The sequence below is a fragment of the Pelodiscus sinensis genome, chromosome 19 (assembly GCF_049634645.1).
Source record: "Pelodiscus sinensis isolate JC-2024 chromosome 19, ASM4963464v1, whole genome shotgun sequence".
NCBI lineage: Eukaryota > Metazoa > Chordata > Testudines > Trionychidae > Pelodiscus > Pelodiscus sinensis.
The window spans coordinates 23,466,822-24,040,989 of record NC_134729.1 but is presented as its reverse complement, the minus strand read 5'-3'; the positions used below and the strand labels follow the sequence as shown (position 1 = coordinate 24,040,989).

Below are 574,168 nucleotides of genomic sequence, written 5' to 3'. Positions count from 1 at the left end.
TCAGTGTTCTTGCGGAAATACTGTGCTGCTCCCGTTCGGGCAAAAGCCCTCTTGCGCAAATCATTTGAGCAAGAGGGCCAGTGTAAACAGCACAGTTCTGGTTTGCACAAAAAAGCCCCGATGGCTAAAATGGTGATCAGGGCTTTTTTGCGCAAAACCCAAATACCCTTGCCCCACTTCCTTCCTGCCCCTTCTTTGAATCCCGGCCTCTGCTCCACCCCTTCTCCAAGGCCTCACCACGCTCATTCGATCCCCGTTCCTCCCCCATCCTCACTCACTTTCACCAGGCTGGGGTAGGGGGTTGGGATGCAGGCTCTGGTCTTGAGCCAAGGAGTTTGGAGTGTGGGAGGGGCTCCGGGTTTAGCTCAGGGTGGAGGATTGGGAAGGGTTTCACGGTGCAAACACTGGGAAGGAGTTTGGGTACAGGGTGGCTCATGTCGGGGACAGGAGGTTGGGTGCAGGAGGAAGATCAGAGCAGGGATAGTCAAAAACCAAAACTAACACACTTTGCAAGCAATAAAAGAAGTAACAACAACCCCCCACATGTGTTGGGTCAGGAAACGAGAGGGAAGGGCAGTGTGTGTTTGTGAGAATGACAGACACACACGCTGTGTGAGTGACAGGTTTGCACTGCCAAGCTGCCTCCATCCCCTTCTCTCTGGGTGAAGACGGGGTACAGGACTGGGGGGAAGGAGGGATACCCTGACATCAGCACTCCCTTTCTCCTCCCTCCCAAGCCCTGCACAGCAAGCAGGAGGCTCCCGGGGGGCAGTTCCAAGGCAGAGGGCAGGTGCAGCATGACAGTGGGTGGAGGGGCAACTGAAGTGCCAGCACTCGAGAGCTTCCTGGACAAACCAGTCAGGATCCCCTCTCATAGGCTCCAAGATCTCCCGGTAGATCCCGACCTACTGGTTGGTGACCCCTGTGTCAGGGCTAACGATGGGCCACAGCTCTGTAGCCTGGAAGCTGAGAAGACCCAAGTCTGGGGGGCTCATATCCTGGGTTTTGTCTCCTCCAGTTATCACCCCGATTCAGCGCGGGACTTAGGCACCTGTTTAAGGGCTTGAGCATTTGAACAGAAGTCTGCGTGATTGCCCGCACGCGTAGTGAGTCATGTGCCTGCGTATTCTGCTAATGGGGCATTTGGCATCTGGCAGTGCACAATCTAGATCAGGTCTGGATTCCCCTGTGCACTCCCACTCCCACTCCTCAGGTGATTTTCAGATCCAGGCTTTAGAGCTGGCCTCCTCTCTCATCGGATGGGATTGTGCCGGCTAAACTCCTTTCCGAAAGCAGCGATTCCGTTTTCCTCTGGTCTTAAACAGCTTCAATCCATCTTACTGCATTACAGAATCTGTGTTGATTGTTCTACTGTACTGAGTAATAACAACTTGTACTTTCCAGATTACCCCAGGGAACTGTATTCACAGCTTAGCTGCACGGCAGATTCAGGAGGGCAGGCGCACAACGGGGTAATTTGATTTGTCACAACAATGCAGAGAGCGTCTCCGGGGAAGGGAGGGGGACGGCGGAGCGGGCACAAAAGAAGATAGGGATGAGGAGAGGTGGCTGCGAAGGGAAGGAGCCTTCGGATCAGGACTCTGGCAAGAAGCAAGGAAGGGGGGAGAAGCCCGTGAAAGAATTCTAGGGGCCCAATTCTCCCGCAGCAGGGGGCAAATAATTCCCACATCAGTGTGGGTCCCGGACATGGAGATGTGGCTGGGGCTTGTGGAGAAGTAGTTCAGGAGGCTCTGGTTGAGGCCACATCTGGAGTTTTGTATCCAGTTCTGGGCCCCCCACTATAGGAAGGATGTGGACGCATTGGAGCGGGTCCAGCGGAGGGCGACCAAAATGATGAGGGGGCTGGAGAGCATGACCTATGAGGAGAGGCTGAGGGATTTGGGTTTGTTTAGTCTGCAGAAGCCAAGAGTGAGGGGGGATTTAGTAGCAGCCTTCAACTTCCTGAAGGGAGGATCCAAAGAGGATGGAGAGAGGCTGTTCTCAGTAGTGGCGGATGGCAGAACAAGGAGCAATGGGCTCAAGTTACAGTGGGGGAGGTCCAGGTTGGATATTTGGAAAAACTATTTCCCTAGGAGGGTGGGGAAGCCCTGGAATGGGTGCCCTAGGGAGGTGGTGGAATCTCCATCCCTAGATGTTTTTAAGCCCCGGCTTAACAAAGCCCTGGCTGGGATGATTGAGTTGGGCTTGGTCCTGCTTTGGGCAGGGAGCTGGACTTGATGACCTCCTAAGATCTCTTCCAGCTCTAGGATTCTATGATTCTAGGAGGTGGGGGGAAGAGGTGACAAACAGGCCAACCAGAACAAAGAGGGGAGGTGAAATCAGAGATTGCTAAACAGATTTATGCTTCCATGCCCCCAGGCTTTCCCATCCATCAATAAACCCAGGCGCATAGTGAAAGCTCCCCTCCACCCTGGGAAAGGAAGCTGCAAGAGACCAGTGTGATATTGAATGGACAATATTATAAACCTTTGGCTGGAGCAATGGACTTCAACAGTTTAAGACTTAGTCAAACTGAATTTCAAAAGTCACAGAGAGGTAGCCGTGTTAGTCTGATCTTGGCAAAACAAAAAAGTAGTCATGTAGCACTTTAAAGGCTAACAAAATAGTTTAATAGGTGATAAGCTTTCATGGGGCAGACCCACTTCTTCAGATCATATTCTGAAAGTGAATAGGCATGACGATTTTATAACAGAGGGAAAGGAGGTAAAAAAAAGTAGAAACTGACAATTCAGCTACATAGAACAAAAGATGGGGGCGAGGAGGGGAAGCAACAAGGAAGGAGGAAATTGCTTATTGTAAGAGTCTATTAAGTGGCTAATCTGGGGTCACTACGAATATCAAAAGGTGGGGAAGCTGTCTTTGTAATGTGTAAGATAATTATCATCTCAATTAAGGCCCATTCCCAACATGTCAAATTTTAGCATAAACAAAAGTTCTGAGGTCTCCCACTGTAATCTGGTGTTAAAGTCTTTATTGTGAGACACATGTCAGTCAGGTCTTTAAGAGAATGACCAAATTGATTGAAATGCTGGCTGAAGGTTTGTGTGGGTGGAGATTTCTGATGTCTGATCTGTAAGCATTAATTCTTTGGCAAAGTGACTGACCAGTTTGTCCAATATACATTGCAGAGGGGCATTGTTGACACATAACAGCAGATATCACACTGCTGGATGTACAGGAATATGAGCCCTTGATCATATAATTGACATAGTTAGGTCTAGTCGAGGTAGCTATTTGACTGTACAGCTAACTTCCCTCAGCCAGAGCTGTCTGGGTGCTTAGGTGTGAAGCGTTAGGGAAAGGCCGTGGAAGATGGTGGCCCAAGTTCTACTCCCATCTCAGTGTGCAAATGGCAGCAGGTTATGTTCCTGCTTTGTGCCTCAGTTTCCCCATTGCGATACTTACCATCCAAAGTGATTTGTGATCCTTTGAGTAAGATGTTATTTCTTTCTAGTTCAAATACCACAAAGAAAAAAAAACCTCACTGGCACCCTTTGCTACAGAGCACCTGATATCACAGGCGTCCAGTTGCCAGATGTGGGAGCTCAAAATGCCCGCACGGCAGCTGACGTCAGCAGGGCTACTGCCCGTTTGGCTCAGAGGCTCCTCACCTTTTATTTGCTCCGTGAAGGTACATCCCTGCAGATCAGCGGTGCATGCGAGCATCCTGTAATCCGCGGCCTCGTTTAGCGACAACTTAATCAGGTGTGTAGCACTGCAATAACATGGCAGGGGGATTTTGCCTCCTCCCGTGGGAAATGCAGGAAAGAGACATAGGCAGGGAAAATCCCTCTATGTGCATGTGCTGTGGGGAGAACAAGAGCGAGATTGTGGGGGAGAGAGGGGGATGACCGAGGTAACCAGACTCGAGCGCTCAAGGAAATCTGTTCTCTTTCTAGGAGCCTGGTTCTGGTCTCTTTCACAAGTCCAATGGCTTCAGTGGGGTGATCCCTGATTTGCACTGATGTATATGAACCCAGAATCTCCTCCCCTCCACCCCCCGCCCCATGGATATCAGAGCTAGAGGGTCACATCTCCAGTGATGTAAAGAGCCTCTGTTCTACTGAAGTCCATCTCGCTACAAGGACTTGCACTAGCTGAAAACCTGCAACCTGTCACTGAGGGACAGTGCAAACATGCATCCGCGCTATAAATATAGGCCGAGGTTGTTGGGTGAGTTATAGGCTCGTTGACCCATAATGGTCCCTTCCTGCTGGAAAATCCATGAATCTATACCAAAGCCTCGCTCTTCAGAATGGCACGATAACTCAGCCCTGAGCCAACGGAGACCCCCTCCATTCAGAGCCTTGTGTCTCTGCAGAATCCCGTGGCAGGACTCTACCCAGGCTCAGCTTGCTCCAGGACAGGGAGCAGGTTAGTGGGTGTGTGGGGTGTAATGTCAGGGTGGAAATCATCAGTTGTCCCCCCCCCCCACACACACATAAATGCACACCCAGACACACACACACACACAAATGCACACACAGACACATACACAAATACACACACATAAACACACCCCCCCACACACACATAAATGCACACCCAGACACACACACACACACACAAATGCACACACAGATACACACATGCATAAATACACACCCTCCCACCCCACATAAATGCACACCCAGACACATACACAAATACACACACACACACACATAAACACACACCCCAACACACACATAAATGCACACCCAGACACATACAAATACATCCCCCCCCACACATAAATGCGCACACAGACTCACACACACAAATACACCCCCACATACATAAATGCACACACAGACACACACAAATACACCCCCACACACATAAATGCACACACAGACACACACAAATACACCCCCCCGACACACACATAAATGCACACACAGACTCACACACACAAATACACCCCCCATGCATAAATGCACACACAGACACACACAAATACACCCCCCACACACATAAATGCACACACAGACACACACAAATACACCCCTCCACACACACATAAATGCACACACAGACACACACAAATACACCCCCCACACACATAAATGCACACACAGACATACACAAATACACCCCCCCACACACACAAATGCACACACAGACACACACACATTCCTCACGACAAATCATCATAATTCTAAAAAGTACCCAATTAAAGGTACATATTTTATCTACGAAACACAACACCCTGCGTGCACGTGCTGCATGAGCCCTGCAGGGAGAGGTCGCCAGGGATTTTTAGACAAGATGTTTTTTCATCAGAAAATGCTGGTTTGTTGAGAAGTTTCTCGGGTCCCAGAAGGAACAGCTGGTTGAGAGAGAGACCCGGCCCACTACCCGATTGATAGCAGAGACTCCCATCGGAACCTCTCATATCCCAGGTCAGACCCACTTCCTCAGATCAAATAGTGGAAGAAAAATGTCACAACCATATACACCAAAGGATACATATATGGTTGTGACAATTTTCTTCCACTATTTCATCTGAGGAAGTGGGTCTGGCCCACGAAAGCTCATTACCTAATAAACCATCTTGTTAGTCTTTAAAGAGCTACATAGTTCTGTTTTTTGTTTCAGCTACACCAGACTAACACGGCTGCATTTCTATCGCTATCCCACATCAGTACTTGAACTGCACAGTCAGGGTCTCCCCCGCCCCCATCCCCAAGAACATTGCACAGAGTGAAACCCCACCGACAAGGGAAATAGAAACAGCTCCAAACAAGGCACAGCAGGGATCTGAACCAGGGTCTCGCATGCCCCAGGTAAGCACCCTACGCCAATTAGCAATCCTGAGCTGCTTGATTGTGGCTCCCCCACCGCATGTGAAAGGCCAAGCTTTTGTTCCCATGCAGAATGAGCACAAAGGCCCAGTGTTCAAGGTGTGTGTGAGTGAAACAGAATTCTCGTTTTCCCGTCAGCCCTGTCTAGAGGCCTTCCTTCGAGTCTGCACTGGAAGTCGGCTCTTGCTGGCTACAACACGCACATTTCGGTTTACGAGGGCAGGGAGAGAGGAATAGGCAAGCAGAGAAGCAGCGTGGTCCAGAGTGCAGGATAAGGGACCGAATGGACATGCACCTCACTGGGATGCTAAACACAACTATAATGCAAATAATAACGAACGCTGAGCCGCATTCGTTATGAACTCACATCACACACCTGCTTGGGCTGCTTCCCTAGTGCAGCAAAAGCCTTTGAATAAAACATTCAGATCTGTTTCAGCCTGGAAGCAAAGCCAATCGACACAGGGTCTGAGGCCAGCCCCACAATCTTGGCTAGAGTGACAGAGAAGTCCATGTGACAGAACCAGACCACTGGATATCGCCGTTGCTGATTAGGGATGCAATAGTGTAGCCGATGAACCAATTAACCGATAAGCAAACACTGATCGATTAATGCTATAGACTACATGCATTTCCTACCCTCACCTGCCACCAGTACATTTTTTAGCAGGCTGGCCAGCAGCCCCGCTCAGTGCTGGCTTGCGATGGGTCCAGGACCTACCCCCGTTGCGGCTCTGCGTTGAAAGTGTATTAGGAGCTGGGTGGGCAGGCAGCCTGGCTCAGTTTCGGCTCATGCTGGGTCTGAGAACTTGGCTCCCCCCTGGACAGGGGCTGCTGCCACTCTGCGCTGTTGCCCCTTTATCAGAGGCAGCAGTGCAGGGCAACAGGCAGCCAGTCCGCGAGGGAAGCTGGTTTTTAAACTTGCTTCTCTCATGGACCAGCTCCCACCTGGCACGCCGTGTTGCTGCTTCTGATACAGAGGCGGCAGCGCAGAGTGGTAGGGATCTCTTCGGACGTGAGGCCGGAGTGCACTGGCTGCCGGCCCAGACCCTGGGGACTACAGAATAGTCAGCTAACCAATAAGAATTCATGCGGTTACTCGACTATTCAATTCATCAATATTTAATACCCCTCTTGCTGATAGAGGCTTTCCGGCAGAACTAGTCTCCACTAAGTGAAGTGGATTCTGCTGGCCAATTCACCGTGAAAAAGCAGAATAACTCCATTGACTTCCCTGCAGTCGCTCTGCGGCCCCACTGGGCTATGTGAAAGCAGTCTGGGCTTGGGTGTCTGCTGCTATGGGGCGTGTAAGTGATCGGTTAATTAATAGCGAGGTAAACGGTCTCTTCCTCTCCTCTAGTTTGGATCTTGGTTGAAGTGGTGAAATGGGACCGGTTGCCTGTAATTGCTCTGCTCTCTCATAAACTGTTGCATCCCATGCGAGGCTTGTTGACATTTAAATAAGTCGCAGTTCTAGGGAGGAAGTAGATTGCACAGATCCCAGAGGATACGGGTAGAGGACACCTCCAGGAGTGGCTGCGCCATATTTAACACATGCCTGCGCGACTCACGCTACTTTGCACTGAGTATGGCGGGGAGGGGAGGAGACAGTTTCTCGTAAATGAAGGAATACAGCATGTTCCTTGAGCGGTTTCTCTCGCAAACCCTGGGCATCCATGGATCTCAATGGGACCTCGGTGCCTAACTCCCTTCAGTTCCATTGAAAAATCTCAGCCTTTGTTTCCCACCTTTGCTCTCTTCGCCACCCTCCTCCTCCTCTCCCTCTCACCCCTGCCCTCCAGCCTCGTCTCCTTCCCTTGCCAGACAGGGTCCCCCCTCTCCGCTGCTGGTCCCTCCAGCTGGACACGTGCTGCTCCATGCCCTTTTGTCCATCCCCCCCCATGCTGGCTTGTTTGCATCCGTCCCTTCCCCCTGCCCTTGCTAAACCCGCCAGCCTTCTTATTGCCAGAACCCTTCTGGCTGATGGCAGTGGTTACCCTGGTCTCTGTGCCGCCGTGGTTGTTGTGACAGGCGTTGTCATAGAAACCGGAAAGCTCTGTTAGATTTTCTAACCCAGATATTCTGACTAGAGACCACGTCTGGGTGAAAGGCTGCGCAGACCAGCATGTAGGACACTGGACTGGGACGTCTAGGCCCCAGGATCTGTTGTTAGCTCTGCTGTGGTGCCTGGGGAAAATCCCTTCCGATCGACCCGGGCTGTGTAAACATGTTACTCCAATATGCAGAAATATGAGTGATCGTTGCTAAGGACAAACCCACTCCTGGATCTGTGTCTTACACGGGGGCCTTTGCTTTCCTCCTCAACTCCCCCACGCTCGCTAAGAGGCCGGGCTTTCCACAGCTTCCTCTCATCTTCTAGAACTAAGGCCTGCTGGATTGCTACTCCCTTCTTCCTCCTTCTGGGCGGGATGACCTCTCCTGGGGCGTCTCATTCCTCTCGCACCTCTTCTTCCTGCCCTTCCCGAGTTTCCTTCTCTCCCTCGCTCTTGCCCCTGCCCTCCCTTGCCCAAAAGCCCTGTCCCTTCCTGGGCCCCGTGACGGTGTTTGGGGAAAGCACAGCAGTCACTGAGCGATGTCACAAAGACCTGGGCAGCTGCCTGCAGCTGGTGAGAAAGGAGGCATCAGCGGGGCCGGCCTGTGCAGTGAAAGAAGCAGCTGACAGTAGCACTAAGGGAAGGGGTGGGGAGACCATAACTTGCCTCATCCTGTTGCTGTTATTGCCTTGGACGGGTTCAATGTGTCTTACGCATGACTTGGAAGAAGATGAGCAGAGCTGAGGTCTCCCACCAGTCCCCATAGAGCCCTCCCAAGCCACTGCCTGTGATCAGACAGCAGCTAGATCCGCCCGTCGCACGGCTACCGGCATGTGGCCGGTGCTGCTGACTCCTTTCCGCCTGATCACCGTGCTCCTGCTCTTCAAGGCCCCCACGGCTGAAGTCTTTGTTTACGTGGTCTACAAGCAGAACTCCACCTGCATTGATTTTAGAGCGCTGTCTGCGTGCCTGGGGCCGCCTGTCCCCAGAGAGGGCCTGAGGGGTTATCTGATTGAGGCGGTACCTGCAAATGCCTGTCAACCGATCAGAGGCCCGCCAGCAGGCAGCAACGCCTCGGCCACCTTCATCGTGCTCATAAGCAGGTATGACTGTCCCCTGGGGGTGAAAATCCTTCATGCTCAACAAGCGGGCTACCAAGCTGCTATTGTCCACAACGTGAACTCAGAGAAGCTGGTGACAATGGTGACTAACGTGGAGGAGATCAGGCAGAAGGTTGGAATTCCTTCTGTCTTTACGGGGCAATCCGCCTCCCAGCTGCTACGGAAGGCGATGGGCTCTGAAAAACACATTCACGTCACTCTGGTGGTACCCGAACACTATCAGAATCCCTGCTGGGCCGATGCAAAGTTCTCCCTCGGCGATGCGGCTAGGCATTACTGGGCCCTCCAGTTTGGATATTGCTCCAAACACGTGATTTCTCTTTTCATCCGGGAGTTTGGCATGGCCATTGGCATGATCGTGTGCACCCTGCTGGTGGTGGGCTGCATCAGATGGTGCAAGAAGAGGCAGAAGATAACCACGAGCACATTCAAAACGGGAGACAAGTATGTTACGTGCGTGATCTGCATGGCCGAGTATGAAGAAGGGGACCAGCTGAAGATTCTCCCTTGTTCTCATGTCTATCATGTGGCCTGCATAGACTCGTGGCTCCTCGTCCAGTCCCAGTGTAAGACCTGTCCAATTTGCAAACAGCAGGTGACTATTGCAAAATAGGCCTCTGGTACATCAAAATGTCCCTTTGCAAGTGTAAAGCGTTCCAGAGGAGGGAAAATAAAATGAGTTTGAGCTCACAGTGGCTGGGATTCTGGTGTACAACCACACACACACTGTACACACACACACACAGTACACACACACACCCCTTTCCCCAGGAGGAATACACACACATACACACACACACACCCCTTTCCCCAGGAGGAATATATACACAGTGAAACCTGTTTGGCACAGTGCCCATGGGGCCAGGGGACAGTACCAACCAGTAATGGTGAGTCTTTGATTAACGACAGGGCCAACAAAACCCTATTGGACCCCTGGGGCTACTTTAAAGGGGAGTTTGGCAATGGGTTGCCCACTGCAGCTCTTGGAGAGTGTGAGAGGACCCAGCACCAGCTGAATTCAATGGGTAGCAGAGACCCTCCGGATTTTGGCCTGCAGCTTGTTTAGTCTGCAGAAGAGAAGAGTGAGGAGGGATTTGATACCTGCCTTTAACTTCCAGAAGGGGGTCCTATAGAGGATGGCGAGATGCTGTTCTCAGTAGTGACCGATGGCAGAACAACAAGCAATGGTCTCAAGTTACAGTGGGGGAGGTCAAGGTTGGATATTAGGAAAAATGATTTCTCTAGGAGGGTGGGGAAGCACTGGGATGGGTTCCCTAGGGAGGTGGTGGAATCTCCATCCCTAGAAGTTTTTAAGTCCCAGCTTGACAAAGCCCTGGCTGGGATGACTTAGTTGGGGTTGGTCCTGCTTTGGGCAGGGGGCTGGACTCGATGACTCCTGAGATCTCTTCCAGCTCTCAGATTCTGGGGGGGGGGAGGGGGAATCCACCTCCAAGCTGCTAAGGAAGATGATGGACTCTGAAAAATGTATTCACGTCACGCAGCACCCATTGTGACCCCAGAAGCCTGAATTTCAGAAGAGCTCATTCCGCTGCCAGCACGAATCCAGCGCGCTGAGCACACGGAACTCCTGGCCACTTGTTTTGGTCTGTGAAATGGACCCTCCGTGCCTTTGCTCATGTGCCCAATAGCACAGCGCAGGTTGTGCTCTGTGTGGGTGCACAGAGGGATGTAATTTCAGGTTCTGCTGGCTATTATTTTGAATGATGCTTTACCCGTTTCGATTATTTATTTCCATTATCTCATGACAAAACACTCTGGCCTTGTAGCTCTCCATGCTTTGCCGTCCATCAGCTGATCACACTCATGAAAAGAAAAAGGTGGGGGGGGGGGGACGTTGTTTTTAAAGCAGGAAGCAAGTTCAGTCCACCAACCCAGGCTGGTATCTCCCACCCCACAGAGGAGAGGAAGATCCTCTCCAATCATTTCTGCTGTGCAGTGATCTCCAGACAGCACGTCCCTGCCCACGGTGAAGAATTGCAGTTTGCAGTGGGAGGACAGTCAAAAGAAGGGGCATTAATCCTTCTGAAGGATGTGAGCAACTCCCCCTGAGTGCAGCAGGCCATCCTGTTGACCTACCCCCGGTTAGACTGGGGCAGAACTGGGCCGAGATGGAACAGTGGCAGATTGGTGGGAACGAGGGTGCAAAAATGGAAGTGTCATTTCAGGGAGACAGCCCCGGGAAAGTGCAGCAGTCACGGGGTGATGTCACAAAGCCTGGGGAGGTGGGTAGGAAAGGTTGCCTAGCAGCGAGAGACAATGGGGGGCGGGGTGATGCCCTGGGAATCAGCAGACCAGCCTGGTGATTTAAGGAAGCCATTTGCACAAGCGTCCAAGGACCAGTCACAATCCTGCTGCTGCTGCTGCTGTCTTCAGCACAGACTCCAGGCATGTTGTGTTGATACCACTGCGAGGGGCTGCGAAGTGTGTGTTTGCTGCTGAGGATCCTTCACACGGACTCCTTCCCTAGTGTCACAGCTTGGCCCTGGCACAGCGAGATTCCCGCCCACGGGTTGGCATGAGGCCTCCGCTCTGTCTTCCTCTCCGGGCGGTCACCGCGCTCCTGCTCGTCGACGTGGCTGTGGCAGAAGCCTTCGGCCACGTGGTTTACAACCACGGCGCCACCTGCGTCGGTTTCAACGCCCTGCCTGCATGCTTCGGACCGCCCCTCCCGACCGAAGGGCTGGTGGGCTATTTGATCGAGGCCACGCCAGCAAATGCCTGTCACCCTATAGCAGGCCCGCCGGCCTCCTCCAACTCCTCAGAGGCCTTCATCGTGCTCATCCGCAGGTCGGACTGCCCCTTTGGCGTCAAGGTCCTTCACGCGCAGCAAGCCGGGTTCCAGGCCGCCATCGTGCACAACGTGAATGCAGAGCATCTGGTGAACATGGCAAGCGATGACGAAGCAATCCGGCAGCAGATTGCGATCCAGTCTGTCTTCACCGGAGAATCAGCCCGCAAGCACCTGAGGAGGGCTTCCCCTTATGAAAAGGGGGCATACGTCACCCTCATGGCACCGAAACGGCCTCATAGTTCCTGCCAGGATGCTGCTACGCCCTCCGTGTGGGACATGGCGAAGCTCTTCTGGCCACAGGTGCTGAAATATTCCACGAACCGCCTCATTCCTTACCTCCTCCAGGAGTTTGGGTTCATGCTCAACGTGCTCATTTGCACCATCCCGCTGGTGGCGTGCGCCCGCTGGTGCACGAAGGGCCAGCAGATAACCGTGTGCACCTTCAAAAGGGGAGACAGGTACGACACCTGCGTGATCTGCATGGCCGAGTACGAAGAAGGAGACCAGCTGAAGGTCCTCCCCTGTTCTCACACCTATCACTGCGCCTGTATCGACACCTGGCTTCACACCCAGCCCAGGAACAAAACCTGCCCTTTCTGCAAGCAGCAGGTGACCACTGAGGCTCAGGCTGTCAATGTGGGCAGAGGGAGAACCCCCCAGGAGCACACCGGCAGAGAGGAGGACCATGCTGGGGAAGGGGACGATGAAGAGGGGCATGATGATGAGTCTGTCGAGGGAGAGGAAGAAGAGGACCAAAGTGCAGACACTGAGGAAGGGTAGGATGAGCTGGAGAGGGACCCTCACTGAGTAATAGGATCAAGCCTAACCAGTATAAGTCCAAGCCACAAACCCCCCAGTTTTTGTCCATCACTAGCTCCAGTTTCTAGCTCCATTCATATTTGGCTCCTTTCACCCCCGAAAAGAAAAGGCATAAAACATCTGTGGCAGATGTAACTCTCCATAGGCTGGGGAAAAAGAAATGCATTTGAGATCTTTAAATTCCTGGGAATTTCTAGCCTCCATCCATTCCCATTTCCTATCGCTTTTGTCTAAGTGAAATATACACATTCAAGGTGTGTCTAGACTACATGCCTCTGTCATCAGAGGCATGTAGATTAGACACATAGGCAAAGTCAAATGAAGCCGCGATTTAAATGATCGCGGCTTCATTTAAATTTACATGGCTGCCGCGCTGAGCCGACAAACAGCTGATCAGCTGTTTGTCCGCTCAGCGTGCTAGTCTGGACGCTCCCCTGCCGACATCAAAGCCCTTTGTCGGCAGCCCCGTTATTCCTCGTGGGATGAGGTTTACCGGGGCTGCCGACAAAGGGCTTTGATGTCGGCAGGGGAGCGTCCAGACTAGCGTGCTGAGTGGACAAACAGCTGATCAGCTGTTTGTCGGCTCAGCGCGGCAGCCATGTAAATTTAAATGAAGCCGCGATCATTTAACTCGCAGCTTCATTTGCCTTTGCCTATGTGTCTAATCTACATGCCTCTGATGACAGAGGCATGTAGTCTAGACACACCCTCAGCTAGCGACAGCAAAACCTTCGTTTAACAAATTATGCTGCATCCAGATGACGGTGTTTTTGAAAAAACTGCCCTTTTTTTGAAAAAACATCTCCTGTGTCCACACTGCCATTGCGTTCTTTTGAAATTAAATAGAAAGAACACGGGAGGGGGGGTTCGACAATGGTAACCCTCCAATTACAAGGAAGAACGCCTTTCTCGAAAGAGCTCTTTTGGAAAAAGGAGTGTGTGGATGCAGAACCGGGACATTTTTCGAAAGACGAGGCAATAGAAAAAAGCACAGGTACCCTGGTGGCCGTGCTGTGCATAGCAATCGGGGCTTTCTTTTGAGAGAGCGGCCATGATGTCTGGATGCTCCCTTTTGAAAAGCAGGTCATTTTTTCAATCCAGTTTTGAGTTGTGGATGCTCTCTTTGGAAAGAAGCTTCCAGTCTAGACGTACCCTGTGTGGTTCACTGATCAATGCAGTGGCACCTAGACCACTTACAGCAACAAATAAGAACAAGAGACCTCTACATCTTAGACTGAGCCAGCTGGCTTTTAGCTCCAACAGCAGAGGCCCCTACACCAAGCTCCAGAGATCCCAGGTTCAAATCCGCTTAGTGGCAGTTGCACTGAGACTGGAGTCCCATTTTGCAGGATGCTGTGCAAACATAGCAAGTCATTCCCTGTCGTGGCTATTTCACTAGGAGGGCCATCATGCACTGGAAGGGGTTAACCAGGAAAGTGGTAGAATCTCTAGCTAGAGGTTTTTAAGGGCAGATTTGACAAAGCCCTGACTTGGGACTGCACCAGATGACTTCCTGAGGTCTCATCCAACCCTCATCTTCTATGATAAACTCCAACCAGGAAACAGACACACCGGTGGTTGACATGACTAACCCAGAGCCACAGCCAAAAAGGGACTAGAACCCAGCTCTCTCTAGACCAGTGGTCTGCTCCCTGAGCTTGTGCTGCCCCACTTGACCTACCCTTTGGTAGCAGCTCAAGAGCCCGGTGACAATTCCTGGCCAAGCAAAGGTTAGTCTTTAGCTACAGGTGCAGGAAACATGTACGAGGGTCCTCCAAGGATGCCTTCACGGGGTCCCTTCAGACGGGGGAGAGCGGGGGGAGGAGTGATGATTGAAGATGCAAATCATTCAAGTACGTGTCACTCCAGGCAGGTGAGCAGATAGAAAAGATACGAAACGTTTCCAAGGGCTGTGTACTTGGCTGCATTTTGAGGGTTGGTTGATGACTCCATGCACTCAGCAGAAGCAGACATGACAGGTACATGTAACCTCCTGCTCCCCAGGGTTTTCCAGGTCATTTCCCAAGCTTTCTAAATGCTGTAAGAAGGGCTGGATTTATGTACTAACATGACCCAAATCAGATTTTCATCTTCTCTCTCTCTATTGGTTACAGGGAGAGTGATTTGGTCATTTTGGAGAGCGTCTGATTGCATCTCCGGCTCTGTTCGAAAAGTGAGAGTCAGAGCCACAGACTACAATCCTGCTCATAGTCAATTAATACCTAATGGGCTTATGTTGCAGAGATACACTCTGGATCATCCTCAGCCCTCCATCTCATGCTAAAAAATAAAGCATCAAAACTCGTTAACATTGAACACCCTTCATTCATATCTCCTTCTTGAGGTGTTTTAGCATGTTTTTATGTCCCACTTTGGGGTCTTGTATTTTACTTTATACATTTATTTATTGTGTTTTTACAAAAAATTATGAGCTGCTGCGAATAGTTTAAATAGAGAGGCAGGGTAAAAATATTTAAAATAAATAAATATCATGACCGAGAGATCAACAGACATCGGTACCAAGGGCTTTTCACTGAGTGTGAACATCCCGCTACCAATTGTCAGGGTTCAAATCAACCAATTGTTTTCATTGCAAGTGGGAGGAAATGTTGAAATACTAAAGTTTTTCCTGGAATGGGAGTTCTGAAAAATTTCCATTTGGAAAACGCTGAAAGTTTTCGTTTCAACATTTTGTTTGAAATAAAACTTTTAAATGTTTTCCTGAAACATAAATGTTTTATTTTGGGGCTTTGAACGGACCCAAAATGATTCAAGAGTGACAGGAAGAGTTGGGGTCTCCACTCTGTGTGTTATCAACGATTAACACACTGTAAATCCAAAGCACCTGACACAGCCGGCTTGACCTCCTTGGCTGTAGCTGATGCTGTCTGATCTGCCACCCTCCACCACACATTAATAACCATCTGCAGAGCCAGGATGGCTTATTGATGGGGCAGGACATGCTCCTATTTGCCACAGGTTGCTTATTAGTAACTTCTCTAGAGATGGCTTTCTCCAAGTTACATCCGGTAGGTCGGACAAACTGTCGCGCAACTGCACAAAGAAATGCACCAGCGAGAAACACAAAGAAGCGAGACTGTCAGCTGGGCTGAATCGATGACACTCCTTGGACCTCCAGAGAACTGCGCAGATTTACCCTGGCTCAGAGTGTGACAGTGAAACTGAGTTTAAGTTAAAATTCTGGGTCCAAAGCAAAGTTGGGGAGAGCCGGGGGGCTAGACAAGGAGGAGCTGAAAAAGGGGAAGCAAGGCTCATGCGTAGAGGACAGGGCCCAGGCTGCTATCTGACAGCAGCTTCTGACTGTGTCCTCCCCTCCTTTCCTCTGGGGCCCGTGCCATCTGCAGCGCTGGTTTAATTGCTGTTAATTTAAATGTCAGCAAGCTACACAGGGGAGCCAGCGGTGATAACTGTGAGCAGAGCAATTACCAGGAAGGAGTCCCCATTTCACCACTTGAACTGAGAGCCGAAGAAGAGGCCTGTGTGTGTGTTTTGTGTGCATATCACATCGCTTGTAGTTTTACCAGACTCTGACCCACCGAGGGAAAGGCTGACGACTGGACCCAGTGCAGAGAACTATCATGCTGAGACAAGCCATGGCATGTCAGCACTGTGGATCTGTGGGAGCAAGTAAGGCTACATGCAGGGTAACCATGCGTCTAAATGCAACCTGTCAGCAAGGATGAAACTCGCCCCCGTGCAAAGAGCCAGCCCAGGAGAGGAACTGCTCAGAGGGCTTCAGCAACATCAGTGCTGGGTAGGTCTCATGATGGCTGATGCACGGAGTGCGTTTCAGCCTGGGAGATGGACACGGGACATCTACGGCCAGGAACAGGGATGTGCCAGAACTCCATTGACTTCAGTGGAACTAGTCCAGCAGAGAATTTTGCCTTCCAGCCTTACTAGCCATCTGGGGAAGGAAAGAATCAGGGTGGGCAATGGAACCAGTGTTGCCTCCTCTTCCAAAGGCTGTTTGGAGTATGGGGTCCCTCTTGCAATACAGGGATTTTTGCCACATTCCCATCCAACATCCTGCAGCGCGGGATTTAGCTCCTTGAGCCCAGTCCTGTTGATGTCAATGAGAGCATGGCTGGTGTAATTTCGTGCATGGAAGCAATTGCAAACAGGATGCAATCCATCCCAGCGGCTGATTGGCCTCTTCTGGCTGCATCCTTCCTATGCCCTCTCAGCTCACTGGTTAGTAGACATGGTCAGCACACAGAGCTTCTACCCCTGGAAACTTTCTGAGATTGCAATCTTTTTTTGCCCCATATCATGGTGGCACACCAAAAAATTTGAATTGTTTTGGCCAAACAAAATTCCAAATATAATTGCACGTAGGGTCAAAGAAAGCATTTCATTTTGCTAAGTCTGAAATAGTTCATGTTCATTGCAACCTTTTGTTTATTTATCAATGAAACAAAGGAAGTTTCGGTGCAAAGACAAATGAAACATTTTGTTTTGAAAATCATAGAATCATAGAACTGGAAGGGACCTTGAAAGGTCATTGAGTCCAGTCCCCTGTCCTCACGGCAGGACCCAGTACATTCTAGATCATCCCTGACAGATGTCTATCTAACCTGCTCTTAAATATCTCCAGAGATGGAGATTCCACAACCTCCCTTGGCAATTTATTCCAGTGTTTAACCACCCTGACAGTTAGAAAGTTTTTCCTAATGTCCAGCCTAAACCTCCCTTGCTGCAGTTTAAGCTCATTGTTAAAAACAAGACAGTTGGATAGTGTTGGGACTTTTTTTCATTTTTTTTCCAAAATGTAAATGTAGTCAAAATGTATATTGTTTCTCTTTCTGACCCTCTCCTCTGCCTCTTCACACTCAGCACCTCTCCCTCTCTCTCTCTGCTCTCAAAGCAGTTTTTAATGCATTGTGACAAATCAAGTTATGCCAAGGTGTCTTTGCACTCATGAATGTGTGGTACAGCTAAGCCAGGCATCTAGTTCTCTGGGGTAATCTGGAAAGTACAAGTTGTTATTACTCAGTACAGTAGAACAATCAACACCGTTTCTGTAATGCAGTAAGATGGATTGAAGCTGCTTAAGAACACAGGGAAATGGAATCCGGGCTTGGAAAATAAAATAGTTTGGCTCACAAAACCTAGCTTATGTGTGGGCCTGGATACCACTCTGATGTGCCGCAGGGCATTTGCTGTAGCATTGTTAATCCGGCTGGATGATCCCAAGTCCACTCTATGGGCCAAGCCCTGCTCTCATGTACATGGGTGTAAAGCCAAAATAATTCCACTGAAGTCCAGGGACTGTCCATAAATTATATAACATTTTTTTTTCTGATTTTCAAGACCCACCCACCCCTGGCAACACTTTGTAACACTAAAAAAAAAGGCAAAATTAAGGAGCCTGATGCGTTTTGTAATTTATGGACAGGCAACATTATTTTTTATTTATGCCAATGTAACTGGGAGCAGGATTTGGCCAAACAATTGGGTTGCGTCTAGACTGGCATGATTTTGCAGAAATACTTTTAATGGAAAAGTTTTTCCGTTAATAGTATTTCCGCAAAAGAGCATCTAGATTGGCATGGATGCTTTTGCGCAAAAGCATCCGTGCCCAGTAAAGACGCACTTTTGCGCAAGAAAGCTCCAATGGCCATTTTAGCCATCGGGCTTTCTTGTGCAAAAAATTATGGTGCCCGTCTACACTGGCCCTCTTGCGCAAGTATTCTTGCGCAAGAGGGCTTATCCCTGAGCGGGAGCGTCAAAGTATTTGCACAAGAAGCACTGAATTCTTACGTTAGAACGTCAGTGCTCTTGGGCAAAGTCAAGCGGCCAGTGTAGACAGCAGGCAAATTTTTGCGCAAAAGTGGCCGCTTTTGTGCAAAATCTTGCCAGTCTAGACGCACCCTTGGAGTTATAAATCCTACTGATCACTTTTCTCCAAGGATAATACCTTCTTCTTACTTTGGCGATGTCTAGACTGTAGGCTTCTTTCGGAAGAAGCTTTTCCGGAAGAGATCGTCGGAAAAAAACTTCCGAAAAAGCGCATCCACACTGCCAAAGCGCATCGAAAAAGCTTTTTCAGCAGACAGCGTCCACAGTGAGTGGACCAGAGTTGTTGACTCGAGTCTCACGACTTGAATTCCTAGGTGATTCGACTTGAGACTCGACTCGAGACTTGCTAATTTTGTTAATTCGACTTGGTGAAAAAAATTGTCTGAAAATTATGATATTGATGGCTTGTACAAAAGTGAATTGACATTTTTTAAATTAAGACTTGAGACTCGACTTGGGACTTGACTTGAAAGTGACTTTAGGGACTCGAGACTCAATTTGAGACTTGAATTGTAGTGACTTGAGACTCGACTTGGACTTGACAATGACGACTTGAAGACAACACTGGAATGGACGCTCTCTCACATGTAAGCTGTGATTACTAAGGAGGGAGTGGCCGCTGGGGCACCTGTGCTTATTCCTCTTTCCTCTTCTTCCGAAAGAACTCCCTCTTCCCCGTCCACACATGCCTGTTTGTGAAAGAGCTCTTTTGGAAAAAGGCTTCTTCCTCCTAGAAAGAGGTTTACCAATGTTGGAAAAACCCCTCAGGTCTTTCGATTTTTTTTCCAAAAGAACACAATTTCGATGAGGACATAAGTGACTTTTTTTGAAAAAAACCCACCATTTTTCCAGGAAAAAACTCTATAGTGTAGACATACCCTTTGTGTCTTACCTTTGTACTGGCATAGTCCTGCTGCTCAGGACTTAAGAGTTGCATGTATTCTGCAAACCGGCGTCCAAGTATTCCAGTTCTATTTGCAGTGGTGACCTGGGCCAATAGTAAATCTAAACGACTTTGAGCTACTTAGTCTCAACTAACTACAAGGACTGATTCTACACTCACCTTAAACAGTGAGGATTAGTTATTAAGCCACCTCTTCCCACCCCCTCTCTAGTGCTAGCCATGAGCGCCTCTCAAATCTTTTTTCATGCATTTATCCTCACAACACCCCATGAGGTAGCTTCCTATTCCTGGCTCACCCCTTATCTCGCTGCACGGTACCAAGCAAGTCAAAACTTCTCTCTGAACCTCAGCTTCCCCTCCTACTTTTTCCTATTTAGATTGCAAACTTTTCAGGGCAAGGGCTATTGCCCTTGTATGTACCGCACCTAGCACAATGGGCCCTGATCTTGGTTGGGGCCCTGTAGATGCTACTGTGATACAAATAATAAATAGCGACAAGTCATCCCCTGTGACTTTCCTTGGAACTAGGTAAGTGGCATGGATGGAAATGATCCTGAGGAAAACAGATGTTCCGAGCCAACAGATCCTGCATAAATGGAGCAGGGAATTACCTCCAGCTTTCTGCAGTATACAGTGAGCTGGGATGACCCAAACAGATTCCCCTGTTCCCTCTGCAGAGGATTCCCACTAGACATGCTTCTGGCCCTGTTGAAGATTGGGAACTTATCTAAGCAGAGTATGTCTACACTACAGAATTTTGTCCGGAAAACTTGAGGAATGTCCACATTGCAATCACTTTCTTCCACAAGAAAACTGAAAGAACTGAGGGGTTTTTCCTACATTGGCCACCTCATTCTACGAGGAAGAAGGCTTTTTCCAAAACAGCTCTTTCGCAAAAAGTTGTGTGTGGATGGGGAAGAGGGAGTTCTTCTGGAAGAAGAGGAAAGAGGAAAAAGCACAGGTGCCCTGGTGGCCATTCTGTCCGTAGCAATCACAGCTTACTTGCGAGAGAGAGTCCATTCAGTGTGGATACTCTCTTTCAAAAAAGCAGATCACTTTTTCGGTGCACTTTCGCAGTGTGGACACTCTCTTTTCGAAGAAGTTTTTTTGGAAGATCTCTTCTGAAAAAAGCTTCTTCCAAAAGAAGCCTGCAGTCTAGACGAACAGCATGGGAAGGGCGAGGGCTGGGGTGGACTTGGGAAGACAAAGACAGGTTGGTTACATCAGTGAAGCGGTGATGGAAACCAGGCCAGGTGAGATGTCCATTCTACTGCACTAAGCCATAGCAGGCACGGGTCGTGCTGCAATCCTAGAATCATAGAATACTAGGACTGGAAGGGACCTCGAGAGGTCATCGAGTCCAGTCCCCTGCCCTCATGGCAGGACCCAATACTGTCTAGACCATCCCTGATACACATTTATCTAACCTGCTCTTAAATATCTCCAGAGATGGGAACTCCACAACCTCCCTGGGCAATTTATTCCAGTGTTTGACCACCCTGAGTTAGGAACTTTTTCCTAATGTCCAACCTAAACCTCCCTTGCTGCAGTTTAAGCCCATTGCTTCTTGTTCTATCCTCAGAGGCCAAGATGAACAAGTTTTCTCCCTCTTCCTTATGACACCCTTTTAGATACCTGAAAACTGCTATCATGTCCCCCCTCAGTCTTCTCATTTCTAAACTAAACAAACCCAATTCTTTCAGCCTTCCTTCATAGGTCACATTCTCTAGACTTTTAATTATTTTTGTTGCTCTTCTCTGGACCCTCTCCAATTTATCCACATCTTTCTTGAAATGCGGTGCCCAGAACTGGACACAATACTCCAACTGAGGCCTAACCAGTGCAGAGTAGAGCAGAAGAATGACTTCTTGTGTCTTGCTCACAACACACCTGTTAATGCATCCCAGAATCATGTTTGCTTTTTTTGCAACAGCATCACACTGCTGACTCATATTCAACTTGTGGTCCATTATAACTCCTAGATCCCTTTCCACCATGCTCCTTCCTAAACAGTCGCTTCCATTCTGTATATGTGAAACTGATTGTTCCTTCCTAAGTGGAGCACTTTGCATTTGTCTTCATTAAACTTCATCCTGTTTATCTCAGACCATTTCTCCAATTTGTCCAGATCATTTTGAATTATGATCAAATAATTCTATCCTCCAGAGCAGTCGCAACCCCTCCCAGCTTGGTATCATCTGCAAACTTAATAAGCGTACTTTCTATACCAATATCTAAATCGTTGATGAAGATATTGAACAGAGCCGGTCCCAAAACAGAGCCCTGTGGAAGCCCACTAGTTATACCTTTCCAGCAGAATTGTGAACCATTAATAACTATTCTCTGAGAATGGTTATCCATCCAGTTATGCACCCACCTTACAGTAACCCCATCTAAATTGTGTTTGCCTTGTATATTGATAAGAATATCATATGAGACCATATCAAACGCCTTACTAAAGTCTAGGCAATATCACCATGCCACAGCTGTGGTGCGAAGGATGAGGCCAAAGGGCCTGCAGAGAGCCAGCCCTGTGCCGGGAAGGAAAGCTGCCATTCATCTGCTCAGTTTCTGGCAGAGATTTGGTGGCATTCGTGTGCCTCTCCTCAGGAACAGACTGGAAGCCAGGGAAGCAGGGCTCTGTTTTGGGATCGGCTCTGTTCAATATCTTCATCAACGATGAAGCAATAGGGGAGGATGACCAGGGCAGATCGGAAGCAGAGGGTTAAGGAGAGACCCAGAGGGGAGACAGGGCAAAGTGGGAGGCCACATCTGGTGAGGACACATCTGGAGTATTGCATCCAGTTCTGGGCCCCCCACTATAGAAAGGATGTGGACGCAATGGAGAGGGTCCAGCAGAGGGCAACCGAAATGATTAGGAGCTGGAGCACATGACCTATGAGGAGAGGCTGAGGGATTTAGGCTTATTTAGTCTGCAGAAGCGAAGAGTGAGGGGGGAATTTGATAGCAGCCTTCAACTTCCTGAAGGGAGGTTCCCAAGAGGATGGAGAGAGGCTGTTCTCAGTAGTGACGGATGGCAGAACAAGGAGCAATGGTCTCAAGTTACAGTGGGGGAGGTCCAGGCTGGATATTAGGAAAAACTATTTCACTAGAAGGGTGATGACGTACTGGAATGGGTTCCCTAGGGATGTGGTGCAATCTCCATACCTAGAGGTTTTTAAGTCTTGGCTTGACAAATCCCTGGCTGGGTTGATTTAGTTGGGATTGGTCCTGCTTTGGGCAGAGGGCTGGACTTGATGATGTCCTGAGGCCCCTTCCAGTTCTATGATTCAATGAAAAGCCAGGGCAGGGCAGCCCCTGCATTAGAGACAGTGCAGGAGAGAGAGCTAAGGGTGATCCATGGAGACAGGAGAACCAGAGACACAAAGGTAGGGATGGACCCAAGAACGGGAAAGAGAAAGTTACTGAAAGAGACAGAAGCTCAAGCGGGGAGGTCAGAGAAAGGCAGTGAGCGGAGGGGGCAGCAGGCAAAGGTGGAGAGTCACCAGGAAGAGAGAAAGGAGAAATGTCCACGCCTGCAGGCCAGCTGGGCAGTGAGGTCACAAGGCCTTGCGGAGAAGGTTCTGGAAGGTTGCTCGGCAGCTGGACACAGAAGCGAAGAATCAGTTGGGCGCAAACAGACCAGCTTGACAAACCACGGAAGCTGCAACCAGAACTTTGAAGGCTTGAGTCTAAGTCAGCCCCTACCTCTTGTCCAGTCCAGCAGCTCTCACTGCCCAGGAAGGCTCCGTCTGTTCCGACCCATGGCAAATCCAGCAGTCACCTTCGACCTGCTGCTCCCCATAAAGGCCTCTGAAGCCAGAGCTTCCTCTTAGACAAGCCCCACTCTAGAGCTCTCCATCGGCTGTCAGCATGTGGTCGCTGCTCCAGTCTCCTTTCCACGTGGCCTCGGTATTCCTGCTTTTCCTGGTGCCCGGCAGCAAAGGCTTTATCCGCGCAATTTACAGCCGTAACGCCACCCGCCAAGATTTCAGTGCTCTCCCCGCTCTCTTTGGGCCGCCGCTCCCCTGCAAGGGACTGATGGGTTATCTGCTCGAGGTGATGCCTGCAAAGGCGTGCTACCATTGCGACGGCCCGCCGGCACCCAGCAACTCCTCCACTGCCTTCGTCGCGCTCCTCCACCACTACGACTGCATGTTTAGTGCCAAGGTCCTGCACGCTCAGCCCGCCAGGGACCCAGTGCACCGTGCCAACTCACAAGCTCTGGCGGAAGCGATTCGGCAGCCGGTCGACAGACCGTTGGTCTTCACTGGGGAAGCAGCCTCCCAGCTCCTGAGAAAGGTTTGCCGCTCTGACGAAGGCGGTCACGTCATCCTGGTCCCTGAGCACTACCGTGTTGCCTGGAAGGAGGATGCTAAAAGCTCCTGCCCCCGTGCTTGCAGGTGCCGGCTACAGCTGCTGGGACATTGCTCCCACATCCCGATTCTTCTGATCTGCAGGGCAATTAGCATCCTTGTTGCCATCGTGACAGGCACCCTGCTCGTTGTGAAGTATGCAATGGGGTATCACCAGTGGAGGAGAAGGAGGCGGAGAAGGAGGAGGAGAAACCTGCTAAGAGAGGAGACCGGGAAGGAGTCCTCCACCAGCATGTTTAACAGAGGTGCCAAGTACACAGAATGTGCCATCTGCCTGGAGGTGTATGAAAAAGGAGACAGGCTGAAAATTCTGTCTTGCTCCCATGCCTATCACAGCAAATGCATTGACCTCTGGCTCTTAACCCAGACCAGGAATAAGACCTGCCCTCTGTGCATGCAGAGGGTGACTGTGGCAGCAGAAAGCCCCGAGTTTGACCTAGAGGGACGTATAGCGGAGGAAAGGAATGAGGACAACCAAGAGGCTGAGGAAGATGTGTACAACGGGGAGCGGCAGTAATCGAACCACTCTCGGGACGGCCAAACCAAAACCGACTAACATAATTCTGCCAATTCAGACTCCCCCACACTCTCAGCTTCCTCTCCCTTCCCCCCCTCAGCTCTAGTTTATTGGGCCCACCGAGAGGAAAAAGGAAGAGCAGAGATGGCAGGCGGTGATGAGCCGTGGAAGACCGAATGCACGTCCTTTGCTCTGCTTATCTTGGGCAGCCAATGAAATCCAAGTTCGTTTTTGGAAGGGGAGGCCCCACTGAAATCAGCTGGAGTCGCCCCCATCTGGCTACCAGAACACCCAGCAGTGGCATGAGGAAGAGCAGTCTGAAACCACCAGCAGACCCTCTGCGTTGCCTCAGGTTCTCCCTCACAACCACCTTTCTGCACGTACCTCCTGCTCTGCCGATTGTTTATTCCACACAGATTTCTCTGGGCAGTTTCTAGCTCTGGTTTTGGAACCCGCTTTCAAGATATACAAACTTTTTTAGCTGGGGGGAGATAAAATGAACCAGAAATCACCCCATTCCCATGAACATCTCTGTTTAGCACACTCCCATCTCCTGCTGCAGCTCCTCCAAGGGGCCAAAGATCTACTCACAGCTAACAGTGAGGATAATAAATAATAAACAACAACAGCTGTGTTTGTTAATATTAATGAGGCTTTGCATTCTGGGAGTGATCACGGTAGCCATTACCGGAGTGCTTTTCAACCATAGCTGTCACAGGACTGAACCTAGAAAGTTCAATGGCCTCATTGTAGCTGTGGGGAAACAGGCACAGAGACAGGAAGTGATGTGTTCGGTTCCTCTGTCTCCCCCGGTGCCTCTGTCATTCTTTCTTTTAACCCTTCATTGGCCCAAACTCTCTGCTGTTGTAAATCAGGGTGGCACCATTGACTTTATTGGAGCAACCTCGATTTCCACCATCTGAGAACAGCATCTATGCAGTTTATATATTTCACCTGGCCTCTGTCTATAGACCACAAGCTTGGGAAGAAGCCAGTCCATCTGGCCTGGAATCCTGCTTGATTTTGATAAGTAGCTATGTTACCATCCCTCCACAGAATACTTACGAGGATAGACAGACCGACTAGGCTGTCATGCAGCCAGCTTGTCGTTAGTGGTCACGGGTCTTTCTTTAAAGTGAATAATATTTGATCTTTAAACACGAGTCTTGTTTAAAGTGAAAGTGCTTTGAATCCCCACTGTGCACAAAGTGATTTAATAGACCTCTTTAAATGATCAGGCCTCATCATCTTTCTGTTTCCATTATATATTTTTTCCTTCAAAGATCTTACAATATCAAAATAAAGGACTAGGTAGCACTTTAAAGACTAACAAGATGGTTTATTAGATTATGAGCTTTCGTGGGCCAGACCCACTTCCTTAGATCAAATAGTGGAAGAAAATAGTCACAACCATACATACCAAAGGATACAATTTTAAAAAATGAACACATATGAAAAGGACAAATACATAGTCCTGTATTTTGTTTCAGCTACCCTAGACTAACACGGCTACATTTCTATCACTATTTTACAATATCAATCTTCCACCTTCTGCAAAGTTGCCATAAAATGTCTCTCTCAGAGGGTTTGTCCTCAATACCCTAAAATGTTGTGGCTGCAGCACAATTTGGTTTAATCCAAACAAATTAGAGAGCCTGTCTCCATGATGGGTTTGAAGGAGAGGAGAGAAACTTTCTTCTAGACACGTCACGGGACAGTCTGAGGAGCTAAATTGAAGGTCATTCCATAGACTAGAATGGGGAGATTTGAGGCGGGTTGCAAACCGACTTGCTGGATGGCACAAGATGAAAATCTTGATTAAGGCAAAGAAAACCACTTGACGGAAGATTGGAATTCTCCAGTGAAGGCCACTCTAGAAAATTTCAGGTCTGAATGGGAGGGACTCCAATCACTTTCCCATCAAATTTGAAAAACCTTTTAACTATTAGCTCGGGCTTTGTTCAGCTTTGAATGTCTCCCAAAGCAAAAATGACCTTAAGTACCCACGGCTTGGACTCCGATAAGACTTGCAGAGCAAAAGGATGACTATAAAAAGGAGAGACTCTGTTGATTTAATTGCTAGCATTCGTCACAGCAGTGGCGCTGTCTGAATGGCATGCATTTAATTAGAATAAGAGGTGCTTTGGCTTTGGTCAATGAAACATACATAAAAGCCTGTACAAAACCTGACCTCTCGGTGAACATTGCCTTCTAAATAATGTGTTAGTTTGCAGGCAGCTGTCCCTTGCCTCACACCATTCCAAGCGGCTGAACTTTCCCACATTTGCTTCACCAATGCACAGCAGCCCCAAATTTCTTTCCATTAACCCTCATGCTCATCTGATTCTTGGCTTCTTACACTACTGCCTCAAGAATTTCTAACGTTGAGCTTCTTCTTGCTGCAGGCAGGGAATTCAGTCTTCATGGCGAGTCAGTCTTGGGCCTTTTCACCATGCTGTTCCAAGGGGTCACATGCCTGACCTGGAGAGACCGGCTTATACTGCAATGATATTCAACCCCAAAAGTGAGATTTCAAGTCATATTGCGTGACTGGGGTTGGTCTTGCAAGTCACTAAATACCTCCCACCAGTTACTAAGTACCCCAAGTCAGTCAAACCATTTGCATTAAAATGGTTCTTCAACAAAAAATACCATTGTCCTCTCAATGGTTGGGAAAAGTGGCAATTTGGATGATGTTTCATTAAAAAAAAAAACCCAAACCCTCACTGTGTTCTGATAATGTTGAAACATCATCTGGTTTTAATGTTTCCAGAGTGGAACATTTCGATTTTTCATTTTGAAATGACTTTTCAAACCAAAATTCATTTATGGGTTTGGGAGTTTTTTAAATAAAAATGATTTTAAACATTTTAAAATCCAAAGGAAATATTCGACTCGACTGGAAACAAACTTTCTTTCGGAGAACATTTTTTGATTCTATTTCGGACTGGAACATTTTTCAGAATGGCAGAATTAGCCGTGAAATGGAAAACCTGTTCCCTCCTTGGCTCTCCTCCAGTCTTGCTGAAGTGAGCGCAATGCATCTTTGCCTTCAACCTTGCCTAATCAAAATGAGTGAAAAATGCAAACGCTGCCGAGAGGCAATGTTTTGCATCCGGGCCACTCTGGGCTACATGACTACACCAGGAAACGGTGAATCGGCCACCAATGGGCACTGAGAAAGGTCCATCTCACACAGGTGATACTCAGTCTTTTGCGGGATGAGGAGAACATAACATAACATAAGAATAGCCATACTGGCTCAGACCAAAGGTCCATCCAGCCCAGTATCCTGTCTGCCAACACTGGCCAATGCTGAGTACCCCAGAGGGAGTGAACTGAACAGGTAATGATCAAGCGATCTCTCTCCTGCCATCCATCTCTACCCTCTGACAAACAGAGACTGGGGACACCATTCCTTAGCCATCCTGGCTAATAGCCGTTAATGGGCTTAACATCCATTAATTTATCTAGTTCTCTTTTAAACCCTGTTATAGTCCTAGCCTACACAACCTCCTTGGGCAAGGAGTTCCACAGGTTGACTATGCGCTATGTGAAGAACTTCCTTTGATTTGTTTTAAACCTGCTGCCCATTAATTTCATTTGGTGGTGCCTAGTTCTTATATTATGGGAACAAGTACATAATTTTTCCTTATTCACTTTCTTCACACCACTCATGATTTTATAGACCTCTGTCATATCCCCCCATAGTCTCCTCTTTTCCAAGCTGAAAAGTCCTAGTCTCTTTAATCTCTCCTCATATGGGACCTGTTCCAAACCCCTAATCATTTTAGTTGCCCTTCTCTGAACCTTTTCTAATACCAATATATCTTTTGTCGGATGAGGAGCATTGGAAATTGCCCAAACTCCCTCCAAACTTCCAGCCAATGCTGGGTGGTGTTTCCAGAAGCATGTGCACCCCCTACCTTTGAGCCCTCTGAAGTCAGCAGGAATGTTACAGCGTTCAGCCATGGCCAGCTCCCATGCTACCCTTACATACCACCCAGTGCTTAGAGACCCTCAAAAGGCAACTCCACGGCTCCCTAACCTCCTCCCTAGTAAACACGAGCACCGACCATGGGCTTAATTCATCGGTTTCCTTTTCAAAAGGATCCCCCTCCCCATTATATATTTCTGAAACGTTAAGGGCTTTTCCATGGAAAGGGATGGATCACAAAGAAACGTTATCGACAAGCGAGTCCTTTCAGCCTTCGCTCCCTTCCGGAGGAGGTTTATAGCCCAAATATTTTACTGAACTTTCCAAGCAGCCCTTCCCAGCGTGGCCCTAAAGATTATTTACAGTCCTGTCCGGGGGGCTGTTTCGCTAGAAAGGCAGGCGCTGTGTGCGGGCAGAATTGGACGGAGATTAGTTAGAGTTCGGCCTCCAAGAAAGCAACAGGGGCTCTCACTGCAGGAATAATCAGAGCTCCAGGAAACAAATTGCTTTTAATTAGAGCAGGTGCGCAGAGCCTATGGCACAGCATTGTGTAAACATTTATTCAAGCCTTTAAGGACTGAAAGGCAAAATGCAACCCCCCAACCCCCCACCCAAAGTCCTTGCAGCCCATCATCCAGGCCCTGCACAATGGCCCGCCACAGGCCGTGTCAGAGAAAGTTCATGCTCAGACAAAAGCCAGACAGTTTTCATTCCTCTCCAAGGGGTGGGATTCCTGGTGCCTTGAGGATGGCACGTTCCTTTGCTGCAAGAGGTCAGACTCACCCATTCCTGCTTCCCCGAGGATCTGCCAGTGGCTCCCTGGATCGCAGTGCAGAGTTGGGCTCCATGGGCTCTCTTTTTAGAGCCTTGAGAGGGTGCACTTGGCAAAACTGGGAATCTGGTCTCAGGTCAGTTCAACTCCATTAGCCTGCCTGAGCAGATAACAGGAGGGTGTGGACTTAGTATGGGATGGGACAATTCACCCAGCTGGTGGCTTAGGGTTCTAGATACTAAATTTATAACCACATCCTCACCCATAGCCACAGAAATGAACTGTGGATAGTTCCTCCCTAGCTGCAGATGTGGATACCTGTGGCTAAAGAGCCAATCTCCATGGATTTGCAGGGCTCTACTTATAGCCTATGCCAAGAACCACCAGCCAGGCAGGGAGCATTAAAAAACAATGGGACAACAAGCGGGAAGGTCCTTTCATGGATTGAGAACTGGTTAAAAGCCAGGAAACAGAGGGTAGGAATAAATGGTCAGTTTTCAGAGTGGAGAGAGGTAGCTAGTGGGATCCCCCAAGGGTCTGTCCTGGGACCCATCCTTTTCAACCTGTTTATAAATGATCTGGAGAAAGGAGTAAACAGTGAGGTGGCCAGATTTGCAGATGATACCAAAATGCTTAAGATAGTTAAGACCAAAGCAGACTGTGAAGAGCTTCAAAAAGATCTCACCAAAAACTTGTGATTGGGCAACAAAATGGCAAATTAAATTTAATGTTGATAAATGTAAAGTAATGCACATTGGAAAAAATAATTCCAATTATATATACAATATGACGGGGACTAATTTAGCTACAGCTACTCAAGAGAGATCTTGGAATCATTGTGGATAGTTCTCTGAAAACGTCCATTCAGTGTGCAGCGGCAGTCAAAAAAGCAAATAGGATGTTAGGAGTTATTAAAAAAGGGATGGAGAATAAGACAGAAAATATCTTATTGCCTCTATATAAAACCATGGTATGCCCACATCTTGAATGCTATGTACAGATGTTGTTGCCTCATCTAAAAAAAATGTATTGGCAACAAATATAAGTGCAACAAAAATCATGAGGGGTTTGGAACAAGTCCCACATGAAGAGACATTAAAAAGACTTGGACTTTTCAGTTTAGAAAAGAGGAGACTAAGGGGGGCTATGATAGAGGTCTATAAAATCATGACTGTCATGGAAAAAGTGAATAAGGAAAAGTTATGTACTTATTCCCACAATATAAGAACCAACTGAAATTAATAGGCAGCAGGTTTAAAACAAATCAACGGAAGTTTTTCTTCACTCAGAGCACAATCTGTGGAACTCCTTGCCAGAGGATGTGGTGAAGACTAGGACTGTAACAGGGTTCAAAAAAGAGCTAGATAAATACATGGAGGTTAGGTTCATCAATGGCTATTAGCCAGGATGGGTAGGAATGGTGTTCCTAGCCTCTATTCGTCTGGAAATGGGTGACAGGAGAAGGATCAGGTGAGGATGACCTATTGTGTTCCCTCCCTCTGGGGCATCTGGTATTGACCACTGTTGATAGACAGGATACTGGGCTAGATGAACCATTGGTCTGGCCCACTATGGCCGTTCCTATGTTCTTATGTAATATTGGTCAGGTGGATGGCCAGAGATCTCAGCTAAGCAATGCAGGGTTTTTGGAAGCATCAGAGCAAAGGACGGTAAGAACGGGTTTCCAGGTGGATGCTGTGGCTTTGGGCAGGTTGACTGGAAGCACCTCCTGCTAGTCCCCGGGCCTGCTTAAAGACTCTGGCCTCTTTCCCCTGCTGCTCGCGTTGTGTGGGGAACACATGGTGCTGTGTGTCCCCTTCCCTGGCGAGTCGCCCCACTCATGCATGGAGGTAAGGGGCAGGGCAGCAGAGGGAACGCACAAAGGTGCTCGCATGAACTTGTAACAAGCAGATGATGGAGGCTGCGTCATCAGGAGTCGACGTCTGGAGAGACGAGGGGTAGGTGGGGACAGGCCAGGGAATGCTTTGGAAGTGCAGACAAGTGACACGTCCCGAGGGACTTCCCTCTGGACAATGGGATCCCAGGACCTCCCTGTGGAGGTTCTAGGTGAAATGGCACGACCCAGTTTGAAGTTATCAGTAGCCCCCCAGTTGTAAAAAGGTGCCCCAGGAGCCCTTTGCTGGACACTCTGCAGCCCTATGTGTGTGGAGAGGGCTTCCTCCAGGAGGCAGAAGCTGTCCCTGTGGATGGAGAGTTTACTGCAGCCTGTGTAACCCACCCCTCTTGCCAGCCCTGGGCGCCCCTTCCCTCTCTTCCCGCAGTCGGCCCCAGCAGGGTCTGCTGAGAGAGGGCACTCGCGTTAGGTAAAGTCACGGTCTTGGATGGATTCTCTCTTCCCATCCAGCTCCGACTGCCAGCCCTCCAGAGCCCGACCCCTTCCGCAGGGACCAGGAAAAGGTTCAATCCCAACACTGAATCCCACCGCTAAAAAGCCTTTTCTCTCTCTCTAGCTGGCGTCCCACCAGGGCCGCATTATGACTTCCGTGGGCTCTAGGCACTTTTGCCTTTGTGGGCCCCTTCCTCCATAAAAAAAAATATTAAAAATTATTTTCGATCTAACTTTAAATACTTCAACATTTTTTTTTCTGTTTTAGGCAAAATTTCATAGATTTTCGTGGGCCCTAAAAGTTTCATTGTTTTTCTGATGTGAGAAAAAAATTAAAACATTGTCTTCGACCCTAAAAGTTCATTTTTTCTTCTGATTTTAAAAGAAATTAAAACATTTTCGTGAGCCCCTAAAAGTATCGTGGGCCCTAGGCACTGTGCCTACTGGATAAGTCGGCCCTGGTCCCATCAGGGCCCAGCAGCGGGCGCCTGCATTCAGACAGCGGCTCACAAGCAGAGGCGGGTCCGTCCACGTGGTGAAGGGATGGGGCTGGAGAGCACTGTGGGGGGGAGGGGAAGTACACAGCACTGCTGGGCCATTGCCAGGGCTTATGACATCGCCCCCCTCCGGGGCTCTGGGGCCGTCTGGCAGGCAGCAGGAGAGACAGGCGTCTGCACTGGCAAAATGAAGGGGACGTTTCCGCAGGCAAGACTGAGATTCAGGACCGTGGGTTTGGGCACCAGTAGCTGGGGGTAGGACTTGCTCTCCTGGTGCTGCTTCCCGGCTGCCAAGCAAACAGCGCAGGCGAGGGGGGGTCTCGGGCACCTCCCCAGCCTGGGAGCTGCTGAGCCCCTGACCCTGCCCGGGGACTGAGGGGGGCAGCTGAGTTCTTGTCTCTCTGAACAAAGCAAGAGCCACTTCTTCAAATTCAAGTGAATTTATCTTCACCCCGGGCCCAGGTGTTGCTGACGGCTCAGTCATGGGGGGGCAGCCAGCATGGGACACCGAGGGACACTGCTGCCGGGGACCCCAGGGGATAAAGGCTCCAGCACAGGCCGTATTCCACCTCCCACCATGGCAAATTCCAGGCCAAGCTTTGGGGACTTGATGTGGTGAGCCCAGGCAGCAGAAGCCGTGGGGTTAACGAGTCAGAGAGACCCCCAGGTTCTGGCTGCGTCCCTCAGGCAGCCTCTGTAAGGAATCCCATGAAATACAGGCGAGCCCCATCTCCTCCCTCCTGCAGGGACATTGCAGCTTAGAACCTGCAGCCCTGAAGAGAGACGGACCCTTCTTTCAGCCTCCTGGGCCCGGAGCCTTGTCCGTTACTGGCCAGTCCTTTGTGCATCCCTCAGTGCCGTTCATGCTGCAGCTGGCAGAGGGACCATGGGCCCCCAAGGTACATGCTCCACAGCTTCCCCTGGCTTTGAGCCATCCCGGCTTGGCCCACCTCTGTCCCTGCCCCTCCTGTTTTCAGGGCACGGCGACAGTCTACCCCAAATCAGACTGACACACAAAAGAAACACAGTGGCCTGCAGAGATTTTCCCACTCAGCAAACGACCCCAGGGTGCAGCGGCTGCGGCTCTGAAGAGAGTGGGAAACCCTCTTGCCTGGCCAGCAGCTCTGAGCTTTGAAACAACAGCACTGAGCTCATTAGCGGGTGCAGGAGCTGCCTTCTCCAAGCCTGACGTACACCGACCACGGCCTACTCAAACGCCTTTCGTGCTCCCTGGGTGAACAGTTGGGGGACAGAGGGGGGTGGAAGGTGCCTGGAACTTAAGAAAAAAGTGTCCCGTGGATTCCAAGATCCCTGAGAAAAGGGAAATGCTCTGCAGCTGAAAAGGGAAATGCTTCGTCCATACTGACTTTTATTCCGTGGAGCACAGGGCCTGATCCAACGTTCATTGATGTTGGTGAAAAGACTTCGGGATTTGGCTCAGGCCTTTAGCACTCAGTAGTTCTAAGCAGGTTCTTTCCACCCCAGGGTCTTGAAGCATTCGTACAAGCAAATTAAACCCAAGCAACTCCGAACGAGGTAAATATCATCCCCATTCTCCAGGAGGAAAAACTAATTCAACCCAGATGTTAAAACCAAACATTTTTGAATGTGAGACGCCAAAAGTCTCGTTTTCAGAGACAATGAGCTCGCCAACTCCCAGGGTATGTCGACACTAGGGGTACGTCTAGACTACAGGCTTCTGTCGACAGAAGTTTTGTCGACAAAGCGCGTCCAGACTACATTGAGTTCTGTCGACAAAGCAAGCTGCTTTTGTCGACATGGTAGTCTGGACGCAAAGGACAGTTTCCATTCAATAACACCTTCTGTCGAAAGAAACTCTGTCGACAGAAGGTGTTATTCCTCGTAAAATGAGGTTTACCAGCGTCGACAAAACTGCTGAGTTCTGTCGACGTTATGTCGACAGAACTCAGCGGTAGTGTGGACGCAGGTATAGTTTTGTCGACAAAAGTCCACTTTTGTCGACAAAACTCTGTAGTCTAGACATACCCAAGCTCGTTAATTCAAGCTAGGTAGGGTAATGAGGGCAACTGGAGTTGCAAATGAAGTCCGGGATTTAAATATCCTGGGCTTCATTTGCATGTTCCCGGGCGCTGCCATTTTTAAATCCCCCTTAGTCCGAACTCCATGCCAGCGGCTACATGCAGCACAGACACTAAGTAGTTCAAATTAAAGCTCCTAATTCGAACTACTGTTTCTCCTCATTCCACAAGGAGTAACAGTAGTTCGAATTAGGAGCTTTAATTCGAACTACCTAGTCCATGCCGCGTGTAACCGTGGGCACAGAGTTTGGACTAAGGGGGATTTAAAAATGGCGGCTCCCGGGAACATGCAAATGAAGCCCGGGATATTTAAATCCTGGGCTTCATTTGCAACTCCACTTGCCCTCATTACCCTACCTAGCTCGAATTAACGAGCTAGTGTAGACATACCCCCAGGGACTTCAGTCAGGTTTGCTCTGGATTTACAACCATGTAACTGAGCCTTTGGTCCTAGGAGAAAATGGCTACAACTTTGGGCTGGGACTTGTGTGATCTGCATTGAGTTTCTGGCCCGCCCTGTGTGATCTTGGGTCAATCGCTTATCATCTCAGCGTCTCTGTTCTCCATCTGTAAAGTGGACAGAACAAACCTTTCCTTTCTCCCACAGTTTGTGGTCTTCTCCGTTTAGAATGAAGGCTCTTCGGGGCAGGGACCTTCGCTGTATCTATGTACAGTCCCCAGCACAAAGGAGTCCTAATCTTAGCTGGGGCTACCCTCATACAAAACCCAATTCTCTCCCTGTGTCCCTTCTGGAGCAAAACTGTTCTCCTACAAGACTTCTCTGGAACCAGGCCAAAGCTCTGCATTTGGGCTTCCCTGAGTTTTCAGTTAACAAGGTTTTGTCTCCTTTGATCCAACCTGTTCAGTTGGTTTGTCTCATCCCATCAGCCCTCCTCTGTTTTCTATCTGGGGTTGTCTTGCACAATCCAACTACAATTTCAATCTGTATGTTCATGCAAATTCCACCCCCTATCACCTTTGCAGAATTAGACAGCACAGATAACACATAAAAGAGCAAGCCAGATTTGATTCTTGTGCTGCAATGTCTTTCTCTCATCCTGCTGTATTTTTACCAGGTGCAATTTTTTTTATATATAAACATTATCAAACCTGTGACAAACATAGGACTTCACGGGTGTCACGATGCGGCTTGCCATCCCCATTCAGAGCCCTACAAGAGCAGCAGGGACAGAACTCGGATTCCCTGTGCTCCGAAAGTCAATTGAACTAAAAGAGAATCTCCAGTCAAACAGCAGTATGGGGCCTATGACACACAAGTCTGTTTCTGGCAGTAATAATATCTAGCATTCAGGTAGTACATTGGGATTTCAGAGTGCAGTATGCACATTCACTGTTCCTCGGAATACTCTTGACAGAGGAATATTATCTATCCTGGTGATCACCAACCAGGAGATCGAGATCTATCAGTAGATCTTGGAGCCTCTGACAGGTGGATCCTTACTACTTTGGCCAGGAAGCTCTCAAGCGCTGGAATGTCAGTTTCCCCTCCACTCACTGTCATGCTGCCTCTGCCCTCTGCCTTGGAGATGCCCCTTGGGAGCCTCCTGCTTGCTGTGCAGGGTGTGGGAGGGAGAAGAGGGGGAGCTGATATCAGGGTGTCCCTCCTTCCTTCTTCTGTACCCCATCTCCACACAGAGAAGGGGATGGAGGGAGCCTGGCAATGCAAATCTCTGTCACTCTCACACTGTGGCTACATCTAGACTGCATCAAGCACGTCAAAACTGCTAATGAAGCAGGGATTTAAATACCCTGCGCTTCATTAGCATAAAAATGGCCACTACTTTTTTTCGAAATGGAGCTTTTTTTTTTTTTTTTTTTTAAAAAAAAGGCAGTCTAGACGCAGATGTGTGGAAAATAAACCCTTTTTCAACAGCTCCTGTATTCCTCAAAAAATTAGGTTTACAGGATCTGTTGAAAAAGGGTTTATTTTCCACAGATCCACGTCTAGACTGCCGGGTTGTTTTTTTAAAAAGCTCCTTTTCAAAAAAAGCAGCGGCCACATTTATACTAATGAAGCATGGGATATTTAAATCCCTGCTTCATTAACAATTTCAACGTGCCTAATCTACGTCTCTCTGTCAACACAGCGGTGTAGTCTAGACTGTTGTGTGTCTGTCATTTGGACAAACACACACTGTCTTTCATTCTCATCTCTCGACCCAGCACCATACATGGGGGTTGTTGTTACTTCTTTTACTACTTGCAAAGTTTTGGTTTCTAACTGCTCTGTGCATTTCATCATTTTCATTTCTCTCTTACGCTTAAATTTAATTCTTTGAGTAGTGAGTTCTCAAATGCCGAACCTGTCATGGCTGGAGTCATTATCCCCATATTGCTGCCCCTGGAGAAAGGCAGAGCAGGGGGTCTCCACATGATGTCCTTGCCTGCAGACACCCTCCTGCAGCTCCCATTGATCAATAACAGGGAACCGTGGCCAGTAGAAGCTATGGGCTCAGTGCCTGCAGATGAGGGGCAGCACATAGTGCCATGGAGCCATTGCTGTCCATGCCAACTGCTTTTAGGAGTGGTGCAGACCTGGGAAGGAGTAAGCCACCTTAACCCCACTGCTCTATGACCCGGAAGCCGTCTCAGTTAAGTGGTGCCCAGCCAGAGCCTGCTTCCTGAACCCGTCCCAACCCTGAACCTCCTCCTACACCCAACCTCCTGCCCAGACGTGAGTCCCCCTGCACCCAACTCCTTCCCAGAGCTTGCACCCTGAATGCCCTCCTGGACCCCAATTCCCTACCCTGAGCTAAGCCTAGAGCCCTCTCACATGCTGAACCCCTTGGCCCAAGACCAGAAACTGCACCCCAACCCCTACCCCAGCCTGGTGAAAGTGAGTGAGGTTGGGGGAGGAAGGGAGATGGAGTGAGCAGGGTGAGGCTTCAGAGAAGGGGTGAAGCAGGGGCAGGGCCTCAAAGAAGGGGCGGGAAGGAAGTGGGGCAAGAGTATTTGGGTTGAGGTAGATCTTGCATTGCATTTACATTGAAAAAGTGATCTTGTGGTTAAAAAGGTTGGAGACCACTGGTCTATCCCCATTTCATAGCTGGATGAACTGAGGCTCAGAGTATTTGAGCAACTGGCCGAAAGTCACACACAGGTTACGTCTAAACTGCAGGCTTCTTTTGGAAGAAGGTTTTTTTTGGAAGAGATCTTCCAAAAGAAAGCGTCCACACTACAAAAGTACATTGAAAAAGTGATCTGCTTTTTCGAAAGAGAGTATCCAGACCGAATGGACGCTCTCTTGCATGTAAGCTGTGATTGCTATGGATGGTTACCTAGGGAAGTAGAGGAGTCTCCATCCCTAGAGGTGTTTAAGTCTCGGCTTGACAAAGCCCTGGCTGGGTTGATTTAGTTGGAATTGGTCCTGCCTAGAGCAGGGGGCTGGACTTGATGACCTTCTGAGGTCTCTTTCAGTTCTATGATTCTATGAATCTATGAATGGCCACCAGGGCACCTGTGCTTGTTCCTCATTCCTCTTCTTGTGAAAGAACTCCCTCTTCCCTGTCCACATGTGCCTTTTTCCGAAAGAGTTCTTTTGCAAAAAGGCTTCTTGTAGAATAAGGATTACCAATGCTGGAAAAATCCCTCTGTGCTTCCGATTTTCTTGCAGAAGAATGCAATTGCAGACGTTCCTCAAGTTTTGTAAAAAAACCCAGCTTTTTTTCCAACAAAACTCTGTAGTGTAAACATTCCCACAGAGATCCAATGGAATAGCCAGAATCAGAATGGGGTTCTGTCCCCTGGCCCATTCATACAGTCTTTTGCAGACCCTGCTTAGCTGTGCTCTTCTGTCTTTAACTTGCACAGCAACCAGTCCTACCCTCCCCCCGCCCCATCTCTGCAGCTCCTGCTTATGACAATAATAATGAGAGACAGTTAATGTAGAAACACAACCTTCTGCTAGGCACCTTCTCCTCTGGTGAATGTTTGTTTAATTAACACCCTCCCTGCCAGAATTCTTCCCACAATCCCTGCAGACTTCAGCGCCAGAAGATGTCTGGGCCTGCGTAGCCTCCTCTACGCTGGAGAACTGCACTGTGCATAATGAAGGGAGGGCTGGTGCATATGTTATATAGCAATCCTATATCAGTTGTGTCGACCTCCATGGCTATGCACAGCGGTACAGCAAAGCAGTGCAACTGTATTTGCCCTATGAGAACCAATCCCCAAACAGTTGTTATACGGGTTTGCAGAAGTGACTGGTGCATTGTGGGTGTAGTGAGCAGGGCTGGCCGCTCACTGACCCCAAGGGGGAAGAACCTCTCTCCGAGCCCGGGTGGGCCTAGCTGGGTCCTGCCCTCCTCTGCTCTGAAGAGGCTATGACAACCCCGAGAACCAGCAGCCCGTGTGGAGTGAGAGGGAGTCAGGAAGTGGCCCAGGGAAAGCTGACAACTATCAGGCTGATCTAGGGTTGCCAGATGGTTTAACCAAAAATACCGAACATCTCTTCCCCCCCAAAACAAACAAACAAACAAAGAAAACCACCGGGGGGGGGGGGGGGGGGGGAATTTGTTGAGGAAAAAAAAACCCTGAGAGTTAAGCAAAAAAAATTTTTTTTTTTTAATCAGAGTGCCCCTTTAAGAAATGCTTTTGAGGCTTTTTAGCCCTAACAGGCTGCCAGCGGCTGCCCACCATCTTGCCTCCCTCCGCTGGGCCGGACAGCTCCCCTGCGGAACCTGGTAAGCACCCAGGATTTTCAGCTTCTGGCCGGGAAAAAAATCAGAAAATATTGGACATTTTGGGTGACCGGTATTTTCTGCATTTTTTTACCAGACAGTACATGAAAATACTGGACTGATCAGGTCAATACCGGACACCTGGCAACCCTAGGCTGATCTTATACAACTGCTATAAGACTGCCACTGCTAGGGCCCTGGGCTGGGACACAGTGGAGTACGGAGGTCCCGTGTCCCCCCTGCCACTCCACATTCCGGGTGGCAGGCTCTCCTTCCCCTCCATTGCCTGGGGAACTGCATTTGTGTTGCTGCCCTGCCCTGACCCAGGGTCTGGGCCTTACTAGCTGTTGAACTACTATTTGTTTGTCTTTGTTTGCTGGGCCCATCCTGTACTCCAGGGCAGGAGTTTAAAAGGGACTGATGGGCATTTATTTATAGGCCTGAGCACAGGTCTATTTATAGGCCTGGGCCCAGCCATCTTACAGTGGCTGGAGATGGATGGCACAAGACAAATCGCTTGATCATTGTCTTTGGTCCATCCCTTCTGGGGCACCTGGCACTGGCCACTGTTGGCAGACAGGCTACTGGGCTAGATGGACCTTTGGTCTGACCCAGTACGGCCGTTCTTATGTTCTAATGGCAGATGTATTTGTTGTAAGGTACAAACTAGATTGCTCCCACACTATGATATAAAAAAGCTAGCCTGTGCTTCAACCTAGTACTGACTGGAAAACAAGAACTGCAGTTCAGAAAAGTTTTCAAAGTTTCAACATTTGCTTTCATTCCACATCGGAACAAAAATCTCAACCTTTAGAAATTTTTCATGACAAAACATGAGCGAGATTGAGAACAGTCAAAAACTCAGTGATGAGGGCACTTACCCAGGACAGGGGGAAACCTATGATCAGGTTGCTGCTCCAAATCAGGGAATGGGGGTGGGGGGGTCCCTGCATTCCCAAGGAGGGGCCCCACCCACTGGGCTGTTAGAATTCCTGCAGAGGCATCCCAGAATAATTACCTTGGATCTGAACAACTTTCCTGGTTTTGATAAAAACCAAAAAGTGTCAGATTTGAGAAATCAGCATTTTTTTAGCCAAATAAACATTTTTTTTTCCCTAAAAGCTCCCGACCATCTCAACTTGGAACAAATGTAAGAGATTTACTTGCACCAGGACAGGTGGAAGAAGTACACAGCTGCCTTTAGACCTGCGCGTGCACACTCAGCATGAGAGGGCTGAGAATGGTACTTACTGTGCAAAAATGCTCCATGGTCGATATAATTTCTGAGCTGGGGTGAAATCCTGGCTGATTGGAGTCAATAGTGAAATGGCCATTAGCTTAACTGGAGCCTAGATTTCACCTTAGCTATTCCCTGGGGTTAAAGCATGGTTCTAAAATTTCATTATAACCCGGGTGGTGTCTGATTTATTCTGTCCTCACCACCAAAAACAAGTCACGATACAGGCCGGCTGCACAGTCCTTTTAAACATTATCTTCAGAGCTGGTTGCAATTTTTCAAAATCTGAAAAATGTGTGAACATTTTCAATTAGTAAAACCCCCCCAAAATCATAGAATAGTAGAACTGGAAGGGACCTCGAGAGGTCATCAAGTCCAGTCCCCTGCCCTCACGGCAGGACCAAGCACCATCTTGATCATCCCTGACAGATATCTATATAAGCTGCTGTTAAGTATCTCCAATGATGGAGATTCCACAAACTCCCTAGGCAATTTATTCCAGTGCTTAACCACCCTTACAGTTAGGAAATTTTTTCCTAATGTCCAACCTAAACCACCCTTGCTGCAATTTAAGCCCATTGCTTCTTGTCCTACCCTCAGGGGTTAAGGAGAATAATTTTTCTCATTCCTCATAATATTCTTTTAGGTTCTTGAAAGCTGCTATCCTGTCCCCTTCTCTTTTCCAAACGAAACAAACCCAATTCTTTCAATCTTCCCTCATAGGTCATCTTTTCTAGACCTTTAATCATTTTTGTTGCTCTTTTCTGGACCTTTTCCAATTTCTCCACATCTTTCTTGAAATGTGGTGCCCAGAACTGGACACAAGACTCCAACTGAGGCCTAACCAGCGCAGAGTAGAGTGAAAGAATGACTTCTCATGTCTTGCTCACAACACTCCTGTTAATGCCTCAGACAATCATGTTTGCTTTTTTGCAACAGTGTCACACTGTTGACTCCTATTTAGCTTGTGGTCCACTATGATCACTAGATCCCTTTCAGCAGTACTCCTTCCTAGACAGTCTCTTCCCATTCTGTATGTGTGAGACTGATTGTTCCTTCCTAAGTGGAGCACTTTGCATTTGTCCTTATTAAACTTCATCCTATTTACCTCAGACCATTTCTCCTGTTGGTCCAGATCAATTTGAATTATGACCCTGTCCTCCAAGCACTTGCAACCCCTCCCAGCTTGATATCATCTGCAAACTTAATAATTGTATTCTCTATGCCATCATCTAAATTGCTGATTAAGATATTGGACAGAACTGGTCCCAAAAGTGATCCCTGCAGAACCCCACTTGTTATGCCCTTTCAGCATGACTGTAAACCATTGATAACTACTCTCTGAGGCTATGTCTAAACTGCATCCCTCTGTCGACAGAGGGATGCAAATCAAGCACATCAAAATTGCTAATGAAGCAGGGATTTAAATATCCTGCATTTCATTAGCATAAACATGGCCACCGCTTTTTTTTCTAAACGAAACTTTTTTTAAAAAAATGGCAGTCTAGACTCAAAAAATGAGGTTTACAGGACCTGTCAAAAAGGCTTTATTTTTGACAGATCTGCCTCTAGACTGCTGGGATTTTTTCGAAAAAAGTGGCAGACATGTTTATGCTAATGAGGTGCGGGATATTTAAATTCCAGCTTCATTAGCAATTTCAATGTGCCTAATCTACATCTCTCTGTCGACAGAGAGGTGTAGTCTAGACACAGCCTGAGGGTGGTCATACAACCAGTTATGCACCCACCTTATAGTAGCCACATCTAGGTCGTATTTCCCTAGCTTATTGATAAGAAGGTCATGCGAGACTTCATCAAATGCTTTACTAAAGTCTAGATATACCTTATCTACTGTTTATCCGCAAGCCTTGCTATCCTACCAAAGAAAGCTATCAGATTGGTTTGACATGATTTGTTCTTGACAAATCAATGCTAACTGTTACTTAACAGCTTATTGTCTTCCAGATGTTTGCAGATGGATTCCATAATTATTTGCTCCATTATCTTTCCTGGTACTGAAGTTAAACTGACTGGTCTGTAGCTTCCTGGGCTGTCCTTATTTCCCTTTTTATAGATGGGCATCACATTTGCCCTTTTCCAGTCTTCTGGAATCTCTCCCATCTTCCATGACTTTTCAGAGATAATCACTAATGGCTCAGACACCTCCTCTTTCAGCTCTGTAAGTATACTGGGATACATTTCATCAGGCCCTGGTGACTTGAAGACATCTAACTTTTCTAAGTAATTTTAACTTGTTCTTTTCCTATTTCAACTTCTGAACCTGCCTGCTTTTCACTGGCATTCACTGTCAGGTATCCAATCGCCACCAACCTTCCTGGTGAAAACTAACACAAAGAGGTTGTTCAGCACCTCTGCCATTTCCACATTTTCTACTATTGTTTTTCCTGCTTCATTGAGCAATGGTCCTACCCTGCCCTTGGTATTCCTTTTGCTTCTAATATATTTGTAGAATGATGTCTTGTTGGCCCTATTTCTGTAACTAATTTGAGCTCATTTTGTGCCTTCACCTTTCTAATTTTGCCTCTACATACTTGTGGTATCTGTTTATATTCATCCTTTGTACTTTGACCTCGTTTACACTTTTTATAGGACTCCTTTTTTATTTTTAGATCATTCAAGATCTGCTGGTTAAGCCAAGGAGGTCTCTTACTGGACTTTCTATCTTTTCTAAGCCGTGGAATAGTGTGCTCTTGCACCATTAATAATGTCCCTTTGAAAAACTGTCAAGCGTCTTCAATTGCTTTTCCTCTTAGTCTTGCTTCCCATGAGACCTCTCTACCAATACAGGAAAATAAATTCCCTTTCACTTCAATGCCACTTTTAACTCCAATTCTATTTTTGTAGGGTAGTTAGAGACACCGTTAACTTCTGAGAAACAGCTGTTGTGACCTGGTTGCACAGCTCCTAATGAACATGGAAAGTTCACCAACATCCTCCTAAATGGGCTATTTGGAACGGGGCGGTAGTCAGGCTCTCCTGACGGCTGCAGAGTTGAATCCAAAGTGCCTTGCCTCCTCTCGTCTTGGGGAAGCATTGGACTAAGCCCAGAGAGAAGCTGCTGAGCTGCTGTGTTTTATTCTGGACACCTCCCTACCAGAACAATGTAAACAAAGTGGAAGGAGTTGAGGGAAGAGCCCCAGAATTGATTAAGAAGCCAGCAGACGTGTCTTCTGGGGAAAATTAAGCTTGTACAGCAAGGCTAAATGATAACTAATGGTCTAGAGTATAGCAGACACTATGGAGGCAGATTATTTAAGACAGCTGCAGCAGCATTATGCATCTTTGACAAAATCTTCCCCTGACTGCAGCGAGCAATTCAGCTCTCCCAGTGGGAGTGCTGGCACAGATAGGCTCCATTTGGCTGGAGGTGTTTTGGCCAACGTGCCATCCAACCCTGATCAGATATCTAGAGGTGATAGACTTTGATGGGAGCTCTCCCAAAGGCAGAGCTGAGCAGGTACTTTGCAGCTGGAATGCCCCATTCTACTGCATAGTCCGGATTCTCTCTCTCTGCACAAGGTTAAGATTCAGTTTCATGTTCCACCTGTTGGATGCAGACCAAGGATGAAGCTTGGTCTATGAAGTAGATTCCCAGTTACTGCTATTGTCAGGCTTTGTCGACATTACAAGGTTTTATCACCAAAAACTGCTTTTTTGCAGCAAAACAGTCACTACTTTTATCGGGAGCAACGCCCAGTTTCGGTGACAAAAAATGTCCAGCCTATGAGACTTTTTTCTCCCTCCCCTCCCGCCCTGCTATTGTAGACAAAGAGCCAGTGTAGACACTGCTGTTTGTTTTGTTGACAGAACTGGTTTCTGCGAGTGTCCCGCCACCCCTGCCTCGATGACTCTGCTCAGCGTTTGGATCTCCCCTTTCAAAGCTCTTAGCAGCATCCGACAGCTGTTTGAGCTGCTCCCTTTGGGGGACGAACAAAGAGCGAATCATTGGACCGCTCCTGTTCTGCCCTGCACTAGGAACACAGCAGCAGGCAGGCTGCTGCTGCAGGGGGAGAGAGGATGGGACAGGCTGCTTTGTGTTGGTTTTCACCAAGATCAGTGGTCCCCAACGCGGTGCCCGCGGGCCCGCCAGGCCATTTATATGTGCCCGCGGAGCAATCTGGGCTGGCCCCACCCCCGGGCGTGCGGCAGGTGCCAGCCCCGAGCGCATGGGTGGCTTCTGCCCCAGGGTCGCGGCACATGCCGGTGCTGACCCTGGCCCCGGGTGCATGGCACATGCTGGTGCCAGCCCCAGGCGCGCGGCACCTGGGCGGTCCCTGCCCGAGGTCGCAGCACATGCCAGTGCTGGCCCCGGGCGCACAGCGCATGCTTGGCTCCGCCCCCAGGCATGTGGCCTGTGAGCGGCCCCCGGACGCACGGCGCGTGAGCGGCCTTGCCCCCAGGCGCCCGGCAGCCCCAAAACGTTGGGGACCACTGATCAAGAAGGTTGGTGGCGATTGGACACCTAACAGTGAAAGCCAGTGAAAAGCTGTGCTGTGCTGCTTTGACATTCCTCGGCATGGAGAGTTCACAGAGCTACTCCCGATGATGCTCCCAGGAACCGAGGAGGCTGAGGGCAAAGTCAGAGGGAATCCCAAGATGTTCAGATCTGTTCTGCTTTCCCACGACAGGCATTGTGGGATACAGCCCCACAGTTCACTACTCACACTGTCCATGATGGTTCCCCGACTGTAGCCATGATCTGTGGAGAGAGAGAGCAAAGCGTGTACAGCTTCTGGCAAGTTTTGCTTTGTCAGCATTTGGGTATTGGCATAAGTTTTGTTGGCAAAGCTTGGTAGTGTAGACAAATCCTTACGTAGTTATATACACAACAGCTGCTATCGTGGGTTGTCACTGGTTGCTGCTGTAGACTCTGGCCTGCTGTGGCCTGGTCACGACTAGCAGGGGATGTTTGATGTGCACTGAACAGCAGGCTACATTTGCAGAGCACTTTACAGAGAGGAGGCCCCTCCGCAGTCCACAGCCAGCCAGGTGGGCCAAGGGAAAAGAAATGCCCAGAAGCAAGGCCAGATTTAGGGAACCAGAAATTCCATCCGCAACTGCCGGAACTTCTGCACCTGCGGGCATTAGGAGAACAGCCCGGCAGGGCATCCTGGATCTACCACAGGAAACAACAAGAAGCCCCCTCGGGTGAACTCAACACTCAAGGCACCAACCGGGTGCACCCCAAAGCATGAGCAGAACTGCAAGCAGAGCTTGCGGCTCAATCTCCTCCACAGCTGGGGATGCTGGCAGGCTGGCTCAGGTTCTGAAAGCCAGCTGCTGGGATGCCAGCTGCGGTTAGTTCAAAGCCCTCAAGCTGGGGCTGTCTCTGGATTGTCTCTCTGCTGGGACTGTCAACAGTGTGTCCTTGTAGCCAAGAAGGCGAATGGCATATTAGGGTGCATTAGCAGGAGCACTGCCAGCAGAGCTAGAGAAGTGATTATTCCCCTCTATTCAGCTCTGGTGAGGCTGCATCTGGAGTATTGCGGCCAATTCTGGGACCCTCACTAGAGAAAGGATGTGGACACACTGGAGAGGATCCAGCGGAGAGCAACCAAAATGATTAGGGAGCTGGAGCTCATGATGTATGAGGAGAGGCTGAGGGATTTGGGCTTATTTAGTCTGCAGAAGAGTGAGGGGGGATTTGAGAGCAGCCTTCAACTCCCTGAAGGGAGGTTCCAAAAAGAATGGAAGGAGGCTGTTCTCAGTAGTGACGGATGGGAGAACAAGGAGAAATGGTCTCAAGTTACAGTGGGGGAGGTCTAGGTTGGATATTAGGAAAAACTATTTCACTAGGCAGGTGAGGAAGCACTGGGATGGGTTCCCTAGGGAGGTGGTGGAATCTCCATCCCTAGAGGTTTTTGCCTCTGCTTGACCAAGCCCTGGCTGGGTTGATTTAGTTGGGATTGGTCCTGCTTTGGGCAGGGGGCTGGACTCGATGACCTCCTGAGGCCTCCTCCAGCCTTAGAATTCTATGATTCTATGAGTCGGGAGAGATTGTTCTGACCCTACGAATTCCCTTCCACCCACAGCCCCATAGCACAGTTCAAAGCCCTCAAACTGGGGGCATGGCCAGGAGCCTGCGGGTCTGGATTGTCTCCCAGCTGGGAATGTTTTTATTTCGCTCTGGATGTAGATGAAACGGTCACAGCGGCTGCACTCTGCGGCTAGACAGGGCTTATTTATTGGGGGAGGTCGGTCGGCGTAAACGGCTTCGCCCCCCTTCTCTCATTTACACCCACTGGTGGGGACAGGGCTAGGTGTTGTGTGTTCTTCTTAGCCCATTGCATTGTAATTAGAGAGTAGCATGTGTGCTAATCACTCTGGGGCTGAATATACCTCCAGCCAGTGATGTGACATCCAGGCCAGCTCACGAATGCAGCGTACTCCTAACACTGTCTTGAGTGTTACAGAAGAATTATGGTTTTCTGATTGAAACAGGTCCATATCCCCATCTTCCTGTCTCTCTCACACAGATGTATCACCCCAGACACAGCGTCTGGATTTCCACTGTAGACAACTCCTGGGACTCATTTTGTCCGTGCATCCTAGGATCTCTGGGGCTCTGTATGCAACAAGCCCGCACTTGGCATGCTCTCTGTGCTGGGTCTCACATGGGGAGCATCTTAGAAGGGTCTCTTCTGTAACAATCTGTGGAACATAAAATGGCCACGTGTCTCGGTAGACCAAGATTCAGATTTAAAGTTGCAGTGCACAGTTCAGTAAACTAGATAGATCTTCAGAGTTTCATTTGCGGCCAGTGTTCAAATAGCACAAGAGAACTAATGAGACCCCCCTATGTGCACACGCATGTAATACATAATAGATGCTACTGCAGAATTTTCCTGAATCAACACTGGAGAGGACTGTAAGAAGTGTAACGAATCCAAACGCTGATTCCTATGCAATAGCAGCTCCAGGAAGGTAGCAGCTTCAAGATTCAGACTTGGCACTTGGCCCTCTATGGAAAGCAATGGACGAACTCCTCCTCCAGCGACTGCGGTTGCACTGTGTCCAATGTAACAACCTCTATGGCAACAAAACTATGAGGGGTTGAAATTTCGGGGAGGCGGTTTTAAGAACAGATGGTCTCGCATTAGTATCGCAACACTCTGCCAGTTAATTAATGCTAGCTGTAATTAAACTTTACACAAATTAGCTGTCAGCAATGCTAAAGGGAATCATTTCTCTCAAATGCCACCTTGAATCGCTGAGTTGTGAGACTTTTCTACAACGTAATTAAAGGAAGGAGGGGGCAGGCGGAGACAGGAGGCAAAGGAATAGCCAGGAGATCAAAGCTCAGGCTGGAAAAGCAGATGTGCTGCTCCTCCCTGAATAGATATATTACAGATGGACTAAACTTACCGGGTATCTTTGAACCCAAAAGGTGCATGCCCCTCTGTGTGCAGGGCACCCTGTGAGTGGGAACGTCAGGCTGCACATTGCAAAAAGCAGTGGAAGTTAAAGTAAGTTAGTCTCTACCACCTTTCACAGGTTACTACAGTCCCACAGAACTCAGGGTCAGGCTATACTATACCACAGGCTATTGATCTGAGTTACTCAACTTCAGCTGCGTTATTCACGTAGCTGAAGTTGATGAACTGAGATCTACTTATCATGTGTCTTCAAAGCGGTAAGTCGACAGCTGATGTTCTCCTGTCAAAACCCCCCTCCCTCCCCACACTTCTTGTTCTGGTGGAGTACTGGAGTCAATGAGAGAGTGTTTAGCGGTTGATTTGTCGTGTCTGTATTAGACATGATAAATCAACCCATGCTGAATTGATCGCTGCCCTTCAATTGGCAGGTAGTAAAGACATGCCCTTAGTCTTGTTCTCTGACAGTAGTTACTTACTTCCCCCAGAGCCAGGTTTTTCGCTTAGCATTTCGCTTAGCTCCTGTATAAAGTTCTTCCTGTCATCAGCAAAGGTGGCAAAAAAGCAGATTGGGAATTTTCCCATTAAATATTTCTTTGTCAAAAAATGCTGGTTAGTCTCCAAACCAAACTGTTTAACAGCAAGAGTCCCACTCAAAAAATGGTTGGAAGAAAAGAAGTTTAGAAGTTGTTGAAACATGATGATTTGGTATTCTCTAAGGGTATGTGTCACATTACCGAATTGGAGGGAAGCAGCCAGATCGCTGCTGCACCCCTAGGTGGGGGTGTTGGCCCCAGAAATTGGTATAAAAGGGAACCATGTGCGGTATTGAATGGGAGCTTATTGTTTGCTGATCTTATGTACGCTATTTATGTGAGTGTATAATGTCTGTGTGTGTAGGTAGGAATCTGTAATCTGTGTGGAAGCTGAATATTTCTCTGAATGTGGTTAAGCATTGCTATGGACAGGCTGATTAGCCAGGCCCTGTAGAACAATGGCACTTGATGGGCCAAGGACACACCCAAAGAATGGGGGCTGTCACCTGAGAGCAGCCAGCAGGAAACACAGAGAGTGGCCTCTGACCAGGTGACCTGCTGCATACAAGAAGAGGCCAGGAAGGAGGTATAAAGAGGCCATGTGGTCGATGCCATTTTGTTCTCAGCTCAGCACTTCATCCCAGAGGCAGCATTGCAGGGATCAAAGAGCCCAGAAGACCTGTGAACCCATCCTGATGCTAGGATGTGCAACAAGAACTTTTAAACCAACAGCCTGCATCGAGGACTGGGAAATTCGGTGCATGTAATGTAATATTCTTTAACAACCTTACTCTCATGCTTTTCTTGCTTGTGATAATAAACCTTTAGTTTTAGATTCTAAAGGATTGGCCCAGCGTGATTTGTGGGTAAGATCCAGAGGGTAAATTGACCAGGGATCTGTGGCTGGTTTCTTGGAACCGGACAGAACTTGTTCGGGGTAGGTAGGATTGGGTGCTAGGACCCCCCTCCTGTGTATGAGGCCCGTCAACGGAGCCATGTAGATTTGTTGTTTTGGCAAAGTCAAATGAAGCCACGATTTAAATGATCACGGCTTCATTTAAATTTACATGGCTGCCGTGCTGAGCCGACAAACAGTTGATCAGCTGTTTGTCCGCTCAGCGCGCTAGTCTGGACGCACCCCTGCCGACATCAAAGCCCTTTGTTGGCAGCCCCGGTAAACCTCATCCCACAAGGAATAACGGGGCTGCCGACAAAGGGCTTTGATGTCGGCAGGGGAGCGTCCAGACTAGCGCGCTGAGCGGACAAACAGCTGATCAGCTGTTTGTCGGCTCAGCGCGGCAGCCATGTAAATTTAAATGAAGCCGCGATCATTTAAATCGCGGCTTTATTTGACTTTGCCTATGTGTCTAATCTACATGCTTCTGACGACAGAGGCATGTAGTCTAGACACAGCCTAAGGGTACATCTAGACAACGGCGCAGATAGCCATTGAAAGAGAATTGAGGACGGGAAGGAGGAATCTCTTCCATTGTTAAGTGGAGTCGGGATGGAATGCAGAACGGAGCATTAGTACTTTACCAGCACTTTCACCAATCTAGAGCCTCTTTCATCCAAAAATCTCACATGCTTTACAAGAGTAATATGTTTATTTGTACTGCAATAGTGCCCGGGACTCAATTGATCTACGGGCTGTACAAATATGTAAAGATCTGCTCCTCCCCCAAAGAGCTTACAAAGGAAAGCTCCATTCCTGCAAAGATTGCCACATTTGCTTAACCAGAACTGTGTCAGTGCCCTCATCGGGTTGCAGACTCTACGCTTGCAATCCCAGTGGTGGAGTCTCACTGACTTCAGTGGAGTGCTACAGGGCCAAAAAGGCCCAGCCCCTGCAATCCCATAGTGACCTCGAGGCCTAAGAATACCAGCGGCATGGGGAGGCGGAGGAGAGAGATCCAATTCCATTGGTGTGCTAGCCACCCCACTATTGACTGCTCAAGGGGATTAATCTGGAGTTGGCAGAAAGGGCTTTCCAAGTTCTCGTTCCGTCTCACCCACTCTCCAGCAAATTGTTATTTACTAGGTAAATGTTATTATCCTGGTTTTACGGAAGCAGAAATCGTGACTCTGAGAGCATAACCAATGGGCAGCCCAAAGTGTGAACGGAGCAGGTGTCGACACACTTCAGTAGTCTGTCTCAGATGACAACAGCACAAGCTGGAGAAGTCCATCTGCAGCCTTGAACGTGAGTGCACAAGCCCAGGCTGCCATGGCTTTCCAGTTAGCTCAGGTGCCTCAGTAACATCCCCGACTGCAGTGTGGAGAGACACTGAGACTCACCCAAGCGCTTCTAGTACCAGGGTTAGAAACCAGGATTAGCAGCACTAGTAGCACCTAAGCCACCAGAGCATCGCGCCAAAGTCATCTCACTTAGCCAAAATTCACTTCTCTACACACACACACACACACACACACACACACACACACGAGTTCACCCACACACACGCACACAGAGTTAATCTACAAACACACACACTCACTCGAGTTCACACACATACATACACACGAGTTCACCTACACACACACACACACACACACACACACACACACACACACACAGAGTTAATCTACAAACACACACTCACACGAGTTCACACACACACATACACACGAGTTCATCTACACACACACACACACACAAAGTTAATCTACAAACACACACACTCACACGAGTTCACACACACACACACACACACACACACACACACACACACACACAACTGCTACCAAGGGCCAAACTGAAGGAAACCAGCTGGAGAACAACTCTCTGCCCCGCCCCCACTCTAGCTCAGTGGTTTAATCTCCAAACAAGTATGTCTAGACTACGGGGTTTTTTTCAAAAGGAGATATGCAAATTCGGCACTAATTTACATATCTTCTCCCGATCGCTTTTTCAAAAGTGGGGTTTCGAAAGTAAAAGTTGTCTGGATGCAGTTTTTTTTCAGAAAAAAAGCCTCTTTTCCGAAAAAAATGCTCTTCCTAAAAAAAGGAGGTTTAAACGGTTTTTCGAAAAAGGATTTTTTTTCAGAAAAAAGTGCATCCAGACTACTTTCACTTTAGAAAAGCCAGCTTTTGAAAAAGCGATCAGAAGATATACAAATTAGCACCAAATTTTCATATCTCCTTTAAAAAAAAAAACTCGTCTAGAAGTACTTGGGGGTGATACAGCCCCAATCCTGGGAGCATTCCGACTGTGTGGCCCCACCTCATGCCTGTCTGGCTGTAGAAGAAGGACAATGTGTGCATCTCACCCCCTGCACGTGGACGGAAGTGGTAGCACAGCAGCAGCTGCTGTGGCAAAGCTTGTGTAGTACCACGGCCTTGAGACCGAGGGAGCGCCTCTCACGCCAGTGTAACTGCATTGGGGTTACCGCTGACTGATGCTGGGCTGTGTGTAACCACATTCAGCCCTGTGAGAGACTCTTCCCCCTTGCCCCAAAGCATTTGACTTTTACCTGGCTAGCGAACAAAGATGCACAAGAACCACCTCTGTGTCTGCACTTACCTAGCACATCAGTCCCTCCCAGCCCTTTGTTCCTCAAGCCAATTTCTTTGCTCAGGGTAAATAAAGGAAGCGTCAGGATCTTGTATAAGAAACCCTCATGGCATAATCAAGTGGCATCTCATCCCACTGCATAGGACGTGCGGGCAGAGGGGGGGCAGAGGCATTATATGCACATGTTGTGTTTGCTCCCGTACTTGCCTATCAATCCATCCCTGCTGCATGACAGTCAGTGAGAGGTGGTGCCCAAACTCCCACCTGATGCTGAGGGAGAGAGAGATCGGTCAGAGCTCCCTACGCTGCAGGCTATTGCCCTCTTTCTCCTACCTCCTCCAGCTCAGCGAAGAAACAGCTTGTTTTCCTACTCACCGCTCTCCTTTTCTCTCCAGCTCCTTCTCGGATTTCTGGCTTGTCTCTCCCTTCCTGAGATGGCTGTTGAATGTGATCGATCAAAGGGGGGAGGCTTTTTGTAGCCTCTTTGGAGTACAAGACAAAGCAGGGTTCCTATTTACTGGAGTGGTGTTCTGCAGGGGCTGTGAGGAATTGCATGGTTGTGTTCGGACTGTACTCCAGTGGTTGCATTTCAGCTTGGTGCCCTCTCTTTGCTAGGTCGGGGTTAGGAAGGTAGACTGCAGGAAGGGGTTAGGAAAGTACTTGGGATTGGTCCTGCCTTGGGCAGGGGGCTGGACTTGATGATCTCCTGAGGTCTCTTCCAGCTCTATGATTCTTTGTACGAGCATTAAAGTGATGAAATAAAGTATCCTGTGGTAACAGAAAAGGCACATGGAGTTTGTTAGGTCCATGGTTTTGATCATCTACTCATGGTACCAGATTGCTACTACAGGCAGTCCCCGGGTTACGTACAAGATAGGGACTGTAGGTTTGTTCTTAAGTTGAATTTGTATGTAAGTCGGAACTGGTACATATTGTAGGGGAAACTCTAGCCAAACATTTCTCCAGAGCTCAGTTTTATTCTCCCATACCTCACTTCCCTCAATCCTTTATTCTCAAGCTGAGGTGTCTGCTGAGAAAAGCCGCTCCGCGTCTCCCTAGTCTGCTGGGGGGGAGCGCTAGCTTCGCGTCTCCCTGGTCTGCTGGGGGGAATCAGCTAGTGCGGGGTTGCCTCACCCCGTTTGTAAGTAGGGATCCGATGTAAGTCGGATCCATGTAACCCGGGGACTGCCTGTACAGGGATTTCATGGATTAATCCAGGATCGTTCCCCATTCAATGCATCTACAAGAACAGCCACCATGAAAACTATCGAATATTAAAATATCCATTACTGGACCAAAATATACCGGCAGCATCAGCCATACAGCAATGCTAACAGGACTCATACGGCAACATCGCCCTGGCCCACGCAGCTATGCCAGTTTAAATGCCGCAATAGCGTCTGAGCGGTGTAGAGTAGCGATACCTCTTCTCAGACACCCATCCAAAACCTATGCAGCAGGCAGCAAGTGGCATCCAGACCATTAAACGATGCTTTCTTTAGCCATACAATAATATTCATGCCTCGCTGCTGCGATTTTAAACACAAAGGCTATGTCTAGACTGGCATGATTTTCCGCAAATGCTTTTAATGGAAATGTTTTTCTGCAGTTTTGCACAAGAAAGCCCTGATCGCCATTTTCGCCATGGGGCTTTTTTGCGCAAAACAGTTTTCAGCTGTCTACACTGGCCCTTTTGCACAAAAGCATTTGCGCAAGAGGGCTTTTGCCCGAACGGGAGCAGCATAGCATTTCCACAAGAACACTGACAATCTTACATGAGATCATCAGTGTTCTTGCGGAAATTCAAGCGGCCAGTGTAGACAGCTGGCAAGTTTGCGGAAAAACTTGCCAGTCTAGACGCAGCCAAATTGTATGCTGCTGTACCCCTGGTGCTACTCACAAGGGTAATATTCACATGGGGTTCACATATGCAAGTGTGCTTGTTCCTGGGTTGGACCTATCCCCCTCTAAATCTCACTTTAAGGGGATTTTGCCGACTTAAAAAGCCCACACACCATTCACAGAGAGATTTGTGTAAGTTGTGCCCATCTCAGCTTCTGACGCACTTTCTCAGGCAACAAAAGTTGTGCTGGGTACGGAACAAATGTGAAGTAAAACTCTTCAGCATTTAGCTACCAAGGCGATAGCTGTCATAGAAACACCACAGAGCAGATGAGATGAAAGGATTTGACCCTCTAGGCAGATTCACAACAATTTACCAACATCACAATAAAAGATGACAGAGCTGACAGAAAATAACTTACAGACTTCACAATAGAGACTAAATCTACCCAAGTGTCACACATCGGCCGCTCGCATAATGGCAAAATACATTCATAGAGTCATAGAGCTTAAGGCCAGAAGGGATCATTAGAACATCTTGCCTGACCTCTTGTATATCATAGGTCCTTATATGTCACCCAGTTACCCCTCTATTGAGCCTAATGATTTGTGTTTGGCTGAAGCCTATCTCCAGAAGGGAAGACATCCATCAATTTCCTTGGTAGTTCACCCTCCCTGTTAAAAATTCATGACTTATTATTAATTTGAATTTGTCTGACTTCAGCTTCCAGCTATTGGTTCTTGTTATGACTTTCCCTGCTAGACTATACAGCCCTGTAGTCCCTGGTATTTTCTCCCCGTACTTGTACATATACACTTACTTGTCAAGTCACCTGTCAGTCTTCTTACCGACAAACTAAACAAATTGACCTTTTTAAGCATCTCACTCATTTTTTCCAGCCTTCCAATCACTTTGTGGCTCTTTTCTGCATCCACTCCAATTTTTTCAATGTTCTTTTTTTAAAACAAGGACTGTCTACGAGTAGAAGAATAGCCATGATAGGTCAGACTAATGGTCCATCCATGCCAGTATCCTACTATCTGATAGTGGCTGATACTAGGTGCTTCTGAGGGAATGAAAAGAAGAGGGGAATAATCAAGTGCTCTTTTTGGGGTCATCCAATCACAGACTCTGGCACTCAGAGATTTAGGGACACCAAGAGTGTGTGATTTCATCCCTAGCCAACAGCCATTGATGAACCTTTCCTCCATGAACTTATCTCATTCTTTTTTGAACACAGTTTGGAGGTTGGTTTTTTTGTCCTTCCCACCATCCCTGGGCAAGGAGTTCCATGGGTTTGACTGTGCATCTGGTGAAGAAGTACTTATTTTCCTTTGTTTTAAACCTGCCACCTATTCATTTCATTGGGTGACCTCAGGTTCTTCTGTTATGTAAAGGCATAAGCAGCACTTCCTTATTCACTTTCTCCCGACCATTCATGATTTCATATGAATCTACCATGACCCCGAGTCATCTCTTTTCTAGGCTGAACAGTCACTGTTTTTTAAATCTCTCCTCATTTGGAAGCTATTCCATAATGCTAATCATTTTGTTGCCCTTTTCTGTATTTTTTCCAGTGCTAATATACATTTTTGGAGTTGGGCTGACCAGAACGCCACATAGTATTTAAAAGACCATGAATTTATATATGGCGTTGTGTTGTTTTCTGTCTTTTCCCTAATGGTTCCTAACATTCTGTGACTTTTTTCATCTCTGCTTCACGCTGAACATACATTTTCAGAGAACTACCCATGACTCCAAGATTTCTTTCTTGAGGGGTAACAGCTAACTTCGACCTCCTCATTTTGTATGAATAGTCTGGATTATATTTTCCAATATACATTACTTTGCACTTACCACAATTGAATTTCATCTGCCATTTTGTTGCCCAGTCACCCAGTTTTGTGAGATCCCTTTGTAACTATTCATGGGCTGCTTTGCACTTAACTACTTTTGAGTAATTTTGTGTCGTCTGCAAACTTTGCCGCCTCACTATGTACTCCCTTTTCCTAGATCATTTGTTAATATGGTGAACAGCGCCAGGCCCAGTACAGATCCTTGGGAAGACACCACTGTTTACCTCTCTCCACTGTGAAAACTGACCATTCTTTCCTACCCTTTGTTTCCTATCCTTCAACAAGTTACTGTTCCATGTGGGGACATTCCCTCTTATTACAGGGCTGTTCATCTTGCCTAAGAGCCTGTGGTGAGGGAACTTGTTAAAACTCTCTGAGGGTATGTCAAGACTACATGGCTCCGTCGATGGAGCCATGTAGATGAGTTTACTAGACATAGGAAAATGAAGCGGCGATTTAAATAATGGCTGCTTCATTTACATCAAAATGTCCACCACGCTGTGCTGATCAGCTCTTTGGCGGCACAGTGGGGCAGTCTGGATGCACTGCAGTCAACAAGGGAAGCCTTTGTCGACCGCTCCGGTATGCCTTGTGGTGGCCATTTTGATGTAAATGAAGTGGCGATTATTTAAATCACCACTTCATTTTCCTATGTCTAGTAAATTCATCTACATGGCTCCGTCGACAGAGCCATGTAGCCTAGACACACCCTGACAGTCTAAGTACACCGTATGCACTGGATCACGCTTATCCTTGTTGACATCCTCCAAAAAATTATAACAGATTAGTGAGGCACGATTTCTCTTTACAAGAGCATGTTGACTGCCCTAATGTGCTGTGTTTATTCGTAGGTCTGATAAGTCTGTTTTTTATTATTGTTTCAACCCATTTGCCTGGTCCTAAAATTAGGCTTAGCGGCCTGTAATCGCCAGGGTTGCCTTTGGAGACTTTTTAAAAAACTAGTCATCTGCCAGTCTTCTGGTAGAGGGGCTGATATAAGTGACAGGTCACACACCACAGTTAGAAGTTCTGCAGTTTCATATTGAAGTCTCTTCTGAACTCGGGTGAATGCCATTTGCTCCCGGTGAACTTTTACTGTTTAATTTCTCAGAGAGGGGAGCTGTGTTAGTCTGTAACTTTAAGAACAACAAGTGGTCCGGATCAATAGATCAGTATAGTCTAGAAAAAGGTACGCAAATTGTGCTCTGCAATTTGCATACCTTTTTCCAATAGGTTTTTCAGAAGAGGGTCTTCTGAAATTTGGCCCTCCTACACTGGGTCAATTTTTGGAAAAAACCTCCTCTTTCGGAAGAGCCCTTCTTCCTCGTGGAAGGAGGAAGACAGGGCTTCCAAAAGAAAGCACACACAAAAAAAAAGCGGAAGAGCAGACACATTTCCTGTGTGTAGACATAGCTTGAGAAACTAACAAAAATATATATAATATCATGAGCTTTCGTGGGCAAAACCCACTTCCTCAGATGAGCTGAAGTGGGTTTTGCCCACAAAAGCTCATGATACATATATCTATTTGTTAGTCTTTAAAGTGCCACAGGACTACTTGTAGTTTTTACTGTTGAATTTGTTCTAAAACCTCCCATACGGACATGGGAGAACATGAAGTATTCCAGTACTGGTCTCACCAATGCTATGGACAGAGGTAAAAATCAACTCCCTGCTCTTATTCAAATCTCCCATGTTTGTACATCTGAGGATGGCATTTGTCCTTTGGGGTACAGCATCACGCTGCGCGTTCATGTTAAGTTGCTTGTCTGCTTGACTATTAAATGCTTTTCAGCATCACTGCTTTCCAGGATACACTCACCTGTTCTGTAGGTATAATCTATGCTCCTTGCTCCTAGGTTTGTAACTTCACATTGACTGTTATTCACACACATTTTGAATGGGCATTAGGAGATCCTGATCACCATTCAATTATCTTCATTATTATATGCTAGGATTGGGCAAATATGGCCTGCGGGATGGATCTGGCCCACCAAGCCACTGGATCTGGCCTGCAGGCACAGCAGGAGCCTCAGCAAGGCTCCCTGCCTGCCCCACCCCCACATGCCACTCAAAAATAACAACTGTGGGGCCTTGTCTGGAAAACTGGCCAATAGGAGCTTCCTTCCCCCTCCCCTCAGGCTTAGAGCTGTTCACAGACACACATGGTCCTGCAGTCAGCTGCTCTGATTGGCCTGCCAGGACATGGAAGGCAGGGAGCCTGACTGCAGAACCTGCTGGGCTGCTGGCTGGGAGTCACCCATGGAATCATCTCCCAGACAGAGCCTGCATTTGGCACCCCAGCCCCTCCCTCCCCCCAACCCTCTCTCCCCCATCCCACATAACCCAAACCAGCTTCCTCCCTGCCTGCACCCATAGCCCTTTCAGATGCTGAACCCCAGTCCCATGCCCCAGGTCACAACCCAAACCCCTGCACCTCCTCCTGCACCCCAATCCCTTGCTGCACGTCACAACCCCCTCCTTCACTCAAAATCCCTCCCATATCCCACACCCCCTCCTGCACCCCAATCCCCTATCCTAAGCTCTCTTCTGCACCCAACCTCCATCCCAGACCCTGCACCTCCTCCATTAATATCATGGAAGAGTGCAGCGCTTGACCACTTACCAAATTCTTGCCCCATCAAAAATGATTGCTCACCCCCGTTATATACTATTCTGACAATCTGTATGTCATCTGAACGTTTGATCCGCTGTGATTTTATATGTACGTTAAGATGACAGATGAAAATGTCGAACAGGATCAGGTCTACTGTGGAGCCCCATGGAGTCCCACTAGAAACTCCCTCTTTGGTGATGATTCCCCACTGTCAAGTCCTTTTTTAAATTTGCTAATTAACCAGATCTCACCCAGTTAATATGGGCTTCATTGACACAGGAATATAATTTATGCCAGTCTTTTCATACTTTTTATTAATTAAAACCTGCATCAACTTTTGTATTATTTTGCCCAGGATTAATGTCAGGCTAATCATCTATACCTACCTGAGTCATCCCACTTGCTTTCATCTCACTTGCCTTTTTTAAATAAGAGCAGATTACGGTAGCTCTCTTCCAGTTGTCTAGACTGTCACATACATACCAAGTTTTATTAAAATATAACATCAGAGGGCCATATGTTTCCTAAACCAACTCTTTTAGGACTCTTGGATGTAAATTATTGGGGCTTGCTGGTTTAAAAATGTTAATCCCACTTAGATGTTGTTTCACATCCTCTTTAATTACTAATGTATAGGAAAGTGATAGAAATGTAGCCGTGTTAGTCTGGTGTAGCTGAAACAAAATACAGGACAATTAAAAATTAAAAATTATGTGTTCATTTTTTTAATTGTATCCTTTGGTATATATGGTTGTGACTATTTTCTTCCACTATTTGATCTGAGGAAGTGGGTCTGGCCCATGAAAGCTCATCATCTAATAAACCACCTTGTTAGTCTTTAAAATGCTACATAGTTCTGTATAATGTATAGGAAAGTACTTCATCATTTTCATGATATAGTACACATAAGGATGATGAAGTGCTGTCCTCTTCCAAAGACAGAAAATGAATCTTCTCTCTTTTGTGCTTCATTACTGACAATTTTACCCTGCCCATCCAATGATGGGTATCAATTATTACTAGGCTTTATTTTATTCCAGATATCATTTTAAAACATTCCTCCTGATTGTACTTAGCTATATGATGTCATGGCTCCTTCCCCACTCTGGCATGATAAATGCAGAAGTGGGGGCCAGCAAGTGTACCCCAAAGCCTTATCTACCAGGCTTTGGTATAAAACTTCCCCCAAAATCTTAAAAACCTAGATCTTGGGAATAAAACTTCCACTGCCACCACCCAAATGTTGCTAAAGAAACCAGGGGAAAGATCATTTGGGAAATCTCACCCCTAAAATAAAAATCAGGGCACACTATTAACCAATGCCAGGTTAACAAAAGAAAGGAAAGAACTTTTATTATTACACAATATTCCTGTTGCAGGTATAATGACTAGATAGGAAGGTAACAAAATATACTCATGGAGAAACTCCATAGGCCTAGAACTTAGTTACAAAGAAAAGCCAAAACATCTTTTAAACAGTGCCAGATCTCAGATCCCATACCCCATCCTTAAAACAATAAAACCTAATGAAACTACCTAAACTTTACCCTACTTTCAGAAAATGAAGAATGGTGTCTTGGAGAGAGAGACATGCTTGTCCCTCTCTGTAGCTGCAGAGAACTCTCCCAGAGAGACAAAAGGGAGAAAAAAACCCCAAATTCCTTTGTCCCAGTTTGAAAAATCCCACCTACATTCCTATTGGTCACTCCACCTGGCTAGGTGTAGTTAACCCCTTAATCCCCAGGCTGCTGGCTAACCCTCATAATCATGACATATGAACCATAGATTTTTCCCCTGGTGTCTTTAGTTTCCCTTATCAATGTTCTACACTTTATAATTTCTAATTTACATTGACTGCTATTTCCTTTTTTCCATATGATCTATTTTGATTGTTAATTTTTTTAATTGATTATTTCACTTTGCCTTTTAGGCTTTTAGCCAATGTTGTCCTTCTTCTTGATTGTGGAATTGTGAGATTTGGGCCATCTACTAAACTCTTCTTAAAGTACTCCCAGTTTTCATTCCAGATAATTTTCTGTCTAATTTTTCCTCCTAATCAATGTCACTGATAATTTTCATCACCTTTGGGAAATTAGCCCTTTTGAAGCAACAAGTAGATAGACAGATACATTCCTGCTGGAGAATTTGCAACACAGATCGTACAATGTTTCTAACACCCTATTAGATACAATTGTCGCACTACAAATTAAATAGGGAACTACAGTGCTGCGTCATTACAAAGCCTATTGTTAGAATTTCCCACTGTTGTTTTAGTGCTGAACTAGCTCCACAAGTGAGAGCAATGTTGGTTAAACTAACTGATCTTTAGTTTCCTGGGTTGCTCTTATTTCCCTTTTTATAAATGGGCACTATATTTGCTCTTTTCCAGTTTTCTGGAAACTCTCCTGTCTCCCATGATTTTCCAAAGATGATAGCTAGAGGCTCAGATACCCCCTCTATCAGCTCCTTGAGTATTCTAGGATGCATTTCATCCGGCCCTGGTGACTTGCCGGCATCTAACTTTTCTAGGTGACTTTTAACTTGTTCCTTTTTTAATTTTATCTTCTAAACATACCGCCTTCCCTCTTGCATTCATGTATATAGTGACTTTACACTAGTGTCACTCAATTCACGTTGGAGGGGGGGTTACTTCTAATTTGACACTGTTGTAAAAGATTAATTGGGCCTCCAGTCATTCACTAGGATAAACAACTCCATCAATGCAGGAGAAATGAATAATTAGGACAGGTTCTTTCCCAACTGCTCAGAAAGGAAACAAGATAGTGGGGTGATTAAGCATCTCACCCTTTGTTCTGCCAGTGGAATGACCAAGAATGGGGAGAGCACCTGAAGACAGAAGGCCAGATTTAGATCTCAGTTACCCCGGTGTAAACCCTGAGGGTGAGTCTACATTGCACGCTTATTTTGAAATAAGCTATTCCGGAAGAAATGCTCCAAAATAGCGTATTTTGAAACAACACGTCCATACTACAGGGAAACTACTAAATTAGTCTGAGGCAGGCTTCCCTAATGTGGATGTGAGACCTCAATTTACAGCCCCAGGAGGTGCTAGGGAGTAATTACTTTGAATGGCCCCGGGGAGGAGCTATTTCAAAATAGCAGCAGTGAAGCATCCACACTACTGCTATTCCAAAATAGCTGTTTCGGAATAGGCATTATTCCTCGTGGAATGAAGTGTACAGAAGTTGGAATAAGTCATCTGCTATTTCGAATTTTATTTTGAAATAACGGAATTACTGTGTAGGCACTCACACTGTTATTGTGGAATAACGGCTGTTATTCTGAAATAACGCTGCTGTGTAGACGCACCCTGAGAAATTCCAGCATCTCTGCCCAACTTGAGCAATGGTCTCAAGGTACAGTGGGAGAGGTCTAGGTTGGATATTGGGGAAAACTATTTCACTAGGAGGGTGGTGAAGCACTGAAATGGGTTACCTAGGGAGGGGGTGGAATCTCCATCCCTAGAGGTTTTTAAGTCTCAGCTTGACCAAGCCCTGGCTGGGTTGATTTAGTTGGGATTGGTCCTGCCTTGGGCAGGGGGCTGGACTTGATGACCTCCTGAGGTCTCTTCCAGCTCCATGATTCTAGTATTCTTTGATCTGCTGCTGTGCAGTGACATAGTTACATTAGCCTGTATGAGTGTTTGCATGCATGAGAGGTAATATGATCCAGAGAAAAAGGTTCTAGATCCACTTATACCACTGATTCCTGTGTGACTCCCCATCTCTGTTCCCCAGTTTCCCCATCTATAAAATGGGAATAACAATTTACTGTAATTATGTTTATTTGTAGTTATATTATTAGCCACTAGATTTATCTGTATGCCGTATTGAATTGCATACCAAGGCTGGTCTCTGGTAAATAAAGTCATACTGAGCTGGAACTCAAGCTGTGTGGAAACCCATTTGTCTATGTCTGTAATTGTAGCTGTTTTGTTCAATAAATGCCTCCTGTTTAAGCAAAACTGTGATCCCGTGGTTCTATAAATCATGCTGCTTACCTTTCCTTTGTGAAGTGCTTTAAGGTCTATGGATGACAAAATCGATGTTATATTATATACCCGTGTGTGTGCCTGCATACTGGCTCATGTATATATCAATCAGAATACATTATGGAGAAACAGGGAGAAGGAACGCTGCTTTTTACTAACGCACCACTTTTCATTTACAATGGAAGTTTTGCTTGTTAGAAGTCAGACTGCACATCCGACACTCGCTAATTGCACTTTTTGGAATCAAAGGCCTTAGCCAAAGGGATAAATACATAAAATTGCTAGGAAGGAAATATTTTCTTCATGAATTTCAAGTGAAAACTGAGCTAATACAGACTCTTTTGATAATAAAAGCAGCAGAAACATATATCTGATCCTCTCGGCTAGTGGTAGCTTTTTCAAAAAACGATTCTCTTATAGGGCCAGGTAGACTATTCTAGGTGACTGAACTTACATAGGAAAATCATGTCCCTGCTTCCTTCTGTAATTGTCTCTTGTTCTCTCAACCTCTTTTCTGGGTAACTCATTGTCTAGAATTTGTGTGCAGATGCTGCTGTCTCCTTTTTCTCAGATCATCTTGCTAGAGGGGCCATCGAAACATCAATGAGACAACCCATTGTGCACAGCACAAATCCATTCATATTCAACATACATCCTGGTATTCACTCCTAATAGCACTGCTCTTCAGTGCTGTAAGTTCAGAACCAAGTTTCCCCAGCAACATTTGGGCATCTGTATTATTTTATGTCATACCAGGCACCTCCTTTTAAAATAGCTAAACCTCTGTCATTCCTCACTCCTGTGGGTAGGCAGACAGAAGACAGAGTTATGCATTATTAACCCCCGCTCTCCTGTGGCTATTGGTGATTTATTATGAGCAACCAGGCATGTGGACAGCAAGACAAGGAATAAGACACAGCTTCACCCCATCTGGCTCACGGCTGCTTAATAAACCATTTACAGGGGAAAGGGAGTGGGAAACGGGAAGCAAGCGGATGTTGGATTTCTCTGTGCCTTGGTTTTAAAACATGAAGGCTGTGTCTACACTGGCATGAATTTCCAGAAATGCTTAAAACGGAATACTATTCTGTTTTCAGTTTTTCCGGAAAAGGAGCATTTACATTGGCAGGCTGCTTTTCCGGAAAAGCCCTTTTTCCAGAAAAGCGTCCGTGGCCAATGTAGACGCACTTTTCCGGAAAAGAGCCCTGATCGCCATTTTCGCGATCAGCGCTTTTTTCCAGAAAAGACTACTGGGCTGTCTACACTGGCCCTTTTCCGGAACAGTGTTCCGGAATAAGGACTTATGCCCGAGCAGGAGCAGAATAGTTTTTCCGGAATAGCGGCTGATTTTGTACAGTAGAGCATCGTTGCTTTTCCAGAAATTCAAGGGCCAGTGTAGACAGCTCGCAGCTTATTCCGGAAAAGCGGCTGATTTTCCGGAATAAGTGGCCCAGTGTAGACACAGCCGAAATGTGTGTCCATGGCAAACCCTCCAGCTTGGAAACAGCCTATCCAGCAAGCACTGAATGCCTCGCCTCTCCATCTGCAGGACAGCACCCAATCTGACTCACCTAGGAGTAACGTTCAATTATCCAGGATGTTTGCAATGCAAAATGCATTAATTTGGATTTACACGGGAAGTAAGAGTAAAATCTGGCCCACAACGTGCAAGGAGAGGGCTCATTTAGTTATGGATTTTGCTCAGCTTTTTCGCTTTCTTTCACTTGCTTGGTTTCTTTTTGCCATGAGAAAAAGTTAGTTAAAAAATTAAAAGGCCAGGAAACTTCATAGCATTTTGCAAAAAGAACTGTGAAATTTGGGGAATGAAAAAAAAGTTGAATGAGAATAGGAAGAAAAGGGAATTGGAAACTGATATTAAGTTTATCCAGAGTTACCATAACTGCTTATAGAGACAAGGGAGGCGAGGTAATATTTTACTGGACCAACTTCTGGTGAGGAGAGACAAGTGTTCCAGCCACACAGAACTCTTCTTCAGGTCTAAAATCCAGGAGCTGAAACAGCTACAACTACACTGCCTCCATAATTAACTATAACAAACACAGAGTGGATATTAAACCTTATACTTCAGGACTTAGGCCAGTGTCAAATTAGTAGAGATCAGGAATCTTTGAGACCTAATGAAAGGGGCAGATTATCTCAATCTGCCCCCTGAGAGGTTCTTACTCCCCTTGCCCTGAAGCATCTGGTGTTGTCCACTTTCAGAGTCAGGGTAATGGGGCTTTGGGTCTGACCAGGCTGGTAATTCCTGTGCTGCTAACCGAGACTTTGTTATTGGTTGGAAGGGCCTTTGTGATCTTCCAGCGAAACGTGATACATGGGTCCAGAACAGTTGTGCTGCACCACCACAGTTTACACTGGACTTAGCCGATTTGTCCTGCATGGCTGTGAAAATGTCACAGAGATGGATTGTCTGGATCTGATTCCCACCCACAGATGAAATATTCTCTGCATAGATTATGGGAAGGCACCTAGGGCCGCGAACCCAGCCACAGCACTGCTGGGCTAAACTCTAGACTAGGGAAGCAAGTGAGACTCCCCTGGGAGTCTTAGCAATCAGTTCAGTGGTGGTGTAAATTACCAGGCCTGCTGAGCCAGATTCAACCCCCTGCTTGTGCAGCATGTGTCTCACCCCGCCATTTAGAAGCAGGAGCCATGACAGGACACTGTAGGGGTACAGATTTCTCAAGGAGCACGTCTACCCTCAGTCACACGCCCTTCTGCTCCTCACAGACCCTATGGGCTCCCACAAAGCCTGCATAGCACTGATAGGTCTGGCTCTTACTAGCCACGGGGCTCTCTGGAGCGAGGGACATTTCCCCAGGGCTCCACGAACTTTCCCTTGGTCCCAGCCCCAGCTGATGCTGTGCAAATTGAAAAAAGCCATCTGCTGTAAACTGGTCAGATGTCGTGAGAGTGATAAACGGGTGCATCTTGCACGAGATGGACGTTTGGGGGCTGTGCACCATGAATGAGCCATTTACACCATCTCTTGGGCTTGCTGGGTTGATGTGCCTTAATATGTGTTAGATTTAGTCAGGAAATGGGCTTCCCATCCCATGAGAATTTGAGATTTCAAAAAAATGCCCCATCCTAAACCAGGGCAGAGAGCCATAATCTCAAAAGTTTTCCCAAACTGTTAATGTGAACAGTTGTGAACTGGACCAACCAACATGTTTCACTTCAATAACTTCCAAACATTTTGTTTCTGAGCTTTCTTTTATTTTTTTAATATAAATTAACTAAAATTTCAAAACAAAGAATAATTTTGGCCTGAAAATCAAAGCTTCCTTCCTTTGGTATTTTTTATCAAAACGGGACTTTTCAGCAATTTCAAAACATTTTTTTCAACTTTGCCTCAAACAAGAAAATTCATCGAAAAGGAATCTTTCCTGCCAACAGTTTCCATTTCAACTAAATCAGCATTTTCCAACAAAAAACATTCAGCTGGAAAAATTCTCACCCAGCTCTACTAACTATATCTCTGAAGCCAAGTCTAAACTGGGGGAGAAATTCGACTTAAGATATGCAACTCCAGCTATGAGACTAGCATAGCTGGAGTCGACGTACCCCAATTCAAATTTCATCTTTTCCATTGACTTCCCTGACTCCTTGCAACCCCATGGAGGATCAGGGTTGATTGGGGTGCCATCAGCGGTCGATTTAGCGGGTCCTTACTAGACCCGCTAAATCAAACCTTGGAAGATGGATCTCCGGGTAAGTACAGACAAGGCCTGAGATTTCCATGAGAGATACACCTAGTAAAGTTGATCCCATGTGTCCCCCTAGTAGCTATTTCATATAGAAAACAACCCACTGTTATTTCTGGCAAAGGAATGAATCCTTGTTTAGCTCACACAGCAGCGGTCTGTGCTGTAGTGTAGAGGCCCAGTGCTCAAATCCCGCTGATAAACAGTAGTAAGGATGCTACAGGCCCATTTACTCCAAACTGCATTTGGCCCAGAGGCCTAAATTCTGCCTGGAATTATGTCATTTTGAAGGCAGTAGGAGTCCACCGGGTACCAATTTGTGCAGAATCAGGCCCACGGTGACATGAATGCACCCTGGTGGATTTGAGTTTTCCATGGCCTAATGGCAGACTAAGTATTGCTGGGCACAACCCCTTTCTCAAGGCTCTTCAGGCTATTGGCTGAAGTTAAGAGACTGGCATGAATGGCTCCAGCGCTGCTTGTTAAGATTTAATTAGGCACTGACAGCTGCGGATCTGGTCCCACTTGAGACGACGGAAGCTGCTACAAGATGTTAACTCCTGACACGGAACAGCCTATGGAAAAGCTTTGCGCTCTCGCTGCTGCCTAAATTGGAGAGGGAGGCTGCAGGAGAAAGAGATTTGCGAGGAGAGCCAGGAAAACCAAGCAGAACAGAGACTCCGGGTACCTCGGGTGGCTGAGAGCTGAGCTGCTCAGTGCTGAGCAAACCTGACAGGGAATAAGATCTACATTTCCTTTCCTTGACACTGTAACTACTGCCTAAGCCATGAGATTACAGAGACGAAGCTGCCTTCCCTTCAGCAGGCAACAGTATTGACCTGGCCCAGACTCCACTGTGGATACAGATCGGAACTAAAATTTGCATGTGACCCAGTTAAGATGAGCAGGGTTTTATCAAAGGCATCCCACTGGGTTGCTTCGCTGCTCTGCTTCACCAATTAGCCATGGGCTTGTGAGCGCTGAAATTCTGCCTCTGACTTCACTGCCGAACGCAGACCCACACGTCACCCATAGGTGAATGATACTGTCACCGGTGGGCAAACAGCCAAGCATGTCTGTGGGCCAATCAGTGCTTGTACGTGGCAGGCTATTGTTCACAGATCACATTTCTATGTCCACGAGGACATGCCTATCAAAAGACATGTTTGCACGGCCCACACCCCTACCCAACCCTACCCACTCCTGAGTACAAAGGGCAGCTGGAGAGCCACACATTGATACTCACATAAATACATGGACACATTCAGCTTGACGAAGGGACACTTGCACACGTGTGCACATCCAATCACCGTCTTCTTGCCTGGAGCACCTTCATGACCATGACTTGCTCACCTATCCTAAAGGACCGCTCTCTGGCAGGCTTGTCATACCAGGCCTTTTGCTTGCTGAGCATCCTGAAAGTGCCAAGAAGCTTTTAACCAGTTTAAGGCTGCTCTGATGTCTGAGCCTGTATTAAGGGCTTCAGACTCTGACTAGCCTTTCATCATCACCACAGATGCATCTGAGCATGGGTTGGGGGTGGTTTTGATGCAGACAGGGCCAGATCAGCAACTTCACCCTGTCGTGTTTCTCAGCAAAAAACTGTCTGAGAGAGAAAGCCAGTGGTCAGTCTCAGAGAAGGAGTGCTATGCTATTGGGTATGCTCTAAAGAAGCTATGACCATAGGGTTATGTCTACACTCGCGGTTTCTTGCGTGAGTAATATGCAAATGAGGCTAAGCGTGGAATATCTCCGAACCTCATTTGCATACCTAATGAGCCACCATTTTTTTCAGAAGAGGCTCTTGCGCAAGAAGAAGCATCTACACTGCCCCTTCTTGCGCAAGAAAAACCCTCTTGCGCAATGCCGTTCTTCCTGAAAAGTAATAGGTGTAACGGTATTGTGCAAGAGGGTTTTTCTTGCGCAAGAAGGGGCAGTGTAGACGCTCCTTCTTGCGCAAGAGCCTCTTCTGAAAAAAATGGTGGCTCATTAGGTATGCAAATGAGGCTTGGCGATATTCCATGCTTAGCCTCATTTGCATATTACTCGCGCTAGAAGCCACGAGTGTAGACATAGCCTAGGTGTGGGGACGACACTTTCATCTGCAGACTGACAACTACGCACTAAGGTGGCTTCTCACTGTCAAGGAGATGAACAAGAAACTCCTTCGATGGAGCTTGGTTCTCCAAGACGTTGACGTACAACACATTTCAGGAGTTTCGAACAAAATGGCTGATGCCCTCTCTGGGGAGGCATTTCCAGACTTGGCTACTTAGAACTCTCCCTGTGTATCAGTCATTGTCAGTCACAGATATGGAAGGGGTTTATTCGCTTCTTGTGTATTCAGTAGCAAATGCAGAGTGTGCACGTACTTGATTATCTGTTTTACCCTATCTCCAAGAAAAAACCACAGCCAGTGGGGGCCAGCTTGTCGAGCACCGTCTGTGATTTGGGGAGTGTGTAACAGACAGGAGGGCTACGTCTACACTGGCCCCTTCTTTGGAATAGCCATGCTAATTTAGAACTTTGGAATAGGGAAATGCGCGGGGGATTTAAATATCCCCCGCGGGATTTAAATAAACATGGCCACCGCTTTTTTTCTGGCTTGAAAGTAGGAATAAGAGATCCTCCAGAATAGGGCTTTATTCCGGAGGATCGCGCCAGTCTGGATGCTCTTTTCTGGCTTTTCCCCAAGCTGGAAAAAAAGCGGCAGCCATGTTTATTTAAATCCCGCGGGGGATATTTAAATCCCCCGCGCATTTCCCTATTCCAAAGTTCTAAATTAGCATGGCTATTCCGAAGAAAGGGCCAGTGTAAACGTAGCCGAGGAGTGCTGGCCAGCACCCGGTGACTAAGGGGTTAAACTCAGCTAGGGTATGTCTACACTACCCTGCTAGTTCGAACTAGCGGGGTAATGTATGCATACCAAATTTGCTAATGAAGCCCGGGATTTGAATTTCCCGGGCTTCATTAGCATAAAGCCGGCGCCGCCATTTTTAAAAGCCGGCTAGTGCGAACCCCGTGCCGCACGGCTACACGCGGCACGAGCTAGATAGTTCGAACTAGCTAGCTATTCCGAACTATCTGTACGCCTCGTGGAACGAGGCGTACAGATAGTTCGGAATGGCTACGTAGTTCGAACTATCTAGCCCATGCCGCGTATAGCCGCGCGGCACGGGGTTCGCACTAGCCGGCTTTTAAAAATGGCGGCGCCGGCTTTATGCTAATGAAGCCCAGGAAATTCAAATCCCGGGCTTCATTAGCAAGTTTGGTATGCATACATTACCCCGCTAGTTCAAACTAGCGGGGTAGTGTAGACATACCCCTAGCTAGCAAAGGTGTTGGCCACGGGCCAAGAGAGCCAATCGAGATGGAGGGTTGAAATTTGAATTGGGTAGAGTCCTTCATTGCTTTCTTTGTGTGGGAGAGAGAAACCAAGAGTTGAGAGACAAAGAATGATTTAAACCCAGGCAGGACTACCACATCTCCAAGGAATTCGGGCATGGGAGTGGACTGAACAAAGAGGAAATTGGAAGTAAGTAAGGGAGGGGGGAGTGAATCTAGTCTCATTCACTTTATTTTCTCTTTATTTTATGGTTTGGTTTGAACTGCTCTGTGTGAATCTCTGAATCCCTTCCCATTTACTACCTCGCATTGTGCCCAGAGACTTTTCTCTGCGTTCTAATTTGTTGTCCTTAGTTGCTCAGTAACATCTAGCAACCAAGTCTGCTTTCTCACGTTTATCTTTTGTTTTGAAATAAAAATCCCTTTTTTTAAGGTTTGATTCTTGTGTCCTGGAAGGTCTGTCAGTCTGTGTGTATCTGCAGGCCTCAGACTGAGGAGTCAGCTACCAGAGACTGCAGCATGTTTTTCTCTTTCCTTTTTTCAAGCTCTTTTGGGGCAAAAGAGCTTGGGGTACCCCGGGGGTGGGTTCAAGTGTTCACCCCTGTTTTTAGGGATAAAAAACCACTTGATGGTGGCAGCTTGTTTGTTTGTTTGTTTATTTCTAAGAGCCAGGGAATCTATGACTTCTGGGAAGGTTGGGTGACCAGTGTCCATAGAGGCAAGATTTTTAAGCTCTCTTGCGGGCCCCCCACATTCTGCACTCAGAATGCTAGAGTGGGGAACAGCCCTGACAGGGTCCCGTATAAACAGGGATTAAAAAGACTTGGACTTTTCATCTTAGAAAAGAGGAGACTAAGGGGGGATATGAAAGAAGTCTATAAAATCATGAGTGGTGTGGAAAAAGTGGATAAAGAAAAGTTATTTATTAATGTATTCCCACAATATAAGTGCTAGAGGTCACCAAATGAAATTAATAGGCAGCAGATTTAAAACAAACAGAAGGAAGTTTTTCTTCACTCAGTGCACAGTCAACCTGTGGAACTCCTTGCCAGAGGATGTGGTAAAGGCTAGTACTTTATCAGGGGTCAAAAAAGCACTAGATAGATACATGGAGGTTAGGTCACTCTATGGCTATTAGCCAGGATGTATAGGAATGATGTCCCTAGCCTCTGTTTGTCTGGAAATGGATGACAGGAGAGGGATCACATGATGATTACCTGTTGTGTTCCCTCCCTCTGGGGCATCTGGCACTGGCCCCTGTTGGCAGACAGTATACTGGGCTGGATGGACCTTTGATCTGACCTAGTATGGCTGTTTTTATGTTCTTATTTACTCTGGTATCTGCCCATGCGTCTTGTGCCCGTCCCTGGAGGGATCCTCAGCAGTGGCAAATAGGTTGCTCTTTCTCGGTGATTCTTTGGTCCCCAGAGAAGTCCAGCAACTTACCCAAGGTTAGTGAGTAGGCCAGTGGCAGAGCAAGGAAAAGAACCCAGTTCTCCTGCAATCCCATCACTAAGCCCTTTAGTTCACCTGGTATTGCACTGGTCCTTGACAGACACAATGATGTAGTGCGGTAGTGGGAGGAAACCAACGTTTATTTTCTGCACCTAAGGCTGCAAAGGGTGGGAGGTCACAATATGACTGATCTTTTCCTCCTGTCATTCCTTTTGCAATTTGAACTAAATGGAAAGTTCTGCTTTAACCTACCCATCCATTACCCAGCAACAAGGCTTGGTATTGATCCACCTGGGAGAACGACGAGTGGCAACCAAACAACGGCCATGCCTTGAGGGTGAATAATCCCTCCTGTTCAGTTTCGAGACACACAACAAGGAGTCTTGTGCAATCACCTCAGAGGCTAACAAATGTATTTGGGCATAAGCTTTCCTGGGCCTTTCGTCAGATGCCACACTTCCACGTGGCTGGACCTTGCCGAAAGAGGACGAGCCATTTACAACACACGGTGGGAATTTGTCAAAATGTTGCCAGGGACAAACATCTGTCAGGAATGTTCTCGGTGTACTCAGCCCCTGCCTCAATGTGTGTACAGCACCTTGTACTAGGGCCCTGACCTTAGCGGGGCATCTCTAAATGCTGCTCCAGTGCAGACACCAAATAATAAACCTACAGAAGGGAAGCAACGCTCCCTCTTCCCTGCCTCTCCCTAGTGGTTTAATCAGATCTTCCTCCAAGCGCTGCAGAGGTCCCGGGAGCCCTTCTCAACATCCAGATTGTGCCCTTGCACTGTTTCTGCCAGCTGCGCAGGTAGTGAGAGAAACGGCGGAGGATGCAGGGCAGGTCTGATCTTTCCTCATTGCCCTCAGGTTTATGAGTGTCTCCCTGAGTTACAGCTATTGATGTCTGAGGGCAGCAAGGGCTTATGATTCACACACAATCACAAAGTGTATGGAGAGGAGAAAAAAAAGAAATACAGGCTCGTCTCTCCCTGTCTCTCATGTTAACAAGAATCAAGCTCGATATCTTACCCGGCCCGGTGGCTCTGGGAAATGGGCCCTTTCTCACCTCTGGAAGAAGCCAAGAGCTCAAGGTAAGTCTTGACAATTAGACTCATTTCCAAAGGGTGGCAAAGGCTGTTATGTGACCCAGTGCACAGCCCTCGTTCCTCCTGGAAGCAGTCTCATTTATTAAACCTTCCGTGGGCTTTCTGATCCATAGAGTATTATTGGGAGGCTTGTTTTCATTTTTTTTTAAAGCAAAAGATAAGAAAACAAAATCAATGTCTCTGTTTCCTCCAGCGCAGTGTCACCCAGGAGAATTGCAATGCTGAGCATTAATTAACACCTGCCCAGCCCGCTGCCGGGCTCAGCCCTCCCAGAATGCAAGCCGAACACTTAGATCACAATAGCATCTTACCGTTCCATACAGCCTTTGGTGCTGAACACGCGGGGACCAGCCCATCCTCCACTGAACGGGATTTAGGGGCAGGGGATCCAGGTGACCGATCGGGATGCCAGTGTTTGGGGGACACTGGTTTTGTTGTACAAAGAGCACACATTTTTCGTCTTATACGGCAGGGATAAATCAAGTAGGCAAATTGCTCATCACAGTCTTGAAATGGCCTCCAAGTGCAATAAAAAGAACGGTATTACAAAGTTTAACAAATGGAGGTGGTGGGGCAAAGACATTCCTTGCTTGGAACATCATTTCGTCCAGGGCCAGTTCGAGACTGGCCTTGTGTTGGTTTGAGACCAACTGAAGGAGATACAGATCAATGCCAGGAAGGAGAACAGATTGCCAGATCAGTAATGCAGCCTTGAGGGGCAAGAAGTTGCTGTGTGACTGTCCTGAGCAGACCTGTTAAAAAACACCTACACCCCGGACCATCTGTAAAGCTTGAACATGCTACAAAGGATTATCACTAGTCTAAGGGAGCAGATGGGGAAATTAAGAGACAGGGTGAAAAGTGACTTGCCCAAGAGCACCCAGCATGTCAGTTGCAGACCCGGGAATAGAACTGGGAGTTCTTGAGTGCAAGGCTATGTTCTAACCATTAGGCATTGCTGCCTCTCCTCTGATAGCAGATCGGACTCCCTAACTCTCAGCCTGGCTAGAGCAGTCGTGACTACAGAATACAGGCCAGGACACATTGGCACACCTTATTTCTGAACTGACACCCCCTTGCAGTGCGATAGCCCTGTGCTAGGTGGGCTCATCGTCCTCACCTCTGATCTGGACTCATAACTAGGGCCTGCAGAGATGACTTGAGTGTCCATGCTAAAGGGGCCAAGTGTTGAAAGGTCTAAGATCCCAGTACAAATTAGGGTTGCCAACTTTCCAATCGCAGAAAACTGACCAGCCCCCGCCCCTGCTAACTCCATCTCCCTTCACTGTCATTCACTCTTCCCCCGCTCGCCCAGTTGCACCAGGCTGGGCCAGAGGGTTAGGATGGGGGGGGGGGGGGGGCTCTGGACTAGAGTTGGGGTGTGGAAGGAGGCAAAAGCTCCAGCTGAGGCTACGTCTAGATTTCAGGCTTGTTTCGGAAGAAGCTTGTTTCGGAAGAGATCTTCCGGAAAAACTTCTTGCGAAAGAGAGCATCCACACACAAAAGCGCATCGAAAAAGCCATCTGCTTTTTCGAAAGAGAGCATCCAGACAGACTGGACGCTCTCTCACATAAAAGGGCACCCAGAACCACTTTAACCAGGACGTTAGGTCACCAGTTGCTTCCAAGTGCTGGTGCCGGAGCCTTGCAGAGACATGCACTGAAAAGGACAGCCGTCCTGCACAGCCGTTTCTCTGCTTCTGCTGCCTGCTTGCTCCCTCTTCGAGGGACGGCAAAGCTCTCGCAGTGTCTGCTGTGGTTGCCCTGCTTTTGTGGACACCGCAGCTTTTTCCTTTGAGCCAGGGAGCTGGAGCTGCCCCTGGGCATGTGATGGCTCCACACGCCCATGCTGCAGTTTTTGCAGCACTTTCTGCCAACTGCCTTCCTGGTTCTGCAAGACCTGGACCCCGAGCTCATTCCGGGGACCCTCTCCATGGCTGCAGTTGCTCCACTCTGGCAACTGCACCTCACTGTGGAGAGGCGTTGTAGGAGGCTGGACACCAGTCTGGACTGGCGGGACCAGCTGATCATGGAGCGGTGGGACGACCAGCAGTAGCTCCAAAACTTTTGCATGTGGAAGGTCATGTTTTTGGAGCTGTGTGCCTGGCTCACCCCCGCCCTCCAAAGATGTGACACCCACCTGCGGCCCGCCATCCCCCTGCAGAAGCGGGTCACCCTCACCCTCCGGAAGCTCGTCACCCCCAACAGCTACCGGCTGGTGGGCAACCAGTTTGGCATGGGGAAGTCCACCGTCGGGGCCCTCCTCATGGAGGTAAGTGACTTTGGGGCTGCAATCCTTGCATGGGGGGTAGGGAGTCCTGGAAAAGGGGAACCCCCAGAAAAGGGGGGTTGAGAGCTATGGTGGATGGAGTGGGGGGAAGCCCCATCCCTAGGGGGTTCTGCTGCCCCAACTTCACACAGCCCTGCTGCAGGGGGGCAGCCTCATACGGGGTGGCTCTTGGGATGTTTGAAGAGGGGGTGAGAGTGGGAGGGGGACAGGTACCTCACAAGGGCTCAGGCACTCCCTCTCTCAGGGTATGTCTACACTACCCCGCTAGTTCGAACTAGCGGGGTAATGTATGCATACCGAACTTGCTAATGAAGCCCGGGATTTGAATTTCCCGGGCTTCATTAGCATAAAGCCGGCGCCGCCATTTTTAAAAGCCGGCTAGTGCGAACCCCGTGCCACGCGGCTACACGTGGCACGGGCTAGATAGTTCGAACTACGTAGTTATTCCGAACTATCTGTACGCCTCATGGAACGAGGTGTACAGATAGATCGGAATGGCTACGTAGTTCGAACTATCTAGCCCGTGCCGCGTGTAGCCGCGTGGCACGGGGTTAGCACTAGCCGGCTTTTAAAAATGGCGGCGCCGGCTTTATGCTAATGAAGCCCGGGAAATTCAAATCCCGGGCTTCATTAGCAAGTTCGGTATGCATACATTACCCCGCTAGTTCTAACTAGCGGGGTAGTGTAGACATACCCTCATTCTGTTTTCTGTGTTTGTCTCCTTCTGCAGGTGGTGAGGGCCGTCAACTCCCTCCTGCTGCGCAGGGTCATCCGTCCGGGAGACCTGGACTCGATCGTGGCCAGATTTGCTGCCCTGGGGTTCCCAAACTACGGGGGAGCGATTGATGGGATTCATATACTGATCCGTGCAGCAAAGCATCGAGCGGCCCAATACATCAATCCTAAGGGCTACTTCTCGATGGTGCTGCAGGCCCTGGTCAACCAGCATGGACAGTTCAGGAAAATTTTGTCAGGTGGTCGGGCAGGGCACACGATGCCCGTGTCTTCAGGAACTCCAGCCTAAACGGGAAGGAGTTCTTCTCCCACCATGACTTTGCATTTGGGGATGTGCAGATCCAATTGTGCAACATGGTGGATGCAGCTCACCCCAGATGCTGTGGCTAATGAAGCCATACACAGGCCACCTGGACCCCAGCAGGGACCAATTTCATGCCCACCTCAACCAGGCCGGAATCCAAGCTGTGCACACCTTTGGGTGCCTGAAGGCGTGGTTCAGGTGCCTGCTGACCCACCTGGATGTGGGGGAGCACAACATCCCCGAGGTGCTCATAGCATGTTGTGTCATCCACAACATTGTGGAAAGGAAGGGGGAGGCCTTTCTCCTAGGGTGAGGGACAGATGCCAGTGGTGAGGGACAAGCCTTCCAGCAGCTGAAGACAGCTACCATCAGGCTGGGGTGCACATCTGTGAGGCCCTAAGGGAGAGGTTCTCTCAAGCACCCCAGCAACTCTCCCCAGGGCTCCCCAATAGGGGCTTCTGACTTGCTGTCCCTATCCCCTCCCCACCACAACCCCTCTCTTCGCCCCTTCCCGACCTCTCAGTAAAAACACCGGTTTGATTTGTAACAAAATGAAGTCTGTATTTATATTACATTAGAAAGGTGTGCAGGGCAGAGGGGCTCATAACCTGGAGGTGGCAGCTAGATGTGCCACTTTGGACCTCATCGGAGTTGGGATCAGGTGGGTCCAGGGTTCACAGGGGAGTGAGTAGGATGGAGGACTGGAGTGGGGGCAGGGATGGTGGAGGGTCAGGGGGAGGGGCATGGGCATCACTTGGGGAGGGAGCAGAGGCTTCACATGGGGGGCAGGCAGAGGGGGAATGGGCACAGCAGGGGGGCTGGAGGGTGGAAGCCAGGAGCAGCGGCAGCAGGCGGGTGTGCCACATCATGCATGACATGACAGCACACACGTCAAGTCAGATCAGCCGGGACTGAGGGGCGAGCCACCCCTCCACAGCCAGCCGCCAGAGCCGGGGGGGAAACGGGCTGCATGAGCTGGTCCCGTGAGCAGTTCCGCCACCCGGCGGCATCACGTATCTTCTGCACCAGGGTCTGCTGCTTGTCGCACAGGACGCTGATGTGCTGGCGCATGAGGTCTTCCTGGACCCTGGGGCACTTTCATTTGCCCCAGGCCCTGGCGGCTGGCTGTGGTGGGGTGGCTTGCCCCTCAGTCCCGGCTGGTCTGGCTGTGGAGAACACAAAGGGAGAGGTGGACAGTCATCCATGGAGACACTGTCCCAGAGTCTGTGCCCTTCTCTGTGAGCACCAACCAACAGTCCTTGGTCCAGAGGAGGGGGATGTCCCGCGAGCAAGGCCATGTGTGACTTGCAGAGCAGGCCATGCCTTACAGGGTCCCCGAGGTGCCATGGGAACCATGCTGCCCGCTTCCCAACTCCCTCCTCCTGCAGCCCATGGGAAGTGTCCGGCCACAGTGGAATCCCCCAATGGGTGTCAGAGGAGCCTGGAGCAGCCTGGCCCTCCCTGGAGTCCACACACACCACTGTGGCTTGCAGCGCTGCCTGCGAGAGCAGGTGGTGCCTCGCACATGCAGGCATGCCCCTGTGCTGTGTGCGGCACTCCTGTGTGTGTGACAGACTGAGAGCACTCACCTGAAGATCCCTCCCTGGCATTTGACGAGGCCTGGGAGACGTCCTGGCTGATCAGCACCAGCTCCAGGGGCAGGGTGATGGTCTCTGTCTCCTTCTCCTCATCATCATCCTCTGGCTGGCCCTGGTCCTCCTGCTCCTCCTCTGCTGTGACCTCCTGATGGGCGACAATGGGGGTATCGAGGCCGGAGTCGACGACAAGGAGTGGGGAAGACGTTTCCTCGCAACCCTCTCCCCCCCCGCCCAAGATTTGGTGCAGCTCCTGGTAACAGGGGTAGGTGCGGAGTCCTGCCCCTGAGCGCAAGCTGCGCTCTCTGGCCCGGACATATCCCTGACGGAGCTCTTTGACTTTACTCCAGAGCTGTTCCAAGTCCGGGATGGGATCCGAGCTCCACCAGGGGCTCAGCCACATGCTCAAATAGTTCAGCGTTTTGGCACTTGGAGCAGAGATCCTGAAAGGTGTCCCCCTTGCCCCACAGCGTGAGGAGGGGCAGGATCTCTGCTCCAGACCAGGAGGGTGCCTGCCTCTTGGTCCCCTTGGGTGGGTCCTGGGGGGGCTTGAGACCCTGCCATGGGTGGCAAGGCCAGTAGCAGGGAGAGATGCATGGTGAGGTGCTGCTGTCAGGCCGGCCTCCTGCCACAAGGCTTGTCCAGGATGCCTGCAGCTTTAAGAGGAGCCTGGAGACAAGACCTATAGAGTCCTGATTACTTTGGATGGAGTGTCCACCAGGGCACCTATGTATTTCCTGGAGGCCTCCTCTTTTGAAAAAAAAAACCCTCCTCGCCACCCATACACACCTTTTTCCAAAAGAGTTCCTCCTCGTAGAAAGAGGATTCCCAATGCCGGAAAACCGCTGTGTTCTTTCGATTTACTTTGGGAAGAACGCGATTGCGGTGTGGACGTAACGCAGGTTTTGTCGGAAAAACGGCTGGTTCTCCGACAAAACTCTGTAGTGCCGACGTGCCCTGAGGGTGAGGGTTCTGGGATGGGGCTGGGCATGAGGGGTTTCAGGTGCAGGAGGGGACTCTAGGCTGAGGGCCGGGGTGCAGGAGGCAGTGAGGGCTGCGGCTGGGATTGCGGGCGCAGGGATGGGGCCAGACAAGAGGGGTTTGTCATGCAGGAAGGGGCTCCGGGAGGAGCTGAGGGCTGCGGGTGGGGTTGTAGGCTCTGCGGTGGGGCCGGGACTGAGAAGTTTGGGATGCAGGAGGGGGCTGCAGGCTCGGGCTGGCGGTTGAGGTGCAGGATGGGGCACAGGGCTGGAGGTGCAGAAAGGAGGGGGCCATAAGGGCTCACTCCATGGATGCTCTGGGGATGGGGCTTCCATGAGAAAAATCAGTGAGTAATCAGCACCCCAAGCTCTCCAGCACCGGTGACCCCACCGACCAACTCCTCCCCCTCCCTCTCAGCCTCTCACACCTGCCATGAAGCAGCTATCTCCCTGCCTTCGGGATGCTTCCAGAGGAAGTGGGAGCAGCGGGCGTCGGACTTAGGGGGAGGAAGGGTGAAAGCTGGGAAGAAGCAGGGCGGGGGACTGGAGGAAGAGGTGGAATGGGGTTAGGGCTGAGGGGAAGTGTCGGGCACCCCCCAGCTACCGGGGAAGTCAGTGCCTATGGCAGGGCTCAGAGCGGGGGAGGGAGGTGGAGTGCGGGCTCCGAGAGGGCTTTTTCCACAGCCTGCTCGAAACTGAACTCCCGAGGATTGATTCTCCTCAGGTCTGAGCATCCAGGCTAAAGGGGCCAAGCTCCCAGAGAGCTGGTTCTCCTGCTGGTTCTCAGACTTGCTGAAGCCCTTGCCGAGCTGTGCGGCTGCATGCCTCAGATAGCAGCACTTACACCCTGGTTTCCATGGCACTGCTCCAAATGGACTCTCGTCTGGATGCTGATTGGCTGTTACCCACAGGCCTGGGCCCTTTGCCGTGCCAGGGACTAAATGATTAGAACTTTTTGTACTTTCAGCAAAAAGAGAAAAAAGGGGGGGGGGGAGAATTAAACAAACAATCACTTTCTGCTTCCCAGCCTCCAAGCCTGAGACACAGGGTGTTAATTATTAGTCCGGTGGCAAGGTAATAAACCACCAAAGAGCAACAATCGACCTCAGTTGCAGCGTGCGAAGGTTCAGCGCTTTGTGTGCAATGAAAAGGGCACCAAATGCCTTTTATTAATAAAACTGAAATGCTGCTGTGCTGAAACCTACAGACCTTGGAGCCTTGGCCATAGACAGCATCTTTGTGGGCTCCACTCATTGAAGCATTGAATTGGAAAGACCTAGGCTACCTGCCAAATGTAGATTCAAATCCTGCTGGGGTCAAACCGACTCTTCATCTTCTCGATAGACAGGAAGAAGGGGGGTTAAAATATACCACAGATCCTGTCAAAATAATTGATGGAATAGTTTTCTGTCAGAAAAAATTGAATTTCAACCAAATCAAAACACTGAGTGGGGAATGTGAGGATTCCAACGTTTTCTATGGGTAACGTTGATTGCTGCTGCTTTAACTTTCTCGTTACATTTCAATAATGTCGAAAGATATAGCTGAGGCTTTATATTCTATTTCAATATTAATGTTATTCAGTTTATTAGTTTAATGCGAGAGCCTAACTGAAATATGTCGCTGTTACTAAAACCACCCAAGTGATTTCAAATAAACATTTTCTGGAACTTTCACCCCCAGGACATTGGGAAATTTCAGCTTTTTGTTCCCGGTTGGAATGGATTTTTTTTTCCTTTTAGGATTTCCCCTGGAACAGCAATTTTGGTTTCTGATGAGCTCTGTGTAAAAGCCAGTCTTTCCCAGTATTAAAGCTCCCCTGGCAAAGCCTGGAATCGGGTCAGGATTTCACCCCCTGCCCACATTTTCCACATTGTACTGGGACAAAAATGTCTCCAACACCCCACCTGTTAAGCCAGGCATCCAAAACACGCTGGAACCTGCCTCACCCACCAATGAAGTGCTGTATCTATGGGTATGTCTAGATTACATGCCTCTGCCGACAGAGGCATGTAAAATAGGCTACCCAACATAGTCAATGAAGCTGGGATTTAAACATCGCTGGCTTCATTAAAATAAAAATGGCCGCCGCGCTGTGCCGACTCAGCTGATCGTCGGCACAGCGCGTGAGTCAAGATGTGGATCGGTCGACAAGGGAAGCCTTTGTCGATCGCTCCTGTAAACCTCTTGACTTGTACGCTGTGTTGACAATCAGCTGAGCTGGCACAGCGCGGTGGCCATTTTTATTTTAATGAAGCCGGGGGACATTTAAATCCCAGCTTCATTGACTATGTCGGGTAGCCTATTTTACATGCCTCTGTCGGCAGAAGCATATAATCTACATACCCTATATGTCTCCTGTAGGCTGACGCTCTCCTCCCCAGCAGTGGCTGAATTTTCATGGCAATTTATGGAGCTCTAAACGACTTTGGGATGAATGGCACAATGCCCAGTGAGAATTATGTCCTGTGCCGATCTGCTGAGGAGTGAGGCCTGTTAAAATTCAGGTTTTTTTCGATTCCAGGTTTTGGTTCAACCCACATTTGTTTAAATGAGGGGAGGGGGGCAGGAACCTTCTCTACAATGTGTGCATGTAGCCTCTACAACAGCGATTCTCAAACTTTTTGGCCCTGCTCAACAGACCTTTCTGCAGACCACGAGCCTGCCACTCATGAGGAAAAAATGGGTGTGTGAGGGAGAGAGGGGGCGGGGTCTGGGCATGAGGAGGAGGAGGAGGAGGAGGGGTGCTTACCTGGCTCCATGCCTCCTGCCACTCCCAGGCATCAGCCGCACTCCCACTGGCCGCGATTCCAGCCAGTGGGAGCAGCGGGAAAACCCTTCAGGTGAGCAGTTTAGTGTCTGCTATTCCCCCAGGGGAGGAGGAGTATCAGCTCACACCGTTGCTTCCTTCCTCCACAAGCCAGATCCAGCCTGCAAGGCTCCCTTCCCCCCCAAAAGTGGGAAGCTGGCACTGGCGCCCCAACTAGGGTTGCCAGGCAGGGGCGGATGGGAGTGCCGCGGGGTCCAGGGCAGCACCGCGGGGCCCCGGGCAGCAAAATTTTGACACGGCGCATGTGCGGGGCTTCGGGAAGCACGGGGCCCAGGGCAGCCGCCCCGCTCACCCTGCCCTAAATCTGCCACTGTTGCCAGGTGTCCGGTATTGACCCGGACAGTCCGGTACTTTTGCCTCCTGTCCGGTAATAAAATTCAGAAAATACCAGACACCTAAAAATGTCCGATATTTTCTGATTTTTTTCCCGGCCATAACACAAAAATCCTTGGTGCTTACCTGGTTCTGCAGGGGAGCTATCTGTCCCGGAGCAGGAAGACAAGATGGCGGATGACCACAAGGGCCAAAAAGGCTCAAAAGCATTTCTTAAATGGGCCATGCTGTTTATTTTTTTTATTTTTATTTTTATTTTTTTGCTTAATAACTCCCTTTTTTTTCCTCAGCAGAATTTTTCCCCCGGTGGTTGTTTTTTTTTGGGGGGGGGGGGGTGTTCAGTATTTTTGGTAAAACCATTTGGCAACTCTAGCCCCAACCTCGTGGAGGGAGCCCATTACCCACCTGCTAGACAGTCATAGATCACTATTGGTCCACAGACCACACTTTGAGAACCACTGCTCTAGAACAATGTGGTCTGACTCTTGACTGGGGTCTTTCGGCCCCATCTTCAGTGTTACAAAGGGCCAGTAGCACTAGGCTAGTTAAATCCACATGCATTCTTGTCTTGAATACAGCTGTGCATCTTCAGGGTCTGGAGAAGGGCTGGTTATCCAAACTGCGCAAGGGGTTCCCAAGACTGTGCCCCCACAAAAAAAATCATATTTTATGCCTTATAGTTTGCTTGCTTCCCTTCCCCCCACATATTCAACTCCAACTATTTTACAAGAACCACAACAGGGTTAATTCAAGTCCCACAACAAAGTTGTGAGACCTGTAAGCAGGACGGAAAGGAACGCTTTCATTTCAACTAGCTGGAATGGGAGAGAAACTCCGGGTGTGTCTATGTAAATACAGTTTGCTCCTGCTTTACTTAGATGTGTTAGATATTCAGCAGATGGAGTGGTATTTTGCTCGTTGTAATCAACTTAATTTGTGACCCGACACCAATTATGTTGGCATTAAATGCAGGGAGAGCTGAAATATGGTTACCAAAGTTTGTAATTTTGTGAGAATACAGAAAAGTAGGACTGGGCTAAATTGTGCCACAGGCAAGGGCTCACAGTTAGAAGAGAGAATCTTGCTCAGCAGGGCTTGACTTTCAGCGCTGGCTGAGGGGAATTTATTCTGGTCAGGAGGCTATATGGCTTCCCCTGCTCCCCCCACCACCACTGTTCCCAAGACAGAGCTAAATCGGCATCATTAGGTGCTGCTTGTCGTATGTTAATTGTTAAAAGTTGAAACTACTGAGAGTTGAAATCATTGAGACTGGAGGGCAGAAGTCAAAGCCAAGGGATGGATAACAGTGGATGGTGATGGAGGGCCAGCAGGGCAGTGGTGCAGAGGGGAACAAGGGACCAGGGCAGTGGTACAGAGGGGAACAAGGGACCAGGGCAGTGGTACAGAGGTGAGATGAATGGCCAGCAGGGCAGCTGGCGAGAGCCGTGAGCAGGCGAATGGCAAATGACCAGTGGAGTGAGTAAGATGGCGCCTTACCTGTCTCCCCCCCGACTCAGGGTGGGAGGTGAACTCTGCGGATGCAACTCGGGATCTCCCCTGACCATGGGCAGTGACCGTGAGTGGGGTGCAGAGAAGGGCTGGGCATGTGAGGGGGACATTTACACTGCTGGAAGGAAGAACCTGAGAAGAAAAGGACATTGCCCAGCCTACTTGGGGTGGTGTTTTCCCAAATTAATGCCAAGTTACTTCCCTCCCTTTTATTAAAAGTTTCTTCTCGATGCTCAGACTCAGTGCTTATGTAACCCACCCACTTGGGCTACGTCTATGCTGCAGGTTTCTTGCTCAAGAACTTTTTGCAGAAGAGATCTTCAGCAAAAGTTCTTGCACAAGAGCGCGTCCACACTGCCATGGACAGAATGGCCATCAGAACACCTGTGCTTTTTCCGATGCGGGTTTCTTGCACAAGAAACCCCTGGGGTCCATCCACACATGCTTTTTTGTGCAAGAGCTCTTGTGCAAAAAGGCTTATTCCTCGTAGAAAGAGGAATAACTCTTGCTCAAAAAGCCCTGTCTTCTGACGATCTATTGTACTTTTTCTTGCGCAAAAATGTGCTTGTAGTGTGGATGCGCCGCCAGTTTTTGTGCAAAAACTCTACAGGGCAGACATAGCCCTAGCGTGGTTCACTGGCCCATGCAGTGGCACCTAGACCACAGCAACAAATAAGACTTAGAGACCTCTACAGCGTGGGCTGAGAGCCAGCTGGCTTTTAGCTCAGAGAGTAGAGGCTCCTATACTAAGCTTCAGAAGTCCTAGGTTCAAATTCCTCTGTGATGGTTATACTTGTGAGTGTGTGTGTGTGTGGGGGGGGGGAATTGCCTCTCAGAGGTGCCCAGGGATAGTACAGGCCCATGCAAAGGGTGGGAAAGCACATACCCCCATTATCTCCCAAGTAAGCATGCTCCAGCTCGCCAGGGGGCAGCTGGAGCTGATTTCCCATCTTACTTGGGGGACTTTGGGGGATCCATTCACACCCTTGCGGTACATATTTACAAAAAAAGCACCTCCCACAGAAATACCAGCATATGAGCCTGTAGTATGTGAATTTCCCAGGTTACTAGGTAGGGGCTCAAGCCAGGTCTTTGTTGAATGGATGGAGAGAAACCCCTAGATATTGAACCTGGACCTGGCTGCTGCTGGCTCCACCTGGCAGAAGGGTTATAGGTTTGTTTGATTTTAGCAGGGGCCATTATCAGGAGACAGTTGGAGCTGGGAATTTGATTCAGCCTCATCCTTGGTATTAAACAGACCAGCTGTGCAAAATGTTTGCCTCCAACCTCAAGGCAACGTGCATTGCTACGTAACTTATGTTTTTTCTCTGTACTGCATCTTGACGTTCCTAAGGTGCCTGTGTGTCAGCAGGAGTCATTCTGGAGTTGATGCAGCATGTTTCAGAGGAGACACACACACTGTGCTCTCCTGTCAAACCTTTGGTCTCTCGTTTGAGAATGACAAGCAAAAAAAGAAAACATGCATTTGATTCCTCTTATCGCAGGAACTCCTGCAACATTAAAGAAAATGAGCCAAGCTACACCAGCACAACTCCAATGAAAAAATTCAGAATCCGTCACCTTGACTGAGTCATATGGATGCAATAAAACCTATCCAGGAAAAGCTACACACATGTTTCTTCATTTGCAAATGATCTTTCAATTCATACTGATTGTGCAACACAAATCTTTTGGGTCTTGTAACCCAGAAATAAAAAATTAGTGGCATAAAATCTAAATATTGGGAGAAATTACATTAAGACTTTTTGCAACAGAAAATCTTTCCTATTGATCAGACACTGTCTTGCCAACCCCAAAGGTAAAATAATGAAAATGAGTCAGGCCCCAGGAAATCACAACACTGTCCCAAAATTCATGCGATTTTAAAAATAAAGATGAAATCATGTTTTTGATCCATCTTCTAGTGTTTGAATAACCCAAGTCTGTGTGAGACAGTGTCATCATTGCCAACTCTCATTTAATATACATCGATTTGAGAATGGAATCAAACTCTCATAAGCCTGTTACACCAGCTGCTGTAAATCAGTGTCACTCCATTGACTTCATGAAGTGAGGCAGATTTACATCAGATGAGGATCACAACCACCTATGCTTTTCTCTCATGCAAAGGAGTTTGCCAGAAATTCTGCTATTTTGAATGCATTTAAATTTCCACCAGTGTAAGAAATGTTCCATATGCAACTGACATTGTATGCCTTTTGTTTAGGGGAGCAGAGACTAACGAATGTCTCTACTTGCCACACCGGAGATCAATCTTCTGGCATTTGATTTAGTGGGTCTAGTTAAGACCCGCTAAATCAAACGCTGAGGGCGGATCTGGCCAGCACCAGTACTTCTCGCAGTTGCAAGGAATAAGGGAAGCCAATGGGAGCATTGGCTCCCATTGGCCTCCCTCGGTGAAGACGGCACCAAGCTTGACTTATGGTAAGCCGACTCTAGCTACATATTTTATGTTGCTGGAGTTGTGTACTTTAACGCAACGTTCCAGTTTAGACCTGGCCTTAGCCAAATGCTTCCCTAAGAAGCTTGACTGGATGTCAATTTGTCCTGATCACCTTGTCCCAAAAGAATAGATCCCCTAAAATTGCCATTCCTCTGCCTCCTCTTTCCTATAATCAAGCTCTTCTTTGGTCCCATCTCCATCTTCCTTATCATCAGGGAGACCTTTCTCCTCAGCTTTTTTCTCAGCCTACACCCATCCTCAAGATATAACTCTGTTCCTAAACTTCAAGAGGCATCTCCCAGTTACACAACAGTGTAACACTCTGTACCTCAAAGTAGCACAATGAAACCTCCATAGGCACACAGTGCAGTCAACCTGTGGAACTCCTTGCCAGAAGATGTTGTGAAGACCAGGGGTTCAAAAAAGAACTAGATGAATTCATGGAGAATAGGTCCATCAATGGCTGTTAGCCAGGATATGCAGGAATGGTGTCCCTAGCATCTGTCAGAGGCTGGGAGTGGGTGATGGGGGTGTATTACTTGACGATTGCCTGTTTTGTTCATTCCCTCTGGGGCATCTGGCATTGGCCACTGTCGGAGGTCAGGTTGCTAGGCTAGATGGACCTTTGGTCTGACCCAATATGGCCATTCTTATGTTCTTTTTATTATATGTTTTGTACAAAATACACCTTGCCAGGTATCATTTTAAAAGTCTTGATCAGCTGCACATTACTATCCTGTTTGGTTGTGTGTACTATTATTGTATGTGAAGTTATGAAATATTCCTGTTTGTGACTGAAATAGGTTGTGAGATTGGGAACGCCTGTAACCAGCCTTTTGATTATAATGAAGGTTTGGCCATCAATAGTCAGGCAACCTTCATGGCTCATCAACACCCATCAAGAAAAAAATCTACTATCCCACAGACTTCTTAGAGAAGTCAGCTGTGCAAGGAGAGTGTTTGACCCACGATGGAGACTGCTCGATCCCCTCATCACAGCGAGGATCTTCCAATGAGCTAGATAAAAGGAAGTATGAAAGAGGGGAAGTGATATCACCTTTTGACCTCTCCCTGCCTCCTCTGAACACCTGGAAGAACATCTGAAGGACAAAGTCATGGGACTAGGGAAGTCGCCGCCTGTGTATTGGGGAACTGTAACCTGCTTATGCCATCTGTCAGAAGGAAACATGGTCTGATTTTTTTTCTTCATTCAGCACACAGTCAACCCGTGGAACTCCTTTCCAGGGGATGTGATGAAGGCTAGGACTTAAACAGGGTTCAAAAAGGCACTAGATAGATTCATGGAGGTTAGATCCATCTATGGCTATTAGCCAGGATGGGTAGGAATGGTGTCCCTAGCCTCTGTTTGTCTGGAAATGGGTGACAGGGGAGGGATCACGAGAGGATTACCGGCTGTGTTCCCTCCCTCTGGGGCATCTGGTATTCGCCACTGTCAGCAGACAGAATACTGGGCTAGATGGAGCTTTGGTCTGACCCAGTATGGCCGCTCTTATGATTCAACTCCTGCTTAGACTAAAGTTCAGCATTTAGTATGTGTGTTTACTTTTCATTTTCTTAAGGTAACGAGCTCTGACCTTTTTGCCCACCACTTATAATCACTTAACATCTATCTTTCTGTAGTTAAGGCATCTGTTTATTTTACCGCAAGCAGTGTGTTTTGATTGAAGTGCTTGGAAAAATCTCAGCTCGGGTTATACATGCCAGTGGGTTTCCTCTCCACACGGAGGAAGGGGTGAGCTAACTAATGACTTATACTGGCCAGGACTCTGACCAGTGTAAGATGGCACCATTTGGGGGTGTATGGCTGGGAAGCTGGGGGAAACTGGCTGGCACCTCCAGCCAATGGTTTAGGAGTGGCTGAAAGATCATTCATCTAACAGCAGGGTGTGTTCCTGCCCATGCAGTGCCTGTCAGAGGTTTGTAGCTTAACATCAGCAGCAAATGTGAGAGTCAAGGTAGCTTGGTGGGACAGAGGACTCAGCGATCCCATGGTCCAAGCTGTACCCCAGGGACACTGTCACAAATGGGCAGTAGGTTTTACAGCAGACTGGGCATGAAGCCATGTGCCTAGGCATGCGAACGGGGGAGAACCTTCATCTCGTCTCCTCCTTCATGTTCAGCCATGAAGATCATGCAGTGTCGCTGCAAATACCCCAGTGATCCATATTTCAGGACAGGATGTGTGAAAGACACAGGTCGTACTTTAAAAACTACATCAAAGAAGTCAAGGTGGCCAACCACATGCCTGAAGGCACTGCTGTGGTTACAACACGGAGGATGAATAGGGCATATGTATGAGGACGCAGGAAGCCTGAGGAGAGGCCAGGTGCTGAGAGCTGCTGGTGCCTTCACTCTCCAAAGCTGAACCGATCAACAGAGGCCGTTATGGGACAAACCCAAGGGAAAGCGACCCATCAGAATGGAATTCTGCGACCTTTTCAGATGGTGATAGCAGATTGCTTGGAGTTTCTGTGATAGTTTACATCCATCTCCATGCTTGTCTGGCAGCTCCCTGGTTCCACTTGTCATGCCCCCCCTGCTTTATGAAAATTGGCTTATGAATATGAATATGCATAACTTGAAGATGCTTTAGACAAAATGCTTCCTGTAACATGTCAGTATAATGATTCAATCAGCTGAATGTATATATCCTATTTTGGTGCTTGTGTCATTCTTGTATGTGAAATTAGAAATATGAAGTATGGATCAGTTTCTAATTCTAACTGTGCGAATGAGGGGCATTAGTCATATTTCAGGTACTTAATGACTCAGTACTCAAACCAATAATTTGTGAATGGTTGCATTTGTCCTATAAATCCAAACTGGGTATGGTCTTAGAAAAACACCTGATTATTTTTAACCTGGTATTTTTCCATGGAGATGGGGGTTGCCGAACAAAGGGTTCCTGCCCTAGGGGAAAGTCTGTATAAGCAATGGGAAACCATCCCTTCTTGTCTTCAGCTGGCCATTGAAACTGCCTGGCCCACTCTAAGAGGATACTTGACAACAAAGAACTCTGAAAAGTTGTAGGTCCAGGCCAGCATAGAGATCTGTTCTCACCTGAAGCTCTTTCCCTGAGATAAGAATAGGTGCTTAGGGTAAGAATTTGCATGTAACAAGTTTCTTAGTGGATTAAAACTAGCGAGTGTTTTTTTATTCATTTTAATTTACATTGATCTAACTGTTTTCACTTGCAACCATAGTGCTCTCTAAGGTGCATGCCTGCATGGGCACGCACCAACAGTTTGACTCCTGCACACTTCCTTAGCAGAGCCATGCAGTGGCTGCTCGGCTGCTTTGGGGTGGCACCGCATAGTGGATGGCTGCCCCAGAAGCAGCTGGAGCTTCAGCCAGAGTGAGCTACGTGGTGGCTGCAGGAGCTGAAGCATGGGCTGTGGTACTAAAAATAACACAGCAGCCGCCCACCATGCAGCCCTGCCCCGGGAACAGCTAGGGCTGCGGCTGCATGATGGCTTCTAAGACCAGGACCGTGGTACTAAAAATAGCACCATGACCCTGGCTTCAGCCCTGGTACTTGCGGAGTGGCCCCCACCATGCAGCCCCACTCCTAGATGTTCCCAGGGCAGGGCTGCATGGCAGACAGCTCCCATGTGTGCCAGGACTGGAGCCCAGCCACAGTGCAGCTGCTCCTGAGCCGGAACTGTGGTATTAAAAATAGCACCACAGCCCTGGCTCCAGCTGCAGCCCACAGAGCAGATGTCAGGAATGCAGAAGGTAAGTGAAGGGGCAGGGAGAGAACCGAGAGGAGGTGGGGGTGGGGGTGAGGAGAGGAAGGGGCTTGTGCTGAGGGAAAGAAGAGGGCCAGCACAGGAGAAGAAAGGGGCAGAGGAGAGGAGAAACAAATGCCAGGGGGCCAAGAGTAGTCAGTGAGGGGAAAGAGCAGGAAGAGTGGGGATGGGATGGTGTCAATGGGGGTGGAAGAACGGAGGGGACAAGGTGATGCTGGGAGAACGGGGGGGCAGAGGGGAGGGACAATGGGGGTAAGAGGAAGGAAGAGGAGAGGGGAGGAGTGGCTGCTGGGAGAAGAGGGTTGAAAGGAAGGGCATGAGGAAGGTGGGGGATGGAGCAAGTCATGAATGAGGGCGCAGAAAAGCTTGAGGAGAACTGGGGCAGAGGGTGGCGAGGGAGTGGGCACCAGGGAGGAAGAGGGCAAGGGGGGCAGGTGTTGGGAGGGCAGAGGCAGTGAGAGGAGGGGGAGGCACCAGGAAGGTGCAGGGGTAAGGGAAGGTGCAGGTGCCGGGAGGGTTATGGGGGTGAAGCAGAAGGGCAGACACAGGGAGGGAGGCGAGGGGAGGGATAGGCACCAGAAGAGAGTGGCCAGGCAGATGGGTAAAGGGAAGTGTTAGCAGAGGGGATGAGGAGGGCCAGCTACAGATGACCAGAGTGGGGCTAGAGGAAGGGCGGCCACAGGTGAGAAGGGTGGATGCAGGGGTCAGAGAGAATGGGGAGGGGAGCAGGTCTCAGGAGGGCTGAGGGGAGTGAGAAGGCAGGAGCCAGGACAGCAGCGAGGCAGCAGGCACCAGGGAAACAGATGGGGGAGGAGAGGGTGGGAGACATGGCAGCAGAGGGGAAAGGGAGAGGTTTATGAGGGTACGGCTACACTAGCTCGTTAGTTCGAGCTAGGTAGGGTAATGAGGGCAAGCGGAGTTGCAAATGAAGCCCGGGATTTAAGTATCCCGGGCTTCATTTGCATGTTCCCAGGCACCGCCATTTTTAAATCCCCCTTAGTCCAAACTCCGTGCCCGCGGCTACACGCGGCATGGACTAGGTAGCTCGAATTAAAGATCCTAATTCGAACTACCGTTACTCCTTGTGGAATGCCCTCCGCTTGCCCTCATTACCCTACCTAGCTCAAACTAACGAGCTAGTGTACCCTAAGAGATTTGTTAATTACTTGGGTGCCACGGTGGCCCCCATCCGAACAAGCGCACGCGGACTCAACACTGGGACACAAAACAAATCTCCCTTCACTCATGAGTGGAAAATCATTGAGGGGATACTGTTTGCAACCACCTAAATTCTACTTTTTATATAAAAATGCTTTTGTTTATTATCAAACCCAGTATAAATAATTGTTATGGGGGGAGGGTGGAGCAACCAGTGTGCATCTCTCTCTTTCATTGATAAAGAGTGATTGGGTGGCGCTTGGAGCGTTCACTGTGTAAAACTTTGCCACAGGCTAAGACAGATTTGTCTGGGGTTTTGGTCCTTTTGGGGGGTTGGTTTCCTGGGTGCTGAGCCCTCCTAGAGTGTGCTGCTCTGCAGGGGGTCGGTAACCCCAGCTCTATGCCTCGTCTGAGGATGACCAGAGGGTGTGGTGCAGCAGGACCGGGTGGTGGGGAACCCCAGAGGGCAGGAAGGCGGGCATCACTGGCATGATGAGCACACCAAGGGACAACCTCAAGGGGACTTCTGTGATTCAACCCCTCGTGCCACTCTCTTGCTCTAGCTGTCCTCAGCTGCTAAGCAACTTTCCCACACTCCCTCCCCAGGCCTGTGTGACATCACACATTCAGTGACTGCTGCACATCTCCAGGACTGAGTCTGCAGCATCTCTGCCCATCCGCCCTGGGGCGTTTTCTCCTCCTCTATCCCTCATCCCCTTAGCTCCTGTGCCATTTTCCTGGGCACCCTCACCCATCTCGGTATGGCAGCCCAGATGTGAGGAAAGGTTGCATCACTGTGTTGCTACAAGACTGGGGGTGGATCGTGGCTCTGTGTCTAATGTAGGGCATATTTGCCCTAGAGTGCACCAGGCTGAGAGGAAACGCTGTTCACGTTTGGGGAATACAGTGTCACTCTATGGCCTGGAACAAGCTTCCCCTCAACTTACTGATCAAGAGTGGATTTCTTTAGAGAGGATATTGCTGCAGGAACAGGTTTGAGGGGGGTGGGTAGAGCTTCCCTATCTCTGCAACAGACTTCTTCTGTGACCTTAAGCCATTCACTTATCTTTTTGAACCTCATTTTCCAACATCGGGGGAGGGAAGATCATGTTTCCTCCGCACTACCTTGGTCTAGCTTGATTGTGAGCTCTTTAGGAAAGGATTGTCGCCCTTGATAGGTAGGTAGGCCTATTTGCACAATAAAGGCCTTAATCTCATTTGGGGGGATATAGGGGCTGTCTGGGAACCACTGTAATACGTAATGATAAATCGAATCTCCATGAGCTAGCACAGTGGTTTACTTCAGTGTTTCTCAACCTTTTTTTATAAAGTGCCCCCTTTTCAAAAAAAAATTATAAGTACCCCCAATACCTACCGTTTTCAGACACACATAATTTGTTTTTTCTACCATTGCAACACATTTGTTTAAACAACTTAATTGTAGCTGGGTGGGCAATGACATTTCTTGGTGTAAAAAGTACAAAAATAATAAAGCACTGTAAAACTTAAAACAAAAATTCAGTTTTCTCCAAATTTCAGTTGTGTTGACGGACCCCCAGACTTCTCTCGAGTACCCCTAAGGGTTCTCATACCACTGGTTGAGAAACACTGGTTTACTTTATGGCACAGATTCGTGTGTACCTTCTAATTCATCCTATTCTAGAGAACAGGTTTTAAGAGACACTTTAGAGTTGCAAGTTTTATATTATAGGAAGGTTATTTCACTTGAGTTTACGGGATAGCACCATTGCTAAAAATCCCCTAACAAGCTATGGGGACCCACACTGTATTTCAGAGCTGTGTATAAGACGCTGAATTTCCCTAGTGCATCGTAACCGGAGAAACATCTGCTCCAGCTGAACTTCGTCCTACCTTCTTTGCAAAGTCACATTGTTCAAAAGTCCTCACACTTTTCAAAGTCTTTGGTGGGGAGCTACAGGCGGGGAGCTGGATGGCTGCGTTGAACAGAAAGGATCGTGACTCTCCAACCCCTAACAAAGGGTGGATTTTATATGGTCTCCCCACCTACCGATTATATTGCCCTGAGCCATGCAAGACAAGCACCTCTCCCCAAGGAATAGTCCAGCCACTGGAGACAAGTAGGAAAGGTCAATGAGCCAATTAATGTCCCACTTAAACCCTATTTTGAGGACTGAAGTGGCACCCAGGTCTTACACTGACTTTAGGCCCTTGAAAATACAAGAGCTGCCTCTGTAAGACACAGATGAATGTTCCCTATCGGTCCTTGCCGCTCCACTTCTGTTCCAGGGACAGCATCAGAGCAGGAATGTCACGTGTCAGAGAAGAAACTTGGTGGTGCGATCTGAGCATGGCATTTCGAGCTCCTGAGGTCAAATACCAGCTCTGAGCAAAGCTTCCAAACCGCGGAGCCTATTTCACGGGGGCTGGGGCAGGAGGAATAATTCCTTCGTGGAACATTGCAAGAGTCTGCGCTGGTTGACGTATCTGTACAGACAGATAAGGGGTCAGCGTCACACCGTTACTGGGGTTTATCCAAGCCGCTCGTTTAGGTCAGAAAACTCCCAACCATGTTTCTACACCTGCTGCTTTCCAAAAAACACCCACAAATGCTTTTTTGACACAGCTCCTCCTCTCCCCTTCCATCCCATCCATTTTCTTCAGTGGAGTTTGAAATTGAAGGTGCCATTTGTGAACCTCAAAAACCAGCAGCAGCCTGGTTGCCTCCTGCTCTGCCTTTCCTCTGAGATGACATCTTTCACTTGGCCCATGGAGGTTAACAGAGACATCCCTCCCTCCCCCCGTTCTAGGAAACAAATCCATTATGTAAATAGAGAGCTGCCTTTGAGTCATCAGCTTGTACCTTTTATGCATTTTGGCAGAGCAGCGTAATTGACTCATATCATAAATCAAACATGCCTCTGTGTGAAGTTCCAGCAACCACTGCCTTGGTTGAAACAGTTACATTAGCTCAATAAGGAACGGAGTTTAGGGACGCTCAGTCCTGGCCAGCAAGGAGTGGGCCAAAATTTTCCTCTCTGAACTGCATTATCAGAGATAAAAATGGCAGTGGCTTGATTCAGACATTAGAACACTATGAGCTAAGGCATAAGCGACTCGCATCGCACGGTCAGCGCCAGCAGAGATTTCCTGTTTCAAAGTGACCTCTGCTTTCATCTTGGCATCATCTTTGGGAGCCCTGGGATTGGCTGTCACATGATACAACAGCCCTCTTCCCAACCCGCCAGCCTGGCCACGCCCACGCTCCGCCTCCAGAGTGCCCCCGAACAACTGCAAAATGGCATTGCACTAGAAAGGGTGGGTCCGTCCCTTGCTCCCCAAATGGCCCCGCTTCCCGCTGACGCATTCGTTTGGCTTCAGAGCTCATCTCGCCCTTGTCCACCAACCCCAAACCCAAGGCTGGCTTCTACAGACTCCTCAGCCCTTGCAGGCTAAGGAGAAAGGAGCCTGCTTTTCTCTGCCCTGCTGCTGCAACCCCCAGCACCATTTCCTCCTTCCATTGTGAGCTGCCAAAACTCACCAACTGGTGTGCCTAAAAATAGCCACCCAGGCCTGTATTTTGGCACTTAACTAACTTCTCCCCTCCCTCCCCCCAGGTATGGAAGACCCAATATTAGAGGCTGCTTTAGAAAACTTCAGACTGCGAATCAGGAGGCAAGTTGGGGAGGTGGGAGAACCCCTAAACTTGAGAAGAGGAACTGGATGCCTTCGTGTGACCGGATAGCTAGTCACAGCGTGCCCGCTCCAGTGAAACATGCAGGTCGCGGAACTGTGTCATCCAAAGAACCTCTCATTGGACCGTCACATCCTGCAGTCACACCAGGCTACCCCTGAACCTCCACCTACCCCTTGTAAACTCACCCACACAAGAGAGAGGCCTTGCATGGATCTTGTACCTGAACTGTACTCCTTTGTGGGTTCCTGGGACAGATCCTGGAGCTCGACCATGGTGCCGCGCTTCCCAGAGTTTCCTCTTCCAGGAGTGCAGCCGTCTCAACCCATGCGCAAATACTGACGCCAACCTGTGCTGCAGCAATTGGGGGGCAGGAGCGGTCCCCAAGAGGATGCAGGTTGGCGGGGGTGGGGGGGAGCTTACCCTGCTATTATAGTTCTGTGTAGATCTGTTTTACCCTGTTTATAGCTACTTGAGTGTCAGGGATTGTAAGTGAATCTAGAGAATATCCCCTCATGTTCCTGTGCTCTGCCTTGGGAGCTCTTTCAGTCCTCCTGGGGGTGCTTCCTGCATGCAGAAGGGGCTAAGCTCAGAACAATCTGCTCCCTGCACTAGCACCACTTGCCCCAGCATTGTTTGCTCCCTCCTTTGTGTTCATTCTCTGCACAAGACTCTCGAAAACATGTTGGCTGGCAGGAGGGCTTATGCAAATTTAAAATGCAAATGTCAAGTGACTCCTGAATATTCATTCACAAAGGGTGAATTTCAGATTCCCAAGCCCAGCTTCAGGACGGCTGGCAGCATGGGGAAGAGACCGGTCGGGGACACAGGGACGGCTGTGTTACATTCACAGCTCGGGCACAGACTCCCGGTGGGTGGGTACCTGCTGTGTTCAGCATGCTGCCGAACCCGTCTACAGGCCGACAGACTCAGGCTTAGAGACTATAAAACGCCATGCAGACATACCCTCGCGTGACCCTTGCTGAGTTGCTTCATTTTCCAGTGCCTCAGTTTCCCCCTCTATAAAATCCTATGTCTCCTGGGTTTGGGGGGGACAAATTCCTGAATATTTATGAACCATTTGGATGCCACAGTGATGGGTGCCTTATACACAAACAGATTTGCATCAGACACCCAATTCTAACAGCTGTGCATCTCCAGTTTGGGAAGAGGACCAGGACTAGGGAACTTACAGTTCCAATCAGCAAATAACTGGGAATCGAGAATATATCTGAAACCATCAAAAGCTGCTCATTGGACAATTTTCTGCAGCAGAGAGAGGGGCTCCATTTCTCTCTCTTTGTATCATTCATACCTGAGACTGTAGCTCTTGATTTGGGAGCGAGGCCAGTGATGATTGATTTAGCAAGGCCGGTGGGCAGCCTTCACACTGATGCGGCTGTCTGAGCAAACAGACCCAGAAGAGTGTGTATCCCGCATGGTCACCAGACGGCCCCTGTTCATATACCCAAGATTCTCGTATGCACCGTCTCCCAGTTCTGAAGTGGGCTCCTCTAAGGTTCTGCATTCATGATCTGATTTCCTCCTTCCCAGTGGTAGGTCCTGATCCTGCAACCAGAGTTTGGCGCAGACCCCAGAACTCACGTGGAGACCCCTTGACTGAGAGCGCCACATAAGCGGCTGTGATGGCCGGACGGGCGCCAGGCCTGCACTTCGCCCCATGTCCCCACTCAGCATCCCACATGCATCCTAGCCTCCCCAAAGCAGGTGGGAGAGCTCATGGCCTTTCAGAAGGCAGAGCAAGAGGCTACTTCTCTGGACCTGTCTACTTCTCAGGGTGCAGGGCCTGGCTTTTCAGAGGGCAGAGCAAGAGGCTACTTCTCCATCACGGGCTGATAAGAACCTGCCTGGAAGACGTTTGCCTGACAACCTCCCATCCCCCTGCACCCCTGCCCTTGTCTGTGGAACCCTCCTCCCCGAAAGGTACTGACTAGCCACCCCAGACGGGGACTAGTGATTGTCTACTCCACTGGTGCGGGCACTAAGCCCTCATCTTTGCCCATTCGCTCGCTCTCCAAACAAGACGGCTTCGTTTCCTTGTGCTTTCCCTGACTGACCCGCCCCAGCTACAAATAAAAAAAAATCTATGAAGCAAAGCTGCATTAAATCAATGAGCCAATGTGCCTGCTGCTAAGATAAGCACAGCTACCGGGGTCTCTGGCTTCGTCATTAGTTGTATAGGTTTCTCAGAGCCAGAAAACCCAGGGAGACTCATTAAGCGAAGCAGCACTTCTGGCTGGATTTACTATGTCTCTCTCTGCAGCCCTGCCGCTCCCCTTTTTCACTGCAGGAAGCCCTGCCCTTGCTCTGATCTGTTATGCAGTGTGTAGAGCCCATAAGGCTTTCAAAAATAACACGCTATTAAAATAGTTTTAATCAGAATTCCTCCAGCCAAGACACAGCAGCCAGAAATCCTGCTGTCTCTGGCAGGAAGGAGCCCAGAGAAATTAAGTGATAATGGGAAAAGAGAGAGATTGGCTTCTTCAGTCACTTCCTCCCAGCCCGATGTAGGAGGAGTTTTTGTCATGGGGTTTAAGCCCAGATGGTGAAGGAAGGATCTTGCTGCAATTAAGCTTCCAGGCTAGGAGATTGGACGTCCCTAGCTGCTTCCGACACAGACTTCCTTTGTGCCCCTGGGCATGTCACATGATGCCCATCAGGAGCAAGGATTCTCCCAGTATGTGTTTGTACAGCACCCAGCACCACAGAGTTCTGCTCCCAATTGTAACCTCTGGGTGTGCCTGTGATATGTTTAAGAGAAAAGACTTCTGGTCTGAAGGAGGAACCTGAGGAGGTACTATAAGCCCTATTGCTTAAAAATTAAATCTAAATATGCTCTAAGGGACAATCCCACCATGACTGGGTGTACGGACCATAGTCCCCCCGCCACATCTGGTGTGTAGGGAGTATGTCATTAAACCATTTGGGGCTGTGATCAAGCACATCTCTCACTACCTAAGCAGGGTTAATCTCCAAACAGGACAAGCTTCAAGGGGAGCCTACGATGGATGCTGCAGGAAGGAACGTTGGTGTTTCAGGAAGCGATGTTCTTCTGCTGGACACTGCAGAACAGCCGGCAGCCCAAACAAAAGAATCCCCTTGCCGGGTCTGGTTCTGCTGCGAAGTCCGTGGAAATCAGACGCGCCTGCAAACGAAGTCAATGGGGCTGGATTTCCATTGCCTCGTGTTGTTCTCTAGAGCTGCACAAAGTGGAGGCAGAGTGCTCACAGATCAGAAAGGGGCTTGTTTTCCACTCCTTTCACAGATGTTAATGACTACCCTCCGTGCGAGGCAATGGGGAATCGAGCCATGCCTTTGTCAAACCCATGTAAAGCAAGATCAGAGGCGGACCTGCTGACTTTTGGATGAATCATAAACCCAAACGTCTGACCACTTGTGATCTCTCACATGAGAATACAGACACTTGTCTGTTGCTTGGCTCCAATCCAGTTTGGGTAATTATATTCTGCCTACCTACGTTTCCCTTGTTAGGTCAGATGGCTATGATATTCCTCGTCATGCCCCTTCTGTAGCATTGGTGCATGCTGTTCGCTAGCTAGCTCATGATCACACTCCCGGCAGCGAGCGCTGGGCATGGGACGGACAGCGTACACGGCAGCAGGGGTAGGAAAACTTTTGTCCAAAGACAATGGAGCTAGGGAATCTTTAAAGTCACAGCAGAGCAGATGGGTTTCCCCTCTGAGAAACACATGCAAAGCAAATAGACCCCAGTGCATCAGTCTCAGAGCGCACAAAGCAGCGGCTGCAGCCCAGGTGCCCAGCTCTGAATGTGAACTCTGAATGTGAACTCTGAATGTGAACTCCACACAGGAAATGTGTGTGTGTATGCACACACCCACACACGCTTCTTCTCACACTCTCCCAGAACACACACACGCACACACACACACTTCTTCTCACACTCTCCCAGAACACACGCACACACACACACACACACACACACTTCTTCTCTCACTCTCCCAGAGAACACACACACTTCTCACTCTCCCAGAACACACACACACAGTTCTCACACTTTCCCAGAACACACTTCTCACATTCTCCCAAAATACACACACACACACACACACACACACACACACACACACCTTTTCTCACACTCTCTCAGAATACACACACACACCCTCTTCTCACACTCTCCCAGAACACATTCCACATGCCTCTGTTAGAGCCTCTCTAGATTAGACCAGGGTTGCTGTCCGAGGAGGCGCAACCGGGGCAGCTGCCCCGGGGTCGGCAATTTAAAAGGGTCTGGGGCTCCTGCCCACCTCCACAACTACTGTGGCAGTGGCCTGGGCTCTTTCAATCTCCAGGGGAGCACTAGTCCGCTCGTGCCAGGCAGCGCTGAATGGCTGGCTGAGGGAGGCTAGTCCCCACCCCTTTGGCCTGAGGCCCCGCCCCTTTCAGTGGCCCAGAATTGCCCCTACCCCCTTGCCCAGAGCCTGGCCAGTCTCTCATTAACCCTGGCTAGGACATCTGAGGCAGCTGCTGTGATTGCATTTGTATATTGTCCGATGCCAATCCCAGAGTCAGTACTAAATACGTGATAGATAATTATCTCCCTTCTGTGGCTGGAGCATTTAACGGTAAAGGATTGATATTAATAATGGATATTTTCTTCTGCCACAGCCCAGGCTGCCTGAAAGAGGAAAAAAAAGGTTGGGGGAGGGGGTGTAAATAACCAGAAACAGAGGGAGGACCACGCTTCAGAAGTCCGGCTTGGAAAGCAGACTGCGGGGGATTCCGGACAGAGTTTTTTGCTGGCGAGACTCATTCCAACCCCCTGTAGCAGCAGGGATCACAGAATGCAGACCCGTGCTGTTGTTTTTGCTTGGTTCACACGAACTTTTAAGGAGATGCTGCTAGCGCTGGGTCTTCCTTTGCCCCCTAAAAGAACCAACTTCATACCCACACCGGCAAATTTCCCAGGCCCTAGAGCATCCACTGGGGTCCATTCCACCAGATCATAACCCAGCACAAGGAGTGCAACCTTCTCCGGACCGGAAGAACCGGAAAACCACTTCCTGGGAATTAAAAATACGCACTAGCTGGATGGCCTGCAGCAGTCACATACAAACTGGCCATCTTAATGCTTCAGCTGGCTGCGTCTCCCCGGCTCAACAGCCCAGATAGCAAAAGAGCATGCTGGGAAGTTCCCCTAGAAGAACTAATGGAAGGCTCAGGGTGATTACTGCTGGTAATCATGGAGGAAATTGCTCCAGTAAAGAGGCCAAGTCGCAGATACCCAAAGGTATTTAGGCTCCTAACTTCCATTTAAATCAGCTGTCATAAATCAGCATGGCTCTATTTAAGTCAGTGGAGCTAGGGATACTTGCACCAGCTAAGGATCTAACCCCATGTTTCATTAATAAATACTCTAAATGCACCCTCCCCCCCATATCAGTGGTTTAAGAAGAGCTCTTCTTGGTTTCCACGTCCTCCGTGAACTTGTTCCGGCCTGCCTCCTGGAGCAGGCCTCTCTCAACCCTCCACTTCTCCTTCCCTCCACGTGCTGGTGACAGTCTCACGAATTTCAGCCTTCTCCCATGCAGCATCTGCCTTTAAGACCAACCCTTCCTGCTCCCTGTCTCGCCTACAGTCAGAGCTCAAATCGTGTTTGCTGCCCCCCACCCCACCTCCATCCTGAGGCCAGGGCTGAATTAAGAAATGGGCTTTAGGGGCTGCAGCCAGGTGTCCCCTTACCCAGGGCCTTGGGCTGCAGCCCCTAAAGTCCCTGTGGTAAGGGGCAGGTGGCTCCATGTGCTGCCATTCCCCAAACCCTTCCCTCCCACCCAGGGCCCGAGTCACTTGTCTGTGAGCGGCCGGGGGGAAGTTCCATCCTCCACCCTGCCCTCATATGCAGGACCCCCTCCCCACAGCTCCCACTGGCACCTTCCCCTCACCAAACAGGAACAGCCCCTGATGTCCCAATCCCCTGTCTCAGCCCTCACCCACATCCTAGCTCCCTCCCAGTCCCACCCTCAACCTCCTGCCCTAAGCCCACTCCCCTTGGCCCCAGCCTGGAGCCCCCTCCTGCTCCCCAAACACCTCATCCCCTACCCCACCGCAGAGCCCAGTCGGAGACCTCACCCCCTCCTGCACCCACCGCCTTGCATCAACCTGCAGCCTGCTCCTGCACCCTGAACCCCTCATTCTGGCCCCATCTTGGAGCTGAGGGGGCCTGACAAAATCTACTAGCTCCAGGCTCCCAGAAGAGTTAATCCAGTCCTGCCTGGGCCACATTAATGTCTCCCGCAAACATCAGGCCTGCTCCAGTGTTTAATCTTTGCACCCTAGATAAATACTGATTCTGTCTTGCCGGATTCAATACAGAAAGGCAGGTCAGGATGCAAGTGCTGGAACGGCCGCATCCCTGGCTTGGAGTGGGTTCTATTATACACAGGCCTTACAGTTCGGTTCAGTGGCTCTCAGAACCCCGGCGATGAAAGTTGTTCCAGCCCACCGGGTTAGTCTGCAATGTATACAAAAGGTAGAGTGGCCTGCCAAAAAGGTAGCGTCTTGCCATGACCCTGGGCTATCTGGGAGCATGGTTGTTTGCATTTGCAAAAGAGCATCTCTGGTGGGAAATGGGTAATTGCCCGAGGCAGGGCCCGTTTACACCCACAACTTGGTATTTGCATGTGCAACCCCCTGATTTGAACATGCAGGTGCAGAGGGACCTGCGTGTGTTTAAATCTCCAAGCAGTGCAGGCTCATTCAAGGGCTGGATCTGATTTCTAGTGAAGTCACTGCAAAAACCCGCACAGATTTCAGTGGGAGTTGGATCCGGCTCTCAGGGCCCCCCTACTCCCTGCACACGTGCCTGTTGCTGGCCGGTGTATTGCTCTGCAAAGACCCGGGAACTCATTTCACATCTACCACCCGATTCCGCCCCCATCGCGAGGGCTTGCTTGCCAAAGCCGAAAACCTCACAGCTGGTGGGAGGAGAAATCTGCTCCACAGAGAGTGCCTGGTAGATCAGCATCGTGATAAGGCAGCGTACCCTTAACTTCCCCCTTCCTCAATAATGCATCAGGCGTGCACCTACCTGGCTTGCCCACCTCTCTGGGCTGCAGCCCTTTTGGCTCGCAAGCTCTTTGGGGGAGAGGGATGAGTGGGATTAGCTACATGCAGAAATATAATTTTTCAATTCCAGCGCTTTAATCATGGTACATTGGGTCCCCGAGGAGCTAAAAGCCACTTTAACTGTCAGCTCCAATCCTGTGCATATGAGGACAAACTCCTCATTATACAAACACGGCGGAGGAGATGAAAGAATGACCTGTCATTCCAGAGCCGCTTCCCCAGCTGTCACTCAGCACCTGATAGACACCAAAGGCTGACAGCTCCCTAAGCTTTCATTGGGAATGAGCTGGGACCAGCACCAGGCTGGAATGGAACCTGTACAGCTGGCAGTGGGGTTTTAAAGCCAATCTCACGGAGTGGCGCAAACGGGCGCCAATGCCCATGTCACAGAATCATTCAACTCAATCATCCCCGCCAAGGCTTTGTCAAGCAGGGACTTAAACACCTCCAGGGATGGAGATTCCACCACCTCCCTAGGGAACCTATTCCAGTGCTTCACCACCCGCCAAGGGAAACAGTTTTCCCTAATATCCAACCTAGGCCACCCCCACTGCAACCATTGCTCCTCGTTCTGCCATCTGTCACCACTGAGACCAGCCTCTCTCCATCCTCTTTAGAACCCTCCCTCCCCCCCCCCACAGGACATTAAAGGCTGCTATCTAATCCCCCCTCACTCTTCTCTTCTGCAGACTAAATAAGCCCAAATCCCTCAGCCTCTCTTCATAAGTCATGTGCTCCACCCCTTAATCATTTTTGTTGCTTCTCTCCTCAATGCACTAAACATGAAGTGGTTCCAACATAAAAGGGCAAGTCAGAGAAATGCAACCGGGCCTGTCAAACTTGAGGAAAAAGAAAAAAAAAATCACACAGGGCGAAATCCTGAGTCCACTCAAATGAATGGCAAATCTCCCCTTGGCTTCAGTGGGGCCAGAATTTTACCTTTGGTTTTCATTCAGCCTGAGCCAGTAGACACCAGATCTTACATTTTAGACCAGTGGTCACCAACCAGTAGATTGGGATCTACCAGTAGATCTTGGAGCCTCTGACAGGTCAGCCTGACTGGTTTGGCCGGGAAGCTCTCAAGTGCCGGCACTTCAGTAGCCCCTCCACCCACTGTCATGCTGCTCCTGTCCTCTGCCTTGGCGCTGCCCCCTGGGAGCCTCCTGCTTGCTGTGCAGGGTGTGGGAGAGAGAAGGGGGTACTGATATCAGGGTGTCCTGCCTCCCCTCTTCTGTACCCCATCTCCACAGAGAGAAGGGGATACAAGGAGCTTGGCAATGGAAATCTCTGTCACTCACACACTGTGGTTTTGTTTACACTGCAGCTTTTGCCACAAGAGCCTAAGCAAATGAAGCACGGATTAGCATATTGCCGTGCTTCATTTGCATAATTTATTCAAGCCATTTTTGCGCAAAAACAAGCAGTGTGGACATGGGGGTTTTGCAGAAAACCCCCATTTTGTGCAAGATCTTTATGCCTCTCTGGGAAGGTGCTTAGAAATGGGGGTTTTGCACCAAAAAACCACATCTACGCTGTTTGTTTTTGTGCAAAAATTGTGTGAATAAATCATGCAAATGAAGTATGGCAATATGCTAATTCATGCTTCATTTGCATAGGCTCTGGCGGCAAAAGCCACTGTGTAGACATAGCCTGTGTGTGTGTCAGTCATTCTCACAAAAACATACGGTCCTTCACTCTCATCTCCCGACCCAACACACACGTGGGGGGTTGTTGTTACTTCTTGTACTGCTTGCAAAGTGGGTTAGTTTTGGGTTTTGGCTGGCCTGTGCATTTCATTATTTTCATTTCTCTCTTACACTTATATTCATTCTTTGAGGAGTGAGTTCTAAAATACCTAACTGGAATAATCATCCCTGTGGTAATTGCTGCTCCTGGATGTGGCTGTCGTGTCCCTGCAGCCCCAGAGAATGGCAGAGCAGGGGGCCCTCACATGCTGTCCTTGCCTGCAGACACCGCTCCTGCAGCTCCCATTGGTCAGTAATGGGGAACCGCAACCAGTAGAAGCTGTGGGCTCAGTGTCTGTAGATGGGGGGCAGCACATGGCACCATTGCTGTACACGCCCGCTGCTTTCAGGAGTGGGGCAGGGCTAGGGCAGGAGTAAGCCGCCTTAACCCCACTGCTCCACCGCCCGGAAGCCATCTCAGTTAAGTGGTACCCAGCCAGAGCCTGCTTCCTGAACCCCTATCCCAGCCCTGAACCTCCTCCTACCCCCAGCCTCCTGCCCAGACGTGAGTCCCCCTGCACCCAAACTCCTTCCTAGAACTTGCACCCTGAAACCCCTCCTGGACCCCAATCCCCGCCATGGGCTAAGCCTGGAGCCCCTCCCACATTCCATCTCCTTGGCCCAAGACCAGAGCCTGCACCCCAGCCCTCTACCCCAGCCTGGTGAAAGTGAGTGAGGATGGGGGAGGAAGGCGGATGGAGTGAGTAGGGTGAGGCCTCAGGGAAAGGGCGGGAAGGAAGTGGGGCCAGGGTATGGTATTTGGGTTGGAAGTAGATCTCACATTGCACTTACATGGAAAAAACAATCTTGTGGTAAAAAGGTTGGAGACCGCTGTCCTAGAGGCTTTCCACAAGACTGCTCATCTGGGAACTCAAGAGCTAGATTTTCTTGTGCTTGGCACCCACTCCTGGGGCTAGATTCACACATGAGCTCAGCCCCGGGGTGCCAAGTTCGTTTGAGAAATCTGGCTCTCACCTGTGGGTGCTGAGTGCTTAGGAAAACCTGCCGTGAACTGTCTGTTTCCCGTTTGTTCTCACAGGACGTTTCATGCAGCCACACGACCATGCACAGTGCAGGCATCTCCCGGACAAGGGGGAGCCGGTGCCAACTGATTGTCCGAGGAGCACATAGCGAGTTAGCGGAGTTATCCTCAGGCTTCCCGTTCCTGCAGTAGATACACAATCCACCAAAGTGTTCCACACAAAGTACTGGCTTGTGGAGGTTCGTGAAACACTGTCCTGGCAGAATGGAAAATGATGATTTGCTGCTGGTTTCGAATAGTTCTGTCTAGCTTACCCTCCTCTCCAGGTTTGTCTCGGTAGGTATAGGTCTGTGGAGCAGGTCACACATTTGGTCTCTAGCAGGTCTGATGAATGGTACCTGCAGAACAGCTGATAATGACGATCCCTATGTTCCGTTCTGACCAGGAAGGCAGGGCAATGCAGTGGGGGTGGAGGTTTGTTTTTATGACATGAAGCGTTAACTTGCATCCCTCCCTTTAGGCATGGCTCTCCCCATCCTGCCCGGGGGGGGGGGGGTGTAGCCTAGTGGTTGGAGCAGGGAGCTGTATTCCACTACTGCCAGCCCCTTGTGAGTCAGGCTCCCCAAAAGCCTGAGATGAACATGCCAGAAACACCGTAACCAGAACATTCATACATTTCCCCTATTTAAAACATAAAACAGATGGTTTATAAGTCACAATGAAATACTCAGACCATAAATGGGATTATCTTTTTTTTAAGGCAGTCTAAAATTGTTTGAATAACCCCTTCGGCACAGAATTTTTCATTCATAAATCACAAGGAATTAGTCTCCCTCTTCCCTCTCCACAATCTAGGGCCAGTTCCCACCCACCTCCTCATTCAAGGAGTCTGGGCCTCTTTCCACGCCTCTCCCTTCCTTTCTTCAACCATATCCCCATTCTCAACACCCTTCCGCAACTAGCAAGGAGTGGACTGCTGTCTCCCCCTCTCTCTGATCAGAGGAGAGTTGGCACATCTCTCCACTCCTGGGGGAGAACTTATTTCCTTCACTTATGCCCCGGTCCTACTGCATAGGCTGGCACCACCCATTCTTACCAGCCTGGTGGTACCAATCTGGCCAGAGGGGTGTTGGTAACCACGGCACGGCACCAGCCTGATACCTCCACCAGTCCTGGTCTAAAATCTCTGTGTTGCCTAGCCCTGAGCCACCTACTAGGGAGGAGGAATGAGGGGAGCAGGGTGGCACAACCACAGAGGTGTACAGCTCCATGCCGAGCCACCTGAAAATGGAACCAGCCTAGGAAAAATAGGACATGAAGTCAAAAGTTCAGTTCTGGGCCTATTTGCTTCCTTCAGGGGATGTCTTTTTAAGGACTCCATGGGAGTCTAATCCCTGTACAATTTCTGTCTCAACATCAACTTTAAATAACCTCGACTGAGGGGGTCTAATTGTCTTTCAGTGCTGGCACAATAATTATAAAATAAATTGCGCTTCTCTTGCACCTTACATCCAAGGATCTCAAAGTGCTTCACAAGCACTAATTAATTTAGCTTTTAAAAAACCCCTTTCCCTCTGATGTGACTGCAGCAGAGCCATTTTCCAAATGGGTAGATGGAAGGCTGGAAAGATAATGATCTGTTCCAGGCCATGCAGCAGGTGGGTGGCAGAAAGAGAAACAGAACCCATGAGTCCTGATTCAGCCGTGCCTACCAAAGCCAGCAGAACATGCTATCTCTGTGGTATTTACACCATAGCAGCGTTCAGGCGTTTCAGCTGGAATCAGGGTCCCATTGAGCTAGGGGATGTCCATCCCTAGAGGTGTTTAAGTCTCGGCTTGACAAAGCCCTGGCGGGGTTGATTTATTTGGGATTGGTCCTGCCTTGGGCAGGGGGCTGGACTTGATGACCTTCTAAGGTCTCTTCCAGCTCTATGATTCTATGTGTAAACACACAGGGACATTGAGTCCCTGCTCCAAAGAGATTAAGATGAAAACAAACAAGTCCTGGTTTTCAAAGATGCTGCTCCTCCATTGACTTATTTCAGGAGCTGGGTGCTCTATACCATGTGAAAATCAGCCCCCAGGTTAGTTCTCCAGAGAACAGAGGGAGCCCGGAAAGAGTGAATACTTGAAATATGTGGGCTTAAATGACTTTCATAAAAGTGCACAGCAAGGCAATGAGGGAGATGGAAAGAGAACAGAGGAATCCTGGATTTCAACCCCCTCCCCCCTCTTCACCATGATCCCACATTCCCCACCTCGAGCTGGGAACAGACCCCAAGAAGCCTGACTCAATCCCCGGCTTCACTCGCTTCCAGATGATCATGTCATCATGACTGAACACCCCTAGCCTTCCTTCTGGATCAAACATCTTCTCCCACATAATGCGCCCCTCAACTAAGCCAGCTCATCCGCCCCCAGCTGCTGGCTGTAAGCAGTACCCTCTGTTGTTTTTAATTTCCCAAAGTGCAAGCAAAATCCTACCTGGACTAGGGGGAGCCTGTGTTGTGTCAGGGGCTGTTAAGGCGCGTGACATATTGAGGGAATTAAAATGCGTTTAGGGAAATCTCCAAATAGTTTTTCAGCTTTAAAGAATAACACTGACTGTCTCAAGCTGTGGTAATGTATTCAGGCAACACAACTGAGTCAGAGCTAATTGAATTTAAAAGCAGGTATTACATCTGTGCCTTCGGAGTGAGCACATCCCGAAAATCACTCCAGTGATGAAGTGTTTTACCCAACTACTACTTAATCTTTTTACATAGAAAGCAGAATTAACCCTGCTGCGAAGCCTTCATTAGAGAAACCAAATGAAGTTACCTGGTGAGGTTCAAATTTGCTGGAACTGCGAGTGGTAAAACTTAACCTGAAGTTTCTTAAATCCAGAGAGATCCACAAAGTGATTTAAACCAGGTCAGTTATCTAGGTCTCTTTCCCCTTAGATTTAAAGTGAGGATAGAGGAAACAAGTACCCCTGTATCTAAACTTAGATACATACATACCTGGATATCTAGAAATAGGTCACTTTCCTACGTATCTGTCTGTAGTGGGATAGTCACTCTGCTCCAGGGAAAAAAGGGTTAAAAAAAAGTCCTGGGAGAGGGCTGTTGCAGGAGCCAATCAAAGGTGATCTAGAGTCAGCCAATCAGAGCCCAGATGGGCTGTATAAAAGAGATGGCTGGCCAGGCTGAAGACACTCCTTCCAGCAATGGAGGAGAAAGACCTAGCTGGCTGCTAGCCAGGGCACCGTGGACAGAGCAGTGCTGGGAAGGCAGGATGAGCCGGGGAGCCCTGGCCTGAGTACTGACAGAGGCCTGAGGGGCACTAGGGCTCTGGTGAGGCAGGCAAAGGCAGCAGGTCCACACACCCCTACCCGTGAGCAGTGGCCATTTCAGACTACATCTTGCCCCGTAGGTAAGGGACTAGATGACAACTGGCGGTAGGGTAGAAATAGGAGGTTGCGGGTTCCTGAGGAGAGGACCCCAGAGGGTGGGGGCACTGTGACAGAGCAGTACCCCGAGGGAAAGGTGCTGTTGTCCGAGGCCCTAACGTAAGATGGTGGAGCCAGTAACAAACAGCAGGTAACAGCGGGAGAGATACTGGCCGCAAGGGGGTGCTCCAATGCTGAGCTGAGCTGATTCTGAGTGACCAGCAAGAGGCACCATGGGGGCGAGTCATGCCGTCCAACACATAAATTGCTGTCCTCTTTCCTGTGAGGAGTAGGCAGATGTCTTACCTGCCCTTCCTTTCCTGTTCTCTTCCCACTTTCTCCTTCCCTCTTTCCTGACCCTCCCTCTTCTTAAACAACACAGTGAAAGAAAAGAAGCGTTCCCAGCGGGCATTCCAAAGGAGATCAAGGGAGTGCTTTCTCCACTGCCTTCCTGCCATCTCGCCACAAGAACCTTCTTCTCCTCCACAGCCACCACTACCTGGCACAAGCTTTCCTGTACCTTTCTGTGTCACTTTCATGCCTCTTCTGAAAGCGTCTGTTTTCTCACTTGTTTAGACAATGATACTCCGTAGGCTGCATCATCAGTGGGGTGGACATTGAATCCCAGGCCTTTGGTGCAAATGAACAAGCAGCTATCACCATACCAAAGAGTGTAAACTCACCAGCTATAGTAGGCTTTTATTCTCTTATGTAGGTTAGACCCTAGAACAGGGCTACTCAATTTTGGAAGCCCCAGGGGCCACAATGATACAGCACATGCCAAGGGCCACAACTTAAGTGTGGTTGCATATGCATACAAATATATGCACATAGCTTTTTTCACACTAACGGACATGAATACAAAGATTAAGGCAAGACTACACAACATGCAGGCCCCATTTAAGTCAGTTTTGTTGATATTAATAAAAGGCAATATTTACCCGATTTCCACCCATATGACAGCACTTTTCATGAGCAATGACAGTCCAGGAATTTAACTACTAAAATGCATCTCAACAGAAGACCATTCTATTGACTCGCCATTGTGGAGCATGTTCCCAGGGGAGGCCATGTTCAAAGGATCCCACCTGCAGGCCATGTTGAGCCCCACGTAAACCCAAACCACACCACGGGCCGCAAACAAACAGGCCACGGGCCGCGTGTTGAGTAGCCCTGCCCTAGGAGGTGACAAAGAACCACATTCTTCTTGTGTAGGTGACAGTTCCACTTCTTAACTCCGCCCTCCGCGGCTGTTATTTGAGTCTCTGGGGCTGTAAGGTGTCACTGTAAGACACTCTACTGTGCTGGAAGCTTTACTCGTGGTGAGTAGCATTTACGTGGCTTGCGTGGGAAAACTCATTGAAGTCTGCGCTTCTCAGGGTGAATGAAAGCCGCAGAATGAACGGGGGGCTGATTTCAATGGAAATGGGAGAGAATCAAGGACCTAATGGCCCTATTCTGTTTTGGTCTGAATGTATCCGATGCTAGAGACCCACAGATGCCCACTGGAGACTTTTTCAGTCAGAAGCCCTGTCATGGGAGGAAAATAAGGCAACGTGCCGACATGGGGAAATGATCCATGAACTCCCGTACCAGAGCTGGTGGGTGACAGCTCAGCATGGCTAGGAAGAGCTGCAGGCATGTCCATCTAGCAGCAGGGAAGAGCAGGTAGTGGGGAGCAAATTGGCGGCTGGACAGGAAGTGAAACCTCCTGTCAGTTAGAAACGGGATTCAGGGCAGGCCGTTACTGTGGCTCTCCCCACAGCTGGAGAACACCTTAGGAAGGCTTCGAAGCTTTCTTCTTGAATGCCGCAAAAATGCCATTTGCAAATGTTCTGGCCAACAAAGCCGAGGGTCGCTCCAGTTGTCATCTGAGAGCTAGCCCACCCCAGGGGAGTCACAAAAATCCCTGTAGATGCCTTAAACGCATTGCGAGTTTTAAGAACCAATTGATTCCTCATCCAGAAATTTGCACTGGAAATGAGCAGTTGGCTAGTCCTTCCTTCCCACACATAGGAAAGTAGGAATAAGAGATCCTCCGGAAAAGGGCTTATTTTCCGGAGAATCACATCTAGACTGGCGCTTTTCTCTGGCTTATCTCCAAGCCGGAAAAAGCGGCAGCCATGTTAATGCAAATCCCGGGGGGGATATTTAAATCCCCCGCGGATTTGCCTATTCCAAAGTGCTACATTAGCATCCCTTTTCCAGAAAGGGATTCCAGTGTAGACACAGCCGAAGAGTGTGTCCACACTGCACCCTTAGCTCGAAATAAGCTACGCAATTTGAGCTATGGAAATTGTGTAGCTCAGCGGTTCTCAAACTTTTTGTGCTCTGGAGCCCTTTACATGCGTAAAAATTATGTGGAGCCCCAGCCGTCCACTGATGGTATGTGTTGTACCTATTGATGTTTCCAGTTTGTCAACCTCGCGGAGCCCCCGGAGATGTTTCACGGAGGCTCCGCGGAGCACAGTTTGAGAAACACTGGCGTAGCTGATTTTGAGTTAATTTCAAAATAGCTTATTTCATAATTTGGTGCTGTCTATACAACGCCAAATTTCAAAATAAACTGCTCTTCCAAAATGTCCCTTAACCATCATGGAGCCAGGTTTACAGGGCCGTTGGAATAGCAAGCCTGTTATATTTTGAAATAATGGGCTTGTTTAAAAGATACGGAATAGCTATCTCGGGATACCTGAAGTATCCTGAAATAGAGCTGCAGTGTAGACGCACCCTAAAAGAGGAAGTCATATGCTGCCCATTTTGCACTGGTGTTCATTGCAATCTTCTGACTTGGATGAAAGGGGAATCTTATTATTATAAAGCATTCTGCACTACAGATCTTAAAGCGCTCTAAACAATGACTGAGCCTCACAATAAGAAGGAGACAGCATTGTGCCCGTTCTGTAGATAAAGAAACTGAAGCACAGAGTGGCAAGACCCCCACCCTCACCATTTAAAGTTAGACTCTTAAATCAATATTTAGGAAACTCAGTGTGTGGCTCTGATTTTCCAGAGGTAATGCTCATCCTTCTGGCATTAATAGGAGTTTGGGATGGAGGAGGGGGAGGGGGTCCTGAATACTTAGTTAGTTGCTGAATTTTAACCCCGGAGGTGTGAAACTCTTGGCCTAACTGATTTGCCCAGGATCTCAGAGTGAGTCAGTCTGGGAAGAGAATCCAGGAGTTTTGACTTCTCCAATCGTCATTAGAACCTGCTGTCTTGCAGAGCATACTGGTGCATTGATGTATGTATATATGGCTCCCATCCCTATAATGGTCAAGCACTCCCCAGGTATTTCTGGCTTTGATCCCACAGCAGCCTGTTAGCTAAGGAAGTGTTCACCCCATTTTACAGAGACAGAACTTGGACAAACATTAAATGACTTGCCCAACACAGGGAATCAGTGGCAGGGTCAGGAAAAAAAACATCTCCTGACTCCCGGTCACATGCCTTAGCCCCCACACCAGGACTTGCTCCCATCAGCTTCCTGACACGCGGTCTACAAAGGGTCGAGATGAAGCCAGGCCCCAATGAGATGCCTGCCTCCACATAAAAAAAAAAAAAAGTTCCCCTTTATCCCAGAATGCATTTCTTCAACAGCCCTGCATATGGACTGATAACTCAACAGCATCAGGGTTTTCTCATCTACAATTCCTAGTGGAGCAGCAGCACAAAAGAAGCAATGACACTGGGGTCCTTACATGCCATCTACTCTGTCCTCTCATGAAAGTGCCTGATGCTGATATATCTCAGGGTGGAGGAGATCCCTTTAATCAAGCTACAGAAATGCATGATGAAAGTCTGAGGGAAATAAATACCGGCTGCCAGACCCTCTATTAGCCCTGTTTCCCACCAGCAACAGTGAGAAGTAAATAAATTTCACTGAGCCTTAGGAAAATGCTGTAATTGTCTTTGTGGTCTAATTGCTCTTGGTTTTACAGCCTCATGTCTTGTCAGAAAGCAAGTCCCACTTTCTATACCTCTTCCTGTGCTGCCAGTCTAAGGTTATGTCTAGACCAGTGTTTCGCAACCTTTTTTCGCTCATGGCCTCCTTCTGAGCCTCGTTTACCTCTGTGGCCCCTCTCATAGCTGCTGTTATTTGGAAAAAAAGGGACATAATTTACCTAATGTTCTGTTTTTTTCATGTGGCCCCCTAAATGTAGGGCGTGGACTCTGGGGAGCCATATGGCTCACGGTTGAAAACCACTGGTCTAGACTGCCGCTTGTTTCCCACAAAAGATAAGCAAATTGCCCTCCACAATTTGCTTACCTTTTTCCGCTAGTTTTGTCGGAAGAGGCTTTTGCAAAATTTGGCCCATCTACACTGGGCCAAATTTCAGAAAAACCTCCTCTTTCTGAAAAGCCCTTCTTCCTCGTGGCATGAGCAAAATGTCGGTAGAAAGATCGGAAGAGCAGACGCATTCCCTGGATGAGGTGGAGTTTTTCCAGGATACGTCTGCTATCCCGGAAAAACTCCATAATCTAGACAAAGCCTGAGATTTTTCTTTTAATTGGCTCTGCATGTAGATCTCCTCCAAAACTCCCTCGGAGGGGCCCAATCCTGCTGCCCTTACACAGATAGGTTGCCCCACTGACTCCAGCCGCATGAATCATGTAAGAATGAGCTGCAGGAATGATGCAGTAGTGTGCCCCCTCTGTTTTCCACAGCAATTCCCTACTGTGCATGTGACAAATCGGCCTGGTAGATCCTAAGGCTCTGTCTACACTACCAGGTTACTTTGAAATATGTTATTTTGAAATAATAGCTCCCAAAATAACGATTTCAAAATAAGCTGTTTCCTCTTCACAGGCAGGAGTTACTATTTCAAACTACAAGCCCCTTATTCCAAATAACAGTGTGGATGCTCGCCTTGTTATTCTGAAGTAACTCCCCAGTGTAGACATGACCTAACAGAGCTTAGCTGTGGCTGTAAATCAAAGTCTTAGAAGGTCTCCAGCTTGTCCGTTTGCAAAGTTTTCCCTCCATCTTGGCTACTCCTGATCAACCACTGGCAGCCTGAACAACTTCCTTTTATTTCATTTGTATTTTCCATCTCCTGGGGAACGGCACCAGGATCAAATCCCTCAGGCACATCTATAATTCTCTCTGCCCGTTGCCAACCCTCGTCATCCACCAGCCTTATGGAAAATGATACATACCTACATTGCATACATAGCAGCAGTGTGACGTTCATTCTCACTTACAACCCTGCACTACACTGGAGTCAATGAACTACACAAAGCTACAGACAGTAAGATCTTGATCCAGGAAAACACGCAAACGTTTAAAGGTACATCTACACTGCAGCATTATTTCGGAATAACTGATGTTACTCCAAAATAACATAGTTCGCATCTACACTACAAGCCTTTATTTCAACATAGTGTCAAAATACTGTCGAGCTAGAGGACTTCTTACTCTGATTCGCGGTAACTCATTTCACGAGGAATAAGGGAAGTTGAAGGAAGTGTGATCTTCCTTTGACTTCCTGCTGTGGAGACAGTGCCAAAGCTGAATTAAGCTATTTTGACTTAAGTAATGCAATTGACGTAGCTGAAGTTGCATAGTTGAATTCAACTTTAGCCCTGCTGTGTAGACGTATCCTAAGGGTTATTTTGAAATAACTTAGTCCGCATCTACACAGCAGGCAGTTATTTCGAAATAATGGAACCCTCATTGTACAAGGAGTAAGGGAAGTCGGAGAAAGAGTGCTCTATTTTGAAATAAGTGCTGTGTAGATGCTCTCAATTTCGAAATAAGCTATTTTGAATTAAGCTACACAAATGCCATAGCTCAATTTGTGTAACTTATTCACCCTAAGTGTTCACCTGGTTTGAAGTTGAAGCAGAGACCATACCCCTCTTTAGAAATTGTACCACGATATATCCCACATACATTTCCTGCAGGCACCTTACACCATACTAGCTGAGTGGGGTCTGTCTGTCCTCCTTAAGATGTCTACCCTGGCCAACTTTCTCTCATTGCAGGTCTAGAGAGGCATGTTGACACAGCAGGGCTTACCTCAAAATAAGCTATGCAAATTGAGCTCCGTCAATTGCGTAGCTTATTTCGAAATAGCTTATTTCAAGTTTTGGTTCTGTCGACACAGGGTTACAGGAGTCGGAATAAGAAGTCCTCCAGCTTGACAGTATTTTGATATTATATCGAAATAATTGCTGGCTGTGTAGACACAGACTAAATTATTTCAAAATAACGCTAGTTATTTTGAAATAATGTTGCTGCGTAGACATAGCTAAAATAAGGGCAAGATTTTGTCTGCAAAATACATGCACTACATGTTAGCAAATCCCTCTGAATATTTTATTCAATGAATTTCATCTCTTTTCTTGCTGAGAAACAACTCACAAGAAAATTACAACTTTCTTGAATGTATTTGTTGTTCTACATGTTTTTCCCCAATTGATTTCTTCAAATAAATTTTGACCCCATCCTCATGCTTACTTACCCAAACAGTCAACTGGACACATCTGCTATTTAATACTGGAGCTGGGTATGTTTGGATTGAAGGCATCATTCCTGTTCCCCTACTGGATGGATCTTAATTATAGTACTGGTCTAGTCTTGAGTTGAGGGGAAGATTTCCAACTCAGGTAGATGTACAGATGTTAACTAATGCACTAACATAGAAGTGCAGCCAAAGTATCATGAGCTAGCCAAGCTGAACACAATCCTATCAAGGATGCTAGCTACTTATTCAGGCAGCTAGCCTGTCTGGCTACCCACCCTGCTGCAGTTACAATGCTACTGTTAGCAGGTTAGCTCGACAAGAGTTAGTCCTGTCTCTGAGCTGGAAATTATACTTGCAGCTCCAGTGCAGATGAACGCTTAGCCAGGTGCCACTGCTCACAGTTGTGAATTTCCGTAAATATTTGCTTTCAATGTTCCATGTCTCTCAAATGCTCTTGTCTTTTTTTTACTGGAATATTTGTGGGATGCAAGCCCCAGTGAACAGGAAGCCAAGCTGAAGTAAATGGAATCTCAAAATAGTAGGTGGAATTTTCAGAAGCAGCTAAGTTACTTGCAAAATAGCCCGTGCTGCTAAATCACCCGCCCCCTTGTTATTTCGAATTAACACTCCAGTGTAGACACGCTCGTTCCACGAGGTGTACCGGTAGTTCGGAATAGGAATCCTAGTCTGAACTACCTAGTTCAAGCCCCGTGTAGCCGCGCTGCACGGGGTTCGAACCAGCGGGGTTTTAAAAATGGCGGCTCCCCGCTTATGCAAATGAAGCCCGGGAAATTCAAATCCCGGGCTTCATTTGCAAGTGCGGTATGCCTACATTACCCTCCTAGTTCGAACTAGCGGGGTAGTGTAGACATACCCAAATATATTAGATCATGAGCATTTGTGGGTAAAAACTACTTTATCAGATGAGTTGGAATTGGAAAATACAGACTCTAAGGCAGGGGTGGGGAACCTTTTCTGACCAACAGAAAAATCAGTCGGTGGCTTCACACAAGTCAAGCAAAAATTTTAAAAAATAAACAAAAAACAAAAACCAAGAACCCTCACCGATGTAGCCCCCGACTGCTTGGCTGACAAGGAGAAAAGCCGTCCCGATATTCCCCTTACACACCAGAGTCTAGGGAGGCCCAGGCTAATAGATTTTGTGTTCCAGCACAATGGGGAAGTGGGGAGCTGGTGCACCAGTGCAGACTCCCCAATGCTGGGGGGGGAGGCAGAGTCTCAGGGGCCAGATCCAGGCAAGTTGGGGGCCTGAGGTTCCCCACCCCGATCTAAGGTATATATAACAGCAAAAGCCTATCAACTCTAGGCCCCCTGTTAATTAAGCTTATTAAGTGGGCTGTCTGTGTCCCATTCATAGCTACTGATGTGAAAATATGAATATCAAAGGTTGGGGAAATTGGCTGTGTATGGAGTTAAACTTTATTCACCTGGGCTTGTATTTTCCACTCCAATTCATCTGATGAAGTGAGTTTTACCCATGAAAGCTCATGATCTAATATATTTGTTAGTGTCTAAGGTGCTGTGATGGGGCACAGCGGCCCCGCACTCTGGAGCCTCCGGCAACAGCTCTGTACGGGGCATGGCACAGAAGGGAGGGATCTGACGCAGAGTACCTCCAGCCCACGTGGGACAGGACACAGTGTCCTCACCCCTTCTACCACCTGGCGTGGGCCGAGTGCGGGGCATGGCGTGGGCTGGAGGGAGCATGCGTGGCATGTTCTCAGGTAGCCAGGGAGGGGAGAGGGCACGGAGGAGGCAGTGCAAGAATGGCGCCCGGGTGTGATATAACACCCCGGTACCAGGGTTTAAAAGCCAACAGGCTTTCTTGCATAAGTGGGGGAAGGAGTAGTATGGGAGTAAGCCGTCGGGAGGTGCGCTTGCGGGGAACTGCAAGCGGCCGGGAGACAGAGGAAAAGGGAAGACTAGGTAAGGGGAGAGGAAGCAGCCCCAGGCAGGGCTTTCTCAATAGCCCGCGGGCTGGCGTGTTATGGTGGGAAGCCCCGCCAGCCGGACCGTACCGAAGCAGGTCTGCGTCCTTAGGGCCCTGAGCTGGGGTCCGTGAGAGAGGGCAGGCCCGGACACCCCTCTCTCCTGAGATGGGACCAATAGCCTGAGATGGGACCAATAGCCCGTGACCCATGCTTGGGATAGACTAACTCGGAGGCGGAGCTAACAGCAAAACAACGGTGACAAAAAAGAGATAAGAGTTGAGGTGGGTGAGACTCTCATGCTCGCTGGGTGTAATGGTGGTAGGGTACAAATAAAGGCACGGATTGACTAGCCTATTGCGTACATGGTTACAGGTGCCAAAGGACAACTTGTGTGGACAGAGTATATGTATGCAGAGAAGGGCAATAGTGGACAAAATATTAATTGGGCAACTGGATACCTGGGGCTATAGAAATTCAAAGCTGAGATCTAGACACAAGTTATTGCCAGCTGGGAACTTAATAAGAGGATATAAGAAAAGCAAAACCTCAGAAGGACCCTTTCACCTGAAAAAAAATAAAACCTGCCTCATCAGTTACCCTTTTAATGGGCATCTTATTTCAAACAGCAGCAACTTTCAGGGCCTGGCTCTCCAGAGCAGCATCTATATTTGTTTTCTTTTTGATATACAGCTTTTGTAGGAAGCCAGGTGGGAGGTTTATTAAGCCTGGGTAATTTTCTATCAATTCTGCTAGCTATTGATTCCATCTACACAGTTATCTGGCTCGGCCTGAACTGAGAAGTCATTTACAAAACAAAAAAGTATCTAATTCTTCAAAAATGTGGCTATTATGGGATGTGAAGCCATCACCATCCTGGATGTGTTAACACCACACTTAGAATGAAGAAGTCAGAGATGCACATCTTATTAGAAAGCCTTTGAAGTTTCAGAAATTAAAGAGGATGGAGCAATCAGCTGAACCAGAACATGGATCTAGCTCTGAACTTCACAGATCAAACCTCTTACCCGACAGATGAGCCAATGCATGGGGAGCAACTGCTCTCTCTCTCACACCAGTTTTACAACCTGTTCCACCCCCCACCCACCCCGGTTTAATGAGATGACTCTCACTTTAGGTCTATATAAGCAAGAGTATGATCAGACACAGCAAATCCAAACAGTGAACTTTGGAGCACTCCAGCCTGACTTAAGCTGATCATGTGTGTGAAAGCCTTAAAGTGAGTTACTCTACTTTATATTTGAGAGAGTTCTGTCTGTCTGTGTGTCTGTTTGTTCAAGAACTCCTCCTAAATGACAAGAGCTAGGACCACCAAATTTGGTAGGCAGCTTCCACTTATCATAACTTAAAGTGACATCAGGGTTTGGTTGTGCCAGGAAAATCCCATTTTCCTGGAATGGGATTGCTGCTCAGAAAACCATACAGAAAAGGGACAGAGTCACCAGACAGGTGAAAGGGGATGGCTGGGGAAACGGCTGCCCCCTGTCTGGGACTGCCGCAGCCCCAAACCTCCCACCCCCACGTACCCTTTAGGAAGAGCGCAGGTGCTGAACCTCCCTCCCCCGATTTGTACAGGAGCATTGCTGGCTGTTCTTCTTTCATCCGGGAGTGAGGGGAAAGTTCACAGTTCACTGCATTCCTCACTCTGGCTGGGGAGTGCAGGGGGCAGATGAACCTGGACCTGCACCTCCCCCAGCTGTGCCCAAGCTGCTGCGGTGAGAGAGGGCTGGGGTTGTCCTCTCTCCCCAAGGCAGCCAGCATACTGAACCCCACCTCCGCAGTCCCCCCCCACCCATCAGAGAAATGCTGGAAATGAAGCCCATACATTTTCATTGTATTTTCCAAAAAACAAAAATTAATTGAGTTAAGGCCCCAAGTAAATCTTCTTGCTGCCTATATTATTTAGAAAGGGCCACGTTATAAATCCTCCCCTGTCTGCTGCAGAGTGGTCTCAAAGCTTCTCCGAGGTCAGTACTTCAACCATGCATCTGAACATGGCCCTGGGTGTAGTGGGAGGACATAGGGTCCATGCCATGGAGGGACTTCCCATTATCTTTGCAGCTCCATCATTTCCTGTCTGGCATATCTCCCATTGGTAGGGACCTTCCTGAGAGTTAGGTCTCATATTAGCATCTCTAGCTCAGCCCACAAAAGAAGCCCCACCCCTTAGAGCATTGCTGCCCCCACCTGGCCAGCGTGAGCTTTTGCACCTATAGACTACGTCTACATTGCATCCCTCTTGTGCAAAAGCCTATGCAAATGCAGCACAGATTAGCATATGTCATGCTTCATTTGCATAATTAATTAGGGCCATTTTGTGCAAGAGGCTTTTGTGCAAAAAGGAGCCTTTTACACAGCTCCTTTTTGCTCAAACCCCCTTCTTGCACAAGAGCCATTCTTTCTGAAAAAATGAGGAAGAACGGCTCTTGCGCAGGAGAGCGGTTTTGCACAAATAGGAGCTGTGTAGACGGCTCCTTTTTGCACAAAAGCCTCTTGCACAAAAACGGTCCCTAATTAATTATGCAAATGAAGCATGGCTAATCCACGCTTCATTTGCAAGAGGGATGCAATGTAGACGTAGCCTATAGAGAAGTGGCAGAAATTGCCCTGGTGTTAATAGGTGTGCACTCTGAAAACAGCAATGAACGGCAACCCCAAGATGGGCTCTAGACCGATTTCTTTAAGCTACATCCAAACTTTCCCAGGGTTCCTAGCCTGTCCAAGTGCCAGATTTCAGGTCAGGGCCGTCCCTAATAAATTCACCAGCTACATTATAAAAATCGCACAAGCCACCCCGGAATAAATTTAAACCGTATTAATTGACTAGAAAATAAAAGTGTATTCGTCTAATTTAGAAGGTTCTCCAATTGAACTACCTGTCAATCACTGTGACTGACACAACCTGTCTGTCTCCAAATCACAAACATCCAGCATGAGGTTGCCCCACAGCTCTTCCCCGTTCTCCCTCTGCCTTGCTCTGACTACGGATACTTCTGCTTCGTTCAGCCTTTGGAGTCTCGTGACTCTAACACAGTGGTGGGCTCCCTGCGGCCTGCGACCCCCTCTCTGACGCCTTTGCCCCCATGCAACTTGTGCACTGGGGCACCAGAGCCCCCATGCCCTCCCCTCCCCTCCCAGCATTTTCAAAGCACCATGAAACCGCTTGTTTAGGCTCCATCCTTGGTCCTCCCCCTCCCTCCCAGAGCTCAAATGGCCATGAATCAGTGCACGAGAGGTGCATGGGGGAGGGAGGCAGACAGGGGGTCCACAGGTCACAGCTGGAACCCTAGTGGGCCGTGGGCTGCTGTGGCCCACTGAGACGCAGGAGAAACATGTGGCCCTTTCACTATTAGTGGCTGCCCATCGCTGCACCAAAAGTCCGTTACACAAGTGCAGCTCCAGAGGAAATTGCTGAATTGTGCCAGTGGAAAGGGAGAATTTATCCCAGCTCGGTTCAGAAAGGCCAGGTACAGCTGTGGGCTGCAAGATGAGTTACGGGGGGGAGATTGCTTGATGGGACACAGTCCAATTTCTACTGCACAAAAATCCATCATCCCAACTGGCATTTTACTGGCCCCTTTGTTGGCAAGCCCAGCAGAGAAGCCCTATCAAAGTCAGGTCAAGGTGGAGTCACATCTCTCCAATGCGGGGGAAGCATGGCCTGCCCCTGTTTGGTGGACACTGGGCTACAGTTCCCAGGACCCTACACACATGGCTAGCTGGGTTTCAAGCATACATAGGCTCTGTAGCGACTGTGATTTTCAGACACTGACCTCAACGTGCTTCTCAAAAGAGGTTGAGGCCATTATCACTCTCCTGCAGATGGGGTAATTGAGGCACAGGATGGGATAGTGACTTGTCTAACGTCACCCAGCAAACCCAAACTGGGAATTGAATCCAGGACTACTGAATTTTCATCCAATGCCCTTCCCAGTAGGCAACGCTGCCGCCCTAATCATAGGCCCCTTATAGCTACCCTATAGCACATTTTAAAAAATAAAAAGGAAGCTGCACAAAATAGTTTCCAGACAACCCTCCTCCAAGGTTTTCCTCTTGGTCACCAGTCTGCATCACACAGAGATGTCCTCTTGGCCCTGCATTTGCTTCCTGCTTTGTAAAAAGGGGCAAAATAATTCCCACTCAGCAAATAACCCAAATGAACCAGCCACGTGTTGGAGACAGCAGACTGCAGGAGCTGCAAACTGCAGCCAGGAACTAATGTTGCTGCCGCACTCCCATTTCCTCTCCAAGATCCATTAAATAAAGTAGTACACGTGTTCCGATTAGATGACTGAACAAGGATACAACAGGGCAGAGAGATACATTGGAAGCAGATTATGGGATGGATCAGCAGGATAGATTCTAGATCTACTGGTTCACTCTCCATGTTGCCTGACCCCAGCATTCCCCCATCTACAGAAGTTGTAATCGTGGAAGAAAAAATATACTGGATCCTCTAGACTTTCTAGATCCACTTTCACATGGACCCAAATTCCCCACCCGCAGGCACAGAAGAACAGCCAGCCCTCTTGCAGCTCAGAGTCTGCAGGGGTATGTCTAGACTGCAAGCCTCTTTCGAAAGAGGCTTTTTCGAAAGATACTTTCGAAAAAGCCTCTTTCGAAAAAGAGCATCTAGACTGCAAGCGGAACTTTCGAAAAAGCAAGCCGCTTTTTCGAAAGAGAGCACCCAGACAGTCTGGATGCTCTCTTTCGAAAAACCCATTTGCATTCAAGAACACCTTTTTTCGAAAGAGCACTTTCGAAAAAAGGCATTCTTCCTCGTGAAATTAGGTTTACCGCCGTCGAAAGAAAAGCCACGTTCTTTCGATTTAATTTCGAAAGAACGCGGCTGCAGTCTAGACGCAGGTGAAGTTTTTTTGAAAAAGGGCTACTTTTTTCGAAAAAGCCCCTGCGTTTGGACACAGCCCAGATGTCACAACAATACCGCTTCCGGGCAGCATAGAGGGGTGGGGAGGAATCATTCTTCCCACCCCTGCCAGATCTTCCTGGATTCCCCTGACAATCTGTGTTGTGAGGGAAAGGGAAGTAGAGACTCTCATCCTTAATTCTCCACTCGAATCAACCAGAGGCACCCAGTCACTTCCCAGAGAGCGAAGGAGCTGCCCCTTACTGTGACATTTTCAATGCATTAAGTTTAAACATTTTCAATAAAGAAAAACAATCCATTCAGACCTGCTTTATGATTCATAGTAATTGCAAATAGAAGCAGTTAATATAATTGTCCAGCTGAGACCAAGAGGCTGGGAGCATGCAGCAGTGAGATGTACAATCAGGGAAGGTTAGGAGGGAATTTAAGAGCAGGTTAAGCAAATGAATTACTTTAATAACATACAGAGACAGCCCTTGTAGTTATAAAGAGGACAAAATAAATATTGTACCAGGAATCTGCAGAATGGGAGGTTTTATCACTAAGAATTGCCCGCTTGCTATTTACTTTCAATTTAGATTTTCCAAAGGCCATGCTTTTCTGGACAGATGAGAACAACTTGAGCTAAGAAAATGGCCTGATTTCTCCACCAGTTTGAAAAGGAAGCCTCGGTTTCTCAGGGAAAACAGTCATAATCAACAGCATTTGTGCTGGAGAGAGAGGCTCTTTTCTCCTTGCCCGTTGAAGTATAATTCATACAGAAGAGGGTGCCTCTGCGTCTCTCTCAACCTTCGGGAAATGGAGTAGACTTTTTTACTTCAAACCGCCAAATCATGGAGAACGGAACATGCCATCTCCGGTGGCTTTCAGTCAACCCAGCGCCCCATCTATCAAGCCCTCTCCTTGTAAAGGGGCCAGAACAGCGAGGCAGCCTGAGGAGAGAGCCAGCAGAAGAGCTCTTCCCAACTTTTTATTCAGCCCTCCAAATAGCAGTGGTGCACAGGTGCTGTGCCTGCTCTCTGTAAAGGGAGCTAGTCCATCCTCACTGCACAACTCAGACAGGCACTGAACACTGTCTGAAATAGGACCTAAATGCACGTCATTCTTTTGGCTCTTGGTAGCCAAACGTTGCTGGGATGACTATTGCTGTAGATGTGGGGAGACTGAGCCTCTTCCTGATTGCCACTAGCATAGTCAAAGAATGTCCCAGAAGCTGACATAGTGAGCTCTCTGGTGGACTCCATCTTGTGACCATCTACCAGCCGACATACGCCCTGTAAGGAATCAAGGCCAGGCTTCATAGCTGTGAAAATGAGGTCCTGTTTCTTCTTGGGAGGACACACACTATGTCCCTCCCCCAATAACCTGGTATGAACCATCACGGAGCTCATCCCTTTTTTGAGGAGAAGATGTGGCAGTGCCTTGATTTCCCTACCACAGCGGGTCAGTCTTGGGTGGTTAGGTGATTTAACCCTTTGGCAAAGCCTCACTCTCCAGTTGGTGGAAGGGCAGGGAGTCCAAAGGAAACAGTCCTTTTCCATCCCTTGTGATGGAGTGTTTCCTCTCACCCTGTCTGAATACTGTAGGCGGGAGTCTCCCTTACCAGAGGCAGCACTGACACAGGGCCTCAGGCCCACACTGATTCTCTCATGCTCAACCAGAGAGCCTTTCTGCAGATCTCAACCTTCACCCCTCAGAGACTGGCTCACGAGCCAGCTCTTGCTCCCTGGTTTCTGCCTCTCCACAGGTCCTTCTGCACAGCCCCTCCTGGGCTACTTCCAGGCACTCTCAGGGTATGTCTACACCGACACCCCAGTTCAAACTAGGGTGGCTAGTGTAGACATACCCTCAGTGGACTGTCAGCTCTTGCCTCTCCTTGTCTCCGGCCATCCTCCAATAGAGCTGCTTCTTATATTCCTTGGCACCAGCATGCCTTGCTGCTAGCCTGCAGTCACATGACTCCAGACTGGAGTCATTTGCCTCATTTGCCCCTTTGAGCTTCCTTCTCCCTTGTTCTTCACAAGCAGCCTCCTCCCAGGCCATCCATCTCCTGGGCCAGGCCTGGAGCCAATCCCTGGTTTCTGCCTCTCCACAGCTCCTGGGCTACTTCCAGGCTCCCTCAGGGTATGTCTACACTGACACCCTAGTTCGAACTAGAGTGGCTAATGTAGTCAGTCGAACTTGCAAATGAAGTCTGGGATTTAAATATCGTGGGCTTTATTTGCATGTTCCCGGGCGCCGCCATTTTTAAATGCCCCGTAGTTCGAACTACCTGCCTGCAGCTATATGCGGCACAGGCTAGGTAGTTTGAATTAAAGCTCCTAATTCGAACTACCGTTACTCCTCCTGCAATGCAGGTAGTTCGAACTATGGGGCATTTAAAAATGGCGGCGCCTGGGAACATGCAAATAAAGCTCGGGATATTTAAATTCTGGGCTTCATTTGCAAGTTCGACTGACTACATTAGCCACCCTAGTTCAAACTAGGTGGCTAGTGTAGACATACCGTCGGTGGACTGTCAGCTCTCCTTGTCTCCAGCCATCCTCTGATAAAGCTGCTCCTTATATTCCTTGGCACAACTACCCAGCATGCTTTGCTGCTAGCCTGCAGTCACATGACTCCAGACTGGGTGACAATGCCCCACGTCCTTTTAAAAACCAAACCGCCCAGAAATTCTGTGGGCCTATAGCCTCTCTTAGAAGACCCACTCTTCATTACAGACCCCTCAACCCCACCTAGAAGATAGATCTGCAGGGTTTAACTCCCATTTGTCAAACCCTATCCCAGCAGAGGAAATCCCTTTAGATTCCCCATCCCAGGCACAATCTTTCTCCTCCAGCTGCTAAAAAAAAATTCTTTACATCCCTCTAATGTGGATCACCCTCACCTGCCAAGTCACCAACCCCTCCCACACCCAGGTATGCCCAGATCGGGGGGGGCGGAGGGGAGGGTGGTACTCTGTCCAGAGCCCTGCCAAGAACTGGAGTGCAGCATGGGACACCTGACTCCAGCCATTCACCCCAAGGAGCAGCCTTCTGACCCTGACATTACTCCTGATGAGCCCCCTGGGAGCAAAGAAGCAGTCCCATCACAATGATTTGTACTGTTGTTAGCCCTGCTTCAACTCCTTCTTATGATGACCCTTAGAGGCCCACACCAAAATACAAGCCCCATTATTATTGAGCATGTGTATTGGAGCGCTGCCTTGGAGTTCCAGGCAACGGGCAGGACCCCATGTTCCCAAGGATTGCACAAACCAGAACAAAAGAATAGTCCCTGCCCCAATGAGGCTACAGTCTAAGGGCTTGTGTTCATGTACAGCCGCAGCTGTGCCACTGTTGTGAAAGTGCTACAGAGCCAATGGGTGAGCGTCTTCCTCCATTGGTATAGGTAACCCCCCCTCCCAGAAAGGCAGTAGCTATGTCAATGCAGAAGTTCTGGCATTGCCATGTCTATATGGGTGGGAGGGCGGGTCAGTCAATACAACTGTATCACTCGGCTGTGGATCTTTCATCCCTCTGAGGGTATGTCTACATAACAGAGTTTTGTCGGAAAAATGGCCGTTTTTCTGACAAAACTTGAGGAACGTCCACACTGCAATTGCATTCTTCCACAAGAAAACCGAAAGAACAAAAGGGTTTTTCTGGCATTGGTAATGCTCATTCTATAAGGAAGTAGCCATTTTCCAAAAGAGCTCTTTCGCAAAAAGGCATGTGTGGACGGGGAAGAGGGAGTTCTTTTGGAAAAAGAGGAAAAAGTACAGGTGCCCTGGTGGCCGTAGTAATCACAGCTTACGTCCATTCAGTGTGGACACTCTCATTCGAAAAAGCAGATCGCTTTTTTGATGCACTTTTGCAGTGTGGCCACTCTGGGTATGTCTAGACTACATGGCTCAGTCGACGGAGCCATGTAGATTAGGTTTCTAGACATTGGGAAATGAAGCGGCGATTTAAATAATCGCCGCTTCATTTACATCAAAATGGCTGCTGCGCTGTGCCAATCAGCTGTTTGGCGGCACAGCGCGGTAGTCTGGATGCTCCGCAGTTGACAAGGGAAGCCACTGTCAACCGCCCTGTTATGCCTCATTTTGATGGCAGCAGCCATTTTGATGTAAATGAAGCGGCGATTATTTAAATCACCGCTTCATTTCCCTTTTTCAAGTACACTAATCTACATGTCTCCGTCAATGGAGCCATGTAGTTTAGACGTGTCCTCTCTTTCGGAAGAAGTTTTTTGGAAGATCTCTTCCAAAAAAAAGCTTCTTCCGAAAGAAGCCTGCAGTCTAAACTTAGCCTGAGCAATGTAGTTACACCGATATAGGCCTGGAGCATAGACAGCACCTACATTGTGCTAAGTGCTGTACAAACTAGTAGAAGGGAAAATAAGTCCTTGCTCCACTTGCTATCTAAATAGGCGAAGTGTGGGAGGGGAAAGAGGAGGAGACAGGGCAGGAGCAGAACCAAGAATGAAGCTCATCTGTCCTGCGTTCGTCCACATTCCTGAATCTTGTTGCCTGTACTCACTGCACTTGTTTTCTGAAGCTGTCCAAGGTTGACCATCCTCAAAAGAGGATTGAGAGAGCATTTATACCTTGTTAGCATCCTCTCTAAATAATTAACTTGGACTGGTTGAGCCACATGTATAGGTGGGGGGAGGGGAACCTATGGAAAGGCATCATCATTTTTATGGCCTAGCCAATGCCTAGCTCTCCAGAGAAGTCTTCTGGTGCTTTTATTTATTAAAAGGTATTTCTGAGGGCAACATTAACTTAAAGTATCTTGTTCACAGCCTCCCGACATAACACATAAACAGCAAAACAAAACAGAACATCCGCTCATTACAACCATTTATAAAATATTAAAAGGTCTGAAAAATAAATTATTCACAGGCACCTTCCACTAGTTTATGTGGGGCATATTAGGATGCAGAGGAGGGAGTGGGCCCCCGACAGTTCTGGAAGAGAGAAATCATCTGGCACTGGGGAACTTCAGCTGGTGTTAGCTGGAGTCCCCTGGTTATTTTCTTTGTTTGTCCTGAAAGGCGACTGACTCCTGTGCAGAGCAACAGGGCATCACTGAAGGCCTCAAAACAAGGCCTAAGCTTCTGTCCAGACCTACACTGCTCCTCTGCCCAGGGCTGAATTTCACCTACAGTTCATGTCTACACTGCTGAGTTAACCGCTGCTCCACCATTAACCGGAGGTAAAAGGAGATTTTAATTACTACTGGTATAGATCCTGCCACCCAGCCCACCCCTCCCCAAAACTGCTCTCTCCCTCTACCCCTCCCCTCACCAAACATGTCCCATGGCTAGAGCCCTGCACTCGTACAAGTCTATATCTCTGGTTATGGATAGAAATTGGTATTGGCTGAACTGCAGGGAAGCACAGAGGCAAAAGGAGCAGAACATGGGGCCACAACTCCGAGGAGCCAGCAACCTATGCAGGCAGCTCCTTTGGTGTGTCTGCCCACCCCCACCCCTCTCCCCAGCCCTTCCAGCAGCTGCATCTCCTCTCTGGGGTCTGTACAGCCCCATCAGAGGAAAGAGGTGAGGGTAGGGGTGTACAGCCCTGCCAGAGGACAGAGGTGGGGGTGTGGTGGGGGATACAGCCCCACCAGAGGCTAAAGGTGGAGGTGAGGTGGTTCAGCCCTGCCGGAGGGCAGAGGTGGGGGTGGGGTGGGGTGGTACAGCCTCACTGGAGACCAGAGGTGGGGGCAGGGTGGGGTGGTACATCCCTGCTGGAGGCCAGAGGTGGGGGTGGGGTGATTCAGCCCTACCAGAGGAGCTGCCAGCACAGGTGTTGGCTCCTGGGAGAGGCAACCCACGTTCTGCTCCTTTCACCCCTGCAGTTCCTGGGAGAGCCCTGCAGGGCAGCAGAGAGCGATTCCTATCCGCATGGGGAGGGCTAAGATTCTGTCTGCGCAGGGCTCTATTTATTATTCATTCTTGAAAATGTGTCTTTCCGGTCCAGCACCAGCCATGGCTGGCTGACTGGCGTGGTGTACCTCACTGTACCGGTTCACTGGCACCACTGGTTAGCCCCCTACCATCTGCACAGAAAGGCCTTTTACCTGGGTTTGGAGGTACTTTAAGCCAGGGCTAGCTTACCTGGCTGCAGAGGTGTGGGTTAGACCCAGGTTTTGCTTTAATTCAGGTTGGAACCTGCTCCCTTTGTAGTGCAGATGCAAGTGCCAGCAGCCCTCACATGCCTTCCCACAATTCCCTCCAATTCTCCCAAGCTGACCCTAGTGCATGGAGCCAGGGGATACACCCCCATGCCCAGACAGGTGGTGCAGGACACAGTAGGTGGTGCAGGACACATCCTCCTTCCACCCCATCCCAGCCAGCTGTTGGGTATCAGCAGAGCCATTTCAGAGCTGCGTCGCCAGCCTGAGAACTGGACTTGAAACAACTTAAGCCAAGGACGGGGAAAGGGAGCCCTATAACGGGATGTCAAATGGCTGCTCTCCTGCCTTCCCCACAAATCCCCATTGCATAACACATGCACAAGGCCAGGTTCTGTGGTGCATAGTGGGCGTACCCCTCCTGCCTGGGGGAGAAGGGTCGGAAAAGACAGTAGAGACAATGGGAATGAAGGAGGTCTTGCTCCTCTCCGGCCAGAGAAGCAATGACAGGATTTGCCCTTAGCTGGGTTTCCTCCATTCCTGGATGGTGACCCAATGGCCCTGATGCTCCTCCCATAACGTTGAGAACTTGGAGTAATTCCAGTCTCCAAAGGAGCTGTCACTGGCATAAAAATAATCTCATCTCTTCCATAACCAGCATAGTGTGGTAGTGCACCAGATTCTGTTCTTTCTGACAGTGCTGTAAATCAGGAATCACTCCCTTGCTTTCAGTGGAGTGACTCTGGATTTATACACGTGTCAATGAGAGCAGAATCTGGTGCACTACCATACTATGGTGGTTATGGAAGAGATGAGCTGGTTTCTCAATGGCTTTTACACTGGGGATAACTCCTTAGTGTGGAGTTGCTCTGGATTTACACCTACAGCTAGTGAGAAAAGAATGAGTCTTTATGAATTCTGATCATAGAGAAAAGACGGGAGCACCTGCCATAGCCAGTGACTGGACTCAGTAAACCAGTATACCCCTTCCACTCCTATGAAAACTGAAGTAAATATTCTGCTCTCACAGGGCACAATTGTGCTGTGCATTACGGTTGCCCGATTAGAAACGTAGTAAACCTCTGCACAGAGGGTACGCCATGAGCAGAGCTAGGAGAAATGGAATGTAATTTTAAAGTCACAGAATTGAGCATAAGAAGGTAATGGGACTGCAGCGGCTTCCTAGTAAATGTCATTGCTGTAATTAGGAGAACAATTATTGTCAGCCAGCAGAATTCTCCCCTATCTGTCATTTGAGCAATAACAGCCAGAGTGACAATTAACACACATGCAGGTGGGTGGCCTTGTTAAAATGCCTCTAAATGGGATCACCACATAAGAGTACAAGATAAGCACAACAGCTGTCCCGGCTCCATCAAACAACCATGAACGTGCCATTGAATTTCAGCACCTTGGACAGGGAGGAAGCCTCCGGTAACACAAGGAAAACCCAGGGTTCAATCTTTCTTTGGCTTACTAGTGTTGCTCCATTGATTTACATGGTTGGCTCCTGATTTACACCAGCATGTGTGAGCAGAGACATGCCCTGTCTCTGTGGCTAAGGGCAGTGGTGACACAAATCACGCATTGAAGTTGATGCTCCATTGCATCAGACCCTGTCTGCTCATTTCCATCTGTTCACAAGAGGTGTGAAATGCAAACAGTGTAAGTGAGAACAGAATTCTGATCGGGAAGCTGCTTGCACTCTGCAGGTGTGAGGCAGAGGGGGATCAGAGCTGTTGAGTGCACAGGTCCTGCTTTGGGCACGGGGCTGGATTCGACGACCTCCTGAGATTTCTTTCAGCCCTAGGATTCTATCATTCTATGAATGGGGTGATGTAGAGTTGTGTAACTTGCACTGATGTTGTAACCTGTGGCGTGGAGGCAAAACAGGTAGAACTTGAGCTCAGATTTAATCCTTGACACAAGACACTATCACTCCCATCAGGTTCACTAGGCTTAGGCTAGACCTGCATTTAAAACCAGGAGCTCTGAGGATGATGCAACAGAAATTAAAGTAGGGAGGAGTCTGCTTTATTTATTTGCATTGCTGCCGTGTGACTCTGGGTGCCTTAAATGCTGTGACTCTGAGCCTGGATACCACCAGCCAGCCTACTTACACACTGATCAGGCACTAGAAGAGTACCCCAACGATCGGTTCTAGAACCAGTTTTGTTCAACATCTTTATTAATGACCTTGATGAGGGGATGGATTACACCCTCAGCAAGTTCACAGATGACACTAAGCTAGGAGGAGAGGTAGATACACTGGAGGGCAGGGATAGGGTCCGGAGTGACTTAGACAGAATAGAGGATTGGGTCAAAAGAAATCTGATGAGGTTCAACAAGGACAAGTGTAGAGTCCTGCACTTGGGATGGAAGAATCCTAAGTATTGTTACAGGCTGAGGACCTACTGGCTACTTCAGTTCTACAGAAAAGGACCTGGGGATTACAGTGGACGAGAAGCTGAATATGAGTCAACAGTGTGCCCTTGTAGCCATGAAGGCTAATGGCATATTAGGTTGCATTAGGAGAAGCATTGCCAGCAGATCTAGGGAAGTGATTATTCCCCTTTATTTGGCTCTGGTGAGGCCACAACTGGAGTATTGTGTCCAGTTCCCCCCCCCCCCCCCCCCCACACACACACACTATAAAAAGGATGTGGACGCATTGGAGAGGGTCCAGCAGAGGGCAACCAAAATGATTAGGGGGCTGGAGCACATGACCTATGAGGAGAGACTGAGGGATTTGGGTTTGTTTAGTCTGCAGAAGAGAAGAGTGAGGGGGGATTTGATAACAGCCTTCAACTTCCTGAAGGGAGGTTCCAAAGAGGATGGAGAGAGACTGTTCTCAGTAGTGACAGATGGCAGAACAAGGAACAATGGTCTCAAGTTGCAGTGGGGGAGGTCTAGGTTGGATAGTAGGAAAAACTATTTCACTAGGAGGGTGGGGAAGCACTGGAATGGGTTACTTAGGGAGATGGTGGAATCTCCATCTCTAGAGGTTTTTAAATCTCAGCTTGACCAACCTCTGTCCGGGTTGATTTAGTTGGATTGGTCCTGCCTTGGGCAGGGGGCTGGTCTTGATGACTCCTGAGGTCTCTTCCAGTTCTAGGATTCTATGACAGTTCACCCACCATCTGGCTTCTGCTGCCCCATCCCCATTTGCACCAGCACCGTCGCCCCCGCACCACCCCGCAAGTCCTGAATTTGCACACTGCTCTCTCTCTGCAGGGCCCAGCCCGCCCCTGGAACACTAGCATATGTTAAGCGCTCTACTACTTTAAAGAGACAAACAGCAGCTAGTTCTCATGACCAGAGTTAACAGTTGCTTCAAGTCAATCCACGCACAGGGTTGGTTTAGCTGAAAAAAGTAAAAGAAGACTGATCAATTAAAAACAGGGAGAGCTTTCAATTGACATCAGGAATAAGGCCCAGAGATAAAAGGTTTACGAAAAAGTGTAAGACCTAGGCCAAGACTTAACTTAGCAAGCTGCAGGGTTTGTTTCAGTCAGTTTCCTCACCAGTCAGTTATCCATCTCCAGCAATGGCTGACTAGCTTTCGTTCTGGATCCCTGCAGTGGTGCTGGTTGTCTCCTGAAGAGAGGGATAGCATAGGAGTTCTCTGCTCCTTCCTTTATACTCCAGTAAAGTATCTCAGAAAACCATCATTCAGCATAGTCCATCAAGTTCTCACACAATACCCGCAAGGAAAATGCAAAAGAGGAAGACCTCGGACAACATGGAGAAGATCTACTGAGACTGAAGGACAACAACTAGGGAACTCCTGGAGTCAGCTAGAAGTTTTGTCTCAAGCCAGAGTGAAGTGGAAAAGATTTGGGGTATGTCTAGACTACATGCTTCTGCTGACAGAGGCATGTAAACTAGGCTATCTGACATAGTCAAAAAAGCCGGGATTTAAATATCCCCGGCTTCATTAAAATAAACATGGCCACCGCGCTGTGCCAGCTCAGCTGACCATCGGCACAGCAGTCAAGATGCAGATCGGTTGACAGGGGAAGTCTTTATCGATCGTTCCTATAAACCTCGTTTCATGAGGCTTAAGGGAGCGGCCAACAAAGGCTTCCCTTGTCAACCAATCTGCGTCTTGACTTGCGTGCTGTGCCGATGATCAGCTGAGCCGGCCCAGTGTGGTGGCCATGTTCATTTTATTGAAGCCGGGGATATTGAAATCCTGGCTTCTTTGATGATGTCGGGTAGCCTAGTTTACATGCCTCTGTCAGCAGAGGCATGTAGTCTAGACATACCCTTGTAGATAACCTCTGCTCCAATCAGAGTACAAGGGTTTAAGAGGAAGAAAACATCTTTCAAAGTCCACTGACCCTGCTTCAAGGAGCAAGAAGGCTTCCTGAGAGTACAATCAACTACTGAGATTGGTAAGTGACCTCTTCCTCTCCCCCCCACACCACTTGGTGCTTGTCTATATTTAGAATGCTGCATTGGCACAGCTGGTGTGCTTCGCTGAAGATACTACCTCTGCAGTGAGAGGGATTCTCCTCTCAGCACAGGTAGTCACCCTCCACAAGAGGCAGTAGCTAGGTTGGCTGGAACAGTCTCCTGTTGACCTAGTACTGTCTACACAAAGTCATTTTAATTCTGTCACTCAGGGGCAGTGCTTAATTTGTGCCAGGGTTTGCCAAGGCTGAGCCCTGTCACCTCTAGGCCTGGCCATGCATAGCCCCAGTACCTCTGGGCTTGCTGCATCAATTATGAATATAAAGATATTGCTTGAGTCCTGGCACCCCTTTCATTACAAACGAAGCACTGCTCAGGGGCGTGAAAAAAATCCACCCATTATAACCCGATCTCATGTTCTCCTTTAGATCAGGCCTTGCTCTTCAGATGGCTTTGTTTGTCTGGCATGCAAATATGCTCTTCTTTCTCTTTGGCTACAGCTTGCTCAGTTTACATTGGAGACACAGTCAAGATCGTAAAGCCACATTCCTTTATCTGGAAAAAACTATTCATGAATTTCCTCTGATAGACGAGATAACTGGCTGTGTGGATATGGGGAAAGTGGTGGATGTCATATACCTTGATTAGCAATGCTTTTGATACGATCACCCACAATAATCTTGCCAGAAAGTTCCAGTAGTATGGATGGGATAAATGGACTGCAAGGTGGATAGAAAGCTGGCTAATCTGTTGGGCTCGACGGGTAGCGATCAACAGCTCGATGTCTAGTTGGCAGCAGGTATCAAGCAGAGTGCCCCAGGGGTCAGTCTTGGGGTCCAGTTTTGTTCAAGATCTTCATTAATGATCGGGATGAGGGGTTGGTTTGCGCCCTCAGCAAGTTCACGGATAACACTAAATTGGAGGGAGAGGTAGATACGTTGGAGGGCAGGGATAGGGTCCAGAATGACCTAGACAAATTGGAGGACTGGGCCAAAAGAAATCTGATGAGATTCAACACGGACAAGGGCACAATAAAGCAAAGACCCGGTAAACTGACTGCTGATCACTGCCCTGCCAACTCCATTAGTCCACCAGACAAAGATGAGTAAGGGGAATCAACAGGAGAGTTTCTTCGGTCCACCCAGAGCAATGTGGGCCCTCCAGTAAGCAGATCTACGCTATGTTGATTTGAGTTACACTACTAACAAAACTCACAGTTGAATTCCTCAGCATGAACCCCATTGGACTAGGTGTTGTACAAAACACAGAACAAAAGAGTTTCCCCTCTATGTATAAGACAACAGACATGTACAGACTGACAGGTGGAGAAGCACAAGACAGTGAGATAACATGGGTCAGCAGGATCAGGACTGGGTTCCACTATCCTAACCCTTGTCAAAGTTTTGAAGGCATCACGGGAATGGAGACTGGAAGGAGGGCAGTGCAAAGTAGCTTTGACTGTGAAACCTTCCTCCCCAAATTCCAGTTCCCTCTGCTCCCTTAGCATGTGCAAAATGGGTGTGGTTTACATTTAGGCTCCATTCAGCAAAGCACTGACACACCGTTTAAACTATAAGAAACAGAGGAGGGCTTAAGTCCTGTTGACTAGCTTTGCTAAACTGGGGCCCTGAAGCTAAATCCTGACTAAACCTACATCAGCACAAACCCAGAGATACACCCTGGAAGCCAGAGGCACTACGCTGGGACAAATCTGGCCCAGGGACATGAGTGCTAGTCCATTATCCCCCACCCTTGTTTTCTGGCAAGGACGTGGCTGTAAATGTGATTAAAAGCAGAGTCAAAATAAAAGGAAGCTCTTCTCATAGTAAATAAAGGAGGAGGCTGCATCAGTTCCGAGACTCAGCCTGGAATTAGAAAGAAGTTCCTGAGACTCCTTTATTCAGACTCATGCCTGCCTCCTCCTACTCCAGAACCTCTCTCTCCAACACTGTACAACCCAAGACAGAAAGGGACGTTGTTTTTCAGCTGCCATGCAAATCAGGCTCTGTGTAGCACAGCCTTTCCCTGATGGTGTAGCAGTGTCATTGCAATAGAAGTCAGTGTAGCAAAAAACAAACAAAAAAACCCACATGCATTCAAAGCTCTCCACCAGGGTGTAAAAGAATTGCCTGCCAAAAAATGTGCGTTGGTTGGGGGCGGGGCGGGGGGGAATTACATCTGCTAAAAGCCGTTTCAGCATCTCTCCAGCTCACCATGATTAACCGTGGCCGGAGTGTGCTATTAGCAGGCTGGTGCAGATGATTAACAGGCTCTGCTAATAGCTGCTTTTAAACCTGCTTAAAAAAAATGGAATGTAACTGGGGAGGGTGAAATCTCCAAGGAAACCAGAAACAAAATGGGTTTTGGCACATCGCGAAACCAGTCGGGTAATCAAAGATTACAACCATTTTTAATATAAGGTTAATTTCTGTTTACTCCCAGGAGACTACCTAATCTTACACCCGCAGTATCTGTGACCTTCACCAGCACAGGGCATGTTTCTGCCTCCTCTCTGAAAGCGAGGACAGCCCTTGAAGCACATCTCCCCGAGAAAGGGGGGCAGGAGCGCTGAAAAGGGAGAGTGACGAAGGGAATGAAGTTAAAAAAAGCAACAGGTGAGCAAGAGGCCCCTGGAGTAGAGATGAATCCCAAGCCAGGCACACAACAAAAAGCTTCATTCAGTTTTATTTAAATGGCCACCCCCATTGTAGACACTGTAACTAATATTGAAGTCCTATTGATTTCTCAACCAGTGAAATCACTCTGGCATTTTCTCATGAAAGCATCCCCATTTTTATCAATGAACTAGCCATGTGCATGTGTGCAGAGGACTCTTCCCCTAATGAATTACCATAGAGGCCCATGTAAGAGAAGAAATGTGTGCGTTAGCATGTCTAGGTCACGTTTAGTTAAGGTGTCTAGTTCAGAGGTGGGATCAGTTTCATAGGTTCAATTCTGTGATTGGGGTGAGATGAACAAGGGGAGGGTGTAGGAGAACCATGGGGGAGCATGAACCCATGTGATGTCTGAACAGGCTCAGGGAAGCGGCAATGGGAACCAGAAAAGACACTAAGTCATGTCTGAGCAGAGGCTTAAGTGGGCAGGGCAGACTCTCAGGTCTGCATTATTGAATTACAATGACACCTTTGCCCAGCTGAGGATCTGCTGCAGACACACACAGCATGTATGTACTGCAAGCCAAGGGGTGATTGCAGCTTGGACAAACAAACACAGCCATCCTAGCACTCCTAAAAATAGTGTTGATGCAATGCCGGGGGCCGTGCAAACTCACCCGCAACCCTGAGAACATAGTCCCATTGCTGAAGCCTATGCCACCACATTTACACTGTTATTTTTGGCAGCAATAGCAGCAATAGGTCTATCCAAGCCACACGCCCACCTTGGACTGTAGACATACTCAGAACGAGAGAGCTATAAGAATGGTCACACTGAGTCAGACCAAAGCGTGGTGTCCTGTCTTCTGACAGCATCCAATGCCAGGTGCCCCAGAGGGAATGAACAGAAGAGGGAATCATCAATTGATCCTTCTCTGTGGCCTATTCCCAGCTTCCAACAAACAGAGGTTAAGGACACCATCCCTACCCATCCTAGCTAATAGCCACCAATGGACCTAGCCTCCATGAATTTATCTAGTTCTTTTTAAACCCTGTTACAGCCTTGGTCTTCACAACATCCTCTGGCAAGGAGTTCCACAGGTAGATTGTGCATTGTGTGAAGACCTCTACTCTGAAGGGCTCACATTGTGAATAGATAAGACAAAGGGTGAGTGAAAGGAAGCATCAAGCCAGATGGGAAACTGCAGCCCAGCGAAATCAAACAGCTTGTCCAGAGTTGGTGGACAAGCTTGGAACTGATCCCAGATCTCCTGAGCCCTTGTGCAATGCCTTAAATCAACAGACCGACTTTCCTATTCAAAGCAGAATGAAGACTGACAGTGGGGAGGGGAGTGTGGGGGGGGAGAGAGGGCTGGTCAAGCCTCTGAATTTTTAGAATAAATGGAGTCTGCTTCTGCGGTGCTCCTGGCCATCCCATAAATAAGTATATATAGTGCCATAGCACACAGACCAACTTTCTTCTTTCTGGGTAGATGCTCTGCCCCTGCCTCACTCTGTCCCTTCCCCCAGGACTTCCTCTTGCCCCACCTCTTCCCGCTCCCCACCAAATAGCTGATAAGCAGAGCCCACTGAGCAGCTGATTGGCTGGTGGGTGCGGGGTACCCATTATGTTGTTTCTGGGGGTGCTCTAGCCCCAGAACACCCACAGAGTCTGCACCTATGCTAGTGTGCCAGTTCTCCGGGTAGCAGCAAATGAAGGAGACAACCGTTACTGCTGTTTGCCTTTGGTTAAATGGGAGCGGTTTTCAGCACTCCTCACCTTCTTCTCTCCTCCTCCTTTATCTAGCGGATCAGATGAGGCCATTATCAGAGAGCCAGCCTGAAACGCACCGAGTTCAAAAGTTGGAATCTGCTTTCAAACCACTCCAGGGAGGTCTGAGAAACACTCTCGTCTCTCCACTCAATTTTTTTTTAAAAAGAGACGCCTTGAGAAGTGACGTTTGGGCTTTCATCCTGAACACACACCAACCCACAAAGCTGCTCCTCCTGCCTCCAGTTAACGAGCAGAAAGCCAGGAACTCAGGACTTCCCAGGGAGGAGAAAAGGGGCCAGCTGCTTCTCTGTTTTTAAAAAGAGTCCTTCCTTTTTCCCAGGAGACAGACAATTCCACTCTGTGCATTACACCAGGCGGGCCAAGCCTCTGCTCAAAACAGAGTGTTCTCCCGAGTTAGACTTGAAACACCAGCCTCCCAGCTCTCCACCCACCTGCCTAACCTCTCTAGCGTAGCAAAACAGGCCCCAGCTGGGGCCTGAGGAGAAACAGCCACAAATAAAAGGAACCCAGAGTCTTCTGAGGCATTGGTGAACTTACACTAGGTAAAGGACAGCTCCTTGCCATGTCGCTGAGTGTCAGCGTTCGGAACCAAATGGGAAGTGGCATATTGCTCCGAGCCTAGGTTCCAGCTCCTGGGAGCACCCGAGCACAGCTCCTTCTGCTTGCTTAGATTGTCATTTAAAGGGACACTGCCCAGTGAAAAGAAACTCTGTTCTTCAAACACTCACACTTGCCTTGCTTGGGTTAAAATAATCTTAGAATGCTAGAACTGGAAGGGGCTTCGAGAGGTCATCAATTCCAGACCCCAGCTACAGCATCCTTGATAGAGGATTCTCTAGCCTGCTCTTAAATAGCTCCAGTGATGGAGATTCCACAACCTACCTGGCAATTTATTCCCTGTTTAACCAGCCAGACAGTTAGGAAGTTTTTCCTAATGTCCAAGCTAATAATGCTTTATTATTGTTTTGCAGTAGCACCTCAAAGCCACCACCAAGGTCAGGGCTTCTCGGCACAAGATGCTGTACAGGCATATGGTAAGAGAGAACACCTGGAGCACTGAGATTCTAGATGCTAAGTGAACATGGGTGATGGAAATATTTCCACATGGAGAACGGAGGAACTGAGAGTACATGGCTTGCACGTGACATGGAAAATCTGTAGAGCTAGGAATTGAGTCTAACCTCTTGGCCAGTCCAGTGTTTTAACTAGTCTCTTTGAATCCAGATTTTCTGCGTTCCCAGCCAGTGGTTTAGCTACTGTCTCGGTGAGGGACTGTGATTGTGCCCTGAAAAGTGACTCCAACTATGGCACAGTTGGGCTCTCTGTATATCACCTCGCAGTGGTTTCTGACTTAAGGTGCTCACTTCACAAGTAAGATAAAGGAAGAAGGGCCCAGCATCTTGATTAGGAGGCTGGGGCACATAACTCAGGGATCTGGGCTTATTTAGTATTTTCCGAAAGACTTTTGCCTGAAAGGGCCAGTGTAGACAGAATAGTTCTGTTTTCCGCAAAAAAGCCCCGATCGCGAAAATGGTGATTGGGGCTTTTTTGCGGAAAAGCGCATCTAGATTGGCCACGGACACTTTTCTGCAAAAAGTGCTTTTCCGGAAAAGCGTCCTGCCAATCTAGACACACTTTTCCAAAAATGCTTTTAACGGAAAACTTTTCCGTTAAATGCATTTCCTGAAAATCATGCCAGTGTAGATGTAGCCTTAGTGTGGATCCAGATGCAGAGCAAAGATGTGGAGTGCAAGGGAGGGGTGTGAAAGGTTAAGCAGTAAGCGTCACCCCTAATGGGTGATGCTTACCACATCCAATTCACTGGTGGAGGCTGGAGCAGCTCCCCACCTGTGGCAGGCAGGGAGCTGCTCCAGCCCCTCAGGGGGCCTTCTGTGGACAGGATGCCCCTCAAGCAGGGGCTACTCTGTCTGGGATGGAGCAAACGCTACTTGCAGCGGGGAGATCACTCCAGCCTGGCCTCAACAGGCAGGGGGGGTCACTCCAGCCCAATGAGGCTGGAGCAGCGTCCCCCTCTCCCACCCCACCTGTGCCTCCTTTAATGGGTTAACTGGTTAAACATAAGGTTTAACTGGTTAACCAATTAAACCAGATTTTACATCCCTAGTGGTAGGGGCTGGGATGTCAGAGCTCTGGCTTTTATTTTGGGTCCATTGTTCCCTGTAAGCTGTGCGCTCGTGCGGCCGCACGGAAGAGATTCAAATGCTGACCCCTGATGAGCAGAGAACCCACAGCTACATTTTTTTTCTGCTAGCGGTGCACATTCACACACGCTTCGGTGAACATACAAATTTATTCCACTCGTGGATGGGAAAAAAATCCGCACATGAATGGAGAAGATGAGCGGGAACATAGACGCAAACAATCTGTATTTCACTTTGAAACCTCCAATACACAGACGGGACGGAATCCACCATCAGCAGAAACAACATTATTATCCAACACCAGAGGAAAAAACACTCTCCTTAAAACAGAACCAATACAAGCCAGAGAGATGAGAAAGGGAGGGAGCTAAACACAATCATGAGAAAAGGGATTGACAACTGGCCACACAGAGAGCTAATTGGATCCCCCAGCATCCATTACCCCTCCTCACCTAAACCTATGCTTTGGACATTAGTAAAGCGCTGGGTTTTTTCTGTGCAGAATGAAGTTGTCAAAACGCTTTCACAATTATTTTTTATACCTGTCTTTCTGAAGTCCCCAAGTGGTAGAAAGCAGATAAAAATACAGAGGGAATAAGCCACAGAAACTGTTGAAACAAGCCCGAACAGATTGGAAACTCAGATCTCAAAACCTGTATGCAGCTTCACGCTTCAAATCACCTGAAGTATTTGCAGTGCACATTAGGGTCTGCTTTCCATCCTCGTTAAATAGGTCTGTCTTTCCACCCGTGGAGGGGAGCTTAGGGGAAGCTGTAGCTGCCATTTCTCAGCAACACTATCAGGAAAGCAAGGAAATGGTTTGGAGGTGGGGGGAGGCAGTTCCCAATCCTGACTTTCAGGAACTTCTTGATATCTTCCTTCTGTATCTGTTTTTTTTTAATCAGAAGGGAAAAGAGGAGCATGGAGAATGGAGCAGTCTGGGGGGAAAGAACAGGGATTTTCCATAGCAACGTTTTGAGTGAATCGTCCAACTGCCCTTGACTTTCAGCCCCATCCTGATCTTGAAACTGGGGGAAATTAACAACAGAACAATGTGGTATTGTTCTTTATATCACAATGGCACTTAGAGGCCCCACCTAAGAACAGGGGGCCATTGTGCGGGGAGCTGTACAGTCGGTGAGACAGACTTGCCCTGAAGAACTTACAGTTGCCATAAATAAAGACAAAGGATAGGTTGTCTTTCCATTCTACAGACGAGCTATGTAGGCAAGCCCTGTAAGAATCGTAGAATCCTAGGGCTGGAAGAGACCTCAGGAGTCATCGAGTCCAACCCCCTGCCCAAGGCAGGACCAATCCCAACTCAATCAACCCAGCCAGGGCTTTGTTAAGCTGAGACTTAAAAACCTCCAGGGATGGAGATTCCACCACCTCCCTAGGGAACCCATCCCAGTGCTTCCCCACCCTCCTAGTGAAATAGTTTTTCCTAATATCCAACCTAGTCCTCCCCCCTAACTTGAGACCATTGCTCCTTGTTCTGCCATTGGTCACTACTGTGAACAGCCTCTCTCCATCCTCTTTGGAACCCCCCTTCAGGAAGTTGAAGGCTGCTCTCAAATCCCCCCTCACTCTTCCCTTCTGCAGACTAAAAAAGCCCAAATCCAGCCTCTCCTCATAGGTCATGTGCTCCAGCCCCCTCATCATTTTGAGATTGTTCTATTGGCAGTTTCATCAGTAGATTTCAAAGTGTGTCACAATCTTCAGTATACTAACATCAAAAAATCCTGTTTATTATTATCCCCATTTTACAGATGGGGAACTGAGGGATAAGCACAGGTCACCCAAGCAGCTCATGGCTGAGCAGGGAATTGACACCATGACTTCAGCATCCTAGGATAGGGGCCTAAACACTGGACCAAATTTCCTCACCCAGTGGAACTTGGATACTGATGGAGTTTTTGCAAGTTTACCCAGAGAAGTTAAGTAGCTTGTCTAAGTACCCACACAGAGTCCCCTGAGTCACAGGGCAACTCTTTAACCACATCACCATCCTTCCATGATGCTGCCCATCATTCAGAAAGAGCTTCTTGTCGTGTCACCTGAGGCTGCTGGTATCAGTCCCTATCAGAGACATGATGTCGGTTTAAACGGAGCTCTGGTCTGATCTGGTTTTGGCAATTCCTTTTGCAATAAGTCACAGGTCTGAAGACCAAGTGGAAGCTTCTGACAGGGCTTTTTCATAGAGCGATGTGCTGCCTGGTGTGCATACATTCCACTCCCTTCTGTTTCCATCCAGTAGACTGGATATCCAGGTGTCATGGGCCCTGTACTGCTGATGCCTAATGATGGTTCTTGACTCAAGAATCAGTAGTTGTGATTTCTAGCAACAGGGGGATCTGAGCATAGTCCCCACCTTTGGCATGACATTTGAAAAGGCCACAATGCGCAACACAGTAGCAACTACGGAATCCAGGGTGTCCTCTCAGTGTTCAATGTTGAGAAAATGTTCCTCATGGTAAATACGCCCTGTTATTCCCAAGGAAAGGGGGAATCAGTAAGGATGGGCCTAAGTGATGGAGTCTGGATCCCATTTAGACCAGCACACCAAGTCCACATTTCAGTGAAGTTCAGACCCATGGGAATGCTAACTCTCAACCAGGAAATCTGCATTCTGACCTGACAGTTCGAAGGCAGCGGTGTCGGTCTGTTTCTGCCTGGAGTGAGCTGTGCAAGGTTACCTTGGGATAACCTGAACGGAGAAGCAAAGCAATCCCACTTCGAACGCCCTGCAGATCCCATGGCAGGCAGCCTTTCCATCCCTAACAGGTTACTGTCCAGCCGTGCAGTGAGCACAATGAGGATGCCACCGGCGAATTCATTAGGTGTCTGGCACTGTGGCGTGTTAGCACCGAGCTAACAGAGAGCAACAGAGCTGTTTGCTTTTGATGGAGTGAAATGACTGACAGCAGATTTCACATGCAGATAAGGACAGTTTTAGATCCTATGCTGTGGGAGGCATCGCTGGCATTTGAAAAAATCAAATGAATGACTTGCCGGTGTTAATATTTAACAGTGGTTTCAAATAATTAAACTACAAACACCTCAGAAATGGTCTCTCACCCCTCCCCCCATCACTGCAGTGTCTGAACACCCCACAATCCCTAGTATATTTAGCCTTGTAATACCCCTGTAAGATAGGACAGTGTGATTTTTCCCGGTTCTACCGATGGGGAAAAGAGGCATATAGAGGATAAGTAACCCAAGGTCACAAAGGTCTGTGGTAGAGCAAGGACTTGAACCAAATCCTGAGCAGTTGCCAACCACCAGAAAATCCTTCCTGCTCTCCTACCTCTGCAAATATTGATACCCAATTATCATAGAATCACAGGGGTTGGAAGAGACCTCAGGAGGTCATTGAGTCCAACCTCCTGCCCAAAGCAGGACCAAGCTCAACTAAATCATCCCAGCCAGGGCTTTGTCAAGCTGGGACTTAAAAACATCTAGGGATGGAGATTCCACTCCCCACCTCCTCCCAGGGAACCCATTCTAGTGTTTCACCACTTTCGCTAGCAAATAGTTTTTCCTAATATCCACCCTGGACCTCCCCCACTGCAACTTGAGACCATTGCTCCTTGTTCTGTCATCTGTCACTACTGAGAACAGCCTCTCCCTATCCTCTATGGAACCCCCCTTCAGGAAGTTGAAGGCTGCTATCAAATCCCCCCTCACTCTTCTCTTCTGCAGACTAAATAAGCCCAAATCTCTCAGCCTCTCCTCACAGGTCTTGCGCTCCAGCCCCCTAAACATTTTTGTTGTCCTCCGCTGGACTTTCTCCAATGCATCCACATCCTTTCTATAGTGGGGGGGTCCCAGAACTGGATGCAGTACTCCAGATGTGGCCTCACCAGAGCCAACTAAAGGGGAATAATCACTTCCCTAGGTCTGCTGGCAATGCTCCTCCTAATGCATCCCAATATGCTATTAGCCTTCTTGGCCACAAGGGCACCCTGTTGACTCATATCCAGCTTCTCATCCTCTGTAACCCCCAGGTCCTTTTCTGTTGATTCAGCCCTATCTGGGCTCCTTTCCCCCACACTCCTCCCAGTGCATGCTGGGGGCCATTCAGGGGCCAACACAAAGCCCAGAGACCATTTAAATTCTATCTACATGACACAAGGCCTAGACCCACAGCCAGGGCTGGCCCACAACATTTTGGCACCTGAGGCGGGGAGCTCAAATGATGCCCCCATGCCCCCTCGCTTGCCTGTTATGTCTCTTGTGCCCTCCTTCCTCCAGCACAGCCCTCCACCATCTCTGTGCATCTAGAGCAGAGAGAATACATATGCACCAGCAGCAGACACAATTTTCTACACTCTGGGTTCTAGTGAGGCCCCCCTCCTCCAGTCTGGCACCTGAGGTGACCACCTCAGTTCGCCTCGTGGTAAGGCCAGCCCTGCCCAAAGCACTGAAGTGGGGCTTAATGGTGTCTTGGCCCCATAATGAGTCTCTGCACAGAGAGGCATTTTCCCTGCAGTCCCCTCCCCATCTCTTTCCTCCAAGCCCCCTTGCTCTCCTGAAGACTCAGTTTTGGTTTCCTTCAAGAAGTGATTTCCTCCATTATAAAAACCCCAGACATGATGGGCTTTGCTGTGCGTCTGCCCTTGTCTGTGGCAGAGACTGTAGGCTCCTTGGGACAGGGCTTGTCTTTGGTTTGCGCTCAGCTCTGTTCAGAGCACACTGTCTGCATTCACCAAGTGAGGCTGGCCCCCCGTGCACCACAGTCTTATCCACCTGCTCTTCAGCAGAGTGAGCACATGGCCTGGAATCCAAACTCACCTCCTTCTGGAAGTTTGGCTTTCCTCACAAGCTAGGAGCAAGTTCAGCTCAGACTTTCTCCCCTGGCTTTCTGCTCCTAGGTTCCTCCTTCAGGACTGTGCAGCACACCCCCTAGGTTCTCCGTCACCAGAGATCCTCTCCCACCTCTCTCAGATTAACAAGTCACCTGACCCATTGGAACCCACATAAAGGTGGCATGGCAAGAGCCACACTTGCCACCGGTGTGGGATGTCTCAGTAAGGGTACGTCTAGACTACAGGCTTTTGTCGACAGAAGTTTTGTCGACAGTATCTGTCAACAAAACTTCTGTCGACAAAGAGCATCTAGACTACATTCAGATCTGTCGACAAAGCAAGCTGCTTTGTCGACAAAACCCTGTAGTCTAGACACAACCCTACATGCAATAATACCTTCTGTCGACAGAACTCTGTCGACAAAAGGTGTTATGCCTCGTAAAATGAGGTTTACCAGCGTCGACAAAACTGCTGAGTTCTGTCGATGTTATGTCGACAGAACTCAGCGGTAGTGTAGATGCAGGTATAGTTTTGTCGACAAAAGTCCACTTTTGTCGACAAAACTCTGTAGTCTAGACACACCCTAAGACACTGCCTGCTACCAAACAATAAGGCCCAAGTGGTACTCTGGGTTGGCTGAATAATTACAAGAAGATGGCTACCCCAAGGGCATGGCTCACTTGCCATGTTTACAGGGTGGACCTTGAAGTCATTAGAGGTCACAAAATAGAGGACAACATGCTAAGAGGTGGTCTCTCTCCTAAAAAGCTTACCAGCTAAATAGACACTTCATTTTGCTGATGAGGAAGAGTCCAGAGATGCAGCAACTTGCTCCAAAAACCTGCCACACAGCCAGGATCCAAACCCAGACCTGCTGCATCCCAGTAACAAGTGAATCACAAGTCCATCTTTCTTTCCAGAAAACAAGCTATGATGTCGCATCCCACTCTGTTACAGTGTGAGGTTGTGTTCATTCTCCAACATGCACTCCGCGACATTCAGATGCGCTGCACAGACATCACGAAGCAGGTTTTAAGCTATGTTAAAATACATAATTAAATCTTACAGAACCCCTCTGTATTTCTGTAGACACAGTTCTCACCGGGCTTTCCCAGGGAGTGATGTCTCTAGACACTCATTGGTTTTTAGCCTTATTACATTTTACACGATTTCCATAATGTTTTCATACAGACCTGCCACGATTCCTTGGAGAGTCATTCATGTTGTTTTAATCTCTACTGAGTTCTGCAGGAGCTGACCACGACCGCAGTCCCAGTGTTCCGCAAATTCTGTGCATCGGTCAACTAAGGATGGAAGAACAGGACCGCGCAGAGATGTGAGACCTGGGCTCCTCCCAACAGAAGAGGGCCAGGACGTGCCCATAATGAACATGAAGAGAAATTCTTAGACTCTGACAAACCCTATGGTTCTCTCAAGCTCACTTATCTAACCTGGGCTCCTTGGGATAGGTCTCTACCACAGTCCCAGGGATTGCTCCTCAAGCAGATATACCCAGACTGGCTTCAGTTTAGCTAGCTCGAGTACTGGAGCTGTGAAATCCCACCCAGACCCCTGGGTAATTCCTAGCTCGGCAGAAAAAGGCACAACCGCAGCTCTGCTGCTCCAGGACCTGAGTTCAGCGAGACAAGATCAGCCTGTTGTACAGACATACCTTAAATTCCAGCCTGGAATAAGTAGGCATTAAGGGCTCAGTTCTGCAAGGGGCCCTGGACTAGCAGCAGGTTTAGGTGCAAGCACATGGTCAGTCCCATTGCAGTCACCGAGACGATGTAGGTGCTTATCGTTAAGCACGTGCTCAAGTGCTTTGCTGGATCAGGGCCGGTGTGCTCAGCCGATTTGCAGGACTGCATGGCCACGCTGCAGTAAGCAAGGGTTGCTTGGGGCAGGGATTGGAGTCTGACTCACTCCAGGGCCAGCTGTGCCCGGACAGAAGAGCAGCATTGACAGGATGGCAGATAGGAGCCCAGCCGAGGGATGGGAGTGGGAGTGCCCTGCACTTCTGAAATTCAGCATCCTACAGGAAATGATCTGTGTGGCTCCCGTTCAGGACAGTGCATCAAGCTACTGCTTGCAGAGCAGCCTTCCCATGCATCAGCTAGGGAGCCAACCAATGGCAGCCCAGAGCCAGCCTCATGTACCGTGCCCAGGCTGTGTCTGGGAGCCAGGCATTGTGGAGAGGTAGAGAGGCAGCAAGCCAATGCACTGCAGAACCAGATCAAGACTCGCATTAAAGACTATAATAAACAGCTATTGATTTTGAAGGAACCAAACTTTGGCTTGACCGTAGGTATTGACTGAGGTGAAACCAAGGCCAATATTTCCCCTTGCGGGGAGCAGTAAATCTTAATATGCACAAAACCCAACAAGTCAGTAATCTACAGACTGGGCTACAGTCTCTCCTCAAATATGCACAAGCAGCCTCCAGCAAACCCACAGGGGAACACACACACGGACTGCAAGCTGAAATACGACCATCTCTGATTGTGGAGTCAGAAATTGCTGGACAATGACTCTTCCTTGCAGCTATCGACTTCAAGAGCATCACAGGCATCCCTTTGGAACAGCCAGAAAACGAAACCCTAGCCATCTACCTCCTGTAATGGCTAACTGCAGCCAATCAGGGGGCTCCATTTGCACATGCAATCTGATTAGCTAATATTATACCAGTGGCCTTGCTGGAGGTACCTGAAAGTGGGTTTTCAGCCAATCAGCTGCAGGATTTCTTGCCTCTACATACAATCTAGTACAGGAAGAGTGGAATGTTTTTTTACTTCATAAAGAAATGTACGTCTCTTGGATTGAAAGAATAAACTCAGAATATACAACAGAGTCCCCTCCTGTAATCTGGATATTGTAACCTAGATTACTGTTCTCTCGTTAGAGAGAAAAATTAATTATCGTTATTTTCCATTCTACATAAGAACATAAGAACAGCCGTACTGGGTCAGACCAAAGGTCCATCTATCCCAGTATCCTGTCTACCGACGGTGGCCAGCACCAGGTGCCACAGAGAGGGTGGACCGAAGACAATGATCAAGCAATTTGTCTCCTGCCATCCCTCTCCAGCCTCTGACAAACAGAGGCCAAGGCCACCATTTTATCCCCTGGCTAATAGCCTTTTATGGACCTAACCTCCATGAATTTATCCAGCTTCTCTTTAAACTCTATTATAGTCCTAGCCTTCACAGCCTCCTCTGGCAAGGAGTTCCACAGGTTGACTACACGCTGTGTGAAGAAGAACTTTCTTTTATTAGTTTTAAACCTGCTCCCCATTAATTTCATTTGGTGTCCTCTAGTTCTTCTATTATGGGAACTAATAAATAACTTTTCTTTATCGGCCCTCTCCACAACCACTCATGATTTTATAGACCTCTATCATATCCCCCCTCAGTCTCCTCTTTTCTAAACTGAAAAGTCCCAGTCGCTTTAACCTCTCCTCATATGGGACCCGTTCCAAACCCCTAATCATTTTAGTTGCCCTTTTCTGAACCCTTTCCAAGGCCAAAATATCTTTTTTGAGGTGAGGAGACCACATCTGTACACAGTATTCAAGATGTGGGCGTACCATAGTTTTATTCAGGGGCAGTAAGATATTCTGGGTCTTATTTTCTATCCCTTTCCTAATAATTCCTAGCATCCTATTTGCCTTTTTGACCACCGCTGCACTCTGTGTGGAAGTTTTCAGAGAACTGTCCACGATAACTCCAAGATCTCTTTCCTGATTTGTCGTAGCCAAATTAGCCCCCATCATACTGTACATATAGTTGGGGTTATTTTTCCCGATGTGCATTACTTTACACTTATCCACATTAAATTTCATTTGCCATTTTGTTGCCCAATCACTTAGTTTGGTGAGATCTTCTTGGAGTACCTCACAGTCTGCTTCTGTCTTGACTATCCTAAACAGTTTGGTATCATCTGCAAACTTTACTACCTCACTGCTTACCCCTTTCTCCAGATCATTTATGAATAAGTTGAAAAGGATTGGTCCCAGGACTGACCCTTGGGGTACACCACTAGTTACCTCTCTCCAATCCGAAAATTTACCATTTATTCCTACCCTTTGTTTCTTGTCTTTTAACCAGTTCTCAATCCAAGAAAGGACCTTCCCTCTTATCCCATGGCCATGTAATTTACACAAGAGCCTTTGGTGAGGGACCTTGTCAAAGGCTTTCTGAAAATCCAAGTATACTATATCTACTGGATCCCCCTTGTCCGCATGTTTGTTAACCCCTTCAAAGAACTCTAACAGATTAGTAAGACAGGATTTCCCTTTACAGAAACCATGTTGACTTTTGTCCAACAAATTATGTTCTTCTACATGCTTCACAATTTTATTCTTTACTATTGTTTCAACTAATTTTCCCGGTACTGAAGTTAGACTTACCGGTCTGTAATTGCCAGGATCACCTCTAGAGCCCTTTTTAAATATTGGTGTCATGTTGGCTACCTTCCAATCATTAGGTACGGAAGCCGACTTAAAGGATAGGTTACAAACCACAGATAATAGCTCAGCAATTTCCCATTTGAGTTCTTTTAGAACCCTTGGATGAATGCCATCCGGTCCCGGAGATTTGTTAACATTAAGTTTTTCTATTTGTTCCACAACCTCCTCTAATGACACTTCAATCCGGGACAGTTCCCCAGATTCATCACCTAAAAAGGACGGTGCAGATTCAGGAATCTCCCCAACGTCCTCAGCCGTGAAGACTGAAGCAAAGAAATCATTTAGTTTCTCCGCAATGGCTTTATCGTCCTTGATTGCTCCTTTTATAGCTCGATCATCTAGGGGACCCACAGGTTTTTTAGCAGGCTTCCTGCTTCTAATGTACTTAAAACAGATTTTGTTATTTCTTTTTGAGTTTTTGGCTAGCTGTTCCTCAAAATCTTTTTTTGCTTTTCTTATTACATGTTTACACTTGATTTGACAGTGTTTATGTTCCTTTCTATTTATCTCACTAGGATTGGACTTCCACTTCTTAAAAGATACCTAAGTTACAATAGTTATCTAAAGAACAATAATTTTCTACTACAGACTTACTTCTGTAATAGTTATCTACAGAACAATAGTTTTCTACTACAGACTTACTTCAACTTCAATTCATACATATTAGTAAATGTTTGTACTCCATACTGTCAGCTGTCCCAAAAGCTGGTAAACCCAACTAAAATAATAAGAATGGTTTATATTTCTATAGCATCTGAGACACAAAACGTACTCTTTGGACATTGCTTCCACCTCGAGGCAGATATTACCTGTATATTATGGATGGAAAACTGGGACTAAGAAGTTAAAGTCCAAATATTCAATAGCAGCCTCTAAACTGTGCCCTATTTCAGATGCCCATGTTTAGACCCCGGGACTTGATTTTCACAAGGGCCATGCACCCACCCTCCATCTGCAGCCCATGGGTGCTGCAAGAATTCAGCTCCTCTGATAAGCCCCAAGGACCTAAAATCAGGCTCCCAAGAATGATGAGCTAGTGATAGTCATAGAAAGAACCCAGGCACCCTGACTCCTTGTCCTGGGCATTAGCTACAAGAACACCCTTCCCCTCTGGCGTTAGGCCTCTAGTGCCAAACAACGTCAAATGCCCAATGGCGGAGGGGTCAGTCACTGATCAGCACCCTCCCACATGACCAGGGATGGAGCAGCAACCTCTTCCACTCTGGTCCCTCCAAGCCTGTGGTGTTTTGCGCTTTCCCACCACACAGCCCACCAACCAGGCCACTGGTGCAAGAGTCTGGTGATCTTAACCGCGCCCTAGACTCAACAATCCTTGTCCCCCTTGCGGGGAGGAGGGGATTACAACCCCTTCCTTAAGGGTCAGTGAAGGACCCCAGGCCTTTCCTCTGCTCTGGGCCCTACTCCAGGCACGCTGTTTCCTCAGACTCAGTGCTGGTTCTCTGGGCCACTGGCTACCTTCATCTGCCACCAGGCCCCTTTCACAGACTGACTCCCTCCAGTGCTCACTCTGGAGAGTCTGGCTCCTTGTGCCTCTGTAACCCACACTCCTGCTGTCCCTGTCCCTGCCCACCTACAGGGTATGTCCACACTGCAAGGCTGTGTCTACACTGGGCCACTTATTCTGGAAAAGCAGCCGCTTTTCCGGAATAACTTGCCATCTGTCTACACTGGCCGCTTGCTTTTCTGGAAAAGCAATGACGATCTACTGTAAAATTGTCAGTGTTTTTCCGGAAAAACTATGCTGCTCCCGTTCGTGCAAAAGTCCTTTTCCGGAAAAACTGTTCCGGAAAAGGGCCAGTGTAGACAGCACAGTAGTCCTTTCCACAAAAAAGCCCCGATCGCAAAAATGACGATCGGGGCTTTTTTCTGGAAAAGTGCATCTACATCGGCCACGGACGTTTTTTCGGAAAAAGTGCTTTTCCGGGAAAGCATCCTGCCAATGTAGATGAGCTTTTCCAGAAATACTTTTAACGGAAAACTGTTCTGTTTTAAGCATTTCCGGAAAAGGATGCCAGTGTAGACATAGCCCAAGAGTTTTTCTGGAGAAACAGCCATTTTTCAGGGAAAACTACATGTATGTCCACGCTGCAATTGCTTTCTTTTGACAGGAAGTCGAAAGAATGCAGGGGTTTTTCTGACTGCAGTAAACCTCTTTCTACGAGGAAGAAGCCTTTTTCCAAAAGAGCGTTTTCATAAAAAGGCATGTGTGGACGGGGAAGTGGGTTTTTTTTCAAAAGAAGAGGCCTCCAGGAAAAAGCACAGGTGCCCTGGTGGCCACTCCGTCCTTAGCGATCAGAACTTAAATGCGAGATAGTGTGCAATGAATGTGGACACTATCTTTTGAAAACGCATAGAATCATAGAACCATAGAACTGGAAGAGACCTCAGAAGGTCATCAAGTCCAGCCCCCTGCTCTAGGCAGGACCAATCCCAACTAAATCATCGCTTTTTCATTGTGCTTTTGCTGTGTAGACGCTCTCTTTCGAAAGAAGTTTTTCCGAAAGATCTCTTCCAGAAAAGCTTCTTCCAAAAGAAGCCTGCGGTCTAGACATAGTCACAGAGAAAACAGTGAGGCTAGGTCTACACTACACCCCTCTGTCAGCAGAGGGATGTAAATAAAGCACATCAAAAGTGCAAATGAAGCAGGGATTTAAACATCCCACGCTTCATTTGTATAATCACGTTCTGGTGCAGTTTCGAACGAGCGTCATTTCGAAACTGAAACCACGGTTTAGATGCAGTTTTGCTGACAGCGGGGTGATTTTTCAACAGATCCCGTGTACAGGATATTTAAATCCCCACTTCATTGGCACTTTCGATGTGCTTTATTTACATCCCTCCGCCGACAGAGGGGTGTAGTATAGACACGGCCTGAGTATATACTACAGCCCTAGCTAACCGGCAGCTGGTTTGTAGCTCCTGCACTGAGCTCCAGCAGTCCCAGGTTCAGTTCCACCTGTTGGTGTGACACCTCTTCCTGTCAGCTTGTGCATCACACAGAATCCCCTCAAGTGGTAGCCACACACCATTCCTTGCAGACCAGGCCTCCTGCAGCTATCTGGGAAATCAATTCCTGACAAGTTCCTTTCCTTGACCCCACCCAAACCCAGCTCTCCTGGTCTCTTATCAGATCCAGAAGCCTATTAGCTGCCAAGTGACCATGCAAGCAGTTAATTGCATCCACGTGGGCCACAATGGGCTTACTCTCCCTAGAGAAGCCTGTGGCAAGTAGAAAGGTCCTGCCAGCCCATGACACCCTTACAGATACATTCCCCTCCCCTACACTGACATATGCACAGAGCGCTTACTACAGCTATTTCCCATGGTTGAAACACCTTCCCTCTGCGGGACACGAGGTGCTTTCACAAACTCTATGTACCCTACAGACCTAAAACAGAGGAGCTCTGTCTTGTTGCCATCTTCCTCCCTTGCCCAGGGAACTCCTTAAAGAGAGAACACAGGGGGCATCTCTTCTGTTACAAGCTGCAGCCACTCAGAGAACAAAATGGCCGCTAGGCACAGACATTTAAAGGTACAGCACCCGGGCAAGCAAACAATTGTACAGAGACGCCCCTCACCTCTCTGCCCATCTAACGTGTAGGCTTGGCTGGTGAGCTAAACGACACTGGAGTTTTGCCTTCTAAATGAAAGGTGCAAAATGAAATGCAGTTTCTTAAAAGTTTGACCCAAAGAGACAGAAAAAAGGGAAGGGGAGGGGCTTATATGGTTTTGTTTTTTAAATAGTGGATCTGCATCTCCTTGTTGTCAACCTGAGTTCTGTTGCCATGGCAGCGACCAAAAGGCCAATGGCTGGCAAGTTTTGCAGGCTTTAAAGGCAGACAGAGCTTGGTGCTTTGCTAATCAGTTAGGGTATGTCTACACTAGAAAGTTAGTTCGAACTAACGGACGTTAGTTCGAACTAACTTTCCTATGCGCTACACTAGCGCTCCGCTAGTTCGAATTTGAATCGAACTAGCGGAGCGCTTAGTTCGAACTAGGTAAACCTCATTTTACGAGGACTAACGCCTAGTTCGAACTAGCTAGTTCGAACTAAGGGCTGTGTAGCCCTTTAGTTCGAACTAGTGGGAGGCTAGCCCTCCCCAGGTTTCCCTGGTGGCCACTCTGGCCAACACCAGGGAAACTCTATGCCCCCCTCCCGGCCCCGGACCCCTTAAAGGGGCACGGGCTGGCTACGGTGCCCGTGCCAGGTGCAAGCCTGCCAGCACCCAGCTAGCAGACCCTGCACCTGGCACGGCACAGAGCCACCCACCCGATGCCCCCCAGCCCACCCCCTCTTGCCGGGACCAGGCTGGCGGCTCCCGGGAGCTTGCCCTGGACCGCAAAAGGCGGGCACCTTCCTGGGCTAGTGCGGACATCGTGGACCTTGTCCACGATCTCCGCACTAGGCACAGGAAAGTGGCCGTCTAGGGCAGGAGAGCTGCCAGCCTGGCCACCCAGGACCAGGTGTGCATGAAAATCAAGGGGGTCCACTGAGACCCCCGACACTGAGCCCTGAGCTTACAATGGCCGTCCTGGGTCAGACCAAAGGTCCATCTAGCCCAGTAGCCTGTCTGCCCACAGCGGCCAACCCTAGGGACCCTGGAGGGGATGGACCGAAGACAATGACCAAGCCATTTGTCTCGTGCCATCCCTCTCCAGCCTTCCACAAACTTTGGGCAGGGACACCACTCCTACCCTCTGGCTAATAGGACTCCATGGACCCAACCTCCATGACTTGATCTCACTTCCCTTTAAACTCTGTTCTAGTTGTAGCCTTCACAGCCTCCTGCAGCAAGGAGTTCCACAGGTTAACTATTTGCTTTGTCAAGAAGAACAACTTTCTCTTACTAGTTTCAAGCCTGATACCCATTCCTTTCCTTTGGTGTCCTCTAGTCCTTCTTTAGGGGATCTCAGGAAGAACTTTTCTGAATGCACCCTCTCCACCCAACCCCTGCTTTTACAGACTTCTATCCTGTCCCCCCTCCGTCTCCTCTTTTCTAAGCTGAACAGTCCCAGTCTCTGTAGCCTCTCTTCATCTGGGACCTGTTCCCAACCCCTGATCATGTTAGTTGCCCTCCCCTCTCCCAGCCTTTCTCTTCCCCTCTCCCACCTCCTTTTCCCAGTCTCCCCCAGTTTTTTTCAATAAAGACAGAGTCAATGTTGGAAGAAACGTTATCTTTATTTTGTACATCAAGAAGAAGGGGGGCTAGGGAAGGGCAAGTGGAAGGAGGTGAGGGAGGAATGGGGTACGAGCCCCCGATGGGGAGGACTGGGCTGGCTCTGCGGGCTTCTGGGGGTGGAAGCTCTCCTGCAGCCCCCCAATTACTCCCTCTCCCCAGATGGCAGCCTGCGGCAAGTGCAGCCGGGCTGATGGCCGAGTGGTGTGATGTGCCCAGTGTGGGCACTCAGGGCACTCCAAGCCAGAACTTCTTTGCAAGCGGGGCACCCCTTAGAACTGTGTGTCCGGGGTGGGGGTCGGGACCCTTTAAGCGCAGCCCTCGGCTAGCCTGAGACAGTATCTCCATGCTCTAAGTCCTCCTTTTATGCCCTGCCGGCACTGCTTCCAGCCATCCTTAAGCCCTGTTCAGAGTCCACTCAATGTGGACTTACTAGTTCGAACTAGCAAAACGCTAGTTCGAACTAGTTTTTAGTTCTAGATGCGTTAGTTCGAACTAGCTTAGTTCGAATTAACTAATTCGAACTAAGTTAGTTCGAACTAGCGCTGTAGTGTAGACGTACCCTTACAGACATCAAGCCTCCATCTGGTCCAAGTTTTCTGACTAGACATTTTTTTATTCATTGGAATATTCCACTTTGGTTTGAGGAAATGGCTCAGGTTGGACTGTTCTGATCTGAAACAATTTTGGGGAAAAAAAAAGTTTCTGAATTGTCAAAATGGGACTTTTAGACGTTTTTCTAAAGCAGGCTACTCAACTTTGGAAGCCCTGGGGGCCACAATGATACTTAAGCACATGCTGAGGGCTGCAACTTAAGTGTGGTTGGATGTACATGCAAATATATATGCAAATAGTTTCTTTCACACTGATAGGCATGAATACAAAGCACTTCCTACAATGCCCCAGTGCTCCCTTCCTGGGGACTAGAAATGCCGACATCCTGTACCCGTCTGTTCCATCCAGCCCATCTGCTTGTGTCTTTCAATACTACCCTGCCTGGGACATGCCTCACCGTTATGGAGCGTGTTCCCAGTGGAGGCCATGTTGAAAGGATCCTACCCACAGGCCGCGTGCTGAGTAGCCCTGTCCTAAAGGAAAAGTTTTATTTTTCAGTTCAACTTTTTGTTTCAAATGTTTAGTTAACTTATAGAAAAAGAAAAGGTTAAAAAATAACAAAAGCTCAAATGGACATAAACCATATTGAAATGATCTAAAAGAAATATTTTGATGGACCTGATCGGAAATGGTTTTCATGACAAATGTGGAGACCTCAAGGTTTCATTCTGACTCTTGCAAGATCGGAAAACTACTTCCCACCCTCGTCTATTTCAGACCCCAATCACTCTAGGGCAGCAGTGGGCAACGCCAGGGCGGGCCGTGACTATAGGACGATGCAGCCGTCGCCTAGGGCGCCGCCTTCAACGGCGCCTGATGACGTCACGGGGCGCCCGATGATGACTTCACCCCTTCGGGGGCGCCGATCGCACATTCCACCTGAGGCTCCAGCTGCCGCAGCCCGCCTCAGGCTGCACCTGGGCAACGCAGGCTAGTGAGTGGGCCACATGAATGGCCCTCCATCTCGGTGGGCTGTAAAATGGTCTCCTGAGATAGGTTATTTTTGCTCACTGTGCTTGCGTGCCTCGAATTTGCGGGGAGCGCCAACTGAACCGTAGCAGCGCTTTGATTGGATACCGAGGCAGAGGATGGCTCTCACAGTGCTGTGTGCAATTAGCATGCACCTCACTTCACATGCCGTTGCTTAACATGTATGTCATTTTAGTAATACTGGTAGGGAAAAAAGATTGTGCATGCTCCCCCACCCCCAGACCAATCAGGGTCTGTGGATAGGAAAGCACGGAAGTGTCCTGGCCCCGTCCCTTCCACTTGAGGCCCCATCCCTTCTGGGGCGGCCCGGGGTAATTCAAAAATTTGTGACGTGGCCCCCATTCAAAAATTATTGCTCACCCCTGAGCTAGATGCACTGTAGAGGCTAATTCTTGCTGTCAAGTACACCAGTAATTGCAAAGTAGCACTATTGATTTCAGTGGAACCGGGACATGATCCTTCATGCTTATGAGGCAGTTTGAGATGCTTAGATGGCAGCCTCAGTTTCGGTGCAAAGCGTTCTTACCCCATATGTATATGTGCATGATTAACACACACCCAACATATGCACAGGAAAAGGCCAAGTTAGGCAGAGAAAAGGTCGGCCATATGGGGTGTGATAAACCATGCTAGAGACGGTGCTTGCTATTTAAATAATCCTCTTGAAATACTACTGGGTCCAACTTCCCTCCCTACACACTCACACTCCTCGTAAGTTCTGCGACCCACATTTAGAAGCGGTGGGTGGAGCAGAATAAAATGTGATTCGATTGCAGAGTTGCCAGCCCCCAAAAGGGAAACGTGCCAGAGACTCGCCGAAGTCCACCCAAGACGTCGTTGCTGTGGTTCATTCACATACCATGATGGGCGGCAGAATGAACCCCAAACGCACATAGAAACCATTGCCCCTCCATATGCCCCAGACTAGATGATGGCCATGAGATATTGGTTGGACCTGTGTGACGGCCCCCATGTTGGCTGGTGTGGAGTAACAACCCTCCACATGAAAAGCCTGTCTACAGTGAGTTATGCACAGGCTGGGCTGGGCAGCCGTATTCTGAATGACTCTGCTGAGCATCTCCTGCTCCATGCAGACCTGCTGTAGGGTGCATCTGGGCCAGGGAAAGGCTCCTGCTACCATTCTCCTGCTCCCCCACGCAGCGCGAGCCCTCACTGAGCTCAGAGTCACGCTCGGTTCCTTCCTATCCCAAGAGGAAGCATGAGAGAGAAACATAGAACCCCAGGGCTAGAAGAAACGAGGTGTACCGGTAGTTCGGAATAGGCACCCTAGTCCGAACTACCTAGTTCGAGCCCCGTGTAGCCGCGCTGCACGGGGTTCGAAGCAGCGGGGATTTAAAAATGGCGGCTCCCCGCTTATGCTAATGAAGCCCGGGAAATTCAAATCCCGGGCTTCATTAGCAAGTGCGGTATGCATACATTACCCCGCTAGTTCGAACTAGCGGGGTAGTGTAGACATACCCCTTGACACCACAGCTGGCTCTTCCCTGAGGGACAATGCCTTCCTTCTGCCCAGGAGGCCAGGCAGGGCTCTGACTTGATGGATGCTCCACTTCCTGTCCATGGGAAAGACAACGACCAGGCCAGATGCTGAGATGGATTTGTCAGCCAGATCACAAGGACAACCCTTGAACACACGTGACTTCTCAAATTGGTGGTAATGCTTGCTCTCCCTTCCACTCACTCGCTGTGGGAAGTGGAGGCTGAGTGGCTGGATCCTTGAAGCCATCAGAGCTGCACTGATCAACACCTGCTAAGGACTGGCCCTCAGATCTTCTTATTCATCATCTATATTACACTAGTTCCTAGAGATTCCAGCTGAGGGCTCCACTGTGCTAGATGCACTACATGCTAATCAAAAGAGACAGTCCCTGCCCTAAGCATCTGCAAGCTAAATAGACAAGTGGCAGCTAGGGAATCAGTATTATTCATGTACCAGACAGTGTTTCCCCTATTTTTTTCCATCCATCTGCAGAATAAATTTTGTTGTGTGCACCACCTGTAGGAATACATGCTATCAGCACTCTGCTAATCAGTTGGGAAGCATTTGAAGCTCTCCTGGGCAGCCACCCAAGTGCATAGCTTACAGGGAACACTGGGACCAGAACCTTGGTCTACTGGAGTTTTACATTGATTCCTTAGCCAATGGACCACACTGCATTGCAGAGTCCTGCAATCTTTCAAGCAGCAGCTGTAATTTCCAGATCAGAGAGTCATACCCACACTAGTTCTGATCGAGGTTTGTGGTGGCTAGGAGGAGTGCTGGCCAGCACCCAGTGACTAAATAGGTCGCTAGCAAGGATGTTGGCAGGGGGGCAGAAGAAATAATGGGATACAGTGCTGAAGTTTGAATTGCATATAGATACCTGCTGCCCTTTCTCTTTGGGTGAAGAAATTCTAAGTTAAGGGCTGGAGGGAGCAGATGCACAACTCAGAATTACCATGCCTATAAAAATATCGGACATGGGAGTGAACTGGGCCTCGAAGCACAGATTGTGAGTAGAGGGGAAAACGTATAGTTAATTACGATCAGGGTTTTTTTCTTTATTTTGCTGTTTGGTAAAACTTCTCTGAGTAAAATCAAAGTGGTCTCTCCTCTCCCCCCTCCGCCCATTCACTATCTAAGCTGTGCCGAGAGACAACATTTTTTTCTCTGTGTTTTAATCTGTTCTTTTCTTAGTTGCTCCGTAACACCTAGCAACCAAGTATGCTTTACCAAGTACATCTTTTTGTTTCTGTTAATAAAATCACCTTTTTTAAAGCAATGATTTGATTCTTGTGTCCTGGAAGGAAACAGGAGATCTGTGTCTGTGTATGCATGCCTAAGACTGAGAGATCAGCTACCAGAGACTGCAGTTTGGTTTCTCTTTTTTTCCAAGCTCTCTTGTGGTAAAAAAAAAAGCTTGGGGATACCCCTCTGGAAGACGTCTAAGTGCTTTCTTCCTGGGTTCAAGAAGGAAGGAATCTCTTTTGTTTCTCTTGGTGGTGGCAGCTACCCCCCAAATTCAGTGAACCTGTGACTCTGGGGAGTTTTTGTAAGCAGAGCCTATAAAGGCAAGGTTTTTAAGGTCTCTTGCGGGCCCCCATCTTCTGCACTTGGAGTGCCAGAGAGGGGACCAGCCCTGACAGGACTGCACAATAAAATTGGAAGTGTCGCTGCAGCAGGATGGTTTGGCTGACTTAAAATAGAAATAGAGTTCAGGGAGATGGGGAGGAGAGGCAGCATACTCGGGGCAGCTAGTTCACCCCACCTCTTGCCCCATCACTGCTACCCTTCCATTTGGCACAAGCTTGCTCAGCGAGATCCACCTCCAGCCCAACGTGTGATGTACCTTTGATTGAGACCCCTTCATCACCTTCCCCTGATTTTCCCTGTAGATATTTACAGCACTTCTGCCCTGCTGCCTTTATTTACCCCCAAATTCTTCCCCTCCTTCGCCCCTTTTCCTTGAGTGCTTCTCTTTATTGTCCTGTTTGTCTCCTCTTCACGGTGTAATTTTATCTTGTTAGCATGACATCTCTCCGTGTTTACTTTGCTTTACTTTCGTGGGGCTTTTTATTCTAAAATCTCTTCATCTGGGAAGCACTTTATCTGTCCGGGGAGGCTATCTTTCATCCCTATCAAACTTCCTTTCCCTTTCATTATCTCCCGCACGGCTCTGGAGCATCAAAAAGGGCATCTTTGTTCTTGCAATCTAATGTAATTTAGTATATAGCAATTCAAGCCTTTTGAGAAAATTATGTACGCAAACACACATCCATTACAGCCTCCCCCCCGCACGCGCCTCTGGAAGATTCAGCCAAAGGCATAAAGGCTACTGAGAACACACTGGCCAATGTTTTAATTGAGACAGCAAGGCATGGATGTTACCCTGGGATATAGCCATGCCACAGAGGTTGTGCTAGGACCCAGGCCAATAGCTGAGAGCTACAACTACCCAGCAAGTGCAATGCCCCTCCACAACACACACACCCTATGGCAGCGTTTCTCAAACTGTGGGTCGCGACCCTCAGGGGGGTCATGAGCAACTTAGAGGGGGGTCGCAGCTGGATTTGGTTTTTCACTTGTGACCCCTCTCCCCCGGGCCACAAAGAGTGGCAGGGCGGTAGAAGGCAGCTGCCTGCAAGCCGCGCAGCATGACCAGGGCCACAGGACTCCAGGAGCACGGCTCAGCTGCAGGAGGAGGCAAGGCGGTGGAAGAGGGAGGCCAGCACCAGCGCAGGAGCGGACACGCAAGGGGCCAGCCGGGGCATGGTTGCCGGGCGACCGAACGCTTCCCCAGCTGGGAGAGGGCAGGATCCCTCAGGCAGTGGGCTGGGGGATTGGGTTGGGGCAGAGGACCCGGAGGTAAATAAGGGCACGTGGGGGTCAGACGAGGAGGCAGAGGAGAGGAGAGAGAAAAGAAATCACACCAAAGGGATGCGGAGCGGAAAAGAGGCACAAAGGAGAACGAGATGGAGGGAAGGAGCCTGCAGGGAGTTGAGGACCGCAAACTCTTTGAAGGAACCCCAGGAGAACAAGGAATCTGGTGAGAAGGGGGGAGGATGCGACCCAGGGCAGTGAATGTGGGGCGGTTACACAAATTCATTTAGCATTTTAGGGGGTCGTGGTATCACAAAGTTTGAGAACCCCTGCCCTACGGTGTTCTATTGGGATCAAGCAGCCCTGAATTAACATCAGCTGCAGATCTGGCTGCAGCTGGGGTCGGGGTCATGCTAATGATCTTCTTGTGGTTGGGGCCAGTCCTGCCCCCCTAGACCTGTGCAGGGTAGGGAGACCCAGTGCAAAAACAGGAGCTCAGCTGCTTCCAGGGACCACATGGCCCATGCTGAGGGATGGGCAGTCTGTGGGCTGAGTGTAGGAACTAGCAGGAGCAGGCAGGAGAAAGGGGCCCTTCTCTTCCCCTCTGCGTCCCTGCAGAAATTAGTCAGAAATAATCACCCAGCCTAGGGCTCTGTTCTCTTTCCTGTACAAGGGGAGACTATCCCGCGGTCCTTGCTCGGTCTGACTCTGATAGGAGTTAACAGCAAGTAAAGTCCTCAGGATTTGCCTCATTGGCTGCAGCTCCCTGTCTGAACTGTGTTTCGCCCAGGCTGCCCCCGGAATGGAGCTGGATCCCGCAAGCGGAATAAGAGACGCCCTGAAGATAAGGTGGTGGGGTGGGCTCTCCTGTGGGCTAGCGGATCGGGCGTTCACTTGGGGAGGGGACAGGAGGGGAGGGGAGGGTCATAGGTTCAAGCAGCAGGGCAGCCAATACCCAGGATGCCCTAGGGGTAGGCAGGATAAGGGACACCCTGAAGGTAAGGTGGGTTCTGTTAGGTGGGATGCTATGGGACTGAACCCCTTCCCCCAGCCCTGGCAGAGACTGGGAGCAGCGCCAGAGAAATGACATCCCCATAGGACTGGAGAGTGGAATGCATGGGGGCCTGACTCTCATTTCTCAGCCCTTCTGTGCCACTCTGCCCTGCAAAAGGGGCCTTCGTGCACCTGCCAATCAGGCCCTCATGGCCTGCAGCCCCCAGCAATCCAGCTCACCCCCCACTAGGGCTCCACAGGGACGCTCCTTCCAGCAAGTGAACTACTGACCCTGAGATGATCCACAGTCCCCATGACCAGGATTCCCTTCCTGGCAGAAGGAAGAGCCATCTCCCACATAGCCAGGGTGTCCCCTCACAAGCTTTGCCATGACAACGCCAACCCCTGCAGGCCTGGGCAAGGCAGAGCTTCGTCCCAGATTGGTGATGTCTCTGACACAGATGGAGCTGGCTCCAGTGCAGCTGGCAAGCGTCTCCTGAAGCAGATTGGCTGTATGTGACATGGAGGGGGGCATTGCTGATCAGGGACAATGTGGTCTGTGCCCATCCAAGCTCAGGAATGCCAGCCAGATCAAGCACTGACTTGCGCGAGCAAGAGAAAATCCAGTCTGAACCCTACCGGGGTCCATCCAATGCTTAGGGAAGGGGTCGGACTAGCAGTTTCTGAAGACCACTCAAGTACATGGGGCTTTGGGAAAGAAGAGAGCTGAGCCTGCTTCAAACCCTCGGGCTGAGATATCCCAAATGTGGGGACTCGGGCCTACCTGTGAAGAAGAGCTCAGGGGAGATCATAAGAACAGAAGCTGAGCCAGTAAAAGATCCCATCTGGTCTCTCGCACATTTGTTCATGTCAGTCTGGGGCTAAGGTGACAAATCCCCATGGACACAAGTTTGAATATCAGCAGCACTCAAGATGTCAGGACTCGCTCAGATTGGCCAGGTGCTAAATCACACCTTGTTTGCGCCATCCCTGATCCCAAATAGAGTAAATGGCCAGTTTCCATGGAAGTCCCTTACGCCCAGGTTTCTCTTCTCCCCACGTGCTATAGGAACCGCAGAACAAAATAACCCAACAGCCTTCCAAAAGCATCACCCAAAACACACACCAGATTCTTGAGCACCTCTTCCACCTGGCTGGCTGGGGAAAATCCTGGGGAGGACAGAGGATGCTTTTACAACCCCTTCAGCTCCTGATTTGATCTGATCCCACATGCAGGCCCTAGAAATCGCCTCGGTCTAAACAAGGTCGGCTTGTGGGCAGCCTCGCTGGGAGAGCAGGCGGCACAAACCATAAACTGGCACTGGACAGTTTTTCTTCCGCTAATGTCACCGTCTTCCCTTTGGAAATGCAGCACCACGCCAGATGCCTGCAACATTGTCCAGATGTTTCATCCCAGATACATCTGCGTAGAAGCCTTCTGGAGTAAATGATCTCATTTTGTGTTCTGCACTGAGAGAGGCCTGGGTGGGAAGGGAGAGAGGGCAGAGACAATACCAGTTGGCGCTACGATACGGTCGCTCTCCGCAGGGAGAGCCAAGCAGGGAGGCTGGAAGAGGAGTGCCCATTACAAAGCGCAGCTGCCGATCCCCACATTGGCAGAGGGATAGCGGGATTTTTGAACGCAGCCGGAAAGGCAGCAAGGCCGGCTGTCAAGAGGAGCTGGAGGAAGGAGAAAAGGCACCTGGGCTGGGTTGAGTTCCATGGGGAAAGGATCGTGAAGAGAAGCTCCCCAGACCAGACCTGTCTGAGGTGTCTTTTCCAGGCCAGGGGCTCACGCTGCTCCACCATGGGGTCCTTTGATGTCAGGCAGAAGGCTCTCTCCACCTGCGGCCTACCCCGTGCAGCCCACGGGACACGGGCAGCTGCCTAGAATGACAGTCCCCCTGGTGCAGTGCAGTCAGTGCAAAGCTTCCGCGACACTGAACTCACACGTAAGCCGCGTTATGGGGGCCAGAGGGAAGGGGGCCTGTACATGGTGCACAGGCCTCCTTCTGGTGTCAGCCCGAGGGCTTCACATCACCGCCAAAACTCCCACTGAGTCAAGGAACGTTGGATGAGGCCTCTAGTGAGCAGAATATCCACCCCGCTCTCCTGAAATCGCACACACGCCCCTCCTCCCCGACTCAGCATAAAGCACACCCCAAACCACACACACTCACACCCCTCTCTCCCCAGCCACCACAATGCACACCCCAAACAGCATACACTCACACCCCTCTCTCAATCAGCCATCACAATGCACACCCCAAACCACACACACTCCCACCCCTCTCTCAATCAGCCACCACAATGCACACCCCAAACAGCATACACTCACACCCCTCTCTCAATCAGCCATCACAATGCACACCCCAAACCACACACACTCCCACCCCTCTCTCAATCAGCCACCACAATGCACACCCCAAACCAACCTTCCCCCCTCACCCCCACTCTGTTCTAAAATTTGATTTGTCAATTTCACATGCGTTCATTTTTTTGATTGTATCACTTTGGTATATATGGTTGTGCTGATTTTCTTCCACATATTGATCTGAGGAAGTGGGTCTGGCCCACGAAAGCTCATCACCTAATAAACCATCTTGTTAGTCTTTAAAGTGCTACATAGTCCTGTCTTTTGTTTCAGGATAAAAAATTGGGACACTTTTTGGGAGGACAAGGAGGGTGTATAGTTGCCTATATAAGACAAAGCCCCTAACATCACGATGGTCTTTATATCAGAGGATTGTCTGGTCACTCTAACCCAGAGTAAGCACTGTTTGGTAGGTGGAGTCACTTTGGATTCCTGTTGATCCATCTCAGAGTGCAATTGGATATTTGCTAGAACTGAATGAACACTGCAAAGGAAAATATCCCTAACTTCATCCCAGCACATCCAGAGACCCTCCCTCAGCCTGCTTTAACCACTAGACAGCACTCCTCATAAACAAGCATGGAACACAGGAGTCCTGATGGCTCTTGTAATCCACACACCTTCCTAACACTCATAACAGAACCCAGGAGTCCTGCTCTAAACACTAGACCACCCACGCTTCTAGCGCCAGAAACAGAGCCAGGAGTCCTGGCTGCCCTGCTCACGTTCTAACGACTAGCGCATGCTCCTTCTAAGGACAAGGCTTAGAAACCAGGGTTCTAGCTCCCCATCTCCTTTTTTAGCCACTAGCAAAAACTGAAAGACTTGTAGCGAAACGCCAGTCACAACTAAAGTCACAGCAATCCACCAATTAGTCACATAACCCGCTGCCCTCCATGTGGTCTGTCACACTCTTCTTCCTAGAGCAGTGACACTTGGCCCTTTCCAGCTTGCCTTGCTGGTGAGTTCGAAGATCTATGCATCCTTTGACTTTTTTCTCTCCTCCTCTCCTCTTAGGCTACATCTACACGAGGACTGTGTCTACATTGGCACCCCTTTCGGGAAAAGGGATGCTAATGTAGACTTCGGAATTGCAAATTCCGCGGGGGATTTAAATATCCCCCGCGGCATTTGCATTTACATGGCTGCCGCTTTTTTCCGGCTTGGGGATAAGCCAGAGAAAAGCGCCAGTCTAGACGTGATTCTCCGGAAAATAAGCCCTGTTCCGGAGGATCCCTTATTCCTACTTGAAAGTAGGAATAAGAAATCCTCCGGAAAAGGGTTTATTTTCCGGAAAATCGCGTCTAGACTGGCGCTTTTCTCCGGCATAACCTCGAGCCGGAAAAAAGCAGCAGCCATGTAAATGCAAATGCCGCGGGGGGGATTTAAATCCTCCGCGGATTTGCAATTCAGAAGTGTCTTATTAGCATCCCTTTTCCCGAAAGGGGTGCCAATGTAGACACAGCCTACGAGTTTTCGCCACAAAAAGTACACTAATTAGGGATTCATTTGCATGAGTCTCAATGTCATTTGCATATTTTCTGCTGATCCTTTTTTGCGCTAGGAGTTTTTGTGCAAAAAGAAGCAGTGTGGACATTTTCTTTTTGCGCCAGAACCCCTTTTTCTGCAAGATCGGTAAACTCCTTTTGGGGGGCATAAGGATCTTGCAGAAAAAGAGAGTTTTGTGCAAAAAAGAAAACGTCCACACTGCTTGGTTTTGAGCAAAAACCCCTAGCGCAAAAATGGGATTGGCAGAAAATATGCAAATGAGATCGCAACTCATGCAAATGAGTCCCTCATTAGCATATTTTTGTGGAGAAAACTCGTAGGGTAAACGTCGCCTTAGGGTGCCATTCGGCCAGGTGCAAAGCACCTTCCATGCCTACCAAGTCATGGTTAGCTGAGGATGCCCAAGAGCTGACCAGGCATGTCAGAAATGAGAGCAACAAAACAATTTGTGTCTCATTGCTCCACTCACACACCCTCCCTGCCCTGTCCATTCCCACCCACCCACATGGCCCCAATTCCCAACACATCCAACTGGGCTCTGGCTCTCCCAGCCTCCCTCCCCCAACCTCTGTCTCTCTGCTCACTCACATTTCAAAGATAACCAAAGTGTGAAGGTAGAAAAGCATTTTAAAGCTCCCAGAATTAAGGAACATGAGAGTTTTCGATAGGCTCTGGAGTAAATTGCCCATGAAAGTGCTGGGGAAAACCTATCTGGGAAAAAAAAGTGATGATATATCTATGGAATGAAAAAAAAAGAGAGTGAGATCGGAAGGCTGACTAGCTGATTGTTCCATAAGCACCTCTTAAAAGCAAACACAATAGACATGAGCCGTTTTTAAAATGACAGACAATACAATGGGAGATAATATATTTAAAACCCATATCAGTTGTTAACAGACCATAAAAACGCTGGTACATTAATCTATGCTGTCTGTCATAGACTCATGAAGCAGCTGTGTTATTTTATAGTTTCGTTCCTGCGGGCTTCTCTGACACTACCACAAATACATCTCAATTTATTTGGATAAGAACAAATAGAAATATTGAATTCTTCTTCCTCTGTCTCTCTCCCCCCTCCCCCTGCCCCCGTCTCAGCCCGCCCCTAAAAACAGCAGACAACACACTTTATAGCCCTGTGTGTATTTTTATCTGCCACGCCGATTGTTTAGAAGCAATCCACCAGGCACACGTTTGCACCAGCATCCCCTGTCTTTGGGCTGTGTGGAGATCCTGTCTTGTCATCGCACCACAGAGGCCGAGTGCCCTGTGTTCACAGTTTTTTCAGATGCTAAACTTCCGCCCAGGCTGGAATGCTGCAGCCAAATGATCAACCCCCTAAGACTCGCCGAGGGAGCGGGTGTGGGCGAAGAGCCGGCTTGACTCCTAAGGAGGTGGCCATGAGCCGCTATAAATAGGAGCAGCACCAACTGGGGTGGCAGCATCCTGGTTTGCTTATTGCTCGCGGAATAGCATCCCCAGCGCAGCCCCATTGCCCCTGCGCTGCAATCAGCAAGAGGAGCATTTGCCAGGGGCTCCCGGAGAACACAAAGGCTGATGGCAAATCTCCCATTGATCGCCCCGCGCTGCTCTGCTCTCCTTGAGTAACCTCAGGCAAGTCACTTGATCACATTGGGAGATAGGGTCCTAAAACCCCTCACTGACGTGGCCCCCAAGTGAGAAGGAGAAAGACACTTCCCACATTCCCCTCCCACACCAGAGCCTTGGAAGGAGGGGGGCAGCCTAGTAGATTTTGTGTGTTCCAGCCCCGCCGTGGGGCAGTCAGGGGGCAGAGGGGGCTGGAGCACCAGCAGCTGGCTCCCCAATGCTGGGGGGGCAGCCCTGAGCCTTGGGGGCCAGATCCACGCAAGCCAGGGGCTGCATCCAGCCCTCGGGCCTTCGGTTCCCCACCCCTGCACTGCAGAGATGGCTTATGTGCCAGCCAATGGCAGCAGTAAAGGGATTTATCAGGAGGTATGAAAAATAACCCGCCTAGTGCAGGGAGGGGTGCTCATGGCTGTGGCTGGGCGCAGCAGTCAGCCCGATGGCCCCAAGCCGCCCCCACCCTGGAATTCCACAGTAAACTCCCCCCAGATTTCTGTGGAACCAGAATGTGGAGATGACATCAAGCGTGACCCTGCACAGCACTCAGTACCCTGACCATCCAGTGACGCCGCGGGGAGTTGAGAACCCTCAGCATCTCACAGGATCAGACCTTTGTTATCCCCCAACAACACCCGTTCAGACAACAATTTTCTTCGAGAAACGTCACAGATACCAGCTTAACCCCCACCTCCCTGGGGAGTTTGCCAGCTCCTGGAACACTGGGTTGAACCTCCAGGGGGCATGTCTACACCGTGTGTTGGAGCAGGCCTCTGGCCTGAGCAAACAAACTCAAATTAACAGGCCTCGGGCAAGCACTGTACCCATAGCTGCATGGCCAGGGCTGTTCTTTGATGTGTCTGCTCAGGCACCTAAGACCACTCCCCTTCCAGTGTCGGAACCAGAGTTCTGGTGTGAACTGCGGCTTCCAAGCACTGCCAACACAGATGTTGTTAGAGCCTCTAACAGAGGTCTTCCAGGGGGTATCTCAACTCATGTTTATATTTGCCTAGGGGTGCAACAGGCTGCATCAAAAGCACTAGTGAAGTCAGCACCCACTACAATTTCATGCAGTGACTCGTATGTGCTGCTTGTTTCTTCTAAAGCTCAGTCCAATATTGTTGTGCCAGTTGATTTATTGTATAATTATGTGGTAAAAAATGAGAAAGTCAACAATTCCCTGGAATAGCGGCTCTGACACTTTGGTATTTTTCTGTATGATTTTGCAAGAAAGTAGATTTTAAGTGCAGGGAAACTTGGGGGAGGTTCAAACTTTTGGGGCTCCAAAAAGAACCAGACAAGTTCATGGAGGACAGGCCCATCAATGGCTACTAGCTGGGATGGTGTCCTTAGCTCCTGTTTGCCATAAGCTGGGAATGACCAATGGATCACTTCATGAGCACATGTTCATTCCCTCTGGGGCACCTGGCATTGACCTCTGTCGGCAGACAGGACACTGGGTTAGATGGACCTTTGGTCTGACCCAGTCTGGCTGCTCTCATGTTCTTAGGAAAGGGCTACGGTTCTCTGGAAAGGTAGACAGCCACTTCTTCAAGGGAAGGGGACAGCCTGGCACAGAGACAGGGTATGTCTACACTACCCTCCTAGTTTGAACTAGGATTCCTATTACGAACTACCTAGTTCGAGCCCCGCGTAGCCGCGCTGCACGGGGTTCAAACCAGCGGGGTTTTAAAAATGGCGGCTCCCCGCTTATGCAAATGAAGCCCGGGAAATTCAAATCCTGGGCTTCATTTGCAAGTGCGGTATACCTACATTACCCCACTAGTTCGAACTAGCGGGGTAGTGTAGACATACCCACAGGGACTGGTTTTAGCCCAGGTCTACTCTCAAAAGTTCAACTGACCCAGCTACATCACTCACCGTGTGAAAAATCCACAGTGTTGAGCAATACAGATAAGCTGACCCAACCCCCCATAGAGACAGCCCTAAGTCAATTCTTCCATTGACCTAACTACCATGCTAGGTCAACATGGATTCACCAAAGGCAAGTCTTGCCTGACCAATCTGATTAGCTTCTATGATGAGGTAACTGGCTCTGTGAATATGGGAAAGTCGGTGGATGTGATATACCTTGACTTTAGCAAGGCTTTTGATACAGTCTTCCACGATATTCTTGCCAGCAAGTTAAGGGAGTATGGATGGGATAAATGGACTGTCAGATGGATAGAAAGCTGGCTCGACTGTCGGGCCAAGGAGTAGTGATTAACAGCTCGATGTCAGGTTGGCGGTAAGTTTCTAGCGGAGTGACCCAAGGATCGGTTCGAGGGCCAGTTTTGTTCAACATCTTTATTACTGACCCGGATGAGGGGATGGATTGTACCCTCAGCAATTTTGCGGATGACACTAAGTTAGGGGGAGAGGTAGATACACTGGAGGGCAGGGATAGGGTCCAGAGTGACCTAGACAGATCACAGGATTGGGACAAAAGAAATCTGATGAGGTTCAACAAGGACAAGTGCGAGTCCTGCACTTGGGAAGGAAGAATCCCAAGCGTTGTTACAGGCTGGGGACTGAATGGCTAAATAGCAGTTCTGCAGAAAAGGACCTGGGGATTACAAGGGATAAGATGCTGGATATGAGTCAACAGGGCGCCCTTGTAGCCAAGAAGGCGAATGGCATATTAGGGTGCATTAGAAGGAGCATTGCCAGCAGGTCTAGAAAAGTGATTATTCCCTTTTATTCAGCTCTGGTGAGGCCACATCTGGAGTATTGTGTCCAGTTCTGGGCCCCCCACTACAAAAAGGATGTGGACGCATTGGAGAGGGTCCAGCGGAGGGCAACCAAAATGACAAGGGGGCTGGAGCACATGACCTATGAAGAGAAGTTGAGGGATTTGGGTTTGTTTAGTCTGCAGAAGAGAAGAGTGAGGGGGGATTTGATAGCAGCCTTCAACTACTTAAAGGGAGGCTCCAAAGAGGATGGAGAGAGGCTGTTCTCAGTAGTGACCGATGGCAGAACAAGGAGCAATGGTCCCAAGTTGCAATGGGGGAGGTCTAGGTTGGATATTAGGAAAAACGATTTCCCTAGGAGGTTGGTGAATCTCTGGGATGAGTTCCCTAGGGAGGTGGTGAGATCTCCATCCCTGGCAGTTTTTATGTCTCAGCTTGACCAAGCCCTGGCTGGGATGATTGAGTGGGGATTGGTCCTGCTTTGGGCAGGGGGCTAGACTTGATGACTCCTGAGGTCTCCTCCAGCCCTAGGATTCTGTGCGGGCATGGACACCAGGCACTGCGCCAAAGAACCCAGGGCTCATACAAAGAGTGAGAGAAACCCCTCCTCCAGCAACAGGAACAGTTTGCTAGTAGAGCCTACCCTGCAGTGGTCACTCAGGGCCTGTCCCCAGTGGCTTACCACACGCAGGCTTGCAAGGATGTACGGATCATAACATGCAGGCCTTCCACTGACAAAAGAAAGAAAGACCAAAGAGTTGCCCCCGCTGTTGGCACAGCACCCATTTTATTTACAGCAGCTCCTTGTCTTTGTTGGACATTGTCCGCTAGAGATTGGATTGGGACGAGAGGCAGACAGGCACCATGTTCCACATGCAGGTTGCAAAAAATCCAGAGAGCCCAAAGTTAAAGCTGTCTGCACACCTTTAACTCTCTCACCAGGGGATAGAATCATAAAATCAGAGAATCCCAGGGCTGGAGGAGACCTCAGGAGTCATCAAGTCCAGCCCCCTGCCCAAAGCAAGCCCAAGCCCAACTGGGCATTATAATGCAGCCTAGAAAGGTAGGATCACAGAATGCTCCCGCCTCGTCCAAGAAAATTGAATAAAATAAATCAATGATTGGGTCTTTACCTTAAATAACAATAATAATGCTTCAAACCATTGCTTCTTACGTGCCTGCAGGAAAATATAAATGCCGGGCTGTAGTCACACTGAAAATAGCCAGTCAGAGTATGTCTACAGTGAAATTAAATACCAGTAGCTGGCCCACGTCAGCTGAATCAGAATCATGGGGTCAGGCTACAAAATTGCAGGGCAGCCATTCTTGCTTGGGCTGGAGACTGGGACCCTCCGGGTGGTCTCAAAGCTCAGCCTGCAGCCCGGACGTCTGCACGGAAATGTTGCAGCCTTGCAGATTGGTCCAAGTCAAACAAGATGGGCCCACGGCAAGTGTTTAATTGCACTGTGGCCATACACTGATTGACCACCAGTGTAGGCTTATAAGCATGGAGAGAGCTTACAAGACAGGTCCATCATGCTGCCTTGGTGTGATAATACAGAGCACTTGATTCTCCATTCCTCTGTACTTTGTGCACTCATTTACACCAGTACAAGGGACATGCAAAGTGGGTGAAAGATATTACCAGTCCAGCAAAGGCTCGTGGCCATGGAATCAGGGAGCGTAAGGCCGACAGAGCCAGGTGGTCAGCGGGAAGGGCTCAAACCTGGGATCCTCGAGGCTAAAAACACGAGCTGCTTCTGCACAAGCGAAAAGGCAGCAAACTGTTGGTTAAGTCCATAGAGCAGAGGTTACCCACACGCTGAGTGCTTCTGAGGAAACCAAGTGAGCCACTTGGGCCCAGACCAACTCCCAGTAGGTATTAGTGAGGCTGCCCACCTGCTGCTCAGGTGTGATCTACATGCTAATCCACACACTCCCCACAGTGTACCAGCCTCTCCATCCTGCCCCTCAGAATCTGAATCAACTAATCCGCTAGACCCTATCTGCAGGGCCATGCCTACTGATTGGCAAAACATGCAGCCACGTACGACACCAAATTGCACCAAATGCCATGTGCTGCCTATGGGCTCCAGCCGCCTCCAGCCCCATCCTGCAGCCACCCACCCCGAGCTAGTGCCGGTCTGGTTGCCCCCAGTGTCATCCTCCAGCCACCCTCCCTAGGCTCACCACCCAGCCCTGATCACCAGGCAGAGGCGAGCTGCTTTGCGGGCTGGGGGACTGAGCAGGGGGTAGCCACACAGTGGGCGGCTGGAGAGAAGCGGCACTTCCCCAGATCATCTGTATTCTGCTATTTGGCTAAACATACAATCTGCTCGCTGCCGGGGCCTTAGTGTCTCGCAATGCCCGCTACCCCCGGCACCACGACAATGATGCTGGGTGGCCCTAGCACCCAGAGGTGGCAGTGCCACCGGTTCAGCTATCCACAGTAAAATCATAATTCTTCGCCTCTTCCCTGTGCCCTGTAAAATTCAAGGGCTGTGCAAAAATCACAGGCAGCAGAATGCAGCTGTGTGACTGGCATCACTATGTGATATTGGCCCACAACCCTCACACCGATTGAATACAAGAGCGCCGGCAGTGGGCTGGTTTGAGGGGAGCCCTTTTCAGAGACTCGCACAGTCCTAATAGAGGCAATGCTAACCAGCCCATCTGTCCACTCCACTGTCCATTTGGAGCTCACAACTGTAAGGCACCTGGCTCTCTGGCCCAGTCCAGTAAAGCATTTAAAGACCTAGTCTGTTCAACAGAGCTACTCGGGTGCTTAAAGTTAAGCACATGCTTTAAATTCTCTGCTGGACCAAGCCAGAATGCTCCTTGCTCTGCAGGACCAAGACTTTACACAGCACCTTGAACCTGTGGATCTCAAACTCTTTCCAGCGTTGAGTCAGTGGGGGGCGGGGGATATAGTCCCCATTTTACAGTAGGGGAAACTGAAGCACCAGGTAGGTCAAGAGATTTGCACAATCTCAGGCAGCATGTTTCTGGCAGAGTCAGGGACTAGATCCCAGGTCTGCTGGGCTCTGCGCTCAAAAGGCAAGACAAACTGCCTCCTTGCGTGCATTCTCCCACACGCTAATTGGCTAGTCTGCATGTGATTTGCACACTGATTTAATGCGCTCCATGCTCACCATGTCACTTCTATCGATTTGCACCCAACAAAAATCTCTTGAGCTATTAAAGTGCCCTTGCATGCACAATTTAGGCAGAATACAGAGGACTGCAGGGACAGGGCCGGTCGCGCTGTCTGTTCCATACAGAGAAAGTTGTCGTCAGAAATACTCTGGCTTTTCGTTTTTAAGACAATCAATACAATTGTCAGTTACCATTTTGTAATTAACTTGTAGGGAGTATATCTTGCCGCCCCCTACTGCATTTGACCAGAACTGCTCAGCCCTGTGCCATAGGCCCCACCCAGGTAATTGCAATTCTTTTAGTGGCAGGGTCGTGTGCTTTTGAAGTCAGTTCTCTGCTGTACTCCAGGAGACACAACCCGGGGGCTGGGCAAATGCAGCTCTAGATTCTGGGCTGGTTAGCGTCGGATTGCTCTACGTTGGGAGAAAGGATGGGGGGGAGCTCTTTTGCAAGAGCAGCTGGTCACTTATGCCTGCAGAGCCTCATCAGGGACTGCACACGGGTACACCCCTATGGAAAAAAACCATCTAGCAGTGGTAGAATAATTCCACCAGTCATACTGCAATCAGACAGTAGCTTGTACCTTGGGCAGGGCACATCTACCCAAAGTCGCAATGTGGGGGGAAGAGATCGGGACAAATCACACATTCAATCTCCCTGTTTCAACAGCGAAGCTGGTGGAAATCAAAGAGACGCAGGGAAAGGCCACCCAGCCCAGTCAAGCGAGCATACCTTCAGGGGGACCAGGAGATAACAGCCAAATGCTGCTGGGTGAAGAGCCATCTTTTAAATGAAAGACAAGGCCCGGGACGTTTTTTGCCTTCCTCTGTAGCATGGGGCACAGATCCCTTGCTGGAGGATTCTCTGCATCTTGGGGTCCTTAAACCATTTGAGGACTTCAATATCTGAGATATAGGTGAGAGGATTATTCCAGGAGTGGGTGGGTGAGATTCTGTGGCCTGCGTTGTGCAGGGGGTCAGACTAGATGATCATAATGGTCCCTTCTGACCTTAAAGTCTATGAGTCTATGAACTGATCATGCAGGCTGGAATCATAGCGTGAGGACAGAGAGCTGTTGTCCCAGCTGCTTTCCATAGGGACATCATGCAAAAAGTACAGATGTCACACCTGGGCATTGATAGCTGCCTTAGAGAAGAGTCTCATGCCTGGGAATGAACACATAACCCTGCGCCTTGACAGAGGGATGTGGCACCTGCCAGCCATGTGATAACCACCAGCAGAAAGAGACCTGGTTTCCACATGCACGCCCCCTTTCCTATGCATAAAAGAGGGAGTGGGGTTATTTGCCTTCAAGGGAAAGCAGCATTGGACTGCATGACTACGCAAATATTTGGGAGATCAGTGTCCCGTCTGATACAAGAGGCAAGTCAGTCGTTGGCAAACTGAGGGCAACATGACAAAATATGGCGCTGCTGCAGGCACAGTGTTCACCAACAATGAATGCCTATTGCCTGAGATGCACTACAGGAATCGGCATGCAAATGAAAGTCTGACCATGACACCTCTACTCAGGATACCCACGGAGTGAAGGTAAGCTGAGACACTGATTCATGATGCTGTAACATAAGAACAGACGTACTGGGTAGGACCAAAGGTCCATCTAGCCCAGTATTCTGTCTGCTGACAGTGGCCAATACCAGATGCTCCAGAGGGAGGGAACTCAACAGATAATCATCACGTGATCCCTCTCCTGTCATCCATTTCTAGACAAACAGGCTAGGGACACCATTCCTACCCATCCAGGCTTATAGCCATTGACGGACCTAATCTCCATGAATCTATCTAGCTCTTTTTTTAACACTGTTAAAGTTCTAGTCTTCACAACATCCTCTGGCAAGGAGTTCCACAGGTTGACTGTGCTGAGTGAAGAAAATCTTCCTTTTGTTTATTTTAAACCTGCTGCCTTTTAATTTCATTTGGTGACCCCTAGTTCTCGTATAACTTTCCCTTATTCACTTTTCCCACACTAGTCATGATTTTATAGACCTCTATCATATCCCCCCTTCGTTTCCTCTTTTCTAAGCTGAGAAGTTCAAGTCTTTTTAATCTCTCTTCATATGGGACCAATTCCAAAACTCTGATCATTTTGGTTGCCCTTTTCTGAACCTTTTCCAATGCCAATATATTTTTTTGAGATGAGGTGGCCACCTCTCCACACAGTATTCAAGATGTGGACTTACCATAGTTTTATATAGCGGCAATAAGACATTCTCTGTCTTATTCTCTATCTCTTTTTTAATGATTCTTAACATTCTATTTGTTTTTTTGACTGCCGCCACAACCTGAGTGGACGTTTTCAGAGAACTATCCACAATGACTCCAAGATCTCTCTCTTGACTAGTTACAGTTAAAGTAGTCCCCATCATATTGTATATATAATTGGGATTATTTTTTCCAATGTGCATTACTTTATATTTATCAACATTCAATTTCATTTGCCATTTTGTTGCCCAATCACTTAGCTTGGTGAGATCTTTTTGAAGCTCTTCACATCTGGTTCCAGATGCCTTGTTAATATTTTTGGCATACCGGAACAGGGAGACCTGTTACAGCCAGAAAGAGAGAGAATCCACTGACAGGAAATGGTCACCAATCCACGAAAGCAGGCACAAAGTACACCAAGTCAGCCAAGGACCGGCCAGTCCTGCAAACAGGCACCCTGGTGGGAATCCAGCCATTGGCCAGAAGAAGCAGACAGAAGGAGCTGAACAGGGCACCCAGGTCATACGAAGTGACTGTGGAAGAGAGACAAACAACCTGATGAAACAGGAGCTGGCAGACAACACCCAGAGCAAGCCTACAGAGATCGTCACTGAATGGAAAGTCAGAGAGGCCGACCCCACAGGCTGGGACAAGACTCCCCAGGGAGAGGGTCTGCCAGCCTGGGAGCCAGGTTACTGGGAGCCAGAGAAAGGTCACTCTGGGTGCAGGTGCCTGTAGAGGAGACCAAAGTATGTCACCAACAAGATGTGTATCAAGACAAGAATCCATCCTGGCGGTGTGGAGTCACTTCTGGACAAAGGGAATGGGGGGAGGGGCCTCTGGCCATCAATTGTTTTGTCAGTTTGTAATGTTCCTATCCATGTCCGTGCTGTTCAGACGGGTGTGACAGAGGGAAGACACATAACATGAGCCTGAGGGCCCATGAGGGAGTGATGCTGGAGGGACTCCAGAGAATGCATGGTACCTGGCTGGCAGCAACCCAGCCGCAGGGCACAGCAGTGCACTGGGTTTAATATAATTCAGCATCGCGTGCTGCAAAAAGTCACCTGCTTGCCTGTGCCATTAGCTGTCTTGTTCTGCCTACGGGCCTGCTGTGGAAAGGGGTTACCTCCCCAGCCAATGGAGCAGGCCCAGGGGAGAAGAACCGCTGGCCAAGGGAGAAATCCCGACTGACGTCTTTTCCTAATCAGCACCGTAAAAAAGGTGCTGACGAAAGCTAAGATGGTGACAGATACCTGAGGGTAAGTGACTTCCCACTGGATACCAAGGCCTCATTAAAACAAATCCCCTGGGAACCGAGTCCATACCCGAGTAGCTGGGATTTAGCCAGGAGGGAGATAAGGATGTGTGTACATGCACACACACACAAACACCCTCCTTTTCTGCAATCAGTGTTGCCCGCTCCCACCATTTTCTTGCGAGTGCTGTGATCGCTGGTGTTTTGTCTTAAAGCCCCGGCTCTCGGAGACAGGTGATTATTTCAGAATTTCCACTTTTCTTTACAAAAACAGTAACTTTCTAGCCCTTGTGGTTTACCAAGAAAAACTGCAAAAATCTGACCTGAGTCCATCCCAAAGGTTCAGAGAGCACAAGGCAAATTAAATACAGCCAGACTTGTTTTTATTTTTAAATCTCATGATTGTCTTAACATCTGGGGATTTGGAGGGATCTGATTCACCATATTTGAAAGCTTTTGAGCAGTATCCTGGGTGAGATGGGCTGGCTGCAAAACCCTGAGTTTTGTTCAGGGTGGTATTGACCCACCCTAGGAAGCTTTGAAAATCCTCAACCAAAATCATCTGAATTCCAACATGGGACGTGATTTCTGCATTTAATACATGTTTCCTTTCCCCCTTTCATTTCAGAACCTCCTCTCCTCCCCACTCTCACCCCCACCTGCTCCTTGCTTTTATTTCTATTGCACTGTGGAATTGGCGCATCGCTAAATTGCAGCCCGTTGCATTTGCTGCATTTTAGCTTTTTGCTTTTTAAAAAAGGAATGAAATGACCTTTTGTTCCTGGGAAGAGAGAGTGCAGATGAGGTAGGAGATGTTTGTTCAGAAGTGCAATTCTGTTTTCCCTTGGAAGTTGAAGCCAGCTAGCCTTTACAGATAGATTTTAATGATAAGTGATTTTTTCCTCCTGGAAGCAAAATGTCCGACATTATCCGGAGACGTTCTCTAGTGACAGACTTGTTATTAAACAGTGAATCCACCTGACCTGCTGTTTACCACCACCTAGGAGGGTCATGCAGAGCAGTTCACTATTGATGCAGGTCAAAAGGCCCAGCGGCAGTACCCCAGCCTGAAGCAACACATTTCTGTAAAACCTTCCTGGGCTCCGTTTTTCACACAGTTTACACCCAGGTGTGACAAATGTAGCTGACCACGTTCTGTCCTCGAGGGCAGGAGAGGAGGCTGCATTCATGGGAAGAAGGAAAGGCCATAGGAGGATGAATACTTCGCATTATCCTGCACACAGACAGCTAGCAATGGCCTCCGGCCAGATCAGCTCCTGGCCAAATGCTGCCGTATTCTATGTCTGGCGAGACAAAGCAGGGGATGTGGGTCACGCCAGCTTGCACCATGTTCCCCCTCTGCTCCTGGTGCTCTAGACAGCTCCAGTGTGAGCACCTGCAGCAGCCTCAGGCCCAGCTGTGCCCTCTTGGTTAGTTTTTGTGGGCTTACAATGATAAGGCCGCAGTGTGGTCATGTGGAAGGAGGAATTCTCAACTCAGGGCTGAGCAGTGCGGGAGGGAAAGCAGGGCCGATGCTCCCACTGCTTCCCTGTCCCTCCCAGGGGAAGGAGAGAGGCAAGCAATGGGCAGAGCCTTGACTGCACCTACCACCCTCTCCCCCGGGCCAGCTGAGCAGCACCTCATTCCAGGAGGAGTAACAGGTAATTCGAACTAAGGACTTAGTTCGAATTACCGTTTAACTGCCACGTGTAGCCGTGGGCAGTTAGTCCAGACTAGTGGCATTTAAAAATGGCACCGGATGGGAACATGCAAATAAGGCCTGGGGGTATGTCTACACTACCCTCCTAGTTCGAACTAGGAGGGTAATGTATGCATACCGCACTTGCTAATGAAGCCCGGGATTTGAATTTCCCGGGCTTCATTAGCATAAGCGGGGAGCCGCCATTTTTAAATCCCCGCTGCTTCGAACCCCGTGTAGCGCGGCTACACGGGGCTCGAACTAGGTAGTTCAGACTAGGGTGCCTATTCCGAACTACCGGTACACCTCGTTTCACGAGGAGTAACGGTAGTTCGGAATAGGACCCTAGTCCGAACTACCTAGTTCGAGCCCCGTGTAGCCGCGCTACACGGGGTTCGAAGCAGCGGGGATTTAAAAATGGCGGCTCCCCGCTTATGCTAATGAAGCCCGGGAAATTCAAATCCTGGGCTTCATTAGCAAGTGCGGTATGCATACATTACCCCGCTAGTTCGAACTAGCGGGGTAGTGTAGACATACCCTGGGATATTTAAATCCCGGGCTTCATTTGCAAGTTTGAATGCCTACATTAGCCTCCCTAGTTTGAACTAGGGGGCTAGTGTAGACATACCCATATTCACACTCTATCTAAATTGCATTACAATAGTGTCACCCCAGGCTGTTAAGGAGACCTTGTCCTAATGGCACCCACCGTCACCAGATAAAGAAACAGATCTCAAGATGGAGAAAGAAAGCTTAGCTTAAGAGCATTTCATCTAGCAAGAAACTATTTATCAATAAACAATAAATAGTCTATCAGCACCTTAGAAACTTATAAGACATGTAGATGGTATCATGCACTTTCGTGGGCACAACCCACTTCTTCAGATGAATGGAGCGTTCAAAGTCCAGATCCAAAAATAAATAGGGGAAGGTGGGGGGAGGGGATGAAGGGGGGGAAGTGAATTAGAGTGTTCAAGTAACAAGAAGCTGATAAGAACAATTTGCATCTACTCTGAGTACCCCTTGTTTAGTTGGTTGTCAGTGTTTCTCAATCTTTTTTTATAAAGTACCCCTTCTTCAAAAAAAGAAAAAAAAGTACCCCCAGTACCTACAGTTTTCAGACACACCAAATTTTTCTTTACCATTGCAACACATTTGTTTAAACTTAATCATAGCTGGGCTGGTGATGACATTTTTGGGTATAAAAAGTACAAAAATAAAAAATGCTGTAACGCTTAAAACAAAAATTCAGTTGTCTCCAAATTTCAGTGGTGTTGACGTTCCCCCCCCCCCCCCCGGACTTCTCTCGAGTACCCCTGAGGGTACTCGTACCACTGGTTGAGAAACACTGGGTTAAGTCCTTAGGATGTGGAAGGCAGTGTGCTAGCCAGCCAATGTCTTTATTCACATCTCTATGATAGGAATGAAACATGTAAATGAAGTTCAGTTCCAACCCTTCCCTGTGTATTTGGCTTGTGAAATTGGTCTGAAATAACACAGTGACTACTGGTTTGACGGGTACTGTATTCCTATAGCAATCAAGCATCTCTAGGGTATATACCATCAAGGCAGGTGACTGATTTCACTGGGCCCTGGGCATTTGGGGGGGTGGGGCAGCTCAGCTCTCGGGCCCTCAGAAACGGTGGGGCCACAGGCAGAAGGGATGGGGCTAAGGGCAGCCAGCCCCCAGCACTGCCTGGATCATGCTATACCTCTCCCACCCAGCCCTCAGTGCTGCCCGGACATACCGCGCAGGGCTCTGACAGCAATTTAAAGATCCCGGAGTGGCCCTGGACATGGTATTTGTCCCACATGTAAGACGAAGAGATCTGCACAGAGAACTCAGTGAAAAAAAAGAAAGAAAAACAATCTATTCCCCCCTCTAATCCTTCATTTCCAGTCACCGCTGTTTTTATTTGTAACCACACTTACAAGGTTTTCAGACATAAGGTCCCTTTTACCTCTCTCCGTGCCTCAGTTTCCCCATCCCTGAAGCTGGAAGAAAGTTGCCTATTTGCCCAACTTTGCAAAGTGTTTTGAGATCTCAGGATGAAAAACAACTTATGTGAATGCTGAGGATAATAATTATTATGGGCAAAACATAACCTAACCGCCACCCTTTGTTTTCCCCCGCCAGAGAGGACACAAAAGGAAAACAGAGCCCATGTCTCTTAAATAGTGCGTCCTCAACTGCGGCAGTCTCACTAATCGAGACACAGCGCTGCCGTCTGCTCCGTGCTCCAAGTTCACAATGCAGCACGGAGCGAGGAAAACTCCAGGTCTGCGCCGTTCCTCAGCAAACATTCCGACATTACTTATTCTAGGGGACGACGCATCATGGATTTCAAAGTCGCCCCACAGCCTTTCTTGCAGTCCTTTCAAAGAGCAGGCGTTTTGCTCTGGTCCCAGCTGAGAGTGGTTGGGGTAGCTTCAGAAACCGCAGAGTACTGCACACACACCTTTAATTAAGGCTAAGCGACAACACTGGCAACTAGCTCTAGGGAAAAGGCCCAAGGAAGGCTGACATGACTAGAAAGTGCCTGTAACTGGAGAACAATAGTAAAGAGCGCCTTCATGTCTTGTGTGATGGATGCTTTGCTCTTCCCTCAGATGTGATTTAAACCTGTTTCCTGCTCCTGCCTGCCAACTGAGCACAGAGGGGAGTCTCCGATCCAGCTACCGACACAGAAGGACTGCATTGAATCCAGGCGGCAACGCGCAGCGTGAAAACTGGCCACAGCATAAACCCCATTCTCCTCAGTGCTGGGGCTGAGTTTGATGCAGCATCCTGGGGGGGTAGGGACAAGGGTGACTCTAGCACCCCCACTTCCTTGAGCCACCCTGGGCTTGTCTCTGTCCATACTTTTCCATGGTTTGCTTGTCTTAAAGATGCAGCCCCCTTCTGGAGTAACATACGGTCTCATTGCAAGTCCAAATGACTCTCTAGTCGGCTGCTGCTCTTGCACTACACTGAAGTCCCCTGCTTGGCTGCCATTCTCTGGGCCTCCTACAATTGCTTCCTTCCAGCAGGTTTTCCCTGCACCCCAATCACATCCCTTCCTCAGACTGGGGCAGCTTTGGTCAGGGACCTACTACCTGGCCTGTTCCTTCCGGGTGTAACACAGGCATTCAACTCTTCCAGCCCACATTCCCTCCCTAGAGTTTACAGTTCTGGGTCAGTCGCCCTCCTGCGGTGTCCCCAGCAGCTGGGGTCGGTCACAGGATTGACATAACCCTCACACTCGTGGGAGGAAGAGCTGCCTGGTCATAGGCAAGGCTTGTCTTAGAGAGCTAGCCAGCCCCGGCACTCACCTCCCACCTCACTCACCATCGCCCCCTTCAGGCCACCCCTTTCGGCAGCGGCCTTGCAGTCCTGCCCGCTCTCTTGCCAGGTGGGTCTGTTTCTCTGAGCAACGGATCCTTTTCATTCAGGGCTTGTGAATAATTCGGCAAGAGAGAAGTGCGAATGATCTCGTGCCACCAAAGCATGTAAGTGCAAATTAATTCCCTGTCATTACAATCAAACTGAGGCGTGTCTCACGGCGGCTATAACATTTTCTTTTCACTCCCTCTGGGTGCGCCTACCTATCTCTATAGCGAGGTAGATAGATGTGAAGTAAGGGTGGGATTTAAACCCCCACTGGCTCTGAAATGGTTAAGGCTGCTGGAGAGAGGTTGCAGCGGCAGAATGGGCCAAGCCCAATTAAAAGGGGTGAGGGAGGTGCAGCTGGGAACTTACCGGAAGTAAGAGGGGGTTGCAAGGAAAAAGCGGGTGAACTAATTCTATTGTTAATAGTGAGAGAAAGAGAAACATGGAAAACTACAGGGTGGGCAAGGTTTGGGGGCTAGTCTTGACCAAAGGGACCCCGTGTTCCCTCTAAGATTTTCCAACCATGAGCAGAGTGAGTTTTGGCTTGTGCACCAATAATGAGCTCATGTGTGCTGGTTTGGATGTGTGGCACCCAATTTATTAACACACATGTTCCTAGGGTTGCCAGGTGTCCGGTATTGACCTTGACAGTCCAGTATTTTCACCTCCTGTCCAGTAAAAAAAATTCAGAAGAGACAGGACACCTAAAATGTCCAGTATTTTCTGATTTTTTTTCCCTGCCAGGAGGTGAAAATACCAGACACCTGGCAACACTACAGCAACTGGGCCAAGTCCACCCCCCTCGGATCCCCGGACCTTCCCCCTCCCACCCCACCTCGCTTACCTGGTTCCACAGGGAAGCTGCCTTCTGGCTCCGATCAAGAAAACAAAATGGCCACCGGCAAAAAGCCTAAAGACTTTTCTTAAAGGGTCCATTCTGTTTTAATGCTTTATTTTTTGGTTTTGGGTTTTTGCTTCACTCTCAGGGGTCCTTTTTTTGTTGTTGTTGTTCAACAACTTTGGTCTCCACATTTTTTTTTCCTTCACAGAATTTTTTCCCCAGTGTTTTTTTTTTGGGGGGGTGGGGGGAGGCGGTGGAGGGTGTTCAGTATTTTTGGTTAAACCATCTGGCAAACCTACATGTTCCTGGCCACTGGAGCAGACAACACCTGCCTCCCTCTTCCCCCGCATGTGGCAGATCCTGTTCCCGGCCCCAGACTCCAGAACAGCCCCCGCCCCCCATCATGTGGTAGCCCCAGACACCGGAGCAGGCCTCCCCACCCCCACTACACAGCTGCAGCAGGTCCTGGCCCCAGCGGCTCCCTCACCACGCTGTCTCAGCCATCCCTGCCCGCCGGAGCAGACACCTCCCTCCTCCACATGCGGCCGGTCCTGTTCCTGGCCCCAGCAGGTCCTGGCCCCAGTGGCTCCCTCACCAGGCTGTCTCAGCTGGCCCCGCCCGCCGAAGCAGCCACCAGCTATGCAAGTGCTGCTGCATGACTCTCCAGAAGAGGTGGGCAGGGGAAGAATTTTTGGTGCGCGGCCGCGCAGGCTCACCCCTTAGCGGGAGCATTGTTAGGACCCCTGTCTCCAGGGAGCTGCTCAAAGGAGGAACAGGAGCACTGGGGGGGACGGGACAGGAATGAGATCTCTAGCCTGAGGTGGGCAGGGGTGGTTTTGGTTGAGGTTTTTTGGGGGGGGATGTGAAGGAAGGGAGAGCCTTGGGCAGCCTGGCTGAGGAGAATACTGAGACACAGTGGGTCTAGGAAGGGGCTGAGAAATCTTAGACCAGGTGGAGGCAGGAAGAAGCCCTGGCAGGCAGTAGGGGGGTGGTCCGAATAGTCAGGCCCAACCTGTTCACGCTGCCTAGAGAGAGGGAGTGCCTGGGTTCCCCTATCCACCCCGGGGAAGGTGGTGTAGAGCCGCCCTGCTATAAGGAGGCACGGACTCTAGAAAGCCCTGAATATGAGGATTATGGGGCCTAGACTCAGGGGCCAAAGATCCGATGTAAGGACACTGGACTTCCTTTGCCAGCTAAGCGACCTGGCCCAGGGCTAAGTCATAAGAAGAAGCAGAGCACACCCAGGCCAGAGTGGCTCAGGGGGTGCCCATTGAGGAGGGAGAGGCTACTACCCTACACTTGGCCCCCAGGGAGCATGCCTAGTGGTGAGTCAACTCTCCTACACAATCAACTGTGTATTAGAAATGGGGATGAGGCTAGTGAGTCATAAGATGTGAATTGTGATGCCCAGGTTTCTCTGCTCAGGGCTCCAAAATCCCGTTAACCCCTTGGGTGCTTTTGCTTCACCTTAAAATGTTGCTGATTGCTACATTCTGGGAGATAATTCTCTAGCGGCAGGGTTTTCTCTGCCTTCTTTGGAGGCCCACTCGAGATGAAAGAGGGAACCCTCGAGGCCGATCAGAAGTTTGGGATTCAGGGGTGCATGGAACTTGGAAAGAAGAGCACAAGGTGCACAACATTTAAAGGAGGCCCGGGGAAGGCACTCTGTGTGTGCAAGGCTGGAAATGAAGCAGGTGCATAAATAGTTCTCTCAATGAAGAACCGGTTTAGTTTTACATGCTCAGAGTCCTCTCATTTGCCCAGCCTGTGGTCCATGAAATACTCAGGATTCCTGGCTTTCCCAGCCCTGCTACCGACTTGCTGTCCATTATCCATTCCCCCACCCTGGACAAATCTGTTTCCCCATCTGTAAAATGGGGGAGAAATAGCAACTACAGAGATGAGTTTGGGCTGGGGTATTCAAAATGGCACGAACACACCCTTTGTCCCTTAAGGGTCAGAGGGAGTTGGGCATCAAAGACCCCTTGGGAATTCTCATCCCTGTTAATTCATGGATCATGGAAGGTAAACAGTGTTTAATTTGTGCCGGGCAGTTCTGAGCCAGCACCTCTGGGCTTGGCAGTTCAGGGCCCCCAGCACCTCTGGCCTTGCTACCTCCGTTATGAACGTGTTTAATATAATTGCTGGTGCACTGGCTCCTCTTTCTTTACAAATTATGCACTGAGTGTAAAGTACTGCACCATCCATTAAATTCACCCCGGGTACTTTCATCCAAGGATCTTAAATGGAAGATCCTCCTTTGTATGCTTTAGCCACACGCAAGTTATCGAGCTCAACAGAAGCATATCCAGTGAATGTTAACAGCCTGTGATATACCAGAGAGTAGTCTAGATCCAATGCTCCCTCCTGGCCTGAAATGCTATGAACACTTATAAGGACAATAGCTTATTCCACGAGTAGCTCCATGGATTTATTAGTGGGGAACAGGCATGGGGAAGGGGGAAGTGGCTCTAACTGCTGCCACAGAGTACGGCCCATGTGATGGGGGTGGGGGGAGCATGAATCCTGTCCTTTCCAACTCTCGCTTGCACAAAGCTTGACCTATCCAAATCTTGCTGTGGCATATTTGTATATAAAGTGTTTGTGGCGGTTCCCCTCCTCCCCCCCTATACCAAATCTGTATTTCCTGTTTTTGTTGCATTCTTGTACGTATATTTAGAAATATAAAGAGATTCACACTTCCTAGTTCTTAACGAGGACCATTAGTGATCCATCACGTATTTAATGATTCAGTAATCACATCAATAGACTTTCCCCCAGGGCGGGAATCCTTTGTTTGGCATCTCCCATCCCCATGGAAAATTACCAAGCCTCGGATGGATTTGCGTAGCGGGTAGTATGGTCACATGTCTTTCTAGGACCAACCATATCCTGGGCTCATGGGACAAAAAAGGCCATTCACATGTCGTTATTTCTAACTTCACAGACAAGAATGATTCACGCACAAAAATAGGATCTACAGATATGGCAGATGGTAACTGTAAAATTGACATGTTACATGACCTGTCTTGCATAAAGCATCTTCGAGATATGCATATTTGTATTTGTACCGCATGGGGGGAGGGGGCGTCACAATGTTATTTCAAAGCAAAGGAATCAGGAAGGAAACGTGCAAGGCCTCAGCTTGTTTGGCAGCATGCAATGGACACCAAGTTACAAAGCAGCTGACTTGTCTTCCTATGGAATTTCCTAACCCCCTACCCTTATCAGGGGTCAAGAGGGATCTCTCCTAGCTGAGCCCAGGGAGAAGCAGAAGTGGGGGGAGACAAGGGGGAGGAGGTAATGATGCCTACAAAAGCTTGGCAACCGTTAGACAGCCGGGAGTCTGAGGCTGCCGCCGATAATGCTGACCAGTGTTTTCTCACAGTGCTGCTATCTTCCCCTATGGACTCTTGTCTTCTACAGTAGAACTTCAGAGTTACAAGCTAACCAGTCACTCTCACAACTCATTTGGAAGCAGAAGTACACAATCAGGCAGCAGCAGAACCCGAAGAAAAGCAAATACAGCACCGAACGAGGGGTGCTGGGGGAGGAGCGGCACTCTTCTTCTGAATCGGAAAGTTTCAAAGCTCTAAGTCAGTTGTAAACTATTGAAAGGACGAGCTGTAACATTTTGCGGAGCGTTACAAATATTTCAGCATTGCAGCCTCCATTCCTGAGGTGCCTGTAGCTCCGAGGTTCCACTGTACTTTCACTGTAAGCCTTTCTGTCCTGTGTTTGTACAGCACCCAGCCCAATGGCCAAAAGATCTATGCCTAGGATCCCCCCAGCACGACTGCAATACCAATAATAGCTCCAAGAGACCTAGAAAAGGTTAAAAATATAGGAACATAAAAGCAGCCTTACTGGGTCAGAGCAAAGGTCCATCTAGCCCAGTATCCTGTCTTCTGACAAATATCAGAGGGGTAGTCATGTTAGTCTGAATCTGCATAAACAACAAGAAGTCCTGTGGCATCTTATAGACTAACAGATTTATTGGAGCATAAGACCCACTTGGGTCTTTGCCCATGAAAGCTTACACACCAACAAATCTATTAGTCTATGAGGGTATGTCTAGACTACATGGCTCCGTCGACAGAGCCATGTAGATGAGGTTTCTAGACATAGGGAAATGAAGCAGATTTAAATAATTGCTGCTTCATTTACATCAAAATGACTACCGCGCTGTGCCATTCAGCTATTTGGCGGCACAGCGTGGTAGTCTGGATGCTCCACGGTCAACTAAGGAATGAAGAATGAGGTTTACCGGGGCGGTCAACAAGGGCTTCCCTTGTCAACCGCGGAGTGTCCAGACTACTGTGCTGTGCCACCAAACAGCTGATCGGCACAGCACGGCAGCCATTTTTATGTAGATGAAGCAGCGATTATTTAAATAGTCGCTTCATTTCCCTTTTTCGAGTACACTAATCTACATGGCTCCGTTGATGGAGCCATGTAGTTTAGACGTACCCAAAGGTGCTACAGCACTTCTCATTGTTTATGTCTTCTGACAGTGGCCAATACCAGATGCCCCAAACAGTACAGGGAACCATCAAGAGATCCATCCCTTGTCACCCATTCCCAGCTTCTGACAAACAAAGGCTTAGGAAACCATTCCTGCCCATCTTGGTTAATAGCCATTAATATACCTCTAAGAATTCATCTAGTTTCTTTTTGGAATCCTATTACAGTCTTGGACCCACAACTTCATCTGGCAAGGAGTTCCACAGGTTGAGTGTGCATTGTGTGAAGAGGATGTAACAAGATGTTCATCTGTAGCAGATAAAGGCACAATTATTGCATAATCACGAAGAGCAGAATCCTCATAGTTTGGTTCTAAATATATACTGGTCCTTGCCACCGGAGCTATAGGAAATTGCCTTCAGCTAGAACAGTACCGAATCAACTGCTCTCGCTTCAAAAGCCCAGCCTAGAGGGTTAACATCAATCAGCTGCATATGTAACAGGTGTGCTCTAAAGGTGTATATATGTAAACGTTGCAAAATAAGTTTTGCTTTTCTTCATTTAAATCATCACTCTGGGATGGGGATGGAGATCAGGGGTTCAGTATGCAGGCTGCTCCAGGGAAAAAGGACAACCCCAGCCCTCCCTCACCACAGCAGCTTGGGGACAGGTGAGAAGCACCTGTCCATGGCCATTGTAGCTGCAGCAGGCTGGGGGACATGCAGACGAGCAGACACACAAGCAGACAAATTCTCTGAAATACATAGTACATGTATATCCCTTTCTCCACACCTGCCCCCTGCTGTCCCAATGGGGTTATAGCTGTTCAGGTCCCTATCTTTGGCCCCTTGCTGCCCCCCTGTGGTCATTCTTCAGTATAACTGTCCCTCCTGCTAGACCCCTCCCTTTCTATTTTATGAGAAACAATCGAATTTCAAAAACAATGAGGAGTCCTGTGGCACCTTGGAGACTAACAGGTTTATTAGGGTATTAGCTTTCATGGGTAAACCCTGCAACAAACCCCATTGCCAATTCTATCTACATTATCTTCACAAGCGACACCATCACAGGCCCTAACCACATAAACCACACCATCCAGAGCTCATCCACCGGCACATCCATTAGTATGATCTATGCCATCAAGAACCAGCAATGCCCCTCTGCCATGTGTATTGGCCAAACTGGAAACAAGTCTCTGCGCCAAAGGATAAACAGACACAAATCAGACATCAGGCATGGCAACACACACAGACCTGAAGGGGAACATTTTAACCTCCCTGAACATTCAATAATGGATTTGAAAGTAGCCATCCTTCCACAAAAGTATTTCAAAACCCAATTGCAAAGGGAGACAGCTGAACTGGAATTCATTTGCAAATTCAATGCTATCAACTTAGGACTGAATAAGGATCTCAACTGGCTAGCGCATTACAAAGGCAATTTCCCCTCTCTGGATATTCACATCTCCACATCAAATCCTGTGAATGAGACACACCTATCCTGACTTGATTAGTCTCCTTAACATAAGCAACTTCTTCCTCATATAGACCCCCTGCCTCTGTTACTTCCACTCCAATTCATCTGATGAAGTGCATTTACCCATGAAAGCCCATGCCTTAGTAAGGTACCACAGGTCTCCTTGTTGTTTTTGCAGATACAGACTAACATGGCTACCCCTCCGAGACTTTTCCCCATGCAATCACATTCCAGGGATATCCCATTGTCCTGGCACAGCCAAATTCTTCCCTTGCTTTTTTTATGAGAAGAGGAAGCTACATCTCAAATGTAGCAGTCCTTGCTCTTAGCATTTAAGAGCTTCTGAACAAATGGATTCGCGGACTGTCGGACACACAGACAGGCCGACACACAAACTCTCTCAAATATATAAATTAGTCAAGGGGCCCGTAGATGGTGCTCAAAAACACGTTGCATAGCTCTGGGCTTTTGTAGAACTTACAGAACTCGCTGTTGCGTGCACTGCAAATGGCTTCTTCTGTGCAGCTCTTTACATGAGCTCTTCACCACACACATGTACGTACTGTGCCAGCAAGCTACAAAGGAGCAGCGGGGTCGGTGCAAGGTGTCCCACTGTCTGCTGAGCGTCCTTGCTTTTGGAAGCTGTTCTTGTAACTCCTGCATCATAAAGGGAGTTTTGGAAACTCTTTCCATGCAGCAGATTGTATCAATTGAGCCAAAGTGCCCACAGGGGTACCATGAGCACTCCAAGTGAAGTCCAAGCCCAAATGAAGGACAAATTACTCAAGGTGAGTGGCTCATTGCCTGCCACCAAACCCACGGCATTTCCCATTGCCCTTAGAAGAACCCTCTGCACTATTCGCAACTTGTTTCCCTCATGGGAAATACTCTCTCAGGAGCTTAGAAACAGCCAAGTCCTTTGCAAACACTGATTTCTACCCTCCCTTCCCTGAAACAAAGCCCCGGGGCCTCCTACTCCTCTCGTTAACCTCAGTGTAAATCAGGAGCAATAACATAGCAGTCAGCAGGGCAACACTGGTGCAAAAGAAGGCAGAGTCAGGCTACTTGTTTCCATCACTGGCAATGATGTACTTGTCAGTCTTGGGGCTGTGAATGCAATTCCACAATCTCTTGGTATTTATAATTACTACTCGGTTGTGGGGACAGGAGGGACTTTAACAATTTACAAGAGCCAGGGGCGCAAGTGCTTTGGAGGACAGGATTATAATTCAAAATGATCTGGACAAACAGGAGAAATGGTTTGAGGTACATAGGATGAAGTTTAATAAGGACAAATGCAAAGTAATCCACTTAGGAAGGGACAATCAGTTTCACACATGCAAGATGGGAAGCGACTATCTAGGAAGGTGTACTGCAGAAAGGGATTGAAGGGTCATAATGGACCACAAGCTAAATATGAGCCAACAGTGTGATACTGTTGCAAAAAAAAGCAAACATGATTCTGGGATGCATTAACAGGAGTGTTGTGAGCACAACACAAGAAGTCATTCTTTCACTCTACTCTGCACTGCTTGGGCCTCAGCTGGAGTATTGTGTCCAGTTCTGGGCACCGCCGTTCAAGAAAGATGTGGAGAAATTGGAGGCAGTCCAGAAAAGAGCAACAAAAATTATTACAAATTTAGAAAACATGACTTATGAGAGAAGATTGAAAGAATTGGGTGAAGGGCCATAACAGCTTTCAGGTACCTACAAGAGAGTTACAATGAAGAGAGAAAAAATATTCTCCTTGGCCTCTGATTATAGGACAAGTAGCAGTGGACTAAAATTATAGTTTAGGTTGGACATTAGGAAAAACTTCCTAATGGTCAAGGTGGCTTAGAAATGGAATAAATTGCATAAATCTCCCATGGAGATTTTTAAGAACAGGTTAGATAGACATTTATCTGGGATGGTCTAGATGGTGCTTGATCCTACCATAAGGGCAGGGGGCTGGATTTGATGATCTCTCTGGGTTCCTTTCAGTTCTAGTATTCTATTAAAATAATGTGTGGTGTGGATTGTTTCATTTTTCCAAAAGGATTTCAGTACATGGATAATGGAAATTCCCTGAGAAGCCCAGACCTTCATCTTAACCCTCCCCTCAAATACCTCTTTATACCAATTTTTTTTAAGTCCTCAAGGAACAAGATCTGATGGCTGTAAGTTGACACCAGCAGAGGCCAAACTGGAATATATAACTGTGAAGGTAATTAACCCTTGGGACATATTAGCAAGGAACATAGTAAAACATCCTTCATTTTGAGGGTTTAAATGACAACCAGCCTACTCTAGCTCAGTCAGGTTACATGTACACTGCAACGCTATTTCGAGGGTATCCCAAAATAGCTATCCCGCATCTTTACAGCAAGCCCATTATTTTGAAATATAACAGGCTTGCTATTCCAACATCCCTGTACTCCATGAGTAGGAAGGGGCATTTCAGAATAGCAGGTTATTTTGAAATTTGACACTGTATACAGCGCTAAATGACAAAATAAGCTATTTCGAAATAAGATATGCAATTTGCGTAGCCCAAATTTGAGTGTGGACGCACCCTCAGAGGCTGTTGAACTACGAGTTAGCTCTCTGACATCTCTCATGCTGGAGATCAGACAAAATGATCAGAATGGTCCATTCTGAACTTAAAATCAGTGAAATCTTTGAAAACAACCCCGGCAAATTGATATGCTGTGCTGCTTTGCGTCTGACGAGAGCCCGTGTAACTATCTACTTAGAATTGTAGGAACGCGGTAGCCACCTTCAGCTTTTCTGCAGAGACAAGCAACTTAATAAAGGAGGAGTTTGTTGCTAACCTCCAGCTGCTGTGTCCTTGCATGGATATGAGGCTGTTTAACCCAGGCTGCTACAAAGCAGTGCGCACAGGAAAACACCGCACAGACACCGGGACCTGTGCAGCCTGGGAGCCTGTGGCCGAATCCTGAAGTGGGGTTGGTTGAAAAATGGGATTTTCCTTTGTGGAGGAAATTGCTCCATTTTGCAACCCGTTTCCCTTCTGCATTGGAACCAGGAGTTGAACCAGGGCACATTTGAGCTGCAAGTGCCTCAACAGGAAGTGGCGCCCTTGTTGATTGAAACCAAACATTTCAGCATAGAATTGTAAAAATGCAGGGGCTGGAAGGGCCTGCAAGGAGGTTGCCATGGAGTGCCTGGGAATCTTCCGGAATCCCCCTTCATCTCCCCGTGGCAATTGAAAGCAATCCAGGAGATTTTAATAGGCTGCTAAAAGTCCTGTCAATGGTGCTCCAGGGCTAAGGCAGGCTCCCTGCCCGTCCTGGCTCCAAAGCTCCCAGAAGTGATCAGCTCGTCCCTCTGGCTCCTACACACAAGGGTGGCCGGGGGGTTCAATTCACTGCCCCACCCAAAGGACCAGCTCCACTGCTCCCGTGGGCCCATGAGAGCTGCAGGGGCGATGCCTTCCAGCAAGGGCAGCATGCAGACCCGCCTGGCTGCCCCTGAGCCGAGGAACCAGACATGCCCATCTCATCCAGACTGCACCTGAGGTGCCTGATCAGAGCCCACGCCCCTCACCCCTCCCATTCCCCAACTCCTGCCCCAGCCATGAGCCCCCTCCTGCACTCTGAACCCCTCATGCCCCCCACGCCAGAGCCCATGTCCCCAACAGACATCCCCACCCCACATCCCAGGCCCGTGCCAGCCCGATGACAGCGAGTGAAGGGGGAGAGCGAGCAATGGAGGGAGAGGGGGAGGAGGGAGTGGGGGCAGGACCTCTGGGAAGGGGGGGCCAAGGGTGTCTGGGTTTGTGCAGGTAGAAAGTTGGCAAGCCTTCCCTGGAGGCTGTCTACCCTGCGGAGGCAAGGCTCAGTAGCACCTGGCTTTCCCTGGCTGATTCACAATGAAATGTTTTGTTCTGATTGTGCCAGAAACAGCCCGTAAGTGAGAGGAGGTGGCTGAATGGGAGGTGGGGGGAGCAACACAATTACCGGGCCCTGCCGAGCAACAGGCGGGAGGGCAGCTTCATGCTTCTAGGAGGGGCGGGGCCTACGGTTACCAGATAACTTTCAAAAAAGAGGACACACCTGAGGCTACGTCTAGACTGCAAGCCTCTTTCAAAAGAGGCTTTTTCAAAAGTATCTTTCGAAAAAGCCTCTTCTGAAAAATAGCATCTGAATTACAACCAGTACTTTCGAATAAAGGCAGTCTGGATGCTCTCTTTCGAAAAAGCACAGTTTTCATTACATAGAGCCTTTTTTCGAAAGAGCATTTTCGAAAAAAGGCATTCTTCCTTGAAAAACGAGGTTTTGCGCGGTCGAAAAAACTGCCGTGTTCTTTCGATTGACTTTTGAAAGAAAGCGGCTGCAGTCTAGACGCAGGTAAAGATTTTTCGAAAAAAGGCCACTTCTTTTCGAAAAATCCCTATAGTCTAGAGACACCCTGAGAGGGAGTGTATCTGTCTCGGTATCTACCCACCCATGTTGTATTCATGTGTTATATAGTACAACATGAGCTGGTCGATACCGATACAGATACACCCCCTCTCAGGTGTGTCCTCTTTTTTGAAAGTTCAAATATGGCAGCCCTAGAGGGCTTCGAGCGGAAGGAGCAGAGCCTGGGACAGCACCTCCGCCAGCCCTCAGCACCGCCCAACCTACACAGCGGCCCCCTACCAGTCCCTTAGCACTGCCCAGACTGTACCGCCCAGGCTCTGGCTGCTGCCACAGTCAGGGTAGCAACAGCCAGTAGTTCCAGCCCTTTTGAATCACCAGGCTCTGAGGCAACTGCCCTTGCCCCCATCGGCTGGCCCACGCATCCGGTGGGCCTGAGAATCTGTGGTGCTCTGACTGAATTCAAATCCCACCTTTGGCAGAGCCTTTCTTAAGGCAATGTCCCTCTGCGAACTGCAGGCTGCCTCTCCTGGCTTCCTTCTCATCCACCAGCTACGTCTTCCCACAGCACTTTTGATTTTTAATAAACCCACGTATCGCAGTGGTGGGGAGAGGAGCTGTCTGGTGGGAAAATCTGACCATTTCTTGTCTTGGGAATAATGAGCTGGACGGAGCAGCCATCCATAGAGGCATGGGGCCTCCAGCGGCAGACTGGTTCTGCACGCAGTCGGGCTACGGGGTAAGGAAGGATGTTACCAAAGGCCACATCCGGGCCATGGGGCAGAAGCGGCGCACTCAGGGGCAGCCCTAGATTAGCTGCCAGCAACTGGCGCCCTAGGCAAACCATGCAATCGGCGCCCCCACCTCCAAATCCCTCAATGATATTGCGCCACCATTTGGCGCCCCATTTAACTTGGCACCCCAAGCGACCACCTAGTTTGCCTATATGGACGGGCCGCCCCTGGGCGCAGTGACTGCTGGGTTATTGCTTCACTGCCGTCTGATGGGCTGGGACAAACACTGAGGTGGGAGGCAGATGCTACGTTTGAGCTCAGGTTCCTGTCCTCTGACCAGTGAGTAAAACCGTCTCAGTGGGTGTTAGTGACACTCAAGGACACAGAGAAAATGTGTAACAAAGAGCAGACACATTTTTTAAACCGTCTCCCCCTCCCCCCACCAGCACCCTTTCTTGCTTACTGGGGGATCGTCCTTTGTGCTACACACAGCTAGCGTTTTCCTAGTGTAGGGTTCCCAATCCGCCAGGGTTGGCCCGGAGTCTCCAGGAATGAAAGATCAATCTTTATTGTCATGTTGTGAACTCTCCAGGAACACGTCCAACCAAAACCGGCCACCCTCCGGGTCGGCACATTCCATGACTGTGTGTCTACGGAGCACAAGGGCCAGATTCTGCCATCTGTAGGGCCTTCCTCTGCTTCCCAGCTCCCAGCAGGGGCCAGGGGAAGCAGAATAGGAGCCAGAGCACCCCCAGTTTACAGCAGGAGTGGGACAGGCCTTCTGCGTGGCTCCGGAATACCAGGAATACAAAGGGGCTGGTATTCACTTGCCCCTCAGTGCCTGCATTTAGCTCAGGACAGGGGAGCTGCGCATCAGTCACCAAGGAGCTGGTTCTCAGGTACATGGAAGCCACTGTACGCCGCTCTGACAGCGAGAGGGAGCTGCCGAGGGAGTGTATCTCGTTCCTCTTTACGCAGGCAGAGCAGTGCAAAGCATCCTGATTGCCTGATCAGCTCCCTCTCCGTTCTCGCTCTCTCTCTTTTTTTTTTTTTTTTTTTTGCTGCTTCTCTGAAGCAAACCTACACTGCGCCCCCTTTGACATATGTGCCTGTCCCTTTAAAATGGCTGCCCTTTACCCTGCCAAGCCAACCCAATTACTTTCTACTCAAAAAAAAGATACAAATCAACATCTGTCATGAGCGTGTGACCTTTTTATTTGTCACTTGATATACTGTCCCTGGCCCCAGTGTATTTTCGCGCACTAACGCAGCCCCGTCCCTGCCGGCTCTGGCCCTCCTGGGCTGTCAGTCTAGTGAAACTTCCCTTCCCCAGGCCTGGGGGGAGGAGAGGCTCTGAACCCTCCAGCGGTGTCAGGATAGCATTAACCTTTGCCTTGGATTTAAACGGTCTCGTCTTGTCCTTTCAAAGCGGTGCAGCCGTTTCCTTCTGGCCTCCTCCTCCTCAGCCCTTTGGAGCTGCAAAGGTTTTTCGGCCTATTGCATTAACTCTGCAGCCAGGCAGAAACAACCGCACTGGGCCCAAACAAGCCTGCACTAGCTTCGCCACTAGCCCTTAAAAGCGCTCCCTTAATTTCTGAGGACAGAAGCCCTTCCACAGCCTGAAAGGGAATTTACCAGGAAACAAGACTCCATCCTTTCTCTGATGGGTGACATTCACTCAGGGTACTTCTACTCTAGCCCCCTAGTTTGAACTAGGGAGGCTAATGAAGGTGACCGAAATTGCTCATAAAGTGCGGGATTTAAATATCCCGCGCTTGATTAGCAATTTCGGTTTTAAATATCGATTTAAATATCCCGCGCTTGATTAGCAATTTCAGTCGCCCTCATTAGCCTCCCTAGTTCGATCTAGGGGAGCTAGTGTAGACGTACCCTCACAGAAGTACCCAAGTGGTATCTTGGTCTCTGCACTTCACCCGTATTTCCTCTATGATCCACCTAGCTGAACCAGAGGTGGTAGCCAAGCCAGCCCTCCAGAAAACGTACGTGTTCACATGGTGCTTTGAGAAACCACAAACCTAGATCCAAACTTTGCCACTGAGTCCCTGGGTCTAGAATAGCCTGGGCCAAACCCCCAGATCCAAACAGCACCGGGCTGGAAAGTCTAGCTCTGAATTTGGCATCTTAGGGTCGTCTCTCATCACCAACCTAACAAACATGCACTTCCATCCCAGTGCGAAACTGACTTATCTAAATCCATGCAGCTTTGCCCCACCCCTCACGTCAGGATACTGCTTACATTTTCTCTTTTTCAGCGAATGTAAGACAGCGCTGGCTGCTGGCTCTTCTGACCGTACCCAAGGACTTAACGATGCACTTTCAGTCTGAAGAGAGTTTATTTCAGCTTAAGGGGAAACAAACAAAAAAGAACAAAATTTGTATCTGCAGGGGAGACCAGACACGAGGGCAGTGGTAGAGGGATGGATGGGGTGAGACTAAACCACCCACGGATGTGGATTCATGAGTCTTCCCAAACTCTTGAAGTCAATAGAATGAAGTTAACCTGTTACTGTACTGTTACTAGGCCTGCTGATGGTGGCAGGGGCAGGAGGGAAGGGGGCAGCTGCCCTGGGGGCCAGAGATTCAAAGGGGTCCAGGGCTCCAACCACCACCACTTGCAGCCAGAGCCCTGGACCCTTTAAACCACTGCTGGAGTGCTGGGGAGGGGACGCACCATGCTCCCGGTGGCACTGAGGCCTGGCTTCCCTCAGCCTCACCCCTTCCAGGAGTGCAGAGCCAGGCCCCCTCTGCCCTCCCGATCTTGCCCAGGGGCCGTGGAGCCTGTCAGCTCCACTGTCTGTTACAGATGGTGTAACCTGACACACACATGTGTATGCTCCATGACAGTTCACCTACAAAACACATGGTATTGATTTAACCCTTCAAAGTCCTTTCTACAGTGCCAGTCTTGTCAACCCCACCTGCTGCAAAATCATGAGACTGTCTTAAAAATCAGGAAAAGTTATACACAGGACACATTTTGGGTGCTTTGGACTTGCCTTGTTTTCGAGTCTTTAAGATGAATTTGGCTCAATTGTGCAGCTTTTATCTGTACCCAGGGGGAGAAGAAACTTTATTTTCATGAAAACGGAGATTCTCCACTAATCCCATGAATCCAGGAGCTGGAGCCTGGGGGGAGGAAACCTAACTCTTTGCATTCCAAACATCAGAGAAGCCACCTCAAGAGAAGGTGGGAAGGGCCACATTCTGCTCTCAGCTAGACGGCCCAAGGTGCTTCAGCCTCCACTACTGAAGCGAGAACAGAGAGGCCCCTAAGGGCTTGATCCTGCCATGCTGAGCATTCTGTTCCTGACACAGCAAAGCACTTAAGTGCCTGCTTAACCCCAAGCCCCGGAATATGTCCACTGATGTTAACGGGCCCAATCCTCCGCTCCCGTGCACTGTGTGCAGCCTTGCACACTAGAGCAACACAGGGACATTAGAGTTGAGCAGCAGTTTGCATCCCTTGTGCACTGATGTGAATGGCATGGACAAGATGCACATGATGGAGGTTCAGGTCCTCATGTGCTTAAAGTCAAAGGTGCTGGAATTGTGGAGGGTGGGGTGCTGGAGCACTCCTGGCATGAAGTGACGTCCATCGTATACGGGGCTTATAGCTTGGCTCAACAGCTCTCAGCACCTCCGCTATAAAAATCACTCCAGCCCCTCCGCTTATAATTGCATAGATGCTTCAGGCCTTTCCTGGACCGTGGTGCCAATACACCGTGTCTTGCAGGACTGAGCCCCAAACTGCACAGTCACGCCATGGAAGCCAGCAGAAGCTACCCAGCAGGGATGGAGAATCTGACCCAAAGGATCTTGGGTAAGATCCTGAAAACAAGAAGATTCAAGTTGAAGAGCCACGTCCTGACCTTGCTGAGTGCTCCTGTGTCTGGATATTGGTTCACATCTGCTACTGGCCATTCTGTTTCCAGCGCTGGCAATTTGCAGGCACAGCTGGGTATATTAAGGACTCAATTTTTGTCTAAGCTTGGAATTGCCTCCCCTTTGTGTGTATAAATTAGACCTGCAGAGCTACCTTGGTGCAATTTTTTCTCTCTCCCCATTTTTATCTTTATTTGTTCTCATTGCCCCGAGCACCGGATGACGAAACAAGCAGGGAAGGCAACAAATTTCCAAGCCTCCAATTTGTTGTTTTTCCTCTGACTGCCCCTATTTCTCTATTCCCCATCCCCATCCGTATAACTCTTTTAATTACACAGGTAGTGGCAGTCGGAGGAAGAAATTGACCAGGAGCATGAAGGTAGGACACAGTTACAAACATTGGTCTTTTCTTCCCATAAATTGCATGTGTGTGTTCAGGTTTTCCCAAGGGACGGGTAGTAGGGTGCTGGTGACTAGAATTGCAATCATGGGGCTGCTGTTGGAACAATTGGCTTAGCTCTACTGGTGTCGCTCAACCAACATCCTCCTTTGTGACTCAGAACCAGGTACTCATGGTCAGAATTCCCTGTAAGCTGTGCACTTGTGCGGCCACTCAGGAGAGACTCAAAGGCCTGCCAGCTGATTAGCAGAGCACCCATAGCTAGGTTTTGTTTCTACTGGTGGTGCACGTTCACACATGTCTTGGTGCACATAACAAAATTTATCCCGCACATGGATAAAAAACTGCACCTGGTTGGAAGAGATTACAGGGAACATTGTTGGTGCCTCTCCTTTTGGCTTCAAAGGAGGCTGGCAGTGTTGCTGGTGCAGACCTATCCCGGTAAGAGCAGTTGTGGCAAGTGATGAAACCCACAGCAGCATGAGCCAGAAGAACAAGCTGTGAGGCAGAGGAGAGCTGTCAAAGCAGTTCCCGTGGACTCCCAGTGGCTGCTCAGCACTCCCTGAAAAGCAGCCCCAGGCTGTCAAGTCAGGCGACCAAACACAGAGGCAGCTACAATCAGTGGCCTCTATTGAGAATGTTGGGCTAAGCCATGTCATCACAGTTGCAAGGCGACCTGAGAGATGGGAAGGGAACCCAGGAGTCCGGACTGCGACTCACTCATCTTGCCACTAGAACACACCATCACATGTTCTACATGTAGGGTGGGGACCTTTCGCGGAACCAGTCGTGCGCTTCAACTCTTTCCTCTGGGATCCGAGGAAAACAAGTGGCAACATTTAAGTTTTAACATTAGGAAAAACGTCCTGTTAGGGTGGTTAAACACTGAAATAAATTGCCGTGGGGTGGGGAGGGGGGGAGCGGGATTGTGGAATCTCCCTCAGTGGAGATATTTAAGAGTAGGTTAGACCCTGTCAGGGATGATCTAGATCAGGGCTACTCAACTTTGGAAGCCCTGGGGGCCACAATGATACTCACAGCACATCCCGAGGGCCGCAACTTAAGTGTGGTTGCATATACATGCAAATATATACGCAAATATATACAAATAGCTAATTTCACATTGAGGGGGGCATAAATATAAAGCGCATCCCACAATGCCCCAGTGCTACCAGCACTGGGAGCTAGAAACGCCGACACCCTGGACTCTGTTCTAGCCAGCCAGTCCGCTTGTGTCTTTCAACGCTTGCCCAGCCTGGGAGACATCTTGCTGTTGTGGAAGGCCATGTTCAAAGGATCCCACCCGCAGGCCGCGTGCTGAGCCCTGCGTAAACCCAAACTACCCTGTGGGCCACAAACAAACAGGCTGAGGGCCATGTTGAATAGCCCTGATCTAGATAGTGCTTGGCCCTGCCATGAGGGCAGGGGACTGGACTCAACTTCTCGAGGTCCCTTCCAGTTCTAGGATTCTATGATAACTCACAGTGAAGATACACGTCAGGAAGGACACTATCAATTGACTTTGATCCTTATCTGCTTCGTTTTAACTACCCAGTCTTCAGATACTTACTGATTCCCTCTAGCTCCCTGTCTCCCACCCCTTCCTTTTTTTCCTCCTCCCCTGCCCCTTCTCTCTTATTTATTTTGGGTCTGCACATCCTACATTCAAAACTCCGGTCACCTGAAGAAGTGGGCTGTGCCCATGAAAGCTCATGATCCCATCTACATGTTTTGTTAGTCTATAAAGTGCTACCAGACCATTTGTTGTTGTTTTTCACAAACCTCAGTTAGTGCTAAGTTAGGGACATTGCTTTGGAGAATGGATGGGTGGGCTGTGCTGGGTAAGTGTTAGTCATAGAGTCACAGACAGCTAACAGGAGAGTTTGGGGAGGGAGTTCTCCAGGTAAAAGAGGAGTAAAAACGGGACCCTTGTGGTAAGTGGCTGTCTGAAGTGTGTGTTTGTGTGTGGGGGAGTTATTTGCTGTGTGCTGAGCTTGTGTTTGTTTGTTTGTTTGTTTGATTGTTTGTTTGTTTGTTTGTTTGAAGGAGCTTCTAAAAGGTTTGAAACCTAGAAGCCTCTGTTAATTGGCTGAGCCTCAGTCAGGGGGAGGGGCTATCAGAGCTATATAAGCTGGTGACTCAGCGACCAGGGAGCTTGCAAACAGGAACAGCTAACAGGAGAGTTTAGAGAGGGAGTTTAGAGGGGGAGGTTAGAGGGCACTACTGACTTTGGACCTTTTTAAAATCATAACTCTTAAAATCTATATTCCAGAGGTTTAAAGAGAATCCCAGTTTACACTTAAACTTATTCATTAGAAAAATGGAGACAGAAGCCCAGCAGCAGAGTGGGGGCTATACTGTTTATTGCATAGAGTGTAATATGTATGATTACCTGCCCTGTGGGCGGGTGGCGTATGTGTGCACTCGTTGCAAGGAGCTCCTGACCCTCAGAGACCGAGTTCGGGCTTTGGAGGCCAGGGTGGCTGAACTGGAGGAGCTAAGGGAGGCAGAGAGCTATGTTGATGAGACTTTCTGGGACACTGTAGTACTGTCCCACCTCCAGTCTGAGAGCCGCAGTGCTCTTAAGGAGGACGAAAGTCTCAAGGGAACAGAGCATTCAATGGGAGCAGAGGGAAATAATCCTGTAGTTGGGACCCTCCTCCCAGAGGATGTTGCGGTATCCTCTCGCACTGAGGATACCTCTGAGGGGGAGGGAGTGCCAGTTAGGAAGAGGCAGGTGTTAGTAGTGGGTGATTCGATCGTTAGAAACATAGATAGTTGGCTTTGTGATGACCGGGAGAACCGTATGGTCACTTGCCTGCCTGGTATGAAGGTTGCGGATCTCTCGAGGCATCTAGATAGACTTATGTGTAGTGCTGGGGAGGAGCCGGTGGTCGTGGTACATGTTGGTACCAATGACATAGGGAAGGGTAGGAGAGATGTCCTGGAGGCTAAATTTAGGCTGCTAGGAAAGAGACTGAAATCCAGGACTTCTATGGTGGCGTTCTCGGAAATGCTTCCAGTTCCACACGCAGGGCCAGGTAGGCAGGCAGAGCTTCAGAGTCTCAATGCGTGGATGAGACGATGGTGCAGGGAAGAGGGGTTTAGATTTATTAGGAACTGGGGACACTTCTGGGAGAGGGGGAGCCTATATAGGAAGGATGGGCTCCTCCTAAACCAGGATGGAACTAGACTGCTGGCACTAAACATTATAAAGGCCGTAGAGCAGTTTTAAATTAAGAGATGGGGGAAAGCCGATTGGTGTGGAGATGCACGTAAATTGGAGGGAGACTTCTCTTAGAGGAGAATCCATTGATAGAGATTCTCTAAGCTGTAGTCAGAAAGAGAGGAGGGGAGAGGACAAACCATGGGCCAGAGCAGACAAACCATGGGCAACCGCATTCTAAGGAATCCAATGCATCAGGGAAGGGCAGACAGATAAGCAGTGGCAAATTTTTAAAGTGCTTCTACACAAATGCTAGGAGTCTGACTAATAAGATGGGTGAACTGGAGTACCTTGTATTAAATGAGGAGATTGACGTAATAGGCATCACTGAAACCTGGTGGAATGAGGAAAATCTGTGGGACACAATCATACCGGGATATAAAATATATCGAAAGGATAGAGCAGGCCGGGTGGGTGGCGGAGTGGCACTGTATGTGAAAGATTATGTAGAATCAAATGAAATAAAAATACTAAATGAATCAACAAGTTCCATAGAATCTCTATGGATAGTAATTCCATGTTCCAATAATAAGAAATTAGCAGTACAGATATATTACTGACCACCTGACCAGGACAGCGATACTGACATTGAAATGCTGAGGGAGATTAGAGAGGCTACCAAAATAGAGAACTCTATAATAATGGGGGATTTTAATTACCCCCATATTGACTGGATACATGTCACCTCAGGAAGAAAAGCGGAGATAAAATTTCTCAATGGCTTAAATGACTGCTTCTTGGAGCAACTGGTGCAGGAACCCACAAGGGGAGAGGCAATTCTCGATTTAGTCCTGAGTGGAGTGCAGGATCAGGTCCAGGAAATAACCGTTACAGGACCGCTTGGGAATAGTGACCATAATATAATAACATTCAACATTCCTGTGGTGGGAAGAACACCTCAGCAGTCCAGCACCCTGGCATTTAATTTCAAAAAGGGGAATTACACAAAAATGAGGAAGTTAGTTAAACAGAAATTAAAAGGCATGGTGACTAGAGCCAAATCCCTGAAAGCTGCATGGAAACTTTTTAAAGACACCATAATAGAGGCCCAACTTAAATGTATACCCCAAATTAAAAAACATAGCAAGAGACCTAAAACAGTGTCACTGTGGCTTAACCGCCATGTAAAAGAAGCAGCGAGGGACAAAAAGGTATCTTTTAAGAATTGGAAGTCCAATCCTAGTGAGATAAATAGAAAGGAACATAAACACTGTCAAATCAAGTGTAAAAATGTAATAAAAAAAGCAAAAAAAGATTTTGAGGAACAGCTATCCAAAAACTCAAAAAGAAATAACAAAATGTTTTTTAAGTACATTAGAAGCAGGAAGCCTGCTAAAAAACCTGTGGGTCCCCTAGATGATCGAGCTATAAAAGGAGCAATCAAGGACGATAAAGCCATTGCGGAGAAACTAAATGATTTCTTTGCTTCAGTCTTCACGGCTGAGGACTTTGGGGAGATTCCTGAATCTGCACCGTCCTTTGTGGATGATGAATCTGAGGAACTGTCCCGGATTGAAGTGTCATTAGAGGAGGTTTTGGAACAAATAGAAAAACTTAATGTTAACAAATCTCCGGGACCGGATGGCATTCATCCAAGGGTTCTAAAAGAACTCAAATGGGAAATTGCTGAACTATTATCTGTGGTTTGTAACCTATCCTTTAAATCGGCTTCCGTACCTAATGACTGGAAGGTAGCCAACATGACACCAATATTTAAAAAGGGCTCTAGAGGCGATCCTGGCAATTACAGACTGGAAAGTCTAACTTCAGTACCGGGCAAATTAGTCGAAACAATAGTAAAGAATAAAATTGTGAAGCATGTAGAAGAACATAATTTGTTGGACAAAAGTCAACATGGTTTCTGTAAAGGGAAATCCTGTCTTACTAATCTATTAGAGTTCTTTGAAGGGGTTAACAAGCATGCGGATAAGGGGGATCCAGTAGATATAGTATACTTGGATTTTCAGAAAGCATTTGACAAGGTCCCTCACCAAAGGCTCTTGTGTAAATTACATGGCCATGGGATAAGAGGGAAGGTCCTTTCTTGGATTGAGAACTGGTTAAAAGACAAGAAACAAAGGGTAGGAATAAATGGTAAATTTTCAGATTGGAGAGGGGTAACTAGTGGTATACCCCAAGGGTCAGTCCTGGGACCAATCCTTTTCAACTTATTCATAAATGATCTGGAGAAAGGGGTAAGCAGTGAGGTAGTAAAGTTTGCGGATGATACCAAACTGTTTAGGATAGTCAAGACAGAAGCAGACTGTGAGGGACTCCAAGAAGATCTCACCAAACTCAGTGATTGGGCAGCAAAATGGCAAATGAAATTTAATGTGGATAAGTGTAAAGTAATGCACATTGGGAAAAATAACCCCAACTATATGTACAGTATGATGGGGGCTAATTTGGCTACAACAAATCAGGAAAGGGATCTTGGAGTTATCGTGGACAGTTCTCTGAAAACTTCCACGCAGTGTGCAGCGGCGGTCAAAAAGGCAAATAGGTTGCTAGGAATTATTAGGAAAGGGATAGAAAATAAGACCCATAATATCTTACTGCCCCTGTATAAAACTATGGTACGCCCACATCTTGAATACTGTGTACAGATGTGGTCTCCTCACCCCAAAAAAGATATTTTGGCCTTGGAAAGGGTTCAGAAAAGGGCAACTAAAATGATTAGCGGTTTGGAGCGGTTCCCATATGAGGAGAGGTTAAAGCGACTGGGACTTTTCAGTTTAGAAAAGAGGGGGGATATGATAGAGGTCTATAAAATCATGAGTGGTGTGGAGAGGACCCATAAAGAAAAGTTATTTATTAGTTCCCTAAATAGAAGAACTAGAGGACACCAAATGAAATTAATGGGTAGCAGGTTTAAAACGAATAAAAGAAAGTTCTTCTTCACACAGCGTGTAGTCAACCTGTGGAACTCCTTGCCAGAGGAGACTGTGAAGGCTAGGACTATAATAGAGTTTAAAGAGAAGATAGATAATTTCATGGAGGTTAGGTCCATAAAAGGCTATTAGCCAGGGGATAAAATGGTGTCCTTGCCTCTGTTTTTCAGAGGCTGGAAAGAGATGGCAGGAGACAAATCGCTCAATCATTGTCTTCGGTCCACCCTCTCTGGGGCACCTGGTGCTGGCCACTGTCAGTAGACAGGATACTGGGCTAGAAGGACCTTTGGTCTGACCCAGTAGGACCGTTCTTATGTTCTTATGTTATGTTCTTATGGCCACCAGGGACCATTACAGTCATCTCATCTGCCCCCTGGCATTAGACGCCCGCAGCCTAGACATTTCTGTGCCTGTTTGAGTGAGCAGCTCTTTTGGAAACCCAGAGTGAATGGATAGGCCAGGCTCCCTTCTCAATCAGGCTGTGCGAGTTCTTCACCTCGCAGGGTCCCCCTGCAGGTTTCGCAGGTGTCATTGCTAACGAGGAGGCATCACGCATACAAAATGAGGGATTTATGTTTCAAACCACAGAAGGGAAGCCTGCGTCTCTGTCGCCTTTCACCTGGTTCAGTCACTTCCAGCCGTGCAAAGTAGTTGTAAAATGGCACTGCTTTGATTTGGTGGCATAACGCGGCGCCTCTCGGTGAGTCATCGTCACTGGCAGCAGGGGGTTGCATCAGGGAGTTGGCGTTCTAAACTTTGCCTGCCTGAGCAGCAAAAACACCCCGCTCAGTTAGCTGTTGATGAGTCTGCTACAGCCGTGGCTGTCTAGGGCCCAGCCTCCACTGCTGGGGGACACTCTCACCGAAAGCTCATGGGGGACAGGAGCATTTCATTTCCACTTTGCACAAGTGTGAACGACAGCACAATCTACAGGACAACGGAGAATCAGACCCCTTTCCTGCCGCACCATGTGAAGGCATGAGCATCCCTCTCGGCCTTCAATCACAGCGTCTGCAGCCAGCATTTCCTGGCTTTAAAATGGACGTGACCTGAATGATCTGGAGGGGCCAAGGCAGTGGGGATCCATGGGAGATGGATTAATGCCTGAGAGCTATTCCATCAAGCTCCCAAAGACAGTCAGTCTCTGAGTCCTTTAAAAAAGAAACCGTAGCAGAGATCAGAGAATGTTAAATTGCACAAAATGGAATCACACTCTGGAGAGCAAGGAGTGATCAGATCTCATGGACTATTTCAAAGGCCATGTCCATCGGTGCCAGAAATGAATGGAGACATCCAGGAAAATGTTGCAAAGACTAGAGATGTGGATGGGTTGTTATTAGCAGTCGAGGGGGAATCATACGGGTCCTCTGGAAAAAGCCAGACTCTGGCAGTCCCTCCTGCTCCTGTGTGATTGAAAATCCCCTTGAAAATGGTGTTGCTTCCCATTGTGGTTGTGGTTCCACTGTGGTTGTGGTTGGGGACTAATTTGGCAAGAGAAAGATCTTGGAGTCATTGTGAAGCGTTCTCTGAAAACATCCACTTGCTGTGCAGCGGCAGTCAAAAAAGCAAACAGAATGTTAGGAATCATTTAAAAAGGGATAGAGAATAAGACAGAGGACCCATGTGATTCCCCCTCGACTGCTAATAACAACCCATCCACATCTCTAGCCTTTGCAACATTGCCTCTATATAAAACCATGCTATGCCCACATTGTGTATACTGTGTACAGATGTGGTCGCCTCATCTCCAAAAAGATACATTGGCATTGGAAAAGTTTCAGTAAGGGGCAACAAAAAGGATTAGGAATTTGGAAGAGGTCCCATATGAAGAGAAATTAAAAAGACTTGGCTTTTCAGCTTAGAAAAGAGGAGACTAAGGGGGGATATGATAGAGGTCTATAAAATCATGAGTGGTGTGGAAAAAAGTGAAAAATGAAGTTATTTACTTATTCCCACAATACAAGAACTAGGGGTCACCAAATGAAATGAATAGGCAGCAGGTTTAAAACAAATAAAAGGATTTTTTTTTCTTCACACAACACACAGTCAATCTGTGGAACTCCTTGCCAGAGGATGTGGTGAAGATTAGGACTTTAACAGGGGTCAAAAAAGAGCTAGATAGATTCATGGAGGTTAGATCCATCTACGGCTATTAGCCAGGATGGGTAGGAATGGTGTCCCTAGCCTCTGTTTGTCTGGAAATGGGTGACAGGAGAGGGATCACGTGAGGATTCCCTGTTGTGTTCCCTCCCTCTGAGGCATCTGGTATTGGCCACCGTCAGCAGACAGGATACTGGGTTAGATGAACCATTGGTCTGACCCAGTATGGCTGTTCTTATGTTCCACTGTATACCATCTCACACACACACACACACACACACACACACACACACACACACACACACACACACTTGCATGGAACATGTGGGTGAGTAACTTTGACCCAGAGAGCCAAGCTATTTAGGCTCCTTAACGAGCTTTGAAATCAACAGACGTTAGGAGCCTAAATACCTTTGAGGCTCTGGGAAATTATGGCCAGGAACTAACAGTTGTGGGGTTCAAGTGAACATCGGGCTCCCTCTGGCTTTGGCCCATCTCAGATCCCCTTCTCATATGTCCAGGGCATGTGGAGAGCGGCCATCTGGCAGCAGCTGGCCAGGTAGGGTGTGCTGTAATTTCTGTTCCTGAGCAGCTAAGACTTGCACTCATCCTCTTAACTCCCTTACCTCATCTGCCCTTCCCCCCTGCACTCTCTGGCGAGCTTTTTTGTCTTGTTTTGTACACTGTAAGCACTTTGGGGCTGGGGCTGTCTCCCACTCCGTGCGTGTACAGGGCCTAGCACAGCGGATCACAGTCGCTGCTCCTTGTTCCTACATCATTCAGAATGTTCCAGGAGCCTAGAATCTAATCAGGAATGAGGGAAGCAGGGAGGGGAGGGTGACTAGCAAATCTAGGACAGAAGCCAAACAGTTTGCACAGGGAAAGTGTTTCTTTGAGCTCTCCCCTGAGACAACCACAGCTCTTGGAGCCTCTTTGCGGGGTTGGGTTTTAAATAAAGCAACGAGATCGGTCTGGCAGAGAATCCTCCTTGCTTATTGGCTGCCAAGCAGCTGAGTCAAGAATACACAAGTCTATAAAGATCCATGTTTGCCAAGGCTACAAGTCCCCCAGGCAAAGTAAATGTGATGATGCCTTGGGAAGAGGGACCCATGAGTTCCCTGGAAATATTTCCTGGCCTGAGAGACTCAGGGGGATACCCAGAACAGATGGAGGATTACACCCAGCAAACTGCACTTGATGTCAGCTGCCTTCCCATCTCTTCCCCCAGGGTCCTGTGATGGCTGCAACGGCTGCTCTGCAGATACAGCCACGTTGCCCGCAAAGCATTGCACCGTGGCATTCAGCATCCTTCCGCAGAATCGAATCACAGACTACTCACATAGGGGGTGCAATCTCCATCCCTGTCCTTGGTGGTCACACAGACATTGTGCATGTTGATTTCCTTGACCAAACACACACACGTGTGCGCACACGGTGCCCCCGCAGCATGAAGAACACAGCTTGGCATAGCAGCCTGCCTGCTGAGATGATTTGTAATCAGCTGGGATTTGCTTCTTTAGCATCATGTTTCCCATCTGCCAATGGGTCTTTCTGAGGCTGGGTAATATCGCCAGCTCCGTGTGGGCCAGCCAGCCTACGAGCCTGGGGGATTCATGCCTCATAGCTGGAGGGAGTTTGGGTGCAGCAGAGAAATGGGATCTAGACAACAGGTGGGGGCGCAGTTTACTGCTGATTGCAGCCTGCTAGGCTCCCCTGGGACAAGGACTCAGGTGCAGGACCAAGATAAAAGGCCATCAAGGGTAAGAGGACAGGGAGGGAGAGTTTATCTAATAAAGTAGGAGCTAAGCCGAAGAAAAGTCTGTCTGGGGTCTTGATGGAGATGGGCGTGGTCCAGCCTCAATGTGATTTGGGGTCCAAAGTAGGGGATGCCCTATATTCCAAGGCATTGATGGTTATCAATAGAAGTGCATCTTTTGCCATCTGTACTAGCTTCAGAGTCACGAAGGCCAGACTAATATATCTAGCACATCAGGAAGGGCCATGATCACTGACCCTGTCTCAGCTCCAGTCCCGTCACAGAGGCTGTGCCTACACAAGGCTTTTCCTGCCTCCCCCAAAAAAATCCCACCACTGACACCATCAGTGCCCATGGGAGCTCTACTGTAGACAACACACTACCTCAGAAGCCATCACATCATCTAGCTCTGCCAAGTTAATCAATGGTGGTGAAAATGCTGGTGACCCCCTGGAGTCCTGGTCGACATTAGCACCCCACCATGGACCTGTATCAGTAGCCCCAATATGAGGCAAACACAGCTGAGGTCACAACCAGGTGGCTGAAAACAGAATCTAGCCCAAATAATTTCCTTCCAGTTCCGTGCATCACGTTCAGTACCAAGGCTCGTGGAACACAAGGTTCAGCTAATGCTGGGGCAGCAGGTGTGCAACAGGCATTGAGTCCAGATGGAGGGTTCATAATAGGTTCCAACCCCAGGGCTGAATATGTCTAATGGAAGATGAGAGCCAGGGTGAGGGAGGCACAAGAGCCTCGGGGTACCAGCTTGCAGGGTGCTTGTGGGGTGCAAAGCCCTAAGGTGGGTGGTACATAAGCAGCACAAAATGTCAAGCTGAATGGTTGGTGAGTGGTGTAAATGCTGGAAAAGATGGCACATTCCGGGCGCTAAAGTGGTCTACACACGGCTAGGGAGAGCAAGCACCGGTAGCCAGAGGGAGCAGTGCTGAATGGGCGCAGGCGTGTCACACATAAAGGGAACCCACACACATGGCATCTGTGGGTGCTGAGATCTGGGTGGTGGCTGCTAAGCACTGGGACCGACAATGCAGCGCCGCATTGCTGACATGGCCGGGGGTGCATAATGCTGCTCGTGCAAGGACAGAGAGATGCTACGTGCTGACTCACATCTATAACGGGGCTCATGCCAGAGCTGAGGGGCAGGGGTGGATAATGGCCAAAGCACAGGTGCAGGCAGGCACCTCTGCGCGACGGAATGGAAATGGGAGCTACCACTGCACAGTACACACTGCTCACCACTGATTGCAAATGGCACTGCTAGGAGGGGGACAGCTGGCCTTGAATTCTCCCAGCTAGGTATCCAGCTGGGATTTCAGGCAAGAAGATGTGGAGAAAGGAGTCTCCATGCTAACCCAGAACCAGGAGAAACCACACCCCCGGGACTGGGACTCATCAAGGTAGCACGGCACAGTTGACAGCTGTGTGCACATAAAAAAACCACAGTGCTCCGTAAGGCTGCTTCCAAAACTCCCAGTGCTCAGTGTTTCCAGGCGAAATCTAGTGCACGGTGTTTCCCTGCTGGATAAGGGACCAACTTGTCCTTACACCTATTGCAGAAAGAAAACAGCTCACCTCGTTAGCAGCAAAGCCAAATTAGCCCAGGTAATCAAGCCACAAGCAGAACCTTCCACGATGGTTTCAAAGTCATTGGCGTTATCCCCATTTTACAGATGCACAGAGACAAAGGGCAACATGTTCGAGAGCTTATATCCCCTGGTTGCCAAGGAGACAGAGGCCCCTCCATACCAACCGGTACGTCTACCCTAGGTGCTGGCAGTGTGATTCCCAGCTCTAAGAGAAACATTGGCACTAGCTTTGTTGGAACGAGGGCACTAAGGCAGCACAAGCAGCAGGAAGGATTAGCTGTCCCAAGTCCATGCCTGGGGCCTTGCGCAGGTAGGTACTCAGTACCCGGCCTACCCCTCTGCTGCCATGGCAACTCTGTTTTTAGCATGCTACCTTGGTCAGAGCTAGCGCGAGTCGTTTTGCTCACGCTGGGAATCACACTCTAGCTCCATTTGCAGACACGCTCGAAGTCACACAGGGAGTCAGCGAGCAAGTTGAATGTAGATCTCCTGCAACGTGGGCCAGGTCCCAAAAGGTTGTTGTAATTATAATTGATCATTTATGCCGCAGTAACATCTAAGAGCATCAGTCACAGACCAGCACCCTGATGTGGTAGGCCCTGCACACACTAGTGCAGGGTGGGGAAGGGTTTTCTAGTCCTGCAAAAATTGCATTCCAAATCAGGTGAAGAGCAGAAATCTTAAAAAGATTTCTGAGAAGCGGGCGGGGAGGGGAGAAATTGCCTTCATTTTGATCATTTCAAAACATTTTGGTTTTGCTCATTTTTTAAGATGTGTGTAAATTGTAATTAGTTCACACTTGACCTAGAAACGTGGAGGAATTCTTCCTTTAGAACAGGTCAGAACCAAGCCTTTGGACAACTTTGAAACTTGGGGTATTGTGTTTTGTTTTGAGTCTAGGAACCTCAAAACCGGCCCTTTCCAGCCACGCGTGTCAGTTCTGCAGTGAAGAAACATTCCACTGGGAATTCCCACCTAGTGACCCTTCCCTGCCTCTTCAGCAGTGTCAGCATGTACCCATTTTAGTGACAGGCAGGTTGAGGCATTGTGCCTTAAGATCACACACCAGCAAGCCAGGGGCAGAGCTGGGAGTAGCCCTCAGGAGTCCGGGCTCTGGGCTAGATTCTCCATTGCCCTGCACCTCCGTGCAATGCAGATGCAAAATATTACCAAAGGACTGGGCAGTGGGGCTGAGTGATACTCAGAGTATGGGAGGAGCATGCCCCAGATTGAGGTACAAAATGAGAGGAAGGAAGGAAGGGGAGGGCGTGGGATTTCTCTGCCCTGCTTCCGAACCATTTTGCCCCACTCCAGTCACTGTTGTGAGAGAAGCTCACTACGGAAGCTGCTCTGCATTGCTGAACGAGGGAAATTGGACCAGTTAAAATTCCACGTGTGTTGGTGGGACAGAGTTTCTCTGCACTGTGATCCTCCCAGATTGTTAGAAGAAAACAATTACTATGCAAATCTTAATGAATCATGGACACATCCCGTGACTGGGAACATAAATATCAAAGCCCAGGCTTCTGCTGGGAAAAAAGAAAGAAGTTTAATTAATTCCATCAAGACCTGTTATCACCTTCATAGGGAAGGATGGGGGAGGGGGACAAGACACAGTTTGGTGAGGGAGCCAGGTACACAACCGATCACAACCCCAAAGCGTCACATGTGGTAGGCTGTGCTCCAATGCCGCAGGTGTACAGCTGCCAGCCCCACATGCCAGGGTGGCCCCAGAAGTAGCAGATACACACCTCTGGATCTTGGCTCCCAGCTCAGAATTAAAAGGTTATTTGAGACGTTGCCAGTTGCTTTTGATCTGGCAATGAAAGACAATGATAAATCTTGCGAGACCAAAATTAACAGAGAGGAAATTGATTTTGTAACGTGTGGCCCTGTTCTATTAGACTCCTGCCGTCTGGGCGAGATTGGGAAGCCAGCGCCGCAGCGTTTGTCAGCGGAGAAAGGGAGGACCAGGTGGATAATGATACCAGAGCTCACTGCTGTCTAGATTCGTGAAAGGTTTAGTGGGCAATGTCACTCAAACCCATGCTCTGAGCTCCCCGCCCCCCTCCGTTCACGCATTTACACAGATAGGGAGAGAATAACCTTGCTTCTGTGTGCATATCCCCCTGCCCACACTATGCACACCCTCTGCACACCCTGTGCACACCCTCGGCCACTTTCCCCAGAGGCCTGAGTCACCTCACACCCTGACGAGCTGAATCCTCACACCCCGACGAGCTTGCCCAGTGTGTGTGTGTGTGGGGGGGGGTTGCATGGGGTGTGAACTGCAGGAGAGGGTGCAGAGCAGTGGAGACGCACAACTCCACACCAGCCCCCGCTTCGGCAGTGAACAGGCTCCATTCTCACAGTATTTGGTTGTGATCTCACTATAGATCTCTGGGGTGCTTGGCTCTGGCCGCTGTTGGCAGACAAGTACTGGGCTACATGGACCTTTGGTCTGACCTGGTAGGGCCGTTCTGATGTTCTTGTGGCTAGTTGGCTGCTGTGCTAGAGACACCTTTATAAAGAGGCCTGGTTTGCACAGCGGGCTGAGCCCCGCGGAGAACCAGCCCCCCGTAAGGTATTGCAAGGTGGGCACCCAAAATGCCTATTTTCCCGAGAAATCCTGGCTGGCCTGAGGATCTATGTCAAACTGGCAGAGACAGCCCCCCACAGCATGAGCAGGTAGAAACCAGTCCTGCGGTGACGGAAGGGCTGCCCCCAGCCAGCCTCTCCCCTCACTGACTCTTAGCCCCACCTCTCAACAGCTGGGGGGCTGACAGAATTGCCGGGCCCCTGGGCAAGGTGAGGGGGGAGTCCAGCTCTGCACCTCTGGAAGGGGAGGGGCCTCAGGCAGAAGGGGCGGGGCTGGGATTAGCCAGCACTCAGCATCAGCCAGAGCATGCACCATTCCTCCCCCCGTCCCTGCCAGTGTGCGCCAGGGGCTGCTCCGGCAGCAATATAAAGGACCCGGGGCACCAGCCACTGCTGCTGCTGCTTATACCCTGCGGGAACACCCCCCATCTTGAAGGACACCAAAGGACTTTATGGGGCAAGACGGGGCCCAAGGCCGTATTCAGTTTTCTTCTATACAGTGTCTTATGCCACCCACATCACCATCAGATCTAAGCCTCTTCCAGTATGGGCAGCTCCAACGTGTGGATTCTTGACTCCCTGAGGCCAGGATTCCCGTGTAAATCCAGAGGAGCCACCTCCACTTCAGATGATGTACTCCAGATTGGCGCTGCTGTCCCTAGGAGCAGGATCGGGCCCTGTGCCTCTGAGGGCTAGTTGATGCTCTCCCAGCTGCAAGACACATTATGCACTTCAGTAAAAGCCCTTTGGCGCTTGCGCTGATCATTCGTGGCGAGCGTTTGACACCAGAGCTTTGTAATAACGAAAGACCCTGAGCGGGGGGCTCTCAATTAATCAGAGCAAATGCTCTAGAACCTATGGAAAGACTTGCTTTAAATTATATTGTATTAATAATTGGAACATCCATTTACATGCAGTGCAGCCGGCATGTGCCATGTATCTCAGTTTTGCTCCTTTCTCCTGTCATTAGCTTGATACATACGCCTCTTTCCCACTCAGTACACAGTCGTTCCTAATTCCTGGGCTCCTCAACCATCCAGCAAAACAAACCCGAACCCCGGTGCTTTGAGATCTACCAATGAATTATACTGAGTTATCCTAATCAACAGAAAGGTGCATCTATCGCAGGGCTAGGAATCAGCTAGCTATAACACTGTCCCTGTAGGAGGCTGGCATCTCTGTGGAATGCCAGGGTTATGCCTTTCTGATCATCCCTTGCCTGCTACTCTTGGAGAAAGAATGTGCCGACCTTCCCCAGGTCTGTGCTCCCAGCCCGTAACCGGCAGGACATTCCATTTCCTCCCATTCACCTCCCCAAACACATTAGTTGAACCGACCATCTTGTTGATCCACAAGGCTGGGCCACGCTATCTGTCCCAGCAGGCTGTTAACGCTGAAGACTAATGATCATTGCCGTGTCAGTGGCTAAACCAAGTCCCTGGGTCGACCGCTTTTTACCAGCACTGAACTGGCTCCAAAGAAACCGCAAACCAAAATGGGCCAGATTCTCGGGTGGTATAAATCTCTGTAGCTCCATTGACCTGCATTTATATAAGCTGAGGATCTGCCTCAACAATTAAACCCTGATCCATCGGATCCTTGGGGCAAGGAGGCGGTGTTTTCCCTGATAGGCAAGGAGCATGGTAAAGAAGGCAGCATTTGCTGTGCTGCAGGGGTCAGCAGAGCCCACACACTTCCAGCTCCGGGACTAAGGTTCCGATAAATGCCTGGAAATCTCTTTTACTCTGGGTTCACGCTGCTTTATCTCTGCTGATGGTACAGATCTACTCCAGGTTTGTGGCAGTGAAACAAAGAGCAGGATTGAGTGTTAGGGAGCCAATTTTCCACTTCCTTGCACTTCCAGGGCCTGATTCCCAGGTGCCTTACCCCACGTGCAGCCATTCGCACCAGTGCCAAGCAGGCGTGAAACACCACTGGATCGAGATGGGGAGCCATTTTGACCACACGTTGCAGTTACTTTGCACAAACATCAGGTGCCTGATCTGCTTCTGCCCTGCGCTTCATGGAGCCATTTACTCTTGTGCAATCAAATCAGCGTGGTGGTGTTTTACACTCATCTTGCACAGGTGTGTACGGCTGCCCAAAGCGGGGCCTGACGTGCTGTGCAGCGGAGAATGAGACCTAGATTGTGCAAAGGACTTTTGAGGCCTTCTGCACCTCGATCCTTGTGACGTGTTCACTGAGGCTCCTGCCATCCCTCCCATTCCACCTGTGCACAGCAGGCTTCACTTTCCATTAGCAATAAAAATAATGCTTGTCAGAAATTGCTTCCCGGTGGAATGTGAAGGCGGGAGACAAGTCCCGACTCAGCCGGGGGGCCCGTCGCAAGCTTGGAAGCTGAAGAATTTCTCTGGAGTTTTTCTAGGGTTGGCGAGGCGGAAAATGGACACGGAGAACGCAAAAGCAAAGGCCGTCACTCACGTTAACTTTATCTCAAATTAATCCTGCCGAAATGTGACAATGGGGAACAGGCCGGGGGGGAGGAGGGAGGAAAGCAAGAAGGTCTTATAAAAGAAAGGTCATTCTTCCTTTGGCAAGCAGGAGAGTTTGCCTGGGTTTTATGGGCTTGGGCGGAAGCCGTCCTTCGACTTAATTTCAACACTCAGAAATATTCTCCTCTCTCTCCACCCCAGATCTTCAGCTTCCAAAATGCAGAAAAAGGCCAATGACTGATTCTTCCAAAAAGGTTTGTACAGCACCTGGCACAATGGGAGTCGGGCTTCTGGGTGCTACTGCCATACGAATACGATAGACCAAGGCAAATCTGTCTTAATCCTAATGAATGGAAAATGGCTCATGGGTTGATGATCCAAAGCAGTGTTCCTCCAAGTAGGCAATGAAACCACTTTGAGAAAGCTGCTATCCTGACTGCTAACACAGCCACGGAGCCTCCCGGCTCTCATTGGCTCCATTTCGCCATTTGCAGCCCAGAGGAGTCGTGGGAAGCGGCGGCCCCGCCCACATCTCTTCCCGTGGCTCCCCTTGGCTGCAAACGACGACCAGAGCCGAAGGGAGCCACGAGGCTCTGTGGCTGCAGCACCGGTAAATACACACAACGGCACGGCTAGTTAGCAGCTTTGTCAAAATGGTTTCGTGGGCCACTTTGAGAAACACTGGCCTACAGGCAGGCCCAAGCTGTCCTTCATTCAGGAGAGATGTCAGAAGCCGAGTGCCAAGCCATGGGCCATGTAACCCCCCTCAGCACCAACTACAAAGGGGTGGGGTGGGCAGGGCAGTGCCTTCCCTGAGCTGTGACTGAGCAGCAGCTGAGATAAATGGCTGCTCCTCCAGGAAGCAGAGAGGCTCTCACGGAACAGGACTTTCTGGCAAAGGGAGTCAGGTGAGACTCCCAGGGTAGTTCGAACTAGCGGGGTAGTGTAGCCATACCCCCAGATAGCTGGGAGAGGGGGTGGCGGCCCAGCCCAGACAAGGGCCTGCATGCTGTCAGGGAGCCTGAGGGGAGTCTGCCTCAGCCTGAAGGCCCAGAGAAGATGGAGGTAGAACCTGGGTCCCCACCAACCCCCAAGGAAGGGGAGGTAAAAACAAATCTGACCCGAAGGAGGACGAGGCCCATCAAGGCCAGGGCAAGGATGAGGGTCTCAGATTGGGTCATTAGACTTCTGCATCAGCCCCCGGAAGGACTGGGACCCAGCTGGAGCAAACCACCCACCCCTAGGCTCAGCATGGCCACTGACCAGGGAGGGCATGGCCACAAGGGAGTGCGCCAGCTGATGAGTGACCCCTCTGTGCTCCTCACAGAGGAAAAGGGCTGAAAGAAAAGCAGGTCACTTGCAAGGCTGGCAAGATGCTGAGCTCTGTGGAGGAGGGGTCTTGTGGGGGGCTGACTGCACACACAAGGGGGTGCATGAGGCTGTACGTCAGGAGCAGAAAGAAAGAAGCAAGGAAAGCTCTGGTGATTTGGCCCTGCAAGAAGGCCTGGGGAGCTTTCAGGGCAGGGTGCAGGCTGGAAAGAGGCTGGTGAGCGAAGAAACTGCCTCTCTCTGGTGGTTCGAGTCCTGCTGCAGGGCATTCATGCAGATTCTGTGATGCAGTCCTCTTTCCTTGCACCAAATACCCGAGTCGCTCGTCTGTGGCTCCTCCCAGCAGAAGCCACCTCCCAGAATCCAAATACTGGCTAACTGCTAGCTCAAACACCGTACGGATAACCAACCCGGTGAAATCCCGGTGCTGCCCGGGGATTCACTGTGCCACGGTGGGGTAGAGCAGAAGAGGGAGAGACTGGGAGGGAGCATTTCGGGGGTGCAGGATTAGGTGGGAGATGAGTGTATCTCTCTCTCTCTCTCTCTCTGAGTCTTTCTCTCTGGTTCCTTGCTCTAATTGCGAAACCTCGCTTACTCCCCCCTTTATTGCAGCAGGAATGGGGATGGCTGCTCAGAAAGAGAAACAGACCTGGTCTGCTGGCCCCATGCTACCGTAGACCTGTGTACGTCTCTCCTTGCCAGCTGTTCTTTCATCGTGAACCCCCGACCCAGGGTGAGGCTGGGGCTTAGATGGGAAAGCAAGTTTGCTATTGCTGCCTCGCCCTCTGCCCCGCAGACATGCCCCCGGTGGAGAAGCCAGGCTTATCGGCTTAGGCGCTCGCCTTTGTAGAACCTCTCAGAAGTTTCTTGCTGGAAGCCCAGATCAGCCGCGGCGGCGTGAGAGACCCAGAAAGAGAAACAACAAAAAAAGAGGCGAGCGGTGCTGGGAACCCTAAGTGTTTGGGGTGCTGAGATGCAAGCAAAGGAGCTAGCCCCCTTGCCTCACCTACTGCCCCCGCCTGGGAGGCTGCACCTCCCACGTGGACACACCCTCCCGGAGCTGGGCTCTTTCACACGGACACGCCCTCCCGGAGCTGGGCTCTTTCACGTGGCCACACCCTCCCGGAGCTGGGCTCTTTCACGTGGCCACACCCTCCCGGAGCTGGGCTCTTTCACGTGGACACACCCTCCCGGCACTGGGCTCTTTCACATGGACACACCCTCCCCGAGCTGGGCTCTTTCACACGGACACACCCTCTCGGAGCTGGGCTCAGTGCTGAAGACTGGATCCAACCGTTCTCCGCGCCTTTCCAGGAAGATCAGCTCTATTATTGCTCAGCGTCCCCAGCCCAAATTAGAGCCCCATCAGGCTCAGTGCGCCACAGACACACCGAGTGCTGTGCTAAAGTTGCGATGCTCTGAGCAGGAGAGAGAGAAACAGTTGGAAGGGAAACCAAGGCAGAGGGAGGGGAGGAGGCTCCCACATAGTCCCTGGGAAAGGCAGGTGATGTGTTATGAGGCATGCTACCTCTCTACCTAATAGCACCTAGAGGCAACTTCACAGCTCACTATTCTGAGAGCCTTTCTCCTCCCTTCTTCATACTCCCTTCCCTCCAGCACACGTACCATCACACATTTCTTCGGGGAAAATGGCCATTTTTCAAAACAAACTTCACTTACATCCACACTTCAATCACATTCTTTCGGGAAAAAAATTGAAAGCACAGAGAGGTTTTCCCGGCATTGGTAAACCTCTCTCTATGAGGAAAAAATCTTTTTCTGCAAGAGCTCTTTTGCAGAAAGGCGTGTGTGGACGGGGAAGAAGGAGTTATTTCAGAAGAAGAGGAAAGAGGAAAAAGCACAGGTGTCCCAGTGGCCATTCTGTCCTTAGCAATCAGTTTACACGCGAGAGAGCGTCCATTCAGTGTGGCCTCTCTCTTTCGAAAAGCAGATGGCTTTTTCGCTGCGCTTTGGCAGTGTGGACGTCTCTTATGGAAGACGTTTTTCCAGGTCTCTACTGGAAAAGCTTCTTCCGAAAGAAGCCTGGAGTCTAGACGTAGCCCCAGGTTCCAGCCTCCAGGGCTCAGTGGAGAAAAGACATCGCCAGCATGTAATGTGAGTGGTCACGTCCCCTGGCACCATTATTATGTATTATCTCTGACTGCAATGCCTAGGAGCCCCAGGCATGGGCCAGGAGCCCACCGTGCTGCTGAACCTGCATGGTTGCCTCGTGTTCTTCAAACTCCTCCTTTGCTCTAGTCAGTGGTTCCCAAACTTTTTGGCATCACGCCCTCGTTTTGATTTTTGAGTGACCTTGTGCTGTTACTGAAATGCTGCCCAGTGCTGGTAAAATGCTGCTTTGCCAACCTGGAGGCATTTCTCTACCCCATTTTGCATGGGGGTACACGACAGGCCATGGCCCAGAACAGGTCCTCTGCGCACAAGGGAGGGTCCAAGCCAAGGGGCAAGGCAGAGGGATTAGATGGAGGCGGAGTGAATTTGTGCAGCAAGCTCGCAGCTGGGCTCCAGGCTCCGGCGCTGCTTCCCCCTGTCCCCATGTTGGAGCAGCTGCGCTTCTGGCAGCCGCGAAGCAGCCGGGAAATGGAGGCTGCACTGAGTTACTGCTGGCGAGGGAGCCATCGTAAATTCACTGGCAGGCTTTTATTTACTAGAGTGAGCGAGGAACGCGAGCTGGCCCCCATTTCTGATCACTGCTAAGCCGCGTTCCTCCTCCTGCCCAGGCTGATGGCATGGCACAGGGGGGCTCCCAGAATGCAAAATAACCTTTCAGAGGCATGAAAACCTCTGCTACAAAATGGCGGGGCGTAGGCAACAGCTGAGCAGTGCCAAATGGCAGGGGAGGGGGGATGAGAGGAACGTCTCCCCATCCCCCCAAGTAACACGCTGGAATCCTCCCTGTTCCACCTCAGCTGGCTCCTGCATAATACAGCTCAGTACCCTGATACGGACCTAGCAGGGGCTGGGTGGCTCTGGGGACGGAGAGTGGAGGTGCCTGGGTTCCTTTTAAGGCCTAAAAGTGCAACTTGACATGCTGCTGAGCAACGTCTTTACCTAACTGCTGGAAATGTAGCGTTACCCCCACCTCTGTGAATCAGTCACGCAGCCCTTGGCGGGAGGTGGCCATGTCCACGACGGCAGCCTGAGGATGTGAAAACAGGAAGATGGGGGCTGGGAGGCAGCAGGAGATGGTGATTCAATTTGGTCTCCTAACTGCTCTGTGAGGTGGAAAACTGGTCCCGCGACCGCGTCAGGTGGATAAAGTGAGGCTCGGAGAACTGGAGTGCCTGGGAGCATGATTATTAGACCTGGTCAGAAATAGGATTTTCCAGCCTGCAACAAAATGGACATTTTTGGAGGGGAGGTTTCAGCCTGAATTGGGACGGTGGCAGGGCGCTGCTAGAGATATCATTAAGACTTCCTGCTCCTGCCACTCCAGTCCCACCGGGTAACAAGCCTGGTAATTGACCACACCTGCCAGCACCAGCCTCATTAGCAGTAGCCCCCCAACTGAGGTTGGAACCCCTGGATTTTATACCTGAGGTCTGCTGAAAGCATGCCCTGGCTCCAGAGGCAGTTCTTAAATGCAACAAGGCTTTGTCTACACTGCCGGCTTTGCCGGCAGAGCCTGTACAAATGAAGCGCGGATTAGCATTTTGCCACATTTCGTTTGCATAATTTATTCAAGCCGTTTTTGCGCAAGGTGTTTTTGTGCAAAAACAAGCACTGTGGACGGGGGCAGGGAGGTTGCACAAAAACCCCGTTTTGCACAAGATTCTTATGCCTCTCTGGGAGGTTTTTGCACAAAAAAACCCCCATCCCCACTGCTTGGTTTTGTGCAAAAACCCCTTCCACAAAAATGGTGTGAATACATTATGCAAATAAAGCACGGCAAAATGCTAATTTACGCTTCATTTGCATAGGCCCTGCCGGCAAAGCCTGCAGTGTAGACATAGCCCAAGAGTTTGAGCTGCTTGCCGTTTTGCCTGTGGGGCAGGGAATTTGTTATAAAAAGAGGGAGGCAGGTAATTAAGAATAACAAAAGGCTGAACATTCAGGTGATTGAAGGGTCATTAGATCATCATGAAACCATTGCCAGGTACTTAGAAGATTAGGGGGAGAAAGAGTAGCAATAAGTGTGGTGCTGCTCCATTTGTATTTGGACAATTTCTGTTAAACTTCTCATAAATGTTCTTGAAAAGGATGTAAATAGTGAAGTGAAAAAATTTGCAGATACAAAAAAATCACTCAAAACAATTCAGTCCAAAGCTTGTCTGCAGAGTTACAAAGGGATCTCACAAAACTGGGTGATTGGGCAACACAAGGGCAGATGGAATTCAGTATTGATCAATGAAAGGTACCGTAAAGTTGCAAGTATAGTGCGCACTTTTTTTTTAACGTCAAAGTCGGGGTGCACATTATCCATAGGAGGTTTTTTTTTAAAGTTTTAAACTCACCCTCGGCAGGCACGAGCCAGGTGGGGGGGCCAGGCACGGGCTGGGCTGGGGTTGGGGGGGCCGGCAGGCGCGAGCTCGGCATGCCGGCAAGTGGGTGGGGGAGACCTCCTCCCACCCCCGGCAGGTGCGAGCTCAGTGAGCACGAGCTCAGCTGGAAAGGGGGACCCCGCAGCAGGCATGACCTAAGCTGGGCAGAGGGCTCAGCAGCAAGCGCAAGCCCCTTCCTTCCTATGCATACCTTAAAATCTTGACTATAATGGGGGTGCGTATTGTAAATAAGAGTTTAGTTTATTCAAGAATTTTGACCTTTAAAAGGCAGATGCACATTATACATAGGTGTTCATTATACTCAAGGTTTTACGGTAATGCACATGGAAAAATATAATCCCAACTATACATACAAAAATTATGGGATCTAAATTAGCTGTTAGCACTCAAGAAAGAGATCTTGGAATCATTGTGGATAGTTCCCTGAAAACATCTGTACAATGTGCAGGGATAGTCTGAAAACTAGAAAACTAACAGAATACTGGGAATAATTAGGAAAGGAATAGATAATAAGACAGAATATATCATATTGCCTCTATATAAAGTCATGCTATGTCCACATCTTGAATACTGTGAGCAGATCTGGTCTAAAAAAAGTTATATTGGATTTGGAAAAGGTACAGAAAGGGCAACCAATGATTAGTGGTAGGAATAGCTTCCATATGCTTCAGAGGGGTAGCTGAGTTAGTCTGTAACAGGAAAACATTTAAAAAAAAACAAATAGTCTAGTAGCACCTTAAATACTAACAAAACATGTAGATGGTATCATGAGCTTTTGTGGGCAAAAAGCTCATGATACCATCTCCATGTTTTGTTATCTTTAAGGTGCTACTTGGCTATTTATTGTTTTTTAAGAGCTTCCATATGATGAGAGATTAAAAAGACTGGGGCTTTTCAGCTTGGAAAAGAAATGACTTAATGTCTGGGGGGATATGTTAGAGGTCTAGAAAATCATGAATGGTGCGGAAAAATGGAATAAGGACATCTTATTTATACTTTCAGTAACATAACACAAAAAACTCACCCAATGAAATTTATAGGCAGCAGATTTAAACAAATTATTTCTTCTCCGTCAATCTATGGAACTCTTTGCCAGGAGATGGTGAACATAACATAAGAACGGCCGTACTGGGTCAGACCAAAGGTCCATCTAGCCCAGTATCCTGTCTACCGACAGTGGCCAGCACCAGGTGCCACAGAGAGGGTTGACCAAAGACAATGATCAAGCGATTTGTCTCCTGCCATCCCTCTCCAGCCTCTGACAAACAGAGGCCAAGGACACCATTTTATCCCCTGGCTAATAGCCTTTTATGGACCTAACCTCCATGAATTTATCCAGCTTCTCTTTAAACTCTATTATAGTCCTAGCCTTCACAGTCTCCTCTGGCAAGGAGTTCCACAGGTTGACTACACGCTGTGTGAAGAAGAACTTTCTTTTATTCGTTTTAAACCTGCTACCCATTAATTTCATTAGGTGTCCTCTAGTTCTTCTATTATGGGAACTAATAAATAACTTTTCTTTATCGGCCCTCTCCACAACACTCATGATTTTATAGACCTCTATCATATCCCCCCTCAGTCTCCTCTTTTCTAAACTGAAAAGTCCCAGTCGCTTTAACCTCTCCTCATATGGGACCCGCTCCAAACCCCTAATCATTTTAGTTGCCCTTTTCTGAACCCTTTCCAAGGCCAAAATATCTTTTTTGAGGTGAGGAGACCACATCTGTACACAGTATTCAAGATGTGGGCGTACCATAGTTTTATACAGGGGCAATAAGATATTCTGGGTCTTATTTTCTATCCCTTTCCTCATAATTCCTAGCATCCTATTTGCCTTTTTGACCACCGCTGCACACTGCATGGAAGTTTTCAGAGAACTGTCCACGATAACTCCAAGATCCCTTTCCTGATTTGTCGTAGCCAAATTAGCCCCCATCATACTTTACGTATAGTTGGGGTTATTTTTCCCAATGTGCATTACTTTACACTTATCCACATTAAAGTTCATTTGCCATTTTGTTGCCCAATCACTCAGTTTGGTTAGATCTTCTTGGAGTCCCTCACAGTCTGCTTCTGTCTTGACTATCCTAAACAGTTTGGTATCATCCGCAAACTTTACCACCTCACTGCTTACCCCTTTCTCCAGATCATTTATGAATAAGTTGAAAAAGATTGGTCCCAGGACTGACCCTTGGGGTACACCACTAGTTACCCCTCTCCAATCCGAAAATTTACCATTTATTCCTACCCTTTGTTTCTTGTCTTTTAACCAGTTCTCAATCCAAGAAAGGACCTTCCCTCTTATCCCATGGCCATGTAATTTACACAAGAGCCTTTGGTGAGGGACCTTGGTGGAAAGGCCCAAACTATAACAAGGTTCCAATAAGAACAATATTAGTTCAAGGAGGCTAGGTCCATCAATGGCTACAAGCCATAATCGGACAGGGATGATGTCCCTAGCTTCTGTTTGCCAGAAGTTGGTAATGGGCAACAGGGGATGGGTAATTTGATGAATGCCCCACTCTGTTCAGACCTTCTGAAGCACCTGGCAGTGGCCACTGTTGGAAGACAGGATACTGGGCTAGATGAACCTTTGGTCTGATCCAGTGTGGCCATTCGGATGTTATATTGCTCTTTCTGTGCCTTTTCCAAATCCAATATATCTGATCTTATACAGAGCCCAAATGTATCTGCCCCTGCTATAGCCCACCAGATCCCATTCCACTTCCACAACAGAGAGAGATCCCAGGAGTCCTGACCGTCACACACACTCTCTCTCTCCCTGCAGTTAGTAGCAAACTAAGAATACATATTACGTTTTTAAGGCTGCCCAGTGTCCCTTAAGTGACTTGCCACAAGATGTCAACATGTTAATATTAGAACTGAGTGAGTCTAATATTTATTTACATTTTATTTCTTTTGTATAAGAATTAGATACAGTGCTCCTGTCAGCTAATTGCCCAAAACTGAACCAGCTGTGGCCACTCGGCAAGTTAAAAATGATTTTTAAGTTGAACCAATTCAGCTTTCTCATGTAGATGTGGCCTCGGTGTAAACTGGGAATCGGGCACCTATGTCTCGTTCTTCATGTTTTCTGGCTCCTTTGCTCCTCCCGCATTTGTCTCCTCCCTGCCCAGTACTCGTCTCTTCCTTTCTCCCCCCAGTTTACTCTTCCAGCCGCCATCTGTGCAGCCATCCCCTCTCCTCCTCCCTCTACCCCACGACGCCTGTCTCCTCCACCTGTCCCACCTGTCTCCTCCACCTGTCCCAGGTGAGCATACTCCAAGCAGAATCTGTTCCCCTGCAGACAGCCACTCCGGGCATTGCTTGGACCTACCCTCGCTAAGTCAGGCTGCATCCAGCCAATTAGCCCTTCAGCACAATGAGTGATATCTGCTTGGCGTCTGGGGAAAACCCAGCACTCCCCATCCTGCTTTGCATGGCTCCAGAGACACCATCTCTCCCGGTCCCCACATCTCTAGCTGGAGCAATACAATGCCAGCAGGAACCAGGGGATTTGTTCCAGGTCAGCTCCCTGGCTCCAGCAATGCCCTGAGCTGCCTTGGGCATTGACAGGCTGAGGCAGAACAGCCGTTGCACAGCCCACAGCCGCGAACCTCCGGTGGATTCCAGTGGCATGCCAGGGCCCGGACTCTCTACAGTTGGACTCCTGTGTAGACTGGCACGGAGCTGAGTGCTTCTGCAGAGCAATATGAGCCCAGGGCCTTGTGCCGCCATGCTCACCAGTGCAAAGGGCCATGGAACTGGAACAAGCACCGAAGGCCACTCGTGTGCACGAGAACAGGGTGCTGATGGGAAGGGAACACGCACATGCAGAGCACCTCTATTATTAGGTTCAGTCATTCACAAGGCAGTGGTGGGGGGTGTTATCTCAGGGAGACTGGGGGCTGGATTTCCTTCTCATTGGCCCCCTCTGACAGAGGGAGACTTGGGCAGAACCTTTCACTGAGTCCTACTGGGGCCTGGTTGTCAGTGACGCTACAGCCCCTTTGCACCCGGCTGGTGGGAACAGCAAGCTGCCCTGCCAGAGCAGTATGGGAGGGCTTTGTGTAGGTGAGATTCAGCCCCCCATGCTCAGCTGTGGGGCCTCGCTAGGAGCCCACGTCCCTAGAGCATTGAGGGGCAGGCGCCGGGATGGGAGCTGGAACCGTTCTGGAGTCTTCTCCACAGGCAGCACGGACAAAGCTCCCTGGGTGACGGGAAGGCCGGGCCCTGTGGCCAACGGGGATTATCCCTGGAACAGCAAGAGCCTCACTAGGGCACATCTGGCAGCACGTGGACACGCCAGAACCTCCCCCATCCCGATAGCTTTGCCCATGTCCATCTGGCGCATCCCGTGATGAGGAGCAGACAAGGCCACCTCTCCTCCATGGCAACGGAGGCCGCACACCCCAAATTAACCCCGTCAGCAGCGGGATGCCTCCTGGCAAAGCAGGTTTTTAAAAACAGCCCTCCCCCCCGAGACATCTCCAGAGACGGGATCAGGCACGGGCCTAGCAGAGATGACCAGGCTGTCTCGGCCAGTCCTGCGAGAGGGCCGTGCAGAGAGAGGATGTGAAGGCTGGTAGCACTGAGGAAAAACGAGGGGGTTTTCTGCTTGGTTTCATAGCAACTCTCGCCTTGATGCTCCTAATGATGAGATCTAAGCAGGACGCGTTCCCCCTCGGGGCAGCAGCCAAGACTGATTGGACCCTTTGGAATCGAATTAGCATCCTGCAGCCCCTCAAAGTGCACAGTGCAGCTGGAGGCCGGGCAAGGGGGTAGCTTTGTATTCCAGGGCGCCCTAAATTCTCCACGGCAGCCTCAGCCTCACCTCGGGGTCTTCCCGCAGACGCTCCACAGTCCAGGAGCAGGCAGGGGCGATATGCAGCATCCCAAGGAGGTGAGATCTCACCAGCTCCTGCCAACCCCAGGCCGATGACAGATCCCCTCTCTGCACAGCTTTATGTGCTCCTTTGGATGGATGAAAATGTTACAGAGGGGCCCATTCCTCATGCTCTGGGGACCCACTGCTTCACTTAGAATCACAGAGTTGGAACAGCCCTCAGGAGGTTATCAAGTCCAACCTCCTGCCCAAAGCAGGACAAATCATATCTCCAGTGCCTCTTAAGATCACCCAGCTCCAGTAAGTAACTTACAAACTTTAGTCCCCCTCCCTCCAAGGACAATCTTCTCCCTCCCCAAAAGATTCACCTTGCCACATGACCCCAAAACAGGCCAGCTCAGGCTGTCTCAGACCAAGGTGTAGAGTGAACAGCAAAGCTCTGGGACTCCCCCTTGCACTCCCCGCCTTAGCACCGACATCTGCTCCCGACAGCTCAGCAAAGGGCCCACCATGCTTGGCTTGCCTTATTCACCAGGGAATGGAGGACTGAAATGCCTGTTGATCCAGATAAGAGATATCCCTGCTTTCATTAACCAGTGGTCCCATGTTGAAGAGATGCTGAGAAGTGACTCAAGACTCTCTTTGTGGCTACGAGATGCAGCATGGTTGGGGAGGTCGATTTTAGATAGAATCTTATACCATGCTCACGAGCATTGTATCAGAGCGCGTTGGGCTCTTGGGCTGATGTCCGTGCACAGCGCTTGCACGCTTGTTGTTAGCCGTGCTTGTCTGAATGCATCTGCGGTGTGGCTCACATCAAGCCAGGCCTCCAGAATGATGAAAGTGACTTAAAAAGCCTAAGGCTGTGTCTAGACTGGCAAGTTTTTCCGCAAAATCATCTGCTTTTGCGGAAAAACTTGCCAGCTGTCTACACTGGCCGCTTGAATTTCCGCAAGAACACTGACGCTCTCATGTAAGATTGTCAGTGTTCTTGCGGAAATACTGTGCTGCTCCCGTTTGGGCAAAATCCCACTTGCGCAAATCATTTGTGCAAGAGGGCCAGTGTAAACAGCACGGTGCTGTTTTCCACAAAAAAGCCCCGATGGCGAAAATGGCGATTGGGGCTTTTTTGCGGAAGAGCGCGTCTAGATTGGCCACGGACGCTTTTCCACAAAAAGTGCTTTTGCAAAAAAGCGTTCTGCCAATCTAGACGTGCTTTTCCGAAAGTGCTTTTAAGGGAAAACTTTTCCATTAAAAGCATTTCCAGAAAATCATGCCAGTGTAGACGTAGCCTAAGAGCTTTTTAAACAATAATCAAGCATGGATCTTTTTATTCGCTGTCTGTTCTCTGGCTCCACTGGCGAGCTTTTCCCTGCCATGCAGGGTGTGTCTAGACTACAGGGTGTTGTCGACAAAAGTGGACCTTTGTCGATAAAACTATACCTGTGTCTACACTGCCGCTGAGTTCTGTCGATATAACATTGACAGAACTCAGCAGTTTTGTCAACGGCTGTAAACTTCATTCTACAAGGCATAACGCCTTTTGTCAACAGAGTTCTGTCGACAGAAGGTGTTATTGCATCTACACTGTCTTTTGCGTCTACACTCTCATGTCAACAAAGTCGCTTGCTTTGTCGGTAGAACTGGATGTAGTCTAGACGCTCTTTGTCGACAGAAGCTTTGTTGATAGTATCTGTCGACAAAACTTCTGTCGACAAAAGCCTGTAGTCTAGACGTACCCTATGAGCGCTAGAGACTGAGCATTTCTGTTTTTAATGAAAGCACAGATTCTTCTACAGTCTGCTAATTCCAGCACCTGGGAACACTAAGAACAAGGTCAAATATCACGATATAACGGTGAGAGTGGGCAATGCTGCATTGTATCCTTGCAGGGGCTCATGAGTCCTTGGGGGTGAAAGTTTTCCCGTTTTGTCTCACCCCAGAGCTGAGTTGTTCTGGAAAGAAGGAACCCAAGACCTCCAACTTGTTTCTGAAGTTGTAAGGCCATATTTCTCTCCAATGCCTAGCACCCCGTAAGGAAGATGAGAATGCACTCCAACCCCTCCATCCTGCAGAGAACAAAGGGGACTCTTGAATGCTCTGCCTTTTTGAAAATCAGACCATGACTCAAGCACACTCACATTGGGACTGATCCGGAAATCCCTTTTCTGACTACTACACAGAGGTACAGAGCTCCCCAAGCAGGCAGGGAGCTCAACTGATCACTTGGGGAAGCACTCGCCCTCTTGGAGGAGCAGAAGCAGCAGCAGCTGCTGCCTGCTACAAGTGGAGAAGCTGGCTCCAGCCTCTACTCCAGGGCTGGGCAAAAGATGATCCGGGAGCCATAGCCAGCTCCCTGCCTGCACTGTACCCACTAGGCACTCAGAAAAGCTAGGTACAAGCTCCTGAACCTATTGAAGTGAATGGGAGTTTGCCATTGATTACTTTAATGGGCCCAGGATTTTGACCTGTAAAAGTGCTGAAAAGTGGGTATTAGTATAAGGGTAATTGTCAAAACTACATCAAAAGGCCAGAGCCTAAGGGTACGTCTACACAGCAGGCAAGTATTTCAAAATAATGTCAAAATACTGTCAAGCTGGAGGACTTTTTACTCTGACTCCTGTAACTCTCGTTGTACGAGGAGTAAGAGAAGTCGGAGGAGTGCTCTATTTCGAAATAAGTGCTGTGTAGAGGCTCCCAATTTCGAAATAAGCTACACAATTGCCATAGCTCAATTTGCATAGCTTATTTCAAGTTAAGCACTGCAGTGTAGACACACCCTAGCTGAGCAATCAGCTGCCTGTGTTTATTGCAAGATATGGATTTAGTTTAATTACTTTTTAAATAAAGATGTATTTATTTATTTATTTATTTATTTAAAACTGCTTCATAGCAGGGTTTGCACTTGCAAACTGGACAATTTCCACCAAATGCAGAGTGGTGACATTATTTGCAGACCTCAGGAATGACATGAACAGGATGAGGCCGGATTCTGTTCTCTGTCATACTGGGAGGAATTCTACTGAGGTCAATGGCGCCAGTCTGGATTGGTGTGAGGAAGAATGCTGAATATGGTTTGAATATGTAGGGGGCTAGGAGTGCCTTCAGTTTTGCATTTCCTGTCTCCAGAGCATTTAATTTGTAATCCGAGCATTATATTCCTCTACGTCCTAGGGTATGATTCTCCCTTACACCACCAAGCTGCCAATTAGATTTCTCTCCCACTTTCAGGCCCTGTTACATGGCTAGAATGATGTAAAGTGGCCTCAGTGTAAATAAAAGTCAATTCATGTGCATGCACATGAATGTTTTTTGCACATGTGTGGGCTGGGATTCTCCTAGGAGTCTAAGGGAGTCATGTACAGATCCATTTTAATGAGATTTGAGCATCTAACCCACTTATGCACTCCAAAAAACCCAGTAGTGATGTATTTAAGTTTGTACATGTAGCTGGAGTGTGTATTTTGTGTGCATTTGGCACGTGTTTGTGTGTGGACAAGTATCTGGGTTTGCATTCGCATATATCTCCTGTGTGTGTGAGATTTTGCTAGTTTGGATTAAATTTCCTCTGTGCACAGGAATGGACCGGTTTACATGTGTGTTTGCAAGACTTTGTGTTCATCTGGACTAGGGATGTTAAATTTTGATTAATTAACTAATCGAATAGTCGATGGGATTTCCATCAACTATTCGATTAGTCAATAAGGACTAGCACGTTCCGCCTTTGAAATGTACAAGAGCCCCAGCAGGGGCTCTTGTGCATTTCAAAGATTGAAATGCTGCATGGAGCCCACTGGCCCCAGGCTCCACCCAGCGTTCCAACTTTGAAATGTACACGAGTCCCCGCTGGGGCTCATGTACATTTCAAAGCAGAAGCACCACATGGAGGATGGGGTCAGTCCCCTCTGCCCCAGGCTCCATGCCGCGCTTATGCTTTGAAATGTACAAGAGCTGCAGCGGAGACTCTTGTACATTTCAAAGCTGAAACACCATCGCTGCACCCCTGCCCCCTTCCACGGAGCTGGGGGGAACTGGCTTTTAAGCCCCAGCACCCCTGCTCTTTTCCCCCCTCCCCCGCTGACTGTTTGTGATAGAGGCAACAAGGGGGGGGAACGACTAGTCAACTAGTGTGTCGACTATCCAATAAACTTTTGCTTATCAGATAGTTGACTAGTCATTTAGTTGCTTACATCCCTAATCTGTACACATATAGTCCTTGAATTTGAGTGCATTATTATGGCTCCACATGCCCCCATTCACAGGGAACAGACTTAAAGCTGCTCCAAGCTAGGAGGTCCCTTCTCATCACTGGAAGGAACAGGAGAAGTCGATCTACCCAGCAACCGAGCTGAACTTTCTGAGTTGCTTCAATGCCTGTGACTGGGTCATTCTGTTCATTCATTAAGCCCAGAAAATCAGGAACTGCCCTAAATATAGCTCTCCAATTCGAGCCCTCTACAGAAGGAATACATTGTTCTAAACAGCTCTGTGGGCTGTCCCGCCCACTCAGAAAGGAAAACAACACAGAGAAAGAAATTCAGATAGAAGCTACAGAATAAGCCATCCATTATTTCAAATTTATTTCAAAATAACAGAATGGCTGTGTAGATGCTCGCGTTGTTATTTCAGAATAATGGCTGTTATTCCGAAATAACACAGCTGTGTAGACACTCCCCTTGGGGAATAAGCTTATTTCAAAATAGTTATTTTAGGAGCAATTATTTCAAATTTAGAATAGTGATAGAAATGCAGCTGTGTTAGTCTGGTGTAACTGAAACAAAAAACAGGACTATGTAGCACTTTAAAGACTAACAAGATGGTTTATTAGGTGATGAGCTTTCGTGGGCCAGACCCACTTCCTCAGATGAAGTGGGTCTGGCCCACGAAAGCTCATCACCTAATAAACCATCTTGTTAGTTTTTAAAGTGCTACATAGTCCTGTTTTTTATTTCAAATTTAGTTATTTCAAAATCATTTCCTAGTGTAAACATGCCCTAGGCAATTTATTCCAGTACTTAACCACCCTGACAGGAAGTTTTTCCTTATGTCCAACCTGAACTGGAGGATAGGGTCATAATTCAAAATGATCTGGACAAATTGGAGAAATGGTCTGAGGTGAACAGGATGAAGTTTAATAAAGACAAATGCAATGTGCTCCACTTAGGAAGGAACAATCAGTTTCACACATACAGAATGGGAAGCAACTGTCTGGGAAGGAGTACGGCAGAAAGGGATCTAGGGGTTATAGTGGACCACAAGTTAAATATGAGTCAGCAGTGTGATGCTGTTGCAAAGAAAGCAAACATGATTTCGGGATGCATTAACAGGAGTGTTGTGAGCAAGACACGAGAAGTCAATCTTCCGCTCTACTCTGCGCTGGTTAGGCCTCAGTTGCAGTATTGTGTCCAGTTCTGGGCACCGCAATGCCGTTCTTCCTGAAAAGTAATAGGTGTAACGGCATTGCGCAAGAGGGTTTTTCTTGCACAAGAAGGGGCAATGTAGACACTCCTTCTTGTGCAAGAGCCTCTTCTGAAAAAAATGGTGGCTCATTAGGTATGCAAACGAGGCTCGGCAATATTCCACGCTTAGCCTCATTTGCATATTACTCGCGCAAGAAGCCGCGAGTGTAGACATAGCCTAAGTGGAATACTTTGCATCTGTCCTTATTAAACTTCATCCTATTTACCTCAGACGCGTGATCTCTTTTATCAAGTCCTGTGAATGCAGCCTGATACCAAGGGTCTTTTGGACAATTGGCATGAAGTCAGATCACCTGGACTTTATTAACAATCTCATATTACCTGGGGACAGGACGGTAGAAACCGGAACCAGCCCAAAAACAATAATAAGAGAGAAAGATCCTTGATGTCCTATCTAGTTCTGGTTTGACCAGTGAATTGTCAGATAGATTGGTCACTGCAGCCCAATACAGTCCATTTGCCCCATAATGATTTCCAACAAAAAATTCTCAAGACGTTTGTCCAATCTAACTCTTCATAATTGCACACAAACCTTCCATTAATCCCCCAGGCAGATTACTCCAGGGGATCAGTTACTCACTGAAACATCCACTTGGAAAGATGCTTGCTAACACAAATGATCTGATTGCAATAGTTGCAATTCATGCTATGTTATGACCCAACCAATCAGGGAAGAGGAAAAACGCCATGTGAGTTATAGCAGGGAGATCGTTCTCTATGAAAATCTAAAGGATACTGTTTTAAAAAATGCTACTGAAAGAGGATCCTTTTCTGTTTGTGTTTATATGACATTTCCTTAAAGTGCTGTCTGATCCCAAACCGATAGGGTTACACCAAGGATAGATTAGCCCAATGGGCTAGCACAGGAGTAAGTGGGAGCAGAATCTGCCCCATGCTGTTGCACATTTCACACAAGCTGTTCCTTGGTAACAGCATTACAAACGCAGCCTCTGTCGAAGTATGTTTCTGACCTGCTCACCCCAATCCTGCTGGTGATGGTGGATTTTTGTACATCACCGCCCCACACTGCACATTAGCCACTGGCCCCTGAGGAACAAGGCCATTCCCATCAGAGACAGCCACAGCTTTATTAGAAGCTAAATCACCGGCTTATGCTTTGCAGGAGATATCAACAGGTTACTGGCTCTCTGCAGCTGACGGGGGCTCTGCCTCGTTATTTGCCCCCTTTGGCAGTTCTCATTGCATAAGATCTTCTGTTTTTTCCCATTGCTTCCTCCTGTTCTGACAACAGCACGTGATCCTCATGCAGGAAAAGGGCCAGATTCTGATCTTGGGGACACTGATCTCAGTCTGGAGTCGCTCCATTGATTTTTCGTGGTGTGAGTCTGGATTCACAATGCTCTATGTAAAAGCCACAGGCTCTGGCCCAAGGTTTTTTGCAGTTTTCATGGCCATATTTTTCACTGCAATTCAATACTTTTCCGTTTTTATACCAGGACCCAACTTCAGCATTGACTGAAGCAGGCGCAACGCCCATGAACTTCAATTGTACTCACAACCAACCAGTGCAACGATTGGAATGCAGAGATAGACACAAAAATTCAACGGAGCAGCTCTGCTCTGGCCTATAGTGGCAGGACTCCTGCAGATTAATACGGGAGTCAAGACTATTCAGCGATATGAAAAGGGTCAGGTGTCCATGGTACTCTGATGTCTACTGGCAACTATCCCAGTTGAGAGCCTATGGCCCAGGCTCTGGTGTTTCTGAGTTGTTTCAGGAGGAACATGGAGGCCTTGCAAAAGCTTTGCTGATGTTTTGCGAGACAGCTAGAGCTGCTAACCAGGTATAGTTATTAGGAACAAAACCCTCTGTCTGTTTGTCAATCCCTACTGGCAGGTCACCTGGTGTATGTCTAAACTACATGGCTCCGTCTACAGAGCCTTGTAGATTTGTTTGTTTGGCAAAGGGAAATGAAGCCGCGATTTAAATAATCGCGGCTTCATTTAAATTTAAATGGCTGCCGCACTGAGCCGACAAACAGCTGATCAGCTGTTTGTCGGCTCAGCGCACTAGTCTGGACGCTCCTGCACCGACATGGAAGCCCTTTATCGACCTCCTTGGTAAACCTCATCCTACAAGGCATAATGGGGAGGTCGATAAAGGGCTTTCAGGTCGGCATGGGAGCGTCCAGACTAGCGCGCTGAGCCGACAAACAGCTGATCAGCTGTTTGTCAGCTCAGCGCAGCAGCCATGTAAATTTAAATGAAGCCGTGATTATTTAAATCGCAGCTTCATTTCCCTTTGCCGATTAGCCTAATCTACATGGCTCCATCGATGGAGCCATGTGGTTTAGACACACCCCTGGTGTTATAAGAGGAGCAGTGATAGAATCCTAGAATCCTAGGGTTGGAAGAGACCTCAGGAGGTCATCGAATCCAACCCCCTGCCCAAAGCAGGACCAACCCCAACTAAATCAGTCCTGAAAACTGATGTGACTCATAAGGGAAAGGTTCTTCTTGTGGTTGATGCTTCATGGCTGGACCTTGGAAAACGCAGCAGTGTAGGGTACCAGAAAATTTGGGGCACCACTGGGTGTTAGTGCCTTCCCACCTCTTCCTGTCCCTATTTTGTGCTTCTGCTTCCTCAGGAGAGGATCTAGTTAAAGAGGAAAGGCCTGCCAGTCCTACTAGCAGAACACTGGTCTTGTGAAAGAGCCATTCAAGTGGTAGTGAAACCATTTCAAAGGCATTTGCATATCCTGCCGGTTTCTGAATTTACTGTGTGGGTTGACAGGATCTTAGTTTAAAATTCTCTTTAAACACGTTTCATTTGTGTGTGGCTGAAGATTATAAAATCACATCTCTAAAAATGGTTGTGTCCCCCTGTGACGGCGCGTTGGGGGTTCCCCGTCTCCTGCACCCCGAAATGGCACAAACAGACTGCACCAGCCAGTGGAATTGAGGGTGGTTTATTGCTCCTCCAGCACAGCGCAGCACAGATGTAATCTGGTTACAGGAACTGGGCTAGGATGCCTCAGGCCCCCTTGAGATGGGGGAGACTGGGCCCCTAAACTCCAGCCCCTTCCCCTAGGCTCTCCTCCATGCCCTCCGACAGCCAGCAACCAACTCCCTAACTTCCAGCCCTGCCCCCCAGCCAGGGCAGCATCCACCTTCCTTTGTTCCTCTCCATGGGGGGTGTCTGGCCACTGGTTCAACAAGTTTGGCATTACCTCTGCCTAGTGAGGTTTTCCCTGCTGGGTCTTGCTCCAGACAGCAGGGGTCACCACAGCCCAGCAAGTACCCCCACTACGTCACACCCCCGCCCCTGGCTGCCATTGGGCCTAGGGCACCAGTTTTATAGTACTGTGTAGGGCCCCATAAGTCCTAAGGATGGTCCTGCCCAACTCTGCCACAAAGGTAGAGGGGGTGACTTTAGGCACAGCCCCTCCAAGGTGTTTAGGGTTCTTTGTGTGCTAGTACGGCCCTTCAGGAGTAGGGATGTAAGGGAGTAGTCAGCTAGTCGACTACCCGAAAAGCTCATGCTTATCAGGAGGAAGCACGGGGGGGAGCAGGAGCCGGTGCTGGAGGAAGCCAGTTTAAAAGCTAGCTCCCCCCGCACCATCTCCGCAGTGCAGGGAGGGAAGGCAGAGCCGCAGTGGTCCCAGAGCCGGCGCGAGCTAGGACTGTTCAGTCCCAGCTCGTACTGGCCCCAGAAGCTCCGCACTTTAAATGTAGGAAAAACCCAGTGGACTTTTAGCACATTTAAAATGCAGAGCCGCAGCCGTCCCGGAGCCAGCGCGAGCAGTCCCAGATCTGACTCACGCTGGCCCCAGAAGCTACCCCTGCTTGGCTCTGCATTTTAAATGTAGTAAGCGCCCGGGTGCTAACCCTGCTGCGGCTCCGCAGTTTAAAAGTAGGAAGAGTTGGACTGCCTGCGCACCTGGCTCCGAATGCCTTTAAACTGCAGCGCCACAACACGGGTAGCGACTGACCTTCCCCCTTATCGACTAATCGATTGCTAATTAATCAAAACCTAACGTCCCTACTCAGGAGAGATTTAAGTGCTGCCCAGCTGATTAGCAGAGCACCCACAGCCAGTTTTGTGTTTCTATTGGTGGTGCACATTCGCACATTCCCCAGTGCACCTTAACATTTATTCCACACATTGATGGAAAATTTTTGAGGGAACACTGCTAGGCTCCTAATACCAGGATGGAAATTAGGAGTCTAAATACCCCTGAGGAACTGGGCCTTAATCTCTCAGTTCACAGATGGCACAACAGCATTTCCCTACCTCACAGGAGTGCAGGGAGGATACATGGATTCCTTACTGGGAGCACTGTGGCACGAGGCTAATGGGAGCCAGATAAATCCTTGTGATGAATGGGCCACCATTCCCCTGCTGAGGAAAAGCAAAGACAGTTGGGTTAACTCCTTTCCTTTGAGCCAAATCCTCACTTAAGGAAAGTCAATGGGCCCAATGCAAGCAGATTGGCAGCACCTCCCTCCTGTTCATTTCATCTTTCCCTGGCTGTAACAGGAGCTGAGTTTCTCTTTCTCTCATGTTTCTCTGGTTCGTAGCTTTCCGGCTGAGATGACATGGCCCATTTGGCATTATGAGTCTATCAGTCTCTTCCTCTTTCTTGCTGCCAGAGCCCCGGAGAACAAAGACGAGTGTGCGCGTAATGGATGAGTGACACCCCTAAAGAGAGGCCCGTTAGCTTTGGGTGCTTAAGTGCCGATGCCGGGAGTGAGTCAGCTACCAGGTGTCAGGAGTATTTTAGTGGCTCAATTAGCAGCCGCTCCAGAAGGTAAAATGACTAATGACTAATCTCCCTGAGCTATTGCAGCCAGTTTTGTTCTGGTTTCATTCAGACAAAAAGACTCGGCTACGCACTGTGCTGGATAGCGAGGCCGGATTATAATAATCGTAATACGAGTAACGCAGAAAACTCCTGCCCTGGCCACTTAGTCAGGGTACGTCTATGCAGCAGGGCAAAAGTCAAATTAAGCTACCTAACTTCAGCTACGTCAATTGCATAGCTGTAGTCGAAATAGCTTCATTTGGCTTTTGGCGCTGTCTACACAGCAGGAAGTCGAAAGAAGAACACTCTTCTTTTGACTTCCCGTACTCCTTGATGGGAGCTGGAGTAAGATGTCCCTCAGCTCGACAGTATTTTGAAATAACAGCTTGCTGTGCAGATGTGCTCTATGTTATTTCAAACTAATGTCAGAGAGAGAGATGCTATAAGGAGAGGGATTCATAGTGCTGTTTCCACCTCCTCCCACCCCTGCTAACTTCTGAGATGGCGCTGGTGGCAGGGTTGCTGCCCACAGGGTCCTGGGCAGGAGGGGTGCACAAAGGAACTGCTCCCTGTTCCGGTGGATGTCCAAAGTACTTCCTTGGGTCCATGGTGCAAAGGCTGCACTTCCTGGCTTTTCTTGGCTCCCATTTGGCATGTCAGGCAGCCCAGGACAAAGAAGAAGGTGCTTCGGGGCCTTTGTAGTGACCCCAAAGAGCACTGTGGCGGGGTAGTCTGCCATCAAAGGCAGTGGTGCCTAGTGGTCAGCTAACCCAGTCACGTGCAATGGCCTTCAAGAGTTGAGCCGGGTCCAGCAGATGCACAGAGGAATGAAGAAAGCTTGGGGAAGCACTGTGCATAAGGGACCAAGACCTCGCAGAGAGCAGGAGGCCATGTCTTCATGTCCCCCAGCCCACTGGCAGAGGGATGAGGAGGGGAAACTCCCTAGTGGCGGGTGTGACGGGGCTGGCCTGCCCCGCACTGAACGGGGGGGCGGAGAGCCTGTCTATTGGGTAGAATATGCCCCTCCCCCACAGCCCTGCTGGGCATGCTCGCAGTGCAGCCCCAGTATAAAAGGCAGTTGGGGCTGACCTCTGAGGAGGAAGGCGCTCCGGCCCAACACCCAGAGTCACAGCCAGACCTGCTGCTGGAACCAGAGCCGTTGGGACCGCCGCCGTTGCTGCTACCGTCCCCGGGTCAAGCACGCCCGCAACGCCGACTCCAGGGGGCCGCCCGCCCCGCCGCGGGGGACAACCCCTTCGCTGCTGCCCCAGACACGGGACCTGCCAACATTGCAGCTGCCGTCAGCCCAGCTTCGCCAGGTGGGGTCTCCGTTGGCCACAGGGCTGGGGTAGGAAACAACCCAGGGCAAGGGGTAGGGACCCCCCAGTGGGCTCGGCGCGTTTTGGGGAGAACTCCCCACCGAGCCGGTGATGGGAACCACCCACCACTAATAGGGCCCTGGGTTGGGGTCCGGTGGATAGGGAGGGCTCGGACCCCCCTACCCCGTCCCCTCAGGGCGTGGACTCGTCCTCAGGGCCTGCCTTAATCTTGGGGAGAAGAGGGCAGGGCTGGGGACCCCGCCACAGCGGGGAGAAGAGACATAGGGATTACTCCCCAGTGGCCAGGAGCAGATGTAAGCCGGTGCCAAGGTGGCTGACAAAGAAGAAGTGGTGAGGGCCATCAACCCGAGGTGGGGCTCATAGTATCCAGAGACCTGGAGAAAGACGCTGAGAAGCTGAGCAAAGAGAGGAGCAGTCCGGGGAACAGGGCGGAGGGATGGAAGGGGCAGTCCCTGCCCACGTCCACTGAGTCCCTGGGCTGGAACCCAGAGGAGAGGGCAGGCATGGGTTCCCCTGCCTCTCCCCCACACCAAACACAGGTGCCCAATGTAAAAGCACCCAAGAATGGCAAGTGCCACACAGCGGTTGGGAGATGGGCCTGCTGGCCAGTAGATTTAGTTTCCTATTTCTTGGTGGGGTCTTTTCTGTTAATCCCCTGAAGGGAAACAGTGCAGTGACCTGGCCCAGGGCGAGGCGTTGTACAATGACTGACTGTTGTGGCATTAGAACAGCTGACGGGGGCGCTAGAGGGAAGGGCCCACCGCCAGGCTGCAGCAGATTGCTAGGAGACACTCCCGTGAGGAGTGGCCCCATGGTGGGCACATATCCCCTTTCCCCCTTGAGTGCCACTCCTGGAGCCCCACAGCAAGAGCCCAGGAAGATAGGTTTGTCAGCCATGATGGAAGGGAGATACCTATTTCCAGCTTTCCCATGTCTCTTGCATATCCCCACTGGTCTGGGCGCCCTCCGGTCATGCCTAGACTGTTCCCACTAGCAGAGCACATGATGCATCTGGCTGTATTTGCCTGAAACTCTCCATCCCATTAGTAGGTGTGGCTCTGTGGATCCCACTGAGAGAGTTTTTGCTCATGCAGTGAGAGTCAAGGGAGGCAGGAGTGGCTCTTTGGGGAGAGAGGACATATGGTGTGGGCTGAGCAGGGTTCAAGGAGGAGCCTTGGGGCAGTCGCAATGGGCAGAAGTCCTGAGCTGGGCTTTGCTTTGTTGTTGTTGCTAAAGCCTAACCCCAGCGAGCTGGACTCTGTTACGTACGGTGTGCACTGCCTCTGGAGAGCAGGCTGGGGAAAGCGCTTGTTCACAACAGCCCACTCAGCGGTTCCACATTTAGACTGCTCCATATTTATCAGGCAGGCTCAGCTTCACCTGCCTAAACCTCCTCAATTTATTCACTGCATATTAGCGGGTAAACTCCAGGCCCTCTGAACGGTGAGGGGGGGAAATCACTCTGATGGCTGCAGATGTAAATGTCCCTTTTGGACATGAAACCGAAGAGAAATCGGATGGTTTGTTATATCCCCAACAAATGTAACAAGTTGCTTTCAGCAACAGGCAAAACAGCGCTACCTGGGACCTCTCCCCTGCATCTCCAGGGGACCTGGATTTGATCACCAAAGGCCATTGTCCTGATTGGAAGCTAAAAAGCCACAATGGACATTCTGCAGCATTTGTAATGGGCCAAATATCCCTGCAGTGCTGATTTGGAACACAGAACACCAGAACTGGAAGGAACCTCGAGAGGTCATCAAGTCCAGTCCCCTGCCTTCAAGGCAGGACCAACCACCAATCATCCCTGATAGATGTCTATGCAACCTGCTCTTAAATGTCTCCAGTGATGGGGATTCCACAACCTCCCTAGGCAACTTATTCCAGTGTTTAACCAGCCTGATAGCTAGGAAGTTTTTCCTAATGTCCAACCTAAACCTCTCTTGCTGCAAAATGTTGCTCTGTTACACCAATGCCAATGCAATGACTTCAAGGGAGATATCTCAATGTAACTGGTCGCAGGATTCAGCCTTTTTCTTCCTCCTAAGGCGGAATCCGGGTTATGATATTCATGATAAGGCGAAGTACCAATGGCACAGCTTAAAAACGAAGCTGTTCAAGTTTGAGCTATCCCTCGTGGCACGTCCCTATTTTGGGCTGAGTTGTTTTACTCTATCTACCGCTAGCTGCTTTTTGTGTTCACTGATGCTGGGAAAATATTGATATGCAAGGCCCCGGCGCAGACACTTAGAGCTTCTCAGCAGCCTGCACAATCTGCATTTGTATTCTCCCCAGTCCTGCGACACTTTCCAAATGTTTTGTTAAGTTAATTTGTAGCTGCAGCCACTTGTGAATTTTTCCGATTATTTGATCTGTACCTGAACTAACACAAAGAGTCACTATTGTTCTTGGACAATGCGCTCCAGGAGCAGAGTGCGTCTTTGTGTTTAATGTATGCCCGCCCTGTAACCCAATATGAAGTCCCACAGCTCCCCACAATGTTACTGTCAAAATGCCGTGACACTCAAAAGGACTCCGGCACCATTCCATACCAGCCACCCTATCAGCCCAGTCCCTGGGAAACCACTCCAGCCGGGTGACCTGCTTGCATAGGGATGCAGGTACTGCCAAGCTAGTTTTTATCTGCCTACAGGTGCCAGTCTAGGGATATGAATGGTTAAGGGGCTAACCCTGGGGTGGGCAATAATATTTTACCGGGGGCCACTTCGGAAATTTTTTAAGTGGCCCTGGACCGCACAGGAAGGGGCAAGGTATCAAGTGGAAGGAACGGGGCCAAGATACTTCCGGGTTCCCCACCTCAGACAATGATTGGTCTGGGGGTGAGGGAGTGCCTTTGCCCTCCCCACATTGCCCCTTGGTGCTCATGCCCCTGGCAAGGGAGGAGACTTCCTGTGCTCCCCTGCCACTAGGCCAAATAGGGCCTGGGGGTAGGGGAGCACACGAAACCTCCTCCGCTCTCCCCACACCCTGCGAACTGGCCTGGGGGCGGGAGAGCAGAAGGGCCACCGTGGGCCAGATCCAGTTCGCAGAGGCCCTTTTGCCCACCCCTGGGTTAACCGGTGAGCATCACCCTTATCGCTCTCTTACCGATTAACCAGGATTTTACCTCCCTGCTGCAGTCAAGCCTCTGAGTGCAGTGCAGAAGCTCCCTGTCTCTGACAGTGGCTAGTGTCAATTGCCTGAGAGGAGCAGACAACAGAAAATTCACTCCTCAGTGGACAACTATGGAATAATCTACCCTGAGCTGAAATTTCCTTCCTAATCCTATTAGTGAGTGCCTTCTGCCCAGAAGCCAGAGGGTATGTATCCTTCAGTTATATTTCACCCTTCATTCCTTAAATCCTCCTGAGCTCTTGGCTTCAATAATATCTAGTGGCAGTGAGTTCCACAGGTTATTTTGTGGCAGGGTGAAAAAGCTTTGCCTCTCATCACTTTGCAATAAGTTGCTGTAACAGACTCGCGCTGTGCCATAGAATCCTAGAATACTGGACCTGGAAGGGAGCTCCCGAGATCACCAAGTCCAGTCCCCTGCCCCCACCGCAGGACCAAGGACCAAGGCATTTCATGCTGCACGGTCCCCTTTCCATCAGTGCTCCGAGAGCTGTGGGTGGAGGACACAGCATTACAGCAAGTCTTGTGACAAGGCTTCTCCTGAAGTTGCCACAAGTTGCTCCACTGCTACCGAAATCAGGAGTTCCTGAGGAGAGCCCGGGGTCTGCATTATCTCCCCTGTGGATTCCTAGGGGCTTGCTAAAAGGCAATGCCAGGAAAAGTCATCGCTCTCTAACCCGCCAGCTGCGTAGGGTTGCCAAGTGTTTGGTATTCTACCGGACAGTCCGGTTTTTGCACCCTCTGTCTGGTAAAAAATTCAGAAAATACCAGACATGTGCAATGGTCGCCCTCCCCCACCCGCCCTGCCATTGTGTTGCCCTGGGGTCTGCCTCTCTCTGCTTTGGGTAGCAGGCGGCTGCTTTGCAGAGCATGCTCTGCTGCCTCCCCCTTTGTTCCCAGCTTGGTGGCTCTTGGTAGTAGCCACGCAGGTGTGTGTTTGGTGTGTGTGGCTGCCTCACCACAACCTACCCAGCCCCAGCACAGAACCCAGCCGAGGCTGTTCTTGTTAGTGAAGGGCTCTGAGGGGAGTCAGGTATTTGCTAAGCTCAATGGGAGACACTCACTGGCTACGTCTAGACTGGCATGATTTTCCGCAAATGCTTTTAATGGAAAAGTTTTCCGTTAAAAGCATTTGCAGAAAAGAGCGTCTAGATTGGCACGGATGTTTTTCCGCAAAAGCACTTGTTGCTGAAAAGCGTCTGTGCCAATCTAGACGCACTTTTCCGGAAAAAAGCCCCGATCGCCATTTTCGCGCTCATGATCATGCATCCCAGGATCATGTTTGCCTATTTTGCAAAAGTGACACACTATAGTCTAATATTTACCTTGTGGTCCGCTATGACCCAGAGATCCCTTTCTGCAGTACTCCTTCCTAGACAGTTGCTTCCCATTCTGTAGGTGTGAAATGGATTGTTCCTTCCTAAGTGGAGCACTTTGCATTTGGGGGCCGTGGAGGAGCCGCGGCGGCGCCCCGGCACCGGCGTGCCCCGCCGCATCTGGCATCTGGACACCAGCAGCGACTGGTGGGACTGCATCGTCCTGGAGTGCTGGGACGACCGACAGTGGACCCAGAACTTTAGGATGAGGAGGGACACCTTCCTGGAGCTCTGCGAGTGGCTCGCCCCTGCCCTGCGCAGAAGGGACACTCGCATGAGGCCCGCCATCCCCCTCCAGAAGCGGGTGGCCATCGCCCTATGGAAGCTCTCCACGCTGGACAGCTACCGATCCGTCGGGAACCAGTTCGGCGTGGGGAGATCCACCGTCGGAGCGGTGCTCATGCAGGTACGGCGCTCGTCGGCCACCGAGCCAAGGGGGAGGGGGGCTGCGAGGAGGGGATGGGCTGCCCCAGGGACAAAGGGGGGGCGGGAGGAGGCGAAAGCGCCCCGCACCGGAGGGGTCGGGCTGTCCCGGCCGTACTACACGCCGCCAGGGGGGTTGCTTCCGGGAGTGGGGCACGGGGCACTGCCAGGACACGCACGCTCCCAGCCACCCGGGCACCCCACTGATTGGCGCTTTGCTGTGTCTCTCTCTGCAGGTGGTCAAGGCCATCAACCGGGTGCTGCTCCGCAGGGTGGTCCGCCTCGCCGACCCGGACGCCGTCATCCGGGGATTCGGCGCCCTCGGCTTCCCCAACTGCGGGGGGGCCATCGACGGGACGCACATCCCCATCCATGCCCCAGAACACCAGGCGTCCCGGTACGTGAACCGCAAGGGGTACTTCTCCGTCATCCTGCAGGCCGTGTGTGACCACCAGGGACAGTTCACGGACATAAATGTGGGCTGCTCCGGCAAAGCACACGACGCACGGGTGTACCGGAACTCCTCCGTGTGCCAGCGGCTGCAGGACGGGACCTTCTTCCCCGACCGCCACATCAGGGTCGGGGACGTGGACATGCCCGTCTGCCTGGTGGGGGATGCCGCCTACCCACTGCAGCCGTGGCTCATGAAGCCCTACACGGGGCACCTCAATCCCTCCCGCCAGGCCTTCAATGCCAGGCTGACCAGGGCCCGCATCGTGGTGGAGGGGGCCTTCGGGTGACTGAAAGCCCGCTTTCGATGCCTCCTCACCCGTCTGGACCTGGCCGAGCACAACATCCCTCCCGTGGTGGCGGCATGTTGTGTGCTCCACAATTTGTGTGAGCGGAAGGGGGAGGCTTTCCTGCCAGCCTGGATGGCTGAGGCTGACCGCATGGCTGGACACTACGGTCAGCCCCGCACCGCCGCCGTCCGGGAAGCCCAGCGGGGGGCCGTCCGGATCCGGGAAGCCCTGCGGGAGAGCTTCCAGGTGGAGGAGGAGGAGGACTGACCTCTCCCTGCATGCCCCACCGGGGCCTTCTTCCACCCTACCCCCCCTTCCCCTTTCCCCTCCCTACCTACTGTCAAATAAAGACACCTGTTTTTCAAACAAAAACGTCTGTTTATTTCACAGAACTGGGGTGGGGGGAGGGAGGAATGAAGGTGGGAGAAGGGAGGGGGAAACCTGGGACGAGGGAGCTGGAAGGGGAGGGGAGGGAAGGGAGGAAGGGAAAGGAAAGCTCAGGGGTGGGAGTCCGGCTGCCTCTCCCGTCTCGCCACACTGCGGGTCCGGGGGCGTCGGTGGGGAATGGTTGTGGAGGGGGGGGCAGAGGGGACAGGGGGTGTGGAGGAAGCAGGAGCGGAAGCAGGAGGAGCAGGAGGAGCAGGGGGAGCAAGAGGGGGAGCAAGAGGGGGAGCAGGGGGAGGAGGAAATGGAAAGCGGTCCAGCAGGCTCTGGAGGTGGCCTCGCAGGGCACGGCCCTGCTCCTCCAGGGCCTCCAGACTCCTCCGGCGCAGCCTGAGGTCCTCCTGGACCCAGTGGTCCTGGAGACGGAGCTGTCGGTCCAGGAACCGGAGATGCCGCCTCTGGTAGTCCTCCTGTTTCCTGGCTGTCCTGCTTGCCCGGGCGCGGGCGGCTGCTGCAGGCGGTGTGGTGCGCCGTGCAGGCCCAGGTGCTGCAGCTGTGGTGCAAGAAGACCAGCGGTCAATTTCCCCAGGGGCCCAGGTGTGTGAAACCCAGCTCCCCTCTGCAAGGCCAGGGCCCCTGCAGGATCCGCAGCTGCTGCTCCGTGGTGGGCAAGGCCCAGGCGCACGGTCCCGGGGCTCCCTCTCGCCCCAGCCCCCCGTACACATACGGGGAACACGAGGGTACTCACAGGTGGACGCCTCCCCGGCCTCTGACGATGCAGGCGAGCGGGTCTGTGGCGTGCCTCGGGGGTCCCGGGTCCTGGGCAGGCTGGCGGCAGGCTCCTGGCTCTCAGAGCCCTCTTCCTCCTCCTCCGTCTCCAGGAGCGGTCCCTCTGCCCCGGGGTCAATCACGTCCCGGGGGGCAGGGACGGCATGAGGCCCCAGGATGCGGTCCAGGGCATGGAAGTGGGGGCAGGCCTCCGGGTCGGCCCCTGGCAGGCAAGCCTGGGAGTAGGACTGCCGCAAGTCTTTAATCTTGCAGCACACCTGCTCCCGGCTGCGCTGGTGGCCCCTGGCGGCCAGGCTGGCAGCCATGCGTCCATAGACGGCCGCGTTCCGGTGGCTAGTGCGGAGATCGTGGACATTGGAGGCTTCCCCCCAAACCTCGATGAGGTCCACGATCTCCGCACTTGACCAGGCGGGCGCCCGCCTTTTGCGCCCCCGGGCAGGCTCCCGGGAGCCGCCAGGCTGGTCCTGGGGAGCAGTGGAGGGCTGGGAGCCCTCGGATGGCTGGCTCATCCTGTGGCAGGTGCAGGCTGTGCAGGCACGGGTGCTTGCAGCCTTGCAACTGGCACAAAGTGAGTAGCCAGCCCGTGGCCCTTTAAGGGCTCCGGGGCCGGGAGGGGGGCAATAGAGTTTCCCTGGTGTTGGCCAGAGTGGCCACCAGGGAAACCTGGGAAGCCTTAGCCTCCCACTAGTTCGAACTAAAGGGCTACACAGCCCTTAGTTCAAACTAGCTAGTTCGAACTAGGCGTTAGTCCTCGTAAAATGAGGTTTACCTAGTTCGAACTAAGCGCTCCGTTAGTTCGAATTAAGTTCGAACTAACGGAGCGCTAGTGTAGCGCCTAGGAAAGTTAGTTCGAACTAACGTCTGTTAGTTCGAACTAACTTTGTAGTGTAGACATACCCTATCAGACTCAAAAATCAATCTAGCCTTCACACTGCATCAGAATCTCCTTGGATTCTTTTTCTTTATATAATTTAGTGGGCAAACTCATCTCTGTTAACATTCCTATTAATTGAGCCTGTTTCTTATGCTGAATGACAGTATGACACTTAACCCCTTTGTTGCAATGATTTTCTTTCCCAGTATAGCATCTGCTGAACTTGAGAAGCCAGACCTTGACAATCTTCATGGATGCCAATTTTCACAGGGCCAACGGTTATCACCTTCCAAGGCATCTCCCATTCAAGGCAACTTCTGTTGTGCAGCCAGAATTTGAAAATCTTGGCCTGAGTCTCCAAGCCTCAGTTTCCCAAGTGCAAAATAAGGAATAGTGACCCTGCTGGCCTGGCTTGTCTATTTCAACCGGGAGCTCTCCAGGGCAGGGAATCTCTGCCTGCATGCACCAACCGGAATCCAGGGGTGCCGCACTACAAATAGTGGTAGGTACGTGAAAGTGCCTTGGAGACCAGAAGGGGACAGCTTGAGTCTTGCTGCTCTACACCAGCTGAGCATCTGGCCTGAGGCCTGTCTGGATCCCTAGACCAGGGGCCACTTGTACTATTAATCACCCCCATCTCTCTCCACATACATGTCTCAGACTTCTATAGCCAAGGGAATGTTTTTAAAGCAGGCCCGATCCTGAGAGCTAAACACTTCACGAAGCCCGAGAAGCATTGTTACAGGCTGGGGACTAAATGGCTAAGTAGCAGTTCAGCAGAAAAGGACCTGGGGGTTACAGCGGATAAGAAGCTGGATATGAGTCAACAGTGTGCCCTTGTAGCCAAGAAGGTGAATGGCATATTAGGGTGCATTAGAATGAGCATTGCCAGCAGATCCAGAGAAGTCATTATTCCCCTTTATTCAGCACTGGTGAGGCCACATCTGGAGTATTGCATCCAGTTCTGAGCCCCCTACTATAGAAAGAATGTGGACATTGGAGAAAGTCCAGTGGAGGGCAACAAAAGTGATGAGGGGGCTGGAGCACATGATGTGTGAGGAGAGGCTGAGGGATTTGGGTTTGTTTAGTCTGCAGAAGAGAAGAGTGAGGGGCGATTTGACAGCAGCCTTCAACTCCCTGAAGGGAGGTTCCAGAGAGGATGGAGAGAGGCTGTTCGCAGTAGTGACAGATGGCAGAACAAGGAGCAATGGTCTTAAGTTGCAGTGGGAGAGGTCTAGGTTGGATATTAGGAAAAACTATTTCCCTAGGAGGGTGGTGAAGCACTGGGATGGGTTCCCTAGGGAGGGGGTGGAATCTCCATCCCTAGAGGTTTTTAAGGCCTGGCTTGACCAAGCCCTGGCTGGGATGATTGAATTGGGCTTGGTCCTGCTTTGGGCAGGGGGCTGGACTCGATTCCTTCTGAGGTCTCCTCCAGCCCTGGGATTCTATGTGGCGGGTTTCTCATGCCCCAGCCCAACAGGAGTTCTGCAGTGACTCTTGTCAGCTGACGAGGCAAAACATAACCCGAGGTAGGTCCAGGTCTAGTTTCAGTGATGTATCCTTGAGGGCTCCGCCACATCAAACACGAATTAGTGCTTTGTTTGAACATGGCAGCGGTTTTAATTTTTCTTTGTCAATACCAATGTTTCCTTTGCATTCATGCAGCTCTGGGTCGCAGCTCGATTGCAGCCCTCCAATTTCCCATCATTTTCCCACTGATGCTGTTTTCATTAGAATCTCTATTAGCTTTCCCTCTCCCTCCTTCCCCAGCTGTGTGATTCTAGACAAACGTATTCTTTTGCCAGCTTTCTAAAGGGGGCAGGGAAAGGAAAGGTTAAAAGATGTAATATCCCACCCTTCTGCCTCCTCTGTTCAAAGCTATTGTGCATGGTAGGCCATTGCCTCTCTGCCTGGCTGGTCCAGGCTGGGGCACAGTGTATTTCCTCGTACTAGGGCGTGTGCTGGTGCCAGCATGGGGATTCCGCCCAAGGAGAAAGCAAGTCCTGCTTCCACTTTTGTTGTCACCCTACACAGGTGCAATCTTCTCCCCTGCTTCAGAGCCACACTGAGGGTGAAACTGAGAGGAAATGGCTGCAAGAGCCAGAGACCTGTCTCCAACAGAACCCCGCCTCTATTAACCCAGGTGCAGCTCCACCAGCAGGAGCAATGACGGGGATTTACAGTCTGATTTCAAAGGGCTCCAAATCAGCCCTGTGTTAGAAAAATATTCCCAGAGGCTGTGTCTACATTGGCGCGATCTTGCACCAAAGCAGCCGCTTTTGCACAAAAACATGCTGCCTGTCTACACTGGCAGGGCGTTCTTGCGCAAGAACACTGACATTCTAATGTGTGAAATCAGGGCTTCTTGCGCAAGAACTATGATGCTCCCGCTCAGGAATAAGCCCTCTTGCACAATTGTTCTTGCAGAAGAGGCCAGTGTAGACAGGCAACATGAATTTCTTGCACAAGAAAGCCCGATGGCTAAAGTGCCCATCAGAGCTTTCTTGCGCAAGAGAGCGTCTACACTGGCATGGATGCTCTTGCACAAAAGCACATCTCTTGCGCAAAGGCACATGCCAGTGTAGACGCTCCCTTGCGCAAATACTTTAATGCAAGAACTGTTGTGTTAAAGAGTATTTGCGCAAGATCATGCCAATATAGACACAGCCAGAGGCTTTAGGGTTGATCACCTAGAATGAGACTGCAGCACCACAGAGGCAGGTGATATAGGGACAGCAGCACAAGCAACGTCCTTATTATGCATCCAGAGGCTTAGGCCAGATCCTTTGCTTGTGTAAACCAGCACCGATCCATTAGAGTTTGTGTATGGCAGGTTACACCAGCTGGGCCTCTGGCCCAAGGCTGACTCTCTTGCACCGGCATCACATTTACCAGCTCGAAGTAAGTGCGTTTACACGGCAGGGTTTCACTAACAAAACTACATTCATTCAAAGTCACACCTAATCCTGAAAAACTTCCCTAGAGAAACAAGGCTTAAGGCCAAGATTTTCAAAATTAACAAATGATTTTAAGGCTTCTCTGGTTGTGCCCTCAAAAACTGACTCCCACCCCCACCCCACACAATCACTAGTCACAGCTAATAGTATTGGTCCTAAACTTCCACAATTAAAGACCCCACCTATTCCCCCCTCCCCCCCATCTATTTTAGGTGGGTGATGTCTATGTATCCAACAGCTACCAGGAGAGATAACAGGGGAAATAATGTTAAGATCGTCACCTGTTGGACACACACACACACACAAACACCAGCCTCCCCTGCCCTGCCCCCTCCTCCCAAGATGCAGGATTATCTTCAGCACCCAAAGGAGAACGTTCCATTGCCTTCAAGTGTTCCGAGCCCTTGTTGTAAATGCTCTGGCTCAAAGGAACAGTCATCCCTCCTTGATAATGGAGGATGGAGAGAGGCTGTTCTCAGTGGGGGCAGATGGCAGAACAAGAAGCAATGGTCTCAAGTTACAGTGGGAGAGGTCTATGTTGGAGACTAGGAAAAACTATTTCACTAGGAGCACTGGGCTGGGTTCCCTAGGGAGGCGGTGGAATCTCCATCCCTAGAGGTTTTTAAGTCCTGGCTTGACAAAGCCCTGGCTGGGTTGATTGAGTTGGGATCGGTCCTGCCTTTGGCAGGGGGCTGGACTTGACGACCTGAGGTCTCTTCCAGCCCTAGGATTCTATGATAAGTCTGGTGTGGCCTGCCTGTTGTACTTTGCATTGGAAACATCGGATGTACTCTCTGCCGCCTGTTGTTTCCACCGGAGCGCAAAATGGGCATCAAATGCCTGATTTGGCAGCTTTTTACACGTGCTTTGCACACGCTTCCGATAGGGCATTGCAGGAGGCGGGGGAATAGAGAAGCTGTCCTGGCGTGCTGCATTGTCATAGGGACCCCTGAGATCCCAGGACTTGCTGTTGGAGGTGAGTGTTGCTTGAGGGAGGGTGCTCAGCCAAACGACAACACAAGGGAAGAATGTATGGCGAGAAGAGCGTAAAGGATCCTTTCTGCCAGGACTTCCTGGAAGTGGTGATCTGATGGCATCAGCTGAGGGCAGTGCTGGTTCCCCAAGCCTGTGAGAAGATGAGGAGCCCTGATTCCCCGAAATGCCTCCTTGAATCCCTCACTCCCAGGCCTGTTTCCCACTTTTCCCCACCTGGATTTTGCCAAGAACTCTCCACGGAGTATGGGGCTCTAGGTTGTATGAAGGGGGGGCCCACAGAGGAGAGAATGGGGTGGGTGGAGGGGGCACATCACACACCCTCACCCGATGGAAAGCTGCCAAACAGTCAAAGCTGCCGACAATCTAGGAACATTTTGCAACTTGCATCCATGCTGGGGAAACAGGCTTCCCTCCTGCACAAGAGGGCTGCTGAGACAGGGCTGCTGAGACCTCTTGTGCACCCCCTAAGCGTCTGAGGGACGCAGCCGTGGACATCAGAGCTGGTAGGAAAGTACAGGCCTCCGCGATCCCCCCAGGATGGGGGAGTTCTGGGCAGAGCTGCTGCCCCTGCAAGGGGGTGGGCACAATCCCAGCTTGACAAGGGATTTATGGATTGACTCGCGCCCTTTCGACTCCAGAGTGGCGAGGTGCCATCGATCTCGCCCGGTGCTTGTTCTTTACCATGTTGTTTTGCCTAGCTTTAATTTAAGAACTGAATTCAAATCCCACAGAGGACAGATCAATGCCTTTTTCATAACTCAGCCGTGACAACGCTCCGGCTTTCCATATGTAAAACTACGGGAAGCAATCTGCCAGGCCCCAAGCCAGACCCACGATGCAACTAAGCTGGGAATTCATCCTCTCCCCCTCCCCACCATAAAACCTGGACCACCTTTATTCGCTGGGCATGCGACTGACAGCGCTTTGCACAGAAACGTATTTCCCCATTCCTGGGTTCTCTGATCTCAGGTGGGGGAACAGCTACAATGACACCGGGGGGAAGGAGGGAGCTGCTCTGAACAAAACAAGATTCAGCATGAGCCCAGAACCAAAATTATGATGCAGACTAAGCTAAAACCTTGTGTCAGGGGCTCTCTAGCTTTTTCTTCCTGAGGCCCCTCCAGCATGCTACACAAGTTCCAGCTGCTCCTCTGCTACAACTGGCTTTCTGCATATCCAGCAGATTAAAAGCCAGGGCCCACGCTAGAGGATAGGACACAGGGTAACAGCCCAGTGCCCCACAACGCTGGGGGCCATGAGAAGCTAAATTGCTTGGGCTTCAACGTTCTTCATGGGCAGAGGGGCTCAGGCTTCAGCTTCCTGCCCTAGGCCTCAGCACATCTAATGCCATTCCTGCCCTCTGGTTTATCTTGGCGGACCCTGCTCATGACCCACCAGGGAGCCCCAGAAACACTCCCCTGTGTGATTTGATCGCTGTAATGGGACCTGTCTTCCCTACGGGCTGAGTTGACGGACAGGAATTGATCCAGTGGGGGTTGATTTCTTGCGCCTAGTATAGATGCAGTAATTCGACCATCGAGCACGTCCCTTCACATCCCGTACTCAACCAAAACGAGAAAAGAAGGGGGGTCATTGGGAGTATGTCAGCTGTTGACTTATTGCTGTGAAGACACCATGGTAAGCAGACCCAAGTACGTAGCTGAAGTTGCGTAACGTAGGTCAATGGACCATGGTAGTACAGGCAAGTCCTATATAAGGAACTGTCTCTTCCATTTTCCTCGGCTCAATTCACATGTGTAATGTCCTGGGGACATCTCTTGTGTGGTCCTGGCCAGGACATTGGATCAACCAGTGAAGAGATTATCTTACAGAAGCCATCTCCAGTTTCAACTTCAGGTCCACTGCCGGGTGGGCCCGGACACAGGGAAGCTATTGAGAAGGTGGCACCTATATGGCGCCGATACAGGGTCTGATTTGCACCGGCCTGATATTCATCATGTGACTGGCCCCCACTCCTGTAAACAGTCCCTGGCTCACCTATGAAACTGCTTGGATGGAAACATGCTGTGCTGACATAACCGAATTTTTTTGTTCCGATTTGGCCTTTTTCCCTCCTGTATTTTAATACACCATAAAAAAAGAAATGAAGAGCCACTTCAGAACTAAGCACTGTTCCATTCCAAAAAGGTCGAAATCAGACATTTCAACCTTATGGAAACACTTTCTGTGATGGGGCAGTTGCCCTGCAGTGGAGTGTAAAGGGTTAAAACTAGGGGTGGTAACATGTGCTTATATACACAGTTAACCGATAAGCCTGGGTTCATCAGTTAACCTGCATGATTACAGGGCCCCCCTCCCCTGCTATCCCTTGGGGGCAAGGTGGGGAGCTGGTGTGTGAGTCATCTGCCCTCTCTTCCCCCCCCCCCAGCACTGCTGCCTCCCACAAAGCCACCTGACCCCTTCCCCACACACACACACACAGAGCTGCCCCTGATAGAAAGGCAGCAGCATGAGGCACGGGGCAGAAGACAGCTGGTACACACAGGGAGCCAGTTTTCAAGCTGGCGCTTGCCCCCCACCCAGCTGCCTCCAAGGGAGGGCAGGTGGCAGCTGGTTCTCACAGGAAGCAGGCTTAAAAGCTTGCACCAAAAAAGCATTGGCTCCCACCTGCCCCCTCGCATGTAAATGTATAACTGCTGAAAATTCAGCAGTTACACATTTACAAAAACGTATTTTAACATCCCTAAAAACAGCCCTGGGAGAGAGCTGATCCCAGGAGCCAATTGGGAGAGAGCCTGAGGCAGCCAATCAGAGCCTGACAGAGTTGTATAAAAAGATGGCTGTCCAAGAGAAGCTCTTTCTTGCTCCAACTCTGGAAGGAGAGGGACTTAGCTGCCTGCTAGGAAGGTTCTGTACCTTGTACAGAGCAGGGCTGGGGGAAGGCAGAGAGAATCAGGGGAGCTCAGGCCTGACTAAACCCCAGGCTGGGGCCCAGAGACAGGGACCCAGGGATATACTAGGGCTGCAGAGGAGCAACCAGGGCAGGAGAAGGCAGCAATTTCACACCCCCTAGCCAGTGATGAGTGGCCATTTCAGTCTGTAGTTTGCCCTGAGGCAGGGGCTAGGTGACGACTGGCAATGGGTCACTGAGGCAAGGTGGCCATAGGGGGTTTCCCAAGGGGGTGACCTGAGAGTGTGGGTCGTGCCAAGTGGGGGAGAAAGGACAAAAAGGTTCCAGCAGGCAAGACACTTCCAGGAGAGGGGGCTCTGAGGCTGGACTAAGCTAATTCCTAGAGTGTCCAGCAGGAAGCGCCACGCCAGCGAGTCCCAGCTTTCTACACTTTCCTTCAATTTCAAAACGTGTTGTGGTCACGAAGCACGTGTTTTCAGGGAACATTTCACTTTTGACGAATTAGCATTTTTCAAAGGCAAAATGTCACGTTGGGACATTTCTAACCAGCCCTGCATTTTGCACCCCTGTTGCACGCTGTTGCACAAATGACTGCACAAAAGGACAACAGAGAATTGGCCCAATAAGATTTTAAACAGCAACATACCACTCATCTCAGTACAAGATTTTACAAGCTCTATTTACTTTACATTTCCCTTCACACATCTCTCTCAGCAGCAAAGTATACAATGATGTGTTGATTGGTCACCAGGGCAAACTCCTTTTCCTCCAAGAATATAGCACATCAGGATATTTGAGCTTCCTAATTAAAAATATGTTCGAGAGTTGAATTGTAAATGAATCAATTTCTCCTTTAACTCCCCTACCCCCAAAAAACCTGGTCAAGCAAAACCAAAATGGGTATTGTTAATAATTTCTGTTTCTATTTATCCTAGGTCTGATCAAAAGATTTGATTGCATGACAAACGAGCAAATTACTGTAACATATTATACATCTCTCCAGAACCCTGATGCATGAGATATAGTAACTAGAGTAATGGTCCTGAGATGTCTGCTACATGACACCTTTTTTGAAAGGCTGGGTAACAAATTCAAGAAGGAAAACAGGGCTATGGGACTGAGGGCGAAGAAACTAGATATTGCAAAAGCAGCTAGTGAGGAGTGGAACAAAATAAGCCATCCCCATTTTGCAATGGGAACTACCCCCATAGGAACATGCCATTGTATAGGGATTAGGGAGCGACTGTGAAGGTCCCAGCATGTAATCTGCATTAGAAGTGACATTCTCTTCTGGATATATTGGTGAGGCCACATCTGGAGTATTGCGTCCAATTTTGGGGCCCCCATTACAGAAAGGATGTGGACGTATTGGAGAGGGTCCAGCAGAGGGCACCCAAAATGATTAGGGGGCTGGAGTACATGACCTACGACAGTGGTCCCCAACACGGTGCCCGCGGGCGCCATTTGTGTGCCGGAGCCGCCCTGGCAGCGCTGCGAATTGGCCGCTCGTGCCCCGGGCGCCGGCCCCGGGTGCGCGGTGCTTGGGGGGAGGGGGGCACCGGCCCCGGGCGTGCGGCGCTTGGGGGGAGCGCTGTCCCGGGCGCACGGCACTTAGGGGGAGGGGGGCGCCGGCCCGGGCGCGTGGTGCTTGGGGGGGAGGAGGGCGCCGGCCCCAGGCGTGCGGCATTTGGAGGGGGCGCTGGCCCCTGGCGCTTGCAGGGGGGGGCCCAGCCCCGGGAGCACGGCGCTTGCGGGGGGGGCCGCCCCCAAGCACGTGGCTATGGGGGGGGGTCTGCCCCTGGGTGTGCATGTGTTCTCGCCCCCTGGCGCCCGGCAGCCTCTAAAGGTTGGGGACCACTGACCTACGAGGAGAGGCTGAGGGATTTGGGCTTATTTAGTCTGCAAAAGAGAAGAGTGAAGGGGGATTTGATAACAGCCTTCAACTTCCTGAAGGGGGGTTCCAAAGAGGATGGAGAGAGGCTGTTCTCAGTGGTGACGGATGGCAGAACAAGGAGCAATGGTCTCAAGTTACAGTGGAGGCGGTCTAGGTTGGATATTAGGGAAAACTATTTCCCTAGGAGACTGGTGAAGCATGGGGATGGGTTCCCTAGGTGGAATCTCCATCCCTAGAGATTTTTCAGTCCTGGCTTGACCAAGCCCTGGCTGGGATGATTTAGTTGGGTTGGTCCTGCTTTGGGCAGGGTGGTTGGACTCAGTGACCTCCTGAGGACTCTTACCCCCCTTGCATTCTATGATTCTATGATATAGGGTCTGTGGAAGAACAGAACTGGGCAGTTCCCAGTGCACAGAGGACAGGGGGTCAGTGGAGCTTGTACCGCAGCAGGATCCTATACCCCTGCACTCAGAAAACCTGGGCTGTGCACCATGGCTGCATATGGTATCTTGGGAAGGAGCAGTTCAGGAGCAGTTCTCTCTGTCAACAGGTAGATGTAGATTAGTTACATCAAAATTGCTAATGAAACAGGGATTTAAATATCCCGTGCCTCATTAGCATAAACATGGCCACCGTTTTTTTCGAAACTGAGTTTTTTCGAAAAAACGGCAGTCTAGACGCAGATCTGTCAAGAATAAGTCCTTTTTCAACAGATCCTGTAAACCTCATTTTTTGAGGAATACAGGATCTGTTGAAAAAGTCTTTATTTTCGACAAATCCGCGTCTAGACTGCCTTTTTTTGGAAAAAACTCCGTTTCGAAAAAAAGCTGCGGTCGTGTTTATGCTAATGAGGCACGGGATATTTAAATTCCTGCTTTATTAGCAATTTCGACGTGCTTGGTTTGCATCCCTCTGTCGACAGAGGGATGCAGTCAAGACATAGCTCTAGTGTGGTTCACTATCCCATGCAGTGGCACTTAGACCACATACAGCACAAGACAAGAACAAGGGAGCTCTACAGCCCAAGCTGAGAGCCCGGGGGCTTTTAGCTCAAGCAGTAGAGGCGCCTACACTAAGCTCCAGCAGTCCCAGGTTCAAATCCACCTGGTGGTGGTTACACCAATATACAAGGAGCTCCATGAGCCCAGAGCAGCAACCTCAAGTGGCAGCTGTAAAAGGGACTGTGGAGTCCTACTGCTGGATGAAGCTCCACTCACTGCAGCCTTGAAGAGGTTCCACACAGAAACCCTCTTCTGGGAAAGCTTTGAGCCATTCTCAGAGACGCTCCACAGCTCTGCTGCTTGAGGCGACGCTGGGAAGTGACTGTCTTCTGCCTATACTGTCATGTCTCCAATGTACCAGGCTGAAGCCAAGTGCCAGTTATCCCTAGTCAGTCATTTCTCAGACAAACCTGCCTTTGGACCAGATCCTGGGCATGGACATGGACACGTGCAACTTAATCAGTTACTCACACTGGGCTATGGAGGGGAAGGGGAGCCGGGGGGGGTTGCAAGCATGAATTTCCCTCACAAACAAGACCGAATTGGCCAGATTCTCTGTTGCCCCCACCTTGGAGTGGTCAATTCCACCATGCAAAGGGAGTGCAACATGGTACTTCTGGTGTAGTAGCATCTTACAGGGGTGTAAATGACCACACAAATAGAGGGGGCAATGGAGAATGGAGAATCTGATCCGAACATTATATATATCACAAGCATCCACATGGAGAGCTGGTTCAAAATCCCTGCTCCTTGCTCCTTCATCTCCAAGCGCACAACCCTCTACCACCCACCACCCGAGCGAAGAACCCTAATCCAAGAAAGAACTTGAACTTAATCTGCAGTAGGAACAGGTCCTTTAGCTGCTCTGTGTGCCAGCCCCTAGACAGCAAAGTCACTCTCCTCAGTGCTGGTACACTTTGCTCAATAACTTAGGGGGTTTTCCCTTGCCGAGGGCATGTCTACTCGAGGAAATGATTTCAAAATAACTTGTTTCAAAATAATAACTCCCGAAATAACTATTTCAAAATAGCATGTCTACCCTGCAGGGAAGCCTCAAAGTTAGTTCAAGACAGGCTTCCTTAGGGTACCTCTACACAGCAGCAGGACTTCAGAATAACGTCTTTTATTCCGAAATAACAATGTGAGCATCTACACAGCTAGCCCATTATTTCAAAATAATTTCAAAATAACGGGCGGCTTATTTCAGCGTTTGTAAACTTCATTCCACGAGGAATGATGCCTCTTCCGAAAGAGCTATTTCAGAATAGCGGTAGCTCCACTGCTGCTATTTTGAAATAGCTTCTCCCCTAGGGCCATTCAAAGTAACTAGTCCCCAGTGCTTCCTGGGGTTATAAATCGAGACAGCATGTCCACATCAGGGGAGCCTGCCTTGGACTCAATTCCAGACTTCCCTGTAGCATAGATGCACTATTTCGAAATAAGCTATTTTGGAGTATTTCTTCCGGAACAGCTTATTCCAAAATAATCGTGCAGTCTAGATGTAGCTTTAATGTGGATGTGCTACCTTGACTTAGAGTCCCAGGAAGCACTAGGGATTAATTAGTTTGAATGACTCTGGAGAGTAGTTATTTTGAAATAGCAGCAGTGAAGCATTCACACGCTACCACTATTTTATAATAAACAGTAGTCCCTGTGGAAAGCAGGAGTTATTATTTCAAAATAACCAGCCACTTATTTCGAAAAAAACGGGCTTGGTAGGGTGCATCCAGAGCTTGAAATAGGCTATGCAATTTGAGCTACGCAAATTGTATAGCTTATTTCAAAATTTGGCACTGTCTACACAGCACTTATTTTGAAATAAATTGCTATTCGGAAATGTCCGTTACTCCTCGTGGAATGAGGTTTACAGGGACATCAGAATAGTGAGCCTGTTACATTTCTAAATAACAGGCATGCTCAAAAAACACAGAATAGCTGTTTTGGGAAACCTCCTGTATCCCAAAACAGTGCTACAGTGTCGATGCAGCCATAGTGTGGATGCTCTGCTTGTTATTTTGAAATAACTCCCTAGTGTAGACCACAGCTGAGTAAGGACTTGAGGATTCAGACTTTAGGATTTGATGCACCATTCCCTTGTTGCACTTGTTCAGGGTCAAATAGGTGCCAAAAAACCACCATTCTTACTGTCACTGGAATGTGACTATAACTGGGCAAGAAATGGTTTTCCCAACCTATGAGAATTTTTGAGAAAATGAAAAACTGTCCCGTGACTCCTGTCCCACAGAATGAAAAGCCACATTTTTGAAAATTCTTGTGAACTGAAAATTGTCAAAATGTTTTGGATCCAGTCAATTGAAATGTTTAATTTAGATAATTCTGAAACAATTTGTTTTGATGTTGACCTTTTCAAATATTATAAACTTTTGTAGCATAAATTACATTTTTAAACCAAGTTGTTTTATAGCAGAAAAACTAACACTTTCATTCTGAAATATCAAAACATCCAATTTTGACCATTAAAAAAGTCTCCCAGTCTTTTTTAACTGGGAGATTTGTTGAAATTGACCCTTTCCCAGAAACGAGGTCAGTTTTAGCAAGCTGGCATTTGCCAGCAAAAAAATTGGAGTTAGAAATGTTCCAGGCAGCGATATGAATCACTACACTAGGTGCAGTGCAACCATTAGTTGTACCCCTGGTATCTAAGTTCAAACACACATCCTTACGCCTGGAATGTTTCTAATATATTGCCATCTCCAAAGTGATAAGGAAGTTAAGTTTAAAAACATAGTTAGCAAGTTCCCTACACAATTATAAGCACAGCGCAGAGCTAGCACCTCTCAAAAGCTGAAATAAAGCAGCAAACCAGTGCTTCAAGGTAAACATACCTTCCCAGCTTATTAATCATGTCAGTCCCGCCACACTCCATGACAGCACTGATGTGTGTTTGTATTTCTTCTTCTATTGAGAAACCCAGAGGAGATTCAACACCCACAGCTGGTTTTCAAGGCTGTAGCAATGGCAACCTCTCAACTGAACAAAAGCTATAGCTATATGGCAATGGGTGGCATTGAAGGTGCAGTATATTCTGAATCTAAGGATGCTGCCCTGACATATGCATATGCTATTTGGAGGCCAATAATCAACATATGTTCTAATTGGTGGAGAACTAGTTAGTGAAGTTGGCAAGTGAAAAGAGCCAATCAGAAAAGCTGTTGCTAAAACAGTCCTGCAGCTCTTTGATGACTAAGAACAGAGATATTGGGGTTGTCCTTTTAGTGCCTTAAAATCATGCCTTGACTCAGCGTGCATCTGATGGAGACGGTTTCTGCAATGAGGGATTTTATGTTCACACCGGTGGTTTTGCATTGCAGCCAGTGGAAATTGTAGCCTGAGTTGAGCAACGAGTAAATACTGAGTAAAGGTCTTTGGGATTTATATTATGATTAATCAAATAGTATGATTGTTTACCATTTTTATTACGGTACTGCCTAGACTAGAGGCCTTTTTCTTGACAACGCTTGGCAGTGGTTAGGTAGCTGGTGTCATGCTGACCAGTATTATCTCAGGGTTTCCTTGTTCTCTCTTCTCTGTCTGTCTCCATCCTCCTGTTGTCTCTCGTTTTATACCGACAGCTTGTCTAAACAGAAATGTACCGTTTTAACCATAGGCGTGCACAGCACATTTCACTCGGCTGTGCACCCAAAGAATTTTGACCCCCATTAGCCACACTCCTGACTCCCATTAGCCAGGCCTCTGGAGGTAACACTCTCGGGGCAAGATGGACTCATGACCAGATGTAAAAGGTGTCATGTGACCCCCCTCCCCCAAGGACTTTTCCTACCATCTTCCTACCAATAGGGATTAGTTTGGCCCCCACCAAAACCCCCTCATGCAACTATCCTGCAATTGCATTACCCCAATTGGGGTCACACTAACTTGGGGGTGGAGAAGCTGGGAGAAGTGTTCCCTCTAAGAGTTTCCTCCCATGAGCAGAATGAATTTTGTGTTGTGCACCAGTACTGAGGTCATGTGGCTTGTTTGGATGTGCCACGGTGGTACCCAAGTTATTCATAAATATCGTATGAACCTCTGCCTTTTCCCTCTGCTGCCATGTCTCCTCCCCTTGTTCCATCAGCTCCTCTGGTGCCTGCTGCCCCCCAACCCCTCACCCTTCTCTGCTGTCCTGACGCCTGCCCTTCTCGCTGCCCTCAGCCCTCCTGTGACCTGCCCCCCTCCACCAGCCCTTCTCTCCCCACTGTGCCCACTCCTCCAGTAGCCCCACTCTGATCATGTATAGCTACCCCTCCTCATCTCCTCTCCTAAAACCTCCCTCTACACCCCTGCCCTGCCTTTCCCCTCTGTTGCTGGTCCCTCCCCTGCAGGTGTCTGCCCTTCTGCTTCACCCCCAGAATCCCCTGGCACCTGCACCTTCCTTTACCCCGGCACCCTCCTGGTGCCTCCCACTTCCCTCACTGAGCCTGCGCCCTTTGCCCTCTTTTTCCCTGATGCCCACCCCCTCACTACCCTCTGCCCCCTTTCCCCTCATGCCCCTGTGCCCTCACACATGCCTTTCTCCGTCCCCGCCTTCCTCATGCCCACCCCTTCTTTCAAGCCTTCTCCCAGCACCTTCCCCTCCCCTGGCTCTCCCGCCCTCGTGGTGTCACCATTGAAAAATGACGAGCCTGCCTTCAGAAGGAAGATCCCTGCAACTTTGAGTGGGCTGGGTGGAGTGGAGGAGCCATGGATCCTGGCTCCAGCCGGCCGGCTTGGGACCACGTGTATGTGAGGGGGAAAGGGGCTTGCGCGCATGCGGGAGAGAGCGAGCCAGACCCAGCGCTTGGCAGGCACCGGGCAGGAGGTGCAGGCAGAAGGCAGCTGTAGCAGCAGCAGCTACTGAGGGGTGGCCGGGGGACGGTGCCTGCCACTTGCTCCGAGCCGGAGACGCTGGAGCCTGGGCAGATGGCACCTGTGGCGGGGGGGCATGCAGTGATAGCGCCGGACCATGGGTGCCCCCTGGGCACATTTGGGGCCCGAGGAGGGTCTCGCTTCTCCCTGATGCTCGGGGGATGGGGCCTCACTGCAGCTGAGCCCCAGCGCACGCTGAGCCCCTGAACTCTGTTCCAGTGAGCCGGCTGCCAGGAGCCCTTTCCTTTCCCACCCCTTCCTCTCCCCTACCTTACCTTCTTCTGCCTTCCAGTTTGTGGGGCTGGAGTCTGCAATCGGGCCCCAGGAGTCCCTGCAGCCCAGGCCCCAGCTGCTTCCGGGGCTCCAGACCACGTGCGGAGCTGTGGTTTTGAAGTCCTGAGCCGTGACGTCACGCCACGCCTGGACGTGTCCCCTCTCACACGTTGCGCGGCGATTCAGCACGCCACACGTGCGCTCCCTCAGCCCCACAGATGGCCGGCACAGCGCCGGGGAATTTCCAGTAGCCGCCAGCCAGCCCTTTGAAACATTAGGGTGTGCCTGTGCACACCCAGCACACCCCGTGCGCACGTCTATGGTTTTAACTATAGCGGTATAATTAAAGTGGTACAACCCTGCCAGTGAGGATGCAAAAGCTTCAGAGGCATAGCCAAGTTAGTCTGTAACTGGAAAAACAACAAATAGTCTAGCAGCACCTTAAAGGGTAACAAAAGCCTGTCGTGTGGATGCAGTTATCCTAGTATAAATGTGCTTCTATAACAGCACAGATAATTCTTTTAGGGAAGGGGAGTAATCCCCATGAGCATGAGGCAGCTTTATACAGGAAGTCCCCAAATTACATGTGCAAGCTTCAGCAGGGAAGCCAAGTTAGTCTGTAACAGGAAAAACTTAAAAAACAACCAATAGTCTAGTAGCACCTTAAAGACTAATAAAACTTGTAGATGGTATCATGAGTTTCGTGGGCACAACCTACTTCTTCAGATGACAGGAGTATTAGAAGTCAAGATCCAAGAATAAATAAGGGAAGGGGGAGGGGAGGAAGGAGGAAAAAAGGAGGGGAGAAAAAAAGAGACAGCGAGTAGATAGTTCAAATAGGTACAAGAGGCTGATAAGAATAATTAGCACCTCCATTGGTTGGTTGGTTGGTTGGTTGAGTCATTAGGATGAGGAAGATAGTGTGCAAGCCAGCTGATGTCCTATTCATACCACTTGCATAAGAATTAAACTTGTAAATGAAGTTAAGTTACAACCCTTCTCTGTGTATTTGGCTTTTGGAATTGGCCTGAAACAAAATTGCGACTTGGAGAGCCATTGATGAGTGCCCAAGCAGGTGAAAGTGTTCTCCAACAGGTTTTTGTATGTTGCCTTTTCGGATATCTGATTTGTGTCTATTAATTCTTTCCCGTAGAGACTGTCCAGCTTGGCCAATATACAGTGCACTGGGGCATTGCTGGTATTTGATGGCATAGATTGCATTAGTGAATGTGCAGTTAAATGAGTCTCTGATTTGCTGGCTGCTGTGGTTGGGTCCAGCGATGAAATCGCTGGTGCAGATGCGTGGGCAGAGTTGGCGCCGGGGCTGATTGCAGGGGTGGGTTCCTGGATGATTACAATGGAGGTGTGTTGTAAGAATTTGTTTGAGGTTAGGGGGTTGTCTGGAAGCAAGGTTTGGCCTTTCCCCCCTCAAGGCCTCTGAGAGTGAGGGGTCATTTTCCAGGATAGGTTGTAGATTCAGGGATCAGGGCCTCTTGTTCCAGGCAGTGTACATCTGGGGAAAACAGTTTCTGACCCATAGAGCCTCCAGGCTAGGATTATGGTGTGATGACAGGTAGGCAAACAGTCGATCCTGACTCCTTTTCTTAGATGCTGCCTGAGTCAATCAGCTAACTGGGACAAAGCCGTAAGTTCTGAGTAAGAACAACACAAAGCGGAGTAAGGCTGCTGGGATTTGATCTCATTAGAATCCAGGCGATGGGGCAGTGGTCCTGTTTCTCTCTGACAAATCGCCCAACCCACTGTAAAGCTAAATAATATTTTCTGGTTGGTTTTCCTTGAAGCAGCTCAAACTCATATTCCGGCTGACATTTGGTCAGTATCCTGGATGCCCACAACAGGCTCAAGCAAAAGTTCAGAGAGCAACAGCTGCTTTACAGTGTAATATTTACCCTTCTGACAAGCGCTCCCTGCTTTTCCTCCAAAGAGCAAAATGTTGCGCAATGAAGCAGGCGCCGTTCAGCATGCTGAGACTTCTAAGGGCTGCATTGGAGATTTTACAAGAGAGAGAAAATACTTTTATCCCCTTTAAAAATAAAAATTCAAGGGTCTGATTCACTTATACTCGGGCATAATAACAGCCCTACAGGGTCAGAATCATAGAATCATAGAGCTGGAAGAGAGCTCAGGAGTCAAGTCCAACTCCCTGCCCAAGGCAGGACCAATCCCAACTCAATCAACCCAGCCAGGGCTTTGTCAAGCTGGGACTTAAACACCTCTAGGGATGGAGATTCCACCCCCTCCCTAGGGAGCCCATCCCAGTGCTTCACTCCCGTCCTAGTAAAATAGCTTTTCCTAATATCCAACCTATAACCTACCACACTGTAACTTGAGACCATTGCTCTGCCATCCATCACTACTGTGAACAGTCTGTCTCCATCCTCTTGGGAACCTCCCTTCAGGAAGTTGAAGGTTGCTACCAAATCCCCCCTCGCTCTTCTCTTCTGCGGACTAAACAAACCCAAATCCCTCAGTCTCTCCTCATAGGTCATTCCTGTTTTGAGGTGTAAAGTTTCTCAGTTTTGACATTTCCTAGCCCATTTTCTTAGTCCCAGAACAAGGGTGCAGGTGAGGCATGGGCAATAAAAAAATGGCAGGGTTAGCCCTTGGCAGGCTGCTTCCACTGTATTTACCTGAGTCTTCGCAGAGATGGGAGGAGCGCAGCTCTGGTTGGTCACTGTTTACAGCCAATGGGACCAGGACGCTGCTTCCCGCCGCTCACACTGGCTGCGAATCACTGTTCATGGCCAACGAGAGCTGCGGAATTTGCCCTCCGCTGGTCTAGCTAACGCAGCGTCCTGTCTTCTGACAGTGACCAGGTGCCCCAGAGGGAATGAACAGAACAGGGAATCATCAGGTGATCCCTCCCATGTTGCCCTTTCTCAGCTTTTGGCAAATACAGCCTAGAGACACCATCCCTGCCCATCCTAGTTAATTGCTATTGATGGACCTAACTCCATGACCTTAGCTAGTGCGACTAAGTAGAACTCTAGTGAAATCAGTCAAGCTACACTGCAGTAAAATGGATGTAAGCGAAAAGAGCATCAGGACCACAATTCTTAGTGAAAACTTTCCTCATGAAGCTGGGTAGGGATTTGGAAACAGAGAAGAAAAAATTAGTATGGGATCATGTAATTAAAAAACGTATCATCTTGTAACAGCACTTGGCTAGCTATTGCTTTGGTAGGACTAGGATATGTCAAAATTAAGAAACTTTACACCTCAAAACAGGAATGATAGCTGGAATTTGCAGAGCACTTTCTGAAAATCAGGTCAGTTGAAGCGGTTTCCAGTTGTGCACCCAAAAACGGAACTATCCAAGTGACTAGCCACCTTGGAAAATTGTAGCCAATGCTTCCATACGCGAGGTGATTGGTCTGTCTAATTTGGAGCCTTATAACAATAGCATCCGTTCCCTGTATATTCTTTAAAACCCTTCTTCGCATGCTTGCCGACTCACTCCTTCCTCTGTCCTTTCCAAGTGCTAGGGATCATTCGGGATTTTCAGCACTACACACAGGTTTCATAATAAAACGCGGGAGGAGAGAGCCTCCTTATCGAGATGCACTTCGGTGTTAAAGCATTTCCTCTTCATTACTTTCCAGCATTGCAAAGCGAGCCATTCAGTGATCAATATTTTTCCCTTCCGCTGAAGCATGGCAGCTCACAGTTTTACAGCTGGGTTCCCCAGGTGATAAAATGAAAAAACCTTAAGTCTGGATACTAATGCTCCCGTTGCCGACCAATAAGGGCACAAATGAACTGACACGGCGGGCGGGGGGGACAGTCCTGTTGACCCTGAGCACACTTGGGCAGGATTCTCCTTTCATTGGTGTCAAACCATGAGTATCTCCACTGAAAGCAATGGTGCTTCTCCTGTGTAAGTCAGATCCAGCCCTGATCCCTCCTACACAGCCCTAAATCAGTAGGTCCTTTTCATTTTGGATTTGTGTCGCAGCGTGGGAGTGCAAGGCTGTTGTACTTCAGCATGGTTGTAGTTGGAGGGAGGGTAGAAACACTAGTACCAGTTAGATCCTCTACACTCTGAATGCAAAGATAAGACTCATGTGCACTCCAGTGTGCCCTGTAAGCTGAGCGCTTTGGCATCCCCTCGGGAGAGATTCAAATGCTGCCCTGCTGAAGAGCAGACTGCCCACAGCCGGCAGCATGTGTGTCTAATTGTGGTGCACGTCTGTGCAGATAACAAAATGTATTCCACACATGGATGGAAAAAAATAGAGGGAACATTGGTACATTCCCTTATACCCACAACTGAAGAGTATAAAGGAAGCAACGTGTGAAGGAAAAACGGACGTGTCTGGAGAGCAGTGCCAATTCTGGGTGCCACATTTCAAGAAAGATGTGGAGAAATTGGAAAGGGTACAGAGAAGAGCGACAGGAATGATTAAAGGTTTAGAGAACATGACCTATGAAGCCAGGCTTCATGAACTGGGCTTGTTTAGTTTGGAAAAAAGAAGATTAAGGGGGGACATGATAGCGGTTTACAAATATCTAAAAGGGTGTCACAAGGAGGAAGGAGAAAATTTGTTCCTCTTGGTTTCTGAGGACAGGACAAGGAGTAATGGGCTTAAAGTGCAGCAGGAGAGGTTTAGATTGGACATTAGGAAAAAATTCCTAACTGTCAGGGTGGTCAAATATTGGAATAAATTGCCAAGGGAGGTGGTGGAATCTCCCTCTCTGGAGATATTTAAGAACAGGTTAGATAGACATCTGTCAGGGATGGTGTAGACGGAGCTTGGTCCTGCCTTGAGGGCGGGGGGCTGGACTCGATGACCTCTCGAGGTCCCTTCCAGTCCCATTATTCTATGATCTATGATTTAGCATCAGCCCAGGTACTAACAAATTGCTCCTCAACACACTCATTCCAAACCTACACAGGTGTAACTTGGCAACTGCACCTCAATGAGTCTCTGTTTCAGCAGCCAGTCCCTAGCTGGCAAAGTAATTAAGCCTGGACTGGTTCTTAAGCACCTACTTAGAATTAAGCATGTGCTTTGGTAAAGGATAGGCTTGCTTAAAGACTTCACTATATTGGGGGCTGTGAATGGGCATACCAGGCATTTGCTGCCCACTGCCAGATAACCCCGCTGCCTCAGCACACCCTGCCCTAAGGCCAGGGGTGGGCAATAATTTTTGGTGGGGGCCCCTCCAAGATTTTGGAAAGTGGTCAAGGGCCGCACTTTTCTGTGGAGTGGGGGCAGGGTCTAGGATGGAGGTCGGGCACAGAAGGGTGCCCGGGGTAAGGGACTGGGGTGCAGGAGACAGTGTGGGGTCTGAGAGGAAGTTTGGGCAAAGGAGGGGGTTGTGACCTGGGTCAGGAGATTGGGGTGTAGGGTCAGGGAGGGAGTATGGGTGCAGGAGAGGATTCTGGCCTGGGGGACACACAAGGAAGCTGAGCTGCCCCATTCCCCCCTCCCGCCCACAGACTCCTGCCCAGGCTGGCACCTTCCCATGCCTGCTTGTCCCCAGGCTGTGATTGTTGCGATGCTCCCCTGGGACATCTGTGTCCCTGCAGGAAAGTGCCCACTGTCTAGGTAACACATGGCCTAGCTTGAAGCACATCATCTGAACTAAGACCTCGCTGGCGGCACTGAGATTAGGGCGAGGCTGCATTCACAGTGTCTCCTGGATGTCATTTTTCTTCACAGCTGGGCCAGCTTCAAGCACGGCGTGGCCCCCACCTCCCACGTCATCTTCCCAGCTCCACAGGATCCACCGGAGGAAGAGAACCCAGGAAGACCTGCTGCATGAGCAGACGGGTGGCCTCCAGTCCCTTGTCCGGGGGCATGACGCGGAGTGCCAGGAGCGGGCCACTGACCAGGAGGAACGACAGGCTGACAGGGAGCAGTAGAAGGCTGCCTGGGACCAGCTGGCATGAGGGCACGAGCTCCTCCCTCAGCGTGGTGGTGGAGAGCGTGACCTCGTGAATGGATGGGCCGCTAGCCACCTTCCCCCTACTCCTGTGGCTTCCACCTCCTAGCCACCCCCCGCCCCCCAGGGGTCGCTGGGGCCCTAGAAAATGGGGCTGTGGGACCTTGAGGACAGCCGAAGCCTCACAAGCTGACCGAGGTAGGCGCCAGTCCCAGTCCCAGCCCTGAGTCACCCCTTCCCCCGGTCCCGCCCCTGTTTTATACTCTCCAAATAAACACACCTGTTTGTTCAAAAAAAGAGGCTTTTTTATTTGCTCTGCAAGGGGGGGAGGTGGGAAGGGAGGGCAGGGAAAGGGATGGATGGGGGAGGAAACTCACACAGAGGGAATGCAGGGGTCCCTTGGGGAGAGGGACAGGGGAAGAGTCTCATAACTGGCCTTGGCTGAAACTCTCCCCCGAGGCCTCCCGGATGAGCAGAGCCTCATGCTGAGATGGGCTTGTTGGATGGCCCTGGTGTCTGGCTGCTCGTAAGCCCTGGCCAGCTGTTCAGCCTCTGCCCCCCACCCTGGCAGGAAAGTCTCCACCTTGCTCGCACAGAAGCTGTGAAGCACGCAGCAGGCCACCGCTGCCACAAAGGGGATGCTGTGCTCCCTGAGGTCCAGGAAGGTGAGGAGCCCCTGGAGCACATGCCAATAGCACATGTGATTTCAAAATAATTCTGAGCAATTTTGATGCTCCCCCCCAGTGTGGATGTGCCATTTCAATTTTCTTATTTTGGGAATTATTATTTCAATGTTACTTATTTTGAAATAATTCCTAGCGTAGACGTGCCATAGAGGGCTGCACCACGCCCTTACCAATACTTGCACCTGTGCTGAACCTCCTCGCACTTGCACTGGAGTTTACATTTGCAGGTTCATGACTTTAAATAGGATGGTGGCAGCATTTGCTTTGCTTCCTAGCAGTGAGAGAGGCTCTATATCTGTTTCCCCTGTGTAGTATGAAGATTGCTCTCCGCATTTCCCAGCTAGTTGTCAATATAGACGGGAAGAATCTAGAAACTCCCTGAAATAGATCTAGCTGTAGATCTGGCAACAAAAGTGCTGATGCTCCAGAGGGACAGAATCATTTTAGTCTTTGCACTAGTGGTGACAGAGATATCAAGCCCCGCAGTCAGGGCACACCATCGCCTGCAGCACACGATCCCATATTGGCTGATGGATGACCTAGCGGAATTAACAGGTTGATTTTGCCTCTGATTTGTATAATTCTGTGTTTAAGTGACCAAAGTCCTCTTGCCTGGTCTTTGGCACCCTCAGGAAAGTGAGGGTATGTCTACACTACCACCCTAGTTCGAACTAGGGTGGTAGTGTAGACATACCCTGAGTGATGAGCGCTCCGTAAGGCTACGTCTAGACTACAAAGAAAAGTCGGAAAAAGATATGCAAATTGCGAACCACAATTTGCATATCTTTTTCCGCTTTTCTTTCTAAAGTGGCTTTTCTGAAATTTGGCGCATCTACACGGAGCCAAATTTCAGAAAAACCTCCTCTTTCGACTCATCCCTTCTTCCTCATAAAACAATGTTTACAGGGATGGCAAAAGAATGTGTCTGCTTTACTTTACAGGGATGCCGAAAAGTGCTGCAGTCTAGACATAGCCTTAGTCCTCAGTAAGCTATTCCCATGGTGCATTTGATGAAAATAAATATGAACATGGGGATGCAATTACGGGATTGGAAGCCCTGAACTGCAGAGTTTTTAGTTTCCCCAACAGCTGTCATCTCTTGCAGAACCCCAAAACCCTCCAGTGGGTCCTCAGGGCTCTGCCAAAAAGTGACCATATGAATAAGGGAAATAAAAAATATTGATGGTGATAATGAATTCTCAAATGTCTCCCTGAAAAGCACGTGCACAGGAGAGGGAGGAGACCTCCAGATGCAAAAGGGAGAAACTTTAAAAATCAGGTGCGCATGATGTGTCTGTGAGAAAGAGAGAAATGATCATGCTGGGTTATCTCTTTGCGTTAGCCCCTTCATTATTCTCTTTGGCTGTGTCTAGACTGGCCAGTTTTTTTAGAAAATCAGCTGCTTTTCTGGAAAAACTTGCCAGCTGTCTACACTGGCCGCTTGAATTTCCGCAAAAGCACTGACTTCCTACTGTAAGAAATCCGTGCTTCTTGCGGAAATACTATGCTGCTCCCGTTCGGGCAAAAGTCCCTTTTGCGCGAAAGTGCCTGTGTAGACAGCTCAGATTTGTTTTCCGCAAAAAAGCCCCGATCGCAAAAATGGCGATAGGGGCTTTTTTGCACAAAAGCACATCTAGATTGGCCACGGACGCTTTTCCACAAAAAGTGCTTTTGCAGAAAAGCGTCCGTGGCAATCTAGACGTGCTTTTCCGAAAATGCTTTTAATGGAAAACTTTTCCGTTAAAAGCATTTCCGGAAAATCATGCCAGTCTAGACACAGCCTTTGGGTAAAGTTGCCCCCTGTGTGTGGAGGGCTAGCATAAGATCTATGTAGCATTTAAGTCCTCACAGGGCTTAAATGGGATTTAAGTGATGCTGAGGTCTTGATCTGTCTTTCTGCACAAAGGTGAGGAGCAGACAGGAGTTACTAGACAATCTTGTGCCCGTTACCCACGTGCCCAATTAAAAGCAATTTCACAACCTCAAAGCTAAAGCTTAAATCAGGCAATCTTTCTTTCAAGTGCGGACCACATGCAGCTGCTGCAGGACCACAGGCTGGACCCAGGGGTGCATTTCATAGTTTGGTAGGGAGGGCCCAACCTGTGCATGCCATGATTGTGGGGGCAGGGGGAGAGAGAGAGAGGCAGAGTGAGGACATGGGATATGGGAAAAGTGAAGACACTGGGCTTCAGCAGTGTTACTGAACATGCTCAGTACAAGACAGGCAGCAAATTGGGGGCACCTGTGGAGTACCCACAAGTAATCTATTTCAAGACAGGCCCCATAAGGAAAACACCACTGGTCATCACCTACTGTCCCCAGCTTCGACCCCTCCAAGGCATTGTTGACAATCTGCAACAGTGGTCACCAACCAATAGAATTGGGATTTACCAGTAGATCTTGGAGCCTCTGACAGGGGATCCTGACTGGTTTGCCAGGAAGCTCTCAAGTGCTGGCACTTCAGTTGCCCCTTCACCTACTGTCATGCTGTTCCTGCCTCTGCCTTGGAGCTGCCCCCCTGGGAGCCTCCTGCTTGTAGTGCAGGGTGTGGGAGGGAGAAAAGGAGGAGGGGGGCTGATGTCAGGGTGTCCCTCCTCCTCCACTCCTGTACCTTGTCTGCACATCTGCACACAGAGAGAAGGGGATGCAGGGAGCTCAGCAATGCAAATCTCTGTCACTCACACACTGTGTGTGTCTGTCATTCTCACACACACACACTGTCAGTCCCTCTCATCTCCCAACCCCAATAGTACCTGGGGTGGTGTTACTACTTTTACTGCTTGCAAAGTATGTTTTTCAGTTTTTGACTGGTCTGTCTGTGCATTTCACAACTTTCATTTCTCTCTTATTCTTAAATTTATTTAATTTAATTCTTTGAGTAGCGAGTTCGAAAGCACCTAAGCTGGAAGTGGCTGGCAAGTCCTTGCAGCTCCTGAGAAAGTCAGAGCAGGGGGGTCTCCACCTCTGTCCTTGCCTGTAGACACCCTCCTGCAGTTCCCCAGGGAACTGTGGCCAGTAGAAGTTGTGGGGTTGGTGCCTGTAGATGAGGGGCAGCACACGGAGCCATTGCTGTACATGCCTGCTGTTTTGGGGAATGGTGCAGGGCCAGGGCAGGAGTAGGCGTACCTTAGCACTGCTGCTCCAGCCCTGGGGCAGCTGTTGGGCTGCTCCCAGTATGGCGTGGGATTTGAGCCCACAACCCTGCCCTCCCCCCTAGACCACTCCAGAACCCACCATACCTGCTTATCTTCAGAGGGTCCTTTATCCTGCTTTCCTAATGTGGAAGCCAGTTCCCTCCCTGGGGCAGCTGGTGTTGGCTGCCCAGCCGCTGCCTGGGTGGGGATTGAGCCACCCCCCTGTGCTGCAGAGGCTGTAACCCTATCCCCGAATTCACTGGGGATCCCACCAATGGGTCCCTTTATCCTGTGTTGGCTGGGCTGTCTGGTGGTTCCCTGGGTGGAGGGGGGTTGGGCTACAAAGGAGGGCTGGGACTTGAACACACCACCCAGTGCTCCCCGGGCAAATGCTCTATCCCATGGGCACTCCAGAAACCACCCCACCTTGAGAGGGTCCCTTATCCTGCTTTCCACATGCAGCTCTATCCCTAGGGCAGCTGCTGTTGGTTGCCTGGATGCTCCCAGGGTGGTCAGGACTCGAGCCCACCACCCTGTGCTTCCCAGTGAATGCCCTAACTCCTAAACCACTCCAGAATCCACCCCACCAGCCCTCCCTACCTTCAGGATGGCCCCTCCCACACTCTGACCCCTTTGCCCAAGACCAGAGCCTGCACTCCACCCCCCTACCCCAGCCTGGTGAAAGTGAATGAGATTAGGGGAAGAAGGGGGATGGAGAGAGCAGGGAAGGGGTGGAGCAGGGGTAGGGCCTCAGAGAAGGGGGGAAGGGAGCCAGGCAAGGGTATTTGGGTTTGAGGTGGATCTTACATTGCACTGATATTGAAAAAGCGATCTTGTGGTTAAAAAGGTTGGAGACCACTGTTCTACAAGCTATCCTGGAAAACGAGCCCTCACTCTCAGACCTGTGGAGACAGGCCAGTCCTCACCTATGGACAGCCCCCCAACCTGAAGCAAATGCTCACCAGTGGCCACACAATACCCCAGGAAAACATTTACCCAGGAAATGATCCCTGCAACAAACCCCGTTGCCAACTCTGTCCGCATCTCTCTACAAAAGACACCATCACAGGACCGAACCACATAAGCTACAACATCTGAGGCTCACATAACTGCACATCCACTAACATGATAAGTGTCAGCAATGCTATATATTGGCCAAACCTGCCAGTCTCTGTGCTAAAGGACAAACGGCTACAAATCAGACTTTAGGAACGGTAACACATAAACCTGCAGGGAACACTTTAATCTCCTTGGACATTCAGTAATGGATTTGAAAATATCCATCTTTCTACAAGAGAATTTCAAATCCCGATTACAAAAGGAGATGAACTGGAATTAATTTGCAAATTCAATACAATCAATTTAAGACTAAATAAGGATCTTAACTGGTTAACATACTACAAAGGCAATTTCCCCTCTCTGGATTGTCACATTTTCACAACAGATGCTGTGAATGAGCCACATCCACCCTGACTTGATAAGCCTCATTAACACAAGTAACTTTTTTTTTTTTGGTGCTCTAATATATGCCCCATGCTCTATAACTTCCATTCGAACTCATCTGATGAAGTGAGTTTTACCCATGATAAATCTGTTAGACTCTAAGGATTCCTCGTTAGCTTTTTACTGAACATCGAGCCGATGTTTACAAGGAACTAGCCACAATGATTCCAATATCTTTCTTGAGTTGTAAAAGCTATTTTTGTCCCAATCAATTTTGAATGTATAGTTGGGATTTTAATATTCCACGTGCATTACTTTGCATTTAACAATACTGGATTCTGTCTGGGCAATATAATGGCAATCAACCAATTTTGTGAATCCCTTTGAAACTTTTAGCAGTCAACTTCTTTTGTCACCTCATTGCTTATCCCCTTTTCAAGATCATTTATGAATAAACTGAACAGCACTGGTGCCAATACCTACCCCTGAAGCATGCTATTGTTTCCTATCTTTTAAATGGAGTACCTCTGGCAATGTGTATGATCATCCAAAGACCCTCAATTACTTGAATGACAAGCCCTTTGTTATCTTTATCACCCTGCCTCCTTCTGTTTACAAACTCACTCCCTGCTCCAAAGGCAAAGCTGGCAGCAACACAAGCTCCATTGAAGTTAAAGTGCATGTGCTCTCTCCAAATATAGCTCTTAAGCAGACCTCAAGTATGAAATTCAAATGGTCAAAGTTTGAGAGTGGAGGAGGGGAGCTACAGCATCCCCTAGCTAGGCCCACTGTTGCCCCACTCCAACTAACTTCCTACTGACACCAGGCCTCTCCCTACATTTCATAGATCATAGAATGCTAGAACTGGAAGGGTACAGCTACACAGCAGCACCATTTTGGGATAATGTTAGTAGATGTCAGCAATGCTATATATTGGCCAAACCTGCCAGTCTGTGTGCTAAAGGACAAATGGCTACAAATCAGACTTTAGGAACGGTAACACACATAAACCTGCAGGGAACACTTTATTTCGGAATACACTCGAAATAATGAACTTGTTATTCCAACATGCCATAAACCTCGCTGCACAAGGATTAAAGGACTTGTCAGAATAGCACTCTATTTCAAAATTAGCACAGTTTAGACAGCACCAAATTTCAGAACAAGCTCTCTCAAAATAAGCTATGCACTGTGCAGATCTCAAATTGTGTAGCTTTTTCAAGGTACGTGATACTCTGTAGACATAGCCCAAGGGATATCGAGATCATTTATGATACATATTTGGCTAACCTATTCTTAAACTTCTCCAGTAATGGAAATTCCACAACATCCCTAAGCAATTTATTCCTGTGTTTAACCACCCTGACAGCTAGGAACCTCACTTGCTGCAATTTAACCCCATTGCTTCTTACCCTAAATACAAAGGGTAGCAGCACATAGAGCAAAGAAAGGGCTTATCCAGGAACTGAACAGGATCCCTTAAGCCCACAGCAAGAATCATGCTGCTGGATCTACAAACCACTCATTGCTTAAACACTCCCCTCCCCTGTGATGCTTTGGCTCTGCCCCCCCAGGGTAGAAAGGATTCCTACCACAAAAATCCCCTGCTTGACAAACTTTCGCCGCTCCCCTGCTCTTTAACTGCCCTCACCCACCTCCTTTACCATCCCCCTCCCACACTGCCCCCTTCCCTTTAAGCGCCCTTTGCACCAGGAATCCCCTTCACTCCCCAGCCCGCTTCCTTCGAACACCGCCACGTGCTGCCGCGCCCACGTGCGCCGCTTCCGCCTTGCCCTTTAAATAGCCCAGCCGCGCCCCCTTCCCCACGTGACGGCGGCGCGCCCTCCCATTGGCGGGCCTCGCGGCGCCGGCTTCTCTCGCCTCCGCGGCGACGTAGCGCGCTCCGCCCCCTCCCTCCCGCCTGCCCCTGGGCCCCGCCCCCCGGTGACGTCAGGCGGCGGAGGCTCGGGGAATGACATCACCTGTGAGAGTGTCTGGAGCCCGGGAGGGAGCTGGAGCCGCAGTGTCCCCCGCGCGCCCGCCCGCCCCCTCCTCCGCGCAGCATCCTCAGCCGGGAGCCGAGCGGGTCCGGGGGAGGAGGGGGCTGCCCGGGATTAACGCGCCTCCTCCGGCCGGCCGGCGGGCGAGGATGTGAGCGGGCAGCCCAGCCGCCAGGTAAGGGGTGGGGGATGCGCTGGAGCCGGGGGGGGATGCGCTGGAGCCGGGGGGATGTGGACAGGTTGCACGGGAGCAGCGGGAGATGCAATGGAGCGAGGGGCTTGGGGTGCAAATTGCAATGGAACCGCGGGCGTTGGATTGGAGCAGCGGCAGGAGGGATGCATGGGGGGCAGGTTGTGATGGAGTCTGAGGGGTGTGGGCAGGTTGCATTGGAGCAGCAGGGGGTGCATGGGAGAGGAGGGGGTGTAGGGGGGCAGGTTGCGATGGAGCAGGAGGGGCTGCATGGGGGGCAGGTTGTGATGGAGTCTGAGGGGTGTGGGCAGGTTGCATTGGAGCAGCAGGGGGTGCATGGGAGAGGAGGGGGTGTAGGGGCGCAGGTTGCGATGGAGCAGGAGGAGGGTTGGGCAGGTTGGATTGGAGCGGCAGGGCAGGGTGCAAAGGAGCAGAAGTGGGGAGATGGCAGTGGAGCATCGGGAGTCACAGGAAGGCTTGTGGGGGCAGGTTGCAATGGAGAATTGGGGAGGGGATTCTTTGGGGACAGGATCGGGCAGCGCCCAAGCCCAGGACGGGGGGGGGGGCGGGGTTGAACTCGGGCCAGATTGCAGTGGGTGGAGGCGAGAATTGCACTAGGGCTGGGTTTGGGGAGGGGGCTGTGAGGGGGGCTGTGGTGGGGGGCGGGTTGCAGGGAGCTTTGAGGGGGTCTGTGGTGGGCAGGGGGCGGGTTGCACAGGGCTGTGGGGGGGGCTGTGCTGGGCAGGGGGGCGGGGTTGCAGGGCGCTGTGAGGGGGGCTGTGGTGGGGAGGGGACGGGTTTCAGGGGGCTGTGGTAGGGGGGCGGGGGACTATGCTGGAGAGAGAAAAGCTCGCGCGCGAGCATCGGGGGTGACTCCGGATAGGACGCAGGAGCGCTTGGGGCAGGGGTCCCCGCGGCGGGGCAGGTGGGGGAGGCGGAATTGCCCCGGGGAAGGGCCGATCGCATCCCGGGGAGGCTCCGGAGCGCTCCGGCGGGCGCTGGAAGGATGCGCCGGGGCCGGCGGGCGCTGGATACGGAGGGCGGGGAGCGGGAAGCTCCGCGGGGAGACCCGAGCGTTGCAGGAGGGACTGGGGGGGGGGGGAGCTCCGCTGGGGACCCGGCCGTGGCTGGCGGAGGGAGGGGCTGGCTCGGGCAGGCGCTGAAGATGTGCCTCTGTGCAACCGGCCATTGCGCTGGGGGGACGGGTGGGGGAGCCGCATCCTTGGCCAGCGCTGCACTGAGGGACCAGGCTCCTCCCAGCTCGGTGCATGCTACAGGCGATGCTGCTGGGCGAGGTGGCTGTGAATGGACAAGTCTCAGGAGGGAAACCCCTGGCCCCTTCCCCCAGCCCCCTGGCCCTCCCCATGGCGTCTCCTCCCTCCCAGCCGAAGGAGCCTCCCCAGTCTCCAAAAACAGCCTCTCAGGCCTTGATGTGCACAGCCCAAGTTGCCCCCCCCTCCAGCTTCACTGCCGCTGGCCCACTTGGTCCTCAGCCTTGCAGCATCCTGCCCCCTTCTGTTGACCCAGCGCCTCTTCCCCAGGGTGCTGATGAACAATCCTGCTCAATTTACCTGCTGCCTCCTTAACCCTCCAAGCCCCTGTCTAGCTCATGACCTGCCCTGGTGCCCAGTCTGGGATTTTCCCGGCATGTGGGCTCCTTGCTGCTTTCATGGCGCTTGCTCAGTCTTCAGGATGTGGTCTAGCTCTGTTGCCCCAGTGGACTGCCCCCATGGCCATGCCCTTAGCTTGGCTCCTGCCTCCAAGGCCATGCTCATGGGGCTTCTTGCCTCTGTCCCATTGTGATCGCTGCACCTCCTTGCAGGCTGTGCCTGTGGACAGAGGTGGGGTATCCCCCTGGGGGCCCTAAACCAGAATTTTTTTTGGAGGGTCTTAGCCCCTCTACCTTTCACCCATCCCCTAAAAATATTAATTGTGTTATTTCCATGAACCAAAAAAAAAAAAAAAATAGCAACACAACATATGGAAATACGCTTGATGGTCTGTGTGAAGAGTGGAATTGTATTTTGGAGGTGATACAACATTGGGGCGCTCTTAAGCTGTTTGGTGCCCTATGTGATTGCTGAGTTGGCTTACACCTAGCGCCACCATTGCTCCTGGGTCCCACTGTGACTTCCTGAAGCTCTTGCCGTGTAACACTGATGGGCACAAGCAGGTCTCTTTTTCTGTGTGATTTTTTTCCCCCTTTCCCCATCATGTATTGTTGCTGCCACAAACCACAGCTTTCCTTTCCATCGCATCCACACCAAGCCTGGGCTCCATATCCCTACTACCCAGAGTCATTGTAAATGACCTGCTGGTTTGCTGGTCAGAAAGTGGCTTCAGAAAATCCTAGTATGCACCAAGGCACCTGCAGTGGGAGGGTGGGGGGTTGGGTTAGGTGAAAAATCCCTTTTCCATGAAAAGTCTTGGAGAGCTAGCCAGTTAATCTGTATCTGCAAAACAGCGAGGAGTCCCCAGGACTCCTCATTGTCTCCTCAGTGGAGATCTTGGGGTGCTATTCTTCCCCAGTGGGTATTTCAAAAGGAGGGTGAATTACTCCTAAGAGGAACGTTTATGAGCCACAACTGGCTTAGCCTGGTCCAGGAAAAGGGAACAAATTATATAAGAGATGGAGGAAATAACCCCGGCATCCTGCTTGGGTGTAGACGCTGCTTAACTTGGGGCTGAAGCAGTAAACATTTTGAAAAGGGGGAACGCTCCATGTGAAATCAAGTAACTTGCTCACCTTATCACAGAGGGGCCGCTCTTGGTTGTCTCGTCTCTGCTTTTGACCGAGCCCTGCCTTTTACCCCTGGAAGCAGCGTCTAACGAGCCTCATTTCCTTTGCTCGTTGGGAAGCGTCGCCGAGTGGCAATGAGCAACTTGGAGGGCCCTTCCTAATCGTCTCATCTCTTATCAGCGCGGTTGCTGGAAACAGCCACCATCTTTCCCGTTATCTTTTTTTTAGTTACATTGCGCGGCCACCTCCTAAATCACCGTACGGCGGATTGTGCTGCCCGAGGGGGGCATGGATCCCTCCCTCCAGCCTTGCTGAAAGCTGCTCCTGCGGGCATTTGCTGTGTGCTTGGACTGATCGCATTGTTCCCAAGGGGGCGTCCTGGGTCTCTATTCAGCTTCGTGGCTGCATCTCCCGTCCCGGCTTTCTTTTTTCGGTCTTGCTGTGCGGCTCATGATTAAACAACAACTGGGCTTTCTTGAGATTGCACTTTTCAGTTCCTCCATAGCTTGGGTTTTATGTGTGTGTTTGGCACGGCAGGAAAAGGGGATGTGGCCCATGCTGCAAGAGGGGCCATAGCTGAGCATTGGATGCTCTCGCATTAGGATTTGTTTATCGCCAGCCCTGAAGAAGAGAGGTTAATCTGCTTCCCACTGACCCCTCCCTCTAGGCTAGATCTGGAGGAGATCAACATTCTCCGATGGCTCAGTGTATTCTAACCTGCTGCTGCACCTATGAACAGGCTGAAAAGCCTCTGCCGGCAAGTTGGTTCGCTGAGGCTGGTTGGCCGTGCAGGCAGCCGTGGACTGGAATCCTGGATTTCCCTGCCGTGGAGTCGATGTGGTGCTAGACCCTTGTAGTGTAGGGGGTGCCTTTGACTACCGTATATATCCTATTATAGAGTCCGTTTGATCCAAGCTGCATTCAGATTTGCACTCTGGATCTGAGAGAGACCTGTGTGCGTGGCTTTTGAATTGGGTTATTTAATTTCACGGAAATTAGGTGTGACACTGGCGTCCCTGAGAGGGGCCTCTGGCTTTAGCCCTGCCCTGTTAAAACACTTGATTGATTTGGGCAGCCCTTTTGGGAAAAATGAGGCAAACGGTCAAATCCTCTCTCTCAGACACTTACTGCTTCAGCCAACAGGGTTATTCATGTGTTCTTGGAATTGAAGCTCTTTTTATATTCCCGTTTCTTAACAGGTGTGTGATGCTTTGTCTGCCTTTGCTTGCTGCGGAGGTATTTCAGATCTCAGATGCCTGTTAATTATGAGGGAATCGACAGTCAAGTGGGGAGTCGGAAAAGGGGCACAGGCATTTGCATCTGGTTAATTTAAAAGGTATCGTGTGCTCTGTGTGTGTCCCGAGACACACACATCTGAGGCAAGAAAGTGCAACTGGTGACGCTCTTTGGGGACTGTAGCCACCCACGAGGGAGGCTCTAATAAAACAAAATTAACAAAGGCTCAGAGTTACAGATGCTAGACGCCCAGGTGACACAACCTGGATTTTTACAGTGTATCGCTTCTAATCTGGGTCTCTGATTGCAGCGATGCTGTTCAAAGGGTGGGCGGGTGAGCTACCAGGCTGGAGGGAGACAGGCAAGGGGGGGGACAATTACAATCTCTCAGCCGAATTGCAGTATTGTGGTCTGCAGCTGCCCCCCGCTCTTAGTAACATGGTTTCTGCCTGCTGTGTCTAATGGTGCTCTAAGCCTCTGTAGGATTGGCGTAATGAGGTGCAATATGTACAAAGGGGGCGGCGAATGGAAAGTTAGGCTGTGCGCAGAGAGATGCTATATCCTCCCCTCCCAGCATCATGGGGAATTCGTTGCGTCATCTGGAGGAGATGATTCCATCCTTCTTCCTGCCTCACTTAGTTCTAAAACTAATGTCAGCTTTGCTCTTGGACACCAATTGGTAACGTTTCAGGCTGCTCCTCTTGTAGTTGACTGACACGCCCGAGCCAGTTCTAACTTCTTGTCTTGAAGGCTTATGAGACTTTGCACATCCCCCTCCCCCAGCCACATACTGCTTATAAATTGGCACGTCAGAGTTTTTAGGTGCGTGGGGTGGATGGGTGGGTGGGTGGGTGGGTGGGGGAAGCTGCAGGCTGGAGCTAGATGATGAGTAAAACAATCTGTAGTTTTGAGGGCTTTGGGTGATAGAATAAAGGGATCCGTTTCCTGGTATGTCAGAACCAAATGGATTTATCACAGGATATGATCTCCCGGCCTGCATCCAGGAGCTGCATCGGTCTGTGGTGTTCAGCTGGAAATGCTAATGGATTGAAAAATACTCACTTGTCTGTCCATGCTGCCCAGGAGGAAGGCACTCAGGTGTGTTCTTTTGCTCTTGCATGTGGTGGGGACTGGCTGCAGGGAGGAGGGGCAGAGAATATTAGCTTTGCTTCTCTTTAAGGAAAAAGTATCTCCAGTGCTCAAGATCGTTTATTACTCACATGAGGTTGTTTGCTCTCTACGTTAGCCCATGTCAGTCTGTGTTGATACGTTACAGATAGAAGAAACCCTGGTCTTTAAGGAAATAATCATTGACTCTTTGGGAACCGCGTGGGTGAGGGGGTGGAAGGTGACTGGCCTCCAAGCAGCCTGAGTTGCAAAGATGGCTAATGCCACATCCCTATCCAAGACTGTTCTGAATCCTGCTGGTGCAGGATTTTACTGGGCTGGAACCTACGGCATGTGTCGGAGTAGCGAGTGAGCTCTGTTTTGTTGGTGGGGAGTGGAGAAGAGAGAGGCCAGCCATGGGCATGCTTTCTCCGTTCTCTTGGAATTGAAATTATAAACGCGGAGAGAATGTGCTGGCTTCTGCTGTGTTTGCATCCTCTTGTACGGAGGAGCGGCTGGGGTGCGATGAAGGGTACGGTGTGTATGGGAGACTCTCCTCTTTCCAATAAAAGTCTGGGGGCTCTGCGTGGAAGCAGGTGCATGCCATCCTCTGTGCTGCATATGAATTGTCAGCCAACCCTCGTGTTTGGTGCCCTTCCCTTCTGGGTTGGTCTTGTTGTTCGCATCTGGAATGTGGGGCTTTGCCGGTGACTTTGGGCAGCTTGCACCCCCCTGCGCCAGAGCTGTAGTTGTGCCTGTCAGAGCGATGAGCTACCCCGGCCAAGAGGAGTGAGTGCCTTTGCATTCCGTCTGTGTGTCCGAATCCATGGATGCGAAGGGCAACGTGAAATGATGACTCTGCTTTTCATGGTGCTTTTGGTGTTGTGATTTGGAGGGAAATTGTCTCTGACCCAGTCCCAGAAGACAGGACTGCACAAAACCTCTGGCTTACTATGAGGAGGGAAAATGTAAGTTCTTACGACTTGCCTATATTTACATCCGTGATGCCTGTGCCTTACCAATGCAGCACGGAGGAATGTACTAAAACCGAAGCGACGCAAACCTAGCGTGTTTGGGGGATAATTGACAATGCTTGAATGTTTTCAGCTTGGAGCAATTTTCTCCTGACTGCATTAAAGCACAATTTACAGAATCAATCAAAACCAATTGAAAATATTAGGATGTAGAGCCTGCGTGTGACTTGGGTTTTTTTATTAGTTGTGCGTATGTGTGTTGGTTGTGGGTTTTTTTTTTCTTTCCCCTCCAGAGCTATCCAAGTATTCAGGGAGTGTGGTTTCCCATGCTCTGCAAGAAACAGCTCTTGCTTTTAGTCTTTGGCATGGTTATTAGAATAATGGTATAAAACATTAACACGGAGCCATGCTTTGTTCCAAGGGCGATGAGAAACTAGGCACAAATGCTAAGAGAATCGGGGAAAGCATCTCTAAAAGGAACATGGTGTTCACCAACCCTGCAGAGATCCTGCCTGCATCTTCTGGCCTCTAATCCTGGTTCTATGGGTGCCCTCCCCTGCACTTTATGTACAGAGGGGGAAATTTATTTTCCACCACCAACTGAATCCCTCCCCCTTGATTTAAAGCAGTTGTATCTGGCTCCCAAGAGGCTACTTACTGCTGCTTGCCTCACACTGGGCGCTCAGCACCTGGTTTTGCTCTTCCCCCATTTCTGGCTGCCTTCTCTTGCTAAGCATTACAGCTGGGTTCCCCTCTCTCTGCCTGGGGAGCCCAAACTCTTCAGGGAAGTGGGGTTGTCTGCGGAGCTGCTGCCTCCTAGCTAACTGTGTAACCGTGTGTGTGTGTGTGTGTGTGTGTGTGTGTGTGTGTGTGTGTGTGTGTGTGTGTGTGTGCGCGCGCGCAGTGTTTTTAAAAAAAACTTTTCCAAAAGGAAAGGATAAAAGGCAGCAGCATCCCGTGGTGTCCCCCGTGTCTAGAAATTATTGATGAAGCTTCCCAATGCCATTTCTCTTCTCTTTCTACTCGTCTTGCTTTTGTGTGCGTCTGCGCATGTGCTTTTAATTTGCACTCCGAGCTGAAGCAGTGGGAGAACAGAGCTCCAGCCTGACCCACTTGCAAGACAAGCAGGGGGTGGCTGTGAAAAGGGCCTCGCCGGGTTTGGTGACACCGTGGGGTGACACTGTGGGGTGAAGTGTCCCCTGCAAGGTCTGGCCCCCAGAACTCCATTGACACGGCGACTTCATCTTTCCAAGGAGATGGTACCAGGCCCAGTGTCTGGCTTTGCCATGGGAGAGGGACTGAACTGTTAGCTACTGAGTCACAGTCCATTGGAACGTAATCCACCCCTCTTAGCAAAAGCCACATTGTTGCTTGATTGTTCTGTGGGAGACGTTCAGCGAAGTGCTGCCAGCAGGTTGGGGGTGGTAAAAATGCTCATTAATCTGGAGATGCTGCAGAAGAGGGGAGCTGCTTTTCATTCAGGAATCAATGATCTGTTAAGGGTTGGATGCTGTGTGTCACCAGGCCGGAACAGCACGTCCTTGGGGACACCAGCGGCTGCTTCTGGCCGGCTGCCGTGCTGGGGGGCAAAGGGATGTGGAATGCCTTGTGGATGGTGGCTGAATACGAGTGGCAAGTTGCCATTGGGTATGGAACGGACCAACAGGTAGCCAGTCAGTCAAACGCTGCAGCAGCCACCCAAAGCAAAATGCTCTGGAGGGGGAGCTAACGGGATTCTCCTCTTGCTCTTCACCCTCTGCTCTGAACTGCGTTTCAGGAGACAACTGTAACAACAGTCCGGTTTTCATTCTCATAGGGTATGATTTAACCAGTGACGCTCACTGCAGACAGCGGGGGGCAGCCTGCAGGCCACGTGTGGCCACTAGGGCTACACCTGTGGCCCACCTGCAGCCCACGGAGAAGGGTTGGGCAACCATGAATAGTGGGTGGGCCACACGAGTGGCCCTCCTTCGCCTTAGTGGGCTGCGGCAGCCACCTGGAAACTTTAATACGGGAGGTTTCCCGTCACCCTGGACTGGTGGGAGGGAAGGGGGCTCTGGGAAGTGAGTGAGGCTGCTCTGATGCATCACGGATGGGCTGCTGGAGGAAGAGGAGCCTCCTGCATCCAGCAGGAACAACTTCTGGCTGCAAACACCCAGGACCCAGGAGGGTGCGCAAATTGCCATCTCTTTGATGTTGCAATATAAGGCCAGGCCTGGGGTTCGGGTGTGCCATCTCCTGCAGGTGGCGCTACTCCATCCACAGTCACTTCCTACCCTCCCTTGGGTTTCAGGTCGTCACAGACCCATGTTTTTGGGCAGGCACCGTTGGGTGGTGTCCTCTGTATTTAACATGCTTCTATGCATAGTACCAAGCTCTTTGTAGTCTTTAATGCTAGCAGCCCTGTTAGTGCTTTTGATGCCATGTTCTATGGTGTGAGCAGAAACTTAAGTGACATTCCCAGGGTCACTCAGGAAGTCTGTGGCAGAGCTGGGCATCATGCCTCAAGGCCTAGCTTAGCATTATATAACCATCCTTAGTCTGCATTTGACATGACTCACTGTCACTTCTCTGTGCTGGGTTGGACCATACTGGCTGACGGCTCCTCTCCTTTTCCATCATCCCTGCCAGTTCAGAGAATCTTCTGCATGCAGCAGCCTTGAAATGCAGCCACCTCACTGGTGGAGCACAGCAGGGGGAAAAGGGAGGGGGATTCTGATGAAGGATACCTGGACAGAGCCCCTCTCTTGGCAGGGGCAGGTATGCACATGTCCAAGGAGTAGAGAAGATACTTTCCATTCTCTTTCCTTCCACCTTAGTGCTCCAGTGGCTTTCTTGAGTAACCACCACTGGGCAGATTTGAACCTGGGACCTCGGTGTAGGAGCCTCTATCCTCTGAGTTACAAGCCAGCTGGCTACCAGCCTGTGCTGTAGAGGTCTCTTGAGCTTAACTGTTGCTGTGGTCTTGGTACCACTTGCATTGCTCAGTAACCACACTAGGTGTGTGAGTTACACTTGCTCCTACAGCCTGGAAGGGAGGAGGAAGGGAAAGTGGGTTTCCACCTTTTCCTTCCCTGCTGGATGTTCTCAGAGTAGCGTGGGTTGCAGTGCTCTGCATTTGGAGAACTGCTGGCTGAGCGTGAGAGAGACAAGAAGAGTTTCTAGTTGGGATTATTCTGATCACCTTGTGAGCCCCATGCTGGCTGCATTAACTCCAAAGGGAGGCTCATCTTGCGCATAGGGCTGAAATGACTGATTTCTTGCAGCCTGTCCGGAGGGGAAGCCATTGGCCATTCCCTGCTGGGACCAGCACTACCACTAGGTGTTCCTAGAGCTAGGACGTTGCATTTTGCTTCCTGCTGAGAGGTGGCTCAGCTGCCATTAGACTCGGCTCACTGAAGACTCATGGATTTGCCCTCATGGAGGCGTAAGATTGAATCTTTGTTCTCCACAGTCCTGTGTCCCAAACAGCAGGTGCATTGCAGTACTGCTTGTGTGCAGTCAGTAGCTGGTGTTCTCCATCTGCTGCCCCATGTGTATCTGCCTGGGAGGAGGGATGGGCTGGTGGGGAAGTCACTGGTCCGGAAGTTGTGAGCGCTGATTTTGATCACAGCCTGCCTGTTCGATTTGCTGTGTGCCCTTGGGCATGGTCCTTGATTTATCCCGGCTTGTACTTTCTCCCTATGTAAAACTGGGGTATCTTATTGACCCATGAGGCACTGGGAAGTTTAACTTACATTTGAGAGAGGCTTTGAGATCCTCGGGAGAAGTCCAAAGAGAAGTGCCAAGTACTGCTATCGGTGCTTGCCTGGCTTCCAGGAGGGCCTGGGTCCTAAACCAGAGGCTCACTGCCAATCCTCTGATTTCGTGTCTCTCTTTGATGCTGCAATATAAGGCCAGGCCTGGGTTCGGGTGTGACATGTGAACCACTCACCTTCACCCCTCCCCCCACACATACCCCTGATTCTCGGTGCATCTGGAATGGGCTGCCAACTCTGCAGCCGTTAGTCGGATGTGCACCATTCCGAAACGCACCCAACTGGCGGTAATTACAAGAGGAGCCATATTTCACATCCGTTGCTGGATGGGAGAGAATTGCTGCTCCTGCCTAATTGATTATTGGAAACTGTTAATTGTTCCCTGCCAGATTGATTTATTAACCAATGAGTTTGCTGGCACTTTCCTCTTTCCTGCATGCAGCGAGGGCCCATATTTCAGAAAGCAAAAGGCAAACATTTTTCCAGGAGAGTAATAGGCACCTTGCATTGAAATAACACTCGGTGTTGCGAACGGACTCCAGTTTAACTGTCTGGAGGAGGCAACTGTGAGCAGCCCAGATTAGAGGACTTTTTACCTGCATAGAAAAAGTCCTATTTTAACCTTCAGTATGAGAAGGAAGCAGCCAGAGTAGTGAGTACCAAGAAGCTCCGTGGGCAGAGCAGGAGCTAGACAAGACTGACTCCTGGATTATGTTTCCTGCTCTGTCACAGGGCAATGTGGTCCAGAGGCTAGGGCAGAGTGATTGGGTATCAGGGCTGGGTTCTGTTTTTGACTGCTCTGCTGTGACAGCTTAAGCAAGTGACTCTGGGTGTCAGACCCATTTTACAGATAGGTTTACTAACCCTTACCAGTCTTGCAGGGATAGGGATGAGTCTTAGCTGGTATTTGTAAACCCCTTCTGAGAAAATTAGCTGAGACTTTATTTACTTAGCATCCGTATATTGATTATTTTTAGTATTGGGGACTCTGTTGTGCTAGGCACTGTGCAGACACAGGACACAGGTTTAACGGTTTAGCCATCTCAGTTCGACACAGACAAGTGGCTGAATACCACTTGTGCCCAAAGGGAGTTGGTCTTTTATACAACTCTCTCTTTTTTGTTTTGTTTTGAGGGGGAATGACCCTTTCTTCATGCCGTGTGAATTGTTGCAGTGAAATGCGCACTTCATTCTGTTGCCTTTATCTTCACCTGGGAGAAAGAGATCTCAGATGTCCAGCTAGGCAGGTCATTAGAGCTGCTGATGCATTGCTATTGATTCAGGGAACTGTCCCAGGTCTCTGTTTTAAAAGATATTTATGGAAAGGGATGGCTTAGGATTAATTATCCCACTCGTCTGTTCAGGGTTTTGGCTCAGACTGCCTCCAATATCCCAAATCAGGTGCAAACTGGACAGTTTCCAAATCCAGCCTTGGCTTGACACTCAGAGTTAATCACCTGGTGCTGGTAAAACAACTGAAAGTCCAATTTTCCTGATTTGGCAGGTAATGATGAGGGAAGACTTAGATCATTGCAGCATAATGCAGTGTCCGGTCCTACAGCCTACTGGGCTTGTGTGGTCTAACCCAACAGGAACACTCTTGATCAAGCTGGCTAAATAAACTAACAATTCGGCACCACACAATGGGCTGAGACGACAGTTCGCATGGGCATAACTATAGATGGGAGTCTGGCCAGGAATCCTTTCTGGTGCTAGTGTGTCTTATTCCTTGTAGCTTTGACATACCGGGGAAAAAAAATCTACCAATCCGATGCAACTGTGCGAGTCCCATCTGACAGCTTTGCTTACTATAGAGTACAGGCAGTCCCCGGGTTACATGGATCCGACTTACATCGGATCCCTACTTACAAACGGGGTGAGGCAACCCCGCACTAGCTGCTTCCCCCCAGCAGACCAGGGAGACGCGAAGCTAGTGCCCCCCCCAGCAGACCAGGGAGACGCGGAGCGGCTTTTCTCAGCAGACACCTCAGCTGAGAATAAAGGACTGAGGGAAGTGAGGTGTGGGAGAATAAAACTGAGCTCTGGAGAAATGTTTGGCTAGAGTTTCCCCTACAATTTGTACCAGTTCCGACTTACATACAAATTCAACTTAAGAACAAACCTACAGTCCCTATCTTGTACGTAACCCGGGGACTGCCTGTAAATATATATGTGACTTCCACAGCTCTTCCTCCGCTATTCCATGCGGTTTGGGGGACTGGGTGGGCAGGGAGATGGAGTATTAGCTTGTCCACCAGAGTGGTCTGACACAGCACGTGGATTTTATCCCAAACCTCAGTTTCTGATTAAAATGTAATTTCTACAAAATTCTAAGACTTCGGGGTTGGGTATAGCGAAGCCAGCTCTAACCACGCCAGCACTGGCAATCCAAGTCTGTGGCACAGAGAGGTTATTTCATTGCATTAACTGGGTGCTATTGTGTAATTTACCCACAATTTTTAAATTGTAAGTCTAACTGGTGTTGTGAAACGTGATAAAACTTATACATGCCAGCATGGTTTAAAAAAAACAAAAACCATTTAAGAAATAACGTATTTACCATGAGTTTGTGGAGGGGGGGACTCTGGAGAACTCAAACATTCCCAGGGTGCATGGAAAGTCCCAATGCTATGCAAAAAATCAGAGGGTGAAAGTGAGCATGAACTAATGTGAAATTGCCCAGATTTCACTGCACAAGCAGAGTGAAAATGTAAAAAAGTTGTTGAAAAGTGAATTAGTGTCAGTTCGCTGGTTTTACTAATGAGCTCTCGTTTGAGATCTCAGTGCTTTGATTCTACTCTAGAGATTGTGATACTATATCACACTCAGGTCTAGAAGCTTGGAAATGTTGAGTTCTCTGCCCAGCTTTGCCACTGATCTGTTGTGTGACTGGTCAAGTCACTTCTCTATCTGCACTTTCCCTACCACTCTGCTTCTACTTAGAACATCCGCTCTGTGACGCAGTCCCTGTCCTTTATTAGAATCATAGAACCATAGAGCTGGAAGAGACCTCAGAAGGTCATCAAGTCCAGCCCCCTGCCCTAAGCAGGACCAATCCCAACGAAATCAGACCAATCCCAACTAAATTATTCCTACAGTGCTTGTGCAACAGGGCCCTGATCTTGATTGGGGTCTCCAACTATTAACGTAACCCCTTGATTGGGGTCTCCAACTAAGATCATTATCAGGGTAAATTACATTTTTCAAATCCTGGAATTGTACACCTCAAACCAGCTGGGTGTGTTATCCGTAGGAAAAGGCTGTGTAACCTTTATGGGGCTTGCTCCTTCAGGCGTGATCCCAGCCCTCTTCTTTCCTATCTGATTCTTTGGCAATGAGCAGTCTGTTCTGGACATTGATTCAGCCTCCAAGCGTGCTGATTGCTTTATGACTCAAGGGATCGTTGTTTCGTCGACGGCACAGCCTAGTAAACTGGAAAGTTATCTCTTTATTTATTTATTTTGCCTTCTAGTGCCGGTCTTCTGGGTCTGTTCTCTCAGGCTTTTATCCCCGCTCCCTTGTCGTGCGCCCGGCTGAACAATTTATCTAACTTGGCGTCCATCTTTGCGGTAGCTGCCTGGTCTCTGTCTGATTATTTTTGGCTCTGCTCATCTAACAGAGTCCGTCCTGCATGCCCTGTACGTGAGCTCTCGCTAAGCCCCTGCTAGATGGCAACAGCCCAGTCCCGGGGATTCAAAAAGTAATTTCCAGTCTTTGTTGCTCTCTTGACGCTTCTGGATGTGTCGGTTGTTGGGATGCATGGATTTTCCTAAGCCTGTTGGCTTTGAGCTCCGGAGCAGCTTTTAAATCCAGAATGAGGATTAATACGCAGCGCTCCCTGGGGGCATGTTGGGCTGGCGAATGGCACTCCTGAAGGGCATGGCTGGAACCGCTCGTGAGCGCTGGTGCTGGGTGGCATGCGTTGCCTGAGCTGAGGAGGAGAGGATCCTGTGTGATCATTAATGGTAGCCTGTGGGCCAGGGCGTGTCTACTGGAGACTGTGTACTCCCTGCGGTGCCTGCTGAAGTGAGCTGGAGGTGTGTGCACAGACTGTGGAGAACTTTCTGGTCCCTCCAGCTGTGGTGTGCAGTGGGGCCTTGTGAATGGCCAGCTGGCTGGGCTACTGGATGTGGTTGGTTCTTCCACCCCTCAAGTTATGGCTGGGTTGCTTGCTGCAGGCTGTTTTGCAACGATTCTTCCTGGGTTCCCTTTTTGTTGATGGTGCCACTGTACGTAGGTCTGGCTGCAGTGTCTGCTGGGCCCCCTCAGGCAGTTCTGGGCTTTGCCTACTCTCCTGGGCCGTGGTAGTTTGCTCCCTACTTCTTGTGGCAGCAGTGGCTTGTGGGAAGCGTCTGCTTGGCCTACGCTTTGCCTGTAGTTCCTCCTGCGGCTGACTGAGACCTACCAGCAGCCTCCAATCTAAATTTGACCTTGCAGTGGGGATGATGGGGCGAGTCCAACGTGCCTCAAAGACACCCCTCCCCCTCCCCGCCATCAAAGAATTCGCTGGTAGCTAATAGCGGAGCTTGGACTGTAGCGACGTTGCCCAAATAGGCCAGAGCTTGGCGACTAAGGTTACAGCTGCGGTGGAGGGTGTGAGACGGGAGGCTGCCCAGACTGGCAAGAGATGCTTACTTGAGTAGGCGGCTTTCCCATCAAACGTTGCTGCTTTTGCAGAGTAGCCAGGGCTGAGTAGCATTGGCAGAGATGGGGTTAAAATGGTTCATGCTCTTAGTTGAATTCCCCCCCCCCCCCCCCCCGCCCCGTCAAATATTAAAGCATTTGAATGCTGATGAATGTGTCCATTTAGGCCTGATGGCTTCCTCTGAATTGCCCTGGAAGAGTTCTGCCAGAATCCAGTTAATGACCATGTTAGTAACTATTTATTTTCCCTGGCAGCTTGTTTACAGAGAGGAATGAGAGGGCGACCAGGGTTACTGAAGTCCAGCTGTTGGCTTTCAGGGGAGAGACGCCTGCATTGAAGTGCTAGGACGGGGACCTCTCTTCTTCAGCTTGGCCATTCCTTGGGCTTCCTTTGCTGAGGGACGAAATATCCTGTCTTTTAGCAGAATGCCCCTTGCCAGACCAATCTTTCCCCTCCCTCACTGCTGGGGTCTTAGTCTTCATCGGCTCCTGCTGTCTGTTTTTTCTGGTGTCTTCCCTTGGATTGTGAACTCATCAGGGCAGATACCTGCTCTATGTTGGTACGGCTCCTAGCACAATGAGGCTGGGGCTTCTAAGAGCTAATGTGATTCAGGTAACTAATAATGCAGTCTCCATAGCACAGCCTGTTTCAGGTCTCCGTGGCAGCGTTTGTAAAGACGGGTACAGAACAAAACTTGCAGTGGTTTAACTGAATGGTTTTTTAAGTCAGTTTTAAACAGGGCCGGATTAAGACCTTTAGAGGCCCTAAGCACTGAAAAGATTATGGTGCTATGGTGCCCCCCCATATGCAATTCAAAATAAAAACAATACTATACTGTAAAGTCTCTTCTTTTTTTTTTTTTCTTTTTTTGTGTGCCCCTGCTTTGCTGGTGCCCCAAGCACATGCTTAGTCTGTCTATTGGGTAATCCAGCCCTGGTTTTAAACCACTAACGTAATGTAGATGCATTTAAGCTGGCTTAAGCTTTGGTGAAAGCAGTTTAGCTCAACCTTGCTAAACTGATGTACGGTGAGTGTGAAGCTGGTTTAGGCCATCTACGTTGCATTACAAGTTTTCATGGGTATAAATAAATGGAGTTTAAACACCTTTTCTGGTAAAACCATGCAAGTCTTCTGATGTAAACCAATCCTTAATGGAATACGTGTGTGTCTCACACACAGAACGCCTTATGGGCATTGTAATGTACTCATTTGTGCTGCCTTTGTGTCCTGCATTATCAGCTTGGTCTTGGGACAGTATCCAGGAGGCTAACTCAATACTAGGGCATGGATTGGAATTTATCCAGGACCCTGCTGACTCAATTTGCAGTAAAGTGTAACTCTTTAAATATGTGCTCTAGTCAGTCCCAAACTAGATCATGTGTAACCCCTGCACACAGGGGTGGCCTGTGATGCTAGGCAAATTAGGCAGTTTCCTAAGGCACCGCCAGCCAGGGCGCCCCGTGATTACGTCACTGCCATTGACAGCTGTGCAGGTGGGGGCACTGATCGCGCCTTCTGCCTGGGGCACCAGCTGCCGCAGCCAGTCTCAGAACACTCCTGCCTGCACCCAGTGGGGGTGGTTCCCTGTTGCATGTAATGGCATTTAGACCATTTACTGCAAGAGATAAGAACGAGGGAGCTCTACAGCCTAAGTTGAGAGCCTGCTGGATTTATAGCTCCAGCTGTAGCGGCTCCTATGCTAAACTCCAGAGGTCCCAGATTTGAAGTTGCCCACTGGCGGCTACAATCGCACAATCACTGAATTTTCCAGATAGGCTGCGTTGTCTTCCCTCCCATCCAGAAGACTTTTTGTGCTTCTCTATGTGTCCAGCAACACTGTGCCCAAGAGGGACCCAAACTTCAACATTTAGTGGAACCTGAATTCAAAAATTGTCCTAACTCTTCATGGGCTTCATACAACAGGGCTTTGTTTTTCTTTTCCATTTGCAAGCAGTAAATGTGTGATGAGATGTGGCGTGAACCCCATGCTCTGAGTGTAGACGTCCCAAAGGTTGAGGCAAACTGTTTTCTGTCTCTGAAGGTGCGAGTAGCTGTGCATTTGTGGCCACTCGTCCTTTCTCAATAAACTCAGCAGTTGCATAATTCAACATGGCGTGAAGGCATTGGAGAGGGATGGTAGGAGCTTGGTGTATGCATGGTTCTTCAAAATAGAATAATCTCTTCTCAAGAAACTATTTAAAATCCAGTATTTGAAATGGCTAAATCGTAACATCTTGTAGCTAACTGCTGAAAGGGGCGCTGGAAAGAAAATAATCTATTAAAAATCTTTGTGTTTCTAATAACTCCATAGATCATTGAAGCTGAGAGATGTGCTTATAAAAATCTAATTTATTCTTTCCCCGCTCCTCCCCATGTCCAGCATCTTCACTTGCTGCATTTGGTGCTCATTGGGACAATTAAACTGGATTGATCAGTGTCACTTGTGTGGGTGATCAGCTTCACTTGTGTGGGTAATCAGTTTCCTTTGCTGGTTTTCCAGTGTCACTGTGGTGCTTCTATGTGGGTTGCAAACTTTGCAGAAACAAGCTTTTTAAAAAGCTCCAATAGAGCTTAAATCTTAATCTCTCCCTCTCCATCTACCACTCTAGTACAGTATCTGGTTTCATTTTTATTCTCATGAAATCTAAATTAAGTGGCTGGTGTTTCTTGTAGCTTGCCTGGATAAGGATTTTCCTTCTCACTTCCTTTCCTCTGTGAACAGTGGCTCTGTCCTGTGAGGAAGGGTTTTTGTCCTTTCCTCTCTGTCTGTTGCAAAGGCTGAGGTCGTAGGAAACGGGGCAGCCGTCCCCAGCTCTCCACATGTGGTTTCTGTTTCACCCCTGACAGGAACTGATCTGGATTCTGAGAGCAATGGAAATGCCAGGTCACTCAGTGACTGGAGCAGCACAATTAGGCCTCTTCCCACAGGGAATTCAGAAATGGGAAGAGTGGGTGGGAATGAAGTTCTCTGCTGTATTTGGAGCCAAGCATAGAAAGGGGATTTTTTTTAATGGAAGATCAGGCCATAGGAAGAGAGACAGATTTGGGGGAGCTTTTCCCAGATGGGTTTTCATAGCCATGGGCACATTGTAGGACAATTGAATTATTAAACAATAATTCGTCTAGAATCATAGAATCCTAGAACCGTAGAGCTGGAAGAGACCTCAGAAGGTCATCAAGTCCAGCCCCCTGCCCTAAGCAGGACCAATCCCAACTAACTCAACCCAGCCAGGGCTTTGTCCAGTAGTACCTTAAAGATGAACAAAACATGTAGATGGTGTCATTAGGATTCGTGGGCACAGTCCACTTCTTCAGATGACAGGAGTGTTGGAAGTCCAGATCCAAGAATAAATAAGGGGAACGGGGGAGGAAAAAAGAAGGGGAGGAAAAAAGAGACAGTGAGTAGGTGGTTCAAATAGTTACAAGAGTCTGATTTAAAAAATAGTTAGCACCTCCATTGTTTGGTTGGTTAAGTCATTAGGATGTGGAAGATAGTGTGTGAGCCGGCTGATGTGTCTATTCATACCACTTGCATAAGAATTAAACTTGTAAATGAAGTTAAGTTCCAACTCTTCTCTGTGTATTTGGCTTGTGGAATTGGCCTGAAACAAAACGGCGACTTGGAGAGCCATTCCTGAGTGCCCAAGCAGGTGAAAGTGTTCTCCAACAGGTTTCTGAGTGTTGCCTTTTCGGATATCTGATTTGTGTCTGTTAATTCTTTCCTGTGGAGACTGTCCAGTTTGGCCAATATACAGTGCAGTGGGGCATTGCTGGCATTTGATGGCATAGATCACAATAGTGGATGTGCAGTTAAATGAGCCTCTGATTTGGTGGATGATGTGGTTGGGTCCAGCGATGAAATCGCTGGTGCAGATGCGTGGGCAGAGTTGGCGCTGGGGCTGACTGCAAGCGTGGGTTCCTGGATGATTACGATGGAGGTGTGTTGTGTGGTTACTGGAAAGAATTTGTTTGAGGTTAGGGAGTTGTCTGTAAGCGAGAATTGGCCTTTCCCCCCCCAGGGCCTCTGAGAGTCAGGGGTCATTTTGCAGGATAGGTTGTAGATTGTTGATAATGCGTTGGAGGGGTTTAAGTTGTGGACTGTAGGCGATAAATAGAATTCTGTTGGATTATTGCTACCACCGCCTTTTTCTCTGTAGTCTTCATATTAATCCGTGTCTTGTCCCCGGGCAGGCCCTCTTGGACACCTTGCTCGTCCTGAGTAATGCAGCCTTTTTATTTGAGACCTTCCTTGGACCCTGACATTTTTCTGTGTTCCAGTGGCCTCCCTCAATGGGCTAATACAAGGGACTGAGGTGTTTTTGCCACTGGGTTGGAAGCTCCGTGCTCCCCATGGCTATGCAGTAAAATATCAATGCTCCCACTTAACGCTGAAATGGGATGTGCACGCACCAGGGAAGGCTGTGGCGACAGCCCTTGTTTGGGGGTCAGAAATGGCACAGTTCAGCTGAATGCTTGGCGAGAAGATGCTGCCTGTTAAAATTCTGCTGTTCCTTTAATACATACCCACCCGCCAATTTCTGCTGTGCAGGGCGGGTAGAGGGCACTAACTTTTGGGCTATGCTGGTTTCCTTCGTAGGGGAGGGTGTCTCAGAACACACAGTACCCCTAAAATTGAGTCTTTCTTTAGCCTGCTTTGTATCGGTCTGCATAGACTTGTGTGTTCCCCAGGGCAGGGATTACAGCCGCGCCTCCCATGCGGCGATCGCAGAACAGGCAAAACCTGCCAGTCAGACCCTGCCTTTCTTCCCATCCTCATTTTATTTTTTTAAATGTTTACGTCCAACGGACACGAACATAAAAAATTAGTTTAGGACGGCTGCCAAGAAAAATCTCTCCCGCTGCAGGGCCTTCTGGGTAACTCCCTGAAAATTACCATAAAAGCCGTAGTGCTGAGGCTGCTGGTTTGACGCTGCTGCGGTGACAGTTGCTAGAACACCACGCGTAACGCTCTGTATTTGAAATTCAGATGAACATGTAGTGCATTCATGTCCGGATTGCCGCAGCCTGTCACTTGGCTTCCATACCCTGCACCGCGATGCTGAATCTTTGTTAAAAGTCTTGCATTTGGTAATGTGCAACCCCACCAAAAAGCAACGGGTAACGGACTGGAGAGAAGAGCTGATCGAAGAAGAGGAGAGATTTCCTATAGGGTATCTTTTTCCCCCCCAAAGAGCAGGATAACCTTCCTGCCCTCCCTCAGACCAGGGAGTGAGATTTGACTTCAGAATTAGGGAACAGTTTCCCTCATTCCCCCCCCCCCCCATTCTGTTGCACGCACAAGCATATGACTGTACTGCAGCACAGCTGGAAGGTCTCCTGCACAGCTGGTCTGTGCAGCTGGGAGTTCTTCTGTCGGCTTAACTAACCCATCCCTAACACGCAGTGGTAGCGTGTCAGTTGAAGAGCGTCTCCTGCCAGCTTAGTACTGTCCACACCAGAGCGTTTGTCGGTGGAACTTGTGTCAGCGAGGGGTGCGGCTTTTTTTTTTTTCTTCCCAGACCCCTGAGTAACAAAAGTTTTCCAGCCAGAAGTGCTAGAGTAGAAACTATTGCCTGCTCCCAACAGTTTCTCCTCTGGGTGTGTCCTATCTAGATAGAAAAAGACTTTTTAATTAAAAGCCATTGATTAAGAATGCAGGGTTGATAGCCCTGCTCTAGTGTTTAGAACCGGGGAAAGAAACTCAAGACTCCAGTTCTGTTTCCAACTCTGTTTGTTTTAGGACCTTGGGCAAGTTCACTTTCCCTTCTCAGTATCTTCATTGTCCCCATCTGTGAAATGAGGATACCTACACAGCACATAGGTGATGCATGAAACCTGGTTAAAATGAAGTGAAAGGCACCGGGGGAGAGGGGGATTGTGTATGAGAAACCAGAAAATGACTGGGAAATATAAGAAGGCGGCACGTACCTATCCCTAGCTGCTTTCATTGGAAGCAGGAAGGCAAAGCTTCATTTGCAGCACTCCACCAGAGAGCCCCTGTCTCCAAGCTGATCTGTGCAGCCCTGGCAGAAGGCATTAGCTGATCTTCCATTTGGGATGATGGATCATTTCATTTAAGTCTTGCTGAAATATAATATTAATCACAGTGTCCGTGTCCCACCTTCATTGCAGTTTTCTGATAAATATCTCCTAATCAGGGAGTGAATTTCCAGCTCCCCCAGAGCCGCCCAGGGATAATTAATACAGTTTGCAGCTGGGGGAGAGAACCGCCGATGTGTTCCTTTTTCTTCAGCCCCTCCCCATCTCTCACCTCGTAGGTAGAGAATTGCTTGCGCAAAGGACAAATAAAACAATAAGAAACCCTCCTTTTTCCTGGACTGTCTGCCGCATCCATGTGTGGTCGCCCAGTTCCGGTCGTAAAGTCCGTCTCTGGGTGATGACTGCTTCCCTTTTTTAAATGGGCTAAGGGGCCATGAGAGTAGCCCCTTACCAGCAGGGACTCCAGAAGTTCTCTGAACGCTGCCTCCTGCCTCTTTGTCTCAGCAAGTTGCATGACTGCAGTCTCTCCGCGGCCCGGCCGGATGCAAAGCATTCCTCCCCCGCCTTGCACACGGGCAGGGAGGACTGTGACTTTCCTGTGCTCCGCAGATGTGAGAGCTGGGAATAGAGGCCAGGATCCCCATCCTCGTACCGCCTACACTGCCTGCCACAGGTGATCCGGCAGCACCTCGGCCCTTTCCAGACTCCCCTCCTTCAAGCAACTGGGAGCAAAGGATTCTGGGGAGCCCTCGAAAGAGCAGGCCCGTGCTAGGAGAGAGGCTGGTGTCCTCCATGCCTCTACAGCGCATGCTACAGAGACGGCGGATGGAGCCACGATGCATGTCGCCCGCAGTCGCGAAGCAGGCCAGGGTGTCCTACGGAACTCAGCATAGTTGCCGTTGCATGCCGTGACTGGATTTACTATCCTGGAAGGGCTGCTGCTTCCCTGGAGACCGATTCCAAGAGCGAGGCGTCAGGCTCCCAGGTCGGAGGAGCAGCGGCTGTGATGTGGGAACAGAGAGACAACCTTTGGAAGGGAGAGCGGCACGGGCGGCTGGTAATATAGGCAAGGGGCAGCACAGCCTTCCCTAAATTGCTTACATGGCCAGCTACCGGGGAAGGCTGGTGCCCAGCTTCCTGGGCCTCCAGGTGGCCAAGAATGATCAGGCTGGAGGTGGGCGGGGCTTGGCTCAAGGGGTGGGGCCTCAGGCAGAAGGGGCGGGGCTGGGGTTTGCCTCCCCCAGCTGGGCCTTCACCCACTGCCCATGCAGAGTGGGGTGTGTAGAGCAAGGTACGATGGGGTGGGGGCAGTGTCAGGACTCCTGGGGGCTATTTCCATCTCTGCCGCTGGCTGTTGAGTCACCTAGCTGAGTCATTCCAACTCTGCCTCCTTTTTCCCCTCTCCCTTCTCTCGTGGGCGTAAAGCCTGCATCCCTGGCAGGTGGAAACACATGGCTGCCTTGCCTTAAAGTGTATCATGGAACTGTACGTGGGTGCTAATATTTGGTGAAAGACACACTAGAGGAGGGAGAGGATGGTTCTGCTCCAGGAGAAACCAGAGCCAGCGAGTAAGCACTTGGTCACTGAGTGACTGTCCAGCAGGGGAGAGACCAAGCGTGTTCTGTAGCTGGCTCCTGCAGCTTCTCTGTTTGACCTTCAGCATCAGAGTTAAGGTCCCCAGAGGGCTCTCAGCCAAACTTGCTGCCCTCAATGTTTTCCTTTTTTGAAAAAAAAAAATCCCTTTCCTGTCTCTCCAGCAGCATCTCTTCCTCCTTGGCCCACTCTGGATCACATGCCGAATGTTCCCCTTTCCAGTTGAGATTTCCTGTTGTCTCTGTACTTCTGGGTTCCAAGTTCTAAAAATCCGCTCTCCCCTGCCCTAAAGCCCTTTGGGCGAGGGAGCGAAATTTCCCGAGGTCAGCAGCACTAGTCGCCTAGAGCTATTTCCAGACAACAATATGTTTGTACAGTCTCCGCTGTGAGGTTTGGTTTGCAGGGCTGGGCTGAGTTTTAATGTCTCTGCTCTAATCCATCAGAGAAAATATGGCCAGTGAAATATTGCCACTGTTGAGCTCTTAAGCTGCCCTCTAATCAAGAGCTGGGGACCTGTTTATTAAAGTCCGGGAAGACAAAGAGAAAACATCACGCCCCTCACGCAGTCCTGAGCAGAGGGCTCCTCCAGAGGCCTGAGTACAAGGGATTGTTGAGGGTTTCTTCTCCATGCTCAGTGGGGATAAGCTGTGAACTAATAAGGGGAAGGGACCACCTGGGGGTGGCCCCGGCTTTGAGTGGCCGTTTGCTCCAGCTCAGTGCTTGCTCCATAGTGCATCTCGTCCTCTGTGCTCCTCAGCTGGGATGCAGTGAGTACTGTCAGCCTCTGCGCTTGAATACGTAGTGCCTGCTCTGAGGAGCTTACAGACCGACTGGAGATGCGGAGGCTGCAGCTCTGAGGAGAGCCAGCTGTTGGCCAAGCCGGGCTCTGTGGGCCTCCGGAGGATCCCAGATAGTTCCAGCTCACACCGACTAATGCCAGCAGAGCCGCTATTGCAGAGCAGGAGAGGAACGACTTGGGCGTGGTCTCCGTTGGCATGAATTACGTTGGCCTGGCTAAAATGAAGACCCCTGCAAAGCACATGCGTGTGTGGGGACGGTCGTCCTTCGGGAAGGCAGCATTCTCCTGTCAACATGGGCTCGCATGGACCTGCCCCAGCTTGGCAGAGATCCGCTGGCTGGAATAGATGTGGCCCAGTTGCGGGGGGTCTGTAAGCCGAGCTGTAAATAACCTGTAAATAACCAGTTACGGCGCCCGTTTAAGACAGGTGCTCAGGCCTGTCTGCAGGATGAGGTCAGGGTCGGGTCTCCTTGCTGGCGGAACCTGTCACCCCAGCAGAGAGGTGGCGGGGGGGGGGACGGACGCAGACCTTCCCCCTCCCCCCCAGCCCAGGGCCCTAACAGTGGCAGCATGGGGGATCCTGGCAGCAACACGCCGCCCAGTTGACCTCCATTTCCTCCGCTGGCCCAGACCTCCAGCAAATCAAGGAAGGAATTTTGTCCAAGGGGTAACTTCCAAATCCTGCCCTTCTTGGTCACGCGGATTCCAGCCTGAATCCCCTGGGCCCACCTGTCTCCAATGGCTCTTAACAAGTCAACAGAGGAAATCTTTCACCAGGCTCCCCACCTGGCTCAGAAGGTGAGAGCCGCACCACGACTCTTCCTCGCATGACCCTGTCAGCGTTGGATTCTGTCTGGGTCTCCCCTGCCTCCAGCCTTTGAGGTTGCTAGCATCTGGAGGATGAGGAGAAGCCTCGCCTCACAGGCCTAGAAGTAGAAAGGAAAGAAGCGCAGGGAGAAGATATCTGATATCAGAATATTTAAGTCTTTCTCAGAGGACGGGCCATAAAATAGTAAATGGCCCTTGCAGCTAAGAATTCTCTCCTTTTCCTCTTTGCTGCTGGACGAAGGGTAGAAGAGATGGAGCTGGAGGTCAGCGTTTGAAATGTAGTGGAGGCTGGGAAGGTTCTCTACTGAGCTTGGTTTCAAGGAGGCTGCTACACTTAGGATTGCCAGATGGTTTAACCAAAAATACTGAACACCCTCTGTGACGTAGTGGGGGTACCTGGCTGGTTTCTATGCTGCTGGCTCTGGGGTAACCCCCACTGGCTGCCGTGGGTACCACGACCCAGCAAAACAGGATGAGTCACTATGCAGACCAGTATGGCCAGACACCCCCCATGGAGAGGAACAAAGGAAGGTGGAATGCTGCCCTGTCTGGGGGGCAGGGCTGGAAGAGGAGCAAAGGAAGGTGGAATGCTGCCCTGGCTGGGGGCAGGCCTGGGGGGCAGGGCTGGAAGTTAGTGGCTGGCTGTCTGGGAGCATGGAGGAGACAGCCTAGGGAAAGGGGCTGGAGTTTAGGGACCCGGTCTCCCCCATCTCAAGGGGGCCTGAGGCATCCTAGCCCAGCTCTGTGACCAGATTACATCTGTGCTGTGCTGTATCCTGGAGAGGCAATAAACTTCCTCTATTCCACCAGCTGGTGCAGTCTGTTTGTGCCATTTCGGGGTACAGGAGACGGGGGACCCCCAACGTGCCGTCACACCCTCTTCCCCAAAAAACCACTGGGGAAAACATTCTATTGAAAAGGGGGGGGGGGAAACAGTGTGGCCCCTTTAAGAAATGTTTTTGAGGCTTTTTGGCCCTAACAGACTGCTGTCAGCTGTCCACCATCTTGTCTCCCTGTGCCAGGCTGGACAGCTCCCCTGTGGAACCCTGTAAGCACCCGGGATTTTTGCCTCCTGGCCGGGAAAAAAATCAGAAAATACCAGACATTTTGTGTGTCCTGTATTTTCTGATTTTTTTTTTTTACTGGACAGGAGGCAAAAATCCCGGACTGTCCAGGTCAATACCAGATACCTGGCAACCCTAGCTATACTGATACTCTTCCTAATCTTGTCCAGGAATCCTAAGAGAAGCTCTTTCGTACAGTGCTTTTCATCCATAGAGCAAGTATTTTAGGAAGGAGGGACGTTTCATTGCCCGCAGGCATGGGACCTGAGGCTCTGAGAAGGGAAGGGACTTGTTCAAGTGATTCGAGTGACCGAGTTGTCCAACCAGGCTGTGTCCTGGAAGATGAGGCTTTCCTCTGCTACTGACTTGCTCTGTGACCTTGGGTAAGTCACTTCACTGCTATGTGCTAGTTTCTCCTCCCACCCTTTTTCTTGTCTCCTTCGAGTATAACCTCCCTGAAGCAGAAGCTGTCTCTTATATGATGTGTACAATACGGTGCTTGGCTCTGGTCTCAGCTGGGATCTCTAAATGCTATCTTCCACTGCAGGCTTTTTCCTAAGAAATAGCATTAAAATGTGCTCATATGGCTAGTATGTAAGGTGATTTGCATAGGGCCACCCAGAATGCTTTGCACAGCTCTTTAATCTTCAGAATGTAATTAAAGCCGTGCTGCCAATATTGAAATTTTTATTTGAAGTTCACTTATTTTAGAAATACCATTTTCAGATAGACAAAATTTCAGCATATACTGTTCTTTATTTGAAAAACCTCACATTTAAACACGTAGAAATAGTTTTCTGTGTTCACTCTTAGTGGCTCTCCTAAAGATCCTCACCAAGAACAGCAGCAGCAAAAATACTCGTTCCCGTCCCTTCTTTTCCTGTTCTTGGATCTACTTCTGTTTTCCCCCTTTGATCTCATCATTCTTCTCATCAGCCAGTAGGGCTACATCTACACAGCTTCCCTCTTCCGCAAAAGCCTATGCAAATGAAGCGTGAATTAGCATATTGTGCTTCATTTGCACAATTAATCAGGAGCCGTTTTTGCACAAAAAAGGGCCATCTACACAGCACCTTTTTGCACAAAAAACCCCTCTTGCGCAAAAGCCGTTGCTCATTTTTTTCAGGAAGAACAGCTCTTGTGCAAGAGGGAGGTTTTGCGCAAAAAGGCACTGTGTAGACGGCCCCTTTTGCAAAAAAGTCTCCTAATTAGTTATGCAAATGAAGCGAGGCATTATGATAATCTGCACTTCATTTTGCATAGGTTTTTGCAGAAGAGGGAAGCTATGTAGACGTACCATAGAGCAGCTACAGAATGTTTGCTCATGTGACTTCAGTGTTCTAGACCCGGCTACAGTGCGTGGGATGCCAAGCTGGAGTGAGATGAAGATCATGATCGTGGAGTCGTGATCCAGTTTGGGGTCCTGACCCAGAGTTTGAGAACAGCTGCTAAGCCAGTGCTTTCCCGTCTGTAGTTAATTCCCCTCCCTGAGAGGCAGTAGCAATGTCAGTGGCAAAAACCCTCCCATGGACATAGCTGTGGCTGTGCGGGATTTGGTTGATATAACTACACAGCTCAGGGTGTAGATTTTTCCACGGTCAGTAGCAAAGACCAGACCTGAGTCTAAGCACAGCCCTGGGGAAAGAAGAAGCTAGAAGCAAAGCTGAATGGGCTGTTCTCACCAAGGATCAAAAGAGAGGAGTGGGGATGTAAGCAACTAATCGGACAGTCGACACATTAGTTGACTAGTCTTTCCCCCCCACTGCTGCCTCTATCACAAAGAAGCAGCAAGGGGGAAAAGGAGGAGGTATGGGGCGGGGGGGAGCAGGCTTAAAAGCCGGTTCTCCCCAGCGCCAGTTCCATGGGATGGGGCAGAGGCTCAACGGCAGCACTTCCTCTTTGAAATGTACAAGATCCCCAGCAAGGAGTCCCCCACTGACCCCGGGCTCCACGTGGCATTTCAGCCTTTGAAATAAGAGCCCCCGCTGGAGCTCTTGTACACTTCAAAGTGGAAGTGCCCTCATGGAGCCCTGGGTCAGCGAGGAGACTCCCTGCTGGCCCCGGGCTCCACGCTTCATTTCAGTCTTTGAAATGCACAAGAGCCCCTGCTGGGGCTCTTGTACATTTCAAAGGCAGACTGTGCGCTAGTCCTTATCGACTAATCGAATAGTCGATGGAAATCCCACCGACTATTCGATTAGTTAGTTAATCGATATTTAACATCCCTAGAGAGGAGCCGCATGTAACTCCACATTGGAGCTGTAAACGTTCCTTGAACGTTCGGGTTGGATCCGCTGAACAGAAGAGCGTGGCTGGGAGGGGCAGGGGAGCAGCCGGGGTGCCTGTGTTGAGGAATCTGACCGGTAGCAGGTGTAGGAATGAACGCCAGCCATCCGGAAAGGCAGTGAGGGGAGAAACCGAGGGAAGTACGGATCACTGCCATCCCACGCTCTCTCCCGCCCCACTTCCATCCACTCCCCTTCACAGCTCGGGCTTCCCGGGAGCCTCTCTTTCGCTGAAGCAGAGCTGCTTGTGCTAGCAGAGAGACCTCAGTGGTTCACAAGCCAAATGAGCCATCCGCCTTGCCTCAAAGAGCCACAGCAGTGTGACTTCATTGTTCCATTGACTGTTTATATAGATAGCATAATTATTCTCACCGCTAAATGACTGACCAAGTATTATTTTATCCACTACAATTGGTTACTAATTAAACCACGCAGGGTTTTAATATCCTGTGCTGCCAAGAGCCCCAGGAGATACATTAAAGAAGCCACTTGTGGCTCGCGAGCTGCAAGCCGAGTATTGCTGGGCTAAAGGGAGCAGACACTAGACCCCACTTCTGGGAGAGCCACCATGAGATGGCAGCGGGTCCTTGCCTGGAGATGCGGTCTGTGCAGATAGCCTCCCGACCAGGAGCTGTGGGTTTACCTAGAGTTAGGAAGGCCAAGGGGCCCGATCCTACTTGCATGGAAGATTTTGTCCATTGGCTTCAGTGGGATCGGGTCAGGGAATACACAAGGGGAGAAGGGGCAGGTCTAGCCAGGAATCCTCTCTCAGTTCTCAAGCCTTTATTTTAATTTCCGGGAGGAACTTCCTTGCCCAGAGGGAAGGAGCGAATGACCAGCTAGCTGGGAATGGTGTCCGCTTTCCAGCCAGTGATCTCTTTGGCTTCTGCAGCTCCTTGTCCTCGCGGGGCCTCGTTCGCCGCTTGCTCAGAAAGCTGGATTCAGCTCTGAGAGCAGCACCGTTTGTTTCGCAGCCCTGTCTGTCCTCTCGGGAACCGGCTGTCTATCCTCTCCTTCAAATGGCACGGCGATGCTGCTGCCGCTGGGCAGAGCTCGGCTGTCTTAGAATCCGGTTTCCCTGTCATCCTGCTCTTCCATCCCATTCCATGCCTGGGCTGCAGTCAGCCCCATGGGCCGGTGCTCGCTGGGTCTGCCCGGGCAGCTCTGTGTTGCCTGGTTCGCTTCCAATTTCCATTGCTCTGCGCACAGGCTGCGGATAAGCAGGGAGGCCATGAGCCGCCCGGGGCAGCGGCTGAAGAAGGCTTGTTTACTGAGAGTAACAATGTGGCCCGTGTCACCCCAATGGAGATCCTACCCCCAGTCAGCATCTTGCTGCAGGGGACACACTGTGGTTAATCTAATCACCAGGCTGCGGTGCCTCCCGAGCCCGGCTCCGCGCACTCAGGCTGTAGGGACAAATTGGATCGGAGTGCCTGTCCGTTCGGAGCTGTCACTCTGTGCCGCCTCGGCAGCTTCACCAAGGAGAGGTTCACTGGGGCAGACGAAATGGCAGCCAGTCGTGGTGGGGACCAGAAATCATCTGGACAGAACTGACAGGTCAGCATTGGAAGGGCCTTCCGACCCCTAGAAATTGGGGATTGTGACCCAGAGAATCCCCGCTCTGCTCCTGCTCCCGCACGTTCCTGCATGGCGGCATCTGGGAGAGGCTCTTTGGTCTGAGCATTTGCATTCAGTGAGCGCTGGTGACCCGGCCTCTCAGGGCGGCGTGTGGGAGGGGAGAGCCGCTCCACACGGAGGAGAATAAACCCAGTGGGGCCAGACTCCCGCCAGTGGCTGTGTGCCTGCCCCTTGCCTTCCCCATCCCATGGCAGCAATGGCAAGGAACTGCTTAGACACGAGGCGCAATGCCCTGAGGTAATCTCCCTCCCAGTCCCCCCATTCCCCTGGCAGTCTAGCCCCGGGAACTGCTCTAATGTAGGCTGCCTACAGCAGAGCCAGTGAGCAGCCCAGAATATCCACAGGGCTTGGGCCACACCCTTTCCTGCCGATGCTGAGGGCTGCTGGTGAGGGAAGACCTAGGCCTGGAGCAATGACTGAGGGAGTCCCCCCAGGCCAAGAGTGTTCCCTGGTGGTCTGTGATCAATGTTGGGGGGAGCTTCATTGGAGCCTGGGTTGATAGGAGGGTTTCAAGCAAAGCTTGCTGCTGCTGCAGCAGAGGCCACAGTGGAATAGCTTCTTTGGGATGGTGCGGAACCCTAATGCTTCAGTCACTTAAACCAAAAGGGGGCAGTGCTGGAGAACCGGGCTCCAGAGAACGGGCAGGCACTGGCTGTGGGCGAACGGCCTAGAGAGAACAACCAGCCTTCACTCCCTCACCTCCAGGAGCATGGCCCGGTGGAGATGCCACTTTGGTGCAGGGTCTGCCTGCAGTGGGGGAAGGAGAGAGGAAGAGAAAAAACCTGGAGCCAGCCGAGCTCCCCGCAGTTAAACATTTGACATTGCAGGAATAAACACAGTCAATGGGCCTGACAGATCCGGCCGGGGAACAGAGCCTCCTCGGTCCTGTATGGGAAGCTAGCGATGCTGCCGGCTATACAGCAATTATTAGTCATTTCCAGGCTCCTTCATAATTGATGAAGCTGGACTACAGCTGTGGGATACAAAAATAAAGTGTTCAGTCTTGCCAGGCATGGGGTAGGCCGTTCCTGGCTGCAGAGAAATCCAAGAGGGAGAGCTCCGATTCCCTTCCCCATACCCCAGGTGATGGGTGGCAGCTCTCTGTTGGCTTCATAGCTGAAGGGAACATTCTTGGGGTGACTAGGTGCTTTGGGACTGTCGTGGCCATTTCACGTCTAGCAGGTTGGCCCGACTGACACAGCCCTTGTCCTCCAGGGTGCGCTTGGCCTCTCTGCCATGAGTCTGGTCTCAGTCCCAATGGACAGGTACACCCCTCGCAATCCTGCAGCCTCTGCCACTGGTGGAGTCTGATTCCCTTCACCCAGTTCGCCCCATTCACCCAGTTCGGGGGCGGAGGTTGAGGCAACGCTGCAAGGAAAAATGAGAACTTTTGTGGTGGGGGGATCAGGGTGAAGCCCCCCTCCAGCTATGAGAAAACAATCTCTTCACAGGCCCAGCACGGAACATTCTCAGTCAGACCCTCGTCCATTGTATGTAAAGTTACCATCCTTGTGTGCTCCTGTTGTCCTGAAGCAGTCAGGCAAACTCTTTGCTTTTTATCAACCATTTCCTCCCCCTGACACTCTCTGGCTGTGTCTAGACTGGCAAGTTTTTCCGCAAAATCATCTGCTCTTGCGGGAAAAACTTGCCAGCTGTCTACACTGGCCGCTTGAATTTCCAGAAAAGCACTGACGATCTCATGTAAGATTGTCAGTGCTTTTCCGGAAATACTATGCTGCTCCCGTTCGGGCAAAAGTCTCTTTCCGAAAGACTTTTGCGCAAAAGGGCCAGTGTGGACAGCACAGTACTGTTTTCCGCAAAAAAGCTCCGATCGCGAAAATGGCGATCGGGGCTTTTTTGCGGAAAACCGCATCTAGATTGGCAGGATGCTTTTCCGCAAAAGCACTTTTTGCGGAAAAGCATCCGTGGCCAATCTAGAAGCGCTTTTCCGAAAATGCTTTTAATGGAAAACTTTTCCGTTAAAAGCGTTTTCGGAAAACCATGCCAATGTAGGCATGGCCTCTGTGTGTGGGAGGGGGAGGAAAGCAGGGAATGAACAGAGTCCCCCTTCCCCCGTGCCTCACTGCACTTCTCCAGTTTTTCCTCCTCTGCTCCTTCCTCCTAGGTTTGGGGCGGGGAATCCTTTCTCCTCTCTCCTTCTCCTCAAACTCTGTCCCGATGTAGGATGCGTGCACAGGAGGGTGCTCCCCTAGGGGAGTCGGCACACCTCAAACACTGGGAATGGAATATTTGGGGATCTGGGACCTTTTCCCTCTCAGGAATGCCAGCTTCCATATTGGTGGGGCCCAGCACCCATGGAGTCAGTGGAGGGCTGCAGTGCTCTGAATCCAGCACCTGTTGCATGCAGTAACACTGGCTTCAGGAGGTACCTTGCTTGGATGCTCCTGATCCTCAGGAACATGTGGGAACAGTCACAGGGAACCTTGCTGAGCTGCTCTGCTAGACCCCCCCTTTGAGGATACTGGGGAGGTGCAGGGATCCTGAGGAGGTGGGAGGAGACCAAAGGCAGCTGTATGGAGAACTATTGTTGATGGGGAAGCACTTGAACTGAGAGGATGGAGTCATTTTGACAGTCATTTTGATGCATGTCCCCTCTTCTTTCTTCCCCATCCCTTCCAGGGCTCACAGTTTCTTGAACCTCTGTATTGGGCTCAGCTGGATTGTTTTGGGGGCATCTGTCTGCTGCTGCACCGGGTGGTGAGAGGCAGCAGGTGGCACCTCTGATAAAGTCCGTGGTCGTTGATGATGTGGAAGGGGTTGCAAGCACCAGTGGGTGTGGAAATAATATACTGTATGTGGAAGCAAGCTAAGAGATTCCGAACAGAGGCAGCAAAGGTGATGAGGACTTTGCAGAAAGAGGGGGATGCAAGCAAATACACGTGTGTGTGTGTGGGGTGGGAGAGAGGGGGTATCTAATAAGGAAGACAATCCCGGAAAGTAGCAGCACCAGAGACTTTGGGAGGAGGGTGCATAGCAGATCAGACAGGATTTGTCACGCGTCATGGGAGATGAGTAGCGCTGTCTCTGGGTGGGGGCTGTCCCCTGGTGGGGGACAGAACATCACACTCTGCTAGTGAGGGGCAAATCTAGATAGCTCCTGGGTGACAGATCTGCAGTGTCACCTCCTGCTCCCCGTGCCACCTTACGTGAAAAATATGAGCAAAATAGGCAGCATGGGTGCAGGCAAGGCGAGGGGGCGAGCAAAGAGATCCAACGGATGAAAGATGCTGGGTAACTGAAGTACCTACTAGCTAGTATTGAATACTGAGGGTAGAGGGAAATGCCGGGTGGGGATGTAACCAGAAGAAATGCCGGATTTGGGAATCCTGGTCATGGTCCAGTTCCCCAAGGTGCTACACAAACAGGCCTCTGTCCCATAGAGCTTCCAGTCCTAAGGCAGGGATGGGGGACCTTTGTTGGGTCAGGGGCCACTGACCCACAGAAAAATCCGTCAGGTGGGGGGCAGTGGAGGCAGGACTGGCAGCACAAGTTCCCCAGTGCTGGAGGGGGGAAGATCCCTGAGCCCCGGGGGCCAGTTCCAGGAAAGCTGGGGACTGCATCTGGCCCCTGGGTCTTGGGTTCCTGACCCCTGCTCTAAGGCAAGAGATAAGACACACCTACAGAAGGGGAAACAGGAGGAAAGAATCCTAGTCAGCGTAATCTGCTGCCGCATCAGCCCCGCAGCTCCCTGACCGTTGTATGTGGTGGGTGTCAAGGCCGAGGGGGGAAGGAGGACAGCGAGGGAGGTGGCTCTGAGGATGCTTTTCTGAAAGCTCCTCCCGTGGGACAGGGTGGGTCCTTTTTATGCAGTGTTTGTGCAGCACCTAGCGCAGTGGGGCTCTGGTTGGCAATGGAGGCGTTAGGGAGCGCAAGTATTAACGTGTGAGGAAAAGCAGGAAGGTGCTAGTGGATGAGAAGCTGGATATGAGTCAACAGTGTGCCCCTGTAGCCAAGAGAGCTAATGGCATATTAGGGTGCATTAAGAGGAACGTTGCCAGCAGATCCAGAGAAGGGATTATTCCCCTTTATTTGGCTCTGGTGAGGCCACATCTGGAGTATTGTGTCCAGTTCTGGGCCCCCACTATAGAAAGGATGCGGATACACTTGAGAGGGTCCAGTGGAGGGCAACCAAAATGATTACAGGGCTGGAGCACATGACCTATGAGAAGAGGCTGAGGGATTTGAGTTTTAGTCTGCAGAAGAGAAGAGTGAGGGGGGATTTGGGAGCAGCCTTCAACTTTGTGAATGGAGGTTCCAAAGAGGATGGAGAGAGGCTGTTCGCAGTAGTGACGGATGGCAGAACAAGGAGCAATGGTCTCAAGTTACAGTGGGAGAGGTCTACGTTGGATATTAGGTAAAACTGTTTCACTAGGAGGGTGGTGAAGCACTGGGATGGGTTCCCTAGGGAGGGGGTGGAATTTCCATCCCTGGAGATTTTTAAGTCTCAGCTTGACAAAGCCCTGGCTGGGTTGATTGAGTTGGGATTGGTTCTGCCTTGGGCAGCGGGCTGGACTTGATGACTCCTGAGGTCTCTTCCAGCTCTGATTCTAATCTGTGACAAGTAGGTGCCTTAGGACTGGTGTCATTAGCAGAGCAGAGGTGGGGTTGACAGGAAAGCCTGAGTCGGGGCGTGGCACTGTAGAAGAGGTGCAAAGAATCCGTGCCTCACACCACTTGCCAGCCACCAGCGGGCTAACCAGCCACCAGTGGGCTAACGGCCCTCCTGCCTCAGGCTGTGCTGCGCTCAGTCCCCCTCCCAGGCAGGGTGGAGGGGGAGAGAGGTGGTCGAATTTGTTTCCTTTTTGCTTTCTGCTGCTGGCCTCCAAGCTGCCACCGAGTGGCTTGGTGACATGGCACGTCTCGACTGTCTGAGCAATTCCATAAAGAAAAGAGCCGACACAAATGAAACGCTTTTGCCTCTTGTCTCTGGCAAATTGGATTTGTTAACCTGCAGCTTCCGGAGCCTTCCGTGGAGGGCGGCTGATGGGACGTAGGAAAGGGGGAGCATGTGTCTAGGGGGTAGGAATCCTAGCAATATGTTTAACCGGTTAACCAATTAAACAGGATTTTACATCCTTTGTTTAGACCTGCAAGTGACCCATACTGCAGAGGAAGGCAAAACAACGCTCCAGGGTTTCTTCCCGTCTGACCCTAGGAAAATTCCTTCCTGGCTCCAAATATGGTGATTAGTTAGACCCTGATCATGTGGTCAAGATCCACCAGGCAGACACCTGGCAAAGAATTACCTGCAGGAACTCAGGCCACATCTAGACTGCAAGCCTCTTTCGAAAAAGAGCATCTAGACTACAACCAGTACTTTCAAAAAAGCAAGCCGCTTTTTCGAAAGAGAGCACCCTGGCAGAAAAGCACTTTCGAAAAAAGGCGTTCTTCCTCATAAAACGAGGTTTTCCATGGTTGAAAAAACTGCCGCGTTCTTTCGAAAGAACATAGCAGCAGTCTAGATGTAGGGGAAGTTTTTTTCAGAAAAAGGCCACTATTTTTCAAAAAAACCCTGTTGTCTAGACACACCCTCAGAGCCCTTTCTATCTAGTGTCCTGCCACAGACCATTGCATGTCGTTGTTGCTAGCGGTCGGAATGGCTACCTGCCCTCGTAGGCAGTGTTCTCCCGCCGTCCCCTCTAGACACAGTGTGCTCAGTCTTGAAGCCAGTTTGGTGTTTTGCCCCCATGCTCCTTTTGGGAGGCTTTTCAAGAACCTCCCTCCTCTGATGGTAAGAAACTTGTCTAATTTCAAGCCTACGCTTGTTGATGGCCAGTTTGTATCCATTTGTCCTTGTGTCCATATTGGCACTGAACTGAAGGAACACCTGACTCTTTCTTGTTTTTATCCCTCAGATGTATTTCGTGAGAGCAGTCCTAGCTCCCCTCAGCCTTCCCTTGGGCAGGCCAACCTCTTTCAGTCTTCTCCCATAAGGTAGCATGGCAGCGCTCTGAGGGTCCTGTGCTTCCTGGCGGTTAGTGTCTGCCTGAGAGGCTTGCTGTGACCATCCCCGCAGCTTCTGGCCCTTTAACTAGAGGCCATCAGCCCCACTCTCATTATTGCTGCTTTTCCCAAACGATCCTGCCCAGTATCTTCTCCCTGCTACCTGATCAATCCTTCCTGCTCTTCCACAGCACTCAACCACACTCCCAGTCCTTAGTGCTCTCATTGCACCTCCTCACTCTGCGTCCTTGGCCTTCTCTCTTCCCTTCCTGAGGGAGTCCCTTGAAACTGGCCCCAGCAAGCCTCTGCACCTGTTCCAGTTTGAATTCATCTTTCCTGAACATGGAGGCCAAAGTTGTGCACAGCATTCAACAGGTATTCTCACCAGTTCCTTGTATAACGGCACTAACTCTTGCTTGCTTGCTTGCTTGGATCTGGACTTCTAACTCACCTGTCATCTGAAGAAGTGGGCTGTGCCCACCAAAGCTCATAATACCATCTACACGTTTTGTTAGTCTTTAAGGTGCTACTAGTCTGTTTGTTGTTTTTAAAAGTCTGTAACAGGAAAAACAACTCGGCTACTCCTCTGAAGCTTACTAACACTTTAGTGGCCCTACTAGAAATACCTCCTGCAATGCATCCTAGGATGGCATTAGCTTTATTTCATGGCCGCATCACATTGGCAGCTCATAGTCGCCCTATGACCAACCAATACACTCAGGTCTTTCTCCTTCTCTGTCACTTCCAACGCATCCATCCCCAGCTTATCTAAAAAATTCTTCGTTAGTCCCTAAATGCAGGACTTTGCACTGTTACATGTCATCCCATTTCTATTCCTCCCACTTATAAAGTGATCTAGATTTTGTATGATATCCCAGTTCTCCTCCATATTGGCAGTATCTCCCAGCTTTGTCATTTGTAAATTTTATGAGCACAGTCCCACTTTCTGTGCCACTGTCAGTAATAAAAATGCTAAATAAGCTAGCCCCAAGACCGATCCCTGAGCAACTGCACTAGTAACCTCCCTCCAGCCTGACAGTTCCCCTCTTCAGCTCTCTTGACTCTTATTTGCATTACTGAACTTTCCTCCAAACCTGTAGAAGGAAGAGGGAAACTTCCATCTGTGGCATGGAGATTGATGTTGAACAGCACCCTAGCTTGGCTCCCCTTCTCCATCCAGTCATGCATTTTAAGCCTGTCTCATGTAATGCTTGCCCCCTCCTGCACTTTACTGTGTATATGCAGGCGTTTAGGTATCTTTCTTTTGATATACCCCCATTGGAGAAGACAGAGCAGGCCATGCAGCCTGGGAATTACCTAGCAGACGCACTTTCTCACCCTTATGGCTCACCATGTGGCCGATGACAGATGCACCCTGATTTTATAACAGCCTGTCAGACTGGTCTACACTAAGGAGTTATTTCGAAATAACAAGTGTGCGTCCACACTCCTAGGCCCGTTATTTCGAAATAAGAGGCTGGTTATTTTGAAATACTAAATCCAGCTTTCCACGAGGAATAATGCTTATCTTGAAAAGCGGCTCCATTGCTGCTATTTTGAAAGAAGTACTCCCTGGAGTCATTCAAAGTAATTACTCCTCAGTGCTTCCTGGGGCTCTAACTCAAGGTAGCGCATCCACATGAAAGGAGCCTGCTTTGGACTCATTTCGAGGCTTCCCTGTAGGGTGGACTAGCTATTTCGAAACAGTTATTTCGGGAGTTACTATTTCAAAATAAGTTATTTTGAAATAATTTCCTAGTGTAGACATGCACAATGCTCTGTATAATCTTTTCCATCCATGTGCGGATTTTTCTATCCATGTGCACAGTAATTTTTATGTGCATCAAGGCATGTACATATGCAGCACCTGTGGAAACACAAACCTAGCTGTCAGCACTCCAGTAATCAGCTGGATGGCATTTTAATCTCTCCTGAGAGGCTGCACAAGCACCCAGCCTACAGGGAACACTGCTGCCAAAGCTGAGCCAAGAAAACAGCCCCAAGAGTGGGGAGTTAGGCACCAGGAAGGACACCTGATGGGGTTATAAATTGTATTGCTACTTGTGACATTATCCAGGGTACAATGAGGTCTGTTGGACAGCTGGGTCCCCCTCGTTTCTTCAAACACTTCTGCTCTGCTTACACACAACCTCCAGCATGTGACTCACTCCCCACTATATTGTAGGGGTGCAAGAGCCAGCCACTCATGAATTACATTGCATGGTAACACCCGTAAACTCCCCGCCCCAGACTCTCTCCGGGAAATGCGCATCTTGTGCTAGGGACGTGAACGTGTACCTGTGTGTACAATTAACCGATGAGCCTGGGCTCATTAGTTAACATGCACTGTTACATACAACCCTCTTTTCCCCTTTCCTGCCCCACGCTGCTGCCTCTGTGTGGGACAGGGCAAATGGGAGCTGGCTTTTAAGCTGGCTCCCTTGTGCATACCAATTCCTGCGAGCCGCCTGCTCTACCCTGCCTGTAAACGTGTAACTGCTGTAATTTCAGCGGTTACACTTGTATCTAAATAAATGCATTTTAACATGTCTATACTTCCCCAACACTTTCCTGGATAATACAAGCTCATATAAACCCGGCCATTTCATTAATAGAAAATGATATGCACAAATCTTGTCTCAAATGGAATTTCCCAAAACCTTCTGTCCAAACATATTGGTTAGATAAAACAATAAAATACATGTATTAACAACAGAAAGATTAAGCAATTACAGGTAATGAGGCGTAACAGTCAGAATTGGTTACAAACAAATAAATGGTTAAATACAACTAATCCCTACCAAGTTGAATGAATTTGAGGCAAAAATTGATTACATGCTGTCAACAGTCTTACAGCGTGGATTCCTGTCTGCCACAATCCCTTCCCCATATCAGTATAATTTCCTTGTTCTTTGGGGGGGGAGGGGATGATGCCATGGGCAGAAAGAAAGGGGTGAGTATTTTGGGGCATCTGTTCCTCTTCCTTACAGTTTCTTTTTTCCTTTGAGAATCCTCTCCAGCTGAAGTTCAGGAGATGAAATCAGTGGCAATGGGAAACTCTAGCTGTTTCTTTGCCAAAATGTAGATTTTTAAAAAATTATTGCTCATACACTTTTTCCTGCCAAAAAATGGGCACTGAATCAGGTGATGGTCTGTTTGATTTTGCTAATATTTGGCTGAGGCATCAGTTTGACTTTCGTCTCTGAGGAACTGTTTTGTAGCTGCTTTTCTAAACTTAGAATATGCCTCCACAATGTCATTCAGTAGAATCTTATAACTTTACATAAAATGTTTACACACACATTTTACCAGGCCAATAACGATCAGCAAATTATGAGTTTAAGTGAAACCTCAAAAGGCATACTTTGGACAAAACCCATTCTAGTTCTGTAAAAAGGGTGAACATGAGGTAGACTGTTACACCGTGGCTACGTCTACACTGGTACGATTTTCCGGAAATGCTTTTAACGGAAAAGTTTTCCGTTAAAAGCATTTTCGGAAAAGCGCGTCTAGATTGGCAGGACGCTTTTCCGCAAAAGCACTTTTTGCAGAGAAGCGTCTGTGGCCAATCTAGACGCGCTTTTCCGCAAAAAAGCCCCGATCACCATTTTCGCGATCGGGGCTTTTTTGCGGAAAACAAATCTCTGCTGGCTACACTAGCCCTTTTGCGCAAAAGTTTTTCGGGAAAAGACTTTTGCCCGAACGGGAGCAGCATAGTATTTCTGGAGAAGCACTGACAATCTTACCTGAGATCGTCAGTGCTTTTCCGGAAATTCAAGCGGCCAGTGTAGACAGCTGGCAAGTTTTTCCGCAAAAGCAGATGATTTTGCAGAAAAACTTGCCAGTCTAGACACAGCCAGTGTGTTTTCCTAGCACATTACAAAGCCACAGTAAGACTTTCTTTGTCCTGGACAGCTTATGCTCTGGGATGCATATTGTGTGCCTCATAGTATTTAAACACAGCATAAGCTCAGATGTATTTAACAGGGAAACAGCAGGTTTCCAGTTGCATTGGCTGGCAGGAGCCGCACTTGGAATGCATAGCCTCAGGCCTGAGCGTGTTGTGTTTGCATGGAGGAGAGATCTTGCTTTACAGCTGGAAGAGCAGGAGTGGGGGAAGGGAGAAATCCACAGTTGCCGCAGTTGGTGGAGTTGGCACAATATTGTGCTGTGAGCTCCGACATGCCTCTCTTGGAGGGCGGCTATTTCAGGGACAGGCAGAGCGCAGTCGCTCAGGCACTTTCTTTTACAGCATGTTACATATCGCATTATTTATAGTGTGTGTGTGAGAGAGAGCGATTCAGTTACAAGATACCAAACCCCTGAGGGGCAGTGGAGAGCTGGAGGAGAGGGAGATTACTTCCTCTGGTTTTGTGCTCTTCGAGAGCGCTGCCTGGTTTAGCCCTTCTGGAGGATTTGTACAGAGACTCGTACTCCCTGGAGAAACCGCAGCGAAGTTTCTTTTATTAAACAAGCAAACAAACAAAAATGGACGCTTTAAAAACACAAGTGCCAGCTAGAGGACATGAGATTTCCCAAGCTGCTTCTCTGCCGTATTATTGCAGGAGGCGGCTGCTGGCCCAGTTTTTTGAGGTCTTCCTAGTGAGGCGCTTGGCTAAGCGGAACGTCATTGCTCCACCTAATGCAGAGAAGGGAGGGGATCGCAGTTGGACAGGCCTGTGGGAATGTAGAGGGGAGCGAACGGGTCCCAAAGGGAGTTCTTGAGGACACGTCACTGGCATTTCTGGCTTACCTCACTCAGGGACCGCTGCATGTTGGGGGCTCTGAAAAGCAGCCTGGCTCTCTGAGCACTGAAGGTGGAGACTATGCAAGGAACTTTTCAGGGGTCGCTTGAAGGGAATAAACTGCAAGATATTACTGTTTCTAATCTCCCCCCCCCCCCCCCCAGTCTCTCTATTGGCGGGAGGTGGGGAGGCTTACACTAGCAGGGAGGGAGGTACCAGATATGGGTGCAAGGAGCTTTAATTTACCAGACTTGGGGTCAGGACATTGTGAATTCAGTACCAACCACCGATCGGCCCCAAAGCTGGGGAAGGGCTCCAGCAAGGGCAGCAGTATGGTGAGAAGCTCAGCTTCTTGGAGGTGGGGGGTAGTCTATGGCTATCCAACGATGGGGCTGTCCCAGGTACTGCCCTTGGACTTGCAGGAGCTGCACCGCCATAGCTGCTGCTAGTCTCTGCTCCCTCTCTCCAGACCCTTCCAAGCCTTCCCATCTCAGTTCTCCGCTGTTTCTGGGCTTGGCCGTCTCCCCCCCCCCCCCCCCCCCCGCCCCGTGAACAATGCCTGGGCCTCCCTCCGCTGCTGCCCAGGCCTTTCCCAAGCAGTGACACTGAGGTGATCTTTGACAATGCTGCCCACGTTGCTCTGGGCAGCCGGGAAGCTGCCTCGAGGAGTCTAAGTGTCTCTCCGAGGCAGCGCAGCAAAACTGTCAGCAGCTGCTGAGGCACTGGATTGAACTGACTGCCGAGTCAGGAAGACTGCTCCTCTCTGATTCGCTGCCAGGTGACTCTCTGTCTTCATCCAGAAGGGCTGGAAAATAGAATACGTCTAAGTACAAACTTAAATCTGCCCAGCAATAGCCGTAGGGTCCGGTGCTTGCTGGGGAAGGCCCAGAGGGAAATCTGTGCATGGGCATGTCTAGTCTAAGGATTTAAAGGGTTAACTGTTACCTGGTAAGCGTGAGCCTTACTGGCATGTTTACTGGGGTAACTGGTTAAGTGGCGGAGGTCTGGTCCGGCCAGGCCTGGCTGGAGCAGCCCCCCCACCCTGACTTGCGAGGCCTGCGATGTGGTGTGACTGGCTCGGCCCAGCCAGGCCAACCATGCTATGGGTGGGGTGCTACAACCCAGCTGGGCTAATCGCGTCATCTGCTACAGGGTAGGCCCTGTCCAGCTGGGCCGGAGCAGTCCACAGCACGGTGGACCTGGCTCACCTAGCCCCGCCAGGCCCACTGCATCCTGCAGGGGATCACCGTTAACTGGTTAAGCGAGTGTTTAACCCGTTAACTTTTTAATTGGGATTTTTACACCCCAGGTCTAGTCTCGAGTATTAATTTCTTCTGGGGTTCCCGTATTCTCTGAGCTACTGCTGTCCCTAGCAAGCTTGACAAGAGATGACAAGAGTCGTTATTTTTAGCTCCTTGCAGACTGTAGCCAGGACCAAATGTTTCCTCTTGCAGGGCAGCTCTGTCTGTGACCACCCTCCAAAGCCACCGCATGTGGAATTTTTAACTTGGGACTCTAAGAATTGCCCCTCCTGAGGGCTAATTAATCCTGTTTTTCAATAGCCTGCGTCCTGGAGGATCAGCCATTGCATCAGATATGCCACGGGGCCTCCAGATGCGGCAGTTCTTACCTCAGGGGGAACTGCTCATGGAAACCCTGCAGGAGGCAAAATTATAGTTGTCCTGCTCTCCTCTTTCGAGCTGTTGGGGGTGGAGGGGAAGGAGAGTCTGGACACAAATGTGTCTGCACTGATGGACATGAAGTGCAACAGATGGCTTCTCTGTACAAACTTAAATCTGCCCAGCAATGGCCGTACAGTCTCCTACGGAAGGCCCAGAGGGGATCTGTGAATGGGCATGTCTAGTCTAGGGACATAAAGGGTTAACCCGTTACCCATAAGCCTCTAGTGAAGCGACTGAGTCGTGATGAGTTCTAGCAGCACCACAGCTCCAGCCTGGCACCTCTTTCTTCTTCCCCCAACCTTCCTCCTGGGCTTAAAATAAAATAAAATTAATGGAGATTGCCTATCTTCTAGAACTGGAAGGGACCTTGAAAGGTCATTGAGTCCAGTCCCCTGCCTTCACAGCAGGACCAACTACCATACCTGCCAAATATTTGCCCCAAATGGCCACTGCGAGGATTGAACTCACAACCCTGGGTTTGGCAAGCTAATGCTCAAACCACTGAGCTATCCGTCCCCCCATAACCTCTTTCCCTGGGGGAGGCCCCCTGCACCTGCCTCCCAAGCGCTAGCACCTTGTCTCCTGCTGTAATTGCTGGAGGAAGTGCACTGCCTTCTGGGAGAAAGCCTCCATCCTGCTAGTCCTGCCACCTCGGCTTCTCTTCTGTAAAACGGCCACAGTGACCAAAGGTCCATTTAGCCCAGTGTCCTGTCTTCCAACAGTGCTCAGTGCCAGGCGCCCCAGAGGGAATGAACAGAACAGGGAATCATCCAAGGACCCACCCTCTGTTGCCCATTCACAGCTTCTGGCAAACACAGGCTAGGGACAGCAGCCCTGTCCATCCTGGCTAATAGCCATTTGAACCCAGTTGTAGTCTTGGCCTTTATGACCTCCTCTGACAAGGAGTTCCACAGGTTGACGGTGCGTTGTGTTAAGAAACACTTCCTTTTGTTTATTTTAATCCTGCTACCTATTAATTTCATTTGGTGACTTATGTAATAAGAAGGTGTTAATAACACTTCCATATTTACTTTCTCCTCACTGGTGACGATTTTATAGACCTTCATCATATCTCCCCTTTAGACGTTTCTTTTCCAAGGTGAATCTCTCTTACTAATCTCTCTTCTCATTAATTATATGTGACTCGTCCTGGCCAGTGAAAGGTGACAGTGCTGTGGACAGCAGGGGGAAGGATTAGAGATGATTTCACTGGGCATGGGGGAATCTCTCTCTCAATAAAGAGGCTTTGAAGGGATTTGGAGAATTCAGTTAAAACCTTAACACCCCTCTCATGTGCCCAGCCCTCCCCCCCATACTGTTCTCTAAGGTATTGCTCGGTACCTGTACGTTGTGTTGCCTTCAAAGCTGTACTTACGACACGTGTACTGATTGGGAGAATGGCGTGTAAACTGTCTTTCGTGTTCCCTCCTGCTCTAGTGTCACCTGGAAACTTCCAGTGACCCACACAGGGAGCATGTCCCTGAAGGGAAACTGGGGCGTTTTAACCCAGCTGCTCTCCATGGTAACACCTGCTCTTGCAGAGGAGGGAGGGTAGAAAAGGATCAGTGGTGATAAAGGTAGCGTGGCAGCGTTTTGGGATGAGTCATCAGCACCTTGCACTTTGTGCTCCTTTGGAAAATCCTAGCCTCTCTCATTCCTGTGTAGGGCAGGGGAGGCTTGGACCCAAACTCCCCTTGAAATGGGGTGTCTGGAGGCCTGTGTCTTGGAGACGTCACATGAGGTTTTGAATGTGGCCATGTCCTGTCTCTGCGAACTCCCCTGGCCCTTTGAGTCCATAGCTTAGATTTTTGAGGACTTTACAGATCCTGCCATTTACAAATAGGAAGCTTGTTATTTTGGGGCCAGGGAGGCAAACCAAATAACAAATCAGAGATTTCTACAATCCATCCTGCATGTTACAGAGAGGAAAAGCATAGCATGCCTGCCATTCCCCAAAGCTGTTTGTTAAAGCCACGGCTAATGATGATGAGCAAAATTGAGTTCCTGTTTTTGAAGGCCACCCAGCTCAATTGCATGTCACCTTTTAAGAATCCCGCCAAGAAAAAGGGACCTGTTTGTTTGTGAGCTCTGAAATCTGTCTCCAAGACTTTCAGTCCCCTAGGGAACAAGCCTTTTTTGGGGGGGAGGGATGGGGGCAGAGAGGCAGGACTTTCAAATGTGATGGGAGGGGGGGAGGGAATGTCCAACTTGAGACATTAAGGCCCTTTTTAAAGAAAAATCATGAGCGCGCATGGCTTGAAAATCGAGCCCCTTTAAGGTGTCTTAAATTTTTAAATTTATGGACTCAGGCTGTCAATCAAACTCAATTAATGCATGCAATTAATGCAAAACCAATTAATTAGATATTTAAAAGTCATGATTAATCACAGTTTTAATCGCGCCATTACACAGCGATAGACTACCAACTTACATTTATTGTAAATACTGGAAGAATAGAAATACAAGACAACCTTTTGCCTGGGTCCTTTAGGGCAGGGGCTCGCAGTGTGGAGGGTGCAGGAGGCAGGGCAGAGCCTTGAGGGTGTTTTGGATGTGGCCAAGTGAGGGAGTATCAGAGTGAGGGTTGGGAGGTGAGGAGAGGCTGGCGGAAGGGGAGGGGGGCTTTTCTCTCCTCCTAGCACTCCCCGCCCCCCAACCCCCCCAGGACCGGGTAAGCAGTGCCCCCGGCCCGAACACTTTCTGCCCCCTGACCCTTGACTGCAGTGCTGGGGGGTGGGGAGAGGTAGAATGTGTACAGTACTCACTTTTTATTTTTATTTCAAATATTTGCACTGTTAAAAAGATAAAACAAAAGAAATAGTATTTTTCAATACACATCGTTCAAGTCCACTCAGTCCTACTTGTTCAGCCAGTCGCTAAGACAAACAGGTTTGTACGTTTGCCAGAGATAATGCTGCCCGTTTCTTTTTAATAGTGTCCCCTGAAAATGAGAACAGGCGTTCTCATGGCATTACTGTAGCTAGTGTTGCAAGGTATTTGTGCCAGATACGCTAAACATTTGTATGCCCCTTCATGGTTTGATTTGTGGGCTCTGCAGTTTTCCTTTGTTTTGTTTTTGAGCGCAGTTAAGATTTAAAAAAATAATTCTGCATTCAGAAGTTGCACTTTCACGTTAGAGATTGCACTACAGTCCTTGTATCGTGGCTCAGGGACCCGACGTGTCAGCTGCATGTTAACCAAGAAATCCTGCTCTGACTTCCAGAGTCAGGAACAGAGTGCTCTGCTCCGGTGGAATTCTCATCCTTGTTGCACCTGGTTGTGCTTCCATTTTGCAGTTCCTAATGTCTGAGAGTTTACCCCTCGCTGGCAGCTTGGTGCATCATGCCTCTTGCAGTATCTGAACCTGCTGTTAAGCATGTATGTCTACACGAGCTCATTAATTCGAACTAGATAGGAAAATGAGGCGACCGGAGTTGCAAATGAAGCCCAGGATTTAAATATCCTGGGCTTTATTTGCATGTTCCCGTCCAGTCGCCATTTTGAAATTTCACTAGCCCAAACTCACTGCTGCGCAGTTTTCTGGTATCCACAAAACCCCCATAGTTTAGACATAACCGCAGTTGCATGCAGCCCCCCCCCCCGCCTCTATATCTGAATGCAGATGCGGGTGAGGGGGAGAGAACAGGAGCACTCCCCTACAAGCACCAGCTCCTGCTCTCCCCCTCTCCCCCACACGTGTAAACAGGTAACCGTTGGAAAATTCAGTGGTTACACGTTTACACAAATTCACATATTTTAACATCCCGACTTCACACTTGTCTCTCCCTCCCCCACCCCCCCCCCCAAATCTCAGCTGAAAGCACCGCTCTTTTCCCTGTCCAGTCGCCTGCTGTTTGGTTTCACGAATGGCTGCTTTAGTTTTTGCAACACAAACTGCTTTGGCGCTAATTTACGTGCGACATGGGAGGCTCTTCTGCTGCAGCAGGCGATGAGAGAACTAATGAAATCCTGAACGTGCAGGGTGTGGAGGGCTTGTCTAAACACAGAGTGGCGCCGTTTCACTCAAAGGGCAATACTGCATCACTGAAAGTGGTGTCACTTTGTACGTCGCTATGAACTCGTCTGATGTTGGTTTAGGCTTGTTTCTAGTTAAATAAGCAGCTTCACAACATCCATGCAATATTCAACCTTTTAGTTAAATTGGTGCAACTCTGGATGTGGCCAAGACCTCTCAACCTTGGGGGTGGGCAGGGGGAGCTATGGGCTAATAAACACTTTCGGCTGTCCCGCTAGAATCATCATTCATGACCCTTTTGCTTAAGGTTGGGAGTTCTGAGTGCATATCTTCCCCCTCTTTCTCCCTGAGTCACTTCTGCCAAATGATGGATAGCTAGAACTGATACTGCTGGTATTTTAAAGGTACCATGCAGAATATCGAGCTTTACAGGCCATCTTTATATCAGCAGAGAAATAGGCGGGGTCTTTCTTTAGACAAAACCCGCTGCTGATCACTTCTACTGGTGACTGGAAGAGAAGAGGGCCTTGATGTCGCACATCGTGCTAGCAACAACGGTCTTCTACCACTAGAAAGAGCAAAGGTAGCCCCTTCGGGTGCACTGCTGCTGCAGGAGACCCCGGCTTCTCTACTGTGGCTCACTGAGGAATATCGCTGTAGGCAGCAACAAAATGGCCTTTCAGCAGAAGATAGCAGCGGTTGGTTGCAGGCCCTGTTTTGTTATTTGGCGTATGCAGTCTGGTTAAGCCAAGCCACAGCGTTACTATCAGTGATGTTGAAAGGCACGAGGACCTCCAGGAAGATCAGTCATTTTGCAGCCTGTGACGACTCTGTCCTGGTTTGTGGCTGCCCACACTGACATGGCAAACAGCCTCCAAAACGCCACCGAAATTCTGCTGCAGCATAAATTCCAGGATGGGGATGAAACCAGGGCAGCAGCACCATTGCCTCTGTGGTTAATCAAACCTGGGCTGATGCTGAGCGGGTCCAAGATAAGATGATTATTTGTCCTTTTCCCTGCAGCCCATGAAGCTTGCCACACATCCTTTACTGTAAACTGGGCGATGTGAGGGCAAACGACCACGTGATGGATTAAACACGCCTTTAATTGACAATGCGTGTGACATATTAGGCATTTTTTTAATCCCAAGCTTTGCTAGGTTTTCCTCCTGCTAACACTACGCAGAGCAATAGTGCAAGTCCTGTGATGCAGTGAGGCAATCGTTTCATGCTATTAATCAATAGATGAATTGTTCCCATCTTGTCCACCATAAATATTGGGCCGAGAGTTCATTTGTATTCAAATATTTTGACTAGAAGCATGACTGCTTCTTCAACTAGACCAGGGGTTCCCAACCTGGGGTACGCATACCCCCAAGGGGTACGAGAAGCTTGTCAAGGGGGTACGGGGAATATTTGGTAAATAACTAGATTATCCTAATTGAAATATTCCAAAAGTAGTAGTGTTAGTGAAAAAAGTTGTGGATTCTAGAGTCTAGAATGTATTTCCTTTCATATTGAATGGGGGGTACGGGAAGGTTTACTAAAAGCCAAGAGGGTATGGGGACCGATAAAGGTTGGGAACCCCTGAACTAGACCCTAAAAGTTTGTATCGCTTGTAGAGCAGCAGTGGGCAACCTATGCTAACAAGAGGCCAGGTGGTCTTCTACCTCAGTGGGCCGCAAGACACTCATCACCAGGAGAGGGATGGTTTTGCGAACTGCGCTTGAATTTGCAGGGTGTGCCGATGGAGCGGGAGCGCCCAGCTCTTGCCTAGATGTTGTGTGCAGTCAGCATGCACCTTGCTTCACGTGCCCTGGCTTTGTGTGTGTGTCTCGCTAGCAATACTGGTGGTGGGGGAGGAGGGAAACGACGTAGACGGAAACCAGAAGAATCAGGTAACCCTGCACCTGAGCAGTGCTGAACAAAATGTCTCCCAGAATCCCATGGGCCCAGCTTGCCCACCACTGTTGTGGAGGGACAGTTCAAAACCATTTGGTAAAAACCTTCCAAGGCGGAGCCTAAGGGCAGATCAATGCCAGCATTTTCTGTCAGAGGACCCTAGAGCAGGGGTGGGCAAAAAGCCGAATTCGGCCCGAGGCAGTTCCAGGCCCCACTCCTAGCGCTTTGCCTGGGTGCTGGAGATACGAGCCCTTTTAACTGCTTCTATTTAAAGCGCTTGCGCTTGCTGTGTAGCCTGGCAGCCATCGGGCAGACACAAGCCCTTTCAACAGAAGCAATCGAAAGGGCTCGCAGCTCTCGGTCCCACTGGCCCGTTGCCTGGGAGGCACGAGCCCTTTCAACAGCTTCTATTCAAAGGGCTCGTGCCTGCGGGGCAGCTGCCAGGCAACAGGTTAGCAGCGGAGCCAGCTGCCAGCCCTGTGATGTGAATTCTAAGCCTTTATCCCAGACCGCGATAGGAGGAGGCTCGCCCCCAGCACCTTCCCATCTGCTCCAGGTCCCTTCCATTGGCCAGAAGTCTGGGGGCAGGAACCCCAGGCCAAGTAAAACTCCCGGCAGGGTAGCTGTCAACCCTGCCCCTTCCGGGTTGGCCCACAGTCACTTCCGAAATTTGTGAAGTGGCTCCCCTTCAAAAATGATTGCTCACCCGTGCCCTAGAGTGTTTCCTGGCTATCACTGAACTAGGCTGTCACCCTTCATATTGAGAAACTGAGGCGGAGAGACGGGAATTCCTTTGCCCCACAGCATGTTGTGAGCTGCAGACGGAGCCCAGGAGTTCTGCCTGTAGCACCCACCTCTTGTCAGGGATTGGGGCCTTGTTTCATCTTAACTCCACCACCTGTCAATGTATAGGACAGTTCTAGGACAGCCGAGACCAGGGATGGGCAAAACAGCCTGCAGGCCTGGTCTGGCCTGCCCCACATCTGAATCTAGCCTGCCACAGCCTGAGAGGAACTCGGGCAGGTTCCCTGCTCAAAATGGCCAGCTACCGGGGCCAGCATGTGTCTGTGCGGTGCAGCCCTTACGCAGTGCCCCTGCCCCCAGCACCATCCTCGCCAATGGGAGCGGCAAGGGCAGTGCTTTCGGGCACGTGCAGCACACGGAGTCCTGCTGTCCCCTCCCCACCAAGGGGAGCGCTGGGCAGAGATGCACATGCTGGCCCCAGCAGCTGGCCGCTTTGAATGGCGTTGCAGAGTCATGGCAGACAGGGAGCCTGCCTAAAGATCCCACTGGGCTGCTGGCCAGGAGCCACCTACGTTAAGTACCTCCCAGCCAGAGCCTGTACCTGGCAACCCAACTGCCTTCCCCAGGTCACAACCCCCTCCTATCTCCGAACCCTGTGCACTAGGGATGTTAAATATCGGTTAATTCAATAGTCAAGTAACCTCGTAAATTCTTATTGGTCCCCGGGGGCGAGGCCAAGCAGCCGGTGTGCTCCGGCCCCACTCTGAGCTGCTGCCTCCGTATCAGAAGCAGCAGTGCAGGGTGCCAGGCGGGAGCTGGTCCACAAGGGGAGACCGTTTAAAAACCAGCCCCTGTCCACGAGGGAGGTGGTGGGCGTGGCTGCTGAGCTCCTGGACCCAGCATGAGCCGGAATTGAGCTGGGCTGCTGGCCAGCCTGCTAAAAAATGTACTGGCAGGCGGAGGGGGATGCGTGTAGTCTGTAGCATTAACCTATAAGCTTTTGCTTATTGATTAATTGGTTAATCAACTACACTATTAAATCCCTGCTCTGCACCCCTTCCTGCACCTCTGCCCCAGGTCACAACCCCTTCCTGCATCCAAACTCCCTTCCACAACCCACACCCTGTCCTGCACTCCAGTCCCCTATCCAGAGCTCCCTCCTGTACCCAGTCTCCATCCTAGATCCTGCACTCCTCCATTAATAGCATAGTTCCTGGCCACTTATCAAATTCTTGGAGTGGCCCCCCAATTGAAAATTATTGCCCCCCCCCGTCTATGCCCTCACGTATCCCCCCTTTCTATGGTGTCTCTTTAATGCTATTCCCTGCTTCCATTTTGTAACAGACCAGGGAAGTAGCCATGTAGACACTTGATAATGTCGTGTAGCAGTAACTCCAAGCAGCACTGGGCCTTCTCTGGCATAAGAAAGACAAATTAAATAAACACGCTTGATTGCTTAAACATTTGTTTTTTAAATTAGCAGCAGCTTTAAAAAAAATTAAAGTATTTGGACGTGCTGCTAGGGAACATTTTTATCGTTTTTTCCCTGGTATGACTTTTTCCAGAATAATTGCTGATTTAAAAAGCAACACTGGGGCCAAGTTTGGGGTTTAATCCTATCAGAGCCGTGGATGGAAATAAAAGTCACCGTTTGAAGCTGGGCAGTCCAGGCAAGGACCTGGTAGTTTAGCATTGACTCCCGGGTTGCTGTGGCACCTCTGTGTCCTGTGGGAGAACCAGAGAAGCCAAGAGCTTATTCCTAATAGTGAAAGCTGGCCCCGGGATTCTCTCCATCCTCATTGCTTAGGGGAAGGGCGAGGGAAAGCCATACTGAGCTTGCAGTGTGGTCTAGTGGACAGGTGACTGGCTACGGACTCGGAAAATCGTATTCTGTTCCCTCTTCTGCTGCTGGTCTGCTGGGTGAGCCTGGGCAAGCTCCTTTCCCTTTCCGGGCCTTTGTCTTTTTTTTTTTTTTTTTTTTGCCTGCATCGATGGTAAGAGAGATTCCTTGGCTGGAGAGTTGCAAAGTAGGGATGTTAAATATTGGTTAATTGAATAGTTGAGTAACCTCACGAATTCTTATCGGTTACTCGACTATTCTATAGTGCTTGGGGCGGGGGCGGCGGCCAGTGTGCTCGGCCCGACTCCGGAGGAGCCCCCTGCCACTCCGCGCTGCTGCCTCTGATACAGAGGCAGCAGCGCCAGGTGCCAGGCAAGAACTGGTCTGTGATGGGAGCCAGTTTAAAATCCCGCTCCCCCATGGGACCCAGCACAAGCTGGAACTGAGCTGGGCTGCCTGCCCGCCCAGCTCCTAATACACTGTAAATGCAGATCCGCAGCAGGGGTAGGTCCCAGACCCGTCGCAAACCAGGACTGAGCCAAGCAGCTGGTCAGCCTGCTAAAAAATTTACTGGCAAGGAGTGGGAAGAGAAATGCATGTAGTCTATAGCATTAACCTATAAGCTTTTGCTTATCAGTTAATTGACTACACCAGTGTTTCTCAACCTTTTTTATAAAGTACCCCTTTTAAAAAAAATTGTAAGTACCCCCCAGTACCTACAATTTTCAGACACACACAATTTTTTTTACCATTGCAACACATGTTTCAACAACTTAATTGTAGCCAGGCGGGCAATGAAATTTTTAGGTTGTAAAAAGTACAAAAATAATAAAGCGTTGTAAAACTTAAAACAAAAATTCAGTTTTCTCCAAATTTCAGTCGTGTTGACGTTCCCCCCCACCCCAGACTCTTCTCGAGTACCCCTAAAGGTACTCGTACCACTGGTGAGAAACACTGGATTTCACTATTACATCCCTAGCGCAATGCCTGGCATAATAGGCTCCTAGGCTTTTGCTGCTACTGGACCAAGGGTCTCTCAGCGGACTATCTCAGAAGGAGATGTGTGGGCTGCATGACTAGCACTGATGAGTCAGTGTTATTAATTACTATTTCTGTTATGTGGTGCCTTTTTCTTAATTTGGTTTGAATGCAAAAATTACACCTTGCCCCAGCTATGCCTTCCCTGTAATTTAAAATGACATTCCATGCAAGGAGGAGCCACCATCTGGCTAACAGGGACGCCTGCATGCAATTTGGCTACGGTGAGCTGCAAATTAAAAGGCAAAAGGCTATCTGATCCCACCCAAACATTCATTATTTCTCAGAAGCCCTCTCAAAACAAAGCTGGTGCTTGCAGCTTGCTCTAGTGGTCCACAGGCCTGCGCTGTTTTGGCTCTAATGCTTCCTTCTTGTGCAATAGCCTATGCAAATGAAGCATGGATTAGCATATTGTTGCGCTTCATTTGCATAATTAATTAGGAGCCTTTTTGTGCAAGAGGCTTTCGCGCAAAAAGGAGCTGTCTACATAGCTCCTTTTTGCCCAGATGCTCCTATAGTTGAGTTCCAATGGAAAGAAAGCGGAGAGCAGATTAGGGAGGTGGGTATTTTTTTTTAATAACCTAGAAATGATCATGCAGTTAAATTCATGGGCTCCCAGGACAGGTGCTTGGGGCGTAGTGGTGAGTACACATTTGGCAGGGGAGGAGGAGCAGAAATCTGTTGCACACGCTTAGATGTGCAAGAGCAAAGATGTACCTTGGATGGCCAAACAGAGTCCGATCAATGGTCCATCTAGCCCAGTATCAGTGGCAGATGCTTCAGATTAAGAGAACAGGGCAGTTTATCGATTGATTCATCCTGTCATGTAGTCCCAGCTACTTGCAGTCAAAGGTTTTGGGACATGCAGAGCTTGGGGTTGCATCTTTGCCCATCCTAGCCACTACCCATTGGCGGCCCTATCCTCCCTGAAGGTATTGAATTCCTTTCTGAGCCCAGTTATACTATTGCCCTTCACAACATCCCCTGGCAAGGAGTTCCACAAGCTGACTGTGCACTGTGTGAAGAAGTAGCCCTGGTCCTTCAGCTGGGCCCATGCAGAAGGAGCCTTTCTCTTGTCTTTGAGCTCCTCATTGCAGGATCAGGCCCTTTGCATGGACAAAGATGCAACAGGTGAAAACTAGATGGAGCGGGGGGTTAAAGTGCAGCTTCCTAGGCTTGCTCTGTGTACTTCCTGGAGGTTCCAGGGAATATTAAAAACTTAATAAATCAGTTAAATCTGGTGACATATGAAGTAATTAACTTATAAGTGGGGGATGGGAGTTTGTAAAGCATCCTCTCCAGGAAACTAATGGACCCTGCACCTCCTTATCTTGATGATTTTCCTAATTTCACTGGATGCTGAGGTAATGGATCTGACTAACCTTTATGGAGCTAATTTTATATTTAATGGGCTTTTGGTTTTTTTTTAAAGCTGCTGTTTTTAAAATGTTGGTGCACTTGAAGGGGAAGAGAAGATCAATAGGGGCTGAAATAAATCTGAACAGTCTTGCAGGGTTTTCGGGTAGCACCAGGTCCATTCTGAAAGCACCGACCTCGCCACCTGAAACCATCCCTCGAGCTCAACCACCCCTCTTCCCCGGGCAACAAGCTGAGCACGTGATAGGAAAGAAGCCGAGATGCTGCCTTCATACCAGAGCGTCACTGCCAGTGGTTTTTGCCTGTCTTGCATCACCTTTGACCTCCCCCCCGCCCCCCCCCCCGGAATGAGGGAGCTGCAAAGCCGGGATCATCTGTGTTAATCTGGTCTCATTGAGGCAGGATCAGTGAAACCACCTCGCAGATTCACTGTATTAGGGAGCAGATTGAGGGACTTAGAGAGCAAATTTAATAAATATCATTTCGATATTACTTGGTGGAAAAAATCCTCTGAGCAGCTGATGTCGGAAGCCCTGTGCTGAAGGCTGGGGAAATGGGGGCGGGAACATTGTGGGTCTGGGTTGGCAAGAAGGGTGGAAACACCATCCGCATCTCCCCCACAGCCTTTAGAAATGGGGCGTGGGGGTGAGGTCCACTTGGGTCAGAGGGGAAGGCTGAGCTGATGCCACGTGCTTGAGCTAGAAGGCAGGGCTGAGTGATGTGTGCTTCGTGGTGGGGCAGGGCTGTATGGGTGCTGGGTGACATAGGGATGGAGGCAGGTGTTTCAAAAGAATTGGAAGTAGTACAGGATTGGGTCATGTCTCTGGCAGTCTGAGGACATGGGGTAAAAGGGGGCTGTCGAAGGATGTATTACCCCTTTCAAAAACAAAAGTTCAGGCCCCACACAGTTTGACCCCTCTATCTGTGGAGCGGGGCCGTTAGAAGGCATTTGAATTGCTAGCAATGGATGCACTGCCTTTAAGTGTTAAATGGACACACTGAGCCAGATCATCTGCTGATTGGAATCTGTGCAGCTCCATGGAAGCTGTGCCCGTTTACACTAGCTACTGAAGTTGGCGGAGCTCCCTGGCTTTACACTAGCTGAGCATGTGGGATGTGAGTAAAGCCACATTAATAGACCTTCTTTGGTGGGGTCAGCGTATACTAGAAGGGAAAGCAGGACCATGGGATTTCCCCAACTCAGAGTGGGGAAGGGTTATAGAACTCTTTGGTGGCAAGAGAGAGAGTTTTTTTTCCTGTGTGTTTTCCTTTGTCTTGTAAGTTTCCTTGTAGTTCCTGGTAGAGTCTTTGAGCTGTGCTCTAACATGCCTGAAATGCCTTTGTGAGCTTTCCAGTGAAAAAACAGTGCTGCCCTGACAGGTTCCAGAGAGGCAGGGGGATGAAAGGGAGGGAGCAGAACACCCATCACATTCATGGATAGCTTATAAGCGATACCCGTCAGCTCCGTGGCTGGTGTTGGAGGCAGGGAGACGTATTTACCTTTCTATGGCAGGAGGGCTGGAGGGGAGGGACACAGGTTTGTGCCTGTGATAGGATAACAAGGGCATTGATTTAGCCAGAGTCTGTTTTCTGCATTAATCCTTGCCCATCACTAGTTACCACTTGCAGATGGTTTCTTCTGCCTGGCTGCCACTGGAGCTGTGCAGCCGGGTGAAATGCTGTTGGCAATGCCCAGGGAAAGTTCCAGTTGCAAAGGGTAGATGGAGACAGCTGTAAGAAGTGTCTCTTGTGAGGCTCTACCGAGGCAGCAATCCAGCTGCGCTGGTGATTGTGGCTTCTCCTGCTGAGGTCCTGTTCTGGAGGCGATCGGCTACCCTGTGTTCGCTGTTTGCTGAGACGCGAATGAGTGGACGGTGTAGTAGGGCTGTCGGGCAGAGAAATTGACCAACTGCTTTGTCTTTGTTTCTTGCAGGACCCCCTACCTGCTGGAAAAACACTTAGGTTTAGAAGAAAATGTTTGACCCCTTGCTAACCCCTCTTTCCTCCCAGCCTCCTCCGGCGAGGGGGTGAAAAAGGCTGTGGGCAATCCCAGGAGAGCCAGAGTTCTGGGGGCTGTATCATTAAAATGCTAAAAATGAATGTGCTGAAAACAGACACAATTGGGTATTTAAATCCCTGAATGAAAAGAGTGTGTGTTAGAGGGCTTCAGGGAGCTGGTATCCCAGAGCCCCTGGAAAGTATGCGGTCAGGCCTGTGCCATTGATTTTTTGTTTCTGGGTTTTAAAGTGACCGTGAAACGCACGAGGGAGGCAGATGCCCCAGCCACAGGCTGTAAAACTGAAGAGGGGGTTTTCACTTTTTCCTGGTGGTGTCAAGAGATGGGGGAGGGGATTGCCCCTCGCTAGGTGTGTGCGAGGAGTGAGATTGTGCACGCATACTCCATCTACAAGTGCTCACATGCTCAGACTTCACCCACACTCCTTCATGGTTGAACACTTATGCCCTTTGTACTTGCACGTGCACACCCGGGCATATTGGCTCCTGGCTTCCTTCTTGTGCTATCCTGTTTGTAGCTAGCCTGCTTGTCTTCCTCCGTTATCAGAGCTAGTGCCCATTGGCAGCAGCGCCACCTTTGCACACTGTTGGTGCTCGGGATGCCGCCTTAATTGTGCTCCTTGCACTTTTTTGTGCGAGACACAGCAGTCAGAGCTAGAAAAGACCCTGCTGTCTCACTTTATTGTTCCTTATGCACAATACTGCAAACTGTCACCCCTTCTTCACCGATTCCCACGTTTGCACTCACCCCTCTGGCAAGCCCCCAGGTGGAACCCCATTGTCACTGACCCATTGACATTTAGCACTGGTGTTATTTGGTATTTCTCTGGGGGAGAGGGGGTGTGCGTGTATGGGGTTAGGAAAAACACAGCTTTCCCACCCTTCTCTGTGCGTGCATGTAAGGGGTTTTGTGAGTGCCAAATGACTCTAGAACTGCCCTTAGGTCAGGTATTAACTGGCTGGGCTGTGTGGCTGTTGGATACTTAATGATCAAATGAAACATTTCAAGGTTTCAAAAACAACACCACTAAGCTGCAGGACTGTTTGCTACTAGAAGCCCAGCTTCCCATTGGCCCCTGGCAGCAGGAGAGCAAACGAGAGTGGGGGTTTTAAACCATACAATTTTTCCCCTCTAACAACTGATTGGCTGCCAACGTTCTCTGAAGGGAAGCTGTGCCCCGCCTCTCTTGGTATCGGATGTCAGGTTGGCATGGAAAATCCCATCTGTTTTCAATCTGGGTCTCCGCTTGCATCTCCTAAGCATCTTCTCCCTGCTTTTACTCCTACATACCCCCCCACTACATCCGCTGCGGCACACACATCAAGGGAGTCTGCTTGGGCAACTTTCTTTTTGTCCTAAAAATGTATGTGACCTCTCTTATGTCCCCAGCTCCTCCCTTTCCCTAAATACTCAGCACGGAGGCACATGCTGCCCTTTCACATCTTCCTGCCCTGGAGGAAGGTTTTCCAATGCTCACAGGCTTTCCAAGAGAACCTTGCAGTCCAGGGACTGTTGCCGGCTTTGGCTTGCAGAATTCCCCAAGGAATCCAGATTTTTTCAGCCTCAGATCCATCAAAAAAATAGTAAAACCCAGAACAGGGCTGGGAGCCAGGAGTGTTCCTTTTTGAGGCCTGCAACGGACTTTGAATGGTCACTGAGTCCAGCCCTTGGCACGGAGACAGGACTAACCTTGGTTTAACTGGTTAACCAGTTAGCCTCACTCTTAATGAGGAGTGGGGGAGTGACATGGTGGAGAGGGGCTGTCCTGGCAGAGCTGGGGCTGCTCCGGCATCCTAGCCAGGGCAGCTTCCTTCTGCAGTAGGCCCAGCTCCTATTTCCCGAGCACCCTGGCCCCTCTGCTCACCCCCTCTTTAACCAGTTAGCCAATTAAATGGGATTTTACCTCCCTAACCCGACCGGGTTTGTCCAGCCTGCTCTTGAAAACCTCTCATTTTCAGGATTTCCTGTTTTTTCACTTTCCTCATAAAAAGGTTAGGAAAACCTGACCTACCATTTTTGCTGCTCTCCTCTGGACTCCCTCCAGTGCCTAGGGCGCTGCTGACCCGGGCGCCCGATGATGACGTCATGGCCATTGACGGCCGTGCAGGCAGGGGCGCCGATTGCGTCTCTCCGCCTAGGGCGCCAGCTGCTGCAACCGGCCTCGGGCCGCTCCTGCCTCCAGTTTATCCACGTCTTTCTTAGCGTGGCAACTGGAAGTGGACACACTACTCCAGCTGTGCTGTGTGGAGCAGGACAGGTATCACCTGTGTCTTGGCACTTTTGTTCATACAGCCCAGAATATTAGTCTTGTTCTCATCTGAGGAAGTGGGTTTTGCCCACGCAAGCTCATGATACTGTATTTTTGTTGCTAGTCTCTAAGGGTGCGTCTAGACAGCAGTGCTATTCCGGGATATTTCCGGTATCCCGGAATAGCGTTTTCCGCGTCTTGGCAGCACGCCTGTTATTTTGAAATAAATAACGGGGGTGCTATTCCGACATCCCTGTAAACCTCATTCCATGAGGATTAAGGGATGTTTCGGAATAGCTTTCTATTTCGAACTTAACTCGAAATAAGCTACGCAATTTGCATAGCTCAGATTGTGTAGTTTATTTTGAGCTAAGGGTGCAGTGTGGGCACACCCTAAGGTGCTACAGAACTGCTTTTTTTTTTTAAGTTACAAACTAACACAGTTACCCCTCTGAGACTTTTGTTCACAACTGAATCAGTGTTGGCTCATATTCAATTTCTGATTTGCTGTAACCCCAGATTCCTGTCTGCAGTACTATCACCTTGCCAATTATTCCTAATTTTGTCACTGTGCATTTGACTTTTTCCTTCCTCAGTGTGGCACTTTGCACGTTATTGAATTTCATCTTGTTGCTTTTAGACCAATTCCCTGATTTGTCAAGCTTGTTTTAGTTCTAATTCTCTTCCCCAAAGTGCTTGTATCCCCTCCGAGCTTGGTGCCATCTACAAATTTTATAAGCGTCCTCTCCATTCCATTATCCATGGCATAAATGAAAATATTGGATAGTACTAGACCAGGAGCAGTCCATACTTTTTGGTGGGGGGCCACGCCAAGATTTTGGAAAGTGATCAAGGGCCACACTATTCTGTAGAGGGGGTGTAGGGTCTAGGATGGAGGTTGGTTGCAGAAGGGTGCATGGGGTAAGGGACTGGGGTGCAGGAGGCTGTATGAAGTCTAAGAGGGAGTTTGGGTGAAGGAAGGTGTTGTCACCTGGGTCAGGGGATTGGGGTGTAGGGAGGGGAGTGTAGGGGAAGAAGATTCTGGCCTGGGGGAGAGGTGGAAGAGGGGATCTGGGGGGGGAGCTGTGGCCTGGGGCAGGGGGGTGCAGAGGGTTGGATGGTGACCTGGGGAAATGAGTTAGAGAGTAGGAGGGACAGGGGTGTTTACCTAAGTGTTTCCCAGCCAGCAGCCCTGCAGCATTCCTAAGACAGGCTGGGTTCCCTGCCTGCTGCAGCCCCCGACCGCTTGACACTGCAGGCTGCTCCCTTTGTGTGGCTCTCAGCTCCAGGAAGGGGGAGAGGCTTGCGCTGCCCTTGTCCCCCAGGCCAATCTCTCAACTCCTATTGGCTAGTTATTTCCAGCCAATAGGATCTGATGGTGGGGAGATCACACAAAGCCTTCCCTTCCCTCCAGAGCAGAGAGGCACGTGGAGCAGACCTGTGCTTAAATCAGTGACTACTGCGTGCGTCAGAGTCCTGGCAGGATGGTCGATGGGCCGGATCCAGGAGCTTGGCGGGCTGGATCCGGCCTGCGAGAGGTTGCCCACCTCTGCATTAGACCAAGTACAGGCCCTTGCAGGATCCCACTAGAAACATCTCTGCCAGTTTGACAGTGAGCCACTGATAACTGCACTGAGAACCGTCTTTCACCCAGGTTTTCACCCACTTTACAGTAATTTTATCTAGACCATGTTTCCTTAGTTTCCCTATCAAAATGGCGCACGGTACTCTGTCAGAAGCCATTTTAAAATAAAGTAATACAGTGGTCCCCAACGTTGCGTGGCTGCCGGGCGCCCGGGGGCAGAGCCACTCATGTGCTGAGCACACGGGGGCGGGGCCACACATGCGCCGCGCACCCGGGGGCGGAGCCACCCACGAGCCATGCGCCCGGGGTCCGCACTGCGCATGTGCCGCGCGCCCGGGGCAGGGGCCGGCACCGCGCATGGGCCGCGCGCCCGAGGCCACCCACGAGCCACGCGCCCCAGGCCGGCCCTGCGCATGTGCCCTGGGGCCAGGGCTGGGGCCGCCCACGCGCCCCAGGCCGGCCCTGCGCATGTGCCGCGTGCCCAGGGGAGGGGCTGCCCATGCATCCTGCGCCTGGAGCCGGCACCATGCATGTGCCGCGCGCTGGGGGCGGGGCCAGCCCAGATGTTTCAGCGAGCGCACAGAAATCCCCGGCGGGCGCCATGGCGCCCGCGGGCACCGCGTTGGGGACCACTGAAGTAATATGTCTGCGGCTTCACCCCAGCCACTAGGTCAGTAACCTTGTCAACTAAGGAAGTTAGGTGAGTTTGGTTATTTTTAAGAAATCCATGTTGGCTATTCCTTTTACCTCTGTTACCTTATGGGTGCTTACAGATCGGTTGTTTAATAACTTTTCTCAGTATCTTTCCAGGTATTGAGATTTGGCAGGCTGGTCTGTAATTCCCCAGGTCCTATTCCTCGCTTTTAAAGTTAGTTACTATTTGTGCCCTTTCCCAGTCCTCTGGGACATCACGTGCCTTTGAAGACAATTGCTAATGGTTCCAAGAATGCTTCAGCAAGTTCTTTTAAATACCACAGGACAAATTCATCTAACTTGTTCCTGAATCTGCTCTTTTCTGGTTGTGGGCTATCTTCCCTCCCCTAGCTTATTAATTAATTCTGTTGAGTCGCCATCAAACTTTTTAGTAAAAACTGAAGCAAAACAGGCAGTAAGCACCTTTGCTTTCCGGATATCCGGTGTTAGCTTTCTTTCCCTGTTAAGTAGAGGCCTGGTACTTTCCTTTGCTCCTATGTAAATAATTCTTCCTGCTGCCTTTTATGTCCATTGCAAGGTGTAAGTCATTTTGTGCCTGAGCCTTTCTGATTTTGCCCCTACGTGCTCGTGCTACTCTTTTGTGTTCCTCCTTAGCAGCTTGTCCATGTGTCCACTTTTTGTAGGATTCTTTTTTGATTTTCAGCTCATTAAAGCAGTGAATACAGAACAATTTGCTTCCATCCTCAAGCGAAGCATAACGTCCCTGTGGGGTTTCAGCTTAACTTTAACACACGTACGTAACAATAAGCATATCATGGTCTGTCTCTGCAGAAGCCCTCTTTTGTCCCAGATCCCTTTCTGTAGTCTTGTGTTTGTCATCCCGTGCTGTGTTACGTCTTATTTAGACTCTAAAGTCCTCAGGTCATGGATTAGCACCACTTTTTTATGTCTGTAAAGAACTGGGCACACCTATGGTGCTTCATAAATAACAAATGGGTTTTAACAAAATCCCCAGCCCTTTTATAGTCTGATAAAGTTTGCCTCCACAGTAGCCAAAAAAAAAAAGTTTGGTTTATTTATTTTTTTCTTGTCATCATGTACAGCGGTGATTATCCTGCAGCCATTCCCCATCCATTCTTCCTGGGCCATGGTTGTCACGGGGTGTATCTGCCTTCGCCTCTTGTACCAAAGTTTCTTCTTGGTGCTTTCACCAGGTCAGTGAAACCACTACTGGTGCTAGTGCAGTGAAGGCGCCAGCAGCTTAACCGTGCTGGTGGCTAACCAAGCTGGGAGCAAATCTGTGTGAGGCAGCGGTTAAAGCACCAGCTACTGCCTGCAGCCTTGTTGACACTGGAGCTGCAATTGTTGCCGCTTCTGGAGAGGAACCAGAGTAGAGGCAGCTTGGTGCTGAGAGCAGAAAAAGTCTCATTTGCACAAGATGGGAGGCTCGGGCTTATGATGATTAGCTGCTGGGTGGTATGTCTGCTAGGATTGTAACCATGTTGGCTGCCCTGTGTTTAGAAGCACACTACTTTCTTTAGTGGGGACAAGGTCTGAACGACTGGAGAGCTGAGCTCTCGTGCTGGCTGCGCCGTTAACTGTGCTGTGCACCCTGAGCAGGCTGCTCCCTCTTTGTAACTCAGTTTCCCTTCAGTATACTAGGGGAATAAATAACTGCTTTGCAGAGGGAGCATGTGAGGCTCAGTCATTGGCCAGTGGCTCAGAGATTCTCCAATGGGAAGCTGCCAAGATGGGGAAGCGATAAAAATTAAAAAAAAGTAACCCAGCTTCCTTAATCATAATAATTCATAAGACCCAAGAAACAAAAACATAAACTGTGAGTTTTTACTCTCCTTGCCCTGCTTCTGTTCTCCCCTTCTGGTGTAGGAGGCTGGCAGCCAGTTGGAAAGGGGAAATGTATGAGCTCTCACCATTAGCCACACTGCAGCTCGGTCAGGCTGGAGTCCAGACAGAAGTCACCCACTCCTCACGCCATCAAAAACAAACCCCCCATCTCTTCCCCCCCCCCCCCCACACCTCTCCAAACTCGCAGATGGAAGAGAGATTTACCCTGGGGAGCTAAATGTGTTACTAGCTCCTATGTGGGTGGCTGGGGCTTCCTCCCCACACCCCTGCCAAACACATCCTCTATGGGGCATCCCCCAGCTCCATCCTATTCCTATTCCTCACACCATCATCTGTCACAGGGCCAAATCCCCCCAATGGCTCTTCTTTCCTCCTCTCACACCCACTCCCCAGGGATTCCCCCCCTTCCCAAAGGCCTTTGCCTATGGATTTGCTTCCTCCCCCCAGCACACATACATTCCCCTATAGAGCTCTTTCCTCCATGGATTAGCGCCCCCCCCCCTTACAAAACTCCAGCCCTATGGATCTGCCCCGCCACACCTTTTCCCTATGGATCTCTGCCTTCACAGATCTGCTGCCCTTTTCTTCCCACACCCGGTCCCGTATGGAAATCCCCCTATGGCTGTGCCCCCCCCCGTACCTCCCTCCCACCTTCCCCTATGGATCCTGTCCTACACAGTTCCCTCTCTCTCTCACTCTCTCTCACACACACACACACACACACACTTTCTCTCTCTCTCTCTCTCCCCCCTCCCCTGACTCCTCCCCATCTTTGCCCCTCCCCCTGCTGGTCCCTGTCTGGCTCCAGACCTTGCAGGAGGTGTCGCTGTCTCCCCCCTCCCTTCTGTCCCCCCTCTCCAAACCCAGGGTGGATTAACAGGACGGACCCTCATGGGTCCCTAGCCACTGCCTCTGCCCACCAGTGCTGCAGCTGGGGGCCCCTCTCGGGGGCTCAGATGGCAAGTCTCCAGTCCACAGGGTGAGTCCTGCAGCCCAGCTGGGTCTGAAGTGTGTGTTTATGGCAGGGGGGTGGCTCCTGGCACCCTGGGTCTGAGTGCCCAGCGTGGGGATATTCTCCATCCTCCCCCCCCCCCCATGGTCCCTTCCCCTGGCCCTGCTCCGCTGCCCCTTCACTGTCCTCTGTTTTCAGATTCCTCTCTCCCCCTGCTCCAAATTCTCTTCCCCATCCGTTCCCTCTCTTCCCCGACCCCTTCCCCTCTGCACATTCCCCGGTTCTTAACCCTTCTGTCAACTCCCTCCTGGGGTTCAGCTCAGTAAACTACACCCTTAGGAGCAAGCCCCCTTTGTTTTCCTAAGGTAGGAGAAATGGAGACCCCTTCTCCCCTCTGCCTGCTACCTTCAGCCCTAAGGCTGTTCCCCTGGCTCTGAGCTAGAGGAGACTCCGGGCAGCTTCACTTGCTACTTTACTTCTGGTGGCTGAGTTTAAAAGATCAGTCCAGCATTTCCTTTTTAAGGGAATAATTCCCCAGCTTGGGAACATCCAGAGCCAGTTACAGTTCAGAGAGCTTCCCCTGGGTTGCTTTAATTGTCTGGTTGATCCTGCCTGTGTATCTGTGTGTGTCTCTCGCTCTTAAACTGGAAACGAAGGGTTTTTTCTCCCTTGCCCTGTTTATTTGCGGTGGGTTGATTGTGTTTCAGTGAAGATTCCACCCCCCAACCCATGTCTGTAAATACCCCCCAGTCTGTGTCTGGCGCACTGCATCTGGTATCAAAATATAAGGTTTAAAAATAAAGTTTAAAGAATCCTCCTTGAGCCAGCTGCTCCCAGACTTTAGGGGAAAGGTGGATTTGTTTGGTGTGGGGTCAGGCTGGGGATTGGCAAGCTGCTGCTTGTAGATTTCAGTGGCATCAAAATGGTAACATGGAGATTTCACTTTTTTCCTCCCTTTTTGTCTTAAGGCTTTGGGGGATCGATAGTATTGTTTAATTGAAAGGGGGAATTCTGTGCAGTAAAAATTAATTGCATAGGTCAGCATTATTTTGAAGTCATTAAAGGTACATTGATTCTCTTACCCCCGCCACCCTTAAATCTTCCCAATCCCTTACTGGTGCCTTTCCTAGCTAAGTAAAGGACAAGTAATGACAAACTATGTCAGCCTCCCCAAATATGTGCAGAACTGTTCTCTTCCCTTTATAAAAGTGCACCAGGGACTGGCTTCCCCTGTTTAAAAATCGACATTTTCCTAATCATCCTTTTATTACTCGTTTTTCCAATCTCTCCTGCTCCTCTGGGAGAGTTCCTCTTTTTTTTCCCCCAAACAAAGGGCAGCCTAGATGAATGCATGATACATGGCTAATACATGCATAAAACTGGGAACTTGATTACACTATCTCTTGTATGTACTGGGCTAATGTGCATATTTACAAGGTGAAATGTTTGTAGTTTCTGTATTCTGTATGTTTGTAGATGCTGCAATAAAATGTTTTGTGGGGTTATTTTTGCTGTTTATAGGGCTGCTTGGATGCACCACTGTTTCCATTGCAAAAATGTAATCCCTTTTTTTTTAATCAATCAAAAAGTAGAGTAGATGAAACCCTTCCCTTTAGAAACATGAAGTTGAATGGGAGCAGCTTTGCTGGAAACTTTCAGAAAGAAGTGGCCATTTTCCACCCCTTTAAGATTTGTCTTCTCTCTCCTCCCCCCTTCCCAGCCCCCTGGAGTTCTCACTCCAGCAAGGATTAATACTCTTCTGTTAGAAGGAACTTTCAACAGCCAAACTCCAACTGGAATTCTCAGCAGCTGGGCCGTTAGAGGAACACTTTAAATTAAATTTAAATTTATATTGTTCACTGTCTGAGAAACTCTCCTGCAGTTAAGGGAAAAAATATAAAGATTAAGCAGATCATTACTATTTATGAAAAGCACTTTCAAATGTTAACATTATGGTGCTTTTCTTTAAAAAAATAATTCTCCAGACTGTACTTTGCCAACTAATGTCTGTACGTACTTGCTCCTCCTCTTCAGAAAATATCAGCTAGAAGCATGCAAATCACAAACTCAGCTGCACTGCAATTGCTACACGTGATTGAGAATAAAATCGCTAATAATATCATAGTAGTGTGCTAAAAAAGAGACTTTCCCTAAATAACTCGCCGCCTGCATTGTGTGATCTTCCTTCTTTTTAAACTGGTTTTAATGTTCATCAAACATGCTTTTGTCCACCTACTGACAATCAGTTATGCAGTCTGTGAAGGTGCATGTCAGTTGCAGGATTCTAGGAGGCAGATGCTGTTTGGTTTGTTCCAGTCCAGAGGAGGAGTGGGGCAAATCTTTACCTAACTGCTAATTTTCTTGTACAAAATAGGTCTTTGTGATTTGCTTTTTCTTCACATTCATTTTAGAATAAGATGCCTTCTTATTTGTGCGCTTAAAAAGACCTCACATGTGTTGAGGCAGTAGGCCCTAAGTTTCTGGAGGAGGTGAATGGGGCATTGTTTAGTCAACAGTAGTTCTGGTTAAATGAAATGGTAATCCTTGCTGGACTGAACTATGATGTAGCAGAAATTGTTCAAGGGACACCATTTTGATGGTGTCTCTTCCCTTTCTCCTGTCTAGTTCCCCCCACAGAAATAAAATTACTTCTACTCACATTTCCTTTACTTTGATCATCCAGGGATGGCAAATAACTTTACAAATATTAATGACGGTATCCTTGTCAGGCAGGCAATGTGTCCTTAACCCCATTTTACAGACAGACAAACTGAGTCACATGGCAATGCAATTACTTGGTTATGATCATGCTGCTTTCCCTAAAGGTAGAAATAAATTAGGGAGTCCTGAATCCCAGCCCCTTTCTGTCACCACTAGTCAGCCTCCTTCCACAGCAAAGACACAAGGCTATTACAGCCTGTCTCCGACTTACGAACCGGTTACAGACCAAGCAGTTGGTCGTAACTCAGTTTGTTCGTAAGTCCGACCCCATTGAGTTACATGCCACTGCGCTGTTCATAAGTGCGGATCGCGTTCATAACTCGGGGTCCGCCATTTACATTTTTGGTCGTAACTGCGATCGGTCGTAAGTCGACCGTTCGCAACTTGGGGACCGGCTGTATTGTTGTAGTGGTTAAGCCTACAGTTATCAGACTAGAGATGATAGAATTGCGCATTAGTTTGGGGAGAGAAGTGCCTCTTTTGGGTGTTCCAAAACCCAGAACAGGTTCGTGGAAGGTTCAGAGTGAAGGTAGTTCTATACAGTCAGAGAAAGGTGGCAACTGTATTATATACAGAAATCCCTTCATACCATGTGATATTTGTTAACTTCAGTTCTAGAGCATTCCAGTCCTCTCTTCTTCCCAGTCTGTTTGGTAGAGGCCATCTCAGAATTCTGCCTATAGTTACATTTCATCCTATGGTATGGTCCTGGAGAAATGGGCTGGAATAACAGGAGATCTTACGGTAGGATCAGAGTATCAAAACTGTCCCTGCCCCAGAGGCAATGTGCTCTGTAATAGCACAGTACTGTTACGGATAGTCCACAGATACAGACTCAGGAGTAGGGTTATAGTCCTGGCTCTGCCACTGCCTTGATGGGTGACCTTGGGCACGTCACTTAACATCTCTCGTGCAAAAACCTAGCTGTGGATGCTGTGCTAATCAGCTGGGCAGCATTTGAATTTTTTCTGAGTGGCTACACAAACGCCCAGCTTACAGGGAACACTGCTGCTGAAACTGCCAAAGAGGAACCAAGTATAAGAGTGGGCTTTCTTGTGTTTGACATCTGTCCATTGGGAATCCAGATGGAAACCATCCTGATCTTTGTATAGCCATCACGTCATAGCTGCTTGTAGCCATTTTATACCTAGGGTGGATTTTAACCAGTGACCTACAGGTGAGACCTGTTTCCCCTGAGCTGTCCTCTATCCCTGTCTCTGAAGAGATTTTGGACACAACAGCTATGTTTTATTTCTGTGCAGGGCTTGGCTGTTGGACTGAGCAGAGAGATCGCACCAGGTCCTTTGGCAGCAAGCGAGTGTAATCTTGTTACATTTGAATTTATTTCATGCTGCGTTTGTGGGTGTGAAAAATGAGCTGGTAAAATTAGGGACTCTGGAGAGGGTAAGACATTGTGTTTGTTCAAATGCTGACTGTAGGAAAACATCTGTCAAAAGCTCTCTCTGAAGGAGTAGCTGCCCTTCCAGAACTATTTTGTAGGAGTAATAATAACTGTTTCAACATATGAAACCTTCTGAATCAAGAGGCACCTGGGAGATGTTACAGCTGTAAATGCAACCTGGCTGATGGAAGTATGGAGATGCATCAAACAGAACCAGGCAACTCCATTTCTTTCACTCTGCCCAGACATCCCGAGGCATTGGCACAGTGACTCACTTCTTAGCTTGGTACAAACTCACTTGCTGGGAAAGGTATGAACACACATGTCAAGGAGGCTTTTAGGAAGACTATTCAGACCTGCCTTTTTGTTTACACAGAACTTGAGTTATGTGGCTGAGGAAGGCAGGACTTTCCCTGCATGCTGATTGGTGGTCAGATTACCATGGTAATGGATGCCCTAAAATCCAAGGGCCAGATTCTGCAACCTTTACACACAGGATAACTCACACAAAGTTGAGGATTCAAGGTTAAGTCCCGAAGTTTGCAGGGCGACTTTACTACTGCTCCTGATCTGTTAAATGCCCTTAACTGTCTGACCTGATAGATGGGCTGTTTGCTGCTCTGTAACTGTAGCCAAAGAATTGGATCCGGCCCCTGTTTTGATAATTTTTCAATAGCTCATTTGGGTTTAATGCCTCTCTTACAATTGATTCTCTATTACAAACAGATTCTCTGGTAATGGTGCCTGTGTCATTCTGATGGGGCCATTAGTATAACAGCAGAGTATTGTTGTAGAATCAGGATCTGGAATTTATATAGAATCATTATGCTGACGGAACTCAGCCCATAACACAAGCACTAAACCCAGACCCAGGAGAGAAAACAGCCGTGAAAACTTCCCCCGAGCCAGGCACTTGGTCCTTGCCTAATGGTGGGAGAGGATTTTCACGTATGGCTGCTGCCACTGCGGAGTGGGAACAGAAAGGCAGCACTGCTATTCCCCACTGCCAATGCAGGGCTGATGAACATCTTACTTTTTCCAGTGGTCTGTTCCAGTGTGGTTGTGATGCTGTTGGAAGTGGGAGGGGAAAGCACTTGCCATGTGATGTGTTGCCCATACCAATCAGGGAAACTGTCACTGGAACCTTTTCAAAAAAACCCAGCCTAGGAGATTGTTACAAATGATTAGTTGTATAAATGGGCTGTCGCTTTTCTCCTGCAGGGCACTCAGTTTTGTTCTTGGGCAGGGCGGATAGACACGTAATGTTGCAGGACTAATTTGAGTCGGGGCTGCTGCACACACTGCTCTTCTTGTGTTGTGTGCATACAATATACACTCGCCTTCGCATCGTTCCTCCTGCCTTTGTGCTGTGACCGGGGAGAAAGTTAACAATTACATTGGTGGAGTTCTGAGAAAGGGGGTGAGGAACAAACCACCCAGAAGTTTTGATGTTGCAGGGAGATGAAACTACCATGCCCTGATATAGCAAATGATAGGACTATTCCTCCCCCAGAAACCGAGAGAGAGGGAGAAAGTGAAAATCGATGTATTAGAGGAAAATATTAAATGGGGGGGGGGGGGGGGCGGGGATTTTCCTTTTGCCTCCCTTCCTTCAAATAAAGGCATGTGGCAGGCCAGTTTTCAGTCTGTTTTTATCCAGATGGCTAATCTGTAGTCTGGTTTGGCTAGCGAGACCCTCTTGGGGGAGGGTACAGGAGGATTCTGGGATGCAGTGCTTGCAACAGCCTTGATTAAACAAAGTCTCTGCTAACGCCATTTCATGTGGCTAGAGCACAGATGTCTTGCTTTTTTTTAAAAAATTCCTTTTTAAACACTGACTCCTGCCTTCTCTGTTCCCCCTCCCTTTGGGCTGAGTTATTTTAGCAGAGTGAAACAGAGTACTCTCTTAGCTGCACTCAGATGTGGTTTTGGTTTTGTCGGCGTGTTCTCTGGCGAGAGACACAGCCCCTTTATGGTAAAACCATACATCTTGCTGAGATAGGCTAGGATATTTTAACTGGGGGGCGGGGGGGCAGAGGGAAGGATAGTGAATTGGACATTACAGCCAGCTTTGGTGTGTGCTTTGAATATCTCCTGCCAGAGGTTCCCTTTGGGATTCAGAAGGTGGAGGACTTGCTGCTGCTTTTTTTTTAAATAGAACTCACTCTCCCTTTGTCAGTGAACATCTGGTGCCAGAGTTGTGGTGGTTGGAGGGGGAGGGGAGGGCTGGTGTCCTTTAACGTTAGAGAATTTGATGGAGTGGGGCAGTTTGGAGTGTGGGGGAGGGATGAGTGAGGGTAGTAATTCGGGGCTTCTTGCAGGTAGAAGGAATGCTGGGCTTCCTTCGGAGAGGGAAGGGAGGAGGAAAAACTGCAAACTTCCCAGGTCCCCCTCCATTTCACTTTTTTCACTGTGTGCATAAGGGCAGGGTGGAGGGAGGCTATGAAAACACATCAAAACACGTCCATCGCCAATCCCCTCCTCTTCCGGCTGTCCCTCCCACCGGCTCAAGCTTGGAACCAGTCCTTTGTAGTCTCAGTTAGCCCTCCGCTGCTATAGGACCACTTGTTCTTCATTTGCTCCATGCAGCCGCACACTCTGGATTCAGTAACCTTCTCCCTTCCCTGAGATGAGCTCAAATTAAAACTTCATCCTCTTACTTAAATAAGAAAGAAAAAGCCTCCAAATCTTCTGTCATCGGATCTGGGTAGTTTTGTGCATCATCTTCCCTTTGGCTAACAGATGGACGGGGATTCTGGACAGGAAAACAGCCCGGCTTGCAAGCAGGAGAGTGTGAATGGATGCTAAGCTCCTACTGCCCCTAGTTCCTTTGGTAGAGAAGTAGGTGAGCAGATCTCTTGTTTCAAAGCCTTCCCCCAAGGGCAGATCTTTCTGTACATGTTGTTCTGCGATTTGACGTTGGGGTGGGAGAATTACACCAACCCCCTGGCAATAAAAATGGAATCTCCCCTTTCTTTGCTTTTTAACCCCTTCCACTGAAAACTCCCCCGCAGACCCACCATTATGGTCTGTGTGTGCAAGGGGAATGTTTATGGAGCTGTGGGAGCCACTTAAAATGGGGCCTCTAGGAAGAGTCTTGGTGAAATCCAATATCCTCCCACCCTCTCCGAATAAAGATCAAACTTTGTGTAAGAACTGCTCGTAAGGTTTAATGGCTGTTGGACCTGCCTTTTGGAAACTCTGCCCCTGATCAGTTAAGCATGCTGAGGTACTGAGGGGGCTTTGATTTGTTGGGATGTTTTTGGGGGGTGGGGATAGATATAATGATAGCCTGAAATCATGTACCCTCATGAAAGCATTGACTATGTTCTGAAAGGCATATGTTTATTTTATACAGTGAAACATACACAGCTGGATTCTGCACTCTTCCTCTCTAGCTGCCGTGTGTGATATGGACCCCCTAAAAAAGAGGTGCGCAGATTACTTATGCTTGAAACTTAAAAATGTCTTGGGAGGCTTTCCCATTCATGTAAATGGCACTTTCTGTAAGCCCAGTTTTATCGTTTCCGCTGGGGAAAAAATTCAACCGTAATATTAGGGTAAGGGGAGGGGGAACAGGGTATGAAATTTGTGCAGGAGTAGGACTAAAACGAATGATGTACCTCAAAATGTGAGGGACAGTTGAGAGGTGAATGCATTCGTTATTGTATAGTCAATAAGGTACTATGCATGTTAAATGTTTTCACTCATTTTTAAAAAGTGAAATTTTAGTAGAGCTGGTCAAGATTTTTAATTCACACTTTTCTGAAACCAACCCACTTTCATGAGAAGCTTTTAGATTCTTTAATTTTTGGTGGGTTTTTAAAAATTTTAAACCAGAATGTTTAAATTTGTGAGGTTTTATTACTTATTTCGGGAAGGGAGGCAGTTCCCCCTCTTCTTTTCGCTGAATGAAATGGAATGAACGATGTCTAGAATAGATTATTTTACATTTTTCCTTTTGCCACTTTAACTTTTTAAGACTGAGAAGCACAAAGAATTATAGGACGCTAGCAGACTTACCCAGCATTGCCTGGGTCCTTCAGGGAAGGGGGGGTTGCGTTATGGGGGGTGCAGGAGTCAGGGCAGGACATTGGGGATGTGGGGGGCAGGGCAGGAGATTGTGGGTGTTGGTGGGGTGAGAGTGAGGGTTGGGAGGTGAGGAAGGGCTTGGAGCTTTCTCTCCTGTCCCTCCTCCCCCACCAGCAGGGGCCTTCTGCCCCAACACCACCACCCCCCCAAAAAAAAGGCCACTCTGCGGTATAGTTCTCCCCTGTGGACTTGCATTCCCAGTAATCACTCTCAGTATTGCCTCCCTCCTCTTTGTGCCCCTCCCCGTCCATGTTTTGGGAAACAGTCCCATTCCCAGTACTTCTTGTTTTCTTGGCACAACCAAACCCTGAGGGGCAAGAAGAAGCAACATACAAAATTGTGGTGATCCTAGCTCCTACTGTTTAGGAGGAGTTCTTGAACAGTCACAGGCAGACAGATGCACATTTCTAAAATATATAGGGAGATGTGTTAGTTACAGAATCAGAGAATGAGAAACAAAAATCTTTAACTCTGGATCTTTTAAAAAAGTTGGCAAAGTTTTGAAATGTTAGGGTAGCAAAAAGAAAAAGTGGGGTTCATTTATTCAAGCTCAGCGACAAAAAATACAAGATTAAAAATGAAACCAGTTAGAAAATTTGATTATTTTGCAAAATTATTTTTTTTTCTGTTTTTAACCCGCTCTAATTATCTTGTGTTTGGGAAAGCGGAGCAAAGTAAGACTAGGCCCGTGATAACAGCAAGATGGACTATCCTGTGCTTCACTGTTTGTATGCTTCAATTCTGCACTGGCAGATCCACCACTGTGTGGGAGGGGAACTTGGTATCCAAAGCCCATTCTGTCTTTGAGCTCAGTTGGAATAGCTTGGGCTATTTTTTCCCACCTCCTTAGCAATGGCTCTGAAGCCATTGTAGGCCACCAAATTGCTATCTTGTGGGACTGATTTGTTGCCATGGAATGGATTTGAACTGGTATCTTGGGACCTCAATAATGCATTTGATTTTCAGGGAAGACAGGTTTCAGTCCTTTGCAGGTTCTGAGCCCTTCTTGCTTCAGGGCTTCAGATAAGCATTAACTGCTTGGAGTTAGGACAGATACATGGGCAGATCATTCCAGTGGGGTTTCTTGTTCCTTTCAGTGGAGCCTCTGTCCGTTCTCTGAAAAAGGCAACTAGACTTGATAGACCCTTTGTCCGCTCTCGCATGATCGCTCCTGTGTTCAGTGGGTTGTAGCAACAGACTCCATGAGGGAGGGGACTTATAATGTGTTACCACTAGCCCCCATTTCTTGGCTTACAAAAAGAGAAGCATTGTTCGATGAGTGTGCCAGTGCTAATCCCTGGCCGTGCACATGTCCAGAGAGCCAGATTTCTTGTGTATCTTGAAATGTTTATTTCATAAGAGGGGCCTAAGCTATGGATTGAAATGGATCATATTGGCTAGAAATTGTGCATTAGGCACAGCTGTGGGCAAGAGGCAGATGTGTAAACTGCTGTGCCCAAAAGAGCAGCTCTAGGAGCTGTTATGACTAAGGCTGTGTCCACGCTACAAAGAAAAGTCAGGAAAAGAAACGCAATATGCGTAATCTTTTTCCCCTTTTCTTCCGAAAGAAGCTTTTCCAACATTTGGCCCATCTACACGGGGCCAAATGTCGGGGGGAAAACCCTCTTTCAGAACATCCCTTCTTCCTCCTGAAACGAGGTTGACAGGGATGCCGCCCAAACATGTCCGCTTTTCCGACCTTTTTTTTGGAAAAGCGGATGTGTTCCTTGGACGCGGCAGAGCTTTTCTGGGACACCTCTGGTATCCCAGAATAGCTCTGTAGTCTAGATGTACCCTAAGAGGGCATAGAATCCTAGAGCTGGAAGAGACCTCAGGAGGTCATCAAGATCAGCTCCCTGCCCAAAGCAGGACCAATCCAACTAAATCTGTACTGCAGTTAAAAACCCATGGCTAGCCCTTGTGAGCTGACCCAGCCGCGAGGGACGTGGGCTGAGGGGTGTAGCTGTTAAGGCTCAGCCTGCAAGTTCTGGGACTCTCTCTTCTCGCATGGTCCTAGAACCTGGGCTCTATCTCGCACCGGAACGTCTACCCTGCAGTTAAACAGCCCGTTAGTTAACTCAGGTTGGGTGATATTTTCAAATACATCCATATGTCTAAACTAGCGCTGGTTGAGAATTTTGTGATTTAGATTTTTTGTGTGTGTCAGAAATTGCTGATTGTTTCATGGAAAATACTGAAATGTTTCAGGGAAAAGTATCAAGTTCAATGAAAACCTTATTGGAAGGTTTCTTAGGTCCAGACTGGAACTTCTGGTGAGGACGGAGAGAGAAAGAGAAATCCATCCCAGGGACTTGAACCCTGGGATTCCCAAATGCAGAATGAAAACAAATGTCAAAACTTCACCCCCTAAATGAAATTCTTGTTCCCTGGCCAGCCCTAGCCTCAAACTCTCAAGCTACTTTGGAAGTCTTAGCCCATATGATTCTGTTGAAAGGCACAAAACATGGATTCCGCGGTTTCTCTCTTTCTCAAAGTCCTATGTTGTAGATGAGTGTGGGTTTCATGACAGCTTTCTGGAATATGTATACATTTTATTTGTGATTGAAGAGCTCTGTAGTGCTGCTTGCCATTCTAGATTCAAGTGTCTTTTCAGACCTTAGCTTTCTTGGGAAAAACAGAACAAAGCATCCTCATTGTGTGTAGACAGCTACTCCTTCGAAGAGTTCTTACATCTACCTCTCTGATTTCACTGGTTTGATTAGTGAGGACTAGAGCAGTTAAAACATGCCCATGGTTTCTGCAGACAAATGGGAGATTGAATGCTCTTTTCCTGTTATGAAGTACTATAGCTGGCCAAATAAAATTCTCAGTTTAACGTATTTCTGTAATGCACTAAAGTTTATGGAGCATAGAACAAACTTTTTTTAGTGCGTGATAGTTTACAGAGCCAGCAAACAGTAAGGTGAGAAGCCAGTCTTCTCGGGTGTATTTAATACACAACTGAACTTCATAAATATGTACTTAAAAACCAGAAGGCATAATGTGAATGGCTGGCTGAATTTTTGAGAATGTGGGTCCTAGTTCAGCGAGGTACTTACACGTGTCTCTAGATGTGGGTATTTTCATTTACTTCAATAGGAGTTAGTCCACTCAAGATCATCTCATCTGAAGAAGTGGGTTTTGTCCACGATATATAAATTTGTTAGTCTCTCTGGTGCCACAGGACTACTCATTTTTAAAATTTGTTTTAAAAGTTACAGGCTAACATGGCTACCCCTCTGAGACTTTCAGCATGCTAGTTTGAGCGGGGCTAATGTGAGTGTGTCTACCTGAGCTGGCAATAATACCTCCAGCTACAGTGCAGGCTTAAGGTGAAATCCTGGCTCATTGAAGTCAATGTGCATTTTGCTGAGGTCTTCTGTGGGACCGTAATTTTATCCTTAATGCTCCAAGTGAGACTTCCTTGGAGAGTGCCTCTCCCCCATGTTTTTCTGCTGAGATCAGCAGATAAATTCAAGCTGGAACCCAGTGACATAAACATGAATGGGTAACTGGCTGTTCTGTATGAGGGCCCTCCAGCTTTGGGGGCTTACTGTTGTCTTGGACCGAAACTGCTTGGATCAGAATCAAGGTCATCTTCCCACCACATTTGAAAATGAGGAGTGCTGGGGGCTGTAAATGTAGAGCAGGAGTGAGGAGCCTACAAAGCTTACTTTAATCTGACCCATGGTCAGTGTTCCCTGTATTCTTTTCTATCCAAGCGTGGAGTTTTTGAGTCCTTGTGCAGAATAATTTTTGTGCACAGAGGCATGTGCAAATGTGCACCACCAGTAGAAAGAAAAACGTAGCTGTGGGTGCTCTGCTAATCAGCTGGGTGGCATTTGTATCTCTCCTGAGCAGCCACACAAGTGTCCAGCCTACAGGGAACACGGCCAGTAGTGGAGGCTCGGGGCATCCCCCCTTCCTGTAGTGGGGCGATCCAGCCCTGTAGCAATTCTCCAAGCCTCAGCATCTTCCCCTCCCTGGGGCACAGGGGCGGCCCATGAGCCTAGGCAGACTAGGCAGTCGCCTAGGGCGCCGCCGGCTCGGGGCGCCCGATGATGATGTCACTGGGTGCTCAGGTGCCCAATGATGACGTCACGGCCATTGAGCCGTGCAGGCAGGGGCGCCGATCGTGCCTTCCGCCTGGGGCGCCAGCTGCCGCAGCCGGCCTCAGACCGCTCCTGCCGGGGCAAGATCACAAACAGCATCCTAGCACCCCAAGCAGTAAGATGTTTCTCACTTGTGCACGGCCCACAACCAATTTGTCTGTGGATTAGTGGCCCCTCACCAGAAAAGGTTCCCCACCCGTGATGTAGAGCGTGGGGGGAATTCGTGCTTGTTATCTTAATTTAAACATCCAAGTTGTAGCTGTTTGTCAAGGGTGCCTGGGCTGTGACTATCCTTAGTATACATTCGGAGTAAATAAGTGCAGAAACACAGCGATGATCATGCATAACAAAAAGGGCTTTATTTGTTTTATTTTAGGTTTAAGTTAATTATGGTAATATTTCAGGGTTAATGTGCGTACCGAGAGTGTATGTTTATAAATATCAAATATTCTTAAAAATTTAAACCTTAGTTGAACCGCTCTGAGACGCATGCTATCATACCTTGCCCCACAAGTGGAAGGTGTGTATATTTGTGCCGATTATGAAGTGTATAGATTATTGAGTTTCAGCTATTATAAGGGGTTTGATACATGGCTCAGGATGAATTTCATCTTGCCATGTGCATTCACTCTGCTTGCGTCTGATATTTCCTATGGAGTAGGAGACGAAATAAAATATCTTATTAATGTTGATGTGATCTGTCATCAGTACTAAGCAGTGATTTGGTGTATGACCATGGCATGGAAGCATATTTGAAGCAGAAATAATCTTGACTTTATATTATTAAAAACAAAACCAATATGCAGCAATGTAATACGAGGAAATTCCATTTTGAGGTTCTAACAACAAACGTTTCTAGCTCCCCTTTCGTGATTTATATAATTGCCAAATCGCTTTGATGGTTTGATGGAATTATGGCCCTGTATTACACGATGGATAATCAATCACAATTTAGTGTGTTTACCCTTTTGCAGTAGCATGTGTATGAAACAGATACATTATAGCAAGAAACATTCTTTAGTGCTGGGATTCTCATTCAGTGGTATGTGTGATTTTGGGCTCTGATAGCAGCGTGAACCCGACCTCACCTTGTAGACTTTAGAATCTTGCCGGTTTCTGAAGCTCCGTTAGCAATTTGCTAATTCTACTGAGCATCCAGGAGTATTTGTGCGTAAGTGTGCAGTAGGCATATTTGTAGAAATATCACATAAAGTAAAATCGCAGCAGCAGTGAAGTGAAAGCTGCTAACCCCGGAGTGCTTCATAAGAATTAGCTAAGGCTTGTGGATACAATTTTTCCCTTGCTAGTCAAGGTTACAGTTTAAGCATTGGTACTTGATAGTATGTTCCCAGCCTCATTTGGTGCACAAGTTATTTCATTTTAGTCAATGGTCCTAGAGTAATTCCCTGCTTAATTGCTGAATGTTCTGCTGTGACTTTTTTTTGCACTAGGGTTCAGTCTAAGAAGGGTTCTTATGGTCTCTGGAGTTTAAAAAACCCTTCTTCATGAATGGTGTTAATTAGGATAAACTGTATACAGCACATATGTTTTTTTTAATAGGCTGAATTGGAATTTGGGGGAAACAATCGGATTTCTTATAGCAAAAGGCAAGGATCAAGAGTGTGTGTTTCTGTGGTCTCTTAGCTATTTTTTCCCTTATTATTTTCCTAATTACGCTGCAAGATTTTTTGCATAGTTTGTTTGAAGTGTTTGGTGAGGTTCAGCATTGCTTATTCAGCTTCTTCAGTTTTGCTGTCTCTTGTATGCACCAAATCTAGGGATATTAAGTAATGGTTAATTAGCCAATTGAGTAGTCAATGGAATTTCCAGTCGTCAGTTGGGGGAGGCTCACTACTGTAGTAAGAGCTGTTAGGCTCTTACTAAATTTAAACTGCAGAGCCGCAGCGGGGTTAGCTCCCAGGGGCAGTGTGAGTTGGGACTGAGCAGTCCTGGCTCACGCAGCTCCACAACCACTGTGGATCTGTACTTGAAGTGTAGTAAGAGCCTGGCAGGCCCTATGGCTCTTTCTCCACAAAGGCGGTGCTGGGGGGAACCAGCTTTTAAGCCATTTCCCCCTAGCACTGGCTCATCTTTCCCCCCTCCTTGCTGCCTCTGATACAGATGCAACGGGGGAGGGAAGGGAGTGACTAGTCAAGTAGTCATTCGATTACCCAATAAGCCTGTGCTCATCGGGTAGTCAACTACTCAATTAGTTGCTTAGATCTCTAACGGAAACCCTCCAATTTCTCTTATCTGTGTATCAAAACCTTTCAAATCCTTACGAAGGGATAATGAATTCTTTTGGCATCCTGCCGAGGGTCTGTACCCTCTGCCTGACTGCAAGAAAGGTACCTCCCCTCCTGCCCCCACCCCCAGCTGGGTCTCTCTGTCATATTATTTTTCGGATGGAGTTTTGTTTTGGTCTAACGGGATTCTTTTTCTGGCAGGCAGACAGTACTCCTGCTTCCTTTCCCCTGGAGAATCTCCCCCTTGTGCTGTAACGGGATCACAGCTGTTGAGTAAATGTTAAGATAATAGTGTTATTACGGAGTAATTATATAGCAAGTTATTGAATTACCGGTGATGAAGACTACCCATAATTGTGAATGGTATGGGTGGGAGGAAGAGGACGATTGGGAAGATGAAGAGAGTCTACAAAACCTAATAAATTTCCCCTTGTCGAGAGCCTCTCGCTGCTGGGAGTCAGATTGAAAATGAATGAAAGAGAAGCTCAGAGAGCTAATAAATAAACCATTTCCCTGTGAATAGAGGGTATAATTAGAAACCGTGGCCCCATGATTTTCTGTCTGCCCTAGGGTGGAATCTGTTCAGAGCTGTACAGTGGTGATAAAACAGGGGGACAATACAGAGATGATGTTGCACTGTTGTTAACATTTGATGGAAAAGATGCATTGCTCTTTCTTGTTGTTGTTGTTTTGTTTTATTTCTTTTAAAGCTTTATGTTGCAAAATTTTAACAGGCTGCACATTGGAGCCTATGCCTTGATCAGTAGCCTCGGTGGAGCCTAATTTTTTTGTCGGGTGTTTGTTTCCCGTGGGGTTTCCTTTTGTTCAAAAAATAAAACAAAACTTTTTCCCCTTCTTGGACTGGTGTATCATTACAAATGCAGCATCCTTGATTCCTTTTAGCACCTTGTTATCTCCTTGTTTCTCAGGGTAGCCTCTCAGTTTACAGCATGATGTCACTCATTCTGGTTGTAATTTTCGCCCATCAGGACTGCATTCCCCTGCCTCTCCCTGCCAACCCCTTGAGACACAGGCAGGCAGTGCCTGCAGGTAACCAATAGATGATGTCTAGGATCCAAGCTGACCTTTTGTGTCTCTGGCCTTGGAAGAATGTACCATGTCGTTCCAATGGCTGCGGTCTTGGATGGCCCACTTGGGACTGAACCAGGCACCTCCAGTGCTAAAGTCACGAGCTGCTACAGGTTGAGCTAAAGGAGAAGGACAGTCCAGTGGCTAAGATGCTAATACGGTACTTGAGAGACTCAGGCCAGGTTTATACTATAGAATTAGGCTGTCTCTGTGAGGCTAAGACTGCAAGCTTCTTTCGAAGAAGCTTTTCCGGAAAAAACTTCTTCCAAAAGAGAGCGTCTGCACTGCCAAAGCGCATCGAAAAAGCGATCTACTTTTTGAAAGAGAGCGTCCAGACTGAATGGATGCTCTCTCGCATGTAAGCTGTAATTATTATGGATGGATTGGCCACCAGGGCACCTGTGCTTTTTCCTCTTTCCTCTTCTTTCAAAAGAACTCTCTCTCCCCCGTCCATACACGCCTTTTTCCAAAAGAGCTCTTACGGAAAAAGGCTTCTTCCTCGTAGAAGGAGGTTTACCAATGTCAGAAAACCCCTCTGTTCTTTCAATTTTTATTTTTTTTAAACTAACATGATTGCAGTGTGGACGTAAGAGAAGGTTTTTTTCGGGAAAACAGCTGTTTTTCCAAAAAAAACTCCGTACCATAGACATAGCCTAAGTGTCTACACTACAGTGTTGCTCCTGCCGCTTGTAAGTCCCCCACTTCACCGACCAAATAACTCCACCTCCACAAGAGAGGTAACACTGAGAGCGACGCGGTGTCTGTGTAGATGCTGGGTGATGGATATCACCAGTCAGCTCCACACCAGGCTCCTAGCTGGGAGTCTTGCTACCACTGTGCCAGGCTGTCAGCAGTCTACAGTGCCCCATTTAAGCAGATGCAAGCGCTCCTCATGTGGAGGTGCGTCACTGGCAGAAGGAGGGTAGAGTGGATATGAAAAACCACTGTAATTGCTGTGTGGACCTGACATAGGCTGACTTAACTGCATGGTGTAGGCAAGGTTCAGTTCTGTGCTCTTTCTCAGAGATTTTGGGCAAATTACTTGGCCTCAGTTCATCAGTATAGGGATAACAGAACTGTCCTGCCTCGTGGGGGTCTTGTGTGGTGAAAACTGTGAGGTGCCCAAATACGATAGCAATGGGGAGGGCAGAGAAGTCCGGTGATGAAGATATCCAGTCAGTAGCTGGGGCTGCAGTCTCGCTGGAACAAATACAGGTGAAGGATACACAATGCGCCCTGCCCAGTAAGTTACACTCTCTCAGCCTGAACGTGGCTTTGCGCGTTAGCCAAAAGGTTCCTAGGAGAGCTGTACATAAGCCATCATCTTCCCCTCTGTGATTGGCTTCTCTGATATGAATCCCTGGTGTGGTATGGCCTGAGACAGGGATCAGGAGTTGGAACCTGCTTGGCCTTGCATGGAAAGGTGAGTGGAATATTTCATTCTGTATCGCAGTTGCTGTCTTTCTGAGCCTCCAGCTTCCGGTGGTGACTAGGAGACGGGCTGCTTGGCAGCTGACTGAGAAAAGGTTTTCCTTCTGCTGTTAATAATTACGGGATTTATTTTTTTAGGAGGCCACGCATCATCTGCTATAGAAAGCACAGGACAGGGAGTCAGGAAATCTGGGCTCTGTTGCTGGCTTAAACCCACGATTCCATTTGCCACTCGAGGCGAGTAATGTAACCTTTCCTTGTCCGTATTCCTCCGTCTGTACATTCTTCACAGGGCCTTAGATTGCCATTTCTGTGAATCGCTTTGGAATCCTCCGATGGAAGAGACTGAAGAAGTGCAGCTTTTAAAATAAATAACCAGACTATTAACATTGAAGCTACCTCAGGGATTGTTAAATCATTATAAAAGCAGGGAAGCAATTCTGCGTGACGCGGAGTTCCTAGACGGTTAGGTTTTTAATAATAGAAACAATAATCTGCCTATCGTGGCTTCTTCCAAGGACCTCCAATCACTTTACAAACCTTAACAAATTAAGCCTCTCAGAAAATCCGTTTGGTAGAACTTTATGGTCACCTCTATTCCGCAGCTGGGAAAACTGAAACAAAAAGTGACTTGTTCAAGGTCAAATGGGGAGCAAGTGGCACAGTTGAGGTTAGAACTCAAAGGGCCTTCCCTGTTAGGTTTGTGCTTTAACCACTGGGCCATGCTGCTGCTTTCATATCTTGTTGCTATTTCTTGGGCCACAGATGCTGTGAAATCAGTATAAAAGTGAGAGGAAGGCCCTGATGTTTTTTCTAATTGAGTCTTTCTTCACTGGTGGTGTCCTACGCTCCATTGTAGCCAGAAGGCTATTGCCAATAGCCAGCCTAAAATTTCCCCTACTTGGTGTGCAGGCGCCTGCACACCATCTGCTTCAGATACTTCTGAGCAAACCGGATTCCTTGTCTGGGCTACTGGATGCCAACTAGGAATGTAAAATCCCAATTAATCAGTAAACTGCTTAAACCTTAGCTTTAACCGGTTAACCAAGTAAGCAGGATCCTGTTCCTGGCCTCTGTGCCCCGCTATGCCTCTGTCTCCCCTGCCCTCCCCAGACATGGTGCTGGGAGGAAATGGCTTTTAACCCAGCTCCTGTTCCCGCCCCTCCTCCTCTGCCTCTCTCTGATAGAGGCTGCAGGGGGAGGAGGGGAAGGAAGCAATTACTCGAATCAGTACTCGACTACCTGATACGCATATGCTTATCGGATAGTCATCTAGTCGCTTACATCCCTACTTCACTCGTGGCCTATGCTGCATAGAATGTACAGATGGCTGCGGTAACACCTTCTACTGCAGCAGCGTCTGTTGGTGAGGGTCTAGCGTTCCCGTTGGACAGAGCTCTTCTTTGCCTTGTCTGTCTCCTATCCTGAGACCAACATGGCCACAGCAAGCTCTAGTTCTAACGCCACCACCCCCGGCTTTCCAACAAGCGGAGATCTCTTGTTTCTTGGTCCCCATGTTGCCAGCCGCCAACTCTTTCCCCAGCTATCTCCCTGGAATGTGTCACTCTCTGCTGTCCCCACGTAACCAGTCCTGCAGGAATTCCTTTCTTCCCAACTCTTCAGCAGCAGGAGCAGCTCACCAGTGGAAATGGGCTGGTTTTACTGGGTTACGGTTTCAAGAGAATTTCTGAAGGAAGGGTTCATGGGGAAGGTGCTATTGGCAGGGAGGCGCTGTCGGAGCTTGATCACAAGTCACCCTTCTGCTTTGCAGGAAAGATTTGAGTTGGGGGATGTAGGGTGGGTTTTCCCAAGGGGACACGGGCAAACCACCTAAATCCCACTGCAAATTAATAGCTGGGCTCCAGCTCCCTTAGGCGCTTCCTGAAAAATCTCAGGTGAAGTATTACAAGGCTTGGCAGGCTGAGATTTGCATTAGATTGGGGCTTGTTTAGTTTGGAAAAAAGAAGATTAAGGGGGGACATGATAGCGGTTTTCAAATATCTAAAAGGGTGTCACAAGGAGGAAGGAGAAAATTTGTTCCTCTTGGTTTCTGAGGACAGGACAAGGAGTAATGGGCTTAAAGTGCAGCAGGGGAGGTTTAGATTGGACATTAGGAAAAAATTCCTAACTGTCAGGGTGGTCAAATATTGGAATAAATTGCCAAGGGAGGTGGTGGAATCTCCCTCTCTGGAGATATTTAAGAACAGGTTGGATAGACATCTGTCAGGGATGGTGTAGACGGAGCTTGGTCCTGCCTTGAGGGCCGGGGGCTGGACTCGATGACCTCTCGAGGTCCCTTCCAGTCCTATGATTCTATGATTCTATGAAATGTTGATTTCACCGTACATATTCAGACCTCATTTCAAATATTTCCGCTGATGATCACTGAAATTTACAGAGAGGCAGAGTTAGAAAAACGCTGCCTGAGAACTTGTTAAAGTCAATGCGGTGACTTTACTTTTTTGTATTAGGTGTGTTACAGGTGGGCTAGTGGTAAGTGTGATTTGTTGATGTCAGGGATATTTGTCCATTTTGACGTGTGATATTGGCAAGTTGGGTTTTAACAGTTATAAAGTGTGGACTTTTTAAAATCTGGAAATCTGCTGTCCTCAGATAATTGTTTGATTCTCACTCTCAGTAATTTCCTGCCAGGTGGATAAAACATTGACGATTTAAAAAAAATCAAATGGGTTGGTTAAAAATCAATAAAATACTAAATTTCCCATTTAAAAATAATGTTACAATTAAATCTTATCACAAACATGCTATCCCTACACTGAGTCTTATAAAAATGCATCATGGGCTGTAGTCTGTCCAGCGTAACAACCAGCTCTTGCTCCTTGAATGTTCTGGGCTTTCAGTTTCTGTTGGTCTGCTGAGAAGCATGTGCAAAGACAGACACAGACTGGATAGGGTGTGTTCTGTACTTATGTGGTGATGGACCTGAACCAAGCATGGCAGAGGAGCTAGCTAAGACATGGTCTAAATAAAGAGATAATATATAAGAAAGGAGGGAGGCAGCAAAGAGAGGAACATTGGAGTGGGCTGGAAAGGAAAAGGGAAAACATTATTCAGCACACACAGAGATTCCTATATTCCCCTACACTTTTGCCACAGAACAATGGTCCTCCTGGCTTCTGGGCGTTAGAGACCCCCCGTCTGGGAATATTTTGAAGAAATTTGTTCTCTGGGGGGAAAAAGGAAAAAGGATCAAGTGTGAGGGAACAAGATGATGATGCAGGGCCTAGCTGCAAGAATGAAACATACACCCTAATATGCCACTAGCCTTCTTGGCTACAAGGGCACACTGTTGAGTCATATCCAGCTTCTCATCCACTGTAATCCCCAGGTCCTTTTCTGCTGAACTGCTGCTTTGCCAGTTGGTCCCCAGCCTGTAACAATGCTTGGGATTCTTCCATCCCACATGCACTTGTCCTTGCTGAACCTCATCGGATTTCTTTTGACCGAATCCTTCAATTTGCCTAGGTCACGCTGTACCCTATCCCTGCCCTCTAGCGTATCTACCTCTACCCTTAGCTTAGTGCCATCTGTGAACTTGCTAAGAGGTTACTTGGAATCAGATCTGCATCAAAATGACAGTGAGAGTAGGGAAGATGAGAGCTAGTTGTAGAAGTTTTACGGGCACTGTGCATTTAGGCTACGTCTACACTGGCATGATTTTTCAGAAATGCTTAAAACGGAAAAGTTTTCCATTATAAGCATTTTCGGAAAAATCGCGTCTACATTGGCAGGATGCGTGTCAGTGTAGACGCGCTTTTCCGGAAAAAAGCCCCGATCGTCATTTTCGCGATCGGGTCTTTTTTGCAGAAAAGAAATCTAGGCTGTCTACACTGGCCCTTTTCCGGAACAGTTTTCCGGAAAAGGACTTTTGCCCGAACGGGAGCAGCATAGTTTTTCTGGAAAAGCACTGATGATTTTACATTATATCGTCAGTGCTTTTCCGGAAATTCAAGGGGCCAGTGTAGACAGCTGGCAAGTTATTCCGGAAAAGCGGATGATTTTCAGGAATAAGTGGCCAGTGTAGACACAGCCAGAGCGTTATGAGGACTTGTCTGTTAGAGTTACAACATTTGAATTTTTTTTTTCTTTTTTAAAAGAGTGAATGACAGCCATCAGCCGGCAACTCTGGAGACTGCTGCAATTGCAAATATGAAACATTTATGTAACATTTAAGATTTAGTTTAATAAAATATATGTGCTATTGTGTCTGTGTGTGTGATTTAGTTCTTAACATTCCTAATGTACTGCTGCTGCATCTGCAGCTTGACACAGGTATTGAGTATATTGCACTATTTTCTAAATTAATAAAAATCAAGTTATCAAACGTTACACAAAGTATATCCTCTTACATGTTGTAAAGTGCTGTTCTGAGGTGTAAATTAACATCCTTTAGTGAACAGATTTGCACCATTGTTTAAAGAAATACATGAAGAAGTATCAATGGGAAACCTGATTTAAGTCAAAGATTTTTTTGGTGATTTAAATTGTGATTGAAATCAGTTATTTAAATCACCTTGATTTAAATCAGTCCACCTGACTTCCTGCAACGGAGAGTGTTTCAATCAATAAAAATAAAAAAGTCTGGAAAGGCACATTAATTTTGATGACCAATATCATTTTTAAACAATTGAATTCTACCCAGCTTAAATATTTAATACCACTTCAGCACCACCTTCCTGTTTGCAAGGCATAACCCCTTTCTTCAGCTATTTCGAGGGTGGTGGGGGAGGGGGAGGCAGTGTAGAAAAGGCCAGTCCCTATTCAATCTTGCTTCTGTCTCCGTTTAAGGGGCTTATGGCTTGCTGCCTCTGTCCCTGAAAGGTCCCCCCCTCCTTGCACAGATCCCACAGTTATGGAGGAAGGAGGGATGAATAGGATTGATCTGTCAGGCAGACTTAATGTCTCCTTGTGCCTCAGCCCCCATCGATTTCCATGATGCCTGTGGCTTTTAGCCTGAAGGCTCATTGGCCTCAGAGGAATAGCCCAGCCTTGTCTTCCCTATGTGGCTCAAGTCTGAGTCCACCCTGATTTGGGCCAGTTCTGAAGGCTGGGAAGTTGGGCCAGGGAAGGTTTTGGGCCTGGTTCTCATTAAGGGAACCCAGGGACGTAGAGTATTTTGGGTGCCCAACCTCCCCTTTGGTGGGACACCGAGGGTACGTCTAGACTACAGGCTTTTGTCGGCAGAGGCTTTGTCGACAGATACTGTCGACAAAGTTTCTGTCGACAAAGAGCATCTAGACGACATCCCGTTCTGTTGATAAAGCAAGCCACTTTGTCAACATGAGAGTGTAGACGCAAAGGACAGTGTAGATGCAATAACGCCTTCTGTTGACAGAACTCTGTCAACAAAAGGCGTTATTCCTCGTAGAATGAGGTTTACCGCCGTCGACAAAACTGCCAAGTTCTGTCGATGTTATGTCGACAGAACTCGGCGGTAGTGTAGACACAGGTATCGTTTTGTTGACAAAAGTCCACTTTTGTCAACAAAACCCTGCAGGCTAGACACACCCTGAGTTCTGGTGGCCAAGAGATGGGGCTAGTACAGAAGAGGTCTAGGCCAGGACTTCCCTTTAGTGCCATTTTTCCTTCCTGATGCTGAGAGGGTTCATTGCCTAACCAGACCCCAGAGAAGCCAAGCAGTGCACGGTGGGTCACCATCCTTCTGCAGTGTTCATCAGAAAGCCCGTCCTTGGGACAGGGAGGTTGAGGATCAGCTGTCACTGGGCCAGAGGACAGCTCTGCCAGCACTAGTTGCAGTTCTCTGGGGATTCACTTTACCATATGCTCTAGCATCTTCTGTCTTGGATGCTTCTCCCTCCCCTGCAAATGGGGAAATAATAGCAATCCAGATGGCAGTAAAACCCCCAGTAAGATGCAGGAAGGTAGGACCAGAGAGCATCTTTTTTACTATATGCAGTCTCTGCTAACTATTGCATGCTGGTTGGCAGGATCTCATCTGGGGAGCCAGCATTGCTAGATATTCACTCTGGCTAATAAATTTATTTGTCATAATAGGTGTTTGAAGAGTGGGGAATTGTCTTTATAAAACAAGGGCTTTTTATGCATATTTCTGTCCTAATAACCAGGGCTCGACAAACCACTCGCCAGCCCCGCACTGCACATGCACGAACCACCGGTAAATGGGGCGGCTGGCTGAAATCTACTTGCCACTGGCAAGTAGATAAGCGGATTTGTCGAGCTCTGCTAACATACAGTAGCTGGTCATCATTAACTCATAACTGTCTCAGGCCAGGCCAGGGCATGTTGTGGGTAACACAGATTTTCACGGTGGTTGTCCAGTAAAATGCATTTGTTCTGTTTCACTTTTAAGCCCTGCACAATTCGCTAGTTGTGCTCATCAGATCCAAGTACAAGTCGGAATGGTGCAAGCCCTGCTTTGCACCACCCTAGTACATTTACACTAGCACTGTTGTCACTGCAGTTGAACACATGCTGACTTTGTTAATGTAAACTGGCTGTGGGACTCGGAAGCTATGTCTGTACTGCTGGGTTTTTTCGGCCATTTGTCGGAAAAAAAACCTTTTTCACAAGATCCTGTAAACCTCATTTTTTGAGAAATAAGGGATCTTGCAAAAAAGGGGTTTTTTTTCCCACAAATGGCCCTGTCTACACGGGACTTTTTATCGGCAAAACCTCTTCCACAAAAAGGATATGCAAATGAGAGAGCGATTTGCATATCTTCTGCCAAAAAAACCCGGCAGTGCAGACGTAGCCGGAGTGAAACAACAGGTGGGATTTAGCAGTGTGGGATGGTAGAAGTTTTCCCTTCATCCCCCGCCCACCTGGTTCTTATGCCACAGGCAGAAGTGCGAAGTGCAGGCAGCGGGATGTTTGTGGGGGTTAGGTCCCAGCCAGCATGTCCATAGTGCTACACGTTGTCAGAGTCTGGTTCCCAGGGTCCTGTTCCCAGCTCTGCCGCAGAGCCTGTGTCCCCATTCCCACCGCCTCCTCCTTAGCAGGACCAAATACACCTGCAGTGCATGCCCCTGGTCACACCCCTTACGGTGTATGGTCATGTTCCCTTCTGGAGGGACATGAGTCTGGGGACCGCATCTCTTGTACTGCACGGGAGGGAAAGGGTGAGGCTGTGCTACGTCAAGGCTAGGCTTTACTTGGCTTTGAATGCCTCCCCTATTCCTCCTTTCCCTTCCTAACTTTTGACCTGGGCCTGAGAGAGAAGCCAGGCAGCCTTCCAGCTGATATATTGCGTTTCCACCAGACCTTGTTACCCTTTAGTTCTGTCCCTTCTCTCTTCCCGTTGTACCAACAAATCCATCTGGCCAGGCGGAAGAAGAAACCACAGCTTAGTCCTTTGTTCCCACACATTAGTACAAGTCGAACCTCTCTGATCCGGCACCCTCAGGACCTGACCAGTGCCGAATTAGGGAGTTTGTCGGATCACAGGACGATGCTCAGGGGCTCCACAGCCATGCCCAGCTGTGGTCCCAGCCTGTGGCAGTTAGGGGCATGGACAGAGGTAAGGGGTGGACACAGAAAACTTGGCCCCACACATGATAAGCAGACATCCAGCTAACTAAAATCTTGCCAGACCATGGATGTGGTAATATAGGTTGAACCGGGATGGGTAGGAATGGGTTGAACATGGGATAGGTGCATGGGTTACCCTTCCATTTCTGGGATCTGCTAGCATATGCTAGAAAATGGAGAAGCAAAGCCATTTGAGTCCAATTGGGCATGCTGGCTGGTTAACATTTAATCCAAAAGCCCATTAAGGTCAGTGGAAAGATTCCAAATAATGTCAGTAGGTTTAGGATCTGGCCCTAAATGCAGGTAGGATTTAGATGCAGGGCAAGAGCTCTTTTGACAGAGTGAACAATCGAAATGTCACCGGTACTCTGGATTGCTTTGGGATTCCAGACAATATCATTATTTTCCCCCTTAGCGGCTCCCACCTTCTCTGGTCATCTTTTTCCAGATGGGAGCCATATGCTAGTCGCCATGAAAACGTTGACAGTTCTGTCTTTTGCCTGGTTTACCCTGCCGGTGTTTACGAGGCTCCCTAAACCCAGTGCGGGGAAGGCGATAAACACTGTGACTAATGTTGTTTACTTGCACAAGGCCACCTGCAATGATCTGGCAGGTTGGCGTCTCCACCCCTTCTTGCGGGGGTATCGCTCCGTTGCTGGGTGCGTCTCTCGAACGCAGCTCTTTGGTTCTGTCATACCCTGGGGTGTTTCCGAGGTCATTCAGAAACGTGGGGGCATTCAGTGGCCCCAGAGCAATTTGATACTGGCTGGTCGCTTTGATGCCTTGATGAGAGAGGACTCAGGCTGTGACGTCAGACAGGGCTTGGTGGACTTTGACACCCCTTCAAGTGCCAGGGGAGGGGAATGGAGTTTTTCAGACAGTCAGGCTGCAGGCTGGTTGTTTAAATGCAAAGCTTTTTTCCTCCGCTTTCTAGTTGGCTGGAATCTTCCCATCAAAGATTGGGTCAGTAGGCTCCATGCCGGAGAGGGCGAGTTAATGGAGCCCTGATAGCTCTTAACACCTGCTCGGGGGGAATCTGAGTGTAGGGAGATGGCTGGCGAGCAGGGACAACCGTGATATGGAAGCTTTCTGCGGATGCCACGTGTGTGTTGGCGGCGGGAGCGGGAAGGGGAAGATGCCAAATTACCTTGCCTGTTGAGGGTGATTGGGAGGAGTTGGTGTGCTTTCCAGGCTTGGGAAGGTCAAGGTTGTTTGTTTTTTGGGCTGCAGCTGGAAAGACCCCTGCCTTTTTCTTTCTTTTCCCATTAGGGACGTGAATGGTTAACTGGTTACCCAGTAAGCATCAGGACTGCGTCTCCACCCACCTCCTTTAAGCAGTTAACTAGTTCAACTTAATTTTTAACCCGTTAACTAATTAAATGGGATTTTCCATCCCAATTTCCCATGCTCCTTGGTCTGGCCACGAGGAGTATGTCTGTGCTCCGGCTGGGAGTGTGTGCCTCCCAGCCCAGGGAGATGGACTCGTGCTAGCTTGAGCAAAGGCACTGTGCTTAAAAAGCCATGCGGCACCGGCCGCCCAGCCTAGCCTCCGAAATATGGGCCCTGGGCGTCGGGAGAGCTTGGGAAGTTGACAGGTATAGCAGCATTTGCACTGTTATTTTTAGCGTACTTGGAGCAAAGCAAGCGTGTGTATGTCTGCCTGGGCTGAGTTGCAGTGTACCAGTTGCAGTGTAGACTTTCCTGTGTGACTCATCTGAGGCTGCAAAGCCACCCAGAGTTCCAGGGGGTCCTCGGTCCACATTTGGCATCCTAGCTTCTCTGCTCTGTGTAAACCTTCTCTTTTCTCTTCCCCTCTTTTTCTTGCCGTCTAGCTAATGGAGGAGGTTTGGAGCGGTAGAGTCCTGATTTGAACTGGCCTGGAATCCAGGTTGGTTTGAATATAGGTTTTGATTTGGACCTGTCTCAAGTTACTGATGCAGGGAATTGCTACGTTGGAGGGAATCCTGCCTGAGCTACAGATCCTGGCGGGAGGTTCCAGGCACACCGTCTGGCATGGGCGCTGAGATCTGTCTTGGTTTTACCTGTTTGTTTGTAATGAGAAAGTCATCAGAAAACTGCTCTTTCCCTGATTCCTGTGGGAGCTCCGTACAGGGAGGTGGGGATGGGAGAACATGATGGATGTCTTGATCAGTGGTTTCATCAGCCAATCACATTGTGTCTACGCTACAATGCCACGGCAACGTGCTGCAGCAGACACTGGCTATAAGGTTGGAAAGGGGCACCCACAGCAGCCCCCTCCGCTTCTCCCCCGGACCTGGGATCCTGCCAGGCAGGCGCTGCTGCCATGCACAGCCTGCACCCGAGGGACATGCCTCAGGTAGGACACGCCGCCCGGATAGGTGGGGCCAGTAATAAAGTGTGGGGCCACGTACAGGTGAAACAACTGCACACGCCTCATGCCTGCCCTGGATGTATTTGGCTGCAGGAGAGGAGGCTGCGGCAGCCTGGCCGTTTTGGCAGTGGCATTTGGCAGTTAAGGTGGAGCAGTTTGCTTTGGGCCTGAATTTCCTTGGTCTTGTGTGTGTAAATCTCATCCTGACATTTGAGTGCATCATGTTTTCATTGGCGAGATTTCCTAGGTTCGATGACACACAGATTGTTTCCTTGGGCGGGGGTTGTTATTCCCCCCTGGACTTTTGCTTGGCAGCTGGCTTTTGTTTTGGGCTCTGTTCCTGTGTTGCACTATTAACTTATGGCACTCTGAGCAGCATTGATAAACCAGGGAGGTCATTGTGGAAGGGTTTTTAGTAATCCATTCAAGCTACACGTGCTTAAATGCCATGTAGCTATGAAGGTAGAGAAGACTGAAATTGTTATATTAATTTTTCTAGTGCCTAGTATCCCCAAAGAGGATATGGTTCTGTTCTGTCAGGTGCTGTACATATATGTTGTGAGAGATTATCTGTGCTCCAAACACTTGCGATCTAAACAAAGAATGGGGAAATGGAGAGATGAAGTGACTTGCCCAGGACTGTCCAGTAGGTCAGTAGCAGAGCTGGCAGTAGACTTGGGTCTGAGTCCCATTGCATTGCAATATTCACTAGAAAGCACTTCCGATAACTCTTGCTGCAAGAGAGATGGTCAGAAAAGCATTGGTCCCAAACTTGGCCATCAGCAATTCTTGTCATGGTGATTGCTGACAGCGTGTGTCCCAGGGGCATTTTCTCCTAGAAATACTTCAGAGAAGGATTTCTGAATAGTGGAGTCTTTTGATACTTTGAGGAACATAGTGTAGATATTTTTTAAACATAAAATCAAATAGAAAAACAGTTGCATGGCTGTCTTTGAAAACTGTTCAAAGGGAAGCTGTCAACCTGAAACTTCTATTTCAGGTTTTGTTTTTCCTTGCTTCTCTTACTATCACCTTTGGGGAGGGTGGAATATGATTTAGAAATAATCACCCATGGCAAAATGTCTTCATTGGGATTTTTTTGTCTTATTCATTCATTGTGCACATGGGCAAACTAACAAATACAAGAAACAAAACAGTCCCCCCCCCCCCCCCCACAATCCCTTTGGCTCCGATCAGTGAAAACCAGAATGATGTGGAAAAATGAATTGGAATTTCTGGTGTGCTGTGCATTACAGATACAGATGAATTTTTCACATAGCGCATAGGTTTGTATTTTCAAATATGGCTGAATGGCTTTTGGGGTGCCCAATCTGAGATGCTTTGAAGAGGCTTGATATTCAGAGAACATAAGAATGGCCACACTGGGTCAGACCAAAGGCCCATCTAGCTCAGTGTCCTGTCTTTTGGCAGTGGCCAAGGCCAGGTGCCCCAGAGGAAATGAACAGAATGGGGAATCATCAAATGATCCTCGTCTGTTGCCTATTCTCAGCTTGAAACCAGACCGCTTTGGCTATATCTGCACTACAGCTGATGGCATGACTGCAGCATGTGTAGACATAACTGAGCTGGCTGGCATGAGTTACAGTAGCTGTGAAGCTGCGGCAGCACAGATTAGGCACCAGGGTTGTATTCCAGCAGCTAACTGCACTGCATCAGCTGTGCTGCTGTCCCTACCCAAACTAGCTTTGTCTACACATGCTGCAATGAGCCCTCGGATTGCAACACAGACAGACTCTTTGGGGTCTCTCCAGTTAGACACGCCACTGCTTAGAAATCACTCGCCATGCTTGAAAACGTAGGTCTGCCTGAGCTTCCAGACTGACAAACGCAATCCATGGGGTTAAAACCCAGTGAGGAGTAATGCTGGGACAGTGCTGTTGTAAGGAGAGGTGGACAGCAGAGTTTGGAGGGGGGAGGAAGGGTTCTTGACTACACTAGAGAAACTTTTTAAAACTTCCCCCTCCTCCTCTTAATTGCATTTCCCTGGTGATAGCAATGTTGGGGGAGCCCTGGGGCAGATGGGCTGCTGGCATTTTCACCTCCCCCAGTTGACTTTAGTGGGAGCAGGGGTAGACCACTGCTGAGTGCATTTGAAAATTTCCTCTCAAGTTTCACCAGTTTGAAAATCACAATTAGTGAAATGCACTTTGTTTATATTGGTGCAAAAGACCCCAGGGATGCTCTTTTCGGTTTGAGGGCTCCTTGCAGCTTAGCTAGAGGGTGTCCAGTCACGAAAAGTGGGCTAAGTCAAGTGGCCATCCTAGGCTATGTTTACACTATGAGCTAGGGGTGTGATGCCTGAAACTGGTGGGTATGAACTTAGAACGGTTCAGCTGCACTGGCAGGGGAGTCACGTCCCAGCTTGTAGAGTAGAAGGAACTTTAGCAGAGATGAGTCAGTCTGTGGTTTTCCCACGCATTAGCAGGCTGAGTAACTTATTAGGGTTCTCCCTTATCTTGTCCTGCTAACTCTTGTGAAAACTATAAACTGCCTTGTTTTTTCTTCACTAAGATATCACCGCTAGGTAGTAACTCAGGTTAAGAATACACCTCTTTCTCTAGTAAATGAGGCTTACGTGGATTAGAAAGAGGTTTAAACTCAAGTAAGCCACTCATAGGCTGAGGTAAGCACGTCTGTACATGGCTTCACACTGGTTTAACTAAACTAGTACAGAGTTGTGTGTAGACAAGACCTTGGCTGTCTAACGCTTCAGTGAGCTAGTCGAACCAACCGATGTTTAATGGTGGTGGCGGGGGCAGCAGCTGGCAGGCACCAATACCAGGGGCCTCCAATGTACCAGCATCAGTGAATGCACCAATGTACCAGCATCAGTGAAGCCAAACAGGCGTTAGCAAAAGAAAAGGAATCACAAATCGTCCCTTGTGCGGCCCCAGGGCTCAGCAATGAGGAGTGTGTTTCAAACTGCCTGTGAAAGCTGGGAGGCATGAATGGGGGTGAGCAGCGGGAAGGATGTGTAAACTGAGGCACTGGCTGGTGAAGTGAGATGCCCCCGGACACGAGGGAGCCAGCAGCACAGCTGGCATTAGAACAAAGCCCTGGGTTCTTTGCGCTATGCTGGACTCATCTGTCAGTGCTGCATAAGGAAGCCGTCCTGCATTACGCCGCTGATGTTCTTCCCTTGATTTTTGCTGGGTTTTTGGCAAGCCCCAAGGGCCGACGAGCTCAAGTTCGGATGACTGGTCTGAGCGTCCCTGGGAGCGATGGAAAACAGCCCTTGCCATCCTGTTCGAACTTGTTCCTTGAAGTTGGAAGGTTGTTTTATCCTTCGGGGCAGATCTACACCCTCGCCTCCTGGTTTTTACGAGAAGGCAGAGCTGAGAATTTTGCATTAGGAGGCAGGTTTATAATTACAGCAAGTCCAGGCGAGCGCCTGAACCTCTCCCGTAGTTGCGTTGTCAAGCTTGTCCCCCTTTCTCCATCCCTGGTTGGTGCCACAGCATCTATCACCCCTGCTCCCCTAGGTCCATATGGGAGCAGGCGGAGGTTTAGTGGAGACGTGGCTGCAGGAGGCACGAAGGCTGGGGGAAGCAGCTTAGGCAAACGCAGAGCTGGAAAGGAGCAGCCATGAGTGGGGTCTACAGCCAATCTACCCCAAGCCAGATTAGAGGATTGGCTGGCCTGGACCCAGCGCAGCTGCTCTGGCCGATGAATCTCTGGCCAGCTTTCACTCCGCATGTCTGTGCAGATTGGAACAGGATGGTAATCTCTGTTTGCCTGGTAGCTGCCCATTAACAAAGCAGCTCCAGGGTCACTCTGAGCTCTGTGTGGAACAGACCATCGATCCACAGATGGGCTGGTGGGGTGGGTGTGATGGGGTACACACTGTCTCGTGCCCGCAGGAAACGGTTGCTACCCTGGCTGCCTGCTTGCTTCCCCCCTCCACCTGAGTCACTGTTCTGGTTGCTTTGATTATTTCAATTGTATGTTTTAATGAGGGGTGGTGGTTGGTTTGGTTCCCTCTCCTCTCTTTGGAAAGGTTTAATTCCTAAGGAGACTGTGCTGTCTCAACATCTGTCGTTATGAGAATCCTTGAACACATCAGCATCTCCCCTCCATCGGCAAACACCTTTGTTAGGCAAGAAGACAACTTGCGCAGCCGGACCAGGGAATGTTCACTTTTTCTCTTATGTTATCTTCCTGTCTGAAACAGTTGTGCCGTGTTGCTAGGTGACTGTGAAACATCCATCATAGTCCACCCCAGAGGTGACTGCATTTTCAATGCCAGAAGGCTCTTGCTCTCTCACCTACCTGTCTTGTGCGACTGACTTGATGTTTGCAAAGCATTTCTAGATTCCTGGAAAGCAGCAACCTAGCAATATGATCTAGAGGGACATGAGAAACCAGGGGGCTCTTCCCAGCTCTGCCACCGCCATGCTGTGTCACCTTGGTCACGTTTTTTATTCTCTGTGTCTGTTTCCCATCTGTAACATGGGGAGATTTGCCCTGCCTTACTTTCTCTCTGAGTGGTGATGTGAAAATAAATGAATGTAATGGTTGTGAGGCAGTCGGTGAAAAGGGCCAGGTAAGTACCTAAATTAGATAGCTCAGTGAGTTATATTTCCTCCTGAAGAGACAGCCCATGAGGTCTTGTGTCCATGGGGAGTTGCATGACTTTAATGTAACTTGTGACTTTTTAAAAACCAGTTCACTTAAACTGGTACAAAAGACCAGTGTGGATGCACCGACTTCAGTATAAATACCTTATTCTGGTTTCATTTAAAGCAGAGGTTTTCAACCTATTTTCATTTGAGGACCGCTAACAAATTTCAAATGGTGGCCGGGACCCTTTTGGAAATCTTACACACGTTGTCCAAGTGTCCGCAGGTTGAAACCACTACTTTGAAGAGATGAGGAACAGGCTCGAGAGAAATGAAAATAAGACGCCTTGAAACCATAATAAAAGTGCGCGCAGTGGGGTGTGCTGGTTTCACTAAGCCAGGGTGTGGAGACAAGCCAGCAGGCTTAGATTTCCACCGTTTCCAGAGGTTTAGATGCACGTTGGCCTGGAGATGTTAGTGGGTAACCGGTTAAACGGTTACCCTGTAAGCATCACCCTTAACAAGTGAAGCTTACGGGGTAACAGTCAATCGGTACCCAGGAGCAATCTCTCCTCCCCTGCCCACAGCCCAGGCATTGGAAGAGGACGGCTCCAGAGCTGCCTAGCCCCCCAGCGGAAGCCCTGACATGTGCCTGTGGCAGGGGGCTGCTCTAGCCTGACCCCAGCCGGTCCCGCTGCGCAGATCCCCTCTGCCCCCACCCGCTCCCCCTTTAAACAGTTAAATGCAAGGCTGTGGCTACAATCCTAGGGGTCCCCTGGGTGTGGTGGGGGAAGGGCAACAGGCAGGGCTTTGCACAGAAGGTGCCCACGTCAGTGCCTTCCTGCCTGAATGTCAGGTCTCAATGGCCTGTCTTAGATCTTGTCTACCTGGGTGAACTCGATTGGCTTAGCAATTCCAGAGGGTGGACACTCCATTCTCAAGCCCTCTGACGTCCAGAGAGTCCCAGGCCACTTCCAACTTCAAAATAAAACATGACGACACTGGTCCAGCACCAGCCGCTAGTAGTGGTTTGATTATATAATCAGCTGATCGGAGAGGACACGTTCATCACAGTCGAATCTTGTGCTGTCAGAACCGATCCATTTTATTAACATTTATGAAAACGTTTAACTCTCTGGTTATCATAGAATCATAGAATCATAGAGCTGGAAGAGACCTCAGAAGGTCATCAAGTCCAGCCCCCTGCTCTAGGCAGGACCAATCCCAATGAAATCAACCCGGCCAGAGACTCCACTACTTCCCTAGGTAACCCATTCCAGTGCTTCACCACCCTCCTAGTGAAATAGTTTTTCCTAATATCCAACCTGGACCTCTCCCACCACAACTTGAGACCATTGCTCCTTGTTCTGCCACCTGTCACTGCTGAGAACAGCCTCTCTCCATCCTCTTTGGAACCTCCCTTCAGGAAGTTGAAGGCTGCTATCAAATCCCCCCTCACTCTTCGCTTCTGCAGACTAAACAGACCCAAGTCCCTCAGCCTCTCCTCATAAGTCATATGCTCCAGCCCCCTAATCATTTTGGTTGCCCTCCGCTGGACCCTCTCCAATGCGTCCACATCCTTTTTGTAGTGGGGGGGCCCAGAACTGGACACAATACTCCAGATGCGGCCTCACCAAAGCCGAATAAAGGGGAATGATGACATCTCTGGATCTGCTGGCAATGCTCCTCTTAATGCAACCTAATATGCCATTAGCCTTCTTGGCTACAAGGGCACACTGTTGACTCATATCTAGTTTCTCATCCACTGTAACCCCCAGGTCCTTTTCTGCAGAACTACTACTTAACTGGTTGGTCCCCAGCTTGTAACTATGCATGGGATTCTTCCGTCCCAAGTGCAGGACTCTGCACTTGTCCTTGTTGAACCTCATCATATTTCTTGTGGCCCAATCCTCCAATTTGTCTTAAGTCATTCTGTACCCTATCTCTACTCTTAAGCGTATCTACCTCTCCCCCCAGCTTAGTGTCATCCGCAAACTTGCTGAGGGTGCAATCCATCCCCTCATCCAGATCATTAATAAAGATATTGAACAAAACTGGTCCTAGAACCAAACCTTGGGGCACTCCGCTAGAAACCGACCGCCATCCTGACATCGAGCCATTGATCACTACCCACTGGGCCCGGCCTTCTAGCCATCTTTCTATCCATCTTACCATCCATTTATCCAATCCACAATCCCTTAACTTGCTGGCAAGAATATTGTGGGAGACCGTATCAAAAGCCTTGCTAAAGTCAAGGTATATCACATCCACTGACTTCCCCATGTCCACCGAGCCAGTTACCTCATCATAGAAGCTAATCAGATTGGTCAGGCACGACTTGCCCTTTGTGAATCCATGCTGACTATTCCTAATCACTTTCCTCTCATCCAAGTGCCTCAATATGGATTCCTTAAGGATCCTTTCCATGATTTTTCCAGGAACCAAGGTAAGACTGACCAGCCTATAGTTCCCTGGATCATCCTTCTTCCCTTTTTTGAAGATGGGCACTACATTTGCCTTTTTCCAGTCATCCGGGATTTCTCCCGATCTCCACGACTTTTCAAAGATAATAGCCAAAGGCTCCACAATGACATTTGCCAACTCTCTCAGTACTCTCGGATGCACTAAGTCCGGACCCATGGATTTATGTACGTTTAGCTTTTCTAAATAGTTCCTAACCTGTTCTTTACCCACTACGGGCTGTCCATCTTCATCCCATTTTGCGTCACTTGGCTCAGAAGTCCAGGAGCCGACCTTGTCCGTGAATACAGAGGCAAAGAAAGCATTGAGTACTTCAGCTTTCCCCACATCCTCTGTCACTAGGTTACCTCCTTCATCCATTAGGGGCCGCACACCCTCTCTGATCACCTTCTTCTTCTTAACATGCCTGTAGAAACCTTTCTTGTTATCCTTCACATCCTTAGCCAGTCGCAATTCCATTTGCACTTTCGCCTTCCTGGTAACCCCCCGGCATTCTCAAGCTATACCTTTAAACTCCTCCCTGGTCATTTGTCCAAGTTTCCACTCTTTGTAAGCTTCCTTTTTGTGCTTAAGTACACCAAGGATTTCCCCTGTAAGCCAGTCCTACCATGTTTGCCTCTCTTGCTACGCGTCGGGATGGTTTCTTTCTGTGCCTTCAATAAGGCTTCTTAAAAAATACTGCCAGCTGTCCTGGACTCCTTTCCCCTTCATGTTAACATCCCAGGGGATTCTGCCCATCAGATCTCGGAGGGAGTCAAAATCTGCTTTTTTGAAGTCCAAGGTGTGTATTTTACTACTCTCTTTTCTTCCTTTGGTCAGGATCCTGAAATCTACCATCTCATGATCACTGCTTCCCAGGTTGTCACCCACCTCCACTTCCCCTATTAGTTCCTCCCTGTTTGTGAGCAGAAGGTCAAGCTGTGCACGGCCCCTGGTCAGATCCTTCAGCACCTGTGTCAAGAAGTTATCCCCAACATTCTCCAAAAACTTCCTGGATTGCCTGTGTACTGTCGTATAGGTTTCCCAGCAGATGTCAGGGTGATTAAAGTCCCCCACGAGAACCAGGGCCTGCGATGTCTAGACTGCAGTTATGTCTAGACTGCATCCCTCTGTCGGCAGAGGGATGCAGATTCGGCAGGTTGACATTGCAAACGAGGCAGGGATTTAAATATCCTGTGCCTAATTTGCATAAAAATGGCTGCCGCATTTTGCCGACTCAGCACTTTGTCGGAAAAAAGCGGCAGTCTAGAGAGGGATCTGTCAAGGAAGAAAGCCTTTTTTGGCAGATCCCTTATGCCTCCTTGGCTTTCTTTCTCGACGGATCCCCCCTAGACTGCTGTTGTTTGCCGACAAAGTGCTGAGTCGGCAAAACACGACGGCCATTTTTATGCAAATTAGGCACGGGATATTTAAATCCCTGCCTCGTTTGCAATGTCAACCTGCCTAGTCTGCATCCCTCTGCCGACAGAGGAATGCAGTCTAGACATACTCTCTGACAAATTCTATATCTATTAACAACAACAAAAAGATGTTCTTTTACCAAATCGCGCCTCTTATTTGCTTAAATTGGCAGCTCTAAGCTGAAAGAGTGGGTCACATTTTGGTCCGATGGGGATTGTGCATAAAAACAAATTATGAAATTTATCAAATGCCAAAAAAACCCCAAATGTGTAAATTTGAGGCCCACCTTTAAGTCAAGAGGCCTGGGCAAAATGCCCCCTTCCCCCCCCCATTAGCCCTGTTCGTTCTGGAATCTGCACTGTGCTCACAGAATGGAATTATAATTCCAGTTAAAATCACTTGTATTCCAGAGTAGTGGGTCCACATGGGTGAATTATTATAGAAGAAGTGAAATATACTGGGCAGAACTGCTGTGCCGGTCAGTTCTCCCCTGCAGACGGGGCTTTAACTCTCCCCCTGCACCCTCCCCCACATCCTAACTAGAGACAAACAGGAGCTGGGGTAGAACACAGAGTCCCCTCATCCACCCTGCCCTTCCGCAGAACTGAATCAAAGGCATGTGGATCTATTCCGAGCCCAAGCTGAGCGGTTGCATCAGGGCTCCTCCTTCCCTGGGAACCCAGCCCCCTCCTTGCGCTGTCCCTTGGCATGAAGTGGCCTGGCAGGGGTGTATTTTTAGCGAAGATAGGAGGGAGATGGCAGGGCAGAGGGCTCCATTCCAGGAAGCTCTGGCTCTTTAATTATGTTTCTGGCCTAGAAAATTATATGGTTCCTCGAGCGTAAATAGAGAACGTATGGCAGGTAATTGTACCTCAGGGTGCAGATCAGCTGGTGTGGGGGAGAGGCAGTGTTTGTTTGGAGACTGGGATCAGGAGGGCAGGGCCTGGCTGGGGAGGGCGGAGGGAACCTGCCCTCTGGAAGAGGAGTCTGAAATCCCTGCAGCTTTGTGTGGCCACGTGTGGCCTCGCTTGGCTTTTCTCCTTGCGTTTAGTTTTTCTTTCCCTGCTTCCATTAAGCTTGCTGTGGGGCCACGGGAAGGGAAGGGGGGATTGGGCCCAGCTGTAAGCCAGAGGACTGGCCTCAGAGTCGCCCACTGGATGGGTTAAGGGTGCCATGTTCAACAGAGCTGGAGCAAGAGGAGAGAACTGTTAGGAACGGCCCCGTCCCATCAAAGGTGCCCACGACCCACAGAATGTGCTTGGGATCCACCCCTGGTTGAGAACCTGTGAAACAAATCCCAAGTAGCTGAGCTGGCATGTCCTTGTCTCAGCTGTGCAGGTGGGGAAACTGAGGCACCCAAACGGGGAGGAGGTGGCTTTCCTGAGATCACAGAGTGTATCAGTGGCAAAGCCCCACTGGGCCCTCCCACCCTGGTTTCTATGCACTCAGCCAAGCTGCCTCAGGGCTGTGCTCCACAGTTTCCATCGTTAGTGGTCTTCCAGGCTAGGCTTTGGAAACGGAGCCTGGAGATGGGAGGCCTCCCGGCAGCCTGTCTGTGATCCCCCAGCTCTGAACACAGCGGGCTGTCTCTCCCCACCCCCAACCATGCCATGCAGCACCTCTTAACCCAGGGGTGCACCTGGCATCTCCTGGCTGCACATGGGGAGGAGGAGGTATGGAAGAAGCGTTGCTGTGCTGTTGGGTTCTGCTCCTTCCAGCGTCTCGGGGGAGGAGAGATGAGGGGGTCCTTGTTTTTGCATCTTCCCATCTCTCTTTGTCCTGGCAGTAGCTTGGAGCAGCAGCACACGTGTCCCTAATTGCAGGGCGTTCCCAGAGCCCCTTGTAGCACTTTCTGTGTCTCCCCCTTGGTGCAGCGCGGTGGCTCTAAATGCAGGCACGTTCACTTACTCACAGAGCTGGGAGCGTCTCTTACTGTGAAAGACCATCTTTATTACCAGCTCTTCAGCAGAAAGGTCAAGAGCAGGAGATTTTTTTTGAAGTGTCTTTTTATTCAAGCAACAGTTTAATTCTGGTGCGTTTACAAAAATCCATTGAATTAAAAAAATGAGAGGCCTGTTCTTTGCCCCTTCCCCCTCTCCTCTCATTTTTTCTCCATAAATAGCAAATGGTTTGGCTAGAGCAGGGATTTTTTTTTCCATTTGCTGACATCTAAAAAGGTTGGAACGGAGCTGCAGACCCCTTTGGAAATCTTAGATATAGTCTGCACACCACCAGGGCTCTGCCGACCACCAGTTGAAAACCAGCATTCTATGGTTGTGGCAACCTTTTGCCACCCCTTAAATGGAATCTGTGGGGTCCCCCACCCCCCCGAGGCTATGGGGCACTGGTTGAAACCACTGGGCTAGCACAGAGTGAGAAAAGGCCGGGTGGGAACACAGAGCCAGTAGCCATGTGCAAGGCAACATGGGCCAGGCTTTCAAAGCACCTAGGTAGGGTTGCCAGGTGTCCGGTATTCACCCAGACAGTCCGGTATTTTCGCCTCCTGTCCAGTAAAAAAAATTCTGAGAATACCGGACACCTGAGATGTCTGGTATTTTCTGAATTTTTCCCCAGCCAGGAGGCGAAAATGCTGGGCACCTGGCAACCCTACAAACACTCAGCGCCCGGCCTCCCTGAAGCCCTCCCCAGCCCCCATGCATACCTGGTTCTCCAAGGCTGCCGGCACAAAATGGCTGCTGGCCAAAGACCTAGGGGAAGCAGTGGGTCTTAGTGCTCAACCGCTCCCCTGTTCCTATCCCTGCACTCACTCTTAAAGGGGACATGCTGTTTTAATGCTATTTTATTTAATTTTTTTTGGGGGGGGGGGCTTAGTAAGTCCTTGGAGTCTTCCCTCTCTCCCCCCGCTTTTTTCCCCTTCAACAGAATTTTTCCTGTTTTTTTTTTTTTTTTTGGCGGGGGGAGTTCAGTATTTTTGTTTCAACCATCTGGCAACCCTACATCTAGGTGCCTGGGATGAGGTCTTGCAAATCTGGGCTTTATGGGAGCTGAGCTACTTGTGGAAATCTAACCCCTCTGTTCACCTTTCAGAGAACATTTCTGGTGAGGCTGCAGGAGTCGCTTCTTTGGGGTCGATTCCCAAGATTCTTGGGGTCCTGGGTCTGCATTTAGTGAGAGCCCAGGTGTTTGAGAGCCCGGTGCATTGGTGCGGGGCAGCGTTTGCATGGTGTAGGTTGGACCAGTGTTTCTCAACCAGTGGTGCGAGTACCCTTAGGGGTACTCGGGAAGAGTCTGGGGGGTACGTTAACACCACTGAAATTTGGAGAAAACTGAATTTTTGTTTTAAGTTTTACAGCGCTTTATTATTTTTGTACTTTTACACCCAAAAATGTCATCGCCCGCCTGACTACGGTTAAGTTGTTTAAACAAATGTGTTGCAATGATGGAAAAAAATTGTGTATGTCTGAAAACTGTAGGAATTGGGGGTACTTATAATTTTTTAAAAAAAAATAAGGGGTATTTTATTAAAAAAAAAAAAGACTGAGAAACACTGGGTTAGAATTTAGGCTGCTTTGCATGGGAGGAAAACTCCAAGTCTCTGGTGTGGAAGGAAGGCTATAGTTAATCTTGCAGGGCGGAGGGGTATCTGTCTGAGTGGGACCAGAATTCAACCGTTCTGCTTGAATCCATCCCTCCCTGCGATTTGTGGACTGATTAAAGATAACAGCCTGTCCACCGCTGCGGAACCCCGCCGCCCTCCATGCGGCCGATGAGAAGGCAAGTGCTGGAGATGTGCGCGTTTGTTTCCCTTCCTCCCCATGACTCCTGGTATAAATAAAAGGAGCAAAGCGGCCAGCTCTGTTTAGTGAGCACAAATAGAAGATAAAATAGTGGAAAACTAATTTTTTCATGCTCATTGGTGGGAGAGATTAAAATTATGCAAATCCTCAGCAGCGAGCTTGGTGCAGAGATAAGGGGATGTTCAAGTCGGCTGGCTGCCTGCTAATTCACTCATTGAAAAAGAAATAAGCAGGAAAGCAGCCATCAGCGGCCCTGGCCTCTCCTGGTGCTCACAGGGCTAGAACTGCTGCACTCTGCTGGGAGGAAACCAAACAAAGGAAACCCTTTCTCCAGAGCCGCGTCCTGGGTTAGCTCCTTGCTCAACAGCATCTGTGCTGCAGCCCCTTGAGCACCTTCGGGGGGAGGGGAGGGCGTGTGTAGTCTGCTGCCACTGAGCAGAGCAGCCAGAGGTTTCAAAAGCACTTTGGCTGAGTTCCCCTCAGCCCTCTCCAAACTCTGCGCTGGGAGCACCCTGCTCCCCAGGGCAAGAGGGTGCGAGAGAATGAACCACCTGGGGACGTGAAAAAGCGGTTAATGGTGTAACCATTAAAACTCTAAGCGGTTACACGCTGTGGGCTCCACAGGATCCGGGCCGGCAGCCAGTGTGCGCTGGGGAGCCAGCTTCTGGCTGCCGCCACCCACTTTCCGCTAGGGAGCTGGCTGAGCTGATACAGAGCCTGCAGCACAGGTGGCAACCGGCTCCCCGGGAGCAGGGCCGGGAGCCAATGTGTCACCCATATGATAACTGATGAGTGCGTGTTTCTTGGTTAACCATTTAAATGGTCACACTGTTACCTCCCTAATGTTAATCGTGTCAGGCCATTTACGACTGAAAGGTCTCAGACATTTGGAACCAGCTTCAACGGTGGTAGAGTCAGGCCAGTTCCTGAGTGTGTCTGAAAATCCCTGCACTCTGTCCAAGACAGGCTGCGGTATCTGCCTTTTTCCCTTCCCTCTGATGACGGAGAAGTCTAGGGGCTGCTTCCCGTCCCTTCCCGAAGCCTGAGCCCACAGTGCTGACGTGTGCCAAGGAGCGAATGTTGAACGCTCATGGGCTTTCTGTATCTGAATTCTTATGGTACAAGATAATTGTAGGGCTGGCGGAGATAAAATTTCCCATCAAGGTGGCTGCTCATGTCACATTTCACAGGCTTAGCAGGGCCAGCTTGGGGTGGGACTGGGAAGTGAGCACTTGAAAGTAAAGGCAGGTGGCGTCGATGCTTCATTGGTTGGTGATCTTCGCTGAGCCAACGCTGGCGTTGCCACTGTTTGTGGATGAGCGAGAACTGAGGGTCCTGATTTCTTGTTGTTACAGATCCTAGGGCACCTCTTGAAACTAGCCGTGTTCTATCTTCTTCCTAAATTAATTCTTGCAGCTTCAATCGGGTATGGTCCGATCTTACAGCGCACTGTTGTGGTGTGCCTTTAAACAGCTGCTGCACCCCACTGCAGAGGCGTCTGGATGAAATGTAAATCCCTGAGAGCTAGGGATGTGAAAGGTTAATTGATAAGCAATCACCCTTTCTGGTTAACAGTGAGGCTGAAGAAGCTGCCCCGCCCATTGCCCCCTTTGATTGGATAACCGGTTAAACATGACATTTAACCGATTAACTAATTAAACAGGATTTTACAACCCTACTGAGAGTGGTGAAGGGGGGTATCTCCCAGAGAGCTGTGGTAAAAAAATGGCATCACCTTGTGCAGGGCTGGTCCTAGACCAATCGTGTCCTGCCCGAAGGGTGTCTTCAGCACCCTCCCCGCTCTATTTGTTAAACTTTCAAATGCCTTATTTTTATTGCGTTTGTAGCCCATTTCACAAAGTTGGTGCACAATTTGCATGCATGATTTATCCCTGTCATATAAGATAAGTGTGCATGCTGGAATCTGTATTTATTCATGCCATATATAAGCAAACACAAACATTTGTTTTCTCAAAGCTTACAGAAACTTTTTAATTTTAAGAATAACTGAAATGTACTAAAATCAGGAGCTGGAACGATGCACCAACATTGGGTGGCTGGGTATTAAATCGTGTTGCAGTAGGTGACAGCCTTGGAATGATAACCCAAGTCTTTTAGTGCAAAGCGTTGCTTTTCTTTCCTCACGAACAGAAGCATGGCATCAGAGAGAGCGCCTTTCCAAGCAGCAAAATAGCAAGCGATGTCAGTCTATGGTTGACCGAAAGTATGTTTAATTACTCTGAGCTTCAAAACGCTGTGCTTCCCCCTCGCGACTGTGACTGGCAGCGTGAGGGGAATCCTAGAAGCTATCCACACATTAGGAAAAGTTTCTTTCCGCTGCCTGCCGATGCCGCACCCCTTATACACTCCCGAGTGCATGGCTGATACCATTGTAAGAGGTTCAAGGAAAAGGTCATTCTCAGAAGCCCTGAAAGGTTTGCCAAGATTCTACAAAAGTCCAGAACGTTCTAGGAGGCTAATGAAAAATGAATATCGGAAACGTTTTATTTCATAAGAACATCAGAAAGGCCAGGCTGGGTCAGACCAAAGGTCCATCTCGCCCAGTGTCCTGTCTGCCGACAGTGGCCAATGCCAGATGCCCCAGAGGGAGTGACCCCTCCCCTGTCATCCATTTCCAGCCTCTGACAAACGGGCCAGGAACATCATCCCTCCCCATCCTCTGCAGAGCTGACCGGGGAGAGTAGAAAGCTCCCATTAACCATCATCTCCTTTGGAGAAAGCCCTTCGGGGCAGGCACCCTTGTTTGTGTTTTGTACAGCCCCAGCTCAGTAGGGGGCTGGCCCATATCCAGGCTCCTAGGTGGTGCCACAATAGAAATGTTTATAATTTGACAAGCCCGCAGCTACCTGTCAAAGGGTGTACACTGTCCTGTCTACTAGGGGTGTGAATGGTGAACCTTTAATGGGTGAGACTTACCAGTTATGGTTAACTGGTAGGGGCTGGAGCAACTCCCCATTCGCTGCAGGCAAGGTGCACAGGGTATTCCAGTCCCACAGCCCCCATCTGCTCCAGCCTGGGCGAAGGGACCGCACCTCCCCATCGAATGGGTTAACCAGTTACATGTGTTTAACCAGTTTACTAATTAAATAGGATGTTACATTCCCACTGTCTACATTAGGCTTGTAGAGCGTGTTAGCTGGTGCTTTCTAAGGGTATGTCTACACTACAGCGCTAATTCGAACTAATCTAAATCGAACTAACGCATCCAGACTAAAAAACTAGTTCGAATTAGCGTTTTGCTAATTCGAACTAGCATGTCCACACAGTGGACCCTGAACCGGGGTTAAGGATGGCCGGAAGCAGTGCCGGCAGGGCATCAGAGGAGGACTTAGAGCGTGGAGCTGCTGCCTCAGGCTAGCCGAAGGCTGTGCTTAAAGGGACCCGACCCCCACCCCGGACAGACAGTTCTCAGGGGTGCCCTGCTTGCAAAGCAGTCCTGTCTTGGAGTGCCCTGAGTGCCCACACTGGGCTCATCACAGCACTCGGCCATCAGACCGGCTGCACTTGCCGCAGGCTGCCATCTGGGGAGAGGGGGTAATTGGGGGGCTGCAGGAGAGCTTCCACCCCCAGAAGCCCGCAGAGCCAGCCCAGTCCTCCCCATCGGGACCACCTTGATTTTCATGCACACCTGCTCCTGGGTGGCCAGGCTGGCAGCTATCCTGCCCTAGACGGCCACTTTCCTGTGCCTAGTGCAGAGGTCGTGGACGAGGTCCACGATGTCCGCACTAGACCAGGCTGGTGCCCGCCTCTTGCAGTCCCGGGCAAGCTCCCGGGAGCCGCCAGCCTGGTCCTGGGAAGAGGGGGAGGGCTGGGGGGCATCGGGTGGCTGGCTTGAGCCGTGCCAGGCACAGGGTCTGCTGGCTGGGTGCTGGCAGGCTTGCACCTGGCATGGGCACCGTAGCCAGCCCGTGCCCCTTTAAGGAGTCCGGGGCTGGGAGGGGGGCAATAGAGATTCCCAGAGTGGCCACCAGGGAAAGCTGGGGAGGGCCAGCCTCCTACTAGTTTGAATTAAGGGGCTACACACCCCTTAATTCGAACTCGTAAGTTCGAACTAGGCTTAGTCCTTGTACAATGAGGTTTACCTAGTTCGAACTAAGCGCTCCGCTAGTTCGAATTAAGTTCGAACTAGCGGAGCGCTAGTGTAGCGCCTATCAAAGTTAATTCGAACTAACATCCGTTAGTTCGAATTAACTTTGTAGTGTAGACATACCCTAACACACCTTGAAGTCCTCCTCTGCAAATCCCAGCCTAAATTTTTCCAAAGTGACTAGTGATGTAGGAAGCCCAAATTTGACACCTGGGTTTCAGAAAATGCTGGGCCTTTACCCTATGAAGATCAGGCCCTTCTCTGGGGGCTCAGGTTAAGTGCCCCCCAAATCAGCCGTCAGTGGGAATATACCTCAGCCCTCCCGAAAGAGCAGGACGGCTGCCAATGCGTGTTACTTATTTTGGATGGGTTTCTTGGGCTTCCTGTCAAATCAATATTTACTCACAAATCTATTTGCCTGCTTTTGTCTCTGAAAACTCTTGTGAGGTGGTGTGGTTTTTTTCCCCTCCTCGTTCCCCGGTGTATTTTTGGCCGCTTGACGTTGGCAGAAGGTGCCATCCCCAGCTTTTGCCAGCTTCAGTCGTTCCAGCTGCTTTCTTGAGGCTGAAAATTTTGTTCCTGCTTTGTCGTTGCTTTTTTTGCGGGGGGGAGGAGTAGGCTGAGATCTTTTCCCCTGAAAGGGCATCTCTTTCCCTCCAGCAGGCTTGGTGAGCACTGTTCCGGATGGGAAGGATGGGGATGGCAGTTTTCCTCAGGGCGCCACACCATTGTCCCAATGAACCAGGGTGGGATGTGAAAAGAGGATTAGACACTCAACTCCCACTGAAGTCCAGAGGGCATCTAAGTCCCATAGGCTTCTTTGAAACCGCCCCCCCTCGCTTGCGGATTCAGAATCTCCAGCCTCAGATAGCTGGATCTCTCATGCCTCCTGTACCCCAACCAAAGCCTTCACTGGAAATGATGTGAAGAACTGAGTCACGCTTGCCCCCCTGGCTTCCTGGTGAGAGCAACAGATCCGGAGAATTCCCAATGTCCACTCAAGCTGACCGACTGAATGGCTGCAATCAAGAGCAGTTTTCCTTGCTGACGTGCTCCCAGCTGGAGGTCCAGCAGTCTCTCCTGACATGCGTAGGAGAGGGAGTATCCTTCTCATCCTTATAATTGCACTTAAATTCTGCCGTCACTGCCAATCTTCCCTTTAATTTTTGTTTCTTGTGAGTGGGATGAAGAAAAGCCAGAGCTCAGGTTTAAAAATCAGTGACCACAGCCTCACTCCTTGCATCTGCTCCTGCGTTCACATATTCCCTCTTCCCCCGCTGCTCCGTTGACGTTACTCGCCAGCCCTAGGGACTTGTGCCAGATCCCTCCTTCCCTGCTGCTGCGTCTTGTCCCTCCTCGCCCCACCATATGTGCTCTCACTTTTATTACTAGTACGGCGGGAGCTCCGAGGAGTCACGGCCGCGGCCCAGGACACCAGTGCTTGTGCAGCATCTAGCACAGTGAAATTGCCCCCCTCCCTTCCCCATTCTTCTTTTTACCCTCATGCATCCCTACACCGCCCACGTCTCGTGTTTTGCTTGTGTTCCTGCTGATCCACTCCTTTGCAGAGTCCCAAGTGTGCTGCTAGGGTTTACAGATGGCTTCAGAAAAAATACCGAACAATAACACACACAAAAAAAACCCACACCAGGAAAGTTTGTTGAGCAAAAAAAAAAAAGGACCTCGAGAGTTGTTAAACAAAAAAAAAAACCCTTTAAAAACCATGTGGTGAGGCTTTTTGGCCCTAACAGGTTGCCGGTGGCTTCCCACCATCTTGCCTCCCTGCGCCAGGCCAGACAGCTCCCCGGTAAGCACTAGGGTTGCCAGGCTGCCTCCATATTGAACCAGACAGCCCGGGACTTTTGCCTCCTGTCTGGGGAAAAAATCAGAACGTACCCGACATTTTAGGTGTCCGGTATTTTCTGAATTTTTTTACCAGACAGGAGGTGAAAATAACAGACTGTCCAGTTCAATACTGGACACCTGGCAACCCGACAAGCTGCTTGCAGGGTTGGAGAAGACTCCATGCGCTCCTTCCGCCCCCAGGCCAATCCGGCCAAACGACTGGTGGTTCACTCTAAACGCCATGTGTCCCTGGCTGGGGGAGGCGACTTTTCGTGCTCCCCTGGCTCCAGGTCTCGATTGGCCTGGGGGCAGGAGAGCAGCAGGGTGGCTGCAGTCAGATCAACCCACTTGGCAGGCCAAATCTGGCTCGCAGAAGCTCTCTTGCCCACCCCTGGTGTACGTACATGACCCAGAAACACAGGCTTATATGCACTCTCAGCCTGATCTTGCTCCCCAGCCAGGGGGTAAAGGTTAGAGCTCTGGTTTCAATATAAGGGCAGGCTCAAACCTGCCGGCTTTGCAGTGTGGGTGCAGCAAGAGACCAGGCTGCAGAACTCAGGTTCTAACCAGAGCACCCTCCAGGGCCCTCCCACAATTCCCTGGGCTTGTATTTTCCATCTTTTCTCATGCTGTTGACTTGAGCAGCACAGCAATGGCACGAGAAGATGCTGTTTGTGGAAGCCCAAAGCCACATGGTGCTGGCTGACTACTGGATCGCACTGAGGTCCGGTTCCCCCCTGCTGTGAGGACAGCAAATAGGGTTGCCAGATACTTTCACAAAAAATACCGAACATGGCAGGAAAAAGATTGGTTGAGCAAAAAAAAAAAACAAAAACGAGGGACGAAAGTTGTTGAGCAAAAAAAAAAAAAAAATCCACACCCCAAAAAAAGAGGCACTATGCCTTTAAATCCCCCCGCCCCTGCCAGACACAGCAGGGAAAGAATGTCCCAAGCAGCCTTCCATCCGAGAAAAACATTTCTCTTTTTTTTTACCGGACAGAGGCCAAAACCAAACACCTGGCAACCCTAACAGCAAAGCAGGTGATTTTGGGAGGTGGTTGGGGCGGGGCTGAGATGCAGCAGAGGGGAGGCAGTCTTGCTGTTTCTTGGGCTCTGCCTTTTCCAAGAGGCTTCGGTCTTCTGGGGCAAAGTTTTGTCTCTGAGTATGCAAACCACTTTTCCCCATCTCTAGATGCCTGTTCCAAGCGGGCAGAGCTCCCTGCACGCTGACCTGTTCCAAACAGCGACTGATTTGCAGGGTCCAGCCTGGTGATAGTTATAGAAGTGGGTGAGGAAACTGGGATTTGTCGGCTAAGTGAGGCGGATTGGCCACAAGGCATTGCAAACCAGCTGAGCTCCCTGCAGGAGAAATTGCCTGCCGATGCTGCCGGCAGCCAGCACTCCCATCCCTGCTTCCTTTAGCTAGTGAAAAAGCAGCACAAACCCACCCGTGTACCACATTGCAATGATGGAAGCAACTGACACTAGGGTCTGGGACTGTGAACGGGCTGGGCTTGGTCCAGTGGCGGCTGTACTGTGGCTATTCTCCTGGAGATGAGAGGAGTGTCAGAGTCCCCGGCTGGCTCAGAAACTGGGCTGACGTTTAAGTTCTTCCTACGCTCTGAGTCTCTGTGGAATCTGTAACATGGCTGTAAAACTGGGGTCACTGGGAACGTTGCTCCCGCATCCCCGAATCCTCCATGGTTGCATGGAGCAGTGGCAGCCAAAAGAGCCTTTTATTGGGGAAATGGGCACGTTTGCACCACCGCTGTTGCTTGCCGGTAATTAATGTTTGAAGAACCACAGATCTTCATTAGGAGAACCGGTAGATTAATAAGAGAGCCGGAGCCGAGACTGTGGTGGCAATAAAACCCATGCTGGCGTCCTGCCCCGGCCCGAGAGGTGCGCCAGATCTCTTGAAGGCTGAGCGGGGCAGGATGATACGTGGGGAGATGGGTCGGCTGTGCTGGTGTGGCGACCGATTAGCCGAGGCGGGAGGAAGATACTTATGGAAGGGGCAAGATGACGGAAGTTTGTCATAAATATTTAAGGCAACGAACTCCCATTGTTGCACAGCGATGTCTGGTTGTTAGCATTGGGAGGAGACGGCTGGGGCTGAGCAAGGCCCTGGGCTGGCATCATTAGAAGCCCAAACTGGGCTCTTCGTTGATAGGGGATGCTTTTAGGCGGCCGGATGTTGTGGCAGATCGAGCAGAGCAAGGCAAAGATTAAGCTAATCGCCCCCGTGTGGCCTTGCCAGCACTGCTTTGGCACATTGCCGGACCTGCTGCCCCGCAACCACGGCAGCCTTCTGCGCCAGAACCTGGCAGCGCTGCCTTTGGCAGCATGGCAGATGCACGGGACAGCTCGGTCCGTGCTCAGCAGGTCTTGCTGGGTAGCAGGAAACCCTCCACCGGAGTGACTTGCCTGGCCAAATGGAAAAGAGTCACGTGCTGGGCCTCGGAAGGGGGTATCTGGGCCGAGCAGGAGATCCTGTAATACCTGCTGCACCTCAAACTCCAAGGTTTGCCCCTGTCATCGATTTAAGGTCCACCTGGCTGATATCTCAGCTTCCCACCCTGTTTCAAGGCAGTTTGATTTCGCTCATGACACGATGGCACTGTTTTTGTAAGGTCTCTACCCACTCATCTGGGATCCTGTCCTTCTATGGGACCTGAATCTTGTGTTGTCAAAGCTCATGGGGCCTCCCTTTCAGCCTCTGGCTTCCTGCTGTCTCCTGCTTCTCTCCTGGATGGCTTTGTTACTGGATGAGAGAACACTGGCCCTCCAGGTGGCTGATATCCGGATGCTTGCTTCGGAGCTGCCCTATCTGGCCTTTTACAAAGATAAGGTCCAGCTGTGACCACACCCAGCATTTCTGCCCAGGGCTGTTTCCCCATTTCATGCTGGCCAGGACATATACTTACCCATCTCCTTTCCAAAGCCTCATGCGCCAGATGAGGAGAACGCAGACTCCACACCCTGCATGTCTGATAGAACACAGCTGTTCCATATGTCCACACAGTTGTTCCTTGTGGTGGCAGAAGAATGAAAAGTCGTCCAGTGTTTGCTCAGAGGATTTTTGTCCTGGATCATGGCCTGCCCGAGCTGGCAAAGGTGCCTCCTCTGACTGGGATGTGCACTTGACTAGGGCACAGGTGGCGGTGGCGGTCTTCCTGGCCCACGTACCAAGAGATCCGTAGGGCCGGGACTTGGTCGTCTGTCCACACGTTCACGTCGCATCATGCGCTTACTCTACAAGCATGAGATGATGCTAGCTGTGGCAGAGACGGGCTGCAAAATGGTGAACTCTAAGCCACTGCCATTGACGCTGCTTGGGAGTCACCTGGAATGGAATCAGCATGAGCAGGCACTCGAAGGGAGTGAAAAAAAAAATGATGCAGAAGGTGGGTAACGAGTTCCCATGTGTTGCTCGTGCCCATTCCATGACTTTCTCTTCTTCCCCACTCTCAGAGCTGCCAGCAAGAATAAACTCAGGCTCTACGGATCCTGCTAAAGCAAAAATCTCCCACTGCATGTGGGCACACACGCACCTAAAACAGAACAGACATGAGCAGCACCTCTCAGAGAATGACAGCAATCAAGGCTGGTAATTGGGTTTTGCCTCCTCCCCGCCCTGGTTGATTTAACTGCCGGGAGCTCCTCCTTGGAGAAGGTGGGACTGTCTGAATGGCCCAATCCGTGGGGAGACGAGGGACGGAGGGACGGGGCTGTCAAAGGTTTTCTGTCTGACAAGGCCAGGGAGGGATGAGAATAAATCATCTTTGTGTCCTAAAGAAACCAAATGGAGCACAACACCCTCTCCTTTTGCTCCGTTGGGGGTCATCGTTAATACTTGCATCATGGAGGCCTTTCCCTTTAAGAAGAGCGCAGCTCCCTGCCCTTCAGTGCTTGATGGGGATAAGAACGTAACATTTCCCTGGGACTCCAGATGGTGCAGGGAGAAGAAAAGCATTTTCTGAACTATGGCAGCTTGTGCGTGTCCTAAGGAAAGATTTGCTGTTGGCCCCGTTCCTGTTTGGCTGGGTGCCTCCGAAGATGGATAAGTGATATCTAAATGCTCCTCTTTCTTGCTGGGCAGGCGAAGGGGTCTGCACAGGCACTTGGACTCCGAAAAACTTCCTGTAATGTTTCTCTTTCACAGCAATCTCCTTTTTATGAGACAGTGCTCTTCCTGCTTTGGTGAAAGCAGAGGAGGAAAGTAACAGTCTCCCCTCTGCCCTGGCTTGTTTCACTGCACACCAAGCCTATTCAACTGAAGAGCAAATACTATTGGCTTTTAATTCCTTGTCTACTTGTTGTGTGTGTTATGCTATGCCTGCCTGTGTATCTACACAGCCTTGCAAATGCCCCATGAAAATGCAGCCATCCCAGGTACAAAATCTGCTTGCTTGCTCTTTACCATGATAGAAGTCTAATGAACTTAGCTGATCCTTCAAAAGAAAAAAAAATAACTTGCCTCAGGCAGATAGAGTTTTGCAAAGCTGATGTAGTCATGTGTGTTTTTTCCCCAGTGCCCTCTCAGAGATGTCTATCTTAAAAGGTGCAGTAGAAGGAATATTAAAGATCTCAATGAGCTATCCATATTTTGTGCACCTTCTGATGTTGCTATGCTGTGGGTGTGTGGATTGCTGTGCTTACAAACAAAATGCAGCTTCCTCTGGGGTGGGTCATGGCAGCTGTTTTTAATAGTGCACAGCGACAGTGTGGTAGTGAAGAAAACCATATGTAATATGACTGAAAGGGCAAAGTACATGTAGGCTGTCAGGCTGCAGTTACCTGCTTTGGAATATGGCTAGGATGTGGAAATTAACATCCTTAGCTACTTAATAGGGATGCGAACTCTGGGTTTTGCAGCTTGCCTGGAAGACGAAAGGTTCAGCAGAAAGAGGTGTCTCATCAGCAAAACATGCCCCATCACTTCTTACATGACTCAGACCTGATTTTATTGTGGACTGATGCCTAAAAAATGCTCCAACTAAAATCAGGGCCCCAATATGATAGGGGCTGCACATACACATAGGAAAGACTGTATGGTATCTGGAACAGAGACTGTTTAAATGGGCAATTCACGTCATCCTAACTTACCTGAGTCTCACAGCAAGTCAGAGGCAAGGCTGGGAGTAGCGTTCTGGTCTCCCAAGTGCTAGACCACACTGCCGTCTGCTGAGTGCACCTGAGTGCTGCTTAGCTTTTGCATTGGGAATGGATCACAGGGAGTGGGGAGGGGGGGGAAGATGTGAGATGTTTTCTCTCCCCTGGACAGGGATCTGAGACACGGGATTCCTGCCAGGGCAAGAGAGGGATTTCTTCATCCTTGGAGAGGCTTGGAACCAAATCCTCTTTGTGGAATTAACCCCCTTGGCAGACGCTGTCTGCACGGTTTGTAAGGAGAGTGGCGCCTACGGAAGAAATTGAGGGGGCCAAAGAACATAAAAACAGCCATCCTGGTCAGACCAAAGGTCCAGGCTGCCCAGTATCCTGCCTTCCGACAGTGGCTAATGCCAGGTGCCCCACAGGGAATGAACAGAGCAGGGAATCAAGTGATTCATCCCATCGCCCATTCCCAGGTTTTGACAATCAGAGGCGGCCAGGGACATCATTCCTGTCCATCCTGGCTCATAGCCATTGATGGACCTAGCCTCCATTAATGTATCTATCTTTTTTTTAACCCTGTTATAGTCTTGGCCTTCACAACATCCTCTGGCAAGGAGTTCCACAGGTTGAGTGTGCTTTGTACTTCCTTTTATTTGGAGGAAAGGGCAGGGGCTGGAATCCAGTGAGAGAGAGGGAGAAGATAATGGGCATAATTCCCAGATCATCCTGCATCCTGGCGGGGTCAGATTGCATTTGCAACCATGTATGTCACAAAGGGTGAAAGTAAGAGAGCGGAGCAACGGCGTGTGTGTAGCTTCCGCTTGGAGAATTGGCAAAGGAATCATGCATTCGCATCAGGAACAGGGGTGGCACCTCTGACAGGGCTGGGGGAGGTGACTTAGGAGTGTAAAATCCCATTTAAAAAATTAACCGGTTGCTTACTAAGTTGAACAGTTAACCAGAATCCCACAGTAGGCACAGCCAGCTGGAGCAGCCTCCCATCCATGGCACAGTGGGCCTGGCCAGGCTGGAACTGCTCTAGCCCGGCCAGACCACCGGTTAAGGTGAGGGGTGATGCTTACTGGGTAACTGGTTAACCCTTTACATCCCTCGGAGGTGCTGGGATTGGTGGCTGCAGGTGCCCGATCCCAACACAGGGAAGAAATGTGGGTGCCAGGATCCCAGGCTGGGTGTGTGGGTGGGTCTCTGGCAGACCCAGGGGGTCGGCTAAAGCGATGCAGAATTATCACCCTGCAGGGAAGCCTACCCCGCTCTGTCTGCCGGCGTGGGTCAACCCCACCTGGGAGCTTAGAATCCATAGGGGGAGAGAGGAGACTTGGTCTCTGTGTGCTCAGTGCGCGGGCTGGCTGCTGGGGCTGCCGGCAAATCAGTGGCAAAGCCTCGACAGGACCAAGATTTTTCAGTCATTGCTAATGATTTCACCGACTCCCCCCCACCTCCCCCGCACTTGAGGTACCTGTAAGAAACCGGGGCTCGGCACTTCCTGAAAATCAGGCTCCTTCAAGGCCTCTCAAATGGGCCACCCCAAAACCACTCGCACTCTGGAAAGCTCACGAGGAAGTGGAGCCGGGCCCCAACAGCTGTCAGCTGGTAACCACGTTGCCACCCCAGCCTGAGCTAGATTCAGGTTGACCACCGAGCGCACGGACTGTCAGCTAGGAGGGTCGCAAACATGTCCCAGGAGCATGACGACTCCTTGTCCTGCGCTGCTAAATGGACGTCCCAGCTAGATCCTAGCACGATGAAAGGGGATATTTTTTGGGAGAGGAAAGGGTCCTAATATGAAAGAGGTTGGCAGCCACCAACCTACAGGATGTGGGAACTGCAGTGTGCACCTCCTACAGTCCTTGCACCTCCTACAGTCCTAGCTATGAGAGCCAGTGAAGAAATAAGGGGCCTCCGACCAGAGTCCTGAGCCACCTTGCCTGCCCCCCAACCAGTGTGTTCTTCGCTGCAGTCATAAGAGAGCACGCTAATATGTGAACAGCATTGAAAGCTTGGCCTGCCAGCAAGCAGTCACAAATCATTAGCTCTTCATGGCTCATCTGTCCATCAGAAAATAGTTTTATATAAGAGCTTCTTTTGATTTGTGCTTCAGACAAGGCACAGGAAGCCTCCGTCGTCTGTTTCCAGAGAGCCGGCGAAACCCTGCTCCTGGCTTTCGTTCTCTTTTGCGGGGGCTGTCGGGAGCAGTGTTTTCTCTTCGCAGGGCTCTGCAAATCAGGAAGGTTATTGCACGTTTTTCTCCTTTGGGCCGCTTGATACTAGGGTTAGTGGCTCCACTGGTCCCGGTGGCTAAATTAGAGTTGGTCTTGGTGCCAGAGGATCTCAGTCTGTGAACTCTGGGGAGCGCTCGATGAGTGGCCAAAGGACGCAGCCCATAGAAGGCTTCCCTCTGGAACTTTGCATACTGGATAGCAGTGCTGGTGACCTTGGCCACTAGCAATGTCTAGACCAGCTGTGGCCAACCCATGGCTCGCAAGCCACATGTGGCTCTCCTCTCCCTTCCCCCCCCCCCCCGTGGCTCGTAAGGCTGCCCCCACGCCCCCAAAAACGGCCTTCTCCTCTTGGCTCCCTGTGCTCACTGGGGCAGAGGAGCTGTTTGGCATGTCTATTAAAGATGGCATCAGCCAGTGGGAGCCTGATGTGTCCAAAAAGCCTCTAAATGTGTTTTCTTAAAGGGGCCATCCTTTTTTTTTTTTTTTTGGCTCGACAACTTTGCCCTGCCTCTTCGTGCTGGATCCACTGATATCTTGGCTTTTTGTCCAGAATGGGTTGGCCACCCGTGGTCTAGACTCTTAGGAGGGATGTTGCCTAGGTAAGATTACCGTGGATAGGTTCATATGGATTAAAAATTGATCTGTAGGGGTGTTGATATTTGTGCTGCTCCCGCTGCATGCTCTAGGCCTGTTCTTCACATCCTTTGGGCAGAAGAAACCAATTTTGTTTTAAAGAATTTGTTCATTGTCCCTGGTGGTTTGAGTACAGCGTGTATCCTAGAGCCCTGCGCAGGACTGGGATCCCACAAGACCCGCTGCCGTAATAGTGGGACTGGTGGGGGTTAAGAACCGTCCCACTCAGGGCTCTGACGTAACCCAATCCTGGTCCCCAACGTGGGGCCGAGGTTTAATTTGGTGGCTGCTATCCACGCAGTAATTGGTGGAATCCCCTGGTGCAGTGTGAGTGCTCCTTAAGGGGATAAAGGGAGCTTCCCCCATCCCTCCACTAGTGTCGATGGTGCTGTTGCATTCTTGTGCGAATACGCGTGTTTATGCACGCCCCAGCCCCTTCAGGGTTCTGCTTTTGCACAGGGACTATGGAGTGCGGGGGGCATTGTATCTGGCTTTATTCTCGGGGAAGTTTGCGGGTCCTGCTTGTTGGGTTTTGCAGTATTCCCCCAGTTCTGTTCGGTCTCTCTCCTGTGGGGGTTTGGCTGCTGCGCTGTGCTGATGACATCGTGAGGTAATGATGATGGATGATTATTTACATAGCTCCCTGGGCATGGGCATGGCTGGCTTGAAGAGAAGACATGAGCTGTGCCCCACGGAGCACATGGGCTGTCAGGCGGCGCGACGGCAGATCTAATGAGGCACAGCGTTAAAAACCCCAGAACCTACCGTAGAAATGCCAAGTATTAAACTGACCCCAAAGCAAACATTGTCCCCAAAGCTGTCAGCTGTGAGGTGCTGATCTGGAGTGATCAGCGGGTAAATGCTGCAGGATTGTGGGTCAGAGAGAGGGAGGGAGGAGGAGGGGAGGCATGCTCTGGCCCTGCGTGTCCATCACGCGTTATCCTGCACCTTGTGCAGTTACACCAGGGCAAAGTACGTGACTTATGTTGCGCGCCCACTTGGCGCTTGTGTAAATGGCCACCCAGGATGCAGAGCAGTGGAGAAGCAGCTCCTTTGTGTTAATCTAGACAAAGGACTCCGACTCCAGCCCTTTCTGCTGTCGGCAGAGCTGGGCTGCCCCTGATGATTTGGATTCTGCGGGCGCTCCTGGTTCAGAGGCTGCATAATGGAGCTGGTGGAGAGTCCTTCCCAAAGCCCCTCTTTCAGGAGTGGGAAGTTGGCGGCGTGGGACTTGGCTTTAACGCCTGTGCTGCTTGGCCCCCTTTTCCCAGGATCCCGGAGGAGATGCTGCAGTTGTGCTACGGCCGTGGATCTCAGAGGGTGGTCCGTGGGCCACTAGAGGTCGGCGACCATCTCGCACGAGGTCTGCGGGCTTGGGGCTTGCCCTCCTCCCCCACAGCAGGGAGCCGATGCTGGCCCTGCACCCGCCTATGAGGTTTGAATGCCAATGCCGGCTTCCCGCTGTGGGGGAGGGACGGGGCGTGAGCTTCGCGGGCGTGTGGGGGAGAGAAACGGCTCCATATGCTGCGGCTCCCTCCCCTCCAGCTGGGAGAACGGCAGCACAGGAAATCGCTCATCTGGAGGCTTTCCCCGCTGCTCCCATTGGCTGGAATCCCCACCAGTGGCAGCAGTGGGGGAGTGCCCGGGAGCAGTGGGAGACAGAGAGCCAGGTAAGCACCCCCCATCCCCTTCCCTTCCAGACCCCGTAGCCTCATCCCCTCCCCCCAGACCCGCCTTCAACCTGCTCCTGCACCCAACCTCCCACCCAGGCGTTGCACCCTCAGCCATTCTGTCGTTGTGGCTGGGGGTCCGCGGTCAGGTCTGCATTGAGCGGGGCGGGCTGCAGGCCAGAAGGTTTGAGAACCGCCATAGTACGGGCCTGGTTTCACGGGGGTTGTTCTCCGTGGCTTCGCTGTCACACAAGAGGTCACGCCGTCCGTCTACACTGGCGCTGGGAGCAGCCTACCCCGCCGAGTGGACGGGCTTGCATCGGGGGCTCGGGGCAGCGGGGCAGGAGTGGCAGAACGCCTCTTCTCACTCTCAAGCCCAGGGATCCGGGTGTTCTTTGAGCTTCGTCCCGCAGTGGAGCACCCGCACCGCTGGCGCCAGCCCGGCTACCCAGCCTGGGAGCCTGGTTCCCCGCCGCAGCACTCACCCACGCTCGGGGGTGCCCTTGCCTGTGTGCTGGCTGGCTGCTGCAGTGTGCGGCGATCTGGGAGCCAGCAGGCCCCGCTGGTGTCTGGGTGCTGCGGTTGCATGCATATTGCAGACCAGCCCTAGGAGATGAACCCATTCCTGCTCTTTGCTGTGGGCTTCTGATCTCTGAGATCTGCAAGTCCCCTTTGGCCACAGCTGCCATTTCCTCTGCCCCCTTTCCATGCTACGCTGCACCCGCTAAACACTTACTGGACACAGCAAATTCATCACTGCTTGTCAGAGCTGTCACTGCTGGAAAAAGGAGGGGGCCAATTCGTTTCTCCCGATTATTTAAACACAAATCAGGCCTAGCCTGCCTGCTTGCCTCCCCTGCCTGTCCCTGTGGTTTATCCCTTTGTGCCAGGATACCCAGTTGCAGCTGTCAGAGAACAAACCACCTCTCACCCAAAATGGATGCCCCCGTTCCCTGCTCCTGCAAAGTCTGTTGCTCAGAGCTGGGTTTACCAAGAGCATGAACAGGTGGGGTATTTGTGTGTCGGAGAGAGACCCAAGCGTGTTGCTCGGTGCCTCATTTTCCCCATGGAGGTTCATGATTCTTGGGTTCTCTTTGGAAAATGATTTTTTGAGATCGAAGGATGAGAAGCAGCTTTATTACAGCATAGCATAAGGCAGTATATCCCAATGGGTAGGGAACTGGACTGGGACTTGGCTGACCTGGAGACTAATCCTGGTGCTGCTGCTGGGTGACCTTAGGCAATTCATTTCCCTGCCTCGTGCCTCAGTTTCCCCATTGTAAAATGGGGCTCATGATGTTAATTTGCTTTGTACATTTCATCTTTAAGATCTCAAAAGTAAAGTGCTAATTAAGAACAAGAGATTATTTATCATCTAATAATTAGCCCTGGAGCATCCAGTCATCTCCATGATGACAGATGGGCTGAAACCTGTATCCTATGTTCTCAGAAGGAGCTTGTGATTTTGAGTGCCTCAGTTCCTTGGGTGCCTCATTTGCCTTTCAAAAGGCCTAATTTGCAGAAAGTGTCGATAACGTGCCCTATGAAAATCAGGGCTCCTCCCCGCCCCCCGTCCATTCAGTGTCTCAAGGTGGACACTCAAAATGAGTTACTTTTGAAAATGTTGGCTGGTTTATGCTTTTTGGTAGCACAGAAGGTTTTGGCACATCCCCTTTATTAAAATACATCTGATAACCCTCTGCCACTGAGCATCCAAGGTCCCTGCTTGGGGTCGTGTTGCTGGTCGTACGCAGAAGGGAGCTGTGGACGTCTGTGGCACTGGGGTTTGGAACACTGGCGTGCCACGAGTTTTCTGCCCCAGGACTTTGACGCTGAGGTGCAATAGAACCATCTCCCGCCACCCAGAGCGGGCCAGTTGGGTCGATTCGGCAGGAGCAGAGAGGTGTGATGAGGGGAATGGGGCGTGTAAATTAACGCTGTCAGAGCGTGGTACGGAAGGTGGGTCTCTCTGGTACTTTTGCTCATTCTTTAAAAAAAGTGACTGTAGAGTGGGGATAAATGCTGAATGGAACACGCTGGAGACTAATACCTAGTTACAGAGTTACCAGCTGGCCTCAAACTTGGCACAGGAATCTCTTTGGCAGGCCCTACCTATAGGAACACCAGAAGCCACCTACTCAGATCCATTTGATCCTAAGCCTCTGCCGAAACCGTCAGCAGGGCTGGTTGTGATTGGGGAGGTTTGCTCAGGTTCCCAGTGGGCACCTGCCCACATCACACAGACCACTCCGGTCTCTGTGAAGGTGGCTGGTTGGGCAGACTCACAAGAGCTGACTCACAACGAAGCAACGAGCATGAGGTGTGTACTTGTTTATTTAAATGTCAGATTTCTTTTTCTGGAGAGGAGATGGCAGCCTGGCTGGTTGATTGTGCTTTAAAAGCCTTTTTAAAAAACAATACAAACCCTCCACCTCTTGTAGAGCAGGAAATGAAGTGACCCATTGACCCTTATTAATGTGCAGTGCAAACTGAACTGGCAACTGGGCGAATGCATTAATGCATGGAGAAGAGCTCTCTGAGTGCAGCTTCTTCTCCGTACGGTTCTTGTGGTAATTGACGGGCATGGCTTGATGGGGAGGGGAGGAATTGTCCCCCGTACTCTCCAAGAAAATGAGATGCAAAAGCTAATCACGGGTGACCAGAGTTGGGAGAGAGGTTTTTTAAACAATTTTGCTTGGAAAAATTATTGCTTTTTTCATCCAGTAAAAAAAACCCAAAATTTTTAATTCAAATTTTAAACATAATTGAAAAGGTTGTTGAACTTTTGGGTTTGATTTTTACAATGTCAGCAGTTTTTTTGTTTGGTTGGGGTTTTTTTCCTCCCCAAAACAAAAATCCTTTCAGATCCTTCAAAATGAAAACTAGTCTACATTTTTTTCACTACATTAGGACTCAGAGAGAGAGAGAGAGAGAGAGAGAGAATGGGAACAGAAGCTGGAGAGAGAGAGAGAGGGTATGTCTACACTACCCCGCTAGTTCGAACTAGCGGGGTAATGTATGCATACCGAACTTGCTAATGAAGCCTGGGATTTGAATTTCCCGGGCTTCATTAGCATAAAGCCGGCGCCGCCATTTTTAAAAGCCGGCTAGTGCGAACCCCGTGCCGCGCGGCTACACGCGGCACGGGCTAGATATTTCGAACTACGTAGCCATTCCGAACTATCTGTGGAACGAGCCGCTTTTAAAAATGGCGGCGCCGGCTTTATGCTAATGAAGCCTGGGAAATTCAAATCCCGGGCTTCATTAGCAAGTTCGGTATGCATACATTACCCCGCTAGTTCGAACTAGCGGGGTAGTGTAGACATACCCAGAGAGATTGGGAACAAGAGAGAGAGAGAGAGAGAGAGAGAGAGAGAGAGAGAGAGAGAGAGAGAGAGAGAGAGAATGGGAACAGAAGCTGAATCGTACATTGCAGCTTTTCATCTGTGAAGTGACCCATAGCCCTGTGCTGTGTTCAGAACCATACTCACTATGGCCATTTAACAACAGTTGTTGCAAGCAGAGTTGGGGAGAGGTTCCCTCATGAAGTAGCATGGATTTTCCTTCTTTCTGGGACTCTCACTGGCTAAGATAAACTCCCACTCTGGCTGGGGTGCTTATGGAGGTGTGTGTCTAGCTGTCTAGCTCTCATACAAATAGGAGAAAATATTCAAAAGGACCCATGTGATCTAAATTTAAACTCCTAAATCACATAGGGTATGTCTACACTACAAAGTTAATTCGAAGTAACGGACGTTAGTTCAAATTAACTTTGATAGGCGCTACACTAGCGCTCCGCTAGTTCGAACTTAATTCAAACTAGCGGAGCGCTTAGTTCGAACTAGGTAAACCTCATTGTAAGAGGACTAAGCCTAGTTCGAACTTACTAGCTCAAATTAAGGGCTGTGTAGCCTCTTAATTCAAACTAGTGGGAGGCTAGCCCTCCCCAGCTTTCCCTGGTGGCCACTCTGGCCAACACCAGGGAAACTCGTCTGCCCCCCTCTCGGCCCCGGACCCCTTAAAGGGGCACGGGCTGGCTACGATGCCTGTGCCAAGTGCAAGCCTGCCAGCACCCAGCCAGCAGACCCTGCACCTGGCATGACTCGAGCCAGCCACCCGATGTCCCCCAGCCCTCCCCCTCTTCCCAGGACCAGGCTGGCGGCTCCCGGGAGCTTGCCCAGGACCACAAGAGGCGGGCACCCACCTGGTCCAGTGCAGACATCGTGGACCTCGTCCATGACCTCCGCACTAGGCACAGGAAAGCGGCCATCTAGGGCAGGAGAGCTGCCAGCCTGGCCACCCAGGAGCAGGTTTGCATGAAAATCAAGGTGGTCCACTGAGACCCCCGACCCTGAGCCCTGAGCTTAGAATGTCCGTACTGGGTCAGACCAAAGATCCATCTAGCCCAGTAGCCTGTCTGCCGACAGCGGCCAACCCTAGAGACCCTGGAGGGGATGGACCAAAGACAGTGACCAAGCCATTTGTCTCGTGCCATCCCTCTCCAGCCTTCCACAAACCTTGGGCAGGGACACCACTCCTACCCCCTGGCTAATAGCACTCCATGGACCCAACCTCCATGAATTGATCTCACTTCTCTTTAAACTCTGTTCTAGTTCTAGCCTTCACAGCCTCCTGCAGCAAGGAGTTCCACAGGTTGACTATTTGCTTTGTGAAGAAGAACTTTCTCTTATTAGTTTGAAGCCTGCTACCCATTCCTTTCCTTTGGTGTCCTCTAGCCCTTCTATTATGGGAACTAATGAAGAACTTTTCTGTATGCACCCTCTCCACCCCACTCATGCTTTTATAGACCTCTATCATATCCCCCCTCCATCTCCTCTTTTCTAAGCTGAAAAGTCCCAGTCTCTTTAGCCTCTCTTCATATGGGACCTGTTCCAAACCCCTCATCATTGTAGTTTCCCTCCCCTCTCCCACCTCCTTTTCCCAGTCTCCCCCAGTTTTGTTCAATAAAGAGAGATTCCATTTTTGAACACAATTGTCCTTTATTTTGTACATCAGGAAGGGGGGCTAGGGAGGGGTAAGTGGAAGGAGGTGAGGGAGGAATGGGGTACGAGCTCCCGATGGGGAGGACTGGGCTGGCTCTGCGGGCTTCTGAGGGTGGAACCTCTCCTGCAGCCCCCCAATTATCCCCTCTCCCCAGATGGCAGCCTGCGGCAAGTGCAGCCGGTCTGATGGCCGAGTGCTGTGATGTGCCCAGTGTGGGCACTCAGGGCACTCCAAGCCAGGACTGCTTAGCGGGGCACCCCTGAGAACTGTCTGTCCGGGATGGGGGTCGGGTCCCTTTAAGCACAGCCCTTGGCTAGCCTGAGGCAGCAGCTCCACGCTCTAAGTCCTCATCTGATGCCCTGCCGGCACTGCTTCCGGCCATCCTTAACCCCGCTTCAGGGTCCACTCTGTGTGGACATGGTAGTTCGAATTAGCAAAACGCTAATTCGAACTAGTTTTTTAGTCTGGATGCGTTAGTTCGAATTAGCTTAGTTCGAATTAACTATTTCGAACTAAGTTAGTTCGAATTAGCGCTGTAGTGTAGACATACCCATAGGTGCTTTTGAAAATTTTACCCTGGGTTCTTTGATCAGCCTCTAAGAAGTCCAGCCTCTTTCTCTATAGGTGAGAGAAGCCGGGCCAGAGGGCTATGTGCAGCAAAGCACTTCACATTTTATTATTCTTTAAAAGTTGACCATATGCATGGCTCCCTAGGAGCTTGCAGTCAGAGAATTAGGTGCACTGGGAAGCCTCAGAGGAAAGAACAACTTCAAACAGCTTTTTGACTGTGTGGGTGTGTCTAGACTACAGGGTTTTGTCGACAAAAGCGGACTTTTGTTGACAAAACTATACCTGTGTCCACACTGCCTTTGAGTTATGTCGACATAACGTTGACAAAAGTCAGCAGTTTTGTTGACGTATGTAAACCTCATTCTACGAGGAATAACGCCTTTTATCGACAGAGTTCTGTCAATAGAAGGCATTATTGCATCTACACTGTCCTTTGTGTCCACACTGTTATGTTAACAAAGCAGCTTGCTTTGTCGACAGAACTGGATGTAGTCTAGACGCTCCTTGTCAACAGAAGCTTTGTCGACAGTATCTGTCGACAAAACTTCTGTCGACAAAACCCTGTAGTCTAGACATACCCTGTGAATTAGGGTATGCCCTCATTACAGATGGTGACCGTGTTGCTAAAAGACAGGCAGTGTAAACACCGTCAGTAATCTTCCACCCCCTACGAGTGGCATTTGATTTCTCCACTGTTTACACTACTTGGGATGGCAAAGCTCTCGGGGTGGAGGGTGGGGAGCTAAGCACCTGTGAACAACCAAAGCTTTGTCGCTCAATTGCCAGTGTAGACAGAGTCTAAGTCTGGTTTCTGAAATGGCCACTATGTCTAGCATACTCCTGACCCCACTGTGGAGCAGCGGGGTCCTCTAATAAGGATCGAGGCCTGTAGGCCCTGTCTATGCCATAGAAGAGCCTGTGTGAGGAAGCCAGCAAGACTTTTCAATAGAACAGTGCGAAACCGGCCGCTATTACCTTTATTTGTAGTGCCAGTAGTGTGCCGGGGCTTCGGGGCAGGTGTCTGCTCCTCACGCTGGTCTGTAAAGAGCTCACGGTCTGGGCAGGAGATGTACAAATACAGGAAGGGAGAGAAGAGGCGATAAAATCTGTGTGATCTGAGTGTACTTCAGGGCTTTTCACATCTTCATGGAGCTGTGCTGGAGGATGGGAGAGGCCTGTGGTGCTGTAGTTGGGTACCCCAGCGATGCGCATTCTGCTGCCTACCTAGGACTGCTGCTGTGGATACAAATAACAAAGGTGATTAGTATAAGGGCCAGCTGGCCTTCGTGCTTCGGGGTGTCAGCTGTCACCTACAAGAAGCCAGGAAGAAATTTCCAAAAAAATGTGTAGACACATTGGGGGGGAGGAGGGGTGAGAGAGAGAGAGAGAGAGAGAGAGAGAGAGAGAGAGGGTATGTCTACACTACCCCGCTAGTTCGAACTAGGAGGGTGATGTAGGCATACCGCACTTGCTAATGAAGCCCGGGATTTGAATTTCCCGGGCTTCATTAGCATAAGCGGGGAGCCGCCATTTTTAAATCCCCGCTGCTTCGAACCCCGTGCAGCGCGGCTACACGGGGCTCGAACTAGGTAGTTCGGACTAGGTGAAATGAGGTGTACCGGTAGTTCGGAATAGGCACCCTAGTCCGAACTACCTAGTTCGAGCCCCGTGTAGCCGCGCTGCACGGGGTTCGAAGCAGCGGGGATTTAAAAATGGCGGCTCCCCGCTTATGCTAATGAAGCCCGGGAAATTCAAATCCCGGGCTTCATTAGCAAGTGCGGTATGCCTACATTACCCTCCTAGTTCGAACTAGCGGGGTAGTGTAGACATACCCAGAGAGATTATGCCTTTCCCCAAGCATCTAACTGGCAGATGAGTTGGGATTAGTCCTGCCTTGGGCTGGGGGCTGGAGTTGATGACCTCCTGAGGTCTCTTCCAGCTCTAGGATTCGATGAGCTGAACCATTGGTCTGTTTTGGGCTGACAGTCATGGGGCAGGTGAGAGAGCTAGGTGCGAAGGGGAGTTCGGGCAGCTTCTTGTGCAACTCCATGTCCAGTGCTCCTTTTGCCACCAGTCAAGGGTTCTGAAGACAGTGGAGCATCTTTTTTTCTCCTTCCCTCCCTCCCTCGTTCACCCAGCAGAGCCAGGTGGGATCCCGTTTTGCCCTCCCCCTAATCCTGAGGCCGGGGAGTCCAGGGGGAAAAGGCTGGTGACGTACCTGCTCTGAAGGATGAGTTTCTGGATTGAGGTTGACATGTCCTCATATTTTGCCAGTGCTTCGAGTCTCCATCAAGGGCTTTGGGAAGCGCATTAGCACCAGAGCAGAAGTGTCACCCTCTGGCATCTCTCTCTCTCGCATCCGGAAGCCGTCACAGTCCCCCTTTAACCAGACCTTTTCTATTTCAACCATTAATGCAGCATAAAAGCCATTGTGGAATGAGGGTGGTGGGGGAGATCGGGGGTGTCAGTTTAGGTCCGGCGGAACGCTCCGCATGACTTGTCTGCGTTAATTGGTGCTTTTGGGGAGACTATAGGAGGGGTCGTTGCTTCTCGCCTGTGCACAGAGCTCTGAGCTGAAGCAGGTCGCTGGCAATGCATTTAGAAAGCGGTGGTTGATTGTGACGGAAAGGGGATTTCACTGAGATAAATAAGTGTTGAACTCCTCAATGCTCTGGGTGCAGGCCAGACAAACCCTGGTTTGAAATATTCGGTGCCCAAAAACATCCTGGTAGAGGATTCCCTCCTATCAATGGGAATCCAAAGCTTCTTGTTCATAGGTAGCAGAGTAGTGAGGAAAATAAACCCAGCTGTAACCAGCTTGATTCTGTTTCCTTTGTGCTGTGTTTCTTGCACTGTCCTCCTTAACAGTTGTCACAACTGTTCAGGATTCCCTCAGACCCTGCCTCTCTCTGTTAAAATAAAATAACAACAACAGCAACAACACCCCATTGTTCCTAGTCACAGTGCTGCTAAATCTGTTGTCAGCCTTGGTGTCTTGATCAAGTTGGGTAGCTCAGATTGCAGACTCCTGCTTTCCTGTGCCATGTGCACATGGTTTAAATAGGGGGCAAGGAGATGTTAAGGAGCTAGACCCCTGGCCTGCATGCGTCAGGTGGTTTATAATCTGTGCTGTTCACGGTGCTGTTTGTTGGGAAGATCCTGCTTGGAGAGGAATATTACAAGCTAAGGGACTGTCCTATTTATCCTGGGCTCTTTACCCCTTAGTGCTACAAAGAGGCTGTCTTGATGAGTTTTTAGAACAGAGAATGATCAAGACACTCATTCAGATGGCATCTCTGGGTGGCTTCATGCTCTGATACTTATCAGAGAGTCTAGGCAGCCTGTCAGCAATAAAACCTCCCCTTATGTTGCTTCTTCCAAAAGGCAGCAAACCCTGATTTTTGTATGTCATGCAACTGTACAGCAGATAAGAACCTACCGAGACCTAAGGGGACCCCCCGCAGGCAGAGAAAACTTCCCCATTATTCTAGTATCTCGCGTCTGTTCCTCGCCAGATCATCACGGTGTCTTTGTCATTGTTGCTGGCGTGAGGTGGGCTGTGCTCTTTGTTCTGTCTCCATTTTCGGGGGCAGTGGCTGCCCTTCATGCTGGCAAAAATATTCAGGGCGATTGAGACAGGGGTCAGGGTCACTACTGAGTGTGCACAGCTCGTTGGTGCTACTCAGGGAGCTCACAGGCGGAGGGATCTGTCTCCCCCTGCCCCCAGCAGAAGCTGGAGGAGGTCGTGCAGCATCGCGCTACCCCAGGCCTCCTCTGGCTTGGCAGCTCGGCCCACAGGAATGACGGAGCTCTAGCCAGCTCCTGGATGCCCCCTCCTGTCCTGTCCCAAGCAGGGTCCAATTGCAGGAGAGAACCCAGCCTTAAATCTTTCTGGTGTCAGGCTGCTGAATAACTAAAACTGTACTTCAGCAAGGATTTGTTCCCACCCACGTGCTTCCAGCTCCCCGTTCAGTCTCTCAGTAATAAAGCCGCTTTGTGTGTCTATCACATTGGTCTTCATCAAAGCAGGTTATCAACATGGTTGCTCCAGAGCCTCGTGAGTTGGGTAAGGATCATTGTTCAGGGCGGGGAGGGAGAGGGGGAACTGAGGCACACAGCAGGGAAGCCCCCAGCCCCAGTAAGTAGCTGGTATCAGGGTTGGGATTAGAACTCACAGGAGGGGGTCAGAGTCCTCAAGTTGAAGGCCAGAAGGGAACACCCATCTATCATCTATCTGACCTCCTGCATGTCCCAGGCTGCTCGGCATCACTGAGCCGCATTCATGCCAGGCCCGACAATGGGAACTAGACCAAAGTATTACAGCCCCCAGCAATCTGAACCACGGTCTGCACTGAAGACGCATCAGTGACTCTGTGGCCCCTCAGCTTGTGCACATCCGGCGATTGCTGCCCCCAGAGCGTGGCTGAGTGGGGGAGCCAAGCCCTCCCCCAGACCCAGATGTCCTCAGGGAGCACCAGGGAAACATCCCTCCCCTTTCCCAGCTAGGCTGTCTTGTTGTGTTTTCCCCTCCCCTGCTTTTTCCGTTCACTCCAGCATGTGGAAAATCTCTTTCAGAGGATCTGTGAGCCCATCAGGTCAGATTGCTTTACACCTCGTCGCCCAGCCGGGGCGGCCATTCCGGGGAAGGGAGCATGTGGTGGTGAAGGCTAAACTGTAAACACAGGCTCTGCCGAGGTCGGTGCCGCCAGCTCATTCTTCTCTTCCCTGGCGTGGTCCCTTTGGTACTTGCATGCGGCTCACCGTGGTTTGCAAAAGCCGTAAACCTGGGGCAGGCCCGCCTTGTGCTGTGACTAGACCTGCCCCTTGCTCATTCACAATGGAGTCAGCTCCCAGGCCATTTTAGTCATTTGCCTTCTGGCGTTTCCACAAGGGACTGTTGTCTCCTATGTACAGATCCCCCCTGCTGCCGTGTGCTCTCGGACCCCTCCCCCTTGGACAACCTCTAACTGTCTGCCGGTTCCTTTTGTGTCTGCAGCTGCTGACGTTGCTTTGGAGGCTCTGTGAGTTTCCCTGAACTCCGGCCTTCCCGGCTGGGGTGGAAGGTCGTTGCCAAGAATGAGGATCCTGTGCAACCCAGGAATGTCTTCACTGATCCCTCTCGCGAACCTCCTCTCCTTGCTTCTGATTGGCTGCATGTCTGAAAGTAAGTGACCTCTTGGCTTCTTGGTTCTTACCCGACACCTCTGCCACTCGCCTCCCTTTGCAGGGGAACAGCAGCTCAGTCCTCCGAGAAGAGACAGGCCTGATGGCCAGAGGGGACTGCCTCTTCGTATTTCAGCTTTCGCCCTGCGGTGTAGATGTGCCCTGAGTGTGGATTAACAGGTGATGGGTTAGATGCCTCAAAGGCCACTGTGTCTCTCTAGCATCTCCAGCTTCCCCTGCGCTCCCCAGCTATTGTTCCCCACCCTGCGTTCAAGGTTCTTGTATGGTGAGCAGCACGGTTTCTGAAATTGGACTCCACTGAGGCTGTGAAATTGGCAGGGGGTGCCCAGTGCAGTAGAAGTTTTACTGATGTCACCCATTGCTTGTTGGGGCCTGGACTGAGAACCCAGTATGCGGTCTGTCCATTTCTGGACTGAGACCCAGCAAACTTGTTTCATGTGGTCCTGTCCAGTCCTCCCCCACCTTCCCTCAGGCATCTGTCAGCTGCTAACTACTCTTGGCCCGCTGCACACCAGGGTTGGATTCAAACCAGTAGCTGAAGGACACATTTTTTATTCTCCCTTCCCTGAGCCCAGCCTGTCCCAAGTTAACACCACTTTTTATCTCCTCTGTCTTATAAGTATTGCAGTGAAAACCTCAGCGACTTGAATGTAATGTTTCGTGAGTGCTCGGGGATCTGCAAATAGCTTTTCCTTGGCTGATTGAATTATGACTTCTTCTCCCCTAGCAAAGCTGCTCGAAGCTGGCGAAAAAGCCAGCGCTCTGGTCAGCACAGCTCAGCCCTGGACAGCTTTGCATGTGATCTCTTCATTATCAGGGTTCTTAAGACGATGTTTAAAAGTCTCAGAGGAGTAGCTGTGTTTGTTAAGATGATGTGTTCGTCAAGGATAGAATGGGGAGTGACACCTTTTGTTGCTGGGATTTTTAAAATTTTTGGAAACACTCTGTCTTTTCCCCAGAAGACGGGGCCGGGGTTTACCATATCCTAGCATAGCTCTCGTTTTTGTGCAAGTCCTACACTGACGCTCCTCGGTGCACAGAAGGATTGTGCATGTGTGGGAGGATAAGGTATTTCCTCATTTCCTGAGAGAGGGAAGTGAATTGACTTCCAAGAGGTTCAGAACTGGGTTATTCCCTGGTCTGCATTTCAGTCGATCAGCCACATAACTCGGCGTTTTTAATGTGCACTTGCGGGTACGGGGTGTGTGTGTTACAGTAGAGGCAGTGCGTCCTAGTGGCCAAAACGAGAGGCTAAAAGCCAGGATTCGTGGATTCAATGCCTGTTTCTAGGCATATGTGGATGGCCCAGCCTTTAGAGCCGAGAACATGGAGTCAGGATTCCGGAGTTGTGTTCCTGCCACTGATGTCATGGAGTGACCCTAGGCTCCTGTTGTGAAGCTGCATTCACAAGGGCTCCTCCCATTCTGTCCAGCCAGCTCCTAGTCCCGTGGGGGGGTTAGGCGGACAGGACTTCCCTTTTATCCTGCAGGGTTTTCTCCACTCATTTTGCCAAACAAATGGTGTCTCCTTGGTGAGAATGTCATGGTTTCTCTTCCTCTGTATTTCAGGGTCCCTTGTGGTCTGACAGGTGGCTTGGCGTGTGTGCGCTTGGCGGGGATTCTCTCCCAGCCTATACTTCGGGGTCTGATGTCGCTGGAGACCTCATTGGGCTGTACCTATTAATCCCCGAACAGTGGTAATGAGTTGGTTTGGCCATGGTGCGCCTCCTGTTCTCCTCATGCACATGCCAGTCCAGTCCCTTGTGGCCTGGGATACTAGGCTTTGGTTTGGGCAGTGCTGGTGGTCTGTGATGCAGAGAGGAGAGTAGATCTGCTGGGCCCCTCAGGCTTTAACATCTATAAACTCCACTACATACACACACACACATACACGCCACTCGGGGGTCAGGGAGAACCTGGGATCCCCCAGCCTCCACCCACCTGGTCTGTAGTGCTGGAGCCAGTCCGCACGGCTCGCTGGAGATGTACATCAACCGTGAGCAGCTTGGCCTGTCACAAGCGTTGAGCCAGTGTAAGGAACTGTCACTCGGTTCTGACAGTGTCATCTCCCGCTCTATGGCCTTGGGGCTCTGTTGCGCGGCCTCTCGTGTAATCCCTTGGCCAGCCTCCATTTGGCTGGTGCTCACCACAGCACTGACCTGTTTTCCCGGCCTCGTTCGCCATGGGACACCGCGGCTGTGCAGCCCCCAAGGCTGTGCTGACCCGGGCGCGGCTTCCTCACGGGTTCTGTTTTGAACTCCCCGCTCACAGATGACAGACTCCAACTCCTTAACAGGAGCTTATTCCCAGCTCCAGGCGGGAGGGGGGAAAGGGGGAAAACGGAGAGGAGTGTAGCAAAAGCACAGAGCTGAGCCTCCTGTGCTCTACTTGCACCGGTGTCGTCTTTCTGTGAGACACTGAGCAAATCCCCGCCTCTTCTGTGCCTCAGTGTCTCCCATAAAGGGGTCTTCAAACACAGGGGTGCTGGCCGATTCCAATGATGGACTGAGACCTTTGGAGAGAATATGCCACAGGAAGAACTGGCATCATAGTTTTAAAAACCCACTTTGTTTATAAGCTACTGCTCTTACTAGAGACCTTTAAGACAAGTGGAAGTGAAAAGAAGTAAATTTTCTCTTTTTGTTTGTTTGTTAGTTCCTGGGAGTATAGACCTTTCACTGTTCCCTGGCATAGAACTTGAAATGGTTAATGCCGGTGGTGGGTTTTTTAAGTTCCTTTCATTAAATGAGAAGTATTATCACTGCGAATTCAACCAACCCCCTGGAATAAAAATGCTCAATATCAGAACGTAAGACCGCCCATACAGGGTCAGACTAATGGTGCATTCAACCCACTATGCTGGCTGCCTGCAGTGGCCAGTGTCAAAGGCTTTAAAGGCAAAGAACAAAGTAGGGCAATCGAGGGATCCATCCCCTGTCACCCAGTCCCAGTTTTAGGCAGGCAGAGGCTTAGTGTAGGCCGGCTGCCTGAGTCCTGGGTCCCTGGCCTGTGCTCAGGCCTGTAAGTACAGGTCTAGTGGCTCCATCCAAACTGGGGGTCCTGAGAGCAGGGTGGGCAGCAGATCAAAGCAGTCCCACAGTTAGTGAGGCCCCGGCCCCGGTTCAGGGCGGAGCAGCAAACAGAAACAGTCCCAAAGTTAGTATGGCTCAGGCCCTAGTTCAGGGAGGGGCAACCTTCAAACACTGTTCCCCAGGCACGATCAGGGAGGGGAATAGGTCCACCCAATATGAGGGGTGGCAGAGGGAATGCGGGCCCTCCCTACTCCACCGCGCCCCGGCTCGGGGGGGGCCCACCAGGGTCAGCGGGGATCTGGCCTGCAACATGCGGACACACTCTAGAATGGTATGAGATCAGCCTGACAGTCGTTGGCTTCCCCTGGGCCAGTGCCTAACTCACCCTCAGTATCTACCTGGCTCCATGCAGGCTGCCGATTCTCAGGGTCGGGGTACTCTGAACCCTTGGGCAGGGCGTAGAAGATCTCCTCTTCAGAGCAAGGACCCAGTGGCCCAGGCCAGTCCTCAGCCTCTCCAAGGTCCTCAGGGCCCCTCTTGGCTTGAGAGCTCAGGGCAGACTTCTGCTTCCTCCAGCAGCTGAGACCCTACTGAGCTCCTGGGCTTTTATCCTACCGGCCCTGTCCCTTGGCTTCTGGGGAATTAGAGGGGCAGGACACGGCTCGGACCACTTGGGCTCAGAGAGGTATTCTTCCCCCTCGGGGTCAGTGAGCGGCCACCCCTGCTCACTACACTTAGGAACACCCAGAGCATCTCTGCCCATCCTGGCTAATAGCCATTGCTGGACCTGCCCTTCAGGAACTTCTCATTCATTTTGGAATCTGCATACAGGTTGTATCTCCCTGGTCCAGCACCCTGGGGCCTGTGCCATCCCAGAGCAGGGGGTTTGCTGGACCAGGGGAGATCAGTGCTCCGCTGCTGGCTGCCCCACTGCTGGCTCCTCTCAAGGCTGGGGTTCCCCGTCCTGCCGCTGCCCCGCTACCACAGGCCTGGCCCAGGCTCCCTGGCCGCTGCTGCCGGGGCTTCCCCAAACAGGGCCACTCAGCCAGCAATGACCCCAGTAATTCTGGGGTTTCCTCGGGGTTTCCCAGCCTCGAGGCTGCCCGGCCACCGCCTGCCCCACTGCTGTAGCCCGGCTCCGCTGCCCTTGGGGGGTTCCTGGCCAGGGCTGCCTGGCTGGCGCCAAACCTGCTGCTGCTGTGGGTTCCTGGGGCTTCTTAGGCGGGGCCACCAGCCAGCTCCACTACCACTGGGGATTCTGCTGCTACAACTGGGACTCTCGGCTGCCAGCTGGCTCTGCCATTAGGGTTCCCTGGCCGGAACTTCCCAGCCGTTGAATTGCCCAGCTACTGCTGGAGAGTTCTTAGAGTTCCCCAGCCGGGGCTCCTCCAGCCGCCTGACCCCACTGATGCCAGGGATTCCCCAGCCAGAGGCTCCCAACTGATATCACGGTTCCCCTGCCTAGCCACTCTCCCGGGCTCTTTGGTCCAGCAACATCTGTGGCCTTGCCAGACCATGGATGTTGCCGGACCAGAGAGTCCCGGATTTGGGAGGTTCAACCTGTATAGTTGTGGCTTTCATACCATCCCTAGGCAATGAGTTCCACAGGTGGCTGTGAGTTGTGTAAAGAAGTGCTTCCTTCTGGTTGTGTTAAACCTCCTCCTAATGCTTGTACAACAGCAGCACCTAGAGGTCTTCACAAAGATCCGATTATGCTAGGCACTGTACATATGTCCACCTCCACACACAGTGAGAGACCATCCCTGCCCCAAAGAACTTACAATCTAACTCATCAAGGGAAACCGGCCCTAAATTGGGAAATGATTTACCCAAGATCAAGGAGGCACCAGATTTTTTAATTCTCAGACTTTGCTGCCTCTGTAGCTAGAGCCTTGACCTCTTATTTGCACATGTAATTATACAAAATAAGGTCTGTTTCGGGGGATGGAATAGACCTGAACTTCTGTTCTCCGGGTGTCCATGATACAGGAACATCTGTGGATCAGACCCTGGCAGGGGGCAGAGGAAGCAGCTGGGGGAATGGCAGTACAGCAAAGCACTTTCCTGGCTGCTTTTTCCCTGCCACTCCCATAGCAGCAGGGAGGGGGAGAAGGGGAGCAGTGCATGGGATTGGCAGGGGGCATGGAGCCACATGTGCCTCCAGGAGCCGGCACCTGCCACACCACTCCCACGTACCCTCCCTCCACCCCACTCCTTGCCCTGGTACCATCCATGGTCCACAAAACTTCCTTAATCCAGCATACCCTCTTTCCCTGCTTTGCCAGATTAAATAGGTCCAGGTGTACCAAAGTCACAGAGCCTTTCCTGGCCCCTTCTCTATGAAGCACCAATCCATTTGCATATAGATTTGGCCTCCTACACCCACCTCTGACCTGAAGGAACTTTATGAATTTTTAAGTGCTCCTCAATCACAGAGAGTCACTTCCCGTGTAGACATTTTTTTATTCTTATGAGCAAAATTAGCATGTTTGCTCTTAAAGTGCATTTCCCTCATTGATTAAAGCTTTGCATTTTACAGTAAAACGTTGTTAATTGATACTTCGTTTGGCCCCGCACAAAGCTGGTAGCCTCCATCCTATCAAAGATTTAATAGCAGGTGCTGTAGTGAGCATTACTTAGTACTGATGTTTCCTTTTTATAAATCATGTTCTAGAACAATTACTAGCATGCTCCCGAGGATTACTGTAAATAATTACAGCTACGTTGTAATTGACAAAGCAAACGGATAAAGTCCATTTGATGATGCATTACCTGGGCATCCTTCCTTCAGCTGTGCTTGCTCTGGCCTTGATTTGCAGACACACGTTGGCAAGGTTCTCCTGCACTTTAAAACTCTGCTGCTGCCCTGATATAATGTCGTGGTGGAAGCTGGGTGTAGGGGGCTGTGATTGGGTGTGTGCTGAAAAGAGCTAGAGAGCTCCAGGAAGGTACCTGGCCGTTTTGGTGAGTGGCCCAACCTCCTCTTGCCCTTTTATTGATGAATCCCAGCTGGGGGTTATATATAGAGAGGGGAAGGGTTCCTATAAAGAGAGGAAGCTTGAAGTGGAAAATGGGGGTGGGGAGGGGTTGCGACAGGGCAAAAGGCAGGAACTCTGCTGCCACTGGCTGGGGTCAGAGAGTGGGCGGAAGGGCAGAAAGGTATTTGTTTGTACGTATATGCAGGAGTTGAGTGGTCGAGTCTAGAGGAGAGCCCTAGAATCTAGTCCTGCCTGAAGGCTAAGCTTAAAGAGGCTGGGTGGGAAGAAGCCCAGGGAAGCAACAACACGGAGCTGGACTGAGCAGACCTTGCTTGCTGGTTTTAGCTGCGGTGCGCAACCCCTGGGGGTTGTGGCTGTCTTCCGGGGGTGGGTCGCAGCACCAGGCCGGCCGCCATTTTTTTTCCCGGCACTTTTTTTTTCTCAACCAAAATTTTGCTGGGGGTTGCACCGGGAAAAAGTCGTACACCACTGGGTTATAGGATCCTTGGGCCAGAACTTGGAATAGAGGAGGGAGCTGGGTTCATTTTACCTGCCACTGGCAAGGTGGCATTAGTCCAGAAGGGGGCCGGGGATGATGGAGAGCCTTGAGGGGAGGGGTGAGAACTATGGGACCTGGAGCTGAAGCTGAAGACTGTATCATAAAGGCACTGGACTGTTAATTTGTGGGATTTTGATACTCCAGAAATGGGGAGACTTTAAAGGGACCCATGTGAAGGGCCCACTTGCAGGAGAGACAGATACCGCCACAGGGCTGGAGCAGCTGTCCGCAAGGGACACTAGGCAGTGAGCAAGCTGCTATGCCAAACTCAGCTCCAAGAGGCACATCTGCGATGAGGGCACTCTTACAGGGAGTACATCTGCTGCATCTAAGGGATATATCCGCATGGGAAGCAGGATGCTGTGGCAGAAAGTTGGGTCTTCCCGGGCTCCTGCTGTGGTGCTAAGAATAGCTGTGCAGTCATTTGGACTTGGCCTGGACTTCCACTCCTCCTGAGGCTCCAGAGCCTGCACCCCAGCCTGATCCCAGATATTTACACAGCTCTCTGTAGTGCCATAGCAGAGTCCCCGCTGTGGGACTCGGGTTGCTGTGTCAGTGTCCCGATCCCTAGGAGATGATGGTGGTGGGCGATAGGTCTGTCTAGATCAGGACTGCAGCTAGACTCTGCAATGCATTGTGTTAGTGCAACTCGCTAGTCACTGGGTGTCTGTGTATCTCCAAGAGGATGTGACTGATACTGGTTCTGGAGGCCTTTTGGGGTTGGCCAAGAGAGCGGTTGGTAGTGAAATCAGGAAGGAGATGGTGCTCTCAGTCACTGGCCTCTTTGGACCTTGTAAGTTGGAGTCGTGGATCTTTCTCAGGGAGCAGAGTGTTGGGAGGCAGCTGCCTTCTCTTGCAATGTGTGCACCCTATGAGCAATGTGTGATGACACACTGGTGCTGTGTGTGTGATGTCTTGGTCTTTGTCAGCCCCCGCAGGGACTCTTGGATGCATTTGTGTCCTGCGAGTATAAAGGACGGCATGGGGGATTCTCCTGCCGAAATGGAGATGCTCAACTGGAGAACCATTGCCTGGATCTCTCCCTGATGCGTGCTTAGGGGCCAGCAGACATTGGGAGCGGGATGCCCAGTAGAGAGCGTGCTTGGGAAATGACAGTGGTTGGATTGATGACTGGTAGGTTTTCTGCTTCTAGCCAGGACTGCCCTACAGAATTGCCAGGCCCCTAGGCAAAGGGGCTGGGGACAGCCTTTCCCACCCAACCTCGCACACACCACCTGGCAATTGAAAGGGTCTGGGACTCCATCTACCATTGCTGCTGCAGCAGCCAAAACCCCAGGCCCTTTAAATCTTCCCTAGGGCAGCTGCCCCTTTTGCCCCCACCCCATCCCCACAGCCATCGGTGGCCCTGCTTCTAGCACAGCGAAGTGCAGAGCTGTGCGACCCGTACACACCTCCTTACATTACAGATCTGCCATGCTCCTCCATACGCAGGAGACACCTGACTCACCCGTGCTGCCTGCTCCCCATCCGGTCTCTCCGCGACTCATCTGTCTGTCATTGCTGAAGGCTGTGGACCAGTTACCTTCCCACTCAAGGACGCTGAATTAAGCCCGTGTCACCTTGTTTAAGTTCCTGATTAGATTAAACCTTGTCTGCACAGATCGAGAGATGTCACTTGAATTTTTCTTTAAATAAATCAAAGAGAAAATGCCGACTTTTCAGTCAGAACAGGAGAAGAAATAAATCATCTTTTGAAAGCCTCCATGGCAGGAAAGAGCTTCACCTGCCCCCAGGCAGCTACGGCACCTGCCCCAGGAATGTGCTTTGGGATTGCCGCAGCCGGGGCGTCTGACACCCTGCTGTGGGTTTCTGCGGGAGTGACAGAGTCCATCATTGGAACAATGGGCCTCCTACCAAAGGCCATTGCTGTTGGGTGTACTTAGATTGCTAGGAATAATCCAGGTCTCCAGTGGGGGACTGACAACTGGGAGAAAGTGGGAGCCCAGAGGGAGGGTGAGGGCTCTGACTGGTTGGACTCCTAGGTTCTTTTAGTCCTCCTAAGTAACTTGGGTGCTTCGGAAAAATCCCATTCAGTCAATAGGATGGCTCAGTGCTGCTGCTTTTGCCTGTTATCCAAAAGGCTCCAAAGGGGCTTTACAAAAGGGACTGTTTACTCTGCAGACTTATGCATAGGAATGTATTTATCTCCCATTGAAATTGCAACCACTTTGGCGCTGAAGCCCAGCGACCCGGCTCTGAAGAATCACATACCTCATTGAAACTACCAAGAGAATATTTTATTTGAGTGCATCAGGGCCAATGGTCTAGGCACAGGCATGACAAAAACAGACAGATCCTACCAAATGCCTCCCATCCTGAAAGTTTAACATAAATCAACCCTTGTAGCCCTTTTTAGGCATGGAGAATGGAATGATTCAAATTGCAGCTTGACCGGGGCCCTGGCAGGAATATATGGAAAAGGCGCAGTGGAATTTTGTAATGACCAACTGCCCAGCTTGTTCTTAAAACCGTGCCTCCTAGTTGGGTAGTTACGTACAGCACAGATGCAGGGGGCATGAGTGGGATGCCCGCTACTTACTCATCAACACTGCACAGTGCCCCCGAGCGTTGCCTTGAAATCCACATGGACTCAGAAGAAAGCACCCCCAATTCCACTGCTGAGGTTACGTCGAGTCTACATTCCTCTTTCGACAGAGGAATGTAAATGAAGGACTTAAATTGCAAATTGTGGTGGTGCGTCGGGGTTCCCCACCTCCTGCACCCCCATAGTGGCACGAACAGACTCTGCCAGCCCGTAGAATAGAGGGAGTTTATTGCTTCTCCAGGATACAACACAGCACAGATGTAATCTGGTTACAGGACCAGGCCTAGGGTGCCTCAGCCCCCCTTGAAATGGAGGAGACTAGGCCCCTAAAATCCCAGCCCGTTGCTTAGGCTGCTTCCTCCACGATACCAGACAGAATCTAAAACCTCTCTTCCAGCCCGGCCCCCCAGCCAGGTGCTGGTCTCCGCCCCCCTCCCTTTGTCTCTCCTTGGGAGGCTGAGCCTGGGTGTCTGGGTTAATGCACCTTTGGGAGAGTCAGTAAGAATCTCCCATCACAGCGCAGGGGGACCCCGGGTCACAGAGCAGACAGCCCCCCCACTACGCCACACAAATGAAGTGCTGATTTACCAATTTCGTGCTTCATTTGCATATGGATTTGGATTTTTTTTGAAAAAGGGTTTTTCGGAAAAGAAAAACAGTCTAGACACGGTTCTTTCGGGGGGAAAAACCCCAACCCTTTTTTGAAAGAACCCTAATGCCTGGAGAAAAAAAATGAGATTTACAGGTTCTTTCGAAAAAGGGTTTGGGGTTTTTTTTTTCTTCGAAAGAACCACGCCTAGACGATTTTTTTTCAAAAAATCCTTTCGAAAAAGCGATCGAAATCCATTATGCAAATGAAATGCGAAATTTGTAAATAAGCGCTTCATTTGCAATTTTGAAGTCCTTCATTTACATTCCTCTATCAAAAGAGGAATGTAGTCTAGACATAGCCTGAGTAACTTGTACCATTTCCTGCCGTATCCTGAGTTTTCCTAGTGGTGCCCAAAGCAACGGTTGACCCAGCCCTATGAAACTTGACTCTGGTCATAGTCTAAGATGCTAGAGACCATGTCCTCTAAAGCAGCTATTTGCCTGGATACATGCCAGTATGTCAGGGTTAGCAGTTTTAGATGTAGGGTACTGAACCCTTAAAGACATGCTTGCCTTGCTTAACATACTTTGTGGCTGCAAAATATGGCCAAGGAATTGGGTTCCTTAATTTGCCTCTTGTGACTTGCTGAGAAGACTCCAGCACGTGTCTCCTAGAGCCAAAGATCAGGACTGAACGTTGCCCCTCCTAAATGCACAGATTGCTTCTGGCATCTCCACTTCCTGCTTGGAGTGATATGGCCCAGAATTGCCTCATGATAAGTTTGCATCTCATTGCACGCACCTGGGTGGAATAGGATGGCTGCTCAGTGCTGTGAGGATTGGAGCCTTCCAAAATAATGGCTATGTGAGAAATGCTTCACTCCTCCCATCGGGGAAACATCGGCCTTTGGCTGGAATGGACGTTTGGAGACAGTGGAACTGTGGCCAAGTCTTGTCTATAATGCCAGCTTCCTGTGTCCTGAACCAACGCTCTGAAAGAGATGGAGGTTGAATACACCAGCTCTACGTCTGATGTAAGGTGGGATTGTAAGGTGGGATGTCTGATTGTAAGGTGGGAAGTTCAGGGTGGGAAAGAGCAGCCATTTTCAGGACTCCTGCATCTAGTTCGACTGGGTCCTTACTGCCTCTGTGGCAGCCCTGCCCTAACACGCTATGTACTTGTGTGTGGGTATCTATACCCACGTTTTTGCCATATGCATGTGATAAAACTGGGGCTCTTACCCCACTTCATGTTATCCCATTCACCCATAAGCCGTTAGTGTCCTCTTTACACTCTGCTTTTGGGGTGCTTTTCTGCCGGCAAGATCCTGCATGTGTTGGTAATAGTTCTGAGAATCTGTTCTCCTCTCCCCGGAGGCTCTGTTTTCCTTCTGGCTGTATAGGCCCTCCTTTAGGGGCCAGCCCATTGTGGGGTCACTGCAGAGTATCTGCAAAGACATCTGAGCGCCTTGCTGGGCAGAAGAGCACAAGAGTCAGACCTAGAAGCCAAAACATTCATCTTGCAGGGCCACTGCACCCTGATTTGGTATCGCTTCTCCTGCCAGAGGAGCATGGAGTGCATTTCCTGATTCATCTGTCCAGACCAGAGCTGATCTCCAGTCTTACCTGTTCATTGTACCCCTGAGCAAGACCCCTCCCTGGCACCCTGATCAGTGCATCCCTCGGTAACAGTATCCCAGTTCTCACCTCAGAGGAAGCCATCCTGTCTTTAGAACTCAGCAAATCTGCGGATATCCGCTTTATATTAGCAAGTATCCGCATCTGCGAATGTCAGTGCACATATCTGCTTCCGATTTGCGGGTATCCCCATCAGCGAATGTCAGTGCGGATAGCCACAGTTCAATTTTGCAGATCCAGGTGCAGATGCAGATACAGATTTGGTATTTGTGCAGGGCTCTATCTATCTTCTTTGCATGAACAGCTGCCTTGAACCGTTTTGGATTGCTCACATCTGGAAACAACCCAGGTTAAAAAAAAAACCAACCAACTTGAGAATCTATCATCCGACTGATGTGCTGGCTTCAAATTCAGAGCTGGGCAATAGCAACGTTCAGCTCAGTGCTTAAATCATGCCATGGCTGATCCCTGGCTCCTGTCTGCATAGCAGTTCATAGCCCAGTCTCCTCTGGGCTTGCTGCCTTGGTTATGTAAGTAAAAACATTGCTTGAGCCATGGTTCATAATAGCTTGAGCCCCGGAACCTCTCTCATTACAAACCAAGTGCTGATTAAACTTTCCCAACGGGCACCATGTGTAATGAAGTGGGAGCGGCGCTTTTCGCCTCTGCCAGCTGGAGGTGCTGTGGGGAATGGTGGAACAATCCTGTGTGCCAACAGGGTATGGGGATGCGTATTCAGGGCTCTGTTACTCACCCACGGTGTTACATCAGGCAAGTCCTATCACCTCCCCATGTTTCTTTTCCCTCCTTGCAGCGTGTGCTTACCTTGTTAGCGTGGGCGTAGTCTTTCCTCCGTGTTTTGATATTTGTACAACGGGGCCCTAATCTTTGTTGGGGCTGCTAGCTGCTGTCATACAGACAGTAAATAATAGCATGGTTGGTGGTAAACAGAGTGTAACGGGGTACACACATCGCCACAGCGCCACCAGCCATTGGTCCTGGGAATTAGCTCGGATGGCAGGTGGTGGGATCCTTTTCGGGACACTGCCCTCCGGCAGTGCCCACAACAGCCTCTAAGCTCCCCCATTCCGGGGGCTCGTTCGTTGGTTGGTAGGCCTTCAGGAGGGTTCCTCCACGTCTGGCGCAGTGGGCAGCCAGTCTGCCCCCACTACACTATCGTGACTTAAAATAGTCCAAGTCAGTGCATCTATAGCCGGCCTTGGGTCAGGTCCGGGCCACGGGGGAAGAAGTCTAATGTAGACTCAAGTATCTCAGCTCACAGTTCTGGGCAGGGCAACAGCCCTTGTCCTGCCCCTTTAAAAGGTCCGGCCCGGATCCCGGCCAGGTTCCAAAGCACAGTGTGCAAGCCCAGGCCCTCGATCAGGGCGGGGCAGCAAATGGCAGCCAGGCCCTGGTGACAAACTCCGGCAGTCAAAATGGCGACCTGGCCCTCAGGCAGGGTGGGGGCACCTAATACAACAAGCAAACCCCGGTCCTGGAGCACGGTGGGGTAGCAAAACGCAAACACAGATGTTTGTAGAAGTTCCTAGTTCAGGAGCTAGGCAGGTAGCGCACCTGCAGCAGTGGCGAGGGGGAGACTGCCACCCCTTAGGTGGGTGGCAGGAGGGGCGCAGGCCCACCCACTCCACTGCACCCCGGTCCAGGGGCCCTGGATGCAGCAGTGCAGCAGCTACTGGCTCAACAGGGGCTCCAACCCGCAACGTGCTGGCCTAGGGCTGCTCTCAGCCCGTGCGACCCCCTGGGCCGCTCCTTGTCTCCCCCTTCGCAGATACTTGTATCTGCAGCAGGTCAGTCAGGGAGTCGAGGGCGGTGTCGTCCCAGCAGGGTCCAGGCGGCCCAATCCAGGCTTCAGTGGATTGGGGCTCTGCAGCATCCAACGGGCTCGTCAGGCCCCGGGGTTCAGGCAGGCATCGGGGTTCAAGCCAGTCCACCAGCTCCAGCAAGCCCTCAGGGTCCCCGGCAGTCAGTAGGTCCTCTGACTCGGGCAAGTCCTCAGGGTCCCTGGGTGTCTGCAGGCCTCGAGCGGGACCTCCGGTTCAGTCAGGTCCTTGGTCTCACCAGGCACCAGCAGAGCCCCGGGCTCCTCTGGGTCAGAGGGTAGCTCTGCTGGCCGGCTTGGCCAGGCCTTCGCAGCCCAGGTAGGGCAGTCTCCGCTGGCCTTAGGGGAGGCAGCGGTGGGAGGCCCAGGGCAGGTCTCAACCGCCTCAGCCAGGAGCTCTGAACAGGCTTCTGTCTCCCTCAGACGCTGGTGACTGAGCTCCCTGGCAGAGTTCTTATAGTCCTAGCCACGCCCCTTAACTTCCTGTCATGTGAGGGGGCGGGGCTAGGCTGTACATAAAATGGCTTCCAGAGGAGTATCTTCTCCCTTCTGGTAGTGGGGGACATGTCCACCCCACTACAGGGAGATAGGGATGTAATAGTGTTGATTAACCAATAAAAAAAAGCTTATAGGTTAATACTATAGACTACACGCATTCTCCTCCCCATGCGAGTAAATTTTTTAGCAGGCTGGCCAGCAGCCTGGCTCAGTCCTGGTTTGAGCCAGGTTCGGGATCTACCCCTGCTGTGGTTCTGCATTTAAAGTGTAGTAGGAGCCAGGCGGGCAGGCAGCCTGGCTCAGTTCCAGCTTGAGTCGGGTCCGAGAGCTCAGCTCCCACCCCGCTTCCCGACAGGGGTTGCTGCCACCCCGCACTGATGCCTCTGATAAGGAGGCAGCCAGCACAAGGCAACAGGCAGCCTGTCAATGAGGGGAGCTGGTTTTTAAACTGGCTCTCCATGTGAACCCGCTCCCGCCTGGTACAGAGGCAGCAGCACGGAGTGACAGGGGGCTCCTCGGGAGTGGGGCCAAAGCGCACTGGCTGCCGGTCCCACCCCAGGGACTATAGAATAGACGAGTAACCGATAAGAATTCATGAGGTTAATTGACTATTCAGTTAAGCAATATTTAACATCCCTACTCTCAGCTCCTCGAGTTACTGCAGGGAACAGCACTTGACTGTGGCTGAAGATCACAACTATACATCTTGGCTGTGTCTACACTGGCCCCTTCTTCGGAATAGCCATGCTAATTTAGAACTTTGGAATAGGGAAATCCGCGGGGGATTTAAATATCCCCCGCGGGATTTAAATAAACATGGCCGCCGCTTTTTTTCCGGCTTGGGGAAAAGCCAGAAAAAAGCGTCCAGACTGGCGCAATCCTCCGGAATAAAGCCCTATTCCAGAGGATCTCTTATTCCTACTTGCAAAGTTCTAAATTAGCATGGCTATTCCAAAGAAGGGGCCAGTGTAGACACAGCCCCAAATTCTTCCTGGGAGAAAGTGCGACAGGGCATTGTTAAAGAGAGTGGCAACTGTTCCTTGGAAAAGTGTTGCTACACTGAAGTATGTGGATGGTTGGCATGAAGAATATAGGCTGACCTCCCTGTACCTAGAACATCTTCCCAAGTGGAGTTTAGCATGACTCATCCTGCTGTTATTAATGAGACAGCGTCAGAGATTCGCTGGGCTGGTGCCTTTGTGTTTCCAACACTGACGTTCGGCGTCACTTTGGTTTCCTACAGGGGCCAAAGGGAAAGGAAAAGCTTATATTTAAAACAAACCAACCCCTCCCGCCCCCCAACTAGTGTATCATTTTAGAAAGTTTCTCCAAAGTCCTCCAAATCTTTAATTGACTCGAGAGCATAAAATCGAGAAGGGGGAGAGAGAGCACGAGAGGAATGGCGTGAGTGATTTGAATTATTTATTGTCCTTTGAAGTTGCAAGAGAAATTTCAGCTGCCTTGGGGAGTAATTTCTCCCCATTCTGAAAGGGTTTTCTCCTCGTTTTAAACTCATCCAGAGGATGCTGATCATTTTTGCATTTTTTGCATAATTAATGAAAGCGGCCCCCACCACACACACACACACACACACACACACACACACACACACACACACACACACACACACACACACACCCAAAACCTCTGAAGTTGGGAGGCTTGGAGGGGTTGTGAAATTTGGTTGATTTTTTTTTTAAAACAAGAAAATCAAATTAATTTGACTGTCTCTCTCCCCCCCCCCCCCCCCCATCTAATTTATAATTTGTAAATAAAGTTAATCTTTGCTTTCAGTTAAGAATGGGGACACATCCAAATATTCAGCCTGGCTTTTGATAAGTTTGCCTGTAATTTTGTAAGTGTGTGTTATGTCCTATTCTTACAGTTCCAGCTATTAAAGGTCACCTTGAGAACAGCCCTCCCCAGCCAGTGAGTCTCAAGCTGTGAAGTGTCAGGTACCTTCAACTCTCATTGATCTAAGGTGGGAGCTGAGAATGGCCCCTACCTCTCAGCATCAGATACATGACTCTTTAATTCCAGTATCCACTTCTTCAGCTGAATGAAAGAGACACTTTACACCAGATCTCTGGAGAGGAGTTATTAACCCTCCACCAGGACACAGAGCCTCTCGCTCTTGGCAGGTTTGGATCCTGTCTGGAAATCTGCCCTGCAATGGGAGAACCTCATCTCTCCCCATCTCCACCCTGGGGAAGACAGGCGTTCTGGGCTCATTTGATGCTGCTTCTCTCTGGGTATGTCTACACTACCCCGCTAGTTCGAACCAGAGGGGTAATGTAGTCATCCGCAGTTGCAAATGAAGCCCGGGATTTGAATTTCCCGGGCTTCATTTGCATGAAGCCGGCCGGCGCCATTTTTAAATGCCGGCTAGTTCGAACCCCGTGCCGCGTGGCTACACGCGGCACGGGGTTCGAACTAGCCGGCATTTAAAAATGGCGCCGGCCGGCTTCATGCAAATGAAGCCCGGGAAATTCAAATCCCGGGCTTCATTTGCAACTGCGGATGACTACATTACCCCTCTGGTTCGAACTCTGTTATCTTCAGTTTCTGGATTGAGACAGTACATCAGTTTTCTCCGTGTTGTGACTTGACAGGGAAATGAGCCTGAACATGCATGGTGAAGATTTTCTCTTCCACATTCACTTGCTTGGTCAGGAGGAAGTTCTTTTGCATGGGCTTAACCACAGGACCTGAAGAGTGCATTGAGCCTCGTTACCCTGGAACTGACTTTCTTATTTCCCTTCTCCCTGCCAATGCTGTGCTCTGGATTCTTCCATTTCCTCCATTGTGCACAAGCATGTAGAAAAAGTTTGAACGCCGCATGGGGTGTGTGTGTGAGATAAGCCTGGTCTGCCTACTTACAGCACTTGGATATGATAAACTCCCTCCTTCCCTGCCCAAGGGCTGTGTCCATGCCAATCCAATCCCAGGCGTAGACTCGTCTAGGCTCCCAGAAGAATGTATCTGCTGACCAAGCTGTCCTTGCTCGAGGAGGTGTTGCTGTGGGCTGTGTCTACACAACAGGGTTATGCCAGCTTCAGGGCAGCACCATAGCTTTGTCGCTATGATCCCTGTAGCACAGACAGGCCATACAGAAGAGAAAACATTACATCTGCCCGCAAGAACCTCAGTGCTGTACGCACAGGTGTGGGATAGACCTCACCGTCACCATTTCACATACGGGCTCAGGTTGTAGCTGCTGATGCTGTGCGCCCCCTTCTGGCTGACAGTGGTGCTGCAGGAACTTTCATCTCAGCTGCCCCCCATTGTCTCTTGCCCAGCTCTGGCCCTAGGGGTGTCCTGGCCCTCTGGCCAGACTACTTGGCAGAGTCCTGCCTTCAGAGCCACGTAATCCTTAACAGAGTCCAAAAGATTCATAAAGGCAACCAAACCTGAAGCCTAGCTGCAGCCCGTCACAACACACTGGGCCTGAACACGTAGGTATCATTCAACCCCTGTTGCTTTAGGCTGCCCTCCTGTCTCATCATGGGCTCCTGGGCCTTGATCAAGCTTAGCTGGCACATTCTCCCCTTCACTCAGGTTCAGGCAGGAAGTAGCTTCTGTGGTAGGGCCCCTGCTTTCCACTTAGGCAGCTAGCTCATCGCTGCTGGAATAGCTGGTCTCCTCCAACGGGGCTCACCGAGCACAGCTCTGACCACGACTCTGGTCACGGCTCTTCCCCACCTTCCAATTTAGGCCGTCCCAGCCTCCACCTATGAGCAGCCAGGTTAATGGACATCTCAGACTCATAGTCAACCCTTCCCTGGTGTTTGTGGCATGAACACTGCCTTGCAGGCCTGCATTCTTAATGTGCTCACTGGCTTTGGGTACTTCCATTTTTGGTGTTCCCAGCTAGACACAGCTTAGGCCAGATTTTCCTACATGGGGAGCTGTTCCCACAATTCCAGTTGAAGCTGACTAAAGATGCAGGCGCTCAGCAACCTCTGACAATCTGTGACAGTTGTCTCATAAGTTTGGGGATCTAAAACGGAGGTGTCTCAAAAATCAGTGTAAAAGCGCTGAGCTCAGTCGCTTGTCTGAAGGGATATGGGAATGGTGCAGCTGACTTGGGGGCAGATCCAGGATCCTGTCCCTTATCCCTGGCTTTCTCCATGGGTTGCCTGTCTGCAACCGAAGAAATGCTGCTGAGTTTTGTGGGGATGTAGCAGGCATGCACTCTGAAATGTGCCAACCCCCCAGCATGTGTGTTAGAACTGGAGGGCTGGATGGGAGGGAAGTGGACAAATGAGAATAGGGACTCTTTTCCTCGGAGAGGTCAGATAGCTTTTTGTCCACAGGAGTGAAAGAATAGAGTTATAAGAAATAATCTTGCATTTATCCAGTGTCTCTTTCATCCCAGAAGATCCCCGGCTACACCTACCTCCATCTCCTCTAACTGGGATCAGTTGCCTACCACTGTGATGTAGCCACTTTGGGATAGGTGGGGACTGGACGGCAAGTGGGCTTCTCCATTTATAAAAATGTGCATGTTTTCACTAACTGACTGATCAGAATGGGCCTGTCTGGTCGTATTCTTTCAATACTGTGTTTCCTGTGGGGAAGGACAAGGAAGGGTGGAATCTGGTAGCCCTGTCAAAGCTGGTTTTACTGTCACTTTCCAGTGCTCGGGACTGCATCTGGGCTATATTAGGATGGCATGGACCCTTTGGGGGGCCTGTAGTCTTCTCTTGTGAAGCTTTAGGCTTTCAGGCTTGTTCTACAGGGTAGAGTTTTTGTGCTCTGGTGTCTTGTGTTCTTTTAATGACTCCAGCCCAGCAGCAGATGCTGACCAAAGGGCTAGGTCCTTTCTGATTACATCTTCCCCGGCTTATGGGCAGATGGAACCTTTCCAGGAAGCCAAGCAGAAGCTGTTCGAACAAGTTGGCCCTTGAGGAAGCTGCAGCGGGGAGAGGGGAGTACTGGAGAGTCTCCCGTCTTGAAGCAGCCACTGAAATCCATAGGCTAGTTCCAAATGCAAACAGACCATGAGAGGAGTTGTAATGGTGATGGACAAGGAGGTCTCATTAAGTGGCCAGATAGCTCCCCTGGTGCTTAGCTGTCCCTCTGCTCTGGCTTGTTATGCCTTGTTCCCGTGCTGGTGGACGAATATTGGATGTGATGCTGTTAAAGTTGATTGAAAACACTCGGATGCCCACAGGGCTGTGGGATGCCACACCGCTCCGGCAGCATGTGCTCTCGTGCTCCCCGGGCCTTCGGCACTTGACTACAGGGCTGCCATCTTACATGACAGCATTGCTTATCTGCTTTGACTGCTGGGCACCAGAAGGAGCTTCCTGGCTGCCTATCTCCAAATCTCCTCAGAGCAGAGCAAGGAGATCATGAGTGAGGCTCCTGCCTGGAGTGCTGCCATCTATAGCACTGACACCTTCGCCGCCATATCTTTAATTATATTTACTGTAGCATGTAGAGGCCCCAACCAAAGCTGGGACTTCAGAATGCTCGGTGCTGTACATGAGCATAGGGAAGAGACTAGGGATACAGTCTGATACAGAGGGAGGAGGGGGTGAAGCAGGAGCTGTGCTGAGTGGAGTGGGCTTAAAAGCTGGTTCCCCCAGCATTGTCTCTGTGGTACCGCCTCCTCCCTCTCGCCCTCCCCCCTCTCCCGCCTCAGTAGTGGGGGGGGGGGGCAGGGGAGGCTGCTGCGAATATATAGGCTAGGCTGACAGTAGCCAGATCCTGTGGCATGGGGGCAAATCCCTCTTCCTCTGACCTGCTGTGTCATGTAAGTTGCTGCTGCCTCTTCATCAATGGAAACCTGTGCAGGATGTGGGGAGGGAGAGGAGAGAAGGTCTTCAAAAGACACATTTCCCTGTGGAAGGACAGGCCAGAAGCTATATGAGCCAAAGTCATTAACTCGACCAGGAGGGCTGGGCTAAGGGCAAGCAGAACAGCTGCCTGGCCTTGTTGGGCCATTGCCAGTGGATAGCAAGGGGAAGATGTTACCTCTAACAAAATGTCTCTGCTCTCTCCTTCTCCCCCAGCTCTGCCAGTCCCATCTCCCTGAAGGGAGCCAAGAGGCACTGGCAGTCAGAGGAAATCTCTGCCTTCAGACTATAATTATCCTGTCTGCCTTCCCAGAAAAGGCCAGTTGGTGAGCGAGCCTGCTTGTGTTTCACATAGCAGCCCCGCATCCTGCTGCCTCCCCAATTACTGCTAATGGACTTTTTATGATGATAAGACGACTAGGTTGGGGAGAAGGTATTGACGGGGAAATGGAATATAATTCACTCCCCGTTTGTTTGTTCTGTCAGAAAGCCCACATTTTAATTTTATTTGCAAGGCACCGAGAAGCAGTCCCGAAAACATAAAGGATCTGTCAGAAAAACAGTGGATTTCAAGGTAGTGCACGTCTCAGCAGGAGCTCTCTAAGGGGTACTTTCAGTCTCACTGAGCATCTCCATAGAGACACCCCCCTGCACCAGCCTTGCAGTTTTCCTTTCTCTGATACAGAGAAATGTAAATTATGGATACAGCTCTCTTGTCTCCACTCCAACCTCCGCTCCCTTACGCTGGTGCTTTGAGCAATCTCCCTTTCCAACGTCACATTCTCTTTTCCCCACTCTCCATCTGTCTTAAATCTGCTCCTCTCTCCTGTGTTAATCTCTCCTTAGCGTCTCTCTTTTTTCTGTTCTCTTTCTCTGCTCTTCCTATGCATTTCCTATACAGTTCCCTTACTTGCTCCTTTAAACTCTCCCTGGGTATGTCTACACTACAACGTTAATTCGAACTAACTTAGTTTGAATTAGTTAATTCGAACTAAGCTAATTCGAACTAACGGATCCAGACTAAAAAACTAATTCGAATTAGCGTTTTGCTAATTCGAACTACCATGTCCACATTAAGTGGACCCTGAACCGGGGCTAAGGATGGCCGGAAGCAGTGCCGGCAGGGCATCAGAGGAGGACTTAGAGTGTGGAGATGCTGTCTCAGGCTAGCCGAAGGCTGTGCTTAAAGGGTCCCGACCCCCACCCCGGACAGACAGTTCTCAGGGGTGCCCCGCTTGCAAAGCAGTGCTGGCTTGGATTGCCCGGAGTACCCACACTGGGCACATCACAGCACTCGGCCATCGGACAGGCTGCACTTGCCGCAGGCTGCCATCTGGGGAGAGGGGGTAATTGAGGTGCTGCAGGAGAGCTTCCAACCCCAGAAGCCTGCAGAGCCAGCCCAGTCCTCCCCATCGGGGGCACATACCCCATTCCTCCCTCACCTCCTTCCACTTACCCTTCCCTAGCCCCTCTTCTTGATGTACAAAATAAAGGACAATTGTGTTCAAAAATGGAATCTGTCTTTATTGAACAAAACTGGGGGAGACTGGGAAAAGGAAGTGGGAGAGGGGAAGAGAGAGAGTGGGAGAGGGGAGGGCAACTAAAATGATCAGGGGTTGGGAACAGGTCCCATATGAAGAGAGGCTAAAGAGACTGGGACTTTTCAGCTTAGAAAAGAGGAGACGGAGGGGGGACAGGATAGAGGTCTCTAAAAGCAGGAGTTGGGTGGAGAGGGTGCATCCAGAAAAGTTCTTCATTAGTTCCCATAAAGAAGGACTAGAGGACACCAAAGGAAAGGAATGGGTAGCAGGCTTCAAACTAGTAACAGAAAGTTGTTCTTCACAAAGCAAAGAGTCAACCTGTGGAACTCTTTGCTGCAGGAGGCTGTGAAGGCTAGAACTAGAACAGAGTTTAAAGGGAAGTGAGATCAAGTCATGGAGGTTGGGTCCATGGAGTGCTATTAGCCAGGGGGTAGGAGTGGTGTCCCTGCCCAAGGTTTGTGGAAGGCTGGAGAGGGATGGCACGAGACAAATGGCTTGGTCACTGTCTTCGGTCCATCCCCTCCAGGGTCCCTAGGGTTGGCCGCTGTTGGCAGACAGGCTACTGGGCTAGATGGACCTTTGGTCTGACCCAGTACGGCCATTGTAAGCTCAGGGCTCAGGGTCGGGGGTCTCAGTGGATCACCTTGATTTTCATGCACACCTGCTCCTGGGTGGCCAGGCTGGCAGCTCTCCTGCCCTAGCCGGCCACTTTCCTGTGCCTAGTGCGGAGGTCGTGGACGAGGTCCACGATGTCCGCACTAGCCCAGACGGGGGCCAGCCTCTTGCAGTCCCGGGCAAGCTCCCGGGAGCCGCCAGCCTGGTCCCGGGAAGAGGGGGAGGGCTGGGGGGCATCGGGTGGGTGGCTCAATCTGTGCCAGGTGCAGGGTCTGCTGGCTGGGTGCTGGCAGGCTTGCACCTGGCACGGGCACCGTAGCTAGCCCGTGCCCCTTTAAGGGGTCCAGGGCCGGTAGGGGGGCAGACGAGTTTCCCTGGTGTTGGCCAGAGTGGCCACCAGGGAAAGCTGGGGAGGGCTAGCCTCCCACTAGTTCGAATTAAGGGGCTACACACCCCTTAATTCAAACTAGCTAGTTCGAACTAGGCTTAATCCTTGTAAAATGAGGTTTTCCTAGTTCGAACTAAGCGCGCTAGTGAACTAAATTCGAACTAGCGGAGCGCTAGTGTAGCGCCTATGAAAGTTAGTTCGAACTAACATCCGTTAGTTCGAACTAACTTTGTAGTGTAGACATACCCCCTGTTAGCAATGTTCCCGCCTAATGTTTTCCAGTCATGTGCAGAATAATTTTATGTACACCAAGGCATGTGCAGATCTGCACCACCAGTAGAAGCACATGCTTCTGGTTGTGGGTGCTCTGCTAATTGGCTAGGCAGCAGTTGACTCTCTTCTGGGTATCCACTCTCAGCTTATAGAGAACACTGCCCACTAGCCTCCTGTTTTCTCTCTCATCCTCTATCCTCACCCTTCACTTCTCTAACTTCTTTCTCTTGTTTTTACCCAACTCCTGTCTACCTTCCCATATAGGGTGTGTCTACATGAAGAAATTATTTTGAAATAGCATGTTCACAGGGAAGCCTTGAAATTAGTCCGAGGCAGGCTCCCTCAATGTGGACACGCTACCTCAACTTAGAGCCCCAGAAAGCAGCGGGGAGTAATTACTTTGAATGACGCTGGGGAGTAGTTATTTCAAAGTAGCAGCAGTAGAGCATCCACACTATTACTATTTTGAAATAACTATTTTGAAATAAGTGTTATGCCTTGTGGAAAGCAGGAGTTATTATTTTGAAATAACCTGCCCCTTATTTAGAAATAACAGGCGTGATACTGTGTGTATGCTCCACTTGTTATTTTGAAATAAGGGGAATTATTTCTAAATAACTCCCTAGTGTAGACCCAGGGCATAGTTCTTCTCTCCCCGCCCCCACCATGTTACCTTCCCTTGTCTTTCTGCCCTAGCACTTCAGCTCTGTCTGCCCTTTCTCCCTCTAGCCACCACCCTCCCCAAAACAATATGTTGGTGCCACTGCCTAAGTAAGGAAACATCCATACAATATTTAGTGGCACCTGGATCTCACACTCTCTGAGAGACATTTTAAAAGTGGAGATTAAAGCTGCCGCACAACGATCTAGTTACTGGGAGGGTGGCGAAGCTCCTTTTTCTAATCATAAAACTGTCGGCAGCTGTGAAAATGGAGAGAGTTTCACTAAATCAGCAGAAGTTTTCAACCCAAAAAGAACAAAGGGAAAAGAACATGTTTTTACTTCTCAGCAGACTGGAGTGAACTTCTCCTGATTCAGCCTGGCTCCTTTCTTATCAAGCTTGCAGTGAAAAAGCACCAGCTTGTCAAGGGAGATGCTCCATCACAGGGGATATTGGAAGATGCCAGAACTTCCTTCTGTTTTTGTGAAGTGGTTTAAATGTGGTGAGAGTGCCCACGTTGCTAGCACTAGGGATTCAAGTTGACTGTTGTTCATTATTTTTTGCATCATGGTTGCATGTCTGGGTCTAGAGATGATTAGTGCCCCCTTGTGCTGGATGCTGTGAAGACTCATTGTGAGAGAGAGTCCCTGCCTCAAAGAGCTTAGGCTGTGTACACACTGCAGGGAAAAGTCAGAAAAAGATACGTGGTTTGCAATTTGCGTATCTTTTTCTGCTTCTCTTTCAAAAGAGGCTTTTCCGACCTGTGGCCCATCTACACAGGCCCAAATGTCGGGAAAAAAACATCCCTTTTTCCTCCTGAAGCGAGTTTTACAGGGAAGCCAACAAAATGCGTCTGCTTTTCCGACATTATTTTTTTGGAAAAGTAGACATGTTCTTTGGACGCGGCAGAGCTTTTTCTGTATCCCGAAAAAGCTCTGCAGTTAAGACGTACACTTAGGCTACGTCTGTACTGCAGCCTTCTTCCAAAAGCTTATGCAAATAAAGCGCAAAGCAGAATATTGCCGCGCTTCATTTGCATAATTAATTAGCAGCCGTTTTTGCGCAAGAGGCTTTTGCACAAAAAGGAGCTGTGTAGACCAGCGTTTCTCAAACTATGGGCCGTGGCCCAGTACTGGGCCGCGGGAAAAAAATACCGGGCCTCAGCGTGGCTGCTGGGAGGGGAGCGGGGCGGGACGGGTTGGGAGGAGGTGTGTGTGAGGGGGAAACCAGCCGCTGGGAAGCAGGGTTGGGGGCAGCAGGGCTGTCCGGCGGAGATCGGGGGGGGGGGAAGGGTGCAGGCAGGCGGCAGAAGCAGTTTGGGGCAGTGGGGCTATCCGGCGGAGATCGGGGGGGATGGGCAGGCAGCGGAAGCAGGGCTGGCTGGGAGGCAGGGGCTTCTGGCCAGGGGAGATCGGGAGGAGGAGGACTGGAGAACCAGCCTCGGGAAGCAGGGCTGGATGGGGACAGTGGGGCTGGACGGGGGAGATTGGGAGGAGAAGCGGGGAGGGGGAGGAGTGATTCAGCTGGCGGGAAGCAGGCCTGACCTGGGCACATGCAGACCCAGGCACACGAGTGAGTCCGGACCCGGGGATTCCATTTTGCCCCCTCCCCATACCCTCCACTGAGTAGTTGCGAACTGCCAGGCTGGTAGACACACTCACGCACCATGAGCATATCTACCAGCCAGGCAGTTCGCAGCTACGGACTGATACACCTACTAATAATAAAACTTACCTAATTAGAAAATACCGGACATTTTATATGTCCGGTATTTTCTCAATTTGTTTCCCGGACAGAACCCTCAAATACCGGACTGTCTAATACAAAACTGGACACCTAGCAACCCTATCCCTCCTTGCACCCTCCCTCCTAGCCAGATACCCTACCCCCAGTCTGCTCCTGCTCTCGCCTCCTGAAGTCCCCCAGGCTGGCCCAGGCTAGGTGGAGGATGCAGGCAGGTGAAACACTGAAAATTTATTCATTTTTAATTCTTCTTTTTATATGCATTTATATTTTTGGGCTGCAAAAAATAGTACTGAAAAAAAAACGGGTTCCAACTAATGTAAAAAGTTTGGGAAACCCTGGTCTAGCTAGATTTCTATCCATCTTACCGCCCATTTATCCAATCTCCCTTAATTTGCTGGCAAGAATATTGTGAGTGACTGTATCAAAAGCTTTGCTAAAGCTGGCACTGGAGGCTTTGGGAGGACCAGAAACAACTTATTTGAATATTCATCATTTGCTTAATGAATATGCAAATATGCAAATGAATGCTACAGGTCTTCCAAAAGCTCGTGAATGGATTTACTGGTCCTCGTGTCAAAATTTTGGGAACCCCTGGTATAGACGGCTCCTTCTTGCACAAAACCCCCCTCTTGAGCCATTCTTCCTGAAAAAATGAGAAACGCCTCTTGCACAAGAGGGAGTTTCTGCGCAAAAAGGAGCCATCTACACAGCTCCTTTTTGTGCAAATCATCTACTAATTAATTATGCAAATGAAGCGTGGTGATATTCTGCTCCGCACTTTATTTGCATAAGCTTTTGTGGAAGAAGGCTGCAGTATAGACGTAGCCTTAGAGTCCAACAGGCAAGGCATGCAAAGGGTGGGAAAAATGACAGATTTTTTCTATTTTATAGTTGGGAACTGATAGGGAGATTGACAGAGCCAGGAAATCCATGTAGAATAGTGATAGAGATGCAGCCGTGTTAGTCTGGTGTAGCTGAAACAAAATACAGGACTATGTAGCACTTTAAAGACTAACAAGATGGTTTATTAGGTGATGAGCTGGGTCTGGCCCACGAAAGCTCACCACCTAATAAACCATCTTGTTAGTCTTTAAAGTGCTACATAGTTCTGTACTTCTGTGTCACCTTTTCCCTAGTATTCCAGCATCTTTAACCCCCACTGGAGTCGGCTGAGGTATTCTGGGCGAAGTCCAGTGTACACTTGGACCTGCTCAGTGTGTCCGCAGTAAGGAGGAAGACAGACACATCTCAACTCATTTTGACCCCTTTTTCTAATAGAGACTTGTACTTTGTATAGCAACCTATACAAGAAAACCATGTGGAAATTTCCTTCTCTGTTATCTGTTTGCAGGCACAACTGACCGGTGGTGCCAGAGAAGTGGGGTCTGTGGGTAACACCCCAAGTTATTTTAAGTACTTCAACTGACGGAAGACTTTTTTTTGATCAATTGGCTATGCCCTAGCTACTCACGGGGTGCTTTGTCTATTCTTTCCTGAGCGCTCTTGGCTTTCCTCCCAGGCTGTCTCTGGTACAGTCTAGTCTCTCTCGCTCTCAGTTCTTCATGCTGAGGGATAATTGAGTGTTCTTTTACTAGCATGGGTAGGAGTTGAAATCTGGTGTCCCCATGTGCAGGCTCCTTGGGTCAGCATGATTGGAGCGTAGGCCTCTGTGACAATGCTGACTGCAGAGACCCAGGGGGAGGGCGGGGGCCTGGAAAGTGAAAGCAAAACCTTTTAAAATATACATTTTGTGACTGGCTTTCTTTTGTTTCCCTTGATTTTTTCGCTGCTGTGGGCGAGGGGCCCCTTTCAGCCAGGCTCATGCTGCTCTCTGCCCTGAGGCCAGCTGAAAGGATAAATTGTTTGTCTTGACTTGTTGTCCATTGTTCCTGCACTTTTCTGGAGGCGGAGGGGCAGGGAGGGAGCTGACAGCTCCATGTAAAGATGAATTCTCCAGCCTACAGCCAGCTGGAGCTGCCCATCTCACCTCAGGGCTGGGGGAGAGACAAGAAAGCCATGGGGATAGGAAACAGCAACAACACAGAGAGGGGTGTTTTGAAAAGTCCCTGCCCAGCTCTCCCTGCTTTGGGCTAGTAGCCATCTTAGACTGTCTGTGCTACCCTCTTCTCTTTCCCAGCCGGTCGGTGCCTCTCCGCCTCAGCCCAGTACCAGGGCAGTGAGACACAAGGGAAGGCACCCGAAGGAGCTGGAAAAGGGTAGAGTAGTGTGTCCAGAGTGAGTTTGCCAGCCCAGGGGCCTGCCCGGCACATCTGCCTTCAAGTTCCTCTCTCCCTGTGGGCAGCCCTTAGTGTCGTTGGGGGTTTTTGCTGGATGCAGGGAGCTGGCAGCGGGGGGGGCGGGGGTACAGTCCTCTCCTCAGCAGCACTAGAAAGATTCGCACTCCCCCTGCTTTGCACTTGGGGAGGAGAGAAAATAAGCCAGGCCTGTGTAAAGAGAAAAGACTGGGCCGGTTACTATAGCGACGGAGCAGTCCAGATCTCCCTGTTGCTTCTGTTTTCCTGCTAGTTCCAGCCTCTTCCTTGGGCTCTGCCCTTGAGATAAAGCTCATCCAGCAGGGGCTGTGTGGGTGGAGGGGGGGGCCTCTCTTCCAGCATCAGGGAAGGGATAGTGGATACAACTATCAGAAAAGAGTCTCAGGTCCTGTTCCCCCTTCCCCCAAAGAGGACTCTCCATACAAGACATCCATAATGGTTTGGGGGGATAGTTCACTCCAGGGGAGGATAAATCTCCTATCTCTCTCCTGTCCTTTAGCCATGGAATTGGTGGTTGTGAGGTGGGGAATTGCGAGATGAAATGGGTCCCCTCCTCAGCTTCTGTTGCTGGCCAGACCTGTTTCCGTGCGGCCGTACTCTCAAACATCCTGGCTGTGTCTACACTGGCACCTTTTTCCGGAAATGCTTAAAACGGAACAGTTTTCCGTTATAAGTATTTCCGGAAAAAGAGCGTCTACATTGGCAGGAAGCTTTTCCGGAAAAGCCCTTTTTCCGGAAAAGCGTCCGTGGCCAATGTAGACACACTTTTCCGGAAAAAAGCCCCGATCGTCATTTTCGCATTCGGGGCTTTTTTGCGGAAAAGACTACTGTGCTGTCTACACTGGCCCTTTTCCGGAACAGTTTTCCAGAAAAAGGACTTTTGCCCGAGTGGGAGCAGCATAGTTTTTCCGGAAAAGCAGCTGATTTCTTACAGTAAATCGTCACTGCTTTTCTGGAAATTCAAGGGGCCAGTGTAGACAGCTCATAGCTTATTCCGGAAAAGCAGCTGCTTTTCCGGAATAAGTGGCCCAGTGAGACACAGCCCCTCAGTGTAGGGCAGGTTCTGGTCTGGGCAGGTGCAAAATGTTGCTAGTGTAGTGTAGATAGGAGAGCGAATGAGTGCTATTATTTTCTGTCTTCCAACTCCTCTATTCATCTCCCAAACTGTCATCTTTCTAAATAACCCAGTGCTAAGGGAGTTTTAGCCTAGGTCAGCAGGAGTGTCTCAAAGAATTGATATGAAAGGTTGGCATGGTTTTCTTTGAGAATCAGTCTAGTCTGAAAGGCAGGTCTACACTTAACCCAGTGCCACTGTTGCATGGTAGGGTATGTCTAGACTACAGGCTTTTGTTGACAGAGGCTTTGTCAACAGATTCTGTCGACAAAGCTTCTATCGACAAAGAGCATCTAGACTGTATCCAGTTCTGTCTGTGGACAAAGCAAGCCACTTTGTCGACATCAGAGTGTAGACGCAAAGGACAGTATAGATGCAATAATGCCTTCTGTCAACAGATCTCTGTCGACAAAAGGCGTTATTCCTTGTAGAATGAGATTTACCGCCATCGACAGAACTCGGCAGTAGTTATTCGGCATGGGATGAGGTTTACCGGGGTTGCCGACAAAGGGCTTTGATGTCGGCAGGGGAGCGTCCAGACTAGCGCGCTGAGCCAACAAACAGCTGATCAGCTGTTTGTCGGCTTAGCGCAGCAGCCATGTAAATGTAAATGAAGCCGCGATCATTTAAATCGCGGCTTCATTTGCTTTTGCCAAAACAACAAATCTACATGGCTCCATCGACAGAGCCATGTAGTTTAGACGTACCCCTAGTGAGCAAGGTAGATGCTAACAACCCAGAAAACCCTCATCACAGGCTGGCACTTCTGTTGGCTGTCTCTGCAGAGTGGAAGCAACCAAACTTCCCCTCTCAGCCCTTGATGCATGTCCCACAAGCTCATGACTGGAGCATGTTGGTGAGACAACGAGGAGGAAACATGGCAATGCATCCATTATATTTATAAACAAAAGACTCAGCACTCTGGAGCTAAATTCTCTTGTCCTCTTTCAAGATCCCAACTGCAGGGCTATCAGTGGATAGCTGTGTCCGTCTGGAGACCAGGTTTGACAGGAGAGAAGAGAGTGAAGATTTGATGGTGTGACTAAATTCTGTTCCCTCAGCTGCCAGTTCAGATATGTTAACTGCACCTGCTTTATTTAACCGTGTTTCAATCTCTCTCACTTGCTCTTCAGATTCTGATGTTTCAGATGTGCATAAGGTGACCCGCCCTCTTCCCTTGTTCATCGTTTTCTATGCCTCATGGCAGCACCTCCTGTGAAGTACTCAGACTTATGGGTTTAAATAGCTTTCCCAGCCCTTCTTTGCTGCAAAGTTCCTTAGACTCTCTTAGCTTGCTTCAGTGGCACTGGAATTGATGGGGGTGCTGAGCTGACACCCCCCCATACACATACACACCTGTTCACGCTTCTCACTGCCTCAGACTGGGTCACACCTTAGCTTGCCAACTATTCCAGACCAGACGCCATTGTTACAAACAGTATCCAGTCCAGCAGAGTTGGCAACCTAGCCACAACTGGAGGCGGCTGTGGAGTCCGGCGCTGAAGCCAGGAGCAGAGCCCCAAGTGGCAGCAGAGTCTCCAGGACTGGTAGCCTGTCCCCCAGAGACAGTGGATGGTGGAACTCCACAGGGTGGCAATACTGGTGGGACCCCAGAGGGGCCCACCTGGAGGCTGGGACATGGAGCGGGCAGAGCCGCCAGCTAGTCAGCAGCAGGACTGGCCCCTGGGTGTAGGGAAGCCGAGTACAAAACCTGGGGGTGCTGCAGCTCCCCACACTCCTACTTCCCATGCCTATGTCTTGATTGTGTCATAAGGAGGTGGCTTGTTCTTGCAAAGGCTTTGCAAAAGTCCATCTCATAGACTCATAGACTTTAAAGTCAGAAGGGACCATTATGATCATCTAGTCTGACCCCCTGCAGTGCAGGCCACAGAATCTCACCCACCCCTCCTAGAATAATCCTGAGAGCTTTGGCTTTTTTGTGAAAGAATGCAGCAAGGGGAGAGAACTTGGTGGTGCTTCCATCATCAAGTCACTTAATTCTCTTAAGGCCATCAGAAGTGACATCTTGTCCTGCCCCTCCAGCAAAATGCCCACTTGTGCTTGGGCTAAAGATTCCAAACCCATTCACTGTGAGCTTGTTCCCAAAGGCCCTTACACAAGCTCAAACATGTGGGGTCATCTCCCTTGTGAACAAGGGCCTGAAGACCTAGAGCAGGTATAGCCAGGCAGAGAGAATGTCAACATGCTGGTGATGGGAAGAATGTCCTTGCCAGGCACCTGGACTTTGTTGGCCATGGCAGCAATGCTGAGTCTAGCAGCAAGAACAGAACATGCTTGAGGGCAGGGTGGGGGGCAGGGTTAAAGAGATGACATTTCGTTCCAAAGGAGTGGGAGGATGCAAACCATTTGCCTCCACCTGAACACAATCAGAGCAGGAAAGAAAGGTTCTGTTGCTGTCTGCTGTCAACATCCAGTGTGTCGTTTGCCCCTGGCTGTTTCTTTTGGGAAGTGAGTGGGTTGTGGGCCGGCTCTTGTTGGAATGGAAGGTTCTGTTTAGGTTGATAGGTTTTCATTAAGAAGTACAAAAAAAATATTGCAGGTGCACAGCAGGTGTCTTTGCATACGCAAACCCCACAGGCACAGAGCCCTGCTCAGATACAAAATTTGTATCTGCATCTGTGACCGCAAAAATGAGCCTCTGATGTCCACATTGACATCCAGAGATGCGAATATCCATGGACATAAACCAGATATCTGCAAATTTGCAGGGTGGGAGATACTACATTTGTATCTGCATCCATATCTACAAAAATGAGCTTCAGATATCTACATCCACTGATGCAGATACCTGCGAATATCTGCGGATTTGCAGGGCTCTACACAGGCAGCCTCTCCTAACAGGAAGGTCCTTTGAATCCAAGCATCTTCTCCCTCCTGTTTGATTCAGGCTCTCCCAGAAAGAGGCAAGTTTTTTTGTTTTTTTTTAAACCACAGAAGGCGGGAAAAAGTAAAATCCTTTTGTGCCCTGCTCTGAAGGAGCATCAGACTGTGAGTAAGATTCACTATAGCTTTCCAGGACCAGGTCAGTGAGGGCATAACCTTCATGTTTCCATCTGGGAGGATTGGTGAAATGGTGTAATATCTACTCAATAGGACAGTGATGTCAGGGTGAAAAATGGAATCTCAGAATGACTTAAAAATATCAAGACACTTCAGTCCTGGAATGTCAGTAGAAATACATAGACCCTCTGGTTGCTTGTACTAATGTTTTTTTTATTTTCATATTATTGCACCTGTTAGGAAAGTTGCCAGGGCCATTTACACACTGTATCAACAATTCTAACCAAAGCCTTGCATATCCTGATACAAACTGGTTCTGAATTCTGCACCAAAGATGCTAGATTCTGTGCCTCTCTGGTGCGGCATATTGGGAATTCTGTGGCAGTCTCATCTCTGCTTCACACAACTAGAACCGTGGAACACTAGACCTGGAAGAGACCTTGAAGTCATTGAGTCCATTCCCCTGCCGTCATGGCAGGACCTAGTACCGTCTGACCATCCTTGATAGGTGTCTGTCCAATCTGCTCTTGAATATCTCCAGTGATGGAGATTCTACAACCTCCCTAGGCAAATAACCTGTTGGGAAACAGAGACTGAGGCAGAAAAGGGCCACTTGCATAATTCCGACAAACCCTAGTCAAATCCACACACCTGGCGGAGAATACTTCCATGTGCTTGGTTGGAATTGGTGGGTGGCATGTTGGTGACCAGCATGGATGCTGTGGTTAGCAGAGGTCACAGGTAGAGGCTGGAGATGAGGAACCCAGTTTTAGAAACAGTAATTGATTTTCTCTCTACCCCCTAAGCTGGCAAATGAAAGTTAATAGTTTTGTAGCCCTTTCCATTGGAAGGGAATGCTTCATATGCAGTTTAGTAGAACAACAACCAGGCAAGGCAGGTATCTGTTCCCAAATTACAGAGGGGGATAACTGAGGCACAGATTAAGTGATTTGCTTATGATCATACAACGAGACAATGATAGAGCCAGAAACAGAACCTAGGATTCCAATTTCTCAGTCTCTTGTTGTAACCATGAGATAATACTACCTGTCCAGAGCCAGAAGTAGAACCTGAGCCCTAGTCTATACTAGGGAGTGATTTTGAAATAACTCCCCTTATTTCAAAATAATAAGTGGAGCATCCACACTACCAGGCCCCATTATTTCGAAATAACGGGCTGGTTATTTTGAAATCTGTGTTCCTGCTTTCCTTGGGGAATCAGCTTATTTTAAAATAGTTATTTCGGGAGTTGTTATTTCTAATTTAGTTGTTTTGAAATAATTTCCTAGTGTAGACATGCCCTGAGATTCCTAGCTCCCGGTAGCTTGCTCTAATAACTGAACCACCTTGCCTTCTAAAATAATTGTTGATTTTATGGATGATTAGTCACAGGCTCAATTTTTAATTTTAGTAAAGAATCTGATTCTTCTAAGACTGGTATGTGACTTTAATGCCTTTAAGAAGCCCTTGATCTGTGTGGACTCTTCAGTTTTTAACTCAGGGGGAGGAAGAAGATAACTCCTTGGGTAGAGACGATGCATTTTAGTGTTAGCCCAGAGCAGATTTTTACAAGCAAATGACAAATTCCTGAATGCAGGGGTTTCTAGCAAGACTTTGACAAGCTTCAGCTATAACTGTGCAAAAGCAACTCTGTGACCTCTAAATATAGATTTAGATATTTATAAATCTAATACTTGTGCACACACTGTTCAGCAGGACATAAGCAGCTCCAACAAATTGTATTTACCTCCAGCTTGGAAACAAACACTTGATTCCGTCACACACACTTTTATTTATATACCAGTTGCCCAGCAAGGAGACGGGACTGGGAAGAGGATGCTTCCTCTTCTCTTTAGATCACTGCAATTCACTTGGGACTTTTCCTGGGCTACCATTTGTCCTCTTCTGAAGCTCTTTCTTTCATTCTCTCTTTTTTTTTCTTGGCTGTCTGCATCTTGCTTTATAAAGCCTGAATATGTACATATAAATCTGCACATTTCACAGTCGTGTGGTCTACTTCCACAAGAATAACAGACGGCAGCTTTATGATCTGGGTGATTTTATTTGAACACAGCTGTGGCCTTGTGATTTAAATATTTCAGTAAATTTTAAGCTAACTAGGCTAGAGGAAACTGCTGGGAGAGAAGGTTAGAGATGGAATGGACATAGAAGGAAGGCTTCCTCTTTTCTAGCCTCCTCCCACCAAGAAGCTCTTCGATTCTTTCCTTTTTTGTAATGCTTGCCCAATCTTCCTCTCTCCTTCTTCCTCCAGAGGTGCTTTTCAAGGATGTGAGGCTAGGAGGGGAGTCACTGGCTAGGGAATGACTGCTGAAGGCGGGAATGTCAGTCCCTGCTGGATAAAACACAGCCTGCAGCTGTGAAGGTTTTGTTTGTATGTATGTTTTTTCAGGCAGCCCTGTGTCTCTGAGCAGCTGGATGTGATAGGCAATTGAGGGGCTTTTGGATTCCTCTCCAAGCTGTGCAGATCCCCTGGTTTGGGGTTTAAAAGACTGTAGCATCTCTTGGGGGAAAACTGCAGGAGCAGTCTACAAGCTTTGGCTGCGTGTTGGGTTTTGACAACTTGATTGTTTCAAGTGGTGATGAATTTGCTTTGTTGCGCTACATTGTCAGCTCGCTTTTCCAACATGTGGGGATGTGTGTGTGTATAAAATATACACATACATAGGTGCGCGTGTGCACACAAATGGGTCTCACACTTCATAGCTTCTGTAGGCTAAACGTGTTTCACGCACCAGGGGCTCCTTGCATCTCTCCATTCCCTCAAAGCTCCCTGGGGGCATCTTCCCATCCTCTTCTTTTTCAGGGATTCCCTGCACCTCGCCCCCATCCCCTCCCTTATCATAGAATCCTACGGTTGGAAGAGACCTCAGGAGATCATCTAGTCCAACCCCCTGCCCAAAGCAAGACCAATCCCAATTAAATCATCCTAACCAGGGTTTTCTCAAGCTGTGGCTTAAAACCTTTAGGATGGAAGGAGATTCCACCCCCTCCCTAGGAAACCCATTCCAGTGCTTCACACCCTCCTTGTGAAATAGGTTTTTCCTAATTTACAACCTGGACTTCCCCCACTGCAACTTGAGACCATCGCTCCTCATTCTGCCATCTGTCACCACTGAGAACAGCCTCTCTCCATCCTCTTTGGAACCCCCCTTCAGGTAGTTGAAGGCTGCTTTCCCCCCTCTCTCTTCTCTTCTGCAGCCTAAATAAGCCCAGCTCCCTCAACCTCTGCTCATAAGTCATTGCTCCAGCCCCTTCATTTTTGTTGCCCTCCGCTGGACTCTCTCCAATTTGTCCACATCCTTTCTGTAGTGGAGGGCCCAAAACTGGGTGCAGTACTTCAGATACAGCCTCACCAGTGCTGAATAGAGGGGGAATAATCATGTTCCCTGATCTGCTGGCAATGCTTCTACTACTGCCGCCCAATATGCTGTTAGCCTTCTTGATATCAAGGGCACACTAGTGATGACTATCCAGCTTCTTGTCCATTGTAATCCCCCAGTTCAGAGGCTCTGAATCCCCCCCTCATTCCTCCTGACACATGCTGTGCAGCCCCTCCCATATCATTGTCCAACATTCTCCATCTCTATGGCAAGGTCTCTGTCTCCCCCCCATTCCCTCCATAGCAGTTCCCTCCATTCACCACCTATGCCAGGGATTCTGGGTGAACTCCCTGTTTCTCCCTTTTTTCTCCCATGTCCATTTAGATTCTCTTTATTCACCTCTGTGTGCCCTCTCTCCCCATTCCAGGGGCTTTGTGCCCCCCACCAATTATAGCATTGTATATAGAGCAGTCGTTCTCAAAGTGGTCCGTGGCCATCCTCCAGGTGGGCCACAGGCTTGTGGCTCAACATCCCCCACAGTGGCCTCCTCCCCATGAAGTTGGAGCACCAAGAACCCTGCATTTCTACCCTGCTCCTGCACCTCCCACCCTCAGCCCACACCTGCACCCTCCCACCCTCCTTCCTAGATCCCCCTCAACTCCAGCCTGCTCCTACATGCAGTCACTCGCCACCCTCAGCCTGCTCATGCACCCAACCTCCCAGCCAGACCCTGCACCCTCCCACCCTCCAACACTCATTTTGACATTATGGGTGGTTAGCTGGTGGTCCACGGGGTGGGCTGTGAGCCAGAAAAGTTTGAGAACCACTGATATAGAGATATACTATCAAGTCAGAGGAAAGCAGGGGTGGGGAACCTTTTTTGGGTCGGGTGTTGCTGACCCACAGAAGAATCAGTCAGGGGCTGCGCACAAGTGAGAATCTCCTCCTTACTCCTCCTGACTGAGGAGAAAGACAATTCCCACATTCCCTTCACTAGAGCCTAGGGGGGCCCCAGCTAGTAGATGTTGTTGGGTGGCTGGGGGGGGGGGGCTGAAGTGCCAGCGTGGGATCCCCAATTCTAGGAGGGGAGCCTTGAGCCTTGGGGTCTGGATCCAGGCAAGCTGGGGGCTGAATCCGACCCCCAGGGCTGAGGTTCCCCACTCCTGGTGTAAAGTTTCACAGGATATTGGAGTTCTATCTTGTAAGTCACTAGAAAGAGGGCAATGCGGGCATGGAACACAGAAACAGCTCCCAGATATTTCCCAGATATTTCCTTGGAAACTAGTGCTTCATAGACTCCATGGTAACTCCCGAGCTCCGCTAGTGACTTTTGTCCTGATCCCTCCTTTGAGTCATGTGTTTGTATATGTGCAGAGTTTCTTTGAGGTCAGTGAAACTCTGCATAAGCACAGATATTTATTTCCAAGATCGAGGTCTTCATCTCTTTGTGCTTTGGTTTCCTCCATATCTGAAACAGGGCTAATGAAACTCCAGCACCAGTGGTGGCTTCATTTTGGTTTGGGATGTTGGGAGGAAGGGGGCTGTGATATTACAGGCAATTAACTACGGCTGCTACTTATAAGAGCATCTCTACCATTGTTTTTTTTTAAAAGGTTCCCTTGAGTTCATTAAAAAACCAGTGGACCAAATCGGCGTGTCAGGAGGCGTGGCATCCTTTGTATGCCAGGCAACTGGAGATCCCAAGCCCCGGGTCACCTGGAACAAGAAGGGGAAGAAAGTGAACTCACAGAGATTTGAGGTAAGAGACAACCTGTGACTGTGTGTGTCCACACGGCTGTGGTCAGATGTGTGACTGCAGCTAATGTAGCCATACCTGAGCTAGCTCGGTCAGATAACAAAAGTAGCAAAGCTGAGGCCGCATGGTCTGTACAAGCCCACCTGCCACCCTAGGATATATTTGTACAATTAGCCCCCACGTGACTGAAACCAGCTAGCTCAGTTAGGTCAGTGTTTCTCAGCCAGTGGTATGAGTACCCTTAGGAGTACTTGAGAGAAGATGAGGAGTGGGGTACGTCAACACAACTGAAATTTGGAGAAAACTAAATATTTGTTTTAAGTTTTACAGCGCTTTATTATTTTTGTACTTTTTACACCCAAAAATTTCATTGCCTTTCTGTCTACGATTAAGTTGTTTAAACAAATGTGTTGCAATGGTAGAAAAAAATGTTGGGTGTCTGAAAACTGTAGGTACTGAGGGTACTTATAATTTTTTTTTAAAAAAAAAGGGGTACTTTATAAAAAAAAGGTTGAGAAACACTGGCTTAGGCGTGTCTCTATGAGCTGTCATTGTCACATTGCTGTTTGATGTGTAAACTCTAGTGTGTGCATGAAACAAGTGTAAAGCAGCCTTGTTTCACAAATGCCCTAAGGTGTCAATAAAAGTGTGGAGGGGGTGGGGAGGAAGCAGAGGGTTAGTTGCAGAGTGAGTTGTCAGTTCTCAGTTCTCAGGAGGCTTAAGCTACATGAGAGTAGAACAGGCTAATTTGTTTCTTTTTTTTAAAAAAAAGGATAAAATTGCTCCTTCCTATCTACCAAGAAATGCAGGCCCGACTGGCCCTTTTAATATGATGTTTCTCCAGCTAGGTCAGCTCTTTAAATACACCTCCCCATCTCAACCCATTTTCTTTTTTTAAGATTAACTGCAGCATTATTGGCATTGATGGCTAGACCTAATTTATATCTAATAAATAAATAAGAGTGTGTGGTGGGGCATGGAAAGGGCAGAAGCTGTATTTTGACACTCTTAAGCTTGACCCCCCCCGCCCCCCGCACACACTCACATTGGCCTCTAGCCTGCCAGCTGTGGTTTGGGAGGGACATTCAGGTGTCTGCTCTTTGGGCAGATGAGGGGGGATAGAATCTTTTATTTTGTTTTTACATCTCCACTTGCCCGTTCCTGCAAAGCATGGCCATTTCCCTGGCATTCCAGGTCTTTTGGCTAGTGAGGAAACTTTCGGGAAGTGGGGAGGGTCAGGTGCAATTCAATCCTATGGTCATAGAACTTGGTGCAGAGCCTACTGTCACTGTGTTCCATGTGCATTGGGCAGGTGCTAAGGGGGGAAAGGGCAGAAATGATGGGGGAGTAAAGGAGGCAGGACGGGGAAGCTGTTGCAGTTGGACCAACGTGTACAGCTGCCCTCCGTGTGGGCAGGGCTGAGCATGCCCAGGGTCCGGGCTTCTACTCAATCCTTCTTTCTCCCTTTCTGCCTCAGACCATTGAATTTGATGAGAGTGCAGGAGCTGTCCTGAGGATCCAGCCCCTCCGGACTCCCAGGGACGAGAACGTCTACGAGTGCGTCGCCCAGAACGTTCACGGGGAGATCACCATCCATGCCAAGCTCACAGTTCTCCGAGGTAAAGCGCACCCCATCGGTGACGGGGCGCTGGCAGGGTGAAGGATGCCTGCTCCCTGGGGGAGGAGGTTGCCGTATGAGCAGCGGGGTTGAGTCGCAAATGCCCAACTTTGCCTGCTCTTAAAAGCATCCCTGATTCTGGGCAGCAGCCCTCAGTGTGCACCTCTCGTCCCTCAGGGTATTCGACCAAAGGCAGCTTGCTGGGAGTGGCTCTGTTTGCCCCGGGGGGTGGGAGAAGCTCGCGGCTTCATGGCTCCGGTCCCCAGCACTTGTAGTAGTATGTCTCCTCAGTTGCCTCCCCGTGGCAAGAGTGCGGAGCAGCAGCTGTGCCAGCGAGTGTGAGGACAGCTGTCGCTGCGCGGAGGAGGCTGCACTGGGACACCCTCTCAAGCCCCTCATGCTCCCATATGCTTCAGGTGGCCTTTCTGTCTCAGGGTATGTCTACACTACCCTCCTAGTTCGAACTAGGAGGGTAATGTATGCATACCGCACTTGCTAATGAAGCCCGGGATTTGAATTTCCCGGGCTTCATTAGCATAAGCGGGGAGCCGCCATTTTTAAATCCCCGCTGCTTCGAACCCCGTGTAGCGCGGCTACACGGGGCTCGAACTAGGTAGTTCGGACTAGGGTGCCTATTCCGAACTACCTAGTTCGAGCCCCGTGTAGCCGCGCTACACGGGGTTCGAAGCAGCGGGGATTTAAAAATGGCGGCTCCCCGCTTATGCTAATGAAGCCCGGGAAATTCAAATCCCGGGCTTCATTAGCAAGTGCGGTATGCATACATTACCCCGCTAGTTCGAACTAGCGGGGTAGTGTAGACATACCCTCTGTCTGCTCTCTCCTGAGCCATGGAAACTCCCTGCTCTGGAGGTTTATGGGCAGCTCAGGAAGGCTTCATTGTTTTTCTCTAAAATCTGATCCCTGCCATCCAGGGACCCAGGAGAGAAGGTATTGTTTGATGAAGTGAGGCTGCGCCCCTGTATGACAGGCTGAGCCCTAGCTGCCTTTCCTTACCCAGGTCCATCCTCCTCCAGTAACCCCCTCCCCTGTGCTCCATTGGGCCCCTTCTGGCCTTTGCTTCCACCTCTAGACCATTTGTTTCCCTTTCATTCTCTTTTAGCAGTCCCCATTGTAAGGGATGTGTCTATGGACTCTTCTTTCATTTGAAGCCTGCTCTGGGGGAAGTGGAGAGGCAGGGTCCGTGGTCGTCGTTCTGTGGCTTTTGATGCCTCCAGATGTTTCCTGCCTGCTGGGTGGTTATTTATTAGTCCCAGAAATCTCAAACCGCAACAACAAAAAACAAAGCCAACCTGCTAACTGGAACGAACCCGCTTTTGGGGAGGAGATGCATGAGATGCTTGGGTCAGACAAGACAGGCTTGCGAATCATTCATGGGGAATGGTATAAGCACTGGCCGAGTGAACACTGGCTGGATCGGGTGCAGCTTGCAAGAGGAAATGGTGTAGCAGTGACGTGGGAGCCTGGGATGTGTGGGTAGTTCTGGTAAGAGCACTGGTTCTACAGCTAGTTCTATATCTTTAGGGACAGGTTTAGGAGTTCTCAGTAGCCTCGTGGCATGGCAAAGGACTTTCTAGTCCATAAGGCTGTTTGGATCCGTTGCAAAGTATTCCCTTGGGTAACCTGTAAGATCCTTTTGCTGAATGGCCCAGGAGCACGTTTCTCATTTGTAGATGCCAGAGCCAGAAAGGACCACTATGACCGTCCAGTCTCATGGTTCTCAAAGTTATTTAAGCCTGGTCCCCTTTTTAGTATCCGTAGTAGTTTACACCACCACCCCTCCCACCACACAAGTAGATAGATCTAGCCAGTGCTTCACTTGAATCAGTTTTGACTTCTTTGTTTTTTCACTTGAGTTGTGGGGTTTTTTTCCTGTTGCTTGAATGAGCCAACACTCTATTGTAATAAGAGCAAAACTGTGATCGTGGTCTGTGCAAACAATTCGATGTGCACACTGCACTGTAGCAAACCGATTCACGTTCAGATAGCAACAACTTTACTATGCAGGCTTAACAGAAATCCAGCAAAATGCACAGCTCCATCTAGAGTGAGCTGCGCAGTGACACATGAGGGCCTGAGAGCTCTGGAGGAATCAGTTTTGCTAATTATTCATTGCTGTGAATAAGATGTGTGCAGTGAGGGGTACCCCCCCCAAAGCTTCTCTCTAGGGCTTTGCCCATTAGCAGCCTGCATAGCTTTTTAGGGTGCCTGAAAATTTTGGGCACCACTGGGTCTTAATGTCCACCCACCTCTTCCTATCTCTGTCCCCTGGCTTGACTTCCTCCAAAGAATATCTAGTTAATGTCAAAGTAAAAAGCCTGCCAGATCCACAGAACCTGTGCAGGAGCCATTCACGTTGTAATGAAGTCACTTCACAGGCATTTGCCAGCCCCAGGTATATACGGTCAGTTTCTGAATTTATTGTGCTAGTCTGCAGGATCTCTGTTTAAAAATTGCTTTTAAAATATTTCATTAATGTTTTGCTGAAGATTATAAAATCACATCTCTAAAAAATCATCCAACCCCCAGCTGCCATCAGTTGTACTGCATAGGGCAGCATAAATCCTAAGGACGGCCCTGCTTCTCTCGCACACACCCAAATAAATTCCGCATCTCTCAGTCTGAGAACCTCTGATCTTGTCTGAACTCCTATCTAACACAGGCTGGAGAACTGCCCCTGCGTAATTCCTAGAACAGATCATTTAGAATAACACCCGGCCTTGGGACAGGTCCACACTGGTGGGAAAAAATCAATGTAAACAAAAAAATCGACAATTGCGTAGCTGGAATTGCCCTATTTTACATTGATTTTTCTGGGGCAGGCCCACAGCAGGAGGTCGACAGGAGAAACTCTCCCGTCAACTTCCCTACTGCTTGCAACTGTGGACAGTACCATGGTCGAGGGGGGTGCCCTCAGCCTTTGATTTAGCAGGTATTTAGTAGGGATATATGCAAGTAGTCGCTCCCCGCCCCCACTTGCTGCCTCTTTCAGAGGGAGGCAGCAAGTATGGGGAAGCAGGAGCCAATTCTAGGGGGAGCTGGCTTAAAAGCCTGTTTTCTTCCCCATCTCTGCAAGGAGGGGCCAGGGGAGGCAGAAGCATAGCGGGGAACCGAGCATGAGCCAGAAACCACCTTGCACCCGGTCCCCTCTCCTTTTCTTCCCCCCCCCCCCCCCCCCCGCTGTGCTTGTGCTTTTTAAATGTATTAAGAGTTTGCTGGCTCTTAATACATTTAAAAAGCACAAGCGCAGTGGAGGGAACCAGGTGTGAGCCGGAACAGGTGATTCCCAGCTTGTACCCTGTCCCTCCCCACTGTGCTTCAGCCTTTTAAATGTATTAAGGAGCAGGGAGGACGGAGGTTCAGGGTTTCCCATAGGCCAATTTTACTTTTCTGGGGTTCCAGAGTTAATGGATTTTGTGGATCCCCATAGGCTCTGGGGTGGGAACAAAAATGAGGGGCTCAGTGTGCGGGACAGGACTGCCAGCGAGTGGTATAGGGATGCAGGAGCTGGGTGGGAGGTGGGGTACAGGGTCTGGAAAGGAGTTTAGTGGCAGGAGAGTGTGGGGGTATGAGGGAGTTTGGGGGCGGGAGGGGGTTGGGGCAGTAATGCAGAAAAGGTGAAAGGGTGAGAATGCAGCCAAATAGCTAGTTGTGGAAGGAGGCAAAGAGGTGGGGAGTAAAAGAAAGTGCAGCTTCTGCAAAGTAAAATTGTATCTCCCCTTCACATCTTTCCTCAGTCCCATGATCTCCCCCCAACCTGATTTCCTGCATCTCCCCATACTCCTCATTGCTACCCGGGCCCCCTCCCATCTTGCCCTCACATCCTCCTTCACCCCCTCCACCCACATCCCTGCGCCCCAGTGCACTCACTGGCAGGATAGCAGTGCTGGGACTTGCAGCCCCCCAGGAGCAGCGCTAGAGCGGGGAGAGGTGTGAGGGGAGGCAGAGTCTCTTCCCTCCTGTCCCAGCCATTTGCCTGCAGGCAGTGGCTCTGGGGCTGGGGCAGGCAGAGCCCAAAGTTGCCCAGGGCTGCCTCCAGCCTGGCTCGGCACAGCGGGGCTCTGGGGAAGGAGCTCCCTGCCCATAGCCCACGAGGAGCAACGCGGCGCAGCCTGAACCTCGGCACACCAGGTGTGACCAGCTCCACCCCCTCCCAAAGCAGGAAGCAAAGCCTGTTTCCAGGAGAAGGGGTTAACCTCTTAGCCCCCGGGAGCTGCACGTCCAGGCCAAGCTGGGGCAGCTCCAGGGGTGCACCTCTCCTGTTCCCCATCCCAGCAGGAAGCCTGCAGATGCATGGCTGAGGCTGGAGCTGCAGCACAAGCTCCCTACTGCACAGGGGGGAGACAGGTCTGAGCTCCCACCCCTCATGCCAGTGAAAATTGGCTTATGTGCTGCTTGTGGCATGCATGCCGGGGGTTGCCAACCCCTGCCTTAGACCCCACTCCCTTTCCAGAGCTGAAATAGAGACCAGATGTCCTGATGAGATCTCTCTCTCTCTCTCTCTCTCTCGCTCTCTCTCCAGAGATAGTAACAAAGTAAGAATGCATATTAACGTTTTAAGGCTAATCACTATCCCTTGAGTGATTTGCCGCAAGATGTCAGAATATGCTAGTGTCTAATATTTATTTAATTGTATTTCTTTTATATAGGAATTAGATACAGTCCTCTTGTCAGCTAACTGCTACATTGTCTGTCAAAAAAATTAGAGTTTTCCAGTGCCTTAGTAGCCCCTGGAAAGCGTTGATGTGTGTATGGGGGGGACGGATGGGGTTGGTTCTCCCACCCCCATTTGGTGCTCGGCTTGTACTGAGCATGCTCAGTAACACTGCTGAAGCCACTGTCCTCGGTCCACCCCCCTCATGCTCTCACTCTCTTCTCCCATGCACAGCGTGCACAGGTCTCCCCCTCCCACCAACAAAATCTGAAATGGCACCCCTGCCCCCGCCAAGCACCCTTCAGGCAGATGTCTCCAAGTCTCCATGCCACTTCTACGTTTCTTCACAGCGTGGCATTTAACCTCCCGTTATCAGCCCCCTCTAGAATCTGTGGTGTCACGGCTGAGGAAAGCCACTTTCTGACAAGCCTGGGCCTGTCTCCGAGTGCCACGGAGGGGCCTGGAGCTGCGTTCAATAGGCTGCCACTTGTTTCCGAGGAGCTGTGATGATTCCTAAGGAAGAGGTTTCCATGGCTTTAAGAGGAAGCAGCAGAAGGAGCATGTTGTCCTGGGTTGCCCCAGCAGTGGGAACGTATTCTTTCCTCAGGGGAGGTGCATCATTCAGGTAATGAGGAGCTATGCTCAGCAACCAGGGACTCCTTGCACGCACCTTGTGACAGCGGCTGCTCGGGAGCTGGCATCAGATAAGTGTCAGCCAGCACAACAGATGACAAAACAAGAACTCGCCTTTCCTGGCTGCCTGACTCATTACGCGCGGAGGTGGGCCCAGCAGAGCCCCATTAGCACCAGCGCCTCTCCAGCACACCTGAGGCAGTCTGCTCTCGGCAAGCAGTGCCCACTAGGACCTTGTTAGGTGCCTTTATTAGTTGGCTACTGTAAGGTCGCTTGGATCCCCAGTTAATGAAATCCAAGTGCCAGGGAGAGAGCGAGCAAGTAAGGTGATGAGCTGGAAGCAGAACGGGGCTGCAGGTTGTTTATAGATTTCTCCTCCCCGTTCCTCTCTCCTGCTCAGTTGAAGTTATTCTTCTCCTGACCTTTCCTCGGCTTTCAGACAGCAGAGATTGACTTCTCTTTACCCTGCGCTGGACTCATTTGTAAGTGCTGGGAGAGTTAAAAGGACAAAGCATGAATCCATTAACCTCTACAATCACAAAGAGAATCTGAAAGATAGCATGCTGGCATCTATTTCTCCTTTCCTCTGCCTCTTTCTCATTTCATCCCTTCTCTCCCACGCCCTCCACTCCTCACCTCTCTCTTCCTCTTTCCTCCTTGTGTCCCTCCTTACTGTGTTTCTCACCCTCAGAACATACTTCCAGTACCCTAGTGCACCACTTCCCAGCCTCTGGCTGCTGGGCCATGGCCCCTCTGGGGGCCAGGGGTACACTGTCCTGCCACGGCTGTACCCCCGCTCCTGCCATGGCTGTCAGGAGAGGCGGGTCCTACCCCACCTCTCAGTCAGCCAGAGCCGGGAAAGGGCACGGTCTCTTCCCAGACACAGAAGAGCGTTCTGCTGCTTCCATGCAGGAATGGAGTAACCATCATTCTGCAGCATGCCGGCTCTGCGTGGATTAATTCGTAGTTAATTCGAACTAAGCTAATTCGAATTAGTGCATCTAGACCTAAAAACTAGTTCGAATTAGCATTTTGCTAATTCGAACTAGCATGTCCACATTGAGCGGACCCTGAACCGGGGTTAAGGATGGCCGGAAGCAGTGCCAGCAGGGCATCAGGTTAGGACTCAGGAATGTCTCAGGCTAGCCGAGAGCTGTGCTTAAAGGGATCCAACCCCCACCCCGGACAGACAGTTCTCAGGGGTTCCCCGCTTGCTTGTCTAACTCAATGAGGGACAGCAAAGCAGTCCTGTCTTGGAGTGCCCTGAGTGCCCACACTTGGCACATCACAGCACTCGGCCATCAGCCCGGTGGCACTTGACGCAGGCTGCCATCCGGGGAGGGGGGGGTCAATCGGGGGGCTGCAGGAGAGCTTCCACCCCGAGGAGCCCGCAGAGCCACCCCAGTCCTCCCCATCGGGGGCTTGTACCCCATTTCTTCCTCACCTCCTTCCACTTACCCTTCCCTAGCCCCCCTTCCTCATGTACAAAATAAAGGACATGTGTGTTCAAAAATAGAAACTCCCTTTATTGAACAAAACTGGGGGAGACTGGGAAAAGGAGGCGGGAGAGGGGAAGAGAGAGGGTGGGAGAGGGGAGGGCAACTAAAATGATCAGGGGTTTGGAACAGGTCCCATATGAAGAGAGGCTAAAGAGACTGGGACTTTTCAGCTTAGAAAAGAGGAGACTGAGGGGGGATATGATAGAGGTCTATAAAAGCATGAGTGGTGTGGAAAGGGTGCATACAGAAAAGTTCTTCATTAGTTCCCATAATAGAAGGACTAGAGGACACCAAATGAAAGGAATGGGTAGCAGGCTTCAAACTAATAAGAGAAAGTTCTTCTTCACAAAGCAAATAGTCAACCTGTGGAACTCCTTGCTGCAGGAGGCTGTGAAGGCTAGAACTAGAACAGAATTTAAAGAGAAGTGAGATAAAGTCATGGAGGTTGGGTCCATGGAGTGCTATTAGCCAGGGGGTAGAAATGGTGTCCCTGGCCTCTGTTTGTGGAAAGCTGGAGATGGATGGCACGAGAAAAATGGCTTGGTCATTGTTTCGGTCCATCCCCTCCAGAGTACCTAGTGTTGGCCGCTGTCGGCAGACAGGCTACTGGCCTAGATGGACCTTTGGTCTGACCCAGTACGGCCATTCTAAGCTCAGGGCTCAGGGTCGGGGGTCTCACTAGACCACCTTGATTTTCATGCAAACCTGCTCCTGGGTGGCCAGGCTGGCAGCTCTCCTGCCCTAGACGGCCACTTTCCTGTGCCTAGTGCGGACATCGTGGATGAGGTCCGCGATCTCCGCACTAGACCAGGTGGGCACCCGCCTCTTGCGGACGCGGGCAGGCTCCCAGGAGCCGCCAGCCTGGTCCCGGAAAGAGGCGGAGGGCTGGGTGGCAGCAGGTGGCTGGCTTGAGCCGTGCCAGGCACAGGGTCTGCTGGCTGGGTGCTGGCAGGCTTGCACCTGGCACGAGCACCGTAGCCAGACCGTGCCCCTTTAAGGGCTCCGGGGCCAGGAGGGGGGCAGACAAGTTTCCCTGGTGGTGCCCAGAGTGGCCACCAGGGCAAGCTGGGGAGGGCTAGCCTCCCACTAATTCGAATTAAGTGGCTACACAGCCCTTAATTCAAACTGCTTAATTCGAACTAGGCGTTTGTCCTCGTAGAATGTTTACCTAGTTCGAATTAAGCACTCCGCTAGTTCAAATTAAGTTCGAACTAGTGGTTTGTATTTGTAGCCCCTATCAAAGTTAATTTGAACTAACGGCTGTTAGTTCGAATTAACTTTGTAGTGTAGACATACCTTGAGGGACAGCAAAGGAGTCCTGGCTTGGAGTGCCCTGAGTGCCCACACTCGGCACATCACAGCACTCGGCCATCAGCCCGGCTGCACTTGCCGCAGGCTGCCATCCGGGGGGGCCAATTGGGGGGCTGCAGGAGAGTTTCCACCCCGAGGAGCCCGCAGAGCCACCCCAGTCCTCCTCATCGGGGGGCTCATACCCCATTCCTCCCTCACATCCTTCCACTTACCCGTCCCTAGCCCCCCTTCCTGATGTACAAAATAAAGGACACGTGTGGTCAAAAATAGAAACTCTATTTAACAAATCTGGGGGAGACTGGGAAAAGGAGGTGGGAGAGGGGAAGGGAGAGCGGAGGGGGAAACCTGGGAGGCGGGAGCTGGAAGGGGGAAGCCAGGGGAACAAGGAGGAGGGGAAGTATCAAACTATGATACGCCATATCTTCAGTACTGTGTACAGATGTGATCTCCTCACCCCAGAAAAGATATTTTGGCCTTGGAAAGGGTTCAGAAAAGGGCAACTAAAATGATCAGGGGTTTTGAACAGGTCCCATATGAAGAGAGGCTAAAGAGACTGGGACTTTTCAGCTTAGAAAAGAGGAGACTGATGGGGGATATGATAGCGGTCTATAAAAGCACGAGTGGTGTGGAGAGGGTGTATAAAGAAAAGTTCTTCATTAGTTCCTATAATAGAAGGACTAGAGGACACCAAATGAAATGAATGGGTAGCAGGCTTCAAACTAATAAGAGAAAGTTCTTCTTCACAAAGCAAATAGTCAACCTGTGGAACTCCTTGCCGCAGGAGGCTGTGAAGGCTAGAACTAGAACAGAGTTTAAAGAGAAGTTAGATAAAGTCATGGAGTGGTATTAGCCAGGGGGTAGAAATGGTGTCCCTGGCCTCTGTTTGTGGAAGGCTGGAGATGGATGACACGAGACAAATGGCTTAGTCATTGTCTTCGGTCCATCCCCTCCAGGGTACCTAGTGTGGGCCGCTGTTGACAGAGAGGCTACTGGGGTAGATGGACCTTTGGTCTGACCCAGTACGGACATTCTTATGTTCTTATGTTCTAAGCTCAGGGCCGGAGGTCTCACTGGACCACCTGGATTTTCATGCAAACCTGCTCCTGGGTGGCCAGGCTGGCAGCTCTCCTGCTCTAGCCAGCCACTTTCCTGTGCCTAGTGCGGAGGTTGTGGACGTTGGATGCCTCCCCCCAAACCTGAATGAGGTCCACGATCTCCGCACTAGACCAGGCGGGCGCCCGCCTCTTACGGCCCTGGGCAGGCTCCTTGGAGCCGCCAGCCTGGTCCTGGGAAGAGGCGGAGAGCTGGGTGGCAGTGGGTGGCTGGCTCGTGCTGTGCCAGGTACAGGGTCTGCTGGCTGGGTGCTGGCAGGCTTGCACCTGGCACGGGCACTGTAGCCAGACCGTGCCCCTTTAAGGGCTCCGGGGCCGGGAGGGGGGCAGACGAGTTTCTCTGGTTGTGCCCAGAGTGGCCACCAGGGCAAGCTGGGAAGGGCTAGCCTCCCACTAGTTCGAATTAAGAATGAGGTTTACCTAGTTCGAATTAAGCGCTCCACTAGTTCGAATTAAGTTCAAACTAGCGGTTTGCCTGTGTAGCGCTTATGAAAGTTAATTCGAACTAATGGCTGTTAGTTCAAATTAACTTTGTAGTGTAGACATACCCCCACTTCCCGTAAAGTCTGTCTGACTCCAGTCAGGCTGGCTGGTTTGTCTGTTAATTCCATTTCCCAAGGGAGCTGAGCCCTGACAGAACTCGAGGTAGGACCCTTGTGATCCATCCCTTCAAACCTTGTGGTTCTAAAGAGCAACTGCCTATCCCCATGTGACCAGAATTCATTCATGTCTGCAAAACTGATCCTCCGGGGTGCAAGATATCTTGGGGGGAGGAGGGATGAAGCGTTTTTCAATTGTTGCTGACTCCAGCTGCTGCTGTTTTCTTTGGAAGCCTACAGAGAAGGGAAAGTGACTGTCCCACACTTACTGGCTGTGTCTACACTGGCCACTTATTCCGGAAAATCAGCCGCTTTTCCTGAATAACTTGCCAGCTGTCTACACTGCCTCCTTGAATTTCCAGAAAAGCACTGATGATCTACTGTAAAATCATCAGAGCTTTTCCGGAAAAACTATGCTGCTCCTGTTCGGGCAAAAGTCCTTTTCCGGAAAACTGTTCCAGAAAAGGGCCAGTGTAGACAGCACAGATTTCTTTTCCGCAAAAAACCCCCGATCACGAAAATGACGATCGGGGCTTTTTTGCGGGAAAGTGTTTTTCCGGAAAAGCATCCTGCCAATGTAGACACGCTTTTTCCAGAAATATTTATAACGGAAAACTGTTCCGTTTTAAGCATTTCCGGAAAAGGGTGCCAGTGTAGACGTAGCCACTGTGTCCAACAAGAGAGTTTCTCCAGGCTCCACATATATGGGAGGATCCCTGCCTCCCACCCCCTGCATAAGCAGGTTGTATTTTTCCATCCCCTTCTTCAGGCAGCGCAGGAGGAGCCGTCAAGGACAGATGTTTGCTACAGCAAGCTGGGCAAATGCACAGAACATTCGGACACGTCATGCCGTCATGTCCATTAAAAGCCTGGGGTGGGTGAATGCTCTGTGCCTGATGCAACTGTCCCTCGAAATGCCCTTCCCCGGCAGGAGGCTGCAGGCTTGATGGTTGCTGGGAGGACAGACTGCAGAATTCAGCATGAGTGAGAAAAGCTGGTATTGGGAGGAGCAGAAGAAGTTCAAGGAAGAATATATGTGGGGAGGAGTAGCTGAAGAAGATAATTAGGAAGGAACAAGGAAAAGCAGTGAGGAAGGGTTAGGATTAGCTTAATTCAGCTGTAGCTCTCCAGAGCAGAGTTCCAGTAAATACTTTCAGACCTGTGAAGCAGAAGCCCTGAGCCCGGACTACCCCCGAGAGCAGAAGCCCCGGGACTCAAGGAAGAAATCTCTGAGAATTTGAGCCCTGCTTTGAAATGCTTCGTTTGAGCCACAGAGAGGAAAGATCCTGGTCTAGAGAGAAAGAGAGAGGCTAGTTAAAGGGGAAGGGAGTAGCAGGGCAGAGATGTTAGCTCTCCAGGGAAGGTAGCTGTGGGCAGAGAGCCATGCACACACATACATAAAGAAGTTGGAACCGATGGCCAGAGAACAGGATCTGGGGAAGGCAATTCTCTGTCAAGTTTCTGTGTCTTCCAGATACACATGAGCTTCTGAAAGCTGCAATTGGGCTGTGCTTTTCTTGGCCATTCGTTCCGGCATCTGCTCTGGATGCCTGCTAAACAATTTTCTTTGTGCTTCTACAGGATGGAGGAGAATTGGTGTGGTAGTGTAAACGTAGACTCCTAGGAGCCAAGGGATTATATCCCAAGAGGGTCAATTTGGTCCTTTGCCCTGCAGCAGCTGATATGTTGAGTTCTATGCAGTTCACCCTTTGTGTGTAGCTTTTGGATGCAACTTGAAAAAAACAAGCTTCTATTAGCTGTGTATGGATCTATGCCCAGGGATTAAATTCCCCCGTTCCCACCACTGGCAAAGCACTGTGTGCTAGCTATAACTATCCATCCCTAAACATGGCTGTACTTTGGGGTAGTTTGAGAAGAAAGTGGCTCTCTAACCCTCAGCTCTCTTGTAATGGCTAGGGAAGCCTGGCAGAACCTGCTATAGGCAAGGCAAAATTCTCCATTGCAACCCCTTGGTTTTGTGCAGGTGTTTGTGGAAAATGATAAACAGTCACCTTTTGTGCTGATGTTTTCAACACGTGATCCATACCTAAAAGTAATGCCTGGTGTGGGTGTGGGGAAAGTTTAAGTAAAATTCCTACTGCTTTTTTTTTTTTAATCAGCAAAGCTGTGAGTGGTGAATCTGAGAGTGAAAATGTAGGTGGAGCTCAATTTATGGTGGATGCGCAATGTCTGAAGATTGGACAGCATAGCAAATCTCTGGGAGGCACGATTGAGATAGCCTAGGGGGTCCTGTGTGCAGAGAAGGAATTTAAGTGCATGGAGTCTATGTGCTAGGCTGGTCAATGAGAGGAGTGAACCCCAGAGTTTCACAGGTGGGCGTGGATTAAGTCGAGGCAGGTTGGCATCTCCATGCGGATCAGCTCTCATCAAAGTTGTCCAGTGCTGGGAGAAGTTTGCAGCACTGCACAGAGGTGGTGACAAAGCAGGCTATGCTACTTTTCTGTTCCTTGCCAGCCCAGGCTTTTCAGACAGGCTGAGACCACGCTCTTCTGCAGGGTGTTCCTGATCCACAACCTTCTGGGCTTTGGCCTCTATATTCACACAGACCCAGATTTGGGTGGGCCTACTTATTAACTGGGTGAGCTGTGGCCTGTGCCCATGCAGCAGAAATAAATAAAAATCCTTTTTCAGTTCTGAGTGCACAGTACAAAGAGTTGTGTCCGAAAGGGGTGTACTTAAAGAGAGTGAAGTTTGCATTTTTTTAAAAAAATTGCTTCACTAACTTTAAAAGCTCTCACGAGATTTTCTTCCAAATTGACTTGTTTGGTAGAGCTTGCTTTGGTCTACAAATTAAGCCAAGTTGAAAGAAAATTAGCTCATTGATTCAAAGATTCCATGGCTCGAAGGGACCGCTGCGCTCATCTAGTTGCATCTCCTGTGTAACATAGGCCATAGAACTTCCCCGGAATAATTCCTGCTTGAAATAGAGCACATCTTTTAGAAAAACATCCAATCTTGATTTTAAAAAGTGGTGCATAGGTATAGAAAGACATGCTTAGCCTGCAGTGCTGCCATAGCAGATTCAAGTCATCAGACTGGTGCCCTTTGACTACAAGCGTGCAGGTTTCTAATGGCGTTGCTAGGCATCAGTTGGCTTTTGCTGGCTGATCTTGTCAGTTATAAGATTGTGTGGCTGCCTATTTTTTTTACTTTCTCTTTAAAAAAAAACCCAAAAAATCTAGGAAACTAAGCAACAAAAAAAGAATAAATGTAATGAAGCACTATGGTTCTGTGGCTAAACTCTGAAATCATAATACATGAAATTGAAGGTTGCAAGCACTACTGTGCTTCCTGGTATGCCTTAAGATAGTCTTCAAGAATATAATTACAGGGACCCTCCTACCCTGCAGAGTCCTAGAGTCTGAACTCCAGCCTGTACCCTGAAGTATGCACAGCAATGAAACAGCTCCGCAGCCATATCCCCACAAGCTCAAGTAGGCTAGCACAGGTCAGGTGCAGGGTCTATTTGCTGTGTGCGCATATTCAGTGTCACAGTTAACTACAAGAGTGGAACAGATAAGGAGATAACACATGTTGCAAGAAGCCATTCAGGCTACAGTGGACAGGTAACATCTCTGCAGCTGTAAGACAAAGGTAGGTTTGTGTGTTATAGATCACAGTCATGAGCCATAAATCCAGTATCTTATTAAATCCATGATTTGGGGTGTCTAGCAGAGTTATGAAACTCCCAGGCTTCTCTTGTGACGGTATTAGGTGGGTTTCCGATGAGGACTAAAAGGTTAGACATGGAGGGATCATTCCATGGAAGTGTTCATTTACATGGAATGGGGTGTTGTTTGCCTGGAATCATTTTTCTGTGGTAGTTCATTGGAGCTTAGTGATTCTCATTTCATCCACGTAGTTGTTTTTAGGTCTTCCAGTGCACTGGATGAAGTACAAAGAGAAAGAGTGTTTGGTTAGTATCAAAGGCATATCGTACATACATACCCAAGGGATCAGAGCTGGCTCTGGGTCCTCATGGCCTTGTAAGCAATGTACAGGAATAGGACTCAACAGACTTGGGTTCTTCTCTTCATGGCCTTGCTCCAGACTTTTGGTGTGATCTTGGGCAAGTCACTTCAACCCTCTGCACCTTCTTCTGCAGTGACAATATTCTTTTATGTGGGTGGGGTGGGATGGGGTGGGAGCAGGTGATGTGCAGCTTATTTTATTAAGGTATGTCAAGCACCATGGCTATGTCTAGACTACGGTATCCCGCAAAAACCCTGCCGCGTCCAATGAACGCGTTTGCTCTTCCGCTTTTTTTCCACAGAAGAGCAAACCCGCTCTTTCAGGGAGCCCTGCATACCTCGTTTCATGAGGCGTAAGGGCTCCGCTGAAAGAGGAGGCTTTTCCACCATTGGGCCCCCGTCTAGACTGGGCCAAATGATGGAAAAGCCTCTTCCACAAAAGCAATCGGAAAAAGCCCCGTAGTCTAGACTTAGCCTAAGAGAGCCGGGTGTATGGAGAGAAAGGGACTGTGTTACTCTTCTCTTCTGCATTTCCTGACATCCTTGACAACGCATCCGTCATTTTGCTTCAGCATAGCTCTTTGCATTTAATGCACCGTGCCCGCACCTTTTAAATGATTAAACTAGTGTGCAGACCCCGGGGAAAAGAGCAGCAGTAGCCCCTACTTTATCTCTCTTCATCATCCTCATTTCCAGCTCAATTAATTATCTAAATACAGAGCTGCCACCTTCTAGAGCGACAAGGAGACAGCGACTATGAGTGCTTTTGCTTGCTAGTCCGTGACCTCGGCTTTATTTGTATGATTGTGTGCGTGTGAGCACATGCGCCCTGGATGGTTTGATGCATTTTTTTTCCCAGCGCAGAGTATGTCCTCTGGTAGGATTTATTATAAATAAATGTTGAAGCACCCTCTCCTGTCCTCTGCTCTTTCTCACGCTACTTTGTTCACTGGCCTGGAGGTAATTCACCAGCTTTTCCCCTGAGGAAGCCATTTAAACCATTAAGTCCAAGAGCAGGACTGAACAAGGTGCTCAGGAGGCTCTAATAATACAGCAAGTGCAAATTTCCCTACAAAGCCAGCTTGAATCAGCTGCAGACACCTGCCCAGAGGTATCCTCCAGGTTCCCTCATCTTGCATCATGAGTCTTCTGTTCACCGAGACATCGGGACAACTTTTAGAAAAACTCGCCGTCCAAGCCAGGCAGTTTGTAGCCGGTGTGGTTTTTTGTGTGTCGACTGGGAAGAGGGGGGTATTCATGTCTTGTGGGGATTGAGCTGATTGCTGAGAATCCAGTTGTGAGGGGATAAAGAACAGTTTCGCTTTTCTGGCAGGAAGGAAATCCTAGCACTTGAATCGGTGGTATATGCTCTGTCTGAAGATGCTTCCTTTGCTGGTCTGATCCTCAAATCTGATCACGCCTCTCGCCGCAGTTGTTTTAATTAAACTCAGAGGAATTGTGCACAATGTGCTGCAAGATTAACATTTTTGTTTAATTAGAAACACTCAGTAATAATAGTTGTACCAGGCCTCCCCCAACGTGCACACACTCTTACACTCACGCGCGCACCCTCCCAGTCAAGAGGGCTGTTCTCTCTGCGGAGTAATTGGTTTGTGAAATTAACAGATTCGGGTTTGAGCCAGGTGGAGTAGCATCACCACCAGGGAACAGAATGCAAGCGGTAATCAATAATGATGTCATCTTCAGCCAATCAGACTTCGGCTACTTTAACACTATGCAATGGCCTGTTTAAAAAAGGGAAGCGAATGCATTAAAAGCCTGGTTGAAGTGAGCGTAGGCAAAGCAGTTCCCAGGCTGCTTCTCTGTCCTGAACTCACTCTTGTGTGGGCCTGCGTAGTGCAGCAGATACGAGCTGCAGGAACGCACGCTGCTCAGAGACCGCTGCAATACCCAGAGCTCGGTGAGTTAAGGACACGGTCTGCTGGTTTAGCTCAGTCCCTAAAATGTGTTTCTATATTTCAGTACAGAAAGCAAATTAAGACTTTTCCTTGATTTTATTTTGAGAGTCTGTTTGGGGCTCCAGCCCTGCAGGTTGGGAAGTGTCACTCACCCGGGAGTGGACGGCTCCCAGCAACATGCAGAATGGAGCAGGTAGTCCATGTCATGTCCCAGGTGCTTGTATTATTATTAATCCTTTATTTGGGTCGCATCCAAAATCCCTAGTCCTGGTTGAGGACCCCCATGTTAGGTGCTGCACAAAGATGCTGGAGAAACAGTTCCTGCCTGTTTGTGGGGTGGAAACAGGATAATACTGAGCCACTGAAAAAGTCTTTGCCACCAAAGTATTGTAAAACACTCCACACACATGAAATCACAAAACAGCATTCATGTGGGACCAGAACAGGATTTTTAATATCCCCATTTTACTGAGGGGCAGGAAAGGGGACTTGTTTGAAGTCACAAAGCAAATCAGTACCAGAGCCAGGAACAGACCCTAGCATCCAATCTCAGACCCCATGCTCTGACCCCTAATTGGACTCCATGATACATTTAAATGGTGAGAGAAGTTCTTTATTCTGCTCCACAGGTGGATTTGATGCTATAAATGTGAGCTGATGTATCAAACTGTGGAAAGCTGTAACAGCATTGCTACCCCTGAGGCCTTGTCTGCCTGCAATGCTTACATGGTATAACAGTATCAGTGAGGAATGTGATTTTTTTACTGGTAATGGTACAGCTCCTAGGATGGATGCAGGTGTATAGGTATAAAACTGTCTAATACACCAAGGGTATGTCTACAGGACAAAGTCAAATTAAGATACACAACTTTAGCTATGTTAATTGAGAAGCTGAAATCGAAGTAGCTTAACTTGGGCTTTCAGCTCTGTCTAGACTGCAGGAAGTCAAAGGAAGAACACTTTCCCATTGACTTCCCTTATTCCTTGTGAAAGCAGGGTTGCCGGCATTGACTGGAGCCTCCCTCTCACTTCGAATTAGCTGTCTTAACTAGATCGCTAATTCAAATCCTGGAAGATAGCAGCAGCTTCGATCTTCCTCTGCAGTGTAGACCAAGATAGCTTCTTCCCCTTCCTGTATGGGAATTATAAAGCAGCTTTATATTGATGGAACTGCATCCACACTAGGGGATCTGTACTGCTTTAGCTGCACGGTAGGAAGTGGCACAGTATTTGGAGCATAAACGAACCTTTGTTCATGAACCTGACAGCTGCTTAGTGCTTCGCTCTCTAATGGGTAAGTAGCTTGGCATGGACTCAGCAGGCCCCTGGCATGCTCAGAGCATGGAGGCTGCATTTTGAAAATTGAGACGATCTAGGCCAGTGGTGAATGACCTGCAACCCGCCAGGGTAAGTCTGCTGGTGAGCTTCCAGGTATGGCCGCCCACAGCTCCCATTAGCCACAGTTTGCTGTCCCTAGCCAAACGGAGCTTGGGGCATCCATGTCTGCAGACATAAGCTAAACAACCTGTTTGGTGGCCTGCCAGTAGCTTACCCTGATAGGACGCGTGTGGCCCTTTGGCTGTAGGTTACCCACACCACTGGCCTAGGTAGGCATTTATTCTATGAATCACTACAGTACCTGAACATCATTAATAAAGCTTGTTAGGATTTACATAGCATACCTCTGATTTAAAACATTGTACAAACCTTGGCTTCTTACCAGTGTTCCCTCAAATTTTTTCTATCCATGGGTGGAATAAATGTAGTTATGTGCACCAAGGCATGTGCTGATGTGTACCACCAATAGCAGCACATGCTGACTGCTGTAGGCACTCAGTTAATCAGCTGGGCAGCACCTGAATCTCTCCTGGGAGAAATGCTGCTCCTACGCCTGCACTCCAGTGATGTTCCCAGTTTCACAGATGTGGAAACAGAGGTACAGCAAAAATGAAGTAACTCACCTAAAATGACACGCACAGACCTCAGAGCCAGCATTAGGACCTGGGTGTTCTGGCTGCCTCTCATTTAAAAAGGAAGGTATGAGGGCAGGAGGGGGGGAAGCAACACACTTGGGCTGTTACTTCCTGTCTTTTGTCCCATTGTCCCTTGGATTCAGCAGTATGTGTGGTACACAGTTTGGCCTTTGACTTGGGAACTCAGTCAGATGCAAGAAGGATACAGCCTCACCGTTGCATTTGAAAAGCTCTGCAATGTTTCCCAAGGTGAGTGTTGTAGGCTGGGATTTTCAAAAGTGTTCAGCGTTGGTGAATCTCTGCTGCCACTGTCAGTGAAAACCTCCATTGTCTCCAGTGCGAGTGGATTTAAGACAACACTGAGCACATTGGAAAAATCCCATCCTTAAATGTTTGTGCTGTGCCCCTCCCTCAGGCCGGAATTGAATCTTGGGCTCCTAATGTGTCAGCGCTGGAGTTAAAGGAAAATGTCTGTAAGCTGCCCCCATGTTGCTTATATCCTATTTGCAGCCTGCCAGGCATGAAGGGTAAGTTATCACCAGGGAAAATGGTGTGTCCTTAACTCATGTTAGCCAACATGTGGTACCTAACACAAGGTAAAATCCTCCTGAATGCAAGGCAGTCCATAGTTTTTGACTGGAGCTGGTAGGAAAAAAAGTAGTCAAAATAGTTTCCTATTAGACAGAAAGTGGCAATACACATGTTTTGAAATTACTTTTTGTTTTGAAATTTGTGTGTATTAAAAAATAAAAAACAGTTAAAATTGAAATAAAATATTTTCATTGACCTACAGTGATTTTTTTCCCCCAGAATTTCATTTTATGGAAAATATTTTTTTTTTATTTTTATTTTCATTCCAGTTTGAGATGTTTACTTTTTTTTCAAAATCTCCACATTTTTTATAGGATGGAAAATCATTTTCCAAGTCACTCTAGGTGTTAACATGAGTTAGCTGATAGAGACTGTGGCGTAGCCTAGAGTTTTACCTCGTTAGTTTTTACGAGTTAGCGAACTCGAGTTAAGCCTGCACCATTTTCCTTAGGAAAGAGGTTCCAGAGCAGCATTTCTCAAGCTTTTTAATAGTTGGGACCAGCTTGCTGCCTTCCTAAACTATGGCAGGGAAATCTTACCGACAGGTATGGAGGTTGCCATGGTCCGGTGCTGGTCCATGGACTGGGCATTCAGAAATACTGCCCTAGAGGGCAAGAGAGTAACTATGAGCTGTTTTGTAATTGTTGATGTGTGCGTCTCTTGTCCTAGAGACACAACAATTGAAATTAATAACCGTAAAAATCATGCTCTGTCTGAAAGAGTTTTGCTTCCTGTTGTTACAAGAGTCCCCTAAGGTTACTACAACTGAAAAATCTTTCTGTTCGTTTCTACTGTCTGATTGACAGGACTTCACAGATAGTCACTTTTACTTTTGTGCAGTTGGCCGATCTCCGAGGGAGAGAAGAACTTTAAAAACAAAACAAAAAAATACAAAAAACAGGAAAATGTGACTTGTTCAGATTGTAATCTCTTAGGCTCAGGCCTGCCTTTTCCCATCTGTGCAGTGCCCTGCACAGTTTGGCCTCAATTGCTGATGGGAGTCTCTTGGATGCAATACAAATAATTGTAAAGCTACAGTTGGGAGCAAGATTTAGGGGTCATATCTAAACTCACTCTGTGAAATGGATTGGGGTTCTCTCCAACAGTCTTTCTTTAGAGTACTCTGTTGAATTAAGCTTCCCCACTACCACCCCTGATCTTGAAAAGGCACTAAACCAAGCCTCTCTCCTTTGTTTTCCTCCCACAGAAGACCAGCTGCCTTCTGGTTTCCCAAACATTGACATGGGACCCCAGCTGAAAGTAGTAGAGCGCACACGGACAGCCACCATGCTGTGCGCAGCAAGTGGGAACCCAGACCCAGAAATCACATGGTTCAAAGATTTCCTGCCCGTCGACCCCAGTGCCAGCAATGGGAGGATAAAGCAGCTACGATCAGGTAAGGCCTCCCTACAAGCCCAGATGGGAACGAATCCTAGAACTGGCCCCCAAAAGTGCTTACACAGAGGTTTTTGGGCCGATGGCAGCTGGTGTGAGCCAACTCTCTTGTCCTGGAGATTAGAATACAAGCAGTTCTACAGAAGACCTGGTAAAACTGCTCGACTAAGGTGGTTGGCTGGTGGGTGTTTCCCTCATTTTCTTCATCTTTTTCTGCGCCCAGCCCTCGTGTTGATTGACAGGAAGCCAAACTCCACCGAGAATCCAGTTCCCATCCCAGGGAAGCTGGTAACTTGGCAACACTCATGGAAGGGTGCTCTGCCTAACCAGGAGGAATTAAAAGAGCAGAAGGGAGAGCTGGGTAATAGGGTAGAGAGAGGGAGGGAGGCCCTGCTCAGATGTTGAGCTGTATAAATGAAGCAAGGAGGGTGACAGCACCAAACATGGAGCTTTCAGGCCCATCCATACCAGGATCAGGACCATGGTGACAGCTGTGATGGTCCCATCTAGGGTGTGGCGGGGCTTTCCACAGCCCGTGGCAGAAACAAGCTCCTTGTAGCATCCCTTTGGTATCGAATCCTTTTGGGTTTATAGCCGTTGCCAGAGGGCAGCTCTGAGCTTTCTCAAGCAAACTTGAGGGAGCGGGCAGCAATGCCTGATGGAATGGTGCTCCGTGAACAGACGTACCCCAGCTCTGTGGCTGTTGTCAGTTCTGTGTCTTCCCCACTCTGTTCGTCCATCTGTCCTTTTCTGGTTTTATGAATGTTAGTGTGGCATCTTTCATTGTTTGCATTTCAGGAGTTATTTGTACACTGTGTGTGTGCGTGTGCGCGCACGTACCTAATGTACATGTTTGTGCGTGTGCATGTATTTTTGTTTCAAAGCTATGGATAAAGCACTGTCAAGTTATCCCATTTAAAAATATCCGCCCTTTCTCTCTCAGACATTTGCAAGCACAAAGTCGCCTTTGGGAGCTTCACCTGTCAACGGAAACTAAAACAAAAGCAACCTTTTAGATTTTTTTATTGCAATTCAGGCTTGGCTCTGGGTACTTTCAGCCTAGAAAGTACACAGCTATCTGATTAGACTTAGCCAGACCTAGCCTCACTTTTGTTGTGCAGTCGAACCCTTGTTCAGCTAAGAGGTAAAGGCCTAAGAACAGGGGAAGAAAGGGAACAGAGGCTTTAGCATGGGAACTGGTGTTGCCTTGTGGGAGCTGCTTCTGAGGCTCAGCCAGTTTCCAAGTCAGCCAATGGGGCTACATCCAGGCTGCCCCTGGCTCCAAAATCTTCAGATCTGATTCTTGTAATGCAAGATCGACTGTCAGAAAACATGACAATCTAATTGCTCTTTTGTACTGTTTGGCATAGGGTCAGTTCAAAGATTTTTGGTGCTGAAGGGCCAGCATTGACTGATTTTTAAAGGTTAATTTCCATGTTTACCTCCCCATCAGATATTTTGCATTCCTATTGTCCAGAAAGATTAATTTACTACTTGCTTTGCTTTCTCAAAGTTTATAACAGCAAAGGTTCAGCACAAGAGAACACTGTCTCCTAAATGCAAGGTTCAAATTTCAGATTTTAAAAAAGAATAAGTGGTGGGGATTTATAAAACTTAATTCATACTATTTGAAAAAGCACCTAAGTAATTTAGGAGCTTACGTCCCATCAAGGAGTGAATGGAAGCATTTTACGGGTGGTTATATCTATAGGCTGAAATTTTCGAATGTGCCTGTTTTGGGGTTTTGGGTGCCCAACTTGAGACTTTGTAAAGGGGCCAGATTTTCTGGCCTCTGAAAATCAGCTCCCCCTTGAAATGTCAAAAGATGGCCACTCAAACTAAAGCACCCAAAATCATTAGGCACTTCAGAAAACATAGTCCACCTTTGTTTATGATTTCTGTGACAAGGATTGTTTTACTTATACATTCTGTTGCTTCATTGGAAACTCAGATACAACTTTATTGGGCTGGTCCATAAGTCCCAGAAATCAAATTCATTGTGACCCCAATTCAGCATAGCTTTTATACATGTGCTTGACTTCCATCTTTGTCCAGCAAAATACTGAGTGCTTGCTGAATCGGGATAGATTCTTAATTTGAGACCCATCTCCCTTAGGGTACGTCTACACTAGCCCCCTAGTTCGAACTACGGAGACTAATGAGGGTGACCGAAATTACAAATGAAGCGTGGGATTTAAATATCCCGTGCTTCATTAGCATGTTCCTGGGCGGTCACAATTTTGGAAACTGACTAGCCCGGAATAAATGCCCGCGCCTACACGCGGTAGAGAAGCGTGATTCAGAGATAAACCCCTTAGTTCGAATTAATTATGGAATTAGGTTTAACTGTTAATTTGAACTAAGGGGTTTATCTCGGAATCGCGCTTCTCTGCCGTGTGTAGATGTGGGCAGTTATTCTGGGCTTTCAAATTAAAGCCCCTAAATCGAACTACCCGTTATAAATCCCGGGCCTGATTTGCAACTTCCAATGCCTACATTATCCTCCCTAGTTCGAACTAGGGGGCTAGTGTAGACATACCCTTAGAGTATCATCCCAATAAATAGTTCAGCTTCAGTACAGAAAGTTTGTTCCTCTGGATGAATCTGCTTTTTTGGGACCTCCATGGAGCTGATATCATTTTACAGCTCTTTAGAAATTCATTCTTCACAGAACACCGAAAGGGCCCTATTGTCCTTATTACAAGCCTGTCTCTTCTTTCTCCATTTCAGGAGGGAGTATATTCTGGTAGTTTGAGCAGGTGATGGCCTGTCAGGATTCCTAGGTTCTATTCCTGCTTTGATTCCCTGTGTGGCCTGATTTTCGGAGAAGCTGAAGTCACTGGAATCTCCATATGCTCAGCACCTCTGGAAAGCAAAACCACTGATTTTTGCCTCTCCCTTCACTCATCTGCCAAAAAGGAATGATGTGAGATGGCATCAAGAATGGCCAGGCTTTTTTAATGATTGCTTTTAAAGAGCTTGCCTCATCTCAGATGAAAAGGCCTATAAAAATGTATATTCGTCTTATATAGATGGAAATAAGGACACCAGGCACACCTGCTATGTGTCACACATCTTGCAGGGCTCATGCATTCCTATACAACTGATACAATGTCACTCAGTGCCCTGTAGCCTAGGGCAAGGTACATTGAGCTACAAGCCAAGAGCCCATGAATTCAAATCAGAGCTCTTTCACAGACTCTTAATATTTCTGCACAAACCCTTAGAAAGCAAGGCCATATACCTACCTTATGAGAGGGGAGGCAACTACCATTCATTGATTTTACAGGTAGGATAACTGCGGTCAATGCAGTCAAGAATCCAGCTCCAACTCTCATCCACTTTGCCACACTGCCTGCCTTTTAGAAGAAATAGGCCACAAGATGTACTTGTGTAATTCACGCTAACACAAAGTAGATCTTTGCCCCTATCTAGTGGCCAGACAGCAGAGCAGAACCTACTACTGCCTCTATGCTAATGTAGTTAGCTCAGATAGTGGAGTTTTATGCTTTTAGTTCTAGAGATCTCAAGTTTAAACCCAGGAGACAAACCAAATTGCGATTCATTACCCTTGGCTGTGCTGTCTCTAGCTACTAGACCACATTTTATTCCCAGAAACAAGAATAACAGAATCCTGCTCTCCTGCATTCTGTGTGCTAGTCCCCTTCATCAGCTGCTCCTCACAGAGAAGGCTAGGCCTCTCCCCTCATATAGTGGAAGTAAAGAAGAGTTTTATTGTAGATCTGATGGTTATAGGATCAAACCTGGCTGACTACCCATGTAAAGTGAAATCAATGTTAGTGTGAGGATGCTGGAATAATTGTATACATTATTTTACACGGCAGGGCATTGTATGGAGATGTGAATTTAGATATTATATTAGTATTCCCCCCTCCCCCCCCCCGAGGGTTACACATCTCGTACTTGTAGCTTGATTAACGGGAACTATCACTTTAAGAACTGGGGGTGGTGGACTCAGAGTGTTCTTGTGAGGAATGTAATATGTGGGAGATGTCGCCTGTGCCTGCTGAGCAGGGGAGAGAAACTCTGCGTGTGTGAGCTGCTGAACAAATGTCCAAACTCAGTTTAATGCATTTATCTTTCCAGAAAACAAATCTGACTCTTAAGGGTTTAGCACTCATTTGTGTTAGGGTGTGGGATGCAACAGGACATTGCTAATGAGCTGCAGAGCCTTTTGCCTGAAGGCCATCAATAGGAAGTGTGCTGTGCTCAACTCCACGGGGCTTAGAAATTATTGCCCGCTAATGGATATTTGGTGGCCCCTACACAAAATGAGTATAGTGGGTTTCCATTAGAGATCACACATCACAATCGCACCACCACTCTTGGCACTACTTGGCAGGCTCACGAGAGAGGCTAAAAATCTTGTGGGCCATGAAGACTCAAGTGCTCGTTGTCTGTAGAGGAGCTCTCCCCAGAGGGCTTTCTGCCAGTACATTTCATGTATGGGAGCCTTACCTTGCAGCTGTCCACTATAGGAACCAATTCACCAGGAGGAAATGCACCCCATTGAGTTAGACTGAGTTTATGGTTGTATGCAAGCTAGATGCAACCATGAAAATTAGCTCATTACTGGATTTGCATAAAATATCACAGACGGGGCTGCCCAAAACTTGGTAGCTCTGTCTGCACCTGTTTCTCTTCTATGCTAAAGCTCCTTTACATTTCTCTAGGTGTCTAAGGCTGTGTCTACACTGTAGAGCTTTTCTGGGGTACCAGAGGTATCTCCACAAATGAGATACTAGAGGAATTTCCACCAGAGGTATCCCAAAAAAGCTCTGCCGTGTCCAAAGAATGCGTCCACTTTTTTGGAACAATTTCCGAAAAAGCAGACACGTTCTTTCGGCATCCCTGATTTCCTTGTTGCATGAGGAATAAGGGATGTTCTCAAAGAGGGTTTTCTTCCGAAATTTGGCCATGTGTAGACAGGCCAAATTTCGGAAAAGCCTCTTCTGAAAAAAAGGCGGAAAAAGATATGCAAATTGCGTATCTTTTTCCGATATAACTCTGCAGTCAAAACATAGCCTAAAAGGGCTTTACAGTGGGTATATATTCCTTTTTCACTTTCTTTGAGGTCCCTTTATGTTGCCAGAGCAGGCAGATCAGAAAACCTGAATTTAGGAGCATTCTGCATAGATGTCTTTCTCCATCTAGGATCCATTCCTCTTTAACACTTTCCAGGTTATTGGAAATAATTTAACTCTCACGGACTTTGGGCCAACTAACCCCGAGTGTCCCTAAAGGAATTAAACACTTAGATTCTTCAAAGGAGCCTGAAGAAGTCACCCAAATTTGGGTTCCAAACTCCCTGAGATTTTTAAAAAAAATCTCAGCCTAAGGATTTTCTAACTGTTGCATGAACAAAAAAAATGTGCCATTTCTGTGTTCTTGGTAGAGAAACTTATGCTTCAGGACTACACAATGGGATTGGGTCAAGCTGATATCTAATGCCTGCCTGTGCCCTCTGGAGGGGAACACAGCTGTCAACGTCTTAAACCTTACAAGCACTTAACCCTTTTGTATCTTGTGTGTCGTCTTCTGCTTTTGAAATAACTGGCTATAACAAACTTTATTTTTCTTTTCCCTTCCGTTTTTCATTATTTTTAACATTCAGAGACCTTTGGTAAGTTTTGTTCGATTTAAAACAAAACCAGAAACAAACCCGCTAATGTCCAGATTTATAACCCTCGCCCTTTAAACTAATTCCTTCTTAACAGCTTTTTCAAGAGGCATGTTGTGCATTTCTTTTACTAACTCCTTCAGTAGGGATATTCTGCCCTCTTAATGAACTGCCGCAGGGGTATTGCAGGCTACAAAAATAACCATCATCATAATTAAAATATATCTATATGAGGAAATATAACTAAACACAAACCTCTTAACATTGGATAGATATTTTTTTGTAACTTAGCAACAGTTGTCCTGGAATTCCCCAATTAGACTGTAGCTTTTACCCTGGAACTGTGGTAATTGTGTTCACGCCTGCAGGAGGTCTTGGAGTTTCACATCTAATGGTGTTATTGGCATTGTCTGAAGTGAGAGCTTGTGGGGAAGGGGCATTAGGCACTGAATTTTAAAATGGAAGCCATCTATCACAGGGCTGTGGGGGGAGTGATTGGACGGAGACGTCCCTTCTAGATTGTTCCTGTTCCCTGAGGTGCCAGGACCCTGATGGGAAGCTGCCATCAACACTCATGTTGCATTTTCCTCCCTGTGCCAAGTCCCGGCTTGTTCTCAGCGACTTAGCAACTGGAGCTGTCAGACAGGATCAGGTGTTAAAATTGCAGCAGGTCCTTCATGATTGTTTGTTGAGGGTTTAGAAAACTGTTCACCACCCCAAGGGGAGAGCAAGGCACATGTGGCCTGGTAGGCCCTGCATTTCCTGTGGTTGCCATGGCGATGGCACCTCCATGTGTCCCATTTTGAGGGCTCAGTTTCGCCCTGTAGCTTCTGTTGTTTAGAAAAACACGGCGGGGGAGGTAGTTTCAGAGCAGTCCCTGCATACCCATGAGGCTGGGATGGTGACCAAGAACGGCACCCTGCCTGGAATGCAGCTTCTTTGTCTTGCGTAATGCCTGGGTTCTCAGGGCTGATGTAGGCTCCAAGAGTTGTGTCTCAGTGACCAGATTCCACCCCCTGAAAGACTGAGGAAGACACTGTAGGGATAGTGGGTATCACTTGCCCTGATCTCATGCCCTGCTTGATTCCTGAAAGCCCCACTATTCCAGAGACTCATTCTGGTCTTGCATGGGTTGTCCCCAGACTTTATGCTGTCCTAAATGAACTGGAAAATTCTCAGCCTTGCAGACACTAAGAACATTTTCATAAGGGTTAATTTGGGGGCACCTTTATCTACCGTGAGCCTGATTTTTCAGAAGCACATATCACCCCCAACCCCGGTTGCAATCTGCTGAAGCTGCCCCTGGTTATCCTGGTGTTTTGTGCCATCACCTGCCCTGTCCCGTCCAGCAGAGCCAGGCTGCTGTGTGTCAGTCAGTTGTAGATCATAGATGCCTTTCAAAAATTGCTGTTCCCAAGCCATCTCAGGAGCATGCATTGGGCCACCAGAGAATAGATTTGTTTGTTGCAGTCCCCCTCCAGCGCTGTCCTGCTGCTAAATTGAATATGAATGTAGTTAGATGTGAAACTCCAACAGTGAAAATCTACCATCTGTGCCCCAGAAACTATTCAGACTGTTGCTTCTCTCCACCCCCACACCCCGCCCCATCGCCCACAATTAGTCTCTTCCATTTTGGTCCAGATTTCATTGCCTGCCTGCAGGATGCGAGTCCCATCAGAAATCAGCCTTTGCCACTCCAGATCCATTTCCCCCACACCCAGCAGAAATTGGGAAGCCAAGCATAGCCTCCCTTTGGGGGTGGCTTGTTCTCCACAAGCACTGGAGCTGCTGTCACCTGTTCCCATGGGCTCTAGCAGTGCTCTGAGTGAATGGATAATCACAAGCCATAAGCTGTGATAACTCAGGAAGTCGATGGGTCCTGCCTTCCATCCATATGAGGTCATGATTTCCAGCATGTTTCCTCACAGTCAGAAGCTCTGTAGCAGCCAACCCCGGGCAGGAGGTGATAAAGGTTTCTCCTTGCCTCTCCTACCCCCATCCTTTAGTCTTGCTCCAGATTCACATCACAGATGGTAGATTTTCACTCTGATTTTGAGTCAAAAGGGTATATTAGAGGCTGTTTTGTACTTCCACTCAATCTATCTATAACCCTCTGCTGCTTTCTCTCTTGCTCGCTCTTTAAAACCTGCCCAACCGCACCTTTGTGGAGATAGTCCAAGTAAATGCTCCTCCCACCTATTTCTTTCTTACCTGCGCTCTCTGATCTTTGTCCTGACAGCTAACCAACCTGCTTTATTAACCTTAGCTAGTTCCTAACCCTAATTAGATGCTAACATTTCTCCAGCATACTGCCTAACCTTTTAACTAGAAGTTGAGTCTAACTAGAATCTAATAGCCTAACAATATAACACTTCTCTTCCCTTAACTCCTTTGGAAATATTTCAAATAAAGGTTAACTGTAACCAATAATACATATTTCTTTATACCTTCTATCCTGAAAATGGTGCACTGCAGTGCAAAGAAAGGAGGATGAGCAGAGGTGATGGATAAGGAGAATGGATAGCCTTAGGATTGGCATTTTGTCCTGCATTTTGCTCTTGCCTTTTGTTGAAAAGCTTCCCTCTGTGACCTCAGCCAACTCACTTCACCCACAGTGCCTCAGTTTCCCCTATTGTAAAATGCGGGGCAGAATATTTCTTTACCCCATGAGGGAACGGAATATGAGGCTGGTATTTGTCAAGTTCTGTAAAATCCTTAAAGGAGCTGTTCTGCCCAGTGGCAGAGTATTGTTATTACTGAGATGCTCTTGCACTTCTGTATGGTAGGGAGAGTTAGGAGTGTGGATTTGCCAAGTCTGCCCCGTTTTCAGGATTGGGGTAAAAACATTTCTTGAATGAGTTGTGCGGCAAATCTGAATGCCCATGGGGAAAAGGACCCTCTATGTTCTCAATGGAAGGTGGTTTCCTGTCTCTTTTGTCCTCAGGAGTGTAACAGGAAATCAGAGGGAGGGGCAGTGACATCAAGAAACAAAAGGGCTGTGTCATTGCTTGTCAGCCATGATGTCATTTCCTCTTGCCCACAAGATGTCACGTGCACGGTGGACAACTGATGGGCACTGCCAGCAGAAACAACTGGAGGGGGTTTGGCTGAAGGCAGCCCTAGGATGTATGAGGTGGCCAATCACAGCAAGTCTCTTCTTCCTCTCCCCAAATGCAAGGAATTCTGAGTTTAAATTAACCCAGTCTACAGTTTATTAGGATGGCTTCCAGAGCAGCTACTCCAGGCAATCCCCTTTTCAGGTTTCCCAGGTATAAGGGCAGCAGCATCGTCCTGTGTCACACCTGCAGCTTTTTTCTAGCATGTAGCTGCATCCAGTAATGTGCTGCAGAGCCAGCCGCTCTCCATATAACTGTAGACGATAGACCCAAGGGTGTTCTATGAAGGGCCGTGCCCCATGTGAATCATTACTATGTGTGTAGGATTAGGTTCTAGTCTCAACTTTGTCGTGTGACTTTGCGCAAGCCCCGGGTCTCTGTTTTCCTGTCTGGGGATGGCAGGTTGATAATGATCTTCCCATAAGGCTGGAAGGATGGAAGCAGGTTTGCATATGTGGTCTCCCTTTCCCCTTGTGACCAATGGAGGGACCATTGATTTGACCAGCTTCCTCCTTTCCAAGCTGAGTGCCCTGAGTAAGCCTCCCATAGTCTGAACTGGAGTGTGCTGCCTGGAGTCCTTTCCCCCAACCCCCTCCAGTCTGTGTAATTAAAGATGAAGCCCGGTAGTGTAGGAGTTTTCCTGCCAGGATTGATCTTCCTTGAGTTGGGTCCTTTTTCCCACTGGCAGTCAAAGCGGTTTTGGTTTTTTCACTCCTTTCACTTCTTTCCTTTGCTTCCCTTGCAGAAGGTACTCCAATCCGAGGTAAGAGATCCCCCCACTCCACTCACTCAGTCACTTACCCACCTGCTCCTCACCAAACAACTTTTCTCCAAATCCGTTCCTGTTTCACGTGATCGCTACTCAGCCCAAAGTCTTGTTGTTGTTGTTGTTTGTTGTGGTTTCTACTCCTGCCTCCCCTTTGGATATTTATTTCTGTGTCTGTCTGTCTTTATTTTAAATACTGTTCCAGTGTCTCTTTCTGTTTGCTGGATGGACTTGGTGAAACCTTTGCAAGGCTCAGATGCTGCCGTCTGAAATTTATGGTGGAGGTTTAAGAGCTAATCTCCCCAGGGCTGTGAATGACTGAGGTGTATGTCTGGCATTAAGCACTGCCAGAGCTTGGTAACCACTCAAGGGCTTTATCATGATTGGTGCTGGGTGCCCTGGAGCCCTTGATGTCCGTGGCGATGGAGGGTGCCCATCACTTTGTTGGAAGAGGTGTCAGTATGCTCAGTCCCCAACCCCCTAACAAGCCTTCTTTCTTTCTCTAACCTCAGGTGCTTCTTGGTAAGTAACTTTCATACCCAGTCTATGTCATTGAATCTTTCACCTGAAGGGAGTGAGACCCTCCGCTACCACTGACAGTGAATGGGGTTGGGCTGCATGACTCCTATTAGCCCCTGTGAACACCCCAGCCATAATTTCTGGGAGCCTCTAACCAGGCAAAATTAAACCCCAAATTCTCCACTGCTGATAGCAATGGTAGAAGGTGCACACATGTTTTGCCACCATGTCTACACCTGCTCTCAGAAGACACCAAACACACACCAACCTGTCTACAAGACAGCTTCCCTCATTGCTATCACTGGCAAAGTTGCCCTCCATGAGAACCAAGGGGTCCTGATTTCCCCAGTGTAGACAAGACCCTGGCATGCTTTCCAGCTGTAGCTGCATCATTCTATTCCCACCCTTGAGTTTGGTTTGAAGTCTCCCCTTGGCGGTCCTCATTCAGACAGGCACCACTGTGAGCTAAATAAAACCTTGGCTGGGATTAGGGGAGCCAAACTACATAAACAAAAGCTTCACAGAGCCCTCACCTGACACAGCAGTCTCCCAGATAAAGCTTTCGGATGACAGAGACTGCTGTGGCTTGAATACTGTAAAAAATCTACTCAGCTTAAGGTGACTAGATAAGCAAGAATCAGGACAGGGTTGGAGGGCAATAGATGCCCGTGTAAGACAAAACCCTGAGTATCTGGACTGTCCCTGTATAGTCAAGACATCTGGTCAACCTAGCTCAGCTGAAGTTGCATTTAGAAGTTTCTCATCTGCCCGAGTTTAGAGACTATTTGGTTTTCAAGTCACTCTACTGGATTGAAATCTCCGTGGGTCCTTTTGTTGCAAATTTGGCTTTTTTTATTTTTTTTAATTCTATCAAGTGTAAATCCCAACTCTCCATTTGCAATCTACCATCCACTGGAGTCACATGCTCGCTCAGTCACTCACCCTCTCTTACTCATACTAACTCCTTCCTGTTTTCACACACAACACTCTTCTCCCCTGACCTGCAATGAATCTGAATCTACCGAATCAACAATGGTACCGTTTCTACCCTCTCACTTAGAGCCTGTCAGTATGCATCTACCAAGCTGTAATTTTTCATGCAGTCAAGGAATTTTCAAGGCTCTGTTCTCTAGCTGTGTCATGTGCATATATATAACAAATAAAATATTTGATATGTTGGTTTATTTTATAGGCTATATATACTTTAACTTGAGTTCGACAGATCTGTTGCCTTCTAGGGTAAAATGCAGAGGTGATCTTCATCTGTGTAGTTATGTGCTACATATTTGCGCAGGGCTCTTTTGAACTAGTTGGTGATAGGCATGTTTAGTCTGGACTTGAGTATATTTTCATCAGCTGAAATAGTGTACAGGTAGAGAAGAAGCCCTGATTCTTGTTGGTCTGGCCAGAAGAACTAGCTGTTCAAAGGGGATGGAAACCCATGTGCAGTTTAGAAATTCCAGTTTGTTTTTCACACAGTTTTCCCTTTGGCACATGCACTTTTCAAGCACTCTGTCAGCCTCTGAGAGCCTGGTGTTGCTGCAGCAGTGCCAGGGATGGCTCAGGGGACTGGTAGTGGGTTACAGAACCTTTCAACTCAAAGGTCGCTGGTGCAGGTTCAGCCTAGTTCAATAGGAAGTCATGGCCCCCAATGGCTGTCTGGTGGCCCATGTAAGATAAGCTGGAGATGTTAGTTCCTAGAGGAAAATGTTTACATTGCAGAAGCCACCAGAGTTGGGTTTTTTTGGTGGTCTTCTCAACCCAGAAGGCAGGACCTGAACTCCCCAGGTCAGGATTGATGCAGACTGATAGGACAGTATGGGGCAGCTTGCACTATTTCTAACCACATTGTAGGCCAGGATTGTGAGAGTTGTGTTGGGCCATTAGTCCAGCAGTGGCAATGGCCGTTCTGATCAAGGTTTGGTACTGGCAATGCCTTAAAGTTCTAGCTTGGGAGCAAAAAGCCCTGCACCCTGTGCCACAGTTGGCATTGAGGAAAAACGGCATGGAGGGGGGTTGGTGCCAGGCCTTCTCTTTAAAAAAAAAAAATAATTTCTTTGCTGCCATCTTCTTCTCTCCTACCAGGTGGCCTGCAGATTGAGAGCAGCGAAGAGACTGATCAGGGGAAGTATGAATGTGTGGCCAGCAACAGCGCCGGGGTGCGCTACTCTTCACCCGCTAACCTTTACGTGAGAGGTAGGGAGCACCTCGGCTCAGAATGCTGGCAAATGCGTGGGCTCCCTCTGCCCCTGCTGTGTTCATTTGTTTGCTTCATGGAGCCAGGGGGAGGTGTTGCTGTGAAAAGAGATCATGGGGGGTGGAACCTGAGGGCACCTCTGGGAATGAATGGTGGAGTCCCTTCTCCACTGCTGACTGGATCCCTCTGGAGAGCTTACCTAAGTCAAAGGGAAAGGGGTTGCCAGGGTATAATACCCCTAAGCATCTCCGGCCTCTGAAATATATTGAGAGCGCTTTGTTTTTTCTGCTGCAGACTGAGCAGTGTCACAGAGACTGTTGGCCCTTGCGGTATCATTATTCCTGTTTGCAGCAGTGCCCAAAGTGCACTTGCAGCAGCAATACAGAGGCCTGACCCCCATCGTGAGGTCAGGTCTGATCCCCAGGCTGCCCTGGAAGCTGACCCAAGAGCATTGATGTGATGTCCCATATGGCAGAGGGGAGCACATAATCTCTGCTGCAGAGAGGCTGTGGCTAGTTGTGGGGTGAGCTCCCTTTGGTTGAGCCCACCCACCCCTGAGTCTCACCAAAATTGGGATGGAGGACAGTTGGGAGCGTGGAGCAGCAGGCTCACCTCGCCTTGCCTCGCGAGGGACAGGGAGGGGCAACTGCTCTTGCAGGGCAGCTGAAGAGGGATCTCAGCTAGCCCAGTCCCCCAGAAGGCATTGCTTTTCAGCTCACTGCTCCACGCCAGGCCTGGTATGGCATTACTCTGCGTGGGGCTGTCCTGAGCACTGGACGGCAAGTTCTCTCACTCATGTGCCAGCTGGCTTTACCTTCCCAAACTCCCTGGCCACAGGGGCTGCCTACCCCGGTTCCCTTCTGGCCTGGATATACATGTATGGTGAAACAGAGGCTCCACCCGCACACTCCTGGGGTCCCCCTTCCCCACACAGCCTGCGGACCAGATACAATAGGGATATTGGTTGCCAGTTGAATTCCTCCGATGCTTTTTAGCATTTTCTGGGTCAGTGGCCCACTGCATTTTGTCGTTCACCTGGTTTAAGCTCTCGGACGGGTAATATTTTCCTGCAGACTAATATTTTTCCACAGCAAAGCCCTCTGATAACACGAGCGCAAGGACCTGCCCCTCTCACTGTAAAACTGCCATCCCCGCCAGCTGCTGCCATGACCATTCCATTTAGCCGAGGAAGTGCTCCCCTCACCCGCATTGACACTGCGGTTAGATGTGGACCCATGCTCTTGTGTGCCCTCCTCTCTCTGTGTCTCATGCTTACTGAATCACATGCCTATGGAGAGGAGGCTTTTGTGTATTTACAAGCTACGTTTTTCAAGAGCCTTTTGTGGCTAGCTGCAAAATCACTTCTGAAATTTGCCTTGTAATCTGGGCTTTGAAATCCAGGATCCAACACACCACAAAGGCTAAATGAATTGCAAGCTGGGCTTTTTAAAAGAAGTGTGGGGGGGGTTGTTTTTAAAACACCCTGACCTTTCTGATGAGTTGAAAATTGGCCAAAGGTTCTGGCTGCCCAGAGCTGCTTGTCTCCCCTCCTGGATGGCCCTTTATACTAAAACTTAGCCTATGTGTGCACTTGAAGCCTCTGGCATAGAGGAAGCCAGCATTGGCAGCTGGCTGAGAAGAGCCAGAGAATACCATGGAGGCTAGCCCGTGCTGCGTTTGGGGTGCTTTTCATGCTAATTCCCTGTTTCTTGTGTGTTAATTTCTCTAAAAGGTAACTGCAATTCTGAAATGCAGTCATTTGGGGAAGAAAAGTGGGGGAGGAGGGGTTCACGCACATTTTTTTCTTCCGTTTTTGTTTTTAAAGAGTCTTGAACATGCTTGTGTTTCCAATTGACTTGTTTCTCCCATAACATGCTTGTCTCTATAGAATACCTGGGATAGGAGTTGTAAGTTTTAACATTGCAAGGAAATGTCTTTTCTTTTCTTCTTTTTTATTTATTTATGATTTATTTTAAGTAAGTCTTATTTTGGAGTTAGCATGAGCACAGCTGGGCATAGGGGGAGGTGGTGGTGAAGGGCTATGGACAGCCAAAGTTTTCAATTAGGGGATCTTCTTTGCTCCAGGTCCAGTCTGCCTGGAATAATTTATATCCTCTCTCCTTCTGTAAAATGGCAGATGAGCTTGTGAAGGTGAGAACTCCATGCTGGGGCTCCACTCTTCTGTTGGGTGCTAATTCTGAATTTGGATGGTTCCCAATCTGACTCTTCACGGAGCTTGGATGCTCTTAAACATGAGCATGGGAGGGAGAGGAGGAAGAAAAGGAGACAATAAGAAGGGTCGTTACTATCTTCTTTCTTTTTTTTTTTTTTTTTTTTTTTTTGGTTAAAAGAGAAAAGAAAAAATCAATTTGCAGCTGACAGCCTTGAGAAGGCCTTTTTTTACTCTCTCTGTGTTTCCCCTATTTTTCTCTTCTCCTCATGTCATTGTGTTCCGCATCAAACCCCCTTAACATCCCTCAGAGCTACGAGAAGGTTGGTGTGGTTTTTTTCTTTTTTACTTTCTTTACCCACATTTTTACATTCGTAAGAGAAAAAAATAACAAAATAAAAAATAAATAAATAAAAAAGAGAAAAAGCAAGAAATCTTTAAGATGAGCGAGACCCGCCCGTTCCCGGGTCTCGCAGAGATGAGTTGAGTTGCATTGTGGGCCTCTCTATGCATCCTTTGGTAATGTTGCTGAGTTCTTGCACTTTTTTGTCGTCATGGTTACCTTGCCGTTTGGACATTGGGCCTGATGCATGATAGGAGAATGTAACAATCTTCTTTGCATGCCACTCTTTTAAATTAATTACTATTATTTTTCCTATGTATATCTAATTTATTTTTCAATTCTGATTCATTTAAAGTGGATTTATTCTTTTTTTATTTTTTTCCTTTTGGGTTTTTTGCTTTCTCTTGTTTTCCTCTTTCGGTTTGGATTGGTTATGCTGTGCTGTAGTTTATTCCAAACGCATTGTGAGAAGCCAGTGTTCCTGCTCCCAATGGTAACTGAAACTCCCCCTCCAGTCCCCCTGAAGAAGAAAGGAGTCACACAGCTCTAACACCTGTCCGTGGAAGTGCTGCTATGCAAGACAAGCCTTGATTTGGGGGGGAGGAGACCGGGGGGTTGGAAATCCTGGGTGCTTTTAACAAGGGATCAGACCATTACACCCATTCACCAGCAAACCTTGGAATAATACCTGAGGTGCATGGCACTTGACATGTCCTATACCCAAACTAAGACCTGCTCCAAGGAGCCTGCCATCACATACATGGAGCAGCCAGTCCGTCCCGGCATGGAGCAGCCAGTTTGCTTGTGGCCCAGGATGGGGAGTGAAGAGGAGCTCTCACTGGTGCTACTGAATCCAACTCTGTTAACTCCACCCTTCTGCCCTCTCACACATGAGTGTACATGCAACCGTTCCCAGTTCCCAGGCACTGGAAGGCTGCTCTAAAATGAGCAGATATGTCAAGATCCTGGCTGCTCTAAAGCCAGCTGGAGGCTGGCTGGGTCTCACGGCTATACCTCTGTCTGTTACGCGCCCTCACACATTCTCTCTCTCCCAACTCTGGCTTGTTGAAGCAGCTGCTGCTTGGGCACAGATGCACATCAGCAAAGCCTGCTCCAGAAATGAAAGACCCTTCTTTCTGAAGGAATTTGGGTAGAGATGAGGCTCAGGAGAAACTATCTTGATGCTTCTGGCAGCTGAATCCTTGTGAACAACAATGGGACATCTGACACGCTGAATCCTTGTGGTAAATTTTGTTTGGCTTCAGGGATTCTCTCCCACCCACCCCTTGTAGTCCCATCCACTGTCACTTCATCTGTCTCACATGCTCACATGCTCCAAGGTAGTGACTCCCCATGCAGGAGCAGGCTGGTGGTGCTAGTCAGCTTCTGATTTTCCCTTTGGAAAATGGACTGCCCTTCCATCCCCAGTGTGAAGCTTTTAGCCCCTGCCAGCCAGGCTTCATTATGCAATACGTGACCAAACAAGTGGCTTTCCCAGCGTACAAGTATTAAAGCTGTGTGATTTTTGAGAAATCCAGTGCAGTATGGACACAGTATCTCTGTCTCTCTCTCTCTCTTTCTCTCTTTTTTTCCTCACTATCTGTCTTTCTCTTTCTCTTAAGATGCTGAGATTTCAGTGCTTGGACCCTCAGTGCTGGTATTTCCCTCTCCCCCCAAATATCCCCCTCTCCTGTGATTGTAAGGTACAAGGGAACCACTCAGAAATGCTGCGGTTTTGACAGTGTCCTTCTGAAGTGGCTGATAGTGTCTCTTCTGACTTCAGCCACCTCCAGCGAGACAAAACCCCCCTTCATAAAAACTTCCATTTAAAAACAGCAGAGGGTAGAGCCTGAAACAAGATTTCGCCAAGACCAGTGGCCTCGTTTACAATTGCCACTGATCACAGGACTTGTCTTCGCGAACAGAAGTTTGAGTTTAAACATTCAGGTACAATAAAAAGGGATTTATGCAGTTTTTTATAAAACATTTCTAATGTGTCTGAATTGCCCTGCCAAAGGTAGAATTGCCCCTTTGATCTTCAGTGCAGTGGATTCTGCAGACACATGGTGGTCTGAGAAGCTCTTAGAGTTAAATACTTTTTTTAAAAGTTCCAATAATAACAAGGATAACATAAAAGTAAACAAGACATAACCGTTGTGGTGTGGATTGGCACAGAGCAAGTCAGTCGAGATCGGATGCCGTATTCAGTGAGATGTTGTCACTCAAATGGAAATTCTGGATGTGGGGCAGAGAGCAGGAAGGTGTTTTGTATGTGCTGCATGGAAGGTAAGGCTAGGTGAACCCAGGAAAAGACTGGAGATGTTCATGTGGCTAGAGTGGAATTCCGTTCTAGTGGACACTCCTTTAGGGACCTAGAGAACCAGTGGTTCCAAAAGGCCTAATATCACTAAAGAATATTTGGATATTTGGATTTAGGGCCACATTGTCAAAAGGTATTTAGGCACCTAAAGATGTGGATGTAGGTGCCTGTTGAAGTTTACAGACACACCTAAGAAGATTAGGTGCCTAACTCCAATTGATTTTGAGACTTGGAATTCTTTTTAAAATCAATATGTTGACACTGCAATTAGACAACCAGGGGTGGCCTGTGCCAACTGATTTGGGGTCATGGGCTCAGGCAAAGGTGCTGCTTAATTGCAATGGGGTTGTTCGGGCTTGTTGCTGCAGCCTGAGCTCTGGGACCACCTTGCAGGGCCATATAGCACAGGCCAGCCATGGATGTCTAATTGCAGTGTAATCAGACACTTCATGACTACAAATAAGGGCTTGGCCCCTGTCTTGCCTGGATCTGGCCCCCCAGGCTCAGCTTTGGGGAGCCCGTGCTAGTGCTCTAGCCCTTCCGTCACCTACCTGCAGGCCTGGAGCACACAAAATCTACTAGCCTGGACCCCCCTATGCTCTGGCGTGCAAGGGGAATGTGGGGAGTGTCTTCTCAGTCAGAGGCTTCTCACTTTGATTCTCACTTGTGTGCAATCCCCTCTTGATTTTTTCTGTGGGTCAGCGGCCCCGACCCAAAAAAGGTTCCCCATCCCTACCCTCCACAGTGTGATATGAGGATGTTAAATGCATGGGACCAGCTTTCTTTCATGATTAGTACCGTTCCCACTTTTCTAGAGGGCAGGGGACCCATCGCCCTGGAGCGTCTCCCAGGCCAGAATGGTTCAGAAGGTTTGGGGCAAGCTCAGGATCAAATCTCTGTCCAACTGTCCCCTCTCAGAACTAAACCAGAGAGGCCTAAACTTTACCCAGCAGAAGAGCAAGGTTGGCCAGTAACCAGGAGTCCAGATAATACTTAGAATTCAGCCATCCTCTTCTTGAAGGTGGAGGCTAGGTGCCCCAGCCTGTAGTCAGTGCCCTGCTGCTTGGCTGAAGGAGGACACTAGGACTTGAACTCTCTCCAGGTCCTCTCCCGTATTAATGGTGAGGCATCCTGCATGGTGCACCTCAGAACTCTGTGGACTATGCATTAGCAACCTCTAAGCCTGTAGAGTTGCTGCTGCTGAACATCCTTGCCATAGGAGAGGTGAATTAGTAAGATTTAAGCATCTCCAAAATGGCACGGGGCATGGTATTTACTGAATGTTTCAGGAACACAACAAGTTGTGTTGCTCTAGGCATGACCCCAAACAGTAATCCGGTATGTGTTTCAGTGGCTGCACAGTACACTTTCAGTCCCAAGCATAGGTATAGCTGATTGTTCCTGCTATAGCTCTTACCCATACGGCACCTGTGCCTTTTCCATTATAGCCTAGCCTTTGCAGTCCAGTTCTTGCTGAGAATGTTCCAAATATTCTGCAGGGTTCTAGGAAAGACGCGACTTGGTATGGATTCACAGGTGACAGCAGGCATGGGTAAACAGGTAATAGAAGAATTCATTAAAGTCAATTAAAATGCGTGTCAGTAGGGTTTGAAGAAGCGTTTTTTGGAGCTGAGGTTGACCATCTAATGTAGTGGTTCCCAAACTTTTCGGCATCACGCCCCCTTTTTGATTTTTGAAAAACCCTCCCAAAATAGCAGCAAAACTTGTTGAGAAGAAAAAAGGAACTGACCGGGGGAGCAAAACTTGATTGGGGCGGAGGGAGAGGCTGGGTTGGCTTGCACCGCCCCGGAATTTCTTCATGCCCCCCAGGGGGCATCCCCCACCCCCAGTTTGGGAACCCATGATCTAATGTTTCAGTGAACTCAGCAAATAAAATTCAACACATGAATTAAAAATGTGTAATTCCAAAAACAATCTCACGCCCAGATCCTCAGTTATTTAGGCCCTGACTCTGATTGAAATCTGTGGGAGTTAAGCAACTAAATACTTCTGAAGATCGGAACCCCAGTGCCTTACCCTAGAGAGCCAGGCAGATTTGGGTCACTCAGGACTGTTAATCCAAAGCAGGCTGTTGCTCCAGATGTGCCTCAGCAGGCATGTGGAATGATGTCCTGTGGCGAAATCCGTGCACTTCCAATTCCTGATAGAGGCCAAAGAGAAGGAATTGCAGGACCATTCTAGAATGCAGAGACAGGCAGGGGAGTATCATTCCATTGCAAGATGCTCACCTGTTCTCAAACCCTGGGATGGGGGGTGAAGGTGGGAGAGGGCCTTAATACCAGTCCAGAATAGTGTTAATATGTTTTAGAATGCAGCAAAGGTTGGGGGATATAATGCCATTCTTGATCCCTGCCAACTCATTCTAGATCCCCTGTAAGTCCATTTTCCACAACATGTTCGGGAATTCGGAGGAGGGGGGACCATAAACCATTTCAAAGCACCCCCTCCCCCACCCAAAAGTGTCATCATAGCACTTTTAAAGAAAGTCACTCCAAGCAAAGGGGACACCCTGTACAAGTTGGGGTGTCCTTCGCTCTGAAATTCAAGAGTTTAAATATATGTATACGCAAAGCAAACAACTTTGCTGTGTTTCTGCAGAAGGATTTCTCACCAGGAAAAGCAACTGGAAACAAAAAAAATATGTGTATCTATAAAGGGCACTTTGCAGGAACACTGTGCTGTACTGATCTCGAAATCTCTGCCTGCCTGTGTCTCTTACACCTTTTGCATTGCTGTTCTCTTTGTTTTAGGGGAAAAAATTAGATTACACCTTGTCAAAATTTTTTTTTAAAAAGCCTGTGTCTAATATTACAGCAGCTACAATGAAGCTGCTTGGAAATCAATTGGGCTTTGATTATTTTGTATTCACTCATGTAAAAGCAAAAAAAAAATAAAAATAAAAGACCAGAGATGTTCAGCCAGCCTGTCGCTCAACTGATACGTTTAAATGACAAAATAATAATGATGGGGAAAGTACTGACTGCAAAATTTCCTCCAGACCAAATCCAGACCTTGGCCTGATTTTTATCTTTATAGGATTAATGAAATTAGGAAGGAGCTGGGCAGGAGGAGGAAAACCTTCTTGTCCTCTGGAAGGACGGAGGTGGGATATCTGAACAGTGTCTTGCCCCAGTGGAGTGAACTGCAATTGGAATGGGAAACAAGGGAATGGGAAGGAAGAGGGAGAGGCGGCTGTCTGGAGAACAGAGGGGGCAGAGAGAAGGCTACCTTTTGGGAGGGGAGGACAGGTGTAATCTAAACTTCACTAATAATGTAGAGGCTGCACATTATTTTGGCACCCTTTCCCCTACCCCTGTTCTCATTTTGGAGTAAGACAGAATGACTCCTGTCTCGCCAAAATGGCCGATAATGTCCGCCTTCTCACCTCATTCAGAGCAGCAGCTTGCTGAGTGTCAAAACGTTAACACCATTTGGTTTTGTTTCAACCAGTCACTTCACTTTTATTCCTTCAAGTCTTAATTTCTCTTTCTTTTATTTATTTATTTTCTTTCTTTTTTTTTACTTGGTTTAATGTGAATCGGGGTTTGAAGTGACGGGTTCTTGTCTAGCATCCCTTCCCTTTCCCCCATTCCAATATCTTTTTTTCCTGAGCTAATCCAGAAGGGGGTTAGAAAGTGGAGTCAGCACAAACTGATTGATCGGTCCTCAGATTTCTCTCACCAGCCGTGTCCTGGGAACACCTTGTAAGGACGGATTCTGGTGTTGCAAACCAAAACCTGGATCTTCCAGTGTCTCTTCCAAGCAGGTCTGTAAATCTGCCCCTTAGAACATCTGTGTCCCTCGTCACATGGATCTTCTGGCTTGCTTTCTAACCGGGGAGAAAAAAAAACTTGACAATGTTAATTAATATCATCTTGTTTGTCATGACTTATTGAAAATGCCACTCGCAGAACACAATCTATGTTAACTTATCTACATTTGGAGGAAGCAGCAGTAAAACCAATGAACTTTTCCTGGCCCATTGGAAGTTAATAACCACAACCCTTCTTTAATGTGTTCTGTTTTTAATGAATTTGATGTTAAATAGAGTTTAACTCAGGGCATAGCTATTTGCTTGTGTCAACAAGACACTTGACTACTTCCAGCCAACCTAACGTCATGGGTCTTCCTACGTGTCACCTTGTAAATAGTGAGCTTGTCTTGATGAGCAGTACCCCTATTTAAAAAGTGCTTCCAAGAGAGTTGTGTGTATGTGTGTCTGTGTAAAATTGTGGCGAAGAAGATATCCAATGCAGAAGTCCCAAAAGTACAAGGAGGGACTGGATCCTGAGTCTTCGATCAGGCCCATTTTTGGGGAACATGCTGAAAATCTGTAGAGGGTATTTCAGTTCTGTCTAGTGGTGAAAGCAGGGACTCCTCTGTTCTGTTTTGGGCCCTGACAATGACTCATTGACCATGGGCACATCACTTCTCTGTGCTTTAGTTTCCCCATCAGTGCAAGGGGGATAATAAATAATACAAATATCTGAAAAGCTCAATGAGATTCTTGAATGAGAAATACTATAGCAGGGCAAGGAGATTGTTGTATTTTGTGCTGAAAAATAACTGTCCCAGAATGTAAATACAAGTAGTCCTATGGCACCATAGAGTGTGTCTACACTTGCCCCCTAGTTCGAACTAGGGAGGCAAATGAAGCATGCCGAAGCTGCAAATCAAGAGCAGGATTTAAATATCCTGTGCTTGATTAGCATAATCGCGGCCGGTCACTTTTAAAATGCCGGTCGCCCGATTTAACATGCCGCGTATAGACACGGTAGTTGGATCGGAAACCTTTCCCTCAAATTAACTGTTACTCCTCGTGCAATGAGGAGTAATAGTTAATTCGAGGGAAGGGTTTTAAATTGGACTACCACGTCTATACGCGGCAAGTTAAATCAGGCGACCGGCATTTTAAAATGGTGACCAGCCGCGATTATGTTAATCAAGCACAGGATATTTAAATCCTGCGCTTGATTTGCAACTTCAGTATGCTTCATTTGCCTCCCTAGTTCGAACTAGGGGGCAAGTGTAGACATACCCTTAGAGACTAATGAATATATGGGATCATGAGCTTCTGTGTATAAAACCCACTTCATCAGATGAGTTGATGTGGCATTTACAAAATTTGGGGTATATATAACAGCAAAAGAAATTACCTGCCAATTGTAGGACCAGTGTTAATGAAGCTAATTAAGTCAGGGAGGGTGTGCCTCATTCACAGTGTTTTGTATGGAGATGTGAATATCAAATGTGGGGAAATTGCCTTTGTAGTGTGTTAACTAGTTAAAATCTTTATTCAGCCCTAAATTGATAGTGTTGAACTTGTAATTGAACTCCAGTTCAGCTGTCTCCGTCTATAATCAGGTGATAAAATTATTTTGCTGAAGGATGGCTACTTTTAAATATGTTATTGAATGTTAAAATAATTTTAAGGTTAAAATGTTCCCCTACAGGCTTATGTGTGTTACCATTCCTGATGTCTGATATTTGTCCATTTATCCTTGGGCGTAGAGCCTGTGTGGTTTGACCAGTATGCATGGCAGAGGGCCATTTCAGGCACTTGATGGCATATATCACATTAGTAAATGTGCAGGTGTATGATGTTGTGGCTTATGTGGTTAGGTCCTGTGAGGGTGTCACTTGTATAGCTATGTGGACAGAGTTGGCAACTGGGTTTTCTGCAGGGTAAATTCCTGGTTGAGTGTTTCTGTCGCGTGGTGTGTGACTGCTGGTATTTGCTTCAGATTGGGGAGCTGGCTGTAGATGAGGACTGGCGTGTCTCCCAAGGTCTGTGAGAGTGAGGGATCGTTTTCCAGAATAGATTGTATATTGTCAATGATGCGCTGGGTGATGACCCGTGATATTTTGTAATTTTCCTTGTTGGGCCTGGGTAGGTACTTGTGGGTACATGTCTGGCCCTGTCAATCTGTTTTCTCATTTCCCCAGGTAGGTATTCAAGTTTTAAGAATGCTTGATAGAGATCTTGTAGGTGTTTGTCTCTGTGGAATTGGAGCAGATCTGGTTGTATCTTAGAGCTTGGCTGTAGACCATGGATCGTGTGCTGTGTCCTGGATGGAAGCTAGAGGCATGCAGGGAAGAATAACAGTCAGTAGATTTCTGGTATAGGATTGTGTTGTGACCAGTCAGCTCTGGAGCCCTGAGCCTCTGACTGGGAGGGGCTGATTAATCACCTGTGAAGCTGTGCCGCCCCACAGCTTAAAGGGAACACTGGTTGTGACCATCATTTCTTTGTACTGTAGTGTCCAGGAAGCCGGCCCCTTGTGTGGACTGGTCCAGGCTGAGGTCGATAATGGGGTGGAAGTTGTTGAAATCCCTGTGGAATTCTTCAAAGATCTCCTCCCCTTGGGCCTATATGATGGAAATGTCATCAGTGTAGCGTAAGTAAAGGAGAGGTGCTAGGGGACCGGAACTGAATGAGAATCCTGAAGGCGGCTCAGCTCAGGGGAAGAAGGGAGGTAGGAGTTACAGGAAGTTTGTTGCAACCCTGAATGAATTGTTTCTAGAAGCAGAACTCCCAACTACCCTTCCACACTTCCTGGGGTTTACTCCCAGTCCTTTGAGTGGTCTCCGATAACCTTGTGAGGAGCTCCCCGGGTTGCATTTGATTTTGCTTTTCTGGCTGCTGCTTATGAAACTTAATCTGGGCATGAGCAGCCAGCACTCTCTGCTCAGTCTCTCCCGGCTGCTTGAACCTCCTCGCCCCAAGGTTCTGACCTAAACACTGACCCGGAACATCTCAGCTCGCGAAAGCTCATGTCACCAGTCAAATAGGAGTGATACAGCTATTAAAATAAATAGCAGTCAGGGCTTCCAGTCTGGCTCACTTGCAACCCAGGCCCTTATCAGCTCTCCAGCGGAGGGTCTTTTGGATGTTTCCTGTTAGAGTGAGTGCGATTGTCACTGCCCTGAGCCGCGCCTGGCCTGTATTCATGCCTTCTCTGCATGTCTCCTGTGCTAATGCAGGAGCAGCAGTCATTTCCCTAGCTTGTGTGCATGCGTGCGTGTGTAGGAAACTTCTTTAAACCAGGATACTGCCCACAGAGATGCTGCACCTTACCAGCCCTTTGGGTCCTTGCATGCTATGTGGTGAACCATGTTCCAAGTATCCCCTTCCCAGGATTTCAGGAGCTCAGTCTGGCATCAGGACCTGCCGTTTGCTTCCCGCTCACTATGTATGCTAACTGACATTGAAGCAGGTAACAGGCAATGCTGCACCGAGGGCACCCCAGGGTTAGTTTGGGGTGTTGCAACGCGGTGCATTGGCCGAGCAGCCCTCAGCTTGTGTTTTGCGAGTGGGCCTTATTCCCCATCCTCCATCCCCAGCAGACACAGGCAGGCAATGCTGGTTTGTTCCCTTCAGACTCCGATTCGCAGCACTTCGCCCCCCATTGAACGATGCTTTACGGTTAAGAAATTCTGATTTGTTCTTTTTCTTTTTCTTTTTTAATTAACCTCAGTTTGAATTTGACTGTCTTGTTCTGTTTCCATGACAACTCGGTGTTTGCATCCCACTTGCCCTTGTTTGTTGCTGTCAATGCTGTTTGCTGACTGGCTCTTGTCCGTCAGTGTGTCTCCCCATTTCTCCTCAAACTTCCCCACCCCCACCTCCCCCAGGAAGTTACATATCAGCCCCTCGTTGGAAGGCTCATTCCCACCCCCTCTGATCTGTCTGCATGTGACCCCACTTGTTTCTTTTCAAGTATTCTCCATCTTGTCTCAGATGTGACTGGCGCAGTCTTCGTGTGGCTCCATTTTCTGAAATGCCACCACCTCTGAAGAAGCAGGACTTCCTGCGCTTGCCAAGGCCGAGCGACCCAGTCAGACTGGATCCCCGTGGAGAAGGCAGTGGAAGGAAGAATGGGAGCAGCAGCTGGGACACCTCCCGCTCTTCTTACTAGGGCTAAGAACTTGCCTGCGTGGGGAGCCTCCTGCCTCTTTGCTGCAGCCCATGCCAGTGGCCAAGTGTGCTTTACCACTGTCCCTCTGTCACTGCTGGTGTATAGGTGCTTCTCCTCAGCCGGGTCCCAGGTGTAGAGACGCCTTCCCGCTGTCCTGAACCCAGTAGGTCCTGTCAAACCCCTCGCTGCCCCGTACCTCTCCCTAGCTCATGTCAAGGTGGGGACGCATTCATGCTCCTCTACTATGGGACCTCCCTAGTGCTGAGTCTCCATGCTCTTCATTGCCTGAAATCCCTGACTCTCCTTCTGTCCGCCCCCCCCGCCCCAGTCCCTGTCCCAGGAGAGCTGCTGCCGTCTCTGGATGACCACACAGAAGTAGCTCTGCCCTCTCTGGTAGCAAAGTGGGGAGATCGCCCCTGGAGATGGGGAGGTGGGGAAGGAGGCAGGGCTAATTTTTCCATCGATCCTCCATTGCAGGGAAGCAGCTTTCAGCCTGTTGGTAACAGGGATCTGGGAGAGGGACACACTCCTTAGTTGACTTATAGGCCAAGAGTAGCCAGTGGTGTTATACTAATGCTCTGTGGTTTTTCCTGCTCTGAATGATCTGGGATGCAGCACCTCATGATCATCTACTGAATGGTTCACAGTCTTCTCCCTTCTCCAAGCAAATGAGCAAATCAGGAGCAGGGCAGGCGTCTGGGCTGGGTGGGGAAAGCTATGTCAGATATGGAGAGAAAAAGCTAAGCAGCTAGCATGGGGCTCTAACCATGCATCCCTCGCCCCTGTGCAGGAAAGTGTGAATTTCCAGCCCCTCCGTCGGTTGTGCATTAAAAAGAGAGCTGTGGGAGTGATGGATGTTTTGGTTCATTGGCAATTCCTGAAAATCAGAGAAGGGGAGAATTATTTTGAGTGGAACAAACCATTTTGTTGGTCCAGAGATTAAATGTTTTGTTTCAATGACGAGCATTTAAAATATTTTTTCAAATAAAATGTTAGGAAATGTCAGAACCAAATGTCCATTTTGAATCAAAAAATTCAAGCATCTGGTCTTCTTTAGTGATGGATTTTTGCAAAGGGAGGAGAATTTCAGTGGTAACATTTCACCCAGTGCTAATTAAAACTCCATCCTTCCCCATGGCAGGCCTTGTCTCTCCAACTCACGGTGACCGTGAGCATCCTTCCTCGCTGAGTGCATGCAGGTATTACATAGACACAGACTTCCCCTCTAGCTGGAGGAGGGGGATGCTTAGCCTCCCCTCTCCCTCCCCAACCTCTATCCTGCCTCCTCTCCCCAGGGCACCCCATACCCACTTCTCCCCTGCTCCTTCCCCTCCCTCCCAGAGCACCCTGAAAACAGTGAAACAGCTGTTTGCAGCAGGTGGGAGTTTCTGGGAAAGAGAGGGAGGAGTTGGCCAGTGTGGGTGCTGGGTAGCGGGGGAGTTTGACTGCCAGTGGGTGCTGAACACCCAGAGCACCCATGGAGTCAGCACCTGTGGGGTATTATATAGGTATCTCTGAAGCCTGCAGGATGCATTCTCACACAGATCTTTCCCCTGTTGCTACAATTATACGTGCAGCCTTTGTCCTCCCTCCTGGCACGGGAAGCTGCCCCATTCAGCTCTTTCCCCACAGAGAGTATATCTGTCTGGGTTACCCGCTGTCTGCCCGTGATCCTGCTCTTCCACCTGGACTCTATGGGGTATTAACCTCCCCCCCCCCCAATTATACACAGACTCAGTGGAATGTATGAGGGGGGATTAATCCAGAGACGGATGAGGGCTCATGGAAATGAGGAGAATCATGTGGATTGGTAACAACTGGTGAAGATCTCACATGCCTAGGACCAGCCCTTGGGCAGGGAGGGATTTTGTGCCCTTGTACCTTGGGCAGCCAGGTACAGTTAGTCTCTGGGTTGGATTTTTATGACCAAACTTTTCTCTCGTCCCTTCTACTTTTGATATGTGAGGAAACCGTCCAACGGTCCATCCCAGTCATTTCAGAAAATGGAGTCACGGAACCTGCGCCCTCTTCTCTGCGTCCATGTTCTTCCTGTGTAGGGTCTGGAAACTGCATCCACTTCTCTGCTAAGGAGATGCACAGAACATGTCACTGTTTTCTCAACGTTGAAGTTTCATTACCTTGTTTTTCTTATTATTATTAATTCTTATTCTATTTATTATTCCGCCAGGGCTGAGATGTGACAATGTGAGCCACCACATTGGGTCACATCAGCTAGAAAAAGTATGCAGCATTAAAGTCGGTTTCCCCCTCCCCTTCCCCGTCTCTCTCTCTCTCCACTCTCCTCTTCCTCCTCCTCTCTCTGTCTCTGTCTCTCTCTTTTTCTCGCTCTCGCTCTCTCTTTTCAGTATGTGGGCATTTGCTAGTGGCCCATCAGTTATACTTCTCTGCATTTTCTTCTCTTTCTTTGTCTGTCTCTTTCTCTCTCTCTTTTTTTAACCTATTTTGCATGATGTTTGTGACTCTGAGAGCTGCATCTATCGATGGAACCGTGTCAGATCTTAAAGAGGCTTCGTTAGGGTTTCTATACCCGAAAACCACAAAAATTTCATTAGGGTTTCTCATCTTTCCCACTCTCTCACGTTCCAGGTGGGGGTGGGAGGGCTCCTTCCTCCTGGACGGTTCTCTCTCACGCACAGACACACCCTAAATTCTAGCCTGCTCTGGGGCCTCCCCCCTCTGTTTTTACCTCTCAGGTGACTTCTCTGGAATTGGGGCAGGAGACCTCTTTCGCCTATTTGGTTTCTCCTTGGATTCTCCCCCCACCCAACAGGCCTTTCCAACAAGAGCAAAGCCCTGAGAGGAAGCCTTCCTCATCCCTTCCTCACTCCCTCCCCCTCTTCCTCCGTTCCCCTCAACACTGACCAGAAATGAGAGCTCGCTGGTGTGAGATTGGTCCTTTCCACCTGGCATGTATCCACTACTCTGGAGAGGACCAGTTTAAAACATGCCGGTAGGCTTGTTCCAGATTTCCATGAGAGAAGGAGGTGGAGAGGCGAATGAGATCCCACTGACAAAGGGCAGGAAGCAGAGGCTGTGAGGGTGTGGGGTGGGGAGCCAGGGCCCCAGCAGCTGTGGAGAAGATTGTTGAATGCCTGCAATGCCGGCACTTGTCAAGTAAAGATGAGAAATTGCTAATAAATTTTTGTGTATTTATCTGTGCTGTGATGGGTCTAATCTTGATCAATGGAACCCTGTTGCTATGAAATATCGCTTTTTGTCTATATTCTATATCTTGTTTGTGAAGTAACATTTATTTGAAGTTTAATTTTTTTGGTTTTGGTTTTTTGAATTTTTTTATTTTTTTTAATAAAGGGAAAAAAAGATGAGCCCCGTTTATATTTAAATGATCTTCTGCTCTTTTTTCTTTTTCTCCCCTTTTCTTTCTTTCTTTTTTCTTTCTTTCTTTTGTTTTCCTTTTCTTTTCTTTTCTTTTCTTTTCTTTTCTTTTTTTTCCTTTTCTTTTTTTTGTTACCTCTGTGCGTCTCGTCCACAGTTCGTCGGGTGGCACCTCGCTTCTCCATCCTTCCAGTCAGCCATGAGATCATGCCCGGAGGTAACGTCAACATTACCTGCGTGGCAGTGGGTTCGCCCATGCCGTATGTCAAGTGGATGCAGGGGGCAGAAGACCTGACGCCCGAGGATGACATGCCAGTGGGCCGTAACGTCCTGGAGCTCACCGACGTCAAGGATTCAGCCAACTACACCTGCGTGGCCATGTCTAGCCTGGGGGTCATAGAGGCCGTGGCACAGATCATAGTGAAATGTAAGATAATGAGCATGTGGGGGGGGCGTGACCATGCATGTGAGTGTGCATATGTGTGCAAGAGTGAGTGAGCATGCGGGTGCATGGTCATGCCTATGAGCATGCACATGTGTGTAAGTGCGAGCAATCCTGCAGGTGAGCATGCACGAGTGAATGTGTGGTTGCATGACCATGCAGGTGAGCACGTGGGTTTGTGGTTGTGCTGTGCTCATGTGGCTATGGGTGGAAGTGTGCAAATGCATGTGAGCATGTAGTTGTGCGACCACCCGAGAGTATGAGGTCGTGCTCATGCACATGGGCACATGGTTCGGTGTGAGAGAGATCAGGGAAGAGCACGATTGTATGAGCATATGGGGCCATGACTACACGCGATCATATGGGCATAAGTGCATATGATTATGGACAGATATACACGTGGGTGCATGAGCTTGCAGGGGCCTTGATGTGCATGTATGTGTGCACAGATGTTTGTGAGTGTGCACATGAGGATGGCATGCTAGTGCACGAGTCCTCAGTGCACCTGTAGTACAAGGAAATCCCCAGCTGATTGGAAGCCGCTAGTCTCACCCACTTTCGATCACTGGCTTGGGGCCTTTCTTGGCTGTAGCAGTTGTTGTTATCAGGGAAACCAAGATTCAAAACCTGCACGTTGGTTTCCATCCTGGGTCACGAGGCTGTCGGACTGGTGTGTGGAGAGTCTTGGGCAGCCAGGGTCTGGGACTTGCATCCCCCTCTTGTTCCAGTGTTGGAACAAGACCTCGAATACCTGCCCATCCCTGGCATGCACTTCCTTGCACCATAGCCTCATCTTGACCTTCTCTGTTGCCTCAGCACATGGGACCTCCCAGCTTGAAACTTGTGATTCCCAAGAGGAGCACAGATGTATGGCTTGAAGACTTCCCTCTTCAGCTGGGGGAGCGTGAGCAGCAGACTCCTTTGGTTAGGAGACGTGCCGAGTTGATGTCTGCTTTGAGCACAAACCCCGTCCCTAAGAGAATTTGGGAGGGAGAAAGGCATGCTTGATGGATGGAAACTAGATTCCACTTGGCCAGAGCATGTGGGAAAGGTGCTGTCACAATAGCAAGGAACAGGAACCCCTGGGAATCCTTGCAGGAAATTCTACCGGAGCTGTTTGCATGGGGGGCAGATTGAGTCTCTGTCAGAAAGCAGCTTGGGGCTGAATTAAAACTTTTCTTTTCTCTTCTCTCGTATTCTTTTCCTGTCTCCTAATATTAACCCTAAAAGCTGATAGCTGGGATGCATTGTTTCTGCCTCCAAATATTCCACCTCCCCAGATATGGAGCCTATTGTCCCGCTGGCACCTTCTGCCTTTTGTCTTTGTCTTTCTATTCCTGTATGGAAGTCGCTGCAGTATGTTCCGGCATGAAAGTTGAATCGGGAGACAGAACTAGAAAGGGTCTGGGTCTACTCTAAAGCATGTGCTTGGAGTACATGCTTCAGGGGGTGGTCTAGACCGTGTATTTGGCTAGGCCCCAGATACAGAGCTTGCATCACACTCCAAAAGTGCAGGGAGAGTAGGTAAGTGTGGGGCTCCAGTGCGTGAGAGGCAAGGGGGCGGAGGACAGAGCGGGGATGCACAGGCCACAGGTGGAACTCCAAAGGGCTGCAGGTTGCCCATCACTTTCAACCTTGCAGCCCACTGAGACGAAGGAGGGCCACTCATGCGGCCACTCACTAGTCTTGGTTGTCCATCACTGGTCTGGAGAGCACATTTTGAGGGTTTGGAGATGGGGAACTCAAGCAAACTTGTTCATTTGCAGCTTTATAGACTGCGAGAGAACTGCCTAATTCTAGAGAGAGCTGTCCAGTGACTGCGTACTGTAGGCACAGAGAGAGCCAGAGATGTCCAGGTCTAGGGACAGCTAGTGATGTTAAAGAGAGATATTTCTGTGATCTAGAGGAACAGTGTGAACCCCGTTTTCCCAAGCACATTGGGAGCTGGTAGATGTTCAGTTGAAGTCTTCTATGTTAGTGATCCAGATGTTACGTTGAATGGTTCCTTTTGATGGAGCAGTTTAAGAAGGGTAATAAAGAGCATGACTAGGTTCATAATATTTCAGCAGCATTTTACTGAACAGCCTTGCTCTACCAGGATCTGTACCATGCTGCCAGCTCTTGGAGCCCTAACTTGCCAATTAGACACCGTTGTAACATATGGTTCTAAAGTGTTTGTTCTTCCCCACCCTCAGCACTGCCCAAGGCACCTGGAACGCCTGTGGTAACAGAAACCACGGCAACCAGCATCACCATCACCTGGGACTCAGGGAACCCCGACCCTGTGTCTTACTACGTCATCGAGTACAAGTCCAAGAGTCAGGATGGCCCTTACCAAATCAAAGAGGACATCACCACCACACGCTACAGCATCGGAGGACTCAGCCCCAACTCAGAGTATGAGATCTGGGTGTCTGCCGTCAACACCATTGGGCAAGGGCCTCCCAGCGAGTCCGTGGTGACCCGCACGGGGGAGCAGGCGCCTGCTAGCGCACCCCGCAGCGTCCAAGGACGGATGCTGAGCAGCACCACCATGATCATCCAGTGGGAGGAGCCGGTGGAGCCCAACGGGCAAATCCGTGGCTACAGGGTGTATTACACCATGGAGCCGGACCAGCCGGTGAGCAACTGGCAGAAGCACAATGTGGATGACAGCCTCCTGACCACAGTGGGCAGCCTCCTGGAGGACGAAACATACACTGTCCGGGTCCTGGCCTTCACTTCGGTGGGAGATGGGCCTCTCTCTGACCCCATTCAGGTCAAAACACAGCAAGGAGGTAAGTTCTGGGCCCCTGTAGACACAGACAGACTGAGCGGCTGTAGCTGGCTCACAGTACAGTGATAACACCAGGCCCAGGGCTCTCTCCAGAGCTCCTCCTCTTTACTGATCATCTTCAGCTTAAACAGAAATAGACATCTGGGGAGGAAGTGCTGTCCAGCGAGTGGAGCAGAGAACCCAAGAGTCAGAATTCCCGGGTTTTGTTCCTAGCCCTTGTCAGGTACAGTGTGATCTAGTGGTTACAGGAGGCAGCTATGAGATAGAAGTCCTCTGTTGTGTCCTTGCCTCCCTCTATGTAACATTAAGCCCATCACAGTAAAACAGTGCCTCGGTTTCCCCACCTCTAATGTAGGCTAACTAATACTCACCTCCCAGGGTGTGGTGTCCCTAAAGCGTGCTGAGAGCCCCTGGTTAGAGGGACTACAGGAGGGCTGAGCCGTATTTTGTCTGTGTCTACTACTACCTGTTATAGCAGGCCCGTGACAGAAGGTGTTAGAAACCAAGTGAGATGCTGGCTGTACTCCTTTGCATGTCATTTCCCAGAATGCTCTGTGAACAAACAGAGGGCATGACGTCACTTTGGGCTGAGTTCCTCAAAGTGCCATTCTCTGTCAGATACTCAAACCCTCCCTCCCCTGCTAATCGGGAACCTCATTCCCGCTGCACTCCTGCAAGCCAGCAGGGAAATCCGCTCTCCCTACGCTAGAGTTACCAGAACTGTCCAAGCCATGGAGAGGCCGAGAAAATCACTCGAGGGATTAGGGGGCTGCCTCCCACACTGCCTGGCATGATGGACACTGATCTTGAGTCCAGCAGCTGTAGATGGTTTCCTGCCCTGGCCCTGCAGAGTGACTGACACTGGGATCCTGTAAGGACTGACACAGGCCTTCCTGCAGGAGTGATGGGAAAGTAGGACCATATATCCTAGGGGGCAGAGTCTTCTAAATAGCCCAGTAACCTGGACCCTGTCTCTCTCTCCCCCGCTCTGTCCAACCCCGCCTTGTGGATTTCTCCTTGGCCTATGGCAGTTCCTGGGCAGCCGATGAACTTCCAAGCAGAAGCCAAGACGGAGACCAGCATCCGACTGTCATGGAGCCCTCCCCGGCAGGAGATCATAGTGAAGTACGAACTCGACTACAGGGAAGGAGATCATGGCAAGATGGTGAGTGCTGGGGGGGGGGGCAGCAGTGGGGACTGATGGTTGTGCCTCTTTCCCCTGCAGAATGGCAGGACCCCCCCTTAGCTGGAGTGGCTGAGAGGTGTGGAGAATAGGACGGGCTTTTGGTGGCAGTGATTGTCTCTGCTCTGTGTTTTTATTTTTTGCTTCCTCCCCCCATCCCCTTCCAGGTGTTGAAGACCTTTGATCCGACGACCTCGTTCACAGTGGACGGTCTGAAGCCCAACACTGAGTATGTCTTCCGGCTGGCTGCCCGCTCGGCTCTGGGCCTGGGGGCCTACACCCCGGCGGTCAGGGAGCAGACCCTGCAGTCTAGTAGGTGTCTCTCCTTTCCCAGCCTTGTCTGAGGGGAAGACGGTCAGGGAGCCACAGATGGCAGGCACTGGGGTATGGAACCGTGGGGAGTTCACAGCACCATCCTCACGGGAGAGGATTGCGTGGCTGGGCTACTTTGTGGGGAGGGGGGTTTCTTGGTACTTATGGACCCCACCACCACCTCCCTCACTGACCTAGACAGCTAAGGGGTGGGCGGGCCTGGGGCCAGGGCACAAGTTAGCTCTCCCCATCCAAGAGGGGCGAGCTCCATCGGGCCTCGGTGCTGAGCATGTTCAGTGAGGACAGCTTTCTCCCTCCCCCTGTGAGGCTAAGGTCTGTTCAGGAGCAGAAACTGAGCAGAGGAGAGGGACACACTGAGGGGTTTGAGAGAGATCTCTGGAAGAGGTTCGTTAGCCGGGGGGTAGATGGTGATTAATAAAACTAACATTGTCATCCGTCTGAGGGAAAGCAGCCTCACCTCATTGTTCGTAAGCGATTTCATAGCCTGGGGAGACAGGCTGCTGGGGGTTGGGCAGAGCTGAAGAGAGGGAGAATGTGGGGGAAGCGGGGGGTGTTAACGACACCAGGATGGAGTATATATAACCCAAATGTGCTGGTTTTAGTTTAATGGATTGTCTCCCTTCGCTGTTGCCCTGGGGACGACTAGCCCTGGACGGCAATATTTCAACCTGGGCTTTTCACAGATCTTTGCTTTTAAATGAGGTGTTTTTTCACTGCATGAGTGGCTGTGGCAGCTGTTCTTTGTGTTTTCTGTCTCCTCTCATCTCTACTAAATCCCTCGGCCGCCGTTCGGAGTAGCCGTGAGCAGAACTAGCTCAGAAATGGCTCCGGTTAGTGTGTGAGCGAGCAAGCCAGCTCCCATCGCTCACAACCCTTAACAAGTGGGAGCGGCGCGGCCAGCCTCGTCTTCCCATTTTAATTGTCAGCTCCCCTTCCCTCTCTCACCCAGGAGCTAGAAGAAAGGGGAGTCTCTGTTTCTACTTCAGACCGAATTTCTTACTGGGGCTTTCTCAAGCCTCCAGTGCATTCAGAGATTTGCTTGTTTGTCTGTTTGCTTCCTTCCTTCAAATGTGTTTTCTTTAAATCGCTATCTCTATAAATTGTTTCCTGGCTTTGCTGGTTCCAGTGCTGACCCAGTTCAGTACCCATAGAAGGAACCAGATGTACTTAATCAGCACCAAGAAATGAAAGGCTGAGTCGAAAGGATCGAGAATAGGCGTCAAACTTTCCCACACTCTGCTTCTGTTTTACCAGAGCTTTTCGTTCATGGGGCTGGGTGGGGGGAGGATTTGGAAACTGGGCTTTTCTGTGGATACAAGCAGTCCAGACGGGTTGGGCATCACAGGGAAGGGGTGAGGGAATGGCTGTAGGGCCTAGCGATGTGGGAGGTTTCCCAAAAAAAGAGAGGAGATCCGTGGGGAGGGGAGCAGGGACTTCTCTGGGGATCTTTCTATCCTGGCAGTTGCCCAGGAGAAGGCGAGGTTTGTTCCATTGCTCTGTAGAGGGATAGCCATCAGCTTCATGAATTTCATGCTCTTAAGAACCTCAGCTGGGGAGCTTTCAGCATTTTGTACAGCGGTGAAACGTTTTTCCCTGGCCAGCTGCTGGATGAGCAAGTCAATTCTCCCCGGTCTGGGTGGCATCCTTCGGCTCACAGACCTTCTGGCTCGGGCAGGCTTTTGTGTCTTACCTCTGCAGCTCCTTTTCCGCTCAGCTCCTTCCTGGCCTGCTCCATGGCTCTCTTTTTCTCTCCATCCATCCATCTGCCTGCCTGCCTCCCTTCCTGTCTCTCTCACGCTCTCTCTCTCTCTCTCTCTGCATGCCCTCACCCTGGTGAAGCCAGCTCCCAGCGCCCCCCCTCCCCCTCCCTCCTTGCTGCCTGGGCAGTTTCTCATCTTGTCTCTGCCACATCAAAGCTTTCCCCCACCCCAGCCACCTGCTGTGGTGTTCTGTGTGGCTTTTTTCCCACTGGTCTCAGCTGTCACAAACATGCATGCATGGCCCGCCGCCCCTCCCTGCATGCATCCCCTGCACAGCCCCCTCTACATCTCCTGTCAGGGTGGCTCTCCCGAGCATCATAACCAAAGTAAAATCCATTAAACTAAAGGTAAAGTATCTTTTTCTTCTTGAAGTAGCTGGGTTTTAACTCTTCAAGTACCAGAGACAGAGATTGGAAAATAACAAATCAAACGCTTGGAGGCCTAAGACAATGTCACCCTTTCTAAGCTAGCTGTGAAGCCCTTAGAGTTTCTTAATACCTCCTTATTCAAAAATTTCTCCTGGTGTAGAAAGCAGGTGTCACCTGACAAGAGCGGCAGGGGTGAGGGGACGTGGGGGATGGGTAATAAAGGAAACGGAGAGGTTTTAACCTCTCTGCTCCTTCCTAAGGGCGATGTTTCCCCAGTCAGTTGCTCTGATTCTTCACCCCAAAGAGACTCTGAGTGAAACTAAAATGATCTAAAGTCTACGGTACCTAAAGGGTTAAACACGTTGTGTCCTAGGAGGTCAGTAAGGGTCATTCTTGTGGCTTGGACAGTCAACTTAAAGCCTGTAAAAGATGCAGCTGAGGTGAGTACTGGCTGGTCTCAAGCTGATTCACAAATACAGTCCACCCTGTCTCTGTGCAGCTCCCACGCACCCTGGGACGCCTGCAGCCCCAGGGGAGGAACGGGTGGGGGAGCAGTTCTCAAAAGGCTTTTGCTTGCTGAGAGCGAGATCCGTGGGCACACCGAGTTCCATGCTTCGCAGCGGGCTCCCTGCTGCGTGGCAGTCCCCTGTGTAGTCAAGACATTTGGTAGAGAGGTGGATCCCAGCCCACGGAGTGGGCTCTGGGCGCTGCTTTGTCCGCTGCACACAGCTCTCTGGGCCAAGTGGAACACACGTCGTGTGCGCTGCACGTGCACAGACCTCCCCCCATTCCCATGCAGGTTGGGCTGGATTGTGAAGGAAACTCACTGTGCCATGAACTCCCAAGGGCGTACCTCCAGCATGGCCAGCACGTGGTGGGTGTTTTCATCTGGGTGCTGCGGTCAGTTGAGAGCGGTGTGGGGCACAGGTGGGCCCCACCCCTGCCTCCCCTTTAACCTGAGAGAGTGCTACAAATGATCCTGGCAGGAGGTCTTGCTCTGGGGACATGCGACAGGTCCTCATGCTGGAGCTTAGAGGGTGAGTGAGACAGTGCCAAGCACCGCCGCCGCTGATGGAAACAGTGCAGGGCCCAGCTCCGTGCCCTGCCTATGGGGGCTTTCGTTAGGAATGTCAGGAGCCTTAGGCTCAGGACAGAAAGGGTAGGTCCGGTCAGACCCTCTCTGCAGTGGGTTTCGCAGCCCTTGTGGCTTCAACTGGGTTTGCAGGAGTGGAGGCAGTTTTTGACCCCACCTTGGGGCTGCCCTGTTGGGTGCAAAGCACAAGTAGCTGGAGTCACCTGAGGCTGTTTAGTCTTCCAGTTCTGTATGACAGAGAGACTTTGATGCCTCTAAGACACAGACCGGGGCAGCACAGCAGCTTGCTGTCCTTTGTCATCTTGAGTGGTCAGGCCAGGGAGAGAAGAGTCAGTTACGGGGAATCTGGCCGCACGATCACCAGTCTGTGTGCTGGTGACTGTCAGAAACAAGAGAGATCACAGGCTGATAGTCTGTCACTGCTGCCACAGCAAGGTCGCCGGGGAAGGGGGAGACTAGCCAGTGTAGAAGAGCTAGTAGTTGTTAGGAAAGGCAAATCTAAAAGCGAATAGTTTTCAGAAACCCACCAGGAGCTTGGTCTGGCCTTGTAGCTGAGTTTTTCTTGTGCTCTCGTAAGAAAGTCTTATAAGTTAGCAGTTGAAGCTTGGAAGGTAGGTAAACAGACTGGGAGCGCTCTGGAAGGATTTATTTTATAAGTCAATATTATTTTATTATTATGATTTCCTTTTCAAGAGATCTTTCGTTTTAAAATTAATGGATTGATTTATTTTTGGTTTCAAGTTTATTTCTTTGGTTGTTTGTTTGACATGTTTTCTATTATTTGGCGTGGCTAGCCAGGTACTGGAGATCATCACCGTTAGGACTAGAACTTTGCCTGGTCACTGCCTAGAAATCTCCTTTTATCGATGCAAAGGAGTGAACTGGGGAAAACATTAATTGTTTTGTTAAAGGAGCTCTATGAAGGCAGTTTAGGCCCAAACTTAAGGTATTCGGTGCAGGAAAGAGAAAAGATCTGACAAAACCTAATCTTATTAGAAGAGTTTATATTAAATTAACAAATATGTGAAAATCAGCATTTTTTAAACTCCCATATACTGTAAAGTTTGCAATGCAAACACAACAGTACCTGAAACCTAGAAAGGAAACGGAACTGTATGCACAGAAGTGAAACTGATGAGTCTCTTTTCACTATCCAAGCAAAGTGAAGGGAAGGCACTACACAAATGATAGCCCCCCCCCCCTTCACATGGAAACCAGGGTATATGTATTCATCCTAACTGGCCTCTGGAGTTTTGCAAGCACACTTCAATCAGGGGCTGAAAATCTATGTAGTGAGGTGTGGTTTATTAGCTTAGAGCACATTGACAGCCTTGATTTGCAAATTTACCAGCCCATGCCCACATGTGCATCACGAGCCCTTATTGGGTTTATAGATGATAACACACGGGCACAGGGAATTTAAGGTGAGTTTTGTCAAATTGAGGTGCCTAACTATGGCTTTAGGGCTCTGATTTTCCAACCAGAGACACATTTTGTTTTTCAGAAAGTGCCAAGAACGCGCCCTCTGGAAATCCAAGCTCCTAGGGTCAGATTTGCAAAGGTATTTAGATTCAGGTAGGTGCCTAATGGAGCACCTAGGAGGCACTTAATTTCAGTGTAGACCTGGCCTAAAGATGCAGATGGGTGCTTAGCAAGATTATCGAAAGCAGATCTATACTAGGGGGCAATGTCGAACTCAGATATTAAGTTTGAGTTACCGCGACATCTCCACTGCAGGGAGTTGATGGGAGAAATCTCCCGTCGACTCCTCTCTCTCCAGTGCAGTACCAGAGTCAATCGGAGCACAATCAGCCGTCAATTGAGTGCATCTTTACCAAACCTGCTAAATGGATCCTCAGGAGATCAATCCCTGCAGCACCGATCTCTGGGTTAAGTGTAGACAAGGCCTTAGATATCTAAATATCTTTGAAAATCAGATCCCCAGTCAGTGCTTTCTGCAAATCTTGGTGTTAGGAAGCCAAGTTAAAAATCTTTGGCTTCATGCAACTTTGCCAGCTCATCAGAAGCATAACTTGCTTTGAGTTGTACCGAAGTTCGCACAACATCTTTAAAAACAGGAGATAAAAGTTGCCCCATCCAAGGAGGGAAGGGAAGGGCTGGTTGCTCAGTTTTAGCTACCCATAGCTGAAAATGCAGGAAATCCTGTGCTAGCCCGCTCTGTGTTTTATTCCTTTGCTTTGTAACATTTATGTTCCAATGCCCGTTTCATTTCTATTGCCTTTATTTAAAAACAAAAACAAAAACAACCCTCTCTTCTTTTTAATTTATCTTCCTAAACCAAATTTTTTGTACGTTTTATTTTAGACTTTTTGTTACCATTTTCTTTTATTTTTTTTATCTTTCCCATCTTTTGTTTTTTCCCCTTCTTCCCTTCCCCCCTGAATTTTCCCCCTCATAGAACCGTCTGCCCCCCCTCAAGACATAAAATGCGTCAGCACCAGATCCACCGCCATTCTGGTAAGTTGGCGGCCTCCGCCGGCCGAGAGCCAAAATGGTGTCCTGGCTGGATACAGCGTCCATTATCGAGCTCTGGACTCTGAGGACACGGACCATAAGGAGGTGAATGATATCCCCCCAACCACCAATCAGATCCTCCTGGAACAGCTGGAAAAGTGGACAGAATATCGCATCACCGTGGTGGCGCACACGGAGGTGGGGCCGGGCCCAGAGAGCTCGCCAATCGTCATCCGAACAGATGAAGATGGTAATTCCATCTCTTTTTGGTCTCCTTTCCTCCTGAGCCCCCCACAAATACCTGACTGAGGAGACTTCCCTGCAAAGGAAAAGACGCTGGATTTTTGGGTCCCTTTTGTTGCTGCTTTTTGATGCACAAAGAAGCCCTGCAGAGTCCTCCTGGCTCCACACCCCACATTTCCTCACCCATCTTGCCACAAACATGGCTCTGATCAGCCCCTCTGAAAATCAGGCTTTCTGTGGCTTTCTTTTCCTGCTTTATTTATCTATTTTCTTTTTAAATAACCAAGCATTCCGGTCTTGTCCACACTGCTTTCCCCAGGGAGTTCTAGGGCAGGCTGAAGAGCTAGCTGAATTATGACCTCACAGAACATAGAATCTGAGACGTTACGAGTGGACAAGATTTGTAGCCGGACGTACTTAAAAATATGAGAGGGCTCCTTTCCTCCCATCCTTGTTGTTAAGACAAATTTAATTCAAAAACCTAAGAAACAGGAGAAAGGAGCTTTTTGTTGAAGGATTAACACCGCAGCCCCTCCATGTAAGAACGGAGAGTGCTTGTATTCCAGTTCTCTGGTTCTTCTGAGGAGATCTTAAGCAAGAACAGAAAGGACTTGATTTAACTGTTAGTTCTTAGGTAAACGAAAGCACACACAAAAGGGGAAACAATCTAAAAACCAACAAAACCTTTCTGGACTTTCTTCCTCCATCACAAAGAAGCAAAGAAGGACCCACGTCCAATGTTCTTTTCCATTGCAGGCCTTTTTATCAGCTCTCCCATTTGCCTGTCCCTCTGCGTGTATCCTAACACAATACCCACTGATGGAAGTAATACCTTGCTTAGAGCAATAGGAGACAGCAGGAACTGCAGAAGCACCCGAAAATGGGGAGGCCTCAGGTGCCCAAACCATGGCCTCACCTCTTGGTGCCATCTCCTGAGGCCATTTCCTTTCTCTGAGGTCCAGCCCTATAGCCACCACCAGGCCCAGCCCGAGTCATTTTGGCGCCCCTGGCCCCAGGCACGCGGCACCACCCCTGGGGCGCACGGCCCTGCCTCCGGGCGCACGGCGCATGTGCGGGCCCACCCCCGGAGCCCGTGGGTGGACGCACGGCGCATGCGCTGCCCAGTCAGCCCAGCCACCGCCGATGGCGCGCAGCCCGGGGCCGCCCAGGGCAGGCTGCACCTAACTGTGCTGGGCCCTGTGGCCGCGGGGGGAAGGGCGCTGCTGGCCGTTGCTGCGGGGGTTAATACGGCTGCCCGGCTAGCCCACCCCTGAGGCCTGCCCCTGCACCACCCCTTCCCTCAAGGTCATGCCCCCCACTCAATCCTCACCACTCCCTCTCTGTCCCTTGCTCTTACAGCCGGTAAAGGTTTGAGGGCCATAGCCCCTGGCCCTGCATCCCGACCACCCCCCTATTCTGGCACGCCTGGGAGACAGAGCTGCAGTGTTGTCCTGGCCAGGCTTCCCTAACCTGTTTGTGCCAAATTCCCTTTCCCTCCCAGTTCTGTTCCATGCCCTGAGGTCAGTTTGCTGCTGCTGAATACCAGATGCATTTAAATGCCAGCGAGAGGAGGGCTTGAACGGGCTGGTTCAGTTCTCCCCCGTGCGTGAAACCAACAGAGCCAGTGTTTTCCATGGCTAGCTCCTCAGAAATCAGGCTTGCCCCAGAACGGTATAGCTCCTGCCAGGCAGGCAGGCCTGAACAAGGCGTTCATGGAGGGAAGATCGAGCTTCATGCGTGCAGCCCACAGAGCTATGCTGCAGTGGTCCAGACACTGCCTGCTCACCCCACAGAGCCTGAAAGCCCATGGCAGATGTGGTGGCCTTCCCCAAGTCTGACTCTCAGCCCGCTTGCAAGGCTCTAGATGGAGTATGTGCCTGCTCCTTGCAACTCGGATGGGCATCCGGCGCTAACTCATAATGCCTGCACTCCCTTCTCTCTCCCTCCCCACAGTGCCCAGTGCCCCACCTCGTAAAGTGGAGGTGGAAGTTCTGAACTCAACGGCCATCCAAGTGTTCTGGCGTTCTCCAGTCCAGAACCGCCAGCACGGGCAGATCCGTGGCTATCAGGTCCACTACGTGCGCATGGAGAATGGCGAGGCCAAGGGGTTGCCCCAGATCAAGGACGTCATGTTGGCGGATGCCCAGGTGAGGACTTTTTGCCGCTGTTCCTCGCCCATGGAGCTTGGTGGGGAAGGTGTTTCGGTTATAAAAGATTGACCTGGAGTTGCCCGGGCCCTTAACCCAATTAATCGTTGTTTTTCTTCATTTCAATCATTGCTCTGGGCTGGGGAGAGGGGGTTCAGGATGCAGGCTGCCCCAGGGAGAGAGGACAACCCCAGCCCCCTCCCACCGCAGCAGCTTGGGGCCAGGTGAAAAGCACCATGCAGCTTCATGGCCACTGCAGCTCCGGCAGCCACAGCCGGGGGAGGGGTGCATAGTGAGGAATGGAGTGAGGAATGGAGCAGCCAGGGCTCTTTCCCCTCCCTGACGAAGGGGAACAGGCAGCAATGTCTCCGTACGAATCGGGGGCGGAGGGAGAGTTTCAGCCTTCCCCCACCCTAAAGGGCATCTGGGGGTGGAAGGCTCCGGGCTGGGGCAGTGTTGGACGGGCTTTCACCTGCCTGATGATTCCTTTTTTCTCTATGGTTTTATGCATCCCTGTATGCATAGGGGAGAGCTTCATTCCCCCATAACCAAACCCTGACCTTGCTTTAAGTTATAAGAGGAAGCTGTGTGCCGAATTTGGTGGTCCTAGCTCGTACCGTTGGGGGGAGTTGTTGACCAAACAGACAGACAGACTCGCTCACTTGCCCACAGACAGACAAACTCTCAAATACATCACAGATGAGACCCAGCGTGCTGGCAAACGAGGGCCTTGCCATTTTCGGTTCATTCCCGTTTCCGGCCTGTAGCGGTTGAGGAAGAGTGTGAACCGTTCTCCTGACACGGGGATAAGTAGGCTCTGTCCTTCCCATTTCTGGGAGGCTCAAGTCTGGGCTCCATTCCTTTAAACCAAGCCGAGTGGGCTACAGAATCTACTAACCTCTCCCCTTCTGCTTCTTCCTTCACCTTGGCCCAGTAACCTCCAACCTTCAGTAGCCACTTGCCTGGGGACTTCTTCCTCATGCTCGCTCGCTCTCTCCCCTCTTCTCCCTTTTGTGATCTCACTTGCAAATCCTCTCTTGTTCTCTGCTCAGTGGGAAACAGATGACACTGCTGAATATGTAAGTAAAATGCTTCCTGCCTGGTCCTGGTTCTGTCCTGTCCCTTGCACCCTCTACATTTGTGGTGTGACATTGTCCCTTCCTTTTTCCTCAGTGCTAGTCTGTCTATTTTCAAGCCTGTTACGCTGTTCCTATGCATCGTTCCGCACCCCGATCTGTACGCTTCACAGTGCCCCAGTACGTGGCGATACCGCAAGGTTCCCCCCCGAGCTCTTAGGGAAAGCCGAGTCAGCTGCTTCTCAACAGTGGAAGCAATTTGGACATTGAAGTGGGACCGGGCTAAGCAAGCTTCATGTTTAAAGATGGGCTGCTGGGTGCAAGATCTGCAACTATATCTGGACCTGGTCCGGGAAGAGGCTAATAGTGCAAAAGCTGCTAAACCATCTGGACTTGAATGTGAGTACTTGGTGCCATTAGAAAGCTGAGGTTCCCAGCTGTTCACTGGTGCAAAGCACTCACGTAGCCCTAGCGACTCACAAGTGGCTGGACCTTAAATCCAACTTGGGAGCATTCCTCACAGCAAGGGTAGAGTTTGCCCACCCGATCCCTTGGTCCTTAGTGGATGCACTGGCTCCAGCGGAGCTGGCGTGAGTCTGTGCTTCTGGGCTAGGGTACTTGCTTCCAGCTGTGGTGCTAGACACACCTCGCATGGCCATTTACTCCTGCCGTTTGAATGCCGATGGGATTTTGACAGTGACTGTAGCCACAACATCATGGGGAAGGCGTTCCTCACTTGGGCTAGCCGGGACTGAGAATTCGGCTACTAGAATAAAGGCACTAAGGCTGAGATCTTGATTTCTGATAAGACTGCGTGGCTCTCATCCAGCACTTCTCATGAGAGCATCACACCCTGGAAGGCATTTATCCTGACCACGCCCCCATGAGGCAGGGTGTTGCTCTTTCTCTCCTTGTACAGATGGGGAACACAGGGTCTGTCTCCGCTGCCGTTAAAAACCCGTGGCTGGCGTGTGCCAGCTGGCTCAGGCCACGGGGCTGTTTAATTGTGCTGTAGATGATTGAGCTCAGGCTGGAGCCCAGACTGTAGGACTCTGCACGGTGGGAGGACACCAAAACTTGGTTGCACCCCCAGCTCAAACATCTGTACCAGAGTTAAATGTCCCCTAGCCTGAGCCCTGCAAGCCTGGGTCAGCTGGCAAGCAGCAGCCACAGTTTATAACTGCAGTGCAGATGTAGGGTATGTCTACATTAAGGGTACGTCTATCACTAGACAGCCATGCTAGCTGTGCTCGGGTGTAACGAGGGGTAGTATGGACTCCCCTCCCGAGAAAAGCCCCAGGGGTCCTGGTGGGATTCTGCTCAGCTAACACAAGCTGCTGCCCATGCTAACTCTGGCTACATGGCTGTTTTTGGCACAAGCACTGGAGCCAAGTTACCACGGGCCTATCTCCCCGAGCTGGGAAGCACATTCCCAGCTGCAGTGTAGACAGACCCTAGAGGTACATCTACACTGCAATAAAGCTCTTGTAGGGGGGTAAAGGCGTGGCTACCCTTACTTCTGCACTGCTGCTTGCGGCAGCGCTGCCTTCAGAGCTGGGCAGCAGGAGAGTGGTGGCTGCTGACAGGGAGCCCAGCTCTGCAGGCAAAGCCACCACCAACAGCAAGGCAGAAGGAAGGGTGGCATCGTATGGTATTGTCACCCTTACTTCCACACTGCTGCTGACAGGGCTTTGCCGTCAGAGCTGAGCCCGCCCAACAGTGGCTGCTCTCCAGCCGCCCAGCTCTGAAGGCAATACCGAAATACAGTTCTCAATAAGAGGATTCTCTGCCTAAAATAATCTTGCGACCTCCCCCCTCCCCCCTCCAATCCCCTTTTGGGTTAGAACCCGCAACTGGAGAAATGCTGGTCTCCCATGAAATCCAAATAGCATGGGGGAAAGCACACAATAGACCAGATTTCACAGTGGGAGATGAGATTTCAGCAGTTCATGACACGATTTTCATGGCCGTTAATTCAGTAGGGCCCTAAGTCATAAGCTAGGGCCCCAACCACTGAGCCATCCCTCCTCCGCAGCAGCATGTTGTTTTTAAGGTCCACTCTCTCACTACCTGCCCCGCTTTGGGCAGTACAGATGTTCTTAGGAGCAGTCAATTTTTCCCACGTGCTAGCCTGGGGCCTCGACTTTGGAGAGGAAGGGAGATCAAACACATGAAAGGTTCCCTTCCCCCTCCCATGCAGGGCTCTGGGGGAAACCCTGTCGTGCATGTCCCTATCCTGTTTGATTTAACACGGGCGTTCCTGTTATAACAGTCTTTGAAGGACAGAATACTTGACTGCCAAGAGTCCAGCTTTATAACCAAAGCTCTTGGGAGCCAGGTGTGGTGAGAGCGATAGAGAATGGGGAGTGTGTTGGGAAAGTAGCACAGCATGCCAGCGTGCAGGCAGCAAATGTCGCCAAGCAGTTAGCATTAAAGCAATCCCTTAACTGTTATGGAAGGCGATTTATAGAAAAAACCCTCTCTTCCCGGTGGGTGTGGGGGAGGGAGTTTAATCTCCTTGAAGCCACGGAGCCCTCCTCTGAGACTGTGTGGGAGAGCGGGAAGCTTTGAAGAGCCCGGCCGTGTGTTGATGGCTGAACCGGTTTGTGTTGAGATAGGGGCTGCGTTCAGGGGGATTTGAGAGCATGCGTTTCATCCAGGTCCCTGCGGAGGCCCACTCTGATCCCAGCTGGGGCGGTTGTTTCCTAGCGAAGAGCTTCCCTCCACCCCATCTCCGTGTTTTTCCCAGCGCTGCCTTGCGTTTTCAGTGTTGGTGAACGTTCCCGCATGCCGAGAGGGCTGACGCTCCTGCAAGAGAACAAGCTGTGGGTTTCAAACCAAAGCCAAACCTCTTTCTCTCTTTGGGATCTTGCAAACAGGAAATGATCATTGCTGGGCTCCAGCCCGAGACCTCCTACTCCATCACAGTGGCGGCCTACACCATGAAGGGGGACGGCGCCCGCAGCAAACCCAAACTGGTCACGACCAAGGGTGCAGGTGAGACGCTCTCCCCTCCCCAGCCCTGCCCTTTGGAGCTCTTCGCCCTGCCCACCGCCACCGGCCGGCCCAGAACTGAAGAAACACTTTCCTGCCTGTGCAGCACGTCACATCTCCCGACGTCATTAGGAGAGGAGCGATTTCTCCAGTCCAACGCTGGCAGCCTGGTCCCCCGTGGACAGCCTTCTGCCCCAGTACTGCGGAGACCCCTCCGCTCACCATGCCCTGGCCCCGGCCCCTGAGGACCTCCCACCAGCTAAGCGGAAGATTCCCAGAGTCTGACACTCCCTGGTCCTCTAAGCCAGAGAACTCCCCATCCTCCCGCCCAACGCATTACACCTCCCAAGCTCCTATACCGGAGATGCCCCACCCCCAGTACAGCTAAGGACTCCCACCCCCTCAAACCACCCTGCTGCTAAAGGGAAGCTTTAATCCAGTCCAGCTTGTACCATGCTGGAGGAGTGGTGTAGACTTCTGGGCTGGGAACAGGGGAGACTGTAGGGCCTGCTGATGCCCCAGGGTGGGGGTACTTGAGTAACGTTTAGTGGGAGGAAAGCCTGGAGCCCGAGGGATGTGGGTCACCTTTCCACTCTGCCTACGAGATCAACAGCTCTCTCCCAGTGGAGAACGGGCCAGAGGTCAGAGCCAGCCTGGCGGCAGCATGGAAGCCAGTAAGTTAGGAAGGAGATAGCTCTGTAGCATCGCCGGGCTCGTCTGGAGTTCAGAACGTCCCCTCCCGCTTGGGACCCGAGCCAGCCAGCCACGAGGGTCTGAAAGCAAAGGCCAGAAAATGTTCTAGTGGCAAGTGCTGTGGGATGGAAACTATTGTCAGCTGAGAAGGCGAGGAGAGGCTGGAACACCCCAGTACGGGGAGGAGGGGGAACGGTAGCCAGGGGCACGAGCTGGGAAGGGAAAGTCCTCTCCTGTCTCATACAAGATCAACAGGTGTTGATCTAAAAGTCCCTAAACCCTTTCCTGGCACAACACTGGAGTGTGCTGTGGGCTGACTGGGAGGCCAGCGGTCCTCAGAGCCTCGAGGGTCATCTCCGCTGATGCTCCCTGGAGCTCTGCTTCCAGCCTGGAAGGGGGGTCCTGCTGACCAGAGGGATCATCTTCTGTGCACTGACCAGGCCTGTCGCTACTGCCCCAGCACTGGGGATCCAGTGTCCGAAGTGCTCCCACACTTAGGGAAATGGACCCCAACTGGGATCCTCCGCACAACCGTGCAGCGAGCAGCTGCTGGGCGCCAGGCTGGGCAGCCCATGCAGTGAATGGAGACTGGCAAACAGCAGAGGGGTCTGCTGAGGCCCTCCGCTCTTAGCGCCGGGGAAGGCAGAACAGACAGCAGTGACCTTTGCTAGGCTGATCGCCAGGGCCCAGGCTCTGACAGCCGCCCTCCCAAACCACAATTCCTTCGTCCCTTTGACTTATTCCTTGTGGCAGAGCTGCTCAGGGGCGCAGCACAAAGCAATGGGGTCGCGGCGAGGATGCAGGGCCGGAGCAGAGGAAAGACCGAAGCCCCTGCGGGAGCAGGGCTCTCGTCGTTCCCCTGACCCTCGCTGCTGCACTGGGAAACAAAGGCATCCCGTGGGCAGCGCTGCCGCAGTGCCTCCTCCGCTGGGCAGCTCCCCTCCGCTCTGCAGCAACTGAAAGCTTTAATGTGGGGAGGGGTAAACTGCAGCACCCAGACCACAATTGACCTTTGAAACCCACCTTCCCGGCGCGTCTCAGGCCCGGCCGAGGGATCACATTTATCTCTGTCTCTCCCTCCGCTCTTATTGCTCCCCGCGCTCCATGTCCTCGCCGTCACTCCCGGCAGTGGTTTTCTCCCCTCTCCATTTCCTTCGTCTCTCTTTTCTTGCTGCATTTTCTTCCCCTTCCTTTTCTTCGCAGCGCAGGGCTGAGATCACGTGCCCCTGGACATGTGGTGAGCTGCCACTCCGGCGGCCAAAGGCCCCTGCTCAAATGTGGCGTGATCAGCCTGGGCACCCCCACGGCACCAGCGCCAAGGCAGAGCCGCAGCCTAGGGAGCGGCACAGCCAGGAATCTGGCATCCTGGTCTGCACTGGAAAGGACAGCAGCCTGTCTCGTGGCGCCCTTTCCATGCATCCTTCCCCAGTGAGCGCTGGGGTTGGAGCATTGGCACCTTCCCCTTTAATGCAGCCTTTCTTGCCCAGCTGGAGATGGTCCCAGTGCTTAAGAGGACAAACCCATGTGGCACAAATCCCCCAGATACTTAATCAAACTTCATTCAGATGCCAACAGGAAACCAGCTGGCATCTGCACCTCACTCCTTCCAGCGTCATTTCAGTCCCACCTGGCACACCCCTTCCTAGCATTTCTTCTCTTTATCCTTTCACTCTGCCTCGATTCCGCCTTTCCGTTCTTTCCTGCCTCTTTGCCTTTCTCCCTCACTCTCTCTCTCGCTTTCACTCATCTCTCTTCCCTTTTTGTTTTCTTTTCTGCAGCCTTCCCCCTTGTCCTGTGTCACTCATCCCCTCTGTCTTGTCATTCTTCCTCATCTCTCCCATTAGAATTTGCGGCATAGGTGCATCAGTCACCAAGATGTGTTTTTTCCCAGCACAGCAGCTATTTCCCAAAACTCAATTTCCCCCAACTTGAAATAGCTATTTAAAAAAAAAATCTTTCAAATAGCTCTGAAACGCTCTTATCTCTTTCCACTATTGAGTCAATACACCTTCCGAGAGGAGAGATTTCTTTCTTTATCATTCAGGGATAGGGGCTGAATTTAAATACTGTAATATATCCAATTTTCTCCTTTCACATCCAACCCAATTGCAAAATAAAACACTTTTTCCCCCTTTCCTTCCCCGCCCCCCTCCAAATTATATTTGTGGTGCAAATGTAATATTTCTAGGCTTGGCTGATTATAGTAATGTTTGTGATAAAAACGGAGACATAAAGATAATGGCATTGTTTTTCTCTGTAATAACATTGTGTTTAAGTGTTTCCAAAGGAGGTTTTCCCAGCAGCATTCACCAGCCATTCTCCAGTTATTTGAAATGAATAAAACATTTGTTCCAGGGTGTTCACATGTTGGGGCTTTTGCTTCCAACCAAGCAAGCTTCCCTGGTGTCCTCGGGTGCTACCAGGGTCTCTGCGTGTATGTATACACACACACGCTTCCCATACTGCCCTGTCCTGTCCTTCACCTGCATGCCCCCAGCCAGACTTCTGAGCTGGTTTGTGTTTCTCCCAGACCCCCGTTTCCTTCCCTCCAGCCTTCTCCTTCCACTTTCCTCAACCAGGAGAGAGAAGGAAATTAGATCTTTAATAGAGTGGAGTGAGTGTAAACGACGCATGAGCTGCCGGAATTAATGCCCTGCTCTCCCCCTCCCCCTCTCCCTCCTCCCAAGGGCTCCAGTAACCCCCGGGGCCTGCATATGTAATCAAACCCTGGCCATTAGCTCATTGAGCATTCAGGCAGGGACAGGGCTCGTTAGGCAGGGGCATCACCAAACTCCCGCAGATTGCAGAGGGAGCTGGCTCAGAATGCTGTCCCTGTGGTCTAAGAAGGGAAAAACTGAACTGTGTAGACGGACTCGCCTCTCCTCCTCTTCCCCCATATCCTGGGGTCTGTTTCCAGTCCCCATTTACCCCCATCTTCCTTTTCCCAGCTGGGTGATCAGGCGGTTGCCAAACTCACTTCAGTTGTCCTCGTGCCTGCTGCTTGGGACCCCAGGCTGCCCAGAAACTCTGCTTTCCCCTTCTTCATTATGTCACCTTCAGCCATGCTGTGCTTTGCAGTCTGCTCCCGTCTGTCCCTGCCCTGTTTTTCTGCATGGGCAGTGCTGTCTAGTGGCTATAGCAGGTGGCTGGGAGACAGGACTCCTGGGTTCCTTCTTCCCATCTCTGAGAGGCAGTCATGTCTGGTGATCACAACCAGAGGCTGTATCCTGGGGTCTGAACTCACCATGGGATCTTGCGGCAGAAGATTTTGGAGGGAGTGGGGTTAAAGTATCAGAATGGTATGTCTAAGCCTGTTTCTGGAGTAGAGCTTAGCACTTCAATAGTATGTTTCCTTTCCTAAACTGAAACCTTGCAAATCCAGACTGAAAACAAGGTGTAAATTTTAAGGGTGCGTAATTAACGACTGGAACAGTTTTCCCCAGGGTTGGGAAGAATTCATCATTCCTGACAGCTTTCAAATCAAGAGGGGATGTTTTCTGAAGAGACCTGTTTTAGGAATTACTTTGGGGAAGTTCTCAGGCTGGAGTTACCTAGTCACATCTCCTGGGAGAGCAGGGTGGTCCATCCAGTGCTTGGCATCCATGGCTCTAAGTGCTGTTGGAATATTAACCCCTTCACCTTCACAAGGCTTCCTGTAAGGTGTGCAAACCCTAACACTCCCTTGTCAGACACAGGCCCAGGGAGGCCTAGATAGATGCTTTTGACAGTGGCCATTTATTTTGGGAACCCAGCTCAAGACACTGGGGGCCTGATTTACAGGGCAACTGGGAGTCAGTGAGAGCTGAGGGTGCCTGGCCTGAAAATGTCTTTAACAGGGCACCCCAAAATCAGTGGCCTCTCAGAAGTCTTGGTTCAGGTGGCCTTGGGCAAGTCACTCAGCAAGTGAGCAGCTGAGCCCAGGGAAGCCAGGCCTGCTGTGTTAGACAGCTCTGCCCTCTGGCCCCTTCACCCAGCTTCCCCATTTCCAGTGCCCCTGTGTGAGGAGAAAAGCTGGTGCAGGACTGAGCTCGTCTCTTCTCTTCTGTTCTCTCCCAGTTCCAGGGAAGCCCATCCTGTCCGTGCATCAGACTCAGGAGAATTCTCTCCTGGTGAAATGGGAGCCTCCCTTGGAAGCCGAGGGCCAGGTCATGGGCTACCGGCTCCAGTTCGGTCGCCAGGACATCGACCCCCTATCCACCTTGGAGTTCACGGTCCAGGAGGATAAGTACATCGCCACCAACATCCACAAAGGCGCCACTTACCTTTTCAAGCTGGCTGTGAAAAGCCGGGCTGGCTTTGGGGAGGAGGCTGTGCAGGAGTTAACCATCCCCGAAGACATCCCCAAAGGTTACCCCCAAATCCTTGAGGCGAGCAACATCACCTCCATGTCAGTCCAGTTCAGCTGGCTGCCCCCCGTGCTGGCCGAGAGGAACGGAGCCATTGTCAAGTACACTGTGGCCTATCGGGAAGCTGGTTCCCCCGGCAACCCCTTGGAAAAAGACCTGTCCCCCTCCCTTGAGAACTCATACACGCTCAACGGCCTCAAACCCAACACCGCCTACGACGTTAAAATCCGGGCTCACACCAGTAAAGGGCCCGGGCCATACAGCCCGACTGTCCAGTATCGGACGTTCCTACTGGATCAAGGTAGGACTTACCGGTTTCTCCTCTCTCTCCTTGTAACCGGGGCTGGCACCTGGAGGCAGAGAGCCGGGGTGCTCCAGCCAGCCTAGGACGGGCTGGTGAGTAAATGCAAAGTGCTTGGTCTCTCTGCCTTCGCCAGGTAAGTCCCTTTTACTGCTTCCTTCCAAGTTAAGTCCAGGCGCCCTCCTGACTGGCCACCGGGGCAGGCCAGCCTCTCTCACAGGTGGGATGAGCCTTTTCTTTAGCTTTCGCAAGCCGCCACGCAGCCAGATGCCAAACGCAAACCCGGCAGGGGCTCGCCCTCGGCCGAGCATGCTCAGACATCCAGAGCCTTGTTCTCCGAAGGAGCTGCTCAGGCACCCAGCATTTCAGGGGTCTTTGGGCAGAGACCCTCCCCCTGGGTTAGGCTAGGGTCGGGCATGGGAAGGGGCTTTGGATATGGGACTCTGGCAAAACCCAAGCAGAGTGTGGAAGAGGGAGCAGGCCCTTCTGTTCCCTGTGTCAGTACAGCCAGCCCCCTGCTGTCAGTGTCTGATAGCTCCTCCACTCTCTCCCCCACCCTCTTCTTTCCTTCTCCCTCCCTCTGCACTGTCTCCCTGCAGTTTTACCCAAAAATTTCAAGGTGAAGATGGTGACAAAGACATCTGTCCTCTTGAGCTGGGAGTTCCCTGAGAACTACAACTCTCGCATCCCTTACAAGGCAAGTGGGGCCGGCCTCTGGGGGCTGTAGGGCAGCAGGGATATTAACCCCTCCCCGGAGCCTGGCTCCCTGGGCGCTCCTGGACGGACGCACGTCCCCTGCTCAGGGTTCAGCAGCTCCCGGCTGCTCCCTCGGGCAAGCATGACTGCCAGGAGCTCGTCTCCACTATCGTGGCCTGGACCAGCGGGGGGCTCTTTACGGAATTCGGCCTCCTCTGCCTGCCCTCAAACCTGTCCTGGGAGGCAGCTGCGTTGAGAGCAGAGTTGGGATTCGGTTTCTGGCTGGAGGGCAGGGGGCCGTGTGCTCCAGATGCTCGCGAATGGAGGCTAAAGAGCGGGGACTCCTGAGCCGTAGCCGGGGAGTAGCATCTCGTGGATGGGGCGGGGTTGAGAACTGGTTTAATTCCCTGCTCTGCTACTGCGTCACTCTGGCCTGGGTCAAGTCACTTGAGCAGCTTCTACCTCACTTTCTTCCTAAGAAGGGTCTGCTGCTTTCCAGGGAAGCCCTGAGGCTTCCTCCTACGCCCGTGAAGGGCTGCGGGACCCCCCAGAGGAGGGTGCTGTAGAAAACCAGAGGGGCGTTGTTGCGTGCGGTCTCCTGCCTCAATGGGCCTCCAGGAGGGCAGGCGGCTGTGAGGTGGGCTGACTTCTGTGGGTGTCCTGGCCTTGCTCAGATCCAGTACAACGAGCTGAACATCGACGTGGACGTCCACACCACCAAAAGGCTCATCACCAGCCTGAAGCCCAACACGTTCTACAACTTTGTCCTGACGAACCGGGGCAACAGCATGGGCGACCTGCAGCAGACCGTGGCGGCCCAGACGGCCCCTGACGTGCTGACCAAGCGGCCAGAAGTGACTCACAAGGCCGACGCCGACGGCAACGTGGTGGTGATCCTGCCGGACATGAAGAGCTCGGAGCCTGTCCAGTAGGTTCCTGTTACTGCAGTGAACGTGGGGGTGGCAGGTCAGAATGCACTGGGCACAGCACCCGCAAAATGAGCATAAGCAGCGGCAGAGCCAGCATCCCCCCTACTAGCTTTCCTGCCAGGGTTGCCTCAAGCTTTGTGAGGAGGAGTGGCCTTCCTGGACTGACAGATCCTCAGCCTCCAGGGCCCTTTAGCCCAGGGCTTGCCCACTGAGGCTACCCCCATAGTGACCCACTGGGAGCAGGCCCATTCCCCACAGACCAGCCAACAGCCCGCAGAGACTTGGCAGTGGCTCTTGTCGACCCACATTCCACCTGGCGAACTCTCTGGGGAAGGGCCGGTGTCATTACACAGCCTGCTTCATCTGGCAGGGGGCCCCCGGCCCATTCGATTCTCCTCTCTGCACCGTACGCCCATGTGCGCTCTGAGGGGAGGTGGCATTGGCCTGGGGCTCGTGAGACCTGGGGTGGATTCGTGGCCCAGGCAGACAGACATCCTGGGGCAAGTCGCTGCTCCGGGCCTTGTCTGCCCGAGGGGGGGTCAGAATCCATCCTTGTCTGTGGGGGGAAGGGCTGACAGGCATCTCTGCTTTGGGAAACCTCCCGCCTTGGCTTGTAAACGGCCTGGGGGCCAGGCACGCTACAGCGTAGTGATGACCCCGCCTGGGCCCTGATCCCGGCAGGGATTCTGAGCTAATAGCAGGGGCACAAATGATACTGACGGCCTGGTCATTGGTAGGAACTGCGAGCAAGCAACTTGCCCCCAGAGTGGGGCGGACCAGCCCCCACAAGTCTGCTGTGCTGCCTCTGCCCTTGCTCGGGAGCCACGAGAGGGGTCAGATGAGGGGTTCAAAGGCAGGCCAGCCTGGGAAGGCAGGACCCATGGGGATGTGCCCTGGTACCAGGGTGGCAACTGGCTAGTGGTTCACCCCAGGCTTGTGCCTGAAAGCAAACAACTGTCTTTGGGTACGTCTAAACTACATGGTTCTGTTGGCAGAGGCATGTAGATTTGTTTTTTTGGCAAAGGCAAATAAAGCCGCGATTTCAATGATCACGGCTACATTTACATTTACATGGCTGCCGCGCTGAGCCGACAAACAGCTGATCAGCTGTTTGTCGGCTCGCGCGCTAGTCTGGACGTTCCCCCTGTTGACATCAAAGCCCTTTGTCGGCAGCCCCGGTAAACCTCATTCCATGAGGAATAACGGGGCTGCCGACAAAGGGCTTTGATGTCGGCAGGGGAGCGTCCAGACTAGCGCGCTGAGCAGACAAACAGCTGATCAGCTGTTTGTCGGCTCAGCGCTGCAGCCATGTAAATGTAAATGAAGCTGCGATCATTTAAATCGCGGCTTCATTTGCCTTTGCCTATGTGTCTAATCTACATGCCTCTGCCGACAGAGGCATGTAGTCTAGACACAGCCTTTGGCTCTCCCTTCCCAATCCACAAGGACATGAGGGAGTGGGTCTGAGGGGACTGGTGACCCCTGACTGGGATCCCAAGGCCAAAGCCAAGGCTTCTGCTGTAGCGCGAGCCATGAGAGGCGCCCGAGCGTCGCTGCGGCTCGAGGGAGGAAAACGGTTGGATGTGGAATCACGGCTGGGAGCTGGCAGACCCTGTTGAGGCACAGAGGGCGGGTGGGCAACCACAGGGAGAGGAGGACGCGGCCGATCTCCAGTCACACACCTGTGATGGAGAATGTCAGGGATGCAGGGCATCAGCCTGAGCAGGTGGGAGGCTGCAGCCTGCGAGTGGCGGGGCTGGGAGGGGTGTGCCGTGAGACCATAACGACTATCCCCAGTGCACTGCCAGGTGCTTTCCCATCTGCAGCCAGCCGGGCTGCTTCCAAAGAGAACAAGAAATGCCAGGTAGAACGAATCATGTCCTGGGGTATCTCAGCTCTGGGGACTGGGCCAAAGGAGCCGTGCGAGATTCCTTCCATCTTCTCTTTTCCTTCCTGCCTCTCAGGGCTTGCTACATCGTGGTGGTGCCTTTAAGGAAATCGAGGGGGGGCCAGTTTGTGAACCCCGTGAGCAACCCCGAGGAGATGGACCTGGAGGAGGTGAGCGCTCGGTCAGCTGTGCTCTAATCGCAAGGAGAGGCTCTGCGGCAGACAGAGGACATGGCTTCACCCGACTGGGTGACACATACTACCGTGCTGACCCCTTTCTTGGAGAGAGCCACCCTGAGCAAACAGAGCGGGCAGGGCAAATGTCCCCCCTCCCACCTCAGCTCGTGGAACATCTGACGCTGATGTGTTCGTTTCTCCTGCCTTTCCTCCTGCTCTTTGTGCACCGCGGCAGGTAGGGCTCAAGCACTGCTTTCATTGTTTTCCAGCTGATTCAGGACATCTCCAGGCTCCAGCGCCGGAGCCTCCGTCATTCCCGGCAGCTGGACTTCCCCAAGCCATACATTGCTGCCCATTTCCGCACGCTGCCCTCTCACTTCATCCTGGGGGACATGAAACACTACGACAACTTCGAAAACAAAGCCCTGGAGCCGGGCCACAAATACGTCATCTTTGTCCTGGCGGCGCTGCGGGACTTGGAAGCGGTAAGTGCCCAAGTGTAATAAAGTAAGTATGAAGTTTAATAAAGACAAATGCAAAGTGCTCCACTTAGAAAGGAACAATCAGTTTCACACATACAGAATGGGAAGCGGCTGTCTGGGAAGGAGTATGGCAGAAAGGAATCTAGGGGTTATAGTGGACCACAAGTTGAATATGAGTCAGCAGTGTGATGCTGTTGCAAAGAAAGCAAACATGTTTCTGGGCTGCATAAACAGTTGTGTTGTGAGCAAGACACGAGAAGTCAATCTTCCGCTCTACTCTGTGCTGGTTAGGCCTCAGTTGCAGTATTGTGTCCAGTTCTGGGCACCGCATTTCAAGAAAGACATGGAGAAATTGGAGAGGGTCCAGAGAAGAGCAACGAGAATGATTAAAGGTCTAGAGAACAGGACCTATGAAGGAAGGCTGAAAGAATTGGGTTTGTTTAGTTTAGAAAAGAGAAGATTGAGGGGGGACATGATAGCAGTTTTCAGATATCTAAAAGGGTGTCATAAAGAGGAGGGAGAAAACTTGTTCATCTTTGCCTCTGAGGATAGAACAAGAAGCAATGGGCTTAAACTGCAGCAAGGGAGGTTTACGTTGGACATTAGGAAAAAGTTCCTAACTGTCAGGGTAGTTAAACACTGGAATAAATTGCCCAGGGAGGTTGTGGAATCTCCATCTCTGGAGATATTTAAGAGGAGGTTAGATAAATGTCCAACAGGGATGGTCTAGACAGTATTTGGTCCTGCCATGAGGGCAGGAGGCTGGATCCTATGACCTCTCGAGGTCCCTTCCAGTCCTAGTATTCTATGATTCCAAGTGTCGCTCATTTTGGCCCCGCCCCTACAAACATTTGGGATGCTACTGGTAGAGCAGGAGAGAGCTGGGGGCATTTCAGTGGCCTTGCACAGCCCTAGGCTTGACGCCAGGGGTACGTCTGCACTGTCACTCTATTTCAGGATATCGGCGTATCCCAAAATAGCTAGCCCGTTATTTCGAAAGGTAGCGGGCTCGCTATTCCGACGTCACCCAAGGAGAACAATTGCTTTAATAGTCACCTGACTATTTCCTGCTGCAAAATAGGAAACAGTCTAATACCTGGTGGCATTAAATCCCCCCTGTGGAATTGCAGCGAGAAATTATTGCAGCCGCGCTTTTAAAGAGGCGGGAGGGTGGGAATAAATATTTAGTTGTCCATTTAATATTAAAGGATTAGGCTGACACACCTGGGACCAGATTTCCCAATCGGATTACTCCTGCTTGTGGTAATTTCTGCTTTAAGGACCAGGTGCTGTCGAGTCACTAGCAGTGGAGTGAAAGAAAAGCAGCCATCCTCAGTGTCTGTGGACAGAACCAGCCCTTTTCTCGAATGCCATGGGGCAGGTGGAATTCCAGGGCAGGCTGCTTGTTCTGAGGGAGTGAGCACCCAGCTGCCTGCTGCCCACCCATGAGTTGTCATCCTGCCACGTCACCACTCGGTGCCTTTGCTTCCGCATCTGCGAAGCAGGAGCGATAACGCCCCCTCGTGAGGAGGGCAGGACTCGTAAGATTTGTAAAGCTCCACGTCGTTCTGTGGTGTGTACGGCGGGCAATTCCGTGGGCTGGGAGCTGGGCTGGGTGCACTTACGTGTGGCGGCATTTTCCAACCGGCCAGACCCCCAGCAGAACGTGCAGCACTCCTCCAGAAGTGTGAGGTGGAGCGTGTCCATTATTCAACACGAGGAGCACAGCTTAGGCTGCGGAGGGGGAAGGAGAGAAAAACTCTGTTTATTCGTTTGTTCTTAGTTGGGGGGAGGGGGAGTTGCCAGGCCATTGGGTGTCAGAGCATTAATCCCACCTCTCCTCCTTCCCGCCCTCACCCCCCCGTTTCAACATTCTCCCGGCCGAGAGCCGAATCCAGCGGGTGAGGTGAGGAGGTGGAGGGCAGGGGAGGCCGTTGGTGATGCGTGGGTGCAACAGGTTCTCAGGCACCAGGTGCTTGGAGACCAGATATGGGACTAGATGGACCTTGGCTGAGCCAATCAGGGCCTTCATGGGAACCCCTCTCTCGGACAGCCGGGGGAAAAGTTGCTCATAGAGGAAGTGTCTTCTTGGGTCTCTCTTCCTTGCCAGAGCTTCTCTTCGGGAATGAAGATGCGGCTGTTCCCATCCCCAGACCTTTGTCTGAACCTGGATGACTGTGCTTGGTGTTTTCCAGACATTCGCAGCTAGTCCTTTCTCCGACCCGATCCAGCTGGACAACCCCGACCCGCAGCCCATCATCGATGGAGAGGAAGGCTTAATATGGGTCATCGGGCCAGTCCTGGCCGTGGTGTTCATTATCTGCATCGTCATTGCCATCCTGCTCTACAAAAAGTAAGGGCGGCCCTTTGCCTACATCAGTGCCCTCTCTTGCTACCTTCAGCTGCAGGGCTTGGCAAGCGCCGTGTCCGCCCCTGGTCAGAGCTACAAAGCAAAGCAGCGGGGAGAGGAGACGCCGGGCAGTGGGGAGGGACTGGGTGTCTCGGGGCTACTCATGGGATGCAGAGATCTCCAAATCCAGCCCAGGTCCATAGTCAACAAAACTATGTCCCTGTGGCACTAAGTGGCCTCTCTGAACTGAGGTTGGCAGATCACAGCACAGTTCCTGGGGGAGAAATGTACCCGCATCAGGCCATTCTAGCTACTCTCTCTGCTGCGCTGAGATGCACAGACTGCGGGGAGGGGAGGGAGGGAGGGAGGGAGAAAGGCTCTGCTGATGCCCACAGCCATTCTGGCATGTGGGTAAATAGAGGCCTCTGGGGTGCTTCCTGCTTCCCCAGCGGCGGGTGCAGATGCGCAGAAGGGAGGAGAGGAGGAGCAGCGGGGATGCATCGCATGGGTGTGAGACGCTCCTTGAAAGCCACCCGCCTTCCCAAATGCTGCAGCAGACCCCACAGCAGCGCGTCCCAGCAGCAGCCTGCTAGCCCGACCTTTGCAAGTCCACTCCTAGGGCCCTGGGCTGAGCTACGGGAGAACCCAGCCTGGCCCGGCCATATGAAGAGTGCCGGGTGGGGGGACGGGAGTGGGAATGGACAGAAAAAAAGGACTGGGAGAGAGGAAGAAAGCAAGCCAAGACAGGGGAGAGAACTGTGACCGTGCCAGCACAAGTCACGTAGGGACACTGGTCGCAGGGGCACTCAGCATGCAGGCTCTGCCAGCCAGGCTGTGCTCTTCCATCTGCCTGGAGATTTCTGCCCATGCCCTTGGGATGTTCTTGGGCATCCATCACAACCCTGCCAGCTGTGCCTTTGCTTTATCCCCACTGGGTTTGAAATGTCTGAACACGCTGGGGGCAGAGGGGCAGAAGTCCCCTCTCCCTGTCTGTTCGGAGCTGCTTTGAGCTGGGAATCTCGCCTTGGTGTCTCCTTTCCATGTATGTCATGTGGGTTCACACTCCATTCTAACCCCAACGTTTGTCTTTTCTTCCTTCCATCTATTGCTCCCTGGACAGCAAGCCAGACAGGTAAGAGCCCCAGGTTTGGCATCTCTGTAGATCCCCAGCGCACTGGACTGGCTGTGTGTTGGGGCAGAGATTTCTGCCCATATGATGTCTCAGCGTTTGCCCCGGCGCTCCCCCTTTCCTAAAGGCTATCTGATAAACAGATATCACAGCGTGTGTTTGTGCCAGTGGAAAGGCAGCGGAACGAAGGGAAGTCCAGCTGCCTGACCATGCTAGGATGACCCCTCGTCAAACCAAATCCTGATTGGAGAAGAGTGAGGGTAGCAGTGAATAGCTCATAAAACATTCAGTTAATGGAGCAGAGACATTCTCGCTCCCGTTGCAGTCAGAGCTGAGTGCTAGAGCCCTGCAAATCTGTGGCTATCCGGGGGTCTCCATGGAATGTTTTTGCAAATGCGGATGCCAATTTTGTATCCGCACAAGGCTCTCCCGAGGACGAGCCCGGAGGATGTGTCCTCTCCCTGTCCGCTGGCTCTGTGCAGACTTTCCCTGGACTCTGGCAGGCTGTCCAGCCATTTTCAAGGCCGGGAGAATTTTTGCTAGAAATAATTCACAGGCTTGGTCATGCACCGTTTACAGCTGCTTCCAACTGGAGCCGGAATAAAGTGTTTTCCCACCCTCAAAAGTGCTGTCATTCCCAAGCAGTGCTCCATGTAGAGCAGGCTGGCCTGATCTCACTGGCTCCAGCTACCATGGGCATTAAAAGACAACTAAAAATGCATTCGATGCTTTACACCTCTGGGTAGGTAATTACTCCAGCTCCGTGGTGTCCAACACACTAGCCACTAGCCACATGTGGCTATTTGGCCAGTTGGGTGTGGCTAATTCACTGTTTCAGAACTGGTTGGACACCATGGCTCTAGCTGCAGTGGCCATGAGGGACAGAGGAGTGGGGGGCGGGGAGGAGGTGCACTCAGAAGGAGGAAGTCCATGAAGTGGCCTGAGCTACAATAACACACGAGTCTCAGTCTGCAATGAGGCAGAGGAAGTTCCTAAAAAGACTGAGAAGCAAATTCTATTTCTTTTTGCCTCCGAGCCATGGGCAGAGCCGTCTGCTCCTGTAGACTCCAGTTCCTTCAAATCTGTAGGCTGAGATCAGAATTTGTTTGCACCCGGGTGATTTGAAACCAGTGTTGTTAAAGAAGTGGGTTGGACACATTTATTTTGGTTTAAGCCAAGGTTATTTTGGTTTACCTTAAGTCAGTTAGTCTTGGGCTACTCCCCTAGCTGCCCTGGGGCAAGTAAAGATTTTAGACTCTTTGAGTTAAACTGGTGCCTGGTGTGAACTAGAAGATGAGGTCTGTGTAACTACGTCAGTCGGTTGTGAAAAATTCACACTCTGGATCAGCACAGTTAAATTAATCCACCCTAAGTCCCTGTGTTGACAGCACTAGCCAGTGGATGAATTCTTCCATCGACCTGGCTACCGCCTGTTGGAGAGGTGACGTGTCCACCCTCGGATTAGCAGTGTGTGCTCGGGTGTAGATAAGGCTCAGTAAATGACTGTGCTGTAACCAAGGGGACCAGTGTAAGTTAGGCTAAGTCTCCATTGCGCGCCTTACATCGGCACGGCTGTGCTGTTGCGGCTGCGCCATTATAAGGTGTGCTGGGTTGCCAGTCTTCATCACTCGGAGAGCTCTCTCCCGATGACAGAATAAAACCACCCTGAGCAACAAAAGTGTTCTCGACAAAAACCTACATTGGCTGGTGAGTTTGTGCAACTTGCAGTCTGAAGAGATGGCAAGAGGGGGTAGCCGAAAAGCAACTAATGTGGGGGTTAAGATCAAGCCCTGTGAGCGTACAAAGGAATAGCTTCCAGGGTGTTGCTCATGGGCAGTTGAAGAATGAGCTGTGGGAGGAAAGCCCCCAGCCCCAACTCCAGTCCCAGCCCTTCTGCTGAGGCGCCGCCCCTTTCCCTCCTCCTCTTCCCCCCCATGGGGAGGCAAGATGGTGTGCCACGCACGTGCTTCCATGAGCAGGCGAGCGCGCTATCATCCCAGCCTCTCCAGCCCTAGAAGAGGGTGCACCGCCCAGCCTCTACAGCTTTGGGGGGATGGCGGAGTAGTGCCCTGCAGCACAGCCTAACCTCTCCAGCCCCAGAGGACACTGTTGGGCCCAGCCCAGCCTCTCCAGCACCTGGAGGCAGGCGCTGGGAGCAGCAACACTCCAGCTATGTCTAGATTACAACGATCTAACGGACAAAGGTACGCAAGTTGCGCTCCGCAATTTGCGTATAAGGTTGCCAGGTGTCTGGTTTTGAACCGGACAGTCCAGTATTTGAGCTTTCTGTTTGGGAAACAAATTGAGAAAATAGAAATGTCCAGTATTTTCTAAATAAGGTGTAATGTAGCTTGTGATGTAATGTCGAGTGTGTCCGGTATTTGTGTTGAAACCATCTGGCATCCCTATTTGCGAACCTTTTTCTGATAGCTTTTTCGGAAGAGGCTTTTCTGAAATTTGGCCCGTCTACACTCGGCCAAATTTTGGAAAATCCTCCTCTTTCGGAGGAGCCCTTTTTCCTTGTGGAAGGAGGAAGACAGGGCTGCCAAAAGAGCATGCCTGCTCTTCCGCTTTTTTTTTTTTTTTTGCAGAAGAGCAGACACGTTCCCTGGACGCGGTGGAGTTTTTCTGGGATACCAGAGGTATCCTGGAAAAAGCCCATAGTCTAGACGTAGCCTCCTATTGCAGGTTTTCTGGGGGCAGAGTGTGGGCGGGGCCAGGCTGGCGGTTTGGGAACGCAAACCCTTCCCCCGCCTTACACACCAGATGCCCATGATGTCGCAGTTAGCTTGAAGGGTCCGTGTGAACGTTGCACAGCCACCAGGTACCACATTAGTGCAAGTTGCATTCTTCGTGCCTTGCACCCCTTTTCTGAGCCAGTAGATTGGCCAAGCCTTGCACGAGAGGGGCACTCACTGACACCCGGTTTGTGGCCGGTTGCTTGCCCAAGTCAAGTGGAAAGAGCCCCAAACCAACAGGATTTCTACTTTGGTTTTTAAAAGCAAACGGAAAGACTCGGAGCCGCGGACGAAATGTCTCCTGAACAACGCTGAGATCACACCTCACCACCCCAAGGACCCGGTGGAGATGAGACGCATCAACTTCCAGACTCCAGGTAACTGGCTGCACGCCGGCCTCCCTCCTCTAGGAAGGAGAAGTGGAGCGACTGCCCTTCTTGCCTGCATTAAGGCTGTTGCGATGCTGCCTCTGCTGCACCCCACCTCTAGCCAGAGGCCCAGGGAAGAGATCTCTGGAGCCCTGGGTATGCTAAGCGAGAGTGCTGCAAGAAGTCCTGGCTTGGAGCCCCCCGAGGTGGCAGTAGCTCGTGTCTCCACACAGCAGCCACTCCAGCCATTGTGAATGGGGTGCACCAGATGGCTGCAATGGCTGGAACAGCTGTAGCTGAGGCCTGACTGGCCTGGTGAAGTCTGGGTTAGATAGGCAACCGTGTGCACTGGAACTGCCCTGAATTGGCCAGTCCTCCTGACTCCCCTCGTAATGCATTGCCTCCAATTGGGAGATTCCCCCAGGAACAGGAGTGGCAGGATTCCCAGAATGCACCGGTGCAAGCACTTCTACCAAGAGCACTGTGTGCAGAGGCACCGGATTAGTTCTTTGGAAACAGCTGTCATGTGGCCATATTAATGCATCACAAGGAGAAGCCAGACGGCCAGCCGCTCATGCAAGCAAGCACCAGGCAGCGTTTTCTCGCTTAGTGTAGACGACCTCTTAGGGGGTCCTGCTCCACTCCTTCCCCCGCTGGTAACACACTTAACCACCTTGCCGAGAGGCACGAGGCACCCTCCCGTCTACACGCACAGGCCCCATACACATGCATGGGTCACCTGCCTGCATGGCACTTCTGCAAGCCTCCACCAACATGCACCCAACCCGGGCACTGCCCCCCAACAAGAGACACTAGTGCCACTGCACAGAGCCATGCCTGCCCACTGGCCCGCTGCTCAGCTGCTGGGTCCCCAGAGCAGGAGGAGTTGGAAAGGAATTTGTTGTGCTTTGGGGGCTGGTTGTCGTTTTTGCCATTTTGTGCTTGTTAGTAATGTTTCTGCAGCTCCCCCCGCCCATCTCTGTCCTGGCGGTTGCCTCTGTTTTCTCGGGGCATTGGGAAGTTGGTAGTTAACCAGAGGGCAAGGATTGCTGCAGTTCAGATTCCCACAGCAAGGAGATGGGAGATGCCCTCCCCATGGTCTGTTCCAGTCGCCCAAGCTTTGAGGCTGGGTCAGGGCAGAATCCCCCTGGGTAGTGGCGATACCAGATTCAAAGCAGCCCCTGGGGACTGAGCACACAGGAGGGTTCTGCAGCAGCCAAAGTTGTCGTGGACTCTGGGCCAAACTCTGCTCAGTCCCTTTGGCGTCAGTCTGAGGTAACGGCGGAGTTGCTCTGGATTTACAGCACGGTGGGTGCCATGCTGGTACCACCGTGCAGCTTCTCTGAGGCAAGGAATCCATCGTGCCCTTGCAGGCCTCCTGCAGCCTGAATCCAAGGCCGGGATGGCGCCATGGGGGTTAATGCAGCTCGGTCTGACCTCTCATCCCTCCTGGAAGCAGTTTCCCCAGGGGAGCTCCAGCTGCAATGCAGAGCAGCTCCAGGAACCGTTGCCAAACCCCCACTGGTGAAACTGGCTTCATGCTGGGTGCAAATGGGACGCTCAAAAGAGCAGCTTGTGCTGCGCAGGGAGGGCAAATTCATCCCGGGGGTAATTCCATTCAGAGCAATGCCTCCGGCCCCGGGACGCATGTGGCTGGAGCGAGAGGGGGCTGGAGTTTGCACACCTGGGCATCCACCTGAGGACGCCTGCTTGACTGGGGGCTGGGATCGGCGTTCTACCATTGGCACATCCAGACCTAGGCTCCATCTGCAAGCAGAGGCCAGCACACGAGAGGAGAACTCCAAACCGGAGTCGCTGCCGTCTCAGCACCAGCCAGCAAGCTCAGGAGAAGCTAGTCATTCTCAGTGTGGTAGCTGAGAGATCCTTTATTGATTTACTGGGTGACTGTTTCCTGCCCTTGCAGAGGAGCAACTTGATCAAGGAGCTGCTTCCCATCTCTGACCATTGCAATGTAGGGTCGGTCTCTAGCCCATGCTTCTAGCAGGTGTACAGCGTAGTTTTAACTGGCCCCAGCCTTAAAATCGTAGGACTGAAAGGGTCCTGAGTAGGTCATCTGATCAGTTCCCTGCACTCAAGTCAGGTGATGCTTCCAACCTTCCCTTGGGAAACCATCACACATAGAGAGCTCATTGGTGGTGACTTTACCTTAGTTGTTCTCCACTAATCCAGGCGGGGATTTTCGGACAGAAGCCTAAACGTATCAGGCACCCAGCCCCCACTGCATTTCCGTGGGAGTTGGATCCCCTTTGAGTTTTTCAGCCTGCAGTATGTCGATGATGAAGAGAGATCCCTGGTGCAGGTTATAGGTGGGAGATTCTCTGGGCACCGTGCAGCCGCTAGGATTCAATCTAGCGTGGCACAAAGGCTGGGCTACGTGTGCCCTGTTCCACACCGGCTCCCTGTGATCCAGAGAATCTTCATTCTGTCCCCGGTAGCAAGTGAGGGACTGGGGGCGGGGGGCGTGTGTCCCTAAGGGGGTGGGGAGATAAAGCAAATTTTGCTGGCCCTGGCCCTACCTAAACAGCACAAAAAATAACTTTTCATTTCCTCTTAAATTTATGTTGCTTTTTCAGTTTTATTAGCATGAAATTTTAAAACAAGAAAAAAGTGTATTTTTATTTATTTATTTTTTACTGTTTTCTGCAGATTCTGGTCTGAGCAGCCCTCTCAGTGACCCTGAGTTTGACTTTGAAAGTTAGTTCCTGTGTGTTTTTGTTCCTGTTGGTTTACATTTTTTTCCTTTTTTTTTTTTTTTTGGTTGTTGTTGGTTTGTTTCTTTTGTCGTTTTTTCTTTGTTTTGTTTTGTTTTTCTTTTTCCTGTTTTCTGCTGAACTCTCTGTGTGTCCCTGCGGCTCTCCCCATCTCATCTCTCTCTTGTGCCATCTGTTTGTCTGAGCCACGCTTCCAGTTTTACAGTATCAAATGCAGGACTTGTGCAAAATGACAGCAGGGGTAACAATAACATAGGGACGGAGCTCCTGGTGGCTGACTTACGAGACACCGTCCGTCCCTCTGCCTGTCTCATTTTCTCTCAGGAGAAAAATCCAAGGTTCAAGGCTCCCTTGTTAAAGATGTTTCAAAAATGAACTTAGAACAGTCATCAAATGCTTGGCTACATGTGTGTCCTTCGGATCTGTGGGAGAAGGCAGCTCTTTGTACACTGGTCTGTGTGTGTGTGTTGCTCTGTTAGATGGATAAAGGGAAGTCTGTAGTCAAAACCATACTCCTCCTCTCTCAAGAGACCTGCACTGACACCCGTCTATGCCAAACTAGGGAAAAGGCCATTTCTAGTGTTGTTCTTTGGCAGTGCCCCGGACACACAGTCTATATGCTGCACCTTTGCTGGGTTTCACAAAAAGCTCCATCCAACTTCAGGGAGTTTGCTAAGATAAACAGGCCGTGGCCTTCAGCTGAGGTTTGAGTGAGGTTTCGGCTGAGTTGGCTGGTACACAGAGAGAGGAGTCCTCTGTGATAAGATTAGAGACGTTCATGGGATTGAAATGCAAGATGAGAACGTGCTGTAAGACTTTGCCCCAGTAGAAGCGGGGAATCCAGGCTCCTTTCGGCATGTTGGGTAGTTATTTACCCCTTGGCTAGGGGCTTCCAACATACGCCGACTTCAGTCAGACCTGTGGGTGCAGCTCCAACACCTTTGCTTGGTGCCCTAGATGATGACACTGGAATAGGCCTCTAAATAGCCTAGTCCGTTGTTGGCACTGAGCTAAAAGGACCCTCTCCTCTCGGTACGGGGGTGGTCCCATCTGTGCTCCTCTGCGAAATGACGTTGCCAGCTGCTTGCTTAATCCAACCCCATATCTTTTCTCTCCCCCTCGACACAGTGCATTTCAGGCTTTTACGGGAACCACTGATGTGCCTGGCAGCCTGGCCGGGAAAGTGTTTACTCATTTCAGAGAATTCCAGCCTGTTTTCCTTATTAAGAGCTCTCGAAATTGATCCGATATGGGGATGTCTGAATCAAGACCACGAGCTCCCAGGCACTCTCAGCTGTTGTTATGAAGCGGGGGGCCTGGGACACACTGATGCAGGGAGCTGAGATGTCTGAGGCTGGCTGAGGGTTTTTTCTGGAGCTCTGATAAAGGAAACACCTCCTGAAATTCCTTACAGGGGAGTGTGACTTCCACGGTGGACATCTAGGATGGGGCCTTTTCCCATCATCCTCTGCATGATGGGATGGACAGAGGCCTTGTACTGTGACCAGCTAGTCCTGGAGCCTTTGGGTTTTTTGCTCTTGGGTTTTTTAACCTGTATATTTATTGTTTGGGATTTAATTTACAACTCTGTTTCTAATTGCCTATCAGCTAATAATCTGTAGCTCCTCGTGGCAGAGTCAGATTCCGGTGGCAGCAGCTGGCCCATATGCTGGCTGTCTGCCTGGTTGCCTCCTGCCCCAGGTGGGAAGAAATCTGTGGGGGGAAGGGAAAACGTATACAGATCTGAAAACAATTTATTAAGTTGCCAGTTGTTGTGAATAGAGCTCAGTTTGCTGTAATGATCAAGCGAAGGTCCTGGCCCTTTGCAGCCCTTCCCCAGCACCTTCCAAGAGGGCAGAAGAAGAAAACGAGGTCTGTGTGGAATGTTTATTATAACGTTAGCATCGTGCATCATGTCCCCTATATGTGGAAAGGCCAGCCTCTGTCAAACGCTCTTTATGAACTAGACATGGACAAAAGAAGCGCTTCTCATACGTGTTCCCATAACACAAGAACTAGGGGTCACCAAATGAATAGGTGGCAGATTTAAAACAAACAAAAGGAACTATTTCTTCGTGCAACGCACAGTCAACCCATGGAACTCCTTGCCAGAGGATGTTGTGAAGGCCAGGACTTCAAAGGTTCAAAGTAGGATTAGATCCATTCATGGAGGACAGAGCAATCAAAGATGGGCAGGAATGGTGTCCCTAACCTCTATTTGTCAGAAGCTGGAAATGTGTAACAAGGGAGGGATCATGTGACAATTACCTGTTCTGTTCATTCCTTCTGGGCACCTGGCATTGGCCACTGTCAGAAGACAGGACACTGGGCTAGGTGGACCTTTGCTCTGACCCAGTGTGGCCGTTCTTATGTTATGAAACTTCTTACTTATGTTCACTTCCACCACTGAAACACAGCTGTCTCTGGGGCGGAACACGGCCACACTGCAGGAACTGAAGGGAGACTCCCACATCTGAGTACAGCAAGAGGTGTGTAGAGAATCAGGCTAACTAGAAACCCACTGGCTGTGACCCCTTCCTTCCATGAGCCAGGAGAGACATTCTGACCCCATGGGGATTAAGAGGCCATGCTGGACCAGCCTATCCTCCATCTACTTTTTGCCTCCTGGGTTTTCTTTTTCGCCCTCCCCATTCTCTGCCTGGCTTTCCAATTCCAGAAGGAACGATTCGATAGTTTGGAAATTACGGTGCCTGACTTGTGGCTCCGCGCTTGGGCCAAGCCCCTCCCCCACTCTGTCTGCCGTGAGCCCTGTCTGTGGGTTTGGGGATAAAAACGCTGTAAAACTGAGGATTGTCATGCTTGCTTTGCCATCTCTGTGCTGAGTTTTCAGAGTAACCGACCATGCTGCTGCCGCCGCTACTACTTTCACACACCGCCAACGGGGCTCGAAATTCTCCATTGCTCCCACCTCACCTCCTCCCCTTTCCACCCTGGGCCGGGGCTGGGGGGAATGCGATGGCTTCTCAAAACTTGCCCGGGCCCTGGCTGGCCGGCAGGGGAGTGGAGATGCTGCTGGAACAAGGGGCCTAGCTTTTCCAAGGGATTAGTTGCCTAGCTCCCACTGAAACCCGTGGCTGTTAGGTGCCTAACAACCTTGCTGGATCCCGGCCAGGGTGACTTGCTGCAGATGAGGAGAGCATGGAAAGCTTTTCCACGCTGGTTTCTATGTGAGCCCTTGGGGGGTGGGGATTAGTCTACAGAGAGCTCCCTGCAAGAACCTGAGTTTCTGCTCCCCCAGCCAAGTTTTCTGCCGGCCCTGCTACAAACCTCAGAGCGGGCTGTGGAGAGCAGCTTGTCGGTCCAGGTCCTGGCTGAGCACCACCATCAATCTCATGAGGCTTCAGTGACAACCTCCCTGGCGCACAGCTTCATGGGAAAGGGGGCAGTGTCTTGTCCTTTTCCTTGGCTATTTCCAACCATGCCCGAGACCTGTGCCACGCCAAGCGTGGTGAAAGGGACTGCGGGGGGCTTCAGTCTGGCAAGACACCTGCCAGGCGCCAGGTTTGGAGAGGGCCTGGGGCATCCTCCTTTCCTCCTGGAAGGTGAGAAGCAACCCCTTGTGATGCCACCAGGATGGGCCTTTGGAGCCTGCCTACAGTTTGGGGCTGCTCATCACAGCCGCTGGAGGAGGGAGCCTCGTCACAGCAATCTGCTGAACCTGTGCTTGGCGTTGCAGTGGCAGGGAGAGGCAATCCCAGAGAGATGTGACACTTCGTGCCGGGCAGGAAGGCTCCAGATTAAGGGCAGTTGTCCCAGCCCTGAGTGTAGCTGCTGAAACTGGGGGTTCTCCCGCACCCCCTGGCTTGCCATATGCAGGGTTTAGTTTGGTTCAGTGGCTCTCAGCACCCCCACTATACATATTGTTCCAGCATCCCTGCCATGGGGTGTTTGCGTGTAGCCCTGGGTTTATTATCACACACAGAGCCATGACCGCAGCCTTGAAAAGCCTCCAAACGCTCTCCCATCTGCACGCCCCCTGCCACCCACCCATTTTCATCGGTCAGCAAGAATTCTGCCCTGTTCCTGTCTTTGAGTTGGCGTTTGTTTACAACCATGCCGAGTGCTGTGACATTTGCTGCGTAGGTTTCCTTTGGCAGAGTTTGCTCGTTTTAAGTCCACTACTGGAATCACTAACAAGCATCTGCTCTTTGGATTTATTTTTTCCTTTTTATTTTCTTTTGGTAAATGTTGAGAATGGGGCCATCACCGGGGAAAGCTTTCATTTTCCTATCTTTTACTTCCAAGGACACAATTTCGAGCCCTGAATCTTCTCTCTTCTAACCTCCCTCCTTTCATTGCAGATCTCACATTGTAAATTTTTTTTCTTGTTTTTATTTTTTCCCTTATAAAATATGCAAAGTTTACAACTGGTAGTTTTGTTAATTAAATGAGATTTCTTTTCTCCCGCTGTCTTTTCTGCTAGGTATGCTCAACCACCCGCCAATCCCCATCTCCGAGCTAGCAGAACATACAGAGCATCTCAAAGCCAACGACAACTTGAAACTATCCCAGGAGTATGAGGTACGAGCAACAAAAGGCATGCGGGAGAGACCCTCGGAAGCCGGAGGCTAAGAAGCCCACCCAGACCCCTACCCACAAAGCAACTAGGCACAAGCTTAATTTTGTGCACCTATGTGATCAAGTTGGGGTTAGTGAGGCTAATCCAGCATTTAAAGGGAAGCAGCTGCTTGAAAGCTTTGCAGGATTGGGCTGCAGAGAGCAAGGAGTGGAGTTCAGAAAAGTGGGCCTGCAGAAGTTGGATTGCAAGCCCTATGGGGCAGGCACCATCAGTCTGGTCCATGTTGGGTCTTGGTCCGTAGGTGGGATTAGCTGGGTCCTTGAAGCGTTGCTAATAGAGCTGAGCAAATACCCCAGGTCTCAGGCACTACTTGTTTGTGTTTTGATTTGCCCACAGCCCGGGTACTCTGCAAACAGTCTGGCACCGTACGCTCAAGGGCTATCCAGAGCCAGTCAGTAGCTTGAAGGTTACTGAACACCAGGTTCAGGGGTGTGTGAATTGTGCCATGTCGGCGAGTTCCTGAAATCCCGGCACCAGCAGATGTCACAATCTGCCATCCCGACATGCTCTGGGATTTAAGTTACATAAATTGCAAATTGATTGAGTTGTTCATAATATGTGCTGGTAGTTGCTAGGCAAATGTACAAAACTGCAAGGCACTAATGTCCTCTCGCTCTCCTGCTGCAGAACACTTCTAACTAATGGGTATTTCTATTGTAATGTACCCTGGGCTCTTGCTGTGCCCACACAGGCAACTCCTAGCTCCCTTGCATTCCTTTCAACACCCGAGCCCCAAGTGTTTCCCTTGTCCTCTGGCATGGCTTAGGTCTGGGGCTGCTCCTCCTCCAATATTCATAGCAAAATCAGAAGCCTTTCTAAAAACCTTTCCACTAAAATGCTAATTAGCAATAACTCCTGGCTTCGTGTCCTACAATCCGTTTCCTAACTCTAGTCTGTCACAGAGTCATAGAGGAGTAGAGTTGGAAGAGACCTCAGGAGGTTATCTACTCCAACCCCCTAAATCATCCCAGCCAGAGCTTTGTCAAGCCTAACCTTGGGAAACCTCTAGGGATGGAGATTCCACCCCGTCCCTAGGGAACCCATCCCAGCACTTCACCACCCTCCTAGTGAAGTAGTTTTTCCTAATATCCAGCGTAGACCTCCTTGGTGCAACTTGAGACCATTGCTCCTTGTTCTGCCATCTGTCACTACTGAGAACAGCCTCTCGCCATCCTCTTTGGAACCCCCCTCCAGGAAGTTGAAGGCTGCTATCAAATCCCCCACACAGTTTTGTAGACTAAATAAGCCCAAATCCCTCAGGGTATGTCTACACTACCCTCCTAATTCGAATTAGGAGGGTAATGTAGGCATACTGCACTTGCAAATGAAGCCCGGGAAATTCAAATCCCGGGCTTCATTTGCAAGTGCGGTATGCCTACATTACCCCGCTAGTTCGAATTAGCGGGGTAGTGTAGACATTCCCTTAGTCTCTCCTCATAAGTTCCAGCCCCCAATCACTTTTGTTGCCCTCCACTGGACTTCTCCAGTGCGTTCACATCCTTTCTGTAATGGGGGGCCCAGTACTACAGATGTAGCCTCACCGGTACTGAATAGAGGGAAATATCAGTTCTGCCCATGGATGGCTCCCAAACAGAAAGGAAGGAGAGATCAGTTGAATAATTGGTTGGTTGTGAGTTCTGTTGCTTAGCTCTGCTTGCTAGTGTCACTGATGCTCTTTGCCCTAGGAAATGTGGGTGTGGAAAGGGCAGATCCGTTGGCTCTGTTGGGGTCTTTCCCCCCCATGTCAGAGTTTGGGGAGCGTGTGGAAGCCAGAAGCCAGTTAATACGCTCTACACAGATTTCAAAGTCTAATTTGCATAATGCAATATCCCAAGTGCCCTGGCTTAGTTCCAGCAAAACCTCCTCCAGTTGTGGAGCCAGAGCTAAACAAACAGCACTAATGAAATGAAAGCGAGGCGAGATTAGAGGGATAGAGAGCAAACAGACACATTACAACAGTATAAATACCCATTAGTTAGAAATGCTCCGCAGCAAGAGAGCGAGAGGACATTAGTGTCTTGTGGTTTTGTACCAACTTTTCCACCTCCTCTCAGCTGCATGGCTCATAAAATACACACCAAGAGCACCAGATCTAAGCCGCAGCAGCAGAGAATGGGAGCTCTTGGGGATAGGGTGCCGAGGGGAGGCAAGGGAATTAACAATTGCTTCTGGGCGCACAGCAAGGGTGCGGGGCCCATGCTCATGGAAACTGGAGGCTACAGCTCCCAATAGAGCATGCATGTAATGTGCCCCCCCCAACTCCTGTCCCCCCAGGAGGGGCGCAGGCAGGTTGCAAAGTGAACAGCAAGGAGCACTGCAGAACCCTTTGCCCACCCTCTCCCCCCGAGACTCCCAAAATGATGGTGGAAAGCGGGATTAAGCCCAAGTTTTATTTGATTCTCCAGCTGAGGATTTAGTGGTAAACATAATTAACCTAATTTCCATATCTGGGACAGCTGGACTTAAAAAACCAGCAACCCTGGCATAAATCATCAGGACAGGCAGAGAGGATTTTGCTCTCCAGTGCATTCCACTACCTCCTCCCCCCACCCTTATCCCTTCCAGGAAAGTGCTGCTGTTGATTCGGTGTCTTAGGGCCAGATTCCTTAACCCTTGTTTGACCAAGGAGATGCAACTTTTCTTCTCCTGCCAAATGCGCATGTGCCAGCTGGTGCAAGCAAAGCCTCCACAGGTCCGCTTGTCCATTATTTTGCTCATTCAAAAATGTTATCTGCTCTTCCGGGCTCTGCCCAGTTTTCAAATATCCCAAACAATGCTGCTTCCACCACTTCTCTTGGGACAGGACAATTCCCTTCCCACTGTTGACTACTCCTCACTGATAAAGAAGTGCTTCTCTGATATGTGGCTTCCATTTTCCCTTTCTCACTTTTATTCCATTGTGCCTTGTTGTAACCCTTTGCCTCTTCCCATCAGGTACCAGTAGATTTAAGTCCCTCTTTTTAAGAAAGTGTTAGCTAAAATATATAGATCTGGCTCTTCTGATTATTCCGCATAAATCCACCCCTTTGCCCCCCCACCCCCATTATATCTATTCTCCAGGCTCCCTCCCTTTGTCGTTATCTGTGCAGCAATACTGTGCCCAAGAGGGAAAGCCATAATAGTATTGTTTCTGGGCACAGTTGTGCCAGAGCTGTATAGAGAAGTTAGCATCTCCCTGTTCCTTGACTTGGTGCCTTTGCATATGCAGCCTGAAACAGCAGTGCTCCTGGGTTTGCTTGCATTGTGATTGTATGCGAATGGAAAATACTGCAAGTGCCCCCCGGGGTGTGCCTGGGATGCATTACAGAACGGGAGAGGGGCCGCGGTCCTGCCGCATCACTGTGATGCTGCTGAAAGCAGTGAGGGGAGGGTCTCTTACGGCTCGGGGCCGAGGGACGGAGAGCATGCCGCTCTTTGGCTGAAGCTGCAGAGCCCCGACGACGCTGCTGCTCCTCCTCTCTGACTACCCTGTTTGTCTTTCCTCATTCTTCCAGTCCATTGACCCTGGACAGCAATTCACATGGGAGCACTCAAACCTGGAAGTGAACAAGCCCAAAAACCGCTATGCTAACGTGATCGCCTATGACCATTCCCGTGTCATCCTGCTGCCCATTGAAGGTAACCATACTGGTCTCTGCTCCGGGACATTACAACTAGACTGTGGCTTTTTCAGGAGAGTGCAGGGCACCGTGGTCCACAGGGACCCATGATACTGCTCTCTGCTCTTCCCTCACCAGGCTCCTGACAGAGTCCCTCCTCAGTCATGAGAATAAGTTGTGATTCCAGTCACGCTCCCTGGCCCTGCATCCTTAGTTTCAAAGGGGCATTTTTTTAGCAGCTGGGTTCCCTTGACTTGAAAGTTCAGCTGCCAGCTGGGTACATTCCCGAGTAATGGGAAGAACTCAGACCATATACTGGGATGGGGTGGAGGTGGCACTTCCCGAATCAGTGCCAGGCTTGGCGTGAGAGTCAGCAATATCCCCTGAGACCCGCTGGTGTGTTTGACACTAGCAGGGCTGGGCCTGCTCCTCATCAAATATTAAAGACGAAATCAGAAGCCTCTCTCGAAAACCCTTTCCACTGAAATGCCAATTAGCAGTAACACTTGGCTTCGTGTCCAACGGTCCCTTTTCTGAGCAGTTTCCTGAACTCCTGTGACTGATAGACCCACCGTATTCAGAAGACTCTCAGAGGGGGAGCCGTGTTTGTCTGTAACTTTAAAATCAACGAGTGGTCCTTTGGCACCTTAGAGACTAATAAAAATATATGTCGTATCATGAGCTTTCGGGGGCAAAACACACTCATCTCGTGAGCTGAAGCAGAATAACAGAAACCCAGAATTTTATAACAGAAAAAGAAGGGGGAAAAAATTACCTGTCAGTTGTAAGACCAGCGCTAATGAGGCTAATTAAGTGGGCTGAAGCAGCTCCTGGCAGCTCCAGCAACCAATTTGCAAAGTGGGACAAGAGCAGTTTAGTGCAGTAGTTCTCAGCCAGGGGTACGTGTAGCCCTGGGGTAAATGGGGGTCGTCCAGGGGGTACATCAGCTCGTCTAGATATTTGTCCAGTTTTACAATGGGCTACATATAAAACACTAGCAAAGTCAGTACATACTAAATTTCATACAGACAATGACTTATTTATACTGCTCTTTATACTGGGATGTAAGTACTGTATTCATATTCCACCTGATTTATTTTATAATTATGTTAAAAATGAGAGAGCCGTTTTTCAATAATATTGGCTGTGGCACTTTTTTTGTATTTTTCTGTCTGATTTTGTAAGCAAGTTGTTTTTAAATGAAGTGAAATGTGGGGATACATAAGACAAATCAGACTCCAGAAAGGGGTACAGTAGTCTGGAAAAGATTGAGAGCTACTGCACTTATTCTAACAGCGTATGTCTACACTGCAATGTAGGCATTCGAACTTGCAAATGAAGCTTGGGATTTAAATATCCCGCGCTTCATTTGCATGTTCCCCAGCACCGCCATTTTTAAATGCCCCGTAGTTCGAACTACCTACCTTGCAGGAGGAATAAAGGTAGTTCAAATTAGGAGCTTTAATTCGAACTACCTAGTCCGTGCTGTGTGTAGCCGCTGGCAAGTAGTTCGAACTACGGGGCATTTAAAAATGGCGGCGCTCGGGAACATGCAAAGGAAGCCCGGGATATTTAAATCTTAAATCCCGGGCTTCATTTGCAAGTTCGAATGCCTACATTCGAACTAGGGTGGCAGTGTAGACATACCCACAGAGTCCCTGTGATCCTGCTCTAAGCCTCTCACCATCATTCATGGCACATGCATGTGCCATTTGTGCTTGGCCTTCCTCAGTCGAGAATTGCCCATATCTAGGCATCAAGAGCAGGCAGCACCTGGGGACAAGTTCTAGGGATTCCCCCCAGTTGGTGTTAAGGTTGGTTCAAAAAGTCTAGGGACACGGTGAATGGCTAGAATCATTCCCTTTCCAAAATAACTCCGGGGGCCTGGTTTCTGAGGAAACGGTGACTATGGAGATCTGCCAAGAATCCAGCATCAATGTGGAACAGCCCTGGCTGTTGCTGAAGGAGAATTTCTAACGTTTTTTATTACAAAGATGGCTGTGTCTCAGCTTGTTTTCCTCTGAAATCAATATTGCATGAGCCAATTAAACCGTAGAGCGAAGCTTTCAAAAGTCACATTGCTGGATTCACTGGAAGCAAAAGGGAATTCCTGATCCAAGCCCAGGGAAGTGCCGCTGCTCGGGGAAATAACATGCCAGCACAGGCGTGTGCTCTGAAAGGTGCTAGCTTGAGAGTCCCGTGATCTAGAGAAGACACCTCTGTATCTACAGAACAGATACCGTCCTTGGCACCTCTGCCAGAGAAGTGGGATTGGGTTGTGCAGCAGGGACACCTCCAGGCTAGGAACAGGACTGAATCCCAAGTCATCTCACACAGGCATTGAAGAGTCACCAGATGATAACTGTGTCCAGCCAGGAAATTCCCCTAGTTAGTGCAAATGCCTAAAGCCGCCCTGTGAGCTGCTGGAGAGTGTAAAGTGCTGGGCTTGGCATGGCGGGCTGTTCTGCCTCTTCAGTCCCATCCTCGGCCAGAAAGCTCTGGGTTGGTCTGGGTGACGCTGGCTCATTGGGTGCTAAGTACTGGGAGAGGAGGCCTGTTTTGCTCCAGCGGTCCCCAGCCTGCAGCTTTCTTCCTGTCTCATGCCCCCGTCATCCAGCCGTTTTCATGCCCTTCTCGAAGGAGCCGAGGTGACCTGGGGAAGGAGCTGGCAAGGCAGGAGCAGATTTGCAACGGCACGTGGAGAACGATCTGCAGAGAGATTGCTTGAAGCTATCGTCCTTTCCTCTGCACTAGGGTCCTTCCCAGCAACCTCGGCGGCTTCTGTCACGGCTGCTGCCTGTCAGCTCTGCCCAGAGAAGAGGGGGTCGGTTTCATTCAGCGCCCTCTCTGTAACAAGGCTGGTGACACGGCAAAACATTGCACGAGGTCCCAGCCACCATCTGAAATGACACAGCAGGGCCCCGGGGACTGGGGAGGAGATCAGTTCCAGAAGCTCAGCTTTTGTTGACGCTCCTGGTGCTGCTCTACAGCTGCTCTTCTGCTTTGAATTTTTAAATTTTGGCGGAGTGGAGGCCGAGGTCCCTTCAGAAATTCAATCAAAGACGGTTTCCCCAGGCACCTGGAATTACCCGCTGCCTTTGAAGACTGGCAGGCAATTCCAAGTGGGTTTAACGTTGCACATAAACAAGGCCAGCCCTGTTGGCAGCAGTGGGAAAGAGGACTGGAAACCCATTTGATATTGATGTGCCCTCTCTCCGCTGAAACTTGAGTCAAACGTTTCCCTGTTGAGTTAATCTTAGGAAAGCGAAAACCTGCCTGTCCTGCCAGCAACTCGGGGGAAGGAGTTACAGGACAGATTCCCACACAGCTGTAGCCCTCTTCACCGATCATAAGTGGTTCTCTAAATCAGGCCCTTAAGCCTGACACGGGTCAGGGTCCATTTTAAGTGTGATGCAGCCCTCCTCCCACCATGCATCCTGCTTTTCCCCACCCACCTGACAACCCTTCGCCAAAGACTCAGGCAAGCCGCTATCACGCGACGGGCTTCAATTAAAAATCACAGCTCGCAGGCTATCATCTCAAAGCCACCTACTTCCCCTGCAGAACCCAGGCCTGTGGGCCCTGCAGAACGCCCCTTCACAGTGCAGATGGGCTCATCCCTCGACAACCCAGGGCGTCCTGACTCACTGCTTCCACCACCGCTTCAGAAACCCACCGTGGAGAGACACGGGGGCGGTGTTGATCCAACCCACTAGGATGAGGCTCCTCTATGAGCTGTGTGGTGCGTCTCATGAACCAGATGCATATTTGTCCCCAAGAGATTGTAAGTGCAGGGATCATCTCTTTTTCTGTGTCCGTGCAGCACCTAGCACCACGGGACTCTGGTCCATGAGTTTAGCTCCTTGGGGCTAGTGCAAAATAAGTCAGCTATGCAAGGCTGGGTACTTAATACCCTCCACATCTCCTCCAGAAGTAGCTATCCAGTGCAGCTGTACTAGCAGGGATGTTAAATTTAGATTAATTGGCTAATTGAATAATCAATTAAATTTGTATTGACAATTCAATTAGTCGATAAGGGCACCTCTGCCTTTGAAGTTGCGGGGGAGTCGCCAGCTGCACGTGATGTTTCAAAACGGCAGAGCCACATAGAGCCCAGGGTCTGGCCCTGGGCTCCACATGGAGCTGCCACTTTGAAGCACCCCCTGCCCTCCCTCCCCCTTGCTGTCTCTTTCTGAGAGAGGCAGCACGGGGGGGAGGGACTCTCTGATGAGCATTTGCATATCGGATAGTCGACTGGTCATTCCCGTCCCTGTGTACTAGGCCAGATCCTCAGCTGGGGTGACTGGGTAAAGCGTGGCTGAGTGCCGTGGAAGCACCCTGATTTACAGCAGCCGGGGATCTCAGGCACTCCCTGCTAGAAGGAATTCACGCTGCGGCATAGCTTCCCCCCTCCCTTCCCGCCTGCCAGTACGGCAAAACCAGCTGACTCCCTTTGGCACTTTGATGCAGGGATTGTGGGCAGTGACTACATTAATGCCAACTACATCGATGGCTACCGGAAGCAGAATGCCTACATCGCCACGCAGGGCCCTCTGCCGGAGACCTTCGGAGACTTCTGGCGCATGGTGTGGGAGCAGCGCTCCGCGACGGTCGTGATGATGACTAAGCTTGAGGAGAAATCCCGGGTGAGAGTCGCCTGGTTATTGTGATCCTAGGAGGGGGGAAGGATGGAGACCCCAAAGGAGGGGAGCAGCAATCCCTCTGATCTGCTCCTTGGGGAGATTTCTACCCATGGTGCTGGCCCCTTGATTCCTTGTGAAAATACTGTCCAGCAGGGAACTCTTCACTGCTCTAAGGGAGGAGGGAACATGCTCGGAGCCTGGCTCCGCATTAGATGAAGTGGCAAGGTTAGAATCCTGCTGTTTCTTCAGCGTGTTCTGCCGGGTCCTTCAGAATCAGTCAAATCCGTCGTCCATCAGGCCCCCAATGCGCCTCCACACGCCTGCTCGGTGTGCAGAATCAGCACCTGACGCACGTAGGACGCGGAGCTCAACGTGTGGGGCCTTCCCGTGGGCCAGAGACATCCTGGGTAGCCCTCTGCTGTTTGGCTCTGCCTTGCCGGGTGCCCATCTTTAATGTGCTGTCACAATGGCCGCAGTGAGTGCCCCATGATGCTCTTTGCCCTAGGCGCCAGAGCTCACCTGTGGCGTTTCTTTTCCAGATCAAGTGTGACCAGTACTGGCCAGGCCGGGGCACGGAGACCTATGGGATGATCCAAGTGACTTTACTAGACACCATCGAACTGGCCACGTTCTGCGTGCGGACGTTCTCCCTTCATAAGGTGACGGGTCTCTCTGATGCCACGTCTCTGTTCTCCCATTCCTATGTTCTGTAACCAGCCAGAGGAATGTCATGGCCTCTGCCTGGCTCACGTGACTCTCCATTCCTCTGCCCCCCCTCAGAACGGCTCCAGCGAGAAGAGAGAGGTGCGCCAATTCCAATTCACAGCATGGCCCGACCACGGTGTCCCGGAGTACCCCACCCCGTTCCTGGCTTTCCTGAGAAGAGTCAAAACCTGCAACCCTCCTGACGCTGGCCCCATCGTAGTGCACTGCAGGTACTAACCCGCTTACTACCAGAACCACAGCCTCCTCCTCCATGGGGTCCCTGCTAGAGGTGGGGAATACATTGCCTTTCCAGTGGTGCATGCAACATGTTCCTCGTGTAGCTCTCCGCACGCGGTAGCTGCCTCCTCCCAGGCGCCCGCGCAGCATCTAAGGATGAATGTCCCGTTGGGTTTCTCTTCGGAGCAGCGTTTTCTGAACAGAGCGGGGCAGGCGTTGGAACGGTTCTGTGATAGGGCCTCATTGCCAGAGGGCTACCCGGGAATGTACTGACTTCCAGGAGTGTGCGGTTTCATTTCTGTCGTGGTGGGGAGCAATAGAGCGGCAACGGGGCTTAGGAGGGCGGTGGGCAGAGTGGGCTAAGCTGTCCAAGCAAGAGAGTTTACGGCGGCTTGAAAGAGCTTTGAGAGCCGCAATCATTCTGAAAGCAGAGCAGCAGGGGACAAAGCAAAAGTCCCTCTGGGCAGGGAACAGTCCCTAATTCAATTTACCATCCAAGGAACACTTGCAGGCTCAGCTCAGACAAATCCTCCTCATGCCTAAGGAGAAATCTGGAGGGGCCTGCAGGTCACTTATTGCTGGGGAAAAGAACATCAGAATTTTACAGGCAGTCGGGGACTCTAATCCTGGCTCTCCTAGAGGATGTCGTTTAAACAGTCTTTGTAAGTGTGCAACTTATCACTACCCCTGCAGATGGCCCTTTTTATTCATTTTCCGAGAGGCTCTGGCTAATTGCCATCAGTGGGCAATTTCCTAGGACCAGCTCCCTGATCAGATGCTCAGTTCTTTCCAAAGCTCCAGCATCCTGCTTGGTTCAGGTGCAGTCTGATTAATGGCGATCAAGGGGGGGTGATGAAAAGAGGGTCCCCATTGGAATGGGAAGAAGAATCTCTTTATTACTAGCTGCGAGTGTTTAGACCTGCTGGCTCATAAATGCCTTCACATGCAAGTCTGAAGTTACCCAAATGTGTTTGTGCATTGAGGTAAAAGGGTGACACAGGTTACTCATTACAGCACCAGCAGTTTCCAAGCTGCCCAAAGATCTGAGTGATTACACATACATGCTTTTCCAGCCGCTAGATCATGCCAGCTCTTTGTTCAGGCCTGGAACCCCGTACCTAGAATTACCATAATTGTATCTGACGGGAGATGTCCCATCAGGGTGCTGTTGCAAATGCAGAGGTGTAAGCAGGGGGAGAGCCATATCTAGGAATGACACGTTAGCAGGCATGACTTTTCATCTTGTGCCCTCAAGTGACATAGAATCTAGCTTTCTAAAGTACACTGGGCTCAGTTGGAGCACATTGGAGTGGGGCTCTCTGAGGCAGGCACTGTATTTCCACACTGGATTGCGCTGATGTTGTTCCTGGGGCTAATAAAGAGGTTAAGGGATCTTTTTTGTTTTCTAGTTCATTTGGAGGCCACCTCTTTTTCTTGTAAATTGACAAACTGTTGGCACACAGCTGTAGCTCAAAGCAACACCTTTCTGGGTTCCAAGACTCCCTATTTTAATGGAATTTTCCTGCCTCTTTGAAAGGGTCTTTCTTCCTAACTTTTCTCCTTCATGTTTCAGATCCTGCGCCTACACAAACCAGTGTGTATGTTGCGTCTCTAACGCGTGGACACACTCTGCACTTTTAGAGGGTCTTTCATTGGGGAATCCCAAAGCTCGTTAGAAAAAGATTAAGGGCTGCAGCTTCAGCAGCTGTAACTTGGTGTTGCTTCATTGACTTCAGTGGTGCTACGTCCACGTACAGCAGCTCAGGATCTGGCCCCAAAACACCCTGGTGATGCACAGAGGTGACATTTTCTCTTGTGGGCAAAAAAGAAGGAAAATGCCTGGATCACCTAATGCGTCTCCCCTGTCAGTGCGGGACAATTTTCTAGTGCTTTGTCCTATCTCAGTGTAAGGTACAGAATGGCCTTTCACCACTTCCTGAGGGAGGTCATTTCACTACCTGAGAGACCCTCCATCAGGGAGCTTTTTCTGGGATTTTACCCAGATTTTCTCAATTCATCCTGTTAGTTCTAACTCTGGCTCTTTGCTTACTTCTCCTCTGCATAGTCTCGCCCTCGTGTCCCCTTCACAGCCCACTTGTAAACCTCAATCTTTCCCGCCAGCCCCTTTCTCGTTTTCTTCTGAATTGTTTGCTAGTGTGAGGCCTAGAATTAAGCACGGAGTTTCAGGTGTGTTCTTGCCGGGGTTACTGTACCTCCCCACTCATTGCTATGCACAGACATCCCAGGATTTCACTGGGCTTTCTTACTGCCGCCCCACAACTGGAAACTGGTATGGGGTGTACCATCCACTGTCACTCTTGGCATTACAGCTTTCCAGTGTCTCCCAGTGGGGAAGCTGGGGCTGAGTTGATTTCCCACTAGGTCTGTTCTCTTATGTTTTGCCGAGTTGACGCTCATTTGGTTATTTTTCTGCCCATAGTTCTAACCTGTCCACAGGTAGGTCCATGTGTGTTTCTGTCGTCACCAGTGTTTGTAGTTCCTTCTGAATCAGTCTCATCTGTGAATTTATTTATGATGCTGTTTACTCTGCCACTCTGATCATTAACGAAGATGATGCCAAAGAAGAGCTAACTTCACACCAGTTTCTGGAGCACCCCACTAACCACCTCCCTCCAACACGCTACATTACCATTTACCATTACCCGGTGTCTGTAGTCCTTGCACCCCTGTGAATGTTGCCTCCAACCCAATCTGAATCAATTTGGAGTAAGATTTTGTGAGCCTTTGTCTCAGATGCTTCACTAAAATCAGGATATTACATCTCCAGTGCTGTTTTTCATCCATTAATTTTATAACTGTCAACAAAGCATGCTAGGCAAACTTGATTATTTTTTATTTTTATTCATAAAGCCATACTGCTTATGGCTCAGAATTCCATTATCCTAGATGGCTACAAATCATTTCCTCTCCATACCTGATCAGTTAATGTACCAGACTTGCAAATAAAATTAACAGATAACTGCCAGGATGACTTGTGTCCTTTTTTTGGAGACTAACGGCACCTTTTACTTTTTCCCCCTATCTCCATCGCATCCCCAAATTGGTGGATGCTGCATGCTGAGCTGCTGTGGCAGTGGGACATAAAACAATACCCTGACATTTTAAAAAGCCAAATTCTCCATGGGTGATGTTTTAAAAGCTGGTTAGAGGATTTAGCCTCACAACTTCCATTGACGTGACTGGGAGTTGTGGTTAGAGCCTTGCAAATCCACGGATATCCGCTTTCTATCCACAGATATCCACAGTTTATTTTTGTGGACACAGCTGGAATATAAATTTTGCATCAAGAACCTGCATATTTGCTCCCATCTACTTTATCTTTGTGGGTATCCACATCTGCAGCTATGGATGTGGACATCTATGGATCATTTTTACAGATGTGACTCTGGATACCAATTTTGTATCGTGCCGGGCTCTAGTTGTGGGGGTCAATCATTCAGCAAGTTCCCCTAACACAACCTAGGGTGTGTCTAGACTACAGGGTTTTGTCGACAAAAGTATACCTGCATCTTCACTGCCGCTGAGTTCTGTCGACATAACGTCGACAGAACTCAGCAGTTTTGTCGATGGCTGTAAACCTCATTCTACAAGGAATAACGCCTTTTGTTGACAGAGTTCTGTTGACAGAAGGTGTTATTGCATCTACACTATCCTTTGTATCTACATTGTCATGTTGACAAAGCGGCTTGCTTTGTCGACAGAACTGGATATAGTCTAGATGCTGTTTGTCGACAGAAGCTTTGTCAACAGTATCTGTCGACAAAACTTCTGTCGACAAAAGCCTGTAGTCTAGACGTACCCCTAGTGAACACAGTATCTCTAATCAGAGCTAATCTTTAAGTAATTCATCTCCCTATGTTTTTTTTCTGTAACTATATTCACAAGGTCTCCATTGTTTCTGGCTTCTCTTTCATGTTCTTCACCCATGCACCCATTGTCCGTCAGTGTCTACATCTTTCACACACACACACACGGTAACCCTCCCATGCTCGCGATGGCTCACTCCATGTGGTCAGCCATCAAGGTAAATTGCTCAAGAGAAGGGTGGCACTGGGGCGTGGATTATGTCCCTTACCGTCCAACCTCCCCTTTCAGCGCGGGCGTCGGACGGACGGGCTGTTTCATCGTGATAGACGCCATGCTGGAGAGGATAAAACACGAGAAGACGGTGGACATTTATGGACACGTCACCCTCATGAGGTCACAGCGGAACTACATGGTGCAGACAGAAGACCAGTACAGCTTTATACACGACGCCTTGCTGGAGGCCGTTGCTTGCGGTAACACAGAGGTCCCAGCCAGGAATCTCTACACTTACATCCAGAAACTGGCACAGATCGAGGTGGGAGAGCACGTGACCGGCATGGAGCTGGAGTTCAAGGTAAGGGCAGACTATGGAGCTCTCAGCATGCAGCGGGGGGAGGAAGGAAGAACAGGGACAGAAAATGGGCTCTCTGTGTTTCCGGGATGGGGGGACCTGGGTGGGGTAAGGGGGGAGAGGCTGGGGCCACAGCTAGGGCCGGGGTAGGCAGCCAGCACCGTGGGTGCAGGATAGCAGTGGACTCCCCAGGTCAAATGTGGGAGCACGGCATCCTGCCTGTGCTTTCTCATGGGGTTTCCAGGGTGGCCAGAGCCCAAACAGCGGACCAGAGCCTTCCTGAAGCTGCTCTTTTAAGAGAGAAAATAATACCAGCTCCTAAGGAACGTAATCGTAATTACCTTCTCCCATTGGAGAGTAAAGGCAGGAAGGGGATGGAAGGCCTGTGATTGACAGGAGCGCTCTGCAGCTTAAACTTCCAAGGAATGACTGACGTCTGGCCCTTTGGAGGTGGAGAAGGGTTTTTGTGGTTCTACATTAAAGGAGTAATTACATTTCTGACTCTAGGGCTGCTGCAGTGGCTCCCAGAGGAAAGACCAGCTGCTGCTGCTGCAAGACGTTAGTGGACTTTCTAGCTGATCTAGTTAACGTTGAATTTCTACCTGCCCCCCACCCACCTTAGTTTTAATTCTGTATTTAAAATGTGAAGCGCAATGTCACCAAATCATAACAAGCCAGTGGGACAGGCCCTGGTGTGTCCAGTGCTTTGCTTCTGGAGTTGCCCCTTAGTGTAAAGCTGGAACCACACAAGGGACCTAGGAGGGAGAAGAAATTAATCTGCCTTGGGGCTGCTTCAATGGGTTGGTGTGAAGATGCTGGTTTTGAATCATTAAGAGCAGGCCCAGACCAATGGAATCTTTTGTCCTGCCCACCTATGTAAGCCAGTTTGTCCTGTGCAGCTGAGCAATTCTCACCCTATTCCAGGAACTGAAATAGTACCGATGAGAACAATTGTTTGTGTGTTTTCCTTCAGCGACTCGCCAACTCCAAAGCCCACACCTCCAGGTTCATAAGCGCCAACCTCCCGTGCAACAAATTCAAAAATCGCCTTGTCAACATCATGCCATATGAGACCACCCGGGTCTGTCTTCAGCCCATCCGGGGCGTGGAGGGGTCAGACTACATCAATGCCAGTTTTATCGATGGATACAGGTAAACAGCCCCCCCTTTGCAGCCTGCTGTTGTGACAGGCAGTAATTCAAGCTCATTTCCCTTTTCGCAAGGTGCTCAGATAAGTGCAGTGTACAGAGGTGAGACAAAAAGGGGAGGAAGGCTGAATGGATTGATTTGCCAGCCCGAGTCAGAACATCGATCCGTCATTGGTCTGTTCTAATCCACAGCTGCTGCTTCAAAGGAAATCAAACTCCGCCCCCCACCCACACCCACTCTGCCTCTTGTGCCACCTGATCATTGTACAGATTCCTCCCTCCCGCTAGGTTTATGATCAGTTCACAGCTTGAAATTTGGCATTGGATTACCTTGTCCTCAGAGTATAACCTCAGATGTTAGTGGTCACAACGTTATCGGTCCCTTTAAAAAAAAAAAATCCAGCTGCAGTATGAGACGGAGGATCCTGGATGGATGGACAACACTCGGAGGGGGGAATCTTGGAGGGGGAGCCGTGTTAGTCTGTAACTTTAAAAACAAGTGTCCTGTGGCACTTTAGAGACTCACCAAAATATAGAGAATCGTGCGCGTTCATGGGCAAGGCCCACTTCATCAGATGAACTGGAGTGGAAATAACACAGTGGTTCTCAAAGTGCGGTCATGGACCACTAGTGGTCCACGGCCGCTTCCCATGTGGTCCGTGGCTCGAGCTGAGCCCCCCCCCCCCCCACCACCACCTTCCCTCTCCATGCAGTGGGGAGCCCATGCTGCTGCTTGAGCCTCACTACAACACCAGCTTCCCACTCAGAGGGCGTGGGGGGAGGGGAGATAAAGAAAGCCCCAGGGCCGGATCTGACAGGGAAGGTTGGGGCTTTCTTCACCTCCGCTGCATGGGGGGGGACTGAGCTCCCTCCCCGCCCCACTGGGGGATGGCAGTGCAGTAACATGCCATCCAGAGGCTTTCCCTACTGCAAGGGATGGTACTTGGTCCTGCTGAGAAGGCAGGGGACTGGACTCGACCTTTCAAGGTCCCTTCCAGTTCTAGGAGATAGGCAATCTCCATTATAAGAAGAAAAAGGGAGCGCAAAGCCAGGTAAGCGTTCCCCCTCATGCCCAGAGCCCTGCACCCCAATCCCCCTCACTCACGCCGACCCCACATCCCCAGCTTCCTCCAACACCTCCCTTGCTCCTGCCCTTCCCTCCTGGCCACACACTGCATCTTGCTCCCTTCCCCTGGCCAGACACCTTACCCCCAGCCTGCTTCTGTACCCTACCTCGCATCAAGCCCTCACAAACCTCTCCCCTTTTTGCACCCCACCTCCTGCCCAGATTCTGCACCCCCACTCGTCCTGCACACTGAACCCCTCATTTTTGTCCCCACCCCAGAGCCTAAAGGGGTCCATAAAATCCAACAACTCCAGAATCACAGAAAAGTAAATCTGGCCTATGGGAAGCCCTCCCTGTCCCTTCCCCTCGCTGGAGCACCAGAGGAGCGAGGTGTCTCATCAGTGGGGCTGGGAATATTGGAGGAGTTTTACTTCTCACTTGTGTGGTCCCCGACTGATTTTTCTGTGGGTCAGTGGCCCCAACCCAAAAATGATTCCCCACCCCTGCCATAAAAAAGAAAACATTGAAACCTTTTGGGCTGGACATTAATATTTTACTTTATTTAAAATGAAGTTTGATAAACTAACATGAGAAAGTGAAAACGCTTCATCTGTTTAATCATTTAAATCAAGCCATTCTCCCCAGCTGCCACACTAGCAAAACAGCTCGGGCACAATTATGTAATTAACAGTGAGTTTCTATTAGCAATTGCTGGTCCGCAAAAAGGTTTGCCTTGAACCAAGTGGTCCGCAGGCCAAAAAGTTTGAGAACCACTGAAGAGAAACCAGGATAGATAGATATCTCAGCAGCACTGCCTGTCAATTGTAGAGCCCATGTTAATGAGACTAATTAAGTGGGCTGGATGTGTCCCCAACATCACTTTTGATGTGGAAATGCAGATGTTAATGGCAGGAGAAATTGGCTTTATAATGAGCCAAGCAGTGAATGTCTTTGATTAGGCCCAGGGTAATGGTGTCAAATCTATGGGGAATGTTTAGGGAATGGATCGTTCCTCACTCAGCCTTGCTTTAGGGGTTGCAGTGTAGGGAAACAGTCCCCGTTGCTGGCCGTTCCCGTGCTGGGAGCCCACGAGCAAAGCTGCAGCAGGACCCACACAGTGGTGCTCTAAGACCCTTTGCCTGTGCAAGTCTGCCGGAGGCTGACTGGGCGCCGAGCAGCGCCAGAAGCAGCCTGGGCTCTCTTCTTTGGCCGTGCACAGCCTGCGGGCCCTAGAACATGGAGCTCGTGGCAGCAGGCGGGCACAGGGTCCTACGTGCACAGGAGCGTGGCAAGCGACATGCTGCAAACTCCTGTGTGATGAACCAGGATTTAGCCCGTAGTTGCTGTAATTAGGGAAAGGGAACTAGGAGTAAGCCCTAGCACAAGGCCTTTGAGTCACAGACTCCCCAGCCTGCAGATCTCAAAGGTGCTGGATTCCTAGCTGGTCTGGACCCGTGTCCCCTCTCATGCTCCCCCAGGTTGCTACCCCCATCACCCCAGACCCTGGGCTCATAACTCATCGCCTCATGCTGGGTTGGTGCTTTCTTTCAGACAACAGAGAGCCTACATTGCCACTCAAGGGCCACTGGCAGAGACCACCGAGGATTTCTGGCGGATGCTCTGGGAGAACAACTCCACCATTGTGGTGATGTTGACCAAGCTGCGAGAGATGGGCCGGGTACGCACAGACCCCCGGGGAGGGTCGTTGAGAGGTGGGAGGGCAGCACGGGGAAAAGCCCTAGAGCAGCAGAAGGGGTTAATTGTGTTGCCCTGACCTGGTGTCTCTGCTCCCCTCGGCAGGAAAAGTGCCATCAGTATTGGCCTGCTGAGCGGTCAGCGCGGTACCAGTACTTTGTGGTGGATCCCATGGCTGAATACAACATGCCTCAGTATATCCTGCGAGAATTCAAGGTGACGGATGCCCGGGTGAGTGCTCTGCCTTCCTTCTTTCCTCGGCACGGAAGTGCCAAATCTACGGTCAGGCCTTGACCGTCCACTTCTACTTCTGAGTCTGCCCAGAGAACAGCCCTGCTCCGGACTTCCTATCTGGCAGGAATGCAGACTGGAAACTAGGCCATTGGGCTCCATTCCCCTGCTGTGGGGTGGGGGGCAGAAGAGTTTTCGGAAGCTGATGAAATCTGCTGTACAGTAATTCCTCATTTAACACTATAGCGATGTTTCAGAAAATGATCGTGTTAAGTGAAAACGTGTTATGCGGGGTTAATTTTCCCATTGAAAATAATGGAAAAAGTGGGGGTTGCGTTTCAAGCGGTGGTGTCTGTTGGGACCAGGACATAAGGTTGGGGAAGAAAGGGGACTGGGTTACAGCAGGGAAGGGGATGTGTTTGGCTCTGAGGAAGGGAAGGGGAGGGGGATTGGGTTGGGTGTATGCCCCTGTGATGGGTCTGCTGGGACCCACACTGCGTCCGGCGAGGGGGGGGGCGCTGGGGAACGGCGCGGCGAGCAGCAAACCCTCCACTGCTTTGCAGGGAGGTGGGAGAAGCCCCGTGCAGCTGCCGGCAATGGGCCGGCTGAGGAAATCATGTTATTCTGGGGATGATCATGTAATTCAAAAAAGTTCCCTAAAAAAAAAATCTTGCTATCGTGAAAACGTGTTAAGCGGGCACGTGTTAAATGAGGAATTACTGTATTTCTCCAGCGTCCATCCTCTGGGGCTGAACACTGGTCCTATGACGCTGCTGCTTGCAAAGCTCCGGCTGCCCGCACCATGTTCCAGTGGGTGGGATTCCTTCCAAGTTGTTACTCAGCTCACACAGGGTAGTTTCCTTGAATCCTTCTCCAAAGATGATTAAGTTCTAGGGAAATTCTGGAGCCTGTTTGGATGCTTCAGCAGATGTCTGCATCCATAGCTGTGGCCGGGGAGGTGTTCTGACAAAACACACCCAGTCTGAGTTGCTGTGTTTGGTCTCACGGAAGCACTGGAGGAGACAGCTGGGGAAGGATCACTAGCCAGACTCTCCTGGACAGGCCCTGGCTGGCGCTTCGTCACGCAGCCATTTGTTTTTATTCCTCGCCAGCGAATGAGGCTGTTGGATGGCCGCGACACCTGAGCGGGACGCTCTCTCTGTGTGTCTTTCACCCGCAATCAACGCCAGCCTGCAGTGCCCTGGCACCCACCAGCACAGACCGAGAGATGAGTTGCTTTCGGTTCAGACTGGCCAAGAGATGGGGAGTGGCTGAGGGCGATGCACAAAAGCTCTTGCAGAGAAGAGGGGACAGGGAGGTGGCCTGTACTAAACTAGGGCCAGAAGCGGCAAGCAAGCTCAAGCATGGCGATGGGATTTAAAAAGAAGGGAGGGAAATTTTGAGCCATGTCTTGTAATGAATGTGGGACCCACTGGAAGGGTCCTAGGATAGAACTAAAGTCCTTGTGCTGCTTGGGGAGGTGGAAGGTAGGGCTGGAACTAGCTCTCGATGGCCATTTGGTACCAACATCCCCTTTTGGATCCTGGCACGTACAGGAACTGAGCCTCCATCTCTTCAGTGCAACAGACTCTGCTACAGACTTAAGGCAGCTTCGTTCCTGCTTTGCTTTCTAGGCTGCTCAAAGCTCAGACTTTCTGTCCCATGGAAAATTCCGACAGTCGGAAACTTTCTTTCACTCTGGACTAGTACAGAACCACACATGCTGACATACCCCTGAAACCCAAACAATTTTAAAAAAAAATTGTTTGGTAAGATTGTTATGGGCAGTTTATTAGAGAACATTTGAATATAAAAGTCTAAACAAAATTGGTTGATTTAGTTGGGATTGGTCCTGCCTAGAGCAGGGAGCTGGACTTGATGACCTTCTGAGGTCTCTTCCAGTTCTATGGTTCTATGATTCTGTGATACTTTGTCAAGAACTGACAAAAAGGGATGCATTTCCCTTTCATCAAACCAGCATTTCCTGATGGAGAACTGTTCCCCTGGAAAAATGTTGACCAGTTTTGCCGCCTTCCTTTTAGAATATGATTTTACTTTCCCTGGAATAAGAGAGTGAAACCAGAAATCACCTTCTTCAAAAAACAATCCCGTAATGGATGCCTTCCTAGCCCGGAGCAGTGAGGAAAAGGAGGAATGTTATCATCAGCTTCTTCCTTGATTATCATCAGCATGGGTTCCTGATGGTGAGAGAGGCAGGAGGGGGGAATATGTCTGTAGCCATTTAGGGTTAACAGTAAGGAAGAGGCATTCTTGGTTTCACTGCCAGAAGAGTTCAAAGCCTACCATATTATCTCGGGACTGGGAGGCATGATGGGAGTGCCTCGTTGCTCCCCGGCCATAATAACTTTATTACCCCCACTTCCCAAGGAGCTTGTGACAGCAACAGTCAAAGAGCTTCCTGTCCTGCTTCAGGCGCAAACTCCTGAGTTGTAGCCACAGCTGCTAGCTTGAGACAGCACCCTGTTCTGTCTCCCTGTCTCTGGACCTACAGCCGCACTTCTAGACCTTCCTTTGAGAGATCATGTGTTTCTGGTGACCCCACACAACCTGCTGTCAGGTGGCTGTACAGACTGGGCCTGCATCAGCTCTCTTTGGAAAGGGGCGCACCTTTCAAGTGCCACACGCCAGCTGCTCATGTCAAGGGAAAGAGATCGGTCCAACGTCCTCTGATGTTAGCACCAGGGTTTCTGCGTGCCCGGCTAGTGACTGAAGCATGGCTTTTCCACCACAGCAGCCAGGCAAAATACTCGAAGAAAAGTTCAAGCAGCCAACCAATGGAAGTGGATTTTCCATTATCTTGAGGCCTTCTTCCCCTTTGGCAACAGGATTTTTTTGCTGTGCATCGTGGCACTGAGCCGCCCGTCTCTTTTAAGGGGGTCCCTTGACCGAGAGTGATGGGCGAAATCACTTCCCAGCTACCACTCAGAACAACAGAATTGACCCTCAGCAGTATGGGGGCTCTTTGGGGCATCTTCCCAATCTAACGCCCGACCTCCCATTCTTGGCTTCGAGTTACTCTGGCTGGTCTGTGCTTCCATAGAACCACGCGGGCAGTTCACAAGAAGTATCTTTGTGAGTCAGAGGGACTCCGTAGCTGTACAAAGCTTTCCCACGTGGCCTTTCTGCTGCAATCAGGTGAGTTACTATCGTGCTTTGGTGGCCACTTGTTGGAGACAGTGGGGAATTCACCTCTTCCTGTATCGACCGGCTAGTGCAGGCACAGAAGCCACAACATGTGGGATCGGCCTTGCCACAGCCTAGTGTGCGATCACAGCCTTTTGGTTAAAGGAGAAATGAAAAGGAAACCGCTCACTCAGACGACCTTCCCCCCTGGAATGATTCTAGATGCAGTGAAAGAACGTTTTCAGGGCTTATGAAGAATGGTTCAGCGAATGCAGCCTCTAACTTCAGCCTGGCTTCGTGTGGCCTTTTTGCTCCTCAGCCTGATGTCTCCTCAGCCCTGGTAGAATAAAATGTACTTTCTTCTAGTCTAATTCTGACTCCCATGGCAACTATTTGGCAGAGTCTTCTTTTAAGTGAGGCTGAGTGTGGTCAGCCCTCAAACCAGTTAGTGCACAGGTACACACAAAGGGCTCAGGGGAACACCAACACAACTCCAGGAAGGACCTTCATTCACAACTTGGGAACTTCCCTTGTTCTATTGCTATGGCGATATCTGAGCCCAGAGTAGTGGTGTGTCGGCTTCTGTCTTCTCCTTCGCTAACTGGGCATCGGAGAGATTTGACATTAGTGTTTCTAACGGCAGGAATATACCACACATTTTGAGAGCAGTTTTTATTTTTTGTGCTGCTCTTTTCCAGGATGGTCAGTCCCGAACCGTTCGTCAGTTTCAGTTCACCGACTGGCCTGAACAAGGCGTGCCAAAATCGGGAGAGGGTTTTATCGATTTCATCGGACAGGTGCACAAGACAAAAGAACAGTTCGGTCAGGATGGGCCAATTTCTGTCCATTGCAGGTAGGCAAACGAGCACGTAAAGACGTCCTTCCATGCGGGAAATAGAAAAGAGTTGGCATCTCTGCTTCAATGCAAACTCCTTCACAGAGCATGTGACCTCTAGTATTTTGCTATTTCTGTAAGCAAAGCTCCTTGGACACACCAAGGGCTCCATGCATTCCCCTCTACGAGGTCCATGTGGATCACTGTCTCCTCTGTCTCCCTACCCCCAATACTTATCTCTCCGACGAAGAAGAATTAATGCTACGTGCAAACAGAAATGCCACCAAATTGAGTGGGGGGCCTTGTTTTGCTCACCCACCAAATCTGAATGAAAAAAAAAACCTACCTGGCAATTTGCTAAGCCCGATACTGCACTGGAGCAAGAATTATTCTTGTGTCCTGACTGGCTAAAGCAGACAATAGAAGGCATTACCTCCTCTTCCTCTCCTACTTTCATTAAATCAGAAAATAATTTGAAAAAACACCCTCCCTGATTGAGATGCACAATATCTAACTGCAGTGAAATCATTTTGAAATACTTATCTACTGCTGGAGCTTTTGGCATTTCTGGATCAGTGACTCTGGTGATTTTATTTCTATCGGGTGGGAAATCTGACACCAGCCAAGCAAGGACTGATAGGCGTGGCCACTAATTGTATTATGTTCACTGCACAATGAGGCCCGTTTATTGCTTTAAGAAATATTAGAACATGCGCAAAGCCTTCACAACAGCTACCCTTGCTGCTGCTTCCTTACTAAAATATATGCCGGAGTCTAACCCACTGCTTGTTGGTCTCTCTCTTCCATAGTGCTGGCGTGGGCAGAACTGGAGTGTTTATCACACTGAGTATCGTCCTGGAGAGAATGCGTTATGAGGGTGTTGTAGATATTTTCCAGACAGTTAAGATGCTGCGAACACAACGACCAGCGATGGTGCAGACGGAGGTAAACAATGTTGTAGAGATTCCACAGGCTAACTATCCCACGCAGGTGCTTACAGATGGACTAGAGAGCAGGAAAACGCTAACTTGCCTCTTTAGTCTGTGGCTGTTCACCTCTCTCTCGTAGCGGGAGTAGGAATGAGCTTTTGCCTTTCTAGCCACTATGCTAATTGGAAAGTTTAATTCCTGAAGAACAAGAGGCCGCAATCCTCAAAGCTACTTGGGCTCCTAATGTCCATTGATTTCAATTGAAGTTTGGAGCCTAAATAATTTTGAAGATGTGGGCTAATGTGACTTAGGCTGCATTGCTGAGCAATGCAGAGTAGCACAAGTATAAGGAACGGTGATAAATGCACATTGGTACAGGCGGTCTTCAAGAGCAGCAGTTGTCTTACTCCCATGCTCTGACCACGAGTGGACCCCTTTCCGGAGTCTGATGCGTCTCGCCTACCCCAAGTTTCACCTCACTTAACTTGCTTACAAAATCAGACATCAAAATACAAAGTGTCGTGGCCAGTGTTATGGAAACAATGGAATAGAAGTATTGTGCTTACACTGCAGAGTGTATAGCGCAGCATAATCAAGTCATGACATGAAATTTTAGTGTGTACTGACTTCGCTTCTGTTTACATAGCCTGTTGAAAACCTAGGCAAATATCTAGATGAGTTGATGTGACCCATGGAAAACCTTTGTGTAGTCCTGGCTAAGAACCACTGCACAAGGAGCTTCTGACTGTCCCCTGCCTGTGGGAGCAGGAGCATAGCCTGGCTTTCAGTTTCACCCTGTTGGTAAAACGGGGACAACCCTGCCCATCTCTTCTAAGACACGTATCACCCTGGAGGTCTCCATGATCCATACCAGTGTTTGCTCTGGGGCTTTCTGCGACTGTTCCTTCATTTCCAGTCAACGCAGTAGTCCCCGTATGGTATGGCTGTTCTTGTCCCCCAACAGTGTGAAAGGTGACTCGCAAGCTATGAAGGGGTTGGTTGGAATGTCTGGGTTGGAGGTGCAACAACCATTCCACAACCGCTAACACTTTGATTGTCTCCCTTTACCGTGTTTAGGATGAATATCAGTTCTGTTACCAGGCGGCTCTGGAGTATCTGGGAAGTTTTGATCACTATGCAACATAAAAAGCCATCCGTCTTGCAGACTCTACCAACCACTTAAGTCCTGGAAGGCCTCTTCTGACCCAGGAGGAGTGCTTGAACTTTTAAAACTGACTCAGAAGAAGTACCTTTTCATTTGGACAAAGCAGTGGGGAGCGGGGGAAGGAGTTGAAAGGAACACCCCTTCAGGAACTCCATGTTGTAACCTGGAAGGTGAAGAGGCAGCTCGGGAGGGTGCGGAAGGAAGATTTTAAGTGGTGAACTGCTCTTGTTACCTCAAGTGGTGTTCACTGTGGAGGGCGCATGGAAACGTGGGAACATCTATCGAACGGATCCAAAAGCTAAAAACACCTCTTGTGAACCGTTACCACTGAAGGGCGTGGAGAGAAGAGCTTTGGTTACATCATTAGAGTTCAGTTTATTTACTAATCTAGTTGGCAGTCTTTAAAGAAACTCACTCGCAGAGTTGAAGGTGCTGTGTAAAAAGAAAAAATAAATCTCATGACTAGATAAAATTAAGGTCAGGAATACTTCTAGTTGGAGTCTTAATATCCCTCAGTCTCATCAGTGGGTTGATTCAGGACTCCTGCCAACATCATTCCCTCAAGAGGTTTTACAGCTCATCTTTTGAATACTTGGAACATTCCTCCTAAGTCCAAAATTTATTTTTTTTAGGCTGCATAAAGCAAAAAGACTGTGCTCTAGGGACAGAGCTGAGGTATGCGCAGGTAGAGACAGGTTCTTCCCTGGCCGGGTACAGTGACTGTTGGTTCTCGTCTCCCCTTTTCAGACACGTGTGCTGCTTTGAATGAGATGTGTTAGGACAGTGTTTCTCAACCTTTTTTTTTTTTTTTTTTTATAAAGTACCCCTTTAAAAAAAATTATAAGTACCCTTAGTACCTAGTTTTTAGACACACCATTTTTTTTCCTACCATTGCAACACATTTATTTAAACAACGTAATCGTAACCGGGCGGACGATGACATTTTTGGGTGTAAAAAGTACAAAAATAATAAAACACTGTAAAACTTAAAACAGAAATTCAGTTTTCTCCAAATTTTGCTTGCGTTGACGTACCCCCCAGACTTCTCTCAAGTACCCCTGAGGCTACTCGTATCATTGGTTGAGAAACACCGTGTTAGGAGACAGCTGTACACAAACAGGATTTCTTTTGCCCCTCGCTGATTGTTTTCCCCTGCAAGGGGGGAAAGGGAGCATTCTTGAATGGAGCCCTGACAGGGTTGATTCTAAAAAAGCCTCTGTACGAGATTCATTCCCAATAAGCTATTGCTTCTTGCTGCCAGTACAACCCCTCCACTACAGCAGGTCTCAAAGACATTCTTGTGACGGTCCCGCTACCGTATGTCAGCCCATGTTCAGCGGCACACTACGAACATGCCCTCGCTGTATAATCATTTGGAAAGACTGAGCAAGATGCATCTAGTTGCATACGCTGGGAGTGGCTTTCTTTAAAGTATCGATGTAACTGTAACAAGTGACATTACCTTTTTTTTAAATAGTGTATTTTTTCCTTTTTTAAAAAACAAAGACTATCAGTCAATGAATTTAAAAGAAAAATTTGCTTATTTGTTCATATTATGTTCAAAGACAGTCTATTTTTTCACTGTAGAAATGTTACGTGTAATGGCTGTGATATATATAAAAATGCAGTGCAAATTGCTACTTCTACATATTGCTTTTCTACCATTTAAAAGGTTTAACTTGCTCATGTAAGAACAAAATGTCTCTTTTTTCTTTTCTTTTTTTTTTGAATCTCAGACATATCAAGTGGCTCTGGAAGGGTGTGAAGTTAGCAGGCTGGCTTAGAGGTGGCTGTAGTGCCAACTCACTCCCCCCTCCTCCTACGGCCATGTTGCCTACTCCTCCCAGGGCTAGTGGTGAATTGGGGGGGTGAGACCAGAGGAATGACAGAGAGAGGAATTTCAGAACAATGGTAGGCAGGTGCCCACCAAGGCGCGTGTATAGAGACCAACGTGGGTACATTAGCCTTACAATGGGTACAATCAGAACAGTCCAAGATTGCGCATAGGGCCAGGTGTCCGATACAGCAGTAGTAATACATGAAACGGAATCATGTTGCCAAAGTGCGCTGAGGAGAGCGTGCCATGAAAGAGAGACGCTGCCCCCATAACTGCTCTCCCTTAATTACTGTTTTTTAATTATTTTCTAGCGAGGTAACCGTGGCCACAACCTGGTACTGATGGGATGAACTAAATGCAACCAAACTGCTACCCCCCTCCCAAAATAAATCAACCTATGTCCTGTCTTGAAAGGAAAAAAAATGGCTTCTTTGATATTTTACTTCCTATTTGTGTGAAAGTTTCCCAAATTTCTGAGTATGTTGCAGCAAAATCTTATTGGGAGAGTTGGGGAGGGGGGAATAAGTTTTTTTTGTTTTGTTTTTCTGTTTTGGGGTTTTTTGTTTTGTTTTGTTTTTTGTATGAGGGCAAAGTGCTGTTGCTTTCACACTGTTATTTCAAACTGAATCAGCAAGTGGTTTTCAGACCACTGTGTATGTAGATATATTGACTTTGTATTAAAGGAAGATTGTCTGAAAGGCCTGACTGCCGACCCCTTTGTTGGGAGCATTATGTGACGCGTGCCAAACAAACCAACCAGCTCCGCTACTTTACCTAATCTATTTTGCAGCACTCCAGCTCAGGAGCGTACTGGCAATCAAAATAGGCCCAGGAAATGGGTTGAGAACGGCCCTCCCCATGATGTCACCCCTGTGTGCCCCTCAAGCCCCACCCCCTTTCCCTGCGTCATGTCCAGCAGGCAGCGGGTCAGGCTCTATGTGCCGCATACAGCATGGACACGGAGCCACTCAGAGTGAGGGGCAACGGTGTGCGGACACAACGGCCCACCAGGAAATTCCCAGTATCACACCAGGCCAGTCCGCCCCTGCTCCAGCTGCTAATTGGAGGGCTTTGGGACCCTTGTGCCGGCACGTAAGTGCATTTGTCCTGCTTTGGCCAGGGGCTGGACTTGATTTCCTGAGGTCTCTTCCAGCCCTAGGATTCTATGATCTGCTGTCTAGCCAGCCCCATACGAACAGCAGCCGGCCACAGGTTTGTCTTCAAATGCCCAGGCTAGATCCAGGCATGAGGCTCGGCCCATTACACCAGGAGCCGGTACTTGGTGGGAACTGGAACTGCTCCTCTGTCTGTCCCAAAGCTTTTGCTGGCTTGGAGGCTGAAATCTAACCACTCGCATATGCTGCTTATTAGTCCAGTCCCCTGTGCTCTTCCGCCTTTAAGGGCCTGCATTCAAGCAGGGCCAATAGGAAGACGCTTTTCCCTGGGTACGGGAAGATGGGAGCCTCCACCAGGCTGCTTTCTTCCCTTTCATAAGGACAGTTTGGGCATCTCTACCCCACAACGCCTTGGCAGCAAATCTCAGACCTGCAGGTCTAACGCGGGCAGGGCGGGTGCTGGAGTTTGGGTGGGCAACTAGGCTCTGGTACCAGCCCCCCTCCGGGAAGCCTGAATGTTTCCACCGCTATTTATGCTGTAGCGGTCAAACCGTGTTGGTTAATTTGGGGACAGACTCACTGCGGCCTTGGGAGGGAAATCTGAAAGCGAGGAGGAATCTTCTTCCTAACTATCTGTCCGTGAGACATCGTCCCTGAAGCAAAGGGTTCTGTACTCGCTCCTCCACCATTCCAGATACTTGGATCGCATTCTTCCCTGCCAGGAGGCAGGCAGAGAACTGATGTCACATCCCCATAGCTAGCAAGGATGTATTTGCTGGCTCACTCTCTCCGGTAGGAGGTGGAGCAGTAGCTCTTCCCAACAAAGCAATGAAGAAGTCCACGCCTAGGTCCATACAGTGCTCAGAGGAGCATCCTGCAGTGCATTGTGGGAGTCTAGCCTCACCATGTGATCCTCCTTCCCATTCAGAGTAGCCACATTCTGAATATTGGTTGAGTTCAGTTTAAAGGCAGGGAGGAAGTAGCGAGTTATCACAGACCTGTTTTCCAGTGTCAAGCTGACAAACTGCTGCACGTGGAATGATGAACTGGATCACCAACCGCCGCTGGCTAGATTTAGTTAGGGTTGGTCCTAAAGTTGATTTAGTTGGGGTTGGTCCTGCTTTGGGCAGGGGGCTGGATTCGATGACCTCCTGAGGTCTCTTCCAGCCCTGGGGTTCTATGAGGAGATGTGCCATCGGCATCGGAACTAGCCCAGAAGATCTGGAAAGAAAAAAAAAAGGCAGATAAGGAAAATCTCCCCCATTTTGAATTCTGACCATTGAGGATCGCTAGGAACAAACTTGTATATGACTCATCCATCCTTTGAAGTGTAGTGAGCATTTACACGCTAAGGTATCTGACCTATGGAACTCAAGGCTACGAGTTGGACATTATGTAAAAGGAAAATGTTTATTTTATAAATTATAAATCTGTTGACTTCAAATATCACTTTATCGTACTATCGGAGGGTAAAAAGGATTGTCTAACTGTCCTTTTCCACACCATTCATTGTCTTCCTTCTGTTGCCTACCTATTCTTCTGCTCTTTGGACTGAACAGTCCCGGTTTTCCTCTGCTATTACTGACATTGCCCCACGCCGCTAAGCATTTTCATCACCAGCCTTCAGCCTTTTATTTCTGCTCCATCTTTTCAGCAATGGCGTGACCATCCCCCACGTTGTGAGATATAAACATTCCTACTAAACACAGAATAAATACTAAACGAGCTACAGTAAACTAAATGAAACAGAGAATTGGAATAGCACCTGGAAAATAAGTCAACCTTTCCCCAAAAAAAACAATCCTACCGCTAAGAGAGGAGGCCATTTTAAAACGCAAATGTAAAACATAAGCATGAAGCCGATGAAAACAGAAAGGCCGTATACTAAACTGATTGCACAAACATCAAACACAGATGATATTCCCGATGGCAGCACCTTCGTTCCACAAGCTACGTTGTAACAAAAGCCAAAGTATTATGACATCTGAGCAGCATTTTTCAATCAATGACAACAGTGACTAAGAAACATGGTTCCAGAGTGGCCAAAACAATTCACAAATTCATGCCAAGTTTGCATTCAAATATTTTTTGAAAAGCTCAAAACCATTCAGACGTTTTCTAAATGAAATCGTTCAACTTTCCTTTTCAAAATGATGATGGGTTTAGAACTTTAGTTAATCTATTTACCAATAGTTTAAAAGGGTAAAAAGGCACCTGGAAACATACCAACAAGATAAACCAAAAGAAGTTTTGGGTCGAACAAGCCATTTAGTTCATCCCAAAACAACCATGTTGTTTATTTGTTTTTTTAAGACCTTTTTTTTCTTTCAGTCACTGAACTGAAAAATCACCTTCTACCATCTTGCAGTCCTAGCTATACCAGACGCATCCCTGCCAAACCAATGGGGAAGTGGAAGTTTTAGAAAAAGGCCATTTGTGAGGATGTCTGCGTACAAGGTGTAAGCGCTCCAATGGTAGAGACTATCTCACTCCAAACTCCTTCCTCCACTGTAACCCATGTAGGGGGAGTACCACATAAGCGGGAAGATGAAAGATGTAAAGAAGGCCCTTGTGACTCAGAGGGTTATAAATAGCAAGAGTGGTGTCACCAGGCACTAGTCCTGAGTTCTAGTGTGGAATCTGCAAATTTCTTCTCCTCTAAAACAGAATGAAGAGCAAAAGGAACTGAGACTTGAAAGGAGCGAGATTCCGCATGATCACAGGCATTCCCTCTGCTCCTCAGATGTAGCGGGGCTCCCCGGTTTCCACTATCAATTTTACCACTGGTGCCTGACCTCTGCAGTAAGTTTGCCTCTGCCATCTCCTTGCAATTCGACTGGCATCATGGCTGATCACTTGGCGCCACAACTGGAAACCCAAAAAGTACCTTCCCAGATGCCGGAAGACAGCTGTGATCCTGTATATTATTAATGCGCATTCAGGATTCCATTCAGGGCTGCAAAAGCAAAGGTGGGTGAGTGCTGCACAAAGAGTAGATACCAAATATCAATTTTTAGGGCAAAGAGGGATAGTGGTGAATCCTCCACAACATTCTCTCAGCCCTTGAAAAACCTCCCATCTGGAAAACGTGATTTACTTAACCAGGCATGACTTGTACTGACGCATAATGCAAACCTTTCCAGGTTGTCATTGTATGATGCAAGACAACCAGCATAGATTTTACACTCTCTCTGAGTGCAGGTTGCTGTGGACCACTGGGAAGCAGAGACTAAGGCTACGTCTATACTGTAGCCTTCTTGTGGAATAGCTAATGCTAATGAAGCATGGCATAGAATATCTCCATGCTTCATTTGCATAATTAATTAACATCCATTTTTGCACAAGAGGTTTTTGCACAAAAAGGAGCTGTGTAGATGGGTCCTTTTTGTGCAAAAAACCCCTCTTGTGCAAGAACTGTTCTTCCTCATTTTTTCAGGAAGAACGGCTCTTGTGCAAGAGGGGTTTTTTTGCGCAAAAAGGAGCCGTCTACATAACGCCTTTTTGTGCAAAAGCCTCTTGTGCAAAAACGGCTGCTAATTAATTATGCAAATGAAGCGTGGCGATATTCCACCTTGCACTTCATTTGCATAAGCTTTTCCACAAGACAGCTACAGTACAGACGTAGCCTTTTTAAATGACCTCATGCAGGAATCTGCCTTTAATAGCCTAGCTGATGTAACATTTTACTTGTTTTCATGTGCCGCTGAAATTACATTTGAATACAGTGACTCTGAATACAGTAGTCCGAGGTGCTTCAGGTTTGATTGAGCACAAGTTATTCTAGGCTAGGAGGATGCATAATGCACGCTCTATGGCGCGACAGTAGTACTTGTCATTGCTGTAATAATTGGGGCAGAGTTTGACTCGTCACTGTAAATCCCCGTGTTCAGGATTTACTAGGGCGACGGCACTAGCTTGAAACGCCTTCTGTTCTTCGCTCACATTCTTATTTTAAAAACAACATCCTCGTTTTCAGACTATTCAAATCAGCTTTCAGCACGTCACTCGGGAAGGTGGTTCTTCGAGGCTTGCCCGTGTCCATTTAGCGTAGGTGTGTGTGCCGGAAGGTTTTCCCTCAGCAGTATCCATAGCGCGTAGGAGACTGGCTCCGGCGCCCCCTGGAGTGGCGTGTCTGTGCCGCGCTATTTAGAACCCTGCTGGGCCCCCTCCCTCTGTTCCTTCTTGCCGCCAGTGACGGTGCTTGGAACCACTCTCTCCAGCCTGGCGGTGTTATGCATCCCTTATTCAGTTGTTAACAGTTTTCCCTCTTGTTAATAGATGTACCTGGTAGTTAGTTAGTCCAACCCTCATCCACCCATAGGTCTTAGCCTGTGGATGGGGCATCTGCCCCCCGCTCCCCGCCTCCCAGCCACTCTTCTGGATTTAAAACATACGCCAGCAGCTGTAGTCCTATGCCAGTTAGGGACCTGCATGCGGATTATCTGCCTCATCTGGGAGAGACCCACATCCCTGAGAAGTGCGGAATCTGTAGACACTTTTGTCCTCAGACAATACAAGAGGGTTACCTGGCTAAAGTCTCTGCTCTTGGAGTTTGCCCTCGCACCCCAAGCCCAGCGCTCGGACACAGCACCGAGTACCACTGCCTTGGTGTGGAGAATTCCTCTGGTGCTGTCCAGCCAGCACTGGGTGACTTCAGTGGTCCTGGCCAAGAGGACCAAGAAAGCAGGCAAGGACAAGTCTCCACCCCTCATAAGGAGACGACTAAGCATGCAGAGGAGCACGGGGGAAACTGCCAAGGACAAGGCGCCAGGGCCTGTAGAACAACATAGCCCACCTCATCCCCCACCCTGAGCATCCAGGTCTCCTCCACCTCAGAGGTATTTCAAGTGGCCCATTATCTCCATGCCAGTGCCATCAACATCTGCAACCACTGGGTCTCAACAGAAGGAAGCTTTCCTTTACTCCTTGGTCACTGAGTATCTGGTGCTCTTGCTTTCCTGCTCAGGCCGATAGAAGACTACCTCCCCTCCCCCCAGAACTGGTTGGGGAGGGAGAGACCAGGACCAGACATTTTGATCCAAGAGTAGCTGGAGACCAGGTGCGGGCCTATGGAGGTGTGCATCTCCTGGCAACCATAGCACACTAGAGCTGGTCGCTCCCTGCATGAGGGCTGTCCCCACAGGCCTGGCACTGCTCCCCAAGCTGCCCTTACTCACCAGCACCGCGCTTCTCGGGACGGGACCGCAGGGGCTTCAGGTCTCATTTGGCATCCAGCACAGGGCGTCCTCTTTCATGCAGCTCTCGAGACCACAGCTTAGGCGCTGCTCTCCACAGTCACCAAGGTCAGAATCGTCCTCGCCCTCCAGGGCATCTGGCAGCCTCCACTCCCTCAGCACTGCACTGGAGTCCTCCTCCCTTCCTCCGCGCAGTCATCAGCAGCGTGCCCCATGCCGCCTCAGCTGGTACTGCCTGCTCCATGGCCCCAGTGACCTTGGCCTGCTCATTGCTCCACCTGGACTTTCTGGGGCTTCCCAGTACAGGCCCAGGCAACACGCTTGGTGGACAGATCATTGGAAGTGCCCTCTGGCCACCCGCCAGTGCTGGAGTGTTAGACCAGCCCTCAAGTGGAAGAGGAGACAAGTGATCAGCCCCCAGCATCAGAGTAAGGCAGTTGGCCCAAGCCTCCTTATCCTCATCCCTGGATGAGGCAGGCCAGTATAGCGCCCCCTCCAGTGGTCCCACAAGATGATTCTAGAGCCCACCAGGAATTTTTAAAGATCTAGACCTCCACGCTGAGGAAGGGGTGGAAGCCTCAAATTCCCTGTTTGGGGTGCTGGGTCAGGTCACCCTGCCAAGAGTGGCCCTGCTGTTGCCTGATGAATTTGCCAGAATTTCCAGGGCTCTGTGGCAAATTCCTTCTTTGCTCCCCACAGTTTCAAAGGACGGAGCGGAAATATTTAATCCCATCAAAGGGTCACGCATATTCGTACATTCACCCTGGGGGTAGAACTATGAAACCACCGAGAGAGCCAGGCCCACCCACACCCCCAAAGAATAAAAACTTAAAATGCCTGGATCCATTTGGTCATAAACGTTATTCCTCAGTGAGTGTTCATCTCCGTGTGGCGAGCCATTAGGCCCTTGCTGCCCAGTGCAACATCCAATTTGACTCCGTGTTGCTGGAAGCCTGTAAGAAGGGGGCCTCGGTGGCCAGGCTGGGCTGAGGGTGGCTTCTGAGGTGGCAGATTCCATGGTGCAGTCCATGGCGTATGCTGTTTCTATATGTAGGGTGGCTTGGTTGCTCCGCTTAGGATTGTCTCCTGCCAGGAGCGATCCAGCCAGGACCCCCCATTTGATGGGGCCGCCCTATGTGCGGACACAAAATTGTGCAGGTTTACAGGCTCCCAAAACAGCTAGAAGCGGGATCCTTCCGAGGAACAATCCTGCTCACTCAAGGTGAGGCAGGTTCCCTTGGAAAGCAGAAAGCTACTTACTTAGCGAAATGAACCCGATTCTTGGTGGGGGCCGCTCAGAGAGGGATCAACCCTACTGAAGCCCCCCTGCAAACAATCCTTGATCACCTTCCGCATCTGAAACACGAGGGTCTTGCACTGGCTTCAATCGGGGTTCACTGGTCGCACGCTCAGCCTTCCATCCACCGATTCATGGTCGTTTGGTGTTTTCCCTTCCAGACTCTTGAAAGGCCTTCTCAGGCTCTTCCCACAGGCCCCAGCCCCTGTTGCGCTGTGGGACCTGAACTTGGTCCTCTCCAGGCTAACAGGGCCTCTCTGTGAGCCACGGCTTCTTGCTCCCTTTGGGTATGTCTACACTACCACCCTAGTTCAAACTAAGGGTGGTAGTGTAGACATACCCTTTCACTACTTTCTGCTGAAGTGGCCTTTTTGGTGGCAATTACGTCCTCCAGGAAGGTGTCAAGACTCTGCACTCTTACGTCGGAACCCCCACATATGGTCTTCAAAGGGAAGGTGCAACTCACGCCTCATCTGGCCTTTCAGCCCAAAGTTGTTTCTACCTTCCCCATAGGCCAGGTTACCCTCTGGCTGGTCTTCTACCCCAACCCCCCACCAACAGGACCCGTGAGGAAAGGCACCTCCACACACCAGACATCAGGGGGGTGTTTACTTTCCACCTGAAGTGGACGCAGCCTTTTCGTAAGTCCTCCCGGCTGTTTGCGGCCTATGCTGAATGTATGACGGTCGTCCAGATTCCTCACAGAGGACGTCCAAGGGGATCACCTCCAGTATCAGGAAGTGCTATAACTTGGCAGTTGTTCAGCCGCCCCATTGGTGCGGGCGCCTTCTTTCAGGGCGCAAGCCTCTTTGGCAGCTTTCCCGGTCCACGTCCTTATTCCGCACATCTGCAAGGCCACAACATGGTTTTCAGTACATACACTCATGTCCCATTACGCCATCATGCAACAGGCCAGAGACGACGCTGGGTTCAGCTGAGCTGTGTTGCTCTCAGCATGTCCTTAAACTCTTACCCGCCTTCGTAGATACTGCTTGGAGTCACCTACATTAAATGGACATGAGCAAGCACTCAAAGAAGAAGAGACACCCGTTTCAGATATATTTCAGATACATTTTTTTTTTAGATATATTGCTCATTCCACATCCTGCCCTCCTCCTCTCCATTGGAGTTTCTGGCAAGAAGGAACTGAGAGAGGACGGGGCTCAGCTATGCCCTATATAGCATGGCATATGCATGCCACTCCAGGGGGCGCTGGAGCCAGGCCCCTATGGATGCTGCTGAGGGACAATCTTCCAGCTCCAGTGCATATGGGGACCACGCACACCTATGTGGAACGGACATGAGCAACATGTCTCAAAGATCGCCGGTTACGGAACCAGGTGCCCCACAGGAGTGTTTTCTATCACCTTTTAATATCACCGTTGACAGCGACTTGCTTTAGCTACATTAGTACATATGTGAAAGAGGAAACAACTGTGGGTAGTGTTTGTACACAACAGCAGCATCACAACACAGAGAGGCTAGAGATCTACACTGGTGTAATTCCTTATGGCCGGGGGAAGGCTTATTAAATATACTGGTTTTATGAGGGTGGGAGCTATTAAAAGCAGACTAGCCAGCCAAGAAAAAAGCAAAAAAGCAGGAGAATGGGGACTTGACCACACTGGACACCAATACCACATCCATCCAAGCAACCTAAGCTGCAAATTCACTTCAAGAGAATGAGGCTGTTGCACCTTTCAGTCCCTAACCCTGAAGGATTCACCCCACGGCACCCCAGTTAATACGGGCAGAGCCTTCAAAGCCCCCATCTGAAAGACGTTGCTACCTTAAATCCGAGGTGAACTCCATAAACGAAGAGCATTGGCATGGAAATCATACGCCTTTGGGAAGCTAAGATTATTCTGACAGCTACTGAAACCCATTTTCCAAACCACACCCCCTCTTGTGCGGAGGCAGGAGCGTTGGCGCGGCAGCAGGTGGACTTCACGACGTTTTCCCGCAGCAACTGTTGCGCAATTGTTTGTACGCCGATCCGGAAGCGAATCTTTCCCTGGTTTAATCGGTGAGTCTCTAAAGCATCTCTATTGCCTGTCTCGTCTCCTTTAAACATTATGTTCTATTTATGTGGCTTCCAAAGGTCAATTCTCAATTCTTCTTTGTTAACTCCAATCTAGCTAGGGAAGCCACACCAGGGCCTGAGAACAGCTCCTAGACACTGCCACCTGGAGAGCTAAGTGAAGCATGACACCCTTCCATCACTGAATGCACCTTCCAGCACGGCCTGTCTGCCAGCAGCACATTCCTTCCGATCCATCCCCAAAGATGCGACCGGCCCGTTAAGAGACTCGCTGCCAATTGAAATCCCTTGATGTCTCTGCTCTAGCTTTTGGTGCTTGAATAAATGTGAGTTAACCCGCTGGGAAGAGCAGGCCAAAGTGACGGTATCAGAAGCATTGACCTAGGTTAGTCATCAACCCTCGGCCAGGGGCTGATCGGGGGGGGCGCGGTATCTGCATAGGCTACGCTGCTGGGTCTGTTATTAAGCCTCTCTCAATGCCACGCAATAAACCTGCTGCAGCTGGATGAGCTTCCGCCTCCTCTGAAATGAAGCAACACCTGGCAGGCTGGCTTGGAACTGGGGAAACGGAGCCTGAAAGAAGTGAAACTCTCAGAGGATGCTCGTGAGGTTTGGAGGCAGCCAGTGTGGACAAACCGCACAAGGGACCTGAGTCTCACCTAACTAATGCCCCCTTCCACACCTGGCAGTACCAAGGGACCGCCGAGTCTAACCGGCTCTCTCGAAGAGCAAAACCTCTCTATTTACTGAGCTACAACACGTGACAAGCCAGTTCCCAGACCAGGGGAAGCACAGCAGTCTTTAATTACACCGAGAAAAGTAGGCAGAGTAAAGGAAATAAATGGCTTTTTCCTAAACAAATTGAATAATGGCTACTATCCCCAAATCAGTAATCAAATAGCTGCAGAGCTGAAATAGAAAAAGTAAACATATTAGAGCCAGAGAAGTTTGTTTTCTTAATTCATGCCCTGAGGAGAGGATCAGGCAAGACTGTTCCTAATTTCACTAATGAGGTCGCCAGAACTAGCTGCAGACTCTCTTCCTGAACAGTCATAAAATGCAGCCTGTGCAGGGGGAGGTAACTGTAGTTCTGGATTTTGTGCAACCACTTCTCCCTCCCCTCTCCTCAAGAACAACCACACCTGGAAGGCTGCAACACACATGCTGAGACCCACCATTGCCGGTGCTACCTCACCACTGAGCTGCACAACCGCTTCAAGCCACTTTCCAGAAGCTGCAGGAAGAGTGCAAATGAGGTTGCAAGTGACATGTCAGTAGCACAATAAGAACCCAGGAATCCAGACTAGACCCAGGCAGGAACCAGGGTCCTCGTCCCACAAATGTTTTGAGAGATCTTTTTTTTTTTTAAGTCTTAAATGAGGACCAAAAAAGTTTAAAATCTCAGTTTCACAAACCAAAAAGTTTTTGGTTTGTTTGAGTCAATCCAAATGTTTTGCTTTTATTTCAATCTTTTTTTTTTCTTACTCAGATTTGCTTAAATGTCTAAACAAAAAGGCCATTTTCAAGCCAAAAACCTGAATTTTTCATTTCAAGCGATGCCCAAACTGGACATTCCAACAGCTTCAAACCCTTTTCTGCAGTTTCAAGCTGAGAAATTACTGCAAGTGGATGCTTTCCCACAAAGAGATTCCATTTCAACAAATGGGCATTGTTTTCAATAAAAAATTGTCTAATAAAAAACCCACCCAGCTCTGGTCCAGATTGGCCAGTCCCATGATCCAACCATTAGACCACCCTTACTCCATTATAGGCCCTTCAATGGCTGCCAGGCAAACTTAGAAGCCAAAACTCAAGCTGCTTTCAGGATCCTTGCTGTTACTTGTCTCTAACCTTATAAAGCACAGAGAAACCCAGAAGTTTTGGGAGTCGCATTCGTCTGCCCTAGCAGAAGCACTGATGCCTTTTTTTACCTGCTTCACTGCTACCAAAATTAATCATCACAACCAACTGTTGACCTTACTGGAAAATCCATATATACTGAGAGCCTACTGGAATCTCCGCTATAGCGCATGGGCAAATGGATCAACCCTTTGAAACCATCCAGCAGCAGCTGCCTCCCAGCCCTGAAAATGGTTGGCACATTTCTAAGATGGATGGGCCGGAAGCAAAATCTCAAATCCAGACCTGAACCCAGCTCTACAGAGATTTTGATCTGCATTTCATGCACCCCATTTCGTGCATTCAGCCCCAAAGGACTGGCCAGAGCAAACAATGCAAATCCAAAGCCACGTCTGAATCCTAAAGTCTGGTTTGAGCCGCCCTTTCATTTCTCGTAAGAAGCAGAGCTGGAGAAGAGTCGCTCAACGACTCTAGGAAAGGGGCTACTTCTGCATCCAGGCGGAGGGCAGGGCGGACAACGGCCCTAAGGTGAAATGAGCCTCTTTGAGTGGGAGAAATAAGAATGACAAAGCACCTTACTTGGCTGGAGAGGATCCCAAAGATACAGAATAGAGAGACAAACTCGAACAGAAGCAGCAGGGCTAACGGAGAGAGGATCTGTGCAGCCACAAACGTCATAGACAACTCGTTTCAAACAAGAAATTGTATCTGCTTCCAGGAACAGGGTGAACATTTTGAATATCGCTCAGATATGCCCATTGGTCTCGAGCTTTAGCTTATGCGACTCATCCCCAGTAACAATAAATTACTAGATCCTTTCAAAGCTAGCAAAAGGATGGAGCCCTGACTGACAGCTATATATCTCCATTTATTAATAGCTCTCTCTCACTAGCCATCTATCTAAGCTATTCATCCCAGTCCATTTTTAATCTGCCTATTTTTCTAATCTATTTATCTAGCCAGCCATACCGTAGATCCCTTTACAATTTGGACAGAGATTAAATCCTTATGTTGCTATCTAATCATTCTCTCTTGAAAGACAGACACCCAGAACTTCTTCCCAGTTATTAAAGTCACAGCTATTTGAGTAGAAAACCGTGATATCTACCCATCTGTGTATGCAGAGAGTATCTATATATGCAGATAGATACACATACGCTCCTCTATAGGCAGATGGCCATCTTAGATTACTAGCTACACGAGGGGTATATCCTGGGTTTAGCAGAACAATAAATCCTCTTCCAGGAAAAATGCGGAATACCCAAATGATCAAAAAATCCCTTCTTGGTAATTAATTTCTGAAGGTTTTTGCCACAGAGACAGCTGCCTGGCTGCATCTGAAGATGATGTCATTCCTACTTGAGCCCCAGGGACATGAGATCGCTTTCACCAGCCCAGATTTGGGCTGTCAATGTTCAGTGAACCATGGACCTCAGTCACATGCGAAGTAGGAACCGGCTCCCACTTGGATGCTTGGGAGGGGAAGATGGGAATGCCTCCCTCTGGTGGTGGGAACAGGCTGCAGAAGAGACAGCTGCTCCTCCTCAATCAGGATGCCATCGGAGGGAGGATGGACAAAACAGGAGATGGTCCTTGGTCTGGGACGGTCCTAGGCTGAGGGGGAGGATGGGAGAGACCAGCTCTGAGCAATCCTCACTAACTCCACTGGAAACAGACATTTTCTTATTGTGGAAAAGAGCAGCAGTCAGGTCCTGAGGGCTGCCCTTCACAAGAGGTCTCTGAGCTCCGGCTAACCCACGGATCAATGTCACTGAAGACAAGATGGCTACTTCCACATTTGTGGTAGAAAATGGTGGCGGGGGGGGCAAACGGGCCACCCCACATCTGCCGGCTCTGGAAGACTGACCTGCACAAGGAGCCGGTCATCACCTGCATGAGCACACACCAGGACCCATCCTCGGGGGGGGGGGGGGGGGGAGAAAGGGCGACCCCTGTCCCTGTGGAGACAGTAACTTCACGGGTGGGAAACATGGTGCTTCTCCCTCCCAGCCTGTCCCTTTGCACTCGCCCTTCCCCCTCACCTGCTGACAGCTGGCTGAGTCAAGCCCCGCTACTCCCATTTATGGTGGTCCCAGGGCTGTCCAGATAGCCAACTGGGCCCTGCTGCTGCCAGCCTGCGGGTACCAGTGCTGCTGCTGCTGCTGCTGCCACCGCTGGCTGTAGCCCAGTTCTGCCAGGCAACATGATACCACTGCCATCTGCCAGGCCTGGTCCCAGAGCCACCTGTAATTGACGCGCTGCTGCACTTGCCTTCCCCAGCAGGTAGTGCTGGAGAGAACAGATCCCGCTGCCTCTGGCAGGTGAAGCGCTCGCATTGATGCCTCCGTGTCCTGTTTTGAGGCTTCCCATTTCCAGGAGAGGCTCTTTAGAAACGGGGGAGCTGTGGGAAAAGCAAGGTGCTTGCTCTCTTGCCCTGGGGCGAGTGAAGGGAGTTTTATGAATGCGGCAGTAACATGGACAGGACTGACTGAGTCCATCTGGGGTCGCTTACAACTTCATCACAAAGCTCTTTGTTTGGATTCAATCGTTCTGATTATTCACAGCAGCTCCAAAAACAAGGAGCCAAAGCAGAACTGTTTTGTCCTCACCGGCCAAGCCCTGAGACACAAAACCCAGGCTCAGCAGCCATGGGGAGAAGCGTGTTTGTTTGGCGAACGGGGAGATAATAAATTCAGCTCTTTTTAACAACTGGAAGAATTGGAGTAACAAAAGCCGCTAGTGGTTTTTGGATGTTTGGTGTTTCTCCTTTGGTTCCTTTCCCACGTTGTTTTGAAAGAGGACATGTACAGATCCCTCCACTGTGTGCTGTCACGTTTGGTAAACGCAGCAGTGGAAAATAGTACATTTAAAATGATTTCATGGCCCATTTGGTTTGTTAATCCATAAAATCATTTTAAAAGTGCCATTTGCCACTTCTACGTTTACCTAACGTAACAGAACACAGCGGAGGGATCTATATGTGTCTTCGCCCAAAACAAAATGGAAAAGGAACAGACTGTGAAAAATTAGTCTACTACACAATCTGCTAATGTCTGTGTCTCTAACCGCACTTCGTGTGTGCATGTGTGTGTGTGTTTTTAAAGGCACATTAAAGTAAGATGAAACTAGCAAAGCATTTGCCTCAGGAGAATAAACCTTTCATATAGATTGCTCCATAAACTACAGTCAAGGTGTAAAGCATCTAGCTGGAGCAGGAAAGTTACAAATACAACTGCAAAGAATGGATCAGCACTGCAGCTCCTGGTAAACCAGTGATCACCAACCAGGAGATGGGGACAGAATCATAGAATACTAGGACTGGAAGGGACCTCGAGAGGTCATCGAGTCCAGTCCCCTGCCCTCATGGCAGGACCCAGCACCATTCTAGACCATCCCTGATAGACATTTATCCAACCTGCTCTTAAATATCTCCAGAGATGGAGATTCCACAACCTCCCTAGGCAACTTATTCCAGTGTTTCACCACCCTGACAGTTAGGAAGTTTTTCCTAAAGTCCAACCTAAACCTCCCTTGCTGCAGTTTGAGCCCATTGCGTCTTGTCCTGTCCTCAGAGGCCAAGGAGAACAATTTTTCTCCCTCCTCCTTGTGACACCCTTTTAGATACCTGAAAACCACTATCATGTCCCCTCTTAATCTTCTCTTTTCCAAACTAAACAAGCACCCCCCTCCTGCACTCCTACTCCCTACCCCAGCCTGGTGAAAGTGAGGAAGGATGGGGGGAGAGAGGTGGGAGGAAGGGAGCAGGGAGGGGCCTCGGATATGGGGCAGGGCAGGTGACAGGGCGAGGCTCTTTTGGTTTGAGGTAGACCTTGGACTGCACTTAAAAGCAATCGTGTGCCTAAAAAGGTTGGCGACCACTGCTATAAACGTTCTGGGGAGCAAAGGCGGTGATTGTGGTGGCGGGAAGCAGGGTAGGAGGTTGAGCCTGAAGAAAAACTTTAGAGACCGAGGAACTCTGCAAAATCAATTCCAAAACCTCCATACGTACCAGTAATTTTGCACTGGTGCTAGAAAGCCCATTACAATTGTGGGTTTTCAGGAGTTCAACCCTACAGGAAAATGGTACCAAAAAGGAAAGGGGTCCGTTCCCATGGACATCAGGACGGTTGCACAAACAGAAGTAGCCAAAAGTAGAAGAAGTAAGAGGAAAAATGGAGGCCTGACAAACAGGAGAGAGACTGGCCATTGGACTATATTCCCAAGGGATGCAGTTGATACAAGAGCTAGGGATGCCAGATAGTTTCACAAAAAATACCAAACACCACAAGAAAAAATTGGGGGGGAGGGGGGAACACCACCAAAATTGTTGAGCAAAAAAAAATCAATAAATAACCGCACCAAAAAAAGAGCCACAGCCCCTTTAAATCCCCACACACACCCACGCTCCCCCCAGACAGGGAAGAATGGCCCAAGTGGCCGTCTGTCTAAGAAAAACTGCCAATACCGGGATACCTGGCAACCCTAACAACAGCAGATTACAAAACCACATTGCCGCCATGCTGTATGACCTACAAGGGGCTAAGCTGCTTTGTTCGGCCCATAGCTACAACCAAGGGAGTCATGTCCCAGTTCCCCAACTTCTCCATGTGTTGCGTCGATTGACGCTGTCTCTCAGGAAGCACTTTCTGGTGAACGTATGGAAGAGCAGACCAAATAAAACAGGGAGTAGAGCCGTGTGCTGTGAGGAGGGGAGAGAAAGAGCAAGAAAAGCCTGGTTAAAACAGAGTTAAAATCTAGCCAACTCTGCTCCCCTTGTTACTTCCAAACAACAGGAGCTGACTCATTCCCGCTTCGGGAATTCCCCGCCTAACTCTGTGGGGTTGAAGTAAGGCCTCAGAAGAGAATCTCTGAACATTTTATTTACTGTACCCATCTTTGAAGACTCCACCACTGCGAGGAGCTGAAGCAGAGATTCTCGGCTGCCCGTGGGCGCAGGCGAGGACGAGGAGAGAAGGCTACAGGGAGCTGCTACCTGGGCCCTTCAGGACGCTCAGCAGTAAACAGCTTCCACCCACAGGTGAAATCTAAAGGTCCTGGCCTCCCCTTCTGCTCTCACTGCAGAACGAGCGCACAGCATAAGGCGCTGCACTGGAACCCCACGCAGCATGGTAACAGGCAACCCATGGGAGTGTGCACTGCAGGTGGCCTAGGTGTTTCCTCCTCCTTCTTCTTCACATGTTTGCTCAGATCTGTTCAGTTAAGTCTCGGCTTGACAAAGCCCTGGCTGGGTTGATTGAGTCGGGATTGGGCCTGCCTAGAGCAGGGGGCTGGACTTGATGACTCCTGAGGTCTCTTCCAGCTCTATGGTTCTAGGATTCTATGAGATAGGTGTGTGCGCCGCATGCACGGCCACCAGAGTGTTTTATTCTAGCAGCTGCCCGTGGGTTGGCCATGAAGCCCCCGCGAATGGTGTCTGTGTGACCCCCTCTATCTGATTGTGTCAACCCAACCGCCCGTCAGTTCCTTCTTACCACCAGAGCCGGCTGTTGGAACTTGGCTCTCTTGCCTTGTAAGCACCACCCGTCCTAGCACTTAGAGCTAGTTGGTCAGTAGTTAGTTAGCACCAGGGACATGCTGAGGTCCCAGGGATGCAAGCCCTGCAGCTCTTGCCAGAAGTCTCTGCCAATGAGCGACCCCCCACGACTCCTGTCTTTGGTGCCTGGGGGAAGCTCGCCAAGCAGATAAGTGTAAGATCTTCCAGGCCGCCAAACCTCGGACCGGAAAGGAGAGGGAGTTTTGTCTAACACAGAATGTGGCACTTTGATGCGTAGTGCACCACCTTCAGTCCCAGGTCTGGCACCGAAAAAGGACTCGTGGCTCCGGCGATCACCAAAGCCCTCCACCCACGTCCAGTCTCTCTCTGTGGCATGGCCTTCTAAAGCAACTGTATCCGTCTTAGAAGACTCCGCCGCTGTAAGAAGGCAACACCGAGCGAGAGAAGGCTACGGGGAGCTGCTACCTGGGCCTTTCAAAGGCAACAGTGTAAACCACACACTGTCCCTTGTAGTGACATTTAGAGCAAGAGAAAAGAACAAGCTACAGCTACAGCCCCAGCTGGCTTTATCGCTCAAGCTGTAGAAGCTCCTATACTAAGCTCCAGAGGACCCAGGTTCAAATCTGCCCAGTGGCTGTTACGACGGCTCACTCGGCAGTAAATGACTTCCACCCAGAGGTGAAATCCCAGGCCTCCGTACCTGCAGTGTTGTGGGCCCTGATGGTCTTGAGACATGAAGGTACCGAGCTCTACATGTGTCCTGAGCCCCATTCTCTTGGACTCTCCCAGGGTGGAAACAATACTGGTTGAGCCATCTTCCATGCAGACAGGTTGCAGGTTATTAAGATGACCCAGTCGTCTCCTAGGGACAGTTCCCTTCCCTCCCTCCCCCCCCCCCCAGACTTCACTGGGGAAGCCAGCCATGTGGGGCCCTCTTGCTCAGCATCCCTCTGCTCAGAGTCTGGTATTACTCAGCATTCTCGCAGCTGGTCCTCTTGTAGCCATTCCCACTCGACACCCTCCATGACGAGGAGGTCCTGGCTGGGTTGGAAGCTGTCAAGTCACTCTGGCACTGAGGGGACTCAGGGCAGATGTAGCTCACGGCCTCAGAGCCGGTCTTGGCGCATGGGCGTTACCCAAGACGCATGACTTCACCCCAGCCCTGCAGCTTGGAGCGTGTGGTCTCGCCTCAGCACCACTTCTCATGCCAGTCCCATTCCCAGCGCTGGTCATGGCATCAGTCTTCATCTTGGCACTGTTTAGCCAACACGATCTCCATGCCCGTCATGGTCCAGCAGATGATCTACGTCTCGTCGCCTGTCACCTTAGGGAGGAAGAGGTCCATCGCAAGCCACCCCACTGGGGTAACCGACTGAGCACCACATTGGCCTTCTCGCTTGGGTTCCTCCTCTTCTCTCCCGAGGGAGTCCTCCGCGGCCTCGGGACAGGTCTACACTGGTGGGTCCTTGCTGCTACAAGGCACAAGGAGCCCCCCAGTGGCAATTTTGGATGCCGTGGCATTCCACCAGGCCCAGGGCTCATTGCCCACCGGTCCCCGTCAGCCACTTCTAAGTCCTGGGTCCTGCAGTGACAGTCAGTCGGTCACTACCTGAGCTGGTGCCTCCTGCCACATCACCACCCAAAGCCCAGCCTAACCCCACAGGACCAATCTGAGGACAGACAGAATGTAGGTCTCTCTGTAGCTTCTTCATCATCTTCCTCATCTGAGGTGGTGGTAGGTACCTTCATCGCAGGCCCTCCCCCTATGGAGTACAGGGCCTTGCAGAGACCTAATCCACAGGTTGAGGAGATATTGAAACAGGAAGACACTACGGTCAACTTTCTGGCCCTGAAGGCCCTCCCTGGGTGGCTCTCTCAAGCATCAAGTCCATCCTGACTTCAGCCAAGACTGTATGGCAAACCCCTGCCTCTATGCCCCGATGGCTAAAGGGGTAGCAAGAAAATAGTCTGTCCCTGTCCAAGGGTTTGAATATTTGTTTACCCACCCCCGGCCCTGCTCCCTGGTGGTGGAGATGGCAAACAAAAAGGAAAACAAAAACAAAAGGGAGCTCCCGGGCCACCAAGGTCCATCACCTACGTGGAAGCACTTGACTTATTCAGCCAGAAGATTTATTCTAGGGGGGGACTGCTACTCCGGACAGCAATCCAACAAGCCATGCTGAGTTGTTATTGTTGTAGCTCCTGGGGCTCTTTGATAAAGTTCAGGGTCTCACTAGCCCAGGAATCTCGGGATGAGTTTACTGCCCTGGTTCAGGATGGTAAAGTGGTTTCCGGAACCTGTCTCTGGGCGCTGGAGAGTCAGCGGCATGGGTTATCTCCTCTGGCATTGCCAGACACCAGGTTGCCTGGCCAACCGTTGGGCCTTCCCCCTGAGGTCCAGCAAACTCTGCAGGACTTTCCCTCAGATGGGGTGGGCCTTTCTGCAGAGCAAACCAACTCATGGCTGCATAGTCCCAAGGACTCTAGTAACACCGTGAAGGCCTTGGGCAGGCAGACGCCCACTACACAGCACTGGGCCGTCAAGTCACCACAGAGGCCCTTCCCTCCTCATCCCGGGACTGATTTCTCACACTGGTGGCCTCGATATCCCCATCGCAAGCCATCCAGCCCTCGTTCTAGGACCAACCGGGGACAGCCCACGCCCTCCTCGGGGTCTAAGCAGGCCTTTTGAAGGTGTGCCCGAGGGCGGAGTACCAAACCTGGTAGAGCCTTATCGTTTCCTGGATTGACTTTCCCGTTTCCATTGAGCCTGGGCTGACATCATCTTCAACTGCCGAGTCCTTCTTGGATGGAGATGGGCCATTCCGCTTCCTCCCACCCTCCCGCCTGTCCCTCTTCAGGGACCCCTCTCACAAAAGCAACTGCTCCTTCAGGGGTGCACAAGCTCCTGGAATGCCGGGCAGTGGAGGAGGTGCCTCCTGGCTACGGGGGCAGGGGATTTTACTTCCACTGCCTCCTTGGCCCCAAGGTGGGGGTGGGGGGGAGGGGAAATCTCCAACCCAGCCCAGACCTCCAGGACCTCAATAAGTTTACAGCTGCTCACAAGTTTCGGGTGGTTTCCCTGAGTTCCTTTATTCCTTCCCTGACTCCGGGAGCTAGGTACTCCACTCTCGACTTAAAGGACGCCTACTTCCATGTAGTGGTCAAACCCTCATACAGGCAACATGTATTTTCTGGCAGGAAACAACCATGTTCCGTTTATTGCCCTCCCCTTTGGGCTTTCTACAGCCCTGGGTGTTCACCAAATACCTGGCAGCCTTCCTCAGGCACCAGGGCCTTCAAATCTACCCCAACCTGGCCAGCTGGCTCTTCCGGGCCCGTCCCCCCTAGCTGGTGGTGCGCACACACCGACGGGAACAGGTTGGAGCATCGCAGTTTGATGAACTGTTACAAAGTTTCCTGTTGAACGGGACCACTAATGGATGGGGGGCAGATAGCTCAGTGGTTTAAGCATTGGCCTGCTAAACCCAGGGTTGTGAGTTCAATCCTTGTGGAGGCCATTTAGGGAAATGGGGCAAAATTTGTCAGGGATGGTACTTTCCCTGCCACGGAGGCAGGGGACTGGATTCAAGGTCCCTTCCAGTTCTAGGTGAATAAGCAGGTTGTTTTTTTTTTAAAACAGCTCAAAGCCTCGTCCCTGACCAGAACCACCCGAAAGCTTCCCCTGCCAAACAAACCTCCCCAAAGAGAACAAAGTGCCGCAGCGGCTGCCATTCCCCCGGGAGCCAGAGTTAACACAAACTGCCACCATTCCCACGGCTGCTTCAGGCCCGCAGCGCCCAGCGCAGCACGGTCAGAGCCAGCTGTTAACCCTTGCCTTGCCTCCTGACTTGGAGAGAAATAACCCCCGAAAGCCAACAGGGACGGAGAATGATGGGCAAGAGCTACAGCAAGAGCAAGCTGCGCCATCGGGCTTTTCTTACACCGCTCCTAGCTGGCCGGGCAGAGAAGTGCATAGGATGGGGTGGGCGAAAGGGCCTCCGTGGGCCAGACCCGGCATGCTAAGCGGGCGGATCTGGCCCATGGCGGCCCTGCTACTCCCCTGCCCTCAGGCTCTGATTGGCCTGGCAAGCTGCGTGAAATTTCCTTCGCCCTGCCCCAGCCCTGCGAGGAGCCCACAACACTTCAAAATGCCACGTGCTCCTCGCAGGGCGGGAGGAGGCTTCCCACGCTCCCCGATTTGCCTGGGGGTAGGATTGTGCCAAGCCTCTTCCAGAGCATGGGTACCTGGTGGGAAGGGGGCAAAGGGGCTCCCCCACCCCCACACCAATCATGGTCTGGGGGTGGGGTAACCCCGCCCCATCCCGTTTAGGTCCTAACCCTTTTAGGGTGACCCGGGGCTACTTCAAAAAATTTTGAAGTGGCCCCCCGGCCAAAAATGTTTGCCCACCCCTGACCTAGGAGCAGAGCAAATGAAATGCAGGAAGGGGAATGCTGGGCGACTCGTGTCTCATAAAATACAGCCAGGGCAGGAGGGATGACCGAAATTTCCTCTTCGGCCTTTGCGCTCTGTGCAGAAGCAGCATAGCACCCATCAGTAGAGCTCAAGCTGTGTTATAAACACGACACTCAATTTGCCCGTTAGTTGCAGGCTACATTGGTAGCCAAGCTAAGGAAAGGTCTGGTCACCAGATCCATGACTCCCAGGGAACGTCCGTCATCTTGTCTGTGAGGATGCAAGGCGGGAGGCCTCCCTGATGGCATGATATGATTAGCCGGGTAAATTATGAGGAAAGTGATACTGGCCACCCTCTACCCAAAGCAGAAGATGTTGGACCAGGGAGCTTAGTGATTTCATCCACTCGGGCAAATTCCATGGATGAATATGCAAAATAAAGCTCAAACCAGATGGCGTCCAGTAGGAAAACCTCTTCATTCGAAGTAGCCAGACAGAACGGCTGCGTCTAGACTGGCATGATTTTGCGGAAATACTTTTAAAGGAAAAGTTTTTCCGTTAAAAGCATTTGTGGAAAAGCGCGTCTAGATTGGCACGGACGCTTTTGCACAAAAGCACTTTTTGCGGAAAAGCGTCTGTGCCAATCTAGACGTAGTTTTGCGCAAGAAAGCTCCGGTCGCCATTTTTGCCATCGGGGCTTTTTTGCACAAAACAGTTTTTAGCTGTCTTCACTGGCCCTCTTGCGCAAAAACATTTCCGGAAAAGGGCTTTTGCCCGAACGGGAACATCAAAGCATTTGCGCAAGAAGCACTGATTTCAGACAGTAGAACGTCAGTGCTTTTGCGCAAAATCAAGCAGCCAGTGTAGACAGCTGGCAAGTTTTTGCACAAAAGCACTTGCTTTTTAGAAAAACTTGCCAGTCTAGAGCAGCCAACATGTCCGGTCCTCTTATAATTTGTAAAGTATTACTCCATGCTGCAGAAAAGCCATGCAGACTATCTGTGAAGATCTGCTCTTATTTTTTTCACTTCAGTAAGGGCAGTTTAGCATTTCAACAGGGAAGCTGCAAGGTCTGCTGTACACATCTTATATTTTTCCATTTATTCTACAGGTCAGACTTTGCCCATTTCCTACTGTTTTCCATACAGATTGCTCCGTCAGGGACCCATCTGATCTTAAAATAAGAGACGCTTTTTTCCCCTCTACAAGCGAAGTAGAAAAAATGTCTTTTGTTGGTATCCATGGACTATTCTCCAGTGAAATGGGATCAGCTGAACTGGGGACCACAGGACTAGAGTTACTGAACAATGATCGTCTAGCAAGGGAACAGAGCTTTAAAAATAGACATGTAAATAGCCCCTGAAACCCAGGAGCTACAAACAACATATTGGCTTGCTTTTAGCAACAGCAGAATGCAGTTTAATATTCACTGTTATGTATATATTTTAATAACTACAATTCAAGTAAACAGGCAGTACATCCTGGATGATTAATTGCATGCAAGCGGTGATGGACTTCTCTGTTTCTTCACAAGTGATATGTCAAGGAAATACAAATTTTAAAAATCTATTAATACTATTTTGCTATTGTTAATCTGTATTATGGCAACTGGCTAAAAGGTAGGAAACAAAGGGTAGGAATAAATGGTACATTTTCAAATGGAGAGGCAACTAGTGATGTCCTCCAGGGGTCGGGTATGCGGACCAATCCTATTCAAAACATTCATAAATAATCTGAAAGGCAGGTAAACAGCGAGGTGGCAAAAATCTGCAGATACAGAACTCCTCGAGACAGTTAAGTCCAAAGCAGACTGTGCAGAGCTTCAAAGGGATCTCACAAAACTAGATGACTTTGCAACAAACTGGGAAAGATGAATTTTAATGTTGATAAATGCAAAGCAATGCATACTGGAAAAACATAGTCCCCACTCTCCGTGCAAAATGATGGGGACTAAATTAATTGTTGCCACTCAAAAGAGAGATCTTGGAGTCATTGTGGATGGTTCTCCGAAAACTTCCACTCAATGTGCAGTAGCAGTCAAAAAAAAGCGAACACAATGTTAGGACTCATTAAGAAAGGAATAGAGAATGAGATCATTTTTATTTCCTCTATCTAAGTTTATGGTACACCCACATCTTGAATAATGTATGCAGATGTGGTTACCTTATCTCCAAAAAGGTATCTTGGCATTGGAAAAAGTTCAAAAAGGGCAACAAAAATGATTAAGGGTATGGAATGGCTGCCATATGAGACGTGATAAATAAGACTAGGATTTTTCAGCTTGGAAAAGAGACAACAAAGGGGAGTTCTATAAAATCATGACATGTATGGAAAAAGTGAACGAAGAAGTGTTATTTACTCCTTCCCATAATATGAAAACTAGGGCTCACCAAATTAAATTAATAGGTAGCAGGTTTAAAAAAAAAACAAAAGGAAGTACTTCTTCATATGACATACAATCAACCTGTGGAACTCCTTGCCATAGGATGTTGTGAAGTCCAAGACTATAACAGGGTTTGAAAAAGAACTAAATAACTTCATGGAGGACAGGTCCATCAAGGCTATTAGCCAGGAGGGGCAGGAATGGTATCCCTCGCCTCTACCAGAAGCTGGGATGGGTGACTTGATGCTTCTTTGTTCTGTTCATTTCCTCTGGGGCACCTGGCATTGGCCACTGTTGGAAGACAGGTTACTGGGCTAGATGGACCTTTGGCCTGACCCAGTACGGCCGTTCTTATGAGAGGCCCCAACTAAGATCGAGAGCAGCTCTGGGCCAGGAGTGGAGCTGATCAAAATTCTGAATATCTGCCCAGGACACACCAAAATTTTGAAATCTGGTTCTTCCCAAATCAGTGTGAAAGTCCTAGCCTTCACCACATTCTCCGGCAAAGGGTTCCACAGGTTGACTGTGCGCTAAGTGAAGAAAAAACTTCCTTTTTTTGGTTTTAAACCTGCTGCCTGTTAATTCCATTTGGTGACCCTAGTTCTTATGTTGTGGGAATAAGTAAATAACTTTTCCTTATTTACTTTTTCCTTTCCAGTCTTGATTCAGAGCTTTTCTTCAGGTCTGTGTAGCCCAAACACTTGACTCACCAGCTGAAGTTGGCCCAATAAAATATATTACCTCACCCACCTCGTCTCTCCAATCTCCTGGGGCCAGTATAGCTGCAGGAACACTACATATTACCTCTCAGTCCACACTCAATAAGGAAGTGAATGTAGACAAGAATTCACAATTTGAAGAGAGGGGTTTTTTTATATTGAATGAGCATAACCAATGAATAACCAGCAACTTGTTTGTGGAGAGATGGCATACTAGTTTATTATTTAATACTAGATTTACCAGTGTTGCTCGGGTCCTTAACTCAGTTAATTTTGGGGTTTTTGGAAAATAAAATGAAAATGTTCATGCTTCATTTCATTCATTGCTCTGGGGGGCAGGGAGGCTGCCTCATACAGGCTGCCCCAGGGTGCGAGTACTACCCCAGCTCTCTCTCACAGCAGCTTGGGGCCAGCTCCAGCAGACACAGCTGGGGGAGGGGGCACGTCCCTATCTGGGGCAGATCCAAGTTTATCTGCCCCTGGATTCTAGCCAGAGCGAGGAATGCAGCAAATTGTGCGCTGACTCCCTGATCCAGGGGAACAGCCAGCAATGTTCCTGTACAAATTGGGAGGAGCATCCCCCCCATAAATGGCACCGGGGGGGATGGGAGACTCGGGTATGGGGCAGCCCCAGACAGGGAAAAGGGGCAACTCCAGCCAGCCCCTGTCTCCTGCCTCTTTTCTGCATGGTTTTCTCAGAAGCGATCCCTTTCCAGGCACATCCCATTTTCCTGCACAACCAAACCCCGACCTTGCTTTAAGCAAGGGGTCACAAACTCAAATCCTCCTAGTGGATCAACGGGTCCCTCCCCCCCTCTGGCAGGGCTCCTGGGGCAGGGGGGTTCTCCACACATACCTCCCCCCCAACACATCTCCTAGGTCCGCGTGCTCCCCTACCCGTGTGTCCCCGGCCCTGCCTGCTGCAGCTGGGTGACTTAAAACCCACCTGGGGGTTCCCAGCACCACCACTGGTAGTGGCTTCCGGCTGCTAGCTCTGTGCCACATCCCTGTGGCCTGGGGGAGGTGTGTGCACAGGACTGTGCAGTGAGGCCACCCTGGGCCCTATGATGCCCCCTGCTCCAGTGAGCCTTCAGGGCCCTGGGCAGGCTGGGGCCAGCAGCAGCAGTTGGGCCCCCCCACACTCACCGTGGCAGCAGGAGCGGTGGGGAAGCGGAGCTACACAGCCACCTGCTCTGCCGCCATCTCCCAGCCAGCACATGCTGGGGCTGGGGTTGCCCCACCTCCCGCGCCGCCGCTGCGAAGCCGAGCGACGAGGCTGGCCTGGGAGACGGCAGCAGAGCAGAGCAGAGGCACCTGGGTTGCTCCAGTTTCCCACCGCTCCTGCAGTGAGTTCAGGGGACCCAAGACTGCTGCCGCCCTGCACCAGGCCCCCTGGTAACCTCCGAGGCAGCATCCCTCAGGGGAGGGGGCTTGAGGGAAGGGGTGCAATGGGGGGAGCAGGCAGAGCAGGGTGGGAAGAGGCAGGGTGGGGGCAGAGCAGGGGCTGGACTTGGGGGAAAGGTAAAGACACCCCCCCAGGCCACCGGGACTCAGGCGCCAGCAGCCATGTGTGGGCTGGGTTGTGGAACAGCTTGGGCTGCAGATGGCCCCCCCGCTTTAAGTTAGGATAAGAGGAAGCTACATACCAAATGTGGTGGTCCTAGCTCTCACCGTTTAGGAGTAGTTCCTGAACAAATGGAGTCGCAGATGGACACATAGCTGGACTCATGGACAGACAGATGCACAAACTCTTCATATATAGAATAGTGATAGAAATGTAGCCGTGTTAGTCTGGGGTAGTTGAAAACTAGTTTGGTGGCTGGGAGAGCGGGGTCAGGTTCCTTCCTCTGCCCAGACTCCCTTGTGACTTTGGGCAAATCCCTTAGTCTCTCTGTGTCTCTCTGCAACAGGGCGAGCCGCTTCCCAGGGGCGCCGTGAGGATAAATACGTGACAAAGGGCTCTGAGAGCTACTGATGGAAAGTACGGAAGAGCTGGGTATTGTTGCTGTACTCTCTGATGAGCACCACATGGTCCCTCACCTCAGTCCATCCCCCACACCTCCCCTGAGCT

At 49.6% G+C, this 574,168-nt stretch overlaps 4 protein-coding genes and 1 long non-coding RNA gene across 21 annotated transcripts; 4 read left to right on the top strand and 1 right to left on the bottom strand.

The window, feature by feature from the left end:
• The first annotated feature begins 8,446 nt into the window (after positions 1–8,446).
• On the top strand, positions 8,447–9,672 carry LOC102462294 (E3 ubiquitin-protein ligase RNF167-like). The gene has a single exon (XM_006110527.3). The coding sequence runs from the start codon at positions 8,693–8,695 to the stop codon at positions 9,593–9,595; it is 903 nt and encodes a 300-aa protein (XP_006110589.2). The 5' UTR covers positions 8,447–8,692; the 3' UTR covers positions 9,596–9,672.
• Positions 9,673–11,397: 1,725 nt separating this feature from the next.
• Positions 11,398–14,929, top strand: LOC102462537 (E3 ubiquitin-protein ligase RNF167-like). The gene is made up of 2 exons (XM_006110528.3): positions 11,398–12,570; positions 14,728–14,929. Exons 1-2 carry the CDS (start codon positions 11,519–11,521, stop codon positions 14,759–14,761), a joined length of 1,086 nt encoding a protein of 361 aa, XP_006110590.3. The 5' UTR covers positions 11,398–11,518; the 3' UTR covers positions 14,762–14,929.
• Positions 14,930–22,940: 8,011 nt separating this feature from the next.
• LOC102462778 (E3 ubiquitin-protein ligase RNF167-like) lies at positions 22,941–24,859 on the top strand. Its single transcript, XM_006110529.3, has one exon. The coding sequence runs from the start codon at positions 23,214–23,216 to the stop codon at positions 24,231–24,233; it is 1,020 nt and encodes a 339-aa protein (XP_006110591.2). The 5' UTR covers positions 22,941–23,213; the 3' UTR covers positions 24,234–24,859.
• Positions 24,860–75,060: 50,201 nt separating this feature from the next.
• On the bottom strand, positions 75,061–77,993 carry LOC142818888 (uncharacterized). Its single transcript, XR_012896589.1, has 3 exons — positions 76,904–77,993; positions 76,109–76,262; positions 75,061–75,685 (listed from the first exon to the last, which is right to left on the bottom strand). It is a non-coding gene; the product is annotated as an uncharacterized LOC142818888 (long non-coding RNA).
• Positions 77,994–268,653: 190,660 nt separating this feature from the next.
• On the top strand, positions 268,654–548,253 carry PTPRS (protein tyrosine phosphatase receptor type S). 17 transcript variants are annotated; one of them, XM_075903067.1, is made up of 36 exons: positions 268,654–268,847; positions 337,601–337,674; positions 395,500–395,667; positions 431,779–431,924; positions 433,399–433,540; positions 453,048–453,236; positions 465,363–465,473; positions 481,762–482,031; positions 484,242–484,823; positions 485,854–485,987; positions 486,173–486,317; positions 491,979–492,284; positions 494,231–494,424; positions 495,477–495,503; positions 498,380–498,497; positions 503,244–503,834; positions 504,434–504,531; positions 505,205–505,458; positions 507,424–507,517; positions 507,793–508,008; positions 510,201–510,358; positions 514,487–514,599; positions 517,258–517,305; positions 521,767–521,864; positions 525,417–525,540; positions 529,992–530,167; positions 530,704–530,823; positions 530,945–531,099; positions 535,223–535,508; positions 536,013–536,063; positions 536,479–536,657; positions 539,271–539,397; positions 539,520–539,645; positions 543,488–543,642; positions 544,434–544,569; positions 545,631–548,253. In XM_075903067.1, exons 3-36 carry the CDS (start codon positions 395,580–395,582, stop codon positions 545,697–545,699), a joined length of 5,826 nt encoding a protein of 1,941 aa, XP_075759182.1. In that variant the 5' UTR covers positions 268,654–268,847; positions 337,601–337,674; positions 395,500–395,579; the 3' UTR covers positions 545,700–548,253. The 17 variants fall into 17 exon arrangements, with proteins under 17 accessions (XP_075759182.1, XP_075759187.1, XP_075759189.1 ...); XM_075903068.1 differs by lacking the exon at positions 268,654–268,847 and adding an exon at positions 329,968–330,146; XM_075903070.1 differs by lacking the exon at positions 268,654–268,847 and adding an exon at positions 336,768–337,083.
• Positions 548,254–574,168: the final 25,915 nt, after the last annotated feature.

Coding starts and splice junctions, on each gene's coding strand:
- LOC102462294 (XM_006110527.3), top strand. CDS start 8,693: ATGTGGCCGGTGCTGCTGACTCCTTTCCGCCTGATCACCGTGCTCCTG.
- LOC102462537 (XM_006110528.3), top strand. CDS start 11,519: ATGAGGCCTCCGCTCTGTCTTCCTCTCCGGGCGGTCACCGCGCTCCTG. Junction 12,571..14,727: donor AGTGCAGACACTGAGGAAGG/GTAGGATGAGCT, acceptor TATTGGTTACAG/GGAGAGTGATTTGGTCATTT.
- LOC102462778 (XM_006110529.3), top strand. CDS start 23,214: ATGTGGTCGCTGCTCCAGTCTCCTTTCCACGTGGCCTCGGTATTCCTG.
- PTPRS (XM_075903072.1), top strand. CDS start 395,580: ATGAGGATCCTGTGCAACCCAGGAATGTCTTCACTGATCCCTCTCGCG. Junction 530,168..530,703: donor AGCTTGAGGAGAAATCCCGG/GTGAGAGTCGCC, acceptor TTTCTTTTCCAG/ATCAAGTGTGACCAGTACTG. Junction 530,824..530,944: donor GGACGTTCTCCCTTCATAAG/GTGACGGGTCTC, acceptor GCCCCCCCTCAG/AACGGCTCCAGCGAGAAGAG.